This window comes from Mustela putorius, unplaced genomic scaffold (assembly GCF_011764305.1).
Source record: "Mustela putorius furo isolate JIRA1106 unplaced genomic scaffold, ASM1176430v1.1 tig00000874_pilon_pilon_pilon, whole genome shotgun sequence".
Taxonomy (NCBI): domain Eukaryota; kingdom Metazoa; phylum Chordata; class Mammalia; order Carnivora; family Mustelidae; genus Mustela; species Mustela putorius.
Window position 1 is genome coordinate 2,897,777 of NW_025421505.1, and position 475,844 is coordinate 3,373,620.

General features: G+C 41.6%; 1 protein-coding gene and 2 long non-coding RNA genes across 10 annotated transcripts; 2 read left to right on the top strand and 1 right to left on the bottom strand.

The window, feature by feature from the left end:
- Nucleotides 1-55,557: 55,557 nt before the first annotated feature.
- On the bottom strand, nt 55,558-468,038 carry PLCB4 (phospholipase C beta 4). 8 transcript variants are annotated; one of them, XM_045086006.1, is made up of 41 exons: nt 467,766-468,035; nt 462,919-463,037; nt 435,266-435,320; nt 301,970-302,029; nt 213,638-213,736; nt 184,079-184,159; nt 183,226-183,285; nt 180,964-181,107; nt 158,538-158,617; nt 157,249-157,302; nt 151,763-151,844; nt 150,490-150,590; nt 149,723-149,780; nt 142,659-142,767; nt 138,272-138,482; nt 137,137-137,230; nt 134,962-135,041; nt 134,291-134,375; nt 131,187-131,277; nt 128,496-128,591; nt 123,431-123,531; nt 120,245-120,280; nt 117,831-117,972; nt 116,137-116,221; nt 115,685-115,809; nt 113,741-113,792; nt 106,079-106,181; nt 104,591-104,755; nt 102,129-102,333; nt 88,237-88,325; nt 87,456-87,606; nt 84,621-84,670; nt 84,419-84,484; nt 73,888-74,003; nt 72,527-72,602; nt 70,560-70,735; nt 68,043-68,144; nt 62,725-62,782; nt 62,216-62,302; nt 59,190-59,226; nt 55,558-57,076 (listed from the first exon to the last, which is right to left on the bottom strand). In XM_045086006.1, exons 5-41 carry the CDS (start codon nt 213,719-213,721, stop codon nt 56,988-56,990), a joined length of 3,621 nt encoding a protein of 1,206 aa, XP_044941941.1. In that variant the 5' UTR covers nt 213,722-213,736; nt 301,970-302,029; nt 435,266-435,320; nt 462,919-463,037; nt 467,766-468,035; the 3' UTR covers nt 55,558-56,987. The 8 variants fall into 8 exon arrangements, with proteins under 8 accessions (XP_044941941.1, XP_044941940.1, XP_004751603.1 ...); XM_045086005.1 differs by lacking the exon at nt 462,919-463,037; XM_004751546.3 differs by lacking the exons at nt 462,919-463,037; nt 467,766-468,035 and adding an exon at nt 467,475-467,653.
- On the top strand, nt 189,650-193,393 carry LOC123393564. Its single transcript, XR_006608391.1, has 2 exons — nt 189,650-189,998; nt 192,787-193,393. It is a non-coding gene; the product is annotated as an uncharacterized LOC123393564 (long non-coding RNA).
- Nucleotides 376,210-386,764, top strand: LOC123393563. Its single transcript, XR_006608390.1, has 2 exons — nt 376,210-376,580; nt 386,116-386,764. It is a non-coding gene; the product is annotated as an uncharacterized LOC123393563 (long non-coding RNA).
- Nucleotides 468,039-475,844: the final 7,806 nt, after the last annotated feature.

Below are 475,844 nucleotides of genomic sequence, written 5' to 3' on the forward strand. Positions count from 1 at the left end.
TATATTTACATAAAATGGTAGCTTGCTTTTTAAATTTTTTTGCTTTGCAAGTCAGAACGAAGCTTTTCCAACAGTAAGCATGTTGTCCTCATCAATTGTATTGATGTTCAAATATTTTGTGTCTTGCAGGATAAGTGATTATGTGAATAATCGGTAATACAATGTCATAAAATAAATAACATCATATTAAGGGGGAAATTGCAAAGTATTTTCATGTGTATTGCCAAATTTGATTCTCCCTACCACCTTAGAAGGTAGGCAAGGAAAGATATACCTTATTGTGGTTGTACCTTCCCAAAAATGAGGCTCAGAAGATTCAATGACCTTCCCAAATGTCACATGGTCAGTTAGAATTAAAATAGAAAAATCACATGTTTTAACTTCATAGGGATCATCTTCATTTTTCCTTATATAATACTTTGACTACAAAATATACCATATGTTTATTTCCATAAAATCCTTATTCAATGACCAAATGACAAGCTGAAACCCAAATCTCTATTTAGATCAATAGCAATTCAAATTATGAAGTAATATTTAAATTGATACTATATTCTATATCATATTTTTATCTCTGTTATTTTATATTTCACTCAAACATATCTCAAGAACTTTGCTTAAATGTTTATATACAGAAGAACTGAGGCCAAACTGTGATTGATAAAAGTCAATTATTATTGACTATGATTAGAATTTGCAAAATTTACATGCCCTACAATTCTTCATGTTAGCACTTGTTATTACACATTTTCCTGCAGTACTGTAAAAATTTTAAAAATGAGTCACATGTAATGAAGCATTTATAGTCTCTGTCCCTCCATCTTTTCCTCCAGTACTTTAATGAGGAAAGAAATGGAAAGAATTTAGTCCAAGATTCATTACTTATTATTTTCATGATCTTTTACAGATTACCATTTTCCTCTACTAAAAGATTGGTATAATACCTCAGGAGATGGCTGGTTGGGCCAAGTGAGCCAATGAGTATAATATCATTCAAAACAATTGACAGATTAATTTAGTCATAAACATTAACTGAATACCTACTACTTGCACTATGTTTCATGCTCTGGGAATCCAAAGATAAACAAATACCATTATCCAAGCAGAAGAGATGTCTGTAAAAGATTATGACAATTTTTCTTGTGATACATTATTGCAGATGTCCTCATTTATAGCTTATTAAGAGATCAACTGAATTAATTGATGATCATCTGTTTTAATAAGAAAATATACATGGAAAGTAACATGGATCATCAATCTTAAGCTGTTGTAGTTGATTATTGATTTCATTTTAAATCAAATGGTTGTTCCTTTGAAATGATTTCTTCATACATGACATAAATGATCTCTTTGTTGACACCAGAGAGTGCCTAAATGAGTTAAAAGGAAAAAAGGAGGCAGTTTTAACCCTTTATTCCTGGGAAGATTGTCCTCAAAATGTAATTAAATTTCCTCTTAGGTGTTTAACTTTAAAGGTAGCTTACAAAAGACCCCTTAACTTATTAAGTTATCCCCAGTGAATTTTATGTTACAATAAGAATTGAATCATATTTCCTCAACTTTCATCTACATTAATTAAATAACTTTCTAAACATTCTTTTTTAAAAACTTATTTATTTATTTCAGAAAGAGAGAAAGCATGAGCAGGAGGGGCAGAGGGTATGGAAGAGAGAATCTCAAGCAGACTCCATGTTCAGCACAGAGGCCAAGGCACGGCTTGATTCCATGCTTGTGAGATCATGACCTGAAACAAAACCAAGAGCTGATGCTCAACCAGCTGCACCACACATGTGTCCCTCTAATTATCTTTTAAAAATATCTTCACTTCTTTGAAATCAACAAAGAGGTAGTAAAGGAGTAAAGCTTACCATTAAATAATATTTTAAGATAGTAACAATATTTTCCAAAATTTGCTTCACTCTTCATTTTTTGAAGACATAAACATAAACACGTACACTTGTGTGGATAAGGTTGTGTCATTTCCATCATTGCTGCTGGTGGTCTAAACAAATGTCAGAAGTAAGTATGACCTAACCACGTTGCTTTTGGAATCTCCTCTAGATTCTCTGTCCTTCGAAGGATTTTCAATTCATATATTTCTTTATTGAATTAGCCTAATGAATCTCATGCCATCAGGGGGTTACTATTTCACAGAAGTGGAAGAAAAGGGCCCTGTGTATATAGGCCTTTCAGTATGGATGGGAGAAAATAGAAAGATACCTGATACATGACAATGTAGATACATGAAGATGTAGGTTGCCTAGCACAAGGTAGGCATAGATGCTTAGGGAAAGATTAGGTAAAACAGCTATCCCAACTGGTTGAAGAAGGCCTCTTCGAGAAGGTGGGTCTTGAAAAACATGAACAGATTGACCTGGGGGGGGACAGCCAAGGAAGGGCAATACCAATGGAAGAAATATATTTTAAATAGGAAAGCCAGTACCAAGATGTAACTCTTCATCCTTCTATGTTTATCAATTTTTCAATGAAAAAGAAAATAAGTCCAAAACTCCATGATAGTTTATAAACTACACAGCCCCTATTTAAGTTCTTTATTTTATAATATGCCCTACATATGGTATATTTTTTTTAAAAAAGCATATGTAAAACTTATCCTAAATAAAATTAAATATTCAAATTGTTAGGTGTACTTCTTTATACTTGACCACATAAACAATTGACTTGTATCTGTAGATGAAACAACAAAATTACAAAAATCATGAAAAATGCTCATTAGAAACCATATTTATAAGCTTCAAAAGAGAGAACTAGGCTTGTTACAGCTGAAATTTGGTTTCTTGATGTTTCAGTCCACATTACAGCAAAATGTAAAAATGTACTCTGGCTCTGTTGTCCCCCAACGCTTCCAAAACATACACCACACACACAGTCAGGTGCACACACAGTAGGAGTACACATGGATAATGGAAGCAAGGATAATTTAACTAAATTAGACAAACTACACAGCAAGGTTAAGCCAGAATTACTACTTACCACTTCTTGTGCCCAGTTTATCACTGACCAGTTACTTCATTTAATTTATTCACTGTCTTTAAATATTGTTGAAACCCTTTCTAGGGTAGAAACCCTTTGGGGATAGGAACTGAAAATTAAGTGTACACAAGAATATTTTGTTCATAAGTTTCCATACCCTAGAATATTTGGAAAGAATCAGAAAATTAAGTGTGGGCTTTTGATGCACTTAGCTTGCATGACTTTGCTAAAATTTTCCTCATCTTTCATCTCATTGGTCTGGAATGCACCTACTTTAATGAAGCAAGAGCTGTTTCTGCAATGAGGGTAACCAGTGGAGGAGGCAAGGCACCAGAATAATGGCCTTTTCATTGGCAAAGTACGTTCAGGATAAGTTCTTAGGAAATGTCCTTTGATGGGTTCACTTAGAATAAATGCCTTCACATAAGAGAGAATGCTGGGGACAAAGCCCATAAAACAAACCTTGAGTAAGCAGATGGTTGAGGCCTGGTAATCATTCCTGAAAACTTCAACTGATGTTGTTAGTTTGGGATGTGTCTGTGGCTGTTTTTGTGATAACACCGCAACGATGCTCCAGGAACCAAAAAAGGGAAAGAGGAAGAAGTCTTCAGCGTATTGCCCAGGTGCCTGGAATGGCAACTAGGAAGCAATATGATAGTTATTAGTAGCGACGGACTTCTGTGCAGTAGCTTCGCCACTTTCATCATCAAAATGCCTTTCCTAAAGGATCCCTCCTGGACTAAACACAATGCTTCTATGAGTGACCTTAGTTGGGAGGTGATCTGCGCAATTCCTTTAGGGAAAAACCTGCTGGGAATTCCATTATTAAAGCGTACTGTCTCACCGTCGGGTAAGTGTGTGCTCGTCAGGATGTTTGGACCGTGACCTGTGGCATTACCTTTGGGTGGTACCGACACAGGTGGGTTGGTTTCGCAGGACTTGGGGCTTCGCGGGGCCCACAGGCTGCCGACTCCAGACATGGGAACTTCTGCCTGAGCGAAGGGAGATGCGAGCTGCTGCCCGGCTCCTAACGCCCGGAGCTCGCAACGACCTCAATCTGAGAAAAACCTTGGCGCCTGGCACTTGGATTGGACTCCTGACACATTGGCGCAGCCGCTCCTGGTGTAGACAGAGGGACCCCCGTCCAGTTGCTAAGGTGAGGTCCACACCGGCTCCAAAGCGGAGAAAGGGAATCAATTACAAAGGTGCTGGGATTGAGCGAGTTCGGGCCACGGGCGCCTGGATCTGCAGGGTCTTTTGTGTTTGGGCGTGGAGAGTAGTTAAGACTCGAAAAAGGAGGAAGAAAGTCTCTAGCAGAAAGCGAATCCCTGGTTTCCTCCGCGACCCTCTTCGGAACTCCTATGCCGCAGGAAGTCTTGGCAAACCCAGAGCTGGGGAGAAGTGGGTGGGAGGTGAGACCCTGGCGTTCTCTGATCCTTGGTCCTCTCGGGTCCCTCCCCCATCCCGAGAAAAGCCCGGAGAATTGGCGGGGGGAGGGGAGTAGGATGCTGAACTGGGTGAGAGGGGAGACCAGGTAAACAAGGCATCGCAGTTCTTCTTTTCTTCCTTACCAAACCGCCAGCACAATATCCACACCAGAGGGAAAGGTCCCCGAAGTTCCCCTGTGGTCTGGCTTCCAGAACAGAAGTTAAAGGAGGCGCGCTCCAGGGCTAAGGGTGCACGGGATACCACGCTGCAGCCCGGTCCTTGGACAACCCCCGACCTGTGCGAGGTTTCCCAGACGGAGAGAAGACTCTGCTGAGAGGCGATCGAAGCTAAGACCGCAGACGAGGCTCCAGGTGCGCAGGCAGAGGAGAGGCGCGCGCCCTGGGAAAAGCGGCCTCTGCGGGCCGGGCTGGCGGCAGCCCTGGAGCCGGCAGTTTCCAGACCGGAAAGGCGAAGGTGAGATGGTAAACTGACACACAGTTTCCAGCGTTGTGAGATTAGGGTATTGTTCAGTTTCAGGGGAAAAAAAAAGAGGGGGGGGGGAATCAATCAATCAATCAACTTGGGAAAGAGGGTGGCAGTGGAGCAGAGGGCATTCCCCACCCCGGGTTGCAACTGGAAGAAAAGCCCAGGCTTCTACCTTAATGGGAGTCCTTAGGGACAAGCCGGGAGCCTGCTTCTCAGCAGTAAGTCTCAGGCCCAGAGGCTGCACCCACGCCCCTGGGTGCACCCACCGCCCCTTCCGTGGAGCCCTCCTGGGTGCAAGTCCTGGTAGATCCAGAGGGCGGCCAGTCCCCGCCTATCTCCTCTTCGGTGGACAGGGCTGGATAAGAACTCTGCAAGGCCCCATCCAGAACAGCACCGTGGAGACCCTCCTGAGAGTCCCCTCAAAATAAAAATTACATTAAATCTCGGATAATAACACTAAAAAAAACATTAACCTTCACATATTTCTCCAGGGCGACTCCATGGTTATTTTTTAATTCAAAAGCAAATTTGCGGGTGTCCCAGCCTTCCTCTGCCTGTAAAGTCCCCCAGGCCTCCTGCCGCCCAGGTCTGGCTGTCAGAGGTCTCCCCCGGCCCAGCAGCCCAGGTTGCTCCCGCAAGTGCTGTCTCCCGGCCCAGATCTGTGTCCTTCTTGGGACATTCTTTGTGTTTCTGATTCTCCCGAGCCTTTTCTTTTCCCCCCCGGTTGTCAAAGAGTCCAATCTATAGAGGTCATAGTCACCACCTCGCCCACAGCCTCGCAGCCTCGGGAAACCCAAGCCAAGCCAAATGGGCCTCAGAGTCAAGAGCACCAAAGCCACCAAGAGCAACGCTGGCCACCTCTGTCACCCGGAGGTCGGGAGTCTCGGTGGCTGTTGCTACACGGTTATTCCCGGGTGACTGTGAAGCGCACAGATGGGGGACGCCTCGGGCCCGCAGTCAGGGCCAGCTGATGGATCGTCTCATTTCCCGACTTGATGGGCCGGAACCTTGGCTGGCGAAGCCGGCGGGCAGGGGGTGCGCGTAGGGCCCCAGCCCGATGACCCCCGTAGGCCGGGTGGGAAGCTCTGGCCGCTGGATTTGGTTTGGGGAGTGAGGTTACGATGCAAGATCTTGCCGAAAAAGCTCGAATCCCGCCCGCCCCTCCCGCCCCCGCCTCCGCCCTCCCTCCCCAAACACGAAGTTATCCCTTCCTCCGTTTTCTGTTTTGGGCACAGGAGCCTCGTCCCCGGTCCCCGAGGACTGCGTGACTGTGAGTGCGGTGGCGGTTTCCCGGAGCTCCAGGCACCGCGCCGCCTCCTTCCTGGGGGCCCCAGCGTCCGCCGGCACCGCACCGTTGGCATCCTTACCTGCGCAAGGCTGCAGGAGGACGAGACTCAGAAGGGACTCTTCCGGGGTGTGCAAGCCGCAGGGGGGGGGGGTGTGGGTGAGAAAAAAAAAAAACCTCCATCCCGGGTCCATCCAAAGGCAGCTTCTCGCTGCGTGCTGGGAACTTTGGAGGGAATTGGAGGGACCGGGGTGGAGAGTCAGGGTAGCTATGGGGTTGTTGAGGAGAGGATAGACACATTGAGAAGCTTGCATCCCGGCTGTCCTACCCTCTAGCCAAGAAAGCCGTGTGCCTTAGGGGAGACAAAGTTGGTGGTTCCCATCCCTGCACGTTGTCCCACAGTTCAGACTGGAGTGGGAGGGGGTGAGAAGCCCAGGGAGAACTCCAGGCTCAGGTTAGGGGAGAGGAGGACGATTGGACAGAAGAAGGGTGAGGTCACTGGGGTTCCTGTTTCAGGGCTGTAACTGTGGGGGTTTTTCCATTTCAGCTTCCCAGAATTTCCCCCAGGTCTCAAGAACTTCTACGTGGACTGTGCTCCCAGTGTTCATCCCAGGCTAACTGGACCTTGTCCGGTGCTCAGGCCATCAGAACTGCCACCTCAAGGAATCCCCACTCTGAGAGCATACTTGGGTTAAGTATCCAGAGCTTACTCCCCACCTGCTGGAGAAGGGGGGACTCACTCCTAAGGCCAATTTCCACCAGGAAAGTGCCCCAGAGGTCAGGGCATCCAGGTAGCACACTGTCCAAAGGCTGAAGTCTGTGGACCAGTAGCATGGCCCTCACCTGGATACTGCAGAAGCTCCAGCCCCACCCACTCCCTGCATCTAACCAGGGGACTTGTGCACATTCCGGTTGGAGAAGCCCTGGCCTAATTTACAGAGCCAGAGTTTACCCCTGCTAACTCATCCTGCCTTGTGTCTCCCAGCCTCATCTTGACCCTCTGTCAAATGGTAGGTGTTTCTGAGGTCGCTGGGGAACTTTTTAGCACCCCTGAAACCACTTCAGACCAATGACAAGAAAATCTCTAGTGGGTGGAACCTGGCAGGAATGCAGTAGTAAATGTCCCAGATGATTCTAATAGCCAGGAAGAACTAATATAGAAATAACCCCCTTTACAGGTTCACTGAGATACAGCTTGGACCCTATGCAAGACTGTGAGTACAATGGAGAACACCACTGGCTCTATAGCCAGATTCACTCTGGCCCCAGCAGAAATGGCCTTGAGCCAGCTAATTACCCTGACTGTGCCTCAGTTTCCTTACCTTGTAAAATGGTGTTGAGAATAATGCCCAACCACAAAGGGTGGGGTTCAGATGTAGAACCAAACTTTTAGAATCAAATTCAATGAATCTTCACTTACAATGCCACAGTCCTCAATCTCTCATTTTAAGCCTAATGATTTATCTCTCCCCTCCCTTGTCCCAAGAAGTCCTCTTCCAGGGGCCAAGAGCTTGGCTTGGCTTCAATATTCACGTCTATTTTTTCAACATTTTGAACATGAAAACTAATATTTTATATCACCTAGCCATTTAATAAACCCAGTCATCTGCAAAGATTTATTTTTGCAATTCTGGAAGCACTAGCCAGTTCTGTGGCTAACCATGGCAGCCATTGAATGAAAATACCTGGATGAGATGCTGATTCTGTGATTGTGTAGATCTGGGGAGGGGCAGAGCAATTGCATCTCTAACAAACCCCCAAGTAATACAGATGCTTCTGGTCAGAAGGGACCACACTCTGCAAACTGTGGTGCCACATGAATGGTCTGCTCTGAGCCTGGTGGAAATCTCAACAGCAACACTATCCATAGAAATATACTGCAAACTACAAATGTAAATTTATTTTTTTTACAATTGTAAATTTAAATATTCTAGTAGCTACATTGTATTCTTACAATTGTTATTTACTTATTTTCTATTGAAATATATGTACATATAACCTTGTATAAATTTAAGGGGTACAATATGTTAATATGATACATTTATATATTGTAATATGACTGTAATTTCCATCACCTCGTATAATTATCATTTCTTTTTTTGTGGTGGGAATAATTAAGATCTAGTCCCTTAGCAGGTTTGATGATTATGATACAACATTGTTGTCTATGTTTTGTGTACTAGATCTCAGGGAATTACTTAATGATTAGCTGAAAGTTTGGACCCCTAACAATATCTCTCCTATTCCTACTCCCTGGTAACCACCATTTACCCTGTTTTTCAGTCTGGTACAGTGACATTTTATTTTATTTTATTTTATTTTATTTTATTTTTTAAAGATTTATTTATTTATTTTAGAGACATGGAGGAGCATGAGCAGGGAAGAGCGTTAGCGGGAGGAGCAGAGGGAGAGAGAGAGAGCAGAGAATCTTGAGAAGACTCTATGCTGAGTGTGGAACCCAGTGCAGGGCTTGATCCTACCGCCCTGAGATCATGACCTAAGCCAAAGCCAAGAGTTTAATGCTTGACCTACCGCACACTCAGGTACCTCCACATTTTAAAAAGTAAAAAATAAAAGGGTAGAATTAATTTTAAGAATAGATTTTATTTAAACAGATATATCTAGAATTATCAATATTTCAACATTAACCAATAACAAATAGTGATGAGCTACTTTACCTTTTGTATTAAATGTAATGTACTTTGCATTTTTGCATTAAATGTTTGAAATCTGGAGAGGAGCCTGATGCCGATGACATGTTTTTGTTCTTTCAGTCTTGTCATGGGATAGGCCAAGAAGGCATTAAAAGTGATTTTGACAAGGGCCAAAAAAATGCAAAAAATTGAATGTTCTGGGAATCAAACACTTATGCCAAACACAAGTTATGGAACTTTTTTTTTTTTTTAAGATTTTATTTATTTGACAGAGATCACAAGTAGGCAGAGAGGCAGGCGGGGGGGGGGGGGGGGGGAGGCGGGGAATCAGGCTCCCTGCTGAGCAGAGAGCCTGATGTGGGGCTTGATCCCAGGACCCTGGGATCATGACCTGAGCTGAAAGCAGAGGCTTTAACCCCCTGAGCCACCCAGGCAACCCATTATGGAACTTTTTTTTTTTTTTTAAGATTTTATTTATTTATCAGAGAGAGAGAGGGAGCGAGCACAGGCAGACAGAATGGCAGGCAGAGGCAGAGGGAGAAGCAGGCGCCCTGCTGAGCAAGGAGCCCGATGTGGGACTCGATCCCAGGACGCTGGGATCATGACCTGAGCCGAAGGCAGCTGCTTAACCAACTGAGCCACCTAGGTGTCCCCGTTATGGAACTATTTTAAAGAAGAATCACAGGTTGGCATAGCTGGAAGTTGTTGCGGAGAATTTCTGCAGTCAAATTATTGTTCCAGCAAGGAAACCTAGGCCCAGGGGGATTAAGTGCTGGTCTACCACTCCCTGGCTTCCGTCTTGGATATCCCTTGCAGCAAGAGTGAAAACAGGAAACAGGGCCCCAGAACTTGTGCTCTTGGCAAGACTTCCATCCTTATTTGATCCTCAGCATTCACAGCTTCATGATCATCACCTGCCTGGAAGCCACAAAGAGTATTCTCATGTGATTTTTTACCCCTGTCAATGTTAGACAGCCCAGGGTAGTAGACCCCTAGCTGTTCCCAATACAGCTCTGAAAAACCCCTGCTGATGTCATCTCCTCTCTCCACCCCATCTTCTGAAACTATCAGTTATCAACATTTCCCCTACATCCTCAATTTCTCTGAAAATTCCCCACACCTCTTGCTCTAGCTCAGATCTGGATCTCACATGAGGACACGGCTCTCTGTGCATCCCTCTCAAGAGAGAGGAGTCACCTCCCCAACTCCCTGTGTTGGACTTAAAGGTGGGTATGTGTCCTCTTTGCTCCTCATTGCAGTTTTCCCAGATGATTCACTTCTTTTCTGGTCCCCTACTCCCCCAGCTTTGACTTTGATGTCAGCAGGTTGTAACTCCAAATCTCCTTTCTTATACCACCATGTACTGTTACCCCCATTCAAACCTAAGCATGCCTTGTTCCCTGAATATGTTAGCAACTCACTGTCACTCTCTGTCATTCCTACTTCTTCTAGGTGGCTTCAGTGTCCTTTGAGATGACGTTCTGACACCAAAGCCTCTAGTTCCTCAAGCTCCTCTCCACCAGTGGTCTTACATTATATCCTATCTTAGCCTCTTAACCCACATTCTAATTTCCTTCCAGTCACTCCTTCATTTCTCTGCTTCCCTTCATAGCTCAGCTTTTTGAGATAATTATCTACACTAACTACCTCCACATTCTCTCCTCCCATTCTCTTGAACTCACTTCAATTGGGCTCTTAGTCCCACAGTCCACTGAGGCTGGTCTTGTTGAGGTGTGATGCTCTTTTGATGTGTCAACTATTTTAAGCCAGGTTATTCAATCAAACAGAAATCAAGGTGTTGTTGTGAAGTATTTTGTAGGTGTGATTAAATCAGTTGATGTTAAGTGAGGGAGATATTTTAGATTATCTGGTGGGCCGCATCTAATCAGTTGAAGGACATAAGGCTTCCCTGAAGAAAACAAATCTGCCTGTGGACACAAGCTTTAGCCCATGCCTGTTAGTTTCAGCCTATCTTTCCTAATGATCTGCCCTATGGAACTCAGACTTCTTCTTAGCCCCCACAATTTCATAAGTCAATTCCTTGCAAAGGTCTCTTAATGTGTATCTCCTACTATCTCCACTTCTCTGATTGAATCCTAACTGATAAGTGAAGTTGTTCGTGATTTCCAAGTTGCCAAATCCAATGGCAAAAATTATCATGTCTTACCTGACCTATCAGCAAAAGTGTGACACAGTAATCTTTTCTTCCTCTTGGAAGCATTTTACTTATTGGCTACCAGAGCCCTGCCCTGTTCTGGTGACTCTCTGGCTTCTTCACACTTTCCTCTGGTGGTTGCTCTTCATCTGTCCTAACTCTTAAAAGTTGGAATGCTTCAAACTTGTTCTCTTCCTACACTTAATATTTCTTTCTTGTATCTTTAAATGAAATGCATATGTTGATGAACCCACAGGTTCACCTCAAGTAGGTCAAATGCCTACTAGACACCTCTACTGGGATATATAAAGGCATTTCCAATCTAACATGTCCATGATAGTTAATTTTATGTGTCAACTTGGCTAGGCTATGCTGTCCAGATGTTTGGCCAGACACCAGTTTAGATGTTGTGGTAAAGGCACGTTTTCAAGATGTGATCAACATTTACATCAATAGACTTTGAATAAAGCAGATTATTCTCACAGTGTGGCTGAGCTTCATTCAATCACTTGAGACCATAAGAGAAAAGACTGAGGTTCCCCTGAGAAAGAAGGGATTCTGTCTCCAGACTACCTTCAGACTTGAGCTGTAAAATCATCTCTTCCTTGGATCTCCAGCCTGCCTGCCTGCCCAGCAGATTTTAGGTTTGTCAGCATTCATAATTACACAAGCAAATTCTTTAAGATAAATCTCTCTATATATACATACTCCACTTGACCTGTTTCTTTGAGGCCCTGGACTAATACAATGTCCAACACAGAACTCTTAATTGCCTCTCTGCTCCCACCCCCTAAATCTCTGCTTCCTCTCAACCTTCCCCATTACAGTTAGCAGCAACTCCAATTGCTTAGATACCAACCACATCCAATTCATCAGCAAGTTTTACCGTTTCTCCCTACAAACTAGATCCACGATCTGACCACTTCTCACTGATGAAGTTCTAGAACCTAGGTGAGGTTTGGTGGGCTGAGGTCCGGAGCCGATGACCAAGAAAGAATTCTTGAGACATCTTTGGTGCAAAAGGTGATTTATTAGAGCACGGGGACAGGGCCCGTGGGCAGGCAGAGATGCGGCCGCCCCCGGGTTGTGAGGGGTGGTTGGTTATATACGTAGGAGCTGGGTAGGTGAAGACAAAGGGGTATTCAGAAGGGCTATTGGGGCAAAGAATACTATCAGAATATTGAAGGCTTAGTTACTATCAAGTAAAGACAATTGAGAGTCTCCTGGTGGAATGTTACATTCCTGCTATCAAGCATCCCTGTTAATGAGATTTAGGTTTAAAGACAATTGGGAGTCTGGTGGAATGTTACATTCCTGCTATCAAGCATTATTTACTTTTAGGCTTGAGGAACTGAGTTCTGTGTCTTTGGAAATTGGGCTATTGATAAGGTAACTTCTTTGTTGTAATCTCAAGGACATTTGCAAACCAAGGGAGACTCCTGTCTTGTAGGATTGTGATCTCAGCAAGTTAACTATTTATCGTTTTATGGCAGTCAAGGGTGCCTGAGGAATGCTACACTTATGGAGGGGAGCGGATGAAGGGGGGGGTGCAAGGTGCCAGCTCTTGCTTTGTCCTCAGCCAGCCTCCTGCTCCCTCATCATCACCATTTTCATCACTATCTCTCTGGTCTCTGCCACCATCACCTCTTATCTAGATAAAAACCTTCTAGTTATCCCCCTGTTTCTGTCTTGCCTCTCCCATAGCTTTTCTTTACATGGGCTCAAGAGTGACTCCACAGTTTAAGTAAGACCATGTTACTCCCTTCTCAAAACTCTGGAGTAGTTTCCTGTTTCATTCAGATGAAAAAGATAAGCTTATCAGGCTCCATTTGACATAGCCATTATTGTCTCCTCCATAATCTCTCAATTTCCTCACTCTGCTCACATTCTGGACATTCCCTTGCCTCAGGCCCTTTGCTCTTCCTGATTCCTCTGCTGGAAATGTTCATCAGAAAGGACAAAGTTTGGTTTTAAAAGATGGAAAACCCAAAACAACCATGGCTTAGACAAGGTAGTAGTGTACTTCTGTCAAAGAAAATTCCAGAGATCATGGCTCCAGGGCTGGTAGGCTGTTCTATGGCCTCAAAGCTTCAGGTTTCTCCAACCTGGAAAGGATTTCATTCTCAGACCCCCTCATGGTCCAACCAGCATGAAGGAGCAAAAGGTACAGGAAGATATGGGTCAAAAGAAAGAAAACTGATATCTTTAAAGGAAGGGCTGCTAAAACTTCCTCTGTACATGTTCCCTGACATTCCATTGCCCAGAATGTAGTCACATGATCATAACTTGCTTTGAGGGAGCCTGGGAAGTGTGGTATTTATTCTGAGGAGCCAGGAACCTAGTGGAAACTCAGAAGTTCTACTCCTAAAGATGATGAACTGAAGGATATTGGGAGGAATGCCAGCAGTCCCTATCTCAGCAACTATTAAAAAGACAAAGATGGGGCATCTGGGTGGCTTAGTCAGTGAAGCATCTGACTCTTGATTTCAGCTCAGTTCCTAATTTCAGGGTCATGAGATTGAACCCCACATCTAGCTCCATACCTAGCATGGATTCTCTCTCTCTCCCTCTGCCCCTTTCCCCACTTGGGTGTGCTCTCTCTCTCTCTCTCTCTCTCTTTCTCTCTCTCTCTCAAAAACCCAAACAAAAAAGACAAAGATGCCTAGTATGGCTTGGGCAAAGTGGTATGAAATTAGAGTGGAGAGACAGGTTGGTGGGAAAGAGAATTTCTAGAGATGGTTGCCAAAAATTCCTCCTGTTCTTGAACATTTAAGTCACTCCTCTAATCAAGAGTCAAGTCTATTTCCCTCCCCTTGAGTCTGGGCTGACCTTGTGATTTGCTTTGACCAATAAAATGTAGTGGAAGTGATGTTATGTGTTTGGCTTAGACTTTAAGAATACTGGTAGCTTCCTTTTCTGTCCCTTTGAGATTCTGCTGCCAGGAAAAAACAACTGAACTTGCCCACTAATGCGGAGGGACCATGTGGAGTGGGAGAGGCCCAGGCAGACATCCTGGCTGAGGAGCTAGACATGTGAGGAAAGCCATGTTGCACATTTCAGCCCCATATGGGTTCCCAAACAAACGCAACCATACAAGTGATCCCAGCCTATACCAAATGGAGCAGAGAACTGGCCAGCTGTTCTTTTGCTGAACATCATGAAATATAACAAATTATTATTGCTTCAAGCACTAAATTTTGGGATAGTTTGTTATGCAAGAGTAGATAACTCAAATAACAGGGCCCATATCATGCAAAGGTTTGAGAAAGAAGTTTGGCTTTTATTTTTAGTGCAGAGGGAAGCATTAGAGGTTTTTTGTTTTTTGGTTTTTTTTTTAAATAAGAGATTTTTTTTTTAAAGATTTTATTTGTTCATTTGACAGAGAGATCACAAGTAGGCAGAGAGGCAGACAGAGAGAGAGGAGGAAGCAGGCTCCCCGCTGAGCAGGGAGCCCGATGCGGGACTCGATCCCACGACCCTGGAATCATGACCCTGGAATCATGACCCTGAGCCAAAGGCAGAGGCCTTAACCACTGAGCCACCGAGGTGCCCCCTAGAGGTTTTTAAACAGATCAGTTACATGATCTGATTTATACCCCAAGAAGTTTACTCTGCTGTGTTACTGTGTGGGAAAAGGGTTGTGGGGCCTCAGGAATGGTTGGAAATGAAACCGGGAAACTGCTACAGTTGTCAGAATGAGAGATGGCAGGTGAAGGTGGCTACACCCAGGTCGGTTAACCCAGTAGAGCCGAGAAGTGGTTCCGTTCCAGAAATATTTTAGAGGAAGAGCCAATAATACTTACTTATTGATTAGACCAAGGAATGAGAGAAAGACTAAGAAAGATTATTCTTAGGATTTTTTAACCTGAGGCAGGAAGACAGTAATATCATTAATCACTAGATTATGGAAGAGCAGGTTAAAAAACAAACAACCACTGGGAATTATAATCCAGTGGTAGCTGTGGCGGCTCAACAAGCAGGAGGTGCTGACCATATGAATTGTGTGATGATGAAGGATCCTTGAGCTATTTCAAGGGAGGGCTGTTGCTTTGCCCTGTCCTCAGTTCAGGCTTCAATTTCTTGTACATGTATAATGTATTACTGAAACCAAATGTTAGACTTTTATAGCTGGAAGTCAATTTTTTAAAAAGCACATTGTCCTTGACACAGAGTTTCATGACTTCCTTGGCACCTGGTGTGCCCATGCATTGGGCCTGGGATGATTAATGGACAGGATTGTTCGTGACCCACTTATGGGCTGTTTCTTCCATTATAAACCCTTTGAAATCTGAAAGCCTGGCTGGATTTCATTTCACTTGGAAATGCTACCATTCTTTGTCTTTTTTCTTCTTCTTTTTTTTAATCCTAAAACCAAACAACCCATCCCCCAAATCCTATGGTCTAGTCATACCTCTAGATGTTTTGCTATTAAAATATACTGTTTTGTTATTAAAATATAGTGTTTTGTTATTAAAATATATTATAGCATCTGTGTGTTGTCAAAATATTGTCTTATCTGTTAAACTATTCATGATGAGAAATAAAGATCTGAAGCTGATTAGCTCTCACTGGTTTCAGTGATCAACATTGATCATTCAAGAGTAACTTACTGTGGAATATTCGTGGCTTTTGTTGTTCACAACGTCTCACCAACAGGCAGTGCGTGAGGAAAGAGGAGCAAAACCTTCTTAATACCTTTCCCTGAGTGACTAATCCAATAAGCTGAAGTCAAGACTCATCTTTTTGTGTGACATTGAGGAGTTTGCTATCTAATGGGGAAATTAAGACACATACACGGGATCTAGCACACTCTGGCCACTGGAAGTACCTTTTATTTATTTTTTTAAATTGAAATAATTCCCTTCCCCAATCCCATTAACTCTCCAAGGCTGAGAACAGGCCCAGTGCAGCAGACATGCTGGGCGCTTTTCTCCCACGTGCGTGGTTCCCCTGCAGTCCGGTTCTCCTGTTGCTGAGAAGCCACTGCTGCCGCTGTTCCTTGTCCCAGTCGGCCTGGACTGGGCTCCTTGTCCAAGGCAGACTTCTCTCTTGGCAGTCCCCTTCCTTCTATAAAGGCTTATGAAGCAGTTGCGTAGCCCTCCCATCTGAGGTTCTGCTGCTGCCTGGGTCCTGGGTTTCAGAAAGCTGGTTGTTTGAGGGCTCAATCAACCTTTTATGGCTTCTCCTCCCAAAAGCCGGAAAGGTGGGTCCTTGCCATTCTACTTCTCAATCCCCAGGAGCATCTCCGTCCCCTTCCCTCTTTTCCACTCAGCTTAAAAGATCAAGGATCTGGCAAATGTTCTCCTTAAAGGGCAAGATAGTAAAGATTTTAGACTCTGGGGGCCATCCAGTCTCTGTCACAACTATTTAACCCTTGCGGTTGTAACATGACAGCAAACATGGATGAGTGTGCATGTGTTCCAATACAACTTTATTTATGACACTGAAATTTGAATTTTATATAATTTTTCTGAATCAAAAAAAGGTTTTCCTTAAAATTGTTTTCTAACCCCTTAGAAATGTAAAAACTAGTCTTAGCTCAAAGGCCTTGCAAAAGCAGGTTTCAGATAGGATTTGGTCAGTGGGGCATCATTTGCTGATCCATAGGCTAGACTTTCAAAAGCAAAGTTCTGTTTAGATTTTGTTATGCTGCTGAACTTCTTTAATTGGTATTATTTAAATCAAATCTAATGTTGGGAATGTGTTCAATCTATCAATTCCTGGCATATTACCAACAAATAAATTCTTCTAAGGCAAAAATAATATCCCTTTGCATTTTTCCTCTCATACCTTGTGTGGTAGTCTACATAAATTGATTTATAATAGCACCAAAAGCAGGGAACTTATTATTTGTTCTTTACTATGCTGTGGGACTTCATTGTTTCCTCATTTGAAGAAGAAATGATAAAACCCACACTAATGGGTTGCCATGACAATTAAATGACATTGCTTCTGGGGTGATGCTTTGTCAATTGTTACTGTAAAATGTCAGGTGGTATTGTGATCATGGTTTGTAGGTATTAGATATGATGATGTCTTACAGGGTGGTGGTTCTGTAGAGAAGAGAAATTTGGATTCTATTCTTTGATCTCCTACAGTATAGTTTTGTGACCTTGAATTCAATAATTTTTCCATTTGTACAATGGTGATAATGTTCTTGACCTGCTTGTCATATGGGAGTCAAATGAGAGAGATTGCTAAATGTCATAATCATGGAAGATTTAACTCTAACATTTGGGGTCTGTGCTAGGAGGGTATGTATGTTTCTGTGTGGGTAGGCAGAAATCTAAGATAACAATCAATGTTCCTACACCTTGTATATATACTTTATATAATCCCGTCCTCTTAAGTGTGGGCAGGGCTGCATATGATGAACTTCAGTTCCCTGGTTAGGTTATATTAAATTAGACAGTTGGAAGAAGTTTGCAGATGTAATTAAAATACCAAACTGTTGATTTTGAGTTCATCAGAAAAGAGATTATTCTAGGCTACCTGAGCTAATCAAATGAGTTCTGAAAAGGGACTGGGCCCTTCCTGGAAGATGAAGGGTACAGCAGAGATATTCTGCTTCTGGTCTTGCAAAAAGTAATCTGCCATCTTAAAAGAGGACATATAAATAGGGCCATGGGGCCAGGAACTATAGGCAGCTTCTAGGAGCTGAGAACAGCCAGCCAGTAATGAGGATCTCAGTCCTATAACAGCAAGGAACTGAATTCTGCAAATGATCCCTTGAATTTGGAAGGGGGTCCTGAGCTTCAGACGAAATCATAGCCCACTTGACCTTGATTTCAGCCAGGTTAGACCTGAGCAGAGAACCCAGCTACTCTGCCTGCTTCTGACCTATAACACTGTGAAATGACAAGTGGGTTTACAATAAATTTGTGGCAATTTGTTATACAGCAATACAGACTAATCTAATGTGAACTTCCTGTCTAAATGGGATGATGAGGATAAAGCATGTAAAAGATAAAAGTCTAACTAATGTGGTCTGGGTTACAGGTTATGTATCGCATTCGGAGAAGGTCAGATTGAGGGAGAATGTGGCGGGATGGGAGCTTCATAGGCAGAAGTTTCTAAAGGTCTGCCGGCCCTGCATGGAAGGAAGAAGGGGAGGAGTTTCCTGGGAGAATGTGGGACTAGAACATGAAGGGTTTTTTTCCTCCATATAGGATGAGGCCCTAAAGACAAAGGTGAGAGTTTCAAGAATGAGACAATGCCTCACTGTCTGTGTCAAGCATTGCTGAAGGTTTCAGAGGAGCTTGTAGAAGAGACCATTTGACTAGGTGGAGGTCATCTATATTTTGAGCAATGTCGGGGGTGCCTGATGAGTATTTCAAAAGTGAGTTTACCTTCACACTGAAGATGAACTGATAGTCAACAAGAGTGTCAAGATACTTTCAACCAAGAAAGAATCATCTTTTCCCACAAATGGTGCTGGAATCACTGAATATCTATATACAAAAGAAGGGAATTAGACTCACATTTCACATCACATACAAAAATGAATTCAAGGGGTGCGCCTGGGTGGCTCGGTGGGTTGGGCCGCTGCCTTCGGCTCAGGTCATGGTCTCAGGGTCCTGGGATCGAGTCCCGCATCGGGCTCTCTGCTCAGCAGGGAGCCTGCTTCCCTCTCTCTCTCTCTGCCTGCCTCTCTGTCTACTTGTGATCTCTCTCTGTCAAATAAATAAATAAATCTTTAAAGAAAAAAAATGAATTCAAGATGAATCAAGAACAAAACTTAAGTGCTGAAATTATACAACTCTTAGAAGAAAAGAGGCATAAATCTTAGTGACCTGGGGTTAAGTAATGGTTCCTTCTGAGATGATACCAAAAGCACAAACAACAAAAGAAATAAACTGGGTTTCATCAAAATCAAATATTTTGGTGCTTCAAGGACACCATCAAAAATGTGAAAGATAACTCAGAATGGGAAGGAGGTTTTGCAAATCATACATCTGATAAGGGATTTGTATTTCAAGCATATAAAAGTTCTCATAACTCAATAATAAAAAGACAAATAATTTAAAAATGGGCACAGCCTCTGAGTAGGTATTTCTTCAAAGAAGGTATACAAATGGCAAAAAAACACATGGAAAGATACAAAATAACAGTCATCAGGGAAAGGCAAATCAAAATCACAATGAGACACCACCACATGCATGCAAAGACAGCTACAATCAAAAAGACTGATAAAAGCAAGTGTTGACAAAGATGTGGAGAGACCTGAGGCCTTGGGCTTTACTGGTTGGAATGTAAATGGATACAGCCACTTTGGGAAACAGTGTGGCAATTCCTCAAAGGTTAAACACAGTTACCATCTGACTCAGCTATTCTATTGCCCAGCCGTATGTACCCAGGAGAAATGAACACCTATGTCCACACAAAAAGTGGACCTGAATGTCCATAGCAGCAACATTCATAATAGCCTCAAATTGGAAACAACTCCAATGTCTGTCAACTGATAAATGGACAGATACTGTATCTTCCTTGGAAGTTTGGTATATTGGAAAAAAATCACAATTTCCCTCTCTGAAGGCATCTAATGAATACTATTAGACATCTTACTGAAACAAACTTTGTTAATAAATCATTAATAGTATATCAATTTAGTACATTTTCCCCCAAATTTAAAATTATGCCTTCATACACCATGTAAAAATAAGTGATAGGATTTGAACATTCCTAAAAGGGGTTATAGATATTATGTATTACTGAGAAGTAAAATTTTTGATCAGAAGGCAATAAACACTTTAAAAATGTCACTCATTGAACAATTATGATATAGGCCCCAAACTGTACACTCTTAACATTTAAAATCTCCTTTAATTCTGACAGCAGCCTTTGAGGTAGGTGGTGTTATGCCCTTTCTACACATGGAGGTGCGGGTTAATTAAGTGGTGTACGCAAAGTCCGCAGTGAGTAAATACTGGAGTTAGGACTTAACCCCTGGTCAGTGTGATCTCACAGCAGACTGTCCTTGACACTGCTCTGTGCAGTAGAAAATTGTGTCTGTTTTAGCGGAGTGTAGTTTTACCCATTTCCAGTTTGCTCAACACTATTACTGGACTTTACTGTAACTTCATTTTTGGGAGTCCAATTTATTTATCTTGTAGTTTCTTTTTAGTTTGACAGCTGTCTGTGGGTGTATCTTTTTATTCTTTTCCCTAAGGTGTAGACTTTTCTTGTCCCTTGTCAGTTTTTCTCTTAGTGACTCTTGGATTTGTTCAGATCATTTTCTGTGGCTAACTTGGAGGGTTCGCCTGGAAATAGCTAGAAGGGAGGAAGAAGAGGGCATATTCTGCTTCAAACTCTGCCTCTCCTCATTCAGCACAGGCTTTCCTGTTTTCTTCGATGAAAGGTGTGGAGAAAGGCCTGCTGATTTAATTTTACACTCAAAATTCTCTTAGACAATGATGTCACTTCACTGGTTCCCACTTAGCAACAAGCTTCAGAGATAAGTTTTGTCATTTTGGCAGAACGCCTTCTGAACTTCTGAATATATATATATGAGGGTTTTTTTTTTCATACTTGTATTTTAATTTTTCCCAATCTGCTTTATACCATGAGCATAATATACTTTCTTATACATTTTTTAAAAACATGGTTTTAGGGGAACCTGGGTGACTCGGTCAGTTAAGCGTCTGCCTTTGGTTGTAGTAGGTTTGTGATCTTGGAGTTCTGGGATCAAGCCCGACATTGAGCTCTATACTCAGCAGGGAGCCTGCTTCTCCCTCTGCCTTCTGTTCTCTCTCCTTGTGCTCTCCCTTTCTCTGTCAAATAAATGAATGAAACCTTTTTTTTAAAACCCACATGGTTTTAATTGAGATACATATATGTAGCAAAGTACACAAGTGTTGAGTGTTTACCTCTGATAAGTGTTTACCTATGTAAATACCCATGTAATCATCACCTAGCTCATAGTTTTAAACCAGAAGTTCTCAAAATCTTTGGGCTCCGAGCCCTTTCACACTCTTAAATTGTTAAGAAACTCAGTTTTGCTTTTGTTAATTCTGTCTGTATTGCTGTTAGAAACTGAAACAAATTTCCAAAAGTTGATCAATTCAATAAAAATGACAGTAATCATGATAAACCCATCACATTAGTGCATATTACTAGCATATTATAAAACAGCATATTTCAAATAAAACAATATTTTTAATTAAATATATATAAAACAATACTATTTTATTAAAAATACCTATATTTTCTAAGAACCTGTGAGAAGAGTGGCATTGTTTTATATCATTGCAAATCTCCTTAATGTCTGACTTCATAGATTTCTAGCACCTTTATCTTCAGTTTGTTATGATACGTCATTTTCATTGAAGTATATAAAGAAAATCTGGCTTTCCACAGAGATGGACTTGGGACAAGACCCCAAGAAGGATGCTTGGTGCACAAAGGGGCCCTTGGTGTATGCTTTGAGACCATTCTCCTTTCCAGGGAGGAGACCACTATTCCGATCTCCTCCTTCAAGATTAGCATCACCTTTTCTTAATCTTAAGATTAAGATTAACCAAGCTCCAAGGCTTGGTTGGATCAGCTAGCTATCACTACATAACAGACTATCTTCAAACTCAGTGACTCAAAATAACATTAATTTACCATTTCTCATGAGTTTATGGATTGGCTGGGTGGGTCCACCAGTCTGAGAAAGGCTTGGCTGATCTTGGATGCCTGCTCATGCAGCAGCTTTCAGCTGGTGGGATGGAGGAGATGACAACATTCCACTAGTTTTCCCACTTATTGGAGGCAACCTGTACATTTTCTCATGGCAGTGGCAGAGATCTGAGAGAAGGAAAAGAAACTGTGCCTCTGGTTGTGTCAAGTTTGCTTCTGTTTCCATTAGCCAAAGCAAAGGACACTGCCACGCCCAGAGTAGGTGCAGGAGGATGGTACACAAAGACTTGAACACAGAAGATCATGAAACATTGGGGCCATTAGTGCAATCCATCTCCTGTGCTGGGATGTCCTCAAAGTATAATTATAGATAGTTTTTTAAAGGAGTATATTACTAGTTAAAAAAAGAACTAGTTGAAAGTATAGAACATAATAGTAGCCTTCTAATAAATATATATATTTTAACCTTTTAGATGTATGTACCAATTTTTTCTAATATTTTATCTATTTACTTAAAAGAAAGGGGAAGAGAGAGAGAGAGAGCGCGCGAGAGCGCACAAACAGGAGGAGCAGCAGGCAGAGGGAGAAGCAGGCTCCGCACTGAGTGGGGAGGCCCAATGTGGGGCTCCATCCCAGGACCCTGGGACATGATCTGAGCCGAAGGCAGCCACTTACTGATCCACTCAGGGGTCCCATCCAGTTCTGATTTTTTTTTTTAATTTAAATTCCAGTATAATTAACCTACAGTGTTGAATAATTTCAGGTATATAATATCATGGTTTACCAATTCTACTTTAGTCAGTGCTCATCACTGAAAGTGTATTCTTAATCCCCAACCCCAGTAACCATCAGTTTGTTCTCTGTACATCAGAGTATGTTTATTTGGTTTGTCTCTTTTTTTAAGATTTTTTATTTTTTTATTTGACAGACAGAGATCACAAGTAGGCAGAGAGGCAGGCAGAGGGAGAGGAGGAAGCAGGCTCCCTGCGGAGCAGAGAGCCCAGTGCGGGGCTCCATCCTGGGACCCTGGACCATGACCCAGAGCCGATGGCAGAGGCTTAACCCACTGAGCCACCCAGGCACCCCTGTCTCTTTTTTACTTTGTTCATTTTTTGTTTCTTAAATTCCATATATAAGTGAAATCATATGGTATTTGTCTTTCTCTGACTGATTTATTTCACTTAGCATCCTACCCCTGATTTATTTCACTTAGCATCCTACCCTCTAGATCCATTCATGTTTTGCAAATGGCAAGATTTCATTCCTTTTTATGGCTCAGTTTGTTCCATTGTGTGTGCATATATATATAAACATATACATATGTATCTTTTTAGTCATTCATCTATGATGGACAATTGGGCTGTTACCATAATTTGGTTATTGTAAATAATACTGTTATAAACATAGCGGTGCATATATTTTTTTGAATTCATGTTTTCATATTCTTTGGGCAAATACCCAGGAGAGGAATCACTGGATCATATGGTAATTATATGTTTAACTTTTTGAGGAGCCTGCATACTATTTTTCACAGTGGCTGCACCAGTTTGCATTCCCACCAATAGTGCATTAGGGTTTCTTTTTCTCCAGATCCTCACCAACACTTGTTTCCTGTGTTTTTTATTTTAACTGTTCTGACAGCTATGAGGTGATATCTCATTGTGGTTTTGATTTGCATTTCCCTGATGATGAGTGCCATTGAGCTTCTTTTCATGTGTGTGGTGGCCATTCGTATGTCTTTGGAAAAATGTTTTTTCATGTATATTTTGCCCATTTAAAAAATGGATTATTTGGTTTTTCTGGTGTTGAGTTGTATAAGTTCTTTATATATTTTGGACAATAACCCTTCATCAGATATGCCATTTACACATTGTCAATCCAAAATGAACTATTTTTTTTTTTAATTTTAAAGAGAAAGGAAAAGAATTTTACTTGAACCCAAGTTAGGACAGCTGCCTGGGATACACAGTCTATACACACACACACACACACACACAGTGCTTTGGGAAAGGAACATTTGATACAGGGTTGTAAAAGTTTTTACATAAATAGTTACAAATCATCATAATATAAGACATTCCAGAAAACTACAAACTTTATCTTATGGTTCTAGTATGTATAAGGTTGTAGGCTTCAGAAGTATGGGAACTTAGATTTTTTTATTCTTTAGTTTGAAATGTTTCCTTTGGGTTATTTGCTAATGAGGCAGATAGACAATATGTCCGGGGGGGGGGAGCAGAAATAGAGCCCATGCTTTGAAATTTGGTTAAGTCATTTTGACCTTGGTACAAGTTAAAGTATAGTTTTCTTGGGAGCCCTAGGAGCAGGGCCCACAAACATTAAAAGTTGAATGCTTCCTATATAATTTCCCCATTTTGATCAGTAATCTTCCCTTAGGGATCCCTGGGTGGCTCAGTCAGTTGAGCCTCAGACTCTTGGTTTCAGCTCCCATCATGTGGGATCAAGCTCAGCATCCAGGTCCACACTCAGCCCAGAGTCTGCTTGTCCATCTCCCTCCCCCTGCTTGCTTAAGGGCTCTCTCTCTCTCTCTCTCTCTCCTAAATAAATAAATAAATAAATAAATAAATAAATTCTTTTAAATGTCTGTCCTCAGAGAGCATTGATGATCTGGGTTTTATTTTTATGTCTCTTACTGCGAAGGTGACTGGCTTATCTGCCCTGCATTTACCAAGTCTCTTGTGGCTAAGTATGAGTATTTATACCATTTTAGGGTTCCTCACTGGGGAGAAACTTATAACATCAATGGTGGGAAGCTTATATATTTCTTTATTAAGTCGAACTGGTAAGCAAGCAAGTTCATGGGCTTGGCTTAGATTGTTTGGTTTTTGCGTTTGGTAAAGCATTTATAACAAAGACACATGGACAGTAAATGAATTCCAGTAAGTACAATTTGAAGGAAAAATGTGATGTTGGAATAGACTCAGGAGAAAAAAAAATCCAAAGACTCCTTCACATACATCTTGATAAAAGGATAGGGAAATTTATGATTATTCATGAGAAAAGATGAAGCCTGTGCATTGAGCAAGCATAGATACCCTATATATCACATGCTCATTTTGGGATGGAGACTTAATATTGGAAGAAGGCAAAATTCTTTCATCCCTGACATCAGAAGGTTAGGGCAAGAAGAAGGGTCTATGGGCATGCTTTAAGAGCTGGTTTAACTTGTGTGGTGTCTTTGGCTTGTTGACTTAATTAAGGAATTCAGGGCATTGCTTGTTAATAGGCTGGAGCCAAATCAGTTGACCTTGAGTCCAGGCTTCTACAGAGACAGCTGGTGAGTTTGTCTGTGGCATCTGAAAAGACACACTAGCTGATTGGGAAAAATGGTTCTCCGAAAAACAAGCTTTAGTTCTTTTGCTAGTTTCAATTTCATTAACCTTATGGGGCACACTTTTAATTCCCCTCTGAGTTATGATCGGACTTGAATCTCAGAGACTTGGGATCACGACCACTCTCGCTACTTCCTTATTTCCTTGGGCGAGGTGTGTTTTGGGTAAAGAGCAGTTTTTGTGTATCTTAGCTGTAGCATGCCTATGTGCAGGGCTAAGCAGAGGTTCTTAACCTGAGGTCATAGCAGCAAGGGAAATAGCAGCTATATGAAGTCAGACATGCTGAGATTTTTCCTGTTATAATTTCCCATTATCAGTCCTTTATGCCATTTATCTGGAACATGGGTAGAGGTCTATCTTCTGTAACTTCTTCAAGTTGAATCAGAGGGATCTGACATCATGCAGGCTGCAACTTGTGGTCTCTTCTTCTAATGGAAGGAGTATTGGAGATAGTTCCTTATCTGCGAATAAGGATATTTTGGATATTTTTGGATATTTTCCTATATAGTTGAGTACTATCCAGGATCATTAATTTTATCCCCGGTGTATTTGAAGGACTAGTGACAGTAGAGTCAAACGCAACTTTATCAGTCCCTTGCTCATTGATCTGATATCCACAGGTATCCTGGAGAAGAGATCAATAAACCAGTCCCAGTTGGGAAAGGAAGGTAGGGTAGTTAAGGGCTTCCTGTAACCAACTGGCTTACTGCCTGCCTTTATCTATATGGATTCTAATTACCGGGAGGAGTTAATATGGATACAGCAAGTAGCTTTAGCCATCGTATAGACTCTGCCTTGCTCGGTAAGTAATTAGGCAATTAATAAGGGGGCATTTCTATGGAAACTAAAGAAAAATACAGGCTAAAGTTTGGAACAGATCATAAACCCAGTGTCTGAGTCTTGAGTGCTGCCCAGTGAGAAGATTTGTAGAAGTCAGACTGGAAGCATCCTCAGTTGGGGTGGGAGAAGGTAGCCGCGATCTGATGAATATTACTGGTTTGTAGTTCAAAGGTCTTTGGTGATGTTTCGAGTGGCTCCTAGAGCAACAGGCACTCAGACTGTCTATATATAAGTTCTCGTGGCAATTTCTCAGAAATTTATCTCAAGCTGTCAAGCTTCAGTTTGCAGGGTTTCAGGGGGAAAAAAAAAGGCAGTTTTAGTTCTTCATGACTTAAAGATAAGAGAGTGGGAGAAGATGGGAAACCTTAGTTTGGAGACTCACAGCCAGATATTTGAGAAAACGAGAAGAATTCAGGATCTAGCCACATTTTAAAGGCAATCAACAAACACTCAAAGACCATCAGAACTAGAGTCTAACATCTACAAAACGTGTGTTACTGAAATTTAATTTCTCTCTAAAATCAGCCCCATTTCCTGTCAAAGAAAATCAAATGAAGGGTAATTTATTTGTAAAATCAGTCTGGTTTTAATACACTGGGTCACTTGTTTACATAAGCACAGCAAGAATAGTGATTGACCAGATCAATTCTTTTAAATCGGCTTTGTTGAGCCTTTTTATGAGGAATTTCAGACTGAGTCTTTAACAGCTTTTTAAGGCCAGAAGCTAAGCCAAATATTTTCCATCAGACTTGCCTATAATACCTGTAGAGGTGGGTGAATTCCTCTCTTCCTAAGTTCCCCAAAGCATCTTGAGGTTCCTGCACTTGCCAGGAAGTAACCTTTACTCACCTCATAGGGCTCCTGGGAATGTGGTAAGCAAAGTAACGGGCCATTACCAAGGACTCTATTGGCTCTACAAAGTCAACCCTAGTGATTTTAAAGCTGTCCGGTCTTATCTGAGTCTATGCATGTATATCTCAAATACGACATTTCAGTCAGAGCCTTGGCAATATAACACATGTTTGCAATAGTGTCCTGTTACAAGGAGTACAGATTCTCACTGAACCTATGCAAATAATTATAATTACCAAGTAAGGAAGAATACTCATGGAGAGTCTCTGAATTCTGGAAAGTTCAGATAAGGAGAAAGATTAATGTTCCAATTTGTTCACAAAGAGCTACTTTATCATACTTTCCTAAGTCATAAATATCTTAAGAGAAAAAGTTTCCTTAAATCTGGAGAAGCAAACATTAGAGAACCAGCCATGTTTCAAATGAGAGTCAGGAAAACCATAATCATCTTACTTAATTTATTTAGTCCTATGTAAATAATTCTTATTCTGTTGAATACAGTTTTCCTACTAGTTCTGGAAGTTCTTAGTTTTAGGATCTTAAGGGTATCAGAAACCTTTGTCAAAAGTCCCTTCTATGAATCTCCTTGAAGCTGAAACTCATTTTGCAAGAGCATCAGAACAGTAACTGTAAATGACAAAACACTCAAAAAATTGTTGTGGTTGATGAGAATTCACTATAATGCAACTGACAGGGAAATTCAGTTGTTTCTGTGACACACAGTATATTAAACCAATTTTAAGCAATGACATTACACCAGAATGTAGGGGAGCCTGGGTGGCTATGTCGTTAAGCCTCTGCCTTCTGCTCAGGTCATGATCCCAGGAGTCCTGGGTTTGAGCCTTGCATCAGGCTCCCTGCTCAGCGGGAAGCCTCCTCCCCTCTCTCCTACTCCCCCTGCTTCTGTTCCTCCTCTTGCTGTTTCTCTGTCAAATAAATAAAAAATCTTCTAAAAAATTTATACCAGAATGTCATAAAAATTTAGGAGTTTTATATAATTTCTGGAACACTTACAGCATTTACGCACATAATGGAACCCAAGAAGTCCTATGAAAACATTTGACAGAGCTTCCCTTATAACTTAACATATCAAATGAAGAAGTCCAATTAGAGGGAGACAAGATGGCCGGGAAGTAGGAGGAGGTACCGTTTTAACCTGTACCCCTGATCACCCATGAAATCAGCCTGAGATCAGAATTATACATATCTGGATCTCTATGGGGGCAGAAGATGCCAATGGGCAGGTAAAGCAGAGTGGGAACGTAGGCCACCAGAGGTGACTCATTGGAAAGTAATACCCCAGTTCGAGAGTGCCCTGTGACTGGGGACCAGCATTAACTTGGAGTCTGGTTGAAAGCACTCAAAAAAAGCAAAGGATCGTTGGGGAAATTGTGGGAATTGGGGCAGTTAGGGACAGGGGCTTAAGTCCCAGGACCCAGGATAGCCACCCCTGGCGCTGAGCCAGAGAGAGTGTGGCAAAGAAACCAGGTTTGGGTCCCTGAGCCGCCAGCGTGCCTGAGAATGTGTGGGGTCCAACTCCCGTGAGGGGCTGAGAGCCTCGCCAGCTGGCAGTACAGCCTTTTTGCACTCTCCATGCAAGTGCCGGGCGGTGCTATCAGAGCCAGAGACACCCGCGCCCCACACTCTCCCCTGAGAGAGGTGCTCTAAGGCGCCAGCCCTGCCCTCTCAGACCCGGAAAGACCAGACACTCCCAGCCTGGGCCAGCGGGAAAATCTCAGTGTGCGATTGCTGCTTGGAACCTCTCTGGTGGTCCGGAGCTGCCCTGACAGCCGCTGCTGCCGTGGTTTTGGGTACAAGCAGGAGTTCCTGCGTCTCCAGGGACTACGACATGCTCCACCAGAGGCCTAGGGGGAACTTATGTGCTCTGCAGCACCTAGAGGGGAACAGGCTGAGGCTTCTCTCTGAGAGGGAGGTCGGGGTGCAGTTTGCTTTCCTCTAAACTCCAAAAACCATCAAAATCTGTCAAGGCGAGAGAAAAAAAAAAAAAAAAAAAAAAAAAGAACAAACAAACATTAAAATCCTCCAGAGAACAAAAGCCTGAAAAACCGGTTTCCTCAGAGCCCATCCCCTTGAGGGGTGCAGGAGGACTTAACTCGGGGGACATTGACTGAAAACCCATGTAGCAGGCCCCTCCCCCTAGAAAACCAACCAAAAAAAAAAAAAAAAAAAAGATGACGAGAGAACAACCACCACTACTTCATAGATACAACTTTTATTTTTAATTCGTTCCCACTATTCTGGTTCTTTTTTTTTTTTTAATAGATAATTTTTTTAACCTATTTACCATCACAGTGAGATGTCCAGTACATCAAATTCCATAATAACCAAAAAAAAAAAAAATTCCATAATAACCTTTTAACCTGAACTTTATCTTATTTGGAAGAGTTAGATATCTGATGAATTCAACCCAATTTATCACTGAACTTAGCAAAACTATTGAAGTTTGAGGTTACTAAAGATTTTGGTAAGCTATTCAAAAGTTTGTCTATAAACCTTTTTATTGATTTAATCCTTTTTAATCTACTTGTTCTTAATAATTTCCATGAAAACCTCGATACAGACAAAATCAATTATAATTTTAAGCTATTTCTTTTTCTTTTCTTTTAAATTCAGGGATAGTTGAGATACAGGGCTATATATTGTTTCAGGTGTGTAATAGAGTGATTCAGTGCTTCCATACATCACCTGGTGCTCCTGCATGCACCTCCTTAAGTCCCATCACTACCTATTTTACCCCCATCCCCACCCCAACTCCCTTATGGTAACCATCAGTTTGTTTTCTATAGTTAAGAGTCTATTACTTGGTTTTTCTCTCTCTCCTTTTTCCTTTGCTCATTTTTTATTTCTTAAATTGCAGATATGATTGAATTCCTATGGTATTTCTCTTTCTCTGACTTATTTCCCTTAGCATAATGCTCTTTAGCTCCATCCACATTGTTGCACATGGCAAGATTTCATTCTTTTTTTGGTGGCTTCCATAATTTGGCAATTGTAAATAATGCTGCTATAAACATAGGGATGCATGTGTGCCGTTGAATTAGTGTTTTTGTATTTTTGGGTAAATACTCAGTGGTGTGATTACTAGATTGTGGAGTAGTTCTATTTTTAACTTTCTGAGGCGCCTGCATACTGTTTTCCACAGTGGGTGCCCCAGTTTGCATTTCCAACTCTGAAAGAGGGCTCCCTTTTCTCCACATTTTTGCCAACACTTGTTTTCTTGTGTTTTTGATTTTAGCCATTCTTACAGGTGTGTGGTGATAGCTCATTATAATTTTGTATTTCCCTGATAAAGAGTGATGTTAAGCATCTTTTCATGTATCTGCTGGCCAGATAGATGTCATCTTTTTTAAAATATTTTATTTTTTTGACAGAGCACAAGAAGGGGGAGTAGCAGGTAGAGGGAGAGAGAGACTCCCTGCTAAACAGAGAGCTGGACTTGGGGCTTAATCCCAGGACTCAGGGATCATGACCTGAGCCAAAGGCTAACACTTAAACAACTGAGCCAACCAGTTGCCCCTGGATGTCATCTTTATTTAATTTTTTTTAAAAGATTTTATTTATTCATTTGATAGAGAGAGATCGCAAGTAGGCAGAGAGGCAGGCAGAGAAAGAGGAAGGGAAACAGGCCCCCTGCCGAGCAGAGAGCCCAATGTGGGACTCGATCCCAGGACCCTGAGATCATGACCTGAGCTGAAGGCAGCGGCTTAACCCACTGAGCCACCCAGGCGCCCCTTTATTTAATTTTTTAAAAGATTTTATTTATTTATTTGACAGAGAGAAACACAGCAAGAAGAGAACACAGGCAGGGGAAGGGGGAGAGGGAGAAGCTTCCCGCTAAGCAGGGAGCCTGATGCCAGATTGGATCCCAGGACCCTGGGGTCATGACCTGAGCCAAAGGCAGACGTTTAATGACTGAGCCACCCAGGCACCCCTGGATGTCATCTTTAGAGAAATGTCTGTTCATATCTTCTGCCAATTTTTATTTGGATAATTTGTTTTCTGGGTGTTGAGTTGTATAAACTCTTTGTGTATTTTGAAAAATAATCCTTTATTAGATATGTCATTTGCAAGTATCTTCTCCAACTCAGTGGGCTGACTTTTAGTTCTGTTGCTTATTTCCTTTACTGTGCAGAAACTTTTCATTTGGATATAGTCCCCACAGATTATTTTTGCTTTTATTTTTCTTGCCTCAGGGGACATATCTCTAAAAATATTCCTATGGTCAATGTCAAAGAAATTACTGCCTGTGTTCTCTTCTAGGATTTTTATGTCTTCAGGTCTCACATTTAGGTCTTTAATCTATTTTGAATTTATTTTTGTGTATGATGAAAGAAAGTGGTCCAGTTTAATTATTTTGCATATAGTTGTCCAGTCTTCCCAAAACCACTTGTCAATGGGACTATCTTTTTCCCATTAGATATTCTTTTCTGCTTTGTCAAAGAATAATTGACCATATAATCATGAGTTTACATCTGAGTTTTCTACTCTGTCCCATGGATCTATGTGTCTATTTTTGTGCCAATGTCATGCTGTTTTGATTAGTACAGGCTTGTAATATAACCTGAACTCCATAATTATGATACTATTTGGGGTCTTCTGTGGTTCCAAATAAATTTTAGGATTTTTTTGTTTTAGTTCTATGAAAAATGCCATTGGTATTTTGATAGGCATTGCATTAAATCTGTAAATTGCTTTGGATAGTAAAGACATTTTAATAGCATTTTTTCTTCCAATCCATGAGCATGGAATGTCATTCAATTTTTGGTGTCATCTTCAATTTCTTTAATCAATGCTTACACTTTTCAGAGTACAGTTTTTTCATCTCCTTCATTAAGTGTATTTCTAGGTAGTTTATGACTTTTGGTACATTTGCAAAGGGATTGTTTTCTTAATTTTTTTTTCTATTGTTTCATTACTTGTGTACAGAAATGCAACAGATTTCTACAAATTGGTTTTGTATCCTATAACTATTGAATTCGTTCATCAGTTCTAGAAGTTTTTTGGTGGAGTCTTTAGGCTTTTTTATATGCAATATCATGTCATCTGCAAATAGTGAAAGTTTTACTTCTTAACCAATTTGGATGCCTTTTACTTCTTTTTCTTGTCTGGTTGCCGTGGCTAGAACTTCGAATACTATGTAGAATAAAGATGGTAGGAATGGACATCCTTGTGTTCTTCCTAACCTTAGGGGGAAAGCTCTTATTTTTCCTATTTGAGTATGATATTCACTGTGGATTTTTCTTGGATGGTCTTAATTATGTTGAGGTATATTCCCACTAACCATACTTTACTGAGGGCTTTTATCATGACTGGATGTTGTACTTAGTCAAACACTTCTTCTGCATCTATTTAAATGATCATATGCTTTTTATAGAAATTATTTTTATTAGCATTTAATGTATTATTTGCCCCAGGGGTACAGCTCTGTGAGGCTTACACATCTCACAGCACTCAATATAGCCCATACCTTCCCCAATGTCCATAACCCAGCCACCGTATCCCTACCCACCACCCCCCAGCAACCCTCAGTTTGTTTTGTGAGATTCAGTCTCTTATGCTTTGTCTCCCTCCTACTCCCTCTTGTTTCATTTTTCCCTTCCCTACCCTCCACACCCCCCCTGCCCTGCCTCTCAAACTTCACATATCAGAGAGGCTTTATGATAATTGTCTTTCTCTGATTTACTTATTTTGCTCAGCATAATATCCTCTAGTTCTATCCAGGTCATTGCAAATGGCAAGATTTCATTTTTTGATGGTTGCATAGTATTCCTGTGTGTGTGTGTGTGTGTGTGTGTGTGTGTGTGTGTGTGTAAAATCTCCCCCACATCTTCTTTATCCATTCATCTGTTGATGGACATCTAGGTTCTTTCCATAGTTTGGCCATTATGGACATTGCTGCTATAAACACTTGGGTGCACATACCCCTTCAGATCACTACATTTGTATCGTTAGGGTAAATACCCAGTAGTGTGATTGCTGGGTAGCTCTATTTTCAACTTTTTGAGGAACCTCCATGCTGTTTTCCAAACTGGCTGCACCAGCTTGCATTCAACCAACTTTGTAGTAGGGTTCCCTTTTCTCCATATCCTCACCAACATCTGTCATTTCCTGATTTGTTAATTTTAGCTATTCTGACTGGTGTGATGTGGTATCTCACTGTGGTTTTTGATTTGTATTTCGCAGACACCGAATGATGTGGAGCATCTTTTCATGTGTCTGTTGGCCATTTGGATGTCTTTTTTGCAGAAATATCTATTCATGTCTTCTGTCCATTTCTTGAATGGATTATTATTCTTTAGGTGTTGAGTTTGCTAAGTTCTTTATAGATTTTGGATACTAGCCCTTTATCTGATATGTCATTTGCAAATATTTCCTCCCATTCTGTCAGTCGTCTTCTGGTTTTGTTCATTGTTTCCTTTGCTGTGTAAAATCTATTGATCTTGATAAGTCCCAATAGTTCCTTTTTGCCCTTGCTTCCCTTGCCTTTGGCAATATTTCTTGGAAGATGTTGTTGCAGCTGAGGCCAAAGAGGTTGCTGCCTGTGTTTCCTCAAGGATTTTGATGTCTCACACTGAGATACTTCATCCATTTGGAGTCTGTTTTTGTGTGTGAGGTAAAGAAACAGTCCAGTTTCATTCTTCTGCATGTGGTTGTTCAATTTTCCCAACACCATTTCTTGAAGAGACTGTCTTTTTTCCATTGGACATTCTTTCCTGCTTTGTCAAAGATTAGTTGACCATAGAGTTAAGGTTCTATTTCTGGGCTCTCTATTCTGTTCCATTGATCTATGTGTCTATTTTTGTGCCAGTGCCATACTGTCTTGATGATGACAGCTTTGTAATAGAGCTTGAAGTCTGGAATTGTGATGCCACCAACTTTGGTTTTCTTTTTCAACATTCCTCTGGCTATTCGGGGTCTTTTCTGGTTCCATATAAATTTTAGAATTATTTGTTTTATTTCTTTAAAAAAATTTGATGGTATTTTGATAGGGATTGCATTAAATGTGTAGAGTGCTTTAGGTAGCATAGACATTTTCACAATATTTGTTCCTTCAGTCCATGAGCATGGAACATTTTTCCATTTCTTTGTGTCTTCCACAATTTCATTCATGAGTACTTTATAGTTTCTGGGTACAGGTTTTTCGTCTCTTTGGTTAGGTTCCTTCCTAGGTATCTTATAGTTTTGGGTGCATTTGTAAATGGGATCGACTCCTTAATTTCTCTTTCTTCTCTCTTGCTATTGATGTATAGAAATGCAACTGATTTCTGAGCATTGATTTTATATCCTGACACTTTACTGACTTCCTGTATGAGTTTTAGCAGTTTTGGAGTGGAGTCTTTTGGGTTTTCCACATAAAGTATCCTATCATCTGCAGAGAGTAGAGTTTGACTTCTTTGCCTATTCAGATGCCCTTTATTTCTTTTTGTTGTCTGATTGCCAAAGCTAGGACTTCTAGTACTATGTTGAATAGCAGTGGTGATAGTGGACATCCCTGCCATGTTCCTGATTAGGGGAAAGCTCTCAGTTTTCCCCATTGAGAATGATATTCACTGTGGGTTTTTCATAGATGGGTTTGATGGTATTGAATTATATGCCCTCAATCCCTACACTCTGAAGCATTTTGACCAAGAAAGGATGCTGTACTTTATCAAATGCTTTTCCAGAATCTATTGAGAGTATCATATGGTTCTTGCAATTTCTTGTATTAATGTGTTGTATCACACTGATTGATTTGCGGATGTTGAACCAGCCTTGCAGCCCAGGAACAAATCCTAATTGGTCATGGTGAATAATCCTTTTAATGTCCTATTGGCTAGTATTTTGGTGAGAATTTTTGCATCCTCTTCATCTAGGAGATTGGTCTGTAATTTCCCTTTTTGATGGGGTCTTGGCCTGGTTTGGGATCAAGGTAATGCTGGCTTCCATAAAATGGGTTTGGAAGTTTTCCTTCCATTTCTATATTTTGGAACAGTTTCAGGAGAATAGGAATTAATTCTTCTTTAAATGTTTGGTAAAATTTCCCTGAAAAGCCATCTGACACTGGGCTCTTGTTTTTTGGGAGATTTTTGATGACTGCTTCAATCTCCTTACTGGTTATGGGTCTGTACATCTTTTCTATTTCTTTCTGGTTCAATTTTGGTAGTTTATATATCTCTAAGAATATATCGATTTCTCCCAGATTGTCAAATTTGCTGGTGTATAGTTGCTCATAATATGTTCTTATAATTGTTTGTATTTCTTTGGTGTTGTTTGTGATCTCTCCTTTTTCATCCATGATTTTATTTATTTGGGTCCTTTCTCTTTTCTTTTTGGTAGGCCTGGCCAGAGGTTTATCAGTCCTATTAATTCAAAGAACAAGCTCCTAGTTTCATTGATTTTTTCTACTGTTCTTTTGGTTTCTATTTTATTGATTTCTGTTCTGATCTTTATTATTTCTCTTCTCCTGCAGGGTTTAGACTTTCTTTGCTATTTTTTCTCCAGCTCCTTTACGTGTAGGGTTAGGTTGTGTACTTGAGATCTTTCTTGTTTCTTTAGAAAGGTTTGTATAGCTATATACTTTCCTCTCAGTACTGACTTTATTGTGTCCCAAAGATTCTGAACAGTTGTGTTTTCATTTTCATTTGTTTCCATGAATTTTTTCAATTCTTCTTTAATTTCCTGGTTGACCCATTTATTATTTAGGAGGATGCTCTTTAGCCTCCGTGTATTTGAGTTCTTTCCAACTTTCCTCTTGTGGTTGAGTTCTAGCTTCAGAGTGTTGTGGTCTGAAAATATGCAGGGAATGATCCTAATCTTTTGGTACTGGTTGAGACCTGATTGGTGACCCAGAATGTGATCTATTCTGGAGAATGTTCCATGTGCACTAGAGAAGAATGTGTATTCTGTTGCTTTGAGATGGAATGTTTTGAATATATCTATCATGTCCATCTGTCCCAGTGTGTCATATAAAACTTTTATTTCCTTGTTAATCTTTTGCTTAGATGATCTGTTCATTTCAGTGAGGGGTTTGTTAAAGTCCCCTACCATTACTGTATTATTGTTGATGTATTTCTTTGTTTTTGTTATCAATTGGTTTATATAATTGGCTGCTCCCATGTTAGGGGCATAGATATTTACAATTGTCAGGTCTTCTTGTTGGACAGAAGCATGATTTTAAGCATGATATAGTTTTCTTCCTTATCTGTTACTATAGCCTTTGGCTTAAAATCTAATTTATCTGATATAAGAACAGGCATCCCAGCTTTCTTGTGATGTCCATTTGCATGATAAACTGTTTTCCACCCCATCACTTTAAATCTGGAAGTCTTTGGGTCTAAAATGAGTTTCTTCTAGACAACATATCGATGGGTCTTTTTTTTTTTTTTTTTTTTAATCCATTCTGATATCCTGTGTCTTTTGACTGGGGCATTTAGCCCATTTACATTCAGGGTAATTATTGAAAGATATGAATTTAGTACCATGGTATTTTCTGTAAGGTGACAGTTACTGTATATTGTCTCTGTTCCTTTCTGGTCTATTACTTTCAGGCTCTCTCTTCATTTAGAGGGTCCCTTTCAATATTTCCTGTAGGCCTGGCTTCGTGTTTGCAAATTCTTTTTTTTTTTTTTTTTAAGATTTTATTTATTTATTTGAGAGAGAGACAGTGAGAGAGAACATGAGCAAGAAGAAGGTCAGAGAGAGAAGCAGACTCCCCGTGGAGCTGGGAGCCTGATGTGAAACTCAATCCCGGGACTCAAGGATCATGACCTGAGCCGAAGGCAGTCGTCTAACCAACTGAGCCACCCAGGCGTCCCTGCAAATTCTTTTAATTTTTGTATGTCCTGGAAACTTGTAATCTCTCCTTCTATTTTCAATGACAGCCTAGCTGGACATAGTATTCTTGGCTGCACATTTTTTTCTCATTTAGTGCTCTGAATATATCATACCCGTCCTTTCTGGCTTGCCAAAGTCTCTGTGGATAAGCATGCTATCAGTCTACTATTTCTACCATTGCATGTTACAGACCTCTTGTCCTGAGCTGCTTTCAGGATTTTCTCTTTGTCACTAAGACTTGTCAGTTTTACTATTAGATGACAGGGTGTGGACCTATTTCTATTGATTTTGAGGGGGGTTCTCTGGGCCTCCTGGATTTTGATACTTGCTCCCTTTGCCATATTAGGGAAATTCTCTATTATAATTTGCTCCAATATACCTTCTGCCCCCCCCTTCTTCTTCTGGGATCCCAATTATTCTAATATTGTTTCATCTTATGGTATTACTTATTCTCTCAAATTCTCCCCTCATGGTCCAGTAGTTTTGTGTGTCTCTTTTGCTCAGCTTCTTTATTCTCTGTCATTTGGTCTTCTATATTACTAATTCTATCTTCTGCCTCATTTATCCTAGCAGCAAGAGTCTGCATTAAAAAAAGAAAAAGATTTTATTTACTTGATAGACAGAGACCACAAGTAGGCAGAGAGGCAGGCAGAGAGAGGGGGGGAAGCAGGCTCCCCACTGAGCAGAGAGCCCAATGTGAGGCTCAATCCCAGGATCCTGGGATCACAACCTGAGCTGAAGGCAGAGGCTTTAACCCACTGATCCACCCAGGTGCCAAGAGCCTGCATTTTTCATTACACCTCATTAATAGCTTTTTTTCTTTCAACTTGGTTAGATTTTAGTTCTTTTGTTTCTCCAGAAAGGGGTTTTCTAATATATTCCATGCCTTTCTAAGCCCAGCTAAACCTTGATAATCATCATTCTGAACTCTAGTTCTAACATATTACCAACGTCCATATTGATTAGGTCCCTAGCCATCCCTACTGCCTCTTGTTCTTTTTTTCTTGTGTTTTTTTTTCTTTTTTTCTTGTGAGTTTTTCCACTTTGTCATTTTATCCAGATAAGAATATATGAATGAGGGAGTAAAATACTAAAAGGGTGTCAATGACTCCAGAAAAATATACATTAACCAAATCAGAAAAGACCTGAAACTGGGGGAAAAAAGGGGAAAAAAAATTATATATACATACACACACTCACATATACACGATATATATATATATATATACGCATGTGTATTTACAGACATACACATGCCTATATATATATCGTGTATATGTATGTGTATGTATATATATTTGTGTTTGTGTGTGTATGTGTGTATATGTGTGTGTAAATATATATATATATATATATATATATATATATATATATCTTAGAAGAATCTCTTAGAAGAATCTACCTCCCAAAATTTTAAAGAAAGAAAAACTTACATATATACAAAAATAAGGGTAAACACGATCAAAAGATGGAATATAACTGTAAAGATGAAAATTAAGAAGATTCTAAAAAAGGAATCAATAAGATAAGTTGTTTGGAAAAAGAAAAAAATGAGGAGAGAATGTGATCGGGCTGGAGCTAGATTTAGGGTATATTTTGATCTATTAGAAGAAATTATATCCCAAAATTTTAAGGAAAAAACAACCTATATGTATACCAAAAATGCAATGTTAAATACAATGAAGGGATAAAAATATGACTATAACAATGAAAAATTTAAAAGGTTTTTTTAAAAAAGGTATTGATAAGATAAAATAGTGAAGAAATGTTAAAAGATGAAAGAGGAAAAGTTTAAAAAATAGAAAAAGAAAAAATAAAATTAAAAAATTTAACTTTGCAAGACTAAAGGATCATGGGGGAAAAAAGTCATGATGTCTAAGTGTTGCTTTCCCCTAGGTCTGGAGTTCTGCAATTCTCATTGATGAGTGAACTTGTTCTTGGCTGGATGCTCTTGGTGAACTTCTGGGGGCAGGCCTGCTGCAGTGATTCTCAAATGTCTTTGCCTGAGGTGGAATTGCACTGCCCTTGCCAGGGGCCAGGCTAAGTAATCTGCTCCAGTTCACTCTCGGTAGGTTTTGTTCCCTGAGCGCTTCCTGTAGAGCTCTGGAGGATGGGAATGAAAATGGCAGCCTCCTGACCTCTTGCCCCGAGGAGCTGAGAGCTCAGGGCCCCTCTCCTCAGTATGCCTTCAGAGAAAAGCAGTCAATCCCTCCCATTTCCCTGGTCTCTGGCTGCACTCTATGTTCACCTGGCCTGTAAACGAGCGTTTCTTTCTCTGGAGTACAGTCCCGTTTGGAGTCTCCAAACCCAGCAGATTCCTACACTACTCCTGTGCCTCTTTTCCTGGAAGAAGAATTAGAGGGGCTCTTTGGATCTGCCACTTGTGGGGCCCTGTTTGAAGAACAGTTGCCCAACTGTGCCTCGGATCACAGTTTAAGGTAACCCTGAGTTGAGAACCCCTACCTCCGCTTTGTCTTTGCAGCTGGCTTCCCCCCTCTGATCCCTGGGAGCTCTTCCACACTCAGACACTCCCAGTCTTTCTGTGACCCCACAGGTTCTGAGAGCACACTGTCCCCATGAGGGATCAACCCCCACTTAGCCTCTGGAGTGACGTGCCTCAGTGGAGCAGGCTGCTTAAGTTCCTGATTTTGTGCTCTGCTGCTCTATCACTTACCAGGAGTCAGCCCTTCCCCCAAGGACTATCTTCCGTCACTTTGGAGTTACTTCTCCACACGTCCTACCTTCCAGAAAGTGGTCAATTTTCTGTTCCTAGAATGCTGCTCTTCTTCTCTTCTATCTCCTATTGAGTTTGTATGTGTTCAGAATGGTTTGGTAACTGTCTAGCTAAACTCCTGGGACCTAATGTTATTTCAGTTTCCCACTCCTCAGCTATCTTACTTCCTCCTGCCTAAGCTTTTTATTCATTCTCTTATTGCTGTGATGCATTATTTTGATTGACTTGTGAATATTGAACCACCCTTGCATCTCTGGAATAAATCCCACTTCATTGTGTGAATGATTTTTTTAATGTATTGTTGGATTTGTTTTGCTACTGCTTAGTTGAGGACTTTTTCTTCTGTATACATCATAGATACTGGGCTGTATCTCTGATAAAATAGAAACCTTTTTGTGTGTGTGTGTGGTGTCTTTATTTAGTTTTGGTATCAAGGTGATAGATTTTCACCTTTATAGAGTAAATTTGGAAGCTTTCCTTTTGTCTACTTTTTGGAATACTCCAAGAAGAATAAATATTAACTCTACTTTAAATGTTTGATAGAATTCACGCATGAAGCTGTCTGGTCCTGATCTTTCGTTTGTTAGGAGTGTTTTTAATTACTGATTCAATCTTGTTGTTAAGAGGTCTGTTCAAATTTTCAACTACTTTCTGATTCATTTGGGATGTTATAAGTCTAGGAATTTATTAGTTCTTGTAATTTGTCCAATTTGTTTGGCATATAATTTTTCATAATATAATCCTTTGTATTTCTGTGATGTGGGTTGTTATTCTCTTTCATTTCTGAATTGGAGTTATCTTTTTTAATGAGTCTAGCTAAAGGTTTATCAATTTTGTTGATCTTTTCAAAGAACTGGCTCTGGGATGACTGAGTGGCTCAGTCAGTTAAACATCTGCCTTTGGCTCAGGTCATGATCTCAGGGTCCTGGGATTGAGCCCCACATCAGGCCTCCTGCTCAACAGAGAGTTTTCTTCTTTCTCTCTTTCTCCCTCTCCCTATCATTCATTCTCTCTCTCTCTTTCAAATAGATAAAATCTTTAACAGCAACAACAACAGAAAACAAGAACAACTTCCTGATTTCATTGTTGTGCTCCTTTGCCTTTAGTTTCTGTTGACTTTATTTCTGCTCTAATATTTATTATTTCCTTCCATCCACTGGATTTTGGTTTTATTTGTTCTTCTTTTGCTTGATCTTTTAGGTGTGAGGGTAGGTTGTTTATTTGAGGTTTTCCTTATTACTTGAGGTTGGCCTATCTTGCTATAAACTTGCCGCTTAGTACAAATTTTACTATATCCCAAAGACTTTGGACTGTTGTGTTTTTATTTTTATTTGTCTCCATGTATTTTTCACTTTCTTCTTTGATTTCTTGGTTGACACATTCTTTCTTTGCTAGCATGTTATTTAACTTCCATGTATTTGTGTTCTTTCCAGATTTTTTCTTGTGGTTAATTTCTAGTTTTACAGTGTTGCCCAGTATGACATCAATCTTACTGAATTTGCTGAGACTTGTTTTGTGGCCCAAGATACGATCTATTTTGGAGGATGTTCCATGTGCACTTGAAAAGAATGTGTGTTCTACTCTTTTAGGATGGAATAATCTGAATATATCTGTTAGATTCACCTGGTCAATGTGTCATTCAAAACCACTGTTTTCTTGTTGGTTTTCTGTTTGGATGAACTATCCATTGATGTAAGTGGGGTGTTAAAGTCCCCTGCTATTACTGTATTACTGTTGATTACTTCATGTTTGTTATTAGCTGCTTTTTGTATTGGTGTTCTCCTGAGTTGAGTGCATAAATTTTACAATTGTTGTATCTTCTCGTTGGAATGTTTCCTTTATGGTTATCTAGTGTCCTTTGCTTCTTGTTACAGTCTTTGTTTTAAAGTCTATTTTGTTTCATATAAGTATTTTTACCCCTACTTTTTATTCATTTCCATTTGCATGATAAATGTTTTTCCATTCTTTCACTTTCAGTCTTCATGTATCTTTAGGTCTGAACTGAGTCTCTTGTAGGTATCGTACAGATGGGTCTTTTAAAAAGTCAATTCCCTCACCCTATGTCTTTCGATTAAAGTGTTTAGTCCACTTACTTTCAAAGTAATTATTGATAGATATGTACTTATTGCCATTTTGTTTTCTTCTATGTGGTAAGCTTTTTTTTTTTTTTCTTTTGGTAGTTCTTCTCTGTTTCTTTCTTACTCTCTTCTTTCATGGTTTGCTGGCTTTCTTTAGTGATATACTTGAATTCCTTCCTCCCTATTTTTTCTGTATCTATAACTGGTTCTTGATTTGTGGATACTATTAGGTTTATAAATAGCATCTTCTGCCTATAGCAATCTACAGATGGTTGCTTAAATTTGAACCCATTCAAAAGCACTAAATTTTTTTCCTTAATCCCACCACCACCTTATAGATATATGGTGTTATACTTTATATCTTATTATTTTGTGAAGCTCTTGCCCGATTTTTATAGATATACTTAATTTTAGTGCTTTGTGCTTCCTTTTTTTCTTACTTATGCTTATGGTCTTTGCTTTCCACTCAAGGAGTCCCTATTAGCCAGCTTGAAAAGGTTGGTTTATTGATAATGAATTCCATTGCTTTAGTTCTCTCAGAAACTCTATTTCTCCTTCTATTCTGAATGATAACCTTGCTGGATAGCATATTCTCGGTTACTTTTTTTTTTCTTTTAGCACTTTGAATATATCATGCCACTCCTTCTGATCTGTAAACTGTGCTGAAAAATCCACTGATAACCTTATGTGTTTCTCTTGAATGTAATGTTTTCTTGTCTCTTGTTGCTTTAAAAATTCTGTCTTTATCACTACTTTTGGCCTTTTTTTTTTTGTTTTCTTTATTTGCTTTCAAGAGAAGCGAGCTTCAGAGCAGAGCAGAGTGGAAGGCAGAGTCAGAGGGAGAAGCAGGCTCCCTACGGAGCAAGGAGCCCGATGTGGGACTCGATCCCAGGATGCTGGGATCATGACTTGAGCTGAAGGCAGCGGCTTCACCAACTGAGCCACCCAGGCGTCCCAACTTTTGGCCATTTTAATTACTCTGTGTCTTGGTGTGGACCTGCTTGGATTGATTTTGTTGGGGACTTTCTGTGCCTCCTGGATCAGGATTTCTGTTTCCTTCCCCAGATTAAGGAATTTTTCAGTGAATATTTCTTCAAATAAAATCTGCTATCTCTTCTCTCTCTTCTGCTGGGATCCCTATAATGCAAACTTACTATACTTGATGTTGTCACTGAGTTCTCTTAATCTATTTTCATATTTTATTATTTGTTTTTCTCTCTCTTATTCAGCTTGACACATTCCATTATTCTGTTCTCCCAGTCATTGATCCATTCTTCTGCTTTTTCTAGTGTACTATTTAGTCCCTCAATCGTATTATCTTTCAGTTACTGAGTTCTTTATGTCTGTTCCTTTTTATATTTTCTTTCTCTTTGTTGGGAGTGTCCCCAAGGTCCTCCGCTGTTTTTCCAAGTCCAGTGAGTATCTTTAGACTATTACTTCAATTTCTCTACCAAGCATATTTCTTATCTCTGTTGTGTTTAGCTCTCTTGGTGGGACTTTGTCCTGTTTTTTCTTGTTTGCTTGTTTATTTGTTTTTTCATTTTGGACATATTCCTGTGTCTCCTCATTTTTTCTAACTCTTTGCATCTGTTTATCTGTTTTGCTCTTGCTCTTACAAACTGTGGTCCTATGAGGAAGAGATCCTGCAGTGCAATGTCCCCTGTTCATGAGAACTTGGTTCTCTTCTGTGTGTTGCATGCACCTTAGTTTTGTGGCTGAGCTGGGTTTGCCTTCAGTTCAGTCATTTCTAATGGCTCATTTTGACTGTTATGAGCAGAGTTTGTTCCCTGTGTTAGTAGCTTGAGTTGAGTCAGACCAGATGTTTGCCAGAGCTGAGGAAGCACCAAAATGCAGGGAATTTTCCTTGTGTTCTCCCCAGAGAAGCTATTGTTGGTGGGTGGGGCCTGAAGGCAGAGCAGATTTCTGCACTTAGCCACTGCTGGGGTTATAGTCACACTGGTATGTGTAGTTTCCTTCTCTCCCTGGGGCAGGAGTCCCTTTGTGGTGATGCTTGCCCCTGTTGTTGTTTCTTGCATGTTGCCATGCTTGTGTCACAACTTTGGTTACACAACTGCCACAGGTGTGTTGGAAGGGGCAGGGTGTGCAATGTTAGCAAGGTCCACACTGTTTGGCTACAGGAGGGACCTGCAACCCTGGGAAAATTGCAAAGGCCAGGATGGTGGGTGTGGGTCCCCAGAAGAACACATGGGAATTGTTAGCAAGCTAGGTGAGTGTGTTCCTGTTGCTCTCATTCCCCAGGTATCTGTGTACCTAGGCTTGAGGCACGGGAGGAAAATTGAATGCACCAGCTGTTTTGTTCTTTGAGAAGTCTTTCAAAGATCCCCGCCCCTCCAGCACACATGCTCTGAGATAGGTAAATTAATTATCTTCCCAAACACCCTAGGCATTTTTCAAATTGCTGCTTCTATCCTGTGTCTTAGCGGGCTGTTTTGCTCTCTCTTCAAGGGCAGGGACTCAGTTTCCTCTCTTCTTCTGGCTCTCCTAGACCCCAGCCCATTTATTTATTTATTTTTTTAAACATTTCTGCTGTGAAGCCCCACAGACTTTAAGAACTTTTGAAGTTCCCACTTGGTTTCAAAGTCAAATATTATGAGGATTCATCTTCCTAGTGTGGGTCGCATGTGCCTGAGGTGCCTGGAATGAGGGTTTGCTCCTCTTTCTTCTTTGTGTCTGCAGCCTCTTCCCCTCTCACAGACCGTCCCATGGGTCCAGTTCATTCCTCACTCTGTCTTTTCTCTTGCTACCCTTTAATGTGGCTTCTTCTATTCATTTAGTTGTAGATAGTCTGTTCAGCCAGTCTTTTGGTCATTTACTGGGCTACTTATACTGATGTGGTTGTTTTCTAGTTGTATCTGTGGGATGAAGTGAGCCTAGGATCCTCCTACTCCACCATTTCCCCCCAAATTCTAAAAAATATTTTATCAATGAATAAAGTTAGTTCAATGCCAAAGTTGTGGCCAATATAACTACCTCGGTGAGTCAAGGTTTGTAGATGGATTTATCATATAGTGTTACAGCCTGTTGAGTTTAATATGCTGAATATACTGTATTATGCATACTACATTGAACACATATACTAAGTTTTTTCTAGGGAAAATTGAAAGGTAAAATGTGTGTGAATTCTGAGAAAATTAAATACATACATTGCTTAAAAGGGTTAAATAGTAATTATTTTGATGGACTAGTATAACATTCTTCACTCCAATTTTAAGATACCAAAACTCAAAAGCAACCAAGGATATATTAACCTCTGTTTTTTTTTTTTTTTAAGGTTTTATTTACTTATTTGACACAGAAATAGAGAGCACAAATAGAGCAGCAGGCAGAGGAAGAGGGAGAAGCAGGCTCTCCACCAAGCAGGGAGCCCGATGCAGGGCTTGAACTCAGGAACCTGGGACCATGTCCTGAGCCGAAGACAGATGCTTAACTGTCTGAGCCATCCAGGCACCCCTGTTTTAGTTTCAATACATTATGATTCACCTAAAGCCTTGGTCACAGTGTGAGTAATTAGGTATACAATATTAAATTGGCTTCCTTAGGGAAATTTTTCTAAATTTTATCTTGGTGGAGACTTCAAAGGGTCTCAAATATTTCCAGAATGATATAACTTTAGGACTGTTCCTCACCCCATATTTCCAAGAAAGTGAAAGGAACCGTATAACTTACAAAGTGAGCATAGTCACCTATTTTTTTCCTTTTGGTGTGGAAAAAAAATTGCTATTTTTTACCATCTCCCTGCTCCCTCCCCTAATAGTTTTTCATTATTCTAATCTATGGAGCAGAACGCTTTTCATGAAATATTATTAAAGAAATGGCTCATAAAAATTCATCCCAGAGGCACTACCCTGGATTTATTATGACATTAAAGATGCAATTATTAAAGTTTGTGTTTGGGATTCTGTTAAATGCCAAGTATCAAGAACAAGTTGTAGAAAAGTGTGGTCTTGTCCCAGATATACAGAAATGATGGGGAAGAAAAGGGTAACATGAGCTGTTCCCTCTTCACTCTCCATAATCACATTTAATGTTGATGTGGCTTTTGAGTATCAGTTGGCCATAGTCATATTGTTTTGAAAGAATGTTAACAGTAAGACTTGAGGAAAGTTATTTTCTTGAAATTGAGAAGACAAGTCACAAGAAAGCTTAGGTTAGCTCTTCATTCTGATTTTCAAAGACACTAGCTGTCTAAGAGGCCACACAGAGGCAGTTAAAATCCTTCATTCTGCCTCACAGAACATAATTTAAATAATCATTTTATAAATACTGGACTACCTGTTTTTCACAATGGGAATAAACAAAACCTGAAAAGCAATTAGTCTGGGATAGTGGGAATGCTATACAGTTAAGTAGCTTTTAAAACATAAATGGATAAATTCAGAAGGGAGAAATACAGAAGCTTTTAAAGTCTAAATGGAAAAAATCAGGATATTATTTCTTTCCTGGGGGAATGAGAGAGTTTTTGGAGATGGTATCTTAAGGACTGATAGAACATCATTATGTTATGTGGCTAGAAAAGATGTGTGCTATGTATGTATGAACAGAGAACAGTGATAAATGCAGTGAATAAGTAGGTTAGAAAGAAACTGCTGACATCAGTAATTTTAACATTGTTCTTTAGGCAGTGGGTAGGAATTCAATATTTTTGAGCAGAGTGGTCACTGGGAGAGATTAGTCTATATGTAGACTTGAAGGCCAAAGAAATTCAAAAGGAAGTTAGTAAAATTAAGGAATAAGAGAAATTTTAAAGGAGGAGAGGGAAGCTTCCAAGATAGGGTAGAATTCATAGATTTTATCAATAGATTGGATTTGAGAACAAATGAGATGGAGCAGAACAAGATGGACCTATAGTTTAGTATCTGTTACGGGTTATTAAAATAGGGCAGGAAGTGTCATTGATTTTTATTAATTACACACAATGAGCATGTCGGCCATTTTTAAAAAATTCTGAAAATGTAAGGGGAAGAATCAGTGTTTAGCAGAAGAAAGGTCAAGGTTAAAGTTAGGAGTTTGAGATTATATTCAGAGAAGTAGTAATTGAAGGCATATGATGATCACATAAGACAACTAAGGGAAAATACATATAGACAAGATCCTCTCAATAGATGGTGAAAGATTTCTTTCCCTTTCATTGGGGGTGGTGCTGGCAATACTGTAATATTGAAGCAATGATGGGTTGGTTTAACATGTATTTTCATTTCTGAAACTATACTGTATTTTTAGATTATTAAATTTTACATTATGAACTTTATAATTAAGAGAATGGGAGTATGTCTCTACTTAGACAGAAATATTTCCAAGATACAGTGTAAAGTCCAAAAGTAAATTGTAAAACAATAGCTATAGTATAAATCCATTTATATAAATATCTCAAAACCCACAAAATAATATTACATATTTGTGTATGTAATTTTCATTTGTGTAATCAAAAACAAATAAATTTCACTTCACCTATAGAGTAATTTCAGGAATCCTTAACCATATCTATGTCAGAGAATTCTTATTGGGCTAGTTTTTTCTTAGTTCTAATTTTAGGCTGACAAAATTAAATGGAGATATTTTCTCAGTGTCGGATCTATTCCAATAGAAATAACTTGTCTAATGACTTGCCTCTTTAAATTTACTTTGTTTCATAAAGCATTAATTATATCTATATGTTACATACCATACAATAGTAACATAAATACTACATATTTGTACCATACCTATTATATAGTACATACATACATATATATACTACATATACTGTGTATAGACCATATACATAGACACCATATACATACACCATATAGACCATAAACATACACACCGTGTGTGTGTATGTGTATCCACCATATATATATATATATATATACACACACATTACAATATATGTCTTATTTAATTCCAGTATAGTTAATATACAGTTTCATGCTGTTATATTAGTTCAAGGTGTACAATACAGTGAACCACAAATACTGTACGTTATTCAGCGCTCATCACGATAAGTGTACTCTTAATCCCCTTCACTTATTTCACCCATCCCTTCACCCACCTCCGCTCTGGTAACCATCAGTTTGTCTTCCACAGTTAAGAGTCTGTTTTTAGGTTTGTCTCCTTTTTCCTTTGTGTTGTTTCTTTTATTTTTTTTTTAATTTATTTTTTATTTATTTTCAGCATATCAGTATTCATTGTTTTTGTACCACACCCAATGCTCCATGCAATCCGTACCCTCTCTAATACCCACTACCTGGTTCCCCCAGCCCCCCCACCACCACTTAAAACCCCTCAGATTGTTTTTCAGAGTCCATAGACTCTCATGGTTCACCTCCCCTTCCAATTTTCCCCCAACTCCCTTCTCCTCTCTAACTCCCCATGTCCTCCATGCTGTTTGTTATGCTCCACAAATAAGTGAAATCATATGATAATTGACTCTCTCTGCTTGACTTATTTTCCTCAGCATAATCTCTTCCAGTCCCATCCATGTTGCTACAAAAGCTGGGTATTCATCCTTTCTGATGGAGGCATAATACTCCATAGTGTATATGGACCACATCTTCCTTATCCATTCATCCGTTGAAGGGCATCTTGGTTCTTTCCACAGTCTGGCAACCATGGCCTTTGTTTTATTTCTTAAATTCCATATATGTGTGAAATTGTATGGCATTTGTCTTTCTCTAACTGACATCTTATTTAGCATTAAACCCTCTAGATCCATCCATGTTGTTTTAAATGGCAAGATTTCATTCTTTTTTTTATGACTGAGTCATGTTCTATTTTATATATATATAATGTATAATATATAATTATAAATATTATATATTAATATATATAATATGTATAATCTTTCTCTATATATACAGAGAGATCTCACATCTCATCTATATATGTCTCACATCTTCTTTATCCATTCATCTATTGAGGACACTTGGACTACTTTCTTAATCTGGCTATTATAAATAATGCTGCAATAAACATAGGAGTGCATATATTTTTTTGAATTCACATTCTCATATTCTTTGTGTAAATACCCAGAAGAGGAATTACTGGATAATATGGTAATTCTATTTTTAATTTTTGGGGAACCTCCATACTGTTTTTCACAGTGAGTGCACCAGTTTGCATTCCTACCAACAGTGCACAAGGGCTCCTTTTTCCTCCACATCCTTGCCAACACTTCTTGTTTCTTGTGTTTTTGTTTTCAGCCATTTTGACAGCTGTGAAGTGCTATCTCATTGTGGTTTTGATTTGTAATTCCCTATTGTTGAGGGCAGTTGAGTATCTTTTCATTTGTCATTTGACCATCTATATGTCCTTGCAGAAATGTCTGTTTATGTCTTCTGCCCACATTTTAATTGGATTGTTGTGTGTGTGTGTGTGTGTGTGTGTGTGTGTGTTGAGTTATATAAGTTCTTCATATATTTTGGCTACCAGCCCTTTATTGAATATGTCATTTGCAAATATCTTCTCCCATTTTAGTTTTTTTGATTGATTTTTTTGCTGTGCAGGAGCTTTTTATTTTGATGTACTCCTGGTAGTTTAATTTTGGCTTGTATCCCTTGCCTCAGGAGACACATCTAGAAAAGTCTTATCTAGAAAAATGTTACTATGGCCAATGCCAGAGAAATTACTGTCTGTGCTCCCTTCTAGGATTTTAGTTTCAAGTCTCAAATTTAGGTCTTTAATCCATTTTGAGTTCATTTTGTGTATGGTGTAAGAAAGCGGTCCATTTTCATTCTTTCCCATTTACGTGACCATTTTCCCAACATAATATGTTGAAGAGACCTTTTCTTCCACTGTATGTTCTTGCATCTTGTCAAAGATTGTATAGTCATGGGTTTATTTCTGGGGTTTCTTTCAACTTTTCTTCTTTGGTCTATGTGACTCTTTTTGTGCCAGTCCCATGCTGTTTTGATCACTATAACTTCATAGTGTTGCTTGAAATCTGGAATTGTGACACCTCCAATTTTTTTCTTTTTCCTGATTGTTTTAGCTATTCAGGGTCTTTTGTGGTTCGATACAAATGTTAAAATGATTTGTTCTAGTTCTGTGCAGGGTGCTGTTAGTAGGTGTTAGTATTTTGATAGGGACTACATTAACTCTATAGATTGTTTTGGGTAGTATGGACATTTTACCAATACTTGTTCTTCAGTCCATAAGCATGGAATATCTTCCCATTTGTTTGTGTTGTATGCAATTTCTTTCATCAGTATTTTATGATTTTCAGAGAAAAGGCTTTTTCATCTCCTTGGTTGAGTTTATTCCTAGGTATTTTATTATATTGATGCAATTTTAAATGGGATTGTTTTCTTAATTTCTCTTTCTGCAGCTTCATTATTGGTGTGTGGAAGTGCAACAGATTTCTGCACATTGATTTTGTATTCTACAACCTTACTAAATTTTCGTTTATCATTTCTAGTAGATTTTTTTGGTGATCTTTGGGGGTTTTCTGTATATGGTATCATGTCATCTGCAAATAGTGACAGTTTTACTTATTTCTTGCCAATTTGGATGATTTTTATTTTTCTTCCTTATCTGACTGTTGTGGCTAGGACTTCCAGTACTATGTTGAATAAAAATTGTGAGAATGGATATCCTCATCTTATTCCTGATCTTCAGGGGGAAATTTCCAGGTTTTAACTATTGAATATTATGCTAGCTGTGGGTTTTTTTCATATATGGCTTTTACTGTGTTGAGATATGTTCCCTCTAAACCCATGTTGTTGATGGTTTTTTATCATGAATAGATTATGTACTTTGTCAAATGCTTTTGGTGCATCTTTTGAAATGATAATATGCTTTTTACCCTTTCTCTTATTGCTGTGATGTATCATGTTGATTGACTTGTGACTATTGAATGACCCTTGCATCACAGGAATAAATTTCACTTGATGGTGATGAATGATTTTTTTAATGTATTATTGGATTTGGTTTGCTAATATTTTGTTGAGAATTTTTACATATATGTTTATCAGCGATGTTGCCCTGTATTTCTTTTTCTTTCTTTTTTTGTTTTGTAAATTATGGGAGGCCATGATAAGGCTTGAGACGAGGACCAAACCAGGCCCTGACTTGTGCCTCCTTTAAAGTCCGAATAACCTAACAAAATGTTTAGGACAGGAAAAGTTGAGTAGTTCTGAGAAAGGGTCTGTGCTATGTGTTGTGCGCTTGCCTACGTGACTTCCCACATGCTTGCTAAACAAATGAGAGCAATTCAGTTGGGGTCATAAGTTCATTGCTGGTCCTTGCTGACCTAGTACAGCCCATAAATTACTTTCAGGTTTGCTGTATCAATACAGAACAATTGTATTGGCATCAGCCATTTGGTGTCACGAAGTCTGCTTATAGTTAAATGTGAAACTTATTATGGGAACGTGTGGTTGTTTAACTAGATACAGATGTATTGCTTCTCCTATTATCACTATATATATGGCCTTAATGCTTTGAATGAACTTAGCACTGTTGGACATTCTCCTCAGTGCTCCTCCTGCTCCCATCTCTCTGCTTCTCGAGTTCTTTCCTTCATCCTCTTACCCTCACGTTCCTGGTTGATTTGTCATGCCTGCCGTGACAGTAAATTTTTTTTTTTTAAAGATTTTATTTACTTATTTATTTATTTATTTGACACAGAGAGAGAGATCACAAGCAGGCAGAGAATCAGGCAGAGAGAGGAAGGGAAGCAGGCTCCACGCTGAGCAGACAGCCTGATGTGGGGCTTGATCCCAGGACCCTGAGATCATGACCTGAGCCGAAGGCAGAGGCTTTAACCCACTGAGCCACCCAGGTGCCCCTGCCCTGTATTTCTTATTTCTCTCTCTCTCTACCTCCCTCCCTCCCTCCCTTTCTTTTGGTGGGGTCTTTATCTGGTTTTGATGTCAGGGTAATGCAGGCCTCATACAAGGAACTTGGAAGCTTCCTCTCCTCCTCCTCTTCCTTATCCTTTACCTCCTCCTTCTTCTCCTCCTTTTCTTGCATGTAACATTTTCTTTTCTCTTGCTGTATTTAAAATTCTCTTTATCCCTAATTTTAGCCATTTTAATTACACTGTGTCTTGGTGTGGCCCTGCATGGGTTGATTTTGTTGGGGACTTTCTGTGCCTCCTGGATCTGGATTTCTGTTTCCTTCCCCAGATTAAAGAAGTTTTCAGGTGTTATATTTTCAAATAAATTTTCTGCCCCATTTTCTCTCTCTTCTTGTGGAATTCTTGCAATACAAATGTTACTACACTTGATGCTATCACTGAGTTCTCTTAATCTATATTCATTTATTATTTTTTCCTTTCTCCTGTACAACTTAATTACATTCGATTACTCTGTCCTCAAGTCAATAATCCGTTCTCTATTCTCTAATCTACTATCCATTCTCCCTAGTGAATTTTTAATTTCAGTTATTAAGTTCTTCATTTCTGATTGATTCTTCATTTCTGTTTTCTTTCTCTTTGTTGAGAGTCTCACTAGGGTCTTCTACTGTTTTTTCAAGTCCAGTGATTAGCTTTATAACCACTACTTTACATTCTCTACCAACCATATTACTTATCTCTGCTTTGTTTAGCTCTTTTGGTGTAACTTTACTCTGTGTCCTCAATTTGTCCAGCTCTCTGTCTCTTTCCATGTGTTAAGAAAGTCACCTGTGTCTCTTGCTTTTGAAAGTAGTGGCCTGATGAAGAAGAGGTGCCACAGTGGCCTGCAGTGCAATGTCCTGTCTACCAGAACCTAGCACTTCTGGTGTGTCTCCTATGGGTATTGATTATACCCTACTGTGATGGCTGCACTACCTTTGCTTTCAGTCCTGTCATCTGCAGGGGCTCGTATTGCCTGTTTATTCTCTGTGCTTGTAGTGGGCCCATCTGGGCCTGCTTTGGACTCAGATTGTGTCAGACCAGGCATTTGCTAGACGGTAGCTCTAAATTACTGGACACTTTCCTTGTGTTGTCCCCTGAGAAGCTTTTGTTGGCGGGTGGTGCTTCCAGTCAGACCAGAGGCCTGCTCCCAGTCCCTTCCTTGTATGTGTGGTTATCTTCCCCTCTCCCTGACACAAAAGTCACTTTGGAGTTGTGCTGGACCCCTGTCGTGTGTGCTTGCACACCACTATGCTTGTGACACCACTTTGGATGGGCTCTGGCCAAGGGTATATGGGAGTGGGTGGACCTGCAAGAGAATATGGGGGTGCAGCACATGGTGCTGGCAAGTTTCGTTGGTGGTCTCCTGTGGGCGGAGATCTGGGGCATGTCTGTAGAAGATGGGGGTGAGTCTCACTGTTAGCGGGCTAGATGGAAGTTGGTACTGTGTTGAATCCTGCAGGTGGCCTTGGGTGTGGGAAGCGGGGAGGGAACTGGTGCCTGCCTGCTCTTTTTATTTATTTATTTATTTTTAAGGATTTATTTATTTGACAGAGAGAAATCACAAGTAGACAGAGAGGCAGCCAGAGAGAGAGAGAGAGGGAAGCAGGCTCCCTGCTGAGCAGAGAGCCCGATGCGGGACTCGATCCCAGGACCCTGAGATCATGACCTGAGCCGAAGGCAGCGGCTTAATCCACTGAGCCACCCAGGCGCCCCCTGCCTGCTCTTTTTATCCTAGGTATGTCTCCTATGGATTCCTGCTCCTTCAGTACATGCTGTGAGATTAGTAAGCAAATTTCCTTCACTTACATCCATCCTAGGTGTTCTTCAAATTGCTGCTTCTATGCTGTATCTCAGCCAGACTATTTGCTGTGCTGTCTCTTTAATGGTAGGAATTCAATTTCCTCTCACCTTCCAGGTTCTCCCAAAGCAGAGCCCTCTGGATTTTAAAGCTCTAGGTGTTAAGCCCCACTGATTATAAGAACTCACGACATTGGGCCCCTCTCGTTTTAAGAGTTAAGTGTTATGGGGATTTGTCTTCTTGAGAGCTCCCGTGCCTGGGTAATAATGTCTGTCTCTCTACACCTGTGGTATCCCTCCATCCCATGGACTGTCCCACTGGTCTATTAAACTGCTGACTGCAGCTTTGCTCTTCCTACCTCTTTGATGGGGCTTCTTCTCTTCATTTAGCTGTGAACAGTCTCTTCTGCCAATCTATGGGTCATTTTCTTGATTATTTATTTACACTTGTGTGTGTTATCTAGTTGTATCCATGGGAAGAGGTAAGCTTAGGATCTTTCCACTCTATTGTCTCCTCTGGAAATCCAATTTTATTTTTCTTTTTTTGAATTGCTTTGGAAGAAAGGTCATGACTAAATAACCATCCCAATCACAGAAGAGTTCTTTGCTTTAGGTTTTCTGATATGATGTTCCTCTTGCATCCTATCTTCAGTACTTGTCTTCCTCCCCCAGCTCCCATCAACCCTCAAATCTTGGGATTTGGTTAGCTTGTACAATACATTTGAAATACTATTTAATGGATTCCAAGATACACATATTTTCACATTTTAACATCTCTGAAATTGAGGTGTCTTTCAATCATGGGGTGGCATGTCCTCATTTAATTGGCACCATGTTTTCATTCCTTTTGGTATATAAAATGATAGTGATGTTATAATCTATGCTGTCTTAGATCTGATGAACTATAATACTTCCTAGTGGATTTCCTTATTTTGGCAACCTTCCCCCCTCACCGATCCCCCCCCCCCGGAAGCTTTTTATCTTCCCAAAAGAGAAGAATAATCTGCTTAGAAGGAGGAATACAGTCTTGTATGGGCATTCCAGTCATTCAGGAGTAAGCAGTTTCCTAAACTTTTGGGGCTGAGGAGAAAGAGAAAGAATTGAGACTCAGGTGTCCTGACTCCCAAGTTGAACCGGAAGTCCTGCTGGGTGGGAGAAGCAAGATATAGTAGAGATCCAATAGGCTTGGGACCCGATATAGAGCAGTTTTGCTTTTTGCTTCTTCAGCCATTGCTCTAACAAACTGCAAGCCTTCTGGAGAAAGCCTCATGATGTTGGAACATGGCACTAGTAGCTGACTAATGGCAAAGGTGAGATTTAAATAAATGGACTGGAGTTAACACTTCTATTTCCCCCATGGCCAAAAAGATCCAGAAGTTCCTGCATCTCCCAGAAGAATGCTAAAATTAACTGAGTCTAGGGTGAATACTTGACTGAGCAGAGACCTTGAGCCATTGGGGTGGAAGGACCCATTTTGCAGGGCTGCAGCACAGGGCAGTTAGGACTGTCCAACAGTGAAGAGACCAGATGCCCTTCCCCATTACCATCTGGGGAAAGATGTAGGGAGACCTGAATGGGGCTGCGACTCTAATGGGGGTCTTTGAAGTCTTTTAAATGCCTCTGAAATAATGATTTTTAAGCTGGAAAACACTGAATTGGCAAGATTTTGTTTCCTTCATCAGCAAGAATGCAGAATTTGAGTGCAATCTGAACTTATAATTGAAAGTAAAACATTGTTTTGTTGACCATCTGAGCTGTGTGCACATTTTAACCCCACTACAGTGGAATCTTTTTTGGGGAGAGGGGTGATAGGAAATCTCAAATACTGGAAGTAGTCTGGGTTAAAGAAAAAAAAAAAAAGGCTTGGTGTAGTACTACAAAATAGAAATATTTATGGTGGTGTGAAAGGATGAAAAGGCAGAGAAGATAAAAAAAAAATGGGAAAATTGGGAGTGCCTCTTGGAAACAAAGGAAAGAGGAGGCATTTGCTGAATTCTGAAGTGCCACAGAGCTCTTGTAGAAGTCCTTTGATTTGATGAGGAGCCATTTGGAATTCTTGAAAATGGGTCATCCCAATGTGGTACTGTTTAAGAAAAAAATTTTTTTAAAGATTTTAGAGAGAGAGTGGGTGAGTGAGAATCAGGGGAAGGACAGAGGAAGAGAGAGAATCTCAAGTAGACTCAACACTGAGCATGGAGACCAAGGTGTGGGGCTCGATCTCCTGATCGAGATCTTGACCTGACCTTACTCCAAGAGTAAGACACTTAACTGACTGAGTCACATTGGAGCCCCAGTGTGGTGCTATTTTAACAACCATTGTTTCCCAAGGGATGGTGGTGCTGAAAGATGTGGTCTAACCTCATCGTCCTACATAATGCATACAGAGAACCAGAGCAATTTCACAGAAATCAGTTCATATGATAAATATGAGAAAAAAAAAAGAAGAAAACAAATACATTAAGGAGTCAACAAGAATGAGCCTTTTTTGCATCAGTTGGGGAGAAGAATATGTTGGGGCATGAAGAATCCTCCTCTGGAAATAATGAAGAGGTCATTTGCGAAGAAGGCAAAAAATCTACTGGAAAACATACATGCTGACAGGCACTAAATGTGTTTTAATTTTTTATTAGAGAAGTTGAAAGTTTAATTTCAGTCTTGACGGTAACATAATTTTCTTTGCTTTGTTCAGAGGAACACAGAATCCATTTGTACAAGCATATACAATTCAGTTGGTGCTTTGTGTCCTAAAATCAATCCTCTGATTAGTTCTAGACTACTGTTTCCATGCGCTCCTCCTGGCTTTGGCAGCATGGCTCAGTTCCCCGCGGAATACTTTTTCATGCACTGTCTGCAACGCAACTACGGCGGGCTTAAAGACCATGCAGATAAACACTGTAGCAAATTGTTTTAATATTGAACAGACGTAAAAAGGTTATTTCCTGATATGAAATTCTGAAAATCTGCATAAATATTTTTGTGTAAAATTAAATTAGTTATGTATTTTTTTGAAACTAGAACTTGAAGTATCAAGAATGCCCACATAATTCATATACACATATATATAGACTTCATTATGCTAAAAGTCTTGATAGTCAAATTATATTCTGTGCCATACATTTATTTAGCCAGTGTTTATTTGGCATTAGGTTAACTGGATGTGTACGGATTAGTCCTAATGGGTGCCTGTGTATCATGCAAACATAGTTCTAGTATTCCTGTTGACTAATCTTGTCATGTGGCAATACTTAGATGATTTTGCTCTATAACAGTATGAATTAGGAGTATAAATACTTTATACATGGTCACATTTACAAACGTTTGCCAATAACCACTTCACAATCTTTATGGTGGAATAGTGTGTTATAATGTCTGGAATCGGCAGAAGCAATTCCTATAAAGCAAATGTCAGCTGTAAACGGTCTTATGTGTACCTAACAGAGTTCTCCTTTGAGCCCTGAAGAGTTTTGGCACAGGTACACTGTTCTATTTTTTTTTTCTCTAATAATTTCCACAACTTTTACAGGAAATTAGCTTTTTATGGCATGGCAGAGACATGGCACTTACTGATGAGGTAACTTAGATGTAGAAAAATTCTGCAAAATTATTTGTCTAGCAGATTGCTGCTTCTGCTGATGAATTTGTAGACAGAGTTTTTTTTTTTTTTATCCCCCTAGTGCATGCACTTGCTATTGAATTACTAATGCACTATTTTTGCTGCAGCTCAAACATGTCCTAAATGCATCACAGAGCAGAGTTGTTAACACCAAGCTCATTCACTTGTGATGGTATTTTATAGCAAACATGTTTAAGTTGTAATAGCAAGGGTAAAACTCTGCCTTACTGGGATAGTAATTTTGGTGGATTCGGAGCTACTTTTGGTTGGCCAAAGAAACCCAATATTCAAAACGTTACATAGAAGTATGTCAGTCTCTATGGTTTCGGGTCACCTCTCGTCTGCGCCTAAAAGACAACAGCCGTCTTGCATGAAATCTGTGTTGGGAAGGTTGGGGGTGATCTTTTGATGCTGTATGGTGTTGCTTCAGTTTGAATTTTGGAGTTTCACACTACTGTTGCTGGCCTGCGGTCCATCTCGGCTTCCAACTTCACCATCTGCTGCATCTCCTTCGCCTGTAACATCAGAAATGAGGCTTAGGATACTGCACATTAAGCCACCCCAGACTCTCTTCTCCTGCAAATCTGATGCTATCACTCTATCCCTGCTACTCAAAGTGAGGTCCAGGGATCATCAGCATCAGCACTGCCTGGGACCTTGTGAGAAATGCACAATCTTGGATTTTACCCCAGACCTATGGGATCAGAATGTGTATTTTTCACAAGATCCCAAAGACATTTTTTATGCACATTAAAAGCTGTGAAGGACTAGTTCTACAGCATGCCAGGAAAATCATCTGAAAAGAGGCTAAGCTAGTCAATACTTAAGACCAGATCATGTCAAACTGTTTGCTTTCTAGAGATGGATATGTTGCCTTGACTGTGTGTTATCTGAAATTTTAGGAGTGTTGCTTATGCACACAGTTTTCCTCCAATAGCCTGAAATTTAATTAATTCCCTAAGAATCTGACTGATGGGAGAAATTTAGGTGGGATCGTATCACGTTGGTTTGGCTCAAGTACCTTGCAAATAAAACATTACATGAATACGTAGGGTTCCTAGAAACCTATTGTCCAGAAATTCTCCCTACCAGCTCTCACTTCTTTGGGGTAATTTTTTATAGGCTTCATGAGACTGAGTTCACCATGGCTTAAGACTGTCACTAGACAACCAGGTGGTTTTGGAGGTAGAAAGGAATCAGAGAGTTGGGGTGGTGGCACATGGTGGGGAAGATTCTGGTGAAAAATGAACTCTCTTATTTCAACATTTACTTTCCAACTGGTTTCTGGATGTTTGGGTCTAACCCAATGCATGCATCTTTTGAAGGAAAAATAAAGTGTCCCTTTCATCTTTTTGTGACCTACCACTTTGAAATAAAGGCCATTTAGGAATGGAAACATGGACATATATAGCTATTACTCAGAGGAGGACTCTGAAGTGGTCTGATGTTACTCCTCATCTCTGCTTAGGTACTCCAACTCAATGGAAGGTCAGTGGGGGAGAAGGAGAAAGAAAGTCAAATCTGTAGGTCATCCTATGAGCATCTAAATGTCCCCAAAACTAGTTTGACCCATGGACATACATGAATTCTCTTATTTCAAGATTGTGGCTTTAAATTTCCTTTTGGCAAAGATAGATATAGTAATACCAAAGAATTTAATCTTTCTGCTCAAATATGGGACGAGTGGTTCCCTCTACCTAGAGAGTTTTCACTGCCTGAAGTATACTAATACTGAGAGAAATGAGAAATGGAGAAAAATATACAAACATGAAACTATGACACAAACAGTATTCATAAGAGATGACAGTGAAAACGTATCAGCATTGGAAATTAAATACTTTTATGTTCCATAAGTAGTAATAAAAGATGCCCTATTCTTCTTCCCGCTTAGCATTTAAAGACAATATTGAACATATGCCATTATAGGGCTAGTCTCAGAGCGAGGGTCTCAAATGAGCAGGGTGACCATTCATCCCTATTTGTTGGGGACAGTTCCAAGTTATGCCCATAGTCGTGACAAGTGTGAACATCATCCCCTTTCACTTGCAAAACTATCCTGGTTCAGATAATAAATTATATGGTCACCCTACTTATAAGAGGTGATTAGGGTCCTTGGCAGACCAGATCTAGCAGAAAACATGACAAGAGTCACTGTATAATGACACTGTATAATGAATGTTTCCGCACGCAGACTATAACTCTGTCACTAAAAAGCACCAATGAACTTTTAGTAGGGTGCTTTAACAATTAATTGCAGTCCTATTAATGCCTGTGAAAGTGCTGACTTTGTGACCCAGTCTTAGCTGTGGTCAGTCCAAATGACAGTCATATATCACTGTTCTTGATGCCTGTGAATATCTTCATTAGCATGACTTGAGTTTTCTAGGTCTGCTGTAGGAACGAACCATTGGCCAAGACTCCTTCAGAAATAATTCTCAAGATTTTGAACATTTCCATTTGAATATTACCTCAGAAATCCAAGCATGAAATAATCAAGCTTTTAAATCCAAACCCTTGAGATACTAATAAGTTATGACCAGAGGTGAATCATAAATAGAGACTGCACCGAGCATACTAACAGAGCTGAGAAGGAAAGCAATGTCTTGCTTATCAGAGTTTTGGTCCTACCTTGTGTTTGGGACACTGCATGGCAGGATTTCAATAGCTGTTTGTACAAAAATAGTAATGTCAAAATTGAGTCATACATATAAAACAAAGAAAATAAATGAATACTGAATAAATGAATACTTGAAAAATGAATGCAAAACCATATACAGAAAAGCAAAGAGCTAAGAATAAAACATGTACACGCCCATCAGTGACAAACTCCCCTCCCAGGTTGGTCTCAACAGAAAATTAATAAAACAACAAACAAACAAACAAACAAAAAAAACCAAAGCAAACAACCAATGCCTGGGACCCCAGACTGTGCTCTCCTGCAGGAGTGTGTGGGAAACTGTCCCGTTAGCAAGAACCTTCACTTCTCTTTATTAAATGATAGGATTGATGACAAAAATCAACTTTTAAAGGTTGGGTATGGTAGTAATGGAGGGTTAATGTCTGAAATGGTGCATGGCAGGATGGATGATATACTCGTGGCTGGAAAGTCTATGGGAAAATTTAGTATAAAACTGCTCCCCGACCTTTGGAGTTTGAAACATTGGATGACCAAGTAGGCAAGGCCATTAGGTGGCTTAAAAAAGAGCACAGGAGGTTAGGATCCAGAATTGGGGCCAATTATATTAAATCATAAATTATATTAAAACTTGAGTTGTTTCTGCTAGTCCCCCAATGCTGGTCTAGCTAATTAAGTAGCTCCTTGGGGGGATGGGGTGAGCTTCTGGGAGTAAGGTCACAAGGAAGCAAGTAAGAAGCCTTAAAGCAATATTATGGATGAATGTTCAAATTATTTTTGGCTTAGAAACAGAGACTAGTCTTTGGGTTTAACAAGGAAAAATTTAGGATTGTCTGGAAAGAGGAAAATTTTCTGCCAGTGAAATGTTTAATTAGTTATGAAGGGAGCTCTCCTACCTGATTTCAGACCTTGCCTAGCATGAGGGAAGAGATGGAGGGACCTTGTCTTTTGCACCTATACCTGAGTTTGTAACACATGGACAGGATAACTAACAGCTCTCTGACCTTTAAATTCCAAACCAAACAAAACCATACTAGAAAGGCCTGGGACTGAATTTGTTATTGAACAGCCCATGTTTTGGTAAAGCAGGGCTTAGCACAGAAATTCAAGTTCAAATTCTACCTCTGCCAGAAGCACGGATAGGATTATTGTGAATTTCTTTTTATTGAATGTCCTTAACTCTTCATCATATCTCAAGCTTCCTTGTGATCTGTGCTTTCCTAAACTTCTGTGACTCGAAGTGTCAGCTGTGGGTGGTAGACATTGTTTATGACATATCAAAAGGCATTACATGTATTTTTGGGGAAAAAAAGCCACTATCCTCCCGATACGCTCAATCAGTCCAGTTATCACTAATCTCATATATTTTAATTCAAGAATTCTGGTGTGGTTTGAATTCTCCCTGGGTTAGGATAAAAGCTCAAAGTGATTTTTTTTTATTATGTACTTGGGCTCTGAAATGAAAAACAGTAGGTAAGTGTATTTTCCAGCTCTGATATTCACCACTATTGTAGTAATGAGTAATTTTTAGCACATTTACATTCCTTAGCCAAACTTGTTGCTAAGCAACACAGTAATTTCTAAGTAGTTTCTTAATTTAGTTAACTGAAACATAACGGTGCCTTACCTTCATGTGCCTTCTTCTGAGAGGCATCCTTATCCCACCCAGCCCTGAATCACTGAAGTAGATCCTAATGTTTTGGAGACGGGTGACTTTACCTTTATTCACATTCCCATTCTGCCAAATGGGAACACTTTCTGGGAAGTGCTTTAAGAGCAAAAACATAAGCTAGGTATCTTGTACCAGAACGTGATGTATCTATGAGATGGTCACATGAATTAGACCCACAGGACAATAAATGTTTATTGTCCCCCTTGAGGATCTGTGGACTGTTTATGAATAGAAGCATTTAGCTGAAACGGAAATGTGAAACGTAACTCAGAAGTATGCTGATGAATAGAACTTTGGTCTACTGAAAAGTAACAAATCTGAAACCGGAAGTAGGATTTGTTACCCAACTGTAATACAAAAAAGTAGATTTTATGGTTTTGTTTTACTTTCTCAAAGATACATTTTAGTGTAATTCCAACTGAAGTGTTTTTCAACAGAAGCCATTTACTCTGAGAAATATACCTTCAACAAGAAGTGCTTTATAGATGAAATAGGAAAGAACAATGTCGTATGAGAACCGATTTCATCAAACCCTCTTCACAGTTTCTAGAAAGAAGTAGATCATTTGGATAAAAAAACTTCTAAACAAGCTATACCTTACGACTGAAATTTGAGACAGACTGAAACTGTAGGGTCATTTTGCCTTATAAGCTAGAGCTATGGCCATCAGCTGAAATAAATGGCCGATGGATTGCGTCGCCCATTGGAGAAGGAGCCCACCTGCACTGCCTTTTAGGTAAACATACAGAGATCTTGCTGTTGTTCTCTAACAACAGCTGATGGCTAATTCAAGAGGTAGATTTTGGATAACTATTGGTGTTGACTTCTTAGTATTTTGTCTAAGGAAAAACACCAAGAGTGTATTATCCACTTGCATTCAGTGGTTTGTAGAGTTTTGGCAGCTCCTTTCTGTGGGTCCCACTTGAAAGCCCTGAGATTGTTTTAGGACTTTGCTTTTAGATTGACATTGAAAAAAGGTAGTTTCTCTCATCTGCTCTTAAGCATAGCAAATGTTTGAATTTGCTCACTCCTACGTTGCAAATTCTAAAACTGTAAATGAAAATGAAAAAAATAATTTGTAACCTTCCTCTTCTCTTCTCAGAGGCATCATTCTTAGAACCATCACCATCTATTCAAAGGATGACTTTGGGTTCCCCGCTATGCCCCCCACCATGGCTGTATTCCTCTCCCAGTTCCAAAAAGAATTCTTTGTCTTATTTGATGAAATGGGGAATATACAGAAAAAGGGGTCACATGTTTACTAGCCACCTTTCCACGCCACTACTCATGGCATCTGCCCCCCAAAGCAGGCTGGCTCTGTCTTTTCATGCCTTTTAGGTAAGATACCTGCTCATTCTGTTTCTCTAGGAACTCGAGGTGTTCAAGCTGGACTTTTTTCAACTGATCCATTTCTTTGGACTGTTTCATTGCAAGCTGTAAAAAAGAAAAATTCGGATAAACTTTGGGTTGTAATCTGAAAACTTACAGATGAGGTATGACTGTAAGTTTACAATTTAACTGAGGGAGATGTTTATTTAAAAAAATCAAGAAAAATAGTCTGAAAACTGAAGAGTTTAAACCCATAATTATTAGCGGGAAGATCTTCTCTGCTAAAATAGAACATAATAGAATACTTATGCACAATTAAAGCTTGGCTTTCTTTTCCATATAAAATGGTGCCAGATTAATACCTATCAAGATTTAAGTGATAGATTAGTTAGCTCTCAGGGAGCAGGCAAGAGAAGCTGGAATGTTTAATGTACAGAAAAATCAAATTAAACAAATTACCCAGAAGAGGTTTGATACCTAAGCACGAGTTATTGTTTAGAGTGCCAAAAAAATTACAAAATACTTACTCTCTTTCTTTCTTCCAGAAACTTTTTGGTGTTGCTGCTATTTAACTCCCTGACTCGCCTAAAAGTAATAGGTACAAATAACAGTTGGCATGACGTTGAATAGAATTAACATAACATTACATAAGAAAGTGTTATATTCCATTTAATTCTCTGGATGGGATTATCACTTTTCCTAATTTTTGCGGAATTTTTAAAGACATAATGCAGAGAGAGAAATACAAACCTCTTTGTACCCATCACTCAGGCTAATTAGTATTAATGTTCTGCCCTCCTTGGCTCATCTTTTTAAAGGAAACAAAGTGTTACAGATACAATTAAAGTCCCTTTTGTATTTTTCCAGATTCTATTTCCCTCCTTCCTTTCTCTCTAGACATAACCACTATTTTGAGTTTGGTGTGGAGCTTCCCATCCATGTTTTAACATTTTTATTCCATATGGATTTATATCCCCTTTGTAATATATACAAACACTTCTCAAACTTTTGGGTGCCTACAAATCGAATGGAGATACTGTCAAAAACACAGATTGCTGGGCTCACTACCAGAGGACCTGATTCAGTGGGTTTGGAGTGGGGCCCGAGATTCTGCATTTCTAACAGGCTCCCAAGTGATGCTGCTGGTCTCCATTGTTCTGTTTCCCAAATTTACATAAATGGTAACCTACTCTGGGTTTCTCCCCATAACTTAAAACTTAGCTGAGGTTCTAGAGATATAACCGTGTTGCAAACTATTTCATTACTTTCATCGTTGTATGGATTTTTCCATTTATGAAGAGAATACAATATTTCCAGTTTGCCATTAATGACAAATAGGTTATTTCCCAACAATGCTCCAATGATCTGGTGCATAGGGCCCTGCAATGCTTGGCGGGCTGACAGTCTGTTGATTTAATAAATGTAGGGCATACCTTTCTGTGCATATGAACATGAACTTCTCTAAGGTATATGCCTGGATTTGCAGATTGGTAGGGAATGAACAGCTTCATCTTTACTCCAAAGTGCTTATCTTTATTGGCATTCATAACCAGGGTCTGAATGCTACACTTCCTTCAGGTCTTTGCCCATTCTTGGTATTGTCAGACATTCACTTTTGTGTCAATTAGTTCTGTGAAATGGCATAACTACCAGCAAGGCTGGCATGATTTTTCTGACTGAATAGACCTCTGATTGAATTTCCATAAACCTATGCATCTCTTCAGGTTTTCTCCTTTTTCAGTCAGTTTTGGTTATTGGTATTTTTCTAGACAATTTCTATTCCCTTTAAGTGTTCAAACTCACTGCCAGTATTCTTTAAGTAGTCTTCATTTTCAAAAATACTGATTAGATCTGCAGTGATTTCTCCTTTTTATTTATTTATTTATTAAAGATTTTATTTATTTATTTGACAGAGATCACAAGTAGGCAGAGAGGCAGGCAGAGAGAGAGGTGGAGGCAGGCTCCCTGCTGAGCAGAGAGCCCAATGCAGGGCTTGATCCCAGGACCCTGGGATCATGACCTGAGCTGAAGGCAGGGGCTTAACCCACTGAGCCACCCAGGTGCCCTCTGTATTTATTTCTATATTACTAACTTGTGCTTTTTCGCCTCTTGAGCAGTCTTGCTGGAGGGTCACTGGTTTTCTCTTTTTTCAAATAATAAGTTTTTGTTTTTGGTGATATTCTGCATTGCTTTTTGCTTTCTACTTCGTACTTTTTGCTTTTTTATTTCTCCCCATCTGAGATCTTTAGGTTCATCCTGTATTTCTAATTTTAGACTCTCTTGAGTGTTTAACTCACTAGTTTGCATTTATTTTATAAAGTATATACACCTAGGGGCACCTGTGTGGCTCAGGGAAGCATCTGGCCCTTGATTTCAGCTAAAGTCAGGATCTCAGGGTTGTGAGATCAACCCCTCGCTGGGCTCCCTGTTGGGCATGGAGGCGGCTTAACATTCTTTCTCTTCCTCTGCCTCCCACTTGCACTCTCTCCCTCTCTCTTAAAAAAATGTATATACAGTGAGTCTATAATTAATTCTCAATCTAAACATCACTTTAGCTACCTTCTTTTTTTTAAGGTGGAAACATTTAAGATTTAAGACCTACTCTCTTAGCAGTTTTCAAGAATATAATACTGTTAACTATAATCACCACATTCAATATTATATATCTGGAACTTACTCATCTTATAACTGGAAGTCTATCCCCTTTAACATTTTCCCATTTCTCCACTCCCTTAACTCCTGGAAACCATTGTTTTACTCTAAGTGAAAGCATACATTATTTGTCTTTCTCTGGTTTATTTCACTGAACATTATGGCCTCAAGGTCCTTCGATGTTGTCACACATACTAAAATTTCCTTCTTTTTAAATGGCTGGATAATATTTCTGTGTGTGTGTGTGTGTGTGTGTGTGTGTGTGTGCACGTGCGTGTATGAAGACATATAATGACACTGACTTTATCTATTCATCCACTGATGGGCACTGAGGTATTTCCAGGTCTTAGCTACTTGAATAATGCTGCAATGAACACAGGTGTACAGATATTGCTTTGGTATAGTGACTTCATTTCCTTCAGATAGCTACCCAGAAGTGGGGTTGTAAGATTATATGGTATTTTTATTTTTAATTTTTGAAGGAACTTCCATATTGTTTTTATAGTGGATACACCCACTTACATGACCCCAACAAAGCAGAAAGCTCCTCTTTTCTCCACATCCTCATGAACACTTCTTTCTTATCTTTTTGATAAATAGCCATCCTAACAGGGATGAGGTTTTATTTCACTGTGGGTTTGATTTGCATCTCCCTGATGATTAGTCACCTTGAACACTTTTCATGTACCTCTTGACCATTTGTATGTTTTCTTCATAAAAATGTCTATTCAGGTGCTCTGCCCATTTTAAAATCAGATTGTTTTGTTGTTGAGTTGTATGAGTTCCTTAAGTATATTTGGATATTAATCCCTGAGACATGGTTTACAAATATTTTTTCCCATTCCATAGGTTGCCTCTTCATTTTGCTGATTCTTTTGCTATGTGCTTTAGCTCCCTTCTACACACTGATAGACAGTACTTGCATTGCTGTTCCATTTTCAGTGTTGCACTGTTTCTGTTAAAATGTCCTCGTTGACTCAGGAATAGAAGTCAGCTTCTATAGGTCCTTCTAAGCTATCTGATTGTAACTTCTTAGATTTTATTTCTCAGTACATTGGTAAAGTGGGCACACATACATAATGCGTGTGTTTGCACACACGAAATATTTTTAAAACCAGCTATTTGTAGATGTTTTAGTACCACCTACCACGGGAGACAACATCAAAACAAAAACGTTAAAAATGTCATTAATTATCAGTAACTTAGAATTTAAGATAATTTGGCCTCAACTGGGCTGAAGTCAACTTTGTAACACACTTGAAAAAAAGTGATAAAGAGCTCTTTAATGATTAGCACATTTATCCAAATGAATTCTTTATTTTTAGGGAAACTAAAATAGTTCATATTGATGGGGTTTTCCCATGGCTGGAATATTTTACATTTCTGAGCTAAAGCAGAGGTCATTTCTACTATACAAGGCCCTTAAACAAAGTTCCTTGTCTGAGAATAAAAAAAGAACCACAACTGGATGGTGCAAAGTATTGATTAAACTGAGTAATCATTTCCCTAGAGGTTGACTTCATGTTGACTGAGAAATTTCTCAGCCAACATTTTATTTTATTTATTTATTTGACAGAGAGAGAGAGACAGCAAGGGAGGGAACACAAGCAGGGGAAGCGGGAGAGGGAGAAACAGGCTTCCCACTGAGCAGGGACCCTGAAGTTGGGGCTCAATCCCAGGACCCTGGGATCATGACCTGAGCAGAAGGCGGACACGTGACTGACTCAGCCATCCAGGTGCCCCTCGGCCAACATTTTACAAAGGCAATTCATTTCCAAGTCAAATTACTGTGGAATTCCATACCAAACTGATGACCCATTCCCAATTGTACTTAATTCAAATAACACTTCTGCATGAAAATGCACTGGGTGGCATGATGCTTCATATTTTATCGTATTTCATGGTTAATATTATTTATAATTGAGTTGTGTTTTTAAAGAAATCAGTGAAATTGAGGTAGTTGGACAGCAGTTGTGGCCACATTCAAAACAAAAAGGCAGGGGTGCCTGGGTAGCTCAGGCGTTAGGTGTCTGACTTCAGTTCAGGTCATGATGCCAGGGTGCTGGGATCGAGCCCCAACATCGGGCTCCCTACTTAGTGGGAAGTTGACTTCTCTCTCTCACTCCCCCTACTTGTGTTCCCTCTCTGTCATATAAATAAAATCTTAAACACAAAAAAACCGAAAAGAATAAAAAATCCCTAAAACACAAAGAGGCAACATCTGGTATCCAGTGAGCCTTCATAAGAGACCACATAGACAGGGAAACTGTGAAACACAGGCACTTTCCTTTGCAGCCGCAAAGTTCTCCAGCAGCTCAGCCTCTAGCTCAGGGAGAGCAGACTGCCTTGAAGCCCTCAACACGCTCACGTCTCAGTCCCAAGAGCTAATCTTCACGTGGCTCGGTTATTTTGGGATCACTGAGAATCAAGGGATCTCAATGCCCTCTCTTGGGTGACAGGACTCCGGATACCCTCTCAAATCCTGTGTGCCTAAAGAGTTTGCACCTGGAACCTTCTCTGGAGGTCACACACACCCTCCCCCAGTCCCAGGTGGCAAAAGGCTGATCAACACAGAAGTACAAAAGCCAGATGCCCTTGGTTCAAAGAGATCAGATCAGTGGTGCAGCTTATCCTCCAGATCAGGCTTAGATCAGGCTGAAGAGGGACTGCAGTGGAGACCGATATACCCTTGCTCTGTCACTGCCTTGGACCCTCCCTGTTTCCCCTACTCCTCTTCTCTGAAGATCCTTCCTCAGTAAATGATTTGCATCTGAGTTCCTGTCTAGGTCTCTGTTTCTAGAAAACCCAAGACAAGGTGGCACCAGAAAACTCGAGTGGGGACTTTTGAGGTGTTCCCTGGGTTCAGGGACAGCACAAGGCAAATCAAAGGGAGAAAACTGCCCTCCTACAGGCTGCTAGTCAGAACCATCCTGTCCAGAATGCACCCATACCTGAGCAGGTGAGCTTCTTGCGTATTTTATGCAATTTGGTGTGTAGAACGAGCATACATATTTTACTGGTGGTAGTGAACAATTGGAAGATCAGTGTTCTATAGCAACCAGAATACATCTGCATAGCAGTTCTAACAGCAGAATTCATAGGATTATGAGTAGTGTGTGTGTGCACATACAAGCGTTGTTTTTATGTCTCCAAGCCAATGTTCCATCCCTGCAGGGAGTGTGCTCAGGCTTACCTTTCCCGTTCAGCTTTGTTCTTGATAGATTTATCTTGGCTGATGGCTTTGCTGTTTTCCATAGAAATCTTAGCCTGGTGTGCTCGCATTTCCTTGCTTTCCCTAAGTATTCAAAGAAAAGAAATAGGGGTTGGGGGGGAAATGGACAGTTAGTGTTTAGTGGGTACAAAGTTTCAACTGGGGAAGATGAAAAAGTCTGGGAGACCAACAGTAGCGACAGCTACACAACAGTGGGAGTGTACTGACTGCCACACACTTTTAAAAATGGGTAAAATGGGGCACCTGGGTGGTTCAGTCAGTTTGGCTGAACTGGGGCTCCCTGCTCAGGGAGGAGTCTGGTTCTCTCTTTCCCTCTGTTCCTTTTCTCTGTCTCACATTAAAAAAATCCTTAAAAAATGGTTAAAATGGCAAATTTTATGTTATAGATATTTTACTATAATAAAAAATTCTACAAATAACAACAGGACTACGTTTGCTTTTTTTTTTTTTTTTCAGTATTAAGCTCATCAAGTTATTTTGTATCCTGTGGGAAAGAGGGAAAGAGCTCCAATACATGAGAAGTAGAAGTGGGTCACCTACTGAGGAAGTGCCAGTGATGAACGGGAATAAAGAGACATTACGTTTGTCCATTAAAAACATATTTTCCAGTTTTGCCCTACATTTCTTGGGATCAGATGGCCTGGAAGAGAGAGGATGTTCTGAACCTCACTAGTGACATTCATGTTCTCTGACAGCCCATGGGAAGGAAGGGGACTGAGTAGTTTCAGATAAGCATGGGATATTGGAGGGCTGGGGAGGGGAGGAAGCTTACATAAGGCCCCTGATCCCTGCATGTGCTAGGATGTCGGTGTGTATATGAGAAAGACTCATAGATTATTTATGTGTACATTAAAGGTATACATTTTGGAACATTGAAATTAGTATTATTAGCAAAAAATTTTTTCTGGAACCTATAGGGGTCTCTTTGAAATCCTGCCTGGAAACAAATGACCAAGAGGAGTCAGGTGTTCTAAGTAGTGTCCGGACTGTCTCAAAAGAGATGGACAACACTGGGCCCACAGAGACAAGAAAACGCACAGAAACTCCTGGGCCCAAGCAAATGGCTCTCCAGTTGTTCCTTCATTTGGTGTTATCAACCGACCATTTCCTTATTAATTCATTCGACAAGCACTTCTCAGTGTGGCTGGCCAGTCTTAAAGGGGGCAAGATTTTTTTTAACCAAGAGCAACAGCTGTGACTGTAAGGAAGACATACATCACACAGAGTGCTTGAGAAAACATCCAAATGCCCCTGTTACTTGGGAAAATGCCCTGGCTGTGCATTTATTTTTTAAGGAAATTAGTAATTAGGTTATACTTTCTTCAAATAACTTCCGAAGCAATGCAAGAGTTAGTGAACTTTTTCTTTTGAGAGCTAAATTCTTGTTTTTTATTTTTTTTTCATTCACTGACAAGAAAGAGGAGAGAGGAGTAGCCTCATCCTGTAAAGTATCTTTGGAGAAGGAGGGATGGTTACAGTCTGGTACCATGGCAGCGGTCAAAGACAGAGTGGTGAGCAGACCTTTTTGTGTACTCAATCAAGAGCATCTCTCAGGGGGGAAAAAAAAAAAAAAAAACAAAAGACCATTCCTAACCTATACATCTTCATAGGATACTTTAAAACGGATAGGGGACCTCCCAAAACTTAGCACCGTCTACCTTCTTTAGTTGTCTTGAATGAGAATTGGCCACCACGTTCTTATGGATGGATCGATATCTCCAGAACCAGGCTGGGAATTCATGAACGTGCCCAGATAATTTTTGCAGTTAGCATTGAAAAATGTTTTTGTTTGCTTTGTTCGTGTAATGCTTCTATTTTCTACTCTTGTGTGTGTATCAATAGACCTAACAGTGGCATATGGGAGGCATGAAGGGCGAAGCCGCCAAGCTGGAACAAAGCAGTGATCAAAGGATGTAATTGACATGGACGCTCTTCTGCTGGGGGTGGGGAATCTAGCTCATCATTTGCAGAATTTAAAAAGGATTCTTCAATTCATAAACCAATACTTCTTCACTGTTTCTTGATTAGGCCTATCTTCCTAAAATTCCTAGAAGTCTTAATCATGTAAAGTAGGATCTCACCACACTTAGCCACTGAATGATCAGGTCCGAACTTATCAAGGAGCTTAACTGGTTGGTGTTCATCTCTTTCTGTGTCCTCTCTCCTAAGAGGCTCCAGGCTACTTTCCAGAGCCCAGCATTGGGCCTAACACGTTGTGAAGCCTCCATGACTGCTCTGGAGTCAGCCGAGCTCCTTTGGGCTGCTCTGCTTTTTAAGTACACATCCCATACTATTTGTAATTCAACTGAATTTTTCATGTGCATGTTAAGACCTTGCTAACACTTGTAAGCACTTTGATGGCAGAGGCCATTGCTTATAGTTCACGTTGCTTGCCTCAGCAGTATGACATGATACTTGTAACAGCTCAGGACTACTACAAAATGAGCAGTTCCCTCTGGAGAAGGCGCACTTGCCTACCTGTCATGGGACATTTTCAGCTGCTGGGTTTGCTGCTCATGGGCATTGATCAGTAGTTTTCTCAGGAGCTCACACTGCTGGCTGAGGTGTAGGTCCCGGATTTCTTGCTCCTCAGCACTGTGGGTGTTGATCATTTCTGACCACTCCTTTGTGTGCTGGGCCACTATTTCTTTGACCTGTGTTGAAGGAAAGAAGGGATGGTGCCATTTGGAACTCTCACAGATCAAGTATAAAATGAAAACACAGGATCCTTTGTGTGTTTCAAATCCCACCCACCAGTTTAGCTGGTGAATGAGGAGACACTCCAAACTGAAAAAAAATATGGACTAATCCATGGGAATCAGGAAGTCATAGCTTCTTAAAATAATCCATCACTTTGGTTTTAAATATTCAGCCATGACCTGTGATTTCATTGCCTAATTTGTCCATGTTCCCTTTTGTCGGGACTCTGGCTTCCTTTATGGATTCTTTCAGCTTCTCATTTCCTCGTGCTCTTCCCGCTTCACATCCACAAGGCCACAGGTCTGAATGGAAAAACCCTATGTTCTCTTATGGCTGGATTATGACTCATTGTGTCAACCCTACCAGACATTGGGGTAGAAAGTCTCCCCCTCCCCATATCCGTGCAATGTGGTTTTGTACCTTTCCTTGTCAAGAGCTAGTGTCCATTTCCCCACCTCCTTGAATCTGGCTGCCCTTGGGACTTGCTTCATCCACAAGACAGTGGCCTTGGGACAGAGCCTAGGCTAGCCTGCTGGAGGATGAGAGATCATACAGGAAAAAGCAACCAGCCACCAGCTAATGACCAGGGTATCTGAGTACAGCCGTCCATCCCAGTTGATTGCAGACACATGAGTGAACCTAATCAAATACCTAGAACTACTCAACAGAGTATGGCCCAAATTCTGACACACTCAATTGTAGGGTAATAACTGGGAGGTGTCTGAAGTCACTGAAGTTTGAACCGGTGTACTGTGAAGCAAAAGCTAGCTGGTATCATGGCCAAGGTTTCTACTTTCCTCCTTTCCTATCTGTGCAAAGCTTCTAGAAGTCACAGCATGTGTCTCAGAGACACAGAGCTTCCTGCCTCTGTAACTTCACACAAGGGACACAAAATACATTGCATGAGGAGAATCTCCGTTAAAACCACATTACTTGCCCATGTGAGCAGGAGGGCTACTGGCAAGATGATAGAGCTGTGTGGAGACACAGAGAGGCTGGCTGGTTTGACCAAAAGCTAGAGTTGGAAGTTTTAAGAGTACCCTCTCCCCTTCTGTAACTATTATTGCTAGAAGAATTATTTGGGTCCTTGACTGGAACTGTGCTCAGTTCCTCAAAGGTCTTCAAGCTAGTTAGTCTCCCAAGTTCTTATTTTCTTGTGCTTTTGGGGAAATATGAGTAATTGAACTCATCTCCTATAATGTCAGCTCTTGTTTGTTTTCCCCATCCTAAACTTCCACAGCAAAGTTAGAATGGGATAAGAATCCGCTTTGGTGAGTGCTGTGAAGTGTGTAAACCTGGTGATTCACAGACCTGTACCCCTGGGGATAAAAATATATGTTTATAAAAAATAAAAAATTAAAAAAAAAAAAAGAATGAGATAAGAATCAAAGAGTTACTCAATCCCCAGGTTGGGGGCTTTTCTTCCTATGTTTAATGTTATTTCTCCAGAGAAGCATGTTCTGTATTTTATATAGTATTTGTCCTGTTTCACTTGATGCCCCGGAGGCAGGAGGCAGACAGCGTAGACAGATGGTATGCCTATCTCTATAGATGAAGGAAATGGTGTTCCATGAATGGACCTTTTCAAAGCCAGTGAGTCTGGAATGAATGTGAACGCAGAGACCCCTTGACTTCTCAGAGCAGCCCCAGGTTACTGTTATTTCTGATTTAGGTTAGGTAGGGTTTCTAAAAAATTACAAAGGATCTTCTGCAAGTTCCTGCTGTAAAAATAGGCATTTTCTTACCTTAGATTTGTGATCTGATGTCAGTGTCTGAATTTTAATTTCAGTTTCTTTTTTCATTTCGAGACAATTACTTCCCCTGAAAATGGAAAATCATAAATGTGTGCCAGATGTTAGATTTCTTCCCATTCCCATGGGGCCTTGCTCCAAAGCTTTCTAATGAAGACAATTTGTTCATCAAACATGGGATGCCATGGCTCATTGGGCAACATCAGTATTTCTAGTAATAGATGTACACCTTACAAAACCTCTATATCATGATTACTCAATTCAACCACTACACAAAGAGACACTTCCCATCTAACAATGATTTCATTGTTAAAGGTCTGTGGTCAGAGTTTCCATTTTGGTTCCTGCTTTTCTCAAGGCTAATTTTTCATTTATTCAATAAAATATTATTGGAGATAATAACTAGAAAATAAGTCCTCAGCCTGGAAGTGAATTTTTAAATTCTTTCTGGTTATAAGGCCAGATTTTTGTCTTTTACACATGCCAGCAAGGCAGAAAATAGCATTTCTTGGCATCCTAGGGCAATTTTTGCTTTTTATTCCATTGTGACTAGGAAATACATACGAGGCAATTTCCCAACAACCATTATTGCTTATTTCAGTGATAATTTTTCCCTTTTGGAAAATCTGTAGTGTAGCTGAAATCAGAACAGGTCCCAAGCTTCTGCCTTCAGCATAAACGCTCTGATGTATTATGGCCCAAGTCAGAATGCCTCATTATATTATGGAGAATGTCTCTGAGAGAAGCATTATTCTAAAAATGCTAGGACTCTGATCAAATCTATTACTTCTCAAGGGCAGGCATAGAGGATGCTCTCCCTCTAGTCTGTTGTTCATTGAGCTTGATCCATCACAGAAAGATCCCCCTGGCTTAATTCTAGACAAAACTGTTTTATAGTAAATGCAGTAAGAGAGTTTAACAGTCTTGTCTGTTGGCATCCGCTGAAGATTCTTGTAATATTAAAAATCAAGACTGCATTTTTTTTTTCCCTCAGGAGGGCATCAAACTTATTTTCTGGCTATGCAAAAGGATTTCTGTAATTTCAGAATTTCCCAACTTTAGCTTGCCCTTCCTTCTGCCCCCATTCGCCTGAAAGATACCTGAGTGGAAAATGCATGAGAGACATATTTACGGGGTCATCAACGAACGGCAGTCCAACTGGAATAAAGCTCCTCTTTTCTACTTCAATCCCTGCCCTCAGTTGGACGAGTCTCTTATTTTCCAGGAATATTTTTTAATGGGATGAAAACACAGTCAAGACTACATTCTTCTTTGACCCAAACAGTTAACTGAACTGTAGGGAAAGACAAAAATATAAAAAGGCAAAAAGCATCCAGAAGGTAAAGAGCCATTACCCTTTCTTCTTCATCGCTTTCTCTAGGATTTTCTCATGCGTCGACTTCTCTTTGTCGTACTGTGCCACCATCTTGTCAACTTGTGTGCAGTGCAACTTCTGCATTGTGCTGTGCTCCTGAAGGAGAAGAATCTGCTGTCACAAGGTGGACTCTGGCAGGGTCTGACAGAATTTACCTGTGTTGGGGCTGGCATGATTTTCAATAGCTTTCCCAGAACATCAGTTTGAGGTGAAACCAGTTCTGAGAAGTGGAAGGATTTCCAATCTCCCACCCAACACAAGAGTTTCTGGTACTGGGGCAGCCCCAACAAAGGAGTATATATCCTCAGCCTGAAGAACATGCCCACAGAACATGCCCAAAAGGTATCCCTGCCCACTACTGGGCAGGACCAATCATCCCAAAGTCCTCTCTTCTACACATACATGTTCTCCACAGAACTTCTACCCACTCGTCTTTGTTCTGTTGGAGACACTAATTATTAGTCTACAGGGCCTTCCATGCCTTGGTTCTCAAATACACAAGTTCAGCTACCATACCTTCTCTATTTCACATGCTAAGTGTAACTATTCACATGTGATATGGCTTCTAAATACGCAACATATTTTTGGAAGATCTTTTTCTTTTTTTTTTAAAGATTGTATTTTATTATTTATGTGACAGACAGAAACCACAAGCAGGCAGAGAGGCAGGCAGAGAGAGAGAGAGGAGGAAGCAGGCTCCCCGCTGAGCAGAGAACCCGAGGCGGGGCTCCATCCCAGGACCCTGAGACCACGACCAGAGCCGAAGGCAGAGGCTTCAAGCCACTGAGCCACCCAACAGTAAGAATTGCCAGTAGGGTTGTTACTGTCAGCTGACTTCAAATCCCCATCATGCCTTTGTGGGAAGACTTGGAGAAGACAGGTGCTGGGTGGGGGAGATCCTCAGGACAGGAACTGACAATGGGGACAAGAGAGTGGTCCAAGGTTGCTGTGGATTTGAGATCAGGGAATTGTATGGAACTGTATCTTCCTTAATTTGTGGTTGGAATATCTCATAAATCTAGCCCCGTTGCCAATATGTGTGTGCTTTGTGTTATAAACACATTTCAGCCAGGGCTTTTGCAGTGTGGTAGACTGGGTTAAGGACATGGGTTCTTCAGGCTTAAGTCCTAGGGCAACTCATCTAGCCTCTTGGTCTGTTCATCTTTATAACTGGGATAGAGATATCTAGGTCACAAGGTTGTTAGGACTGAAAGTAAATATAGTAATATTTCAAATGCCTGTTATACCTTATTCAAATTATAGTAACATGTTCATATTATTCAATATCTATGATAATATACAGAGAGTGACTTGGGATAAAGGAGAGCAAGTAGAATGATTAAATCAATCAACGTTCCCTCCCCACTGAATCAGCCCCCTCAGGAAATCAACATGTTAAGGTCTCCTTACTTGAATGGATTTAACTCCTCTTGCATTGCTGTGGACAACAAGGAGCCTACTAAAATGCCTTACTAATAATCTTCCTTTTAAGATTTAAAGGCATCACACCTGCCCAGCACATGTGTTAATTTTCCTGGAAAATAAATAAGGAACTCTGTGCAAGTGCAGATTTAAACAGATTAGAATAATCTTTCTGCTTTCCTGTTTCTTGCAAGTACCAAAGGGAGGGTGGAGAGGACCGTTCTTTAAATAGCCTAGTGCAGCACAAGAAAAGGAGTGGATTTTGTCTTGGAAGTACACTGACAGACTATTTCTTAAGGAAATATTCTGGTGAATCTTATTAACCCAATTAGAGATGACAATGAGGCTGTTTGTGACAAAAGGCATTCATGATGGATTCCAGTAGGTAAGACAGGCTCTGTGAAGGCAGCGCAAGTCTGTTCAGCAATACATGGCAAAAAACTTGGTTCATAGCAGGTGCTCATTAAATATTTGTTGTTCATGGGGCTCCTGGGTAGCTCAGTTGGTTAAGCCTCTGCCTTTGGCTCAGGTCCTGATCCCAGGGTCCTGGGATCCAGCCCCACATTGGGCTCTCTGCTCAGCAGGGAGCCTGCTTCCCCCTCCCCCTCTGCCTGCCTCTCTGCCTACTTGTGATGTCTCTCTCTCTCTGTGTCAAATAAATTAATAAAATATATATATATTTGTTGTTCAAATGGAAAACAAAAAAGCCAAGGGAAAACAGCAGTCAGTAATTCTGGTCTTAGTTCAGTCAGTAATTAGCCAAGTGGCCTTGTACAATTTACATAAATACTTTCCAGCCCTCGCCTTCTTTCTTAGAAAACTGTAACAAGAGCCATTTGTCCCACCTCATTCATGGGTTGGTTATGAGCTGCAAAGTTACCGAATGTATGCAGGAGTAATATGGAAAACAAGGGGGCACCCAGGTGGCTCTGTAGGTTAACCATTTGCCTTCAGCTCGGGTCATGATCCTGGGGTCCTGGGATCAAGTCTTGCATCAGGCTCCCTGCTCAGCGAAGAGCCTGCTTTTCCTTCTCTCTTTGCCCCTCTCCCTGCTTAAATGAATACAATCTTTAAAAAAGAAGTATGGAAAATTAGAAGCACATTGAGTCAGAATGATTACTGTTAATACAAATAACAAAGCTGGTCTTGAAAATTCATCTCTGTGTTTCTGTTTCCAGATCCCGCTTTTCCTTTCACAAAGGAACGGGCTCCTAATTATGTGATGGCGGTGAAGCCTCAGCTTCCTGAAGTGTAAAAGAGAAGAGCCAGGAAATGGTCTCTCTGTCCATTTTAACTCAGAAAAAGTCTATCATTGGTTATATTCCTTGGTCCTTAATTAAATCACGAGACACCATCGAAGGGGCATAATTTTTTTTTTCATTCATTCAGGTGAAGAGTACCAAAATGTTGACTGGAAAATCAATCTTAGTTGGGATATTTTTGGGGAGAATACCTATACAGCTTTTAGCAGGATTTACAGGTTTCTTATTAGAGTTAAGAGTAAATTCATCTTCTTATGGGACAGACTTCTGCTGCAATTCATTCTTGTGACTGATGGGGCAGTGGGCATGAATGACTATACCACAAATATTGCTGAAAAACTGGATTAAGTCATGTTTGCTCAGCATGAAATTCTGAGGTCACCAGTAAGCTGCTTCTGTGGGTGCTTGCCCTGTCTTTTCCTAACAGAGTTGTGGGTCTGGCACTGCGGTCTGACCGCTAATTACAATTGACAAGTTTAAGAGCAGTCTTGATGTTATCAGCTGAATTGCTTGCATAGCAAAGAACAAATTCTCCATGAGTAGATTTACTGAATGCCACATGTTAGTCGGTTTCTCAGGCATTTCATTTGACTCATCCGCTGGTGATCCTGCAAACCAGTGGCCCCAGCGATGCATTCTGCCGACAAATGTGAGATTTCTCCCCGCTCTACATGATGTTTTTGAGAGAAGACCAAATTAGGACTAATATTTAAAGATCTAGAAGTTCATATAAGATTTCATATTTTAGGGGCACCTGGGTGGCTCAGTGGGTTAAAGCCTCTGCCTTTGACTCAGGTCATGATCACAGGGTCCTGGGATTGAGCCCTGCATCGGGCTCTCTACTCGTCAGGGAGCCTGCTTCCTCCTCCTCTCTCTCTGCCTGCCTCTCTGCCTACTTGTGGTCTCTGCCTGTCAAATAAATAAATAAAATCTAAAAAAAAGAAAGAAAAGATTTCATATTTTAGTAGTCCCCTTTCGAGATGAAGCTGGCCCATGGACTCTCAAGGCACCGATGGTGGGGAGCTAAGTCTAATTTGCCTTTTGGGTGGGAATGAATGCTCTTTTCCTCTGTCTGACCAGCTGCCTTCATCTACTTGCTTAGTCCCTAGAGGCATTTAAGTTGTAATTATTCTTCTAACATGTTGCTGGGGATACTTACCAAACTTTGCTCTAAGGATCTGACCACATCAGACGGTTGAACAGTATGCCCATTTCTTACTGAAAGAAGCCCCAGTTCTGGACTCTAGTGACTCATGCATTATTAGGGGAGATTACTGTTATTTAGTTCTGCTTTTGCTATCTCTCATCTAATGGACACTTGAAAACCATTCCCCCTAGTTTCCATTTCAAATTAGAGAGCTGGTTCTAGAAAGTGAGAAACACAGAGAAGTCTGATTGCCAGATGCACTCACAGGGTCAAAAGCAATGGCCAATGGCCATTGCCAACTGCCCAAGGCATGTTAACTAGCATCCTAATCTCATTTGGGGCTCACATGGCCATCATCCCTAACTTTTCTGCTTGGTGTCCTAAAAGCAGCTCACACACCTACTTCTGTGTCCCTCTTGCAGAAGGCAGATCCTCATAACCACAAGTCCTCCTCCATCCTATAGCTAACCTTCAAGTTGGAGAAGATTTCTTTTGCATATGACATTTGTGTCTTAAGCCACTGGGATTTAGCTCTTGGATTCCCTTTAGTTCTAAAAAGTGGCATTACTTAGCTAGGCTGACATCTGAGAGCTGAGAGTGCAGTCCCAATATGGACTAGGCAGGAGTCTCTGCTCTTAGTTGCCAGCTGCCAAGGTTGATACATGGACGCTGTGCTTGGAAGCATACAGCCTGGGCCAGGTTCCCTCCTGGGGAACCTATAAAGTAGGTTCCTTTATAACCCAAGGCCTTAGGGTGGCAAATCTTAGCCCCATGTTAGGGGGGGCTCCAAAATTGTTAAAGGGGGTTGTAATGTGTTGTTTCACAGAGAGGCTGGAAGTATTTATTCTCATTAGTGCTTGACAATATGTCAAAATCTGTTTTTGTAAGGAGGCCTCATCCTCAGCTTGCTGGAAATTAGGGGGACTTCCACTAAGGGGTCAAGGGACATAATAGAGTACCAAGTTATATTCCTAAAGAAACAATTCTCAAAATGTAATGAATGTGTGCAGGAGAGGTGCTGAAATTTATCTCCTAGATCTCTTCTTGGAGATTATAACTAAGTCTCAGATGCAAGAATATGCAGTTTTTACAAAGCTTCCACTTCTTGGTCCAAGGATCATATGTTGAAAAAACAGTCCCAAAGGAGGCCAAGATATTTGTGCCCTAAGAGGATCATGACTGGTTTTAAAAACCTTTTACTGAGGCCATCAAGAAGATGCAAGAAATAAAAATCAATGTGGGAGTACTCAGAGATAACGCAATAGAGTGGTTAGGAGTGTGAATTTCACTACTGGGTGTGTGAAAACATTAACTCCAAAAGATATATGGACCTTTGGAATTACAATAGCCAGGTTGTAGAAGCAATGCATGTGTCCACTGATGGATAAAGAAATCCATGGATTTTTTTTTTTATCTCTATCCATACATGGATAAAGAAACTGTGTTGTGTGTGTACACACACTCACATATACATCTAAAATGGAATATTATGCAGCCATAAAAAGGATGAGATCATGCCATTTGCAACAGCTTGGATGGATATAGAGGGTATTATGGTAAATGAAGTAACTCAGAGAAAGACAAGTACCAAATGATTTCACTAAAAAAACCCAAAACTAAATGAAGAAACAAACAAAAAGCAGACTCTGACCTATAAATACACAATTATGGCTGCCAGAGGAGAAGGGAGTTGGGAGATGGGCAAAATGGGCAAAGGAGAGTGGGAAATATAGGCTTCCAGTTATGGAATGAATAGGTCACATGAATAAGAAGTACAACATAAGGAATATAGTCAATGCTATTGTAACAGCATCATATGGTACAGATGCAGCCACACTTGTGGTGAGCACAGCACAGTGCACAAACTTGTCAGATCCCTACACTGCACACCTGGAACTAACTGAACATCATATGTCAACTATACAAAAAAAAAAAAAAAAAAAAAAACTTGAGTTCTGGAGTCAGAATTTTGATGGACATCCTAAGTCCACCATTTAAAAGCTAGGTGGTTTAGTCAAACTGTGTTCTTTGAAGCATAAATCATCTCACCATACAAATGATTAGTAGAATGTTTACAAAAATGGCCACAATTCATGCTCTCTCTGTATCCACTCTCTCCATCCCCCCCTACTTTGTAATGTGATTTTGTGGCTCCAACATTCCTGTAAATGCTTCATCTTAGAAGACAGTTCAGATGAGACCATGACAAGTATTAGGGAGATACTGTAGACTGAAAAATTATAGAAAGTTTATATACAGGAAGCTCAATTTCAAATAATTATTTGAAATTATTCATGAAACCCTTAGTTAAAATAGATGAAATGCATTTTTAATAAATGGTGATAATGTGGTGAGTTGTAAAAGGTGTGGGTTTAGATGTACACAAATGAGGCCCATAATCAGCATTAACTAGTTATATGGCTGGAGATAAGGGACTCACCTCTTTGAATTTCATTTTATTTGTTTTTAAGAATGTGGACAGTGTTACTTAGGCTTCAGGGATAGTGTGAGGAGTTGCAAATGTGCATAAAATGTGTAACACAAGGGTGCCTGGGTGGCTCAGTCGGTTAAGTGTCTAACTCTTTTTTTTTTTTAAGATTTTATTTATTTATTTGACACAGAGAGATCACAAGTAGGCAGAGAGGCAGGCAGAGAGAGAGAGAGGAGGAAGCAGGCTCCCTGCTGAGCAGAGAGCCCGAAGCGGGACTCGATCCCAGGATCCTGAGATCATGACCTGAGCCAAAGGCAGCGGCTTAACCCACTGAGCCACCCAGGTGCCCAAGTGTCTAACTCTTGATTTCAGCTCAGGTTATGATCTCAAGGCCGTGGGACAGAGCCCCTAGTTGGGCTCTGCACTGGGTATGGGGCCTACTTAAGATTCTCTCCTCTTAAAAATATATATGTTTATAAAAAATAAAAAATTAAAAAAAAAAAAGATTCTCTCCTCTCTCTTCCTCTGTAACTGCTCCAAAATGTGTAACACAAAACTGACACTAAATAAATGTTAGCTTTATTAGTAGTCTTATTATAGAAACACTACAGAGTTACCCTATGACACAGCAATTACACTACTAGGTATTTACTCAAAGATAGTGATCCAAAGGGGTACCTGCACCCCAGTGTTTACAGAGGCAACATCCACAACAGCTAAGCTATAAAAACAGCCCAGATGTTCATTGAGAAATGAATGGATAAAGAAGATGTGGACTCTGTGTGTGTGTGTGTGTGTGTAAAATGGAATATTACTCAGCCATCAAAACATGAAATCTTAGATTTGCAACAAAGTAGGTAGAACTAGAGGGTATTATGCTAAGCAAAATAAATCAATTAGAGAAAGACAAGTGTCATATGATTTCACCCATGTGGAATTTAAGAAAGAAAACAGGATCGTAGAGGAAGATAGGGGAAAAAATAAGACAGAAACAAAGGGAGACAAATCATGAGACTCTTAACTACAGGAAACAAACTGGCACTGCTGGAGGGGAGGTCAGTGGGAGGATGGGGTAACTGACCGACAGCCATTAAGAAGGACGCATGACGTAATGAGCACTGGGTATTGTATGCAACTGGTGAATCACTGACCTCTGAAACTAATAATACGCTAGATGCTAATTGAATTTAAAAAAAAAAAGAAAGAGGAGAAAACCTTACAAAAACACCACAGAATTCAGAATTCATAAATTATACTGCCAAAGCTATCTGAACAAAGCAGGTCCCCTGTGTATTTAATGTGGGAGAAGCTCATAATCACACAGTTGTAATGGGAACTTCTGCAGTGCATGAAGGTCTGAAAAGGAAGCTGTGAAATGCATTGCCCTGCTCAGAAATGCTCCTGGAAAGCTCTCTGGAAAGCAACAGGCAAGCATGGCATATCTTATCAGGGTAATTTTCTCAGTTGTTCGACCTAAGGCGTTTTGAACACTTCCTCCAAAAATGCACACTAAAGCCGTTCTGTAAGTCCACACAAATGCAGATACTTGGATCTAGGGAAATTTAAAATCTCCTTTTAGGTATTGATTCTACTCTATAATATGGGATTCCAAGAAGCTTGTTTGTTTTCTACAAAGAAAAGCAACATGGATTCCCTCAGCCACCTGGGATCTACTGGTTATTAAGCAACATGGAGATGTCCCTGCCAACAAGCGTGAAGAAATGGGATTGGCTGAATGAAATACAGTGGTGTCTGGGGGTGGGGGGAAGATCTACCAAGGCCAGCTCGAACGTATCACAGAATAATAATTTTCCACCTATTAATGGACTGACTGTTTCTATTCCCCCTCTGAATTCCTATGTCAAAGCCCTCATTCCCAATGTGATGGAATTTGGAGGTGGGGTCTTTGGGGGATGACTGGATGAGGGTAGAGTCCTCAGAGATGGAATCAGTCCCCTTAGAAGAAGAGACATGAGAGAAATGATAGTTCTTTCCACCATGTGAGGACATAGCAAGGAGGCTCTTTGAAGTTCAGGAAGGGGGCTCTCAGGTGGCAAAGAACCTGCGGCACCTTGACCTTGGGACGTTCAGCCTCCAGACTCTAAGAAATAAATATCTGTTGTTTAAACCACCTGGTCCATGCCAGTTTGTTACAGTGGCCCAAGCTGATGTCAACACCATCTTTATTTGCCACTTTTCTGATAAAGCAGATGGTACTATCTGTTGACCTGAGTGAGCTTGGACTCAAAGGTCCAGATGAGGAAATCAACAAATAACTTTGCTCTGTGGTACGTAGGTCATGTTCTCAAGAATCAAGGACCATTTCTTAGTAGCTGTACAGATAATAAGTGCATGGAGACACCTTCCAGGCTAGATGGGGATGTTCCTAACATCCCATGGGCCACCCCTGCATTTGATGCAACAAGAGCAACTTGTCTACTTACCAAAGCATATGATGTCCTTCACAGAATAATGCAGTAAATGTATGGGTGCCAGACTCAGGTGGTTTGGGTTAAAATTTTGGCTCTGCAGCTTTCTGATGTGAAGTGAGTAGCTCAACTGCTTAACCTCCCTAATCATTAATTTCTTAATTACACATGCAAAATGGAGACTTATGTAGCATTTGTCTTCTAGGGTGGAGAATATTAAACGAAACAATATATATAAAGCGATGAGCGATGAGCACAGCATCTGGAAAGCACTGAGCATGCAAAAATTCCAGCCACTATCCTCCTCATTTTTATCATTGGTCACAGTATACGTTTCCTGGTCGTGCCTCAAGGAAATATTTAACAAGGGTGAGGTCAAAAGTTGGAAGTTTCCCTGAAGCCCACAGGCCACGGATATGCCTGCCTCAGTGACAGGGATCCAAATTGAATGGAAGGAAGATCTGGGGGACACTGTCTTACAATGAGGGTACCAAGTCCATCCCCATCACCAAAGTCAGGTAAGTTGCCTTTTCTCCCTCTTTCCTGTGGCCTTTCCATATTCTAGGTTGTTGCCAATGGCCAACAAAATCGAAAGCTCTGCTTTAAGCAGCTCTGTCCCCAATAGTCCCACACTTCTAAAAATCTATGGCAAGAGTCCCCTATGGGCAATACAAAGGAATTCTATTAAATGGACTTATTCATTACATTTAGGAGCAGAGAGTGTGCAGAGCAAACCCACTGAGCTATCAGTTCTGTAACACAGGGGATATTACGAGGCCTCGATTAGGATGAATTTCTCCAAGAAGCACAGACTTAAAATGGAGTCCAGGAGCCCCACAGTCTAATATTTGGAGTGATTCAGAGAGAACGTCACTCAAGTCTGGCTCTGTAGGACATGCCTTAGTTTGAGGACTGAGTCAGAGTACAAAGAAGTGGAATGCAAAATCAGTTTATAAAGAACTCTGAAGTCCTTTAAGAAATTGAGTTTCTCTTGCTCCCGTTGCCCTACACGATGAACCCACACGTTACCCTTCCAGCCCCAGGGAGTTGTTGTGATCCATGCTGGGAAGGAAAGAGGAATTATGTTCTCCTCCTTTCCCTGTAAGGAGTGATGGGGAACAAGACGATGCCTGAGTGTGGTGAAGTTTCCAACCCACACGAGAACTCCTGAGGCCAGATGCTGTTGTTCTCTTGAACTTGCCACCAACTCTCAACATTTCTCACAATCACTGTCAAAAAAACCCTCTTCTTATGGGCAAAAAGGAAAAACAATCTATTTCAGAAGTAGGCCACTGAGCAGAGTTTACATAATGGGGAAAGTGAGAAGTGTCCCCTTCTCCTGGAGCTGTGGGTGAGAGGTTCAGAGCCCGCTAGTACCCCCCTCTGTGCACTGTGTGGCAACCGACTGGCAAGCCAGGAGCTCTGGGTGCCTTTAGGCTAATTGAGACTATGAGCTGGTCTTCCAGAGTCTGAGGATGGCCCACTATTTTAGATAAAGTCCAAACTACTAAATGATTTTGAAATGGGCGAAGCTTTGTTATGCTTTTGAAAGAACTGTTAGAAATGCAGATTACAAATCAGTGATGGCCAATCCCCAAAGCAGTCTGTTTTTAAATTTCATTTGCCAATCAGTGAAAATGAAGGTACTACCGTCCAATTGGCGGGGGTCAGTTTCTAAGCCATGGTTTTGCCTGTGAAGAGTCCACTCCACTCCACAGAATAACGACTTGAGGTTTTCATCAGAGAGCAAAGAGTAGAAAACAAACAAGCAAGAAAAATCGTACACACATACTTAAGTACACACATTCAACACACCCTACCTTTGCGTGTTTCTTCTTTAAAGAATTTAGCTCCTTCTGCTGTTTCTTTAAGTGCTTCAGGTAAGCCTGCGGAGGCAACAAAGAGAGTACCAAATCAGTGTTTTGCAACCACGATGAATACATCTGGTGAGAAACAAAAGTCTATCAGTGTCACCAATATGTGTCACACAAGAGTGCTTGCAAAATGAGTGAGCCATTTTACCTTCATCTGCTTCAAATCTTCTATCCTCACTTGAGGGATAAGTTCGATACCTTAAAAAAAAATTAAATCACTGTGTGTATTAAAAATTAGAATAACAGATAACACAAAATTCACCATTTTGAAATCTCATCTAAAGATTTTGAAGCAGCTTTACATGTAAAGTTATGGATATAAACATCTTCATTTCTTACTACAAAGCAATTAACTAGACACTTCACTGGCAGGCTTACTGTCTTCGGGCAGGTTCCTTACAAGCAGAGCCTGAGCTGGAGTTCTGTGTGCATGTGACTTACTGAGGGAGGGCTCTCAGGAGAAACCCCAGAAGCGAGAGAAGCAGAATAGGGCAGAGGAAGTAGGCAGGGGGCACTTCCGGCCAAAATCCAACCTGATCCTGCTGGGGGCTCTTAAGCATAAATGCCGGACCTTGAGGTAAGAGACTGGGCTTTCATCACCCCAGAACAGCCAGCCACTGGCTTCAGAGACTCTACAAAACCTTCCAGGCATTTCCAGGCAAGGGAACTCCCACAGTCTGAGGGCAATCCTCTGAGAAAGTGGCAGCTGTGATTTGCAATCAGCCAATACACAGAACAGCTGGAGGGCGGGCGTGCTAAGCCCACAAAGGATATCAGATCAGGCACTGCAGCATCTGTGAGTGTTCCTTTACTCTTTGTATTTCAGGGTCTATCATCCCAGTCAACTACCTCCCTCTTCATCGTCATCAAAGAACAAAACTTTTTTTTTTTTTCTCAGCTGTTTTGATCAAATGTAATTTTTAGGCAATAGGCTATTGAGAACTGCCATGCCTTCAACACACAGGAAATCCTGGACTCAAACTGTGGTATAACAGGATGCTGACACGAGGACCCGGAGTCACATACTCCATTATCCTGCTACTGGAGGGATGCTAGGCCAGGTGTTGTCATGGCAACTGGAGTTGTTGGAGAATCCCCAAACATTTTCTGTTGGACTGCAGACTTTTCATCTTACAAATTGAGAGGAATGTGTGTTTTGTACTCTAATTGAATTCCATTAGACTCCAAAAAGTGAGGGATGAGATATTCAAGAAAGAGAGGCCTTGAATCCCAGGCTCTTGGTTTTTAGTTTTGTTCATTTTAAGAGGAGGTGCACAGCCAGTGTGTGGGTAGGAAGTCGGGAAAGGGAGTTAGGGCTAAGAGAAATCGGTCCTGGGATCTATACCATCTATGATAGGGGCGTCCAGAGAACCTGGGGCTCTTCTTCATCTCCTAAGTCTGATGTCACAAGGCAACTCCCTGCTTTACCGCAAGAGCAAGGGGGCGCTATAGGGCAGAGATGTGAATCTTGCCTGTAAAATGAACAGAGGACTGGGATGCGTGCTCCTCCTCCAGAGAGCTAACAAATATTAAGACTGAAACCAGTCCAATGAGACTTCTCTTTTGGTCTTGGTTAAAGTAAATTTTGATTAACGGGAACCTACGCAAACATGAACTTGGTTTTACATTTTTTGGGGAAAGATAGAAATAACTTGTAAAAATTTTAGTTCCTATTAACGATGTATCTAGGAAACACCCACAATCTGCATGCAGAACAGGAACTGGTACATGCTTAGTTCCCTCTGTGGGCCTACCAAAGTGTGTCTGACAGAACCTTGGCAGGGTTCTATGTGGGGGCTGTCCAATGGAGAGCCACGAGCTATGTGTGCCTCTGGGCACCTGAACTGTGGATAGTGCAAATAAAGAGTTCAAATGTTCATTTTAATGTTGAAATTTATAGAGCCACACGTTGCTAGTGGCTGCTCCACTGGCCAGTGTAGTTCTACGAGCTTCCCTGGTTAAGGGAAGGGTTAAGTACAGAACTTTGGGGTCCAAAGATTGTAGTTAATTCAAGTCTCACTACGTCAAGTCTTTGTTCTGATCAACAAAGCTCAAAAAGAACTTATTTGCTCTCAAGCCACCTTTTGGAGGCCAACTCAGAGTTTAGTTTTAATTCCTTAAAAATCAATGCCTGGTCAGTCAGCATGGAAGCTAATTTTAAATGAGGAATATGGTTGTGGCCCTACCTACTAGCTGAATGTTAGCACACGGGACCAATCATTTCTTACGGTGACACCTCTTAGGATATTTTGTTTCATCCACAGGAAACTATATAGAATTGGCCTTCAAATGTCCATATGATAATTTTACAAATAATCATGGATGTTATATATCTACTCATGGGAGCAACCCGTCAAGAAGGGAATCTAGAAATATATGAACAATGATGATTCTGTTGGTTCATGAGCCCACTGCCTGTCCAGATGAGTGACCATAGGGGTATCCAGGAGAGTGTGGGGATGACTTAGCAAAGTGCACTATGTGGAAGTTCTTTTCATTAGGGAGTCTAAAACATTTCTAAAACTATGGATATGGTACCCAGGACCCTAAATTGAAGGGGATCTAGTAAATGAGACAAAGGTTGACTTCCTGTTAAACACTCAGGGAAATTAAATAGTTTGTCCAATCTACAAGAAAACATGCTGCTCTTGAGTTTTTTTTTTTTTCTTAAGATTTTATTTGTTTATTTGACAGACAGAGATCACAAGTAGACAGAAAGGCAGGCAGAGAGAGAAAGGGAAGCAGGCTCCCCGCTGAGCAAAAAGCCTGAGGCGGGACTGGATCCCAAGACCCTGAGATCATGACCTGAGCCAAAGGCAGCGGCTTAACCCACTGAGCCACCCAGGCGCCCATCTGCTCTTGAGTTTTACAGGGCAATGAAAACTGGCAAAATTAGCAATTCTAAATACCCTCCTAGAAGGCTATTCAAAAAAGAGTCTAATATTGCCAGAACAGACAAGGAGCCCTAACCCCTCCCCTTTACCTTTCTTCGCTTCCACGCCAGACCCCAGGGCCGCCGTGGTGGTTGGTCTGAGCTCAGAGCTGCTCTGTGGGGTCACGTTTGCTTTGGCAGTGTTGGCTTTTCCTTTCTTGTCATTCTTAGAAGTATCACTGGGCACATCTGCTATGTCACTCTGGAGCAGAAATGTTTGTGTTAACCTACACGAATGCCACCTAGCTTTCAACTGTCTTGCCCTTTCTCTCTTTTACCGAATCCAGTCTGAATCACTCAGCATCTCCCCTACAACTCTCTTAATGGAACATTGCCTGGCAGGAGAAAGATTCCCTGGTTTTCTCAGGCTTGAAGCAAAGGATGAAGCCAAGGAAAAAAGATGCCACTCTTTTACAAGCAGGGTATGGTAAAGGGAGCTTTAAAAACAAAGGCACAAACAAGCCTAGTGTGCACAACAATGGGGGAGGTTGGATGCAGGACTGGTAAGCAACAGAGACCATACATGTCAACTTCACCAATTTACTGACTTGGGCTAGCTGGTATTCTAGTGTATCACAAAAGCATCCTATATCTGAAACATTACTAAAAGCTTTATGGATTTCCATTTCATTTAGTAAATGTTTTCCATTTTATTTATTATATATGCTACACTTTTACAGACCCTTGAAAATATTTTGTTGAATTGATAAATATAATTTCAAAAACACTCTTCAAGTTTGGTCTATGAATTTATCACTTTGTCTTGCTCTTATAATCACTGACCACTGAACTTCCCCAACTTGGCTGTCCTTAGCCAACCATTGCTACTTACAGTTTCAATGCCCATAGCTCTCATTTGGTCTGCTCTCTTTTCCGTAATGGAAAGAAATTTCTTTGGATCTGATAAAGCATCTACGATATCTGGAAAAAAAAAAAAAAAGTCAAGGGGCTGCTGATTCTCTGTTTTACTGTACACACACGGGAAAATTCAGCTAATGAACAATTCATAATCCTAGACCTCTGTTAAGTGTTCTGTTAAGTACCCTCACCTAGGACATAAGACAGAATTAGGAAAGCACAGTAGTCATAGAAAACAAGAAAATAAGGGCAAGGACAAAAGTCAGATGACTTTCTCCTATTTTCTCTTCGGTTTTCACCCAAATAAAGATGACAGTGTGGCAGGGTAGGCTAAGTGAATTGCCTTGAGTTCTTGACTATTTACTTATAAGCAAGTTGATTCATGTCTCCAGCTCAGTTTCTTCATCTGAAAATTAGGGCTGATACCTCCCACTCTGAAGGGATTTGATGAATATTCAATGAGATGATAACTGTAAAAAGTGCTTGGAACATAGTAGACACCACTGGTATCTAAGTCTTATTTTTAGGTAAGAAGGCTAATACATATTTAAAGCCAGTTTTGGTTCCATTGCAGTTAAAATGAAGTATTCTCCTGCATTGTCTCAGCTACACCTTAAAAATGGTAAAATTTCATGTTTTACATAATGTCATTGAGGAGTTCCAAGTATTTTTCAGTAGAATCTCATGTAATTTTGCATTATTTACCAATACTACAGAGGTAATATTATGCTCATTATCTTAAAACAGTACATAATTTACAATTTTCAAAAACTCTATATACATCAATTTCTTCCAGTAAAATCACCCCCCCAATTATAGACTTAAGATAATTTTTCTCCATTGAATATATATATATTTCCTTTTATAATAGAAAATAATACATGTACATGATAAACATTCAAACATATAAAATGTAAAAATCTCCTCTCCTGCCAATCCTACCCTTTGTATATACTGTTAACCATTTCTTGCATCCTTATTGAAAAAAAGAACAAAACAAACAAACCAAACTCCAAATGGGCTCACAGTTTCCTGTACCTATTTTTTATTTTAAACTTCACATTTCTTGGAGACACTTCTTTATCTGTAATGTAGGTCTACTGTATTACTTTTAAGGACTGCTTCAATATTCCATTTTCAGAATGACTACCATTTCTTTAACAGTGTTCCCTATTGGCAGACTGTTAGATTACTTCCAGTTCTTTGTTATTATAAAGAGGTATTGCAGGGAAGATCCTCGAATGTCAAACCTCAGAGGAGACATTTGCAGTATCCATAGCATAAATGCCTAGAGGTTAGAATGATATGTAAGGGTATTTGTCCTTTTGGTCATAGCATTGCCAAGCTGCCCTCCAAAGAAGTTGCATCAATTTATTTTCTCCTACCAGGGCTATATGAGAAGGTCTGACTCTATTTATCACTCAGGTCCCTAAGAACTCTTTGTCTCCTAATGGGGGATGTGACCAAATCAGCTCTTAAATCTTGCTTAAGAAAAATGACAGATAATCATTTTTTGGAAGTTAAAGTTCTAAGGCTACATTTACCTACTTTAAGCCAAATTATGAACATTTTCATGCATACACAGAAGTAAAGTTAAAATAACCCCCCATATACTGTTGAAGCCCTAACTGTTATAAACAGCCCACTACATCTCCTTTATCTAGTCATCCTTCCCTTTTTTCCTTTCTCTCTTCTCTCTGCTGACACATTTTGAGGCCAATTCCAGACATTATAACATTTCATTCCTAATTACTTCTCTATGCAACTCTTAAAAAAAGCGCATTTTCTTTCTTTCTTTCTGAAAAAGCAGCACTATATTCAACAAAGCTGGCAGTGATTCCTAATCACGAATATAATAAATGGCCCATCTTTTTATTTCCCCTATTGACAGTTTGTTTGAATCAAGCTATAAAGCCCATACAAGGTCCCTGATAACTAAGTCTCTTGAACTGACTTTAATCTAGATTAGTCCCTGCTACTATTTATTTTTCATAATGCATACATTTGTTGAGGACACATATCAGGTATCCCATAAAATGTCCCACATTCTGAGTATCAATGCTTCCTTGTTGTGTTATGAGACTCAACTTTCCCTTTTTGTAGGAAGACTCCAAAGGAGATACCATGACATTCAGTATGGGTCCCATATAAACAGATAAAGCTTGACTACCCCACTAGCCCTGGTGCTAAACTCACTGAGTTGGCTCAGGACCTTTAATGCATCTGTGTCTGACTCCCAGATGCCTCCTCCTTGCCCTTGTCCACACTGTTACAGGCCAAGGTGAAACTCAGACTGTGTGCACTGAACCCCCTGCCCGTGGTGGGGAGGCGCTACCTGTAAACACCCACACTGGATATACTTTGCCTTGGCTTCCCACTGGAATATCTCAGTGCAATTAGGCTGAAGGCCTGGAGGATATATATGGTATTTTTCAGTGGTTACTGGTAGTCCTTTCAGTAAGAATAGCATGTAACACTTAATCACTTCCAGCTGATTATAAAGCCAAGAAAGCAAGACCTTAACGTGTGAAATGACCCATAATCATTCCAAACTAACCAAACTACTTCTCTTTTTGTATACTCTTGTGTCATTGTTTTCCACGTGAATACATATTTTATATGGTTTATTTAAAATTATATAATCTCCTTTTATCATTATTAGGTTATACCTGTATAGTTCTAAAGCTGAACTTTTATTGAATGAATAATATTTCATAGAGTTTATGTACCAAATTATTCTCTACTTCTAGATATTTAGATGGACTTTCAATTTTTTTTAATGAAATATGACTTTGCAAGAAATATGTTAATATAGAAAGAGGTCATTTCTTTTTATCAGAGAATCTGTAGTTTAGATAAATAAGATAGAAACTTATATACTTGATGAGTATCACTAACAAAATTTGTTCCTAATAAGCTTTAAAATATTTAAGAATAATTAATGGAAGGAATGAGTACAAGGAAACTATAGCCGAATTAAGAGGGTATAGGAAGTTCAATACTGCCCTCAAAATCACGACTACTGGGGGACCTTGGGACATCAGCTTATTTACGAATAGGGTCTTTGCATATATAATTAAAGACTGAGATTGCAGTGGGTTAGGGTAGGCTCCAAATGTAATGATTGGTGCCACTGTAAGATGAGGAGAGGTCATACAGAGACAAAGAGAAAAAGGCTAGGAGATGACAGAGAATAGAATAACATAGCTATATGCTAGGAACACTGAGGACTGCCAGGAACCACTAGGAGTTAGGAAGAGGAAAGGAAGGATTTCTCCAAGAGTTTGAAATCTAGGATTTCAAACTTCTAGGCTCCAGAACCGTCACAGAATACATTTCTGTTGTCTCAAGTCTTCCAGTTTGTGGCAAATCTGATTACCAATGGTAACTGAGAAAAAAGTTGTTGCTATTGTTTTAGTTTTTGTTGTTTTTAAAGGAGACAGAAGTTTATTGAATACACTGCAAGGTAGCAGCAGACAGCAAAGGAGGGACTGTCTGCCACAAGGTGGTAGGGAGGAGTCGAAGTTGTAGGGCAGAGTGTAAAGGTTATGGGAACGTATGAATTTTGCCTTTTTTTGATAACTGTGCCTGGTTGTGAGTAGTCCATTGGTTAGTTAGGGCCTATGGTTATTTTGAAGTAGGTTGCTTAATGAGCCTGTTTGCATGCTCGAGGTTCCATTGTTCAAGCCTGTTGCCTAACAGCCTAAAAGGGTCTCTATATTCCCACCTGACAGATCGACAATGACAAATCTTTGGCTTTTGGGTGGAGGTCTCATCTTCAGTAGCTTCTTCCTGATGAAAGAGCTGTGGAGAGTTGTCCCTATGCATTGGCCATCATTGCTCCGTTGGGAATTTATACATAGGAATTACAAATGGTAGAGGCAACTGAGTCCAAGGTAGGCAAGATATAAGCATTTCCCTATGTAGAAGGGATCATCTGTCAGCTTGAAATTATGGCAGCGAAGGAGTTTTCTATTCTTGGGTATATCTTTCAAGCAAAGTAGGCTTTTTCATTGTTAACAAGAGCATCCCTCAGCCCCTGGAGACCTCTCGAGGACCCGTCATGGTTTGATCAAATAATATATCGGACCCTAGAGTATTCTTCTTGTTCCCTGCAGCAATGTCTTGGTCCCAGCCTTGAGGGCTGATTCTGCACAATTCTGACTGAGAACATAAGTGCTGTATTTTATAAAAGAGTCACGAAACAATACGTAATTAGGTCATATATTGTTTTGTATTACATGGAAAACTGGCTAAGATGTCCTTGTCAGCCATCTGCTGAAGGATTATGTAGATAGAGCCTAAATTATACATCAGAAAAAGATGCCACAGATTTATGCATTAGTTGGATACATATCATTACTTAAATCCATCTTCAATTACCAGTATTAACAATTCTAGAAGCTATTGGAGAATTATGTTCCCAGATCCTGAAATATTGCCTTGTTACTCAGAGTTTAAATGAGATACTTTTTTCACAGTTATGTGGGCTTTTGATATTTTTCTAGTATACGATATAACTCAATATAATAGTGTCTTTGATCAAATGATAACAGAAACACACAAAGTCTAAATAAGGCTTGTTCAAACTGAATCACATGGGACAAAAATGAGATGCTAAAATGCCTTGAACAAGGCTTAGGTTAACTGGCCACTTAAAACAAGCACTTGATTCCTGGCAATTTTGAATAATAAATCAGGTACTTCTAGGACACAGGAATTTGCCCTGGGGTGGCAGGTGCTGATTCTGTAGCCAGAGCAACAGATCAGTGCAGAGGGTAGCAACTGGGATAGTTCCACCAAAATAAATCTGGCATGATCTTGGCCAAAGATTTGCATATTTAAGTAAACCTGTTATCTTTCTTTGGTGCCAATATGGTATTTCAAAAGTATCCTCCCCATGATTAGAGGAACATTGTGGCTGGGTAGATCCCACATAGTTCTGCATTCCACGGGACACCCCTCTGTGGCAAGAGTGACTTTAGACGCTGGTCAACATTGACTCGTGTGCTAGGTGTGTCTAAGAAGAGGCCACACTGACCTACTAACAGGGCAGAGACGTGTGCACACACTTTGATTCTATAGAACCCACAGGGTGAGCTGAAACCTCCTGGATGCACAGGCTTTGGAACCTTCTTTTAAAAAAGGAACCAGTCTGCCTTTTCTCATTTGCTTCTTTCTTCTGGACTAACAGAAGTTTGACTTATTTGTACTTGAAAAAAAAATACCATCTATTTCTAGGTTTAGTGCCATTTCCAAAAGTCTGGTTGCTCCTGGTGAAGACTTTCCATGTATATTCGTTTTTTCCTCCTCCTTCCCTCCTACCCACCTTCCTCATTTCCATATAGAGTTGAAAGCATCAATTTAAGCATCCCCCCAAACTGAATAGAAGATAGCAATTCCTCAGCACAGACTTCCAGATACTTGCTGGTTTTCAAGGGAGCTCTGTCTTTGGTTTGTCTGCTTGTTTAGCAGTTGCTTTCCAAGGCACTTAACTTGGGTGTCTTGGTGGTGAGCACCAACTGTAGCACCTAGACAGTGTGGTTCCATGTGCTTGCTCTTGGCTCAGGTTCCCTCGTATTCTCCATTCTACTGCTACTATCTTAGCAAGAGGTAAAGGCAGCAGAAGAGTTTGTGTTTCCTTAATGGCTACAAAATGATGTTAATGAAGATAACAAATCCTGTAACTATGATTTTAGATGAGGTCTTTAAGCTTCTACCAAATGACTAAGCATTTCTCAAACTGCATTTCTAGAATGTGAAAAGATACATTAGGGGTGGTTGGTGCAAGGGTCCTGTGGTCAAATAAGACTGGGAATTGCGTATGTGTTCTCGGGTTCCACAGTAGAACCCAAGGAATGCAATCAGGAGCCTGATTAAACTCACCTAGCTGGGCAATTCCCGAGGGAATGTCGTTATAATTCATCCTGCCCCATTCTGGGCACTTTTCTTTAGTGTTCTTTTTTTTTTTTTCCTTCTTTCTTTAGTGTTCTTACCAACATATTCTGTAGTTCAGAGGAAGCCATCAAAATGGTTACTACTGCACTGCAAATCAATTTTTCAACAAATATTTGATGGAATAAAGAAAGCATCTTGTCATCCATCAAGGAGAGGACAAAATAAATGGAAGGGCTTTAAATTCTATCAGGAAATCCCGAGATCATAGCCCTGAAATGGCATCTTAATTAACAATGTTCCTCCTCTGGGGCTATGTCATGTAAGGGACATTCCACTCTCTTTGCAGAGGGTTTGGAAAGCAACCCTGGGAAGATGCCGGGCAGAGAGAACAAGAAACACCCACCCTCCAGCCTCCCTGGTGTATCTTGAATCCCAAGTCAGGCAGAAAGCAGAGCTGGCAAAAAGGGCCGCTTCCTCTTTGCTTGCATAAAACAGCCTAGGTGCAGAAGAGAAAACAAAATGTCCAGCTACAGAAGGGAGATGAGCACTGCGCAGGGAAGGAGTGCCGAGCAGCTCATGCAACCCATCTTGGAGCAACATTTCCATGTAATGTCCATGTGCCCTGTATTCAGGTAGCAGAGCATCAACTCTCTTATTCTCCTTACCACTCAGTGATCATGAAACCTATGCAAGTGATCAATCAAGCCCATCAAAAGTAACAGTGGGTGGCACAAAAGACTAATGCTCATTTAATTCCCACCAGCAGCAATGGCTCACAGTGATAGAGCTGGGCAATGGGTAGGCGCAGATGTCCTCCACATTTGCACCTACAGATAAAGCAGCAAAGAAAACCCCAGTGCTCTGAGGCTCAGTGGATTTGACAAAGGAAAAGTCACCTTAGCACCCAACCCAGCATTTTCCTTTCATAGAGGAGTGTGGGGGGGGGGGTAAACAAGAGGGCTCTTTTACTTGATGTTTAGCAGAAAAATAATACTGGAGAAGTCAAAGTCTTTTTGATTCATTCCTAGTCATCCCTCTCTAAATGTCACCATTTTTTTTTTTTTCACGTGGAAACTTGAGTTTTTGATAGTTGAGAGTCGTGATCTTTCTTCTTTCGCCCAGAGATATTTTACCACCACATGGCTTAGGAACGGAACCATCTGTGGAGACGGCTCAGAAGGGCTAGCAGTCATCTTTGTTCTCTGTTTTCTTGTGTGTGTTGGGAGTTTTTATTCTATAGCAACAACTTAAATTCCCTGTCTTAAATTCCCTGTCTCTGTCTCCTTACAGGGCAAGGAAAGAAACAAGGAACTGACAGGAGAGGAGAAGGGTCGGGGTAGAAAATACTGAATCTAGACCCATGTTGGGAGGGAAGTGGGGCAACCCAGAGTTCAAGGCTTCTGAAGATTACCATATGCGAGAAGGTAAGACTAGTTAGGGGCAATTGAAAAATCTATGAAATTATCTCCATCAGGAGGGATTCCTCATTCTCTGGTGATCTCACAGCACAGAACCCCAATAAATAAGTGAGCCAAAGGTCCTGCCGATGCTCAAACCCTCCCTAAGGAACTGTCTTAACTTGGAAGAGCCTTTTAGGAACATTTTCCTTGTTTCTATAAAAATGATGCCACCCACCTGATGTCACCAAGATTTAAAATTCATTTAAAAATCATGTAGAACACTGAGTTGCTGGTGCTTAAAGAAAATCGTGGTAAAATTACTAATGCATTAGAATTCTGAAACTTTGTAGTCAGCACGGAATTAGATGATTTTTCTTACGATGATGAATTGTTCATGACAAGAGTTTACTGCAGCAAAGGAAATGGCAAAGTTGGGGAGAAGAAAATAGAACCAATGGATTTTTCTTGAGCTTGTTACAAATAAATACAAATGAAAAAAAAATTAATGGAAGGATTGCTGTGGTGAGGGGTTACTCCTAAGGTGTTGGGTTCCAACCAGTGTTGTCAACTGTGACCTCAATGAAACAGCATCCCGGCAGGCCAGGAAAAGTAGACGTGGTTGAATCCACAACCATTACTTTCAGAGAAGTTTATCTAGACATTATGATGTATTGGACACCACTTTGAAGTTATATGAGGTGAGGGGGGTTACTTAAAAGTAAAATAAAATTTGATTTGAATAATGACTTAAAAAAAGATAAACAACCCAATTTAAAAAACAAAACAAAACAAAATAAACATACCGAAAAAACCAAAGAGCAAAACTCAAAAAACCCGACCAAGGGTACTAGAGAGTATTTTTCAGGAAAAGGAAAGCAAATGACCAAGAAACAGATGAAATACAGTCAATCTGACTTATAATTGTAAATACACAAGTTAAAATGATGAGATATCACTTTTACTACCATTACTGGAAAAAAAAAAAAGAATTTTTTTAGAATCCAGAACTGGCCATGGTGAATGAGAATAGGAGTCTCATAGGCACTGGGTGGGAGTACTGATCCAGCCAAACGGATGGATAAAGAGAGAGTAGTAGATACACATATGGAATAGTACATAACCTTCAAAAATAATTTAAAAGTCTTATGTGCATTGGCAGGGATGTTCTCTAAGATATATTATGTGAAGAAAGCAAAGCACAGAACAGGGTATATTATATTATCTTTTGATGTTTAATTAAGAAAGAAATATATTGGGGCGCCTGGGTGGCTCAGTGGGTTAAAGCCTCTGCCTTCAGCTCAGGTCATGATCCCCGGGTCCTGGGATCGAGCCCCGCATCGGGCTTTCTGCTCAGCAGGGAGCCTGCTTCCTCCTCTCTCTCTCTGCCTGCCTCTCTGCCTACTTGTAATCTCTGTCTGTCAAATAAATAAATAAAATCTTAAAAAAAAAAAAAAAAGAAAGAAATATACGGGGTGCCTGGGTGGCTCAGTTGTTGGGTGTCTGCCTTTGGCTCGAGTCATGATCCCAGGGTTTTGGGATTGAACCCCACATCGGGCTCCCTGCTCGGTGGGGAACCTGCTTCTCTCTCTTCCACTCCCTCTGCTTGTATTCCCTTTCTCACTGTGTCTCGATCAAATAAATAAATAAAATCTAAAAAAAAAAAAAGAAATATGTGTGTGATATATACACGGAGACTGCACACTTATGCATATACATATGTATAACATATGCACAGATAGGCTTCAGGTTTTATAACCTTTTGATGTTTTAAGACATTTCTGACTTTCTTTTATTTAAAAATGTTATTAATGAGGGCACCTGGGTGGCTCAGTGTGTTAAATGTCTGCCTTCAGTTCAGGTCATGATCCCAGGATCCTGGGATCAAGTCCCACATCAGGCTCCTTGTTCAGCAAGGAGCCTGCTTCTCCCTCTGCCTGCTACTCCTTCTTATGTTCTCTTTCTCTGACAAATTAATAAAATATTTAAAAAATGTTACCAAGAACTATCTAGGCAGCAGCATAATAGGTTGCTTTATTTTTTTCTAAATTCAAAATATATATCTATTTTAAACTCTTTGTGCTGTTTTTATATTACACCGTTGTTATAGAAAAATAGGGCAAAATACAATTTTTAGAAATTTACAGAGGTTACATATGCTTACTTAAATGATCCAGAAATAATAAGTAGAGTCCTACCATATGGGATACTGTGTTCTCTGTGATGTTCCTGGAAGCTGTCCAATGCAGTGGGTCAGCTTCATTAATCCTCATTCATTAACCTCACCTCTATTCTCAAAGAGATAACTATTCTCAAACTTGGGTGTATATCCTACCAGAATTTTTTCTATCTACTTCATATGTGTGTGTGTGTGTGTGTGGGTGGGTGTGCGCACGCACGCGCATGTGCGTGTATAAACAGATAGTTAAGGATCTTTGTAACTAACAATCGGATCATTTTGCAATTCACTTTTTCTCTTGGTAATGAATGTCATATTTGTGTTCTGAACACTGAGATCCAAGTCATTATTTTTAATAGCTACATGATCTTCTACAGAATGGCCTTCCATATTTTACCAGTCTCTACTGGTGGACTTAGGTTGTTTCTGATCTTTTTCATACAAATAATGCTGCATGAAATTATACCATGGATTTAAGATAATTGCTTGGTTTTAGCTGTCAGATTAAAGAAATACCTAATTCCTAGGTTAAGCATTTGGTGAATTATAAAAGTTGAGATTTCGTTCGCTTGGTCAGGTGTAAGAGGTCTTACTTCTATAATTAGTCTAAACTTGTTAAGTAATTTTGGAGAAATGGACCCACTCAAAAGCTAAGAAAACATAACTTACCAAATTACTTAGTGTCCTGGAAATGTGACTATTTCCCTTAATGTGCCAAAATTATTCAACAAGAAGAGTAACACTCTTCTTGGTAAATGATGCTTTTCATGATACATCGTCAAACATGGACCAGAACTTTTCAGTTTTAGTACCATATACCCTGTGTTTTAGCTTCCTCAGAATATGTAAATAGTCCAGCACTTCCCTGTCTGAAGAGAAAATCAGTTTACCTCTCTGCTGTGATTCATCTTTCATGGTCTCAACATGGCCACTGAAGGACCCCTCAACCCCACTCTAATAACTTCTTAGTTCAATGCCCCCAACATCCTCTGGCGTACTGCCCTGTGGCACGGATATAATAAATTACACTCATTTATGTATATGTACATGTACGTGTGTACAGGGTTGGAAAATTCTTGAGGATAAGTGTAGATGATGTTTTCAACTTTATATCTCTTACACATAGAGTAGGTACTAAATAATAATGACTATATCTTTTCCTTTGAGAAAAATAGTTTAAATGAATTTACTCAGAAATTGTCTTTACTGATTAAACCAGTAAATGTTAACAAAAGTTGTATCTCGTACATACACTGTTGATGGGTTATTTGGCAATCTGTATCTAAAGCTTTAAATATACATACAACTCTTGGGACACCTGGGTGGCTCAGTCAGTAAAGCGTCTGCCTTCAGCTCAGGTCCTAGTCCCAGAGTCCTGGGATCGAGTCTCACATCAGGCTCCTTGCTCAGCCAGGAGCCTGCTTTTCCATCTCCCCTTCCCACTGCTTGTGCTCTCTTTCTGAAAAATAAATAAAATCTTAAAAAAATACACACACACACACACACACACCCCACACGCAGCTCTTTCCACTTCAAAGAATTCATCTACAGGAAGTGATCACAAGTATTCCCAAGGCTTTACATTTAAGATTCCTAGGCACAATATTTTTTATAAGAAAAAAATGGAAATGACTTCAATGTTTATCAAAACTGAAGTACAGATAATACATAAAATGGAATCTCATGCATCTAATAAAAATATTTCTATGACATGGAAAAATAGTGTCTATTAAGTGGAAAAAAATTAACTCTCTGAAGTAATGAGTCTAAATGACTAGGTGCAGTAAGCACTATTTAATTAAAATAGAAGAAATGAAATTGAAAGTAAAGAGACCAATATGGCAACAGAGCTCTCTCCACGTGGTGGATTTATGGACGACCTTTTTATTCTTTGTGCTGGAAGAATCTCTTTCTGATACATAGACCATCTATTTTGCCTTTTCTAAATTAAAGATTTTATTTACTTATTTGACAGAACACGTGTGTGTGCACGTAAGCAGAGGGGGAGGAAGAGGGAGGAGTAAGAACCTTGAGCAGACTCCACGCTGAGTGTGGAGCCCAACCTGGGGCTCCATCCCATGACCCTGAGATCATGACCTGAGCCTAAACCAAGATTTGGATGCTTAACTGACTGAGTCACATAGGGGCCCCTATTCTGACTTTTACAGAATAAAACCTACCAAACATATTTGTGGAATGAATAAATCCATATTATCTTTCTTTGGCCATATAAAAATCTGAGATCTATATCAACAATTTACCGTTTTTGTTTTGTTTTGTTTTTGTTTTTGTTTTTATTCGTTTCCTAGAAAATGCTGGTATGCAAGGCGGCCAAGTTTCATTTTGAACTTTCCCCTATGGAATCAACATAGAATATCAATGTTCTAGGGAACAGGGGCTCCATAGATATCCTACTCTGCGGGCTCAGCACATAAATGTTCAGAACCGAATATGGGAGGTTAGTTACTCAGATGTAATAAGGTCAACACACTGTGTAAGTCAAGAGGTCATAGAGAAAATCAGAAAGTGAGGAAGAGATGATTCTCATATGCTTATGTTGTTCTCCTCAGGTAAGTCCCTCAAGTAAATGCTCATGGCGCCTGCCCTCAGTTTCGTCACATAAAGAGATGACTGACAATTCTGAATAAGCAGTCTTCGAATGTCATACTGAGGTTAAGACATGAACTGTGGAATCCCACCCATGATAACACAGTATAGAAATTTCAAAGGCTTCTGATATAAAGTAAGTGACTACAATGACACGGTAGGAAAAAAAATATGAGACTATTTTTAAGGAGATTAATCTGAATCCATATGTACACAAATGCAGACCCTGGGAAGAAGCTGCCCTATAAATACAGACATTTCTTCAGCACAGACCTACAGGCGCCCACATCCCTTCTCCGCAACTTTTGGACTTGATGGACAGTGCTTGACACAAAGTAGGAACGGGACAAACTATTTCTTTCCCTTTTTCTATTCCAACTGCCCATTTCTCTGGAATGAATTTGAGAGTTCCAGCTGAAAAGTAACCCATGCAGAGGGAAAGGGACTTGTAAGTTTTTGGCCATGTTTGTTTATACAACCATTTCGAAAATGTATAACGGATAGCGCACTGCCCACTCTCAAGTATGGGGAAGATGGCATAATTCATCTGCTGATGCTCCTAAAAGCATACTGTAGGTTTTTCCTGTCTCTTTTCTTATCCACTTACCCAGCCCCACGGCATCCCACCCAGACTCCTTTTTGTGCTTTTATATCCGCTACAGTATGTTCTGGCTTCTAATATAGGCTTTCTTTTTAAATGAAAAGCAGAGGAGGAGGAGGAGGAGGAAGGAGTCTTTACTCCGGATTTGGTAACTGAAAAAATCCTTACGGTTCATGTCCCTTCTTGACTCTGCAATTGGGTTGGTAAAGCTGAGGATTAGAGAACATTGGCTCTTCAGAGATGCAAGCAGTATTAAAAAACAAACAAACAAACAAAAAAAACCACCACAATATAACCCCCAAATCCCCAAACAAAACCATGATGTGTTCCAGCATACTACAGAAATGATACTCGTATCGATAGCCGACATACGTGTGTGCACACATTTCTGAGCCTTCCTAGGTCACGTGCTGTAAGGGTTAGTCCTTCACGACAATGCTGTGAGGGAGGCAGTAGGAGCATCTTCACTTTACAGGCCAGGGAATGAGGGTTTGAGAGGTTGTCACTGTCTCAAGGTCACCCAGCCAGGAGTAGAGAGTTAGAATTTGCACCCTTGGTTAATTTGACATAATCATTGTTTCTTTAGGGCTCAAGAGACTGAGAATATAGAGGATCTTAGTCTTCTTTTAATGTTTTTGGCTTAATTGATGGTTATAAAAAGTTAGCATGTTAGAATATAAGCAAAATCTTATGATTTGGTCCGGGTTTTTATTTCTCCCATTGATTACCTTAGTGAAACCAAAGGTGGTCTCCTGTGGATGGATGACTCGGATATTTTTGGGCAACTGAACTCTCTGGTGGACTTGGAAGAAAATCCATGTTGATACATGAGTTCAATTTAAAATTTTTAGGGATACCAAATGATATCTATGGTTCCATGTTACTTACGTCCTTTCTCCCATTGGATGACGATGTAAGTAAATCCTTCACAGATATATTTGCAAAAATTGATAGACCATACAAAATTACAGTATTTTAAAATAAGAAAGAACCTTAACGATAATTCAGTCTTGTGCTCTCATTTCTTCCTAGGAAACCTGAAGCTCCTCTCGATCTTTGAATTCTTTGAGGCTATAGGAGTTGGCAGCACTGGTAGAAACATTTTTTTTTTTTTTTTTTAGCGATTGGTGAATTATTTTATAATCCTCTAATTTAGGACTTCTGTACTCAAATGTTTAACTTACCTCCAAATCCATCAGGCACATATGTTTTAAGAACAATATTGCAGAAAATGGTTGGCAGTGATAATGGTTTATTTCCCTCGTTTCGAAGGGAAATGTGTCGATAGCCTGCTTGGAGGCCATCCAGAGGAAGGATCCTCTGGCCTATGAGCCTGTTGTTGTCGTCATATACTGCTATTCTCAAGACTGCCAGGTCAGGGAGGATTACCTGCAAACAAAGAATGGTACCTTTCAGAGGTATTTTGGGAAGCCGCCCCCAAGAGCCCTGACTCGAGGAATCTGAACCATACCCACACTGCCCTTAAATGTGCCTTTATAGTGAAAAGAAGCCCAAGATCGATTTGGATTCCTGAAGGATACGGTCCAAGCTGCGGTATCCAAGCTGTTGAGAAAGCAATTGAACAGCCTTCCTGGAAATCATCTCTTTGAAAATTTTAGATGAAAGGGATGCGAACAATTACCAGTCCAACCCTTGTCATCTTTGCCCATCCCCATGCATAAAAATGGACAAACAAAAGGAGGCCCTGAGAGATCAAGTGACTTTCCTCAATCTCTGAGATCAGAACAGCTGGGCCTGGAATCGGGGCCCTTGCCTTTGAATCTTGTGGTCTGCCTCCTACCTGGGCTGCTTCTCTGCTTTTTAGCTTGGCCTGTTTTTGAGAATATGGAAAGTATCTTTGAAGAAATGTTCCACATATAAAGGACAGCGTACAGAGAAATTTGGATTTTCCCTTTTCCTTGCACTCCCAATATTTTGGGATATTAAATAGAGTGAGATGGGGCAGCTAGAAACATTAACTTATATCCAAGACATCTACTCTTGCGATCTTCAAAATAAATAAAAGGACATAAAATCTGAGCTCAGCCAGCAGAATCCTAATTCAGATATAAAATAGCAACAGGACACAAGAAAATCCAATGTTTTAAATCAGGAATGACTTTTCATTGGCTCAGAACAACGAAGACATCTTGGCTAGTTTGAGTACTGTATCTAAGGCTAGACAATGGATCGGTTGTCTAGTTCTGGCTAGAGATTATCATTTAATCCAATTTCAAGACGATGAAGAGGAGAAATCAAGTTCAAATTCAACCAACGTCATTTGTGCTATTGTTTCTCAAGTGGGTAAAAGGGGGCTTGCCTTGTGAGATCAGTGCAAAGACCAAAAAATATTAAAAACAAGAGAGAACAAAAAGAGAAAGTACTTGGTCCTGACGAAAAGCAACTTAACTTCTGAAAAACAGTGAAGGGTGCAGAACTGGCATCTTGTTTCTGGGGCCAGTAATTCTATATGTAAAAACCAAGTCTGATGTCTCCTCACTCATCAGAAACCATGAATGTCTGAAGTCAACTTTCTGAATTTCTAGAAATGTGTCTGGGGATTATTCATGCTGCCAAAGAACACTGGTCATACCGACAACAGATCCAGCTATAAAAAGCTATTAAAAAAAAAAAAAAAAAACTGGTGGAAGAAAAAAGGCCCATGACAAGTTATATCCAATTTCCACCACACCCTGTAGGAGAGAAGGTCACGGTGGGGGTTGCATGGAAATAACAGTGCTCACATAACAAGGGGAGCCTAAATCTCATAATGGCTTGTTTCATTGAACTACTGATCTTCTGTAATCTGGTTTCTGAAAGCCAGTTAGCCAACTCTGAAACTGCTAATCCTCATTTCTGTTAAGCTAAAAAGCCAAAGATCTGTGTTGGAGGACATGCACATGGAACAGAAACACCGGAAGCCCTGGGCCTGAAGCAGCAGCAAGAAGCTATTCCGGTTGGGATAACAGAGCAAGTGAGAGAGAAAAACAGCTCTACTTGAAGATGGCACTACCAATGCATGGATTTTTCAACACATATTACACCGACAAGTGAGAAACAAAGGGCAAACGAGATTACAAGATAAAAATGAAATCATTATAGAGTATGACTGTGATTGGTCTGGGGATCAAGGTACAATGGTAGGAAACCCCCCCAAAACCCAAAATAGCACATGAAGTACAAACTGTAGGGGTGGCAACAGGCATCACACTTTTTAGAGGCACAGGACAATACCAGCTGATCTATTTAAGGACATTTATTGGTCTTACTTTTGGGTTCACCATCCTACCTGTCCTCTTGGCTAAAGGAGCCAATTGCAAGTTACCAGCCACTGCCAGGGCAGAAAAGAACTCTCCAGTGTGTATGATGCCTACCAGTGAGGACACATTCTAAGGACCACCCATCTGGAACTTGAGCATTGCCACAGAGAAGGTGGGCTCCTTGGAGGAGAAAGGAGAGCCACAAGGACAAGAACACACAAAAGTAACAATCATACAGCACTGACAGAACTTACCCACTGGAAGAAGAGAAGAAGACATTTGGGGTTGTATAACTGCCCCATGTCACGTAGTGTCTATGTAGCCTATGCACTAAAATGTGGCCCCTGAGTTAGCACAGCGAGTCTGACATGTTGAAAGTGCCCTACCTTCCGGAACACAAATGATTCTTCATTGTAAACTGGATTGAGTCCGTTGTTCATCACCATGCGAGTTCGGAATTCCTTACGTATGGTGTCGGTGGGCAACCCATACATATCCACTTCTACGTATGTACCAATTTTCTTATCTGATAAAAACTGACCTGATATGACCTGCAGCAACACAGAAACAGGGTGAGAGAGAAGTCAAGTCTGTGTAATTATCAAGAGCAATGAATAATCCACAAGTAAGAAATTGTCTGTTCATCTTTAGAAATTTTAGTTACCTATGGAAGTAATGTATTCATTCCTTACTAAAACATTATAGAGCAACTACTTTATGCAAAACAATAAACAAACAAAAAATCCCTGCTCAAGACAGAGGTTCTGTCTATAAAGAGAAATGATGAACCCTATAATACAAAGAAATAATGTCCACAAGCAGCTTAATTCCACCTAAATGTCCACAAAGTGATGGGTTCAAATATGACCTAGGATCCTATCAGAGCTCTGAAATTCTGCCCTATTACACTTTATTAAATTCTTTTATAAGTCTTAGAAAGAGATGCAATAAAGAAAAAGCAATGCTAAAATGCCTGTTGCCTGTTATCCTTTACTGATATCAACAATGGTTGGAGGTATATATTTGCAAAGTCCAGCATTAAATTCCACCTATTATAAAGCCATGGACAGACTATTTTTCATTTACTTTCCAAAGTACTATATAGCCATGTAGCAGGGTTTCTTTCTGTATTATTGAATAGATCATAACTTCCAAAGTTTTTCGAGGTAAAATCTGACATACAATAAACCGTACATTTTAAAGTGCACAGAAGGTCCATTTTGACATATGTGCACATGTATGAAACTGTCACAGTTTTCACTTTTCCAGAATGTCATGTAGCTGCAACCATACAGTATGAAGTCTTTTCATTTGCTTCATTCCCTTAGGAATAAGCACGGAAGTTTCCTGTATGTGTTTCCAGGACTTGCTAGCTCCTCTCTTGCCAGCACTGAATGGTGTGGGTGTGCCACAGTTTATGTATCCAACACCTATGGAAGGATATCTTAGTTGTCCATTTTTGGCAATTTCGAATAAAGCTGCTACAAACACCTCTGTGCAGGTTTTTGTGTGGGTGCAAGTTTTCTATCCGTTTGGGTAAATACCAAGGAGTACGATTCCTGGATTATAGGATAAGAGCACGCTTCCAAAGCGGCTGCCCCATTTTGCATTCTCACCAGCAATGATTAAGAGTTCTTACTGCTCCATATCCTCCAGTAGGTACTTTTTTGATCTGGTGTCTTCTGCTGAATGTAGCTAATAGTTCCACTAGGGAACAAAAGGTATCTCTTAGGAAGAAAAGGGGCAATCACAAAGTTGAGAGCAACACATGGGCCTTGTGACTTGACATTAAATATTTCAATGTGGCTTCTTAAGGCTTTTCCAGGACCACCTGCAGACATGTTTTTACAGTTCTGAGACAGCAGGGGGCCTACCTGGACTGAGCAAGTGGCTGCAATAACCCCATCGACAGGAGTTTCAGAGAAGGGATCGAATGTTCGATCGGGCCGTCTCATGAAATCTGGTTTGAGGAGGTACCTGGTGGGACAAAAGCAAAGAAAAGTTTATGAGCTGCATTTACAATGACTAACACACTCATGCTTCAGGACACTAAGTCCTTCCTTTCTCCCGTCTCTACTTTAAGAGCTAGGGTTTTAGGTAGAGGAGTCTAAAGATTGAAGAAACTATTCCTTTCCTATGGAGAATCCTGAAGAGAGGCAGGAAACGAGGAATGCTTTTAGATTCCCGGCTCAGTGACATCGAGCTTCCTGATGCTATTACATTCTCTTGAACTTTTTTATGCCATGGACCTCCTTAGATACTTACTCTCATGCACACAAAATAAAATACAAGAAACAGCAGTGAAAAACCAATTATATGAGCTCTAGTTACTAAAATATGAGAGTAGGGGCACCCTGGGTGGCTCAGTGGGTTAAGCCTCTGTCTTTGGCTCAGGTCATGATCTCAGGGTCCTGGGGTCGAGCCCTGCATCGGGTTCTCCGCTCAGCAGAGAGCCTGCTTCCCCCTCCCCTCTCTTCCTGTCTCTCTGCCTACTTGTGATCTCTCTTCTCTGTCAAATAAATAAAATCTTAAAAAAAAAACAAAATAAAATATGAGAGTACATGGTATTCTACTTTGTGTTTTAATGACTGCATTGAATTATGAGATATGATGCTAAGTTGATAACTATAATCTTAAAGTACTGATATGCATAAAAATATTTTGTGAGATCTGTAACAGTAGTAATGATACAAAAATATCTGTGATTTACATTGGTGTCAGAGTCACAGGTACTGTTAATAGTATTGTGGATTGTTGTCTCTGTTCACAGTGAAAAGAACCACGTAATTTCAAGTTAGAGGCAGGTGAACACAAAGATGTAATTATTTCCCTATTTCTAGCTAGTGCCATTACGTAAGAAAATGGAATAAAAGATATCTAGATGGAAAGAAAGAAGTAAAACTCCTCCTGACAGATGACATGATCTTGTATATAGAATATACGTAAGGAATTTACCTAAGGAATCTACTTAAAAATGATCAGAGGGGTGCCTGGGTTCAGTTGGTCAAGTGTTTGACTATTAGTTTTGGCTCAGTCATGATCTCATGGGTCATGAGATCGAACCCACACTGGGTTCCTTGCTCAGTGGGGAGTCTGCTTGAAGGCCCTCTCCCTCTGCCCCTCCCCTAGTTCATGCTCTTTTTCTTTGTAAAATTCTTCTAAAATCTAAAGAATATACATATATTTTTAAAACCCATCAGAACTAATAAATGAATTCAACAAGGCTGCAGGGTTAAAAACCAATATACAGAAATCAATTGTATTTCTAAATACCAGTAATGAACAATCCAAAAACTGAAATTAAGAAGATTCCATTTATCACAGCACCAAAAAGAATAAAATACTTAGGAATAAATTTAATGAAATAAGTGCATGTAGTTTGAAAGCTACAAGACACTGTTGAAAGATGTTAAAGAAGATCTAAGTAAATGGAAAGACATCTTGTGTTCATGGATCAGAAGACTTGATATGGTTAAGCTGGCACTATTCACCAGATTGATATACAGATTCAATCCCTATCCAGATCCCAAGTGGCTTCTTGAGAAAGTGACAAGCTGATTCAAAACTCAAGGACCAAGAATAGCCAACATACCCTTGAACAAGAAAAACAAAATTGAAGTTCTCATATTTCTCAATTTCAAAACTTTCTACAAAGCAACAGTAATCAAGGAAGTGTGGTATTGGCATAAAAATGCACACATACATCAATGAGATGGAACTGGGAATCCAGAAATAAATTCATGTATCTATGCTCAGTTGGTTTTTGACAAGGATGCCAAGATTATTCAAAGAGGGAAAGAATATTCTTTTAAATAAATGTTGCTAGGACAACTATAATGGCCACATGCAAAAGAAGAAAACTGGTTTCTTCCCTCACATCATATACAAACATTAACTCAAGATGGACCAAAGACTTAAATGTAAGAGCCAAAATGATAATTTTTTTAGAAGAAAAATAAGGATAAATCTTCACAACTTGGCAATGGGTCTTAGACATAACATCAAAAGCATAAGCAACACGAGGAAAACAAAAAGATAAAATTAGCCTTATCATAAAAACCTCTGCACTTCAAAGGGCAATATCAAGATAATGAAAAAACAAGCCACGGGATGGGAGAAAATATTTGCAAATCACATACTGATAAGAGGCGTGTGCCTACAATATGTCAAAAACAACCCAGTAGACAAGAGGGCAAGTGATCTGAACACGTATTTCTCCAAATAAGAGAAACAAATGGCCAATTATAAGGACATGAAAAAATGCCTGGTATCATTAGTTTTGAGAGAAATGCAAATCAAAATCACAGTGAACTGTCACTACACACATATTAGAATGGCTATAGTAAAATGTCAGATAACACTAAGTATCATCAAGTTCATGGAACAAATGGAACCCTCATACATGGCTGGTGGGAATGTGAAATGAAACCAAGACAGTCTGACTGTTCCCCAAACAGTTAAATAGAGGTGTCATGTGACCCAGCAATTCCACTCTTAGTAAATACCCAAGAAAAATGAAAATACATCTACACAAAAACTTGTCTGTGAATGAATGTTAGAGCAGCATAATTCCTAATAACCAAAAGATGGAAACAATCCAGATGTCTATCAATATTTAAGTGAATATATAGAATGGGGCATACCCACACTATGGGAAATGACTTGGTAGAAAGAAATGAGTATTGATATGTGCTACGGCATAAACCTTGAAAGCATAATGCTAAGTCAAAGAAGCCAGTCACAAAGACCACATACTGCATGAATTAATTCCTATAAAATGTGCTGTCTGTACAAATCCAGAGAGACAGAGAGTAGATGGTGGCTTTTATGGTTATGGCTGCAAATAGGGAGTAGAGGTTACAGGGAGGTGATGGCTAAAGGGTATGAGTTTTCTTTGTGAAGCAAGGAAAATGTTTGGAAATTGACCCAACTCCACAATGTCTGTCCCTTATCTCCTTTAGTTACAGTCACATATCAGACCTCAGCCAGATTCCATAACTGCCCTGAACTTGTATCAGATTTCATCTAAGAAAAAAATTTTTGTTTTTACAAAGGACTATAACCGCAGGTAGGAAAAGTCCATCCTAACCTGAATAGCAGATAAAGGACAATAAAAGTACTTTCCCCCAAACTATGGGTTTACTTTTAAGTGTAAAGGATCAAAATTAGAGGGATCAAGTCTTTCCTATTCTTTAGGAGTGTAACTTTTACTGATTTTTAACTCTAGATGCTGTCAAATTTATTATCTTTTAAAACCAACCAGAAAGGATTCTGGGGCGTGACTTTTCTCCTTAAAGACAAACTCTAAGTTCCATTTTTGTGGTTTAGACAAAGTTGTCATTCATTGTTATCTTCTAAGTTTGAGCAAAAAAAGTGTTAAAATAACCATTCAACTTAGATGTAATCATCAGTAAAGAACCTCCAAGGACAGCACTGATTTTTAAATCAAAGACATACAGAATTTTCAGAATCATTCAAATATTAAAGATGATTTTGAACTTTTACCTGTCTCCAAGAGAATGTAACCCTAAATATTAATTTAAAATCTAACTGCACAAAACAGATGGTTTTCTATATTTACAGTTTTAGATTTGGGACCCACCCCTTTTTTTTGTGGCTAGTGTTAGACACTGGAAAATATGATGATATGGCAAAAATTGAAGTCTTAGAATGGAAAGTAGATGAGAAACTACAATATTAACACACACTACTTCAAGCGAAGCCTACCAGTATTGACAAAATATCAGCCGTTAGCTTCAAGGGGATGTAAGAGAGGATGGTTCTGGCTTTCACAAGAAGGGGAACATGGATTCCAGTTGCATGGAATGAGGGATTTGCCTCCTGAGAACAGCAGGGGCAGAGACTCTCTGGAGATTCCGTACTCTCTATTCCCTACAGCCATTTCTGAAGGGACCTTTCTTACCAAAAATACAAAATTGTGATGCTGATGATTTCTGGGTGCCCAAAACATTTTTCCATGTTCCTTCCTTCCACATCTGCTTAGAAGAAAACTCCTCTGTGAGAGCGTGAACCAATACAAAATAAGAAGTGCCAGGAGAAAAGGGCAAGAAACCAGAGTCCAATTCTCCAAGGCAGGCAGCCTTCAGTTTAATGTATTGATCTTATATACTTAAATAGTAATAATAAATAAAAGAAAGCATGGAGAAGTTTGACAGGGCCAGGAGGTAAGTCCTCGCTTGGGGGTGACACTGAGCCAGCTTATCTTGAAGGGGTGTCTACTTGGGACCTGTGGGGACCTGTGGATGTAGCAGAGGCCACCACTCACTGGTGCCTGTGCAGGTCCAGGGAGCACCGGGCATCAGTGGGACCTGTGTCGTTACACAGTGCTCTGAACTTAGAAGAGTTTTGTGTCTGGTTTAATGCTCTGTAGCTACTGTCTCGAAATGTTTAAGAATTTGTGAACAAGGGGTCTTTATTTTCATTTTGCACTGGGCCCCTCAAACCAACCATAGCTGGTCCTGCCTGGTGTTTTTTGGTACAGAAAATAAAATTCATTCCAAGCACCCAGGTCTGTGTGGTGGACTTGAGCAGAGGCCAAAGCCAATGACAAGTGAAGGGAGCCTTTGTAGGGTCCTGGGAGGCAAGAGAAGAAGAAAAGAAGGGCCTTCAGCCAGGTGGGTGGACAGAAGCCATAAGAATCAGAGGATGGGCCCATAAGGAAGGACAATCTATTTCATCACACCCAAGATGGCGCCAATTGTTCAATACTCCACTATCTTCTCTACCAGCAGGAAAGCAAAATGGCTGATTGTAACTATAAGACCGTCATGGATTTCAAGACACATTTCACCCTGAGAAAGTTCTACAAAAAGTATGCATCTTTGGATCCTAAAACATCCTACTATGTTGGTCTCAGCCAGGCCAATTTCCTCTGAAAGTATGCGGACTTAAGAAATTAACTTGCTCTGTCTTGTTTCCTTGGGAATGATACAAATGCCTTCCATTTTTATACCTTTAGAAAGGAGTCTGTCATGAACTACCACTCACTTTCCTACTGAAAACCACACTTACTGAGCTCAGGGGCACAGCCTTCCAAAAGATCAGGCTGGAGAGCAGACAGGGAGTCCCGGGCAGGTTCCCAGTGTTTTGTTAGCATTGGTGGATTCAGAGGGTGTGCATGTGCTATGCAACACTGCTGTTCCCTATACAACCACTACCGTTTGCCACCCTAAGCCTTGAACGGTTCAGAAGACCTCTGTACGGACACCCAGCCCTCAGACACGCCAACAAGGAGTGTTTAACAAGTCCCTGCAGGTGGGTGGGTGAATGACAAAGGCAACATAGGGAAAGCCAGAGCATCCTGGATGCCCTTGCTCCAAGGAAATACCCCTGCGTGGCCAGCCCCATATCTACCAGCTAGGACCGCTCCATCGCCGAGAGTGATGGGGTCCAGAAACACACAACTGAGGAAGACTTCTTCCCTCTTCCCTGTCAGTAACACACTCTGTCTCCGGGAGGGGAAAGGGAAGGACGGGGGATGTTGACACATGACGGAGCATGACTGTCAATGGCTCTTCAAGGCGGGACGCCCCACTGAACAATCCTGTTTTTCTAGCCCCTCTGGTGGGATGTCGGGTTTTGGTCACATCACTCCAACACTTCAGCATGGAATTTGGGCTCCAGCAGCACCGTGCTTGTCTGGGAAGGCATTTTAGAATATGCAGTGGTGCCTAAAGGGAGACACTGACCGTGTGATCCCAGACCAAACAGGAAGGGAAAGGAACAGAGGGCACGCATTCAGCTCCTGGTGGGACCTCTTGATCTGGCAACAGTCCCCCTCCCTGTGGAAGTACTGGCTGTCGGACAGCTGCGGCCAAGAGGGCAAACTTTAGTGTCACTGGGCCACAAGGAAGGCTCTGAGGAGGGAGCCCCGCAAGGGGTCGGGGTGTTTGGTATGAACCATGAGGGCTGGGCTTCAGTGTGAGCTGATGGATTGCCTCCATCAATTTACGTGCACCATCTCCTGGTGATGAACGCTGTGCCTTAAATACAACAGAGCTGTAAAGAATTCTAAAATGCAGGGGCACCTGGGTGGTTCAGTCCACTGAGCATCTGCGTTGGGCTCACGTCATGATCCTGGAGTACCAGGATCGAGTCTTGCATCAGGCTCCGTGCTCAGTGGGGAGCTGGCTTCTCTCTCTGCCCCTCCCCCTCACTCATGCTCTCCTCTCTCTCTCCCTCTTGCTCAAATAAATAAAGAAGATCTTTTTTCTTAAAAGATTTATTTATTTGACAGAGAGAGAGACAGTGAGAGAGGGAATATAAGCAGGGGAAGTGGGAGAGGAAGAAGCAGGCTTCCCGCTGAGCAGGGAGCCTGATGCGGGGCTCCATCCCAGGACTCTGGGATCATGACCTCAGCAGAAGGCAGACACTTAATGACTGAACCACCCAGGTACCCCAATAAATAAAATATTTGAAAAAATAATTCTAAAAATGTGTATTTGGCAGTTTTCTTTTGAATTACATAGTTTTTACTTCTTTCTGTAATTGACATATAACACATTAGTTTATGGTGTAAGACTTTGATTTCTCTCAAAGCACACAGCAGAGGAAAACACAACATATGTGCCAGCGGATGCATGTGTGTGTGTGGGGTCACTCATGGGTAGAGGATACACGGGTAGAGAACCATCTGGCAGGGGGAAGAGGGACAAGTGTGCACTCTGAACGTGTGACTGCTGAAGAATGTTATTTTGGCTGGCTGTTCTTAGTGATAAAATTGAGGTATTCAACCAGGGAGGCCAAGAATTTCCTGACAGTAGTATTATGGATGGGATAGCACTCCACGGGATTAATTTAGAGGCTCCGGGACAGATGCATGGAGGGGGAAAAAAAAAAAATGGCCACACTGTATTTTTTCTCCACAGAATTTAACTTCACATTTTCACTTAACCTTTCTGTGTTGTGTTCCACGTTACAAAATTAGGAAATCAACATTTCTTATTTCACTCCTTGGTTCACAGACGTTAAAGAACGCCCGTTCAGTCAACTAGAACAATATTCATAGCATTATTTTTTGATAACCGCTCTTTACAAGACATGCAAAAGAATCAAGACAGGACAAAGCTTTCTTTCTAGGGGTTTTACATTCAAATTGACTTTCATAACTTCCTTCCATACTAAATCAACTTCATTCCTCTGTGTGTCTTAGGGAAAATACACATACTTATTATCCATGTTTCCAGTTAATGTCCAAATGAGCAGGGATCATTATTTGTCGTAGCTATAAAAACCTCCACTCTTGAATTTAAAGCAAGGGAATTAAACTCGAGTGTGTATGATAAACTGCTTAACTTATGGTTCAATTTTTAGGGGGATAATTCTGCTTAATAAACTGGGTGGATGAAAAACGTATACTTACAAATACAATCTATCTAGGGATTTCAATTGTTTCTATCCCATCCCTCAAACTCAGCTTAAATTGAGCAGCCCCTAATTAAAAATGACACAGTTTCCTTACAGCTGTAGTATGGGTTCAGGAACACAGTGACAACAGTTTAAATCATATTACTCACCCGCATGATCCATTATACTCAAATTTTCCCTGATTCAATTGCATCGCTAAATCTGTCAAGAGACAAAAATAATTTAGCATCTCATCTCCGTGCATAAAGAAGACCACAATGGGTGATTTTAAACAATGGAAGTCACATACAGATCCTAGGCTGAAAGGTCTTTTTTAACATTTCAAGTTACGTCTGGGTCTGTTGAGCACACACAATCCTCTTCCCTGTTGAAATCATCTGTGCTTAAGTCAAACATAAAATGTGTTTTCATAAAGATCATGCTAGAATTGCATTAAAAATTGGATTCAACATATGAGTCAAAGGATTGTCCAATCAGTGTTGAGGGTATAGGTGTCCAACGGGGAGAGAATGTGCCTTACGGTCACAGAGGAAGGATCGGCCGCGGGTATTCCAGGAAGGTCATAGGAATACAAACTCAATTAAAAGCAATAAAAAATAATCCAGATAGTATCATGGAAAAATTAGTGGCTTGCACCTACTTTTAAACCTAGGGAGAATTCTTCTAGTGGTGTCTATGTTGGCAGGGCATGGCTTGGGATTTTTCTCTCACAAGTGGACACAATCTTCCCTTTTTTCATTAGCAAAACAAAACAAAACAAACAAGCTAGTAGATTATTTTTTCCCTTCTTCAGCATGTTGTGGTTGATCCTAATGTTATAGAATAAAACACATGATGACCTTGTGAATAAACTGGTTTAGGATAATTTAATCCATATAACGGACTGACAACTGAAAATACTACTTGACCTTCCCTACCCCCCCACCCCTGCTTTTTTTTTAAAAAGTAAAAGCAGCGTTCTATTTTATTTGGTTTCTGCTAGAAATACTATGGGCTTGTACTGATATCTGGTCGTAGTTCAGTATAGCAAGGACTGATGGGGATGTTGTGCAGACATTTGACCCCAGCTTCCGGTCCCTGAGAAGTCGTCACCAATGGCAGGGAAGTATCGAGCCCACGTTTATGGCAAAGGGATGGAAGTCAAGAGAACTTTTGGTCAGGCCAGATAATAGAAAACAAGGTGGATAGAAACTCTCAAAGTATGGTGGATGGACTAGAAAAGGAAAAGGCCCCCCCAAACCAGGAAACGTGGGGGGCACCCCCTTATATAGCAAAGGACTGAACAAGAAAATCTTTTTGTTTTGCCAACTTTAAGGACCAGGCTATGGGATTAACCACAGCATGTGAATGGTTTTGTGGCATATTTCTTACCTCTTTTAGGTAAACAACTAGAGCCCAGAATTTTTCTACCTCTGATCTTAAAATTGTCATACTTGGCTCTTAAGTAGACTTCAAAAACTTGAAAAACATTGTTCATGCACTTTAAAAATTCACTCCTCTCCTTCCAAGGAGGGGGAAAGATCATATATTGGAAGCCTGCCTTTGAACACACTTTGGAGGACCAAGTTGTGGATTAGTACCTCTAAGAATATATAAATCCTTACACACTATTTTAGTGGAGTTTACTCTTGAATATTCTGTACTTTTATGATGAGATGCTGTGTTATTGATACCTGCTGAATGTTAACAGGGAGAAGGGTACTTTCTAAAGGAGAAATGAGTCATAGTCCTGATAGAGATACTCAGATTTTTTTTCATTTAATTCTGTCTCTGGAAAAGAAGACAAGTTTGATCCGAAAAGAAGAAAAATTAAAAATATTTTGGAAAGGGGGACAATGTTTGGCAGATTAGTTGTGGTATTTATGAAAGGAAATTCAATTTAAATCAAAATATTTTGTCTTCCACCCTTTACAGGGCTCTATTTTTTGTGTTTCGTATCTCACCATTACATAAATCCAACATCACATTGTTTTGCCATATGTCTCATTCCTTTAAAAAAAAAAAAATGCCCACGGCCAACGGATGGCAATGGTTGGCACTGTCCTGTCAAAGTGTTCTCCTGGAATTTGAGGTCACTGGACATTGGTTCCTACCTGGGGTTTGATAGTTGAGCGAAACCATCTGGCAGCCAGCATTCCAGAAAATCTGAGGCATGTAATTACTGGAATCGACCCGGCCTCCCTTGGGGTAAATGCGGCTCATTTGCCGTTTGTTATAACTGTGTAACTTATTAAGGAGAATGAGGGGAGAAAAAAGAGCATTCCAGAAGTAATAAATACACAACAAAGGCTAGACCGACAATGACAAACACGAAGCTAACAGAGAGGAAATTTCACATGTATGAGTGAGGCTGAGGAGAAAAACCAGAGTTCACTGTGTAAACAATTCACATTTGGGCAGGTTTTCACAGTTGCTGTGGTCTTTCACACATACTATTTTATTAGCTCGACAACCACAATTATCTCTTCGCCATTTATCTGTTTCAGAGACTCCCGCCAAACTTAAAGGGCACTGGCCGTTTACTCCATTCACTACGTAAGGATACTTCACAAATTCAATGGCGTGCGTCTTCAAGTAGCCCAGGCCGACGGACTCATTAAAAGAAGACATGTTATAATGAATATTGCGCTCTGTAAAGAAAAATAAAGATGCACTCAGCAACGCTTCCATCCAACCTTATGGAAAGACAAGCAATAAATGTAATTACATCTCAAATCATGAGGCTTTGGAGGCAGGTGTTCCATTATGTTATCAGTACTGCCTACGTTCATTAATGTCCTGGGGCTAGAGACAGCTGACTTAAATAGTGATGGATTAAATCTGGAGTCATGAAACAAATTATGTGTAGATGGCCCTCACAGCCACCCCCCAAGATATGTCTATTTGATGACTAGGGTGGCTTCTCCAGCCCAAAAATGATTATGAAAATTTAAAAATCCTGTGGATATTTCTGGAGGTCTGCTTTTGATCAAAAGGGGTCTTCGTGAAGATCCAAGCTAACAGGATCCAACGGTAGGTTAAAAAGATTATCCACCATGACCAGGTGGGATTTATCCATGGGATGCAAGGGTGGTGCAACATTCGCAAATCAATCAATGTGATAGAACAAATCAGTAAGAGAAGAGAGAAGAACCACATGGTCTTCTCAATTGATGCAGAAAAAGCATTTGACAAGATACAGCATCTGTTCCTGATTAAAACAATTCATAGTATAGGGATAGAGGGAACATTCCTCAATTTCATAAAATCTGTCTATGAAAAACCCACAACAAATACCATCCTCATGGGGAAAAGCTGACAGTCTTCCCTTTGAGATTAGGAACATGACAAGGATGTCCACTCTCACCGCTGTTGTTCAACATAGTACTAGAAGTGCTAGCAACAGCAATCAGACAATACAAAGAAATAAAAGGTATTCAAATTGGCAAAGAAGAAGTCAAACGCTCTCTCTTTGAAGATGACATGATACTTTATATGGAAAACCCAAAAGACTCCACCCCCAAACTACTAGAACTCAGGAACTCAGTAATATGGCAGGATACAAAATCAATGCACAGAAATCAGTTGCTTTGCAATGTGGATGGAACTAGAGGATATTATACTGAGCGAAATAAGTCAATCAGAGAAAGACAATTATCATATGATCTCTCTGATATGAGGAAGTTGAGAGACAACGTGGGGGGATTGGGGGGTAGGAAGAGAATAAATGAAACAAGACAGGATCAGGAGGGAGACAAACCATAAGAGACTCTTAGTCTCTCACAAAACAAACTGAGGGTTGCTGGGGGGAGCATGGTCGGGAGAAGGTGGTTGGGTTATGGACATTGAGGAAGGTATGTGCTATGGTGAGTGCTGTGAAGTGTGTAAACCTGGCAATTCACAGACCTGTACCCCTGGGGCTAATAATACATTATACGTTAATAAAAAAATAAAAAATTATTTTAAAAAAAAAATCAGTTGCTTTCTTACACACAGGAAGATCCATGGAACGCAAGAGGCAACACTAAGAAATCTGCAGTACCTCAGAGCCACCCTGTGGACAATGTGGGGAATGGCAAAGCAATCTTGAAGCATACCAAGGACAGGAGGCTACAGGCACAGTCTGTGACACAAAACACAGTGAGGAGGAAAGGGGCTGTGCTCAGGAAAGAAAATGGCGACGAGTCAGAGCACAGCTCAGCGGCATGACAGAAGAGAAGCAGACCAAAAAAGGCAATAGAATTTAACCTTTGGTGTTACCTTCAGCCACATGGAAACCTTGAAACTTTACGGGTTGTGCATAGTTGATCATTGTAGACAAATACGGATGGATGTTAGTGGTAGCACCTACATATTTATAAGACGCCATCCATGCCTGTTCGTCTTCCACGGTCACCAGGCCCTATGGAGCACAATGAAAGGAATACACGTGTTGAGGACTCAGGTGAGACAGAAACCTGCTACAGATGTCCTCGCGAAAGACGACCTGCACGCACAAACTGAAAGAGAAAGACCTTTTCTTCCTCCATTTTGCTACAGGATAATTTTAAAAGCGCCTGTCTATGGTGCCTGCCTGGTTCAGTCAGGAGTCAGGAGAGCAAGAGACTCTTGGTCTCAGGGTCCTAAGATTGAGCCACACGTTGGGCCTGGAACATACTTTAAAAAAAAAAAAAAAAAAAGGTTCATGTCATCATAGCCTCTAATAATATAAAAGGAGATAGTAATAAAATATAAGGTTTCTCTCTTACATTTTTCTAAGATTGCCAGAGGACTTTAAAGGAAAGTATACTGAGGTTCATAGCAATCTATGGAAATATGTAGCAAGTATTACCATTTACAATCTCAAAAACTGTGGCACAAAATGGAAAAACAACTTGTGTTTTTTTTTTAGTGAGTCTCGGGGGGGAGGCCCAAGTATTTCCTTTTCAACTAGTTCCTAAGTGGTAATCACGTGGCTGGTTCGGGGACCATACTTTGCTTAACACTGGTTTAGAATTTAAGCCACATATATAAGTAGTCTATGGTACTTTTTAAAAAAGCTTATTCTAAAAATAGTCTGATAAACCACTACCGAGGACATGTCAAAATTGCATTATTTTACATAGAGGTAAATTGTTTTGGTAAATTGGAAAGAAATAAACAACAAAAACAATTCCTTCAAAAATGATCCACATTTTGTTGAGAGCTAGCTCTGAAAACCTGATGAAGACTCACTTTATCAGAAAACTCAGAGGATGAGGTCCAAGAATTCATGTTCTAATATGCCCCCCAGGGGATTCTGACACACTCGGAAGTTGTTTTTCCACTTTGTGCCACAGTTTCCTGCATCGACTGATACAGGCGGATGAACTACTTACTTAGTCCATTCCTATGGACTAGTCACAGGAATGGACTAGTGAGAAAAGTGGTCAGATTATTTTATCTGATGATTTAACAATCTGAGCATTCCAAATCCTCAAATTGATTTCACCAATAAAAGCCTGAGATAAATAATCAAATAATGTAACTTGTTTTCATGTTTAGTCATTTCTTTCTATGTCCCATCCACCCAAACAAGGACAGAGGCCGTGTGACTCCTTTCTTGGGTATCTAATGATGGTAAGTAACACCAGGACCCTGTGTTGGGCAGTGGGCTGAATTCCTGCTTGGACGACATCATTTCTGTTAGTAATGGATGACATCATTACTGTTAGTCATGTGGAGTAAGGGTGAGAGTCCCACCCACTGACCATGGGAGAAGACCGGGGCCTTGGGGATGAACGCGATTCAGTCGCAGCTATTCAGCTAATACACGGCAGTGACCAAACACTAACCTCTGCTGTGTTGACCTCAATATCCTCTGAAATTCTAGAAGAACAGTTCATGAACATGATGGGAGGGGACTGAGATCAGTCTTATCCAAACTTACTCTATACACAGTAAGAAGATAGGGTCTCACCCCAAATAAGATAGGGCCCCAAGACAGCCAGACATGATGTTCTCCAACTCCAAAGAATGGGGATCAAATCACAAGGCAAACTTTTGTCGACGCCTGCCACCAATCTCCCAACCATAACAAACCATTCGCATGGACTCAGAGAAACCACTGTGCTACCATGAAGAACATCAAAGAGGACAAAAGAAATAAAAAATGGAACTTGATTTATAATAAAGTCCATATCTAAGAACGCCAAATGGAAGTCCTAGAATGCAGGCAGTGTAAAATTAAATTAAATAATTAATTAATGATCTTTTAAAATGCCAGTATAGTCGGAAACAAGATCACCTTCCTAGTACGCTGGAACATCTGATGACCTATTAGGTCATTTTTATTTTCAAATTCGATGTGTTGGCGATTATGCACTCTTATTACAGAAATGAAATCTCTAATGCCAACTAAGTGTCTGACTGTACTAAACACTTATTTTCAGGAAAACCATCTTATTCACCTGCCTTCATTTTGTGATTTTTATCAGGACTTGCTTATTTCACCACTGTGAATAATTCTTTCTTTTGAAGACTCTTGCAATGAGATGCATTAAGCATGTGAATATGGTGAACAGTAAGCCTGACATTCCACGAGTTGAGGTGGGAGGGAGACAGGGTTAACATTTAGTACAAACTGTTCAATATTACTGGGGGCACATTTGGTATTCTGTCATGAAAGCAAACTACACAAGGAAATTATTTCTTACCTTTTTGTTGATTTCATGTTCAAGGTCATCTGAAGCCTAAATTAGAGAAAGACTAATTTGTTTACTTCTCTAAAGGGCAAAATTCCAAATTTACCAGCCATATATATGTAAATGTTTAAATAAATATGGGTAAGCTTGTTATTCTTTTTATTTGTGAAGGTGGAAAATTATTGATGACATAAAGCCATCAGCGAAATAAGGAGGAAAGATACAACAGCCTGACTTATGTACCAGAAAAATAAATCTTAATACTGTCTCCCCTCCTTTCTTGATAGTCTTTCCTATTTAGATGTTTCCTTACAGTAGATTAATTATTTCGTCATGGGGTTTGGGAAATCGTTTGATGTGGCCACCTCTCCTGATACATAAAGGGCAGGCAAGCACGAATGGTTACTTGATTCAACACTCATGTGTGGGTAGTGATAAAGGCTTTATGTGGTAAGGGAGCATCAAGGTAGGCACTGAGTCTTATTAGTAGGCATCCAAGAGTCTCAAAGTAGAGGCAATAGTCTCTATCAGAAGAGGGAGGGTGTAATCAAAGTGTTCCTTTGGGTTTGCTCTGCCAACACTCTCCCAATTTCAACTACTACCAAATGGATGCACCTACACCTTCAGCCACTGTCTTCAATGATTAAGAATCTTTGCCCCATCACATCACCATGAATACCATCCACTCTCCCCTTCTCCAGGAACTCACAGGCAGTTATGCCTTCTCTCCCTCTCGAAAGCCTAATCTCTCCCTCTCTACGGCCCCACTTCCAAAAGTTTGCAAACACACTCCAGATTCATTCCTTCTAAAAATAACACTCCCTTGACTTCTATGATTGCCATTACCCCCCAGCCTATTCCTTGCTTCCCTTTATAGCAAAACTTCTCAAAAGTATAGTCTCTACTCATTCACATCTGTCTGTTTCCGTGGCCCCCACCACACCCTTGCAACTTCTCTTTTCAAGGTCATCAGTGACCTCCATGTTGCCAGCCCTGGAAATCTGGAGTCTTCTTACTGAGTTAATCAACAGTAGTCAAACACCAACCACTTTGCCAGGGGCCAGGAGGTGGGAGAAATGGGGAGGTGTTGGTCCAGGGGGACACACGTCTAGGGATAAGAGTAGAACGTTCTGGGGATCTAACGAACAGAATGTTCATAGTTAACATTTTACTGCATACTTGAAAGTTACTCAGAGAGCAGATCTTAAATGTTCTCACCACATAAAACACACACACACACACACACACACACACACACAGGTAATTATGAGGCGATGGAGATGTTCACTTACCTTACTGAAATAATCATTTCAGAATATATACAGGTATCAAATCATTGCTTATGCACATTCAACTTACACAATGCTAAGTGTCAATTATATTTTAATTAAGCTGTGGGGGAGAATACCTCTCTTCTTGTCTTCCACCTGTTCTCTTGGCTTCCTTGATCTCATCGATTTCCATCCTACCTCTCGGGCCATATCTTGGCCATATCGCTGCCTCTTCCCATTGGTCATCTCAAATATTTCCATGGCTTTAAATCTCATCTCCTGAACTTCCAGTTTATATCTCTAGCCCCACCTCTCTTCTAGTTCTTCTAGTTCTAGATACAGGTGATGACGATGCTCACAATGGTGAAGATGAAAGTGATAACAGAGCAGCAGTAATGAAGGCCTTAATGGGAATGACCATGTGCTAGGTACCACCGGAGGAAGCTCTTTACATATTCTAGACCCATCGACTCTTCAAAATGGACCAGTGACGTAAACGCTATTTTCACCTTGCAGTAGAGAAAACCCAGGCACTGGGAGCTTCAGTTAACTTACCTGAGATTACACAGGTAGGAGGAAATGAAAGCAGGATCAGGGGTCAAGGCTATGCGTGCCTTAGTGGCAGTGCCCCGGAGTATCTCACAGCCCTCAAAGATCCTGTCCCGCTTGAGACACCGAGTTCTTCCTCTTCCAGTCTTCCCCACAGTCCACCCAGCTCCTCAGACTCAGAGGCAGAGAGTCATCTCGCTTCCCCTCTCCCGCTCACTTGCCCAAATTCAGTCCATCAGCAAGTTGGATCATTTTTGTTTCCTCAGTTGACCTTGAACCCACTCAGTCCTGTTTCTACTGTCCGGTTTAAGCCTCAGGGTCTGGCTGAGTGCAACAGCCTGGCCTAACCACTTTTCCTGCATTCTCTCTTATTCCCTTCTAACCAGTCGCCATATGGCAACCGTAGTGGTTTTTCAATAACCCCTATCAGGGTGCCCTGCTCCCTTCTTTGAACATTTTCAGGGGCTTCAGATTCCACTTACATTAACATCTGAGTCTTTCATAGTCGCTTCCGAATCCCATGCATCACCTAGCTGTTACCTGCCTGTATGATCTCATCTTGATTCCTCTGCCGCTCACTCAGCCCGCTCCATTCAGTGTCTCTGCTGCTGTTATACCATAACTGGGGCCCTTCCTCTCTTTCTGTGCATGGCTGATTCCTCTTTATCTTTGGGTTCTGGTTTCCTTATTCCTTCAACCTCGTGATTCTCCCTTTTAGTCCTCATTTTTACTTTCATAATAGCACTTATCACAAATTGTAATTACATAATTGATGGTTTGTCGTTGTTTCCTATTCTCGTCCAGTAAACTTCCATCAGTTTCCAATAAACTTCCATCATCTAAGCTCCAGGAGAGCAGAAACTAAGCCTGTTTTGACCTTTTAGGGTTGTTACAGCCTAGGCTATGCCTGGCACATAGCAGGTACATAACAGCCATTTTTCTTGGCTGGATGGAAATATGTTCATGTTTATTCTACATTAAGAGGGAGAGGAGATATCTAATCGGTAGGACTGGTTTTCTAACGAGGGCTTGCTTGGGATAATCAGGTAGGTCATTTTCCCAATGACTTCAACAGGCTGCTGTTATTGTCTTCCTATTCACCTAAAATAATGCAATAAATGATATTACTTAAAGGATATTGGAGAAATAGGTGGTGGCCAACAGTGAGGATGGCTAATGAGCCATTCAAATATCCTTTCTAACTTATTGCCCGTAGCTTGCATTAAGATATTGATTCTGGCCACCCAACCTAGAAGGGGAATTATAGGCTACTTTATTTTCCTGTGGTGGTCACATTTTTAAAATTTCATAACTATTAGCTACTACCTCTTCTTGACAGTCTTGGAAAAAAAAAAAAAAGGAATACTGAGACTCTGACCTTCTTGACACTATTTGCAACAGCCTCCTTGTGGCCCAAGTCATCAGCAGAAAGTTCGTTTCCAAATTTGTATTCGGGGTGAGCTTCCTCCTCTTGGTCAGCTGTGTGCAAGACAAAAGGAAAATCCATGAAGCCCAATTACTGCTCATCAGTCAGATCTTCAGAATCTTGAGTGGAGGGGAAGAAGGAAGCTAAATGAAGATGGGAACATTTAAACAGGCAAATTTTTTTTAAGTAAAAATTCTAACTAGCTCTCAAGTTCAAGGAGCACATCTTGTTAGCTGTTATTTCTTGCCCGTCTAGCATGATGTTGAACGCGCATGTTGCTTAATGCATTTTTCTTAAGTGAGTACTGATTTCCATCCCAGTACACTCACTGTAAAAATTAAAGCCTCAAGTACTCAGAAACAGTTGTGACTTTCAAAGGGTGTTATGATCTTCCCTGGGACTTAGGGAAAACACAAGGAAGGTATGAGAAGAGGAAAATACACTTGATCATTTTTAAAAAGAGATTAATGTGTATGTGAACATTATGGTTATAGTGACTTGTGACCGGGAGTGGTGAGACATAAAAGAGAAAGAGCTTGGAAAGACTAGACTGCACCTGTACACCACCTCTGAACCCTGGCTTAGGTTTCAGAGACTCTAGAATCATTCCTAGGGCTCATGCTAACTGAGAGGCTGGAAATGGGTGCTAGATAAAGCTGATGGCCCAGGAGCATGGCCCAGGCTGTGAAAGGAGGTACAGAAGCACCAGTCCAGTCCAGAAAGTGACAAGAACTGTGGTATCTTCCTGAGGCTGGTATCCTCCCAAGGCTGTCAGTGGAAAAAAGAAATCCACTAGAAAATGACACATGTTGGTGTGAGATCTGGATTCCCATGATTCCGTATTCTGCAAAAAACTCCCAGGTTAGGAATCTGCCTAAAAACTTGTCAGGACCAGGAGAAACCCACAGGCCTCTGGTCAAGGCTAACATAAATCAACACTGTCACAACACAGGGCTTGAGGGACCCCTACTGGAAAAAACAGTGAAATAATTTCTGACTATGGACTCCTGACAGTGGGAAGCAGACCCTTAAGAAGTGGTGTTGTGAGTGTGTGTGTGTGTTTTAAGCACATTTAAAATGTGTAAACAACTCAAGAATAAGATTTCATCACTTCTAAGATGCATTTTTTTCACATAGTACTATTTCTGATGTTGTAACGTGTTCTTCTAATCGATGCTGTTTTACAATTACTTGGAAGCAGTTTTCTTTCCTAGTCATTATAAAATAATGTCCTTCAACTGATGGTGTCTTAGATCTGGAATTCCTTGAGGGATTGCTTTTTGCAAAGTGTTATTCCAGACATGGAAACAAAAGTGAGGCAAGATAGACAGACACCCTCCTGTTTTGAAACTGGTATTCTGATGGGTGGATGAGTGGAAGTAGATGATTACAAAGAGAAAAAAAAAAGTAGCTCATATAGGCCTTTGGCAGGAAAAAAAGGAATTAAGGAGCTGGAATAGGTCTTTAAAAAATCTAGCCCAGTGTGTCTACTTTATAGATTAGGAAATCGATCCGGAAATATGATTTACAAATCCAAGGTCACAGAGGAAGATATGGACCTAGATTTCCCTGGATTCTTAGCACAATGCTCTTAACATGACACTGAGTTTGCATGGACTCATGCAAACAGGTTACAGTCTGTAACCGAGATTTTGAAACTTCCCACCATTACTAGTATATTTCCAGTTCATATATCTTTTAGTCTAACCTGGCCAGCCAGATATAAACTACTTGACGTCAAGGAACGTGCCCCATACAAGTAGTAGAGACTTGACTTTAAAAAAGGGAGTGTCTGGGTGGCTCAGTCGGTTAAGTGTCTGACTCTGGGTTGGGTTCAGATCCTGATCTTGGGGTTCTGAGACCGAGCCCTGCATCGGGGTCCACACTCAACATGGAGTCTGCTTGTCCCTCTCCCTCTGTTCCCCCACCTCTCTCTCATGCTCTCTCAAGTGTGTGCTCCCTCTCAAATAAATACTCTTTTAAAAAGAAGAAGAGTTGTATGAATGGATGCTGCCATTCCTTGATTGTGCAAAGGTGCAGAGACACACCCACAACCACATATAGTTTTGGCACTCCCCACTGCTTGTCACACAGTCCTGGAAGCCACGTGTCCTCTGGGATCTAAATCCTGCCCAAGGAACGGGCACCTGCTTTCATTGTCTAAGGGCCTTTTCTGTTTTCTATAGCCTCCAGGCAGGGCTAATCTTTCAAGTTATGCTTGGTTTCCTCTTACCTACTGGGCTGAAGTATTTAAATTAGAGACTCTTGTCATTCAGCTATAGTAGGATCATACAGTGACACTGGGGTAATTATAGCCAACTGGTCGACCAGAATTAAGCCAGGCATCATCAAAGGAACCTAAGAATATGTAACTGGTATAGCAGAAACCTGTATACCCTTGAACATAAATTCAAGTGGATGATTTTGTCCTCTCAGCTAATTTCCTTCATGTATGCTATCCCACATGATTACTTCTGTCCACACTGAACAACATGGAGCCACCAGAGCCAAAGATTTTGTAGGAATAATGAGCATACGCATAAAAGGTGGGAAGTACCCTTAAGGATGATAAATGGAATCATATTGACCCTCATCTTTGATTAGTGTGTGTTCAAGAAATTTTACATCTTTGACTTTCATCAGTTACATTTTTTTTTTCTAAAAAATATTTTTAATAACAATTTTGCATATTTGTGTTCTCTTGGTATTCCTGTATATTAGACGGGCAGTATTGTAAGGCACGAAAGCTCTTGAACCTGGAGTCAGACAATTCTGGGACTGACTCTTAGTGCCATTGTTCACCAGCTGTGGGGACATGTGCAGACTATGTTTACCTCTCAGACTTCCACTTCCTTTACTTGAAAATTGAATGTAACGATACCTGTTTCATTGGGCCATAGAAAGATTACATGGTAATGTAAACGGCTTCCTTCACAGTTAGTACATCAACAGCGGTTGCGGTTCATATTACTATTATTTTCCTTGCTAATTTAGTCCAGTATTCTGCAGTTTGTTTTACTGGATTGTAGGATTTAGAAATGTCTAAAATGTTTTCGACTACCATCTGTATAACTTAACCTAAGTTAAGGAACTGATTTTACATAATATTCATCTTTTCAAATTTTAGAAGTATTTTATTAACCTTTTCAAATAATATTCTTTTCAAGATTTTATTCTGAAATCATGTTCAGGTTTATTATTTGCGAAAAAAACAAACAACCAACCAAAACGTGAAATAATAGGGCAGCGTAGTTGACAGCATTTTCCAAACACAGCTCCAAGAATACCTGCTCTCCTACGTGTACTTCTAGAATGTGATCTTGCCCCTCACCCACTACCCTCGAAGCTGGGCGGGCCTTAATTTTGTTTTGATGAATGAAATATACAGGCAATGATGATGGGCCAGTTCTGGGCATCGTTCTTAAAGTAGTTTAGCAGCTTCTGCATTCTGCCTCTTGGAAGACTGGCTTTCACGGTGTGCCATCTAGAACCTTGGCCATCATGCTGTGAGAAGCCCAAGCCACATGGAAAGGACAAAGGGAGGAGTTCTGGCCCTCGACCCTGCTGAGCTCCCCATAACAAATGCCAGCCACAGGAGTGGGCCATTTGGGACATCTGGCCCGACTGAACCGTCAGATGCCTCCAGCTCTGGATGTCATCTGCCTGCAAATGCATGAGAAGCTTAAGGGAAAATCATCAGTGTGAGCCCAGATGTCCCCACAGAACTATGGGAGAAAGTAATAATGTGCTATTTAAAAGCCTCTAGATTTTGGGGTGGTTTGTTACCTAGTAATAGAAAATTATAACAGTCACCAATTAAATAATTCCAGGTATCTTTGCCTTCTTGGACACTCACTGCCATATACAACATATGAAAGTCAGTCAGTATTTGTGTTCTCTGGGAGTGGGGTTGAACCCCTGGTTTGGACACACAACACACACTATCCCAGTGAAGTCTGTTTCACGGTGAGCCAACTTTATAAAGCTCTCTTTATTACTGAGATTAGTTAATTCTCACGACTTTCAGGTTTTCACCTATAGCAGCAAACTTTCCTAAAATCTACTCGTATATTTCAGATTTTCATATAATAAGTGGAGAGAGTTTCTCCAAGTGTTTCTACATTATGTAGCCCCAATCATGACATAAATACAAGACAGCAGTCCAACCAGTAGACACACAATTTTGCTAATCAATTTTCATACCACATAATGGAGAAAGAATTTTCTGAAACATTCCAGACCTTTCAAAGGTCCATTTAAAGCCAATCATTATGGCTGTGGCTATATGGCCCAAGTAATGTAGAGGCTAATAGCAAATATTCTGATTTTTTAAGCAAGGCTACCTTTGCTAAAATCACCTACCTGTCTTGGTAATTCTGGTGAGCTGGTTATTTGAAAGAATATTAACTGGAAATTTTAATACTGGCTTTGAATTTCCAGTTCATTTCACGTGTGCACACAAACCTTTCATTTCCCTGAGGGTCTCTATTTGTGTTCCTTTCGTGGTTACTTGACTTATTACTATCATCATTAACAACACTGAAGTTTATATTTTGTTTATAGAAAGGATTACAAAATGTTCTTTTTATTCCAACCCCTTGTCTTCTACAGCAAGGATTCTCTGGCTGTGAATTTCGGATGAGCAGCTGATTGCACAACAGGAAGGGAGATGACTAAGCCACAAAAATCTAGTGCCCCTGTAAACTGGAAGGAACATTTGGAAAAAATACCAAAAAATACCAAAATATGAAAGTTTGGTGCATGAATACACACTTGACTAATTAGACTTAAGCCATCACATTATGTAAAAGGACCCATGGAGACAAACTCATGTTTTTCTTATTTTAAAAATTATTTTTGTGGGCACCTGGCTAGCTCAGTTGGAGAGCATGTGACCCTTGATTTCAGGGTTGTGAGTTCAAGGCCCACATTGGGTGTAGAGAGTACTTAAAAATAAATAAATAAACTTAAAAAAAATTATTTTTGTGACACAAAAATTAGAAGAAAACTGACTCACCACTTTCTATTTCCTCTTCATTATCATCCTCTAGGATGCTAACCGGGGCAGCAGATTCTCCAGCTTCCATCATGCTTTTCAAAGCCTCGAGCTGTTCTGTTATTCAAAACAAATAGGAAGGAGATGGTGACAGATGCCAGATGACTTGCAAAGCCTGAGTCCTAAGATCAACACCAAGAAAGGAATGTATAGTCTAAGTCCCTCTTGGTTACATTCCTAAGACCACTGTCTCACCCAGATCTGCTGGTCAGACTTCTCTTGGGACGTGCAACCTTCATCAACATTTGATGAAGGACTACGGGACATCGGTGAAATGCCCAAAGTTCTGGTCCTAAATTGAGAGAAAGCCTCAATCACTGTGAAGGATTTAAGGCTTGGTGCCAAAGGCCCACAGTTTCGAGAATAATGACATTAAGTGATGGAAAAGAGACAGGCACACCAGAGAGTAATACAACTTCAGGGAAAAAATATCTGTGACCGACAGACCCGAGATTATTATTCTCACATATAAAAAGCCCTTATACGTCAGTAAGACAAAGAATTTTGAAAACGTAAAAACATGAAGAAGTACGTTATAAATAATGATATTATCAAGAAACGAGTTACTAAGAACATTACTATCAAAAAACTAGAGTCTCGTTCTCCTTTGACCCATCAGACACACATACGTACAACCTGGCCAAGAGCTAGCTGTAAGAGTATCACTGGGAAATAGGCATTCTCGCGTGTATTGTGGGGAGACTGTAAATTGGTACACTTTTTCTGAAAGAAAGTATAACAAGATGCATCACAACACAAAAATGAGTACATCTTTTGGCCAACCAACGTGAATTGCACCAACTGATTTCAAGGAGAAGCTGTGCAAATCGGACAAAACGAACACTGACTTAGGTTTATCATTGTTGTTTTTATAGTAATGAAAAGCCATCGATTTGGGACTGGTTAAACGGAAGCATATCCCACACAACAAATTCTGTGGAGTGTTTCACACATCAGAATGTAAGTATACTCAATTGGTTTTATTAGAGATTAAAAAACACAGCATAGGGACGCCTGGGTGGCTCAGTTGGTTGAGCAGCTGCCTTCGGCTCAGGTCGTGATCCCGGCATCCTGGGATCGAGTCCCGCATCGGGCTCCTTGCTCAGCAGGGAGCCTGCTTCTCCCTCTGCCTCTGCCTGCCATTCTGTCTGCCTGTGCTCGCTCTCTCCCCCTCTCTCTCTGATTAAAAAACAAAAACAAAAAAAAACCCAGCATATTTTTGAAAGATTTTATGTATTTATTTGACAGAAACAGAGCTCACAAGTAGGCAGAGCAGCAGGTAAGAGAGGGGTGTAAGCAGGCTCCCCACTGAGCAGAGAGCCCGATGTAAGTTTCGATCCCAGGACTCTGAGATCATGACCTGAGCCAAAGGCAGAGGCTTTAACCCATTGAGTCACCCAGGCTCCCCCCGACGAATCAGCATATTTAGACTGATCCCAGTTTTATAAGAAATGTATCTCTAAACATGTAGCTGTAGTATATGTATCTATGTGTAAAATACATAACTCAGTGCTATTTTATTATGTTCTTATATTTTTCTTTGTTGTTTTCATTTTCCCATGGTATTACTTTTGTAATAATAATTACTATAACTTAAAACTTAGATATAGATACAGTGTATATATACACATATATATGTGTATACACACACACAATAGAATACTACTCAGCTATCAAAAAAAGAAATCTTGCCATTTGCATGATGTGCATGGAAATAGAGTATATTATGCTAAGTGAAATCAGACAGAGAAAGGCAATTATCATATGATCTCACTGATATGTGCAATTTAAGAAACAAAACAGAGGAGCATAGGGGAAGGGAGGGAAAAATAAAACAAGATGAAGCCAGAGAGGGAGACAAACCATAGTAGACAATCATAGGAAATAAATTGAGGGTTGCTGGAGGGGAAGAGTATGGGGGTGTGGAGTAACTGGGTGATGGACTTTAAAGAGGTTATGTGATGTAATAAGCACCTGGGTGTTATATAAGACTGATGTGTACCTGAACTTTACTTCTGAAACTAATAATATACTATATGTTAATTAATTGAATTTAAATTAAAAAAATAAAACTTAGAATACGGTAAAAACACAATGCAATCATCCCCATATTACATGTTACCAATTCACTGAATTAAGAGAGTAGCCAAAAGAAAATATTTTCAAAGAAAATCTCTAGGGAAAATACAGGGGAAATATCTAAATAAAATCATTTCTCTCTCCGCCACACATACACACATTCATGCATTCTCACATTCACCTAGGACCCCTAGATATGTGTATCTCACAGAGGCAAACTGTAAAGGGAAAGCTTTTAAGAGGACTTTAAAGCATATTAACTGGAAAAAAAAAAAAAAAGGAGTTCCTTCTATCTTGGTAAATTCTAAAATGCCTCTTTCACTTTCTTCTCATTTTGCCTCAGGATCATTCCAAATCCTGCATCTTATGAATATATGAATATGCTTTCCCCACCGCAGGAACCCTACACTTAAATGTCAGTGTGGCCACTTGGCTCTGAAAAGTATATGCAACACTGTCATGCTCCCTTCCTCCCCCAAATCAGTGGTTTTAAAATAGATTTCATTTTAGACAGCTGACCTGTCCAAACACACAATGTGTGCACGCTTTATCATTGGTGTGTCTTTGACTTACTTTTTTCAACCTCAGGTTTCAGCCGCTTATTTTTGATGAGTATTTTTCTTTTGAGGTCATTGGGGGATGGTAAGGGTCTGCCTGGTTCAAGCTAGAGAAAAACAGAAAAGGCTGAATTAATGATGTGCTGCTTCAGTCTCATTCCCAGCCCAGTGTGAGCACGGAGGCCTGTTATACAGCCCAACATCCACTAGATGGCAGTCAGCACAGTTTTATGTTTTCATTCCCCAACATCTATCAGCCTACTGCAGGAAACTCTGCCTTAGACTGCAGACTTGACATCCACAGTCTCCCAGAGCTGTGCAGAGCCACTCCACCTTCCCCAGTAGGAGCTAGGTCTTAACTGGAGTGCTGCTGGGCGAGGGGCTCATGCTCAACTTCCGATCTTGCTCCTTTTATGTATCAGGTAAAGTACAAGGGGTCAGTCATTGAGTTGGCTGGGGTCACAGCTGCTTTCCTGGGCAGAAGTCGAGGGCTCCCTTGATCCCCTTAAATGTTAGGTTGTATTAGGAAGCCTGTTTACTCAGTAGGCTGATGTAACCCCAATACCTGGGATTATGGTTTTGTAGGTTCAGTAAGAGAATCAAGAAGGGAGTGGTCAGTTACCAAAACCTGACCTCTACTGTGATTTCATTTGCCTGGATTCATGGCTGCAAAGGCAGTGTCCTTTCTTCTATCACCTCCGACCCATACAACTGCACCCTATCTAGTCACCCCCTCCCCATTCTCTCATGCATCCACGTATGCACCCACCCACCCCTCCATCCACCCGTCTTTTCCATGAATCCACTCGTTTTTTCAAAAGTAATCTTTATACTACTTATTACATGCAAAGCACTATGCACTCCTATGGCTGTGTTGCCCCAAACAAGGCTCTTTGCCAAAATTCTGCTTCCTTCCAAAGCTGCTGTAACTGGTCCATTCCCCAGCGATCTCTCTTGAACCTGGGTATCTCTAGTATTCAATTCAATATAGTATTCATATTGAATACTAGAGATACCCAGGTTCATCTTCCTCTGCAGCTCTAATTTTACCTGTGTTCTGTGTCTCCCCCACGGCCCCCCTCAAGACTGAAAGCTTTTCACTTCAGGGAGGTCCCGCTCCCATGTGTATCCCCATACGCTCCCCACAACATTTTCCACGTATGTGCGTATCACTCTGCAAAGAACACAGTGGTCTTTCCACAGGAACAAGCACCTTAGCCCCGTCAGAAAAGTAAACAGAAGGTCTAGGTAAAACAAAAATAAAATGAATAAAAATCCCGGCTGTTTCTTAGTTTGGGTTCCCTCAGAATCAGTCTCTGAGACAAGGATGTGAACAGACCCCACGTCTCTTTGGGAGGCAGCCTCAGGAATGTCCAACCTGAGGGTGGGGGGTAGGAAAGTGAGAAAAAGGCGGCAAGCAGCCAACCCCAATGGGGTGTTATCAGGCGAGTTATCACTGAGGGGGCAGGCGTGTGGTCCTGCTGGGGAGCCTGGCAGCTGGTGTAGATCCCATGCTCTGGAGCTGTCCCTGCTTCTGCGTGAGGGGACTGCGGGGGAGGGGTGTGAGCTCTGCGGCCCTTCTGGCCTGTCCTTCCCATATGGGCAGAGCCCGCTCTGGTGACCAGAGCACCCCACCTTGGCTTGAAAAGCCACAGACACTGGCAGCCATAAGCAGGCCAGTGTACAGGGAAGATAGTGCTGCACGGACACGGGCAGGGAGCCTGCAGCATGGCGTCTGTCCACGGGCTGAGGACAATCGGGGGTGGGTGCAAAGGATGCGAATATCCTCGTGTCCTAGGCATTTTCTTTCCTTTTTGTTCGTTTGTTTTTAAATACTGCAGAGTACTTTACACTTAATTCTATTCATTACATCTTGGGACAATGGATCTTCACCACATGGAGGTTATGGATCCTTGCAAAATGTGATGAGCTCTGTGGAATAATTATACAATAAAAAAAGTTGTATACAATTAGAATGAGGTCACAGTCCTCACAAAGCCTATCTGTGGGCCATAGGTGAAAGGTTCTTTGTTTTATTTATTTTTCAAAGCTTTTATTTATTTATTTGACAGAGATCACAAGTAGGCAGAGAGTCAGGCAGAGAGAGAGAGAGGAGGAAGCAGGCTCCCCGCTGAGCAGAGAGCCCAATGCTGGGCTCGATCCCAGGACCCTGGGATCATGACCTGAGCCAAAGGCAGAGGCTTTAACCCACTGAGCCACCCAGGTGCCCCAATCTTTGTTTTATGAAGCAAGTTACAGGTGTAAATTGAAGCTCAAAAGTTGTATGTATAACATTTTCCAAGTGTTTGTTGTTGTTGTTGTTAAGATTTTATTGTATTTCTTTGAGAGACGCAGAGAGAGAGTGAGTGAGCACGTGTGCAGGCGAACACACGAGTGGAGGGAGGAGCAGAGGGGAAGGGAGAGGGACGGGAAACAAATCTCTTGAGCAGACTGCACTGAGCATGGAGGCTGACCTGGGGCTCAATCTTAGGACCCCGAGATCATGACCTGAGCTAAAACCAAGAGTCAGACACTCAACAGACTGAACTACCCAGGTGCCCCCTCCCCATCTCCACCTCTGCCCGCTTATCTGTTTTGGAGTTGGGAGCTTGAACGTCAGACTCCTTTGATTTCAATTTAGGGGATTTCTTACAGCAGTGGGGGCCTACGGGTGTTGAACCCTATGTGCACATTTTATTTACCTGCAGGGTTTTCTTTAAAAAAACATCATGATCAGGCCTTACCCCAGATCAGTTAATTCAAAATCTCTGAGTAGAGCCCTGGCAAAGGTATTTTTATAGTCCTTCTAGATGGTTCTATCAGGCAACCAACTTGAGAACAAATGCTGAGCACAGACCCTAGGCCAGTGGGCATTTTGTAAAACTTTAGGACAGAGATCTCAAAAACCATAAAGGCCTTGAGACCCTTAAAATTAAATTGAACCAGATGTTTACTTTATGTCCCTCTCTACACATTTGTCCGAAGCACGAAAGCTTTCCATACCAATGAATTTAAATAAATACGAAGATCTTTAGTCCCGTAGCACTACTTGACCCTTTAGAAATGAATTTCAAAACAAATCCATTCAGGTTAGAAATATGGTTTGCTAAAAATACATACTGGATGTGATTCAAGTGCTTGTTTCAACAGGAGATCCCCAAATAGATCTTCGCAATATTTGGACATCTTGTACTGCTGATATTTGCTGGGAGAGAGAGAGAGAAAAGAGAGAGAACTGGCATTCGTAAATTCAAACATCCATTATGTGTCCAAGAACAAGAAACACCCATTCCTAGGTGATTCAAAACTCCCACTCTGCAAAATCCATACTTGTTCTCTTGATGCTAAGTGAGACACTCAGTTACATGCCAGAGACTTTAACTGGAATGGTTTCAAAAGCAGATCCTAACCGCACCCACCCCCCAATAAGAGCTGGTAAGCAGAATAAAAAATGGCTTTCAAGTTCATCAAGTCTGCTTTCTAATCCACAGCCACATCTTCCAGCTCAGTGGAACTTTGAGCAAGGTGTCCTGATCGCTCACCATTTAGAGGGAGGATCTCAAAAACACAGCAAGATGACTTGTTTTCCTTTTTTTTTTTTTTTTTTTTGAGGTTGGGGGTGGTGGTACTGGTTTGAGGCTTTTCTTTCTTTCTTTCTTTCTTTTTTTTTTTTTTTTGCATAAGACCAAGTGTCCTTACCACTACCCCCAAACCATTCAGCTCTTTAAAAAGATGTAGAGCAGCAGTGGGAATCGGATGGTAGATATTTCAAATAGAACCCCTCGTTATACCTGCAGTGATTTTCAAAGGAGAGAATGACAGGATATTCGGATGTGACAAATGCGGTTTCCTTGATGGCTTGAATAACATCCTTTAAAGATAAAAAGTGTTAATGAGAGAAAAGAGCCAAAAAACAAATTAAGGCACCTGAACCCATTCAGAGACTATTAGTTTTGGCTTTTCAGAAAGTCCGTTCTGGCAATGGGCTCTGGAGAGCCCATTCATCTTGATACCGGCACAGGGAGAGCCCCCTTGTGGTTAGACCCAAGCACAGCTAATGGTTAATGACAATTTTTTTTTCAAAGCTACCGTTAACTGCTCCAAAATTATGATGCTATTAACTGACAAGGAATTTCGTCTCAAGGGCATGCTGGCTCCTTGCTCGATTATCTGGCAAGACAGGTTCAGAGCTCATCTTTCTTGCTGAAGAGCAGGTGGGGTTTTGGCTACGTTTCATTAATTCGATGAAGATTCCTGTGACATTCGCAACATCCCTTGTTTCTGATTAGCCTGATGAAAATGGCGGTGGGGGGAGAGAGCAGGTGACGAGGGAGGCTGTTCTCCTTGATCAAGCAACGTGTGAGGTGAGACAGGTGGTGTTCCGGCTGCCTCTTTCTGAACTGGAAGCTCAGTCATCTGAAACCCCCTTTAGACAAGCTGAGCATATCCTTCCCACAGACGGCTGGCCTTGCTCTCGGCTTAGCTTTATAAAGCGCGGTTTCAAACCAATATTTCCACAACCACAGCATCATACTTGGTAAAAATCCCCAAATTCTTACTGGCTTATTGCTAACCACAGGGAAAATCCCACCATTCAGTTAAATTGGAAAAAATTATACAATAGTAATCTAGGCTAGTCCCTTTGAAACCCATCTAATGCCTTGGGTTAGAGAATCATGGAGTGTTTTCAGGAGCATCCTTATGCCTAAGGTGGTCCTTTAACTATTCTTGCTTCAAGTTTCTTTAGGTGAAAACTTCTGTGACCTTGCTTGCCAACTTGAGTTGACCAAGAATTACTCCTTGAGGAAAATTTTGGCTCTGCCCCGGGGTTCTCCTTTGCTCACCTCCAAGCTGAAAAGAAATAGCCTTCTTTTCAGCTAAGCTTTATTAGGCCCCTTAATTCTCTAAAGAGGACAATCCTTCCTGTCAGTTTAGTTGGCTGTGCAAATTCATAGCTTCCTACTGGAATACATTCTTGGTATTACTCAAGCAGTGCAATTCCCTCTCAGGGAACATAACCCTGAATTTGCTGCTGCTCAAATTCAACAACATCTGGCTAAGAGAAATGGTATGCATGGAGTGTCATAGGTCTAGTGCCCAGGCATCTGTTCTTACAAATACCTCTGGTGATTTCCCACACGCAGGCAGGGTCAAGAACCATTGCTCCAGATGTTGCCATAACCATCCCAAATTGCACGCAACTGACAGAGACAGAGGTACCTGAACAGTGGCCAACCACAGAATTGCATTTTTTTTACTTGTCTTTTGGCAGGCTATCACTAAAGAATATTGTAGAAACTAACCTTCCAACTGTACACAGAGATCACCAAAAGGCCATTACTGAAATGCCTGTTTGTAAAACTGTAGATGCCTCTCTTTGAGGGTCCTTGGGGAAAAGCCTTCTTTCTGGCATCAGGACTGGAGCAACTACACTTCTTTGGACCAATGGGCCGGTTTCTATTTTGCAAATCTTGTGAATCATCATGTTTCTCTCCTCGCCATGAATTCTAGACAGTTTGGAACCCGCCTGTGGCATGGCTTGGCTGTTTATAGGATTTGATATTGTGGACTCATCAACTCTAACCTAGTCAAAATAGCTTCTTGCTCTGATATGCACTATTTATAATCTATTTTATTTTCTGTATTCTATTTATCTTCTTATGCCATTTTGACGTTCTTCAGAAATAACACAAAATAAGCAAGAAAACAATACTTTTTAAAAGTAGTTGAAGTCAGGGATTCTGACGGAAAAAGCCTCATTATATGGTGCTGTCACCATCTGAAAGCAGCAAAGTCAGAAAAGGAAGGTGCTAGGAAGTGGAGAAAACATTTTTCTTGACTTTCTCTTCAAAGCTGGAGGAAAGGAATACGAAGGTAAAACACTTGAGAACATGAATACTTTGTTTTCTCCACTTCATCTATCTCTACAATAGTCTGGAAGAGACTATGGCTATTTTGAAACTTACCTTAAAAAGGATATCTGTACACATTGCTTTTCCATGAGTTATTATCGGTTCTTGATCTTCACCTTTTCCATCCCAACAGTCAAGTTCAACGCATCTAGGCACACAGTGAAATTACAAGACTGAGCCCTTACAATAAAATACTGCGTGTGTGTGCAAATTAAAAGGAGAGACATCAAAAGAAGTTGTTTTCTTATAGAAGCAGAACATGGGTTGAGATAAGTAACATGATTATTTCATGGGGTATACAGGTTAAAATCACATTATATTCTTTATCTTGTTGCTGTCATGAAAAAGGGACTGTCAGAGATGAAGTCAGACTTTAGAGATACAACCACCAGTGAGGTTCTAGATGAAATTCCAGTCATGACAAATCTACAATGAAGGACAATTTGGGGACAGTTGGGAACATCTGAATGCAGGCCAGGTTTTAGATGATGTTAAGGAACAGTTTTGAAAAATTTTGTTAGGTGAAATGATGTTACTTTGGCCATAAAAGAAAATGTTCTCATTGTGTCAAGTATTCAGAGGACGAAGTAGTGATGTCATTTCCTTAGAGTCTCTCCATACACAAAAAATAGTGAGCTATTAAAAATAAGGTATGGCTATTAATAACCAAGAAAAATATATCATAATGTAACTACATTTCTTATTTTTCACTTTCAGCATTTTTTCCATATTTTAAACTTCAAATATTTGCCAATTTCCACAGAAGGAAAACCATTTTCAATAATCTTCATTCTCAGAGAATGACATTTTAAGACTTCTAACATTAAGTAGAGCTAAATTTGCAAATGCTTCAGACCAATAAGAAACTTAACATGACTTCTTGAAAATTTTTTTTTGCAATTTTGAGGGGGGGGGAATATTTGTTTACTTATTTGAGGGGGGATATTAAAAAATTTATAGTAAAAACTATCTTTTGGCCCATAGGATTCTAGAACTTTCTGGAGCAAAGATTATCTGTTCTTTTTCAAGGTTACATGACCAGCATAATCAATTAAAGAGAAGGAAAAAATGTCCTTTCATTTGGAATACTACTTCCTACTTTTTTAGAGCAAAATCTTAAATTGAAGGGCGTTATATTAAAAAAAAAAAAACAAAAAAACAAAAAACAAAACTGTCCAGAGTTTCTGACCTGCAACCAGCCAGGAGAACCTGTCTGTACATTTCTACTGAAGATTTCCCGCCAAACTGTCGGCCCGTGAGATAGGTGTTATGGGAAGAACTGATGAAGTAGTGGGCCAGAGGATGGTCCATTTCTTGGTAAAGTTCTAAACGATCCAGGAAGACTGGGGCATTTTCATCTGACATCAGGTATCTGCAAAACCCATCGCTTGATATGAGGCCTGGGGGAAAAAAGAACAGCTAGTAGACATGTGGCTCGGAAGATACACCGCTCACATTTTTCTTCATGTAAGTTGAGGCAGCTTAATCTAGAAGTAAATTCTTCTCATTCTCTTTCCCAAGAACCTTCATCCTTTGGAACTTGAACAAAGTAACAGAGTTGCACATGACAAGTAACCTAACCCATTCCACAAGACAGGGCACTTTCTGCTTTTGTAAGTAGGATGACAGAAGCACAGATTCCTTGAGCTCAGAATCATAACACCAGAAGTTGTAGCAACCAGGGGTCAAGGGACCTTTTTCAGTTCCGCTTCTACCACTCACTCCCTACGTTCTTGGGTCTCAACCTCCTCTTCTGGCAAATGGGGGAGAAATACTGGCCACACCCGCTTTCCAGGACTATCCTGAATGATAAAGGACAAGACATACGAGAGGGAGTCTTAAAAAAGTGGAAAAGACGGGGGCACCGGGGTGGCTCAGTAGGTTAAGCATTGCCTCTTGAACTCAGCTCAGGCCTTGATCTTGGGGTCGTGAGTTCAAACCCTACGTTGGGCTCAGGTCGAAAACCTACAACTGTAGGGCACTACTGTTCTCACTGGATTGGAGAAGGAATAAGCAACCTCTCTGGGTTTAAACAATTCATTTCTCCTCTTTTATCTATGCACAGAATCTCTGTGCATAGGACTGGTGAGAAGAGTATTTAGTCATCACTGAAATGTGCAGTGGCCCTAAGAGCCACTGTTCATTTCGGTTAGTCCTTTCTGATACAAGGCCGGTCCCCTGTGGTCTCAGGAGAAGTGATCAATATTTCTACATCTCCCACCCCAACAACCACCAACTGCCTCAGCCTTTTGGGTAATTTATTTATTTTTTTTAGCCTTTTGTTTTTACTTAAGCATTTGCAAGTTATGAACAGATTTCAAGCTTATAAAGAAGTACAGATGATAGCGTAATAAATAACTATGGACCCAGACCACAGCTTCATAACATCTTCCCTTATTTACATATTCCAGAGGAATACATAATTACGGATGCCTCTGTAGCACCCTGGCCTCCCACCCTCCATTCTACTGCAGTTCCTCTTTCTAGTCCCTTGTAGACAACCACTCCCGACTTTTTGTATTGAACATTCTCCAAATGACTTTGTAACTCTCTACATATGCCTGTCTCCAAACCATAGGTAGTTGTGAATATTTTTAAAAGACTGTATAAAAAAAATAGTCCATTATTTGCATATGCAAATTTGCTAATGTTACATTTTCTTATAACTGATTCAGTTAATATAAACAGCTTGTGGTCATTTATTTTCCCCTGAATAATGTAGAGCAGTAGGTATGGGGGTGGTACGTAGGACTGTAGAATGTAGAATAGGTCCATGTCTGAATACATCCATTTATTGTCCATGATTCTGTTGATGGGTATTTAGGCAATTTCTAACTATAATTAAACATACTACAATAAAAATCTGTGCACCTGTCTCCTTGGGCACACACATCCATTCTAACAGCAAGTACTTTTGAAGGCACTGGGACAGAAGAAGTGATGGGAGAAACAGCCTTCACAAAACATACTATGGGAAAGAGAACAAATAAATTAGCAAATAAATATAAGTATAATGTAATGTCATGCAAGTGCTAGAAAGAAATAGAAAGCAGGGAATGAAGGTGATCAAGAATGCCTAAGATGCTGTGTTAGATACAGGGCCAGCCAAAGCCCTTCTGAGGAGGTCACACTGATGAAGAGGGAGCAAGCCGCATGCAGTCTGGGGAATCATCCCAAGTAGGACAGGCAAGTGTGAAGACCTTGACACAGGAGTGTGTGACCAAGGGGAGAGGGAGTTAGAAATGAGGCTAGAGAGGAAGCCAAAAGCTACATTAGTTGGCCTGAAGTCTTCGCTAAGTACTGTGGGTTTTACTCTAAGTGTGTTGGGAAGCTATTCCAAAGAGTGGAATAATATGATTAGATTTAGTTTTCAATGGTTTAGTCTGGCTGCTGTGTGGAACATAAACTGTAGGGCACCAAGTAGAAAGAAGACTAGTTAAAGGTCAGTTGCCATCATCTAGGACGACATGATGTAGGCATGGATAGACCAATGAAGGCAGAGATGGTGAGAAGTGATTTATTCAGGACTTATTCTGAGGATAGATCTGGGAGGTTTTACTGATGGATCAGAAGTGACATGAAAGAACAACAACAACAACAACAAAAGAACAAGAGCAAGTCAAGGAAGATTCCAAGAGTTTTGGCCTAAAAGTTCAGGTAACATTCATGGTAACATTTATTTTCCAGGCTGAGAAGGGAACAGGTCTGAGGGCAGGGAGAATCAAAACATGTTGTACATATATATTTGAAATGCCCATCAGTATCCGAAGGGAAGACTCCAGCAGGTCTGCAGTTGAAGTTAGAGGTCAGAAGTGGAGAATTTGAAAGTCATGTGTGTAGAAGAAATTTAAAGCCACTGACTGGGGTGAGTGTGCTTCCGCTGACATCCAGAGCTGGGACCAAGAAGGGAGGGAATCTAGGACACACACGTGGAGGTGGATAGGCTGGGCTGTAGAAGGGCATGTTTTCTACTCTTCCCCTCATTGCCAAAATATTCAAAAAGGTGGTTTTTTGTAACAGTTTAAGCTTCTCCCAGAAGTTTATAACGCCTTTGCACCCCATTCTCACCCATACTTAATAATGGTAGACTTTAACATTTCTGTCGTTTATGATTTGGTGAAGCTATGATTTTTAGATGCATCAATGCAATTTCATAAACATTAGGGTCTGGAAGGACTTTAGAAATAATGAAAGATACACCTCTATCATAACATTTATCATACTGCCAAGGAACTACTGAGCCTTGTCCTTCAACAGCTCTCTTACTTTTGAATCCCCAACATCTGGTCCAGAGCTTGGCAACCAGTCAGCCCTCTGTAAACTTCAAGAAATGAAGGTAGGGGAGCAGAATATTAGTTGGATGACTGTATGAGCTCCACTGTGTTATGAGCAGGGAAACTGAGGCCCAGGAATAGGGTCCCTTGCTCAAGGTCACACAGTGACAGGACAGCAACAAGAATCAAATCAAATACTGCAAAGTGTTACATGAGCTATCAGCCACTCCTCCCTTCACTTTAATCCCAAGCAGTACAGAATCAATACTACTACTCAAGAGTGTTGGCATTAAGGTAAATAAGGAAGCACTCATGCTGGAAGGAGTTACTTGCTGGAAGGCCCTAGCAGGAAGTGTAAGTCTAAGACTATTTGACTTGGAAACAGACCAGGCTGGGTCATGTGGTGTGGTGGGCCAGCATGAATATACATGGGTTCCATGTGGGTCCAGAGATTATATAAACCTTTTAGCCACATTCACTGAGACACAAAGAAAAAAGAACACGGAAACTGAGGCCATACTACCCAGGGACACATGGGAAACATAGAACTTGAACCTGAATCCCCCTTCAACCCTCCACTGGGACACAAGGCTGAGGCTCAGGTAGCTCTTGTCTCAGGACCTCCTGTCCAATTATAGTAGCATCACCTCTCCCATCCTTTGCAGGTGCCTCCCTCTGCTACAAGACTGATCTTCAACTTCCTCTCCATGCCTTTTCTTTCTCAAATACTGGAACGGACAGCACAATGCTTCCAATGGTTCATTGAAAGAGACAAATATTCAGAAACCCTAATAACTGATTCCTGACCATTTAATTTCCTATCAGTTGCATTTGTATTCCATAACAGCGGTCAAGTGATGGGTAGGCTCATCAAATCATGTATTAAAATTGACTCGGCTTGGCAAAACAAAAGGGAGAAAGAGAAGATATAAACTTTTATAAGACGTAAAATTCCTCCCAAGCTGGCAAACAGAGACCATATGGGCATTTTTGCAGTTTAAGCATTAAGCAATACCAAAGATCAAATGTGAGAGATTACAACGGGGAAAATATCACTAACATGTGTTTAAAATACAGTAAGTTTACATTATGCCTCAGGCAGCATGAGCAAATTCTAATGTAAGGTAAAATTTATACTAACTTAAAACAGGGAAAAAAAAAAATCAGTCCATTAAAAATTCTTGGCTCTAGGGAGCTCCAAAGCAGTTAAGATGTCGTTAACTAAAAATCCAAGAATGTTTAAAGTTGCATAGTCTTACTTTTTCTTTAATAAAGAAAATTGTCTTTTTTCACTTTTGTTACCTTTGTTCTTCAAATCTTCATCGGGCTCATACATCTCGATGATCTGCATTGCCCTTTTAGCATCATAAAATGGGAATAAAATTTCATTCAGTCGAGGGTCTCGCTGATGCTATGATGAGAAAATAACCTCATTTAGGTTGACATTTCTCACCCTTGGGTCATAACACATCATTAAAGTACATAATTTCTAAAATAAGGTCTATTTAGAATATCACATTTATAGTTACAAAGATAGGATCTCACTGTCCTACTGTCTTTCTCCCTAAAATATACTTCAAAAAGTCCAACTTTGGGAATGCTTTGTTGGTTTCCCTCACTGAACTAAAAAGAAATACAGAATATATATATTTTTTTCCTTCATAAGCTCAAAGATATATAAAATGGTGTGCATGTCAATTGTACTGTCTTCTAGTTCCCATACCACAGGTGAGAGATTTAGCATAAATATCTATAAAAAATGTGGTCAAAAATCTTTGGGGGAAAAAAAAGGGAAAAACAAAAGCAAAAAAAAAAAAAAAAAAAAAAAAAAAACAAAAAAAAAAAAACAAAAAATACGAACCCCACAAAAAACCCCCAAAAACCCAAAAACCAAAAGCCAAAAAACAAAAACAAAAACCCAAATAACTCAAATTGCTAATGTACTAACTTAAGTGCCCAAAAAGAAAAACAATAGTAACAACAACAACAACAAAAATCCTTAGATTAAAACAGGCAAACATCATTTCATTTTCTTTTGTTTTTAAACATAAAGAAAAGTTTTCTTGGGCAGTCTGCAAACTTCATTTTCTTGAGTAAATATTTATCAAATCAAAAAGTTATAATAATGATGACAATTAATCAGCACAAGGATATGTATCAATTATTGACAATATGAAAATCTGTATTTGAATATCAGTAGTTCAGAAAGTCTTTTTCACTATGAATTAGAACTGGGTTTGCCCTGAGGAAATTCTCTGGGCAAGGCAAGTCCGTGAATGATTAAGGCACCTAGGAAGCTGGTGATGCCATTCTTTTCAAATCAGTACCTGGATGCTCAGAGTACTATTGGAGACACCAGGAAAAATGCCATTTCTGCAGTTCTGTCATCCAAACTTCACAGCAGTGGCGAAAAAAGTCCAATTTACTGACTCAGCTTCAGTTGTGTGTGTGTGTGTGTGTGTGTGTGTGTGTGTGTGTGTGTGTGTGTGTGTGTGTGTGTGTGTGTGTGTGTGTCTATATCTGGAGGCAGTGGGTCCATGAAACTTCCTTAATGTTCACCGTGACTTGGACCCTGGTCATTCATTAAATCTGTAACTTCCATGGCAATAATGGGACATAAGCAGATGTGAGCAAAACCTGGTCAACAGGTAGAACCTTGGCAACATTTCTTTACCCAAATATATGCACAGACGTTGGAAAACAGTATTGAGATGTTGTTTGAGAAACAACTGTGAAAGGTTCATATGGATTTCCCTTCCCCATTTGTTGTGAAATGAAAGTCTGAAAAGTGGGTAACACAGAATGAATGCCTTTGGCCAACGCAACACGCACGACGTGATTTCCTCCAGCACTGGTGGCCTAGCCTAGTCTGGTCCTCCCAACTCTTCGCCCAGCCAAGAGTGTTAACTCATAAGGAATTGGTATCTTTTGGTCAGTTTATCCCAATGAAGCATGCTTCTGTTGTAATCTAAGAAATTACAGCTCACAACAGCTCACGTCCATGCACGTGCAAGAGCAGAAACTTATTTTAACAACAGGCCTGGAAACCATAAAAAAACAAAACTCGTGGGGCGTGCAGAGAGAAACCGTGAGGTGGACTGTGGAAGGCCAGGCACGTGAAGGCATGCTACAATCTTATTTATGAAACAGAGGGGCATCATGCAATTCTAGAGCCCGCTATTTGAGGCCATGACAAGCACCACCCCTCCGGTGAGAAGGCATTGCTTTTAAAAACCAACAATTACACCAACGAACAGAAAACTCTTTCTAGGCACATTCCTTCTCCCGTCTGTAAAATACTGTCACAGAAGAAGATGGAGACGGGAGGAAAAGGACCTTTTTAGACCCAACTTCAGTCATTTTCACGGTTGGCCACTATGTTATGCTTTCTTATTAGAAGTAGGTTTTGTTTTTTTTTTTTTTTTTTTTTTTTTTGATTCAAAGTTATGCTCATTGGTAAGAATTCTAAAACTCATGGAGATGATGGGGGCAAATCCATATGAATTTAAAAAGTGAGAGAGGGAAGAGATTAAGCTGCAAAGGAGAGAAGAGATTATATTAGATAAAGAAGGGGGAACCCGGATGCTCCTAGGTGCTTTTTATATGCCTATATATGCCTGCGAGCCTGGTGTGACTTATAATGTGACCCGCTGATGGCAGCAGTGGCAGCGCCTGGCCCTGTAAGTTAAAATGCAGATTCTCAGGCCCCACCAAAGACCTACCAGATCTGATTCTCTGGGGTGGAACCCATGAAGCTGTGTTTTTAACAAGCTTTCCAGGTGATTCTGCTATATTCAAGCTTAAGAAACACTGCTCTAACATGTAAAAGTATGCATTTTTAACATATTTGTATTATCAGTAACACAAAAAAAACAATCAACCAACCCAAAGATCTACATCCTGCAAGGATAGAATGCTAAATCTTTGAGATGTCCTCCTAATTAAAGCCCACTGAAATTTAGTCCCAGGGCACAATATTCACTAGAACATCCTGTCTATCAGAAGCAAAAGCCAGGAAAACCAAGCCCTAAAATGGATATACTATCATCCCCTAATTGTACATTTGCAGCAAACAAGCATTAAAAGTGGACAGTACGAAACCGTATTTGTCTTTGCATTGTCCACCAGATAGCATGATCTTTGCTTCATTAAAGCTTTCGTGTTTCACAAAGAAAGCATAGCGCATTCTGGGTAGTCTGAAGGCAAGGAAGAAGCTAAAAAAATTTGCATTAGAGTCACAAAACGATCATGTTTACAGGAAATAACAAAGAGGAAGAAGATCACTCCCAGGTGAACTCAGAGTAATGAGGTTGCAGAAGAGTCCCACACAGCCGTAAGCACAGTGGGGCAAATGGTCTACAACTCTGAGGGTTCATTGGTTTTCCGTGGGAATTTGGGGGAGTGTTGAACCTACGACATTCACCTCTGGACCTCCAGAGCATTGCAAAGTGAGATCTAAACAACTTCTGAAAATAGGTCACAGAACTGTGCCCATATGCATGAGGAGACAGGGGTCATCACTCCATTAGTATGTCCTTACTCTTACTGAGAAAAAGTATCATCAGGCTTTAACCCAAGCAGCACTGGGAAAGACAGATGTTGACCAAAAAATATTCAGATGAGATACAAAGAAGATAAAGGAATAATTTGCAAGAGGGGCTTACCCAAAACACTAAATACCTCCTTTTCTTCCTGTGTCTATGTATTAAAGAATAAAGATATTATAAATGGAAAGTGATCACAAGCCCTTTCCTATGCAACAGCAAAATAAATCAAACAGGTCTAGCCCTAACATGATCATATAATGTGTGTGAGGCAGGGGGGAGATCACTAGCAACAAGTAAAGCCGATTCTGGAAAATTGTGGTCATCTCAGACCTTTTCCTTCTTTTTCTCATCTCGATCTCTCTCTCCAGGCCTCCATGCATCTCCTGATTCTGTAGGCTGTCCCCATCAGTTATCACATTTGTGAGAGAATAAAGGTAAAACTGAAAGCAATTTGGCTTCTTATTGGAAATGTGGAAAGAGAAGTGAAATTCACTAAAGCTCAGGGACATTAATTCGCTCCACCACAGATAGCTGAGTTGGAAGTAGTATCTAACCACATGGCAACTCACAGTGTGTATATCTCTACAGGCTTCCTGAGGCTCTGGTTTACTATTTTCATAAAACAGGAAGGAGAAAAGTTTCTCTGGGTCCACTGATGTGACCAAGAGGCAGAGCTGTAGCAAAATTTTAGATCTGAGTGCTGGATTTCCATGACTAAATCCATCATGGAGAATAATGGAAGGTATATGATGCTCACACTCTTCCCATCCACACTAAGCATTCTAAGGAGGAACTTAGGTAATTCACTAGGGCAGTGCTTCACAAACTTTAATATGCAGACAAATCACCTGGAGATGTTGTTAAATGCAGATTCCAAGTCAGTAGGTCTGGGGTGGGACCCAAGATTCTGCATTTCTAACAAGCTCCCACAGGATGCTGCTGCTGGTGGTCCATGGATCACACTTTGAGGGGATACTGAGAAGCAGATGAGAAGAAGGTCTAAAGCTACTAATGAAAGTATCCATGGATAGGGAGGAGGTGGTGACCAAGAGAGTAAATGGCCAGTACTCTCTTCTCTCATTCCAGCTTCCTGGAAATACACATGAGTACACTGAACATAAAATTTTATCTAGAGAATAAAGGGATTTACAAGCTGGAAAGTGGTGGGTGGTAGCATGACTTTTTCCCCGTTACTTATTCTAATTGGTTAATGCTGGTATACACATGTCTATTGAATTTTGCTGTCAATCTCGTTATTCTGATGAACTCTTACTCAAAGAGTTTTTCAGTTGATAATTTTTGATAGGGTACTCAATCATCATCTTCAAACGATGAATAGAACCTTGTCCTTTTGCATTCACGAGACTCATTTATTTTTCCCATCTTATTGCATAATATGGTGCTTCTAACACAATGTTGAATTTTGGCTTGTTGACATGATTGTAGCTAAGGCATTTTGAAAACATTTGGATCTAAGCTTTTGGAGCCATAGACTCTTACACTGCAATGCCTGCTTCCTTCTTGAATGAATGCTATTTCCTTTCATTATGGGTTTTGAAGGTCATTCTGCCTAAAGCGTGCTTCTGATTTTGGAAAGAGGAGAATGGCCACTGTAGGATCCAAAAGAGGGTACAAGGAGCTGGCAGAATGTTTTCTAACTTTGACAAACTTCTTCAAGGGTACATTCAGATTGCTCTCTAGTCTTTCCAATTCCATTTGCTAGGATAGAAAAGGATGATATTTGGGCATTTTGATTAAAAACAAAGGCTGTACAAACTTATAGCTTCTATGGACAAACTTATAGTTTCTATGATCTAAAGAAATAAAGAATCACACTGATTCCATGTGTCCCAGCCCAAAAGGAAAGGTGCTTCCCTACCATGAGTGAGAAGCCAAGCAGAAGAAAATATAACAACACATGAGTGCTACTGGCCACTGTGATATTGATGTATAAAAGCTTATCAAATAATAAGTATTTGAAGAAAGAATTTGGATGGCAGAGCCAGGAAGCATGGATCGATCATATCTTTTAAAAATTAAATGTTACGTCTTAGACTCACAAAAATGACAAGTGATGACGGGGTAGGCTTACAGAAACAACCCATAAGAGAAAAGGCACGAGATAAGAGCCCACGAATGCCATGCCTGTCCTCAAGACTTCAGAATTTTTATTTTCATGCTGACATACATCATAAGGTCTCTGTCGTGTTTACTAGATGCCTGCATACCAGCTTCATCTCAGAGTAGGCAAAAGACCTTGTTCCTAGGAAGGAGCAAAGCAATGATACAGATTTTCTCCGTGCCTCCCAACAGTCTTCCCTCTTTAGCAAAAAGCAAGACTTTCCTGCCCATCTCACCAAAACTTAAGATGATCAGTGACCCAAAGTGCATGAAGAAGCTGAAGGAAATAAAAGAATACACCTTAAAAATAAAGCAGAAGAGGGGGAAGGAGTTAAAGGAAACAAAGCAAGGCAACTTAACTTCTGAGTGACAGTGGCACAGGAATGTGAATAATATCTGGGTAAAGATTATGAACATAGTAGTCACGTGACCAAAACTAGTGGGGTGGGAAAACTTGAAATGTCTTCAAGTGAAATCAATTCTGTATTGTACTGAGAGGCTTATTAAAAGTAGAGGCATCTGTGTGATAAACAGAATAGATAGTCTTCCCAGCACAAAGGCTATAGGCTCTGGTTATTTTAGCATTGACGGGGCGAGCCTACCAATGGGAAGTCACTGAGCCCTAACAGGGCAAGAAAACAGAAGCTCTTTGGCAAAGATGTGATTTGTCTCCACAAACTGCCAAATCACAGTCTGCCGGCTGCTGCCCATTCTTTGGGGCGAGACCTCATGTCTGGTGTGATACTCTCTCTTCAAAGCTTCTCCCTTTATATGGTATAATGGCTAAATTATACTAAAAACATTGTTTTGAAACAAAAATATATTGTCCATTCCATTAATGTGCTAGGGAAAAAAAAAGGACATTTTCCATTGTGGATCAATAAGAGCTTCAGCGGGTTTCACTGAACAGAACAATCTTTCGTACGTGTAAAGAAAAAAAAAAGTTAATTTTAGTTGTCACAAAAGTTGCAACCATTATGTGTTCCAAAATATTTTTCTCTTGTGCTTCAGCGAATGTTGTCAACCAGTGCTGGTTGTTGCGTGAATCATATTCTAAATTGATCCCTAAACTTGTTATAAAAATAAAATGTAAAAATTTGACCCACCATCTAATTGACCTATTATGTACTATATTTTCACCCAGGAACTCCACTGTTGTGCTTGTTGTCAAAATATTCTCTTGGAACCTACGTATCGTTCTTACATGCAATCCATTAAGAGACAAAAATAAAGCTTTCCAGTCCATGCAAAGGTATGAGAAAAAGTTAGCAATGGAAAATCCGGCTACAGTGTGGGTAATTTCAATCCATTCTCTATTTAATGAGATCAGTAGGAAGAGAAAAAAAAAAAGTACCTTAAATATCATCTTGCAAAAACATAGACACATTTAATTAAATGAATATAGTATAAAATTCACACACACACACACACACACACACACACACACACAGAACCAGAGCTATACATCACAGCAAGGAAACCAACAAAAAAAGCAGTGCGCAAAGCCGACGTGTAAGAAGTGCACGAACACAGGAGCAGCAGCTGATTTTTGCACCTGGTAAAGGAAGCCATATGGAAAGATCAGCAGGTCAGAAGCAAAGCGAACAGGGCAAACGGAAGCGAGCATGCAATGAAGACACTGGAGGAGGCAAGCCACTGCACACAGACTTTATGGAGTTAATGTATGAAAAAGCTTACTTCATTTAGAAAGCTCACTAATTGGTCTACCGTTAAATAATCAGTTTTGTCTCCATTGCTGAAAAGAAATTTATTAGAAAAAGTAAGTTTTTGTATATGATGCTACAGTAGGCACGATTTACATGTTGACATTTGTTGAGGATAATTCTAAACTTATCTTCTACCCCTGAAGTAGTGGTGCATTCTTAAAATGGCCAGAGACTGTTTGTAAGAACAAAAAACCAAAAACCAAAAAAAAAAAAAAAAAAAAAAACCAAAAAACAAAAACAAAAACAAAAAAACCAACAACAACCCAACAACAAGAGAAAGAAAACACTCCCACTAGCTCATGGAAAATGTCTGCATTTCTTCCTTTTACCATTATAGAAAGCCGTTACTTTAAAAACAACATGTAAGTCATCCATTTGAGATAACTAGAATGAATGAACTTTTCCACAACATAATAACATTCCAAATCAAATCTAGTTAGTTCACATCATGGGTTAATACCTAAAGGAGCAGGTTAAAATTGTAGGTAGTTAGTAAAGCCAATGCAACGGGCGGAGGGGAGATCGTTCCAGGTGCTGCCATTAATTTTTGTAAAAGTTTCTCAAAAACTCAGAGTGAACTTTTACAGTGATAAGCTACGGGGTGAAAAATGGAACCCTAGCTACATAATCCTGGAGACTCTCAACATACTATATTCAAACATTACCACCAAAAAAAAAAACATGTTTTAAAAGTCTAAAGGGACAAGAACATGACATTTTCTCAGAAGGAGAACTTACATTTTTTTAAAAAGATCCTCTATATCTGTCCGAGGACAAATCTTTTGTGTCAGTTCATAGAACTTTTCATAAGTAAATGCCGCAGGCTCAATTTCGTCATTCTGTAAAGAACAAAAGAGTGTCATAACTCATGCAACCTCTTTCTCCCTGGAGGGAAGGAATCTACTGGATCATGAAGCAAAGCAAATGACCACCTGGGATCCCAGGTTCTCTATCTTTGAGTCTTATTGAAAGAAACCAGAAGGCCAATGCCGGCTGTGACCAGGCCATCCCGTCAGCACCCCGAGTGTGTAAACGGGTGTTTCCGGTGACCCAGGGCAGCCGTGACTTGTGTGCTCAAACACTCACTGACTAGAGCTGGGCTCCCTCTGGGAAACACTCCATAAAACAAACATAAAGAAATATTTCCTCTTTCTCTCCTTGACAGGGAAAAGCAAGTGCCTGCCTAAAGGACGCTGAATAAATCCAACCTAGTGATTACTTAGGCTTATCTTGCGAATTTTCACAAGACCCCATGAAGGAGCTCAGGACAACCAGGTAAAATTTTACTTCTCGATACTGAAGTTTGTATTTCCGATTGGATTTGTTAAAGTAGTAACAGGCTTAAGTCTTTCTTGCAGTCCATAAATTAATTCCAATTATTCTAAATCCAAAGGGCCAGGAACGCAAATGGTTTGTGGAAGAAGGGGTGCTTTATAAAATACCCCACAGTCATCTTGAAGCACTGGTTATACTGGTCAGTTCAGGCTGACATTGTGCTTAGTCAAGGCAATGTGGTTGGGCTTCTCTAAGAAGCTTTCCAGGGGCGCCTGGGTTGCTCAGTCGGTTGGGTACCGGACTCTTGACTTCTGCTTGGATCATGATCCCAGGGTCTTAGGATAGAGCCCAGCATCCAGTTTTGCAATGGGCATGAAGCCTTCTTGAGATTCTCTCTCCCTCTGTGTGCCACCCCCCTCGCTCTGTCTCTCAAAAAAGGAGTTTTCCATAAGCTGTCTGAAAAAGCAGCCTGGCTGTCATTTCCTTTTCTTAATAAAACTGATTAAAACATTTTCAAGTACACTATTTGAATTTGAAAACATTTAGTTTAAAATGTCTAGAAAACAAAAGGCAGTCAGGCAGGCAGGCAGAAGCGAAAGCTACCTGTGCTTTACGTGACTGAAACCAGTTTTGAATCTAAACGACGTCAGTTGAACATAAATCAGCTGGCTTATTACATATGAGAACATAAACAGACAAAATCATTTTAGAAACACATGGTTAAATGAATAAATACCTTTCCACTGGGAAGACCTAATTCCTTGAGTGCTTGAAAGATCACTTTTTCTGTTTTCCCCGATGCAAAGGTTCTAGTAATACTAGGGCAGAAAAGAAAGGGGGGAAGAAAAAGTCAAATTATTGTTAATTCTGTTTTCTGTGAGGCAAAAATCTAGCAATACTCAGGACTGTAGGATGGCAGGGAGAGAGGGGGAAGGGAAATACACTTAGTTTTCATTTCTAGGTATTTTTCACTTCCCTAACTAGCTCCCACAAATATCCCTCTGGTTACACTCACGAGGCAATGTGATTCTCAGAACGGGTGTCCCCCCTGGATGTCCCAAGAAGCCCTGGACATACATACTGTTGGACCAAAACAATGACAAATGTTGGTCCTACCGAATAGCTTTCTCAGGAAAAAGGAATGTGGCAGATGGAATAGGTCTAGAATAAAGCTCATGTTGACGCTATCCAGGCTTGGGGGGAGAAACAGTCTCCTCTGAATTTCAGCCTCTGCTTGGGATGGCCCTTATACTTTGCTTTCATACTTACTTCAGCTGAGATGCACTATCAGATGAGTTTTTCATTTTTTTTTTAACATTTTATTTATTTAAGAAAGAGGGGGAGAGCATGAGTGGGGGCGGGGAGGGGCAAAAGCAGAGAGAGAAGAAGACTCTGTGCTGAGCCAGGAACTCCCCAACAAGGCTCCATCCCAGGACCCTGAGATCATGACCTGAGCTGAAGTCAGATGCTTAAATGGACTGAACCACTCAGGTGTCCTTACATTTTTTTGAACTAAGTAAGCACCCTTGAGCTACACTGAAATGCTAGCTGCCTCAAAGATTAGGAAGTTTATTGAGAAAGGGATAGGCGTGGTGGGAAGGCGGGGGGGGGGGGGGGGTCAGGGGAACACTCATTCAGTGTTTCAGTAGAATCTGGGTACTGCCCTAATACGTGGTATTTCTGAATAAAGATGCCGCCCTTTAACCTGTATGGTGTACGTCAAGGCTAATAAAATGGGTAACACCTTAATAAGCCTGTTTCTCTTCTGATAAATACACTTGCAACACTCAGAATGACCTATTGAGGGGCGGAGCCGGTACCCTAGAATCCATGTTTGGCTGAGCTGTGCCTTAGCCAACCAACGGAGTCTTCATTCATTCTGTGGCTGGAAGCCTGGGGAGTCTGCCACCCTAATACCTGAAAGTCTAATTTCGCAAGTTCAGCCTCGACATGAGGGTAGAGCTGTTTCATGTGGAAAGCGTGGCTTTGGAAAGCCTCCTCTGTGAGCACAGGGGAGATTTGTAAGAGCACCTCCCCACACCCCACCCTGTCACACACTCTTCCATCCATGTTAAGTGGAAGCCAGCTCCCGATGTAAGCACGGAGAGCCAATTATTCTTGATGAGTAGGCGAGAGCACCTCTCCGAGTGCCCAGTACAGCTTCCCAAAATAGACTGGGGAGAGCTAACTTTAGGTAAAGGAATTGTTATGTGTTCATTCAAAGCTTTATTGTTTCATACTTGGTCCAAGAATACTTGGAGAAGTTCATTTTTAAGAATGGACACAGCAGCACTCGGCTCCAAGGAGGCCCACGGATTCTCTTTAACATATCTATAGACATGGTAGAGCGTACATATTTGACATCGAGTAACCTGGTTTCTCGTGTAGACGGTATTATGTCCACACTTGCCCACTTCTCTAGAGTTCATGGAATTTGGATACATTAAATTAGGTTGAGAAGCAATTTAGCTGACCTTTGTAAAATAGGGGAAAGTAGCTAGCTATTCAATGTTCTCGCTCTCTCTCTCTCTTTTTTCTTTTTCATTTAATTATGTATTAATGTGAGAGCCAAAGGAGCCAGCATCTTCACAATCGGTGTGCCTGCAGGAGGAAACGGTCCACCTTGCTATCTCAGGGGTATCTTGGTGAACTTGAACCTCAGTTAGGTTCGGATAAGCATGAACAATGAGATGAGAACTGATCGACGTGGCCATGAACGTAGCTGGCACAGGGCCTGAGCCTTTCCAGCGAAACAGAAGTGGGTGCAGGGTCGAGGGAGGGAAGCGCAGGGAGGAAGGGGACAGTGTACAGGAATAGAATCTTTTGGCTAGAACTTACTGGAATGCCAAGAAATAAATAGGAAGCAGAATAAGAACATCTTGCAGGAGGAGAAGATACAAGCGTATGTATTTGGGGTGGAGGATGGGGGCACAGATCAAGAGATTGAGAGAGAAAGAAAAAAACCAGGGCATCCGGTGCCAGGAGAGAGGAAAATCCATGTAGGAATATATTAGTGAGGGCAAAGTCAGAGCCCAACAACACAACTGTGCAAAAACCAGGGGCAAGAAGTAGCCATGTGGCTAGAGGGGCTTGTTCTCTGGCCCCCCCCCTTTCCTGAGGGGGCAATGTCACCAAGAATTTTCCCACCTCATTCAAAAAGAGACCAAACCCAGGATGGAAAATAGGAGCAAGGAAGTTGAATAAGAGTAAGACCATTCCCTCCCTCTATCTAATAAAGGGCCATATCGGACAGCTTAGGCCTCAAAATGGATTCCCTCAGGGGTAAGGCAGGTTATGGCGCAAAGGCAAATTCTTTGAGTTTCCAGTTACATTAGATGCCCAGGAGAATGTCCTCTAACAGGTCCTGAGAGAAACGCCTTTTTTTTTTTTTTAAAGATTTTATTTATTTATTTGACAGACAAAAATCACAAGTAGGCAGAGAGGCAGAGAGAGAGAGGAGGAAGCAGGCTCCCCGCTAAGTAGAAAGCCCCATGCGGGGCTCCATCCCAGGACACTGGGATCATAACCTGAGCTGAAGGCAGAGGTTTTAACCCACTGAGCCACCCAGGCTCCCTGAGAGAAATGCTTTTATCAAAGCCTATGGACATTTTAGATACCGTCATAGGCATTTGGTGGGAGAGTATTTATCAAGAACTGTGACTGATTCAACCCTTGCTATACACCCCCATGCCTACAAAGTACAAGTTAGGCTTCATGGCTAACAGGTACTCAGTGAGTTTTTGTTGAGTCAAAATAAACCACCTTCCCCAAAGGAAATGCTACAAAAGCAAATACACTTGAGTGGTGCCCAGTCCTATTAGAGTTCTGGTTCAATTCCATGTTCCAGCAGACTTTACAGGTGACTAAGACAGCAATGATTCTAGAAACCAAGTGAGTCACACTCTTTCCTTGCCCTCGATGGGCCTACAATTCACTGAGTGGTTTTAACACCATCTTTGCAAACATTCAGGGAGGGCTCATGTAGTCAACCCTCAGTAGAGTCCTTCCTCAGTATAGTCCCCTTCACAGACAAGCTAAGCCTTTGGGACATAGATGGATTACACAGGAGCTGGGATGCCATGACCATACCGGAAGCTCTCAGCCCTCTTTAATACAACAGTCTCCTTTAAGACTACTTCTAGCCAGAGCCCACAATTATCGTCTGGCTACCATTTCCCGACTCTCTAGCCACGGTTCCAACTCCAGGTTACAAGGAATAGAAAATGGCAAAGAAAAAGAGTGACTTTCAAAGCCTTAGGGTAGGAGGGACGATACTGAGTGTGAGTTTGAGAGAAAGACAGACTACGTAAGATCATAAACAGGGAGGTAAAAAGAGAGGGAGATAAAGAGTAAGACTTTCTTCATTAATCATTCGGACAATGTCCTGGATATTAAATTTCAGCTTATATTCAAGAGCAGGGGCCATTCCCAAGCTATGGAATAACTATGAAGCCAGATCTCTTCTAACAATATGCACACTATACTAATAGTTTCCATCTTCAGAACTCCAGAATGAAAGCGATGAAGTTGACATTTTAAAAGTGTTTACTCTTCATATCCATTAAAACATTCAGAACAACTTCCACCTAGCCCTTGGCAGCTCATCCACCAGGAGACTCATCTGCTTTTGTCTGGCTTGGTGTCAATTCTCCATCGACTCTGAACAAATGGCCCCTGAGTCACAGATGTCTTGTGTCAAACACCTGTTAATGCTGGCAGGCACCAAAGGGGTCATGTCAAAGCGAGCTAAAGAAAATGACAAAAGGATGGTAATCATTTTGGATGTGAACATACCCATAAAGATCTTTGAACCATACAAAAACCTCCAAGTTTGTCTAACAATGGCTTGATTAGAAGGATATATATAAATGAAACCCGAATTGCTAGTTAGAAGTGCTTCGATTGCAGTCTATGTGTTCTACTTTGTAGAACCATTTCCTGAGCCTTATCTTGGAAGAAAAAGCAGGATGGTAAGGTATGTAAAAACAGAGCCAACCTAAAATTTCTGTTATCCACAGTGCTGTCTGTGCGAAGTTTGGGACTTATTACTTCAATATAGATTTAAAGAAAAAAGGTACTATATGTTGGGCAGTAGGTGTAGAATGCTAGGATATATGAAAATAATTGTCCTGCTGTTGCTCAACAGAGCAAAGGATTTGAAAAAAAAAAAAAAAATAATCGGTGTAAAGTATCTTTGCCAACAATTATCAGTCAAGGGTGCGAGCAGGGCATTTTTTAAAAAAAAGATTTTATTTATTTATTTGACAGAGAAAGACACAGCAAGAGAGAAAACACAAGAAGGGGGAGTGGGAGAGGGAGAAGCAGGCTTCCCGCTGAGCAGGGAGCCCAGTGTGGGGCTCGATCCCAGGGCCCTGGGATCATGACCTGAGCCGAAGGCAGACGTTCAATGACTGAACCACCCAGGTACCCCCATCCTTTCCTTCCTTAAGATTTATTTATTTATTTTATCTCTAAGATCAAGGGCTTAAGCCAGGATAGGCAGGGAGAAGAAGGGCAGAGGGAGAGGGAAAGAGAATTTTAAGTAGGCTTCACACTCAGCACAGAGCCCCACACAGGGCCTGATCTCTCTGAGATCAGGACCTGAGCTAAAATCAAGAGTTGGATGCTTAAGTGACTGAGCCACCCAGATGCCCCTGTTTTCTGCATTCTTGATTCCATTACCTTGGGCAGAGCAAGGGGGAAAAGTGACAGCTCTGAAGAGTGTGTGGTGGCAGAGAGAGTACACTTAGAGACCAAATGGCAAGAAGCCAAAGGTGTCCATGTGCGCCGCCCACCAGAGGAAGAACAAGACCCCAACAGAGAAGAATCACGTCTCCACACAGTGGAGACACAGTCTACATACTTCCACTACAATACAATTTATAATAAAAACTTCTTTCAGTTTAGCTAATAGTTGCTCAGGGTAAGTCGATGAAAGATATTAAAATCCTAAGAAAAGTTGAAGATTAAAAAGAATACATCTTCAGATGTTCTTTGTCAAAGTAGAGTTAATGCTACCTATTCTTAGGAAAAATGCAAATTTACATCCACAAATGACTTTTAGAAACTGAACACGGCATTTGATGGACTGATTTAAACCAACCTTCCAGAAGCATCTTTAGTGAAAGCAATTAACAAGCACTTGTGGTGGGCTCTGTCTTTGGTCTGGTATCACAAGGGTTGGCCCAGGGTATGAAACCCAGACAGAAATGACTGACTTACCTCCTAACTGGAATTTTACCATTTGTGTTGGTCATAAATGCCAATTTCATCCAGCTGGAAAACAACCATGACAACACTGTTTCAATGTTTCTTAGGAGGAACACTTCAATTCAGCTAAGAACTTTTAAAGAAAGTTCATTCAAACAAACAACATTTATTCTGAAAACCAGAGACAGTATAATACACGGTGAGATCAATTTATGGTTATCAGGTTTGGCAAATACAGGAACCTCGGTTAAATCAATTTCAGAAAACAACCAATTTTTTTTTTTTTACAGGTATGTGCCAAATACTGCCCAGGATATGCTTTTACTCAAAAATTGTTACTTATAGGAAATATAAATATAACTTGGAGTCCCGTATTTTTCCCAGCAACGCTAGATGAACTAGAAATTTGGGGGCTTGCACTGAGCAAAACAAATTATAGGTACTTCTTTGCAACTGCTACTCTTAAAGCACCTGCCAAAGGGACCAAAAGTAAGGGTGAAGGTAGACAGAAGGCTGCCCTCTGTTCCTCCTGCTGGACAGTCCAAGGATTCACATCCTTGGTGCCGGGCCTGTTTGTGAGTGCAGGTTTATTCCTATAATTTCTTAGCATAGTTCCCTCTGTACCTACAGCTGCCAGTCCATGGCCTCTTGATGGCAGGGAGCCTGCTTCCTCCCTAAATTCCTGATTTTTAAATAGGCTGACTTGGGCTTTGGCTGGGCTTTCTCCTTGAGTAACTTTCACTTCACTCCGATGGAATAACTTGGGAAGAGTTAAAAATCTACCACAGTGATCTCTCTCTGGATTTTGGATTCTGTGAGCTGGGGTAAGGCCCGCACGTTTAGATCCCTGACTGAGTGCTGAACAGTCCTTGGGGCCAGTGCTCCTTTCTGATGCTAGAAAAGGGAACTCTAGTAAGTGCCTCTCTTGGCCACACTCCCCAATTCTCAGTCTCACACAACAGAGGCTCCAGCTACAATGGCACCCAACTACGGCCTGGGGCATGGAGAACTCTTTACCAGCACTCAGTCTGGGGCCTAGGACCCAAAAGACACTGGAGTTCCAGCATCTTCCTGCCAGCAACCACTCCTTTCTTATCAGTTTGGGCCATGGGTTGATCACACATGCCCTGCCAAGTGGCATGAAGAGTCCAGGTGTGTGTTGGGAACTTTTTCTCCATGTCGGGAGCATGGAAGGGAAATCAAGGATGATGTCGCCTGGACATCTCTTAAGCCTTCATGTCCTAAACCGACCTTTTGCTTTTTAACATCCAAGAACAAAGAGTGATGTAAATAAAACTCACTGTTTCTTGAGGCAGGTCATTGGACTGACATTGTTGGCCCTGAAGTTGTGTATGATCGATCTCAGTCCTTCTACCCATTGCTGAAAGAGAAAGAAAAAAGCATTCCTGGTGAGCAAAATCCACAGGAACTGAAAATGGTGGTTTTTATTAGACAGCCCGTATCCACTCAGTATAAGAATAATATAAATTCTTATTTTATCTCCTCCCTGCCACAGAGCAATCTTCATTTTGCATGCCATACTTTATTCTTTAATAAACAGCTTTCATTCTTTCCATGAAGATAAATGTAACATCTAGAGCATCATTAAACACTGGGTTGTCACAAAGGAATGCTGCCCACTGATTGACTTGTTAAACCTTCTATTTCCAGCCTGTTTAAATAGAAATCCTTTCTCAGCCACTGGCAATCTTCATTATTTCCAAGCAACGTTATACAACACATGATGACATATTTAGCTATTCCCATTTTTAGAGGATGAATGCATTTGGGGTTCATCAATTTTATCGTGGGATTCTATTTCAATCTAAGAATTTGGTACATAGCTTACCTGTCTGTGTTTTCCAGCAGAGCCTTAAAAAGGAAAGCATGCACGGATTGCTGGGGAATCCAGCGCAAACAGCAAAGGGCTTACATAATTTCTGTATAAGGTCTTGGACCTCAGTTTTAGTTCATAACATCACTCCATGGATTTACAAGGAAACGTGAAGGAAGACTGTCCATGGCAGTAAAGGAATTTGGGTCTGGTAAGGACATTCTATTAGAAAAGGTTGGCCCATGAATTAAGGCCAACTCTGCCCCTGAGTCCAATAACTGATGCCAATGAATGCCACACCAAGTTGCTAAAATAAAGAATCACACCCTTGGAAACATGTTTTGCAGCAAATTGATACTGGGGGGTGGAAACAGAGCTGAGGCCTCCACAAAAGCCAGTATCTTACCTTCTTTGGTTTATAGTCTGACTGCTGTAGCTCTGTGCTGAGAAAGGGAACATATTTGGGGATAGAGAATAGTAAAGACGTAAAGCCTACCTGCACTGTCCACTAGGCACATGTGACTATTTAAATTGAAACTGAATAAAGGTACAGTTCGGCGTCTCCATTTCACTCATCACATATGAAGAGCTCGAAAGCCGACGTGGGGCCAGAGGCTTAACCCGCTGAGCCACCCAGGCGCCCCAATATTACCAGGTACTTTAACGTGGACTAGTGATTTAGTCCTTGCAAGGACCAGAGGTAAAGACTGAGTTCTGTAATGTGTGTGTGGTTTTAATTCACTGTGATAAAATGCAAGTGACATTAAATTGATCAGCAGAATTATTTTTCGGTGAACAGTTCCATGGCATTATTCACAATGTTGTGCAACCTTCACCACCATCCATCTCCAGAACTCTTTTTTTTCTTGCAAAACTGAAACTCTGTCCCCATTACACAGCTCCCTATTTTCCTCTCCGTCCCTAACTCTGGCAACCACCATTCTATTTTCTGTCTCTATGAATCTGCCCTTCCTAGGTTCTTCATAAAAACGAATCATACAGTATTTGCTCTTTAACCAAGTGGACTGGTATAATGTCCTCAAGGCTCAGTCAGTTCACAGCATGTGTCAGAATTTCCTTCTTTGTAAAGGCTGAATAATACTCCGTTGGTTGTGTAGACCATTTTGTCTTCTTCATTCATCTATTGATGGACACCTGGGTTGCTACTGTGATTAATGGTGGCTATTGGAATGGATGCTTCTGTGAACACAGGTGTACCAATATCTCTTCAAGTGCCTGCCTTCAATATTTTGGAGTATATACTCTGAGGCAGAATTACTGGATCCTATGGTAATTCTATTTTTTTTTTTTCCGGAACCACCACGCTGATTCCCACGGCAGCCGTGTCATTCTCTATTCCCACCAACAGTGCATGTGGGTTCCAATCTCTTCACCTCCTCATTGACACCTGCTTTGTTTTGTTTTTCCTGTTTTTTTTTTTTTTTTTCATTATGAGAATAGTCATCCTAACGGGTAGGAGTCTAATGGAGAGTTTTGGCTTTCCTCTTTATGCTTCAGTCATACCTAACAGTTTTCTGAAGGGGGACTTAGGAGCCAAAAGAGGTCAGTTTCCTTCCACAACTAGAAAAGGCCATTTCCTGAGGACCATAAATAGCACTGAAAGCCTCATGATGGTGACACCAGGATTCTGAGGGAGGAGGAAAAAAGGCAATAGTAGAATTAAAGAAATGCCTTATTATTTTCATCATCAGGCTTTACTTCCTCTGTCAGGCTAAATATGGGACTATAACTCCCTGGGGACCATCAAATATCCTGCTGTTGGTCTAACAAACCACAGGCTCACACAGTTTCCCAAGAGGAGACAGAAAAACGTAAATAATTAGGTTGGCATTCACTGGGCAGCATTTTCTCAACCTGAAGGCTTGTTACATGTCCCAAAACACAAAACAGAGCCCATGGTTTCCTAGGGCAAAGAATTGGGCAATTTCTGAGACTGTTCACTGGCTTTTTCTGAGCATCCTGATTTAGTTGTTCCTAAAAATAAATTACAGAGATACCAGACTTTGAGGAGGTTTAAACAACTCATCCATCTTTTGAAAATGTAATGCTGGTAAAGAAATCTTGTTTATTGCGACAGAAAGGTCTCCGGGAGTGACCTTTGAGGTCACCACTCCAGGGACAGTACTCATGCTTTAGTTAGTAGGAAATGCCACTGGAATCATCCTAGGCCCTAAAGGGCACCGGGGTGGGGGAGACTGTGGCTTCTTCTCTTTGTGATGATGAAAGTGAGGGTCAAGGGCCTTGCCCAAGATCACAGAGCAGCTGGCACAAGGCTGAGGGGCAGTAAGAAGTCTGTTTTTGTCTGCCCTGTCCTTAGGGCGTGTTCACAACTTCTCCCTCCATGACATGGAAAAGTCCCATCAGGCCTTTCCTTTTCTCTACCGTCTCCCAGGTAATGGACACCTAGCATATTAAGGTCAAGGGGCCTTAGGAAATAATGTTCAATGGTTTGTTTTGCTGTTTCTAACAAAGTAGATGAAATGCCAGCAGGTGTCAGTAGAGCCCTAGAGTTTAGCTGAAAAGTTGTACCGGGGTGAACTGGATACATAGAAACTTTGTTGAATGCTTCTAGATGAACAGAAGAAAAAAATAAAACAAAAAACTATGACTTAGGTGTGTTTCCCTGAATTGCTGAAAATAAGCACAGACATTGACAGTCTGTGTAATGCCCCAAAAGGTGCAACTTCAAGCCCAGGACTGCATGTTTCTAGAAGGATCATTCCCTGACAGATGTTGCGCACACTCACTGGCTCAATGGTGACACACTTGAGATAGGATTCCTACTACGCTGGGTGCTTCCCTCTGGTCCGGCCATGCTGAGTGGGCCCATGCAGGAAAACCAGCCTAAAGGATCCACTGGATTCGGATGTCCAGTGCAGTTTCTCCCCGTCCCCACCAGGTTGTTCTCTTCATGTCTTCGATCTTTTCTAATTCTAACTTCAATTAAAGCTTATTTCAGCCCATCTTAGGAGAAAGGCAAGAAAGGTCCTTTCAGGGACTCTTGTGGGCTTGGATGGATGGCTTAGGAGAAAAGGAGGGAGAAAGAGAAGCTGCCTTTCATTTCCTCCTAGGGACTTACAACCTCCCCTCTGGGACTCCTTGTTCTGCATCCATTTTCCAGGCAAAGGGTGTTGGCCTCGCCCTTAGCGGTCTCCTTTGCACCCCCCCCCCGCCCCCGGGGGGAGCGCTGGACTGTCAAGGACAAAACAATCCTGTTCCCACTGAAAAAAGCAGCTGAAGGGCATAGACATAACAAAACAAAACCAAAAAATTATGAATTTACACAGGGTGTATACCTCCCTTTTTCCCTTTAAAAATATTTGGTAGGTTTTTTGTTGTTGTTGTTTATTTGCTTTTTTAAAGGTTAGGGAACCAGTATTCAAATGTCCTTTGCAAAAGAATGTAAAGCAAGAAAGTATATAGCAAAAAGTAAACATCACCTCAGATTCTATTACTGACATCAAGAGCAAGCCACTTGACAACATTTTGGTATTTGAACTCTAAGCCTTTTTTTATGTACATATAGCTTTGTCATCCTAAAATAACTAGTCCCATTACTTGCTAGTCGGTACCACGTCAGGTAGAGTTGATGTTCTTTTAACTCCATCTTAGCTCTAGGTTTTGTTCCAGAAGCGTCCTTTACAGTCTTTAGTCAAAACAGCATGTTGTCAAAGTAAAAAAATAACACAGACCCTGTGACACTCTCCAAGTGTGCTATGTGATTTTTTTTCTCCAAAGGGAACACTCAGTGGCATCGCCCTTCATCTTTTGGTGGGTGGTTCTTCGCTCTCAAAGAGTTGGCTACTGGTGGAAGTGGTGGAGGCATCTTAACTAAGTCTGCTCCAAGTTAACTACAGACTTGTTACGAGGAGTGTAGTCCAGGACAACAGCGTCACTTGGAATTGTTAAAAGGCAAATCAGGAGGCCCTATCTATGAAACCTGTCCCTAGGGCTGGGGAAGAGAAATCTGTGTTGAAATGAGCTTTCCAAATGGCTCTTTTGCAAATTTGCCTATAAAGGCACTGTTCTGAACCCAACCCACGCAGACAAAAGGTTGGCTCCTAGACCAATACCATCAACATGTCCAGGTTGCTTGTTAGAACCACAAAATATTAGGTCTCATCCCACCGAGACCCACTGGATCAGAGTCCTCCTTTAATAAGATCCTGGGGACACGCATGTGCACACGCCAGCTTGAGAAGCACAGATCTAGAAGAGGGCCCCTCCCACCTGGAGTATCTACTTCTGTTGCCCACCTAGGACGATCCAGGTTTCATTTCCTATGGGAGACGACGGTTTCCTACAGGGCCTTTGTCTGGGATATCTGGTCTTCTAGTAAGGGCTCTGGAAAGAGCTCCCCTCCAGTTCCCGACTTACCTTGTTTTTGTCCTATCCCTCCCTACCTGGGCTGAACAAATCTGCATTTGCTAGCATGTGACCTACTTCGGTTCACTAGCTTGCATGTGCAAACAGGAGGTAGCAAGACATTGCAGGGAGTGACTTTCACCTTCCCGATGTCCGCACTGTGAAAAGAATCAATGGACGGGGCCATCTGAGATGTTTAAAATATGGGACCTTCTCATAAACCCTGACCCGTGGAGAGCTTCTGTTTCTGGTTTTTTTGTTTAGGTACCTGGGGATCAGAAAAAGTCAAGGCAGATCTCAGCTGGCTATTCTCAAGGTGCTCAATTGCTCTAAACAGTTACTTACTCGTTATTTGCTCAAACAACATGAGCCAGGAATTTATAGAACTTGAAATACAGCCTTGATTCCACTGTACTGTGACTTCTGGTAATAAGGCTCGTTTTACGGATGGGGTTCAGGGCGGGCCACCCCAGAATGTGCCACTTTGGCACTGCATTATTTTGAGCTGAAGACAATCAAGACCAGATAAACTCAAGAAGAGCTTTTTACCTCTCTCTTAACTGCCTAAAAGAATTTAGATAGAGGCCTGTACCAGGAAGAGAGCTATTACCAAAGATAACTATTTTCTTTTTCTTTCTTCTTCTTCTTTTTTTAAACACAAGAAAGTCTTCACCACAGGGCAGGACAACCATTTGTTTCCAAACATTTGCCTTTCTCATCTTCCTGTGAATTGTCTTCCTCACCTCTGAAGCCCCAGAGCCGTACCCCCTTTCTCCTTAGCTCAGGATGGCTAGTACACCTCAATTACCTGATTATCAGAGAGCCTTTCATATCTTGGGGGGCTCCTGTACACACGTAATTAGATTTCTTTTTCTCCTATTCATCTCTCTCTTATTAGAGGTGGATGTCTCAGCTAGGAGCCCAGAAAAGTAGAGGGAAATTCATTTTTCCTCCCTTAAATCCATGCATTAGAGACAAACTATGAAGCTTTCCAAGATTTCCACAGGGTCTAATGTTGCAGCAAGATAAGACTCTTTATAATGTGCTAGGATGTAAAATTGCAACATCTCACAAAATTCCAGAGGAAGAATCAGAGTGGAGTAACTATCTTTATATTCAAGCAGAAACTTGGTTTTAGGAAGACATTTGAGCTTTAAAGAGTGTTATTAGACTGAAAAGACACTGTAGGTAGAACTCTACATATTTTCTCTAATGGGTTTATACATGTAAAAGGAAGGAAATGAATTCAGTTGTCAGGGTCAGGTATCGGTTGCCATTAAATTGTCAATACTGACCATTTCAAAGACAGGCCAAGCAAAAGCCATTTCCAGCTGGTACACTGTTACAGCAATACTGTGTGGCTATTACTCAGAGACCAGATTAGTAGTTCCCAGAACTTGTTGTACCTTAGAAGCCTCTGGGGAGCCTATAAGACATTTCAGAAGCCTGGATGCCTCTCCTGGAGATTCTTATTAATAATCTGAGCCCAGTCGGACCATCAAGCTACCTTTTAGAGACTGTAGGTAATTCTAATGTGAACCTACAATGGAAGCACCACGGAACCAGACCACATGCACTACATGTGGTGTAGGCCAGTATTTTTCAGACTTTACCCGGCATCTGGATCACTTGGGAAATTTTCTCAAGACAGATTAGGATTTAATAGGTCTACAGTGTCTTTCCTGAAGAGTCTACATTTCTTGCAATCTTCCAAGACAGGCCATGGGGGCTGGCATGACCTTCTGTGCCCTGTTCACACAAGAGGTGCAGCGTTTGGACGTCATTTCTAGAAAAAAATCACTTATCTTGTGCACGGTTAAGAAGTCCACCGATGAGAAAGCAGTCCTACTCTCCATTATGCCGGCTTTTCTCAAGTGGCCCTCCGATCAGCAGCATGAACATCCCCAAGGAGCATTATTAGAAGTGACAACTTTCAGGCCCCACCTAAAAATCTACAGATTTGGCCACACTGGGGATGGGGCCCAGTTACCTGCATTTTACCAGGCCCTGCAGGTGCCTCTAATGCCACAATCATGTGGTGCTAGTGTCAGAGCACCTGGTACTGATCACGGATAAAGATAACCGAAGAGCGTGCGGAGGTGGCCACAGGAGGACCGACTTGTCTGGTTTCGCTTTTTGAACAATTTTATTGAGGTACAATTTATATACGATGAATGGCCTAGGAGCTGCTGATTCAAAGTTCTTACATGCTACTAAGCATGCTTAGGGTAAGAGTACTGCCAAGGGAGACACTTTGAATTTTCAATCTTCACTCCCTTGTTTCGGATGAAATTCGCACAAAAATCGCAGTATGTGCTCAAGTATTTTAAAGAAAGTTACAAGCACCACGAAAGCGGAACCGGTGTCCAGAAGGAGGCTGGCTCAAGGGCCAGCATATCTAGTTGCTGGTGATGTTGTAGGATCTCAGGAGGCAGCAGGAGATGGCCCCGGGGAAGGCCCTTAGAAGTAACAGCCCCCCAGGACTGTGAGAGAGGGAAGCATAGGATCTGGACAGGTCGGATCTGAAAGTCTGGGCTTTGGTGAGAACATTTATTGAATAACTTCGATAGGGGCGCCTGGGTGGCTCGGTCGTTTAAGCCTCTGCCTTCAGCTCAGGTTAAGATCCCAGGGTGCTGGGATCGAGTCCCGTGTGGAGCTCCCTGGCCAGCAGAGGGCCTGCTTCTTTCTCTCCCTGCCTCTTCCTCTCACTCTGCCTGCTGCTCCCCCTGCTTGTGTTTTCTGTATCAAATAAATAAACAGAATCTTAAAAAATGAATGAATGAGTGAATGAAAGGTACAGAAACAAGACAGATGTCTGTTTCCCAGAACTAGGGTACTTATGCCCCCACTGGTCCAGCAATCAGGTCTGAGCGCCAGAGCTGGAGCCAACACAGCAGCAGGACTAAGTAAGAGCCGAGGGCCTGTGTTCTTAAAGTCTTGGTCCCTATGGTCTTCACCCCAGTGCTGAAACAGAGCCTGGCCCCGGGATGACCAAACCCCAGAGGCAGACACAGGAGAGCAGAGAGATTGGTGACTGATGCAGGACTTGACCCCACCCCCACTCCGTTGCCAAAAATCACATTTTACTCCTCAAATGTGCTCATCTAAGATGCATTCTAAAATGATGTGGGAGCAGATCTACCAATGTCTGGATATCACAGACTGACTTCTACATCACATTAAGAAGAAAAAAATACAACTGTTTTCTCTTTCATATCAACAACTTCCTCCGCGTTCTCTTAAGGAGAGAAAAACACAGGTAGAACATACGGAGTGTCAGTCATCAGGACAGATCTGTGACAGTGCTGGAAACTCCCTCCTGGCCGGGGACAGCAGGCAAACGGGCAGACAATGACAGCACTGACTGCAAGAACAAATCGGGCAGAGAAACCTGAAAGTCACCCCCGTTGCTATCCAGAAAGAGAGAGAGAAGAGGGGAAGATAACAGAGAGGCCGAAGAATCCCACACAAAATGCAGGAGCTCAACTTGCGATCCCAGATACCATCCAGCTGATAAGCCCCGGATGGAAGGGGAAATGAAGGAGCCTATAATGACCAGTGACGACCGACCGAAGCTAGTGCCCAAAGAGTCACGGGGATCTTGCAGAGAAAAACCCAAGGTCAGTCGAGGGACAACTCCATGGTAATCACAAAGGCCCTTGGGAAGTCAGTAATAATTCTGATAAAATTTTCAAATCTCAGAACCAAGACAGGAGCGAGGAAAAAGGGAAGAGGTTGCTCTCGGCCTGAGTGTCTTCCCGCAAACACAAGGTTTTCATCTGCTGTTCTCTGTCCTCAGAGGAAAGGAGGAAGGTACCGAGCGCCATCGGAGTCTCCAGTCACCTGCAGAGCACGGGGCAGGAGTATTTGGGCAGGAACCCCGCTGCCAGAGATGGGTTTTGTGTGGCTGCGTGCAGAAGACAAGTGTGGATGGGCCTGGATAGTATCTGTCCTTTCCTAGGCAAGATTAGTTCAGTCACTCACAGATAGTCAAAACAGTCTGTCAGCCTGGCTGGTTATCTTGCCAACACTGGGAACAGTTAGGTCAAAAAGAACCTCTAAATAGTCCTAAGAAATGAGAGGACACTGTGCTGTTCTAGGTCATCGTTCAGAAGCTCAAGAGTGGAACTCCGCTACCAAATGGGTTTCTGTTCATTACCATTCCAAGAGACAACTTTTGCATCACTTAAGCCGGCTTTTACAGATACCCTGTAAACATGTCCTAGTGCATCTATAGAGCCCTGTCTCAAATAATCACATTTTATGCTAGGTATCTACTCCAAAAAATATGCTGTTGAAGGAATCATGCTAAGCCACCCAGAATATGCCACTTTGGTATAAAAATTATTTTGAGCTGAAAGCATCCGAATTCCTGAAATCCCTTATCTGACTACAAGCAGGGCCTTCCCCGAAAGAACCCCACTGTCAAAAATCCCCAACCAAGAGTGGCTCTAACCTTCCCTTCTGGAAGATGCAATGGTGACACCACACTCAGACACTGTCACAAAATTTTCATGTCTATCTATTTTCCTAAGGGCCGATTGATCTTTCCTAAAAAATCATCTGCTCTCCTGAAAGTTGCCTTTTGCTTCCTTTCTTTCCCTTCCTCATAGGATGTACAAACCCCCAAATATCCCCGCTCCTTTGGGTATTTACTCTCTCATGTGAGGCTCCGTGTACACAAAATGAAAAATGAATAAATTTGGGTGCCTTTTCTGTTAATTTGTCTCTTGTCAGTTTATTTAGTAAAGAGACCTAGCTGAAGAAACACAAAGAAAATCTAACCACAGCTATACACTCAGAATACATGAACGCCTTACATTCACTTGTGCCTACAGACTTTAAGTAATACGCGATGTTCTTTCCTGACTCAGGTTAAGAGAGCATCTCCGCTCCTACAAATGCCAAAACACATTCAAAACCCCAGTGAGCATAACAGAAGAAGATTTTAAGAAAACCATGATACCCTCCTATGCCAGGTAGAAGCCAGTTTTGTGAAAGTGCCTTTGGGGGTTCAATGGTCAAATGTGCAAAGTCCTGGTGGTAAGAAAAGCGTAAACAGCTGGTGAATTAAAAGATATTCATGGGGGGCTCAGTCTGTTAAGCATCTGCCTTTAGCTCAGTTCATGATCCCAAGGTCCTGGGATCGAGCCCCATGTCAGGCTTCCTGCCCAGCAGGGAGTCTGCTTCTCCTTCTGCCTCTGCCCGTCCCGTCCTCAGCTCCTGCTCTCTCTCTCAAATAAAATAAATAAAATCTTAAAAAAAAAAAAAAAATAGAAGGTATTCATGAAGTTGTTTCTCTGGCTGATACCTGTACTTACAACCCCTAAGTCATACTCCTACTACACGAACTGGCGGATGATGTTGGCAAAGTAAGAAAGGCCAAAATGAACACTATCTCACCCTGCGGAAGCTCAGAGATAAATATAATCAAATCAGGGAACCTCTGGTGAACTCTGGCCTAGAGCTCTCAACCTACAGAGCATGGGCGCATCAAATCGAGAGGTACTCCCATAAGCTAATTAGGATTTTCAATATAAGATATCAAAAAGAATCTAAATCAGTGCGTTTTTGTTTCATTACCTTTCTCTGTTTTATGGTCGAGTCCCCTGACCTTCCCAGGCAACAAGAAAGGTGTGAGGCTGGAGGTGGTGTGAGGGGGAGGGGAATGTGGCAGCAGGAAAATGGAATCAAAAGCATATGTATAGGGCGCCTGGGTGGCTCAGTGGGTTAAGCCGCTGCCTTCGGCTCAGGTCATGATCTCAGGGTCCTGGGATCGAGTCCCGCATCGGGCTCTCTGCTCAGCAGGGAGCCTGCTTCCCTTCCTCTCTCTCTACCTGCCTCTCCATCTACTTGTGATTTCTCTCTGTCAAATAAATAAATAAAATCTTTAAAAAAAAAAAAAAAGCATATGTATGTAAAGATGAATCAATAAGGGGCACCTGGGCGGCTCAGTGGGTTAAGCCGCTGCCTTCGGCTCAGGTCATGATCTCAGGGTCCTGGGATACAGCCCCACATCGGGCTCTCTGCTTGGCGAGGAGCCTGCTTCCTCCTCCCCCTCTGCCTGCCTCTCTGCCTACTTGCGATCTCTGTCAAATAAATAAATAAAATCTTTTTTTTAAAAAAAAGGTGAAACAATGAATGTCTAGATGACACCGCTTTCATACTTCTGGAAAACTATGGGACTGAGAATGCCTCTATGACACTGCTTGTTGACTTTCTCCTCCAACAAAGCAGTAGTTCTGGAAGGTTTTCATTTGTGTGCCTTCAATAGGCAAAAACAAACAAAGAAACAAAAAAGTTTGGTAAATAGTTCAATACCACGCCCTGTGTGTGGAGATTCACCCCAGAACATTACAGCGTCGTGGAATACTACGGTGAAGAAATCTAACAAGGCCCTCTCGGGCTTCGTTGACCAGGGAACCTCCTTTACATGTAGGCTATTTTGCAGAACCCCCCCAATTTGGGAAGTGCTGGTGTATGATTTCAGCTCCCACAGATAAGACATTAACTTTTACCTCAAAAGGAGTGTAAAATTTTATAATGTTCAGGAGGAAGTCGCCGGGCGGTGACAGAATACAGAATCTGGAGGGAGGCCAATGCCTGCCTGGCTTTAAAACTCTGCTGCTTATGCTTATGGGCTGTGTGACCTTGGGCAAGTGACTCAACCTCTCTGGGCCTAGTTCTTCCTCTGTAAAATAGTAACAACCATGCCCATCCTACAGGATGTGAGAATGATATGAAGAATATATGGTCAAGCACTTTGAACATTACCTGGTATCCAATATAAACTAAAAAACCCCATGGCTGCTGCTCTTATTAATTATTGGGGGATCTCTGGTCAGCATTTCTGTAAAGGGCCAGAAAATATGTAGTTCAGGTTTTAAGAAGGCTGCTGGTGATTCTGTGTTGTACGGTTTTTATGTTTCATTAACGCTTTAAAAATGTCAAAGCTATTCTTAGCTCACTGGCCATACAACCTTGGGCTGAGGGGTGGGTTTGGCTCTGGGCTGCACTTTGCCAGCCCCCCATTATGATTATTAAACTCGTTCTAGATCATATTACTCAGGGGGTGAGGTGTCTGACCCATCTCCTCACGTACCCTATTTTTTTTTTTTTTTTTTTTTAAGATTTTATTTATTTATTTGTCAGAGAGAGAGAGAGAGAGAGAGAGCACAGGCAGAGTGGCAGGCAGAATCAGAGGGAGAAGCAGGCTCCCCGCGGAGCAAGGAGCCCGATGTGGGACTCGATCCCAGGACGCTGGGATCATGACCTGAGCCGAAAGCAGCTGCTTAACCAACTGAGCCACCCAGGTGTCCCCGTACCCTATTCTTTAAAGAAAACAAACCAGCATGTGTGAGCTCGTCTTCCACATACACTCTGTTCACGAGGCCCATCTCTGCCAGCAGGGAGACCTGGGGCTGAGTGGTAAGTAGAGAAGCAATTTAAAGCTAGTGACAGTTTCCTCTCCCAGGGGCCAAAATGTGAAATCCCAACTTCCTATTATGCTTCTGGAACAATTAGAAGCACTCATTTTGCATTCCCTTGGTGGAGTCATTTGATAACACTCGCAATTAGGGCAAAATGAGCTGCTTGGGGCTAGGCCTAGAGCACAGAGTCTCTTCCTAGGAAACCTGTCAAGTTCATGACACACAGCAGAGAGAGCACCCCCCATCCTTCCCACCACCCCACCACCCCCGCTGCAATGAAAACCTGTCTCCCAAGAAGCCCCTGCATTCTGCCCAGAAGCCCCCAGGGGGCTGGAAGTTTTCTGAGGAAGACCGGGCAACACCAAGAAAATCCACCTCCAAGACCGCGGGGATTTACAATTATACCGAAGCCCAAGAAAAACACCGTAAGGACCAAGAAAATACATGTGATTAAAATTTTAAGTAAAATACAGTACATGAAACTCTATAAAACAGCACAAGCCCAACTGTGTTTAGAAGAAAATTGTGTGAATTGAAAAGGCACACTGGGGTGGCTGGGCTGGGGTTGCAGGGAGTCGGGAATGGGGTTTCCTTTTTGGGGAAGATGAGATGTTTTTTCAAATTTTTATCACATGCCCCCATGCACAGCCTTCTGTCTTCTGGTGGACCGCACACTGTGGACCTCACCATAATGGGACCAGCAGCAAGTCCTGCCTCTTTTATGAAAATACTTCTCCCCTCTCCCTGTCTGACCACAGAAACTCCTTTCTTAGCAATGTGAGGACTGGCGTTGGCGCGGGTGATGTAACCCGTATTAAGCTAGGGATATCTACTTATACGCAAATGTCCTCCAAAGCAACTAAGCCATATCCTCCTTGGCATCTAGTATATTTTCTCTTGCAAAGAGAGTCCTGAACCCTTAGAGGAGAAAATAACTTCCACGGTCACTGGGTACAACTTCCTTTTTTTTTTTTTTTTTAAGATTTTACTTGAGAGAGAAAATTTTTTTATATTTTATAAATATATATATTTATAATTTATATATACTATATTTAAATATTTGAGAGAAAGAAATCACAAGTAGACAGGGAGGCAGGGAGAGAGAGGAGGAAGCAGGCCCTCTGCTGAGCAGAGAGCCCGATGTGGGCCTTGATCCCAGGATGCTGAGATCAAGACCTGAGCCGAAGGCAGAGGCTTAACCCCCCGAGCCACCCAGGCGCCCTAACTTCTTACTTTTATCAATGAGAATAAAAAATCCCATGTACTGGAAATGATTTATCCAAGCTTAGAATTCATCAAAAAGTAATTCTTGGATGAGTAGCTGGATAAAAGAAGGTAAAAGGGAAAATAAAAACAAATGAAGCATCTTCATTTAAAATGCCAACAAAGTAAACACCTTAGGTAAAATATTAGTTCTTACTCTAAGTGCCTTCATGTGGCATGCTGGCTGATGTCTACAGCTAAGGTTCTATCTCTGAGCCACAGAGAGTCTGTCATTGGCGCATTGGTGTTTAAAAATGAATATGTTTGTCAAAATTTTAGCATCAGGAGATTTCATGTAAAAATAAATCCAGAAGTCCAGTATTTCATGGAAAACACACCACCATCTTCAACCATCCAACAATCTCAAGGCGTATATTCTTATATCATTGGAAAATTGACTGGAGACAGGTAGATGTTGCCCCCCCCCACCTCCAGAGGGTGTATGGACACTCCAACTCGCTACCGTCTATACCATCCCTTATTTGTCTTCACCTGGTATTTTTTCATTATTCAAATCATCTTCCTCTCTCCCACAGGCACCTGGGGTTGCAACTCACGGTCTAAAGGAACTACTACTTTTGGTATCACAGGGAGAAACTACGAAGTTGGGGCTGACAGTGTGCCACCGAGGAGACACGGAGGAACGGAGTTCTGGGACAGATGGTCTTGAAAAGCAAGACGAGAACCAAGGGAACCACAGAGATGGAAGGTGGTCGTGGGTGGCCCACGGAGACAAGTTTCACCCACGCCACAGATGAACCAATGATCTCAGCCCTCCCTCCGAAGGCAGACAGAGAGTGGTGGTTTCAATAACCCAGCAGTAAGTCAAATGAACCCCATTAACTTCATTTGCAAGAAGTGAGCGCCCAGGTAGGATGGGGGCATTGAAGCTTACAACACCCGCTTGCTCATCTGCTGATCACAGCTCTGTCCTGAAGCAGGCCTTTTAACTGGCCCTCTCTGCTTCGCTTCACAGGAATTCAAAATGGTTTAAAGTGAAAGCAAAACAAGAACATGCCAACTTTCAGCTTCAGAAACGTGAAAACGCACACACGTCTCATGCCAGAGTGGAGCCTCAAAACCCACAGAAACGATGCGGGGGGTGGGGGGGAAGAATTCAATCAATCAGGGTATTGGGGCTTGGGTGATAAGAAGCTGAGATTTACAATTTGGCTACTTCAGCATTCAGTGGACATTGGCTCAGGAGAGCCTGGACAGCCCAGGCAGTTTTTTAACAGAGATGGATTTATTTATTTTTTTTTTTAAGATTTTATTTATTTATTTGACAGACAGAGATCACAAGTAGGCAGAGAGGCAGGCAGAGAGAGAGAGAGGAGGAATCAGGCTCCCTTCTGAGCAGAGAGCCTGATGTGGGACTCAATCCCGGGACCCCGAGATCATGACCTGAGTCGAAGGCAGCGGCTTAACCCACTGAACCACCCAGGAGCCCAACAGAGATGGATTTAAATGCTCCTTACTGAGCACTGCTTCTCACATGTGAGTGTACCCCAGAATCATCTGGAAGGCTCATGAAAACAAGGTTACCGATTCAGTAGGGCTGAGAATCCGTCTCTCTGATTCAGTTCCCAGAGACTGCTGGAGCTGCTCATCTGGGGACCAGGCTTGGAGAACCACTGGCATAGACAATACCATTAAAACTCTGTGCTCAATGAGTTAAGCCTCTGCCTTCGGCTCAGGTCATGATCTCAGGGTCCTGGGACTGAGCCCCACATCGGGCTCTCTGCTCAGTGGGGAGCCTGCTTCCCCCTCCCTCTGCCAGCCTCTCTGCCTACTTGTGATCCCTCTTTGTGTCAAATGAATGAATAAAATCTTTAAAAAAAAACAAAACAAAACAAAACTCTGTGTTGAGAAACATCATTTTGCCAGGGAGTGCTCTGAAAAAAAGCTATTGTTAGGGTCATGGGCACGAGTTCATTTTAATGATGCTTTTGGGTGTTCTGAGGGAATTCTGAACAATGGCTAAGCCAGTGGAATCCACGGGTCTACAGATTAGCCTGTTTGCTGTGGTCAGTCAATTTGACAAAAAATAATTGAGTTCACAGTCACTGTCAATTTCAGACTAAGCCCATTTGTACACTAAACCAACAGGACTCATACTTCACCTTGCTTGAGAATCCCATGGCAGGTTAGTTTAAAAAGAGATTATGGGGCTCAGCCCCCAGAATTCCAGATTTCTGGGATTGGGTAAATTTGCATTATGTAGGGGCTCTCCAAGCTCTGTGTTTGGCAAGAAAGAGAAAACCGAGGGGAGGGGAGGGAGGCTCTGCAGGGCCTTTCCCACGAAACTTTGCAGTTAGCCTTTCACTCAACATAATTCAAGCTCAGCAAAGTGGTTTTGGCCTTCAACCCAATCTACTAAAATAAGATTTTATTACCTCTAATAAACTACCTGACTTTATCTTTTTTGTATACAAAAGAGAACATGTAACATTTTTCTCATTTAACTTCTATAGTACTTTTTCATGGGCTTATTTGAGGACCTGGTTACAAAGCATAATTTATAGAGTTTGCCAAATATTTACAACCTGCACGAAGTATAATAAGCAGTCTGGAAATTGTCTAAATTCAGTCCAAATCTTTGCATTTTGAACCTCATAAAAACAGCTTATTTTTGTAATCAAAGGAAAATTCAACTTAGTATAAAATAACACACTTATTTTTGGGGATTTTAAATGAGGGCTGCATTTCCATCTTATGTACAGTGACTCTGTGATTTCAGTTTGCTGTGCAGCGCCAGCTGTAACTTAATGAAAGACATCTGAACTCCCTTCAACAAGCCAGAGACATAATCCTTCCAAGCTGGTTGCATTCTGAGAGAGAAAAAAATGCAGTAGAGAAACCGAGTTGCTTTTCTAACTAAGGAACGCAGTCACAATGTTCCATGTTATTTGCAAAGAGATGAGGATGAGCCAGGAAAGAAAAAAAAAGTATTATTACAGATCAAAAAAAGATTGGAAAATATCTTCTTCACGTGACTGCTTTTATTCCCAGGCACGTTAAGCTGCATATCTGAGTCACCTATTACCGAAAGGCACATATGTTTGAGGAAGAAATGCCAAGATCCGTTGGCCAAGCCTTTTAACTGAGGGTTAAGGAGAGGGGAAGAAAGCTAAATTTTCTAACTAGAATGACAGGAAGGATTTAGGCAAGCATAAAAATAATGATCCAAGCTGGAAAGAGGAAAGATACCAGGTGAAAACCTCCAGTCTTGATTCGCAACAACAGTCCCCGTGTCTCCTGCAGTGACTCTAAAAATAACATCATGGAATCCTAGACCTTCGGACTATCAGTACATCACATTTTCTGCGGCTTGTGGTCTAAAAAGCATTTTCCGAAATTTCCTTAGAGCTAAACGGTACGAAACTGGAGGTTATAGCAAGAGGGACCATATCTATCTATCTATCTATAGAATGATAGATATATAAATAGATCGATTGATCACCCGGGTTAGAATTTATCAATTCTGTTTATAGAAAGATCTCAGTGAAGCGGGTATTTATTAAGCACCTACTAAAAGTTGGGCACAACCATTCCAGATGTTGGGAATACAGCAGGCACAGGACATTGCCCTCATGTCAGCAGAGGAAGGGACTAAATGAATAAATGCTATGTAGCGATCAATGCTATGAAGATAATACAGCAGGATAAGGAGTGAGGGTGAACCATGGGGTGGCAAGATGTGGAGCTGAGGCGATATTCCCGCAGAGAGGTGAGAAACGGGAGAGAGAAAGCAGTATGTGTTAAAAGCATCCCTCCAGCTGCTATTTTGAGAACAGACTCAAAGGGACCAGGCCAAGGCAGAGAATCCAGTGAGGGGAGACAGGATACGGGCTTGGATCATGCTATAGTCATGGTGATGGTGAGAAGCAGCTAGATTCTTGAGACAAGGGTGTGTGTCGACAATGGGCTGACACGGGAGACAAGGAAGGCGTCCATGGTCTCAGCTGCTGGTGTGGACCGTGGGTGAAGGGTCTAGATTTGGACGTAAGTTTACAATACCAGTCAACATTTATTTTGTAGGGGAGAACAAGTGCAGAACTGAGATCAAATTTCTAAAGAGGTACAGCCGCAAGGCAACCTCTTAACTCAAAGCAGAGAAGGCAGCTAGAGAAAACTCAAGCCGAGCTATAAAGATGTTTTTTTTTATATCTGTGTCCTCTTCTATGGAAGAAAAGCACAACCCTATTTTCACGTCATACATACTGGACAATATTTGCATTTATTTGAAACCTCAACTCTGAGAAATTCAGATACTACATAAAAAATACTATGTATTGATTCTTAAAAATACCACTTGAAATAAGAAAAAAAAAATATCGGAGACCCCCTTGGGGAACAGGAAGAACAAAGAACATGAAATGTCTTGCTCAAAGTCAGGAAAGGTTCCTCTTCTGTGTGAAAGCTGGTTCTCCAGGGAGAGCCCACAAAGCTGAAAGTTGGCCCATTTGCCTGGATGAAAGGTTTGGTAAAGTTGTGTTTTGCTTTCTTTGTTTTGTTTTGTTTCCCCCAGAATGGGCAGATCATCAGTGTCAGAAGAACCCAGGAATTAAGAAGAGGTTCAGGAATCTCATAGGATAAATACTCCCAAGCAACTTCTCTACTAGAAACTCTCTCGGTTTCTCTCTCACTGGTTTGACCAGTAATTGTCAGATGTTCACACAACAAGCAAAACTCTCTGACCACCCAGGGGGGGATGCTGAACAGCAAGGTACTGTCCAGGTATGTTGAGACCCTTGGTTCTTACTTTGCATGCTTACTACGAGTTACTCATGTTTGTTACCAAACCTGTTTTGTCTGTTGCAATTTGAAAATTTTATGAACTGGGACGCCTGGGTGGCTCAGTTGGTTAAATGACTGACTCCAGATTTCTGCTCAGGTCATGATCTTGGGGTCGTGGGATTAAGCCCCACATCAGGCTCCTTGCTCAGCCGGGAATCTGTTTATCTCCCTCTGCCTCTGCCCCTCTCCCCACTCATGCTCACAGGCATGAGCGCTTGCTCCTCCTCTCAAATAAAGAGATAAATCCTTAAAGAAATAAAAATTATATGAACCCATGAAATACGTTTGTGGGAAGAAAGAGGGTTGTTGTTTCTCTAAGTTGGATATTTTGGAAAGATATCTTTAAAGGCAAGTTGCATCATGTGATTTTTTTTTTTCCTCAAACTGAGTGAACAAAACAACTACAGGATTAAGGAAAGAAGTCCTACAACTGTAGGATTCTGCCATCCCATTGCTCCACGGGTTGTCTTTAAAAGCCTCACTTCAATGCAACCAAACCGGGCATTTGAGACCATGCTTCACAGGCCCGATAAAGGCAAAAATACTTCATGAAAATACTTCATCCCTGACCTGAAAAGATTGGCCAACTACTGAACCCCATTTATATGCAAGTGTTTAAGGTCTGCATGTGTTATTTAAGAAAAATAATGACTTTCTTTAAATGATTCTTGTGATAAATTGACCAGGAACGCAGGGAAGGAAGACGAGAGCAGTTAGCTTACCCTATGGTACCATGACTCTAGGCTTGTAGGTCGTACTTAGGCTGAAGTGGTACATAGAGTCGTAAGTGCCATTTTAGGGACACTGGGCTGTCTCCACATTTCTCACCTGACCTGACGTGAGTTGTGAGTTCTGCCATCATTCTGACCTGACGCCGTTACATCTGTGTGTGTTCTGTATAAATCCTCTCGCCTCCGTGGCCTGCGTGTTCTGGTAGGGATACGAACACATACGGAGGAACAGGAATAAAATGGAGGCGACAGGGAAAGTATCGTCCGTGCTGGAGGGAGTATTAGGATATGAATTAGCACAGTTAAGTTTTGAAATCAGGAAGCAGGCCAAATTACCCACATATATGTATACTCTATGAATAAGTTTTCCCAATGCCTTGGATAAAAACCATTTAAACGGGGCACCTGGGTGGCTCAGTGGGTTAAGCCTCTGCCTTTGGCTCAGGTCATGATCCCAGAGTCCTGGGATTGAGCCCCGCATCAGGCTCTCTGCTCAGCAGGGAGCCTGCTTCCCTTCCTCTCTCTCTGCCTGCCTCTCTGCCTCCTTGTGATCTCTGTCTGTCAAATAAATAAATAAAATCTTTAAAAAAATGTATTTCTATTTTCCATAAAAATTATAGTTACAGGCGACACTAAAACAGAGTTAATTACTGAGATAATATGAAAGAATACCAGGAGACTTGTAGAGTAGGACCAGATAATGATGTACATCATTATACTAAACAATTACACAGAACTAGAGAACTGACTCAGTAGTAAAAGTGAAAACAAGTTTTTTCAATATCTCCTACTCTGTCAGTGGAAATGCTATTACGAGAAGAAACCTAAATCTTAACTTTCTGTCCTTACCCCTACTTCAAAGATACACATATCTACTATCTCCTAAGAAAGAGAGGTTTTGGAGCATGGTTGTTAGATGAAATGGACTATGATTGATAGCACTAAACTCAGGAAAGCAAAAGGGTTATGAGATTTATTGGTCTGAGCCTTCTTTCCAGGACTGTACCTGCTCAGGGCATCAGGCAGGAGTATCTCATGGGATATGAGAAAGCCCGAGTGTGAGGCCAGACTCTGATCCACCTGCTGTGTAGTCTAACATGAGTTCTTTTAACTCCTTGGCCTCACTGAAAAATGATGTGGTAGGAAGTCCTTCCTAAACTCCATTTCTGGCTCTCATATTCTGGGACCCTGGCATCATCAGGGCTAACACTCATCCAAGACTTTCAATGAGTGATCCTGCACTAACTAACCACTTCCCAGGCAGTAACTCACGCAATACTCATTCATGACATGTCTAACAGCAGAGGCTTTGGTATTATTCCCATTTCACAGATGAAGGAAATGGGGCACTGAGAGGTCCGTTGTCTAAGTCACGCAGCTGCTAGTGGAAGAGCAAGGAATTGAACCCAGCCCACCTGGTCCCGAAGCCCAAGCATACGGCTTGTAACATGACGAGATGACAAAAGCCAGAAGACACAGGTCTACAGAATGGTCTTTTTGCAAAATTTGGGGCAGCTCAACATCTGTATCTGATTAACGGAGCTTTTTCTTTATGAGTGGTCAGCATGGACTTCTGGGATTCAATGTTGCTATGGTAAACGGCCACTAAAAAAGACCTCTGCAGCAAAGAGGCAGGCGTGAACTACAGAAAGCAGGAAAAATACACGTTTAGATCAGCAGGGTTCAAGGGACCAAACTGGCATCGATCTAAGCAAAATAATAAAAGAACTTGAAGGCTTTGAAATCTCTATTCTCCCAAAGCGAGGTAACTTGGAACAAGAGCACAAAACCAACAAAACCACCATGCGACAGAAACAAAGCCTCCCCTGTAATGTGGAGTATCCATTCCTGGCTCCAAAGTCGGAGTCCAGGAGCGGCTCGTACTTCCCTGCACATCTGAGTCATCTGCGGCAGGGAGCAGGAGGGGTCTTGTTAAAAAAATGAAGATTTTGGATCTGTAGGTCTGGGTGGACCTCAGACTCCCAGGTGTAAGGAGCTCCAAGGCGAGACTGTGTCACTGGAATGTGGATCATCCTTTGTGAGTTGGGGGTAAAGAGCTTAGAGGATCTCAGAGTCTGCAGAACTCAATTCTGCCACCCGGTAGCTCTGGTTCACAGTCAAGTCTTCTAAGCTTGGTTCTGTCCAATGAGCCTATCTATACATTCTTGTCTAGCTCTAAAACCCGGTATCTATAATGATGACTTTCTCATTCAATCCTACATGGAGTTTCTTCTGGTAGCATTAAACAGGAAAATGAAATGCCTCCCACAGCCCCCGCACCTGGGTCTCTGTAACAGGAGAATCAAGGCTCAGGCCTTCTCACACCTGTTACAGAAAGATACTGAGAGCTCTGTGCAGAGCCACCCCCCAAAACAAATTTCTTGCAGAAAAGTGATTTATGCTTGAGGCTTTTTACTTTGGCCAAAAGCTCTTGGAGACTCACTTGCCAGGTCAATGGTACTCTGGGTACAGTATTAAAAGACAGATCATGACCCAATACTGTAATAACTTATAGGGGTGAGGGGGGGCGGAGCTTATATATCTTCACCATCTAGACCTATGCTATCCAGTATGGTAGCCATTAGCCACATGTAGCTATTGAGCACTTCAGATATAGCTAGGCTGAATTGAAAGTACATATCAGATCTTGGAGACATGCTATAAAAAGAACGTAAAATGTCATTAATTAATTTTACATGGGTTTTAAGTTAATATGACAGTATTTAGGGTATACCATGAACAAATTGAATTTTACTGAAATTAATTTCACCTGCTCCATCTTACTCTTTAAATGTGCCTGCTAGAAAGATTTAAATGATATCTGTGGCTTGATGGATATTTCTACTGGGCACTGCTGATCTAGTCCCTTGTAATTCAAACTGTGGTTCTCAGACCAGCGGGATGAGTATCAGGAGCCTGGGAGGGAGAATTCTGTCGCCATCTCAGACCTATCGAATCACCATGTCCCTTTTAACAAAATCCCGCGATTCCTGTGCACCTTCTAGTGTGACAGGTGCTGCGCTAGTTTCTCCTACAATATATTCTCAGACCTACTTGGATTCTTGGTATATTTAAGTGATACACTCAAAGAGTACTGTGCTTGCTGAATCTTCAACACCAACATTCCACCGAGGCAATGGAAATATGTTTTTTAAATTTTAAATTAAAGCTATTACAATACAATAGTACTATATAAATCAAAATTATACATGACATATTAGGCCGACCACATATATACATATAGGAAGGGGAAAGAGAAAGGAGGTTTTTTCACTAAGGCTACCTTAGTTACTTCTGGATTTTCAGCCACCATGTATGTGAAACTGATGTTCACCAGATCTGTGCCGCTGCAAACACAAACTATCCGCCCTTCCAGATCATTCTCTGACTTTCCAACAGCTTCGAGAGCGGCCAGGATTTTGGGATCCTGTGTAAATTACACAAATAGGAAAAAATTGTTAGAACGCAGAACATGGAGGGAACATGCTCATTTGATGTAAAAACACACAGAAGGACAAACGTTTTCTTTCTAACAAAAAATGCCCTGATATGCAGCATTATCCTTTTTTAAAAAAAAAAAATTTTTACTGTGTTATGTTAATCACCATAAAATACATCATTGGTTTTTGATGCAGTGTTCTAAGATTCATTGTTTCTGTGCAACACCCAGTGCTCCGTGCACTACGTGCCCTCCATAATACCCACCACCAGGCCCCCCAACCCCTCATCCCAGTCCCCTCTAAAACCTTCCATTTGTTTCTCGGAGTCCACAGTCTCTCATGGTTTGTCTCCCCCTCTGGCTTCCCCCGATTCAGTTTTCTTTTTCTTCTCCCTTATGCTTCACAAGTAAGTGAAACCATATAATTGACTTTCTCTGCTTGACTTACTTCACTCAGCATGATCTCATCTAGTCCCATCCATGTCGATGCAAACGTTCGGTATTCAACCTTTCTGAATGTTGTGTAATATTCCATTGTATATATGGACCAGATCTTCTTTATCCATTTGTCTGTTGAAGGGCATCTTGGCTCTTTCCACAGTTTGGCAACTGTGGCCATTGCTGCTATGAACATTGGGGTACAGATGGCCCTTCTTTTCACTCCATCTGTATCTTTGGGGTAAATACCCAGGAGTGCAATACACAGAAGGACAAATGTTTTCTTTCTGTCAAAAAATGCCCTTATATGTAGCATTATTCTAAAACATGTAGAGGGAAAAGTTGCAATACTACACACTACCTGAACTCATTTGGTAAGAAAAGTATTCTAATATTACTGATTGAGAAAATTAGGTGCAAGGGTCTTTCTTTAGGTTCTTGGTTGCAGTTACAGGAGGACATGGAAGATGATAATGAGATGGAAAGGCTCTGACCTCAGGACCTGCTTGCGTCCACAAAGATCAAAGGGGCCTTTTAGCAGAGGACAGTCCCTGACGTCTCATGCCAATAAACACAGACATCCACACAGCCAGCAACCAATGGTTATTAAGAAATAAGATTGAGGGGTGCCTGGGTGGCTCAGTGGGTTAAAGCCTCTGCCTTCAGCTCAGAGCATGATCCCGGGGTCCTCGGATCGAGCCCCACATTGGGCTCTCTGCTCAGCAGAGAGCCTGCTTCCTTTCCTCTCTCTCTGCCTGCCTCTCTGTCTACTTGTGATCTCTGTCAAATAAATAAATAAAATCTTTAAAAAAAAAAAAAAAGATTGAGTCTTTCAAGCAACCCGGACACAAAGGGTGAGCACGTTCATCTCCTAGAAGCCATGGCATCTTTATTTGGAATGAAGACAGTTTAAGTCTACCCTAATTAGCGCATAAAATAGCATCCTTGTCCTCCAAAAAACTCAGGAGGAAATGCCAACAGTTACACGGAAATTTTAACTAACATAAAAGAGGACAGCTTTGAAAAAAACACACAGAAACAAAATGAGGCACGCAATTTTGTTTTTCAACATCTAAAAACCTGCAGGGCTACTATGAAAAAGGGCATACATACTGTGCTTTAATATTCTAGAAAAAAACCAGCTTCTAAACTCCCAGCACCACTATGCAAACAGCTTCTTATTCAAACAAGTCAATCACTGTGAAGAAGATTTATATGCTCTGTCATCTTTTTCTTCTCTCAGAGGCAAACGGAGCCTCCAAGGTGAGCCACTGTCTGCGTGCACAGGTGCACAAACATGGAACTAACCATGCCATTTAAATTGCCACATCAACCGCAGGCCAGAAGTGACTCACAGTTTGCTTAGGAAAAAAATGGCAGCAGAGGGAGGGGGCCCTTGGTGCATTAATTTCTGAATTAAGGAAACTGTTTCTTTGATGCAAGCATCTTCTCTTTGAAAGGTGAGTAATGCTTCTCGCTTCTCATAGAACTGAATACAACGCAATCCAGACCACCCAATGGATGTAGGTGAAAAGACTTCTAAACTGTGTGTTCTTCATTCGTGGCTGATGAGTTTGGGGCAGTGAAAGCTTAAATAACATCCCAGCATCCTTTTCCAAACTAAGTCAATCTGTGTTTAGAAGAAAAGCAAACACCAATCACGGGTACCTTGGGTGTGGCTCCCAATCGAATACTGTTGATGAGGGAACATTCTAGCACTTGTCCTTCCTGGAAAGAGAGAATATAATACAGCAGTGAGCTGAAATCCTGCCAGACCTGCGGCACAGATGGGTGATGCAATTTTGAAGGCAATGCCAATGACAGGAAGGTAGAGAGGGAGAAAAAAACAAAGGATGGTCATCGAGATACCCAATAATCAGAAATGGTCGTGACCCCACACAGTCCATCCACTTCAGATATACTTGTCTATGTGGATGCAGGTCTGAATAATTATTTATGTTTATAAAGTGCTGTTATCTTATGCATATAATACTGTGGCTAGAGTAAGACAGCATTAAATGTGTGCGTGTACATGTAATATTAAGGGAGTACCATGCTTTTGTAGGATTCCAATTCTACTTCCTTAAACTCAGTTCAAAGATCCATTTAATGTGTGCGCTGGCTCTGTATTGAATGAAGTCCCGGAGTGTAACAAGATGAACACGCTCTTAATGCAGCTCTGAGACTCAGCTTGAAACTCTCTTCTTCTAGGAAACCTTCCTAATTCCCAAGATTAAATCAGATCTGCCAGTTTTAACTCTTGTAACAACCCAACCTCTTTCACAACATTCAATGACTGTATCTTTTTTTTTTTTTTTTTTTGGAATGCCTCCTTCTTCTCCTAGATTGGTATTTATGAGGTCTAGGGCAGTATCTCGAATGCCTGCCATAGGGGAGCACGTTTTTAAAATCTTGAATAAATAAGTAAGTGTAGGGGTCCATGCCCTTAAGAGGCCTTCTGCCTACTCATTGAGAAATATAGTGGTTTAAATCGGACGGCAGGAAAGAACAACTTGCCTACCTTGCCTTCACTCCTCCAGGTCAGAAAGAAGCCAAATTCATCCACTTTGAAGAGGCAGTTGGGTTCAAACACAAAGGATTCCTGTTAAAAAAGCAATGTGTTGATCTGTATGACTCAGCCCCGTTTTGAATCTAATAGAAATGCAAATATCTTTTAAGTCTCTAAATGAGGGAAAATGAGAAATCAGCCTTTTGCATCCTAAATCTAATGACCACATTTCCTAGTATGGAATAGTTTCATCTTAAAACCTCTTTGCATTCACTTCTGTATTGAAAGCCTGATCAACTTTATGCAGCATTTCCCTCTAGAGTAGCTTTAAGGACAAAACACACTGATGTCTTGTAGGTCATAGAAAACAAAGTTCTTCCAAGACCTGGAAGGAAGGACTCCCAGATTCCAGCCAACTGGTCTCCCTCCACAAAAGAACAATTGTTGCCTATATTTAATATAATGTAAAAAATCAGATTTTTAAAAAGTCACTGATTTTGTCTACATCTTTCTGCATTCAGATGTTTACTCAGAAAATTTCCGAGATTTTTGTTTTTACATTCAACCTCATGTGGTATCCTCTAAACCAGGACTCGAGCAGGATTTTGAGCTAAGCAAGGTATAATCCTTGGACCAACAGCATCAACATCATCTGGGAGCTTGACTCAACTGTGGAATCTAGGGATCCAGCCCAGATGAACAGAACCAGAGTCTCTGGGAGCACGACCCAGAAATCTGCATTCCAGCAACCCCTCCAGGTGATTCTAAGGCATGCTAAAGTTTGAGAACTACTGCTGTGGTCTTGGAAACCAGAAACTCTGTTGAAACTTAGAGAATCAAAATTTGCATCAAGAAGGGATGTTAGGGGGCACCTGGATGGCTCAGTGGGTTAAGCCTCTGCCTTCAGCTCCGGTCATGATCTCAGGGTCTTGGGATGGAGCCCCACATCGGGCTCCCTGCTCTGCGGGAAGCCTGCTTCTCCCTCTCGTGCTCCCTCTTTCATTATTGCTTTCTCTCTCTCTCTCTCTGTCAAATAAATAAATAAAATCTAAAAAAGAAGAAGAAGAAGAAGAAGGAGAAGGAGGAATGTTAAGCCCCATAAGCAGAGGTTTGGGACAGCTATGCTGTACTTTCCGAGATATTTCTGGTCTTTAGAAGGAAAGTACCATTGTGCTTAAGAGCACAAGGTAAATTCTGCATCGGTGAAAGAAAAAGTGTATTCAGGAAATGAACCCGGATGCCCTCTGTCCTCTGATGGTATTGCACCAAGCCTTGGCACTCCTGCATCAACAAATCCACACTTCCTTCTCAGGATGTAAAGAAGTCATCTTCCTTGATACTTAGGGGGCCAACAATAGGGAGCCTGTCTACCACATGTGGATCAGGGCAGTGATTTAAAACAAAGAGTAATTAAGACTTTAAGGGTAGTTCAGACTTATAGTTTCACCCATCAAAACATATCTTTCTAAATTTCAGGCAAACAGCAACATTCGTCAAGGTAAAGCCAATGTCAAGAGGCTGGGCTACGATAAGGTGTCAGGATTGAGAGTCCCTGGGGCCTGGAACAAAGCCAGCCTTCAAATTTGTTTGGGGAGCCTTTTGACAGGTGAAGAATATCATACATATTTCAACTGTGTACCAGATGCATGACAAGCACTGCAAATAGAGCAATGAAAAATACAAAGAATGGGGGCATGGTATGACCTTTGCCTTTGGAAACAAAACCCAGTTCTGCCATTTGTTTTTTATCATCTCCTAGAAAAGCCCTTCTAAGTCTCCAAATCCTTATCTAATGGAGGTATTTACACATATGTTTCAGGCTTGTAGGAATTACGTGAATTGATAAATATAAAGTGTTTGGCACACAGTTACAATTCAGTGAGTGGTAGCTACTATCAGCAATGAATGGCTCAAATATGCATTTGTGATAACAGATTACTAACAACATGACATTGCCAGTATTTGACCCACAAAGATGGCCCTTTTGGATGGTTCAAGTTTTTTGAAAAGGCTTGTCCCAGAAGCTCACACTCTAGATGGGTCTTAGACAATGGGTAGTAGTTATCCAGGTGAAACAACACACTGAGCAGAGGGAGAAGCCTTTGCAAGGACATGTACACCTGACCTGACATTGGGAACTTTGGAGAAATTGGTGTGGTCAGAACATCTCAAGGGAAGAGCAGCAAAGACTGGACCCATGAATAGGGCTAGATCAGAAGGGTGCTGCATGCCACACAAAAGGTATTAAACTTGACCAAAAGGCCACAGGGAGTCTTGTTATCATTACTGATAGAGACACAAGAATTACTAACTAAAATATGAGAATTAACACATTTTAGAAGATTTCCCAAGCAGTATCTTAATGGCGGTACAGAATTCTGGTGCATAATATTCAAACTTCTGTCCTAATATGGCATTTGCAGAGTAGACCCACAGTGAATCAGCTACCATCGCTATTACGTATTTATGTGCACCCTCTCCTTTTCCAAATAAGGATTTGAAATGATCCATGAAATATACATGATAAATAAGAATGGTTTTACAACTTACTTCGAGGTGGAACTTTCAGTTCCTTGGCCTCCTTAACTGTAATGATTTCTCTTTCTTTCTCTGTCAGTTACAAAGTACCCCCAGGGCTGATCACCACCACCTTGAAATTTCAACTCCTAATGTCCCACTCTTGGACCACATCACCAGATCTCTCTAGTCCCTACCTCGACAGTACCCATTCTCCTATATCCATTTGACTTCAAAACTTCTTATTTGTTAACCTTGCTGATCACTCACTGTCCACCAGACTTCTCCCTCCTTTTACTTCCACCCTTGTCTAGCTTATTTCCATGGTCCTGTATCACAGTCATTCTCTCACTGATACCCTCAATCCCCTAACCTCATTTCTGATTTCTTAGTCACAGAGCCAAGTCCATCTTATCCATATTTTATCACTGAAACTGATGAAGAAAATCACAGAACTGGATTGACAAGCTTGAGTTGACATTCATGATCACAAACGTCACATGAATAGTCAGCAATGACTTCCAGACTTAATAATTCTTTATTAAAAGTTTCCCAGCCCTATGAAAGGACTATTTCATGGCTTCTTCTCAAACTCCTTTAGTTCCAGCAATTACAATGCTTCACTGAGTAAAGAAAACCCATCCAATGAGAACCTCTCTCCTTCTTCCCTCCTCATGAAGCGTACTTTCTCTGAACAGAGAGAGGTCCACCTACCCTCTGCCATTTCTGCTCCAGATGCAATCCTCCTTCACTCACACAAGGACTGCTGTCTTTCATTCATCACCATCCAACACACATCAGCTTTTCATTTCTCTACTGGCTCCTTCCTGGCAGCACACACACGTGCTAGCTGTCCCCACTTCTTCTTTCACTTATTACCCTATGTCTCTGATCCCCTTTAGGGTATATCTTGAAAAATTTGCCCATATTCACTGCCTGTACTACCTCTCCTCCATACTATCTTTGATCTTCCATCTGCCTTCCATTCCTGTCTGCCTCTCTAATTTCTTTGGCCGGGTTTACCATGGCTTTCATGTAGCCAAATGCCACCCACATATTCTTTTTCTAATCTGATTTGATCTCTGAATGGTAGACTATTCCCTCCTTCTTGAAACACTCTGCCACATTGGTTGCATACCATTCCTTTAGTCTCTCTTCCTTCTATACTCAGCTTCTACATGCTTTCCAGGACTTGGTTCTGAGAATTCTCATGGCCACGATGTTCCTAGATCTCCTTTAACCCCCTGGTTTCAAGACCATCTATTTCTTGAAGACTCCCAAATTTATAACAGCATCCCAGTCCTCTCTGAGTTCCAAACTTTACTCTCTATTTGACATCTCCACTCAGATGTCTCCAAATTAAATGCCCATAACAGAATGCTTTATTCCCTAGCCTCTCTCTAAGCCTTTCCAGCATTAAGACATTAAGTTCAAATAATGTCCCCTGTATCTACTGATTTATGGAAACTGAGTCATCCTTGACTTTCCCCTCTCACTTCCATTAACGAGTCTCCTTCATATTTCATGTATATACATTTTTCTCCATCTCACCACCACTTTGATTCAAACCATCATCATTACGCCCAAGTACTGATCTTTTCACCTCTATTCGTTCTTCCTACAGCAGCCAGATGGACTCTTTAAACTTTTCATCAGTTCATTAAAACCGTTCAGTGGATTCCTGCATTAATTAGGGTAAAACCTACTCCTTACCAAACGTTCTAGACAAACTGGATCCTTTGGACCGTATATCCTGCCATTTTCCATTGCTTTCCTTCTTCTTCACTATAGCCATGGGAACTCTTTTTCTTGAACTCCAGTTCTTTCCAGCCTCAGGGCCTTTGTGCTTGTACCTTCTCCCTCCCAGAAATACTTTCCTTCTGCCCTGGGCATAGCTGGCTCCTCTTCACCCTAGGGACCTTGCCTTAACTTATCTTCAGAGGGGCTTCCCTAACCTCCTTAAAGTGTATCTCATCTTTTATTTTCTATTACAGTATCTTGATTATTTCCTTGCCTGCTCCAATCACAGTCTGTGATTATAGTGATCGGTTGATTGTCTGGCTTTCACACCAGAGTGTAACATCTACGAGGGCAGGGTCCTTGAGAGATTCTTATTCATACCTGCATTCTAAGTGCCTAGCACAGCAAAAGCACCCTGAAACCAAATTCATGTACTAAAAAAAAAAAAAAAAATCAGTGAACACATGATCTCATGTTTCAAATAAAATAGTTTTCAGCAGGCCAGTCTATAAAAGAGATAAACAAGAAATTACTTGAATTGAGGGGGTTGTAGCAAGCCCGGAACCCATCACGGTCAGTCCTTGGAAGGCTGCCATGGACAGATGCACAAATCCAAGGGCACTGCATTGAGGCTCTCTGCCTGGCACGGGGCTCCTGTTTTAAATTCATACGAGCTCATCTCAGAGTTTTGGTGTCTCTTTGAGGCACCTCCTGGAAACTCCCTTGGACCAGGAGCACTGATTGAGTGCCCTTCAAAGAAATCATTTTCAAAACAGGACAAGGAATGTGGACAAGGAGAAGACAAGTAAGACAGTAAAGTAAAATAAGCTTAAAATTAAAGGTCCAGAAAGGCTTGTCATAGGATCCTAAACAGTTAATAGAAGATACCAATTTGGCTCTGGGCTCCCTAGCAACAAAAGCAAAAAGGACAAAAAACAGTATTGACAGGAACCTGTAGAGTTCACAGATAAAAACACTTTGGGGGTCAGGAGAGGGAGTTGCCAGAAAAGAAATTCTCTATGGGAAGCTCCAAGAAGCTCTGACCAATGCTACAGACAAAGTTCCCAGTAAAGAAGCCCACAGTAATGTCGTCCACTCTGGCCACAAGTTTTGCAGACTAAACGTTTTCAAACTACCCATAACAGTCAAAAAACAAAGCCGAGGAGCATGAAGCAATCGTTTGAAAGGAATGGAAACTCAATCTCTTTGTTTGTCTCCACTCCCAGGAACACACAGAAGGACCCGGCCCTCGGGGTGAGCAAATATACAGTCCTTAGTCTTTTTTCCCTACCAGCAGTGTTAAATTTCACATGGATACCTACTGACCACAATGTGGGGCATGGCCCCATGACCTGGCAGAGGCAGTTCTACCCTCACTCCCCTTCTCAAGAAGAACTTGCCTCCAGACTTTCAGCATGGCTGTGGAGGTCATGAAAGGAAGCCAGCTTCTTTCTCCTCTGCCAATCTGTTTGTTCTGCAGTTAGCAAATGGGAATGGGATTCTCTAGTAAGGAAACAAACCATAACAGAACTTCCTCCAGGGAGCTCAGAGTTTCAGTTCTCACAGGATTCTGTTAAAATTCGACACAGTTACACCTTAGAGCTCAAGGACTGGCTAACTCCTCCAGCCAAGCTCACTCTTTGCCCTCAAGCCACTGGGAGAGACAGGATGAAAGGTACAGCAGCTCCTTTGGCGAGACTGTGGACAAGCGGGGGACCGGGGTGGGGCACGCTGTTTTGAGAGGCAAGAAGAATCACTTTTTCTGGAGTCACTATAGCTAGAAACTTTCTCTGCCTCAAGGATCCCTGCTTTGAAAGGCCTGTGCCGCGATGGGCTTCCCGAGCACTTCCCTCATTTCATCAAGGATAGAGTATATTTAAAAGCCGTGTGTCTCAACATTATTTTAGCCTATTTTTCCCACTTAACACATGCCACTGCAGCATTATTCAGTATCACGACCTAGCTTTCAAAGATTCAAGTCACTTTCAAAATGACATAGATTAGGGGCGCCTGGGTGACTCAGTGGGTTAAGCATCTGCATTCAGCTCAGGTCATGATCTCAGGGTCCTGAGATCAAGCCCCACGTCAGACTCTCGGCTCAGCAGTAAGTCTGCTTCTCCCTCCTCCTCTGTCCTTCTGCCCACTTGTGCTCTCTCTCTCTCAAATAAATAAATCTTTAAAAAGTATGACATAGATTAAGATATTTTTCCTTTGTTTCAAGTTTAAAAGTCTTTTGGTTAAACAAAATTTAAGCCCATTTCTTATAAGGAATGGCAGAAGTCTGGGTAGGGGGAGTACTCTGGAGGACGCAGTATTCCCAGGGGGTTTCTAGACAGCAGGTGATTGTGTTTATTTTGCTTGTGTTTTTTCTTACCTTTGCTCTCCTGCCTCTCGATCACCATCATGTTTACCTAGGCAAAATGCTATACCTTTCTACTGTGGGGTCTGTATCATCAAACAGGGAAAGGTCAAGTCTTACCACCAGCCAGGGATAGGGATTTTGGATTGGCTAATTAATGTATCAACTCCACTTTATTTAAACATTAGTCACTTGTGATTGATGGTAGATTGGGAGACACAGAAAAGTGAGATGGGGGGGGGGGACGATCTCATTCCAGCAGAAGTCCCCTACTTTCGGAGGAGGAAGAGGACCCTCATAGAAGGTGGTGCTGGGGGAGACCTGGGTGGCTCAGTCAGCTAAGTGTTTGCCTTTGGCTTGGGTCATGATTCCAAGATCCTGGGATCTAGCCCCACATTGGGCTCCTTGCTCAGCAAGAAGCCCGCTTCTCCCTTCGCCTGCCTCTCCCCCTGCTTGTACTCTCTCTCTGACAAATAAATAAATAAAATCTTCAAAAAGAAAAAAAAAAAAAGAAGAAGAAAAAAGGAGGTGGCTCTTGGCTCCAAAGCCAGCCTCCGCACCAGGCATCTGCTGGAGAATCTTGGTGGTGGTGCTGCCCGACCTCACCAAGCTTCACTTTTCCCATCTGTAAGTTGAGAACATGGATACCAATCTTACAGAGCTCTCAAAATTGAGAAAGCCCGAGTGCCTGGGACAAGGCAAGCGCTGAATGAATTGTAGTAGTTATTAGAAAACAGCATACTATTTAATTTGGGGCTACAGTGCAAGACATTTCACAAATAGGAGCTCATTTAAATCTGCCAACTCAGCAAAGTTTTAGACTAGATCAACCCTGCCCGATTGATTTTCCATATGCAAATGTTGGCGATGGGCACAGCCCAACATGGTAGCCATGAAAACCACATGGGGCCACTTGAAACGTAGCTAGTGCAACAGAGGTGAATTTTTAATTGTAATTCATTTTCATTTAAAGAGACACAGGAACTAACTAACTAAATAAATAAAATCTTTTTAAATAAATAAATAAATAAATAAATAAATAAATAAAGAGCCATAGGTGGTCAGTGGTTACCATATTGAACAACGCAGTTGTAGATATAAGGGGAAATTTTTTCAGAAAAGACCAAGTTTGTTTTTTTTTTTTTCTTTTTTTGTGACAGATAGAGATCACAAGTAGGCAGACAGGCAGGCAGAGAGAGAGGAGTAAGCAGGCTCCCTGCCGAGCAGAGAGCCCGATATGGGACTTGATCCCAGAGCCCTGAGATTATGACCTGAGCCGAAGGCAGAGGCTTAACCCACTGAGCCACCCAGGCGCCCCAAAAAGACCAAGTTCTTGAAAGCCACAGGTGATAGGTATCAGACCCAGGATGCAAATTGGTTTCTTGGATTCCAGAGCCCGTGCCTGTTCTACTTTGTCAGCATTGACCAAACAGCTCCCCCTTTGCTTTTCACCGATGGATGACCGGATGGTCAGTAAATGAACACTGCTTTTGTAGGCTCCAACTTTGGGGACACATGGGGCTCACTGTCCTTGTTTCCTGGTTTGTTAAGAACCGACAGGAAGAAAAAAAATGACTTTATTAAGATTGGAGAGAGACAAAGGACACCTGAGTTAGGGCCAGGCCACGGGGGCGGGGGGGGCTCTTATCAAACATTGATAATGTTACAAACCCCTACCACAAAAACAGATGAGCTTGGGAAGGGCCTTAGTTTGGAGACACAGGTGGAGTCTGGGATAGTTAACCAAAAGCTCCTGCTTTCTATCAGATCCTGGAATCCCAGAGCCCTAGTGATGCCACATTGCCTATCTGTTTCAGTTCTTTATTCCAGAGGAATTGGCTAAGCTCTGTAGTTAGCAGTAGCAAATCCTTTCTCATTCTGCAAACACTTCCTCTTTCAGATAGAATCACAATTTTTTTAAAAAAATATTTTACTTTTTCAAGTTAGAACTAAAGCCCTTGGTGATGACATTCTATCATCAGAATGATTTATAGACTGCTGTAGCAGATGGGTCCTTAAGTTGTTTTTACCCTCCTGGGTCTGCTTTCCCCTTGGAAGAATCCAGAATGTTCATTCCATGTGTTAATCCCCTTCTAATTTATAGACCTCATGAGAACGATGGGACTCTGGGCTTCTCAGCTCACATGCCATAGAGCAGCAGGAGGACCCTGGTCATGGCTCCCCCACCTCGGACCCTTGTGACATGCTACCACCTTGTGAAGAGGTCTGTCGGATAACACACAAGCATTTGCAGCTTTTGTCTTCCTTTCCATGGCCTTTGATTCTTCGGGCAGAATGTCCCTCCTGGATTACATTGTTCAAATTTCACACAGACCTTTGCTCCTCTCTCTAAGGCTCAGCCAGAAACCAAGAAGGATATATAGTCTTGGTGTCACGAAAAGCAACCCAAAATGCGTCTATGGCACCAACTGCCCAGGGTTCTGCTTCTGTCCCGCGGCGCCAGCGGCCCCTAGCGGAGATGCGCGGTATTACTGAGCACCGGTGGATGCCCACCCCCACCCCTACACATTCACCTGCTCACCTCCCCGCACTCCTACAAGAGAGGTACTACGCTTATTCCTGTTTGAGAGAGAAGACCCTTGAGACGCAGGAAGGAAGCATCTTGCCCAGTGTGGTACAGCTGGTAGGGCAGAGCCGGAACTGCCCACTCCACCGAAGCACACCCCGGAACCACAGCTGCGCCCAGGCTGGTAAGTGAAAGCAGCACTATCGGGGATGGGGCCAGGGAACTGCTCAGCAGTCCCATCTGGAGGCCCCACTGTTCTCCCTGTCGCTGAATGACTGCAGCCATCGCTAGGGTTAGAAGGGCGCTGGGAGCTTTTGAGGTTTAATTACCGTATTTCTGAACCCTCCCTTTGACACCCCCCCCCCAAACCATCCCTCACTGCCCACCAGCTGCACAGATGGTATGTATTACCAGGGTGGGACAGAAGGGGCTTTTCCACTGCCTCACATCATGTCAGAGTGTGTTTTGGGATCTTAGTACCAAGGAAAACAGTTTGTCCTGATCTGTTGCTTCCCTTGCAATCTAGTGGACATGGTGAGTCCTACAACTGCCTTTCCTGCATCGCTTTGACCACCAGAATCACAAGTAGCCACTCCGCATCTCACTTATTCCAACTTCCTGGAACGTTCTTGCTGCCTGCAGAGTGGCTGCCTATTCATTTTGCTGCTAATTTGATGTGTTTTGCACGGTTCTTTTCCCTGCACCCTCTTTGGCCTAAATCCCGGTTCCATTCATTTTTTTCTGGTGATACCTATTTCTGCATGACAGCTTACTTTGGAATATGGAAGAAACGTGTATAAAGAAGCACAGAAACCACTTCAGGAACACCATAGGGGCACCTGCGTGGCTCAGTCCGTTAAGTGTCTGCCTTCAGCTCAGGTCATGATCTCAGGATCCTGGGATCGAGCCCCACATTGGGCTCCCTGCTCAGCAGCCAGTCTGTTTTCTCTCTCTCCCTTTGCCACCTACCTCCCTGCTCATGCCATATCAAATATATAAATAAAATCTTTTTTTAAAAGCACCCCAGAAATTACTGGGTGTTTTGCATTGGTTTTGGGGTCAGATAGACCAGACCCAACTATGGCTGGCTCCATTACTCCATTGCCAAAAGCAGGGATAACCAAAAATAATTGCCCATTTCACAGGTTACCTCTGGGCATTCAAGTGCTTGATGCATAATCTGAACCCTAGTAATTTTTCACTGATTATTAATAACATAATAATAATAATATTGTGCCATTATCAATTATGATTCATCATCCAAGAACACAGGTAAACACCACCATCCCTCCCTTATGGATGAGTAAACTGATACTAACTGAGGTTAGCTGCCCAAGAGAACACAGATAATAAGCAGTGAGCTCTATCCACATTGTAGTGGAAAAAGCATTTCTGTCATGTGGATTCTTCCAAGCAATGCTATCACAGTGTGCTTATCTCCACCGACCCAGGAGGCACATGTGGGAGTCTAAACATGGCGGAAGCCCAGCATTTGTAAATTTCTATTGCACTAAACTCAGTGAAAGTCCATTTTTTGCCCACAGAAGTCAGCTCTGCCTGAGCTAGCCTCGGGCTATAACAGGCCCAGAGGTTCTGTCCTCAGAGCACAGTTTTAGCTTCTACCTTCTTCACAGGCCATGATGGAGAACAGTGACCCAAGGAGATAATGTGGGACTTGGGGGTTCCCCCTTCCAACCCCGCACCTCCCTGACATGGTGGATCGCACTCTCAGATGGTGAGAGGGCAACCCAGGGAATCATCTGGCAAACTTCTCAAGGTGCTAGAGAACCACTGTCTATCATGACTTCTGAATTCCAGAGAAACAAAAATGAAACGTTCTCCCCCTCCATAACCAGCCATGAGCACATAACCTGCTCATTTCAGCAATGATAGAGATAAAGTGAACCCTTCTGGTATCAACTGGAAAGTTTTCATCCACTCATTTCATCCTATTCTTTCCTCAGAAAAAAAGACTATCATCAACTTTCCAAGCAACCTGGCCTTGGGAGAGCCGATGAAGGATACTGAAAAGCAGCAAGGGGAAAACACAACACCTTTCCTGCTCCTTCATGTTCTAGATTTTTTAAAAACCCTGAAATGTGGCCCGACAATACTTATTATTAACAAGATCTCTGACATCCTTCGCTATAAGAATCTGTGGTCAGCTCAAGTAGGGTTTGAATTTGGGAGGGAGAGAGTGAGGGCACGCATGAATGAGATACCTAAAAGTCAAACTCTGGTTCTGTTTATAGTATAGTCATGAGTAGTCGTGAAGTCCCACTTTCCCTTTTACTTCCAGATAAAGACATTAAATCCATGGGGTTCAATTTTTAAGGTCTGCCATTCAGCGATGCTAGGCTCCAGGTCTGTCTCCGCCCCTCTTCCACCCTGAAGCATCTCTGATGTGGAGATTCTGAGACCAAATCTGGATGGTCAGGCTCTAAGAGAGCTGTTGTGTTGTGTTGTGTTTTGTCTTAAGACAGTGGAAGAGGCTCCCTGATTCTTGCCATGGGACACCTGAAGCAATTATTCCCAGGATATTCAACAAACAACTTCTCTGCTTAGAGAAGGAAGAGCAAAGTCTAGGAAACATGCTTTCAAGAGGAGTGGGTGGTCACTCAAACTAACTCACTTGGACAGGAAAACTGTCATGTTAGTCAAAACTTAGCAACTTAGTAGCCTTAGCAACTAAAATAAGGAGAAATTAAAAGAAGACCAACTTACACAGGGGCCAGGGAGGAAAATAACTGGTTTTGTAATAAATGTTTACAACAAACTTTTTTTTTTTTAAGATTTTATTTATTTATTTGACCGAGAGAGAGAGATCACAGTAGGCAGAGAGGCAGGCAGAGAGAGTGGGGGGAAAGCAGGTTCCCCGCTGAGCAGAGAGCCCGATGTGAGGCTTGATCCCAGGACCCTGAGACCATGACCTGAGCTGAAGGCAGAGGCTTAACCCACTGAGCCACCCAGGCATTTTTTTACAACAAATATTACAATACAAATTGTGCCTTCCTCCCATTTCCTTTCCCCTACCCCCAAAGGTTCTCTCCCTTGAGCAAACCTTAGGCTCCTCTGAATCTTCTTCCTGACTAGACCTCCACTGTCTGTCTTGGCAGTGATCGATTTTTAGCAGGAATCCTGTTAAGTTGCTTTAGCCAGACCCTCCTGCCCTCAATATCTGAGCACCTTGGCTATCTGATTAGGCGTCTCAACCTCCATCATCTCCAGGTGACCTCCACCTGCTGCTCTTTGGCTATAAGCCCCCCTTTCCTCCTTGTGTTCAGAGTTGGGCTCAACCTCTCCCCAAGTACCACATACCCCCCACTGCAGTCATCTCTTGAACACAGTATGCCCGATCATTCTTTTAACGAGTGAGTGTCAGGAATGGCTTTTTCTTTAATGGCCCCTACCACACCCAATTACTCTAAGAACAACAGGAGATGTGCTCTGCTGAAGGGCCTGAAGTATGCCCACAAGCGGGAAAATCCTTTTCAGTAAAGCACTTCTCATTAAACCACAATTTGTTCCAGAATAATAAATTGCACTGAGCAAATGATTAAAAACATGACACCATGACACAGGGGGTGCCTGGGTGGCTCAGTCGGTTAAGGTTATGCTCTCAGGGTCATGTGTAGGGCTCTGTGCTGGGCATGGAGGCTTCTTAAGATTCTCTCTCCTTCTCCCTCTGTACCTCCCCTTTGCCCAGCTCACACTCACTGGTACTCTTGAGAAAAAGGACAGAAAGAAATAGAGTGACAGAGATGACATATATCTGAAGAAGCAGGTCAAGGGAAGAATGTTTTGAGTTACTGCTATGTGGAGATGACAGTCCACGCTGAACAGAGTCATTGAAAGGAATCTCAAATGACATCCATGAAATCGCCCTCTGAATGTATGCATTTCCTACTTAAATAATTCAGCTTCTTAAAATGCCTGTCTTTACTACTCACTGCATGAGATGTCACTCCTTTCCACTTTGTCTTCTGAACTAGCTTCTACTGGGGCCTCAAAGATACAAAGATCCCAATGGATCTTGGGGCCAATCCTGGCTCTATCACTTTTTATTGTCTAAGAGAAGTACAGAAATTACTGGACCATGCACACAAAGGCCTCTGCTATCACCTCGAGAATTCTGCAGAGAGTGCAGAGCTGTAGAAAACTGCAGATCTGAAGGCTGAGCACGTGACTGTTCACACCAACGGGGGCTGCAGCATCAGGGGAAGGGGAGATGAAGCAGGGAAGCAGGCAGGGAGAGGCCTCAAACCATGAGGTGGAACGAAGACCTGGGAGAGAGGAGAGGAAAGAGGAAGGGTCCCCGACGGCAGCATGGCTCTGACAACATCTCCACCGGGTGGATGGAACTCCCAGAGCAAGGAGTATCCACTGGCCTCATCTGGGGCAGACAAGAGCCAGCTCTAGAATCTCTGCCAGGTTGCTCACTGGCTGGGAACCTCGGCATGAACACTGTAAGAGTGCAGAAGCTGTAGCAGCTAGAGGCTGCCTACTGACCATACAGTTCATGGTGGGATCCACTGGGAGGAGAGGCTAGTGGCCGACCTCAATGGCTGCCAGAGACGGGATCTCTTGCTAACCCTTCTCCAGATTCCCCGAAAAGGACCTCCAGTTCGTGTTCCTTGGTACCCTTAAGATTCCTGAAAAATTAGGGGCCATTTAAATACCCCCAAAATTGGGGTCCCAGATAGGTAACTAAGGATTCGTTGGATCACGATGGGTGCTTATTAGTATCTGTTGGGTGATGAATAATTTCCCCACTGAGAATACAGCAGCAAATAAAAACAAAGGATCTGCCCTCATGGCCTATATTCTAGGGGAATTTGCACAATGAACAAAAAATAATATATCAGGAATTGATAAAAGTGAAGTAAAAAAATCTAAAAGGGTAAGGGTAATGTGTGTGTGTGTGTATGGGGGAGGTGGGTATACTGACATAATGGGGGAAGGGCAGTCTAAAGAGGGGACTGGAAGTGCAAAGGCGCTCAGGTTGAAGCATGTCTGGAATTTTCAGGGAACGTCAGTGGGACAGTAGAGTGACGAGGTCATGTAGAGGGGCTGTAGGCCATAGGAAGGAATTTGGAAATTATTTGAAATGAGCTAGAAAGCCCCTGAAGGTAAAGCTATTTCTGTTTAACTCCAAACCCATGCCCTTAACCAACTGTGTGTATTTCAAACTCTTCAATAAAGAGCTCTCTGGCCAAGATTTTTACCCTAAATGCCACTAGTACAAACCCTTTCTTCATTGCAAACAATATCCTGGCAGCTCGACTTTGGTGAGGATCCAAACACTAGGCTCCTTTTCGCAGTTCACCATTAAGAGGATCATCTGTCCTTTTAGGTACCTGGGAGAAGAGAATCCACAGCAGGAGAGCAACAGGGGTGCCAACAAAACTGTTTCCAGGGGAACTCCTTAGCAGAAAGAGCAAGGCAGACTCCGGACCTGGAGACCTCAGCCAACACACGCATTACATGTTTCTGACAAGGTAGCATTTCAGAGCAATTGCTTACTAGTTATAATGTGAAGAGTAAGGACTTTAAAAACACATTTATTAATCTATCAATATTAAGTATTAAAAGATAGGCTTCTCCACTGAGGATATTTTATGTCTATTTTCATTGATTGAAAGAAAATATTATGTTCCTTCCATATACTGCATTTCACCTAGTTTTCCCCCACCCACAAAAAAAAAGTTAGAGACTACGAAGTCTGGGTTTATACTTTTCTATCGTTAAAGGCTGATCTTCACTGATTATAAGGTAAAGGTATTAGTGTTCTGAGGGACACTTATTTGCTGTGTGAGACAAACAGATGAAAAATAAATTCTTTCCATCCTCATTTCCTTAAAAGAATCAAATCAAGAACTCCTGGATATAGTAACATAATTATGGTCTGAAATAAAGCAAATAGGTTACTAAGAAAGTTAAGTAGCCTCCATTACTATGTGTATGTGTGTATACATATATATTATTAAAATATCATACATATCTTTAAAAAACTGGAGGGGAAGAAAACATTTGGGGGCACCTGCGTGGTTCAATCTGTTAAGCGTCTGCCTTCACCTCAGATCATGATCCCAGGATGCTGGGATCAAGCCCGAGTGGGGAGTCTGCTTCTCCTTCTGTCCCACCCCGCACCCCCCACCCCTGCTCATGCTCTCTAATAAATAAATAAAATCTTTAAAAAAACACAAGTTTTCCTTAATCCTCTCAAGGTCGCTGACTAGGTCTGAAAATTAAACTGACAAAGACAGATCAGCAACAGCAAAGCATGCAAATTTATTTACTCTAAGTTTTATGTACAGTAAAAAGAACCACGGGCCCCAAATGAGGTCACTTATGTGAAGGAACTTGTCAGCAAACCAAGACTTAAAACCTAAAGTAACTGCAGTTTCAACCCTAAAAGTAATGTGACCTGTAACCAGCCAACCTGGAGTTTCAGGGTCAGCCCTAGGAGGCAGCCCTCTGGGAAGACAACTTTGCCTAAAACAATGTGTTCTTTGCTAATAATCCCCCCCCTTTTCCATTCCCTCCTTGCTTTTAAAAACCTCTCCTTTAATGCAGCTCAACAGAGCGCCTTTCTACCTGCTGGGTGGATTAGTGGGATGTTACTCAATTCGTGAACTGTTTAACGAAGCCAACTTGATCTTCACATTTACTTGGATGAATTTTGTTTTCAAACATGTGAGATGATAGTCTGCATAAGAAAGTGAAGACAAGAAAAAGATGAATAGTGTGGACAGTTGGAAATAGCATAGGTCAAGGAGTATGAGGTTAAGTGTAGTCAGCTGGGGGTGGGGAGTGTCTTAGAAAGGCCTGTTTGTTCAGATCTTCTCAGAGCACCTTTGTCATGGAAGAGATGGATGCTTCTTTCTTGTAGGTATAGGGAGGACACCTCTCACATGTGGGTTTTTTTATGACCTGCTTTGGGAGTGGGGGTGGAGGAGGGATGCTTCTGAATGACCTTCAAACTCCTTCTGCTTAAAATATCCAACATACCCAGGTGCCGTATTTTGAACCTCATCATTTGCAAATGGAAGCCATTTCAAGGTCCCAAGTCATGGTACAGGTAGCTGAGATTCACGTGTGTTCTCTTGGTCAGTACATCAGATCTGGAGACGGCCTCCAGCAATCACTACATGTTGAATAGTAGGCAATTCCTTAATTGATTTAGGCTTCTCTTTCTTCTGTATAATGTGGAAAATAATCTCATTTAATCCTTAATGCCATCTGAGGGTTTGAAAGATGATGAATGATGTCAGGTGCAAAACATGCTGAAGAGTGAAATAAATCTAATACAGTCACGTCCTCTGGAAAAAGAAGTTTCTTTTACTGAACAGTCCCCCACCTCTTTATCTGCATTGCCTGTTTGGGGGAAATCAGCTGTGAAGAACTTTAAATGCATTTTTTTTTTTCCTTTTATTGAAATCCCAAACTCCCTGACTTGCTCTATGCCTCGTGGTTCTCAAACTTGAACTGCATCATCAGAATCACCCTGGCAGCTTTAAAAACAAAGATTGCTGGAGCTCCCCGCCCAGAGTTTCTCATTCCGTCAGTCTGGGGTGGGGCCTGAGAGTTTGCATTTCTTTCTTTTTTTTAAGATTTTATTTATTTATTTGACAGACAGAGATCACAAGTAGGCAGAGAGGCAGAGAGAGAGATAGAGGAGGAAGCAGGCTCCATGCTAAGCAGAGAGCCCGATGTTGCGGGGCTTGATCCCTGGTCCCTGGGATCATGACCTGGACAGAATGCAGAGGCTTTAACCCACTGAGCCACACAGGCACCCAAGAGTTTGCATTTCTAACAAGGACTCCAGGTGCTGCTAATGCAGCTGGTCAACACTTTGAGAACCACAACAGACTAGCACATGGAATCTTTCTGCTCAGTTGTGAGCAGCTACGTGGCCTCAGATGAGGTATTTAACCACCATAAGCCTTGGTTCTACAGTTTATAAAAGGAGGTTAGAGATCTACCCAACAACAGGCTGCTGCTGCTGCTTTTTTTTTTTTTTTTTTAAGATTTTATTCATTTATTTGACACAGAGAGAGAGAGCTAGAGATGGAACACAAGCAGGGGGAGTGAGAAAAGGAGAAGCAGGCTTCCCACTGAGCAGGGAGCCCGATGCAGGGCTTGAACCCAGGACCCCAGGATCATGACCTGAACCAAAGACTGAGCCACCCAGGTGCTCCAACGCTTGCTGTGGTTTAAATGAAACAGTGTTTGCTCAGCATTTAAACAGCAACACCCCTTACAGAGCACCTTGTGGAGGCTCACGGTGGCCATGGCACCTATTTCTAGTGGAAGGACTAAAAAGCACCCTCCTTAAACACAAGCAAAATCAGTAAAAACAGTGCAAACATTTCCCCCTAAATTTTTAGGAATAGGGAACTCATTCCCATGGAGTGGAGTTAAAAGAAACAGAATTGTATTACTCAAGAAGGGACCTGAAAAGTATTCATTTTAACACATGCAGTATATTTCACTGGACGGTTCATTTGTTCACCCTTGAACGAATTCTATTAATTCAATGGCTAGACCACAAGCATTAACAGAGGGCACTCCCAAAGAGAATGCGCCACCGCATGCAGCCCGGATGTCCTTCGGGCTTCCTCACCATCAGCATGGAGATCTGCAAAGGCTGTACTCATCCCCACGAATGAGGATTCTCTGGCCGCTGTGCACCTGCTCACCCGTGGCCACAGACATGGCTGGAAGGGATTAATACTGAGCATTTTCCTATATACTCCAGCTTGAATAGAAGCAACAAAGAACTAGCACTTCAGTGGCTTCTCAGCCCCTCTATTTTAATTTTATGGGTTCATTATCTACACACTTTCTTCGTATATTGTTCTGTTCTTTTTCCACATGCCTTTGTAAATCTAAGCCACCCCAGATTTCCTTCTCTGATTTCCTTGTGGATGCATCTCACGTCTTCTAGCAATAAGCAGACCTTCCTGCACCCCTGAATAGAATATATCTCAAGCCATAGAGTTTTCCAGGAGACTGACTCAGACACTATTTCACGGGTAAGGTCCTTCTATTCCAACAGGGGATAAAGTTATCTTCTACCCTTGTGAAGAAATGAAGAATAGCAAACCCAAGGAAACTTCATAGAGAAGGGAGGAAAGAAACATAAAAATGAAAAGAGTAATTAATAAGCAAAACCAAAGCAAACTGGGGCATCTTATAGAAAAGAAAGACCCAAGTGGTTCACTGCACAGCAAAGCTGATACAATTCTAGAGAAAAGGGAAAAGAAGTGGGGAATGGCTAACCTAAAAATAAAATAAGACATTTGTAAGGGCAAACAATGGGCTCCAAGTAACTACTTGGAACTGAAAGTATCCTCACCACCCAAACTAACGTGTTATTCATTTTTGTGTAACAGTATTTGTCTTCTGAGCAAGGTGTCTGCGAGCTACAAGCCTGTGGGTCAAATCCAGCGTGCCCCCGTTTTTGAAAATAAAATTTTATTAGAACATAGCCCATTCATTCAATGATGGATTATCTATGTTCTGTGACTTTTTGTGCCACAAAGTTGAGCATTTGTTAACAGAGAGCGTGTGGCTTATAAAACCTAGTAAATGTCTAGTCCCTTATAGGAAAAGTATGTTGACTGCTGTCAACATAAAGACTGCTTTACTACATAAAGAGTACCCAAGAGAACTGTGGTTGATTGCAAAGACAGCCCAATCCTTCATGCCCCCCTGCATCCACACCCTTTGCAATGTGACTTATAGCTTCTCCTATCAAGAGGGGTCTCTACTCCTTGAGTCGGAGATGGTCTCATGACTTGCTTTGATCTAGAGAATGCAGCAGAAATACGGCTGACTCCAAGAGACAACATGCCTCGCCTGCTGGCAGAAGAATGACAGAGCAGGTGGACTGGAAAGGAGAAGGTCTTGCTAAGGCCACCTGAAATCAGCCGGCCCCAAGTCAGCTCAGCAGACACTTGAGTGGGCCCAGCTGAGCTCCACTTCGATGGCTGACCCACAGAATCTTAGGCTATTTAAGTGGTTGCTATCTTAAACTTTGGGATTGGAATATATCACTCCCAAATATGCCACTTGGGCATATGGATTATGGTGAACTGAAAATAACTGAGAATCAACAGATGCAGAAAAAGGCCTTCTCAAAGCTTCCCTCATCTGTTTAAAATCAGAAACTTTTGAGAAATGAAGGCAGCCATGAATCCCCTCTCCAGAGAGTTTTATGGGCATGAAGACAGAAAGCTGGCACCAAGATGAGTCTGCACAAACAAACCTTACTAAAATAACCTCTCATTTGTTTCCCCATATATATCTGTCTTCCCACAATTTATTGCCCCTAGAAGCCCCAATCCTCTTTCTCTTTATCTGGTCACTACTCCACAATTTATCATCTTTTGTTAAAATGGTATACAAGCCTCTGAGTCTACCCATTTCTTTGGGTTTTCACTTTCCGGTGAAGCTCCTGTGCCTGTAAAAATAGTAACATCAACACAATTTTATGTCTTTCTTCCTGTTCATCTGGCTTATGTCATCTTAATTTGCTAGCCCCAGCCACTGAACCTAAGAGGACAGAGGAAAGCTTGGCTCTGCTATGTCATTAAGCTTTGGTGTGCTGTGTTGTGTGTAACAACACAACAAAAGCTGGTACAATTATTGACCAATCACTGTTCCTTTTATACCCTTGTCTTTTCATATTACTAATGTGAAAAGTGCCTTTCTTCGCTTTCAGGCCTCAAAGCTCCTTCCAGATTTAATGTCCTGTCTCCTAATGGGACTTCAAATCAGGTTCACACTTGTTCTCCTTGTTTTGCTGGAACTTTACCTGCTGGTTGGTCAAGCCTGACCTCTGGTTATTTCTCCTTGGGGCAACTGTCTCTTATAGTTCCAATACTTTTAGACTACTTCACCTGCAAGTCCTTGGATAGGTTTGTACTTAGCACTCTGGAAAACCTCTCATTTGACATACATGTTTTCACTGGTTTAATCAAGGCACACTTCCTTTTTACCAAGGGCAGTGAGAGGTTCCTTCCTGCAGCTCACACACTCAGAGGCAAATAGTGACAGAGGGCAGGTCCGCAAACTGTGATTTGAAATTGCTCTTCTAACCTTACCCACAAATAAAGGAGCACTCAAGATGCTCCAAGATGAGTGAAAATGAGTGAAAATCTGGGATTATCCTGCGCTTCTGTTATACAATCCCTCACTCTTAGTTAAGGTTAAAAAAAGAAAAAATGAAAGGCGGAGAGGTTCAAGCCATTTATGGCAGAAACATTAGAAGTCTGATTATTTATGCCAAGAGTTTGCACTGGTATCTTTTGAGTTATTGGCTGAACCTTTTACTCTGGATAAGTACTGGGACACAACAAAACAGACCTGGTCTCAACCACTATAGAGCCTTTGTTTTGAAGACACATCCCATCCACACACACGGGTGACTCAGACTCCTACTAGAAAGCTCTGGCACGGATAAACTGACACGCAGGACAGATGCTCACTCAGGTAAAAGGACTTGCTCAAGGTCATAACTTGCAAATGTCTGGGTCAAGGCTCAAACCAGAGTCTTCTGCCTTAATATCCATTTTCTGTAATTTTCCAAACCATACAGACTTTTCCTTAATTCTTCAGGGTTGGATGCCCACGAGCTCTAAGCTTTGGGAATTTAAAAGCACAGTTAATAGTATCAGAACTGTTGTTGTAAAATCTGGTCTAGGGGCACCTGGCTGGCTCAATTAGTACAACATACAACTCTGGTTCTCAGGGTCGTAAGTTCAAGCTCCATGCTGTGCATGGAACCAACTTAAAAAGAACAAATATATTAAAAAAAAAATTAAATCCGATCTAGAGGAAGGAACAGGCCTGGGTGTTTTTGCAAAAACTTGGCTGATGTTAGGTGGTACAGTTTTGGGTTGTTTCCATGTTCAGGCCAACTAAGTGCCTAGGCACCTGGCCACAACTTTCTTATCTTGTAAGGAAGAAGTCACATGGCTGAGATGACAAGAAATGTACCTGAAGGCGGGCTGATATAGAACGGCAAAATCCTTAGGCCCACCCACCTTATTATCTCTACTGTAGCACAGAGATGGTAAGGAAATTGTGTATGGAGTGGCGCCTGGGTGGCTCAGTTGGTTAAGTGACTGCCTTCACCTCAAGTCATGATCCGAGAGTCCTGGGATCAAGCTCTGCATGGGGTTCCCTATTCAGCAGGAAGCCTCCTTCCTCTCCTACTCCCCTGCTTGTGTTTCCTGGATCACTGTCTCTCTCTTTCTCTCTCTCTGTGTCAAATAAATAAATAAAATCTTTAAAAAATAAAAAAAGAAAGAAAGAAAGAAAATTGTCTGTGGCGATACAGCCAGTAGGAGGAAGGAGTAAGACTCTAGCTTGCCTTTCTTCTGTTAAATTCCTCATGTTCTCCAACCATGAATTCCGATCTCCTACCTAGTTTGCTCGTGCCTCCTCCCCCAGCGACCACAAACCACTTTCAACACAGCCACCAAAGTGTCTCCAAAATGCCTATCAGAGCACCTCAGTCTCGCTGAAATGGCTTCCCACAACGACCAGAAAGAAATCCCAGCTCCTCGTCCTGGTTCTACAACCTTGGTTCTCCTACTCGAGTGTGCTTCCATTTGTTCATCCTCTACTTATGCTTTTCAATTCCCTTTCTGCTCACTTTATTTTTAACTAGAACTTAGGCGATTTCTATTATAAGCAAAATGTTTCTTAGGTACTGTGGAAGATACGATGATAAATGCTGTTCATTTCAGGAAAAGGAACAGCCTAAGTGCATCCATAAATCTGACCCTTCTCTCTGCCTCCCTTGGGGACCACCCAAGCTTCCGGTGCCAGAAACCCCCACCTCACTTTACAGTCTTTATTCTCCTTCACCTTCTCCACCCACTGGGTCAGAAAATCCTCTGATTCATTCTCATGCCTAGCCTCTCCCCTTACTTCTCTCCATGGTGTGGACACTGTCCTGTCGCTTCGGTTCTTGCTCTCCAGCACCCTTCCCTCGGCCCTAGCTGGACAAGCCACTCCCCTCCCCCACACCCATGGCCTTGAGCAAGCTGTGGGCTCCACCCACCTCTCAGCTGTGGTTTGATCAACTGGACTGGCCCTTCCATTAAAACTCAGCCAGGGACGCCTGGGTGGCTCAGCTGGTTGAGCGGCTGCCTTCGGCTCAGGTCATGATCCCGGCGTCCTCGGGAGCCTGCTTCTCCCTCTGCCTCTGCCTACCACTCTGTCTGCTTGTGCTCACTCTCGCTCCTCTCCTCTCTCTGACAAATAAATAAATAAAATCTTTAAAAAAAAAAAAAAAAAGACTCTGCTCTCTTAGGCATCCCAGATCAGCCCCGCACACTGGACACCCCTTCCAGTCCTCTCACACCACAAGGAAGATGACCCACCACCGTCCTCATCACAACTTGACTTTGGGGGAAAGGGCAGGGGTGAGGGTGGTGGGGCACCTAGGCCACGGGCTAAGTTTCAAATGAGACGTCTGGACTTAATTTGTTGGCTAATGAAGTGATCTCCACACATTTTTGTTTTGCTTTAAATATCCAATTCTAGTGGGGACTGGAGTTTGAAGAACGTGAGACTTGTGGCAAAACAAGCAATTCCTGAACTAATATCCACCAGGCACATGTACTAATAGGTTCCTAGGTTGAAAATTCCATAATTAAACTCGGCTGAGCTCATTTCCCTACTTTATCTCCACTTCCCCACTCCAAATTTGAAGTTATATTATTCTTGGCTTTGTGATTGGCAATTTTAGGCTTTAAATAATAGAAGCATGAGCTTCTATTCCATGTACCATCAACTGACCATCAGCAATACCTCCCAGGAGAATATTAATCTTCCAGTCTTTCCTCCAGTTTTCTAACCATTTGGACTCCAACACCTCCCTGCGTTCCTCCTGTGTGTGGGTAAATTAACATTCCATTCAGTTCTCTCACTCATCATTACATTTTTGTCCACCTTTTAGAGTACTTTAAAGACCAGGGGCACCTGGGTGACTCAGTGGGTTAAGTATCTGCCTTCGGCTCAGGTCATGATCCCAGGGGCCTGGGATCGAGCCCTATATCGGGCTCCCTGCTCCGCGGAGAGCCTGCTTCTCCCTCTCCCTCTGCCCCATCCCACCATTTGTGCTTGCTCTCTCGTGAGTGTGTGCTTCCGCCCCTCTTTCAAATAAATAAAAAATTTTTTTTAAAGTTGAAAAAACACTAAATATTATGATTATCATTACCATCATGGTGACTCTGTAAGCATATTTCCCTGCAAATACAAGTAACAGGCAAAATTCTACACTCCACTCTTTGAGCCCAATATCCTGATCCTGTTGGTACAATTCAGTTTAAACGATCCAAAACTTGGGGACTATTAAAAAATAAGTAAGTAAGTAAATAAATAAATAAAAGGCTAGCTATCACCTGGACAGTCTAAGGGAACACTGTCTATGAGGCCTACCCGAGGAGGATTTATTTCTATAGAAGAATGTACTTTGGGTTGATCAACCAGTTACTCAGAGTCTTTACAGTTAGCTAGAGATGTTGCACCTGTTTTGTGTCCACAGAGACATGTGGGATTCGTGGCTGGTAGAAAAGACAACCACAGAACTCACAGTTTCATGGTCCTATAGGACAGCAACCAGCTTTGTAGTGAACTGACCAAACTTGGGTTAGCTTCCCTCTCCTAACTATATATAGTTGACCTTCAAACAGCATGGGTCGACGTAGATGTGGAGGTTTTCTGTTTTGTTTTGATAAACACAGTACAGTGCTGTAGATGTATTTTCCTAACAACATTTTCTTTCCTGTAGCTTCTTTGATGGTAGGAATACAACAGAGAATACATATGACACACAAAATACGTGTTACTCAACTGTTTTTGTTATCGGTAAGACTTCTGGTCAACAATGGGCTATTAGCAGCTAAGGTTTTTGGGGAAGGCGGAGGTCAAAGTGGTATGAGGATTTTTCACGGCAGAGAGGTCTGGGCCGCACCCCCTGAGTAGTTCAAGGGTCAACTGTACAACTCTCTTCTTCCAGTGCTCTTAGAACTAGCTTTGCCATGTTGCCGGTGTCCTCACAGAGGGGTTAAATAATTCTTGAAGCCAAAATACTTTCTATGAGGGTTGTGTTTTTTAGGGTTTTTTTTTTTTTTTTGAAAATTATATTTAGAAAATTCTTCACTTCCCTGATGAACAGCCTGGGGTGTGTAGGCTGTCTGGGCCTTTCGGAGCTTTGCTACATGGTCCTCCATTCAAATGTCAGAGCTGCCCTGGAAAGAGGCAACTGTTGGCCTCTTGCACTCGGACCTACTTTAGGCTGGTCCTGGTCCTGCACTTTGATATTTCACTGGGTCTGATGACAGCAATAATTGTTACTCTTGTCCTGGTAACAGGTGGAAGCACCTACAGATTCCACTAAAGTGTGTGTTGGAGGAAGGGTTGGGGGGTAGAGGATGAAAGAGGCTATGACAAAGACCAAGGCTTTTCCAGAAAACAGGGCTCTACCTGGGCAGCTTGCCTCAGTGACAATGAAGTCTCATGAGTAAGAAAAAGGAGTAGCCCCCACCTGGGGAGCTGGGACATGGAAATATGGGAGCCTGAGGTGAATCATCTGTATGACATTTAAATCTCAGCTCTAGCTGCCACCAAGAAGGCATGGCTGAAGCAAACTGTAGATTCCAACCAAGGGAACTGAGAACTCCTCCCGTGTGTTGAGAAATCTGGTTGTCGTTTGAGCTTGTCGCCTAGAACCGTGCTGCCCAGTGAAACAGGCACTGGCCACGTGCAGCTGGGTAAGTTCAGGTTAAAACCAACTAAAGTGAAAAAACCCAGTTCCCTCAACCCCACCAGGCACATCTCAAGTGCTGGGCAGCCACACATGGTCAAGGGCAACACAGACACAGACCACCTTCATCAGGCAAAGCTCCCTAGGTGACCACTTATCTAGAAGGATCATGTAAGGTTACATAAAACCAAAGGTCTCAAGAGAGTCTGGCCCCTTTTTTACCTCACTCTCACTTCAAACTGCTCAGGATGAGAAGGGACTAAAATCTTCTGTTTTGGTTGCTTGGCTTAAGAGAGAGAAGGAAAAAAAATTTTTTTTTTTTTTTTTTTAATTTGGAGAAGAGGCTGGCCAGGCTGGTGAAGGAAATTTGTTGAGCGCCATCTCTGATGTTTAATCTTGAAGTGAGTCCTGTTGTGTGCTCCAATCCTCCTCTGCTACCAGCAAATCTTACGTGAAAGTCTATTTCATACAATGCTCTTGCTCTGGGGAGTTGATGATATATACAAAGTCCTGGGGACAGAAAGGTAAGAAGGCACGAAGGATGCGGGACATCACCAAGAAAGTGTCTGCAGCTAGGCATCTAGGAAAGACTGGGGAGGGCCTGGTGTAGCCAGGGCATAAGGTCTTCGGTCTTTTAACATGTTATCAAAGGAAAGTCAGGAAACCGTTTAAGCTGGAGACATTGGGTTGCAAGTGTTTTATAAGGTATTGTTATTTCTCACCTCTGCAATAGAAAAACCTCTGCTTTAAAGACTGAAAAACAAGCATCACTTAAGGAAACAAAATACATTTTGCATTTCAGTAACTTTTAGGTCACGTAGGTTTGAATAAAAAGCAGATTTACAAGTGGCATGGGAATACAACCAGGGGCTACAATGCGGGCTGCTATGTTACACAGTCTCTAAGAATGTGGCCAACCTCAAAAGCAATACAGAAATAATAAAGTAATGCTTAGATGCAATTGCACTGATTACATTTATTGGCAAAATAACATATACTTTCAAAATAGTGACAAGAAGGGGCGCCTGGGTGGCTCAGTCGTTTAAGTGTCTGCCTTCGGTTCAGGTCATGATTTCAGGGTCTGTGGATCGAGCCCCGTGTCAGGCTCTCTGCTCAGTGGGGAGTCTGCTTCTCCCTCTCTCACCCACCCCCCAGGCTCATGCATTCGCTCTCTATCTCTCTCTCAATAAATAAAATCATAAAAAAAATAGTGACTAGTCAATACTAATTTTCTGATCTAGTGCGCGCTCACCCACAGCCTGACCCCCTTCCTTGCCTTCTATAAACACGTGCATGGAACACAATGGAGTATCTGGCTGATCCCTCGGGCCCTCATGATAACGTTAGTTGTCACAGGGTGCTGAAGGCATTTCTGCCCCTTCGTAAATGGTCCCTTTGCTATGATGCTTTTGGGATACTCGGGCTGTGTCCTCTCTAACTTCTGCTCCTCTCGCTTGCCGTCAGCTGTCATTTCCCACTGCTGTTCACACACACCGAAGAAACAAACCTTTTACACTTGCATTTTGTCGCCTTTAATATTTTAGCAGCTGTGGCTCCAAAGAACTGAATCTTACAGGACCGGGAAACGCTAATAAAAAGTGGCCATGGTCCAGTTTCTAATATTGTGACTTTCTTGTTTGATACGTTGTTATGAAGAGAGGCATCTACTTTATTAAGTAAAAACTTGTTTTGCTTATATCCTGATAAGATATCACTTAAAGCTGAAAGCCGTGCTGGATTGTATTTAATCCTTGTTCAAGACTGTGACCTCTGCCTCATTTTCTGAGGAACCTGGGTGAAAAGCAATGGCCCTTAGGAGCCCCCGTAAATCAGTGTTTTCTAAATATGAGTGACTCGTGATGATTAATAGCTAAAGAAAATCATCCTGAGAAATAAAAATAATAACCTCCAGCTCATCAAATCACAGTTCACTTGATAAAGCATAAAAATAGCACTTTTTTCCTCTTAATGTGTTTCTGCTTACATAACAGTAGCCAAGATACTCAGCCCGTGATAGTATTTAATCTCTTCAAAATGACCTTCTCTGATTTATTAGAAGACATGCAGTATTTTTAAGTAATCCTATAGATTTCCAGTGCTTGGGATGCTGCCCAAGGAAACGGCCAAACTTTAGGATAATACTCTAGTAGTTCCTCGGGGTGATGTCCCACCAGCTCATAGCCAAGGGTCAATGGTCATTATCTTGGTGACTCTAGTGCTCAACCTGGACCTGGCTTACCTGGGAAAATTGCTTGTAAGTGCTAAGCCAGTCCCTGGCCTTCTTTGCCACACTGGGTAAAGTGGATTAAAAACAGCCCACTGCAATAACTTACTTTGTACTAAGCTTGAACTATATCAAATTGTTGATATTGGTCATTTATTATTTAAAAGATGAAACCTGTCCCTGGCCTTCTTTGCCACACTGGGTAAAGTGGATTAAAAGCAGCCCACTGCAATAACTTACTTTGTACTAAGCTTGAATTATATCAAATTGTTGATATTGGTCATTTATTATTTAAAAGACAAAACCTGTTATACAGTTTACCCTAATGTTTTGAGTCCGTTGAGGTTCAGATCCCCATACGGATCTTGAAGATTATCAAGTACTCTCACCATTTCACTTAACAACAGTAATAAACAATAATAGAACCAGACCGAGTTGGAAACATTTTTGTCTAAAATTCTTTGTAATGCTACATCAACAGTGAGTTCGGCAGTTGCAGGCCTCCTACTAGTCCCCAGAGAAAGATAAGTAAAAGATGGTCTTTGACCTCAAGAAACTCAGAACACAGTAGGAGGCATAAAAACAGCAAATAAAATGTGAATATGGTGTAAAATGTGCAAAAGGTAGGTTGGTGGTGGCACAAAGGTGTTATCAATAAGATTTTATTTATTTATTTGACAGACAGAGACTGTAAGTAGGCAGAGAGGCAGGCAGAGAGAGCGAGGGGGAAGCAGGATCCCTGCTGAGCAGAGAGCCCAATGTGGGTCTCCATCCCAGGACCCTGCCAAAAGCAGAGGCTTTAACCCACTGAGCCACCCAGGTGCCTCAAGGAGTTAACAATTCTTATTGAATGGGTCAAGGAAGAGATCAATGATGTAGAGATTTCTCATCTGGGTTTTGACGGATGATTAGGAGTTCACCAGTCACACTAGGAGGAATAAGGCATTTTAGAAAAAGAGAGCAGCATGCACAAAGCGTGTAACATAACAGTGTCTTGGGGGAATTGCTAGGGGATTTTTATGGTGAAAGCAGAATGTGTGTGTGTGTGTGTGTGTGTGTGTGTGTCAAACTGGTGGGAAATGAGGCTGCGGTATTAGGCAGGAACCAAATCAAGGAAGGCCTTATATTTCATCTTATCCTACAATAGAGAATTATGGAAGCCTCTGAAATAGAGAAAAAGCAAGTTCTGATTTAGATTTTCAAAAGATCAGAATCACAATTCTGGAAGGGAGAAAAAAAGAACAAACAAACAAAAGACTAAGAGAAAACTGCCAAAGAATTAATAGTGGTTATCTCCAGGGAGTGCAATATTTTGTCTTCTCATAGCAAAATGCAGCTAACTGTTCCTTCGCAGAAGGAGTCAAGTTTGTCCTATAAACAGCTGTCACTTCAATATTTTAATTTACTACAAGGAATAGTGACCACACTGGGGCCCATCCTTAGCCTTTCTCAATTTTGTTTACTTATGAAGCAACTATGGCATAAATCTAGAGGGTGTTAGGATACACATTTTGGAAAAACCAAGTCGACAAGTACTGCGTCACGTCAGCCCACAGATCTCATGAAAAGGCCTGACAATCCAAACCTCTGAGGGGGCCACCACAATCAGCCACCACACACATTCCAGAGCTTTCCAGGGGAACCAATTCTGACTTGAGATGAAGTCTTAAACAATTTTACATTTCACTTTGCCTCAGAGGTGACAATCTCCTCATCCCCCCCTTCCCCAATTCACCTCAAATTCAAGTACAGTCCAAGAAAAACAATGCATTTACAAATGCTAATGAGGCTTCAACTCACAGACCTAAACTTCCCTAATAGATTGGTGGCCCCCAACTCCTGCTCTATAGAAAGTCTGGAGTCCATGTTGTCTTGCAAAGGGCAAAAGCGATAAATGGTAGAAACCCAGGCATGCAAAGCTTTGATCCAGCTGTTCGGTAGGAATGAAACTGACAAAGCAAGTGACTAGCAAAAAGTCCAACCACTATTCCATTTACAACAAATACAAAGTTTTATGTAGCAAGCCTGCCAAAAACACTTCGTTAGGCAAAAACTGTTGCTACATGAAACCCATCTGTAAAAACAGGGTAATAACAGCAACAACCTTATAAGGTTGTTGTGAAGAATTAAACAAATAATACACACAAGTGCTTAGAAGACTGTCTGGCACACAGTGAGCACTCAATAATTTATAGCATCATTATCCTGATTATATCTGGCACATGGTAAGTGCTCAATAAATTACAGTATCATTTTCATTATTATTATATCTCATAACTTGCCTCTTTCCAACTATTTCAACTTATAAATCTCAAAGATGTTCTTACTTATGTCAAAGACTATTTACTCAATACTGTAATTAAAATGAAATAATTATAAGAATGTTTTGAGAGAAAAGATTAATAACACTTCTTTACCTCTTCATATCTGTCAAAAACGGCTCCTTCTTGCAAAAAGGAAGGAACTTCCTTCTGCCAGTTAAATTCATAAGGTTTGGCCATGATTACACTCAAGACCTAAAAATGAAAAAGAACATCTCATTAGTGTGCAAAATTTAAAAACAAGCGAAGATCAAAGGTTAATCACTTTATATTTATGCATTTGCGAAAGCTCTTCTTAATATACATAGAGTAAGCCCATAAATTGTCTCTTTCTTCTTCTTTTCTTCATCCGATTCCAACTTCCCTTCACCTTGTCTCTAAACCTGGGGAAATACAGTTTGCTCTTGAACAACACAGGTTTGAACTGGATGGGTCCACTTATACAAGATTTTTTTTTTTTTTTTAGTAAATATAGGACAGTACTTAAATGCATTTTCTCTTTCTAAGGATTTTCTTAACATTCTCTTTCCTTGAGCTCACTTTATTGTAGAAATACAGTATATACCTACATATAATATACAAAATATGATTAACCAACTGTTTATGTTATTGGTAAGGCTTCTGGTCAACAGCAGGCTATTCGTAGTTAGGTTCTGGCAGAGTAAAAAATTATATGTGAGGGGCGCCTGGGTGGCTCAGTGGGTTAAGCCACTGCCTTCCGCTCAGATCATGATCTCAGGGGTCCTGGGATCGAGTCCCGCAAAAGGGATTATCCTCTCTCTGAATCTGTGATCATCTCTCTGTGTCAAATAAATAAATAAAATCTTTAAAAAAAAAAAAAATTATATGTGAATCTGTGATCACATGGAAAGTTGGAGCCCCTAACTTCCCTGTTGTTCAAGTGTCAACTGTAATAGCCACAAAGAGGTGATCAACCAGAGGTGATCATTTGGGAACCTTCCCCTCCTTCTCCAAATCATATAAGATAGTAGGTATGTATTTTAATCTGATGGCATCAGATAAAAGAGAGAAACCACAATCCTGACCCTATTTACAGAAGAGTCCTACTGCTAAGGGTGGGTGGTTCTGACAGCCTACACTATGAGCCTAAAGATGGACGCATGGGCAGAGAAGTCCACTGGATGATGAGTTGCAGAATCAAACAGGAGTAGCTGAAATATTTTTATTGCTCTTGGTTCTCTCAATAGCCCTCTCACCCCTTCCTCACTTGGGCACTCAGAGGACTGCAGAAGGTCTGCTTTCTAGCACAGGGCAGCATATATTACACTGAAAGAGAGCATGGACATTCTTCAAGGTGGTTGCCTGTACTTTGGAAAAAGCGGGCACTCTTTCTACCCACACTTCTTAGCAAAACCCACCATGGTCTACCTCTAGTAACTGCAAGCAGCAAATCTTCAATGAAAAGGTTTAAAATGAATTAAATGAAAAGGAAAATATTCAATGAAAAGGTAACCAAGAATTACCAAATATTTAAGCAATGCCAAGAACATGGAAGATGGACACCAAACCCAATAAGTAGAACTGACACCCAAGAAAACAGAGTTAACAGGAATGACTGAACCTGACTTTGGTTTAAGTGTGGCTAATAAGTGTGGGGGGAAACAGTGCATTCAATTCCAAAAATATAATTAACCAGAAATCTAGAAATTTAAAAAAGATTGTTGAAATCAAACTCTTATCAGACGAGCAGAGTTATAAAGAGAACTCAGCTGAAATGCTGAGCCAAGGGATTCTCAGAGAATGCAACAACAGAAAGCAAGCACAATGGAAAAATTTAGAGAGGTGGAAAATGAAAGCCAAAGATTCAACCACCACCCAACGAAACAGCTTCTTCCATCAGGAGAGAAAGCAGAGCCAATGGAAGGACTAATCAAAACAACAGTGGAAGAATATTTCTGAAATTTGAACATTTGCATATTCAGATTTGAGTCCTCAGTGTGAATATCTGAGTCCCTGGTTGAAAAAAGAATCCACTAATGCAAGCAGCATAAATGTGGGAAGTGGGTAGATACACACACTTAAAAATACCTTCGGTGTCACTGAGAACAAGAGATAAGAGGAGAAGTTTTGAAATTCCTAAGAGATATGCAGAGAGAAGACAATTCAGAGGTGAATGACAGGTAGATGGAAATCGGGCATACTGTTCTCAATACTGCAACCTCAAAACTCTGGGGGACAATAATTTTGGACTTGAAATTGTGTCCAATCAACTAATATATTAATTTGTAGGAGAAAATAGAGGTATTTATGGACTTGGAAGGTACGAAAGATTTAATGACCTACTCTGAAAGATTTAAGGTATTACATGCTCTGTCAAGAAGAAAAATAAATGTAGAGATGGGATAGGGGAAGTAATGTGAAGACAGTGAAGACAGAAGAAAAAAAAAGGAACGTTTACTCTTAAGTTTTACTTACTATACACACACAAAAAAAGATGAAGAAATTATAATAATTTTGCTCCCAAATTGCTGGTTATATCAATACAGAGGTTGTGGCAGCTCACGTGATGAAAGGGAAGGAAGTATGGACTTAAGGGAGGTCAACCATTTGGGGAGTGGAATATCAGTATTTAAGACTCTTGACACTGGCAGAAAGATAGAAGTTTAAGAATTTAAGAATTTTCCTAGAGGAAATTAAAAATGGAGAGTAAAACTTGCACATCATTAGGGAGAGAACAGAATAAAGAAACATGAGTGTCCTTTAAAAAGAAAACAGCTGGGCGCCTGAGTGGCTCAGTGGGTTAAGCCGCTGCCTTCGGCTCAGGTCATGATCTCAGGGTCCTGGGATCGAGTCCCGCATCGGGCTCTCTGCTCAGCGGGGAGCCTGCTTCCTCCCCTCTCTCTCTGCCTGCCTCTCTATCTACTTGTGATTTCTCTCTGTCAAATAAATAAATAAAAATTAAAAAAAAAAGAAAACAGCTGTGGGGAGGAGGGGGAAAAAGAACACTATACATGGAGAACACAAAAGAAAATGACAACATATCCCGGTTATAACAGATATAAATTGGCTAGATTCATGTATAAAAAGAAAAGACAGAGGCTTTGACATTAGGTAACACTGTGATTGTTTACCAGAAGTATTTATAAAATAAAAATGATACAGGAAGTTCAAAAATGAAGGGATGAATAAAACAGTCTAATAAGCACATGCTAGGAGGAAAGAAAGCAGGTGTCCACAGTAATGTAGCAGATAAAACAGACTCAGGGAAAACAGCAAGAGAGAGTGATAAATCATCTTAGGAAAAGAGATGATCACAGGGACTTACTAGTCATTACCATTAAAGCATGTGAGTATATAACATCAGAACATATACTGAAAAACTGGTCAAATACAAAGAAATTTGACAAAGTCACAAACATATTAGGAGACAATGAATGAGTCTCAGAAATTAATGGAATGAGACAAAACTGTAAGAATATTGAAGAACAGAATACCGTACTTACTGTAAAGTTTAACCAAAACAATTTAGATGACTTAATTTAAATATATTACTGAATTTAAACATGCCCCTGCTTTCTTTACATATTATACATATATATATGTATATATATATATACACACATATACAAATATAGAATATTGACTCTTGAATAGATAATATATTATTATTGTATATATTTTTCACTCCCTCTTTGTATTCAAGCTACCCCCCATGCATATAATAATCTCAGAGTCAGTTCATAATTGGGCCATAGAGGACACCTCTGTCTTTTCAAAAGTCAGAGTTTAAGGTGGCCATGCTCATTGGCCAAAATTAGGCCAAATTACAAATTGATGAGAGAGTGAATAAAATCTACATGCATATAAATTAAACATAAATATACACAGACTTCTAAATAATTCTTCAGTAAAACAGAATAGTCAAAGCAAAAATTATAAACTTCTTAGAAATGAAAGGTGGGAGCATTATATATCAAAACCTAGGTAAGTAATATAGAGCCAAAAGTTGTTTTAAGATGATCAGTAAAAGTTAATTACTTTCTGAATATTCACATATTAGATAAACATTTGTCAAGTGTTGGGGAAAGAGAGAGATTGAGAAGGAAGAAGTATAAATTCACAACATGTGTGATGACAGGGGGTGTAATTACAAAGAGAAGAAAAACACATGACAGAATAGTACGTGTAACTTTAACCAAAATATCTGAACACCTAAATAAAGTGAATGGGTTTTTCAAGTTAAAACAAATTCAACTCAAAGAAGGAGAATACATAAACTGAACCTTGGAAGAAATTGAAAAAATAATAAAAGATTAGACCCGCATGGGTCTACTGGTGAGTTCTACAAATGTTCAAGGAAAAGGCAAATCCTACTTACCTAACATTTTTCCAGGACACGGGAAAAAGTAAGTTACTCCCTGACTCATTCCACAAGTCCCATGATCAGGTCCTGACAAGGACACCATAAGGTAGGTCAACAAAACACCAACCGACCCTAGAGTTTAATCCTCACAGAGCAAAAATTCTAGCTGACAGATGAACAAATCTATCCCAGAAAGTGGCTAAAAGAAGAATTCTGGATGTTTCATCACTGAAAGCAGATCCTTGTGACTCACTACCTAAAGGGATTAAGGAGAAATTCTAGCACACACATATCCCGGCATACCATACAATAGGAACTCAACCTGAATGTCAAAGGTCTCTAACACATACCATTAAATAAAACCCGGAAGGCACAGGATGATATGCTCTATGAACGGTGTGATACCATTTACCTAAATACACAGTTACAGAATAAGACCCGTGTAATACCTAATACCACTGATGTAAATACACAGACATGAGACAAACCTATGTACTTCTCTAGGCAAATTTATGTGTATATAGATAAAATATTAAAACATTTGGAAATTTGTGGGTTACCTGGGTGGCTCAGTTGGTTAAGCATTAGAACTCGTGATTTTGGCTCAGGTCATGATCTCAGGGTCAGGAGATGGAGCCCCATGTTGGGCTCTGTGCATGGAGCCTGCTTGGGATTTTTGCTCTCCCTCAGCCCCTCCTCCACTCACACAATCATACTCATTCTCTCACCCCTCCCCCCCAAAAAAGGAAATTTATCTACCCCTGGGAAGGAAATAAAAATTGGAGCTGAAAATCAAGGTATTTTTAGTGTTATCTTTGCAATGCACGTTTTTATCATAGGAATATATTCTCACATTTATGTGCTGCTTGTGTAAATAGAAAAGAATGCAAATTTCAAAGAGGAACAAAAAAGCTGAAATCCTACATAGGCAGATGTGTGCTTCTTTAGTCCCAAACAATTTAGAAAAAAAAATTTTTTTAAGAGTTTATTTATTTAGCAGAGAGAGATCACAAGTAGGCAGAGAGAGACGGGGAAGCAGCTCCCTGCTGAGCAGAGAGCCTGATGCCAGGCTGGATCCCAGGACCCTGGGGCCATGACCTGAGCAGAAGGCAGAGGCTTAACCCACTGAGCCACCCAGGCGCCCCAGTCCTAAACAATTTAAAACAGCAGCAGAAGAAAGTCGTAAGTCATGGCTCTTCGAAGGAGGAACGACTCCATTACTCACTACTGACCAAACTAAAAGCAGGTGAGAGCAGAAAGGGTATTCTAACCAGGGCAGCTGAGGTCAGTCATTACCAAGGCTTCCCATGGAAAGCCAAGATGAGCCAGGGAGCAGACAGTGCGAGAAGAGGAGCTTCCTCCCAGACCATGTCTCTGTATCCCCAGTAATGACTGTAATTGGGTCTCTCTTCCTAATTCTCTCCACTCTTATTGGTTTATTGTTTTCTGTGTCTTTCCAAGTCTTTTTCTTGGTGTTTGTATTGGAGAGACAGACACATATACACAGCCCCTTCACCCAAGGTGGGTTAGAAGCCAGCTTCTGGTACAGTGCTGTGTATTCATGCTTTCTATGCCATAAAACAGATCTGCAGAGCAAAATAGACCCACAGAACCCCTCAGGCTGTCACAGATGTGTTATTCAGTGATCTGTAATGAGCATAACCAACTACAGGGAGCTAAGTGATAGAACGGAAGACAGATGAGAGAGCTACACGGTGCCCTCCCCAGCTGACCAGACATCAAAAATCAGCAGGCCAAAACACCTCTACTTTGCAGAACTTTGTGTTCTATGATCTTTTCACTCCTGCCAACCATACCTTTTAATATTTCCCTTTGGTTTTATTTAAAAAAACAAAACAAAACAAAACCAGCAACCACAGGCTACTGATATGAAATGTTTGTACTGAAAATGAAAAGAAAGCTTCTATCAACTTGCATCATCTATCATTGGTCGAACTGGTTCTCCCAGAATCTTTGCAGGGAAAGGACATACAACATAGTCCCCAGTACAGGATGTTTCTTAGATTTCACTACTATCTTTACCATTAAAATATTTATCTCTACCTTGGGTACAAATTTCATCACAATGGTCTCATTATGGGAAGGACTTTGGCGGGAGCTAATGGAAGGAGAAAACTCTTGGCCTCAATATCTAAAGAGATCTGCAGCGGAGGGCGTAGCCCATTGCATGGCTTACTTTTTCAGAGCTCTAGGGTTCTGAACAATGTAAGAGGCATTTTCACAAAATGACACTGGAGTACCCTGAGTCACCTAAACCTTGAACTGGTATGTGGGGGCTATTCTTTGCACTGCCCCCAAAATACGTTCTTGGGTCCAGCATTAGGAGCAGCGGCTGGCTTATTTTATGTAGATGGTACATCCGTGACCTACAGACTCAAAAACGTCAGCCCAGCCTTCACAGCTGTCTGATCCAGGTAATTGATTTTAAAATGGGAACAAAGGAAGGAACATGTCTCAGTCCAACTGACTCCAGAGAAAATTAAAGAGACAGTTACTTATTTTAAAAGGCAGGGAGGGGGGTAGTGGTCACTCTATGACTATGCCCTTTTACAATCATCTCAAAGTTCCACCTACCAGCTAACTGATTTAAAAAAAAAAAAAATGCTTTACTTGTACCATGAGAAAGCCTCCTCTTCTCAAATTCTCTGGTTGGCCTTCTAAGGCCTCACTTACACAAGATCCCCCAAGGTTTGACTGCCTCCTTTCACCTCCATAGAGCACCACCTCTCACTACAGAGTCCACAGGAAAGGGTCCTCCTCCTTGGGGACACAGGAAGTCAAGGAGAATTTACACAAAGAATGGATATATAACTCAGCCCCTTTTCCAGAGTAAACACTGAAGTGAACAGCTACTGGAGGGAGGCCAATGGGCTTTTAAATAGTCGCATTGTTCCTCAACTCTTATGCAACTGGAACGGATTAGCTATTGCACTGGTGGCAGAGGAAACGCTCCCTGGACTGCAGAGCTTGGCAGAGAGGGGACGAGAAAGGAAGGGAGCCCTCCCTAGAAGGCCTTGCTTCATATCAAGTGGCAAAAAGTTCCTTCTGAAGATGATGAGAAACTGAAAGTGTTAGTATAATGTCAACAAAGGAGCCCAGGCCGGCTAATGGGGACCAAATATCAAATTGTTCAAGTAAGACATGTACACTACACATGAAGTTGGACTTCTATCCATTCATTCGCTTGTGTGAGGAGAAACTGAGGAAGAATAGCTTTTTAGTTGACTATTCTGCCCTGCATCTTTAAAATCTGCTGTCTTGTCTCGCTGGCTGGACCTACCCTCAAGACTTACAGACTTACAAGACCACGTACCCTGGATACGCTGAATCAATTATGGAGTCAACTCTGCCCATCCCCCACCACCCCTGACATTTGGGTCAAAACATTGGTAAAAATTTTTTGTTTCTGGCCCCATGTCTCATATTCTGGTAGAGAGTGAACGGGCAGAAGTATGTGAAATCAGGTATTTTTAAGGTCCTGGGTATGGTAGGCTGGATAATGGCTCCCCCAAAAGATACCCACATCCTAATCTCTGAAATCTGAGTTTTAACCTTACATGGAAAAAGAGGACTTTGTAGATGTGACTAAAGTAAGGATCTCGAGATGGGGAGATTATCTTGGATTATCCAAGTAGGCCCTAAGTGCAATCATCCTAAGTATCCTCACAAAAGGGAGGAAGGAGGAGATTCGACACAGACAGAAGATGACAAAGCAACGTGACCAGAGAGGGAGAGACTGGAGTGATGCCACCAAAAGCCAAGGAGTGCTGGCAGCCACAGTCATTGAAAGAGTCAAGGGATGGAATCTCCCCCCTCGCCTGGAGGGAGATGGCCCCACAAACATCTTCATTTCAAACTTCTGGCCTCTAGAACTGAGAGAGAATAAATTTCTATTGTTTTTTCAGCCACAAGTTTGGGGTAATTTTTTTTTTAATAGCCTGAGAAAACAAAGATATTTCTACAGTATAATATATACAGACCCCATGATGAAAATAACTAAGGTTGTTATCCAGAATAGAGGGCTGGGATAAAATCTCCACAAACTTAACGCAAATTAGGTGGTTATCAAGCACATTTCAATGTCTTGTTCTTCAATCTTTAAATAAGATACCCCTATATTTCTAAAAACAGATGGACATCTACATTGGATCACCCCAAGCTTTGGATAAATGACTGCCCTTCGAGGGAGAACCTACTTTGACACTGATATATTACATCATTAATGAAAATTTCTCCCATTTGCTAAAAATACCTTCCTTTTCCTCAAGCCATTAAATAGCCTTTTCCAAAAGCACATATAAATTGTGCAGGATTACAACAATGATAATAGGCAATGCTACTGAGGGTTGGGGTAAGGGCATTCTTGCACAGTTTGGTGAAAAGGAATTTTGTAGTGCATTTCTATAGTCTTGAAGTGTCCATACTCCAATCTAGTAATTCTACCAGTAAGATTTATCCTCCATCAATGCACACAAAATCTGTGGACAAAGACACTGTGGTGCTACTCCTGATGGAAAAATACCTTCTTTATATGATCATCATCAAGCAACTGTTTAAATATACTACAGTATTTAAATATTCTGTGCTCATCCAAAATAATGCTTTCAATGATTATTTGCTGAACAACAGCAAATTTAGAAGAGCTTCTAAAAATAATCTTAACTCCCTCAAACAAATACAAATGCCCTCAATATATTATTCAGCAAGTAAAAAAGTTGGTTATTAAACTGTATCCAAGAAGGATCCAAATTTTTATTTATTGTATACATATTGCTTACACACACATTTTTTTAACAAGAGAAGAGTAACAAAACTTACACTAAAACACAAGATAAACAAGTAGTATATCTTGGTGGCAGAATTTTAGGTAATATTTTAATACTTTGTGTGTTTTAAAATATTTATAGTGACTATAATTTTGATAAAATCAGGAAAAAATGTCCTCTAAAAACATTAAAAATCTTATTTTTTTTTCCATACAAACCACTTTTTAAATAATGTTTTCTGCCACAACTCCTGGCAAGTACAAAGAGCAAGAAGAAACTAATAAAACTGTAAAATGTTCTTTTCAAGATTTGCAATCCTGACTATACACTGGAATCTTCACACACTGATTATGACTGGTTCCCAGGAAGAGTTACTTAATAATACTGATTAAAACTTGGGTATTAACTCTAAAGCTTCTATTTAAGTACTTCTCCTTGGAAGGAAAACAGATTATGGTCATGCTGGATTTAGGCTTTAATGAACTCTGAACTACAAAGAAACTTAAGGCTTCTGCCATGATAAATCTATAAAATTAACCATAAATACGTAATAAATTTTTTAGCAATAAAGCACCACCTGGTTCAAAATAATTTCCTGACATTTGTAAAACACATGCACTGAATAGAAATAAAATGAGAACAGCAAACATCTGCTCTTTGTATCCATCTTCCCCTTAACATTAATAAGAGGCAGATGTAACATTCTTAAAGTTTATTATAGAAGATATGGATAAAAATATGATGAATTTACCTTCATGAATTTATTGGGAGATACCTATGAGCATATTATTTGGCTTCATTATTTAAGAATTTTACAAAACATCTAGAAGATGCTTAGTAATTGGGGATATTTAGGACCAGCTTAATTTGAATATAATGAATAATTACTAAGATATAATTCAGTCTGTAATGACCAGTTTGCAAAAAATCAGAATATGACAAAGTATATAGTTTTCCAAGGAAGGAACTGGTTTGTTTCAGAAGGTTCCTTGGATTTTGGTTGTTTGACTACGACAATTCCCTTGAAAAGGCCATCCAAGTTCACGTGTCAGTACTTCAAGAGCCTCTTAAATTCCGTGAGGGCTGAAACTGTATTAATAACACCAAAGGCAAGGGAAGCAAGGGCAAAAAGGAACTATTGGGACTTCATCAAGATCAAAAGCTTTCTCAGAGCAATGGAAATAGTCAACAAAACCAAAACACAACTGACAGAATGGGAGAAGATATTTGAAAATGACATACCAGATAAAGGGCTAGTATCTAAGATCTATAAAGAACTTATAGAACTCAACACCCAAAGAACAAATAATCCAATCAAGAAATGGGCAGAGACATGAACAGACATATCTGCAAAGAAGACATCCAGATGGCCTATAGACACATGAAAGAGTGCTCCACATCACTCGGTGTCAGGGAAATACAAATCAAAACCACAGTGAGATACCACGTCACTCCAGTCAGAATGGCTAAAATTAAGTCAGGAAATAACAGATGTTGGCAATGATGCAGAGAAAAGCGAACCCTCCTACACTGTTGGAGGGAATGCAGGCTGGTGCAGCCACTCTGGAAAATAGTATGGAGCTTCCTCAAAAAGTTGAAAACAGAGCTACCCTATGACCAGCAACTGCACTACTAGGTATTTACCCTAAAGATATAAACATAGTGATCCAAAGGGGTACATGCACCTGAAAATTTATAGTAGCAATGTCCACAATAGCCAAACTATGGACAGAACCTAGGTGTCCATGAACAGATGAATGGATAAAGAAGATGTGATATGTGTGTGTGTGTGTGTACACACACAGTGGAATACTATGGAATACAATGGAATACTATGTAGCCATCAAAAAACCAAAATCTTGCCATTTGCAACCACATGGTTGGAACTAGAGGGTCTTATGCTTAAGCAAAATCAGTCAATCAGATAAAGACAATTACTATATGATCTCTCTGATATGAGGAATTTGGGAGTCAGGGAGGGGGTTCGTGGGGGGAAAATGAAACAAGATGGGATGGGGGAGGGAGACAAACCATAAGAGATTCTTAGGAAACAAACGGAGGGCTGCTGGGGGGTTGGGGGGTTGGGGGGAGGGATAGGGTAGCTGAGTTATAGACCTTGGGGAGGGTGTGTATGGACTATGGTGAGTGCTGTGAATTGTGTAAGACTGATGATTCACAGACCTGTCCCCCTGAAGCAAATAATACATTATATGTTAATTAAAAAAAAAAAAGTTGTCTATGGGAGGCCTGGGTGGCTCAGTCAGTTAACCATCTGCCTTTGGCTCAGGTCATGACCCCAGGGTCCTGGGAAGGAGCCCGTGGCCTGCTCCATGCTCAGTGAGGAGTCTGCTTCTCCCTCTCCCCTACTCCGCTCATGTTCTAATAAATGAATAAAAGCTTTAAATGAATGAATGAATGAATGAACGTCGTTGTCTTTGACTGGGATTCTCCGACCTGATGAGGTCTTGCTACTCATCTCTTCCCACAGAGTTAATTCCCACTGAAGGGCTCTGACAGACCCTTGGCTTTAGGGAGCAATATTGGTGAACGAAGATGAGGACAAGGGGGCACATCTGCTTACAATGTCCTCTGAGGTGTCGGATTCCTAAATGTCTCGTGAGTCCCTGGCTTACCAGTATTTTGATCTCCTAGAAATAAAATATATAATTTGCATATTAATGATTTTTTAAGTAGTGAATTACAGACGTGACTTCTAAAGATAAATTTCTGCTTAATGGGATGTAAGATAAATTGACTTTTAGTCTATGAAAATACACAGTATGTGGTAGAAACCTGGGGAAAGGAATATATAAATTAACTTCATGTAACAACAAATCTGTTTCAGCAAGACCTTTTTTTTTCATATTATAATTCTGCACAGTAAAGGCATTTTATTTGTTTTGTGCCTCTGAAATAAAGTATTTTTACTAACTAAAGGGATACAGCAAACAGCAAAAGTTGTTTTATTACTACTGACTATGTAAGGTAAACAGAGTTAACCCATCAGCCCTGAGGATTAGAGCAGTCCTGAGAAACAATTAGGCAACTTGTAAACAAGGACTGGGCTTTTTTTTTTTCTCCCTCTCTCATAAGTGGAAGAACTGTCACTATTTTCAAGACCAGAACTAACATAATATACGGCAGTGTGTATAGTTCACCAGCACAAAAACTCCTCCCTTAGTAGCGGGAATTAGTCACAGGCCACAACATCTGAAGAGAGTTCCTCCCTTCTCATTCCCATAATAAGGGCTCTGATAAGGTCTGGGGAATAGAAAACAAAACTGCATGATGACAGAGGAAGTACCTTAAGTACCATTTTGATGGAGCTCAAACATAAATAATACAAACTGTGGTCTCTCTTCCATCTTGTTCAAAGCTGTTCTTGACTGTGCAGCTAAGACAGTAGTCTGTAGCTTTGTCCTTGGAGAGCCCAAGGGTTCCAGGCTGGGGACTATGAGAATGGGAGCTTGGACTGATCTCTCCCTCAGTCTTAGTTTCTTCTTAACTAGAACATTCTTTGATCTCCTGATGATAATATCTGGATAGCCCAGGTGGGGACACAAGGCAGGAGCACAGGGGAAAAACCAGAGAAGGCTTAAGTCTCGTGGGCTTGCCTAGACTAGTGGTTCTCAAAGTGTGGTACCCAGACAGTAAACATCATCTGGGGATTGATTACAAATGCAAAATCTCGGGCCTCACACCCAGACCTTCTGAATCAGAAACTCTGGGGGTATGGCCCAAAAGCCCATGGTGTGTCCAGCAGGCCCGGTGATTCTGACATCAGGTAAAGTCTGAGAACAACTGCCCTGTATCCAGTCTTCATCACAAAGAAAAAGGTGAAGGGGGGCAAAAAAAGGGAAGGGAAAGGGATCTTTCAATCTTCATCTATGGAGAGAGAGACCTGCTGGGATTTGGGATTAAAGCTCAGGTGAGAAATAAGGACAATTCATTTGTCTAGAATGCACAGCTGTCTCAGGAAGGCCATGGAAAATCAAAGACATGGAAATTCTGGGTCCTGGTACTTACTTCCCCATCAAGATCAAGAGTAGATACCAAGATGGCCCCCAAGTAAATGGGTGATTTCCTTCACCAGTTCTTTGAAGCTTCATCTTTTAGGGTTAAGGCTAAAGAAGCCAGCCAAGGGTGACAGATGACTCGAAGAAAGCAAAAAAAGGGTGACATAACCAAAAACCCAACACACCAGCTCTTTAATCTACAATGCAGACAGTGTAGTCACTTACTAAGCAATTTTAAGCACTTCCTTCTTCTGGCCCAGACCTTTAGGGTCCCTGAGAACGATAAACTATGAATGCTAATATTTGTCCTTAGAACTCAAAAAACAAACCAAAAAAAAAGGGGGGGGGGGCGGGGGACTCAAGATTCACCCAGCAAACTCAATCTTTAAGAAGCTGCAATTAAACCAAACTGCTGAGGAGAAAGACCACATTAAAACATGAGGGTTCTATAAGAAACGTGCCCTGGGCAGCCATGAAAAGCAGCAGCATCCCAAAAGACGCTCAAAAAGGATCCCTTTGCCATTTACATTCTTCTTTGGGTTTATCAGACTTGACTCACTGCCCCAAATATACTGAGCCTTTTGCATTTTTCTCTTACCTTTCCGTTTTCAAACTTCTCTTTTTAGCTGGGTTAATTCTGCTTGTCCTCTAGGGATCTGAAGAAACTTTAGGTACCACTCCTGTATTTTCACTTAAACACTCTGAACTTCCCTCTTTGTAGAGCTCACCCTGCTATGTTGTAAGCAGTTGCTGGGTGTCTCTGCCTTCACTGGAGGAGGAACTCTGGGAAGACCAGTTGTGTTTGCTATTACAGATCCTCCATTATCATGATGGGGTTACATCCCCATAAACCCACCCTAAGTTGAAAACATCTTAAGTGGAAAATGCATTTAATATTAGCCATCTACTAAATGTCAGCTTAGTCTAGCCTACTTTAAACCTGCTCAGAACACTTAACATTAGCTGCATTTGGGCAAAGTCAGCTAACATAAACCTCTCTGATAATAAAGCATTGACTATCTCCTGTGATTTGTTATGTGGATTATTTCACTAAAAGTGAAAACCAGAGTGGTTGTACGAGTACAGAATGGTTCCGAGTGTATCAGTTGTTTACCCCTGGGGTGGCGTGGTTGCCTGGGAGCTGTGGCTCACACCATGGCCCAGAAGCACAAGAGAGCGCTATACTGCACAGCCCCAACCCCGGGAAAAGAGCAAAATTCAAAATGTGTAGTGCAGTTTCTACTAAAAGTGTTTCATTTTCACACCACTGTAAAGTAGAAAAATCATAAGTTGAACGATCCTAAGTTGGGGACCATCTGTATAAGGTGAGGGCACTCAGTAAATATAGGAGGAATGAAAGACTGTTCTATGGAAGAACTCCCAACCAAGACTAAGAGCAGCCTAAGACAATAAGCTCTTCCCCTGTTACCCAAATGCACATGTCAGTCCCATGTTTGTGGACACCGGCCCTTCCCTCCAAGATCCTGAAATGCTGTTCCCAGACTCTTGCTCCCAACTCATACCCTCCTGTCCCCTGGGCCCCCCTTGGTGCCTGGCTGGAACTCAGCTGTGGAATGACTTTGCACTCCTCACCTGGTTCTGCAGCTGGTTGGTCCCATGACTCACTTCTTGGCTGACTGTACATCCCAACCCCTATCTCTGCTGTGTCCCCCCCACGGAGCTTGGACCTCTGACCCCTGAACCTCCTTGAGGATGACTCAGATGGGCACCTGGGTCCTCAAAGATAGGAACATACCCTAGACAAGCCTTCATGGGGTATGTGGTTTTCTTTTCCATAGAAGTCCTCTTCAGAGGACAGCAGCAGACTGCTCCTAAGGTCCTCCTCTCTTGTGCTCAGCCCTCCACACTTTGACCTTCATTTGCCCTTGGACTGTCTCTACCACAATTAGGCAAAGCGTCACCAACATGAATGTCATACCTCTTTAGAGGCTTGATTTAGCTTTAATTATCTGAATATTTCAAAGGAAAGATTTTTATTTTATCTTTGCTTGAATAATCTATCTGAATGTTGCCTCAGGCATGTGCTTGGGGTAAGTTTGATGACTTCAAGACAGGACTTCACAAAAACAGGGGAACTGCTTGGTCCTAGGAACAGGCACAAATTCAAGGGCTTGAGAAATCCTTTATTTTAAAAACTATTTTCTTATTAAAATAAACACACGCAGACAACGGGCTCTTAAATTTAATCAAGATTCCTGATATTTAAGTGTTCTCCAAGCAAATTTATAAATAGGCCTTTGCTATTACTGCACAGGAATCATAAGAAGAGGATAAAGAATAAGGCGGTGTATTGGAATGGAGTCCAGACCATAAAAGGAGAAAATATTTTTCCTTAGGTTTTGAGCTAAAAGGTATCCAAATTTAACAGTTTTCTATGTTCATACACACAGAGGTACCATAGGACCCGAAAATAATCGGTGGTCAAACAGATGTAATCTCAATAAACTCAAATTTCACACAAATTTAATGATCTCCTTATATGCTCAGAATTGTTCCACCTCCATTCTTGAAATGCCTTAACTAAGGATAGAGATGGAACTCATAGAGATAATGAGACAAAAAATGACTTGGAATTTGAGGTTTTACAAGGCTTGATTTTTTTTTTCTCCTATTTGTGCCTGTGCTTTAAAAAAATCCACAAACCTTTCTTCTTTGTTTTTTTATGCAATTTTTATACAATTCGTCCGAAAGGAAAAAGAAGCAAAATCTTTAACTTCAGTTCATTTGTGGAAGATATGTTATCTTTTCAGGTTTTTAAATTTTTTTCCAGATGTGGCATCATACTGAATCATGATTTCCAATGAGGCAGAGAATTTACTGGGCATTGGTTTACGGAAGCAAGAGAACACATAAACACTAGGTGGACATACTATGGGGCCCCTGGCTGGCTCAGTCAGTACAGCATGCACCCTTGATTTCAGGGGCGTGAGTTCAAGTCCTACGATGAGTGTAGAGCTTACTAAAAAAAGAACTAGATATACATATTAGAATATACACTGTCTTTGACTTTGTCTGATAGACCAGCAGGAGACTGAACATTTCATGTTTTATCATTGTCATTTGCCTAAGAAATACCAGCACCAGTGTTCACACCCTTTGAAATAGGTCTTACAATGGACATTAGAAAAGTGAAATACGACGATCCAAATTTTATCGTTAATTTGGCCACCCCTAAAAAGTAGGTCTGACTTTAATTATATATTGCATTGCTTCCTCAATTAATATTAAACTAATAGGACCTGTACAGCCTGCTGGAATGGAGGGGGGGCAGTCGGAGATGGATGACCTGGTTTCCGGTCCCAGCTTTGTCCCAGCGAGCTGTGGTGTCCTTGAGAAAGACCCTTAAGCTTTTGGAGCCTTAGTTTCCTTGTCTGGAAAAATCAGAGGCTGAAACAGTCTTTTTTTTTTTTTTTTTTTTAATCTCTTCCAGCTCTAATCGGTTTGATTAAATATTATGTGGGCTTCAAATAAATGTAGATATTATTTAAAAACAGTATATGCCCTTCTCGAAATAGGTTTTATTTCCTAAAATTAAAGCCACATTCGGATGGCTCCACGGAAGATTAAAAACAATGCAGTACTATTGTGTATTGAAGAGCAGCTGACAAGATAATGACACGGTGACATTTCTAGAACAGCTCTTCAGTAGCAAAGCAGACTTTCAGGATGCCAAACACTTGCCCAATTCTGGTAAGGTCAACAGCCTCCAAATAATTGTTCCTTTCATATGATGTGTGCTTCTACTGGATTATTTTAAAATGTGTTTGCTTCCACTGCTTATATAGAAACTGAAAAACATCCCTCCTTCTCACAAAGCCTGGAGGCAATGGGAAGGATATCAGAGGTCAGAGAAGTCGGATGGGAAGCAATTCCCAAGGGTTCATGTCGTATTTTATTTTCGCAAATGTCTCCAGCTTCTAATTCAAGCCATATCAACAGGCTGGGAAAAAGAGCAAAAAACAGAGCTTCTTGAATGAAATTCCCTGCCCCTTTGTTAGACAAACCCTTGGATCCCCCGCACCCCCACACCCTCCAGGGTTAGCACTAACAAGAAAAATGGCTGAAAATCACTTGGGCTCTTGTGTCTGCAATCAATTATTTTGTTTCTTCAGAGGTAAAGTTTGACCTGGTATATTTTAAAATGCTACAAGATTGCAGGCAAGTTTTAAAGACACCAGGAAGAAGTCAATGGCCTGACCCTGGGACTAGGAGAATGATATTCTCATTAGGCGAGAGAAGGGAACTTCCTGAAGTAATGAGGAATGGATGTGGCTCCCGTCACCACTCAGCCCTGAACGCAGGTGCTGGGGACTAATGCCGCTGATCACACAGCTCCCCCAGTAAGGGCTCCTGACATTTATGTGATAGTTATATTTTACCCAGTATTTTCACAAACTCGTTTCAGGTTGGAAACCATAACTCAGCTGACAAATGTGGAAAGCAGGGCTCAGAAAGCTTAGACTCCCTCAAATTACAGTAAGAACAAGCACTTAAAACCTTTTGATTTTTTTCTCTCACTGTCTGGCGCTGGTCCTCGTGAAAAAAGTTCTTTAAATTCAGTAAAGCGGTTTTGAAGATACGGCCTCTGTCGTCAACGAGTGAAATCGGTCTTTTCTTGGGGTTGTATTCAAGCTGTTTTAATAAAAGGTAGTTCATCCACAAATAAGGACTGCCTTCATAAGGAGACGCCTACATTAGTATCAATAACCACTTTCTCACTTCAGACTCACCCGACAGGGATCCTGGTTACCCCAGTTTCCAAATCAGGAGGTATTTTATATTGTTCAAAAGAAAACTCAAAGTTCCTTTTATTTATTTTTAAATGTTTTTGTAATTTTCACTTTAAAAGAATCAATGTATCTTTAATTCTTACTTCTGTTCTTAGAGTCTTCTAAATGTAACAGAAAATTCGGTTTTATCAAAACATCAGGATCAAACCAGTTAGACCATGACATTCATTGGCCTATGATGCTATTTTAGAATATCTGTGGTGGGCATTTTAACAAAATTAGTGTGGTTGCTTATATTTAACTTCGATGAAATCACAAGGGTGAGTAAGCCCTGATATATATTTTTATTTTTCTTCTGCCCTAACTGAAATCAACCCTTGTGATAAAACAAGAAAGGAGACAGAATCCAATTACAGCTATTGCATGAATGAGTTAAATCAGGTTTTGCAGACAAAACGTCTACTGAAGTTTGAAAGACAGGAATCTATCATTAAGGGATATTTTGGCCATCTACATTACATGCTTCCATGGCCAATTTTCCTTAAATAATAAAAATAAGCTGTGCTCCATGTCACCATATCCTAAGTACTACTTTCCCATAAATTTTTTAAAATATGAAATCTATCTCAAATTCACTGTTCAAAATGACTTTTTGAGAAGGTGGGCCTTTAAGTCTTTAAACTCAATACCCTCCTCTTGGTCCTTCTAGAGGTTGGCTTCTAAACCTCTCCAGCATTTAAATTCTCTCTTCACCCTATACCCAACTGTTCCTTTTTCCCCATGTGTCTATTCCCCTTTCTGTCCTCCATCTTTGTTTGCTCTCATTCTCCCTCCTGTGGTGATCTGTGGTATCACCATTCATTTCTCCTCTCCTGAATTGCACTCCTCATGTTCAATTGCCTTCTAAGCATCTCCACCTCTGCTCCCAGAACTTCGGATGTCTTGGTATGTCCCAGCTCAGCTCATTGCTACAAAACAATTGGTTGGAAAAATTGGTCAAACTATCCAGATCCATGTAAAAGTAACCAACACAAAGATCTTCATGGAGATTAAAAAAAAAAAAAAGGAACTATAAGACCAAATTAAAAATATATATTGGCTTAAGAAACAACAGGCATTGGTGAGGATGTGGAGAAAAAGGAACCCTCATGCACGGTTGGTGGGAATGCAAACTGGCCCAGCCCCTGTGGAAAACAGTTAAAAATAGAACTGCCCCACAATCCAGTGGGTATTTACCCAAAGACTATAAAAACACTAATTCAAAAGGACACATGCACCCCTATGCTTATGACAGCATTATTTAAAATAGCCAAGATAGGGAAGCAGTATCTGTCCATTGATGAGTACATATAGAAGATGTGGTGTATATACAGAATGGAATACTATTCAGCCAGTAAAAGAATGGAATCTTGCCTTTTGCAATGATAAGGATGAAGCTGGAGTATAATGTTAAGTGAAATAAGTCAGAGAAAGACAAATACCATATGCTTTCACTCATCTGTGGAATTTAAGAAACAAAACAAATGAGCAATGGGAAAAAGACAAACCAAGAAACAGACGCTTAATTATAGAGAACAAACCGATGGTTACCAGAGGGGAGGGGGCGTGGTGGGATGGATGAAATAGGTGATGGGGATGAAGGAGGGCACTCGTCGTGAGTGATAAGGGGGAATTATTGAGTCATATATCATATCCATGAAACTAACATAAAACTGATGTTAAATAACTGGAATTAAGATAAAAACTTTTGAAAACTGGCTTTTTATATGAAAACCATCTGAACTTTCAGTGAACTACAACCTTCATGAGCTAATGGTAAAGAGGTCATTGTTTATATCCCAGGGCAGTCTTGGAAAGACAAGAGCTCAAAGAAGAGATAGAACCATCTCAGCAAACTCTCTCAGATCCCACCACTGCTTTACAGTATTTTGTAAACCCTGTGCCACACTTTTAAGAACCATATCAACAAAACAGAGAGCTGGTGAAAGAAGTCACACCATTTAAGCAACACTTAATAAAAGTAGTTTCTGGGGATGTCAGAGTTAATCGGAGCTCTTCCTATAACTGGGTGGGAAGAGAAGGCAAGAACTGGCGAACTGGCTGCTCTGCAGCCCTACTGGTGGAACTTGCAAAGAACCATATCATTGAACTGCTGGACCAATTCCCATGCTATCCCCATTCTGACAGACAGCACGTACTGAAACTCACTCATATGGAAGAGGGAGTAATATAGACATGTTGCATTCATTCAAGGGAAAAGCCATGTACCAAAGATTAGCGGTCTTTGGAATGTAGACCTTAAATCAATAAGAAAATTATTGAAAAATGACAACTATGAATTTTCAGATTTCAAAGTAGATGCTTCTCATCACTTAAAGTCAGAGATGCTCCTCTGTTCTCGGAAGTTATAAATGGATCGGTGCACTGGGTGAGAACCTTTGAGAAAATAAAGTAGGGCTAGTCCATCTCTAGGTCTTATCAGCCTCTTTCCAGATTCCTCTGACCCAAAGTAGTCTAAACATGCTCTCAACTGCAAGTATGCAATGAAATGCTTTTTGATGTTTATTCTGTATGAGAATATCAATTAAAATTTGGGGTTCCTGGTTGGCTTAGTTGGTGGAGCATATGACTTTTTTTTTTTTTTTTAAAGCGTATGACTATCTCAGGATTAGTTTAAGCTCTTCCCACATTGGGTGTAGAGACTACTTAAAAATAAAATCTTGAAAATAAATTCAAGTGATAAACAGATGCAGAATGATTGATTGGTTCTGAAACACTTGTCCAGCTTTGTATTTACAAACAGTCTTGCAACTTAATAAAAGGCACAACTTTCTACTCCTTAAACATCCATTGCCTTTGATCTGTGAACTTGAGTCTTCCAAGAGTCAAGCCATCAAAAAGACCACAGAAAGCAGTTTAGAAAACAATGACTCATGCTAACTATACTTATTAAGATTTTTTCCACCCTAAACTAGAGTAAAACGTATTATAAGCTCAAAGTCATGAGCTTCAGATTTTGGTCATTTTGGGCCATTCATATGCCAGTCTCTGGGAAACAAAGAATTTCAATTTCAGGATAGCAGCCCACATATAAATTTTGGAAAGTTGCAATTTGTTTGCCAAACATTCATCACTTTAATTTTATAAATTGGATATGGTAATCTTACTTAACACTTCTCCTAAGCCATTGTAGGTGGCTTTGCTTCTAAGCAGCTGCTACGTGTCATCCCTGAACTGTATTTTCAATCTCAAATATTGAAACTTAGCGGTGAGATTTTCTATCTGTTAACTTGTTTCAAACAGCATGGAGACTGTTAGAATTATCAAGACAAATGGTACATCAGCGACACTGAAATGATACCGGTGTAAAGGGAAACTAGGTCTTTGAAAATTCTGCGTCTGCTCTCTAGTTTAAATTATTCAAATTACCGTTTGTCTTGAGGGAAAGAAAAACACAAGGGATCGGAAGATGGGAGATATAAGATAAACCAGGAAATGCAGAGAAGTCATGCATACTCTCATTCCAGAAAGTTCCCGTCTCTTCTGCAGTTTATATCACAAAGTGATTTTATTAAGGTTTTATGGAAAGGTCGCTGTTGCATTTCTGTAATATTAAAAACTATTTTAGCATACAGAAATCCCACATGAGCCTGCAATATTAGTTCATGACTAAGTTTATTAAGGTTTTGGCATGGCTCAATATTAACATTCTCCAAACATTACAACCATTTCAAATCAGATGAACAGAGTGATATAAAACTGTGGTTCATAAAAATAAAATAAAATAACATTATTCTATATTAGGTTTTTTTAAATTTTTTTGAAGAATTTATTTATTTATTTGACAGACAGAGAGATCACAAGTAGGCAGAAAGAGAGGGGGAAGCAGGCTCCCCACTGAGCAGAGAGTCTGATGCCGGGCTCGATCCCAGGACCCTGAGATTATGACCTGGGCCGAAGGCAGAGGCTTAACTCACTGAGCCACCCAGCAGCCCCTCCATATCAGTTCTTAAAGATTAACTTTAAATATACTCTGAAACTGTGAAGCAGCTTATCAGAAACAGTTCTTTGTGCCATGGCCCATGCATTTCACAAAGGAATCAGCCACCAGCCCAGGTAAGGTCTATGTTGGCACTGACTGAAGTCAACTGGTATTCTTAAGACAAACACAAACTCAAGTGCCAATAATAACTTGAGTTATCCATGCAACCCTTTCCATGCCCTGATAGCATCACCTATGAATGCATGATGATTAAACAGAGATAAGTCTTGTGTGCCTATACCTGGGTCAGGTGAGTCTGCTCTCCTAAGTTCTCAGACTCTTGTATTTCAGAGAAGTCGTAAGGTTGATCTGACATAATCGGACCATGGAAGCCTGGTCTTTGGCAGTGTGGGAAATTAATGTCAGGGTTTCTTTAAAAAATAAAATCTTCATTGACAACAAACACGTCGGAAAATGACGATGAGAGAAAAGCATCATCTGAAATTTACAGACACCCTTCACCAGACACCCCATAAGTAGAGTCATTCTTTGACTCACAGGCAAAAGATTGAAGACATCCCTTGGCCTGCAGCTCTGTGCCCAGGAAGACGGCCCTGGAAACATTGCTGATTACATAACTGTAAAGATTCTAGGGATGGAGGGTCTAACACAGACGCTGATGGCTCATGAAAATGCCCTCTCAGTGGACCTCAGACCCTCCCATCAGTTATTTTGTTTCCTGCAGATTTTAACAGTTGATTCAAATCCTCTCCCTCTAAGGTCATGACTCATGATGACCTCCTTGGAGTGGGTCGTAAAGATGGACTCCCACTGCATTTCGTGACTATTTTAAAGAAGATGTAGTACCTCAAGGTACCTTCTCAGTTCTCTGCAAGGTAGTGTATCAAGTTCAAAGGCTTATGTGATTGGCAGCAAACCTGACATTTCCTTTCTTGGTCAGAAGAATGAAATGTTGGGTCTCAACTATTCTTACGCAATGAAGACAGAGGCTTTAAAAGCCTGCGGAAATGGATGCTAAGGATGCAAAACCAGAAGCCAAAGAATCTTCCCTAAATGCTACCTCCAGCCTCTTCCATCCATCATAACCATAACAGCTTCCTGATATGCTAAGTAAGGACTCACCTCTGCAATTTTTTTTTTTTTTAAGTGTGAGGAAGGCACACAACACATAGTTTTATAGGTTAGTTATATTTTCAGCCTACTTGATTATTAAGTCCAGTTGAAGACATCTGCATCCAAGAAACACACAATAAGTGACGGAGAGACCCCAAACCCTAAACTCTAGCCTATTTTCAAATTTGCATCAATACACATACCTACACAGGACAGCTCACAATTACATGAGGCACAGGAGCTCAATCTAGTGGACAAGATACACTGAGTGGAAAGGACTAATTTTAAGACCTGATTCAACCAATTACCATGAAACCAAAGGAGAATCCCACAAATCACCCTTCGAGGAGTTTCCCCAACTGAAGATGGACATGCTTATCATCTCATTTTGAAAGGGTTTCCTAAGGGAGAAGAGAATACATCCGCAGAAGGCTCTTGGAACAATGAAGCTCTCTATACATTACTTACAGAATTATTTCTTAATAGATACCGATTCTGTAGCAGCCACACAGCATTGTAGCCTCCGCTAATCCCCAGGTTTTCTTTTTTTACTTTTTTTTTCTAAAAGGTTTTATTTATTTATTTATTTGACAGACAGAGATCACAGGCAGAGAGGCAGGCAGAGAGAATGGGGGAAGCAGGCTCCCCACCGAGCAGAGAGCCCGATGCGGGGCTCGATCCCAGGACCCCGGGATCATGACCTGAGCCAAAGGCAGAGGCTTTAACCCACTGAGTCACCCAGGTGCCCCAATCTCCAGGTTTTCTATGAATTCCAAGACTAGGAAGACTAGGTTATGCAAAAGGAATGAGGGTTTTATGTGCTGAGGGCCACTGCAAGTAAAAATGATAATTCAATGTTTTCTTTGACTGAAAATGCCCAAATTGGTCACATGAAAACAATAACTCAGTTATAACCAAATTACCCTGGAAAGAAATTAATATGTTCACAACAAGGCTTGTTTGGCATTGGCAAATTGGCATTGGCAAAACAGTAGGAATTAACTATATTTCTAAAATATCCTAAAAATGTCTACATTGTCTGTATTTATTGTTACTTTTGTAACAAATTGAAAAGTATATTTCTACCATACTTCTACAGATAGCTCTTTGTGCTTGATGATTTTCTTTATTAAAAAAATGAGTTTGTGAAAAAGAAAATACTGGGATGCCTGGGTTGCTCAGTTAGTTAAGCAGTTAAGCATCTGCCTTCAGCGCAGGTCATACTCTAGGGGTCCTGGGATCTCAGGGTCCAAGGATCCAAGCATAGGGATCCTAACTCTGTGGGAGCCCGCTTTTCCCTCCGCCTCTCTCTCTCTCTCTCATGAATAAATAAAATCTTTTAAGAAAAGGAAAAAATATCTTCATGTAAGTTGTTTTTTCACACAGAAAGTCAATGTTCATTCCTCCGCATTGTCCCATGTGCAGCCATATGATAGGAAGGTCATTTTAAGGCCAATAATTGCTTATTTTTACTTATAACATACAGTTAGTTGGATTTTACTACTAAAACTACCGAAGTAGAGCTATCTCTACTTGGTCAAAGAAACCTATCTCTTTGAGAACCTAAATTATAATAAAAGCAATACATAAATATGGGATTCATTTTTAAAAGGATTGGATCTCATAACATGACTAGAATTAAAAGCAAAAGATACAGTCTATCCATCCTTGAACTATTTCTGGTAGAAGGAAGTGTTTCTATACATGTTTGAATATGGTATTTATTTTTGTAGGTTTTGATGATTTGCTAGCACCGAGTCAATCTTGAAAGTAGATTTTTCGCAGAGGGATCAAGGTGAAAAACCTGTTTACTATTGGAGGAAAGGGAGAAAAAAGGCCCTAGGATAGAAACGCACAATGTCCCCTACCTCCCTCTATCTCCCCAAGCCCATGTAATTCTCAAAACCTTTGGTTCTCTATCCTTTGCATACACAGCTCTTCCCTGCATGACTAACTGCATGGCTCTCTGTAGGCAGATCACTGTCCCCATGTCACCACACCTGAGAGGCCCCTCCTGGTCACTCATTTACCAAATCGTACCGCACGCCTCCCACCACCAGCAGTTCTCCCCTTGCCTGTTCTATTTTGCTACATAAGACCCATCAACATCTAGTATCTATTATTTTATATATTTTGTAGTCTATATCCTTCCAACAGAGTAGAAACTTCACCGATCTTCTTTTCCGCTGCATTTCTGTCATATAAAACATGCGTGACACCAAGTTGGTGTTTCATATATACTTGTATAGAACGAATAAATGCCTCCCTCTTTTTTGCAGTGAAGAAATTAACAGAGGGATCCAAACCTTCAGTGGCCTGATCTGCTGGTGACTCTACGTTGGTGACTCGGGGACAGTAAACAATTAAATGGGACGTTAACGTTTCCAATGCAAAAGGAATAAATGAGGGCACTAGGGTTAAATATAGCCTTCTGCCTCTTCCCCAAGGGGATTATCTGTCACGGTGTCCCTGCTCGACTAGGACACTATCTAGAATGTGATAGCAGGGAAGTCATGGGCCCCACACTTAGAAACCTAATCCAGTAGGGAAGAAGAGGTAGGTAGATAATTCGACACAAGCAGTAAAATATTTTACAGAATTTAGAGAGAAGAGAGGTGAACTCTACCATTATTTTGCTTCTAAAACCACAAACCACTTCATACAACTCTCTGCCCTCTCTCAAAACCTTATCATTAAAAGACTCATCTCCAACCTCTGAAAGCCTGAAGACAGAAACTCTTGGTGTCTCAGAATCTGACTCTCAAAGGCCTAAATGGATTTTTGTTGAGTAAAGAAGCCAGTTGTAAATATCATTTGAGACAGTGTAACACGTAATTGCACAACAGGCTTTACTTTCCATCCTCCTTGGCCTCCAACCTCAGTAAGGTGCCACGTGATTAGGTCCAGCCAAGGGGTTCTGACCAAAGACGAGGTGGGACCCTTTTGGGCTAAAGCATATACTGCTCCTTCTCCAGCCAATATCAACAGCTTGCAAAAATGGCCACAAATTCTTCTCCTGCCCCAGTATCATGCCCCTTGGCAATGTGAGCTTACAGCTTCTCCCACCAAGATGTGGGGATGATTTCTCCACATGGGTCTTGGATCTAGGTTTGGCATGACACTTGGCTTTGTTGCAAATCAGACACACATGAAAAGCATGTACAAACACTTGTGCATTGGACTTTTTTTCTTGTTTCTCTTTGGAATTCTCAGACTACTCTGTTAAAAGACTGAGGAAGCCCACTAGAAGAAGACAGGCCACATGGAGAGAAGGCTCCAACAAACCAGTTATCTTGGCTGAGAGCCAGAATACAAGAGTCAAGGCCATCCTAGATCATGTGGTCCTAGCTGAGCCAGTCCAGACTAATCAAACCTCCACATGAACACTCAGAACTGTAACAGTTGTAACAGTTACATTTGTATTATTAACAGTTGTATTATTTAAATCCACTAAATTCTGGGGTGATTTGTTACATGACAAATGCGAACCGCTACACCTCCTGAACAAGGGTGGGTGGGCTGAGAGTTCTCTACAGGACTCTAGAAAGAAGTGTGCAAGTTATGTTATGTAAACACTGCTCTTAAAAAGGATGCAAAAGATCCAGGGAAGAATGAAGTCCAGAAAAATAAACAAACAAACAAATAAATAAATAAAGGAGCAGTGAGAAACCAGCAAAGCAATCCGAGTGTGAGTAGGGAGGATAATAAAATCACAGTCAGTTACCTGTGACTCTTTCAAGCCAGGACTTAAAACAGCAACATCAGTTTTCTGGAAGACCGTAAATTATTAGGAGCACAAATCTGTCCACTTGACTGTGAACAATTTGACGTAGCGAGGTTTGTACTTTACCTGTCTTTGAATCTCCCCCACCTGCTTCTCCAAACTCTGTACTTAGCAGAGTGACTAGTATTTTATGAGGTAATTAGAGATGCTTAGAGGAAGAGGGCATATTTGCAAGAGGAAAGAAATGACTCCGTTATGCAATGTGGTAACAAAACGTAAGTCTACACTGTACTCCACATCCCTTTGATGTCAGGCTCTGCATTCTCCCAAATGGTTCTTGTTTATGGCTCCCATTCTATTCACAGGAATAAGTAGGGCAAAGATTAGGTGATAAATAACAATCATGAAGGCTCCGCATTAGGGCATCTGGGTGTTAGAACAGCACTTTATAACAGGGACTGTAAAAAAGCTGCACTTTTTACTTCTGGATGTTTTACTTTGTTTCGCCCACATAGCTGATCTTTGTAAACTGGTACCCATATAAATAATGTAGTTATGTAGTATTTATTGACATTTTTGAGTGTGTTTAACGCTTCAATATTTCTTTTTCCCAATTAAGCTAAATAAGGAATATTAGCCCTCTAATGATAGAGTTTTCCCGGGGACTCTAAATTTAACTCATTCTCAATTTAACTTCACAAAATCATTCAGCTCCACATTTCCAACTAAACACAGATTATCACTTTTAAATATAAGAACCTACACTTTGTGAGCAAGTTTAAGTAATATGATTATTATGTGATAAACATCAACATTTTAGAATTCAGTTTAGAGATCTCTCAAGCTTCACAGCTCAGTTGACGGATTTTTGACTTCCCCAGGCTGGAGTGTTTTTGTTCTATCATTTTAACCTAATATATCAGGAATTGTTATGAATGTGCTCAAGTGCCTAGCTTACAGACCTGACTCATAGCCAGATAAGTATGGTTGCAAATTTTTCTTTTGCATGCAGAATATCACTTGGATCATTCACAGATTATTAGTCGCATTTTCAAGTACTTAGCTTTATTTCCCATTGGGTTCTAAACTGTTTTCTCACATCTAATCTGTATCAGTACTCTGTGTGATGGGCGCTATTTTTGTGTCTGTTTTATACATAGAGAAACTAAGGTCTGGGGCAATTAAGTCATTTGTCCAAAAAGTCACAAAGCTATTAAATTATGGGGCCAATATCTGAATGAAGCCCGCCTCACCTCAGAGTGGAGAATTCCACTTTCTCTCAAAAAAAATTAGTAGACTGGTTCTTTTAAAAAGTGAAGTTTCTAAGAAAGTTTGGAACATGATTTAACATTGGAAATTTCAAAGAAAGGTTCAAAGCAGCATCTATTATATAAAATGTGGTATACCTTTCTTTGGCAGGGGGCGGGGGTGGGGTGGGGAGTCCTCATGGAACAGATATGTCTTCCCCTTAAGCTAATAGTCTCCTTTCTGTCTCCTTCCTTTGCTGAGCCGTAACACGAGCAGATCTTCAGGCACTGTTATCATGAACATACAGAATACTGAGCCACATTTCTGATATACCCATCTGCTGGGACTGACTGGATTTACTGGAACATACTCAGTGAGGACTTGTGTCTCCCCCTATTTCAATGACCTTCTCTTAGAGTGAACTTTCATGAAGGAAAGTTGGAGCCAAAGCAAAGAAGAACCAATGAAGAACAGGTCAGACTCACAGCATACAACAAACAAGTCAGAAACACAGGTATTCGGTGACCCTGAAAACCCAAGTAAGGCAGGCATTTTTCTTCCTGAGGAGAACACTTTCCTAGCTGCTGGCATTTTTCTTCCTGAGGAGAACACTTTCCTAGCTGTTGGCTCCAACTAATGGAAACAGAAATCCACTGACACAAGGATAGCACCTCTCCTCCCTCCCTCCCCTCCCCATCACACCGGTACATTCCACCTTTCAGGTCAAAGAAGGGCGCAGAACATACTTGCCCTCTGAAGGGTCTCCATGTCTCCTCATCTCAACTTGGGAATCCAATGTGAAGAGCCAGTGTTTTGGCCCAAACTCCCCTGGGAAATGGGAATAACCAAATGACCCTGGGTCTGAAAGTCAATAAATCTCCTTCTTGGGGTCCAACTCAGATCAAACATCTCAGGGAACATGTCCCAATAGTGAATTAATCTTTACCCCCAGGAACTCCACAGCTCCCTTCTCTAGTCAGAGGGCTGATTTTTTTGTGTACATGAGTCTCTCAGTTCCTTTTGGTGCCTAGCAGTCAAACAAGCCAGTCCCCATCTCAGCCTCGGTATCTTGGCTTTACCATCTGCACAATACAAAAAGGCTAGCTGGCCAACAGCCAGTCTGTTTACAGTGGAAAACATGAAATACCCTAAGCCTCCAACAATGGGGTGAGTAAAGTCAACTGCGACAAAGCCACCGGACGGAACAGGACAAGGCCATTAAAGGTGACGGTTCCGAAGGACTTTTCATAACACAGTTCCCTACTGGTATTTTAAACAATAGAACGTAATCCATGATGTCAACTATTCAAAAAGATGCACACCAACAAAATGCAAAAGATCTGAAGGAAAATACTCAAGTGTTAGCCGGGGGTTTCATCCAGGTGAAAGTTTCTTGCCAAGTTTTTTGTTTTCTTTTTATAATTTTGTGCATTAAATTTTTAAATGATCACGTCTTATTTAGATTTCTGAAAAATATTCCTATCTCCACAAGAGATTATCAACATGATGACGAGCTCTTGGAAGCTGCTAGCTAAGACAACTCTTGGTACCCCTGATGTAACTATCAGAGCTACAGTTCAGCTTAATTTCTTGCTGCTCACTCTTTTCTGGACTTTTCTTCCCCATTGTTCTCTCTGCCTAAAGTGAATCCCCATTCACCTAAGTTTCCTGCCTGTCCTTTGAAGTCTGATTCAAATGTCCTTTCCTCCTCTAGCTGCTCTCACATTCTCTCTTCCCTTAAACCCACAGCCATTTATACGTACCCCTCCCAGGCGATGAGCCTTTCCATTTAGCACTAGAATCATTTCTTTAAAAAGGGGGGGGGGGCTGTGCCTGGGTGGCTCAGTGGATTAAAGCCTCTGCCTTCAGCTCAGGTCATGATCTCAGGGTCCTGGGATCGAGCCCTGCATCAGGCTCTCTGCTCAACAGGGAGCCTGCTACCCGCCTCTCTGTGCCTGCCTCTCTGCCTACTTGTGATCACACTATCTCTCTCAAATAAATAAATAAAATATATTTTTAAAAAGACTTTATTTATTTGACACAGAGAGAGAGAGAGAGAGAGAGAGACCACAAGTAGGCAGAGAGGCAGGCAGAGAGAGAGAAGGCGAACCAGGCTCCCTGCTGAGCAGAGAGCCCAATGCGGGACTTGATCCCAGGACCCTGAGATCATGATCCGAGCTGAAGGCAGAGGCTTACCCCACTGAGCCACCCACGCACCCTGCTAGAACCATTTCAAGTTCATGTCAAAGCCTGAAAGAAATTTTAGACACACAGGAAACTGAATTCATCTTTGTATATACCCCATACAACACCTCACACATAGGAAGAACTCAATACTTGCCAATAAAGGACTAGAGATGAAATAAACAGGAAAAAGAACAAGTCAGTAAGCAAAGCATTTTGTTTTGGGTTTGATTTTATAATCTGCCCTTAGAGATCTTCTCATTCTCTAACGAGGTGCCAAACCCCAAATCTTGGTGCCCACACTTTCACAGAGTTATCAGCCATGTTGCTTAACGGAAGCTGTCCAGTGTACGACCTATCTTCGTTAACATGCAACCACCGAAGGAAGGAAATACAGTAAAACTTATAACTAGATGGGAAACTCCAAAGGGCAGGGCCTGTGAATCTTTCTCATTTTTTATGTTCTCCTGGAATCTGGTAAATTCTTAACATATGCTAACATTGTTAAACAGATGAAATGGATGAGGGAATGAGCAGTCCTTGCCTGAGATGCCCCACGACAGTCACGCACATAGGGATGACGTTCATTTTCATGTCTGTTGTCAATGAAAAACCCATAGGAAGGACTGTGTTGGACGACCGTGGAAGACCTGCTCTCATCTCTGCTAGCTGCGAGATCCTATGTAACCCCTTTAAGCAGCAGGCTATGGACAACAGTTATCTACCTAAGTTCCTATTACTGTGGTATTATGTCAGTGCATGCAGAGGACTGAGCACAGTGCCCAGGAACAAGCAAAGCATGACACGAAAGGTAGCTCTCACTGTTATTGGGAGCACCTGCTAGATAGAACCATGGATGAATTAGTAAGCAAACACCTAGCATGCCATTTTAGAACTTCATCAATAGAGTTACTGTGCATGTCTTGAGTAAAAGTACTTGTAAACTTAGAATAACTCAGTTTCTGGGTGTCCTGTGTAAACAGTGCACACCCTCCCGCACCACGCTGTTCTTAGACATTCAATCCTGCCTGAAAGCCTTGCCAATGGAACATCAATACCAACTCGTTTTCAATTTGACTGCAACGAAGTAGACTGGCTTGGGCATGGCAAACACCTTCCCTGAGTTACAGAACATTTCAGTCGGTGGGAGAAGGGCAAAGCCACGTGGTCAAGTCTTCGGTTTGCAAGCCGCCCCTCCCACCCACCAAGAGCTGTCTAAGTACAGATATGACCGGGAGATTCCACACCACTGGAATGCTGCTCGCCCTGACCTTAAGCAAGTTTCTGTTCTCGTTGTCCAGATCTCCAAGAAAATACGATGGAAACATTCGCTGAGTGGCTTGTGAGATTTAATTGAATAAAAATAGCATAAGGTTACCTTCTAAGGCAATCGTGTGGTCCTGGGCTAGAACTGTGGTGCTGTTCCTGATCTGTTTCTTTTAAGGAAGAAAGCACAGACACGGAGGAACATTATCAAGAGAAAAGAACGGTTGGAAAATAGTTTTATATTATTGTTTCAAAACAGTAGTGCCTAGTTTGTGCACCTTCGAAGCATGGACTTCAGGCTCCTTCAGGCAGGCTGTCCACAGTCATCTGTCATGGCACTTGAGGCCCTCGACAGGGGACATCCCCCCGGCCTTCATCCTCTCCAATGAATGGTGCCTCTTAAAGGAAGTGAGTACCGTAAGACTCCTAAGGGAACCGGTCTCACCGCAGGAAAGACTTTCCCTGAAGCACCTCAGCTATTAACAATCTAACCCACAGTGGCCTTTTTGTAACTGTGGCTCAAGGTTAACAGTCGAAGCCTTAGTAATTGGATCACTGTGGGAAATTTGGAATCGGAGGGCAGATGGTTTCATGGTGCACGTCTTTCATCTGTTTTTGCCCTAACGATAAACTGTAGCAGGGAAACTGCTCGGGCTGAGACTCCGAACCCAGGACTCTTAGGTTCTCCGGAAAAGGAACAAAGCTGCTCTTTTTAGAAAAATCAAATTGTTGTTCACAAACCCAAACAGTGAAGTTCTCTTCTGTTTTTTTCGGGCCTGTTTGGCTTATCTATGGAAACAGCTCAGGCTTTTCAAAAACTGGGCTGAGCAGTCATTCAATATTATGTTGCTAAGTAGTCCTTCTTAGGTTAAACATGTTTACGCTGAATAAAGGCTGAAATTTTGCTCAACTGCTTATAGCCGGTGACTAACACAGTGAATCTACCTCTTCTCATATGTAGGAGAAAGGGGACAGTCACACAATAGGATCCGGTTGAGAAGTTGGATTATAGGACCCAGGTCCAAGGCTTCTCAGGCTTTGCCCTACGTCCGGATCACGAGCCTGTTAAAGTGACCAGTCCTGCTCAACAGGTCTGGGGTGAGGACTAAAATGCACATTTCTAACAAGCTTCCTGGTACTTTCCATGCTATAGGTCCAGGGACCGTATTTTGAGTAGCCCAGGATTGGGATTTTGATCTTACTCTCTGGGGTTGATCCTTATCCTAGGACTTAGACTGTGGCCAATGAGCTCCTGGTAATAATGTATGTGGTAAGATGGGAAAAAAGAACGAGGCTCAGGAATGAAACCGAGCCATGCTGGAGTTTTGGCTCTACCAATTAAAAGTCACATAACCTTGGGCTACTCCCCAAATCTCAATTCTTTGTTTTGTAATACAAGAGAAATTATCCTTCTCTCACAAAGCAGAGAGAATGAAAGATACAAATAATTACACGGAGGCGTGATTCTAATAGGGGCTTGTGACCTACGGCTGATAGATCCGCAAAATCCATGCATTCCTCATCTTTTGGGGCCCATACACAGCCCATTTACCTGCCACCCTCGCAGTTAGACAGAGCTGTGGGGTGGGTCTGGTCTGGGAAAGGAGAGTGGCAGTGACGGGCATCACACCTAGGCATGCTCACAACATTCTCCCACACGCATCCGTTTCTCTATGCAATTTGCCTCTTCTAGGTGGCCATTATCCCCTGGGGGAACTTGGAAGGTAGATATTAAAGATGTCAGAGCTCTCATCAGCTTCCATCCCTGAATAACTGAAAACACACAGCAGCCCTGCCAATCTCCTCACCTGCCTCGTATTGCTAGATGAGCCACACACACGAGCGATCATATATTTGTGGCCCTCCTGGTTCAAAGCAGCTAGCCTTCCTGTGCTGTATCTTTCCCATCTTTTTCCTTCCTTCTTCCTCTTCCCTGCCTCCCTCCTGTGCTTTCTCCTCAACTAGTCCCACACGTATCCTCAATTACGTGTACAGGGTAAAAGCATCAACTTTGGAAAAGAAACATTAGATCCAAAATCATTTCTATCCTTTTCTTGTAACAGAATTGGACAAGAACAGCTAGATTAATTTCCCAAGTTCATTTTCGTCAACCTTGCAATAATCACCCCATTGCTCACCTCTTGGGAAGGTCACATAAAAGAATGTGAATAAAGCAGCTAGTGCTCACTCCAGAAACAGCGGTCTATCTTCTGTTCTTCTATTCTTCCTTCTTTCTTTTTTTATTCTCATACGAATAGAGTCCCATTTTATAATATGCCGTCTGCTTCCTCCCCCCTGCCTAGGCAATGCTGTGTCATAAAGAACACGGTAAGTCATTGCCCATGTGGTGACGTCAGTTTAACCTTGATATGGTACAATTCTAAAAGAGTCTCCACTACATTCAAAGAGTTCCAAGCTAGAAAAATTTTTCAAGCATAGTGAGCATGGTTCTATCTTTCTCACACTTGAATGAACAAACATTGCAAAGCTAACAGGGGGAGGAGGGAAAGTACTAGGTAATTAGTACAGATTTTTAAAATTTTACACAGACACGGAATTTACCATTTGCAAACCTGGATTGTACATAAAAACCAAGACTGTCAGCTAATGAGGGACATTTATATGATACATTTATTTTCATACTGGAACAACAGATAAAAACCTATCAGCCAGCAGAGAAACCCTTCACAGAAACAGCTTCTGTTGTCTGGGTATTCCAGAAACAAAGCACAGAGCAAAAGTGCAAGGCAGAGCTTTCATAGGACAAATGATACATTTCTCTTTAACACTATGGTATGTTTAAGGATAGAATTTTCCATCATGGAAATGCACTGCCCAAGGTTACTGGAAATAACTTTGTTGTTCCCAAACATACATGTGAAGGTTTACATTGCACACAATTCCAAACGTGTATCAAAATAAAGTCTAAATCTTATTATTTGGAGGTAAAGACACATTCAGTCTTAACATGAAGGGAGCACGCAGCACCCATGATGCTGGAGAAGAGTCACAGAATCCCTTTCACCCTGCTGATGCCCTTCTGATGGCAAATTAGATGGCAAGTTAGAGGGATCAGCACTGCTGTCCTTTAAAGACTGCACACATACAAAGTCTACTGAAAGAGTGTGCCAAGAGTAATGTGAACTCAAGAAACTGCAGCGTTCTAAAAGAAAGCCACAGGGGCCAGGAGGGCATGGAGAACGATACACTCTGTTCCTCTGACATGGAACTTGCCTTTTTCTTTCTACAGGGAAATGAACTGTGAGAACAAGCAAATGCTGGGCTGGAACGGAAACTGTGAAATTCACACTTGAAGCTTTAAAATGTGACTCCGTCCTCTCAGTCATTTCTGTTGTCCGTCCAGTCCCTGCCGCTGATCCTCTCCCTCGGAGCTCCCTCAAAACTGCCCCCTTTTCACGCCCCAGTCCGAGTCTCCTTCACTCCTTCCGTGGGCTGCAGCAAGGTCTCCTTGTTGTTCTCTGCACACAGTCTTCTAACCTGCCCTTCCCACTTGTCTCTACACAGGAGCCTGACTCAGTATTCTAAAAATTCCAGTTTCATCCTATCACCTGATTAAGACCCTTCAGTGGCTCCCCACCATTTATAAAATGGAAATTCATTTAATAGCATGGCTTAACAAAGACTTATATATCTGTCTCTCACAACGTACCTGCATCATCCACCCCAAACTCACACACACACACACACACATCCCCCAACTACAACGACCAATGCTGTATACGGTGTACCATCCGAACAGAATACTCTTACAGCCTCCACTACCTCCTCCTTCACTTGGCTAGCTCTTCCCATCATCTAAGACTAAACACCGATACCACTAACTCTGGGAAGCCTACTTTAACCCACAACTCAGGGAGAAGACCCCTTGGCAACCCTCCCCACTCCTATTTCCCCCATCTTACCAAAAGACTTCATTCAGCTTTACAATTATGGACGCTGGAGTCAGACTGCCTTGATTCAAATCCCAGCTACATCTTTTACAACTGTGTGATTGTCAGGAGGTTACTTAACCTCTCTGTGCCTCAGTTTCCTCATTTGTCAAATGGACACAATCATGGTGCCTACTTCAATAGGGCCATTTTGAGGATTAAATGAGGTCATATAGAAATGGCTTCTAGAAGAGGCCTGACATATTTCTCAATAAATGGTAGGCATAAGTAATCATAAAAGTGGTAGCAGAATCATCCTATTCTCCACCTATAGGTCTTTCACTGTTTATTAGATGCTTTGTAAAAATAGATCTATCATCATCCCTCCTCCATGGTACCTGACCCATGTCAAACATTTAATACATTATGCTTTTTTTTTTTTTAAGATTTTATTTATTTATTTGACAGAGCGAGAGAGACAGGGAGAGAGGGAACGCAGCAGGGGGAAGTGGGAGAGGAAGAAGCAGGCTTCCCGCAGAGCAGGGAGCCTGATATGGGGCTCGATCTCAGGACCCTGGGATCACGACCTGAGCCACCCAGCTGCCCCATAATAGATTATTCTTTAATAAATATTCACTAACTAAAGATTCAAACCAATCAAAGATTTTCCATCTTCTGGAAGAGCTTTCAGCCTCCTCTGAGTTACATGTGTAGATTTCTTCCCATGCAACTCTAAAATCTTTTCCATGAGAAAAGAAAAAAAATGTAGAAGTACCTGCTGTTGGGGAGCCTGGGGGGCTCAGTCAGTTAAGCATATGACTCTTGGTTTCAGCTCAGGTTATGATCTTGGGGTTGTGAGATCGAGTCAGGTTCCATGCTTAGCTCAGTGTCTATGGGAAGATTCTCTCCCTCTGCCCCTCCACCCACTTGTGCCCCACTCACACACACTCTCTCTCAGGTAAATAAATCTTAAAAAAAAAAAAAAATCTGCTGTGTATCAGACACTGTACTAGGCGCCAAGAGAGGCAGAAGGAAAAGAGAAAAATGATTCTTGTAACCAGAAGCTGGGATGCCCTACCTTTTCATTAGAACAAAAAGCAAGTTGACCTTGCCTAACATCAACCAAGACCATCTTGGGATTTTAAGGGTGCGCTCACCATAAGATGTGTCACAACTACTCACCCTCTGGACCACAGTATACCAAAACAGTGTTGTCAACAGTCCCCAGAACAGAGCTCCTGTAGCTTATTTGCTATGCAAAGAGCCATGTAACAAATATACAACTTGTCACAATGAAACATACTTAGAAAGTACTGAAACAATGTTGTCCAGAATAACATTTAATGTGGGGGCAGGAAGGGAGTGCATGGGACGGATAGCCTAGGTTGGCGACTTAGCACCTTGTCATCACTTTACTGTAATAATTACAGCAGCGTATAAAGTGTCAGTAAGGCTCTATCTTGGATTTCTGACCGCCAATCAGCATCCTCATTAGCAGAGCATTTTTTTTTTTAATGTACTAAAGCATCTGCAAAGTTTGGGATAGAAGGCCCTGACTTCAGTTCCATCAAATTACTTTCAAATGATATAGCCGAACCTGATTGCAACCAAGTTCTGTTTAGAAAATTTTTATTTTATCATAAGGTCAAAACATGTCCCTCTTAAATCTAATAAGCACACACTCTAAAAGCCTCAACTGATGGAGAAAGCCTGGACATTAAGTTCATCTTCTGATTCCAGGCACAGGTGCTGTTAAGAACTCCATTATGTTTGCATTGGGACAACCCTTTGGAAGAAGCTCAGTTCCTAATTAGCCATCTCACTGGTCCACAACCATTTTATGCAGGATGTATTATTCACTCACACCTCACCTTGTTCAGAAATGATTTGTGGAAATCATCTGGATAAGCAGGTATCATCTTAATTATAGATACATATAATTTGATGTATACAAAATAGTGCTGACAATGTCAAAGTCTTCTAAATGACATCAAGCTCACATGCAAAGAAAAAGCCAAAACTCAGAGGTGAAAAGCATGAGCTTTGTTACCAGGCAGCCCTGGGTTCAAGTACTTGATGAGCTATGTGAATTTTGGGGAAGTACCTAACTTCTTTCAACTTAAGCTTTTTTACCTGTTAAATGTTGATCGAACTACTACCTCCCTGATAAGGTTATGAGACAGTGAATAGAATACACACGATGTCTGGGGTATAGTAAGCATAAGCACACTTCTTGGTTTCTTCACCCCTGACGGCTCAGCTGAGCCCAAGAAAGTACAGTGCTGTTAGGGTTCAAATAAAATATGAAATGGACGACCAAGAGACGTGACATAACGAATGATCATTGAACCCTTCAGAAAGGAGATGGGGGATAAGAGCTCAAAAGAGGAGAATCCAAAACTCATTTATTGCATTCTGCCCACTAAGTCCATTGGGAACCTGATACCGATGATGCAACCTTTTTTCTCTTTTTCTGAGCTGTTGGCTAACAGTGCTTTCTCCTACGGCAAATGATAAACCAATTTCTACAATGAATCATCAAAACATGCTGAAGATCGGCCTAGAGGAAAGGCTCTCTTGAATAGAGCCAAAAAATATTTCCCCTTTTTTGAGATGGGGATTAAGGTGGCCTTGCTGGCCTTTCCATTCTAATCTGGCACCAATCAAGAGATAATTCATTTGTAAAGTATTTCATCTTTTGGGAAACTCATTGAGGTGGTATGAATAGGCACTTGATACACTATAGGTACTTGTTCTAAATATTAGAATAGAAAGAATCCCATTTCTTGAGATTTGTCTAATTATCCTGCTCCTACTCAGGAATCATGATTAGACTGCATAACCTGATTGTCAATAAAGAACACTTAGTTTGAGGTCACCCAGGAGGGGAAGGCATTTGCCTTCTTCCTTTCTTTAATGTGAGTAAGAGGCAAAAGGGGATTCATAATACCCATGCTATTTTTATTTTTTTTTAAAGATTTTTTATTTATTTATTTGACAGAAATCACAGGTAGGCAGAGAGGCAGACAGAGAGAAAGAGGAGGAAGCAGGCTCCCCGCTGAGCAGAGAGCCCGATGCGGGGCTCGATCCCAGGACCCTGAGATCATGACCTGAGCCGAAGGCAGAGGCTTAACGCTCTGAGCCACCCAAGTGCCCCAACCCATGCTATTTTTAAAAATAGAGATTCTGAATAAAGGGAAATATGTGATACTCTCAAAAGTCGTGAATAGCTTATGTATACAACGGAATACGACTCAGCAATAAAAAGAAAGGGATTATCTATACAAGGGACAAAATAGATGAAACTCACATGCATTGCCCAAATGTCAAATTCAATACATACTGCATGGTTTTATTCTAGATCATTCTGGAAAAGGCAAAGCTATTAATAATGGAGAAAAGAGCAGTGGTTGCCAGGGATTTGGGAAAGGGCTGGACTACCAACAGGCAGCAGAGTTTTTCTGGAGTGGCAGAACTGGTGTTCACCCTTATTAGGTCAGTGGTTAAGGACTCCATGCATTTGTCAAAACTCATATAACTTATACCGAAAATATAAATTTTACTATCTGTAAATGTAAACATAATTTTTCAAAAAGAAAATATGCTTTTTTACGGAGGCTTAATCTTAACACTATTTAAACTTAGTAGAGAGGTGGGTTTCTCCTGATTAAAAAGGGGCCTCATTCATAAAATCCCAGGAGAACCTACTTCTTCCTTCACCTTTCATGGGTAAAAATAAAATTTTTTATCAGGTACTAATAAAAATTGTATAAATTTAAGGGCTACAACAGGATGTTTGGATATAGGTCTATACTGGGAAATGATTATTACAATCAAGCTAATTAACATTATCATATCACATAGTTAACATTTCTCGTGTGTGGCGAGAACGTTTAAGATCTACTCTTGGCAACTTTCAAGTATATGATAGTGTTATTAACAATATTTGCCCTGCAGTACATTAAATCACCAAAATTTATTCATTCTGCTATGTAGGATGCATAGTATCCCTCCATCTTCTCTAGCCCCTGGCAACCACCATTCTACTCCCTGCTTTTATGAGTTTGGCTTTTTTGGATTCCACATAAAAGTGACGTCATGTAGTGTACCTTTCCATGTTGTCACAAATGGCAGGATTTCTTCCTTTTTTAAGGCTGAATAATATTTGTGTGTATGTGCGTGCATGCCCATGTGTGTACACAAATACATATGCATATGCCATGTTTTCTTTATCCATTCATCCACTGAGAGACACAGGTTTTTCCTGCGTCTTGGCCATCAGGAATAAGACTGCAATGAACATAGGCATGCAGATAATGCAGATGTGGATTTTATTTACTTTGGGTATATACCCAGAAGTATGTTTGTGGAATCATACAGGTCTATTTTTAATTTAATTTAATTTTTAATTTTTTGAGGAAGAAGGAGAATCCATTTCTTTTTTTTTTTTTTAAGATTTTATTTATTTATTTGACAGAGAGACAGATCACAAGTATGCAGAGAGGCAGGCAGAGAGAGAGAGAGGGAAGCAGGCTCCCCGCTGAGCAGAGAGCTGGATGTGGGGCTCGATCTCAGGACCCTGGGATCATGACCTGAGCCGAAGGCAGAGGCTTTAAACCACTGAGCCACCCAGGTGCCCCGAGAATCCATTTCTTAAAATTATAGTATATATACTGTGGATGGTATCTGTATACTTCCATTCTACAATTCCTTAGTTGGGGATGTCAGCTAAATGTCCAGGACTCTTTTGCAGCGAGGTTCCAATTAGAATTGGAACCAATTCGAAGCACTTAAATATGTGAAGAGCCCCTCTGGCGCTCTTGGCGAGCAAGGTTTGAAAGAAGTTTTAGAGAGGCATGCCCTTGCGCTCAAAAGTCCAGTGGTGGCCACACCATTCCTCAGCCTCTAGCAGTGGAAGCCATTCTTTAAGGACCTAATCCCCTGCCCGAAATCTTTTCCTGCTTGAAACACCAAGCATGTGTTGTTTTTTATCCTGCCATGGTCTCTATTGATATAAATTTGGCTATAAAATGGCCCCATGTCATGCTCCCTAAAAATAGGATTATTTGGAAGTTCCAGAAAAATTCCATCTAAATGCAGCAATCCATGGCCAAAGTGCAACCACCTTCTGTCTTTTAGATCTTTCAGTACCACTCAGTGCTTGCTGACTATGTTGGAATGATGACAGATGTTAGTTTAGCAAACGACCTCTTATTGGCAACATCTCCAGGCTGATAATCCACAATATCAAACCCAGCAGAAAAAAAGACCACTTTCCAGGTAACTCGAAGTCTTAAATTGAGTTTGTTAATTCTGGTTGGTCAGATCCAGGTAGCCTGTCCATTCCTGACCCATTCCACCCCTAGGTTTGGAAGGTCCTAACCCAGGTCACTACCATTATTGACAAAAGAACCCAAAATATTAACCTTTCATCTACCGATCAACTGTTAGCCTGTTCCTCATTGGTCTTCTATTGTTCATTACTTGGGGAGTTTAAATGCACCTTTCCTTCTCTGTTAACAACTAAACACATTAGTTAAGCTTAAAGTCAGTGCTACAGACTTGTTTAAGGAAAAACTCCCCAGGAGACTTGGCAAATGTAGCCTGAAGCATTAGGAATAAGCTTCATTTTTAGATGCCTAGGGACTGAGCTATCTGCACTGTGCACTCTAGGGAAGATATTCAAGCAAATTCAATACACCCACCTGTCTTGCTCAAATGTTAAAACAAGCAAAGCACTTTGGACAGACAAGGTATGTGACAAGGTTCAAAAGAGGAATGTTATCAGTGAGCACAAGCATCATGGATGCATGGTTGAAGGGCCTTGCACAGAAGGTACACAGGGCATTGTTATCAAAGGAATGAATTCAGATATGTATTTTGGGCTCCATGGGAATAAAGAAGTTTGTTTTGAACTAATTAGATGCATTTCTAGATCAGAGGTTCCTCGAGGGCAGTGGATTTTGGTTCTTTGCCCTTTAACACCTCCCCCCTTTCTATTGATAAGCTTGCCTGGTGGTGCCTCCTCCTCTCAGTTCCTGAGGTTCCAGTAATATGGACTCCAGGAGGAAAGTCTGTGACCGGGGATATGACCTCTCATAACTAGAGACAGAAGGGCCTTATTCAGGGACAGACAGAGTACTTGGATCTGACCAGCCAGAATTAACAAGCTCAATTCTGAGCCTTTATTTGAGATACCTGGATAGTAGAGTCTGTCTTCTCCAAGGTTCGATGCTACAGGATATCAGTCCAGAGTGGTCAGTGATGGACCTGTGAAGCCAGAGAAGCATCCAAACAGAGCAGAAGGCATGTCACAGAGACAGAACTCAAGTATAATCATGCCAAGAGAGACTCTGGAAACTTTTCAAGCTATGTGAATAAGAAAGTTAGCCTTTTTTAACTAACACTCCTAAAGTCAACATACTAGTTAACAAAAATAAACCAACAAAATAAACTATCCTAAGAATCTTTACTGAAACATTATTCTTCAGCCCAAAATGTATATCTTTTTATATTTTCATGTGTCCAGAATAGAGGTCCTTTGGCATTCATGAGATGACCCAATGAGTTGTAACCCCTCAAAACCTCAAGAACCTCTTTCCTATAGAGAATACTTCAAAATTTGATGAAAAATTGCCCTTTTGTGGCACACGCTTATTTTTACAAGCAAAAAGAAAAACTTGACCAGTTTCTACTTATAAATAGAAAAGGTAGATACGGACTAACCAGAGAAGAGAAAAAAAGGGGGAAAAAGTTAACCATGGAAGGCCAGGGTTTTAAGGTCTTTATAGTTCTAGGAATACCTCCCCCCGCCCAAAGTGACCCTTCCAAATCCTATCAAACATACTAAACAGAGACCCATAGCAAGTGTAGTTTATGCAGTTATATAGAGGTACATGAGGATGATTTAAGTTACGAGTCGCTACAATATCATAGTTGATTAAAGAGTTCATGAACTACCTTATTTGGAAGATGTTTAATGAAACACTTCATCATTTTAATATCTTATTTTCATCTTGTTCTGGAGACAGTAAAATTTTTTCAGAACTCATGTCTTTTGAGAAAGCTGAAAATAGGTCTTGGGAACCTAGGAACTAGGACCAGAGTACCTAATGGTTGAAATGATTACAAAAATTATTTTTTTTTAAGATTCTATTTGTTTATTTGACAGACAGAGATCACAAGTAGGCAGAGAGGCAGAGGGAGGGAGAGAGGGGAAAGCAGGCTCCCCCCTGAGCAGAGAGCCCGATGCGGGGCTTGATGCAGGGCTCGATCCCAGGAACCTGGATCATGATCTGAGCTGAAGGCAAGAGGCTTTAACCCACTGAGCTGCCCAGGTACCCCCCCCAAAATTAGTTTTTTAAGTTGCTACATAAGAATATGGGACACAGTGTGCTGTGTTCTGTCTCCATGTATTCCATGCTAAATTTGCCTTGTTCCAATTGTGAAATCTTAAATTGCTCATACCTACTCTGAAAAGGCCACTGCACAGGACTGGTTCTTCTCAGCGGTTAGTGTAGAAAGTTCCACTGCTGGAATGAATGGTTCCTTTAAGGAACTTTTCCCTTTTAAAAGGAAATTCTGCGATATTAATCTTCTACGTTAGCCTTTTATTGAGACTGATCCTGACATACAGACATACCAATGAATCAAAACGAAATGAAAAACAACCCACCAATACGCTACGCCTATCCACTTTTTCCCACCTATTTTAAAAGAATTAGGCCAGATACCAGAAGACATAAGTTAATTATTTTCAAGCAATATAGGAAATTCAGGCTGAGATTGTAGTTTTAAACGAGACAAAAAGGGGAAGGAGAAAGTCAAAGTGTAATTTCCCTCAACAAAGAAGGAGAAGGGCTGAAAAGCCTCAAATAGGTAAAAATACAACGACAACAATAGCTACCAACTATTCAATTTAAATAAGAGCAAGCTTAACATTTTTTTCCTGGGTTTGACTACGGATATATGGGTGGAAAGACTACTGAAAGGTATGTAATTAATATTATGAAGGTAAGAGAAAGTTGATGTTATGGTCTTAACATCTTTATCCAAAACAGTGCTCCTCAGACTTTAACCTGCAAATGAAGTACCAGGAGATCTTATGCAAAAAAATAAGTAAAATATGCAGATTCTGATCCAATAAAAGGGTGGGACCCAGATTCTCCAAGTCTCATAAATTCTAACGTGATAAGATAACTGATGGTCAGGAGATCCTACTTTGTGTAGCAAGTCTCCACATTTTGGTACTTTTGGCACATTCCCCTTCAATTCGAGTCAGCTTGTCAACATACAGAATATTTCTTATTTTTAAACAGTTAAAAGTTCATACTCATCGAGGCAACTTCTCTTCACTGTGTTAGATAAAGAGAATATTTTTCCATATTTTTTCCAAGGATTATTTTGAGGACAGTGGCCCCATTCCCTCAGCTTTAGTAAGTCAGGGGCAGGGCTCAGAGTTTGCACTTCTAACAAGTGGCTGGTAATGAAGATCCTGCTGACCCAGGAAGCAGCCATGTTGACTCGCTGTCTTCACGCATCTATCTAGAATCCTGCTGGAAACCTCTGTATGAAGAATGCAAACAGAAAATCTTTAACATCAGAGAATCAAGTATTAGGGCTTCAGAAGACCTGAGATTATTTCCCAAGGTCCTCATTTGACAGGCAAAGTACTTGCCTTAGTGGAGAGATTGGGTATCTTATCTGGTACAACAGAGCTGGTTAGAGAGGCAAAATGAGGACCAGAATTTCACTCTCATTGCTACCCCTGGACTCTTGCCCCTACACCACACTAGTGTTTTTTAGTCTTTTTCAAATATGCCAGAGTCACTTACTTATGGATCCCTGACGATCTACCACTCAACATGCATTTTAGAACTACTTATCATTTTCCATTTAGAAAGAGCCTTAGAAAGCGATTCTGAATATGGCACAATGGTGTCCTCTATTGGCATTACAGTGGGGCTTGGGCCTGCTTACAGATTTTCATTACTTCGGCTGCCCTCATATGACTATATTTGATTCTCTGGCTAGTACCCCAGAATCTGAATTTTGACAGGCAACCCTACCAACACCCACCTTATGGGATTGTTTGACAAACAGGTCAATAAGATGACAGTTCTCAAGCTGGGTCATATAGTAGAAACCTGAGGGGAGGAGGAGGTTTAACTCCCCACAACTGTGCTGCACACAAACAATTACAATGGAAACTCTGGAGGTGGTCTTCAAGCCTCAGCAACTGTCAGAAGTTCCCAGCAATTGTATGCGCAACCAAGGATGGTGCAAAGTCCGTCAAAGATTCCAAGTACTTTCTATCCAGAGACAAAAGGCTAAACGTCTAGACAAAATGATGCCTTGTTTTAACAAATAGAGAACCGTGGTTGCCTAGAATATCAAAGGTATTAGAGTACTAGGCTTTAGCAAGTCCGATCTGATCCAGTCAACACATTTTTATTCCAACAAAATATGCACTGATGAGAGATCTGAATTCATGGCAGACGGTCTTGCTGTGGTTGCGCCTTCTGGTTGTCCAGAAAAATATAAATTCTTATTATTTCCATCTGGTCATTTCTAGCCATTACCAACTAAGAATTTTTATAAGAAAATAATTCCTTTGGATTTTCTGGTCAAGCTGCTAAGTAATAAATGTTCCCCCCAACACAAGCAGATTGAGTTCATAGTAATGGCAGGTTATAGGACCCTATTAGTTCTCAGGGCTCTTTAAGGAGTAAATAAGAGAAACTGCAGGAAGACAGAACTCCCGCAAACTATAGTGTCTGAAATGTATCTTCCTAGATTTCAAAGTCCAAAACACAAAAGGTGAGTTTCTTGAGGGTGTCTGTGTTCTAAACCAATAATCTAGTGATCTTAGCTCACAAAGAGCTCAAGCTTTCTAAAAAGATGCCTTTCCAAAGACTTTAAAGACTTGAAGAGCTGGACATAAAAACAAGAAATAGAGTGATTTAATATATGTGACATTTACTAGCCTCAAAAAAATGACTACCTAATTAAAAGCAAGTTCAGGGATACTTCTGTTTTGGCAATGATATTAACATCTTGATTGCTTTTCATCATCCCATCCATCAGCCCTGGGTGCCGACCCACAACAGGAGGCATTATGGTTCCTGCATCAAACACAGGCATCTTTCTCCATTCTCATCCAGGACCCTGAATTTCTAGGAGAATCATCTTCCAAAGGTCCATCTCCAACAGTGGCTGGCAGCTTCCTGGGATTCCCTGTGAATAATCTTTGACCTTCTGCAGGTTATTTAAAAGGAGCCTTCAGGGCCACCGGGGTGACTCAGTGTGTTAAGCCTCTGCCTTGAGCTCAGGTCATGATCTCAGGTCCTGGGACAGAGTCGGGCTCTCTGCTCAGCAGGGGACCTGCTCCTCACCAACCCACGCCTGCCCTCTGCCTACTTGTAATCACTCTGTGTCGAATAAATAAATAAAATCTTAAAAAAACTTTTTTTAAAAAGAGCCTTTATTTCCTCATGAATGTCAGACAGTGTCAGCTCTTCACACTCCTCTAAAAATTAAGATTCTGTTCCCTTCAATCTACTTCCTTCCCAGGTCCTTCAATCTTGTTACGCTTTATGGGCCAAGTGAAGAGAAACTCTGCCCAGTCTTCCATCACTCCCTCCCTATGCAGGTGACTCTCATCCCACCCCATGGGAGACAAGCGACTGGCCCACAGAAGGCATCAAGAGGTGGGAGCTCTCCACTCTCCCATTAATCTAATGACCTCTTCGAGCCTCCCGTCTTGTCTTACCACACTCTTACTACAATCCTTGTAAATATCTCGGCTCTTCCACTTTAAAAACAATTTAGTGGTTCTCCTCCGGTGACACCAGCTCCTGGACCCCTAAAACATAAAGACCATTCCCTCCCCAACCACCACCCCCTGAACCCCATTCATCTGCTTCACCTCAAAAGAGACATAATTCTATACCCTCCCCCATTGTTTGCATAACCACCACCATGTCCCATCTTTCGTGACAGGTATTAGACCTGGCAGAGGTGGACTTCACCTATATAATGATACTTTAGGCCAAACGAGTGATTAGTTAAAGATAAACAACCAGGCAAAGATGAACCTACAACCTTTACCTCCTTGAGGCAAGAACAGAATCTAGATTCATTTTTGTCCTAAGATGCAAGGGTATAGCTTCACGCCACATTGCATTAATGAGGTCTCTGCTTTTTCAACTATTGGTGGGTACAGAAGGGCATAACCAGATGGTCTGCATTAAAAGATGTGTCCTTGGACATGTCTTCCACATCCACAGGGAAGATTTCCATTCGTCTAATATTAATAGCTTAGAAAATCACTATTATGAGAAGACAGAAATCTCATCACCTTTTCACTGATGCTATCAATTATACACTTAGACTCAAGTAAAGGAATAAATACATTCAATCCCAATTTTTAGCATACTTTAATTGATTTCTCAAAGTTCTCTATTTCAAAGTTATTAAAACTATGCTTATGAAGAATATTCAACACCATGAAAAGCACTCACAATAGCATGTTCTTCAGAAAAAAAAAAAAAACAGCATATACACGGTATACATCTGAAGCTTTAAAATAATGTTTATGCCTGGAAATACTAGAAATAAACACAATAAAAGGTTACCGTTTATGTCTGGATATTAGGCTCATAATAAATATTTCATTTGTTCTTTTTAATGTTAGGAATTTTAAGAAATCTTTTCCAAGCACATGGACATTCATAATTAGGGAAAAAATAAACATTACCTATAGATCTATGGTCTACATTCAGCAAATTAAAATGATCCATGTAACTCCTTTGTTTCCATTGTCCTACTGAAAATACAGCCAATTACTGTAATACGATTTGCTCAGATGCTCCTTTATGTGTTGAAAGTGAACAAATGAGCACTGGCAGAAGACTTGGTGCTTCCCAAATGCCTGAGCCCAAGTGGGGATGAGGAAAGGAATCAATTTCAGGGTTGGTCTGGAAGTGGTAACCCTCGCCTCTTGGACTCATCTATTTGGAATGGGAGAGGAGGAAAACAATGGCTTTAATACTTTTTGTGCAACTTACCCCCTTCTTTTTAAGATTTCTAAGTACACTGCTTTCTAGCTGCCAAGGCAATGTGTTCTGCTTTAAGAAAGCCCTATTAGAATGTATTTAAATATTTACTTTAAATTCTTTAATTCTTTACTATTTTCATTTGGAAAATACAGAAAATGATCAAAGCTAAGTAAATAATACCATTCCACTATCATCTTTCTCTGAAAATTTATCAAACCAGAATATGAAACCCCCTTCTTTTGTCTGGCAGGCAGACTTCTGAAATAAGTGATGTTATCAGTAGCTGTATATGGACCTGTTCCTATGCGTACAAACATGTGTATATCTATGACAGCATGTACATGCATAATTATAAAATAGATACACAATAATATCTGCTTAAAAACCTGGCATCAGCTTTAGATAGTTCTTTGCACTGTGCCTTTTTAAAAACACACAGAACACATATCATAAAGGGACCCACTGAATTGAATGTCAGACACATTTTAAAACTTAATGCTGCCAGATTATGTAAACAAACAAAAAATGATAGAAGGTAGCTTCCACTTAAAAACTCTCTTTTGGGGGGGGGGGCGCCTGGGTGGCTCAGTGGGTTAAAGCCTCTGTCTTCGGCTCAGGTCATGGTCCCAGGGTCCTGGGATGGAGCCCCACATCAGGCTCTCTGCTCAGCAGGGAGCCTGCTTCCTCCTTTCTCTCTGCCTGCTTATGATCTCTGTCAAATAAATAAATAAATAAAATCTTTTTTAAAAACCCTCTCTTTAAAAATGACTGTGATTATTTTTAATAGTATGAAGTAAGACAAATTAAAATTAAAACAATAGCTTTGAGTGGGGAGGGAAAAGTGCCTTCCAAGTCGATGGGGAGCTGTTTCAGTTTTTTCCTTTAACTGGCTGGTGATCAGGAAGGTTATCTACTGCTCATGCTTTTCATGTCTTACAAATATCCTTTTGAAACTTCTCAATATATAGTAAAAATGATTTTCTAAAATACATAACAAGTACAAAAGCCTTCCTTTCCCAATACACCCAGTCCATTCCTGCAGTGTGTATAAATGAATTGATCATTTCTGATTTCAGTTTCTCTAGTGTACCTCTATCTCTCCAAAACAGGGGCTGTTCAACAGAAGTAGAGTGTAAGCCACATTTGTAACTTAAAATGTCCTAGTAATCACACTAATGAGGAAAAAAAAAAAAAAGTAAAATTAGGGATGCCTGGCTGGCTAAGATGGTGGTGTGTGCAACCCCGTCTCAGGGTCCTGAGTTCAAGCCCCATATTGGGCATGGAGCCACTTAAAATAGATCATTAAAAAATAATGGTCTGGGGCGCCTGGGTGGCTCAGTGGGTTAAGATCTCTGCCTTCAGCTCAGGTCATGATCCCAGCATCCTGGGATCGAGCCCCACATCGGGCTCTCTGTTTGGTGGGAGTCTGCTTCCCCTGCCCCCTCTCTGCCTGCCTCTCCGCCTACCTGTGATCTCTGTCAAATAAATAAAATCTTTTTTTAAAAAATGGTCAAATTAATTTTAGCAATATAGATTTCCCCAATGATATCCAAAATTATCAGTTTGACATATAATTAGTACAAAAATTATGGAGGTATTTTATGTTCTTTTTTATTTTACACTAAGTGTTTGGAATCTTATGTCTATATATTTACACTTACAGCACATATCAATTTGCACAAACCAGGGGCTCACTAACCCCATTTGGCCACTAACTACCGAATTGGAGAATGCACATTTAGATGATACACTCCAACCCTTATCTTTTTGTCAACCTAAAACTGACCATTTGATTCCACGGTATGCTTTCCCTTTTTCTTGCATTCCATCACCACTACCATTGTTTCAGTAGTTCGTTTCTCAATTGTCGTTTAGAGCCCTGTATTTACACCCCTTGCTTCCCCCCGCCCCCATCTGGTTTTCTATTTAGGGAAGAGTAAACTAGCTTCTTTAACTCCATTATGGCTGGAAGTAGAAAACAGATCATTTATTTTAAAATGATTTTAAATCCTTCTTTCTTGTGTGATACACAAACAATGAATCTTGGAACACTAAAAAATAAGTTTAAATAAAAATTTTTTAAAAATCAACAAAAACAAAACCAAAAAAACCCCTCTTTTTCTTAATTCACCAAATGAGATAGTCTTCTCTCCCCTGCCTCTATAAAATGAGAGATTAGGGTCCTTCTAGTTCCCTTCTGCTCTCTTTTCTAGTTCCTGATTTTCCCCCAACAATTACACAGTCACCAAAATGTGACCACTCCATTTCTGGTCACCTGTGAAACAGTTTTGGGGGATCCTTTTATCCTGGCACACAGGATCACATGCCATGAACCATTTGGATTAAAAACTGGGTTTTCTCATTGCAATTTTTAAGAATACACAAGGTAAGGCGGGCACCTGGGTGTCTCAGTGGGTTAAAGCCTCTGCCTTTGGCTCGGTTCATGATCCCAGGGATCCCAGGGATCCCAGGGTCCTGGGATCCTGAGTCTTGCATTGGGCTCTCTGCTCAGCAGGGAGCCTGCTTCCCTTCCTCTCTCTGCCTGCCTCTCTGCCTACTTGTAATTTCTGTCTGTCAAATAAATAAATAAAATCTTTAAAAAAAAAAAAAAAGAATATGCAAGGTGAGGATGTCATGGCCATTATTTGGGGGTTAAGCTTTTGACAAATGAAGGCCCATGGTTATACTTAGCCACAATAACTACATTCAAACAGATTCTAGAATTAATTCAGTATCACAGAACTTAGTTGAAGAAAAAAATAATTTCACTTCAAGTCTAAACAAATCAATAAATGAATCTATGCATTTAATACTATTCTCATGTAAACCATTTGAGGATATCCTACTAAAGCAAAAAGACATTAAAATTGTATATGTACCTCTATCATTATTATTATTATTATTATTACAGTAGTCTATGCCAAATAAAGAATAAGTAAGTGCCTGATGGGGAAGAAAATAAATACCACTTCAGAGGGGAAGAAAAGAATCCCAAGATACACAAGCAAAAATTAAAATGGTCTCTGGGAGCTTATTTAATTGCTTTGCTCTCAAACTTGCATCAGAGTCATTTCCCAAGAAAGTTGCTGTGTAACTAACTTTTCTCTGTTCGGGTGCTCTGAGCTAACCAGCCCCCTGCCATGAAACTTTGCTCTAACGTGCGCTCATTCCCCATCAGAACAAAGATGCACTTACAAAGCTGAACGCGCGAGTTGCCTTCCACTGATTTCTCCTTCACCCTTCCCTCAACCTTGCTAACCCATTCGCCAAGGGTCGCATCTAAATGGAGTCCTCCAACACTAAAATCAGTAAAAGATCTTTCTGAAGAGGTCTTTTCTGAAGTGATTACATATGCATGTTATGTAACATTTACATAAGAATGTGAATAATGAGATTTAATTTTCCAATTCAGATGGAAAATACTGCTAACACAGGGGATACTTAAAAAGATAAGCTGCCCAGGGGAGAAGACTATACAATGTTAAATATCTGGAATGAAATATAACAGCCACCAAAAAGACCAGATGCCTCAGCAGATGGTCCAACTTGACCTCCCAACATCCTTTCTCCTGATTTCCATGGGTGATGAAAATGAACCTAGTTAAAAATACCTGCTTATCAAGGCTTCCTTAAAATGGGTGGTAGCCTTACGACCTAGTTAAATCCAATGAAAAGGTATGTTGAGATTTGCAGGTGGTAGGTTTCTGGTTTTCTAACATAGATACAGTTGCTCCCTGCTTGCTTCTCTTGCTTTCTGCTGAGGGTATGCATGTGACACCTGGAGGCACAGCAAACATCTTGCAACCATGAGGTAATGAGCTTCCAGAAGAAAGCTTATCAACTAAGGATGGTGGAGACTGAATCTGGACCGAGGCAGGATCCCTGAGGGAATGACTTAGCTTCTGAACCAGCCCTGAACCAACTACCTCTGAAATTCTTGTTATGTAGAAAAAAACATGAACCTCTGTGTTTAAATACTTCTGAATCACAGAACTCATTCCTGATGAATGCACTGGCAATATGTGAATCTTAATTCTCCAGTCATCTGTATACAAGGTCTTAACCCTTCACTAAAATGGAGAGAACTTTCTCTTCTAAAAAAAACTTTAAAATTTTAGATACAGCCCCATGATTCCTTAACAAAAAAAAACAAAACAAAACAAAACAAACAAGCAAAAAAAAAACACTTGGGGTCTGATATGTTTCAGATTTAGAAAGGTAATGTGGTGCATATATCATACATTATGCATGAGCCTTGACAGATCTACGCATTTAGTCCAGCGGCTAACAAACGATGGCCAGAGGGCCAAGTCTGCCTGCTATTTATATCTGTAAATAAAGTTTTATTGGAAGACTGTGATTCCTTCAAATACATATTGTCTCTGGCTGCTTTTGTGCTAGCCACAATGGTGGAGTTGAGTCATTACTGCAAAGACAGTAGGGGTCCAGGAAAAGAGAAGAAGTTTGCTGATCCCCAACACATCCGTATCTATGCAGTAAAAGCTATGGCTAGTCCCTCTAAGTGGGATAAATAAAGATGACATAAATCCTGTTGATTCAGGCATAATCTTGCCACGAAGTTTCTGCCAAATTTACAGGAAAACTAAGTTTTCAAGCTATAATATTTTTAGAATTATAGAGAAAGGGACCACATTTCGATACTCCAGAGGAGAGAGGACCAGATTGGTCTAACCCACAGGGTAGTGGGGTGGGCAGGGGGAGGCTTTTCCAATTCAGTGGCTGGTCTGTTTATGTCTAAAAGCCCAGGATGGTGCCTGAGGGCTCTAAGAAATAAAGAGACAGCATACTGCAGTGAAGAAAATACCAGATGATGAGTAAGAAGAATGATTTCTAATTCTACATTCTGCTGACTTTGGGGTATACGTGTTCCTTTCTGGGTCTTGGTTTTCAAATCTGTCAAATGGGACCAAAATGTTACCAACTCTACCCCAGGCAGAAAAGATGGCGGGATTATTTCTGACAGCGCTATGAATATGGCAAGGCACAACACACCATCTGTTAGGTAGATTGTCGCATAAATGAGATCTACGTCATTCTATAGGCAGGCATAAACACATATTTCACTAGATCTAATGTGCCTTTAATTATTAGCTTTTCCCCTTATACTGGGTGGCGTTCGATTGTGGATGAGTCAAAATTTCTCTGGCTCTCCACAGTGCTAGGTGGTTCCTCCTATTTCTTAATTCTAAATTCTAGGTCGCTGACATTAGACTTTTAATATTCTGCTATTCTACACATAGTTTGAGTCACGTGGCCCATATTTTTTAGGGAGCTTCACTGAATAGCCATTGGACCACCTCCATAAATACCTAAAAATGTCATGGGGACTTTACCATATTCATTTTTATGGCAATACAAGTATGAGACAAAGTTTATGTAAATGTGATAGATTTTAAAATGAGACATTTTTAATCCTACAACTTTTTTTTTTAAAGATTTTCTTTTTAAGTCATTTCAACACCCAGTGTGGGGCTCAAACTTACAACCCCATCAAGAGTTACATGTTCTATCAAATAAGCCAGGCAAACACCCTCCCCCATACCACACTACAATTTTAAATGTCAAAAATAAGACTTTTCTAATCGAAGGCTTTTTTTTTTTTTTTAAATCATATGCTATACCATTAAAACACTGACTTAATTTTTTGAGGTAAAGTAAAAAAATGGATTTTGTTGGCTCCTATCATTTTCTAAATGCTCAGTCTTCACACACTTGATTATACAACGTAGACTAAAAACATTTATATTTTAAGGATTTCTAGAAGCTGATAGGCTTCACCTAAAATCTAGTTCTCTTCTAGTGAATACAAACTAATATGCAATTGTTTTATTTATTACACAGCCTACGTGTCTTATAGCCTAAATGTTAGAGAAGTCTTTTTATTAGATTTGACAGCAATTACTTATCACAGAATTGCATCCTTCCCAGAAACCGTTCTACCAAGGAACAGGTGAGGTTCCAAAGGCTGCCAGAACAGTCTCTTTGTTCTCAAGTCCAAGGGACCACAGACAGCATCTTTTAGAGCTGGGCAAACTCAGCACTTTCATTTCAACATGGCTTTGTTTGCACTGGTGAGAACCTCCCAGGTAAAGATTCCTAGTAAGGGAGCACCTATTTCTTCCAAAGTATGTCCTGTTAAAGTCCCCTCCTTGGAAGAGAAACTTTGCAGCACTGGCATGAAAACGTACAAGGCCATGCTCTGAGGTATGGGCACTTTCTGAATCTCCAGGAGCCCAGAGGAGTGCATGTGGGCCGCTTCCAAAGCACCCCAAAACCATCGTAAAACTCACATCTCAGTCAGAGCTCACGCATTGATTGTTCTGAGTGAGCCGACTTCACTGCCTACCTCACCTGACCGTCTCATCAGAGAAGAGGTAGAACACAATATGCAAAACAAAGGCAGAATTATGAACACCTGAAGGAAGCTAATTCTGGAAATGGCATCAGGGACATCTAAGAACTAAGAAAAGGCCATTGTCTATGAAACATGGATGTGGAGTTAATGGATAACAAGACAAGAGAGCAGCGAGGTGGCAGAACAACACGGTAGTCACCAACGGCCTTCCAGACTGGCTCTGGGTATGAATTAGCACCAGGCAAGAACCCTAAAGCCCTACCCGGAAGAAAAGAAGATAATCAATGGTGACAGTGTTGACAGGGAAACAGAGGCAAAGAGTTAGTCAGTGACCGAATTCAGAAAGGAAACTAGGAATGCGTAACCCTAGCAGGTATAGCAGATCCCAGCCAGGGTCTTCTCCCGGCTGGAAATATCCACAAAACAGAGGGAATCAAGTATGGAACCATTGTTGGTGATGGATTCTAGCACTTCTACTACGATATCATCTAGGTTGCTGTGCATCTGAATCTTTGGGGAAGAATCAGGACTGGTCTAGACCAGCACATCTCGAACTTGACTGCATACTGGAATAAGGAGTACTGATGCCTGGACCCCACCACAGACAGTCTGACTCCAAGGTTCTGGGGCTGGGTGTAAGCATCAGTGTTTCCTAAAGTCCCCACATTCATTCAAAACCACAGCCAAACTTGGAAACATCACAGACTCATGCTGTTCAAACTCTATGTGCATTAAAGTTAAAATATAGGTATTAATTGACTAGATCTAGGGTGGAAACCCAAGTTCAGTGGTGCTAACAGGTTCTCAGATGGTGCTGTTACTGCTGGTCCGTGGGCCACGCTCTGAATAGCAAGGCCCGTCCTGCACTGTCCAGTTGTGATGGCAACTCACCACGTGCAACTGCTGAGCCCTTGAAATGTGACTGTTAGGACTGAGGAACATTTTTACTTTAAATTTAAAATCTCAAACCAGATTATTGGGAAATAAGGATACATGAAGCAATTTGGGCATGTGAATACTTTTCAATTGTGACTTTTGTAGGACGCCTGCATGGCTCATTCTGTTACGTGTCTGCCTTCGACTCAGGTCATGATGCCATGAGCCCCAGGACAGGCCCCCTGTTCCTCAGGGGGTCTGTTTCTTCTACGTCTTCCCCCTCCACTCTCTCTTTCTCACTCACTATCTCTTCTCTCTTTCAAATAAACAGAGCCTTTAAAAATTTGTGATTTTTGTGAGAACCAAATATAGATCAAGTATCTCTGATAAAAATTTAGCATCCGATTTGAGATGTGATATAAGCATGAAGACTTGACTCCAAGGACTTCGTTTGAAACCAAGAATATAAAATATCTCACTGGTAATTTTTGAATGTTGGTTACATGTTAAAACGATAATAGCCTAGAGAGATTGGATTACATAAAATACACTATTAAAGTTAACTTCATTTGTTGTTTCATTTTTAATATGTGGCTACCAGAAAATTTTAAATTGTATATGAGGCAAGTATATTTCTTTTAGACAGTACTGGTCAAGACTAAAAGCAAGTGAGGCTTTCCTATTATGTGTTGCCAATATTGGCCTAATGGGTGGTCTAAGTGGTTAACTGGTCTATGTGACCCACACTTCCTGATGAGGAAGTCTGCAAGAAGCCTTCTTTTTTTTTTTTTAAAGATTTATTTTTTTTAATTTATTTATTTGACAGATAGAGATCACAAGTAGGCAGAGAGGCAGGCAGAGAGAGAGGAGGAAGCAGGCTCCCTACTGAGCAGAGAGCCCGATGCGGGGCTCCATCCCAGGACTCTGGGATCATGACCCAAGCCAAAAGCAGAGGCTTTAACCCACTGAGCCACCCAGGCGCCCCTGCAAGAAGCCTTCTGAGAAGGAAAATATCACTTAATAAAAAGGGAAAGCACAAAAGAAAAAAGCTCTTTATGTCTGCCTTCTTCCAGCTATATTTAAATGCAGTTAGAAGAAGATAGAATACAGAGAGCTTTGGCAGCCATTTTGCTACCAGGAAGAAATGAGACCCCAAGTTCTAGATGCCCCTTAGAGTTTCAATCAAAAAAATGGATTCTCTATCTCTGAATTTCTTGTTTGATTAAAAAATTAATGTCTTAATGATTCAAATCAATGCTTCTTAAGTGTTACTATGCATATGAATTACCTGGGGATCTTGTTACAGAGCAGATTCCCTTTCAGCTAATCTAGGGTGGGGCCTGAAATTCTGAACATCTAACAAGTTCCCAGGCGCTACTTTTGTAGCCGACATAAGTACCATACTTTCATTCTCAAGGGTTTCAACCCAAATCACTCAGATTCTTTAGGTTCCTGCTACTGAAAGCATTCCTAGTGGACATGGAAGGCAAAGCCAACCTCTGCCCATTAGCTCCTCTATTTGGATCCGTGGCTGGCAGCATGATCATGATTGACCAACTGGGAACCCAGGACCTAGAATCTGTCCCTTCCCAAAAGATACTAGCTATTATGGGAACCAGAGGGCAGAAGGCAAGGGTTCCAGGGTCTTAGGAATTTGGAAGATGCTGGGGTAAAAACCTGAAACATTTCTCTACCACCTGATTTTGCATGCATCATCACCACTAAGCTAGTACATGTCTTAATTTTTAAAGTATTTTTAATTACAGACTTGACAACAAAATACTTCCTTTTCACACGGAATATCACTGGATTAATGTGGCATGGAACACATTTTCTGAGTTGTGTTATTTAGATTATGCATTAGAAAACGCCGAGGCCAACAAAATGCAGTTTGTGCGGTATTCAACTGCTTAAGAACCACAGAGCTTGGGGTGAAGTGATCTAGATTCTAATTACTCACTGTGTTGCACATATCATATAACTGTGTGATGGACAAGTCACTTAACACTCTGGGAGCTGAATTTCTCACCCTAAGAGAGGAAAAAGAACACCTACCCACATCATCAAACTATGGTAAAGATATTATGTGTTCACACTTCTCAAAATGACAGTGCTTGTATTTGGAACGGAGTTGAAACTTTTTCAAGCTCTATTTAGAACTACACAAATACATTGGGGAGGAGAATAACTCATATACAGTCTAAAGATAACACCTGGGAGAAACTCTTGGCTTTCTGAACTTCTTGGGGAAACCATTCATTTCCTTCTGCTCTTAAGCATACTTACAGAAAAGCTACATGTAGTTAGACATGCTTTAAAGCCAAAAAGCTCTGAGTTTGAGGACAGCTTGTGGGTACCACTTGGCAAGAGTGGGTGAGCTACTCAGCTGGTCTCCCCACAGGGCATCTACCCCCTCAGGTGGCCATCACTTTCCAAACTTTGTAGATTCAGGCATGAGAGGGTAGGCTGCCCAGGGTTCAGAAGGCTTCAAAGAACTGATTCATGGTAAAAAAATAATATAATAATAATAAACAAATAAAAGAAAGCCAAGAAATAGAAGGATGTTTAATGCCAAAATATTAACACAGAGTGAGAAAAATTATAATAAATCTATCAAGTGGATGATAGGCTTTCACCAGTGACATTATTTGCTTAGACCCCCACACGCATGAAACTATTCTCCTGGGCGTTAATGCTGATGGTTATCTGACCATTGTTCCCTGCTTCCATTTTCTATACTACTGTAGTTGAACTTCCTTCCTTCTAACTCCTGTGTCTTTGGATAAACTTTATATGGAATCAGCATTTGTTCTAAATATATTCCTGGTTCTTTCAGTGTCCCTATTATACTATAGAGAGCACAGACATGATATAGAAATGGTCACATCCTGTCCACAGGTTAAAAGACACAAAAAATATATGTGTAGAAAGGATATATGCGAATAATAGCAAGTTGAAACAGCTGTCACTAAAACCATTTGAAAAGTAAACAAATCATTTCTGGTTTATCAGCCACATTAGGCAGACTAATAGCTCCCTAAAGACGACCTTCCTAGTGCCCAGACCTGTGAATATGTTGTGCTACACAGCAAAGGAGAATTAAAATTGCTGATGGTATTAAGATTGTTTATCTGCTGGGACCCCTGTGCGGCTCAGTCAGTTAAGTGTCTGTCTTTGGCTCAGGTCATGATCCTGGGGTCCTGGGACCAAGCCCCACATCAAGCTCCTTTGCTCAGTGAGGAGCCTGCTTCCTCCTCCTCTGCCTGCTGCTCCCCCTGCTTGTGCTCTGACAAATAAATAAAATCTTAAAAAAAAAAAAAAAAAAAAAAAAAGAAGAAGAAGAAGAAGAAGAAGAAGAAAAAGAAAAGAAAAAGAAAAAAGAAAACCTGCTAATCTGCTGACTTTAAAACAAAGGTGATCCTGGATCCTTTAGAGGGACCCAGTGTCAACACAAAGGTCCTTCAAAGGGGGAAGAAAGAGGCAGAAGAGTAAGATGCAGGAAAGGGGGCGCCTGGGTGGCTCAGTGGGTTCAGCTGCTGACTTCGGCTCAGGTCATGATCTCAGGGTCCTGGGATGGAGTCCCGCATTAGGCTCTCTGCTCAGCAGGGAGCCTGCTTCCTCCTCTCTGTCTCTCTGCCTGCCTCTCTGCCTACTTGTGATCTCTCTGTCAAATAAATAAATAAAATCTTTTAATTAAAAAAAAAAAAGATGCAGGAAAGGACATTGCAAGAAATACACCATAGGCCACTGATGGTTTTGAAGGCAGAAGGGACCACAAACCAGGGCAGCCTCTAGAAACTGCAAAAGGCAACAAGGAAACAGATCGTCCTCTAGAGCCTTCTGATAGGACCGCAGCCCTGTCAACACCTTGGTTTTAGCCCAGTGAAACTCATTTAGGATTTCTGACCTCTAGACACCTATAATAGATGAGTGTTGTTTTAAGCCACTATACTTTGTAGTACTTTCCTAACAGCAGAAATGAGAAACTGATATAGGGGATCAGAATAAATTATGAAGGAAGCAGCCTTAAGTTGGGCCTTAAGGAATTTTTTTAAGATTGATTTCTTTGAGAGAGGAAGAGAGAGAGAAAATGCAAGCAGGGGGAGGGGCAACGGGAGAGGGAGGACCCTCAAGCGACTCCTTGCTGAGCGTGCAGCCCAAAACGGGGCTTGATCCCGGGACCCTGAGATCATGACCTGGGCTGAAATCAAGAGTCAGACGCTTAACCAGATGAGCCACCTTAAGAAATGTGAAGACATAGCTGTAGTTATTCAAATTTAAAATAAATAAATAAATAAATATTTATTTATTTATTTATTTATCTTCTTTATGTATTTATTTATCTTCTTAATGTGCAGAAGAATTCACTAGGTCAGATTTAAGTTTTCATTCAATGAGACAAAAATCAAAAATAACACACACTCTTTGTGCCATTTTTACTCAATCTCATGCAAAAGGTAGCCCCTCTTACACGCTAGTGAAATGTACAAGAGATGTCCGCATTAACAAAGAACTAAGTACTGCTCTGAGAACTTCAAGGGATTACTACCTTTATACTTAATCTTACGAATGATCTCTTTCTCCCACCCATACCAACAAACTATTCAAGTTAATGTGCCGTATTAAAAGATTCCCAAATTCCATATTAGTCTCAAAGTAAAGAGGATTTAGATGGCTTGAGAGAAAAATGTAAATGTCCATCCCCAAAAGAATGGTCAGTGTTCAGGTAAACACCATTCTAGATGAGTTTTATTTGTTTTATTTTTTATTTTCTAAGAATAGTTGTTTTCTTTTCTTTTTTAAACTTTATTTACTTATTTGACAGAGAGAAACACAGTAAGAGAGGGAACATAAGCAGGGGTAGGGGCAGAGGGAGAGGGAGAAGCAGACTCCCCGCAGAGCAGGGAGCCTGACATGGGGCTCGATTCCAGGACTCTGAGATCATGACCTGAGCTGAAGGCAGATGCTTAACGACTGAGCCACCCAGGTGCCCCTAGGTGAGTTCTAATCATCGTGTGTGTGTGTATACATACCTACGTGCAGATATTCTGTGTATGTGATTATACGAAACATATATTGTGTGTATATGTGTGTATATACATATGTATATACTATACACAGACACCGTAATGGATAGATAGAGATATGTAATATATATAATATAGGCATTCATCTTAGATTCTTAATTAACACAGCTAACAGGTGAATGATACAATTAGAAACACCATCCACAACACTGCAGTTTCAGTGTTAAAAGAATCCCTACACTGATCCTATTTGATTTTACAAACTCCGGGATGCTGGAAACCTGTGCCTCGGACAATGAAGAAATAGGAGTTTTTTTGAAACAGGCTTCTTTTAGGAAATGAATAAAAAATGTTTTCATGGAATTTCTATCCAGAGGGAATGGAAGCCGCATACACAACATGATCCCTTGACGCAGGACCACAGAACTCAGACCGCAGGGCAACGTCTGGGAGGCGCAAACAGATCACACAGGGCCCGGAGCATCAGCATCCCTGGCAACTGACTGGGCCTCCTGCAGAGCCATAATCTTTCTACTCTTCGGTCTGTGTCCGATGACAAGCTGCCCCAAGCCCCTTTGGAAGTAGGAAAGCCAGTTTCCCTAAGTATCAAAGTTACTTGTGCTTAGGTCACCTTAAATGCAAGCAACGGGCTAATCCAGTACCATTAGGGAGAAGCCAACTGAACAACTCAATTCAACTAAATAACTGCCCAGGAGATTTAGAAACAGAAATGTGTCCAAGCTGGGGCATGGGCCACAAGCTACAGCTGTTTGAAAGGCCTCAGTTCCTATGCTGTGGAAGGCAACAGTTACTTTCCATCTGCCCTTGAAGAAGGCTGTGTTATCATTCAAAAAAATTTTACACCGTGCCTATAAGATCTTAGGTGCCCTGGTATATGGGCCAATGTTCTGAAATTTCTTGCTGACCTCTAACCCCACAAAGTACTTCAAAACATTTAGCGGAGGCTCTGAATGACATAACAATTAAGCTACACAGAGACTGGTATTAGAGCTATTTCTAGAACAAGCTTTGCAGGTCCTTGACCTGGACCTAGAGAATTCAAGGAGCGAGGGCTGTTCCCATCAACTAAGATAGGAACAAAGTCTCACCTTTATTTACACTGGCTTCTCATTAAAATCTGGAGTTTTCTTCAATGATGGACTTAGGCAACAAACCACCATTGCCTTAGCAGGCTTTGGGATTCTGTCATCAATAGAGCCACAGATATGTGCGTATCACATTATGGTTGTTGAAGTATCTTGAAATTCTGTGTACTCCCATCACTACCTTGAACTTAGAGTAGTTAATAGGCCTACAATGAAGCATTATTTTACACATGAAAGATGAAGATCTATTACAATACACATCTAAGTGCAATACAACTGATTTTTTGGGTAACCCTAATTTATTTTATTTTCTGCCTGAACCATAAGCATTATTCTGCCAAGGATCCACAGGCTTCCCCAAGTGCCAAATGGATTCATGACACAAACACAGTAAGATGTCCCTGAGCTAGAAAAACCCATCAATTCACCCAGTTGGTTTCAAAGTCAGACAAACTGAATGGGACCCTATATGAAAAGACATGGCAATGAGAAGTATTTTCCTTTTAACCCATGTATTCACTCATGCAGCAGATACTAGATACCTTCAAAATCCTATGGCAGGTGAAGCGGCAGATACAAAGACAGGGAAGGTAACACTGTCTTCAAGGCACTCAGAAAGGAATAACACAGATAACTGTACGCTTTTGTACAAGGGTAGCGAGGGTTGGATTAAAAAACATTTGCAATTGAACATCGTGGAGAGTGTTTAGCCAGAAGTGACTTGAGTGGACGTTTTTCTTTAGAAAACTAATCTGGAGGAGCAGTCTGTAGGGAGGTTGAGATGATCCAGAAGAGGACTATCAGAACTCCAACAAGAGATACCAGGGCCTGATGGAGTGAAGTGACAAGAGAGAAACCGGAATGGTGATTCAGGGCACACGGCTATCTGCGCTGCCTCGTGCGAATGGCTTCCTCTGAAAAGCCCAAGGAACTGAATTGCCAATACCAAGGAAATGTTTAGCCAGACTAACTTAATATACGTTATATATTATCATGCAATTCCTTATGTATTGTATTATGCATACATATCTGCATATTGGATAATGCTATTTAAAATAGTGTTTTCAACAACTCTGCAACATGGGAAAATGTTCTGTCATGTTAAGTGAAAAAGAACTATACAAAATTATATTAATTTAGGAGTATATGTGGATGATGGCAATAATGTCTTCCATTCTCTCTCCCTTCCTATACCCATGTCTGCGTTGTTCCCTGTGTGTGTCATGACAAATTAACAAAACCAGGTAACTTAACACAGCAGAAATTTATTCTCTCTCAGTTTTGGAGGTCAGGAGTCTGAAATCAAGGTGTGGGCAGGGCCGTATTTCCTGAAGAGGCTCTAGGAAAGACTTCATTTCTTGTCAATTTCCCACCTCTCTTGGTTGAGGCCTTCCTTAGCTTGAGGCCCTATCACCCCTAAGCACCCCAATCTCTGCTTCTCTTTATATCACCTCCTGTTCTGGTGGGGGAGGGGGGGTTGCAGATTTCTCTGGCAAACTGTGCTTCTCTCTTATAAAGATGCATGTGACAGCATTCAGAGCCCACCTGAATAAAAATACTACCAGAGAAATACTTCCTCTCAAAAAATCCTTAATTTAATCATACATTTTGCATTCTGCTACACGTGGTTAACAACATTCACAGGTTTCAGAGATTTAACATGGACTTCCGGGGTTGCTTTGCGGCTGAACACGAGGCTCTCTGTCACGTGATTCAGCGGCCCCTCCCACCAGGAGGTGGAGTCAGTTGTTTCATCCCTAAATCTGAACTGACCTTGGGACTCACTTTGGCCATGAGAACACGGCAGAAATGTCCTTGTGCCGATTCCTAGCCTAGGTCTCCAGAGACCTTACCCATTTCCAGTCTCTCTGCCAATAACAAAGAAATGTTTAGCTAGACTTAATTAGCACTATGTATCAGCAGGCCAGAAAACTTGCCTCACCGTGTGAACAAACCCAGACTAGCCCTCTGGATGATGAGAGGCATGTGGCCTAGCCAGTGCATCCTCAGCCTCTAGCTGGCAAACGCCCAGAGGTCTGAGGGAGGCCATCCTTGACCAGACAGCTACCGGATAACAAACACATCAGAGGAGGCAGACACAAGAGCAAGGCTGGCGAAGATCAATCAAACCACATCCACTTACTCAGAACGGCCAAGTGCACCAAAACTCAAGAATAATAAATGCTTAATTTTTGAATCTACTGATGTAGACACCACAGCGCATTTTCTGTATTGAAAGAAAGAGAACCACGACCACTTTCTGTCAGAATTTGAGCCCTGGAACACTAAGTGCTTGTTATTTGGTAAATCCAAAAGGGATCTTCATTTAAAGAACACATTTAGGGGTACCTGGGTGGCTCAGTGGGTTAAGCCTCCGCCTTCAGCTCAGGTCATGATCCCAGGGCCCTGGGATCGAGTCCCGCATTGGGCTCTCTCCTCAGCGGGGAGCCTGCTTCCTCCTCTCTCTGCCTGCCTCTCTGCCTACTTGTGATCTCTGTCTGTCAAATAAATAAAATCTTTGGGAAAAAAAAATTTTTTTTAAATAAAGAACACATTTAAACTTTTCACCAAAATAACAACACAAGAGTTTAACTTGTCCTAAACACTCATTTTCCTGACCGAGGAAATACAGCTGAATCCTGAATAGACTGATAAATCCTGAATAGACTCTTTCTAACAAGGCCATGAGAGGCTTTAGTCATGTGCAAACTGAAATCACAGCAGGTATGCAGGTTTGTTTGTTTCTCTTTAGAAGTTCAGGAAGAAGATCAGCTGATTTTCACCTTCAAAATTCAGTTGCCAAACACAACTAATCTCAGTTGGACCCATAATTCTGGTACAAGCTAGTTGTCAGGTTAAAATTTTTCCATGACTAAATCTGTGTCCTCACTAGGCAGAACTGAATTGATTTAGAGTTCAAGTTTCTCAAAAATATTTGGAAATGTCATTATGCTCTCTGTGACATTATATGGCATTCTTTTACAGCTGTTTAATTGAATTCCATTTGTAATGGGAAATGAAACCTAACTCTCTTGAGGGGTTTCTGGAAGATGTGGGAAAGAAGGAGAAATGATTTAGGACTTAGGGGCAGGGACGCTGCAGAATATCATCCCTGGGAGTTGAAGTCGACACTTCAAAATCAGGGGTCACAGAGAGGGGCAAACATCACTGCTCACAAGGGACAGCTCCTCTCTCATACACAACAATGAATTGACTATTCAATGCCAGCATTTGGCTAAAACAGCCTCTGAATACCCAGCACAGAGACATTCAAGTCCTTAATCACGTAAAGTAATACTGAATGAGGGCTCACTATGTTCCACACACAACTCCTATGTTTTACAGAAGATCAACTAAGCTGCACAACAACCCACAAGACATTAACTAATCATTAATCGTTCCCATTTTACAGGTAAGAAAGCTGAGGCACAAAGTAGATACCATAAATCCACACAGCTAAGAAGTGGCAGAGCTGGGATTCGAACCCACGTAGTCTGTTTCTAAGGCATCCTCTTAACAACTATCTTACTACCTTTCCTTCATGTCCATGTTCTGAAAAACCAAACTTCCAGATAAACTCTAAGGGTCTGAAAAGCAAAAACGATGAAGACACGATAATTTCTTTTTAAATAATGCAAAATTACAAATTCAATCTTTTTTTTTTAAAGATTTTATTTATTTATGTATTTGACAGACAGAGAGAGATCACAAGCAGGCAGAGAGGCAGGCAGAGAGAGAGGAGGAAGCAGGCTCCCTGCTGAACAGAGAGCCCGATGCGGGGCTTGATCCCAGGACCCTGGGATCATGACGGGAGCCGAAGGCAGAGGCTGTAACCCACTGAGCCACCCAGGCGCCCCAAATTCAAACAATTTTAAGAGCAGTCGCGGAGGCCCCTGGGAAGTAATCTGCTCCAGGCCCCTGTTGTCAAATGCTTCTCTAAACTGTTCCTTCACAAACACAGGTCAGAGAAAAGGCTGCATTACAATGATGTGAAATTTCCAAATGCATCTGAGTTCCACTGAGAATCACAAAAACACTCAAGAACCCCCACTGGAGTCATTCCTTGACAGGAAGTCTTGCCTCTTCCTAGAAACTTCTTCTGGGTTAATTTGAGCAGCCATACAGAACAGCTCAGCAGCATTCCCTTTAAGTAAAATCCTCCAAATTCATAACCCCACCAGTGTCCTGCTCTCTGGGTTCATGAAGTCAGTTGCTTTAACCTATCTTTCTAGAATTTCTATCCTGCTCATGATCTTGATTGCTCTTCTTTGAAGCCTCTAAATTTTTCTAGGCCTCTTTTTAGGGCTGCCAGAGAAAACATAAGGCAGTTAAAATACTGCTGGACTAAGGTCCACACTTGGAGAACCAATACTCTTAATACCCTGAGTTAGGTAGAATATGGCAACAGAGCACCCCCAAGTCTATAAAAGCCCCAGCTAGACTGCACAAGCCCAGAGAAGAACACAGGAGCCTCATCTATGCACTATGAGCGTTCAAGTCCCCTTCCCTCAATGTTCCTAGGAAACCAGAAAATGCCAGACTAAAGAATATCCAGCCACTGTTCACCTTGGATTAGATTGCTGTGGAGGGAAAGAACCACTTTAAGGCTCACATGACTTACGGTCCCGAAGCAAGCTTGTCAAGGAACCTATGGAGCCAACCCTTTGTTTTCATCTGCCCCTAAGAGAACCCGTTTCTAGCCCGCAAGAAGGAGCCTGGAGAGGGCTCCAGCCTAATTTCCCTTCTTAGAAGCAGATTACTTCGTAATGACTATTTGCTTTAGTCTCTGACCTTTCTCCAACCTAGGAGCCCAGTGAATGTCTAGGACCTAGGAATCTGACCATGTAACGGTCCAGTCCCCCAGGGACAATATCTGGTACAAGAGCCTGAGGCAGACTATTCTGATGCCTTCAATTAATAGTCTGTCTCCTTTCCCGTTTTCCTATAGCTCAGAAGTCTCTGAATTCTGACTCTGAATTTGGACTGGGAACTTTTTCTGGCCAACAGAATGAAGCAGAGATGACGAGCCGATTCTGAGTCCAGCCCTTGAAGAGGCCGTGCATACTTTTGCTTCTTCTCCTGGAACCTGGCTCAGCCACAATGAACAGGCCAGCTAACCAGACAGAACCTGAGATACCACAGTAAACAGAGCTAAGGCATCCCAGCGGAAGTCATGTAAGATGAGCCAGCCCCTAACTGACCCATTAGCTGAACACAAATGCAAGAGAAATCCCCAGTGAGCCTAGCCCAGACTGGCTAAAATGCTCAGCTGGCCCATGAATTTGTGACCAATAGGAATTTATTATTATTAACAACAAGTTAATAAGTTTGTTATTGTTACAGACCAAGGTTCCAGAATGAGGATGATGCCTCATTATCATGGCCATGGGTAATTGGTAAAGTGTCTGATAGAATCGTCATGCCTCAGCTCAACCTTGATTCTGAGGATTTTGTTAAGATGTCTCCCTGCCTGGTGTTCCTACTAAGACTTGCCTCTAGGGAAGGAGCTGTCCTTATTTTGGCCCCGTCAGGTTATGCCCTTGGCTTAAAAGCCTCCCATTTCCAATGGAGCCCTGGGAGGAAGAGAGGGGAGACAAGCACGTGGCTAGGGCTGTTGGACTGAACTCACGTGCTTGTCTCCCCTCCCTTCCTCCCTCTCTTCTTTCCCCTAGAGAGTCTCCCGAGTCCCCCAGTGAGAGCAAAGGAATAAAGAACATCATGGACTGAAAGCCAAAGAGGAGAAGGAGCCCAGATTAAACAAGACTAGAAGGTAGAGACAAAAAAAACAAAAAGCAAATGTGTGCTTGGATCAGAGTAGGGAAAGTTCCAGCCCAGACTATGGTGGGAGGGAGTCACAGTAGGCATGGCTTGGGGTTGGCTGGAGGAGAGGCTAAGAGGAAGAATCAACCTTAGATGTAGCAAAGAAGACTTAAAAATGGTTACATTTAAAGCAAATGCCAAAGGCTGAGGACCCAAAGTTATTTACAACAAACTGGTATTGTAGAGAGAAGGAAAGAGAAAGAAGGAGAACAGAGGGAAACAACATGGTTAAGGAAATGAAGAGACATCCTTAATACTCCATACTATGCCTCCATTAAAATCAAGTTTGTAGTGGATCTATAATGACATGGGAAAATAATCATGGTCTAAGGTGCGAAAAAAGAACAAAGGAAATGCTTTAATATTTGACAATGTATAAGTAAGAGGACCTATTCAGACAAGTGGAAATGACAGAAAGTTCCAGGAAAAGGAGAGTGGAATCGAACACCATCACTTTACCTGATGGGAAGTTGAGAGACTGAATTGTTGGAGGAAAAAGAAACAGAGGTTGAAAAAGGCTACTAAACTAACACAGGCCAGGGGCACCTGGGTGGCTCAATGGGTTAAGCCTCTGCCTTCAGTTCGGGTCATGATCTCAGGGTTCTGGGATCGAGCCCCACATTGGGCTCTCTGGTCAGCGGGGAGCCTGCTTCCCCCTCTCTCTCTGCATGCTTCTCTGTCTACTTGTGATCACTCTATCAAATAAATAAATAAAATCTTAAAAACAAACAAACAAACAAAAAAAACTAACACAGGCCAGTAACTGAAGGAGGACATGCAGTAATGTAATTATCAAAACAACAAACAAACAAAAACAAAACTAAACAAAAATCAAGGTTGTCATTTATAGGAGTTAAATCCTTATTGACTAAGTCAACAGCTAATGTTCAAAACTGACTAAATGCTGGAGGATGAGAATATAATTTAGGTTATAGCTCTAACCAAAAGAAGATTTAAAAGCAGATGGTTCCAGTGATTGCTTGCAAAGCACTGGTGGGGGAGGGGGAGTGTGTGCAGTGCAGGAATCAATCCATTTTTAATTTCTTCACTAAGTTTTTTTTCTTTCTTTATATCTTTCTTTTTTTTTCCTTTCTTTTTTTTTTTAAACATAGTGATATATTGCTCTTACAAAAAATGAAATTTAAAAGGTTCTGCTCTCCCTACTGAAAAATTCAACATAGATGGCCCAATTGTTCATCCAGAGGCACAAGGAGGGCGTTTACTGTGGTGAGTCAGGAAGTCCCTTAAATACGACCTGTCTCTGAGCACCATCATGACAGCAAGGAAAACGCTCCCACGAGGCTCCTCAGTCACAAGGAACTGCTGACAACTGCATTTTCCTTTTATGCCCCGGAAAATCACAGGGACAGGTATTGTGGTATCAAAGTTGAGGTAGCACCCACCCAGAAACATGGTGTCACTATAGAAAGGCCTGGAATGGTAAGATCAGATTTGGAAATCAAAGGCCGGGCTACTTCCCAGCTCTCCTGCTCTGGGGTGACAGACAACTATGCCTACACAGGATTGAATGACAGCCTGGGGGGACCAGCCCACCTGCTCCTCCACAGCGCACGCGCGGCAGTCTCTCAGGATGAACTATAGCCATTTTCAGAAACCACCTTTATGGGCCATGAGGGGTTTTGCTTGTGGTGAAGTAACAGGAGAACATCTCTAGAGTCAAATGTGAAAACAGTTTGGGCTGGTGCCGTATCCACAGGCTCTAAGCCCATCCTGCAAAATCCTGACTACATCCCTGCCCTGCCCAACCCCGCACCACCGTGATTCCAGTACTAGCAGTTCCCAACTGGACCACTCCAGGAGCCTCCTCATGGCACGTCAAGACCATTATTTCCTTCTTCCCAAACCCACAGCCCCCCAACCAACCCAACTGTCTGAACCCACAACAGACACATGATTATTCAGAGTCTTGCTCCCTTCAGGCTATTCCATTTCCTTTCCTGATGATAAACTTTCTTTGGCTCATAATTGCATGCTGTGGAATGTCCCCCAAGAGTGTAAGGAGCAGTACTAATCCCCCTATGCATTCTTCTAAAAAATGCTAAGAAAAAGAAGAAAAGGATTCCATGGAAAAACAATTTGCAGAACACTTACATCCCATCACTCCCCGGGGGAGATTCACAATTGACAGTAGACTATGTTGGGTTCTGGGAATCCCATGTAAAGAAAAGGATCTCACTTTTTTCAGTTCAACATTTCTCTTCTGCACAAAACAATTATTAACACCACTTGAAATTCCTCTTTTGTTGGGCAAACTTTGGCAGCACTAGGGGTCTGTGGTCTCAGGAACTACGGGTGTGTGGTGGTGCTTCTCAAACCGGAGCATGCGGAAGGACCACCGGGAAGGCTTGTGAAGAAACCCGGATTGTTGAGGTTTACCCCAAAGATTCTGAGGCACATAAACCAGTAGAGGCCACCGATTCAGTATGATGCTCCTGGCCCCTTAACAATACAAGGGACAAATTTCTCCAGAAAAAAAACCCAAACTCCGTAGCACAATGTTCAAGTTCCTCCTTATTTTAATCAAGACCCTCTTCACCTTCCTTCTCTCCCATTGCTTTGCTCTCCTTATCATATGCTGTCGCCCAGAGAACTTCTTTATCCTCTATCCTAATCGTCCTCACTGGCCTCCATGATCTCCCCCTGCTCAAATGCTTCTGTCTTCAAGGTCCGGAACAAACAGATGCGTGGTGGGCTTGGCTTGACCTTACAGAGTTTAGAACTTCCTATCCTGATTTGTCATTGCTTATTTGCATTGCTTAACTTCCACCGTAGTCTAGAACCTTAGGAAGGCATATTCTCTGTCTGATTTATGTTAACAGAGATTATCTGGCAGAATGCTTTGTAGACTGTAAGGGCTCGAAAAGCACTTCGTAAGTAAATGAATGCATGTCTGGCAAAGCAGCTGATCTGAATTAGGGGAAACCCTTATTAGCCCCAAACAGCAAGATGGGTGGGCAAACCCACTCTGGTGAAATGAATTCTGCTAAATTCAGTGAAAATCCACTAAGCACCTCTTAGAAATTAGGGCTTAGAAATTTGGCTGCCACAATGGTTTTGTAGGTTGTTTAATGCACAATAGGGGCAGCTGCACATGGAGGCCCAGGTTAGAAATATGAGAAAATGATTCCAAAACACACTGAGATAATAGAGACTATGGAGTGTGTGTGTGTGTGTGTGTGTGTACACAGGTCAATCAAATATACACACACATCTTGGGGCATGTGGGTGGTTCAGTCATTAGGTGTCTGCTTTCAACTCAGGTTGTTGTTCCAGAGTCCTGGGATCAAGCCCTAGTTGGGCTCTCTACTCAGCAGGAAGCCTGCTTCTCTCTCTCCCACTCCCTCTGCTTGTGTTCCCTCTCTCATTTTGTCTCTCTGTCAAATAAATAAATAAAATAAATAAACAAATAAAATAAATAAATAAAATCTTTAAAAAGTATACACACACACACACACATATGAAGCAGTCATATGAGTGTATATACGCATATAAGTCCATGAACTAAGACATACATCTCCCAGAATGTAAAATTATACTCCAATAAATAAAACATAGTGAAGAAAAGTGAGGAAAAATATAGAAGGCAGAAAAGACCATGTCTCAGAGTTCTTATTTTGTCTTTCTTCATCCATTCTCTCAAGACCTGGGAAAGAGTGACCCATTGTTCCACATTCTGTGTTTTTGTGACACGGTAATAACATCAGCAAGGCATCACTTAGGGAAATAACTAGAGGTAAACCTATCTCACAGGTATCATGAGGGCATATGGGGAGTAATATACAAGAAGAGCAACCTGCATGCTGGAGGGTAAATAAAAGTTTCTCAGCTGTCCTTTCCCATGAAAGAACTTATTGTTTCTTCCAGGCCAAGTTTTATCCAAAATCCTATCACCTAAGCCACCTTTGGAGGAAATGGCATTTAGCAGTTGATCTCATCAGACATTGCTGGTTTCCATAGAAACTCCTGGAGAATGTTCCTGCTTGTCGGGACTAAGTGCCTCTCCCATCAATTCAAAATGAGTCCAGGAAAGCCCTGCCTTGGCGCCTGCCATCGCCCAGCCCTGCTCTGTTGCAGAAGAACAGAAGAGCACTTAAGTCAGCATCTGCTATCCTTATCAGAAGAGCCGTCTCCATTACAGACACACAAAATGGAAGATTAAACACGGCCTTGTCCAATTAGCCTTGGTCTAAATAGGTTGTTCCCTGCAAGAGTCTCGTAAAAAATGTTCTGAGGTTCATATTTGAATAAATAAATAAATAAACAAAAAGCCAAACCCAAAGGAAAAAGCCAGGATACTACAAAAGGAGCCCTGTGTCCTATCAATTTATATCATTACATAATTACCGACAGACTTTGAGGGTAATGTCTTTATGCTGGAAGGTTGTTCTTTCTTGCTGTGGGGAGAGAAGGGGAGGGGAGGCAAGACTTTTAGGGCTTAGAAGGAGCGTCATTTAAATCTTCGTTTTCTCCAGCACACCTGCTCAGATAACCAGGTTCTCTGATGCAGACAGAAAATTAATTTGCCATGTAAGAAGTCAGAAAAGACGTTACTCTTCCGAAACGGATAGTGACTAGAAGGTCATGAAGGGGGCCTCCTGGGGTATTGGAATATCTTATTTCTGTAGGAGGCTACCTGGGTACATTCATTTCATTCAAATCCAACGAATTAGGGCACCTGCGTGGTGCTGTAAGTGTCCCACTCTCGGATTGGGCTCAGATCCTGAACTCGGGGTCATGAGATCCAGACCCACGTCGGGCTCCACACTCAGTGCAGAGTCTGCTCCAGGCTCTCTCCCCCTCTCCCTCTGTCCCTCCCATACATGCTTTCTCTAACATAAATAATCTTAAAAAAAAAAAGAATCCAGTGGGTTGTACACTTAGATTTGTGCACCTTCCTAATTGTGTGTTAGTCACACTTCAATAAAGAGACTGTATAACTAAATAAGGAACAGAAAAACCAAGGCATCTAGACAATGGAGAGATCCGGCCTGGACTAATAAAGGCAATCACAGCCTGTGATGTTTCCTGCTGAGTTAAACTGGAAAGGTAAGCTAATAACAAGATCCAGACTCCTCGTGAAAGATGCCAGGAACAGTGACCGTGGGGCCTAAGTTATATTCACTCTTCAGTAAGAGTTTGTCCGTGAAGTGTGTCTAGCTTGAGACTTTCTTCCCCACCAAACGATATAAAACCACTGGTAATTGGAGGAGGCCTTTATGGGATTATCCGCCCAACAACCCGCATCTACAGCTGGGCATTTGGCCAGCTCTGGATGGCTGGTTCTGCAAAAGCCTGGGGATCAGTGTTAGGCCATTCATCATCTTCCCAGGGATTTCTGAAAACAGGATTGAAAAAGTGGTTTGTCTTTCTGGATGCCTGAGGCTAGGATACGTTGAGTTTGTTGGCTGTCGGAAGTCACGTTTTCCACTAAAGGGAGAAGTTCGGTCTATATAAGTAGAGCAGCTTTACATCATTTGCAGCCAAGGGGGTCCGAGACATGATTATATATTTTTCTATAAAACTGGGATCAATACATTTTAACAGTCACGGCCTAAGAGAAGCAAAGATGCTTGACCTGTTAACCTCCAATGATATTTTCATCCACCCAACTTCAGTCACACATGCTCATGGGCTTTTGTTTGACCTTGATATTATGAATTTAAAATCCTTGGGCAAGCATCCCTTCCCTGCCCAGTAACTGATTATCTTCTCTATGGTTTTAACTCCCATGGTTCTAATTCCCAATTTCATGGAGACCTGTGACTCAAGGACTGTATCACTCTTTTGTCACCCATCATAGCCCTCAGGCCTCCCTCCCCTCTTAGCCATCCCAGGCCCACTGACCACCATGCCTTACAGCCATTCTCCACCCCCCCTCCCCACCTCCAGCTTCTCCCTCCCTCATACTCCTTTGGCCAATTCCCCACCGTGGCTACAACTCCTTCTTGGTCTGCTAAGCAGCTGTGGTCATGGAGGTGAATGAGGCTGAGGAAAACTCCGCAGCCAGACTGACCAGCCTTCCCTTTCAACTGAAGACCACAACTCTCAAAGAAACACTCCAAGATCATCTGATAGTCCTTCTTCAGTATGTTTACTCTTCCACTCTCTTAAAATATGCTCTCCCTAAAACCTCCAGTCTCCCCTCCCTGTGGCCCTTTCCAATAATGCTGACTCAAACCCAACTTCTTAAATGTGTCAACATAAACAGACTTCAGTTCCTCACCTCTCTCTCTCTCCTCAGACAGCTCCACTGAGAATTCTCCCCTTCTGTCAACATCCTCAGTGATCTCTCTATTGTGAAAGTCAATGATTTGTCTTTCTGGCCCCATCAACTATCTCACCAGCTTTGATCCAATTAACCACTCTCTCCTTGAAACGTTCTCTTCTCCTGGTGACAGCAATTCCAGACTCTCCTAGTTATTCTTGCTCTCACCAGCCATTTGTCCTCAATCACGACCTTTTTATGTTTTGCTTATTAACCTTCACACATGTCAGTGACCCCAGGCTCTTCTCTCTATGTGCTCTCTTCCTAGGTGATCTCATAGGTTCCCGATGCTCTAAACTTCTTTCCATTGCTCACAATCTATCTCAGGCCCTCATACCTCCAAGTGCTCCAGACTCTTATATCTGATGACTTCTTTGACATTTCTACCCGAATACAAAGCATATTAAAGTTTAAAGCAGAACACTTGATTTTTCAAAATAAAATCCGTATTTTTTCTCTCATCTTTTCCATATCAGTATATTTCAAATCATACACCCAAATAAATGTTCATCTATGAATCCAACTGGATCATCTACCTCACCCTCGTCAGCTTCTATCATTTAGTCTCACTTTATTTTCTTAATGCTTATCACTATATGAAATTCTCTTGTCTTTCCATTTGTTTACTTCCTTATTATCTATTTCCCTCTACTAGAAAGCCACCCTCTAGAAGATCAGGGACAGGTCTCACTGTTTTCTTTAAGTGCTTAGGGCTGGTACACTGTGGATACCAGATAAATATTTGCTGAATGAATAAGTCAGACATAAAATAGAAAAAAAAAAAAAAAGACCATTTAGAAAACACTAATGAAAAAGAAACTATAAAGTTTCTGAGTCAGCATCATTATCATTTAATATTAAAACATTAGAAAGATGAAATCTGAAAGTCATTTCTCAATTACCCAAACAAAACTAAAATGAGATACATTTTAGTCACTCTGAGCAGACTGTAATTTGGCTAAGAAGCAAAACAAAATCTGCTCTCTTTTTAGCATCACCAGCCTTTGACAACATAAATCACTGTCTCCAGCACTCTGGGGCATGAATGACATCTGCGAATTAATAAACCCTTTCACGCTAAAAGAAAACAAGTTGTTCTTACTAAGTTATATGCAAATACTGAATCTAAATAAACACAGGACAAACATTTTTCTCACAGCTCTACCTCTTCAACGATCAGAGAGCAAACAGACCAAAAGAGGCTCTTAGCAGCAGGTTCTACATGACTAGATTGGACACTTCCAAATAATTTTAAGGGACTTTTGTCCCTTCCAGAACCATATATATAGAACATTTACCCACTTTTAAAATACTCTGGTTTTCAAAGAATAGAAGTTGATTGACACGAATATATAATCTATGAACCATAAGCTCGAGCTTTCTCTCCTTTGCCCTGCATCACATATGGACAATGAATGGTCTGTTAACTCTACCCAGCTCACTCCCACAGTCCAGCCATAGAAGTGATGGGGCCCCAATTCTGTTAAAGAATGTCCCAAATTTGGTTTTAATTAAAAAGATGGTGGCTTAGTCACTTGAGTCAGATCTACAACACGATGAGACTATATAAACATTTACTTGCTTGTTCTTACGCACTGTCTTCAACCATGGACAACTGAGAGACAAATAAGTCTAACCAATAAGCTTCATCTAATGATAGCTTCTAAAAGTGTCTAGACACCTTTAATCTTGCCAAATGTCCCCTCTTAATGATCCTAAAAATCTTACATTGCCCTAATGTATGTCTATTTTATGAACAATTTGTCCCAAAGAGCTAAATTTATTGAGGTGTGTGTTATATAAAATAAAATGGACCCGGGTAATCAACTAGTACCACAACCAAGACACTGGAAGCTTTTTCCATCAACCCAAAACTTTCTTGAGGCACCCTTGCCATCCTCACCCCCACACCCTACCCTATACACACACCAACCACAAGCTAACACTGATCTGCTTTCTGTCACTACAGATTAGATTTTTCCTATTCTAGAACATCCTATAAATAACACTGCATGCACCCTTTTATGTATCATTTACTTTCACTCAACAGGGTGTTTTTGAGGTTCACCCCAGTTGTTATCTTACCAGTAATTTGCTTCTTTTTCATGGCTAACCAGTACTCCACTGCCTGCACACATCGTAATCTCTTTATCCGTCACTCATCGGTGGATACTTGTTTCCATTTTTTGCTATGAAGACAAAGCTGCTATGAACATTCATTGACAAGTCTTTGTAAGGACATAAGTTTTCATTCTCTTAGGGAGAAAACTTTGGAGTGAAGTTGCTGGAGTCATACTGTAAGTGTATGTATAACTTTCTAAGAATCTGCCAAATGAGGGGCACCTGGGTGGCTCAGTGGGTTGAAGCCTCTGCCTTTGGCTCAGGTCATGATCCCAGGGTCCTGGGATAGAGCCCCACATCGGGCTTTCTGTTCAGCAGGGAGCCTGCTTCCCTTCCTCTCTCTGACTGCCTCTCTGCCTACTTGTCATCTCTGTCAAGCAAATAAATAAAATTAAAAAATAAAAAAAAAAGAATCTTCCAAATGATTCTTTTATGGAAATGCTCTAAAAATAGTTTATTGTTGCTTTCCAGATATGCAACTTTAATGGAATTTTCAAACCCTACATACCAGTTGCCTTTCTCTGCCCCAAAAGGTGAAGAGGTGCAGAAAAGTTCTTTTCAATCTCTATGGAAACTCAGTGGACTGGAGTCCTCCAACATGGGGCTAAGAAGCAGCTGGTATACACTGCATTTTGTTTTTGTTTTTTAATATGAGATACTGAACTAATGAGAGGAAAGAGTCCCTTAAAGGACCCCCATGTAGGTACGACTAGTAAATCTGGTATGGAGGTAACTCTCTTCTAAGAGGGTTATGAAGCATATTTTCCCATATAAGGTGTCAGAATTGAATTTGCTCAATATCCTCCCTAAAGAATACCTCAGAGATCCTGTTTCTCCTGCTTCAGTTTTATGAAGTCTATCGCCATGACATGAGAGTTGAAGGTTTCCACTAGACTCTTATTTCCAGGGTACTTAGTATTCTAAGTAGCATAAGGGAAGAAAACTGAGCTCTCCCTCAGCATTCTCCCAACAAGGATCTGTCCCAGTGATTTGTCTAGACCAAGCCCCGCAGGACTGACAGACACCCATGGCTTACATAAATGTTCTAATTATATTATTCATCCCAATTTGGGAATAAAGAACCATCACTCACTCATAAATTAATGCACTTGCAATTCCCTTCCAGAATGTTGTTTTCTGATTCATGCATAGAAGCGAAGTCTATTTTGAATATAAAATAAAATAGGCAATGGAACTTTGACAGTCAAATAATCTTCATCTCAAAGCCATTTACCTGAGAGGGTCTACACTTCCCCATCTCTTGAATCTGGGCTATCCTATGACTTGCCTTGATGAATAGAATGTAGCAGAAATGATGGGTGTGCTTTTGTACACACTCGCTCTCTCCCCCTTGCTCTCGCCTTTCCTGTACTTGGCTCCTGCCCTATATGCACATCCAAGTCAGCCTGCTAGAAGGCAAGAGACAAGAGGAGAAATGAGCCATTCCAGCTGGGGCTAACCTAGACCATCCTCAATATACCCAGAAGCTGACCACAGATACTTCAGTGAGCCCAGCAAAGAGTAGGAGAACTTTCCAGCCAAAGCCAAGTCCACATTGCTAACCCACTGAATTGTGGGCTAAATAAATGGTCATTGATTTAAACCACAACATGGTGGGGGGGGGGGTTGGTCTGTTATACAGCAAAAGCTAAGTGACATATCGATCACAAGGAGAACACCTTCATCCCCATTAGTAGTGCACAGAGCCCCCTCCCACAACTTTCCTGGTCCCTCATGGCCCTGAGCTTTTATCTGCTTCCCTGGTTCTAACGTCCTACTTGATCTATGCCTTCCTCGGCACACCTAACGCTGCCTGTTATGGGCTAAACTGTGTATCCCCAAAAATTCTTACGCTAAAGCTCTAACTCCCAGTTACCTAAGAATGTGATTGTATTTGAGACAGGGCCTTTAAGGAGGTGATTAAATTAGAATGAGGTCATGAGGATAAGCACTAATCCAATCCGCTGGCGCCCTTATAAAGAAGGGGAAATTTAGACACGCAGACACCAGGGCTGTGCATATACAGAGACAAGTCTACATGAAGATACACCAAGAAAGTGGCCATCTGTAAGCCAAGGACAAAAGTCTTGGGAGAAACCACTCCTGATGACACTTTCTCACCATTCTAGCTTTTAGAATGGTGACAAAATAAATTGCTGTTCTTAAAGCCACCCCGTTGTTAACATTTTGCAATGGCCACTCTAGATGACAATAGTGTGACTATATATAGCATGCAAGGGGGAAATAACGAAGTTTTCCTGTATTTTCCCCTTACGATCACTCTGATAATTCCTTTCTTAAGCTTCTTCAAAGATCATTCTAAACACAAAGAATCCATATTTGTTGCAAAAAATGTTTTTACTAAAGCTACCACATAAAGTACAATAAGCTCACTTTTTGGGAAAAGGAAGCTAACTCGGACATACTCCTGCCACTTTCTCCCAAAATCCATTTCTTGCTACCTTGTTTCATTTGTCTAATACATGTCCCTTCATAGTTACTTGGGTTTTTCACTCAGTGCTCTAAATGAGAGTTCATTAGTACATACACATGTATACACAAAAACACACATGTAACTCTTCTGTTACCCTAATGAGGGTCAAGCAGAAAACACATGCCTGTATTTCTTACCTTCCCATTGTGGAGTGTCTAGGGGTTAAAGCAGCCTTCTCCTGCGCCACCACCCCCCCCCCCCGCCCCGGAGCAATCTCTCAGCTTCTATTAGATGAGGACTTTAGGGGCCATCTGGAAATGCTTAAAAAGCATTTGCCGAGGATTCACAGATAAGAGTTATTTCCAAAAGGAAAATCCCACATATTCTCAAAGGAATGGACCAGAGGTCAAACATGCTGGAAACAAATGTGAGTCATCCCAGCAACCGATCCTGGCAAAATCACCCCTTCTCCCCCTGGCTCTGTCGTTCCATCTTCTGATTTTTCCATCTTCTGATTTTCTGATTTTGATGCCTAGGTCAGAGCTTTCCTTTATAGGAGAGGGTTATTAAAAAGTTGTTTATATAATTGAAGATCATGATTAATACAACTGAACATATGCACAAACCAGAAAACAATATCTAGTTATCATAGCAAAGAGGAGACTGTATATTTGGTTTTTGTTTTTTTCCCAAAAAGTTGCCCTGGAATTCTAATGAGCAGCTTCAAGCCAACAGCCTGTGCACTGGGTTTGCTTTTAATACCATCAATGTGGCTCTTGTCAAGGTTCCTAGGGAATGACCTTAAGCAAGAAAAGCCTTTGGGTTCTACCACACCTGCAATAAACCCACATGCAGCTCTAGGACTATTCACTGGGTTGCTGCTTTGTCCGGAGGTGCAGTAACACAATTCAAGAATCACTGCAGGACAGGGGCACCTGGGTGGCTCAGTGGGTTAATTCTCTGCTTTCAGCTCAGGTCATGATCTCGGGGTCCTGGGATCGAGCCCCGCATCAGGCTCTCTGCTGGGCAGTGAGCCTGCTTCCCTCTCTCTCTGCCTGCCTCTCTGCCTACTTGTGATCTCTCTCTCTCTGTCAAATGAATGAATAAAATATTAAAAAAAAAAAAAAAGAATCACTGCAGGACAAAACAATAATAAAAGAGGAGGACAAAAGGCGCCTGGGTGGCTCAGTGGGTTAAAGCCTCTGCCTTCGGCTCAGGTCATGATCTCAGGGTCCTGGTCCTGGGATCGAGTCCTGCATCAGGATCTCTGCTCGGCAGGGAGCCTGTTTCCCTCTTTCTCTCTGCCTACTTGTGATCTCTCTCTGTCAAATAAATAAATACAAATCTGTAAAAAAGTAAAAAAAAACTAAAAAGAGGACGCCAAGCCCTGAATAGGCAAAACAATATTGGGGGAAAAAAAAACCACAAGGCTGAAAGACTCATTCTTCATGATTTCAAAACTTACTACAAAGACACAGAAATCCGACCAGTGTGGCACTGGCATAAGGATGGGCATATCGAACAACAGGCTAGAACTGAGGCTCAAGAAATAAACTCCTACATCACGGCCAACAGACTGTCAGGAATGGCACATGATTTCACTCACATGTGGAATTTAAGAAACAAAACAAATGAAGAAAAAAAAAAAACAAGTGACAAAGCAAAAAGCAGACACTTAACTACAGAGAACAAACAGACAGTTACCAGAGGGGAGGTGGGTGGGGGGAGGGGTGACCTACGTGATGGGGATTAAGAGTTCACTAATCATGGGGCACCTGGGTGGCTCAGTTTGCATCTGCATTGGGCTCTCTGCTCACCTGGGAGTCTGCTTCTTCCTCTTCCTATGCCTCTCCCCACACTCTCGCTCAGGCACTCGCTCACTCTCCTCTTAAAGAAAATTCTTTAAAAACAGTACAGTTATGAAGAGCATGGAGTATTGTAGAGAATTGATGAATCACTATATTGAACACCTGAAACTCATAACACTATGTGTTAACTATGCTGGAGTTAAAAATTTTAAAAATAAATAAAAAATAAAGAATGCCAAGATCTTTCATTGGAGAAAGAACAGTTTCTTCAATAAGCTGTGCTGGGACAACCAGATATCTATATCAAAAGAACAAAATTGAACCCCAGCCTAATATATTAAAAAATTTAACTCAAAATGCATCAAAGCTTTAAACCACAAAACTCTTTGAAGAAAACATAAAGGTAAATCTTCATAACCTTGGCTTTGGCAATGGATTCTCATATAAGACAATGAGAGCAAGAACAACAAAGGTTAATTCAACTTCATCAAAATTTAAAAAAATTTTATGCACCAAAAGACATTATCAAGAAGGTAAAAAGACAACCTACAAGGGCACCTGGGTGGCTCAGTTGGTTAAATGATTGCCTTCGGCTCAGGTCATGATCCTAGATCCTGTCCCGCATCGGGCTCCCAGCTCTACAGGGAGTCGGCTTCTCCCTCTGACCTTCTCCCCTCTCATTCTCTCTCTCTCTCAAATAAATAAATAAAATCTTAAAAAAAAAAAAAAAGCCCTACAGAATGGGAGAAAGTTTCTGCAAGCCATATATCTGATACAGATCAAGTATTCAGAATAAAAAACTTTTATCAAAAGGCAATCGACCTGCTTAAAAAAACAGGTAAAGGAGTTGAACAGACATATCCCCAAAGAAGGTATACAAATGGCCAACAACCACATGAAAAGATGCACAACACCATTAGTTATCAGAGATGGAAAATCAAAACCACATGTGGTACAAGTTCATACCTGTGAAGACAGCTATGATAAAAAGAAAAGGAAAATAAGTGTTGGTAAGCATGTGGAAAAATTGGAACTCTCATACATTGCTGGTGGGAATGCAAAATGGTGCAACTAGAATAGAGAAGAGGGTTGCAAATCTTCAGAAAGTTAAGCACAGAATTACAAGGGGGTCCAGAAATTTCATTCTTAGGTATATACCCAAAGCAGTTGAAAAGGACTCAAACACATATATGCACAGTTCAAAGCAGCACTATTCATAATAGCCAGGGACGGAAGCAGCCCAAATGCCCATTAATGGGTAGTGAACAAATTGTGGTATATACATACAACAGACATTAGTTTACTCAGCTATAACAAGGAATCGAGTACAGATACGTGCAATATAGCATAGATGAATCTGAAAAACATTGTGCCTACTGAAAAAAAGCCAGACACAAAAGGCCCTGTATTGTATCATTCCATTTATATGAAATATCCAGAGACGGAAAGCAGATTGGGGGTTGGCAGGGGCTGAGGAAGGAGAAAGTGAGGAGGAACCGTATAACGAAATTTTCTTTGGGGTGATGAAAATATTTTGGAACTAGAGAAAGGTGGTAGTTGTACAAGATTGTGAATGCACTAAATGACACTGGATTGTTCCCTTTAAAATGGTTGTAGGGGGGCGCCAGGGTGGCTCAGTGGGTTAAAGCCTCTGCCTTCGGCTCAGGTCATGGTCTCAGGGTCCTGGGATCGAGTCCCGCATTGGGCTCTCTGCTCAGCAGGGAGCCTGCTTCCCCCTCTCTCTCTGCCTGCCTCTCTGCCTACTTGTGATCTCTGTCAAATAAATAAATAAAATCTTCAACATAAATAAATAAATAAAAAAAACAGTTGTAGGGAACCGGGATAGCCCAGTCAGTTAACCGTCCGACTCTTAATTTCAGCTCAGGTCATGATCTCAGTATTGTGAGGTCAAGCCCCACATTTCATTCCGTGCTGAGTGAGGAACCTGCTCTAGGATTCTTACTCTCCCTCTCCCCACTCCAAAAATTAATTAAAACCATAAAAAAACAAACAAAAAATAAAATGCTTACTTTGGTTTATGAAAATTTCATTTCAATTAAAGAAAGCAAGCCAAAAGAAGACAAGACGAGGCAGGCAAGGCAGCTCTGGTCGTTAAGACTGAAGCCCCGGAGGATGGCAGAAATGAGCAGCAGCTGAGGCAGTGGTGCCGGGAAACGTGGGTGGAGGGAAGAAGCTGAAATACCATAACACCATGAAAAGAAAACGGTCAATGCACAGAGATGGTCTTCCTAACCGAAGCGCAGCGTATCTGTACACAGTCTGGAATCCACAGAAACGTCACTTTGTAGAGTCCCAGGGGGCAGGAGAAGGTCCTTCACGTGGGGACAACATGGTCCCTGGAGTTCTTCCAGGCTGGTCCTTTACAGACCGTTTATGCCTTCACTTTTTTACAGAAGAAAGAGCATTGGGCTACAGAGGAGCAGAAGGTGGCCAGTTGGTTACGTAGCAATTAGTCTGGAGCCTCAGCAACATTCACGGGAAAGGAAAACAAGAAGGAACGTAGCGGGTATAGTAAGACGGGTCCCATGTATGCACCGCCTTGTTCTCAGGAACAGCTTACAGAACCATCTCGCGCATTTTCCAGATGGGGAAACTAAGGCCCCGGGCTCCCGAGCTCCCATTCTGACCCCCACACCTGTAAGGCACCCTAGCCAGGTGAGAAATTAGAGAAGTCCCCAGGAGCACCATCCAGTTTGAAAGGAAACCTCTAATTGCTAGGGGACTTGGGGTTGACTTCTATTTCCTATCAGATCCACGGAGACCCTGTGACAGATCTCTGGTGAGAGGATATACTGCACCTCCCCAAATTCAAGACCGCTGTAATTATTACTTAAGAAGTATAAAAAACATGATCATCACATGAGCTTCTTGTTGCATATTTTCTTTTTCTTCGGAACACTGCCTTCTCCCAGCAACCAGAAGGCTCCCGGTGAGACTGTCCGTCCTCTGGCTACACAGACGGGAAACTCAAACTGCCCTCCCTCCTGCCTTTGTGACACGGATTCCCCCCAGGGGCCTCAAAATATGGCAAGAAAGGCGGCAGCTGATCAGGGAGGTGGCGACAGCCCAAGGTCCCAGGCTGGTTCCTCTCCCGGGAGGGTTTATTTTAGTCCCGAGGCCTCCGTCGGTTGCCCTTTCCCACCTGAGGACAGCTGCCAGGCTGCCTGCTCCTCTTTTCATTTCGGAAAAGTAGGTAAGGACTTTTCAAATGCGACCATTTCCACTGGGCTTTCGCCATTTTGTTTTTATAGCACACAAAATTTACAAAGAACAGAGCCAGGGGTTTTTTTTTGTTTTATTTTTGTTTTTGTTTTTCTCCTCTCTTTTATAGAAACAGACCCAACAAAGCGAATAATCCCATTTGGCAGTGGGGAGTCTGTATTTTAGGCCTGGAAAAGACTCTGACACTCAACTCAAATGGGGAGTCTGGAACAGTGAGGGGAGAAGTCCTTGGTGTGGTGCCCACACAGGGGCCCCTGGGAAATGACACACAGAAGCAACTGTATTAGCATAATGACTTCAAGGGTAGCATCTCACAAGCTACGTGTGAAAAGCCCAAAGAGACTGAGAAATAGGCAAAAAGCTAAAATTTTCTATCCAGGACTGTGAGGCATTTTCTAGTTTCTTCCAGTCTTTTACGAAATGACCTGGAACAAACAACTTGGCTAATACCACAAACTTTTAGATGCCTGCAACTAACTTCTTTGGAGGGTTTGAAGAACAGGACAAACCTTAAGTAGTTACTAGAGTAGAAAACTGACCTTTTTTGTCAAATGTACCCCACTATAATTTTATGGTTAATACTTTTCTTCTCTACCATATTTCTACTAAAGTATAGTTGACTCTAAGATTTTAAAAATAAAGATCAAATGTGAGCTGTTTGTTTTTTTTTTTTACAGTGAACAAATGTATTCCCACCACCTAGCTTTTCCGAATAGCTGGCTTTTTATCCATCCAGCTTTTTAAAAGATGTATTTCACAGTAAGTTGCAGAATTCAATACACTTCGCCTCTAAACTCTTGCTGCTGGCATTTTAATCTTTTCTAGTTGAAGGTTGTGACTTCACAAGAGGAAGGAGGGAAAGGAAGTCAAATTTCATTGTACCTAGTTTCAGGGTCCAAGCTGAGATAAATTTGAGATTGTAACAAGGGATAGAGATCTTCCTGCGGAACCCAGGGAGCACCAGGAAGTACAGAATGCTGACCTCCACAACTGTTGGGTAAGTTATCTTCCCAAAGTCATGGTGCTGGCCCCACACCCAACTTCCCTCCTTCCAATCACCTTGTGAAAAGAAGCCCAGTTGGCCATGAACACCCAAGAAACAGGCAACAGATAGCCATCCCAGAAATAGAAAGATGGTGAGAAAAACCCTGTTATTGGCCAGGGTGGAGAATTCTCTCTCCTGAGGAGGACACCCATGGGTAGAAAAGGTGTGCCTTCTTGGTAAGAGAAGTAAAGGGTTAGAAAATTCTTCCTTTCCTTTGTTTTTGCTCTTTTCTCTCTTTTTTTAATTCCCCCACAAATCAGAAAAGGGCAGGAAACATTTGGGGCTGGGGTATGCCCACCGCTTGGAATGCCTCTGTCAGTAAAGACTAAGTGAAGGTAATGAAAAATGAATGGAAGGTCAGGGCTGACCATTCATTGACCAAGCAGAAGACTTTAGATTTTTCCTAACTCTGGCCCAGTCCAACTGACCAGGAAAGGGAAGGAGAGGGAGCCGCTGGGCAGCAGCATGCCCAGGAAGGAATGGCCTCGTCAGTTTACACACAAGTACCCCAACTTTTTTTTAGAACCTTCCAACACACATTATATTCATAAACACACCCACTTTTCCATTACCTCCATTGCTCTCCTCTTCCTCTTGCCAATCTTTCTGTATACTAACCTTCATTCAGGATCCATTTTCCCCCAAAAAGTGACCCTAGGATTCTGCACTTTTGAAGGTTAGCAGTGACATCTCAGCAGCCAAACCCAATCATTTTACTTATTTTAGAGACAGAAAGAGATTGAGGAGAGAGATCTCACCATCCTGAGATCATGCCCCAAGCCGAAATCAAGAGTCTGATGCTTAACCCACTGAGCCACCCAGGCACTCCCAAACCTAATCAGTGTAGTCATAATCTGTGACTATAGCGCATTAAGTTAACAAACGCAAATAGCACAGGTTCCTCCAAGACACATCAGTTCACTTTCTTTGGAAAACAGTGCTGCCTCCTGTTTTTAATGAAAAGTTAACAAGCTGAGAGATTCAGGCGTGCTAACAAAGTCTTATCTCAGAGGAAGGAAGCCTCTTACCCAGGTTTTTCTCTCACATTCTGAAGTTGCACATTGCCATTAGCCAAATGTGGCTTCTGAGGACATGAAATATAGCGGGTCTAAACTGAGATTTAAGTATAAGATATTCACCAGATGAAAGATACGTAAAAATCTCATTAATAATGTTTTTATTAATTAAATGTTCAAATAATAATTAGGATGTGCTAGGCTAAAGAGATTATTAAAATTAGTTTCAGCTGTGATCTTGGACTTCCCAGCCTCCAGCTCAGGCTGCTATAACAACCAATTCTTTTTTTACTTTTTTAATGAGGCTATAGGAAAAACTGGAATTTCATATGGGGCTCACCTGAAATTTCCACTGGATTGAACTTTTGTGCTCTACTGAATTGAAGGTGGCCAAGGAAACACCATCTATATCTCCCTAAAAAGTTTGTGGGAGAAAATACTCTTAAAGGCAAAGGTCAAATATTAGGGCATAAAAAGGAAGGTTAAAAGAGAAAGAAAAATAACATTTAGTATGTATGCTCAAAAATGCCACTAGCGGAGTAACTGCCAATCATACAATCACACAATATCCTTGCCTCCTTTTCTTAGGGCACTAAAATCATTATTCAAGATGATGCTCATCTCAGGAAAGCCTTTGAAGTCTCAGACTTTATTTTTTTTAACTCTAATATATATAGACATTTTATTCACTGACAACGACTAATTCACTGGTATCTCCACACTGCGATCTCTTTAGGACTTGGATATTTGAAGCAGTAGCTTACTACCTTCTCTAGGGAAGAAAGTGCATTTAAAGTGCTCCTGAGAGTGCAGAAGACTTGTCCCAGGAAATGGCTAAAAGCCTCAGGGATGAAAAAATGGGTGTGCAGGGGTGAGGGAATAACCTGGCATGCTGCTAGGGAAAGCAGACAATCCAGGGTCCCGGCCAGATACCACTGGGTCCCTTTCCACTGTCCTGTGTGCCCATCTCACGGCTTATATGTGTTTTGCTTCTAAGGAATGGCACTTGCCTATTTCTTCAGAGGAATGTCCCTTAACTATTGGAGCTGCTTCGCCCGCAGGTGCAAAGAACCAAAATGCTCCCAAGTTCACAACCCCTCTCCCACTAGTCCACTGCTGAAGGCTGAGGCAGGGATAGAAAACACCAGCCCCCCACCCTGAGGCAAAAGGAAGAGGTTTTCAGGAGCCATCATGTTCCAGAGCTTTCCTCCAGGATCAAGGCTGACGCAGGGACTCTGCTTGAAGTATTTCCCTGCTTGCTTCTTCCCTCTCTCTCCAACTCATTTGTTTCTCCTGGGAGCACTGCCTTAATAAGACACTTGCACAAAAATCCCTCATCTCGAGTCTGGTTTCTAGAGAGCTCAGCTCAAGACTCTTGTCATGCATGAATGCGCTGTAAGAAAACATGAAACCAGATTCCTGTTGTACCAGGAACAAGGGCATCTATATATAATACTTAGGAGTTTAAAATAACTGCACTATCTACATCTTAATAAGAATCATCTTTTTTACTAAAGAGCATTGCAGCAATGCTAGAACACAGGTCTTAGGTCTAAAAAAAGATGCTAATAGCTGGCTTCACATACACACACACACACATCACTATATATCTATGTCTATATCTCCAGGTGTGAGAGAAATTAGAACAGCATGTAAGGCTCCAGAGTAGAGGTAAAAAGAAAAGAGAATTCAACATTAAAGTTTAGTAAGCTCCCTACCTGATGTTATAAATTCTGCGCATAATCAATATTTACTACAAACAATTTAAAATCATTCAGAAAGCAAGCATCCCTAAATTTAAGTAAATCTTCCAAACTGCAATACCGCAGGAAAGAAGGAATCACAGGTTGTTCTCTTTCTTTCCATGAAATCTGAAGACCACCTTTGGTTTGACTACACATACAGATTCCTCTTCACCAAAAGACACCCTGAAGCTAGAATTATAAAGGTGAGGGTAATTAATCCAAGAGTAGTCCTTTTGGTCTAAATATAAATATTTTCTATTTTAGGAGCAGATGCCTAATACTGATAAAAAGCCAAGCTGAATGAGACATAAATAAGAATATATTCACCTTGTGCCATTACAGGAATTAAAACACATTCTGAATGCCTACTGTGCACACAGCAGGCCTAAAACTAATGTTTTGAAGTAATGCACAGAGGTACTGATGATGGGAATCAGGGAGAAATAAAGCAGGTGTTCAAGATAAAACCAGAAGAGTTCCAGCTCCCAGCTCTAGAAGTTCCCAATTCTGAACATGGGAAGAGATTATAAAAGAATACGATTTCAATTCAATGCCAAGAAAAACCTGTCTCTTAATACAAGATACCCAACAATCAAATGTTCCTAGAGTTGAACTTGCAGAATTTTTAAATAAAGGACAGAGGGAAGTAAAAGAAGAAATTCTTTCTTTGGGAGGAGGGCAAGACTAAGGTAAGGACGACCACCTCCTGGTGACATGTGGGGCCCCGATTCCAATCCGATCCTATTTTAAGGTGGGAAAAGAAAAGGAGCCCACATACTAGGTTAGCTGTCTTAGGCCCCCAAACCATTCAGAGCCTTTGTAAAATAAAGCACATGGCATTTACAGCACTTCATATAGAGAAGCTTCTTCTTGGAACTTAGAATATTTCACAAAAAACTTCTGTCTTTTTAAAACTTTTTTATCAAGTGCTTATTTTTGCTAAGCACATAATTCTTCATGTATAATCAGCTGATGAAAATGATCTATTTCTTAAGGATAACAACTATTATGCAGAGACAGTGAGCAGTCCAGAAAAATGCAATAAAGGCTAAAAAGCAGATGTCATGTCTACACTGATTTAAAGTCTCTGGAGAATTATGTAGCAACCCCCTACCCCAGCACTGGTTTGCCTGCTAGGATATGGTTTATGAGTCATCGTGAAACAGTAAATAACAGTGCCTTGACTAAAAATAGGTAGGGACATTCAATAATAAATCTACTTTCCTGATATCCTCATGTCAGCATTAAATAGCCGATCTCTTAGAGAAGTGTGATTCTTCTCTCCCCTCCCAGAAAGGCTGGAAGAAAATCAGCTACAGACCCCGCTGGAAGGAGTGTGTGACAGAACTTGCAGTGTGGAGGGGAAAAAGTAACACTAACTTCAAATGCCTGGAACCTGAAGTTCACGTACCAAGATAAAGAATAAAGTTGGTTTTCTTTTTCAGGTGTTCACTATAAAATGACTTCTTGTCTGTTGGAGTAAGAAACAATATAGAGTCCAAGTGTTGCCCTTGGACAGCAATTAGGAAACAGGAATCTGATTAAGGGGTCAGGAAAGAACAATCTCTCATATTCACCAGGATCCCAGCTCTAGAATGAAGCACTGGCAAGTTATAGTTTGTAAATAAAAAGAATTGGCCATATAAAGATACTTCTGGTTCCCATTTCAGAATTTCTTTAAAGATTTGTAAAATGGAACTCTAGAGGGGCACTGGGAGAGAATTTATTTATATCATCTCCACAGATAGTTTCCCACAAAACGGACAGTGTCTGACCGTAAGCGCAATTGTGATTTTTTTTTGCACATCTGTGGGAATCTTCTGAAACAACACCTACATAGGACTGAACGCAAGTCATGCATTTCTCCTCAGAAAGAACTGCAAAGGATAGTTACTTAAATAATACCAGACTGCTCACTAAATGCAGGCCATATTACCACAGACAGCAAGTAGAAAATCTAGTAAAGAATGAAGTGGAATGAATGAGCTAGAATCTGGAAAGTGCTGGGGCATTAATGCTCCACTGCATGAAGGAAAGTGTCTGTGAATCAGTTTTGAGAGGCATTTCAGTACTTCAGTATAAATCAAGGGGAAATTCACTGTGTAGAAAGTTCTAGAATGCCACAACTAGAAACTCTACCGCGGTGGGCAGAATACTCACCAGGCAGGTCTGGATGGGCTGCGAGTGACGTCCACTTAGTTAAACCCACAGCGTCGTCCTCTGTGAAGCAAGGAGACACAGACCAGAGAAAAATCAATGTGAAGGCCCTTCAGGATTTTCGTGTAAAGAAACAGCTTTTTGCACTTCCAAATCACTACCTATGATATTTTTTAAAAAGGCATTAGAAAGTCACATTAATATAATAGTGACATTAATTTCCAAATGAACAACAAAGATACACAGTTATCAAATCAGAAATATGACTGCTGGGCCAGCCTACAGAATTTATACACGCTTTTTACCAAGCTGCTCCTCTACGCAACCTCTTACTAAGATAATTAAGGAGCAATTGAACAAGGCCATCTAAAATCTTTTAGAATATAATGATCTTCTCCTGATTAACAGTAAAATGTCCTTAGATGAACCATAATTTTAAGAAAAAAGTTTGCCCTTTCAGCAAAGAGCAGGGCTGAACACAAAAGATTTGCAGCTATCTACAGAGATAATATTTCTACAGAGAAAGTATTTCTGCTGTGCGTTTTTTGTTGTCTTTGTTAACATGTTGCTTATGTAGATTCTAGATTTGACACTTAACTTTTGGTTTGCTGAAAATTCAGATTTTGAGATCCTTCCAAGATGGGTTTGGCATTCAGTGTGTGTGTGTGGTGGGGGAGGGTCCCAGGTGGTATCAGCAGTACACAAAAGTTAAGAGGAAGACCATTTGCACTTGGGAAGAAGGGCAGCAGCAGAAAATTTGGCAACTGAGAAATGGGAAAATGATGTCTGTACAAGTTAAATTGGGTTATCACGAACATCATCACCGATGTATATAGATTTCTACAGTAGGGTCCTAGGTAGGATGATACACCCACAATGAAAGACTAGGCCAATAAAAAGAAAGAAGCAGGGGCGCCTAGGTGGCTCAGTGGATTAAAGCCTCTGCCTTCGGCTCAGGTCATGATCCCAGGGTCCTGGGATGGAGTCCCGCATCGGATTCTCTGCTTGGCAGGGAGCCTGCTTCCTCCTCTTTCTCTGCCTAGTTGTGATCTCTGTCAAATAAATAAATAAAATCTTAAAAAAAAAAAAAAAAGAAAGAAAAGAAAGAAGCGAACATGTATTTATGTAGACAGATATAGAAAAAAAATCAGGTCGTGGTATTAATTTTTTTAAAAACACTCTAGAAGTGTAATATATGTACCATGACCCCACCATGTTAAAACAAACCTCACAGTCTATGTATAAACATTGTTAGATGCACAGCATGTATCTGGAGGGATAACAAACTTGAGTTTGGCTGCCTCTAGAGAATTGGTACTGAAGGGAGTAAAAAAGAAAAAAAAGAGGGCACCTGGGTGGCTCAGACAGTTACGCCTCAGACTCTTGGTTTAGGCTCAGGTCATTATCTCAAGGTCCTCTGAGTCCCACATCAGGCCACCTCTGAGTCCCACATCTGAGTCTGCTTGTCCCTCTCTCTTCCCTTCTGCTCGTCCCCTTCCCCGCCCCCTTGCACACTAGTGCACTGTCTCTCAAATAAAATCTTAAAAATAAATAAAAGGGCCTTTGCTTTGTAATCTAACATTTCACCATTATGTAATCTTTTACCATGAAACTTATTGCTTTTATAATTGAAACTGAAAGAGAAAGAATCCAATTCATCCCTTTCTAGAAAAAAAAAAAATCCATTTTAAATATACAGAATTACAGAATATCCAGTATCATGTAAGCTTACTTACTGATTGAATGAATATTGACTATGACCCAGGTTCTAAGCATGGATTACATTATCATATTAAATCCACATAAGAACTCTAAAACATATATATTGTGATTATTCCCATCTTTATATAGAAAACTGAGACATGACCCTTCAGGAACCACACAAAACTGGCATTCAAACCCAGGAACCTTGATCCACGTTTAGTGTCCATGATATTGCCTCCTGTACAGCACTTATCCTATTTTCATATTACATTTATATTTGTAATGAAGTCTCATAAGAAAGTACTGAAAACCATCATGGATACCCCCAGCGCCTAGCACAGTGCCTAGCACAGTGCCTAGCATATACTGTGCTCAGTATGTCTTCACTGAACAGGTGAATAATTAGGTAGCCTGCCTACAGCTGGAAAATTAAACTATGTAACTACTTTATGCCTCCTGGGCCTAGGAAACAAGCTGACTTCTAGAGACACTCCTTGATTAATGATCCTACCATTCCATGCTCCTCATTTTGAGAAACAATTTGCCACCCAATCCTCCTTGTAATAAAATATTTAAAGACTGTACGTGGTTTCCTTTTCCTTCTCTAATCCCCTGGTAACTACTCTGCATAAAACTGATGCATCATTCCATAAACCTTCCTAATTCTGTGCACAGCTCGGATACTGCAACATTTCAGGAAGCCAAGGATGACATACTTATCTACCAAAAAGTGAAATGGTATAAACAGTTTGTCATAAACTATTTAGCTATTGGCATATGGCAGAGGAGCTACTATAACTTAATGCTGCAGTCATAGATGAATCAAGGCATCAACCTACTGTCTTCTTCTAATATTATTACTCTATGTGTTAAAGGGTACAAATGGGTCCTTGGTAAAGCAGAGACTGTGCGTGCAAGTGAGTTGTGTGTAAGTCTCTGAATGTCTGTGTTTATGTGTATCTTTGTGTGTGCTTTTGGTCTTTCAAAAGTGGAATATTTCTCTATAACACAGAAAGCCAATAAATAGACAAAAACTCAAATTCTAGAATCCGACTGGTGCTGATAAACAAAAGGCTGCTTTAATTCAACAGGGTGTCAAGATTAATCAATGTGGAGAGAATCTACTCAGGAAATGTGTTGGGACAACGGGATAGCCACATGCAAAGGAATGAAGGTGGACTCCTACCTCACACCAGACAGAAAAATTAGCTCAAAATGGATCACACATGTAAATATAAGAGCTAATACTATAAAACTCATAGGAGTAAAATAACATAAGTAAATCTTTGTGACCTTGAGTTAGGCAATGGTTTCATAGATGTGGCACCAAAAGCACAAACAATGAAAGAAATTATTTGACTTCATCAAATTAAAAACTTTTATGTTTCAAAGGTCACTATAAAAAAGGAGAAAAATAACCCACACCATGAGAAAAATTTTTTGCAAATCATTTCTCTAATAAGGAACTTGTATCCTGAGTATGTTAAGAACTACTGCAGCTCAACAACAAAAAGACAACCCAATTTAAAAATGGATAAATTATCTAAATAGGTATTTCTCAAAAAAAAAAAAGATACACAAATACACGGAGAGATGCTCAATCATCAGAGAAATGCAAGTTAAAATCATAATAAGCTGTTACTTCACACCCACTAGGATAATTATAATCAGAAGACCGATTATAACAAGCATTAGTGAGAATTCAGAGACATCAGAACGCTCATACATTGCTTGTGGAAATAAAATGGTGCAGCCACTTTTGAAGCAGTCTAGCAGTTCCTCAAATGGTTAAACATAAAATTGCCATACGGCTAACTAACTCCACTCCTCGGCATGCACCCAAGAGTAATAAAAGCATATGTCCATATAAAATAAACTACATGCTTTTTCATAGCAGCATTATTCATAATAGCCAGAAAGTAGGAACAATCCCAGTTTCCAACAAATGATGAATGGATACACAAAATGCAGACAGAAGAAGACGGCCTTTAACTCAGCAGTAAAAGAACGCAACGCGTAGATGTGGGACATCATAGATAAACCTTAGGAAGCATTCTACTAAATGAAAGCAGTCACAAAAGACCACATGTGCTAGGATTCTGAGTACATGAAATGTCCTCTTCTAGGCAAACCCACAGAGATACAGAGCAGGTTAGCAGGTACGTAGGAATGGATGGGCAGGGAAGAACAGCTCGTGGGTGGGGGTCATGGAAGTGCTCGAAGATTAAACCGTGGTAACGGTTGCACCAAAACTCACTGAAAACGTGCATTTTAAATGTGTGATCTTTATGGTAGGTAAACTATATTTCATTAAAGCTTTTTTTTTTTTTTTTTAAGGCTGCCTTTCGGGGAGTCTGCCCATGGATGTTAGTTGGCTTTTTAAAAAAATGACAAAGCACTTATTCAAACTCTTCAAGGAAACCCAGTAAGTGGTGAATATTTACACTTCTAAAAGACCTGCTGTCATAATTCTCCATGGGATTCCTTGTGATGGGAAACACGTATTATCGTATCTCACCCTCACTAAAGAGGAGCACACGCACGGCACTGCTTCCAAGCCATAACCAAGGACCAACATCTCACTGCAAACCACCAGTAATGATAGACATCGTGGTGTTTGCGGTATGGTCTTATTTCAAAGCAACAGGGGAGCTGTAGCCCAGGGTGAAGATTTCCCAGTAGAGGGAGAAAAAATCTACAAATCATTGAGGGGGACACTGTCAGGTCGGTTTTGGTACATCTCCCTACTGAACACAAAAGGACTGGCATTTAACACCCTCCCCCAGATACTCAGTATTGAGGTTTCGGTTTTCAAAGGAAGAATGACTGGGCAAGACTGAATCAAAACAGCGTCAGTTCACCCTGATCTGCTTCTGAACGTGGAAATGATTGCTTTGTAAACCATGTTTGAGAAGAGTCACGTTGGTGAGTTCAAGCAGCCTGACAAACCATCTGAAACCTTTGTTGCTTAAATCAGTAACTCTTTTGGTTCCGCTTGTGGTCTCAAGTTTGCAAGAAGGGCAAGAGGTCAGGACCTCACACACAGGCACTTTCCAAGTCTCTGCAGGGTCTGATGGGTTAGCACAGCTTTGGGCAAAGCTAGTCAAATTGTCAAGCCCACCCTTAAAGGATGTGGAAACAGGCCCACCCCTTGCTGGGCCAGATCACCCTTCTAGGGCGTGGGTGCAGGGACGGGAAGACGTCATGGCCATTTTTGCAATCTGCCACAGCATCGTGACCCAACTTGGAACACTGCCTTAATGATCCATGGAGAAATGTCTTACAATCTCATTACAGTTTATTATTAATGGTGCAGCTTACATGTAAGGTACGGGTAACTTACATGCACAGATGGTTACTAACGCCTGTCTTCTCTTCACGGAAAACAGTCTCATTCTTCTATTGAAGTATAGCACTATGAATAGAGTTTCATAGCTATTTACCAGAGTCATATTACCATACTGTCACACAGTTGCTGTCTGTGTGTTTTTGCTTGTTTTCTGTTTGTCTGTTTTTACCCGGTGCATTTTCTTTTTAAGCAAATATATGGAAATGGAAAAGATGAGTAATACATTCAGCTGTCCGATTTGGCCAAATCCATTCAAGTGGCTCATGAAAACCCAAAGTTTAGAACCCTGCCAGGTAGGACAATGCTTCTCAAACTTTGAAATGTGTATAAATCACCAAGATTATGTGCCTGATACACAGATTCTGTTCGGGATAGGTCTGAGGTGGGACCAGAGATTCTGTAACTTTAGCAAGGTGAGGTTGGCAGTGTGCAAACAAGCTCAGAGGAGCAGGCAGGTAGAAGGGCAGAGGCCTGACCATCAAATCAAGCAGAGGGCAGCCTTTACTAGTGTGTGGTCTCCAGCAGCTGACCTCACCTCTCTGAGACCATCTCCTCCTCTTTGAGACACAGGTCATATGAGGACCCATTTAGAAATCTGGGTCAGGGTAAAAGGAGTTGAGATGCACACCAGGGACTAGGAGGGCGCCAGCCAGGCAGAAGGGCCCAATACTGGCTTGTCTTCTTTCGTAGTTAATGACTTCCCACACGGTCCTTGAGCGGAACTCTAGGTTAAGAAAGTAAGTGGGCAGGCCAGAAGGACCCGGCATTAGCCCAGAGTGGCACCCTGTCACGACAGTAAGAGTAAATGGACCTTATAAGCATCTATTGCCAAAGCAATCACATTTGATATTTTTTGCAAATTGGCATTTATTGAGCACCCACTGGGTGCCAGACCCTGCTCCTGGCTCTGAGGACAGGACAGTGAACAAAAAACAAAGTCCAGGGGGCACCTGGGTGGCTCAGTGGGTTAAAGCTTCTGCCTTCAGCCTGGGTCATGATCCCAGGGTCCTGGTATCGAGCCCGGCATCGGGCTCTCTGCTCAGCAGGGAGCCTGCTTCCTCCTCTCTCTCTCTCTGCCTGCCTCTTTGCCTACTTGTGATCTCTATCTGTCAAATAAATAAATAAGAAATCTTTAAAAGAAAAGAAACTCCAGGTCCTCACTAAGCTCACACCCTCCCATTCTCTGTCTCGCCAACGCATCCTCTCTCCCCTGGGCCATACTGGGGAGGCTGCTAACCAGCATGGTCTGACTATATACATGTTTCAACAATCACCTTGGGAACCTGTGAAGTTTGAGCTGGTTGCCAACATTAAAAATGGGTGATTCCATATACATCTCTGGAGCGCCAGCTTCTCTTGGAAATCTGGAAGATTTGGCATCACAGACCCAGAGTGCTGTGGGTAAGGCAGCTGCTGCTGAGGGCATCTGTCCCTTCTAAGAAGGCCTGGGTTCTCGTTCCCCACAGCTTCTCTCCCTACCCCAGCCCCATCTCTTCCACCCAGACAACTCCCTCACCTATGTTCTCCTGCTCCCTCTTCTCCCCCGAGTTCATGAGCCCTAAATTAAAAGCACTGTCAGGGGTGCCTGAGTGCCTCAGTGGGTTGGTCCTCTGCCTTCAGCTTGGGTCATGATCTTGGGGTCCTGGGATCAAGCCCCGAGTCGGGCTCTCTGCTCAAAAGGGACCCTGCTTCCCCCCACCCTCTGCCTGCCTCTCTGCCTACGTGTGTCTGTCAAATAAATAAATAAAATCTGTCTTTCAAATAAATAAAGAAATAAAATCTTAAAAAAAAAGGCACTGTCAGAACATTTATAAGCATGAAGGAAGGGGCTTCCTCCTCCCTGTTCTGCATATTCTCCTTTACCATCATACAATCAATGTCCTGCAAGAGAGCAATTTAGCACCTCGCTGAGTCTCCAAGCCCCGGTTTGAGAAACCACTCTAAACTCTGCCCAGAAAAGTGAACAGCTCCCGTAGCTGTCATTAACTGTGGCTAATCAGCTTTACAAGCTGTAACGGGGGGCTCTTAATAGGAGCGTATTCTGAGTTATTTTGGGACTTTTTTTCCCTAAATAATAACAGTTTGCAATTACCCACCTACATTTTTTTTTTTTTGCCTGATTTCCCGCATGCACCGGTTTTCCAGGGCTGCCACAAACTCTGCACCTTAAAACAACACATATCCATTAGCTCTTAGCCCTGCCGGCCTGACGTTGGTTGGGCACGGTGGCTGGATTCCCTGTTCAACATCTCACAAGGCAAAAATCAAGATGCCTTTGAGGCTTCCTTTCCCGATGCTGACAAGTAACTGGCTTCCAAGCTCAGTCGGGCTATTGGCCAATTTTATTTACTTGTAATCACAGCACTGTGGACTCCTTTGCTTGCTGGCTATCAGCTGGGGGCCGCTGCCAGGTCCTAGATGCCACCTCCACTCCTGGCCATCTGGCCCCCACCATCTTCCAAACCAGAGGTAGAGCATTTCCCATGTGTGGAATCCTTCTCTCTCCCTTTGAATCTTCCTTCAGGCCTTTACAGGGGCTTAGATGATGAGGGCAGGTTCACCAAGGATAAGCTCTCACTGTCCAAGCTAACTGTGCTATGCATCATAAGCTAACCACAGGAGTGGCACAGCCCCAACCCTGGGGATAAACAGGGTGCACACACCAGTGGGTGGGTGCCGTGGGGCCATCTTGGAATTCTGCTTACTACACCTACTAATCGCAAGCATGTCTTTGTCTCTCTGCCTGTGGTCTTCTTCTCAGGCTAGGAGCTGAAGTCATGTCACAAGAGAAGCTAACTGACCAACAGAGGGAAGCTATGAAAATTAAAACCAAAGAGTATATATATATATATATATATATATATATTTTTTTTTTTTTTAAGATTTTATTTATTTATTTATTTGACAGACAGAGATCACAAGCAGGCAGAGAGGCAGGCAGAGAGAGAGAGAGACAGAGGAGGAGGAAGCAGGCTCCCTGCTAAGCAGAGAGCACGATGCGGGGCTCGATCCCAGGACCCTGGGATCATGACCTGAGCTGACTGAAGGCAGAGGCTTTAACCCACTGAGCCACCCAGGTGCTCCCAAAGAGTATATTTTTAACAACTCTTGTGTTCATCATTAGAAGCGTTCATGTTCTTAGGATTCCACTATCTTACCTCAAGACTGCACATACTAGCCAAATTCCAAATCTACAGCAGAGGTTTCTCCCCTTTCACTTAAACTGAACCGTTATAAAACTAAATCTCTAGAATACTGACATTCTAAAAAGAGGAAGAGGAAGAAACAAAGATGAAAAACAAGCACAGACTAGTACCTAGAAGGACAAAAAAAGTTTTTAAGACAGGGACCAAAAAAAAAAAAAGCCATGGGCTGAAATTTTTTAAATTAAATTATGTTTTCTACATGGCATCAATTAATTCAACTGCTTTTTCACCTAACTGACTTATTTGTAAGTTACAGAGACAACATATACAAAACCTTGCTGATATTTAAAGGAAAAGGATAAAGATAATTAAAAAAGCATGCTTCATACATCTACAAGCACAAGACTTTTTTTTTTTTTTTAAGAAAAAGAAACTTTTAGATCTCTCTTTGGAAACACATTAGGTCAGAGAGCAAAAATGGACAGATCAGGAACAAATAATAGTAATAATTACCAATTAATGAAAAATTACTATGTCCAGGTATCGCTCATTGGTTTATGTGTATGAACCCATCAAGTCTCACCAAACTCTGTAGATGGAAACGTTTTCCTAAAGAGGACATGAAGACACCTGGCAGTTACATCACTTACCCAGAGGCACATGGTAAGTGAGCAAAGCAGCAGGGCTTTAAACCCTGATGATCTGGCACCAGCCCACTTCCTTGTAAGCCCTGCATCTGACTCACCCACCTGGGCTTCCAGGGCTGGGAGACAGGGGCGCTTTCTGCACCTTCTATACAGCACAGGTGGTGGCTGAGTGCTTATGCACTATATTCAGATAGATCTGGCTCACAGCCATAGCCAAGGGACAAATGTCTCTGCCACCCTGCCAAGAGGTGTTTCTATCATTTGCATAAAGACGCCCTCTGTACCAGCAGCAGCCTTAGGAAAGTTATGAAATAACTCAAACATGCTGCTACCCCCAAGATCTTTATTGGAAAAGTGGGGAGGGGGGCGTGGGCAGGGAGAGGAAAAGTAGAAGTGATCCGTTTTTCACTCCTTATAAACCCACCCTTTTCCACTACTCTGCATTCTGAAATTCAGAGATTATGAAAAGATAGGAACAAAGCAAAAGCTAACACTAGAATCAAAGAAAAAAAAACCACGGGCTCCCTTTCCTTCTGTTGAAACCAAAGTGAGCTTTCCTCTAGGTCATGAGAAAGGAAGAAAAAAAAAGAAGGAAAGCGGGGGGGGGGGCGCCTGGGTGGCTCAGTAGGTTAAGCCTCGGCCTTTGGCTCAGGTCATGATCTCAGGGTCTTTGGGTCGAGCCCCACATCAGGGTCTCTGCTCAGCAGGGAGCCTACATCCTACCCCCCTCCCCCACCTGCCTCTCTGCCTACTTGTGATCTCTGTCAAATAAATAAATAAAATCTTTTAAAAAGACAGAGAGAGAGAGAGAGAGAAATCTATTGTTGAACCACCTTACATCTTATACCTTTCCCATTAACTTCCTCTAAGCTACCAGCAGCACAGATGGCAAGAAACCCACGCTTAGCAGTTGTAGTAATAAGTCACTAGAAGGGGAGGTGGGATGGGGAACACAATACCACATGTTGACTTTTGCATGGAACATACATTTGCATTCAAGATTCATTTCCACACCTAGGTTGGATGAACCCACAAGCTGGGTGGCATTCCCTAGGGTTCTTTCCTGGTACTTGCAAGGCATGACCGAGGACTGGTTCCACTGCCAGGACCCTCTGTGCAAGGAGCGAGAGGCTGGAACTAGACCTCCCTCAGTCCTCTCTATGGCTCACCTCTGATCCCCATCTCAACTTCAGAGTCCTACGGGCAGTCACATAGCAGAAATCACCGAATCATCAACTTAATGACAACGACATGTTTTTTGTTGTCTGTATTTGTAATATATTTAATATTTTACCTATGTATTCTTTATATTATGTATAAAGACAAATTTTGTCAGAGACGCCTCCCTTCAGTATGATGCTTGGCGGTGTTGCTTGTTGTAGGTCTTGGTCTTTACACAGTTTTATTTGCTAGAATTTCTCATGCTACATAATTTGCCTGAAACTTGCCAGGCACTGAAGCCAGAAAAAGTTTAAGTATGTTCCAGATGGAACAAAACCCTTACGGGCTCTGGCTGCCTGTGGTCATCAGTGAGCCTCGGAACATTTGAGCAGGGTCTCAGTTTCAGAAACCTGGATGTGTGCCAGCCCAGGTAATTATTCTCGGCCTACCTAATTTCCCCAGGCAATTTAACTGAAAATGGTATTATCCGTCACCTCAGTTCTCATCTGCTCTGAAGTGTCCCTGTGTCCTGCTTCTTCCCTCCATTATAAGCTAGCTGAGCTGGTTTCTTTTTGAAGCTTAAGTTGAAAAAAGTGTTTCGGAATCTCTCTAGGGGGAAAATATCAGATAAATATGAGCCACTTAATTAGTCGCAAACCAGTGTACTGAATAGTGTTGGCAGCAGTGGTAAGACACCCCCCCACCCCCGACTGCCTACCCTTATGAACAGTCTCTTTTACAGATAGAAATACAAAGGGTGTCTTACTGAAAAACTGACCACCACCCCCCCAAAAAAGAGAGAGGAGGCAAATATGAAAGATCTGAGAGGATTTCACTCTTCTTGAAATCATTTTAAAAGGCACTGTTCCATTGTTCATTTCCAAATAAGCTGATTTAGAGTCAGTAGAACAAAATATAACACCTGACATAGGAATGCCTGAAACTCAATGAAAACACAACAGAAATGTACTTTCTGATTACTTCCAACAAACATGAATTATGCCAGGGCTCTCCAACATTATATACAATGAAAGCCATAGAGGTGAGTTACACTTGTAATTTTAAACTTTCTCGTAACAATGTTTAAAAACTAAGATACAGGGGGCCCCTGCATGGCTCAAGTTGGTTTAAGAGCCTGCCTTGGGCTCAGGTCATGATCCCAGGGTCCTGGGATATACCCTACCTTGGGTTCTCTGCTCAGTGCGGGATGTGCCTCTCTCTCTCTCCCTCTGCCCTTTCCCCTCCCACTCCTGTTCCCATTGTTGTATGCTAATAAATAAAATACTTAAAAAAAAAAGTGTGAAAAAACAAAAGACTACTACTCAACAGTAAAAGTAAAGATCTGACAACAGCTTGAATGGATCTCAAGAGAATTTTGCTCAGTGAAAAAAGCTCACCTCAAAAGTTACAAACTACAGGAGACTCCCTTTATATGGCCCTCATGAAATGACACAGGTATACAGATGGAGAACAGATTAGTTATTCCCAGGAGTTAGGGGAAAGGGAGGAAGGAAGGGAAGGAAGCAGGTGGCTATAGCTATGGAAGCTTAGCAGAGGGAATCCTTGTGATGGAATTCTGTATTTTGACTGTGGTGCTGATCATATGCATCTATACTGGTGATTACACAGATTTACACAGACACACGTACACGCACATGTGCATGAAACTGATAAAATCTGAATAAGGTCAGTGGATTGGATCAATGTCAATTTCACGGTTATGATATACCATAGTTTTCGAAGAGGATACCAGTGGGGAAAAAAAGAAAATACCAATGGCCTGGTGGATCACTCTGTATTATTATTTTACAACTGCATATGAATCTACAATAAGATCAAAATTAAAAGTTAAGAAAACCTGAATTTTAATAATATATTTAACCCTACATTACAGAATTTTCTACCATAATTGATATACATGCAACCAATATAAAAATTGAGATATTTTACTTTTTTTGTTGTTGTTGTTTAAATTCTAAGTCTCTGGAATCTAGTGCATAGTTTACCTCAACAACACATTGAACTAGCCACATTTCCAGTGTTTGATGGCCATGTGTGGGCTGCGAGTTCTAGTACCGGGCACCAAAAAGACCTTAAACTAAGCCTAATATCCATTTCCCAGTCCTATCAAGTGGCACATTCTAACATGAATCATTGTTGCTTTCTGGAAGTCTCTCACAGAGCAGGTTCATAATGAAACCCTCAGAGCTTAAACAATCACTGAAAAATATGATCTGACTGGGAGAGAAAATTTCATCAGTGGTACCAACCTCAATCTCTTTTGGACCACAGTTTCACGACAAAAATAACTAATCCCTATAAAAGAGACCTCTAGTAGCTTCTATGAAATAATGCCTAAGAAGAGTTTTAAGAGCTATATTACACGACCCTGAGATCAAAACCAGAGGTGAGATCAAGAGTCGGATGCTTAACTGACTGAGCCCCCCAGGCACCCTTCAAGAATTAAGATTTTTAATTATTTTTGAACCTTTGTGGGTTTTGTTTTGTTTTTTTCTGTTGTCTCCCTGCTTTCCTACTTCTCCTTGGTGATTAAGCTTCTTAAAGTGAGAAGGTCTTGTAGGTTTATTCTTTAAAGCTATGAAACTGTAAGACCCCATCTTCCTCTAATGGTAATCATGGAGGAGAAAGAAACAAGTGTGTAATGGCAGCTTTGAAAAAATACATTAAATTAGGCTAAATCTCTTGGGACGCTGATAAGTAAAACAACAAGCAGACCGGGTTCTCAGACCAGGTCTGACAAAAAGCTCAGGGCTCAATCTCAAAAGACCTGTGCCAACCCCATCCACCAAAGAAAGTAGGAAAGCAGTGAGAAATCACTATTCCCAAATGGAACCTTCAAGAATAGGTTACAGAATGGGAGAGACTGACCGTTGAGAATACAAGACCATTAATCTCTCTTGGACCTACTTTCCTGGTTTCTAAAGCAGCAAAATTATCTATCTCGGTCATTGTTGTGTAGTTAAATGGAATAATACATGAAAAGTGCCTATCACATTCCTGCAATCCTGAATGGGTGTTCAATTACTGTCCTTTCCCACTCTTTTCTATACTCAAGGAACTACCCATCAAGAGAAAATGATCTGTGCATGGGAAACCAACAATAGTAACATTTGAAACTCAAGAACTATCGTTCTAGAGTAATACCAAGGAGAAAAATGTCATTTTAATCTATTGTGATTCACTTCTAATCTGTTAGTAGGAAGCTGGTTTCGCAATCAAGCTAGGGATATAGCCCTCCTGAGACAGTGGTACAAAAGCAAGTATGCCTAAGGCAGAAGCCCCAAAATAATTTTTAAAAAATGGAAACTGTACTGGTTTCACCAGAGAATCAAGACCTCAAAAACTTTTATATATTCATGTTCTTTATAAACATACAACGTATCTTCTAGTCAGCAAGTGAGAGTAGAAAAAAAGACTATGATACGGCTTAGAAGAACCACTCATTGTCTGAAGTTCTCTTGCTACAAATTATAGAACTTTGAGATGAGTATTTATGTTTGTCAGATAGTTTTTGGCCACAGACAATTGACTGTCCATCTGTTCCAGGAGAAATCCCATTGTGAGCTGGTCCACTGGTCCCAGAATATAGGGTTGCAACAGTAACTCAGTTTTTATAGATACAACTAAACTCTGCTAACTCTTTAAGACCCAGAACACAGCTACCAATATCAGAGCCCCCGGATGGGTACAATATTGAAGAGAAGGGCTCAAAATGCACAGCTTGGGGGTGATTTGTATGGACAAGAGCCTGTTGCTGTAATTCTGTTTCTTGTTCATGTCTCTTTGGTTTTAGGAAGGAACTAAAACAGGCAACTTATCCACAACTTGAATATGTGGGACAAGATCTCAGATTTTATCAGCATTGTCATTACTGCTAAGAGGGCCCCTCTGAAGATATGAAACAGCTTCTAAGAAAATATGGGGCTGTTTTCTGCCATTGATCCTTCTGACATTAGAGTCAAAGTCCACCATGCTGCAGATACCATGTAAAGCAGGACGGAGTCTCTCTAGAAAAACACAGCAATTGAAGTAAAATGAAACGAGAAACGAAACCTTAGATGTGCTCACCCATCTGAGACATTTGGGCGTCATCAACGCCTGGGTAGGCATAACTGGTTTTAATAATGAAAAATATTCCCAGCTCCAAGTTCAAGATGTGGACACAGAAAAATCCTGAACTCACTTCCTCCCCCAGATGCACTAAATCTACAGCTATATATGGAACAATTCCACCCCCCCCCAAAACCCTAATGAAGGCAAAGATCCCTTCATATTGGACAAATGAGGGGAAAATCATCCTGAAGTGGGTATAACACGCTGAAATACCATCTCACCATACATCCCACACGCGATGTGGCAACCCACAATCAGGCGGAAACTCAAAATCTGGAGTTTTGGAGGAGCAAGGGGTTCATACCCCATATCAGTCAACCCAGTGTTTAAGATCAGCACCTGAGGGGCGCCTGGGTGGCTCAGTGGGTTAAAGCCTCTGCCTTCTGCTTAGGTCATGATCTTGGGGTCCTAGGATCGAGCCCCGCATCGGGCTCTCCGTTCAGCAGGTAGCCTGCTTCCTCCTCTCTCTCTGCCTGCCTCTCTGCCTACTTGTAATCTCTGTCTGTCAAATAAATAAATAAATAAAATCTTAAAAAAAAAAAAAAAAAAAAAAAAAAAAAGACCAGCACCTGAGAAGTGAGCTCCCCAAACATCGGCTTTGAGATTAAGAGGGCTCACACTCATAAGAACCCCAAGGGGATGGTAAACCAAGGAACACTCTTAAAGGGTCTGTGGTCAGACACCCAACTTACCCAGTGGAGCCCAGCACAGAAGCAGCCTGTGGAAAAGTGCCCAGAAAACTTCGTGTGAAAGAGACTCATTTCCTAAGTTGACAGCATTGGTCTGAGGGGTAGGGGCCTGCACTGAAATGATTTCCATGGTCAAAGGTCAGTGGGAGCCATCTTTCTACTCTCCTGCTCTGCTAAAGCCAACAGGTACCATCATGTTTGGTTTTGTTTCCTTTCCAGAAGGTGTCATTTTTTTGGCTCCAGCAAACAGGTACCATGTATAAGCTCTCTCTCTACAAGAAGGAGATCGGGGGAGGGTCCCTTTTTCCTTGTTTTTTCTCCATTTTTCCTTGATTCTTTCCCCCCTTTTTGTCAGATGCCATCTTTTTGCGATCTCCCTTGGCCTCACTCCAGCCCGTGTCATCTTCACACTCTCCCTCTGCTGCACACCAGAGTGCCAGTAGCACCCAGAGGGGAAGCTTCTACACATGTCTGGTGCCCCGGTTTCTACGTCTGGTGACCTGGTTTTTGCAGCTGCTGCCCCAGGGACACCCCTTGATTGCCTGGCTCTGGAGGCCAGTGGGGGAGGGGCTCAAATTTATGGGTCCCATGGGAATGTAACAATCAGAAAAACAGTTTTTGGCAGACTGCACCTCCTAGGGCACTGCACAGACAGTAGATTGAAACATGCCCAGCCTTTCCAGGAAAGAGGCCTATGTGCTCGTCTTAGAGCTCAGGCTCGAGGGCCAGGCTTCTGGTTTGATACACTCAGGAGAGCTCCCAGAGAACACAGGCTGGTGGATGGATGCCACCTCTGAAGTTTCTCTCTACCTTGCTTCCAGTTCACTGGTATCTTCTAAAAAAAAAAAAAAAAAAGCTTATATCCTTGTCTGGTGTCCCGATTTTTGCAGCTGCTACCAGGGAACACCTCTGTATCACCTGACTCTGGTGACAAATAGGTTTCTATTCACAGGTCCCAGAGGACAGTCACCTACAAAAGAATGAGTTCTTTAGCAGCTACCACACCCAGAGCCCAGCAAGGGACAAGAGATCAAGGAGCTCTGTCTGTGAAGGAGGACTATTAGTTTACCATCTTAGCTACAGCCTGCCAGATAGACTTCTACTTAAACATGAATCTAAAGACTGACTGAAATCCTACCTGAGGTTTTGGAGGGCAGGCACTACCTTTGCACTCTCCCTCCACCACACTCCAGAGCACAAGCATCTCCAGGAAGGGAGCTTTTGTACATTATATATCTGGTACCCCAGTTTGTACAGCAGGTGCCCTGGGGATACCCCTTTGGTCACCTAGCTCTGGAGGAGCTTAGGTTCCTAGGTCTCACAGGACTGTAATAAGAGACAGTTCCTGGAAGGTTACCAGCCCCAAAGCACCACATAGAAAACAGATTGAATATCCTTTCTGTGAAAGGGGCCTACTTGCTAGTCTTGGAGCTCCAACCTTAGGGGCAAGATTCAGGTTTGGCATATATCTAGAGACTGCAGGGCTGCTCTCAGGTAACACAGGCTAGGGGACTTAGACCCTTCTGCTCTTCCTCCACCTCATTACAGCTTCCTGGTACTTCCCAGAAGGAGCTCACACATGCATCTGGAACCCTAATTTTTGACAACTGATGCCCAGGGTACACCTTCATATTGTCTGCTTGGGGGCCAATAGGACCTATGCTGACAGTCTCACAGGACTATATACATTTGTATTCTTTAAAAACCGTGGCCTGAGGGTCTGGCTTCAGGTGCTGGCTGACATTCTCTCCTTTGAAACACTGACTTACCTTGGCATACATTCAACTACTGAGAGCTCTTGAAAATAAAATAGGCTCCTTGGACAATCACAAATGTTTTAGAGACAACCAAGAACTAAAGCACAATTGAACAGTAAGTTTCATCTCCTACACAAGGCCAACTAATCCTCCAGGATTGGAAGAGGGGACTGTATCATCTACTATACAGAAACCAACAGAGAGTCAAGCAAAATGAGGAAGAAAGGGACTATGCTCCAAATAAAAGAATGTAAAACCTCAGGGAAAAAACCTTAATTAAATGGAGATAAGTAGTTGACCTGATAAAGAGTTCGAAGTAACAATCTTAAAGATGATCACCAAGCTGGAGAGGAAAAAGAGATGAACACACTGATAGCATCGTAAAAAGATAGAAAATATGAGAAAATTCTAAGCACAAGCCACAGAACTGAAAAATACAAAAATTAAACTGAAAATACACTAGAGAAGTTCAAAATCAGAGCAGATAAAGCAGAAGAAAGGATCAGTAAAACAAAGCAGAGGAACTCACCAAACATGAACAGGAAAAAAAAAGAAAAAAACTGACTTATAATTTAAGGGACTTATAGGACAACATCAAATGGGCCAACATTCACATTAAAGGGGTCTCAGAAAGAGAAGAGAGATATAAAGGGGCAGAAAACCTATGTGAAGGAATAATGACTAAAAACTTCCCAACTCTGGTAAGCAAACCAATATCCAGATGCAGGAAGCCCACAGATTCAAAATATGAGAAAGCCAAGGAGAATACCAAGACATATTATAATGAAAACATCAAAGGCAAAAAAAAGAATATTAAAAATAGCAAGAAGAAAACAAGTTGTTATGTACAAGGGAAATCCCGTAAGTTCATCAGCAAATTCTACTGTAGAAATGTTGCAGGATAGAAGAGAGTGGTGATATAATCAAAGTGCTAAAAGAAAAAAATTTCCACCAAGCATACTCTACCCAGCAAAGTTATCATTCAGAATCGAAGGATACATACAGTTTTCCAGATAAGCAGAAGTTAAAGGAGTTCTTCACCACTAAATCAGCATTACAAGAAAATGTTGTTGGTAGAATTCTTCAAGTTGAAAGAAAGATTAATAGTCTTAACAGGCAAGTATATAGTAAAGGTAGTGGATTTATACTTACAAACGTAGTGTGAAGGTCAAAAGACAAAAACAGTAAAAATAATTATAACTACAATAATGAGCTGAGGGATACCCAAGATAAAAAATGTAAAATGTGATATCAAAAACAAACATGACTGGGGGAGAGTAAAAACATAGAGTTTTACAACAGCCAAAGAACAAAGAATCCAATAAAGAAATGAGCAGAAGACACGGACAGACATTTCTGCAAAGAAGACACCCAAATGGCCAATAGACACATGAAAAAAGTGCTCAACAACAACAAAAAGAAGAGAAAAGAAAAAAAAAGTGCTTAACATCATTTGGCATCAGGGAAATACAAATCATAACCACGGTGAGATACCACCTCACACTAGTCAGAAAGGCTAAAATTAACAAGTCAGGAAACGAGAGATGCTGGCGAGGCTGCAGAGAAAGGGGGACCTTCCTACACTGTTGGTGGGAATGCAGGCTGGTGTAGCCATTCTGGAAAACAGTACAGAGATTCCTCAAAAAGTTGAAAATAGAGCTACCCTAAGACCAAGCAATCACACTACTGGGTATTTCCCCTAAAGATACAAATAAAATGATCCGAAGGAGCATATGCACCCGAATGTTTACAGCAGCAAAGTCCACAATAGCCAAACTCTGAAAAGAACCTAGATGTCCATCAACAGATGAATGGATAAAGAAGATGTGGTATGTATATGTTTACACACACACACACACACACACACACACACAGAGGAATACTATGCAGCCATCAAAAAACTGAAATCTTGCCATTTGCAATGATGTGGATGGAACTAGAGGGTATTATGTTAAGCGAAATAAGTTAATCAGAGCAAGACAACTATTATATAATCTCTCTGATGAGGAATTTGAGAGGCAAGGCAGTGGGTTGTGGGGGGAAGGGAGGGAAAAAATGAAACAAGATGGGACCAGGGAGGGAGACAAACCATAAGAGACTCTTAATCTCATGAAATAAATTGAGGGTTGCTGGGGGTGAGGGGTTAGGGATAGAGTGGCTGGGTTATGGACATTGGGAAGGGTATGTGCTATGGTGATTACTGTGAAATGTGTAAGCCTTACGATTCACAGATCTGTACCCCTGGGGCAAATAATATAGTATATGTTAATTTTTTAAAAGTATAGAGTTTTAAAATGTGTTATCAACTTAAAAATATAAATTGTCACATATAAGCCTCAAGGTAACCACCAAGCAAAACCTATAGTAGATACACAAAAAATAATGAGAAAGGATTCTATGCACACCACTAAAAAACCAACAAATCATGAAGAAGAGAGCAAAAGAAGAAAAATGGAACAGAGAAACTACAAAAAGCCAGAAAACAATTAACAAAATTGTAATAAGTATACACCTATCAATAATTACCTTAAACATAAATGGACTAAATTCTTCAATCAAAAGACAGAGTAACTGAATGGATGAAAAACAAGACCCTTCAGGGCATCTGGGTGGCTCAGTGGTTAAGCAACTGCCTTCAGCTCGGGTCACGGTCCTGGAGTCCCAGGATTGAGTCCCACATTGGACTCCCTGCTCAGGAGGGAGTCTGCTTCTCTCTCTGACCCTCTCCCCTCACATGCTCTCCCTCCCTCTTTCTCTCCCTCTCAAGTAAATATAAAGTCTTACAAAAAAAAAAAAAAAAAGACCCATCTATATTCTGCCTACAAGAGAGTCACTTTAGATATAAGGACACACACAGAGTGAAAATGAAGGTATTCCATGTAAATGGATACCAAAAGAAAGTTGGGGAATAACCATATTTATCAGTAGACAAAATTGACTTTAAAACAAATATTGTAATAAGAGACAAGGAAGGACATTACATAATGATAAAGAGGTCAATACAACAAGAGGATATAACATTTGTAAATATTTATGTACTCAACACAGAAGCACTAAATATACAAAGCAAATACTAACTGACATAAAGAAGGAAAAAGACAGCACAAAAATAACAGAAGGAGACATTAATACCTCACCCATATCAATGGACAAATCATCCAAATGGAAAATCAATACAGAAACATCAGTTTTACATAACCTGTCAGATCAGATGGCCTTAACAAATATACACCGGATATTCCATCCAAAAGCAACAGAATCCATATTCTTCTCACATGTACATGGAATATTCTCCAACCCAGATCATTTCTTAGACTACAAAACAGGTAATAAGAAATTTAAAAAGACTGAAATCACATCAAGCATCTTTCCTCACCACAATAGTATGAAATTAGAAATCCACTACAAGAAAACTGAAAAATTCACAACTATGAGGAGACGGAGACAACATGCTAATAGACAACCAATGGGTCAACAAAGAAGTCAAAGTAAAATAAAAAAATACATCGAGACTAAAAAAAGATTGAAGTACAATATACCAAAGCTTATGGGGTACAGCAAAAGCAGTCCTAAGAGGAAATTCATAGCAATTAAAGCCCTCCTCAGGAAGCACAGAAAATCTCAAACAGCCTTACTGTATATGTGAGGGAACTAGAAAAACAAGAAAACTTAAAATTAAAAGGAAATTTTAAAAATCAACACAGGATTAAATGAAACAGAAACTAAAAGGGCAATAGAAAAGATCAAAAAAGCCAAGAGCTGGTTCTTTGAAAAGATAAACAAAACTGATAAACCTATAGCGAGAATTTCCAAGAAAAAAATAGCATGCTCAAATAAGTAAAATAAGAAATGAAAGTGGAGACACCACAACCAATACCACAGAAATACAATGGATCAGAAAAGACTACTACAAACAATTACTTGCCAACAAACTGGACAACCTAGACGAAATGGATACATTCCTAGAAGCATTCAACCTACCAAGACTGAATCGGGATGGAATAGAAAATCTGAACAGACCCATTTACTAGTAAGGAGACTGAATTAATCATTTTAAAACTCCCTACAAACAAATATCCAGGACCAGACAACTTCACTGATGAATTTACCTAACATTCAAAGAAAAGTACCAATCTTTCTCAACGTCTTCCAAAAAAATAAAAGGGGAGGGAACACTTCCAAACTCTTCTTATGAGCCTAGTGTTACAACACACAGACACGGTAAGAAAGTTCAATGACCAGCCAGTATCCCTGATGAACAAGGACCCAAAATCCTCAACAAAATATTAGCAAACTGAACTCAGCAGTAAATTGAAAGGATCATATGCCATGATCAAGTAGGGCTTGTTCCAAGTATGCAAGGATGGTTCAGCATCCACAATTCAATCAAAGTGATTCTCCACATTAACAGAATGTAGACTGAAGATCATATGATAATCTCAAATCGATGCAGAAAAAGCATTTGACTAAAAACAACTTCATTTAGGATAAAAACTCCACAAAGTACGTATAGAGGAAACAGACCCCAGCAAAATAAAGGCCATATATGACAGGCCCACAGCTAACATCCTACTAACTCTAAGACTACATTCTCTGTTGGTGGGAATGTAAATTAGCAGAGGCACTCTGGAAAGCAGTACAGAGGCTCCTCAAAAAATTAAAAATAGAACTACCATATGATCTAGCAATTCTACTGCTTGGTATTTATCTGAAGAAAATAATGACATTAAGCTGAAGAGATATATGCACTGCCATGTTCACAGCAGCATTATTTTTAATAGCCAAACTATAGAAACAATTTAAGTGTCCCCAGTGGGACAAATGGATAAAGAAAATGTTGTAATGTGGTATGCATATAAAATATTCAGCCATAACAGAGAAAGAAATCTTGCCATTTGCAACAACACGGATGGACCCTGAAGGCATTATGCTACATGAAATAAGTCAGAGAAAGATGAATACCTTATGATTTCACTTATATGTGGAATCTAAAAATAAACAGTAAGTTTGTGAATACAGATGGGTGGTTGCCAGAGGTGGGGTGAAGGATACACAAAATGGGTATAGGAAATCAAAAGGCACAAACTCCCCATTATAAAATAAATAAGCCATCAGAATATAATGTACGGCAGGGAGACCATAGTTAACACTGTATTGCATACTGGAAAGCTACAAAGAGAGTAAATCTAAGTTCTCATCACAAGGAAAAACATGGAACAGGTTGACTTATTATGATCGTTTTGCAATGTATACAAATATCAATTACGTTGTACACTTGGAACTAATGTTGTATGTTAATTATGCCTCAAGAAAAACCTTTAAAAAATTCTTTATTCACATACATTAAAATTCATTCTGGTATATAGTTCCGTGAGTTTTGACAAATGCACATAGTCATGTAAACCACCTTATAATCCAGATATAAAACTTTTCCATTATCCCCCCAAAACTCTCTCCTGCTGCCCCCTTGTAGTCTGCCCCTCTTCCCAATCACACCCAAACCACTGATCTGTCATTTGTTCTTATAACATCACCCTTAGTGTACAGAATCATGCATTCTGTAGCCTTTTGAGTCTGACTCCTTTCACTTAGCATGATGCATTCTTGGATCATCAATGTCAATGTTTTCATCAATAGTTTGTTCCTTTTAACTGCTGAGTCATATTTCATTGCATGGATGTACCAGCCTTATTTTTCATTCCAGCTGAAGGACATCTGGGCTGTTTCTAGTTTTTGACAATTATAAATAAAGCTACCATAAATTTTAGCATACAGATTTTGGTGTAGACAAAGTCTTCATTTCACTTGGATAAATATCCATGAGTGGGAGAGCTGGGTCATATTTAAGCATAGGTTAACAGAATAAGAAGCTGACAATTTTTCTCCTGAAGTGGCTGAATGATTGATTCTGTGTTCTCACCATCACTGAATGTACGAGAATTCCAGTTGTTCTGAAGCCTCTCCCACTTGGTACTATCTTTTTTTTTTTCTTATTACTTCAGCTATAACAAGGGTGTAATGCTATCTTATTGTGATTTTAAAATTGTGAATCTTCAAGATCAGATTTCACAGTACCATATATTTCTACCTTTAAGTCAATAATGTGTTATTATATTCCTTTTGCAGATAAAACAACAACCCCAAAACAATGAAGTGAATTCAGAGTTACAACATGAAGAGGAATTTCTCCTGATAAAAGAAATGTTCCTTCTGCAAGTGTGCAACCATCTATCTGATACCTACAAATAATAACAATAATCAATAATAACAGATTCCTGGGGTACTGGCTAGCTCAATTGGTAGAACACATAATTCTTGATCTTGGGGTTATGAGTTCGAGCCCCACACTGGGCTGTAAAGATTCCTTAAAATGTAAAAATTAAAATAAGTGTGCCAGTTAACAATAGGAAATAACTCTCTAATCCAAAACTTTCATTAGTGTAAAAATCATGAATTATTAACAATTAAATGTGTGTTATATATAATTACAAATATAACATATACGCAGATATGTTTTATTACAAAGGGCAGTCTATCAAGTACATTGATAATTCAAATTTGATCACAAAAGGAGTATTTAAGGGTTTAGAAAAAGGATATCAACAACACTATTGCATAAATTAGTGATCTCATTACAAATGTTAGCTGTCCCAAGGAAGATCTCTATTTTTTAAAAATGAGTCTTTGTCCTATCACTGTTTGCACTTTAAATTAATTAAATATATGGTTTAGAATTTTTACCATGTCTTATTTTTACCACTTTATTGTAATATTTATGTGTCATCTTCTGCTAAGGATCATATTATGCATTCCTTATCTATTCCCATAGATGGAACAGGAAATTAAATGTCTTCCATGAAAAATAGTTACTTCACCCATTCAACAACTATTTACTGCCTTCCTAGCAAGTCAGGGGTGGGAGCAGGTTCTATTTTAGATGGGAACTTCAGGAGGGACTCTAATGAAGTGGCAATATAAGCAAAGACCTGAAAGAAATGACAGAGTAAGCCTTGCACAGATGTGAAAGAAGAGGATTCCAGAAAGAAAAGATAGCAGGTGCAAAGGCCCTGAAGGGAGTGTTTCACAAGGTTAATGAGATCCATGCAGCTGGAGTATAGCAGAGTGAGCAAGGGGACATTACAAGGAGATGAAATTGGAAAAAGGGAGCCAGATCATGCAAAGACATTAACCAAATCGGATACTCAGTCAAATGGAAATTATAAGAGCATTTTAAGCAGCAAAATTAGGTAGTCTGAACTATGGTTTTAAAGGATGCGTGTTTTGCTACTTGGAGGACTACAGTAGGCCAAGGGTGAAGCAGAGAACCAATTAACAGGCTGCTACGAGAGCCCAGAGGGGTGAGGACACTGGCTTGGTCAATGCTGATGACAGCTGACGTTGAGAAAAGTGGTCAATGAGGTAATACTTTGAACGTAGAGTCAATAGGATTGGCTGATGGGTTACAACATGTGGAATGCAAAAAAAGGACATGACTTGGAAGTTCAAAACTAGCATTGAAATGTTAAATGAAGGGTGCCTGGGTGGCTCAGTCAGTTGAGCATCCAGCTCTTGATTTCAGCTCAGGTCAGGATCTCAGGATCCTAGGACTCAGCCCTGTGTTGGGCTCTACGCTCTGAGGGGAGTCTGCTTGAGGAGTCTCTCGCTCTCCCTCTACCCTTCGCCAGGCTTGTGCTCACCCATTTGTGCACATGCGCACGCTCCCTCTCTCTCTAAAAATAAATAAATCTGTAAAAAAAAATGTTAAACAAAATCATTTAGTCTGAAAACAGTGTGTAGTTTCATTTCAAGTGGGATCTTTAAGAAACAAGCACAGTAACTGTACAGACTAGCTGGCATCTAATTTTTGAGAGCCAGGAGTAAAGATGAAAAACTGTCACTTCCAACAGCTAACTTGTGGAACACCTGTTGTCATCAGTCACTGCAGGAGAGTCACTGAGAATTCCAAGCAAAGCTCAAAATCAGAATATCATTCTGTCTCTTTTGCCCTCAACGACTCTTGTGGAAAATGTTCATATCAGCTAGGGTAGCTGGGTCTGGAAGGAACTGTGCAGATGAACAGATTCACAACAGATCAACAAGATGATTGAAATGTAAATAGACGGAGATTAATGTAGTGGAGGGCATAAACCATCATGCAGGAAGAGATAAAATACAAAATGGTGAATTCTAATTCTAGAAGTTTCATACACTCGATCAACTACCTGAATTCACAGAAATCTGAACAGCCTGGAGTTTAGAATACACTTTTTTTTTCCATTTCTCTCAGGAAGTGAAGGATACTGTTAAGATTCAAATCATTTGTTAGGGTTCTGTCAGTTAAGCACCTGACTCCGGGCTTCCACTCAGGTCATGGTCTTAGCGTCCAGAGATTAAGCCCCGTCTCCATGCTCCACAGGGAGCCTGCTTAAAGATACTCTTCCTCCCCCTCTGCCCCTCTCCACACATGCTCTCTAAAATAAAATCTTTAAAAAAAGGAGATTAAAACCACTTGAGATGAAGATAACCTAATGCTTTAAAACTGAGAGTAATGATTTTAAAGAATCCAAGATGGTTTTAAAGAAGAGGCTGAAATTATAAATAGCATTGGACAACTTTCCCAGAGATTTCACTCCCCACCACCTGAGATCCACAAGTGAGAAGCACATTTCAGTGCTGCACTAACACGGTCCTCAGGACCCCACCAGAGGTAGGGGACATTGAAAAAGCCAATGTGGAGCCAAGTACTCCTCATACTGGCCTCTAGGGTTATTCCCCTTCCTTTACAGTATTTCCACACCTTATGGTGTTCAATAAATGCTTACGGCAGGAACAAAACTTTCCACCACCGTTACCCAGGAAGAAAGCCTTAGGATGGTGACAAATACATCAGGCAGAGTAGGAAAGCAAACCCCTCATTTTACAATCCTTCATCAAGGCAGGCCCAATGTACTTCCCTAGTTAGGGTTCTGGGTATTTGTCAGAGCGAGTTGTTATAATCCAGAAACCTACAGCATTGAAAGGGGGGAAAAAAAGAATAGAAACTATTTTGAAATTTCTTCAGATAGTGAAAGTACATCAACATTTAGTGAACTTGAATCACTAAATTGTATACCTGAAACGAATATTATACTGTGTGTTAAAACAACAGGAATTTATACACACACACACACACACACACACACACACACACATATACACACATTTTTTTTTTAAGAGGAAAAAATATTTAGTCCCACTTATGAGTAAAGTCCCACTGGTAATTCATGTTCTTGCCGCCCACACCGCAAACAGCATAGCCCAACTACACGTAAGCGCCTTGGAAATGCTAAAAGCTCTCCCATGGAATTACCAGCCCCAGAATGTCCCTGTCAGCTTTGAGGATTCACCGGAAGTTGAACGAGGTTGAAAAAAATCCTTGTACTATTTTCATAGATGGCCTTCAAGAAAGAGAAATGGTGTTAAATCAAAATTCAGGGACACGGGGATACGCTGGTAAAAGAATTCATGGGCCATTCTTCAATCCCAATTTATTGACATGCCATCCCTCCTTCTCCCCACGATGAGCAATTGTTCATCATTCCTATCTCTGGAACAGAGCTAATCTGAGGACAAATGTGTGACCAAAGATACTCGATTCATAGGACTACTCAAGCCACATCACAGTATTCATTTCAAGTTAAGAACCCTAACTCTATTTAATAGCACAAACCCCTACATTCATCTGCATCTTATGAAGGGTCAGTCAGGAGGCTGAAGCAGCTGGCTAACTCGTCTCGCCCCCTCTCCTCACCTCAATTCAGCTGCAGAAATAGGATTGCGGTTTGCTTTCAAGAACTCCCTGACAACTTAGAACCGGAAAGAATCAATTTACTTTTTTTTTAAACTTTTCTTTTTTTTTTTTTTTTTAAGATTTTATTTATTTATTTGACAGAGAGAGATCACAAGTAGACAGAGAGGCAGGCGGAAAGAGAGAGAGAAGCAGACTCCCTGCTGAGCAGAGAGCCCGATGCAGGGCTCAATCCCAGGACTGTGAGATCATGACCTGAGCTGAAGGCAGCGGCTTAATCCACTGAGCCACCCAGGCGCCCCAAGAATCAATTTACTATTGCTGATTCCCTGTATGCAATGAGGAAAGAGAACTGATAATTGTGATACCCATTTTTTTTTTAAGATTTTATTTATTTATTTGACAGACAGAGATCACAAGTAGGCAGAGAGGCAGGCAGAGAGAGAGGAGGAAGCAGGCTCCCCGCTGAACAGAGAGCCTGATGCGGGACTTGATCCCAGGACCCTGAGATCATGACCTGAGCCGAAGGCAGCGGCTCAACCCACTGAGCCACCCAGGCGCCCCTGTGATACCCATTTAACTGATGCAAAACTACCTCTTCTTTCTTCCATCTTTACAGTAAGATCAATGTTGAGCAAAAATGTACCTTGTAACTTTTCTTTGGTTTCCATATTCTCTTACCGGATTTGTTGCTGTGTGTTTCAGAAACAGACGCCCTTCAACGGAACGTTGCCTTTTAGATAATAGTTGTCAAACGCTGACTTAGAACAATGTGAAGAAAAACTTGAATGTAAATGATGTAAATACTTTGAGACTGTTCTGGAAAGACTTAATGTGTTTGCCTTAAAAATAGGATTAACTTGCACAGAGTGCTCTTTGCACTGAGAGGACAACAGAATTGAGATCAGGAAGCTCCCCGAAGCCACCACAAAGTTTTGTTTTGTTCTTGTTTTGAGACAGGGAAGTTTGAGGATTTAAACCTCTCCAGTAAATGCCTAGGTGGGTCTCTCAGGGCCGTCTAGACCAGCACTCCCCAAAAGAAATAAAACATGAGCCAACTGGGTAATTTTAAATGGACGGGTTGTCATGTTAAAAAAGTAAAAAACAGGTCAAATTAATTTTAGTATTTTAAGCCAATGTACCCCCAAATGTCATTTTAACAAGTAGTTCATATACAAATATTATTAACGATATACTTGACATTTTTTATACGAAATTTTTGAAATCCTGTGTGTGGCACTTGCAAGCACATCTTGGCCTGAACTGGGGGCTCCTGTATTAGAGGGCACAAACGTTAGAGAGAATCTGGACTTGAGTACTGGGGAGTCAATGGGTTTTGAGCGGCAATCACAGTCACTCTGTTACAAGGTGACTGGAAGACAAAGAACTGGGTCACATGGTCCTTGGTCCAGAAGCACTTAGGAATTCTGTAAGTTCTTAGAATCATCAGAATGGAACTTTCCTTTGATCCTTATAGCCCCAGCATTTCACTGGTTACCTCAATGTGCAAAAGGCTCAAATATTAATCCTTCACATTTGCAAAAACTACTAATTTATTGTTGTCCCCCTACTCTGCACGTCTTGCTTTCTTGACATCGTATATTCTCCACGACCTGTTATTTTTGTTGCTATACTCACTTGGTGAAATTCTAATTTACATTCAATTCATAACTCCAGCTCTCATCTTGAAATGTAATCATGAGCTATAGCTCGAGAAACCTTTCTAAGATAATTCTCCCACCTACTGAAAAGCTATATACCATATATTCTCCTAGACACTTCATGAACATGGTCTCCTACCCACTGAAGGGAGATATGATTACCCTCACTACAGTAAACCAACACTAGAAGGATAACAACAAGGTCACAGGACCAGTTCTGTCTAGTCCTCAAGTCCATAACTTTCTACAGCCCTTCTCTGCCTTAATAATCACAGCCAATGTCCTTGTATTCCTAAATTCCCCACCCCAATGCAAGCATCTTTGTATAGGTTTGAATTCTGAACACAATTCCTACTTTATTCCTCTGGGAACAGAAACCAGCAGAAAATAAGAACCATCTGTCATTACTGAGCTTACAAGAAGCAGAGGAAAAACTTTTCTCCATCCAAAGTCGAAGATAAAGAAATGCACTGAGTACCACCTACACCACACAATCCTCCCACCCAGGTGTCCATTTATATGCCCGACAGTCATTTTAATTGCAAATTGGAGGTCACCCCTGATAATAAGGCCCTCCTCTTCCATTCTCAGGGCACTCTGGTCCCCAAAGTCATTATTGCAAACTTACTGCAATTGCTTTTGATTCTGTCTGCACACACATTTCTCTGTAGGGACCGCTGCTATTCCAAGCTCCTGCTCCCTTTGCTTGGGTGGTTGCTAAGGAGAAGAGAGCTCTGCCTTTGTAATTACCACCGGAAATTCCTCTGTAATCTCCACCAGTCCTTTCCTTAACATCAAAGGCCCCATACTGCTCAAAAGTGTAACCTCTGCTTTTTGTGTCCCTGGGCAAAGCCCAGCAGCTTCATTTGAGGTCATTAAACAATGGACGCCCTCTACTATAAATGCAAATCAGTTACTTCAGGGGCCTCCAAGCATTAAGGAACCCTCCCTCCCTGGAAAACTGTGGGTTTGGGCAGACGAACAGCAGTTTAGATGTTCTCAAACCAGACTTAAAAAAAAAATTAAAAAGGCAAGCACGCTCCCCTTTATCACATCGCTCCATTTCACCTGCTCCTGGGAAGATAGGTGCTCGACCATGCCATATGCATAAAACGGGTTTTCTGCATCAGAAAAATTTTCAGGCTGACTTACCTCTACAGTCTCTTTTCCAAAGCAATCAGGCCCTCCCCCAGGTATAGCCTGGCCCCAAGGTCAAGCAAGATGGGTCCCCAAACAAGTTATCTAAGGCTCTGCTCCTCTACAAGATGCCCATGGACCAGGAGCATCAGCACCATCTGGAAGCTTCTTAGAAATGCAGAATCTGCATCTTAATAGTGCCAGGTGATACATATCTACATTAAAGTGTGAGAAGCCTGGTCCAAGACACAGCTGAAAAGAATGTGACTTATGATTTTATGAACAACTAGACAGTTGATAAAAATGGCAATTGTTCACTTAAGTCCCATTATGCTAGTAATTGTTGGGTTTTGTTTTGAGCCTATTTTTCTAACCTAAACCTGGACTGAAAATAAAAGAGTTCCCAGAGAAAAACCAATTTTCTTCATGTGGTCCTAGAATCCTGCCATCTCTTCCTTTATTGAGGTGAAAGTTCATACTCTGTGACCCTAGATATGCCCAGAGAGACACTAAGGACTAAAAGATTTGTGCAAATGAACTTAAGGACAAGGCACAAAATAAGTGTCAAATAAACAAGCAAACACGGTCTCATCACTAACTAGCCCTATACATTTCCTTTTGTGAACACTGCAAATTCTATTAGGATTTAGGAGAGAGACAGTTTTATTAAGTAGCTATCAATGTGAGTGGGAAGAAATGAGAAAATATGTTGGATTTTAAGCTACATGAAACTATGCTTTACAGAAAAATGTAGCTAAACCTTCCTGAGTTCACCTTTCAAGTGTTTTTGCAGTAGAAGTACAATTATAAAATTTATTTTAATGATAATGTCTATATGGTATCAGGCAAACTAAGCAATTTTGGAGCCATTTTATCTTGTTTGACCATGTACAATGCTCTTCATCATGTTGTTCCAACAAATGAGTAAGAATCATTTTTTTCTAATGTGAAAATTTACATTTTACTTCACAATCCTACAGTTGTGGCAGTTATATTTTTTGCTTATTATCTGTTTAAAAACACAAAGAAATACAAAATCAACAAGGAACGTAATAGTAATATAAAGCTCCCTTGTTAAAAGTAATTCTTGTTTAAGGAAATTTTCCCACATTTTAATGAAAAAATTATTTTGCTTTTGAAAATTTTAATTTTCTGATTAATGGTCTATGACTGAGAAAACCTTGAATATAGATGAAAAGATACCACAGTATTTTAAGAAGAAATCAAGAAGCCCAACAATCAAATGAGCAAATACTATCTCAAAGATATAAAGTTTTCAGAAAACCAAACTGCCAAAGATCATAATATATTTTCACCTTTTGTCTATTATGTATTCTTTATTATCTTAGAATTCTATTGTTCTTGATGGATGCCTCTCATTATTGAAAAAGGAAGAAGAAAAAAAAAATTCTCCCTTCCTTTTTTCTTTCAAAAAAGAAAAAAAAAATTGCACAAAGCTAAAAATCCCAAACATACTCTGATTCTACTTTCTTTGGTCTCTCGAGTTTCCAGTTGAAAGACACCATCTCGTTTCCAGCAGCCGCCATTTTTTTCTTACTGGATAAGCAACAGAGTGGAAAGTGCCTCATGTTATGACTGCTCTGAGCAGGTCATCTGGCCCCTGGCCCTTCCTGTCGCTCTCCACAGACAGAGGAAACAGAATGATGGATCTGTAGAGTCATTAGATCTAAAAGCTGGCTCTGTGAGCCTCAGCAAAGAAGGGTGTCCAGAGTGTGAACTCCAGAAAGACAGGGACCACACTCATGGAATCCCAGTGCCTGACGTGACAACTCATGGCCTATTTGTTTAAGGAACATCCTAGGCCTTCCCCTGGTGGCCTCTCTTACATTTCCACTCTACCATGGCCCACTGGCTCCTCTGCAGCCTCGGCAGGAACACTGCTCTACCTCCTTCCCAGTCCAAGTGCTCAAGAGTGGACAAGCCTGGTGGACTGGGAAAGCCATGGCAGTGTCTTTGTCCGATGTTGCTTCTATGTCAGATGTGAGTGACTCATACCTTCCATAGCCTATGATGCAGCAAGCCAATGGAGCCAATCTTAGGTGAGAAGAGGATAAGACATTTGGTTGTGTGAATCCTTTTGCTACAAACACAAAAACCCCGAAAGTTCAGCTACAATACACAGAAAGAAAAAAGTGAGAAAAGCAGCGCATAAGTAAATGTTCCAGTGAAATCTTTGGATCCTGCAGTAACTGTGTGTCAGGGCCAGAGTGGGTGTCAGGGAAGCACTGAAGGGCAGTGGTGATGGGAAGAACTAAGGCCAGGTGGCCCTAAGAAGGGAGAAGTGGTCACAGGGTGGAGAAGGGGGCCGAGAAGCAGGGACCCTCAGAGCCAAAAAAAATCAAGAGCTGAGGCTAAAGCAAGAACGTGGCAGCAAGCCTGTAGGCAGCGGCTTGGGCTGAGTGCGTACACTGTTGTCCTAACGCAGCACAGCCAGCTTGTCCTTTCCAGAAACTCTAGCCCCTTGAACTCTGATTTCTGATCAAGCAGAATGATCTCTCTGCTTCTCCCTATCACTCTTGGTCATCATCTGTTGTCCACCCAGAAGGCAAAACTATTCTTTTTAGAATTTAAATCTGATTGTGTCATTCCTCTGCTCAGAATTCTCTAATAGATTCCTGAAACACTCTGAACACCACCTAAATTCCTTATCCTGATTTTATCCCTGGGTACCTTATTTATCTCACATCCTAACCCTTCTTTCCTTTGATTATTCCACTCCATCCAAAATAGCCTCCATGCTTTTCCACAAACCCCCTCCACCTGGGATATCCACAGGACTCTCTAACTGCATCCAGGTCTCTGCTCAAACGTCACCTCTTCAGGAAGGCCCTCCCTCTACAAACCCATCCAAAGATGGCAGCCTCACCTCTGTCATGCTTCATCTCCTCACCCCTGGCACCCACCCATCTTACACTCACCCACAGGCTCCTCCTCCCAGTGTTTTTGATTCTGTGCCTAAAATCCTTCTTTGGCCAAGAGCTGTGTTCATCCTTTCACAGAGGGGCCAAAAAAGCCCAATGGGTGGTGCTTAGCCAAAGATGGGTGATGGTTAGTGGGTAAATAACCAGCCTCCAAGTCCTTCTATGGGGCAAATCCAACGCTTGTTCTATGCTGTCTTCCAGGGGTCCCCGTGGGATTGCGAGCTGGTTGCCAACTGAGATAATCAATCCTAAATTGGATTCTTTCATTTCTTTGCTTCCCTTCCTTACTCTCCTGCCAGTATTTCCAGGGATCACTTGCATTCCAATCTTTTTGTCTCAGGACCAACTTTGGGGGAACACAAGTTCAAGAGCTCACCCATGCCCTCTCCCTAGCACAGTACCCAACACAGAGTAGGTGCTTAATATGTATCTGTTGAATGAATGAACTGCCACAGTTAATCTTCACCTTGGTGATCAAGAAGAATCCTGTGTCCCATCTAAAACTTATCTTATAAATGGATGGTGAGTCCTTGTTTCAGTTAGAACAAAGACTCTGAGAAGGGCCTAGGATCCCACATCACTTCCTTTTGAACAACTCAGTGCTGTTTATAACAGCCATTCCTCTACTGAATGGGTCTACCATCTAGCAATATGCTCTTTCTCTAAAGTCAATGGATACTTCAATTCTCGAATCCTAAACTGCAGCATGTAAAGAAACATGAGATTAGTATTGTAGGTTGTTCTTAAATGTCCTCCAGATGCAAATCCTTCCTCCTTTGTGGCCTCCCCCTGGAAGCTAGGAAGTCAAGGACAGGAGCCAGCTCTTAGGATCAGGACTAGCTACATAATTTGCAGGATCCACTGCCAAAGGAAAACATGGGCCCTTTGTTATTACAAATTTCAAGACAGTGACAACAGAGCATTAAACCAAACACAGAGCCCTTCTGAGTCTGGGCTCTGTGTAACTGCACAGGCCACACACCCATGAAACTGGCCCTGCCAAGAACTCATCAAGGATAAACTCTCAGAGACCTCCTAAGATTGCTCCCTTGGCACCGATGATTCTCAGAGGAAGGAGAAACAGCAGCCGTCTGTTTTAGGTCAAGCTACAGCAAGACTACCCGACTTGTAAGAGCAAAGAGGCCTGTGGGCAGCTCTTCAGGACACTTCAGTTCACATCACCTTTGGACTTCGCCAAAACCCAAGGAATCAGTCATGGCACACAGCTCCCCGCTGCCTGCTCCGTGGTTCAAACTGCTGACAAGTCCTGAGTTGCAATGACTCTGCTGAGTCCCACAATTTAAACACACAGATCATATAACCAAAGAGAAAGAGAACCTGTTTTTAGATAGAGGATGCAAAAGCTCTTAGGGTCTAGTTCAAGAAAATCCATTCCCATTCGTCACTTGAGGGGCTGATGGCCACATAGCTAGCTAAAAGGTCAGAAGGGTCCACTAGAAAAATGAAAGAGGTACGAAACAGCCTGCTAATGTCATAGTTAGGCTTCAGGGACATGTATATTTGAGAGAATGTGCAGGTCAAAGTGATATCAGGACACAGCCATGATTAGTGCAGACCCATAGAAACATATTCAACATGGGAAAATGGTGTAACAGCAACAATGACTATGAGGTGCTTAATACATTTTAGGGAAGAGAAGCAGTCTGCTAATATGCACTGTAGTTTTCCAAAAGGATCCAGGACATGCTTCCAAACACAACTGACCACAGAACCCTTAATGAGCCTGGTAGGGCTCAACAGGACAGACTTGGAGAAATGGTTGCTTAGACCCAATCAGCCACAAACCTCATTTCCTGATACGCCAGGTGGCTTTACCACACTTAGTCATTTCTAAAGTGTGTTTTCAGTCTTGTATAAGATGCAAAGAAATGACCACCTCCATTTAAAATGTCAGCCTTTAGTGGAACTTCGCTTCATGAAAAATTGCTGAATGAACTTCTATAGGGCACACGATACTACACAATACTAATGGCCTCATGTGGGGGACTTCTGGAACCATCCAAAAGCACTTTCAAGAGTAGCAAGGAGCTGGGGATTAGTAGACAGATATTTCAGGATTAAAATTCCGTTCCTGTTCTGTAGAGACTGTGTGACTTGGTACAGTCCACTAACCTTCATGAGGTTCATTGTCCTTAGACTGCAAAGGGAGAGCATACCCCCCTCCCAGGGGGACTGTGAGGGAATAATCAGAGGACTATCCATATTCTCAAATGCCATATGTTCAAACTGAACTCTAGACGCTGCCCCCGCCCCCCCAAACCAGCATCTCACCTGCAAGCTCTGTGCTTGAGGCCACGTCCTTATAGCTAATTTTTTTTTTTAAGATTTTATTTATTTATCAGAGAGAGGGGTGGGGAGAGAGCGAGCACAGGCAGACAGAATGGCAGGCAGAGGCAGAGGGAGAAGCAGGCTCCCTGCTGAGCAAGGAGCCCGATGTGGGACTCGATCCCAGGACGCTGGGATCATGACCTGAGCCGAAGGCAGCTGCTTAACCAACTGAGCCACCCAGGTGTCCCCCTTGTAGCTAATTTTGACTCCGCTTTGACACCTACTATCTGGTCTGTCACAAATCCAGGCAGCTCTTCATTCAAAATATCCCAAATCTGATCACTCCTCACCAACCCCAGCCCACCACCCCAGTCCTGGTTCTAGGTGCACTCACATTCCTCCTGAATTTTTGCCGCATCCCTCCCAGGCTTCCTTGTCCCGCCTGTGGCCCTATTCAATTTATCCTCAACATGGCAGCCAGAGAAGTCTTGGTGAAACCAAAAGAACCACCCCAAGTAACAAAGTCCTTACTTGGGTCTAAAGCCTTGGTTCTCAACTCCAGTGTGACTTCACACCTTGGAGGACATTTGGTGATGCCCGGAGACACTTTTAGTTGTCCCCTTTGGAGGGCAGGGCTGCTCCTGGCATTTAGTAGAGTCCAAGGATGCTGTTAAACAGCCTACAAGGTATGGTACAGTGCCCAAAGCGAAGAATTATCCAGCCCACGAAGTCAGCAGTGCCGCAGTGGTGAGAAATGCTTGTGTGAGGGACTGAAGCGGTCTGAACTCCTTCCACCCCCACCAACACATCTAGTCCTCTTCCCCCACGCTCCTGCAGAGCCCTAACCTTGCTGCTTCTGCACAGGACAAGCCACTCCCACACACAGCCACTGCTCTCTTGGCCGAGAATGTTCTTCCTACAGATATCCTCAGGGGTATCTTTTGCTCATTCTTTTGCTGCCTTCAGGTCTCCACCAGTCATCTTGCTTTAAGTGGCAGCTCCTCTCCCTGCTGCTTAGCACCATCCTCCCCCTCTTCTCCAGAGCACAGGCCATCCAGCATGCCTGTCCCTGGACTTTGTCGTCTTCTACCTCCTGGAATGCAAGCTTCGTAAGGTGGGAACTTTTGACCAATGTGTCCTTGCTACATACTTGGTAGATTGCAGAAACTCAATAAATCTTTGCTAAAATGAATGAGTGAGTGTATGGCTATTTCCCTGTGGAGGTACTGCACTGTGGCTGGGAGAAGGCTTCTAGTCTGAGTGGGGAAAAAAGTATGTATTTCAACTTACTGCCAAGGCCATTTTCAGAACCTGTTGTGTATCAAAACAGAGCTTTAAGAATAATTCTCCAATGGCCCCCCTAATGCTATCATTAGGGAGCCTAGCCTGCCCACCCTGGAAACTTCCTTCAATCTCAATTCACAAATATAAGGGATTAAACTAGTTGATGTCTATGGCAAATTGTCATTTTCCAAACTCATCATTGGTGTGTTGTTGGAAAAATACAACGGTATTTATGGAATAGAAAAGGATAGAAAATTTTAAGATCAGGACAGTTCCAGAAATCCCAGAGTAATCAATGTTTTTATGCTCAGAATACCTCCCATCAGCAGCACTCCATGATTCTATGAAATACTTAGCATACACATGGGGCACCTGGGTGGTTCAGTGGGTTAAGGCCTCTGCCTTCAGCTCAGGTCATGATCTCAGGGTCCTGGGACCGAGCCCCACACTGGGCTCCCTGCTCAGCAAGGAGCCTGCTTCCTCCTCTCCCTCTCTGCCTGCCTCTCTGCCTACTTGTGATCCCTATCTGTCAAATATATAAATAAAATCTTTAAAAACAAATTAAAAAAAAAAAAAAACTTAACATACACAGCTAGGTATGGCCCGTGGGGCCAGAAATGATAAAGAACACAGGGCCCGGGGCCTTAGAGCATTTGTGGTCTGGCATGGAAGTGAAGATGGCTGTACTGATGACCAACAGCAGGATGACTAGTTTCCATGTTACAGGAGAAACACTGGGGTCCTCTGCAGGTGGGGGGCAGCCAGGGAAGGTGGGGAGGGAGAGAGAGCCCTAGGGTTTCCTGGAGAGTGAGCATAGGGAGGGAGGCCTGTGTTTTGGAAGTGGCGAGTCTTCCCCTTTGGTTGGCACCACAGGCCACCCGTAAGGAAGTGGTGGAAAGCAAGTGAAAGGTCCCTGAGACCAGTGCACAGAGGGCTGAGCACCTGGGTCAGATGGTTAGAAGACAAAGCTCAGAGGCAGCTGGGCTGGCTTCATTTCCTGGGTGGAAGGAAAGGACATCGATAAGCAGGTTGGGAAGAGAAGCAGAAGGTAATGAAATAATCCCAGCTAGATGGAGAAGAAGACAGCTGGTGTATGCAGAGAGGGCCGGGACCATCCTGTGCGAAGCAGGGGAGAAGCAGCTATGAAACCGCCCAAGTTTTCCCACACCCACAAGGCACACAAATAGACAGGAAGGCAAGAAAGGGCATTTGAGCAATGCCATGACCTCAGGACTATTCAAGCCATTTTAGAACATTACAATGCCCAATGTTTCCATCTGGTTTATCAGGTGGTTTCAGAGAAGTGGAATCAAGGGTACAGGATTATTTTCCACAGATATTAGAATGGACCCTTCCTGGGAAGGGCCTCACCCCAATCCTCTGAAACCTCTGCAAACCACATGGAAGTTTCTAGATTGGGTTGGCAGAGGCTAATCTCTCATTAACAGAATCATCAAGAATGAGTTATAACAAATACTATTTTGTATTAACATATAATGTATTATTTGTTTCAGGGGTACAGGTCTGTGATTCATCAGTCTTACACAATTCACAGCACTCACCATAGCAAATGCCCTCCCCAGTGTCCATGACCCAACCATCCTTTCCCTCTCATTCTCTCCCCTCCAACAACCCTCAGTTTATTCCTGAGATTAAGAGTCTCTTATGGTTCGTCTCCCTCTCTGGTTTCATCTTGTTTTATTTTTTCCTCCTTTCCCCTAGGATCCTATCTTGTTTCTCTAATTCTTCATATCAGTGAGATCATATGATAATTGTCTTTCTCTGATTGACTTATTTCCCTTGGCATAATACCCTCTAGCTTCATCCACATCATTGCTAACAGCAAGATTTGGGGTCTTTTTGATGGCTACATAATATTCCTGTGTGTGTGTGTGTGTGTGTGTGTGTGTGTACCACATCTTTATCCACTCATCTGTTGATGGACATCTAGGTTCTTTCCATAGTTTGGCTATTATGGACATTGCTGCTATAAACATTGGGGTGCACGTGTCCCTTCCAATCATCACCAAAGGCAAGGGAAGCAATGGCAAAAGAACTCTTGGGACTTCATCAAGATCAAAAGATTTTGCACAGAAAGGAAACAGTCAACAAAACCAAAAGACAACTAACAGAATGGGAGAAGATATTTGCAAACGATATATTAAAGGGCTAGTATCCAAAATCTGTAAAGAACTTATCAAACTCAATACCTAAAGAACAAATTATCCAATCAATAAGTGGACAGAGAACACGAACAGACATTCCTGCAAAGACAATGGCCAAAAGACACATGAAAAAGTGCTCCACATCACTCGGCATCAGGGAAATACAAATCATGACCACAGTGAGATACCACCTCACTCCAGTCAGAATGGCTAAAATAAACATGTCAGGAAATGACAGATGTTGGTGAAAAATCAAAGGGGAAGCCTCCTCCACTGTTGGGGGGACTGCAGGCTGGTGCAGTCACTCTGGAAAACAGCATGGAGGTCCCTCAAAAAATTGAAAACAGAGCTACCCTACGACCCAGCAATAGCACTACTGGGTATTTACCCTAACGATACAAATAATCTTCTTTTTAAACTTTCTTTTGACTCGTCTCATTAGTGGACATGTAAAAGAGGAAGTCTGAAACCAAAACAATAGGAAATGGCTTTAAGACTTGTTAAGTCTGATTTCTAAAAAGGAGGACTTGTAGTCAAGGGGTGCTATGGGCCCATCCATCACCCGGAGCGAGCCTTCATTTACAGAAGAGGTATAGAAAGCCTCCACTCGGAGTCAGCCTCTATGAAGGTGTTTGGGCCACGTCAGTAAACAAATTCAAAGCGACCTGGGGACACACACATGCTAGAGAAGGGAGAGAACGTCAACACTAAACCCAGTAGATTGCTTAGTTAGAGAAGCTGAAAATGGTCAGTGCCACGGAAGGAGGACCAAGGTAGAGAACAGGATGGGTGTTAAGTAGAAGGTACGCAGACTTGAAGGGGGGAGGGAATCAGCCAGTGAGATGAGGGGGGAAAGGAAACGGACTCGTGACAGAGGAAGCAGCCGAGGCAAAGACCCTCCGAGGGCAACAGACCTGTGTGCACAAGGAACAGCCCAATGCCAGTGTGGCTGAGCTGAGGGAGCTTGGAAGGAGGTGACGGAGGTAACAAGAGGTCAGATCACGCAGGCCCAGGAGGTCACGGTCAAGATTCCAACTTGTACTGGGAGAGAGAGAGGAAGACCTAGGAAGGGAGGGACTGGGTCGGACTTCTGCTTAGCCGGTCACTCTGGCTACAGAGGGGAGAAGAGCTGAATGGGAGAGGGGGTGCAGGAAACAAGCCTCGGAGAAAAGAGACCCGTCATCCCGGAGAAGGAGGGCAAGGCCTACACCGCAGTGGCAGAGTGGAAGAGGTGAAAGACAAGGCGGACGCCCTGGGGAGGCAGGGCAGCGGGGATTCACCAGGAGACCGTGTGTGGATGACAGAAAGGAAGGCATCAAGGACGATTCTAGGGACGGAATTGTGCAACACACCCTTGTTAAATCTCAGCAGAAACACCCCAACGAGCTCCAGAACAGGTTCTCGTTCAAACACCAGGTTTCCATGTAGCACCTGCTATTTATTAAATAGAAGATTCCAGTCCAGGAGTGTGGGGTCAAAGCAATTTATGGTCTGCAAGTTACACTTACCTGTGATTTTGTTCCAACAGAAACATCAGAGCAGTCTGTCGTAGAGAAGGCATTACATGAATTAACACGTGCGGCTGCCAAGGTACTAGCTCAGCTAATATGGGCAGGCACATGAAGCTATGTGTCATGTGTATGTAACCATTCATAGAAGTACCTTACAGACCATAATTCAGTCCAGAGTGGCAGTTTCATTTCTTTAAAGTAAACAAATAATACATTATATGTTAATTAAAAAGTCAACTAATTGCATTAAAAAAGTTTCCTAATCATAAAAAAATTGGGGGGGGGGAGATACTGGATGATGATCTTTTAATGCTTTCTAAGCTAATTTGAATTTCAAAACAACATAAAACCCACGGTCCTAGTCATGTTATTGATCTGTATTTTTTCCAGAACTACAACTATGGGTGGCTTCCCAAACAGAGCACATTTGGGGCACCTGGGTGGCTCAGTGGGTTAAGCCTCTGCCTTCAGCTCAGGTCATGATCTCAGGGTCCTGGGATTGAGTCCTGTATCAGGCTCTCTGCTCAGCGGGGAGCCTGCTTCCCTCTCTCTCTGCCTGTCTCTCTACTTGTGATCTCTCTCTCTCTCTCTGTCAAATAAATATATAAAATCTTAAAACAAAAACAAAAACAAAACAGAGCACATTCAAGGATATCACGACATGGTATCCACCACATGGGTGTGTTTCACCAGGGGCTTCAAAGGAAGTGCTTCCTACCGTGAAGAAAACATTTCACAAAAAACCTGTCTTGATCTCATTCTGAGCCAAATAAGTCAAGGTATTCAAATAGGAAAAACTGAGTTGCAATAAAGTCCAGAGAGAAGATAAAGCATGTTGATCCCTACCCATAGCCCTAATATCAGCACCATGACCATTTTTGACCAAGGATTGCCCTCAAAATCACAGCAGTGGTGTTAGGACTCTAACAGTCATTGCATGGAACAGGACACCTTCTACCTCCAATTTCATCCCTTCTTTGAAAGTGCTCATCTTCTAGTACATTCCAGATGCTTTAGAGATTTGAAATTCATTTTGCCTCCTTCAAAGGAAACCCAAGAAAAGAATATATGAATTTGCAAAAATGACAGAGCAGGGAGGGTAGTTCTTGCAGAAGTATATTCTTCAGTTTATTAATATATTCACTACAGAGTTAATAGCTTTATAGATTAATCTACTTGTGTCTAGATAAAAGACCAAGATGGTATAAATATATTAGGATGAACCATATGAAATTAAGACTATTCCATCATTTTGACCAACAAAAACATCAATTTCATGTGGCTCAGCCTAAGACTCACGAGCGATCTGTCAGAATGTCCAGTTCCAAATAAAGATGTGTCTCCAAAGCACCCAGGAACAAGAAAGTGAGATTCCATTTTCCCTAATTTGATTTGCGTTCAACTTTAAATATCTGCATACAATAGTTCCCAAAACCATAAAAAAAAAAAAACCCCACTTCAAACAGTATTCATCACTCTTTGATTGCAATCACAAACAAGAAAAGCTTCAAAATATAGATTAGACCTGCATTCTTATCTAAATAAGTATCTCCAGTTCGATGGTCCCTTTTGATACTGCTCCAGAGCTTAACTCTGAAAATCCGCCACATCTTTCTTCTCCTTCACCTGTGGTCACAGGATAGAGTATCTGTTTCCCCGGGTGTATCACACAGTTCTTGTGACTTGTCTGACCTCATTTCAGGGCTGCCCCCTTATCTTTGGGATGAGCCCCACCAGTCCCTTCCTAATTTTGCCCCCTGCAGCACTAACTGAAGGAGAGAAATGCAGACAAGGAAAATTCTTCCCTGCTGCTGCATCATCAGAGATGGACTACGTAAGCCAATCTGCGGTCACCCTGTTACACTCAGGGGCACAAACGAGAGCATATTTTCATGGGATGGGGGAGTCCCCAGGCCTACTGGGCTGGAAGACGCACTCGGATCATAAAGTAGAGACCACCTGTGTTTGGACAATATCCTCCAGGGGCAAGAGGGGTTTTAAACCTTATTCTCTCTCTCTCTTTTTGAGATTTTATTCATTCATTTGAAAGAGAGAGAGAGACAGTGAGAGAGGGAACCAAGCAGGGAGAGTGGGAGAGGGAGAAGCAGGCTTCCCGCCGAGCAGGGAGCCCAATGCAGGGCTCAAACACAGGACCCCGGGACCAAGACCTGAGCCGAAGGCAGACACTTAACAACTGAGCCACCCAGAAGCCCCATGAACCTTATTCTCTCCGCAGTTTAACTGACACACAAATTCTCCCTGGCTTGGCTGTGAGGAGAGCACTTTGACTCCCTGGCCTCTTGAAGATGTGTTGGGCTCCGACATCCCCACTGAATGAAAGCTTCAGGTCCCAGTAAATATATTCTTCCTTATAAATACAACTTGAGGTGAGCAATTAAATGTGAGTATTTTACTTTCCCTTCACATATACCCCCAAACCGTTCCCCCCGATGATGCCTCAGAACACAGACAGGACTCAGGTGAGACAGATGAGCTACACAGGTCAGGCCCCTCACGGCCCCGCAGCAGAGGAACAGGGATTTCAGCCCTAGGTGATCAGCACTGGTCCTGCACCGAAAACTGAAGATCCCAGGCCCAGGGGCCTCTCCATGCCAGACTCACTTCTTGGGCTATGACAGGTAGGCTCCATTATCTCTTAATCTCACCCTCTACCAGAAGCTTCCTGTCACTGGTTTTCAGTCAGGCCAGTAAACTGCCCAAGTAGGTACTCATTAAATAACCGTAAGTGCACCTTCTGCTATAACCCACGGGGTGCAGAGGCACAATCTGGGGTCAGACTCACGGTTGACTGGGTAAATGCCCATCAGCCTTCACTTTTGGACAAAAAAGGAAAAAGACAAGGCTCCCTTAAGTATTTCTCCCTGGCCTAATGTAGCTTGCCGCCCAGCCGGCTCTAAAGAGTCCCAAGCGACTGGTATCGTGAGGGTAAGAAAAAACCTTTAACCCCTTACTGGCATGAAGTTCCAAGCATGTTCCATGCATGGGTTCCAAGCATGAAGTGGTGCCCAAAGCTGAATGGCAGTTAAAGACAAGAAACAGGGGTGTCTGGATGGCTCAGTTAAGCATCTGCCTTTGGCTCAGGTCACGATCCCAGGGTCCTGGGATGGAGCCCCAAATTGGGCTCCCTGCTCAGCGGGGAGTCTACTTCTCCCTCTGCCTCTCCCCCCCGGCTTGAGCTCTCTCCCTATCTCTCTCTCTCCCCGCCACGTATACAAACATACTCTCTCTCTCAAATAAAATCATCAGCAGAAATAAGAAGATTAAAAAAAAAAAATAGCTCTCCGACAATTTAGTTATTGCTGTAAACCATTCCAACTAATGATCAATTCATTTAAAGCTATTTGTTGAACAATTATACTGGGTTGGGCTATAAGATGCCATGGAAAAAGGACAACAAAACACACACCCCCTTCCACACCACCCCCCACATTTTCACGGCTGTTCTGAAAATCAGTTACTTATTCTATCTTCTCCTCAAAATCACTTCAAGGATGTGAGTCCAAGATCTGAAAGTAATCCCCTAGTCCCACTATTACGAATACTCATCTCCTTCCTATAGCAACAAAAACAAAACAACCCCAAAGAAAGGGTATCTTCTTGGGATACTATATTATGCTTAAAACAAAACAAAACAAAACAAAAAGTCTACAGAACAATTTGTCTTATTTTCTTGTCCTAGTGAGGCTTTTATGGACTGGAGGTTTGTGTTTCCTAAAATTCGTAAGCTGAAGTTCTAATCCCCAAGTTGATGGTATCTGGAGGTGGGACTTTTGGGAGACAATTAGGGTTAGATTAGGTCTTAAGGATGGAGCCTCTTAATGTGATTAATGACCTTGTGAAGAAGAGACAGGAGATCTGTTCCTCTCCATATGCATGCACCAAGGAAAGGCCCTATAAAGACACAGACGGAAGAGGTCTCCCTGCAAACCAGAAGAAGGAGCATTAACAGACATGGAATCTGCCCGCACCTGAGTCTCAGACTTCCCGCCTCCAGAACTGTGAGAAATAAATGTGTGTTGTTGAAGCCACCCAGACTCTAGTATTTTGTCAGAACAGCCAGAAAGGACCAAAAGAAAGATCCAGAAAGTGCAGGGAAAAAACACCTTACCCAATAGTCCTCTAGGAAACACTTGGTGATTGTTGTATGTTATAGAGACTTATTCTGAGATACGCCTTGAATGGCGATCGATACGGCAAGAGCAGACAATGCTGATCACTGAGTCCCCTCACCAGCTGTCCCAGTACACTGGCAGTCTGTCTGCAGACATGGAGTGCATCATCTCCCGTGACTACATTTCGATCAGCTATTCCAAGTTTGGTCAAGGTCATAATTTCCAAAGAACGTTGCCCAGCAACCCAATTGGACACAACACATTGGTCCTGCAGCTTACAGGGCTCGTTCACGGTGGACTTAAGCATATCAAGTCTCACCACAGCATAAGGCAAAGCCCAGGTCTGGACAACAAGTTCAAGGGCATTTGTTCAATGAGGACTCAAGTGTTTAAATAATTGTTAAAGTTTTCTAGGGTAGAAGGAGCAAAAGATGATCCAAATGGAATCACGTTTCAAACTCCCGGTCAAGGAATAACTCTTAGTTGGGGCTAACTAGGGTCTTTTTGTTGTTGTTGTTCTGCAGAGTCTGCAAGTGGGGAGTCCCTGAAGGGGTGAGAACAGATATGACGGTGATCTTCAGCCAGGACCACAGACAATACTGAAGTATATTCCACATGACACCGATGAATGCAATCCACCCCTCAGCTTAGCAAGAGGGCCCATCTCTGTTCAAGACAGCAGAGGTTTTAGACATTCATACTTTTTCTCCTGTGCAGAAGGGGATTTTCGGTTGGATCAGTACTCATGCTAAACTGGGATAGGACAAGATGTGGCCCTCAAAGACTGAACACCCCTATCCTCTAGAGATAGCCTAGCCTACACCTAGCAAATTGCCCCCTTGCACAATCCAGACGGTAGCACCCGTTTTGTAACGCAACCATTCTCCATCAGGCAGCAGATTCTCCCCGTGAGATTTATAATCTCTGAACAAAGGAGCCCCAGGGCTCATGACAGGAATGCTTTCAACACCTCCCCAGATTATGTTATGGAATAATCTACAGGGAGGCCACAATACAGAGATATTTATTTTTACTGGGTATATTTATTTCATTGGGTATAAACTAATAAAAATTGTTGTCCTAGTTTGGACAACACATGCTTCTATTCAGAACCTTCTATTTCACTGACCTTGATGTGAAATGAGTGATCTCAGCACGAAAATCCCAGGGCACATGTTGACTGATGTCTAGCATTTAGGAATGCTGCACTTCCAAACAAGGCATTGGAAGCCTGTGCTCATATTTTACAGCAAATGCTATGTTCTTTTGTTCACCAACAATTCCTGCATATGTTTCCATTTGTCTCATTCTCACCAAACAGGAAACTTTTCTGAGTAGTTATAGATTTTATTTTATGGAAGGCAAATAACTTCAGAATTTTCAAGCTGAAGGGCACCTGAGGTCCACTATTCCAAACCCTAATTTTGAGGACGAGGACAATTACATATAGAAAACTGAAAACAAGTAAGCTTCAAATAAAGTGCTCCTTCCTAACTACGTTCTCTTATTTGCTAAAGCAAGCATGTACTCAAAGAGGTCAGATTGCCCACAACCCTAGATGGCTAACGTTTGGCATCTTTAACTCAGTATCTCGTGAAGAAATATGCATTCCTCAAGAAAAACCTGGACAAACCAGCTGTATTCCTTTCCTATTTGTTCCTATAATAAAACCGCAACCCTAGTGGTTTAAAACACAAATTCATTATCTTAAAGTTTTAATAGGTCAGAAGGGTCACACAAGTCTCGTGGAGCTAAAATCAAGGTGCCCACAGGGCTGTGCTCCTTTCCCCAGGGTCCAGGGGAAAAACCGATTTTTTCGCTCTACCCAGCTCCTAGAGACTAGGCACACTAGGCACTTGGCTCCTGGCTCCCTTCCTTCCTACATCTTGGAAGCCTGCAACACTAAGTCCCAAGTTCCTTTCCTATTTTGAATTTCTCCTGCCAGGTCTTCTAATGTTCCAATTCTCTCCCTCCTACCACCCACCCCCCAGACAACAGCAAAGGTTCTCCACTTTTAAGGACTGTGGATTAGATTGTGCTCCCCTGGACTACCCAGGCTAATGTAGCCATCTCAAGGTCCTTAACCTTAATCACATCCACAACATCCTTTCTGCCACATAACGTAAAATTCACAAATTCTAGAAATTAAGACTTAGACATTTTGGTGGGGGGCATTATTCTAAGTACCACATCTGCCCTCACCGACTCTTACATCATGAAATGCCCCCACAGTCTATCTGATGACTGGGTCAGAAACTGGGGAGACATGCCTCAGTTAACCCCACTTGTTTATACTTCACATCCAGTTAGTGGCTAAATCCCACAGACTCCGAATCCTAACTATGTCATGTGATGGGGCCTGCTCTCTACACTTTTCTGGGCCCAGGACTGGGTCCTCCCTGAATCCTTTACCTCTTTTCCTTCTTCTGCCACAGGCTCATTTTTTTTTTCCAGTTTTATCAACACTGTCCTTCTAGGGCTATGTGCTTCAAGCAAGGTGTGCTCCAGCCTCACGTTCAAGGGATAAATCTTGATTGGTCTAAACTAGTCATGGTAGCCTGCTAGCCCTTTGCCATCTGACAAGAATGTAACATACAGACCTTAATTCACGGAGTTCATCAACACACGGGTCATTCTACCTTGCGATTTCTTGCTGGGGGACATAGTTATTTTGTTATTTAAGCCACCTTGAAGTTCCCTCTTACTTACTGTTAGAAACATTCTGAATGGTACATTACTCATTAAAATGACTGTGAGATTCTACTCATGGTTTTACTCGCTCCTAGTCTCACATTACTTCCAATGTTCACACTGCACCCTCCCCATCTTTCACTTGGATGCAGAACACCTCCTCTTCAAAGCCATCAATCCTGTAAGGTGTTCTCCTCTTCAAAAGGTTTCTGGGAGGTCCCATTACCCACCATTACATTGGTTCTCAGAAGTCTCTATTTCTGTCCCTCTAGAACAATCTAGAAATAACTGTAATCAAAAATCAATTTTAAGTTAATATCTTAATTTTTTTCATCCTACTTTCAAAAGACTTGTTAACGATGTAATTTCTGGCATGCTGTCAGTGTTGATATTTTAAGTAAAACAGCTATTATATCGCTCAAAGCCATAAGAATCTAAATCCAATAATAAATTGATACTCATGATTTCCCATTTAAAAATAAGCTCTTCTTGGGGTGCCTGGATGACTCAGTCAGTTAGGCAGATGTCTGACTTTGGTTCAGGTTATGGTCCTGGGGTCCTGGGATTGAGCCCCACATTGGGCTCCCTGCTCAGTGGGGAGTCTGCTTCTCTCTCTGTGTGCTTGCTGTCACTTGTGCACACGCTCTCTCTCTCCAAAAAATAAACAAATCTTAAAAAAAAAAAAACCTCTTCTTTACCATTCATGTTTTATCGTTCCCTTTTCACATTTCCATTTTACTTCTCCTGCAGGTTTTATCCTAATAAACAGATCTTTATGATTCCAAGTATTTTATTGACTAAACTATCGTACACACATCAAAAATAGGCATATCAATTAGAGCTTCCTGTTTACTTTGAATGTAGCCCCTAAGGATGAAAAAATTTCATCTGAATTATACATTTACCAGTAAACAACTGAAAAAAGAACACACATAAATATATTTAATAATTGACCAAAATATTAAGAACAAACCTATTTGAAATGTACCTATTGATACATAGAGCTTTAAAAAAGTTAACCCACACATTCATGAATATTACTTAATGTTAAAATAACAAAGGTCTGGCATCAGTCTTATTCCAACTTTTCATATTTCTGTACACAAATTAGCCTAAATAAGCAGAGGAATGTAGGAGTTTAACAGCAATTATATCCCTGAGCTCCTCTGGAGCTTCAAGCCAAAGACCGTGATCCATCATCAAATTTATTTTTAATTACCCATCAACGGATGATCCAATAGGTCTTTGATTCTGTCATAGGAAAAGTGTCCTCAGGCTTAGCCCTTAGAATATTTCAGATCACAAGATAATGTACCATACTAAAATTCTGAGAAGATGAGAGGAATGCCTCCCTTCAGTAAAAAGGGAGAAAAGAAAGCAAACACATTCTCTGATAGATTAATTTTAGGAAAGAAGACGTATAAAGCTAAAACCGGATAGCTATTCCCTTAAGTCTCTGAGTCCTTCAATGTACCCTACTGTAATATCTTCATTTATGGCCAACGGTATGCCTAAAGTCGCTTGGACAATGGCTGACCTATAGGAAAAATCAAAATGTCTCTGCACAGAACACAGCCCCTTTCCTAACTGGATGCAGGCTCATGTTCCATCGCCCACCTTTATCCTACACCCGCTTGAGCAATTCAGTGACGTAGACTGGTTCTAAGTTTGCTTTCAAGAGGAACATGTGTCAAAAGACTTCCTTCCTCTACTACACTTTGCCCCCTCGTCTGCTGCTATTTTAGACACAGAGATGAGTCACTGAAATTTATCCCAGCACCTTGCCCCTGGCTCAGGCCAGTCCCAGAGACTCTGCTCGCAATGGGACATAAATTAATAGCCGCAGCTCAACTAGTCATCATACCCGTCAAATAAAATTCTGTCCAAACAACCACAGATTTTATTCCGGTGCTCTAGGGACACTATTCGACAACTCCAGCATTTCCTATATACAGATGGAATTCTTTTTATTATTCTATTGTTCTGTTCCACTACTACAGGCTCTTCCGGAACCTTTCCTCAATTTTCCTCTCCCCATCTCAGCTACAGAGTGAGTCACTCTCTTCCCTGACAGCATGCTACTTTTACTTCTGTTATTCCTCACATTCTGCTTGGTGTTATGGTGATCTATGTCTAAATCTGGTTTCCATATCTCCATGGTGGCCACATCCATTGGTCCCAACCCCACTCGATCCCTGGGTCCTGACCACCCCTCCTTGAAAATCTCTTTCCTCGCTTCCAATCAATTCTTCTGTTCCTTGTAAGATCGTTCTTCCTCACGTTCCTTCATCTGCACCCCCGTGTCCACTGTTTATCTCATAGGTCCCTGCACCTTGCATCATGCGGTCCTGGAGGGCTCCGCTACCCCAACTTAAGCTAACGCCAACCTCCTGAGACAGTTACCTTTTCCCAAGTTGGAGGGAAAAAAATAATCATCTTCTTGGGTTAGGGTTGCTATTATTTTTCTGAAGATTGCCACTTAACAGTCAGTAGTAATAGCCAGCGAATGATAGAAGCAAATAAATACTAAGAAAAAACAGAAATCAACCACTTATATATGTAGTTTAAGGGTTTGTGTGTATAAGCTTATAGGTTAGAATTTTATATCGTATATAAAATATTTACTAGCAACATTGATGTTCATCTGAAACATACCTGTATTTCTATGTGTGCACATACACAGACTTATATACGTGTGTGAAATGTAAAAATACACAGTTGACAGTAACAAAATTATGTTTCTATTTGTCTGAGATCACAGCATGTGAAAGTGGCCCAAGGGAAACTCTCAGGCATTGCCGAGATGAAAAATAGGATCCCAACCATGTGGGAAGCCAGTTTTTCATGCAGCTGAACATGCATAGGACTAGACATTCCATTCTTAGATATTTACCCGAAAGAGAAACGTGTCCACACAAAGACTTGTACACAAATGTTCACAGCAACTTTAATAGCTAGAAACTAGAAAAATACCCATCTCCATCAACAGGTGAATAAACTAGAATACATCCATACAATTAATACCCAGCAATTAAAAAAAAAAAAGAAAACTACTTGTACACATGTCACAATCTCAAAAACATTATGCTAAAAATAAAAGAAAAAATGCTAAATGAAAAGAATAAGATTCCTTTTGTAAGAAATCCTAGAAAAAGCAAGAAGAATCTAAAGTGACAGAAAGCAGACTAGTGATTGCCTGGAGCCAAGGAGGTAGGAGGGAGAGACTGCAAAAGGGCTTGAACGTGCTTTTTGGGGGACCAGTAGGTTCCATATAATGACTGGGGTAATGGTTACATTGGTGTACCCATCTGACAAGATTCATTGAAATGCATAGCAGACACTAATCATGGATGCACGTTATTGCATGTAAATTATAGTTTGATAAAATTAAGTGGTCCCATGGATTTTTCACCAAATTTGGAGACCGTGTTATGGATGACCTGACGTGCCATGGACACAGCCATATGTAGTAGGTATAAAATTTACTTTGAATGACTTTGTAGGGACAGATAGAGATTTTTTTTTCTCTTACATGGAGTAACTTAGTGTTTCATTTTAAAGGTTCCAGAGAGTTGGGGCACGTGGGTGGCTCAGTGGGTCAAAGCCTCTGCCTTTGGCTCAGATCACGATCCCAGGGTCCTGGTATCGAGCCCTGCATGTGGCTCTCTGCTCAGCAAGGAGCCTGCTTCCCTCTCTCTCTGCCTGCCTCTCTGCCTACTTGTGATCTCTCTCTTTGTCAAATAAATAAATAAAATCTTTTAAAAAATAAAAATTAAAAAAAAATAAAAAGGTTCCAGAGAGTTGAAATATTGACACTTACGGAAACTGCCATACTTTTAGAAGATGGGAAGTGGGCCTGAAATGAACAAATTGGTGGGCTCCAAAAATGGGATTTGTGTTTACTTTGGTACAACTTAAGCTTTAAGCCCTGTGGGTAGACTCTCCAAGTAAGAGCTACTTCTTCTGGATGCCAATCCGTAGATTACAATCTCAGGTGAAATAAAGGGACTTTGGACAGACTACCGGAATTGTAAATATTTTTGGTGAACATACTTTATTGGAAGTGATATCCCTGGTGACTGGGATTAGTGAATAAAATGATCTAGGAAAAAAATACCAAGAAGAGTTCAACCTTCTCCCCTGACCCCTAGGCTGACAATATACTAAGAGATCTTCAACTTGATTTTGTATCAGAATCTTTTGGAGAACTTGTTAGAACATAGGGCCCCAACCCAAGAAGCTTCTCATCCAGTAGGTCTGGAGTAGAGCCTGGTAATTTTCATTCCAACAAGTTCCTAGGTGATTCTAGGAACCACTTAGTGTGGCCTGGGAACCACACTTTGAGAACCACTGCTATATTCTCTGGTCTTGTGCACCAGTGCCTTTGTAAAATTCTAGAACAGCCTTATCCATGAATTCAGTAGAATGAGGTCTGATTAATTCATTTCACTAGCTGCACTCTCAGCACTAACAACAGTAAGAAAGGTCAAAAAGGAAAATATCAAAATTCTTGGAAAACATGGGACAAATTGTTTCTGCTCCAGATACCTTTGTATATGGATGAGTTTTTCTTCAATTCTTAAGTTACTAAGCAGCTTATTTCTGACATTAATTTTGCCACTCTCTTATCAGTAAAAGCGGATATTATACTAGGTTTTGCTGATAAATGGCAATGTCGCAAGTTCAAAATATACATCATTTTCTACTGTCAGAGGAAAAAGACAAAGATACAAGAATTGTTAGGGAGGAACCAGAGGGTGAAAATAAGAAACTCCATGAAAAGGTGGAGAAACAAGGGAAAACACAAATCACAACAGAACCAGAAATTCTGGGAGAAAAGTCTAGCGTTTGAGAGATTCATAGTCAAGGGATCAGGGAGGGGAGAAACAGTTTCATGAGTAGGAAGTTTACTCTATAGGTTAGAAGAAAACCACAGTGTATAAAGCAGTTGAAATACAATGTCGGGGAAAATAAACACAGAAGAAAATTCAAGCCAAGAGCGAAGGAAGTGGTATTTTTAAATGACTGAACATTTAGAAAATATACCAGTAGAAATATACAGAAGATATACAAGAAACCATGATTTGTGAAGAGAGAGGGGAAAGGATCAGTTTTGCAAAATAAACTTCCATCTTATCTGTCAGATAAATATCCAACTCCAGGTTAATGGAAACTGACTGAAATGGTTCATCACTTCGGCGGTGACAGTCTGAAGAGGTCAGGTGTGTCACTCAGGGGAGGAGGTAGACCTCAGGTGTGGTAGGCAGAACGATACCCCCCCAAAGATGTCCACATCCTAATTCTTAGAACCCATGCATAGCTTACTTACATGGCAATAAGAACTGTGGAGACAAGATTAAATTAAGGAGCTTGAGAAGGATGGACCCAATGTCATCAAAAGTGTTGTGTTTTTGTTTTTGTTTTTGTTTAGTTTTGGATAGGTGGTTTTTAAATTTATTTTTATTAATTATTTTTAGTGACATATAATGTATTATTTGTCCCATGGGTACGGGTCTGTGAATTATCAGGCTTACACACTTCACAGCACTCACCATATTTAAAGATTTTGTTTATTTATTTGAGAGAGAGCAAGAGAGAATGAAGGGAAGGGGCAGAGGAAAAGGGAGAAGAGAGACTCCCCACTAAGCAAAGAGCCCAATGCAGGGCTCAATCCCAGGATCCCAGGATCATGACCTGAGCTGAGAGCAAATGCTTAACCAACTGAGTCACCCAGGCACGCCAAAAAGGGTTCTTATAAATGGTAAAACTTGGAAGTGGTAGGATCAAAGAAGGAGATAGGACAATGCAAGTAGAGGTCAGAGTGACCCAGTCATGAGCTAAGGAATGTGAGCTGTCTCCAGAAGCTAGTTAGGTAATGAACAGATCCACCCCACAACCTCCAGTCTCAAGAAACAGCACAGCCCTGCAGACCTATCTTAGACTTTTGATCTCCACAACTCTGAGACATTTGTGTTGTAAGCCAATAATGCATGTCAATCTATTACAGCAGCAACAAAAAACTAATACAAAAATCTCAGGGAAGCTGGGTTGAATGGGAGAGCACATGCCTCCTCTAACAAAGAGAACACAATTCCAACTCTCAGTTTTGCCAGGTTCCCCCATTTGTTAGGACATGTAGAAAAATCTGTCCACATGAAGTTAGCAACTAGTAACACTGTGCAGGACAAAGTATGACCTTGACCTTTTTTTCCGGGGGCGGGCGGTTATTGGATATATCCAATCATGTGACACAGCTAAACGAAGGATGGCTAAACCACTGCAACCATCTTTTCCAGCTCAGCGCTCCACTCCAGACGCTGACCACATCAAACCTTGCCCAGGCAAAGAGCTCAGCTGTTAATGGAACCTCTCTAGAGGGCTCGTTCACGGAGTTCGAAGGCAGGGACAAAGAGAGAGGGTGAGTCTTAAGCAGGCTCCATGTGAAGTTGAGCATGGGGCTTGATGCAGGGCTCAGTCACGTGACCCTGAGACCATGACCAGAGCTGAAATCAAGAGTCAGATGATTAACCAAATGAGGTAGCCACCCAGGAGCCCCAAAACTCTGCTATTTCTTTCTTCTTCTTCTTTTTAAAGATTTTATTTACTTGAGAGAAAGACAAAGAGAGAGAGCAAACAAGAGGGGAGAGGAGCAGAGGGACAAGCAGACTCCCAGCTGAGCAGGGAACCCGATGTGGGACTTGATCCCAGCACCCTGAAATCCTGGCCTGAGCCAAAGGCAGATGCTGAACCAACTAAGCCACCAAGGCGCCCCAGTTTCTGTGACCAGAAAACGTAATGCAAAGTGTGGTCCATTTTTCTTCTGACAAGTCATTCAGAAGCTGAACTTCAGAGTTTAGATTTTTCTTACATTCTGGATAATCAGTGCCGACGACCCACTCTAAGGAGTCATTCTAAAAAATAAAACTATTTCCAAAAAACTTGTTCTTCACAGATGAAAGGAGTTTTTAAAGGGGTACTCTTTGGACTATAACTGAAGTATGTCCAGCTCCATGGTAATAAGTTATAAATGAAGATAAAAAGAAAGAAAAAAAATGCCAAAGTATCTTGCCTCAAAGTAATCCTTCTATTAATTCTAAGTTGGTAGAAGAAGAATGAAGTTAATCACATTCATAGAGACCAGTGGCCTCTCTTAATATTCAGACAATCAACCACAGTATTTATTGAGTGAAGGGTCTCCAAAGCACTAAAATAAGAAAAGGTAGAAAACATAAAACAAGAAAAGGTAGAAAGTGTAAAAGAAATGTAAGAGGGCTCTTACACAGAGGAATTTATAATGTCACTGGGAAGACAAGGCTAATATATAAAATAGAGAGTAATTAACAGTCTTTATGGGCCCTGAAGAATGATGCCAAGAAGGTCTTTAAGTCAGTAAGAGAGGTACTCAAGAAAAGGAGGGACAGGCAGACATTTGATGGGAGGGAGAAAAGCTTTGTGCTGACTGTCAAAGAGGAAGTAAATGCATATAGAAAAAGGGTAAGCTAACCCACTCAACAGAGTGGGTTTCAGGACTTCTCTCCCATCCTAAAATCTTCAATTTTTAATTGAAGCTGAAAATACACTAATAACTTGTACAAATGGCTGTTTTCTGTTCTAGGATGAACATACAGTCAAGACAAGAGCTCTGCATGATTGGAGGAAAGAAAATGGAGATTTCTTTCTATTCCGTGGGGGCTTGGTACTATTAGAAGGAGGAATATCCCCCACCATCTCCCACAATTCTCTATTTTGTTATACGTGTGTATAAATACATGTGGAGGGTATCCACATACATACACAAGCCTCTCGTGCCTCCAATTACATCATAAAATATCTAAACAGAAGTCTCATACTATTGTAACCCAGTAGAAAGCCGCTAAGATTTACAACCTGAAATTTTTTTTTCTTAAAACGTGGTTCTGAGTTATTTTATCAGAACTGACTTCAGCAAGTGGTTGCAAAAATTACTCCTGTCCTTTCATCTCAGAAGTAATATATTAAATAGCTTAGAAAACAAAGAGAGTTTAAAAAAAAAAACAAAAAACACACATGAAGGGATTGTTTCTTCTGGCCTACAGGTAGCTAACTTTATACATTCTCTCTAATGATAAACAGCCAGACTCTGGTTTACATTTTTGAACAGATAACTGTTGAGAATTTGTTCAGTTTGGTTCTAAGGGTCACACACTGTGCTTTTAAAAACTGCTGGGATATTTTCTTGCATACCTTCGCCAGCAAGAAAACAAACTATTAAATGATGTACCTTTAAAAATCACTATAAATTTCTACCATGTATTTAGGGGCAAGTCTATTTAAGAAAAGTTAATATCTATTACTCTGAGTTATACTCTGGGTATTTATTGCTGAAAGCAGCTGAATAAAACCACTGCTTATAGCTCAGAATTTGCTGAAAAAGCAAGATAGGCCTAAAGGTAGGTAACAGCTTAAGGAGCTACGTGGCCTTTCAGAACATAAATCACGTGTTCAAGGGTGTTAAAGTGACTAAGGTGAATGAAAAGATAAGAACTGGGAGTTTTAAGGCACTTTAAAAAAAACTCAATTTGAGTACTTTATAGCCCCTGAACAACTTTATGAACTCACTGGTTTTGACCAGACCCTTTCAGCTATACTACTTTCCTGCTAGATGTTAAAACACTGCCTCTTTGTGGGGCACCTGGGTGGCTCAGTGGGTTAAAGCCTCTGCCTTCGGCTCAGGTCATGGTCCCAGGGTCCTGGGATGGAGCCCCACATGGGGGGGGGGGGTCTCTGCTCAGCGGGGAGCCTGCTTCCTCCTCTCTCTCTGCCTGCCTCTCTGCCTACTTGTGATCTCTGTCTGTCAAATAAATAAAATCTTTAAAAAACAAAAACAAAAAACACTGTCTCTTTGTGACCAAAGACATCGTGGAGCATTGTTTGCTTTCTGGTTACAGGTCATTCTAAGAACCTGGCATTTCCAGCACACTATTGTCTAGATAGTGGAGGTTTTACCCGGCTCTGTGTACCTCCACCCAACCCCTCCCCTGCCACCCAAGGGGGATCCAAATCAGTCCCACCCTTCGTGAAGTATTGAGAATAAGGCGAACACAAACGGCCACATGCAGAAATGAAACGTCAGGAATGAAGATGATCCCGAGAACAGAGCTTTCTGCTTCAGAAACAAGCTTCCAGTTATGGAAGGATTAAATCATGGGGACAAAAGGTACAGCACAGGGAGTATAGCCAGTGATTCCATAATGGCGCTCTATGGTGAAAGACGGTAGCTACACTTGTTGAGGGCATAACTCATTGAAGAGAGAAGTTGAATCATTATATTGTACACCTGAAACTACTGTAACATTGTGTCAACTATACTCTTACTTAAAATAAGAATGCATCCAGATTTAACAAAACGTGTGAACCAACATTTATATCAGGCAAAATCAGGAGAGGGATAGGTTTTCAAGTAAAATCTTCACAGTAAATAGCTGGCCAGAGAAGCCAGTGGTATTGACCCAAAGAACCTTAGAATAGGGTTAACCTCCAGATCTCCACGTCTCCATGCTTTTTATCTCACCAACCATCTTGTTAAAGGTCAGAAGAATCAACCAAGTCATTGGCAAGGAATCTGCACCAGAAATCAGATATTCTAAGTTACTGTTAAAACTTCAATGTTTGTCAAAAATAAGAATGCCAGGAGTTAATCCAAACAAAGTATTAACTTGCTAAAAAGTGTTTGTTGTCCAATCTATATTTCAAAGTAGATTAATCTGTATGAAATAAAATTGATTGACATGTAGTCTGAAGAAATCACTCGTTTGTGATGAGTTCTTTTGTAGGCAAAGATTCACAAAAGCACATAAAAGCTGAGAAAGGGCCATGAGGGAACTTTCTCGGGTGATGATAATGTTCTATATCTTGCTAGGGATTGATTTACACAGGTGTATCCATTTGTCAAAGCCTAATTTACACATAATTAAGAATGTGTATGGTTCATCATATATAAATTTCATATGAAAAACTCAGTATTAAACTCTAGCTAAAATAAGCATGCTGAAATATGCAAACGGATGCCTGTGGTTTATTTTTAAATGCATCAAAAGATAGGAAAAGGAAAGGTGGATGGATATGGAAGGATGTAAAGTATTAAAGGTGGTGGTACATACAGTTGTACATTATAAAACAAATTACCAAACGTGTGAAATTTTCCTTAAGAACACAGAAGAAAATATGATGGAAATGAATCACTGAAGAATGCAAAGTAGCGCGTTGCCACCCCACTACCTACTTTCTTCGAGAACTTCATCGTATCTAGGACATAGTAAGAATAGTTAAGTTGAAACTTCGAAGCTGAGACAAAGAAGGTGTTTTTAAAAACAAACACACAGCACCTGGGTGGCTCAGTCAGTTAACCATCTGACTTTGGCTTGAGTCATGATCTCAGAGTCACAGGATCGAGCCCCGCCTCAGACTCTGTACTCAGGCGTCTGCTTGTCCCTCTCCCTCTGCTTCCCCCACCCCACTCGTGCTCCCTATCTCAAATAAATCAACACGTACACATACCCACCTGAAACTGGCTGATTACATGGGAAGTGGTGTGTTAAGTCAAAGAAAACATACCCACCTGAAACTGGCTGATTACATGGGAAGTGGTGTGTTAAGTCAAAGAAAAGTAGCTCCCCACGGAGAGTTTCTATATTTAAAATCACTGAAGGGCACGGGGCTGGCTCAGGCGGGGGGAATGTGCAACTCGTGATCACAGGGTGGTCAGTTCACCACCCTGATGGTTGTGGGGATGACAAAAAACCAAAACCAAAAAACAACAAAAAAATCTTCAAAAAATAAAAAATAAAAATCAGTGAGCTGAAGTTAGGCAGGAGACGCTATCGGAAGACTCTGGTGCAAACATGAGTCCAGCCCAATGCAATAAAAGCCTCAGGACGAGTGGGTGGGCACAGCTGCCAAAGAAAAAGATGAGGATTGGTGGTAGTGGCAAAGCAGAGATTTGCACCTAAGAGACAAGGGCCGGACTGCCGGCAACAAGTCCCAGGCAAGGGGGGCTATGGCAGCTCATCAGAGGTTATGATGCCCCTCTCCCCTGTTCCTTCCAGAGAAAACAGCGGGTCCCATGTCAGTTACATCACCTTGGAAGGGGCCGGTGTCTCCAGCTCATCAATGCACCCCAATCACATTCTCAGTTATTTGTTTCGCAAATTCACCGCCTGATACTGATGAGACTGTCCATTAGTTAAAAAACAGCCACCTACTGGGGCACATGGGTGCCTCAGTTGGTTGACCGACTGCCCCCAGCTCTGGTCATGATCCCCCGGAGTCCCCGGATCGAGTCCTGACTCAGGCTCCCAGCTCCACGGGGAGTCTGCTTCTCCCCTCTCATGCTCTGACTCTCTCTCTCTCTCTCTCTCTCTCTCTCTCTCTCACACACACACACACACACACACACACACACATAAATAAATAAATAAATAAATAAATAAGATCTTTAAAAAAATCAAAAACAAAAAATAACCACCTGAGCATCTATTTGACAAGATGCACGTACTGCATCAGCATTTACCGTTTAACCCAGTCACAGAGGATTCATGTTCACGTTAAAGTGTGAGGAGCAGGGAAAGATCTTACATGCCAACAGACCAAGCCTCAGTAACTGAACTTGTCTCCGGAGCAGCTTTAACTTCAGACACAGAGAACAGTCACAGGCCAACAGGTGAGCAGTAGTAAGCCCTGGACCCTTCTCCCGTAAACACCATCCCCTCCCTGCCCACTGCTATTACCTCCGTGGCTACTTCAGTCCTAGCCTCCACCTGTGCAGGAGATTCGCCCCCCCCCCCCCGCCCCAAGCCAGAGGCTGCCCCTCCCTCCCCCAGAGTCTCTCCAAATCAAAGACAGTTGAGCTGGTTTTGAATATCTGGGAAAGTCTCCTCTTCCTCAATAGATCTAGGAATATTCTGGGTGTCTTTGGAGAGTGGATCACTTTGCATGTAATTATTGACTAATATAAAAAGCGTAGAAAATGTTTTCTCCAACAGGTAACGGAGAAAAAGAGCTCTTGGCCACTGTCCTGTTTCAACCGTGGGACAGCTATGAAAGTTCAATCCCCTTAAAAATAGCCACGGAATGTCACATTTTATTCAGGTACACATCTTTCTAACATAAGTCTATTTTAATAATGTTTTGTTCACTTCAATCATAATACAGACTGTTTTATGCTCAACTGTCTGTGGCTAGTCATAGTTCACACAAAGTTAAAAGGCTTAAACTTTTTTTATAATGACAGGTCTTTAAAGATACTAAAATTCCTGACAAAATAAAGTACATAAACATGAAATCTTTTTTAAAGCTATCTGAAGCCAATTTTTCTACGCTAACCTTAAGTTTCATACCCTAGCATCACTTTTTTGTCTGTGAATACAGGTAATGACATGTATTCAGTTTTTAAAAGAGACCATCCCCAAATGCACACACCAAATCCTAAATTATTAATTTCCATTCCATTATCTCAGGAAGAATTTTTACACAGTGTCCAAGACCATGAATAAGTACATTTTCAATAAGTACAAAGTATATTTTCATGCTCTTTTTAAGACTTAAAAAATCATTTTGCCTATCTTAATACAGGTGACCAAAAAAAGTGGCAACCAGAACAACATAAACAGGTCCCATACTTTAATTCCTAATTACAAAAAATTAAAATGAATTGGTTTTGCAACAATTTATGCATGATGGAAAAAATGTTTAACACTTTGTGCTGTATTGTACGATAGTGAGGTATTCATAGAACATATTCAAGAGACTGGTTAAGTTTTTCCCAGTTTTAGTTTTAGATTCATAACAAAATTAGATGAAAGGTACAGATTTCTCATATGCCCCTTGCCCCCACATAGGTCATTTTTAAAATAGATTTACAAAGTGCTAATTCACACACACACACACACACACACACACATCCTACCAGCCCATAAAATCATACTGATAAATGCCCTATTGAAAAATCTATTTGAGGGGCACCTGGGTGGCTCAATGGGTTAAAGCCTCTGCCTTCGGCTCGGGTCATAATCCCAGGGTCCTGGAATCGAGCCCCTCATGGAGGGAGGGGGGTGCCCTGCGGTTTTCTGCTCAGCAAGGAGCCTGCTTCCTCCTCTCTCTCTCTCTCTCTCTGCCTGCCTCTCTGCCTACTTGTGATCTCTGTCTGTCAAATAAATAAATAATCTTTAAAAAAATTAAAAAAAAAAGAAAAATCTATTTGAGTTACAGCTAGGTTTAAAGATATTTTAAAAGAGACATTAAATCTGTATCTAATGCCAGAACTACCACGAAACGGTGTACACTGTACTCTGTCTTGATTTTGTCTTGGGTTTCTCCCTTATTAGTAAATCTTTAAAAATATATATTTCAAAAAAATTAGTAAATCTTTTAAAAAAAAATCTTTAAAAAAAAATAATAATGAGGGGCGCCTGGGTGGCTCAATGGGTTAAAGCCTCTGCCTTCGGCTCGGGTCATGATCTCAGGGTCCTGGGATCAAGCCCCACATCAGGCTCTCTGCTCAGCAGGAAGCCTGCTTCCCCCTCTCTCTCTGCCTGCCTCTCTGCCTACTTGTGATTTCTCTCTCTCTGTTAAATAAATAAAATAAAATCTTTTTTTAAAAAATGAATAAAACAATCTTTATAAAAAAAGTTTGAGTGGTCGAAGAAATTTAGAGGCTGAAGTATTTTCTTTTCTACCACTACCCCTTCAGTAACCACACAAAGAAAATTGTGATAGCCCTTCTCCAAGCCATTAAAAAAGCACACTTACTTAAACTACTCTCCTTTGTAAATCTCAACTGCTACTCGTAAAGCTGAAAGTATGTTCTCTTACCTGAAAAGGAGTGAGGAGGATTTAAACTTCACCCAGTCAGAAGCAGGCTCTTGAGAGCATGCCTGATGCAGGCTGAGAACTGCAGGACAACTACAGTTCTTGGATAAGCTCACTCTTTCCAGAAGGGGAGGAGGGGGCAAGAGAAGGGATGAGCAAGCTCACGCAGCCCACAACGTACCAAGACTGGTCCTTGAGGCAGAGCCCCTCCCCTTGGCCACAAACTGAGAGGTTGGGCCAACAGTGCCCACAGCCACAACAAAATATCCAGACAGAGCCGGCCGGCAGAGACTCTTTTCACCGTTCTAAGCAGAACAATAAATACAAGCAAATGCTTTTTACAGGCGTCTTGCCGACTAACTGCCCAGGAATGAGTAAGAGGTCCTGCACACAGCGTGTCCCACCAGATCAGAGGTTGGGGGTTATCAACAGAAAGAGTAAAACTGGAAACGTACACCTGAGGTCTTCCTTAAAAAAAATTCAAGGTATAAACGTGAAGGAAAGCAAAACTCAAGGCCCGCAATTCCAGAGATGCGGTAACTTAAATGCTCCTGATGTTTCCACTTCCCCATCCGGTTGTCTCTTTTACCTATTTAACCTCCTTTATCATCCCTTGAGGGCTCAAGAAAGGAAATAAAACTTTTTGGACTTTCAAGTTACTAGTAATGCTGATACAAAGAAAAAATCAGTAAGAATATCTAAAGTGAAGGCACCTGAGGGGCTCAGTCGGTTAAGCCTCTGCCTTCCCCTCCGGTCATGATTCCAGAGTCGTGGGATCGAGTCCCGCACCAGGCTCCTTGTTCAGGGGTGAGTCTGCTTCTCTGCCCTTCCCCTGGCTTGTGCCCTCTCACTCTCTCAAATAAAGTCTTAAAAATTTTATATCTAAAGTAAGATCTGGAGATTATCTCCCTTGCATAAATAGTGACATAGACTTTTGTCTCTAAATAGATTAAGAGGATTTTAATTCTACATTAAATTACACTTACTTGTATATGTAATACTTAAACATACAAGATTTAACCATCCGTGAATAGCAATTAACAAGAAAACAAAACAAAACAGACAAGCTTCTGCCACCAAAATGTGCTGAAGAACATACAATATTTCACAAAACAAGGTTCCCAGGTTAAATTTTAGGATGGTCAACCTATATGATCATCACCAGAATCCTATGCTGCAGGATTTCTCTGAGTTTGTAATAGAATAGACCAGTGGTTCACAGCTGCTCCACCGAGATAATTAAATCAACTCTGAACCCTTGTCAAATCACCCCAGCTACTCCAGAGCTAACCACTCCACACAAGCGATCCTTCCGTGTCATTTTAAGACAAAACTTCCTAAAATGAGTTACACTCCTCCAATCCTTCCAGGAAGAAGATACTTAATATGATTGCCTTAATTCATATAGATCCTACTGAACAAAATCATACCATTCTATTGAAGAGACCACTACATGTTGAAAAAACTTATTTTACTTAAAAAATTATTCAAGAGATATAGGATGGAGGATGTTGAGCAAAAAGCTTGATTTCCCTGAACCTTATTTTCTTCATTTGAAAAATAAGCAATAAAATCACTTGTAAAATAATAATTGTCACAAGGCTGCATGAGGCTCAAGAGAAAAATAAGAACTACAAAGCTCTGGGTACATCCAAGATACAGATATTGTTACAGTATCTCAAGATGTTCCTTCAGCCACTATCTACTGTAACAAAAAACCGGGAGCTAAACAGTAAACATTGTTTACCATGAAAAAACACCTATCTGTGTCTCATTATACACATAGATATGGGCTGGGATGTCCTAAAGATTGCGGAACGAACGTAATGCAGAGGAAAAGTTCAGACCACAGAAGGCATAAAATTACAAGTAAAAACTCCTTCTATCTTTCATATTAATTACAACCACTTTGGAGTTTTAGTGTACATTTGCCTGTAATCACTTTCAGATAATTCATATTCAAAATACAGTTTTCTAATGAATGAGGAGTTTATCCCATCTAAATTATGGTTTCTAGTAACCAGGTGATCTGAATTCTATCTCCTGTTGTTAAACTTCCTGGTCTGACAGGATCTTTTGCTGGTTTTCTTTGGGTTTTTTTTGTTTTGTTTTGTTTTTGTTTGTTCGTTTTGGTTTTTTGCAATGTCACTTAAATACGAAACAGAAGCCAAACAATCGGGGTATACAGAATGCAATGAAAATCTTATAAATCTCACTGCACGCACACACACACGCACACAAACTCACACAAATAATAACTATGCGAGGTGATGAAGGTGTTAACTACAGTTATCGTGGTAGTCATTCCGCAATAGATACTCACGTAGATCATCACAAGGACCTTCAACTTACACAATGGTATACGTCAATTATGACTCAATACAGCTGGAAAGTAAGTACAGCCCTACTAAGCAAATACAGCCATTAACCAAACTGTAAATACATATGTGAAGTGGGTGAGAAGATCGTGGTCTTCTAGTTTCAATAACCTCCCCCAACACCTTCAGCCTTTCCACTTTCCCCTTTTACATTCAACTAACCAGTGTACTAACAAAAACGTTCAAGAGAGAAAAAGGTGTACGCTTTGAATGTAAGTGTGTACACTTCAAACTTATGCGTCCCTTAGATCTCAGTAAAGTTGGAAAATAAATCAATACAGGTATAGCAACTATATAAAAAGAAAACTGCAAATTCTAATATAAAAACAACCAGTAATATAATCAAGAGACTGGATGAAAAGAGGAGAGGAAGAGTGTTTCATTTTGTTTTATTTTAGTTTTCATACCTGAAAGTCGGTACTCTATAAAGTTAGTAAATCAATGAACATAAGATTTTATATTATTCCTCAGAATTGCAATAATTACCACAAAAAAAGGAAAAGACAATTTTATACACCTAAGTTACAGAAAGAAAACAAGGATATACGAAGGTAATGCCTAACCTAAGATGCAAAGAAAACGTCAAAGTCAAACAAGCAGGGCTTCTCCAGAAACCCACCTGTGCCTTCAACCTCTCGTTCAGAGGATGAGGACGAGCTTTCTGCCTTGGCCTCACAGAGCCTCTGCCAGCTGTGGCTCTAGAAGAGCTATACCTGGACTTTTCCTTGAATTTGCTCCAAACATCACCAAATTTGGCAGACATGCTTCAGAGAGCCTGAACATTTGGGGGTCAATCCTTTCCTACTTTCAGTGAAGATTTTTTCCCCACTTTTCTGTAGAGGGTTTTGTCTCCACAGTCCCAGGGAAGAAAAGAGAAACTTTCACTCCACGTCCTCTGCCAGAAACCCCCCACCTCCCAACTTGCTCCCAGTTTCTAATTAACTTTCTCCATTCTTCCATTTTTCTGCCTCTACATGGCCTCCAGCTAACCACCTCTTCCCCTTCTAATCTCTTGGTTGCCAAACACCAGTGATGTATTGAGCCAGGCTACACTGCCAGCAAGATACAACCTTGGGCTTCTCCTCCTGGGTCCAGTTGGGTGAGGGCACCTGCACTCCAGGAAGCCCAGTCCGCAGACTGCACAAACCAAGCTTCCTTCCCCCACTGACCGGTGGTTCAGTGTTGACCAGCACACCACCAGAAAGGCATGGGAATTTTTAAAAGACAGCATTTTTAGAACTGTGTGTAAAGGAAGAACACAAAAATGTTTAAAGAGAACAAGACAAGGCTTCTATCTGGGCTTTTCTTAATTAGTTGATAAATACAGTTTACCAGTTTGACAAGGCCAGATAAGGAGACTCGGCAAGACAGAACAATGTTACTGTAATTCTATAAAACCAGTGAACACGAATGAAGGCTGTGTTTTCAGGGCAAATGGCATCCTTTCCAATTCCCTTTAATATATTTGTACAACACCTTTCCCTGTAGAAGCTCTAAGCTGTACATTAAGGTTATTGGGGGTTTTTGTCTGTTTGTTTGTTTTGACTCTCCCTACCAAAGGAATTTAAGATGTATCAGCATACTCATTTCCCAGGACCGGTAAATAAGAACACTTTCAGGTTCACGCAGATCTGCCTCTTTCCTTTCTCCATCCTCTCCCCTCAAATCCCCAAAACACACACAAATCATGCCTTTTACTTCTTTTCCCCAAAAGTGTATTGATTAAAAAGACCAAAACAATAATTTAGTAGCATCTTGATTCTTTGGGCCCTGCTAACAATTGAATTTAAAGCCAACGCCTCAGTACACTCAAGGTAAAGTCAACTCATTGTTGCAAGGAACAAAAGACAAGTTATCAGACATAATTATTTTCAAGCATGGTAACGACATTCTAACCAACACTACCGATTTGTTTCGTCCTGGCTACATCAACCACCTAGGAATGTATGAAACAAAAAGATGTGACAAAAACCAAAAAGAATACTCTCTGAAGAAATAAAATATGCGAACTTATATACTCACGAACGTTCCTCTAATTCTTCACTCAACAACTTCCATTGTATCACTGCTTATCACTCTCAATGCACTCTATCAATAGCATCAGTATTACTGAATCACATTACAAGTAACAAGTGGAGTTGTTTTGTTTAAAGCTAGAACAATCCACAAAGACACTTCCTATGTTCTATGTATTTTATCCTGTTCCAAGAAAATATATATATATATACACATACACACAAAACATGACATAAGCACTGCCAGATATTATTCAAGAGAGAGAACTTCATTTTTGTCTCACTATCTAGAGTCAAGAAGATACAGTTCATTTCACGGAACAGAACTTGTGAACGGGCAAAGCTCTACGCTGCAAGTCAGACCTCCCTGCCGTTGCGGACCTGACGTTGGTAACCCACAGCCCCCGGCTTTTAAACTATGTTGGGGAGCACAAGACGGTGGGTAAGAGCATCAGGCTGCCGGTGGGTACACCTGGGCTGGCATCAGAGCTCTTTGATTTCAGGCTTCTCTTAAAGGTGCAGACTGTGATGAAGAAGGTTTGCTGTGGGGACCTGAGGCTCTGTAGTGTCTGTAGTGTCAGCCAGCTCCCAGGTGGTGTGGATGAAGCTGGTCTGGGGACCACACGTGGTGTATGAAGGCTTTGGTCTACCTGGATACTTAGCCCACCACTTATGCACACCACAGAAACACACATGCACGCCCAGGCACAGCTAGCGAAAATGCAAAACACTGAATACACCATCCAATATCCCCTTCCCTCCAAAAACAGAACTCTTTCTTTAAAAATGGGAAAAGCTATGAACCACTCGGGATAACTGTTAAATATAGAATATTATTAAAAGAAAGGCAAGGGACTGTCTAACCCGGGGGGAAGAACTTGGGTTTTTGAATCAGACAGGCCTGGGTTCAAGCTTTAGTTGCACATACTAGCTGTTCATGTGGCTTTGGATTATTTACAGACCTCCTTATTTATTTCAGTTTCCTGATTTGTAAAATGGGGATAATAGTATCTATAAAACCGAAGACATCTCAAATTAGAAGTTGTCTCAAAACTAATTACTCTTTATAAGTCTATCTCATGGCTTGACACACAGTAGGTGCTAAGAACATGTCGGCTGCCTTCCTGCCTCCAAATGCATTTTTAATTACTTGCTAATATAATTCTGGCTTGCTTTCTTTCACTCAACTTGGGCCCTTTCCCTTTCTAGCAAACTGTCGGAAGACCTGCCACTACCAAAAGTCTTTTTCATGCTATTTCAAGCTGCCAACATTCGTAATTTCCCAAGAGAAAGAACCTTATTTCTTCGTATGTTCTACTAATCCTCAAGACCCAAGTCCGGAAGAAAACTATCTGTTTTCCACATGGCTTCTCTCTATTCTAAATCCTCGCAGGCTCTTTTTTCTTGCACAGACACAAAAAGGAAAGGAATAAAAGTCCTGGCCATCTTTCTCTCTGTCCCTAAAGAGACTGTAACTATCTTTTTCAATCAGAGAACCTTATTGTGGGAAACCAGCCACTCACTCCAAGCCACTCTCTGTATTCTCTTTTAGTCCCCAACACTGAAATCGATCCTGTTTCTTCAAGAAGCTATAAAACACATACATACACACACACACACACACACACACACACACCACCACCACCACCACCACCCACAGTTTTGCTGTGGTTTCCTGTAACCCAGTGAAAATGATATGATGCCCTAAATATCAGCTGGCCAATTTGACTCTGTTCCCTCATTGATTTGCCACATTATTTACTGAACACCTGCCATGCGTTTAGCACCATGTCCCGTGCTAAATGTATACTGGTGCATAATAGTCACGACCCACACACCCTGGAGGATTTAACTCTCCTGACCTTCACTCTTCTTATTCCTAAAATCAGGCCGCACCACCAGAGCCCAGCGCAGAGGAGGACAACTATAGGATATATCTAAATAAGCCACAGCAAAACTGTTAGGGCTCAGCTCTGGCCACAATCTACTCAGAACATGCATCGGGGCACTGTCCAGGTGAAATCCACAAATACAAGAGGTCTCTACTAGACCACTAAATACTGGCCGACCCTGCCCACCATGCGGTCCTGGTGGGAATGGAGTGGCCGCCCCCTCAGAGACACAGACCCCACTGCAACGTCAGGTGAGATGTTCCCATAATCAGCCCACCTTTTCCCCCTGACCATGAGCCCCTGAACAGGCTGAAAGCTCTCAGAAGCTTTCCGAAATTCACCGGCGCGCTGAACCGCAGACGGTGGAAACATTATCACCAGTCACATAAGCCACATTTAGTATCTTGATGCCTATCTGCAGCTGTAATGCTTAATTTTAATATTTGCTATACTCTTTTACAATACGGGGGTGCTTAAGTGGCTCAGTTGATTAAGCCTCTAACCCTTGGTTTTGGCTCAGGTCATGATGTCAGGGTCATGAGATGAAGCCCCGCATCAGGCTCTGTGCTCAGCTCGGGGTCTGCTTGAGATTCTCTCCACCCCCTGCCCCTCCCCCTGCTCATTCTCTCCCTTCTTCTCTCTCTTTCTAATAAATAAATAAATAATAAAAACTCTTTAAAAGTAAAAAATAATTTTTTATAATTATTTTATAAGATAAATAAGATAAAATTGAAAACAGAGGTGTTGGGTGAGAGGAAATCAGGTTTTTTTCTCCCCCCCATCTTCAAGTCTGTTAAAACTTTCATCAAGCTGAGTTCTATCCATTATAAACCTCATCACATATGGAAGTGCTGTTATTGGAATCCTCTTGATTAAGAATTCATATAATGTAAAGAGCATCAGAAAAATGTAATCAAAATATATGGAAATTATGCGACCACATAATGAGTAAAACCTTCAGATGCAGATTAATTTATTGTTCACATTGATGAGCATAATTATGTCTATGGATTGCTTTTACAGAGACCTGTGAACAAAAGAAAGATTTCGCTTCTTCCCACGTAAGCCCATTAAGCCTCCTCATTTGTTACACGGGGAGACAAAAAGACACCTTTCACTTTTCTCACCATCAAATATACTAATCCTGGATTAAGCACGGAGAGTGCCTGTGTAGATGGAATGTCATCTTGGTAACAGAGAAGGGGATATTATTCCCAATGATCTTCCAACAGGTATTTGAAAGAGGCCCAAAGCCCTTGGAAACTGCAAATCAAGTATGTGTCAAGACTGAATCAAGGCTCAATTTAGGGCCATTTTCTAAGTAGTCTGCTTTAAAATCCAGGGGTAACCACACCTTCCTCTATGGATCACAACTTGGGTAAAAACTACCCATTGGCCTTTCTACAAAGCAATATGAAAGGTCGTCTAAGAGCCAAGTGAATACTTGAGGGTTAATAATTCAGAAAGCAGCTTTGCTTGGACAGGCTGAACTAATAAGGGCCTGAACTCATTTCAGCATTCCTCGGCTTCACTTTCCCCAAGAAAATTCTGAAGATGATAGAAAATCTTCTGTTTTAATGTTTTTTTAAAAGATATTATTTATTCATTTGACAGAGATCACAAGTAAGGGGGGGGGGCAGGCTTCCCGCTGAGCAGAGAGCCTGATGCCGGGCTGGATCCCAGGACCCTCTCAGTGATCTCAATCATGACCTGAGCCAAAGGCAGAGGCTTAACCCACTGAGCCACCCAGGCGCCCCTTAATGTTGTTGTTGTTGTTTTTAACTGAGCTTTATGCCCAACATGGAGCTAGAACTGAGGACCCTAAGATGAAGAGTCACATGCTGTCCTGACTGAGCCAGCCAGGCACCCCAACAACTTCAGATTTGGGGTAAGTGATTCCCAGAATGTAGGAACCCCTGCTAGTGGTAAACTACAAGATGATTTTAGGTGAATATACAGATTGAGCGTGGAATAACACAGAACTCCCCAGCAGGAAAGGGGGATACCTCTCCCTCCCCCTCTCTCTCTCAATAAAGTGAGCACCAGTCCCCCCATCTCTCTGATTTCTTTCTCTCTCTCTCTCCCCCTCTCTCTCTAATAAAGCCAGGGCAGGCCTCTGACTAAGGGGTTTTGGCAGGCAACTGGCATCTGCTCAGGACTGAAAGACACTATTTGCTTTTCATTTTTTAACTTTCACTGGATATCTCCACTATTTGTGGCACATCAGAGTTTTCCATGTAAGGCAGTGATTTAATGTTTTCTTTTTTTAATACTTTTTTTGTGGCCAAAAAGGTAAAAAACATGAAATAAGAGAGGTGGAACACAATCCTGGCACAAGGCATGAATGACTGATAGCTGGGAAACACTGTAGCGGATGGATTAAGATGGTCTGAGCTGGAATAGGGCTTCACAACTAACTTTGCTGTGTGACTGTGTGCAAGTTACTGGAGGTCTCTGTGCCTTGGTTTCCTCATCTGTAAAAGAGAGGTTGACACTAGTACCTACTTCAAAGGTTTATCATGAGGATAAAGGGGTTATTACAGGTAAAGCACTAATTTGTTACCTGGCATAAAGCAAGAATTCCATATAAATGAGGTATTACAGTATTTTATAAATAAATCTAGGTAAATAAGGATATATTCAAACTTGATCCTCGGCCCTGTGAATTACAAGGTAAAGAGACTTCTTCATGGGCTCCTGTACAGGTAAAAAACCAAACCAAACCAAACCTCTGTTTGGTTTTGCTTTGAATTAAAAATGCTACCAACTGAAGAGTTTTAAACTCATGTGATCCTTGGGAAACCAGAGAACCAAGTGTGCTCTCCTGAATTCCACTGTAATTTCCTTTCCACTCTACTTTTAAAATCCCAGTGACTCTATTACTAAGAGTGTAAATTGAGGCTGCCATTCCTTCTCCTTATGACACCAGCTAAAATGTATTTACAGCCAGGCACGGGTCCCTCCAACATTTTCTTCACATTCTGCCTGAATCATGCAGCACCTCCCAAATTGCTGTTTTCTTGATACTGCCCCAGTAAATGACTTTTTGTTTCAATTATGGCCACATTACCTGCAATGGCTTTTTAAAAATCTGCTTGAATACTGCTATGGTCTGAATGTTTGTGTCCCCCCAACACTGATAAAATCCTAACCCCCAAAAGATGATGAGATTCGGACAGGAGGGCTTTGGGGAGGTACTTAAGTCATGAGGCCAGAGCCCTCATGGATACGATTAGTGTCTTATAAAAGAGGCTCCAGAAAGCGCTCTAGTCTCTTCTCCCCTGGGAGGACACAGGCAGATGTCTGCGATCCAGAAGAGGGCCCTCACCCCACCAGGCAGAATCGAGCGTCCGGAACTGTGAGAAGTAAATCCCTGCTGTTGATAAGCCACACTTGTGGTTTATAAGCCGTAAGTCCGTGCTATTTTGTCAGAGCCCCAACAGACGAAGACTTAAAAGCCAATAGGTATCACTTATTTATCTTTCTCTTTATAGGATTTTTCTCTCTCCTTGGCTCCAGGGGAATTCCTCCCATCGTTCACGCAGTTTAGTGGGAGCCCCTTGAGTGAATCATAGAATGGAGAGGGGAAGTCACTCTCTGTCAACATCATAAACTTTCTTTATCACTCTCCAGTTTAATGGGAACTTCGGACTGAAATGAAGGACAGAGAATACTGCTCGGCGATAGTGGCTTAGAGATCCACACGGTTCAGCCAGGCTCCTGAAGGTGAGTTCACTCTCTGCCCAATATGGCTTCCCGAACAATAAACTTTAATTGTCCCATCGAATCCCACAAATGATCATCTCTGCTAGAACCCAACTAGAAAAGAAGAAACAACCCTGTATCTACTGTGAAGGAAAATGGTTAACAATGAAATTAATGACTGCAAATGTAACCTTCAAGAGGCACAGAGCCCAGTAATCCCTCCAAGAACAGATAATACAATCTGATTGCTTCTGAATGTCAAATGTACCTGCAAGAAATAGCTATGTAAATTTCCAGGGCAGGCTTGGTACAAGGAGTCCAAAGTTAATTTTTAAAACCAAAGTCATTGTTCGCATCCCTCTCCATTCTGTCAAAATTCGCCCTTTCCTTCTTTCATTTTTTAAACGATCATGTACTCACAACCCCGAGGCAGCTCTTCAGACTGACTTGGAGACAGGACCCCGGGGCCATGTACGTGGGTGCAAACCTCAGGTCTGTGAAATCTTGGCATGTTACTTAACCCTTTTGGGTCTTAGAAACATCACCTATGAATGGGATCAGAGCACCCTACCTCACAGGATTGTAGAAAAGGGTTCCATTTATGTCATGTGTCTTACTCCCTGACAGTTCAGCTAGAGAGCACACAGGACACAGAGCAATATTGCCGTCCCAAAGAACTGCAAGTGAGGTCGCAGAGTGCTCACGGAAGTCTGGGTGCTCAAATAAATGTGGGAAATATTCTAGCTCCTGCGTCCTGCTAAGACCTGGGACGGTAGGTGGCCCGTGGCAATCGATCGATATTTGAATGACATGAAATTAGCATGCTGATCTGAACATCAGTTCCCCTAGGAAAGGGGGCCAGAGCAAAGAACAATCAGAAACTTCCCATTCCAGTAACCATCAGCCTCCTGAAGATTCTACGGACAGATCACCGACAGAATTCACCTGTGCATACTTTATGCCAACAACATGTCTAAAGTTTGGGCCAAGGCATTTGTCTTACCATCCTGATTGTGACACGACTGCTTGTTATGACTCCCCATCCATTCTCTGCTCCATTGGTCAGACAACCTCAGCTGAAGTGTACAGTTTCAGGCTCTGTTGTAGCTGGGTGTGACTGTGACCACATGCCACCTAGCACTTCCAGGAAAGCTGCAGAAATGAAGAGGGTCGCCTCTCAACGGAGAAGGCCCCTTCCTTCTAATTCCCTTTTGCTGGACATGTGGGCAGCAGACACACTAAACTGGCCCTAAGTGACCTTGCAAAGGGAAATCACATGACTAGGACTATGGGGACAGAAAGATGGGAGTCTGGGCTCCTGATCACAGAAGGAAATCATCATGCCTAACTGAATTTCTCTGCCATGAACTTCCCATCTTAAGTCACTGCTACTTTAGGAATACCTGGGTGGCTTCGTGGGTTAATCGTCTGCCTGCTGCTCAGGTCGTGATCTCAGGGTCTTGGGATCGAGCCCCACAACAGGTTTCCTGCTCAGTTGGGAGTCTGCTTCTCCCTATCCCTCTGCCCTAACTAGTGCATTTGTTCTTTCTCTCTCTCTCTCTCTCAAATAAATAAATAAAATCTTTAAATCACTGCTATTTTACATTTCCCTGCTAAAAACAGTCAAAACTAATTGCAATTGACACATCAAACATAATTAATTTGACACATCAAAATAAGTCTCCCGGGAGCACATATTTAGGAATCCCTGAACAGCTTTCCGGATTTCTCAGGACCATTTACCCTGTTTTGAAAAATTATATTTTATAAAGGAGGCATTGCTTTCATTTAGATGTAAAGAAATAGTGAACTAATTTGCTATGCCCCACTAATTTGCTATGAAGAACACCCACTTACCGAAACACCCACTTGGCTGCTAGGGCTTTAGCTGTTAATACTTTACCTTTTCCTACTAAAGAGCAGGGAGCCAAATATTAGGAAGTGAAGCCACCAGATGAATCCCATCCATGCACGTGAGCCCCCCTTTCTGCATCACTCCGTGAAGGAAAACATACCTGGCTTCCCATCTCCACTCTTCCTTGTGGCCCCTCTTTAAGCAGCCAATTATACAGAAATTACTTGTTTAGGCTTATTCCTCGGGAAAATCCCGAAATTACATAGCTCCGCCAGCAAGGCCAGGAAAACAAATCATTTGTGTTGCGGCTGAGCCATAAGGCTCACATCATAAACACAGGCAGAGGGTGCACAGTTCTGCTCTCACAAAGCCATTTGGGAGAAGATTTTTATGGCAGCAGCTGAAATGTTTCTACCAAAACAACACCTACACTTCGCTCGAGTTATTTTCAGAGGAGGTTCCCCCTACTGCTGCTGAAATCGTTGAAACGTTTAGTTAAAAGCGTGGGTTCAGGGGCGCCTGGGTGGGTTCAGGGGTGTCTGCCTTCGGCTCAGGTCATGATCTCAGGGTCCTGGGATCGAGCCCTGCATCAGTCTCTCTGCTCAGCAGGGAGCCTGCTTCCCGTCCCTCCCTCTCTCTCTGCCTGCCTCTCCGCCTGCTTGTAATCTCTCTGTGTCAAATAAATAAATAAAATAAAAAAGCGTGGGTTCGCATGAGTCTGGGTCGCAGCCCCAGTGGGGGAACTGAGCAACCACTTCCTGGCTGGGTGGCCAAGGGCAGGTGCCTTCACCTTGCTGAGCTCCTCCGCTGGAAATCAAGTCCTCCTGGAGAGTCGTCCGAGGAACTGATCAGACAGGCTTATAGCACGATGGCTACATAATGAGTGCTGCAAAAATTTGAACTGTCTTCTTTCTTATCCTATTTGATGCTAAATGCCTTGACTTGCCTGGGGAAGGAAGACCTGAGGACCTAGGGGTAAGCCATATTTAAGGATACCGAGTCAACAGTAATATAAAATTATACCTGTGGTAACAATGTATCTGTAGAAACTACAGAACACTCATTATCTGCAGACCATTTACACAGCTCTTCCTGGACCCTCTAGGACAGAGTTAGGACAAGGAAGTCAGTAAAAACACTGACTAGCTAAGGGCGACTAGGTGGCTCAGTCGGTTAAGCGTTTGCCTTTGGCTCAGTCGCGATCCCAGGATCCGGGGATCGAGCCCCGCCCCCAGCAGGGAGTCTGCCCTATCCCTTGCCTCTTCCCCTCTGCTCCTGCTTTCTCTCTCTCAAATGAATAAATATTAAAAAAAGAAAAGAAACTCAAAATAGGTAAACTAGACAGTGTACAGTCCATTTACTGGCTATACTTAGCCTATTAATGATGTTCCTATTGTTGCGCATTCCCCAGGTTCTGGGCACCCAGCAACCCACTTCTCACGGAGTAACTATCTTTCACAATAATACACCAGGAGACAAGCTGGAGACACTGTGATAACGGAACCCCACGTTAGGACTAAAAAACTGATCTCCTGGCTCTGCCAGTCCTGCAGGCAGAAGGCAGACAACGGCTCTGAGCTGAAGAAAGTTGTTTCACCCGAGGGTAAGCTCCTACCCTGCTGCTGCCTTCAGTGGGCCACATCAGTCAATAAAGGCTCCATCTGCTCTAAAGCTCCCTGTGGGGTTGACGAAGGCTCCCAGTAAGACAGCTCTGCACCTCAACTTCTCCCGCAGCCCAATCCCAAGTCCTTCCTTTTCTCTCCTTCCACACCCCTCCAAGGTGTGGATCTTAAGGGTCTGTAATTGACTTTCAGTCTTTGGATGAACACAGTGAGTCTCAGAGAGGTTGAGAAGCTTGCCCACAGTCACACAGCCAATGAGCGCGAAGGCTGGGATTGGAACCCAAGCATTCTGGCGCTACAGCCTCGGCTCTAAATCGCTCTGCTCTACAGCTCATTCGAGTTTGCACCTTCAGGTCCCATGAAAGAAGCTGGTTAGGTTGGTCGCTGTCCTCACAGCAGACTGCAAGAATCAGAATGAGAGGGAGTTGCGGGAGAAGGCAACTTCAAGAAACTTATGAAAGACAACCAGGACACAGAAACTGTCTTTCAAACTAAGGGTTGGGTTACAGAGTGAGGGAATGGTTGAGAGGCAAGGGAGGGACCAGGGAGACAGTCCGGACACCAGTAACTGGGTGGGGGGGGGGTCCCCAAGCTTGTGTATGCTGGGGAGATAAGGGGAGGAAGTGGGGGGTTTTAGAGCCAGGGACTGGGACCCACTGGTGGTCCAGCACAGCAACACTCCCTGGAGGGACATCTGGTGGGGGCAGGAGCCCATGAAAAAGACACAGTCGTTGCTAGAGTCACCCAAGAAACACAGAGAAACAGGAAGTGATAGCCTCCTTCCTTCCCTTGGCCACCAGCCAGCCGGCGAGCCCAGGAACCGCCATTCCCTCCAATGTAGAGCAAAACCAGAGATCATCCAGGAGTGAATTTGAGAGTGAGTCTGCTTGAGCCGATCAACAGGCAACAAGGAAGCACCAAGAAACACTCCGAAAGTAAAATACAAGATTTGAAGCAGATCTGCCAAAAGCTAGCTGGATGGCAAGTTGTCCTACATCCTCAGCAGCCGGAACCAAGTAACACCAGCAATCCTGACCTGTGGGCGGGGCCCTTTACCAGGCAAGCGGGTTTATTACTGCCCACTTAGACCACTGTGCTCTGAAAGAACGAGGCGGGTAAGTTTCAATGATTCTGTTTAGTAAGTCGGGGGGATATGTGTAATATTCTGAAACTATTTCCATCATAAAAATAGCAGATTTAATGGACAGTGGTGAAATGGACAGAATTTCACCGTCAAGATCTTACTTATGTAGAACAAATTGTTCCCCGCCGCTGTGAGCTAAATTAGGTGTTAATGTAGCTCCCATTCTGGAAGGCTAGATGCACCTTCATGATTTTATCTGCTTTTTAATGAAGCAAGGGCTAGAACACAAATTCTTTCCTCTCTTCTCAGAAGTTCTCTGCAGCAGAAATTCTCAGAGAAAGGGAGGGGGGCAGAGGAGAGAAAAACTCTGCAAATGAAAACACATTACCCAGAACCTCCAAGAATCTTCAGCAGCACAGATACTAACACTGCAGTGATACAAAGATTCGCATGGCCCCTGTGCAACTTCCTGAAGCCTTCCATATTTTGGTTTTCTTTTTCTAATGTTCACGGGTGGGACAACATTAGCGAAATGACTTCTTCAATCGAAGGCCCCTTCCACTACACACTTTTCCTCCATCCCCAACTCTTCCTCAAAAAACAAAAGGGGGTCCCCGTGGTAATATTTAGCAACCACTCAGTGTTTATCCACTTTGCCCTTCCAAAGACCTCTAACACCTATTTTATCTTATTTTTTTTAAGACTTTATTTATTTATCTGACAAAGAGATCACAAGTAGGCAGAGAGGCAGGTAGAGAGAGAGAAGGGGAAGCAGGCTCCCCGCTGAGCAGAGAACCCGATGTGGGGCTCCATCCCAGGACCCTGAGATCATGACCTGAACCGAAGGCAGCGGCTTAACCCACTGAGCCATCTATTGGCTCTAACATCTATTTTAAAAATTATTTATATTCTAGTCCCTCGAGAAGAAATGTGATTTATGTATAGAGATTGTGAATAAATTTCATCCCTTCCAGCCCTATTTTGCCTCGCTCTCCCGCCTCTGAACAAAACTACTTTGATATAATTAAAACCCAAATAGCTTGAGAGAAGATCTGGGTTCGAGACTCAGCTTTGCTTCTAGGAAGGTGTGTGGATAGAGGCTGGTCAATTAATGTCTTTGGGCCTCTGTTGCCTCACTTCCAACACGACGTTATGAGAACTAACGTCCACAATCCTTTCAGCCCTGACATGATTCCATGGAAAAGTAATAAAAGTCCTGTGCACAACCAGATGAACTCTCTCTCACTTGACATGGCCCGGACATCTGCTGGTGAGACTGCTTATCAAAATTAAAAATACAATCTGTGGCCATGGCATAGAGAAACAAATCTGACCTCATTCCTTGCTCTCAGTTGACTGTGATCTCACCCAGCAATTCTCAAGTTGGGTTCTCGGGTAGCCTGACTGCGAAAAGAGCCCAATTATTCTCCCTCCCTGTATCTACGCCTTCTGCCATTTACCCTTGTAGTGCCCTCCCACTCCGGGACCAGTTGTGTGACTTTTTTTGGTCAATGAGATACTGACAAATACCATACAAGCAAATGCTTGAAAAGTGCACACACTCCTGGGCTTGTTTTCATTCTTGCTCCTTTGTCACGGCCAGGAGAACACGCTAGGTCAAGTGTGCTTGAGGATAAGAGAGAGAGAGAGATAGCAGAGATGAGTCACCCCAGTCTTCCTAAGGCTATCCTAGATCATCCAAGGGCCAGCTGAGCCCCAGACATGGTAGCAAACCCAGCTAAGATGAGAGGGGCTTCTTGCCTGACCCACAGCTGACCACAGACATGTGAGTGAGATCAGCTGAACACCCAACCTGTAAGCTAAATATGTTTTTATTATGTTCCATTGAGAGTTTGTGTTTTGCAGTTCTTTGTTACATAGCATTTTTTTTTAAGATTTTATTTATTTATTTGACAGAGGAAGATCACAAGTAGGCAGAGAGGCAGGCAGAGAGAGAGGAGGAACAGGCTCCCTGCTGAGCAGAGAGCCCAATGCAGGACTCAATCCCAGGACCCTGAGATCATGACCTGAGCCGAAGGCAGCAGCTTAACCCAATGAGCCACCCAGGTGCCCCATAGCATTTTTAATGGCAGTAGATAACTGATGCATATTCCTTGGAATAATATAGCCAGACCATAACAACTATTTCCAGAACTATTTCCAGTGGTAAATCGAGTCTGGGGTACACTGCATACCTTAACTTTACATTAAAGGTTCACAAGAGGGACGCCTGGGTGTCTCAGTCATTAAGCATCTGCATTCAGCTCAGGTCATGATCCCAGGGTCCTGGGATCCAGCCCTGCTCTGGGCTCCCTGCTCAGTGGGAAGCCTGCTTCTCCCTCTCCCCCTCCTGCTGCTTGTTCCCTCTCTCACTGTGTCTCTCTCTCTGTCAAATAAATAAATAAAATCTTTTAAAAAAAGTGTACACAACACCTATGAATGCTTTTAAGGCTCTAAGAAGTTCCACAGTAAATAAACGTAATTAACTTTGTCTAATTTATGTTTCCCCCAATGTATTTTACTATAGACCCCCAAGTATGATGCACTAAAAAAAAAAAAAAAATCTTCCTAGTCTTAGATCCCACATCTATTTTGAGCTTCTATCCCACCTTCTTTCAAGTTAGGCCACGTATTTTTTTTTGTCTCTTCCAAGACAGTTAATGAACATTTCAAAAACAAACAAAACAAGACAAAAACCTCAAGGTACTCTGAAATCAAGAAAGCTTTTATTACTTATATCCAAAGTCTAATGAGTGAAGAGGAATGTTCCAAAAGTATCTGAAACCCATATACAGCCTTAGTCTAAGATCAACTTTCCCATGATTAAAACTGTAACAGAAGCTTCACGATGACTTGCCCTTGAACATTCTTCAGAGGCTCCCCATTGCCATCCTTCCCTCACGGTTTCCAAGCCGGTCATAATCCGGGCCCTGATTTCCTCTTCTGCTACTCTTCCTCCCCTCTATCTTCCTTCCTTACCCCGACCCTCAGGTGTACATACTATCCATGAACTTCTTTCAGTTCCATCTCATAGGCCATGAGCTCGTGCTCTGAAAGTCTCCAGAGTCTGGTGCTATTTGATGTGAACTTGAACTATGCAGCTTTGAAATAATATAATAGCAACAACATGGTCTCACATTAATTTGGATTAATGTTAAGTCCAAGCATAACATTAATACTCTTGGAGAGCTTTCCCTTAGAAGCTGGCTGGACCTAAGGAACACTAAACTCTGTTTACACAGTGGACATAGGGTGGCGCCACGTTTGCTGGTGAATGGAAAAAGCCACCATCTTTTGTCAGATTATTATTGAAAGACTAGAGTTCTGAATTTGCAAAGACTTCAGAAACACAACCCTCACATAAAATGTGACCTCCAGAACATGGAGTTTCTTCTGCTGGAAACTGTCCTTAGCTTCATCACATCCAAGCCCAAACACACAGGAGTTCATCTGGCTAACTTCAATTCATCAGTGGAGAGAATACTTCTGCCTGGAAAACTGTGCCTGAAACCCCCAAGAACAGATTGCAAGGCCATCCCATAATAGAATTTACCTGGTTTTATGTAAATGCCTATCATTTGGTCTAGACTCCTTCATGCGAAAGACCCTAGCTTATTCCATCTTCGATCCAGAGCCCAATACAATGCCTGGTTCATCGATGATCACTGAGTATCAGATGAGCTCATGTGTGGTTGGATGATGGAGAAATGAACAAGCAGGATGGGCCACTGAATACAATGGACTGATTTTTGCTGTTCCTCTCCTCTGCCCAACATCAAGGAAAGATGAGTACAAACACTAGGCTATGGCTGAGGAAAGAAGATAGAAAGAACCTTGAAAACCTTTAATCAGCTGGATAAGAGTGACCATTATGAATTCAGAATCAGTGCAGGCCCACATTTTTTGAAGTGAAGGCAACTGTCAAAAATATAAAAGATAATCAGAAAAAAAGTAGGAGGCAAGAGTGTCTTCCTCTTCCTAATCAGAGAAAATCTGAAGACACAGCTTTTATTTTTTTGGAGCTAAACAGTTTAATTCATTCGTTGAAAGTAAAGGATTCACTCCAAGAGCGGTGTTATATGGTGAATGAGACCTCTCCGATGTAGCAAACGAAAACGGAGGGGAGAGCTTTCTTTAGAGATTTGTGGGGTCAGATTTCCTGTGATCCATCATGAAATGCCCTTGAAATACTTGGTTTCTCACTCACGTTTATGTTGGACACCAAGTGCATGATCTTTGTTACCCCATGAGTTGTCCTCTTGAATGGGGGCAGAAATGAGCACAAACACAGATAAGACACTTTGAAACCCCCCAAAAAAGCCTTGTCTCCAATGTTCCTTCTCACATGGCCTTGGACTCCAGACCAAACACCCACTATGCCTCTGGCACTTAACAGGCAGAGCTTGGAAAACAGCTCCGCCACTGATTTCTCCTGCCAACTGACACCATGCCATTGTCTCAGGGAATGTCACATGGATGATCTCTTGGCTGTGTGTCTTTACAGCCTTGTTCTCTGCCCTTTAATCTTATTTGACCTTTCTTTTGACTCCTTATAGACACTATATTTGAAAACAATGGATGTATAGTATTGTCACGCGCTAGAGAAATCCAAAACAATTTTCCACGGATTGTTTTAACCCTAGCATAAAGCAAAGCTATACTCTACTGCTGTTTTTCAGGTTCCTTGGTGCTCTATTTCCCTTCTGGCTCAAGTCCCTTATGTGTAAATAAGAACCTGGTCATTCAGTTCAGTCCTACACCACATCAACAGTGGCAGTAAGGAACACTACACTTGGTTCTCCCAAATCTCGACCTGAAAGCTGTGGGAAGAGCCCAGCTTCTTGGGGCAGCTCTGTCTTTTGGAAGCTTGTTAAACTTTCAAAAATTCATTTCATGGGGCACCTGGGTGGCTCAGTGGGTTAAGCCCCTGCCTTCGGCTCAGGTCATGATCCCAGCGTCCTGGGATCCAGCCCCATATCAGACTCTCTGCTCAGCGGGAAGCCTGATTCTCCCTCTCCCACTCCTCCTGCTTGTATACCCTCTCTTGCTGTGTTTCTCTCTGTCAAATAAATACATAAAATCTTTTTTTTTTTTTTTAATTCATTTCTGCCTCCTTCGGCCTGTTTTTCTACATGCATTCTTTCAAAAGACATCTGCATCCCTGGTAAGAGATGAGAATGATACCAAATAAAACAAAAAGTGAACTTCAGAGGGAGTTTTCAAGCAAAGTCTCCCAAATAAGGAATAATTTCTTCACTTTGTTCTTCCCTTTCTCTCTTTAACCCCCCTACAGTTAAATCAATGACAGCTCTTTATTCTCTCTCACTCTTATTTTTTTTATTATTTTTTTTTTAAATAAAAAGTGCCCACCAGGTAACCAAATCAGGATTCCTTTCACAGAAAGGAGACCAGGCAGCTGCCTTCCGGAGACCATGCACCATCGCCACCAGGACTCCCACAAGGCCCAGTTGAATCTGCCCTGTGTTGCTCGCCAGTGCTGTTCCTTAATTGGCCATGAGTATGGTCCGCCCCAGGAATTTCTGCGCCCTGTATAGCATAATCTCCTAAAACATCAGCAGAGATTGAAGGGGCCAAATTTTTAAATAGCATCCAATTAATAATTGTAGTAATAATGAAAGAAATGCCAAACTGCTATGTGAATTCTAAAGCCCAAAGTGGAAGCTCAGCTAAATGAAGCAAAACTATTCTTCCACACCCCTCCCCCTCTCGCTTTTGAAATGTCCCACTACTAAGGGGAATTTCTGGAGCTAGATTGTGCAAAATGTTAGGATTTCATATTTCAAGTCCTACGTACTTTTCCAGCTTTTACTGAGTGCTATCCCTGGATATAAAGATGAAAATTCTTGACTGTCCATCTCAGGAAAGTCACAATTCTATTCAAACACAGAACCTGCTAACAGAATTGCCCTCACTTAACAAATGAGCAGTGAGTACCTGGCACCATTCCAGGCACTGAGGATGCCACAGTAAACAATATGGGACAGAAATCCCTACTCTCATGCAACTTTCATTCTGCAGGGGTAGACTGACCACCCCCAATACGTCTGGGCACCAGAAGATACTGAAGGTTACAGAGGAAAGAGGCAAAAGTAGGGAAAAGGGACAGGGGTGTAAGTCACAGGTGGTGCCAACATTAAAGAGGAGGGTAAAGGAAGGCCCCAGCTGGCAAAGATTTGAAGGAGGTCATGGAATAAGTCCTACAGAAACTGAGAAAAAGAGCTTTCCAGGTCAAGGGATGACATACAAAAGCCCTGGGGGAGGTGAGCTGTGTCTAGTGTGTGTATGTGTGTATGTGTGTGTGTAAGGAATAGCAGCTAGCAAGGGTGGTCAGCATGGAGGGACCAAGGGGGCGTAGTAACAGATGACATCAGAGATCAAAAGCATGGGATCATAAGAGTCCTTGAAGGGCCTGATAAGGGCTGCAGCTTATGCTTCTCATGAGGCAGGGAGCCAGTGGAGGCTAGAGGTAGAGCAACATGATCTGACTTCCATTAAGAGGATCACTTGGAGGGTGCCTGGGTGGCTCAGTTGGTTAAGCATCTGCCTTCAGCTCAGGTCATGATCCCAGCATCCTGGGACTGAGTCCTGCATTGGGCTCCGTGCTCAGTGGAGAGCCTGCTTCTCCCTCTGGCTCTCCCTCTACTTGTGCTCTTTTTCTCCCACTCTGAGTCTCTCAAATAAATAAATAAATTCTTAAAAAAAAAAAAAAAGATCACTTGGGGCACCTCGTGGCTCATTCGGTTAAGCATCTGACTCTTGGTTTCAGCTCAGGTCATGATCTCAGGATCCTGGGATCGAGCCCCATGTCGGCGTCACTCTCAGCGTGGAATCTGCTTGAGGATTCTCTCTCTCCCTCTACTCCTCCATCCATTTGCTCACCGACTCTTTCTCTCAAAAATAAATAAATAATTCTAAAAAAATAAAATAAAATAAAAATAAGAAGAGGATCACCTCGGCTGCTTTCTAGAGAACAGACTGTAGGTGGACAAGGACATAAGCAATCCAGAGCAAGGGGGACAGGGTTGGCACCAGTGGTAGTGATAAAGGGAACACAAACTGTTTAAATCTGGGATCGGTGTTTGAATCCAGAACTGAATTTACTGATGAACTCAATTTCAGTATTTGAAGGTAAAGGGTTTTTATTTTCTGAATCAAAATGCCCAAATTTATGTTCACTGTGTTTAGGTACTCCCAACGTTCTGATGATGCACTAATGTACATCTCTAGCCTTTACCTTTCCACTGACCCACGGTTACCTGCCACTGCTTCTAAGACACTTCATTCCTCCAGTCTGCTCTCCCTTAGCAAGACCATCTATTCCCAGCCTCGGTACTGGTGATCATGAAACCAATCGTTCACTCACCCAAGGCCAATGTCCCTTCATGTCTTCCACCGTTGTCTTCCCCACTGTGAGTCCACATATGAAACTCTGCCAATGCTTCCTACGACCCTATTTTGCGCACCTCCCTCCCTCACGGTTCCTATCGCCCACTCCCTGATGCCAACCCCTACAATCTCCCAGGCTGCCTTGCTGGCTCCAACCTCTCTGTCAACAAAACCACCTTGGCAACTGTCATCAAACTAACATTCTCAAACTATAGGTGTTATCATGGGACTTCGCCTGCCTCCAAAGGTCTCTCCCAATGACTATGGATCTCTCCATGGCCCATCGTTAGACTCTGACACCACAGACACTACCTCTGGAGTATGAGAGGACCTTCCTGCTCACTCTCTCACTTTCACTTTTACACGTGGGGATTTCCCCTCTCTCTCCCCCCTTTTCTGTGCAACCTTTCTTAAATCTTCTCATCCATGGAGACTAGCTCAAATTCAGCTCCCTCTATAAAAATGCCCCTAAAGACTCCAGCCCCTATCCAGGTCCTATAACAACCTTTTCATTAGGATCTCGTGTCTCGGGTACACGCCCTATCTTCTTGGTAGAGGTAAACAGCAAGGTCATGCACCACCTTGTATTTGTTTTTACCCCTCCACGGATACCACAGTGTTCAATACGGTATGTACCAAATTAAATTATTTCAGTGAAATAAATGAACTGAGATAATATTCCCCTTATCTTTGTCTCAATCTCCAAAAGTGAGGAATTGAAAACCCCTAGAATTCAAAGGATACACAATCTCTGAATAAGAGTCTATTATTTCTTATGTGATCTGTTTCTCTTCTGCCATTTTGATGCTCCCACTAACTTGTTCTTGGGTAGTGTCTAGAAGAACTAGACAAGAAGTTATGGCTGGGCTTATCTCATGGATATTATGATGTTCACAGGCACATCACACCCTAAGATGTAACATACCCAATCTTTGACTTATAATCAAATAAGATCCCAGCTTCATGGAAGAGAAATACGAATGGAATGAGCAGTTCTGGTCCCAGTCACAAAGCCTGGCCATTGCTGAGATCTCTGGGTATAGAACTAGGGCCACATGGTGGGAGAAGCAAAAACAAAATGAAGTTGGCATGTAATCAGGCACTTAGGATCTATTTCTGGGCAGGAATTCCTGCTACATCTCGGACATGGCCATGCCGCCCCCACCAGTATGTTCTTAATGATAGAACTTGACTGACTCATCAATCGCCACTCCAGGGTTCCAGGGGTGCGTCCTTCCATTCCCCAAAACAGGCTACTCTCAACTTCTCTCACCAAGATAAAGACTCTACTTCTTCAAGATCACCACCTCCCATTTTTAATTCACAGGAACTTTAAATATCTGCCAGAGCCTAACGTGAGCCATGCTCAGCCACTACCACCCTGAGGAAGACAGACACATTCCTTTGCCTTCTGGAGTCTATAGTGGAAGGCAGATGGTGATCAAGTAGTCACACAGGCATAAAATCATAAACCATGATTAGTGCAATGAAGGAAACAGAGATGGAACAGGGGATGAGACTTAATCCAAAGGGTTCCGTGCTCCCCTAGGAAGTGACACTTGAGCTGAGATCTGAAGAGTAAGCTAGAAGTTAAATGACAGATGGGAGGAGAGAAGAGAGAGTTCTTGTCACGGGGACGTGGGAGGACACAGGGGCAGGAGAGAGAGCGATGCCCTGGAAAACCTAAAAAAAAAAAAAAAGGCAAAGCAGGGGGAGAATGGCTCAAGAAGTTAGAAGGCAGACGGTAGGTCAAGCAGAGCTTTGTGGAACATGGAAAGAAATCTCCTCTAGCCTCAGAGAAACAGGCAGGCCTTCAGAGTTCCCATCTGCCACTGCCTACTCTGACCACAGTTCCTTTGTGAAAACCCATCCCACCTCAGTCCTTCAAAGAAAATTCCTACTGGCATAAGGCGTGGCCCTGCCCATCACAGATGACTAGCCCTGCTAGCAACCAATAGGAGAGTTTCATGAACTTGGGAGCCTTTGAACTTGGAAGCTCTTAAGACACAGATGATGCTATAGCCAGCTGGTGAGGAACATGGAACTAAAAAGTTTCCATGAACAGTGAAGGCTGAGGGACATGTTGGTCATGCTGGAATCATGTGGAAAAAAAAAATTTTTTTTTTTTAATTGAAAATCGTCACCCTTCCCATTTATAGATCAAGTGTCTTGCCCTCTCTGGGAAGCTGGCCCTGTGACTGCTTTGACCAAGAGAACGCAATGGGAGCAGTCGTCGGGGATTTCGGAGACCTGGCCCTAAGGGCACTGGCAACTTCCATTTCTGCACATTTGCCAAGATCCCTCGTGAAAGCCAGCCCCCAGGCTGCAGGGGCAGGGGCTACATGGAAGAGAAGTGAGGTGTTCCAGTGGGAATGTTGGCTGAACTCCCATCCTGGAGCCAAAATCCCCCGCCTGCCCTGTGAGAGAGGCCCCTGGAGTACTCCAGCTCGTATGAGCCCCTGGATAACTGCAGCCCCAGCCAATACCACGCAAAGCAGAAGAATTGCTCAGCAGAGCCTACCCTGCCCAGGCTTCCGAGGGATACCAAACGGTGGTTGGTGTCCAAAGCCAAGAATTTTGGGGGTAGCTGCTGCGAAGCAAGAAATAACTGAAACAGAAACAGAGTGAGGTAGCAAATAAGATTAGGAAAGAATCCAGCAGATATACAAAGAAAAGCAGGGATACGGTCCCTGCATGACGAGGAGTTCAACCTCCATTCTAGACTTTCTCATCTCAATGGAGGACTCTTCCTCTCTCTGTAATTCACGAACCTCAGATCTCTTGACAATAAAATTACCTTTAACAGGACCAGCTTAAAGGCTTTCTGTCCACAAAGGTTTTTACTATAATACTCAGGTACTGCAGCCACCATTTTGCTCCTGCCTCTCCAAAATAATTCTTGCTTATCAGTGTCCAACTTAATATGCGGCACCCAGAAATTCCTTGTGTAGTATCGGTAAGTCTTTACCAATTACCTGCCTTTGGGTATCAAGATTACTGATCCCTAAAATTTTACAGACCAGACTAATTGGAGGGAATAAGGCTCAAGTACTTCTTATGGTAAAGGTGTCAGATATGTCCTGTGAAACATGTGACTGTGAAATACAGGGGCTAACATAATCATTAGTAACTGAAAAGGCAATCCACCATATTTCCAAATTACCTATCATATTTCCATAATGTAGGTTACTCTAACATGATGCAAGGTGATTTCACAGTGATAAATTTGGTTTAACTGCAAATCTAGTAAAGGCACACACTGAGAGAAGATGCCAATGGGTCCATCTCCCTACTTTGAGATATTCGTGAATTAAAAACATGTATTGCTCAGATTTTAGAATACATGCTCTTTGAGGTCTAGCAATTTGTTAAGATTCTTAAAGCCATTATCTTTGTTTTGTTTTGTCTTCAATCCTAATATTTTTAAAGTGTATGTGTTGTCTATGATTGAGAGTATGTGTGTTGTGATGAGTTTTAAGGATTAGATGACCACTCTATCCCTTGGTCTCAAGTCCAGGCACTTCACCAAAGGCCACCGGCATTTGGACAAATAATTACATGCCTCACTGATTGCCCAACCCTACCAGGAAATTCCACACCTCCTTACATATCATTCCTCCCCTTCTCTCCCTGGTAAGCTCACTACCATCCTTCAAGAACTTGCTCAATGTTGCTTGTTCTATGAAACATTATCTGACCTTCACCAACCTCTCTGCCTTTTTCTCAACAAATTTAGCTACACCCTCATTTAGAGTCGCACAATACTCCGAATATATCTCTAATACTTGAAATTTTTATCACAGTTAAATTTGTTTGAACTTCTATTTTCCCAGCTACATTGTGATTCCTTGAAAGCGGTGATCAAATACTATTCCTTATTAATCCCACGGTGCTTAGCAAAGTGCCTGGATCACAAGGGGCCCTCTATGAATATGTACAGAGTGAGTGATTTCTGTCGGTAGGGTACCTTATTCTAAGTAGCTTCAAATGCCTTTCACACCATTTTTTTTTTAATTCTCAAAAAAAAAAAAAAGGATTACAACCCATTAGAGGGATGAGAAATATAAGGAATTAAGAGGAAAAGATATACTTATCTAAAATTAGAATACATGAGAGAAAATTTCTGAAATTTCCAGATGGATAGATCCATTTCACCCTTCTGTTACTGTGAATTACATAGGATTCCATCTTGTAGAGTCAAATATATTATAATTAACTGCATACATGGTCATAATAAGGTAGAACTTCCAATTTTCAATTCACTACTCAAACAGGGCTAACCATAAAAGACAAAAAAAAAAAAAAAAGATTAATTACAACCTAAGGTACCCCTCCAAAAATGTCTTCTTTAAAGAATACCCATTCTTTTGTTAATGCATCCTACATGCTGAGTGTCCTTAGGGCTCAAGCACAATTTACAGTTCATTATCTTCTATCTTCATAACATCTCTAGTGGTTCCATCACATCCAATTCTATCTGGAGAACAAAGTCTTCCAAGATGGTGCTTTAGTCAGGGTCCTAGTGGGAAACAGATGGCCCACCACAGGAGACAATGGATGGTGTTTAATAAGGGGGTTATTTATCAGTCATGGCGGGGTTTAGGGAAGACAACTGGGGAATGTGAAGTGCCCTGAGCCTAAAGGAGTAGGAGGACAGAGCTATGGGGACCCAAAAAAATACAGTTAGCGATACGAGAGGGCCACCTGACCGACTGTGGCTTCCAGGAGAGCCACAGAGACCACGGTCAGCCAGGTGGCAAGAATGAATAGGCTGACCCCATGGTCCTCCTCCCCCCCAATCCGCTGCTCCGTGAATGCAACCGGAAGCTAGAGGGCAGGGAAGCCCACCAAGGCAGCACGTGACAGCCCTCCCCTGAAGGACAGGGGCAAGTTGAGGAGAGTGGAGGATGTCTGGAGAAGCAAACAGAGAAGAGCCAACACCCACAGAATCATTATGGGTACTTATTTCTGAAGCCCCTCCTTCCCCTACAACAGCACTATTAGCACAGAGGGAGAAAAGAAAGAGCCAAGACATGGTATTTAATGGAATCCCAGGGTGTGCAGGAACGTTCCACATGCATCCATTTCCATTTCTTTCTCAGCACATACGAGTCGCCTCTCCACATTTGCTCTGCGCTCCATCCCCAGCCACACGGAAGAGGCCTTACTGCAGGCAATGCCTAGGAGGAAGACCTCCAGGAAAAACCCTCCCAACTGTGATAGAAGAGTCAGTAAATAAATAGCTCAGCTCCTCCCCACTCCAAGACACTAATGTGAAGCACATTCTAGAGTTTCCAGAAGACACCATTCCAGCAGACAGGAACCTTCACTGCCCTTGGTGGAATCAGCCCATCACCACACCGAACCCTGGTGGCATTTCCTTCCTTATCTCACTGCCCCACTCCCCCCACCTCCGTGCTTCCAGGGGTGACCTCCTGCTTGCACTCCAACCCTCAACTCAGGCCAGTGGCAGGAGAGGCCAATCTCAGACAATGTGTGAGTTGTAAGCCACACCTCTGAGAATGGACCCACCACACCTCTGAGAACAGATCTGTCACGAAGAATGAAGAACGTGTAAGAGTTATGTGCATGGGCATGTGTGGGCTACCAACCCTCCCTGCTTTTCTCTGCACCAAAGTAAAAATACATTAAACTTAAATAAAAAAATGTGACTTCTAAGGCTCCAACTTGGCTTTGAATTTGCTCTGGGAAGCTGAGAAATGACCTCTCTGGGCCTCCATTTCCTCATCTGTCAAATGAACTCAGATAAAGACCTCTATGTTTCTTGTCTAACTCTCAAGTTTGGTAAAGATTTTCAGCAGTGAAAGGGACATAAATCATTAAAGTCCAGTCCTTGAACAGACATGAAATTCCATTCTTGGGAGTACTTTCTTACTTAGGGAATTCACAAAAGGCAAAAAAAAAAAACCACTTTTGCATCACCATAAAGAAAACAACTTTCAGAAATTAAGAATTTAACCTATCAGCCAAATGGCTATTAGAAATTACTTTAAAACAAATTTCCTTGATTTGACAGCATCATACAATCCATTATTTCAAAATTCATAAATCTTGTATAAACATCTATTGAGTGCCCCCTTAATCTATTATAGGATATATGTATAAAAATATCAAGACTGGACATTTTTTATAAAGTAATACCTCAGGGGCACCTGGGTAACCCATCTGGTTAAGCATCTGCCTTTGGCTCAGGTCATGATCCCGGGACCCCGGGATCCTGGGGTGGGGCTCTGCATCAGGCTCCCTGCTCTGTCAGGAGTCTGCTTCTCCCTCTCCCTCTGCCCCTTCCACCATCGCTCATGCTCTCTCTCCCTCTCCCTCTCTTCTCTCTCTCTCCAATAAATAAAATCTTTTAAAAAAATAAGTAAATAAAGTAATACCTCAGAAAATAGAGACTGGCTTTGTAGACCCACTTCTGCTATAACTTCATTTTTCTCCCTGGGCAAATGATTTCACTTCCTCGTCCCGCACACCCAGCAGCACCTCCAAGAGAGCTGGGCCTAGGGCATTCCATACACAATAATCAAGCCATAAAATTGAAGAATGGCCCTGAGTTTAGTTTTACTAAACAGAAGAAGAGGAATGGGTGGTGGGTCATGCTATCTATATCATCTTGACAATCTCTTCCTACACCCACCTTTCCTCTTGAAATGAAAAAGAGTATAGTGATCTTAAATTCTGCAGTTCCAAATGACTGTATCCTTCTCTTGAGAGCTATTGCCTCTGTCCAGCACTGCCATCCTAGAGCAGAACTTACCTATTCAGGGGCAGAAGCCCCTGAATCCTGAACTTTCAAAAAATGCTTCCTAAAACACACACACACACACACACACACACACACACAAGTCAATGCTGGATATGCAGTGCCATGGAATCAACGAGACCCATGTTTCTAGCCCTCATATTTAAAAGAACGGCAAAAATCATTCCAACCACAGGTCATGAGTAAGATTGTTCTGACAGGTGACCAAGACCTTGTCTCAGAACTATGTGAAAACATTTGACAGGCAAACAAAAAGCCTGGGGAAGGAATGGGGGAGGAAGCAGAGGACATGAAGGGGAATGTGATAAGGTATGCTTTCACTTCTCTTTCTTGACTAGCACATTCATAACAAATATACTATTATATCTGTAACAAAGTGAAACATCTGAAATTAACCTGAGCCTCTTGGAAGGACCTTCTGGGACTCTGGTGGCTCTCGCTACTTTTTCTCTTAGGCCCAAAGAATTCAAAGTGTGCACATATTGGAAACAAGAGAAGCAGGACAGGAGCCAGGAGGAAAGTTCTAATTTTGTATCTTTGTGGGCAAACTATCAAAAAAATGGTTTCCTTCCAATTTCCTCCAGCATGAAAAATGGTCAACTGCTTCTCTATGATATTTCATCTGAGTTTCAAGGTCAAGACGGAGGAAGAAAGAAGAAAACAAGGTTATACAATGTCACTAGAAAGTTAGCTAAATTATCTTATAGCAGTTATAAATTTCAACAAAGATATAAATACTCATTTATTATTTACACCAAAATGACAAAATTGTTAGGAAAGACTAAATTACCAAGAAGGAAAATATTAGATGACTTTGGAAATGTTAGCATGAGTAAATATAATGGACCTAATTGTCTTCACCGGCAGTTCTCAAAGCTGAGACAGAGAGAATTACCTGGGAAATCTTTAAAACTTCTGAAGCCGACAAGGCTAATTACATCAGCATCATCAGGGTCTGGACAGCCAACAACAGTAGTCCTGAAAGTGCCCAGGTGACAGTGAACACGCACAACAGTTCAAGATCAAGTGCCCTACATCATGCTAAGTCAATGTTAATGTGGCTTGAGGCAAAGGATGGTGTCTTGAACTCTGCTTCACTTCTCAAAACCCTCCCTGACTTGCTCCTTACAGGTAGACATCCGGGGCACAAAGCTTCACCTCCCCACTCTTCACCTGCCTCAGGCTGCCTCTCTATTCCTTCAAGCCTACCCGGAGTTGGACATCGATGCCAGATATGAGGCTTAGGCGACAAAGAACAGCAGGAAGTATAGTGACCTTAAAACTGTGTGCTACTGCAGGGAGAAATGGTGTCCACAGTGCCTTTGCAGTTAAGAATCACACACTGGCAGAGAAAATGCACTGAGGGTAGGCCAAGCAATGCTATCAAAACATGCAGCCTCAGCCTCCTCTTCCCTGGTCTTATTCAATCCTTCCTTTATTCACTCACATATTTACTAGCCAGGTGCCTTGACCTAAGTTCACCCCAAACTCACAGCATGTAGGAAAAACAGATCTTAAGAAGTAACTGCCACTCAGTTTAATTAGAAAAGTGGAAGTAGGTACAGACACAGTGATAAAATATACAAAATAATTACCTGCAGGGAAAGGGTTTTCCAGGCTACAGAAATTTTGCATCAGCAAAGGGTTTTCCAGGTTATAGAAATCCTGCACAGGAGCCACAAAGATGAGACACTATGAAAACAGGAAGCAGTCTCATACCGCATATGGAAAACACATTCAAAGAGTGAGGTCTGAGATCAGACCTCAGAGTGAGGTCGGAAGAGAGCAGAACAGTTAGGAGCTGGGGCCTTACCCCAGAGTGGGGTTTCCCCACAGTGGCACTTACTGATATTCTGGCTGGGCCATTCCTGATGGTTGGGGGGTCATCTGTGCCTTGTGGGATGTTGGGCTGCATCCTTGGTTTCTTTTCACTAGACAACAGCAGCACTCACCCCCACCCCCCATACAGGCAGTAATGTCCCCAGACATTGCCAAGATGTTCCTTGGGAGAAAAGTCACCCGTGCTGAGAACTACTGTCCTGGAGGCCGTCTAGCCATGTTGAGCAGGCAGAACCAAGTCAGAATGTGACAGCAGCATGGGGTGTGCAGCGGAGTGGTGTGACATCACAGACCATCCATCCAGGACAAGAACCTACATATCCGTGCTCACACTTCAACCACTTGCACAGCATAGGAGAGAGTCCACACTTAACAATTAGCTCGAATTTTACTAATTTAGACATTAGGCTTTCAAAGAAGAATCAAGTAAAGTTTTAACGCTATCTTTGCAATAGAAAAACTTCCCAAAGTTGGCCTCTAGGTGGTGGGATTCTGGTTCACGGCTCTCCCCTTGATATTTTTGATATTTTTCAGTATCTCTCACAATCTGAACAAATAAAAGAGTGATCACTTTTCAAGATACCGTCCTTAGGTAATTCCCCTGTGAAAATAAAACATTGCTTGCATGACACACAGTTGCAAAGGTTGAAGCAATGATCCCACAATGTGTGCACACACATACACACTCTCTCTCTCCCATCCTTGCTCACTGTGCTTTCAATTATTATGGCATTATAAAATTTCATTTACCATGAACCAAAACATGCGCAAGGGTATCTTTGCAGAACATACCTTTTTGCATAGACCTTCTGAAGTAGAGCATGGTTTCAGTTATCTATTGCTGTATAACTAGCCATTATAAAACTTAGTGATGAAAACAATAATGATTTATTATCTCTCAACAATTCACTGGGTTGGCTGGGCTCAGCTGGGCAGTTCTGTTCCACACGGTGTAGTTAAAGTCAATAGACTACATTCATCTGGAAGCTTGACTGGGGGTAGAACATTCAAGATGGCCCTTCGTCCTTTGAGTTTCTCTCCACATGGCTTATCATTTAACAGTACAGTCTAAGCTTTTATAAAGAACAAAGATCGGCTCCTAAGAAGAAGCAAACCCAGGGGACAAGCCCGAATGTGCTTCTCAAGCTTCTGCTTGCAACATGCTTGCTAATATCTCACTGACCAAAAGGATCATGGCCCAGTCTTGAGTCCATAATTATGGCCAAGTCTAGAATCGATGAAGAGGAGACTACACAAAGGTATGAGTCCTGGAAGGCGATGTTCACAGGGGCCACCAAGGTAATAGTATATCACAATTGGAACAGGGTTTCCTTGTAAAACACGTCCTTTTACCCAGACTTTTTGAACTAAACATCAACAGGTTAAAACCCAGAAATTACAGATATGGAACAATCCATACCAATTACAACTAAAGCTACCGGACACCGGATGCCTTCCTTAGACCAGCTCTTACTACAGAAATAGAAATAATTCAATCTCATATTTCCTAATGGTTAAAGCATTTCAGAGGAAAAAAAAATCCTATTTTTCCCTAAAGGACAGAAATGCCAATAATGAAAGATTCCCTCACTGAAGGTTAGATATTATTGTCTGGATACATTTGAAGATTTCATCATGAAAAGACACTCACTGAATTAAAACAAACTGATCCAAATCTACCATCAACTCCCTTCTTCCCAATTTTCTTCTTTGGTGAACAAACCGCCTTTGAAGAACGAAGTACAATCCTAACAAATTGTGCTTTAAGTTTTCATGCACTGAAGAATAAGAAAAGTCACACACCCGTTCTCACATGCAAAATAATAATTTGCTTTAGCTGAATGAGTAAAGGTTCATTTCAAGATTGTTTTAATGCATACCATTTGTTATTTTACTATTTTTATGCATGTGAATTATGAAAATGCATTCTCTAGGAAGAAAAGTTATCTCCATTATGACACCCCTATAGCAGAGCAGTTGACACAACCCAGAGAGTGGCAGAGATGCCTGGGAAAACACCGGATATCCATCTGAATGGGTTTATCTTATGCGTGGGTACCTGGAGACGTGACCAGTGAGGAGGTCCTTCCTGGTTTCAGTATCATAAATAAAGGATGCCCAGACCAGGGTGATTGCAGCCAGGGTGAGCTCCTAAATGAATCCGACATGTAGGAAATAATAAATTTGCAAGATTAATTTGGGCCACTCAATCTCAAAAGAGTTCAGAAGATGCAGAACTAGCAGAAAATCTTCTTAATAAAAATTACAAATCAAAAGTACTTTTAAGCCATTTTCAAATGGGTCTAATCAATATTTCTGGTGAATCTGGTACAAGAACAGCATCTAGAATTCTAGAATTTGGTTCAATAAATATTTGTCAAATGAATAAAACACATCCTACTGGGAAAATGGCCTTGGAGACTAGCTCAATGGTTTTCCATTGGTTCTTAGTAAAACAGGAGGAGGACAGGAGATGTAGAGGAAGTGGAAAGCTGACTACTGCTTTGTACCTTGGGCTTTCACATGAATAAAAGTACTTCTGTTATTAAAAAAAAAAAAAATCCACTGCTAGTGAGCTAACCCAACATCCTTGTTCTATGAACAAGAAAACAATGCAACCAAGGCCAGACACAGCTAATGGCAGTGTCACAACCAGAACTCAGGTCTGGAGAAAAATATTGGCATATACAGTTGATCCTCAATACTCACAAATTTACCTACACACCAAAACTTATCTGTAACTGCAAAATCAATAAGGTAGAGCTTTGGAGGTCTTCGCTGAACATGTACAGAGAGGCAAAAAATTTGAATTAATAATGCACAGGACCCTGCTGACGTCACACAAGGTTCTGCTCTACCTTTTGGTTTTAGCTTTCACACTGTAAACAAGTATCCTTTTCACTGTTTAAAATAAGCGTCCCTCCTGGGATGCCTGCGTGGCTCTGTCAGTTAAGGTGCTGCCTTCAGCTCAGGTCATGATCCCAGGGTCCTGGGATCGAGTCCCACATTTGGCTCCTTGCTCAGCAGAGAACCTGCTTCTCTCCCCGCCTCTGCCTGCCACTCTGCCTGCTTGTGTGCTCGCTCACTCGCTCTCTCTCTCTATCTGACAAATAAATAAATAAATAAAATCTTTAAAAAAAAAAAAGCCCCCCCCACCCCCACCCCTACCCAACAGTGATGAAGTGCTAGTCTGCTTAACTGTAGTGTTCCTAAGCACAGGGCTGGGATGCGCCTTGCAGAAAAAATGCATGTGCTAGCTAAGCATCATTCAGGCATGAGTCATAATGCTGTTGGCCATGAGTTCAACAGGAATGAATCAACAATACATATTAAATAGGCTGCTAAAAAAAAAAAAGAACAGAAACACACATGAAACAAGGTTATATAGGGATGAGTTGATGAAAATGTTGTGACCAGACGCTCACAGGAAACTATCCTTTTCTTTCCACTAGGAGTAGTGATTCAATGTTCACTAATTCAGGGCTCATGGAGACTTTGTAGGACATAACTACTGGAAACAATGAGATCAACTATACATAACTTACACATCTTTAGTTCTTTGTTACTGAGAGCCTTGAGAACTGTGCACTAGTACTCCTGAACCAGACATCAGGGAATACACTAATGAAAGTGCCCTCTGGTACCCCTTTCAACACTTTTATTTTTTCTCATAACTGATGACATGAGCTTTACTGACTGTATGGGGATTTTGAAGTATTTCATTTTGAGGGAAATCTTTTAGTGTTATGAGGACTTTTCCCTAATTTGCTAAATATAGGACAGCAAGGGAACCATCCTAGAAGTCTTCTAGTCCAAGGGCTACTAACCTGAGTTCCGTGACCACCCAAAGAGGTTCACAGATATATCCAATGTTCTAAAAATTGGGATGGGAAAAAACAATTACATGGTAATTTTCACTAAGCTCTAACTAAAGTGTGGCATTTCCTCTAATTGAAAATATAAATTACAAACCACAATAGTGTTGGCTGCACATATGACTTGGCTTTTGATGGAAATTCCAGAAAGTTTATCATATTAGAATTTTTGCAGATATTGCAAAATATCACGTATACTCACCAATAATTTGAAATTACAGTAGTTATATCATCAAATGTTAATAAAATGCACATATATTATTATGCCAAATGTTAACTATTTTTATATCTGATTTCAACATCATGGTTTCCTTTGCAGTTCTGTATATTTTATTTTATGCATTTAAGAAATTATTTAGAGAAGCAGTCCACAGAGTATCCACCAGACTGCCAAAGAGTTCCATAAGAACTCTGAAGCCCTACTCCCATTCCACAGATAAGGAAACATGACCTAGAAAAAAGGAAAGTAGCTTCGATGGTCCCATCATTGGTCAGAAGCAAACCCAGTCTTAAAACCATACAACATCCGGGCGCCTGGGTGGCTCAGTGGGTTAAGCCGCTGCCTTCGGCTCAGGTCATGATCTCAGGGTCCTGGGATCGAGTCCCGCATCGGGCTTTCTGCTCAGCAGGGAGCCTGCTTCCCTCTCTCTCTCTCTCTCTCTCTGCCTGCTTCTCCATCTACTTGTGATTTCTCTCTGTCAAATAAATAAATAAAATCTTTAAAAAAAAAAAAAAAAAACCATACAACATCCAACTTGAATGGGGCTCTATGAGTTGTGCTGAGCTGCTTAGCTCTACACCCTAAGTCTAAAAACTGGAACACCTTATCCCTCAAAGTTCAGCCAGTGGTGAAGTGAGCCCTGAGACTGTGCATCAATATGAACACAGAAGCATGTAGCCTTAGCAGGGATGGTGAGGATTTTACAATGCGTCCTATCCATTGTAGGATATTGGCCTATCCAAGATTCAATCACCGTTGCCTCGCTCACATGGAGCAGAGTCACCACGGAGCACAGTCACCGTGAGCCAGTGTCGCTGGTGGAGCTATGTGTCATTCAGCTGGCTAGCCCAGAACAGAGAAGCTAGATCATGTTTCCTCCCCATCACCCCACGAGCATCCTATGCACCGGCCACAACAAAGTAACTGCTGTACACCAAACACGCAGAGCTCTTTCCTGCCTCCCAACCCAGTTTTCTCTGCTTACAATGGCCCTGCTGCCTTTTCTCCCTGGCAAACCCCTCTTGGCGTTTGATACTGAGTGACGTGTCATCTCCTTCCTTTGTCTTTGCCAGGTCATCACCCGTGTCTCGATACTAGACAGTGAGCTTTGTGAGGATGAGGGAAGGTGGCTGGGAGGGAGGGAAGGAGACCAAGCATGGAGTACGTGCAGATAAGATAGATGATGATAGCAATAACGATGTTAACATTTACTGAGCATTTACTATCCACACACACTCTTCTAGGCAATTCATATATATTGTCTCATCTGATATTCCCAACAGCCAGTAGGTACGATTATGATCCTAGTTTCACAGACAGGGGAACTGAAGCATAGTGAGGTTAAATAAGTTGCCTGAGGTCACAGAGACAGGAAGCAGTACAGCAGGGATTAAAATGGAGTCCCTCTGACGCAGAGACTCGCATACGCCTTTAACCAGTGACTGCACCATAAGGAGCCATCTACTCCCTTCATTCAACAGGTAAGGAAGTCACAGGTCACAGAGATTAGGCAGTATCTTGTTACAGAGCACCGGAAGTAACACTAGAATCAGAGCTCAATTTCCAGGATGCTGTCTCTTACTTTGGTTTGGATTTTTGTTTGGAATGAGAGAGGACAGAAAGAGAAGGAGCAGAGAAAAAGATTCATACACGTTAGTGTTAGCTGACTGGTGTGTAAATCTATCGACTGGTCAATAAACAGAGAGGAAGATTAATAGGTAAACAGAGGGATGCCTGGGTGGCTCAGTCAGTTAAGTGTCTGCCTTGGGCTCAGGTCATGATCCCAGGGTCCTGGGATCCAGTTCCGCATCCTGCATCAAGCTCCTAGCTCAGTGGGAAGACTGCTTCTCCTGCCTGCTGCTCTCCCTGCTTGTGCGCTCTCTCTCTCCCTCTCTCTGACAAATAATGAATAAAATCTTTTTAAAAAAATAGGTAAATAGAAAGAACTGAATCACTTCCGGGTATCTCCAGCACAAAGCAGGTCTGGCTCTGATTGCTCTTAGAGCCACAAAAAAATATCAAGACATGCTCCTACTATACCACTCGAGTGCCCTCTAATTTGTAATCCCAAATTATGTAATGCAATGTAATCCTACACGATGCTGTGTGCCGGTCAGGAGGCCCACAAGCAAAGCAAAAGCAAGAAGCTTAGAAAGGGTGAGTTTCCTGCCCAGGAATCTCTCAAGAGATTCCTTTCACAAAGAAGAGATGACTTTATTTTTCAGTCTAAATTAGCCTTCCTGTTTTTCAATAGGCATGATGAATATGATGTTCTGTGTTAACCCAGAGAAACCAGGACTAAGTTTGCTTTGCTTGGTTTTATGTTAATTTCTCAAGGACCTGCTCCCAACTGCAATTGATCCTACTAAAAAAAAGATGATTTCTTTCCAGAGAGCTGCCACGGTGCAAAGTCAACAAAGATTTCCGACCTCCAGCACTTGAGACCAGCTAAGTATGCTCCTGACCTAGGGAACTAAACTATCATGTGCAAATATCGTTCACAGTTTCATGGGAAAACAGTTCAAATGCAGAAAACATCTGCTGTGATGCTCTTTCCACCACTGTAAGGAGGAAACCCTTACAGTGACATTACCGTCTATTTTCTGTCGCTGAAACTGCTTTCTACTTTCAAAGTTATTCATTTGCTGTAAACTGGCTAGACGACACATCAATTAGAGCAATTTATCTTTGAAACTGGAAATAGGAAGATGGAAACAGACATCCTGAAGGATACATGCATCTTCATCCCACCAAATCTACTGGGTTGTCACACAGATGGTTAAAGATTTATGGTTGGTTGGAGGTGGTGCTGGTTAGTTTCAGTGTTCAGAAATGTACACTTTTTTTTCCCCCTTTGTCTCCCCAAGTCTAGGACCTATTCTCTGTGGTTTTGCAGCAGCTGCCTTAAGTAGAGTTGGTCTGTGAAGGCTCTAACAAGGTACGATATTAACAGTTCCCAAACATTAGTGAATATTCACACCTCACTAGAAGTCAGGCTCCCTAAAGACACTGAGGCAAAGCTCTGACTTAGATCCCTGGCTCTGTCATTTTGAGCAGCAATTTCTGGTACACGAAGCAGAATCTGTTTTTCAAGCTTGTTGCTAGATACATAATTTTATATTAAAAATACAATACACAGAGAATGTCAAAATGAGCCAAAAACAACAAACTAGATGCAACTAAGGAGAGTCCCAGAGGCTAAACATGGTAGCAAAAGCAAGAAACAAGCATCTATATATAGAAAAGGTCTGTCTTAACCAACAAGAAATCTACTTTCTTGTAGAACTGTTTTTCTTCTTTCTTTGGGATCTAGCTCCATGAATGGTCATTAAATTAGGGGACTGTGGTTAAGACAGTAAAGAGGCAAAAAGGGCCCTCCGAAAATATGTTTCCTGTTTAAGATGTTACAAAAGCAAGGTTCGAGTGCAGACGTGAATAGGTTTGATTTTCTTCTGGAACATCCAGCTGGAAGGGTTGAAAAGGCAACCGCACCCAACTAAGATTTACCTCAAGTATCCAAATCTGGGTAGCTTTCCACCTCTAGAACATTCCTAGGTATAAAGAGGTCGTCACAGCATGCCTTCTCAATACTGTTTAGTTTGGGTTCCTTCTGAGGCATACCCTAAGACAGGAGTTGAGAACAAGTAGTTTGTTTTGGGAGGTGATCACAGGAAGCAAGTACTGGAGTGGAGAAATGAGACAAGAAAGCCAGTGTACAGTGTGACATCCAGCAAGTTATCATCGTGGGTGACTGAGGACGAACCCCACTGGGGAACTCTGGGAGAAGGCATAGACACATTCTTCAGTTCTCTCATTCAAGAGGCAAGGGGACTGGTATACTCCTACATGGATTCATTCCCAACCTCCATGCCCATCGCTGGATGAATGGGTAGACCAAATGTGGTATCTGGAATACTATGCAGCCTTAAGAAGGAAGGAAATTCTGACAGACTACAGAGCGGATGAACCTTGAGGGCATTATGCCGAGAGAAGTCAGCCAGCCTTATAAGGACAAATACTGTATGATCCCACCTATCTAAGGAAGCTAGAGTAATCGACTTCATAAAGACAGGACATAGAATGGTGGTTGCCAGGGGACTGGGAAGAGGGAGGAACAGAAAGTTAGGGTTTAATGTATGTAGAGTTTCATATATGGAAATGAGGGGTGCCTGGGGGGACTCAGTTGGTTGAGCATCTGACTCTTGATTTCGGCTCAGGTCATGATCTCAGGGTCATAAGACAGAGCTCCACATCAGGCTCCCCGCCTGGCAAGGAGTCTGGTTGGGATTCTCTCCCCCTTGCCCTCTAGCCCCACCCCCAAATAAATAAATAATTTTTTTAAAGTTCTGGAAATGAATGGTGGGGAAGGTTGCACCATATGTGGATATAATTAATGCCCTGAACAGCACACATTAACATGGTGAAATTGTAAATTTCATCTGATGTGTATTTTATAATTTTTTTTCGAAAAGGCAAGTGCCCAGGGTGATATAGATAGAGCCCCTAAAGTATATCTATTCTTTTTTTTTTTAAAGATTTTATTTATTAATTTGACAGACAGATCCCAAGTAGGCAGAGAGGCAGGCAGAGAAAGAGAGGAGGAAACAGGCTCTCCACGGAGCAGAGAGCCCGATGCGGGGCTTGATCCCAGAACCCTGGGATCATGACCCAAGCCGAAGGCAGAGGCTTTAACCCACTGAGCCACCCAGGCACCCCTAAAGTATATCTATTCTAATAACCACTCAAAAACCTACTTCAAAGATAGGTACTCAAACCACCCCTCCCCCCACTGTCAAAAGGATTTGATAAAGCAAATGATGCCCAAAGACAACCACTGATAGAGATTTGGGGAACGGCACTCTCCTAGGTAAAAAACAAATGTATTCACCTTTTTTCTGATTATATATGATCACAGTTAAAACTTAGCAGATAGGTATTGTATTAACCGACTGAGTGGCTCAGTCGGTTAAGTATCTGCCTTCGGCCCAGGTCGTGATCCCAGGGTCCTGGGATCGAGCCCCTTGTCAGGCTCCCTGCTCTGCGGGGAGGCTGCTTCTTCCTCTCCCTCTGCCTGCCACTCCCCTTGCTTGTGTTCTCTCTCGCTCTCTGTCAAATAAATAAATAAAATCTTTAAAGGGAAAAAAAAAACTTAGCAGATAGGTAAAAAGAAGAAAATGTAAGCCATCTGTAATCTGATCATGGGAGAGCTCTCTCAGGACTTGCAGCATGGAGAACAATGTGCAGAAAGGACAGATCAGGAAATCAGACAGCTCCCCAACCTCAGCCACCAGTGGGCTCCTGCGGCTGGCAGAGCTGGGCTGCTGCCTCCTCTCGATCCCACTCTCCCTACTGGTAAAAAACAGACTCCACACCAGTGTCTTTGAACACCTTACTACTCAAGGTCAGTGGTCCAGCAGCGTCTGTGTTCCCTAGGAGCTTATCAGGAATATAGGGTCTTGGGGCCCCACCTCACCTGTGCTGAATTGGAATCTGCATTTTCACTTTTGGATTAAAATGCAGATGATTTGTGCGCACTGCTCTAACACAGACCTTCTCCCTCCACCTATGATTTCTGGAAAGTGCCAGAGCTGATAAACCTCTAAGGCGTTGATGTTAAAATTTCCACCTTCTCTTGCAGAAAACCACCTCCCCATCTAGCTTTCAAATGAGGCAATCCAGGATCTGGCACTGAGCAGATGCCAGGTAAATGTGGGCCAGTATTGCTAGCATGAGCATGGCACATAATGTCTCCTGAAAGAAAACGCACTAAAGGTGACAGCAAATTAGAAATTTTTCATCCAAAATAATAAATTCAATTTTCTTTTGCTCAAATAGAGAAATGTATCCAACAGCAAGCTGAAAAGAAAAAAATGGTTTTCTCCTCATATTGAATGCTTCTTTTGTAAAACAGTTCAATATTCCTAGACTTTTTTCAGACCTGAAAAAAAAAAAAAAGTAAATGAAACGTGTTGAAACTTGCACTGACCCTCTTGCATTTCCAAGGCTGCTGGTTTGTTGTGCCTACTGTCTTTTTTTTTTCCTTCTTTGTAAGCAACAAATAGGACTTTGTTAGCTTGTGCAATGATGCAATTATAAGTGCATTAGCCCTCTCACCCACAAAAAGAATCTGATTTCAGAAACAAAAAATGAAATTCACCACTAAAGTAATATGCTATCCCAGTAGAATTCTTTAAATTTGGGGAATACTATCTACTTTTGTCTGGATTTGAAACTCTGAAAATATGGAGGGAAGGGAGAAAAGGGATGGGGAAAAGAAAACAGATTGAGCTATGAATTAGCCTTATAATATTTTGATTCTTAAAGGCACGTATCAAAAACCTTGACATATGATTATTCTTAGCTCCAGGAATTCGGATCCTAGGATGGGCAAAAATGCTTATCTTCAGTGAAAAATATTCCCCATGGCCTTGCTTATTACAAAGTAATTTTTTTTATTTTTTATTTACATATAATGTATTATTAGCCACAGGGGTACAGGTCTGTGAATTGCCAGGTTTACACTTCACAGCACTCACCATAGCACATATGTTCCCCAATGATAGCAATGATTTTTTTAAAAAAGAAAATTAGCTTATGATATTGGACTCGTTAAATAAACCTTTCACTCATAGAAAAGTAAAGCGTGCCACTCAGAATAATGCTTTTTAAGAGATATCTTTAGTGGCCAGACACACACCCCAGCCCCAGACCTTTGTCCTCTTTCCTGTTCTAAATTTTCTTCACAGCAATCACCACCATCAGACAGTGACCTGTTGGTTATTACCCAAATAACAATGTAAACTTCAGGCAAAAGGGGGCTGTTCTGTTCATTTCTGTGCCCCCAGTGCCTCACAAGGTGCCTGGGCAAGTACTAGATTAGCAACAAATGTGAAAATGAGAAATAAACGAAAGACTGAATATAAGCATATGTGCTTGGGCACGGAGAAACAGACACAAGGTAACTGAAGATATTCCCAAAATTAACAGTGTTATGGCTAGGTGGTGAAAAGACACACACTTTATTTTCTTCTTTATGTCGATCTATTGTTTCTACATTTTATGCCATAAACTTCTTCCAAAATACACACACACACACACACACACACACACACACATATCCCCTCTTATTTGCACGCATGTATGTGTACCATGTGTGTATATTTTGTATGTGTGTATATTTTGACACTTGGTTACCTCGTAAGGATATCCTTTATTCCCCAAATTGCCAAGTTATACAATGGGGGGGGGGGAATGAGACCCTAACTCTCCACTTCAGATGAATAAAATGAAACATGAGACAAGTGGTTTAAAAAAAACCAACACCAGGAACCCATTCTTGCTTCTTACCGCACACACTTTCATTTAGTCACATACCAGGCATATGGTCATATATAATAATCCCGAATAAAGTGTTTATTTAACAAAAATAAGTTTTTTTTAAATAAGTTTAAGTTTTAGAAAATTCTGTTGTTTTTGCAAGTCTGGTGGAAAATGACAATTTCATAGGTCTCACAATAGGAGTCCTATCGTTTTATTTTTATTAGAATAAAACTCGCAATTGCTCCAGAAGGCAGCAAAACTGGATCACAGTGTTCTCACTGGTCCGAAAGGAGAATTGCCATCAAGAGACACACACCTGGCAAATGAATAAAATCAAGAGCATCAGAAGCATTCAGGCAGCATGGCTTGAAATAAATTAAACAGGCCAGCCTTAACCTTATAAAGCACCTATTAAGGGAGGTTTAACATGTGATGAACGGATTTCCTACGCAATCTTCAACGTTTCTATTTTATATTCTAATAATACTACACTTCACACTTAATAAACTTTTAAAAACCTAATCCAGGGTATGTAAAATAAAAAAATAAAAATGTAAAATGTAAAATTAAAAAATAAAAAATATAGACAGGGCCTGCATATAAAATATTGTCCATTATAAAGATGATAATTGTCAAATGACTGCAAAATGAAGCCCATTTTAAAAAGAAGATACGTGCAAATACAGGTCTCCATGTGAAGCAGGATGTTATATCCATGCTGTGTCTGCAAAACGGGCTCAGGAATACTTCTCCCTACGGAAGTGTTAAGGGAATTTGTGAACTGGTCAAGACACTGACCCTTTGGTAGTCGAGACCCCCCACGAACTCACTCTCAGCCTTTTATCTCCTACTTTTGCTTGCTTCCTGAATATCTTCTTTCATCACTGAAAGAAGTATAATTTTTTCCCCCTCCAGACCAGAGGCTGGCAAACTACAGCTAACAGGTTAGGAAACTCTAGCCCATGGGCTAAATCCAGCTTGCTATCCATTTTTATTTTAGTTTTTTTTGTTTTTGTTTTTTAAGATTTTATTTGTCAGAGAGAGAGACCACAAGCAGGGGTAAGGGGAGGCAGAAGGAAGAGGCTCACAGCTGAGGAAGGAGCCTGATGTAGGACTCAATCCCAGGACCCTGGGATCATGACGTGAGTCATAGGCAGACGCTTAACCAACTGAGCCACCCAGGCAGCCCCAGCTATCTGTTTTCACAGCGCCCATGAGCTAATAAGATTGGTTTTACATATTTAAGTGGTTAAAAGAACAAAAGAGGAATACTATTTCATAACGCAAGATAATTATATGAATTCAAATCTCGGTGGTCATGAACACAGTTTTCTTGGAACGCAGCCAAACCCGTTCACGAAGGCTCTGCCTGTAACTGTGTTTGGTGCTAAAATGCTGAAGGGTTGCGACAGAAAGTGCAGAGGCTATAAAGTCAGAAATACGTTCTGGCCTGTTTCAGGAAATGGTTGCCAACTCCTGCAGGAAAAGAGAAATTTACATGACAGCAACACAGAACACAGATTGTAGATTCCTGGGTTATAGTGCTCTATGTATCCTATTTGAAAAGAAATGAGGTAATTTGCATGGGAACATCTATAGCTCATCTCTGGATTATCATCCACTTGCCTACCTACTCACCGACCTAGTTTTGTACAGACTAGGATGAAAGATCTAGAAGAGTACTTACCAAACTGCTAACAGTGTTACCTCTGAGGCAGAATTTAAGACTAAAGAGTGAGGATGAAATGAAATAAAACATTTACTTTTTACTCTTATGTAATTTTACTCCTTTTGCATTACAGCAATTTTAAAAACAATTACAGTTCAAGGAGAACTTTTTACACCCCGAATACCGACCTCTCAGAGCAACATAAAATTAAACAGCTGCAATGTCAAATTAAAAAAAAAAAAAAAAAGGTTTTGCAAGAGTTTCTTAACAGCATGATCATTTAGAATTGCTGCATTCAAAGTACATCTCTAACCATGAAAAAAATGTGAATTGGGACCCAGTTATATCTTATGAATACAAAGAAAAGCCATAGCCAAGTATTTTAAAAGTACATAGCTTTTGAAAAATTTGTTCAGAAACTAATGATAAACAGGTAACACAGACTATCCATTGTGAGAGATTGTAGCTCGCTTGAGTAACCTATGAAGACAAAGGTCATTTTTTTTAAAGATTTTATTTATTTATTTGACAGAGAAATCACAAGTAGGAAGAGAGGCAGGCAGAGAGAGAGAGGGGAGAAGCAGGCTCCCTGCTTAGCAGAGAGCCCAATGTAGGGCTCTATCTCAGGACCCTAAGATCACGACCTGAGCCAGAGGCAGAGATTTAACCCACTGAGCCACCCAGGCACTCCAGTACATTTTTTTTTTAAAGATTTTTATTCATTTGAGCGAGCACGAGCGTGCACAAGCTGGGGGAGAAGCAGAGAGAGAGGGAGAAGCAGGTTCCCCTCTGAACAAGGAGCACCATGTGGGGCTCAATCCCAGGACCCTGGAATCATAACCCTGAACCAAAGGCAGACACTTAACCGACTAAGCCACCCGGGCACCCTGACAAAGTACGTTTTAAGATCTCCAATTTCCATCCTTCTCACTCCAAAATATCGGATGATATTTTGCTTAATAAAAAACCACTGGTCATAACTCTGGGTTGGAAAAAAAAATTTTTTTCCCAAAATATATCATAAGGAACATAAAACTTGTAAAGCCATATGCTCAAGTGCACATTTTTACTGTTTCTTATTTTTAAGTGGACACTAAGAATCTTCCAGAGACCAGACAGGGCATCCAGACAGCGGCATGGTGTGGCACAGTCTCAGTGAACCACCACATTTATAATTCAATTCCTGCACATTTATACTTTTAAACTGCAAGCCCAGTGGCCCCTTTAACTACATGGAGATGCACAATAATTGACAGCTCATTACGACAAGTGGTCTCAAGAGTGAAATATTAGAGCTAATGGTCTGTAAATGCTTTAGTCTCCAAACTTGGGCCAACATTAAGGCAAGCAAAACTGGGCCTTTCCTTAAATGCACTTGATTTTAAACGCCTGGATGATATAACATTATTCAAAATTAATCTTCCTATTTCTAATGTCTGAAATACTGCATATTTAAATTGAGTGTACACACATAATTAATTTTATGTTTTCTTATGAAATACACTGTAATATGACAATTTCTAAGTATCCACATCTTGAAGAGAGGCAGAAATGATTTTAAAGCAACAGAGGGAAAATAGAATACCTGAATATACAGTAATAGAACATGTCTGAGATGTTATAGTTCTTCATCATTTAAAAGCATGCAACCAGGGGCACCTGGGTGGCTCAGTTGGTTAAGCATAGGCCTTTGGCTTGGGTCATGATCTCAGGGTCCTGGGATTAAGCCCCACATTGGACTCCTTGCTCAGCAGGGAGCCTACTTCTCCCTCTCCCTCTGCCTGCTGCTCTTCCTGCTCAGGCTCTCTCTCTCTCTCTCTTGTCAAATAAATAAATAAATAAAATCTTTTTAAAAAAATAAATTTTTTTATTTTATTTTATTTTTTTAAAGATTTTATTTATTTATTTGACAGAGACAGAGATCACAAGTAGGCAGAGAGGTAGGCAGAGAGAGAGGAGGAAGCAGGCTCCCTGGGGAGCAGAGAGCCCAATGTGGGGCTCAATCCCAGGACCCTGGGATCTTGACCTGAGCTGAAGACAGAGGCTTTAAACCACTGAGTCACCCAGGCACCCCCCCCCCAAAATAAATTTTTTGAAGTACGCAACCATTAAGAGCCACATTTACGTAGGAAGTCATCAAAATACAATGTTAAGTGATAAAAAGCAGGATAAAAATTGTATGCCAATATAATCCTCATTTTATAAAAAATACAATCTATGTCCTATGTGATGTAGATAACATTACATTATAGTGACTTTTGTGTAAGTGCATGGGTGGTGGACCAACACTGATTTTCATTTTTATGCTGTCTTGGATGTTCCAAGTTATCTACAATAAGCATCATCTTTACAGTTAGAAACAAAATGTTGATAATGTTCCTTTGTCTCTATTCCTGTTGGCATATACATATACATATATATATATATCTGTATATATATATATATATATATATATATATATATATATGAATGACTAAAGGTTAAACTAGTCTCTCCACAGCTGGGGAAACCCAAAAACATACTCCATGATTAATTGTATCTTTAAGTGCCTACACTTGCCAAAAAAGAAAGAGAGAGAGAGAGAGAGAGAAATATGTAAGTAAATAACATTTGTATGTAAAGTCCTGGGAAAAACAAGGTAGTAATTAAAATTGAAAAGTGTAATATTTTCTAACTACAATTTTCATGTTTTAGGCCTAATAAACCCAGTGTCAGAAATAAACCTTAAAAGGTGACCAACTTGGGGTGCCTGGGTGGCTCAGTGGGTTAAAGCCTCTGCCTTCGGCTCAGGTCGTGATCTCAGGGTCCTGGGTTCGAGCCCCGCATCGAGCGCTCTGCTCAGCGGGGAGCCTGCTTCTTCCTCTCTCTCTGCCTGCCTCTCTGACTACTTGTGATCTCTCTGTCTCTGTCAAGTAAATAAAATCTTTAAAAAAAAAAAAAAAGGTTCCCAACTTAATATAAGTAACTGGAAAAAAGCAGCAATAACATAATCACAAGTATGGCTTTTCTAAGACTGAGGAACCTCACCCATATTTGTCAGACAGGGTTGTCTGTTTTGGACACGTTTAATTCAAAACCGCATTTAAAGTGCCGTTTCCACTGAAAACTGATCTTTGCCTTTCACAAGAAGAGCCAACGACTCTCCCTAAAAGGATATTTTAGCAACACACTTTACAAGAGGGTGTTCGATAACTGGCCTATTTGTCTTAAGAAATTACAGACAGGCCAGTTCCTATGTTTAGACCAGACAGAAGCTGGTCCCAGGGCTTGGGAACTAGCATCCTGACCAACACTGTTTAACGCTAAGGGGAAAAGACCCAGTGGCTCAGAGGAATCCTTTCACAGAACTGATGAGAAAGTAGGGCAAAAAATAGGGAGCAGGTGGACCTATGCATTAGAGGAACGCAGAGCCCTGCAGAGAAGCCAGAAGCCAGGGAAAACAGTCTGATCATTGCAAGTGTTGGTTACTGAGAAAAAACAAAACAACAATAACAACAACAAAACCCGCCAAAAAACAGCAAAGGGCAGTTAAAGAAAGAAGGGGAAAAAATAGAGCGCTGGAAATGTGCCACATCAGGAACTGTGGAAGTTGAAGAAGCATCTGTCCACTCACTGAGAGAGAGGCAGTGCTTGAAGCTTGCTGAAACTGTGGGAGACACAAAAAGCAGGTTGGTGCCACGCTGCCTTCTAGAAATTGACGGGCAGGGTCTCTCCCATGATGGATGGATGAATAACCACAAAGGGAAAAGCTCAGAGGATTTCCAGAGTGTCCCAAAGAGCCAGAAGATCATCAAGACAGGCGAGAAGCTGAGGTGAGAAGGGCTGAGGCTGTGTGTGAGCAAGGATCCAGGGAAGCAGCACTGAAGGGGGCGCATGATGGGGACACACAGATGAGGAGGCCCAGTGCTGCTCAGGGCAGGGCGGGGGGGAGGGGCGCACAGGTGTGTGGGGTGCACACAGTAAAAGGACAGCTGGCTTTGATTAGGGGTCACACTATTTTGAGGGAGGCAGCAAAGGCAATGAGGGAGGTAGAGGCAGCCCAGCACACAGGAGACTGACAGCTCAGTGAGCAGTGGAAAATCACGGGAGGGCTGGGGGACCGGTGCCCAGGAAAGACAGTGCCCACAAAAGAAGACAGGTGAGCGCAGGTGAAAAGGGAGTATTGAGGGGCGCCTGGGTGGCTCAGCGGGTTAAGCCTCTGTCTTTGGCTCAGGTCATGATCTCAGGGTCTTGGGATGGAGCCCCACATCGGGCTCTCTGCTCAGCGGGGAGCCTGTTTCCCTTCCTCTCTCTCTGCCTGTCTCTCTGCCTACTTGTGATCTCTCTGTCAAATAAATAAATAAAATCTTAAAAAAAAAAAAAGGAGTGCTGAAAATGGAGCCAAGAGGATGGAGGTGAAGGAGACTCCGAACTGGAATGGAGAGCAACTGACCACTGCTGGCTATGAGGAGGGAAAGAGAAAGAGACGGCACTGGGTGCTGGGAGAGAGGTTTAGAAGCGGAAAGATCAAGGCAGTTCAGATGAAATGAACTGTGAGTAAGATATGCAGAAAGGGCTTGGAGTCCCCCCCCACCCCAAAACCCTCTCCCTTTTTTTTTTTTTTAAACTCTGAGGTGGCTGGCTCCATGGGGGATCCATCACAAGGCAGCACACAGTAGGCCCTCAGGACGGCACGGCGCTCCGTCAGTCCACTGGCTCCCAGACGCCCACCAGCCTCTCCAGCAGGGGAGCCCAGGGCCATCCTGGCTCTGAGGGAAAAGGGAGCTGCCGGCTCATGTGCCTGACCGGCTGGCATCGCTGCGTGCTCTCTGCTATCTGCAAACACACCCAGGGCTTCTTAGAGGTACATCATCTGATCTCCCTAATAGGCTGTCATGTGCTGAAGGATTAAGAAAAAGAATTCTTACATCGCCCAAGGCGGCAGCATGGTTTGTGTTCAAAAAAAAAAAAAAAAACTGGTTCAGTGGCAAAGAAATCTCCTTAGGAAACACTGCAAGTTGAGCTGTAAAATGTACTACACTGAGTAAACACGGGCAGATGGATGCCAACGAATCTTTAATTATCTTCAACTCATTATGCACACGTTAACCTTGACAAATTAATCAAGGTGAACTAATAAACTTGTGGGCTTACGTAATTTAAGTAGTTCCCAATCACAGAGAATGTATACAAATACACGTTGATAAAACCATTTAAATAGGCTCTTTTTCATGCTTCTTAAAGCAAAGTGGTAAAATAGCTCTAGGGTGAAAAGGGTTTTGTGGCTCTTTTTTCCCTCCTTTTCTCTTTTTCTGCTGTAAGGGAGACCGAGATAGGTTCCAAGCTATTAAACTATTTGTGATGTACAAGTCATCATCATAATTGGGGACACACTTTCTTTTGACCTTTACGAAACTTTCATTTCCTAAATGTGACAGATAAGACGCACTTTTATAGCACCAATAATGATTTTTTCCTATGGGAACTTGCCAATTATAAGTTGAAAAAGAAGGAAAGACCATACTGGATATACATTTAGAATCTCAACGCACCTAAAATATAGCTGAAATGCTTAGGAATCACGCTTAAAGGATAGTTCCAGCGAGTTAAGGATCTAATCTGGGGAAATACATATTAAAACCAGTGCGAGGGAAACTGTCCACTCGCTTGAGCACCTTCATATAATGCTAAGTGCCCAAGAAATGTGTTCGAGCAAAAGTGACTAGATGGTGACAGCACCTGCATCTGCAACTATTAGTCCAAGTTTTTAAATATTAGTAACAGACTGGGGAAACGGGATCCACAACGCACAGAGCTGTTTCAGTAACACGCATGACCTACACACAGTGAGGCGGCAAGTTCTTACTAACTCATCGGACTTCAGACATCTTGAGGACTTTACCTGACTTCTCTCATGCTCTCAGGGCCCAGTACAGATGCTTGGCACCCGAGGGCCTTGAGAAAGGGCACACTTCACTGAAACCGTTCAGATACTACAGTAGCGTCTTAAGAAAGGACCCATGCTACCTGTGTGCTTCTCCCTGACAATAAATCCCCCTTTATGGGACCTTGATTTCACTCTTCATTGGACTCAGTCTTTCATTGCCTAGACACACAGAAGTTAAATTCATTCATTCGCTGGTTCATCCATTCAGCAACTATTTATTGACTTCTTCTTCTGTCAAGCATCTTTGCAGCCGTCCACTGTCCCACACGGTAGCTCACAGCTACACAGGGCTCGTGGGCACCTGAAACATGGCTGCTCCAAACTGACATGGGCTTATGCGGCAATTACTGAAAACAAAACAAAACAAAAGCATGATATCTCAATAATGTTTATATTGATTACACGTGAAAATCATACTAGTTTAGATAGAGTGGGTTAAAAAGTCTTATTTATATTAATTTGACCTTTCTCATCTTGCTTTTTTAAAGATGCTACTAGAAAACTTAGTAGATGATGATAACCAAGACTTGAGATGAAGCCTTGTTTTCAAGGACTGGACACTTTAGTAAAAGAAGCCCAAAGCAAACAAACGAGTAAGCGGGAAGCAATGTTATGTCATTTCAGATGCTGAATAATGTGTGAAGAATATAAGGCAGGGTGAGAAGACAAGAGCAACCCAAATGGGATACTCTAGGTACAGTGACCTTGGAAGTTTTCTCTGGGGAGGTGAAATATGAGCAGGAAACATGAATGCTAAGAAAAGGTACTCATACAAAGATCCAAGGTGTGCTGCAGACAGGGAGCACGTGGTGAACCAAAGAGAAAGGAGGTATGCAAGTCTGAACAACAGCAAGAAGGCCAGTATGGCCAGGGCACAGAGGGGAACGGCAGCAGAGGAGGTTAGCAGAAAGAAAGGGGCCAGAGTACGGAAGTCCTAGTGGAAAGATGAGGCCCACTGAACCAACAAATTCCATGTAATTCAAGTCAAAATTGCTTTAGGATTTCTCATGGAACTTGACAGGCCTTTTCTTTAAACTCATGTCTTAAGTCCAGGGACCAAGAATAGCCAAGATTTTGACCTACCAAATACCAACAGCTACTCTGAGGCCACAGCCAGGGGCTAAAACCAGGATGACGCAAGTGAGGCTCTCAGCGCCTAGGAGCAAACACCCCGTAAATCCTGTGTTCTGAGCGCCCCATCCACTGCACCCTAGTCTTTGCAATGTGGGACTGAGTTAAGGTCAGATGAAACAAAGACAAGAGCTGTGAAGTGGGCCGCCAAAATGGTGCCAGCCACGCAGAGTTTTAGGATACATGACACTGTGTGCATACACGTGTGTACACACATGTATATAAGGATTACAATTACGCATACCACACTATGTTTGCATGTGCAGATGTGGGCAGATGTGTGTGTGCATGTGTGTATGTAAATATATGTATATGCATGTGTGTGTGTGGGTGTATACACACATTTGTGCGTGTGATAAACGTGTGTGAATGTGTATGTGTATATATACACATGTACGTAAACACACACATATAAAGGACACATACGTGAAGCAAGAGGATAAAACATAAAGGGAAAAGAAAAATGGCAGCCTAAGGAGAGGAACTACTTCTTGGGAGTGAAAGAAACAGTGTAGTGAGGGGATCAGGGCACTAATACACTCGCAATTTTTAATTCTCTTTCATAAAAGATCTGCAGCTATACAGAAACACACATACACACAAGCGGAGTACAACATCAGAAATGCCAATTTTATAAGGGAAGAATGATACAAAATTGTTTATATATTCTCATTTTTAACTCTAAAAATAGAGGGTCCATATGGGGGACCAAAAATGCCCCCCAAAGGATATTTGTTATTATGCTCTAACCTCCTGTTACATAATTTTAAGAGTGGTATTTAATATTTAGTAAAGAAAACATATTACAGAACAGAAAAAAACTGAATTTAGGGCCCACAATTATACTTACAATGTGTGATTTAGGATAAACTCTATCATTTCTTTTTTTTTTTTTTAATTTTTTTTTTTTTTAATTTATTTGACAGACAGAGATCACAGGTAGACAGAGAGGCAGGCAGAGAGAGAGGAAGGAAAGCAGGCTCCCTGCTGAGCAGAGAGCCCGATGTGGGGCTCGATCCCAGAACCCTGGGATCATGACCTGAGCCGAAAGCAGAGGCTTTAACCCACTGAGCCACCCAGGCGCCCCGACTCTATCATTTCTGAACAGCAATGTGCTACCTGTAAGAATTCCCCACCATTAAAGAGAAACCAGCCTGTCAATAAATCAACTGAATAAATTCAGGTTAATTATACTAAATTTAATTTTAATTATTCTATAAGAAATGTTTCAGTCTACTATTATTCATAGAGCCCTAGAGTGTAGAGGTATTTTGATTATTAAGTAAGACAGAATTTCGGAAGAGTCGTATATGTATTATCTCTGGAAATATCTTATCTACCTCAATAAAAACGCTGTTCAAATTTCACTCAGTTTCGTCAAGAGCCATCAACACTGCTGTGGTTTCAAATTGTTACTTCAGGCCTTAAACATGGATAAAATGAGGTGTATGGAAATTTTACAACGGTCTGTAGATGCACTGCCAAGAACAGGAACCAACCCTGGGAATGAGGTTCGCTACTTAAAATAAGGAAGTAACTAGAGAAGAAAAACAGAAAAAGTCCTTCACCTTTGGTCAAGCAGAACAGGTCCACAAAGGAGACTATTTGCAGAACATATGCCTCAGAGACACAAGAGTAAGGGAGGGACAGCAGGCCAGTTACTGTGTGAACTTCCGTCGTCGGGCGGAGTCATGGGGATCACCAACAACCCCAGGCTGGTGTCACTGCTGCCCTCCTCCAGGCAACAGAACTCAGTGTGCAGGCCCTTCTGTGAGGGTGGGTCAAGGCCATCAGAAGGAAGCGTGTCCTTTACAGCCCTGTTCTGGGACAGGAAGAAATGTCCTTACTCAGGCATTTTAGAAGCTGTGTTAATTCTCCCTGGGTGCCACACAAAGGTTCCAGAAGGCCACCTTTAACGAGGGAAGCAGGCGATTAAAACGAGCTGGAGGACTCCTGGCGATCTAAGGCAAAGACGAGGCCTTGGCGACCCAGGACTGTGAACATCTCACCGGCCACTGCTCAAAACGGCTTCTCCCCAGGATGCACGACCGGATCTCGATATTCCTCCTCCCCTAGCAATCTCCAAAGAGTCACATTGCTCACTTCTTTGTTGAAGACAAGGACAAGGGGGAAGGCTCCTAGCTGGGAACAAGCTTCAGGTTTTGTATTCAGCACTTAGCTTAGTGCGGTGAGCAGAGATGAGCTATCACCACGGTCCTTGACGCGCTCGGTCCTCATCCTCACCTCTAACCCTCTCCTGGGCGGCTGCTTTCACTTGCTAAGTCTTCGAGTGCTACGCAAATTGACCACGGCCTGGCTCAAAGCTCAGCCATGAGGTTCTCCTCCGTTTTCTTCTTGGCTCCTCATCTCTCCAAGACCCATCTGAACACATTTTTCAACACGGTCCTGGGTCAAGCTAGAATTATCCTGCTGGAAACCTGTGCCTCCAACAGAAGTGTGCGCCTCCCAATGAATCAACACATTTTCAGCAGAAGTCAGGCTCTGAACTTTATTCTGGTCCTGCCCTTCTACCCTGATGCAGGCCACACGATGCTGGGTATATACATCCGACTCAATCTATTTGCCTTTCTTTTAACAGGGACACCCCACAACTAGAATGTCACATGAATACAATACCGTTAATGACCGGAGCATGCCGAAACAAATGTTTGGAATCAAATGGAAGTTTAATTAGGTTTGGTATTATTTTAGCAACTTGGTGTATAAGATTATTTAAGCAATTTAGCAGCTTGAGGTCTTCGTAAACAAAATCTAGTATTTTAACAGTTTGGTTTATTAGAAAACCAATAATCCACCCAAGTGTCATCAGTAATAGGTGACCTTCTCCCACTACACTCATTCCTTCTATTTCCTGGCCAAAATAAAGCTGTTTCTTTGAATACTCCACCTATTACACATCTGAAAAAATAATAATAATAATAAAAGTATACTCTTTACATGGAAAGCAAAAAGCAACCTTAGAATGGAGACCACATCCTGCCCACACGACCAGAACCAGAACGCAAAGTTCCCTTTCGCCACAGCTATGAGGTCCTCAAAGAATGTTCTCTTGGGGGGTTGCCAGTGTTTTGTGTTGCTATCTGAGGAAACATTTTGGGAGGTGCCCATGAGCTAAAGCAGCAGAGGACTGCAACTCTGACACATTTCAGGCATTTTAATTTTTATTACAATTTAAACTATTATTACAATTTAAACTGTTGAGCACAGCCCTGGGGGGGGGGGAAGATGACTTGATCATGAAACTTTTCCTTTTTTCCCCTTTAAGGAGTCCATCATTAAGCATAAGCTCTCGGAGAGCACCTTGACACTCCCATAAATGATGTACAAGGTCACAGGACCACACTGCCTGCCTGTGACATCGCTGCATCTCAAAACTCAGCGTCTCACATTAGCTGCTGCCTAAGGGACCTGGCAGGAGGGTTCTCAGCAGTCAATTCCATGGGCAAGGCTTGTCTTGGTGAGAAGGGGAAAACCTTATATTTAACACGTTGAGAAGCTGAATTTTAAAAAAGAAAAAAAAAAAGGAAGAGGAAATTGTTATAATTATAGCAAGGGCTTTTGCATGCAAATTCAGTTTTCCTTGGGGAAATTTGCATACTCTCTATAAGGAGTCCCCATGCCAAAAGTACACATAATGCTTTTCAGCTTCAGTCTTTAAAAGTGATGCACTTGTCCAGGAATTGCATAGGGGAAGAGTCCATGAATGTGTTCCAGGCCTGGCCCAGATACGCTGTTTATAAAAGGAAGGGCTTTACGATGTAGTTTATAGTATTTAAAAGGCGTGTTCTCTATGCCGAACAAACTGATGGTTATCAATCGGGCTGAGACAGCCAATAAAGAGTAAGGCATCTGGGGGCGCCTGGATGGCTCAGTCATTAAGGGTCTGCCTTCAGCTCAGCTCAGGTCATGATCCCAGGGTCCTAGAATCGAGCCCCACATGGGTTCCCTGCTTGGCAGGAAGCCTACTTTCCCTCTCACACTCCCCCTGCTTGTGTTCCTGCTCTCACTGTTTCTCTGTCAAATAAATAAACAAAATCTTTCAAAAAAAAAAAAAACAGAGTAAGGCATCTGTTTCAACATGTCTCCGAGATTTAACTAAACCCTTGTTCATGATATAAACACATTTTGAAATATAAATGTATTTCTCCTTAGATTCTTAAATTTCCAACTAGAACTGATGGTCATAAAAGCTAACTACTGAGTGCTCAGATTCAAAAATATTTTTGTGATAAAGGAAATAAAAAATAGGCGAAGGGAACATCCAAAATGAAGAACTGTTTTCAATTTGATAAAAATTTTCGGCAGATATATGTCTGCCTTTAATTGTAGAAAACAATTTTAGATAATCAAGCATGAAGGAAGGATGCCAGTAACGCTTCCCATTTGCAGGTTTTAAGAAACACTAAATGCACATTTCTGCTTCACAGTGGAAAAAAAAAGACTCTGGAAGGCAATAGATAGTCTAGATCAACGTAATCATTGCTGTATGGAAAAAAATCCAGCATGTGGGAGCTCCTCAGAGCAGGCTCTTCTTCTCCAAGAGGCTATTTTTATAACACAATAAATAAAACACTCTATTCCTAAATGAATTGCCCACCAACAGGAGAAAATTAGCCATTTACTTGAGAAGCAGCCTATTTTCAGGCCTTTCCAAAGCCAACAGTTAGCAGTGACTTTGGCGATGGTGAATCCACAAGCTTCAACAGCAGTTGTCCCAAATTAAAGGTCTGTTGGAACAGGTGGGGAAAAGGCGGAAACGAAATGAATGTAAACATGTCATACCTCAGACATGCACAATGGTCACCAAGGGCTGAAATCACCTGTCACCTGGGTCAGGCCCCAGCTGAATACACAGAACTTTTATACATGGACCACTTTGAGAAATAACAAAGAGGGAAAGGGATTTGGGGAAACACTTTTTTTTTTTTTTAAGATTTTATTCATTTATTTGACACAGAGAGAGAAGGTGAGAGAGGGCACACAAGCCGGGGGGATGGGAGAGGGAGAAGCAGGCTTCCCACCGAGCAGGGAGCCTGAAGCAGGACTGCATCCCAGGACCCCGGGATCATGACCTGAGCTAAAGGCAGTCACTTAACTTAACGACTGAGCCACCCAGGTGTCCTGAAAACACTTTTTTTTTTAAAGATTTTTATTTATTTATTTCACAGACAGAGATCACAATTAGGCAGAGAGGCAGGCAGAGAGAGAGGAAGGGAAGCAGGCTCCCTGCTGAGCAGAGAGCCCAATGCGAGGCTGGTTCCCAGGACCCTGGGATCATGACCTGAGCGGAAGGCAGAGGTTTTAACCCACTGAGCCACCGAGGCACCCCATTTTTTTTTTTAAGTGCAAAACGTTCGTAATATGTTAAGTGGAAAAAGCGGGTCGCAAACGCACGAGAATTCAATTTCACAAAACTAACAAAAACGAAATGCGATCTGCATTGCTGTCTCAAGGACGCTCCCGTGCAATGTTAACGTTAGTAGGTATGCTGCCAAAGCAGGTCTGTACTTCCAGGGTCAGAGCAGAAACATCCCTCCCAGGTGGAGGGGGGTCCTGAGGAGGTCCAGCCCTGAAGGGGGGCATCTGTGACCAACCTGAGTCTACCATTACTCAACCTGGCATTTACCCAAGGTCTGTGATCATGGAAAGCTTCCCCCCCCCTCCCCAGAACACCCGTTAACATCCTTACCCGCCCTTCTTGGAAATAGCGTGTTAAACCAATAGCTTAAGGAATACAGGTAGATCTCAAGAGAATGACGATAAAAATACCAATAGTGGGGATTCTGTGGCTGGTAGGATTTCAGATTATAATAATTTTCCTAATTTTCTGTAACACACACATAGTACTTTCATCATTGGGGAGGGGAGGCATAGTTTTTAGGATGATGAAAGCGCCCCACTATTCAACTTTCTTTATTCTCCACGATTTATTGACCAGAAGTGCATTTGGTACTTCAAATGTCAGCACACTCGCTTGGAGAAAAGTAGAAACTGGCAATCTGTGCATCGCCACGTGAAGACCGGCTATAAAGGAACTGTGGTCTGCTTAAATACCGTTCTCAGATTTCGGGTCTCCTATGAAAATAAATGAAGCAAGGAGCCCAGCCCTGGCAAAAGATGAAGGAGGAACTCTGCCTCTCTAATTTCCTACTTATTCTCTCTGATGCCAATCACCACATGCAAGCTTGGTGAGAAATTTTAAATGTGCAGAGATAATCTAAACACTGTCCAGTCTCTTCATTTCCCCCCCCATAAAAGACAATGTAAATAGGACAGAAATGGTCACTTGAGAGCTATTTCTAGGTCTCTGTGACCATGACGCCTGTATGAACGGAAGGATGTTAAAATTCCATGTTTTAAAGTTCTAAGTTTTGTTGAAATAAATGCTAATCGGTAAAAATATTCTTCGGGGTCAGATGTATATTTTCCCTGTTTTCAATTGTAATTTTTATTGCAAATCAAAAAAAAAAAACAAAAACAAAAAACAAAAAACACGGTTCCAAACAAAATTACTGAAAGACTATATGTGACCCTTGACAGTGGCATCATCTTCAGGCTGGGTTTCAGAATGTTCCACAAATTAACACACTGCAAAAGGACATGAGTTCTGCTGAGTAAAATATCCATTTATGAATAATAGAAAAGCTGCTAAGCTTCTCTGTCGAAACTTGTCCATGAACTGGAATAACAGATGCCCAGAACATAAAAACTGGAAAAGAGGTGAATCTGCCCTTCCACACCCATCCCTGAGAAGACCTAATTTGGATACGGAGCCCACTGAAGGTCCCTGCTAGTTAGCCGGGTGACAGTTTCCAGTAGACTAAATTTTAGAGCCCTAAATGAAAATTCTCCGAGTTAATTAAGAAAATGACTGCATCTCGGCCCTGGCAAGAACAAAAAATAGTATTTATGTGAGAATGAACATATTCCATCTCTGTGTGGTCCACAAATCTTTCCCTTCGCTATATGAGGCTTACACTTTAACTCATTCTGCCTGTTTCCAAATAACTCTTGGCTGATGCCAGGGAAAAACCTCCTGTTATTTTATCTGAACTCAGCTTTCGTAATTTGATAAGCACTAGAATATGTGTATTGTGTGTGTGTTTGAGAGGGAGGGATGGGGTTCAAAATGTTTATTCAGGCAGCAATCATTTTAGCCTACCGCAAAAAAAAAAAAAAAAAAAAACTAATAATTATAATAATAAAATAAATAAAATAAAATAAATAAATCATTTTATTTCCTGAACTTGTGCATTCAGACCCCACATGAACTCCCCGCAAGGGAAAAAGGTGAGGTTTTCCTTTCTACTTAGGGAAACTAGTACAATTATAAAGTTTTAGTTTAGCATTTGTTTCGAAATTTTCTATAGAAAAGTTACCCCAAATGTGATAGCGTTTTATCCAGTCGACGCCTAGGGAAGAAACTGGCACAACGCCCAGGACTCGACGACAGCATCTCCCGAACACTGACTGCATTTGGGCCTCAGAGACCCGAACTCCCCACTCTGTGGGACCATGATGGGCTGTTTTAAGGGTCAGGAGAACGGTTCCTCCATGAAGAATGTATACAGTTTCAAGTCTATCCAGGCTAAACTACTGTTCAAAGCAGCTACCATGTTTCTGGTATTTTATTACTGGAGACTCAGGAGTATCTGAGTATCTGCTTCAAGCATGAGCGATTCTCTTGGGTTTTCCATGTTTCCCCTACTCTCTCTCTCTCTCCCCTTCACTCTCCTCCTCTCTCTCTCTCTCTCCCCCTCTCTCTCTCTCTCCCTCTCTCTCTCTCCCTCTCTCTCTCTCCCTCTCTCTCTCTCTCTCTCCCTCTCTCTCTCTCTCTCTCTCTTTCTCAGTTGACTTCACTTTCTCACCGGGCCTTTCCCCATGGATGTTCCCCGCTAAAGCGTAACCCAAGTTGGGCCAGCTGCCTCTGCATCAACCAGCTTTATAATTAATTTACGCTCTCTGACAGGACATGGGAAAACTGTCTTTCAGTAATTTTAGTTTCTTTGTCTTCCTTTCCTTTTTGGCTGCTATATTCAATTTTAATGGCAGGGTATATATTTGACATTCCTGACAAAGAAATAAGACGACACGGTTCCTTCTGAATTCTTAAAATGACAATAATTACTGGCTTCCTCCGCATCATCTCTACACTTCACAATTCGCCCGCCAGTAAGGAATCCAAGCTGGCAGATCCCGTTGGTCAGACTTTCATCTGAGCTCTCAGTTCCGTCAGCCCTCTGATTACTCTTCCCGCCTTGAAACACTTATCAGTGGGCTTCCAAGATACGCCCACACCCTTGGTTTTCCTCCTACTTCATTAGGAGGAAGAAACCTCACTCCCTGGTTACTAATGTTGATCCTTATCTACATTAAGGATCCTCCCCTCGTCGCCCTGCTCTTAAGGGGGAATGACCCTGGGCTAAGTTCTCAGACCTCTTAGCTTTCCACATGCATTGACATCTTTGGTGACCTCACCCAGACTCACACCTCCCACATTTACACATCTTCAGCCCAGACCTCTCTCTGAATTCCAGACCCTTATATACAATGGTGTATGGGACATCTTCACTTTGATGTCTAATGGACCCTCAAATTCGACACCTCCCAAACCCACTCTTGAGCTTCCCCATTCAAACGTCTGGTGATGGAGTCTTCCCCCTTGGAGTAAACAGCAACTCCATCTTTCTAGGTACCCAGGCCCCAAACCTCAGAACCACCCTTAATACCTCTCCCTTTCTCACACCCTACATGGGATCCCCGAGCAGATTCTCCTGACTCTCCCTTCAAGATAGATCAAAATCTGACCCCTTCAAACCATTTCTACCCTTCCCAGCCTTGTCCAAATTAGGATCATCCACGTCCTCCCTGGCTCTCATGGCAACCTTCCATCTGATCCTCCTCCATCTGCACCTGCCCCCTTACAGTCTATTCTCAATTCAGCAGCCAAAATGAGTGTCTGAAAATATAAGCAATCTTATATCACTCCTAGGTTCAAATCTCTCCAGGGGCTCCCTATGTCCCTCAGAGTAGGAGCCCAAGTCTTCACAGGGGTCCAGAAGACCCTTCACAGTGTCTCCTACCACTTCTGTCCTGGTGTCTCCACACCCTGGTTCAATCCAGTCGCAGGGGCCTCCTTGCTCTTCCTCATACACAGAAGGCTCACTTCTGCCTTAGGTGTTTACATGGGCCACCGCCACCCCCCAGCAGCCTGGGGAGGTCTCCCCAAAGACTGCTGCATGTTTCCATCTTAGCAACTTAGGGTCTTGACTCAAAGACCACCTCCTCTGGGAGGCATTCTCTGTCCATCCTTCCTGAAACTACAGCACCCCCAATGCTCCCTACCCCCTTCACTGCTTGATCTTTCTCTGTAATAGTGAAAGGTAACTATATAGTATAATTTTGGTGGTTGATTGCCCTTCTTCCCTATGAGAATGGAAGTATCTAGCTGAGTTTCTTTTTTTATCCACTCATGAAGCCCCAGCTCCTAGAATAATGCCAATTCTGACGTCAGAATGCAATCAGTAAATTGTTAAGAGAGTGAAAACATGCTTCTCTATAACCTTTCTTTTTTTATTTACAATGATCATCTTTCCACATAAATAAATGCACATCTAATACCAAAGGCTAGGGACAAATTTGGTCATGCGTAGGTAATAGCTGAAGCCATGTGATGGTTGTATGGGGATTCTTTATACTATTCTTCCTACATATATTTGAATTTTCTACCATAAAAAATTTAATACACAACATTCACCCAATTATTTATAATGACTATACAGTACTCCACAGTGTGATTATACCATCACTAGTTAATCCCTACTCTACTGAAGAATATTGGGGTTCCATCTTTTTCTGTGTAACAGAAAAGGATAATCTTTTTTTTAAAAAAAGATTTTATTTATTTACTTGACAGAGCGAGAGATCACATGTAGGTAGAGAGGCAGGCAGAGAGAGGGGGGAAGCAGGCTCCATGCTGAGCAGAAAGCCCAAGGCAGGGCTCAACCCCAGGGCCCTGAGATCATGACCTGACCAAAGGCAGAGACTTAACCCACTAAGCCAGCCACCCAGTTCCCCGAGGATAGAGTAATCTTACACAACTATCTGATTATGGCCTTGCAATAAATTCCTAGAAACAGAAGAGTTTGCACATTTAAAATCTTATACGTAATGCCAATCTTCCCTTCAGAAATTTTGAACCGAAATATATTCCCATTAGTACATGAAAGCAGCACTTCTCAAAGTGTGGTCCACAAAATGGTGCCAGGCTGCAAATGGTCTGTTACTGGTCCACCACGAGATTGGTTCAGAAACTGAGAGTAAACATTTGGAAACTTTCACAGGAATTTGACAGAATAATTTTCTATCTGACGAATATTTCATAGATATAGAGAAATATATTTGAGATTTTATTTTGTATATTTTTCATTGTCTTTTTCTGGCTATTTATTTTTACAAATGTATCTTCAGCCAGAAACAGAATGAGGAACATGGTCCTTCACCTCAGTTTAAGAAAAATGACATGATAGTACTTGTTTCCCTATACCACCCCCAATTGTAGACATATTTTGTTTGGCTTCATTTTATTTTTATCGTTTCAGTTACAGAGATACGCCACTGTTGACTTAATGTGCACTTTTGATAGCTAGCAGGGTTGCACACCTTTTCATAGGTTGGCTGGCCCTGTACTCATTATTTATGAATTATCTCACGATCCTATTAAGACATTCATCTTATTGATGAAATTGTAAAAGCTTATTGTAAAAGCACTTTGTACATTAGGAACATCATGTTGATTCCATATTATGCAAACAAGTTTCAAACTTTCAAACAAATTCAGATGATTCTCCACTATACTAAAATAAAATAATGAAGACTTAAAACGCTGTATTTAGTTTCTTCTTTTGAGTCTTTCCTTCATGTTTTTTACTTAGAGATGTCCTTTCCACCAAAAGATGGTAAAAATATTGACTCATATATTATGCACATACATTTACAGCTTACTTTGTTACACTTATAATTTTTATCCTCTAGAATTATTTTCTCATGGGCTGTCTGGCAAAGATTCTGCTTCATTTCTCTAGATGACTAGGTAGGTGTCCCAACACCTTTTACTGACTAACTTATCTTTTTCTTTCCAATCCGAAATGCCAACCCTATCACCTACTATATATGCCTATGTATACACTCAAAATACACTCAAATGTATACACTCAAAATACATTGTATACATTGTATACAATGTATTTTATTCATTGGTATATTCTTGTACCAATACCTCTGTTCAATCATCATTAACTCATATTATTCTTAAACGTTTGAGATGGCAAGTACTTTGATAAATACTTCTTATAATTCTGGTTGGGTTTTATAGGTTCATTCTTCCAGATCAAATTCAGAATCATATTGGGTAATGGTACGAAATCTTCAGTAATTGTACTGAATCTTACTTTCCAAGAATAAACTATCCCTCTCCATTTACTTGAAATGTATCTTATGTCCCACAATTGAGTTTTGTAGCTTTCTTCACTTAGTCCCTCAATTGCCTAGGTAAGCTTCTCCCTACTTCCGTATAGCAACATTGTAATTATAAATGAAATCTTTCAATAATTTTTCCTAGCATTCATGTCACAATGAAGTCATCAACCTATTTTTACTTATTTTGTAGCCAACCAGCAATCTTAATCCACAATCATAGTGCTTCTAGTAGGTTTTCGCAAGAGTCTAAGCAAACTCTGTAATTCCATTCATACTCTCGATTCATTCATTTTAAAAAAAAGCAAGCACTGTGATATAAATCTCAAAATACTGGTGCAGTTGAAGATTAATATTACATAAAAATATAAAGCCCCTCTGAGGAACATAAAATCTGCTAGAGTATATAAAACACATACCCACTTATTCTTGCATAAGATAGCAATTGAAGGATCTCTAAAAAGGCACAGTTAAAAAGTACTATGAGAGGGGCACCTGGGTGGCTCAGTGGGTTAAGCCTCTGCCTTCCACTCAGGTCATGATCTCAGGATCCTGGGATCGAGCCCCACATCAGGCCCTCTGCTCAGCGGGGAGCCCACTTGCCCCCTCTCTCTCCCAGCCGTCCTGCCTACTTTTATGTATTTATTACTACTTAATAAATACATAAAATCTTAAAAAAAAAAAGGACAGTACTATGGGAGAATGTGCAAGGACACACTGCAGAATAATGGAGAGCTCAAGGAAACCTTTGTGAGAAGGTAGCATTTATTTTAAGCACAGAATGTCAGGATGTGAAAAGATCAGAGGGATAATATTCTAGAAAGAGGGGGGGAAAGGTACATGATCAAAGGCAAAAGGAGAAAAAGCCCAGAGTTTGGCTGGAACATCAGGGAACGCTAAAGGGTGATAAATGGATCATTCTGAATGCAAGATTAATTTACTTCTTACTTGGTAGACATTGGTGTGCTACGGCATGAACAGAGCTATGCTTTAGGAAGACGAATCTGGAGGCAGGATGCAAACATGGGGTGATTTGCTGGGGGAAGAACTGAGGCAGAGAAAACCACCATTTTTTTTTTTTTTTTTAAAAACATGGGCCCAGATGTCTTTGACAAGCCTCTCCTTGAGAGGTGGGGTCTATGTCCCCTCCCCTTGAAAGTGGACTTTGTAACAGCTCGACTGATACAATCCAACAGAGGTTATGCTGGGTCCCTTCTCAAGGCCAAACCTTAAGAAACTTGACACTTTTCTAGTGCACTCTTGCACTAGTGCACTATTCATGCACTATTGGTGGGAATGCAAACTGGTGAAGCCACCCTGGAGAACAGCAAGGAGGTTCCTCAAAAAGTTACAAATAGAACTGCCCTATGATCCAGCAATCACACTAGGAGGTATTTACCCAAAGGAAAGAAAAATGTTAATCCCAAGGGATACATACACCCTGATGTTTATAGCAGCATTATCAACAATAGCCAAATCATGGGAACAGCCCAGATGACCATCAACTGATGAATGCATAAAGATGTGGTATGCGTATACACACACACACACACACACACGAGTATTACTCAGCCAGAAAAAAGAATGGATTCTTACCATTTGCAATGACATGGATGGAGCTAGAGTATGATGCTATGTGAAATAAGTTAGAGAAAGACAAATCCCATATGATTTCACTCATATGTGGAATTTTAAAAATAAGTAAGTAAGTAAATAAATAAATAAATAAGCAAAGGGGGTAAAAAAGAGAGAAGCAAACCAAGAAACTGATTCTTAACGATAGAGAACAAACTGATGGTCACCAGAGGGGAGGCAGGTGGGGGTGTGGGGGAAATAGGTGACAGGGATTAAAAGGGCACCTGTGGTAAGTACACTTGGAATGTTTTGTACAGAAGTGTTGAATCACACTATATGACAAACCTGAAATTAATATTGCACTGTAGGTTAACTAACTAGAACTTCAATAAAAACTTACCGAAAAAAGGAAAATGACACTTTTCACATCCTATTTCCTGGGACACTCACACTTACAACTTAGCCACGATGCTATAAGGAAGCCCAGGTAATCCATGGAAAGCCCACATGGAGATAACCTGAGGCTCCTGGTCCTTAGTTCCCAGTCGACAGCCAGCTAGCTCCTCTGGCCAGGCATGTGAGTGAATCATGGCAAAAGTGGATGTCCCAGCACCCAGCAAAATACCCCAGCAGATGCGGTAGGGAGCAGAGTCAAGCTCTCTCTGCGGAACCCTGCCCTAACAGCAGACTCAAGGTTGAGTCTTTTTGCTGTCCTTTGAAGCACTTAGTTTTGGATGTTTGGTTGCACAGCAACCGTAACTAGGATTGAGACGAATTTAGAGGCTCTTGCGACAGTTCAGATCAATAACACAAAGAACTGGAGAAGTGACCATTGAGAAGAAGGCAAGTGCCAGATGCCAGCGCTACTTTGAAGACACAATCCATGGGACGATGGCAGCCTAAAATTAAAATTAAAATTTGTGGGGCACCTGGGTAGCTCAGTGGTTTAAGCCTCTGCCTTTGGCTCCGGTCATGATCTCAGAGTCTGGGATCGAGCCCCACATCAGGCTTTCTGCCGGGGGTGGGGGGGAGCCGGCTTCCCCATCTCTCACTGCCTGCCTCTCTCCCTACTTGTGATTTCTTTCTCTCTCTGTCAAATAAATAAATAAAATCTTTTTAAAAAAATTGAAATTTGTTCCCTGAGTTATTTTTCTGATTAAGAAATAGCCAGGTAGAAAGGGTTATTTACTAATATTTTAGAATTGCACATTGTGGTGAATCAGAATACGTTAAAGCCAACAGTTAGCTCTTTCCTCTCCCTATCTACCCCCACCCTCTCTCCACTGCAAGAATATGCTTTCCTGCCACATTGATATTAAGCTTTGGCCATGCAGTTTGTTTTATCAATGGCATGTGAGTTTGAAGTGATGGTGGGTCACCTCCAAACACAGGCCTTCAGAGACACTACAAGTTTCTGCGTGGTCTTTACACTTCCGCCATGACAGAGGAACGTGGCTTGTGCAAGTCTCAGGAGGGAGGCTCAGGAGCAACTGTGAACCCAACCTACAGCTTGGAACCAAGCCCCGGGGAACATAGCTTAGGTCATTCAGATCCCAGCCAACCTACAGGCACACAGGCAAGAAACACTTACTATAATAAACAACATAATATAAATGATAAGTCACTACAATAAATAATTAAACAATCACTGCTTGTGGTATGGCACTGATGTCTTATAAGGGAAGTCATCGTGTCTGATGAATCCACTTATTAACATTTGAGAACAGCCCACTATCTCATCACAGATGTAAAAGATCGTAATCCTAATTACCAGTACTTCCGAACGTCTCTCTGCTGGAAAGATAAAGGTAGAGACACGCACTGACATTTCAAATACTTCCATTCAGGTTGTTAGGTGTTGCAGCTTTCTGTACATGGAACCAAAAGAGAGGGTTTTTTTTTGTTTTTTGCTTTTTTTTTCAGCATAACAGTATTCCTTGTTTTTGCACCACACCCAGTGCTCCATACAATCCATGCCCTCTCTAATACCCACCACCTGGTTCCCCCAACCTCCCACCCCCCGCCCCTTCAAAACCCTCAGGTTGTTTCTCAGAGTCCACAGTCTCTCATGGTTCACCTCCCCTTCCAATTTCCCCCAACTCCCTTCTCCTCTCTAACTCCCCATGTCCTCCATGATATTTGTTATGCTCCACAAATAAGTGAAACCATATGATAACTGACTCTCTCTGCTTGACTTATTTCACTCAGCATAATCTCTTCCAGTCCCGTCCATGTTGCTACAACAGTTGGGTATTCGTCCTTTCTGATGGAGGCATAATACTCCATAGTGTATACGGACCACATCTTCTTATCCATTCGTCCATTGAAGGGCATCTTGGTTCTTTCCACAGTTTGGCGACTGTGGCCATTGCTGCTAAAAACATTGGGGTACAGATGGCCCTTCTTTTCACTACATCTGTATCTTTGGGGTAAATACCCAGTAGTGAAATTGCAGGGTCATAGGGAAGCTCTATTTTTAATTTCTTGAGGAATCTCCACACTGTTCTCCAAAGTGGCTAAGAGTGTTTTTAATAAGTCATGCTATTTTTCCTCTCATCTTTGCTTTCTTACCATAACCACACTCACTGGATGGGGATGTTTCTGGTACAAACAGATGACAAAACTGGAGATACTCTAAAAAGACAGGCTTTAGGGCTCTAGCACAGAACAGGTGTTCTCAAAGTATGGTGCCTAGCACCACTTTAGGGGGGCCAGGAGATCCAAATGATTTTCATAAGGATATTAAGACATGATTTGCCTTTTTTCACTGTCATTCCCTCACAAGTTGGAGATTCACAGAGGACTTACCAGGTTTGAAATCTCAGCTGACTGACTGCAGGAGCAAACAAGAGAATCCAGATATCTTCCATGAAGCTAGAAATTAGACATGTGCAAAAAAATCTAACAGTGCCACTCTTCTTCCCAAACTTACCTTTTTTTAGAAAAACAGAGTCATTTTTCATTTGAAAACAGTTTTTTATGTTAATATAGAATGGGTTCATTACTTACTTGAAATGAATTAATTCTAGATACTTTTAAGTGTCCCCATTTCCTTCCTCATATGGCAAATATTCACAACAGAAGCCACATAATGTTAAGCCATTTGAGACACTCTGAATTTTTAAGAGTATAAAAGGTTCTGGGTCACCTGGGTGGCTCAGTGGGTTAAGCCTCTGCCTTCGGCTCAGGTCATGATCTCAGGGTTCTGGGATGGAGTCCCGCATCTGGCTCTCTGCTCAGCGGGGAGCCTGCTTCCCCCTCTCCCTCTGCCTGCCTCTCTGCCTGCTTGTGATCTCTGTCTGTCAAATAAATAAATAAAATCATAAAAAAAAAAAAAAGAGTATAGAAGGCTCTAAGACCAAGAAATTTGAGATACACTCCATACTATGGTATAAAGTATGCACTGCTGTGTTCGAAAATACAGTGGGTGGGGAAGCACACTTTAAGAAGAGTAGAAGCGGGGCACCTGGGTGACTCAGTGGTTTGAGCCTCTGCCTTCGGCTCAGACCATGATCTCAGGGTCCTGGGATCGAGCCCCACATCGAACTCTCTGCTCAGCTGGGAGCATGCTTCCCCCTCTCTCTCTGCCTGCCTCTCTGCCTACTTGTAATCTCTGTCTTTCAAATAAATAAATAAAATCTTTAAAAAAAAAAAAAAGAAGAAGATGAAGAGTAGAAGCAATAGGGTTGAGTTTGTGGGGTTCCTATAAGAAATGTCTTAGACTTAAATATTATCACCTTCATAATTGAGGTAGGAATTACAGCCTCCTGGCTCTTTGTGCAAACTTTTTACTTTATTCAACACAATCTTGCCAAATAACGCCTTTAAACAGTAAAGAATATAGCAGGAGAGATTAAATCATCTGTCACGGGTTACACTGTGCTGAGACTAAAAATGTCTTCTATTTTGTTCAAGCTATGACATACCATTACTCAGATGCTCTGACATTATTAAGAGAAAAAGATGGCCGTGTACTAAGTCAAAAGAAATGAACCGCTAATATGAGTAGTTATTTGTGTTTATTGAGCACTTTTCCCCCAAAGGACTCAAAACATTTCAAACATATTAGCATGCATAAAACCTCTATGAATAATCTCACAAGCGTACGGTTGCTACTTCCACATTTTAGAAGAGTAAAATGTTATTACTAATACATAGTAAACTCTAAAGTCAAAACATTAAGCCCCTAATACCTCATCTCTAACAATCAGCCATTCACACATGATGCATGACATAAAATGGATCATCTCCTGAACCACCACATTTGAGACTTCTGAATGAATATCACATGCTTTCTTCCAGTGTTTAAATCTAAGATAATTGCATTGTACCCTTCTAGACAGCCGACATGAAACCCTTCAGCCCCGAAAATGCCTTCTAATAAGACTATCAAAGATTTTCTACACATTTATGAATCTAAAATTAGTCACGGAACTTAGATCCTCAGGCACCACAAACTTCATGACCAAGAAGTCACTCAAAATGCTGCATCTACATTTTACAAATCTGGCAAACTTGTTCCTCAAAGGAGGCATCGGATGCCCCTCTAGCTCTGGGGTCTCCCTCTGAGCAGGATGAGGCGATGAGGGAAATACCTTCCTAGCTGCTTCCACAGCCTCATTGTGACTACGTATAGAACCCATGCTAACAGTAGAGAGGTAGGTTCCAGATAAAAGGTAACTAAAAACGGAATGTCAATCACTGATTAGAAGAAATGATGAGATTTATGTGCTGGATGAGGGTGTACATGAGTAATATCAGCTTTTGCAACAAATGGATTCAAAAATACATAAAGCCTCAACACAACAGAAGTTAACTTTTCTCTCTCCCTCTCTCTCATGTTCATGTAACTTACGCTCCCACTTCTATTGCATAGAATTATTACTGAGAAAAACTGCAAATATTGGCATTGATGTTCTATTCAAGGGACATCTGGCTGGTTCGGTTGGAAGGGCATGATTCGGGATCATGAGTTCGAGCCCCACATTGGATATCCAGATCACTTACATATATAAAAACTTAAAAAAAAAAAAAGACCCCAAAACAATTTTCTATTGAAGAATATGTGGGTGTTCCCGGTTGGGAAAGATCCCTCCTTCACGTGGCCATGTAGACAGTTTCTTCAATCCTGTCTCCCCAACATCCACTATGGTTCATGGTCATCTAGATCCAAGCAAAGGAAGAGGAAGATAGAGCATGGGGCTTCTTAGAAGCCTTGCCCCAAATCAGACACACGTGATGACACAGATGGGTCCCACAGCTGCTGTGTGCATCAAAATGGGGAAGCAGCACATGGAAGAACAGACTACAGGCTCAAGCACAATGTACAACAAGCGCCACAGTCTACTCATTCTGGAAAACAAATTAAACAGGCCAATCGATCCAGGTGGCAAGAACCAAAACTGCTGCGATTTTTCACAGGCAATGGCTTTGAGTAGGTTCTTAGTAAGAAACAGAATTATAAATACCAGTCTCTATCAAAAAAAATTAAAATAGATAAAAAGAGTTATCTCTCTACTAATCCAAAGGAGGGTGTTCATAATTCCTATATATGCAGTCTTCCATGTACCAATAATGAAAGTATTTCTTTCCATGAAAGAATATCAGAATATCTTACTTGGGTGCTGGTTAATTTAAGGAATCGCTGATTTCTGGTTCTCTTGATGTTCTTTTGTTATCCTGTTACCATGATTCCATGTGGAGGAGGATGTCAGTTAGAAAAGGTGAAGCTACTCTCCCATACTTACATATACAGAAAAGTTGTTTTCCTCAGTTATTTCTCCTTTGTTTGCCACAGCCGAACCACCTGTCCCCAAAGCCACAGGCCCCGGTCACTGCAGGGGGCTCTGTCCACAGTCAAAAATGCCGCTCCCTGAAGTAGTGATGGGCAGAATTCTGAAGCACCTTCTGCCCTTCTGAGTTATCCCTCCCAAGCCCAGTCCCATGCTTGCCAGAACTTCCTGTGCCCCTGCCCACAGGCACAAGTCAGGAAAAACACAAATGTGGGGGTTTCTCTTTGGGAAATGAAGAGGAACAGGGTCCTCTTACCCACCCAGCTTCACACAATCATGGATTCCCCCAAATTTAGGAAAAGGATTCAGAAGGCCGGCAGCCCAAATGGTGACAAAGGTCTACCAAAGACACAATAAAATGTTAACGAATCAAATGCATGCAGATCCCTGCCACCTGTAACAGGACGGGGGCTGCCATGAGAAGGAGAACTGGAAAAAGATGATGGGGAAAACAGTTTTCTTTTTCACTCATGCTCTAGGGAATTCGTGTCCATAAAGTTCCCTATGATTCTATGGGGCAAACCAGGCTCTGTCTTCTCCATCCAATGCCAGGGGCAAAGCTACTAAAAGTATAGATAATCATAGCCATCACTGTCTAAAAAACTTTCTTTGTCTTAAAAAACTGTCTGGGTGGCTCAGTGGGTTAAGCCTCTACCTTCAGCTCAGGTCATGATCTCAGGGTCCTGGGATGGAAGCCGGGCATTGGGCTCTCTGCTCAGCAGGGAGTCTGCTTCCCCCCTCTCTCTCTGCCTGCCTCTCTGCCTACTTGTGATCTCTCTCTCTCTGTCAAATTAACAACAAAACAAAACAAAACAAAAAACCACTTTCTTTGATGATGGAAATGTTCTATCTATGTGCTGTCCAGGATATAGCCTCTTGCTGCACATGGCCATTAAGCACCTGAACCATGGCTACTGTGAAGAATGAACTCAATTTTTAATTTTCCCAATTAAAATTTAGGTTTAAACAGCAACACGTGGCTTCTGTCTATGGGGCTAGAAAGTGTAAGCCAGCCTTGTGGAGTCTAACAAATCCATTGCCCCAAGTCAACTGATCTAATATTTAAAAAAAAAAAAAAGTATTTCTTTCCCATAACTATTGAAGAACATTCTGGCTCTGTTGTGGTTAAATCCTGGGCTCAATCCTAACCTGATTTAGATATCTTCACTATATCCTAAAACAACAGTTCTCACTGTCTCTGATTATGGTGACCCATTTTTGTTAAAAGATTTTATTTATTTATTAGAGAGAGAGTACATGAGAGACAGCAGGGGCAGAGGGAGACGGAGAAGCAGGCTTCCAGCTGAGCAGGGAGCCCAATGTGGGGCTCCATCCCAGAACCCTGGAATCATGACCTGAGCCAAAAGCAGATGGTTAACCAACTGAGCCACCCAGGCGCCCCTGGTATCCCATTTTTAATGTCAAAACAAGTTATTAACCATTTATAGTAGTGGTGCTTGAACTCGTATTAAGAAAATCCATTACAGGGGCATCTGGGTGGCTCAGTCGTTAAGCATCTGCCTTAGACTCAGGTCATGATCCCAGGGTCCTGGAATCGAGCCCCGCATTGGGCTCTCTGCTCAGCGGGAAGCCTGAGACTCCCTCTGCTGCTCCCCCTACTTGTGTTCTCTCTCTCTCTCTCACTGTCTCTCTGTCAAATAAACAAATAAAATCTTAAAAGAAAGAAAAAAAAAATCCATTATAACAAAAAGCTCCTCTGAAGTCAATAAAAACTTTATATTCCTATGTATTTCCTTGTAACAGGAGCAGCTATACCGAATGGTCAAATACACATAAACAGCAGAGACAGACTCAATTTAATATGTCAGCAATCCTTGATACAAGCATGGATTCCAGCAGGTCTTATAATATCCCACAGCCTCCTGGGCTCTGTGAACCACACAGGTTAGGAGCCCACTTCTAAAGACGCATCCTTCTGAGCGGCCAGCAGACCCGTGACGATGTGTTCCACACCTGAGGGTCATGGTTCCCAACAGGGGCTTTGGACTCGTATTGGAGAAATGAGAACGAGCAACCTTCCTAACACTGGGTAGTCAAATTTTTTCAGGGTCTAGCTGGTAGAAGACATATAATGTAGATTATTTATGCTCTAGTTAAGGCCGGTTACCACGCTGACATCAAAGAAGACCAAGGTCTAACACTCTGGATTTTTTTTAAAAAGTGTATTGTTATTACTCAACAGATAACAGGATGTTGTTCAGCGCTCTCCCTATCATCGCTTTGTCAGAAAGTACGCTCACTGCCTGGGATTCACTTGTTTCTCTGTGTCAATTTGAAAGCCAAAATCTGAAGAAGAATTCATGTGAGGAAAAAAATTAAAGTAAGCATTTACGGAGTGGTTCCCAGGCTGGAGCTGGCCATGTTCCGGACAAGTTCATTTGAAGCTCGAGGTGAAAAGTCACTTTTGTGAAACAGATGGAAGAATGAGGAAAGACCCCATTGATATTAAAAGTCTTGATTATAGGGGCGCCTGGTGGCTCAGTCAGTAAAGTATCTGCCTTCAGCTCAGGTCACGATCCCAGGGTGGTGGCATGGAGTCCCACAACAGAGAGTCTGTTCTCCCTCTCCCTCTACCCCTACCCCCTGTTCATGTGTGCGTTCTCTCGCTCTCTCTCTCTCTCTCTCGCTCTCTCTCTCTCAAAGTAAAATCTTCGAAAAAAAATCTTGATTCCAAAGTGGGGAAGAATGTTTCTACACTATAACCTCTTTGCCCAGAAATGACCCAACAGCTAAAATCTTACAATTTGGCAGGAAACAGAAAGGAAAATAGAAGAGGAATGTCAGGTGTGTGACCTGTGTGATCCTGAAACATCCCCAAATCTCTGAGATGTTGTGGTTTGCCGTGACAGCCTCATCAGGCCCCACCATAACACTCATGGGTCCAAGGACCTGTTGGGACCCACCGCTCTCCTCAGAATCAAAGTCCCCAAGCACACCTTTTAGAACAGGAGCACCGCTGAGGTTGGTTCACGTTACAGAGGTAAAGGTATTGGATTAAAACAAAAGCAACCGCTAGACTCAGAGATCAGTCCATGAAATCTAGAAATCTCTCAGAGACTCCACAGATTACAGAAAGCTCTAGAAACCTAAGAATGCCCACAACTTGGTTACAGCTGCAAAGTATCAAGATGTACGATGTAAATTATTTATGCTGCAGTTAAGGACAATTATCATTCTGGCTTCAAAGAGGAGAAAGGTCTAACAAAGTATCAGGCACACCATGGTCCACGCTGTGAAAAAGAAATCTCTCGGAAAAAAACACGAGCTAACACAACTTGAGCCAGAGACCATTTCATACTTCCCAGCTCCCTGTGCTTCCAAGCACGAAATCACCCACTGAAAAAGAGGAATGTATTTCACCAAGGTAGGTGGATATTCATCTCTCTCGGTTTTTAAAATGAGAGACATTCACTTACTACACTTAACGTGCATTGACTGCTGTAGACATCAACAATTCGCTCAAAATAGATACAATTTGAAAAGACTGGGAAATTCAGTATTGAACTTAGAAAGCTGAATCTGAGGTTTTAATTCAATGCACAATGGCTTGCATTAGCAGCATAAAAATTGCTTCTTGATTAAGTAGTCTCGGGTTGTAATTTACTCAAGCTAAAATTTTTTAAAACGTTAGAAATTAATTCTAAAAAGCATATACACCTACCTTCTTAAGAAAGACCACGTTTCGGGATTCCGGATCGTAGAGTAACCGTCTTGACCTGTAGGGGTGGAAAAGAAGAAAGACTATCCAACTGGTAACAGAAAGAAGTGAAGGTGAGCTTTGAGAGCATAGCGCCCTAATTTCATGTCATGGCTTCATGTGTAATATTAAACAAATGGACGTTTCTGAAGTTAGACTTAAAGTACTTCTTCGTTTCTGTCTCAATGAAATATTTCGAAGATTTTTGATTCCAATGATTTGACTTCTAAGGAGCAAATGAACAAAACTAAATGGAAACAGATCAAAATACATAGGAATTTATCGAAATGAGAACTGAAGCATTTACTTCACATCTATCCCAATGACATATACTCGATACTGTCTTGTCATGAAGTAAATGAATAAAACTCGACTCCTGTTTCTATTTTTCCGGGGGGGAAATGAGGTGAAGAAGTTGTAATAGCCTGAGTAGGTAACAGAAGGTAACAAAACTATAAGCAACTGTTACCTTCTGTTGTTTATTTTTTATTGTCCTAGCTAATAAGCCATATTTATGGCTCGGGTTTTTTTGGCTAAGACTTTTGGATCAAGAAAAATATATAAAGGAAAATAAATCAAAAGAAGATGTCTCCTGTTTTATTTCACATTTATTGTTTTCAATAAATAATTAACATAGAAACCTGCTAGTCCCTGATAAACACTAAATGTGACTTTTCTTTTCAAAAATTACTTGTCTGCATACATGAAGTTATTCTGATATTTTAACTTTACATACTCAAGCCCAAATAAGGAAGTAAACTGTTTATAGTTTAATATAAGTTAATCATCGATGCCTATAAAGTGTTTCTACCAAATCTAATTGAAACTGCCACTGGAACACTGTCCCCAAGACTGTATTTGTGCCTCTGACCCTGATATGTTAGATTCCATGTGTAAAGTAATTTAACTTCCAGCGGAGATAATGATGTGTAGAATGAAAAACAATGACCACAATTTCTAACCCGAAAGAGCTCCAAGAATTTGAAATGACTACCAGAGCATTAATTCATGGAGATGCCACTCTGAGTAAATGGAATCATTGTCTCTCTCTCTCTCTCTCACACACACACACACACACACCATGGGGGGGGGTGCCCTATATTACCTTGTGCTTTCTCCAGCTGCCACCTTCTTTTCTGACAATAAAAACCCTCTCTAACCCTAAAGTAAACTTAAAGGAAGACATTCTCCCAACACCTTACTGAAAGGCGTGAGAACCCAACACCCCAGCCACACTTACATGTCACCTTCCCGAGTACAACCTGCTTGGTCACACTTAGCTCCAGAACTTCTGTCCTTTAAGACAACGCCCTGCACGGACTCCCCAGAGTCAGCCGGCATCGGGGGCCCTGTCTCTCCTGCTTCTCTTCATTCAGAGCCAGCATACTGCCAACAGCATACATTTAGGGTAACGGCAGTGCGTTCTATTTTCTGAAATTATAGGTGCAGGTAAATTCAGCTAATGACAACGACCAAAATTTGCCAAGACAGGGGCGCCTGGGTGGCTCAGTGGGTTAAGCCGCTGCCTTCGGCTCAGGTCATGATTTCGGGGTCCTGGGATCGAGTCCCGCATTGGGCTCTCTGCTCAGCAGGGAGCCTGCTTCCCTCTCTCTCTCTCTCTCTCTGGCTGCCTCTCCGTCTACTTGTGATTTCTCTCTGTCAAATTAATAAATAAAATCTTTAAAAAAAAAAAAATTTGCCAAGACAAATGCATGACCAATTCGGAAACACGGTTCAACACGCACACGCTCAGCCAAATCACAATCTATGGCCCAGTCACCACGAGTTATGGAGCGCCTCACAGATCTTCAGTTTCTACAGGGCATCCAGAAATAACCAGGTATCTGGGATTTGCTTTGAGACAATCCAGTCAGGGTTGTGGATGAGGAGAAGTAACAGATAAAACAAGTGGTCACTGAGTTTGTCGTAGTTTAATGAAGGATGCATGGAAGTTCATTGTAGCATCTGCTCTACTTTTTGGTTCTATTTAAAATTTTCCATAACAGAAATTTTTTTTTTTTTTTAAAGATTTTATTTATTTATTTGAGAGAGAGACAGTGAGAGAGAACATGAGCGAGGAGAAGGTCAGAGAGAGAAGCAGACTCCCCATGGAGCTGGGAGACCGATGCGGGACTCGATCCCGGGACTCCGGGATCATGACCTGAGCCGAAGGCAGTCGTCCAACCAACTGAGCCACCCAGGCGTCCCTCCATAACAGAAATTTAAAAGATGGTCATCCAATGAAAGTTATGTGTGGAAATATGACAGAGAGAGAGAAAGGCACAGATCATACATGTCCTAGCCTTCCTGTTTTCCAAACACCCTTCAACACATAGGGGAAACAACTAGGGAAATAAGCAAAAAAGTTTAAAATTAAACATCACACTAGAAAAAATGAACAGCCTGCAGTTATGGTTTTATGGATGAAGTGATAATGGCCTTGAAGCTATTTTCAATACTTCAAATGCCGAATAACAATAATACCTACCTACTTCATTTTTTAAAATTATTCCAAGTATATCTGCTTTAAATTAAGTGATAGAAACACAGAAAACACTGCTTTTCTCATGTTTGTCAGAAATTGTTTGTTGTTAAATATACCTTTGATTATTACTACAAGTAGGAAAATGGATGACTTATAATTAATATCAATGTGATCTATTCCCTGAACTATAATCTTTCTAAATAAAAGAGGGGATCATTTAAAAAGAGGGTGATGGGGACCTGGGTGGCTCAGACGGTTAAGCATCCCACACTCGGTTTCAGCTCAGGTCATGGTCTGTGAGTTTGAACCTTACATGGGGGCGCTCAGCGTAGAGTCCGCTTAAGTTTCTTTCTCTCCCACTCCCTCTGCTCCTCACCCCTGCATTCACTCTCTCTCTCTCTCTCTCTCACTCTCTTTAAAAAATAAATATTGGTGGGGCACCTGAGTGGCTCAGTGGGTTAAGCCTCTGACTTCCACTCAGGTAATGATCTCAGGGGCCTGGGATCAAGCCCTGCATCAGGCTCTCTGCTCAGTGGGGAGCCTCCTTCTCCCTCTCTTTCTCTGCCTGCCTCTCTGCCTATTTGTGATCTCTGTCAAATAAATAAATAACATCTTAATAAATAAATAAATAAATGTTGGTACAAACTTTGGATCGCAGGTATAAACTATCAAATCTGCAACCCACTTAACGTATGGAGCAGAGTGATCTGTCACTGGGGGACCGCAAAAGATGGGCACTTTCAAGATGATAACACTAATTCGCCTAGAATGTGAAAGACACTGGGAGGGGTTACACGAGGCTAATGCCCAGCTTTCACAATAAGCTGGGAAAGTCACATACCAAGTAAAACCATCTTCACAGCCTCAGAATTTGACTTACTGACCCTGTCAGACACCACTATTGGAAATCTGACATTGGACATAAATTAGAAAGTGGGATTTATGTCATGGTTTGGGGAAAGAGCGTGTGTAAAGCTTTGCCAAGCCTTCTTCAACGATAAACCAGGGGCGAGAACCAACCTTGGTTCCCTCCGAACAGAACAGCACAAAACCAACACTAAATCCTCACAGGAGATTTGATTTTCTTTTTCTTTTTTTTTTTTTTTAAAGTAGCTGATAGTTTTCTATTTTCTTTTTCAAGTTTTCCTGGCCTAAAACAATCTGTTTCCTTTCCAATAATGAAACAATGCCAAATTCTGAAAAGGAAATTTGTCTGACTTAATGGATAAGCACATAAAAGCTGGAAAAGGGAGTTTTATGGGAAAACCAGAACAACTTGGCCTTACGAGGCAGCCTTCCAAATGTGTCGGCAAAAGGATCAAGGGTGAGAGAAGGGAGTACATGGGTAATAATTATGAACAAGTTGCGTGATGGAGGTCAGCTAAACAAAATTCACTTGTTTTCAATCTGAAAAACACAGTTCCAGCAGTTTACTACATAAGCTAAGAGAAACTGCCATTAGCTTACACCCATACTCAGATATTTTTCATATGTTATTAAATTCGGGATGGCACTCAAGTATGCATTTAATAAATATTTGCCAAATAAATGCATTCATGAGGTGATGAATGCTACCAAATCATGAAATCTGAGCCTAAGGTCATTAGAAATGACAAAAATAAAATCCTCTGATAGAGCCGTCATGGCTGTTTGTCTAACCAACGTGCGTAACCTTGATTTGCTTGTAGGTGGCCATATGCCAGGTTGAAAGGGTGTGTTCCCCCAAACGCCCTTGCAACTAGGGGTGAGCCTCGGGATGCAGTTCTGACTGATGAGATGCAAGAGAGGGGGCTCTGAGAAGGTCTGTTCTCATTATATGAACGTAGTTCCTTCGCTCTTTTCTGGGAATAGCTACTGGGAGGTGCAGAGACATCTCACAACCTCAAAAACAAAAGGTGTACAAAGAAAGACAGAAAGAACCTGGTTCTCCAGTGGCATTGCTGAGATGCTATATGTAACACACCCCCCGCCGCCAAAAAAAAAAAACTGCTTAGGTTCCTAAACTTGCATTTCATGTTAGGAAGGACAAACCTCTGCTAGTTCAAGTTCCTGTTTTCTAGAATTCACAACGGAACATATTCTAACACCAGATCCGATTTACCTCCCCGACCTGGCTGTGTTCTTAAAGCTGTTCCTTTCACTGACTGATGCTCCCCGTAACTATCCGATAACACGGTCACATAGTTATATCTGTCTCATCCACAAGTCTCCCCTCACTGGCAGCATGCCTCCCACTAAAAGGTCAACAAGCTTGAGGGTGAGCAGTCATGAGGAAAGCCATCAGCAAACAACAGGCCATGGCATTCTGCCAGGTCACAGGGTGTCCTCCTATGGACCATCACACTCCGATGTTAGGGATACGAAAGAAAAGGTTGCCAAAGGAGAGAGCAATCTAGTCCAGTGATCAAGACATAGAAAATCTTCCACCTGAAGAGTAACTTCAAAATCTGTATGTCTCGACAAAGAAAAGGAAATAATTATAAGTATGGCTCAATTCAATGCCAGAAACAAAACAAGTCTAAAAACAGAAAACAAGAATAGGAGGATATACCTTTAGGGCTTAAGGGATGTCCCATGTCCTGGCGCAGATGCCCCTGCTTTGTGCTTCCACACGGCCATCACAAGGTACCTTCAGTGAAACTTAAAATTCTAGATATTTCTCTCTTAGATATTGCTCTTTCTTGACAAAACATAAATTCCCAGAGCTGAGGGAAGCTGGCATGTAATAAGTACTGACAAATGCTGAATGGATGAATAAATGAATGAATGAATGGGCAAAACAACATAGAGATTACTTTTCCAAGTTTATGAAAAGTATGCAATCCTCATTTTAAAAAATCTGTAAGCATCATTTCTACAAATCCATACAATGAATTGTATGTACTGTTCAGACTGACCCAACAAGACACATTTGTCAAATGTCTGGAGAAATTTCAAATTTCTAGAGAAACTGTCAACTATCTATACTTAAGAAGTAGCTATTATAAGCCAGGCGATGTGTTAGGCACTTTGCATACAGTATTTCATAATCTTTACACACACACACACACACACACACAGTTGGTTACTTCCCTTTTGGATGGGGACAAGTTCAAAGAGACCTAAGGAGCTCACATAAGGTCATGTATCTAGTAAAAGGCACAGCTGGTATTCAAACCCAAAAAGGTCAGCTCTCACTTTTCTGCTGGAAGGTGCTGCTGCTTCCTTTTGGCCTTTACTAAAATATTGTTTATAACTTGTACACATTAGTCAAGGTAACAGTCACAAGAACCTTTCATTTATGGCCTCAAAAACAATTGCTGGGTGAGGGTTCACTGTAACCTTAAGCACAATGACTTTTGTCCATGTCAGAAATCTGACGTGGTTTGGCATGACACAGACAGTGACCTTCTCTAGCTGTAGAGAAGCTATAAGGAGTAAGAGAATGTCTACATACCTACAGCATATTAAAAGCAAGCCACTATGTACTTATATGATGCAAAATAAACCCATGAGTCTACAGCTTCTGTTTCAGAAATCAACAGCTACTCACCCCCAACCCACGTAGGTTACACATGTCCGTCATACTTTCCATGTACCGTTTACGGATCCGTGACCCCAAGAGCTTAGAGACTGGTTGGCAGGTGGGCTTACAAATAAAACATACTGTTTCCATGCATACAACATATCAGATCCATTGAAGCAGTTAACATAAGAGACTATCTTGAAACAAAAGGGGAAAAAAATCTACGGCAGAAAGAATTTTTTTTTTTTTAAATGGTGCCTTGTGGGGCGCCTGGGTGGCTCAGTGGGTTGAGCTGCTGCCTTCGGCTCGGGTCATGATCTCGGGATCCTGGGATCGAGTCCCGCGTCAGGCTCTCTGCTCAGCAGGGAGCCTGCTTCCCTCTCTCTCGCTGCCTGCCTCTCCGACTACTTGTGATTTCTCTCTGTCAAATAAATAAATAAAATCTTAAAAAAAAAAAAATGGTGCCTTTTGTGACAGTCACCTAACACTTTTCATTGAACAAATAATTCCTCCTTGAAGTTGATGAAAATTTAGTGAAAATATTTATCCAGTAAACATCTTAATGAAATAAACTGTTATGACTCCAATTTAACAACTTCATAAATTCTGATGGAGAAGAAATAGACTCACCACCCCCGAAACATTTGGCAATTATTTTTACACAATATGTGCACAGTCTATGATGTACGTGCTAGATGGAAAAGCGAGCCTCAGTGTATTAACCTAAACATGAACTCCTTTGTTCTGCTATTTAAGTCTAACATTTCCACTGATTTTCAAACAATATGGAGCATTTTGCAAGTCATGATTTCTATCAGGACAGCTAGCCAATACCCATTAAAAAAAAAAAAAAAAAAACCTTGAATTGAGGTAATTATTATGCAATTAAACCACCTTTCCATTTTTTTCCTTCCCCTTACTATAACTATAGATTACCTATATTTTAAATTTTTTCCAAATAGACATCTTTGGGGGAAAAAAACACAACTTAACACTGAATCTTTTTCCAAATACTGGCTGAACTGTCTTTTAAAAAATAAACATACTCCTTTTTTTAAGCTACTCACCTTTTAATTCTTTCCCCGATACAGGGGTAAAACAAACAAACAAACAAAACAGTATTCTCAATTAAATAACTCCGCAGCACTCACAACTTTTCTTCTGTAAAGTTATTTTTTAAAGTATTCACTCTTTATCAAAGGCTAATGATTTTAAAGACAAGCTTCATTACGAAAGAAACAGGATAATGAAGTACTTTTACAAAGACAGTGAGTGTCTGCGGGCACCTGGGTGGCTCAGTGGGTTAAGCCTCTGCCTTTGCCTCAGGTCACGATCTCAGGGTCCTGGGATCCAGCCCCACATCAGGCTCTCTGCTCAGCAGGGAGCCTGCTTCCTCCTCTCTCTTGGCCTGCCTCTTGGCCTACTTATGATCTCTCACTTGTCAAATAAATAAATAAAAATCTTAAAAAAAAAAAAAGACAGTGTCTGATAGTAATTAAAGCAGAACTCTGTATACAACTTCTATTAAATATCTGGCTAAAACTCCAAACTGTCTATCAAATTAGCATTTCTTCATGAATGCTTATCTTACTCAAAGTATACTCTCCCCAAAACAGGCCAAAGGCCATATTCCCCCTTGCATTTGACCCCACAATCAGACACTGACCCATTTACAAAACGAAATATTGAGGTCCACCTTAGATTAACTGCCGTAAGCATTTCCAATGTTAGAACTAAAAACAGACATTAAGTGTTTAAAATACCTCTTTTCTTATGCACCAACTCCCTTTCCTTATTTCTTTTTCTGCATCTTAAAGTAATTCTTAACAACTGACTAAGGCTCAGAAAATTACAAAATCTACTCTACAAATAAAGTTTGAAAGTTATATTTAGCAGATTTCTGATTATATTGGACACAGTCTTGGTATAGCTTCCCACATATAAAGTCTTGCCATGAAAGGGAATTCTTATTAGTCTTTAACAGAAAAAGTAAGTGAGCTGATTAAATATAGATCAAACGAAGCTCTACCATGAAAGGACTGGTTTTTTATAACTTGTGGGGAAAAAAATGTATCAATAAACAAAAAGCAATCTGGTGTTTCTCATTCTGGCTTATAGTGGTTATCTGTTTATGATAAGATTAAGAGCACTTTCCCGCCTTCTTTGTGCTTTTCAGTTATTCTCCAATATTTTTAGCATGATCGTGTGTTATTTTTATAAGCTCTAAGGTTATTTTTTAAGCATTAGACACTACCTTCTTAGACCTTGATATTCAGATAAACTACTACCATATAATAAATGATAGATGTTAATATATTTTGAAAACATATGAGTAATTAGCTCCAGTCAAAATTAAGTCTCTATCTTTATGATGACTACTTATCATATCATCACCTATAGGCTCTAGTACAAAAGCATATTAAATGTTTGAAGATCATTTTTTACTTTAAGATAAGCTAATCAATAAACTGGCAAATGCATTTTATATTCATCTGTATCTGCTCCAAAAATTAGGAAAACACCTGTTTCTTGTTCCAAACCCTTCTCCTTTATCTATGCTATTCATTCTTTACCAACTCTTAAAATATACTTGAGGTAACTCCATCATATGTCACTGCTTTCTCTGACAGCTGTATCAGGACTATAAATAATACATACACCTATGTGTGTGTATAAACATATACATTAAATATACACATATTACACATGCATATGTATAATACATTCATATCATATATATAAAACATATAAATATATATATGATCTAAACTGTTTAGAGATTTCCACAAGAGGTGACTGTCAACTAAGTTTCAGGTTTCATCCGCCTTGGTCAACCTGCCCAACTAACTCTAAGACATTGATGAAAGAAATTGGAGATGACAAAAGCAAATGGAAAGGTATACCATGCTCATAGACTGGAAGAATTGATATCAAAATATCCACACTACTTAAAGCAATCTACAGAGTCAATGCAACTCCTATCAAAAGACCGATAACATTTTTCACAAAACTGGAAAAGAATAACCCTAAAATTTGTTTGGAGCCACAAAAGACCGTGAACAGCCAAAACAATTTTCAGAAAGAATAAAGTTAGAGCTCCCACGTTTCATGATGTAGTACAAAGCCTTAGTAATCAAAACAGTATGGTACTGACACAAAAACAGACACATTGATCAATGGAACAAAATAGCCCAGAAATAAACCCAACATGTATGTGATTAATTAATCTACGATAAAGGAGGTGAGAATAACCAACGGGGAAAGACAGTCTTTTCAATAAATGGTGTTGGGAAAACTGGCCAGCTACAAGCAAAGAATGAAACTGGACCATGTTCTTAAACCATACAAAAAAACAAAGTCAAAATGGATTAAAAGATTTAAATATGAGGCCTGAAACCATAAAACTCCTGATTATATTGGACACAGTCTTGGTATATCAAATTAGCATTTCTTCATGAATGCTTATCTTACTCAAAGTATACTCTCCCCAAAACAGGCCAAAGGCCATAGCAAAGGCCATAGCAAACATAGACAGTAATCTGTTAAACATTGCCCTTAGCAACATATTTATGGATATGTCCCCTCAGAACAGAAGAACAAAAGCAAAAATAAACCCTTGGAAATACATCAAAGTAAAAAGCTTTTATTCAGCGAAGGAAACCATCAACAAAAGCAGAAGGTAACCATAGTTTTGAATTATATTTTTTCCACCTAAGTGACTGATTGTTTACCCAAATTAGCAAAGAGTGTTACAGATTAGAAACCTCATTCCTCTTATCATATTGATCCTTACTTTCCCCAGAGACCAATATCCTGTAATCAGCATGAGTAAATTCATTAAGCATTTATTTTATACTTAGTATTTCTCATTACTGTGAAGGGAGAAGATTATAAAGTATGGTAGTTCACAAGTTATAAATGTAGCTGAAAGTATAACACTTATCTGTGCATTTTGCTAAAGAGCCAATAATTTCTAAATTCTTTTAAACAGAAGGAGAAGAGGAAGTCTCTTAACTGTTTCAAATTTTCAGCTAGAGTCTCAGTGTTAAAGACAATAGGTGATGAGTTCCCTGCATATGATCACAGGATGTGCTAACAGGGGGGCCAAACCGGTCCTGAGGTCAACAGCCACCCCCCAAGTCTACAAGTGAGAGGAACTTGCAGAAGACACGTCTTCAAAGAGAATTCTCAGGAACTGAAGAGAGCTCCCCTTTCCTTCCCTCTGAATCAGTTCACACCAACTGCCTACAACAACCCCTCGCACCCTGGGGCTACTGGTAGGGAGGGAGGCTGATAGTCTATGCCCTGGCTGGATGTTTGCCTCTGTGCAGAAGTACACAGCCTGCCTTGTGGGGGGGGGTGTGAGGTTGGGGCACAGGAGCCTGGCTGACATTGCAGCTCAATGGCAGAGCAAGGCAAGAGAGGGAATGGGCTACATTTCAGAGTTGGACGCTGTAGACGTGTGAGTTAATTCTATAGACCAAATGGACACCACAGAGGGTAGTGAGGTTTGAGAGATCCCAAAAGACCTCCACCCAAATAGGCTGCCTGTACAAGGGCTCAGGGACACTCCAGTAATAGACCACTGGAAGACAAGAGCCCAAGATCATGAGTGATTATACAGGAGTCACACTGCCCTCATCCAGTAATGGCATGGCGTCAAAGCACCTGCATGAAATCTCCCAAAAAAACCACATCATGGGCGCCTGGGTGGCTCAGTGGGTTAAGCCGCTGCCTTCGGCTCGGGTCATGATCTCAGGGTCCTGGGATCGAGTCCCGCATCGGGCTCTCTGCTCAGCAGGGAGTCTGCTTCCCTTCCTCTCTCTCTACCTGCCTCTCCGTCTACTTGTGATTTCTCTCTGCCAAATAAATAAATAAAATCTTTGAAAAAATAAAAAAATAAAAAATTAAAAAAAAAACACATCATGCTGTGTATGAGGATGAGCTGGCCGTGAAAACAAACAGCACCAGCCAAGTAAAACTGTCTTCATGCCCTTTCTGCCCCCTGCCAACTCTGGAGGAGACAGATACACCCCCATCCCCTGCTGGGTGGAAGGAAAAACAAAGAGGAGAATTAAAACAGAAATGACCTTTCTTCCTCACTGATGAACACTAAGCCACTGGTCGGACCTAAGGATGGAAAAGGGGAGAAGTTCTAGACTGGACAAGAAAATGGAAGTTTTGATTCATATTGCGACACGTTTTTCTCTAATATTTGAAAATTAGTTTGTTTCAATACTTTACAATGACTCAACAGCTATGGAATCTGCCAAAAATATCAACCAACATCGAGGCAGGGGGAGAATAAAACTGCTTCCTGTTTGTGTCTCACTATAAGTGTGACCCACTCAACAAACCAGTTACATTAATAAGTATCCAACCTATACAAGATTTTTTTTCATAAGGTTAAGTTAGAAAACTGAGAAGATGCAGAAACTCAAAATGCACATGTAATAAACCTCTACAAACTTTACCTCCAGAATATAACCATAGAGACAGTTCCTTTAAATGGAATGGACTAACACTCCGGTCAAATGGCAGACTGTCAGAATGAAAATAAAAATAGTAATAATAATGATGATAATAGTAATAAAGCAAGAATCAACCATACTTGCCCAACAAAGAGAAACACTTTAAAGAGAAACACACACCTATGTCAGAAGAAGGGAAAGTCTGAAAGCTCTAGAAGCCTAAGTCCTTCATTTATGACATAAGGAAACTGAGACAGGTGACTTGCTCAAGGACACTTAGGTAGGGGAATGGCCAGCTACGAGTCCCTTTTCCTAATTTCCTTTTCCGATCCTTATAGCCAGTTCCTCTAATCTGATCTCCTTCAACATGAAAACCACCAGCCTACTTGGTTGAAACCATCAACTCGATAGCGACACAAAAACACAGCCTTGGGGCGCCTGGGTGGCTCAGTGGGTTAAAGCCTCTGCCTTCGGCTCAGGTCATGATCTCGGGGTCCTGGGATCGAGTCGCGCATCGAGCTCTCTGCTCAGCAGGGAGCCTGCTTCCTCCTCTCTCTCTGCCCGCCTCTCTGCCTACTTGTGACCTCTGTCTGCCTATTTGTGATTTCTCTATCTTTTAAAGATAAAATCTTTAAAAACAAAACAAAAAAAAAACAAAAAAACCACAGCCTTGGAAAGGGGACCATATGGAATGGGAGACAGAGAGCTGGGTCATGAGCAGGATTTGGTTCCGATTCAAGCAGAGCGCCTCACTAGTTCTGTGGCCCTAAACAAATTTACTTAAATCGGCCTCAGTTTCTTTCTCTATAGGACCGGGAGATTATCACGTTAACTCACAGGACTGATGTAAAAAAATGAAAATGAAGAAGATGGTCAGTAACTTGCCTGAGGGATAGTCAGTGACATAACTAGAGCCCCACCACACACACACACACACACACACAAAAATCAGGTTGTTAAACTGTCTCCCCAATGCGTTATGCCCAAATGAAAGTACCTGGTGGAACGCCTGAACTTTACTGGGCACCTGAGAAATGCTGGCTTTCCTCCCATACACTGATGCTACCCTTTGTAAAGAGAATAATTTAGAAAGGTATTTTTCTGTGTGGAATCCTCAGCTCTAAAATCTATCCTTTTGGGGGCACCTGGGTAGCTCAGTGCGTTAAGCCTCTGCCTCCAGCTCAGGTCATGATCTCCGGGTCCTGAGATCGAGCCTCGTGTCAGGCCCTCTGTTCAGCAGAGAGCCTGCTTCCCCATCTCTGCCTGCCTCTCACTATTTGTGATCTCTCTCTCTGTCAAATAAATAAATAAAATCTTAAAAAAAAAAAAATCTATCATTTTCGATCTAGATTGAAATGAGTTTCAGATAATCAGTTTTTCTTCTGTTGGTTTTGCCTGACTCTTCATAAAGTCATATGGTCTAAGTGAGTAAAGCAGACAGGGTAAAAATTTCAATGATAATTTAATTCAAATCACCTCTTATACTATAAAATGAGTCATGTAATAGACACATTTTGTAACATTCCTCCAAAAAAAAAAAAAAGTGTAAACATATCATTTTGTTCATAGGAAGAAACACACATTCCTAGGGACATTGTGATTATAACAACCAAAGAGTCACAGCCTCAAGACTATAACCCTAACCTTCAGTTTGGTGAAAGATTCTTTAGAAAATGAACTCTTTCTTGTGGGTAAGTCTGTACTGTACAAAGCCAATCCCTATATAAAATGTTCAAGTATCCTGGCCATTTTTCTGGCTTCTTCTTATTGTGTAATTGAGGACATTATAGGAACAGGCATTTACGATCATACAGGGCTTTATGTTTTCAGAGTCTAGTCAGTGCTCCTCAATGTCAAGGTTACAATCAAGGTCAATATATTTTCAACTCAGAAAAGTGGGTGTCTGCAAGGTAGATAGCTGCTCACTGTGCTGCCTCATATAACTACAAGAAATTTAAGAGTAAGACGAAACTTGATAATTAATGTTAAAAAATGCATTGCTTAGCTACCAATTTTAGAAACAGCAGAGTGCATACAAATCCAAAATAGGACATACAAAACCATGAAATAAGGAAGAGAAGTATTATAACAGCATATGGTCAGTGTCCCCATCTTACAAATTCATTTTAGGATACATTTAAGGGCCTACTGTGTGTTAGCCACTGCACAAATCTAATTTAAATAGTGTGAATGAGGGGCACCCGGGTGGCTCACTCATTATCCCCAGAGTCATGGGATCAGGCCGGACATTGGGCTCCCTGCTCAGTGGGAAGCCCGTTTCTCCCTTTCCCATTCCTCCTGCTTGTGTTCTCTCTCTGGCTATCCTTCTCTTTGTCAAATAAATTAAAAAAAAAAAATGTGAATGAGTTATGATTGCTTGAAAAAGCCAAAGGGCTCAAAATTAGTGTGTTCAAATACATTCAGATGAATTCACAGTCACTGAAATTTCATGCACATACCAAAAGGAGTCAAGACATGTTATTACATTGACCCCATTCAATACTGTACTTATGTCATGTTCTGGGCAGAATATCCCCAGGAAAATACATCATATCTCAGCTGTCAAATTTCTGTGTGATTTAACAGAGCACTACACTGTCAAATTTCTGTGTGATTTAACAGAGCACTACACTGTCTAAAAAGTACCCAATCAAGGAAAACACTCTACTGTACCTCATGAAAGGCCACACCATTTATTCTTCACACAAAAGAATATTAGAAACAAAAAGCACCAACTACTTAAAAAAAAAAAATAAAAAATTTAAAGTATTTCGACTACTTAAAAGGTCAGTTAGAAGTTAAAAAGCAAAGAAAGCAAGACCAAAACCATTTTTATTTTGTTTTTTTAAAAACTACTTACCCCAGGACCTAGATTGATAGCAGTGAAATTCAATAAGTACACATTACTTATCAAATTGTAAATTAGGCAGTGATTCAAGTTCCTAATTATGGGAAATGATTTAAGCTCATTTAACATGAAATGTTTCAACTCTAAGACTCCTTAAAGAAGAATGTTAAACTCATAACAGAAAAAAATCAAGGAACTGACTAGAGGCAGGCACTATATCGTATATCTAAATCCCTGTCAACAAATTGATGTGAAAATTCAGAGAAAACAAATTGGTTAAGCACACTTAACCAATTTAAGACAAAAGCACCTTTTGGAATAAAGAATATATGCTCAAATACCAAAATTATTATTTGCAGTGATAAAAAAGCACTCATGTTTTGTATCATTATTCTAATCAACCATTCTGTTTTCCTAAATATTGTCAAGTACCATTAGTTGACCCTTGAACAATAAGGGTTTGAACTGCATAGGTCCATTTATGTGTGGATTTTTTTTCAACCGATACAGTACAAGACTGTAAATGTATTTTTTCTTGATGATTTCCTTAATAACATATTTCTTCTAGCTTACCTTAAGTGTAAGAATACAGTATATAAGGGCACCTGGGTTGCTCAGTGGGTTAAGTCTCTACCTTCAGCTCAGGTCATGATCTCAGGGTCCTGGGATGGAGCCCTGCATCCGGCTTTCTGCTCAGTGGGGAGCCTGCTTCCCCCTCTCTCTCTGCCTGCCTCTCTGCCTACTTGTGATCTCCATCAAATAAATAAATAAAACCTTAAAAAAAAAAAAAAAGAAAAAAAAAAGGAATACAGTATATAATACTAATATATAAAAATAGGTCTTCATCAGCTATCAGCGGTATCAGTAGGGCTTCTAGTCAACAATACGCTATTAGTAAAGTTTCCTGGGACCCAAAATTATATGCAAATTTTTGACTGCTCAGGCAATTGGCACCTCTAACCCCCATGTTGCGAAAGGGTAGACTGTACTTTGTAGTCGATAATTTATTCTACAAACAGTATAAAGTGCCTGCTATGTGCAAATATTGTGCTATGAAGGAGGAAACAGGAATTGGCAACCTCAGCCTAAGGAAGCTAAGAGAGAGAAAGAGTGTGTGTGTATGTAGGAGTGTGTTTGTGTGTGTACAGGGGTAGGACAGTCGAAGTTAAAGTAAACAAAGCACAGTGTCACAAGGCCCATGGGGACAGAATTCACACACAAAAAACCAGTAGAACAAATAAATCATTGAAATTATTTTGTTTGTCAGTCGGACTGCAAACAGCCACACATAAAGGGAACCCCCCATCCTAGGCAGCCAGGAGGCCATACAGACTACCACAGACTGGGTGGCTCTAAGAAGGTATGTTCCTTCTCATTCTGCAGGCTGCGAGTCCAGCATCAAGGTGCCGACGGGGATGTTTTCTGGAAAGTCTCCTTGGCGCGAAGATGTCCCCCTCTCAGTGTGTCCTCACATGGCCTTTCCTCTGTGCGCATATAACCCTGCTTTCTCGCCCGCGTCCGGATAGGCTTGCCTCTTCTTATATGGACACTGGTCAGATTGGATTGAGTCCCAACAGAAGAGCCTCATTTAATTTTTATTTATTTATTTTTTTAAGATTTTATTTATTTATTTGACAGAGAGAAATCACAAGTAGATGGAGAGGCAGGCAGAGAGAGAGAGGGAAGCAGGCTCTCTGCTGAGCAGAGAGCCCGATGCGGGACTCGATCCCAGGACCCTGAGATCATGACCTGAGCCGAAGGCAGCGGCTTAACCCACTGAGCCACCCAGGCGCCCCTAATTTTTATTTATTTTTTAAGATTTTTTTTTATTTTTTGAGAGAGAGTGAGAGACAGCAAAAGGGAACACAGGCTGGGGGCAGGTCAGGGGCGGTGGTAAGGAGAGGGAGAAGCAGGCTTCCTGCTGAGCAGGGAGCCTGATGCGGGGCTCCGTCCTGGGATGTTGGCATCATGACCTGAGGGGAAGACAGACGCTTAAGGACTGAGCCACCTAGGCGCCCGAATAGGCTCATTTTAAACTTAGCTCTTTAAAGGCCTTATCTCCAAATATAGTCACATGCTGAGTTAGCGGGGGTTTGAGCTTCCAGGTATGAATTGTGGAGAGACACAATTCAGTCTACGACACCCATCAGAGCGACGAAATCAGTCACCTCTCCTTCTCCGTGAACAAGAAACTCGCAGGTAAGTTGATCAGAGCTGCTAAAGCCACTCCAGTAAGTCATCAAGAAACTGGCTGCCCCCTGCTTCCCGTTCCGCCACCCTCAGTGTGTGCTCTCACCATCACAACCACAAGATGGCATCTGCAAGTCTAAGCATCACACCCAGGCTCCAGGAAGGAAAGGAAGAATCAGGAAGGAAGAGCCCACCCAAGGATGTGCATCCATGTCCTGCTGGCCAGAACAGGGTAACACAGTCTTGGCCGCAGAGGGGCCAAGGAGCGCAGTAGTTTTAAAGTGGGCCCGTCGCTGCCCTGAGCCAGAATCACAGTTCCATCAGACGGGAAGCGGGCGTAAAATTGCGTCCCCCACAGCTGGCCTACCACAGATGGGTGCAGGCCGCCTTCAAGTGGAGGCCTGTCTGGACCACCGACCCACCATGTGACCTTGAGGGACCGCTTTAATCACTGGGTTCTCAGAGATGGTAATTAACATAACCTGCAGAATCACTGAGAGAATTAGATAGGGTTATATTCATTTGTCAGGCCCGGGGCACACTGCCTTAGCCTAAAGGACGATGGCTTTGGGGCCTGGGATTTCCTGGGAAATCCCAACATTCTGAGTACCCCAGAGCCACCCAGTAAGGACTCCAAACTATCAAAGAAGTGACTCCATTTCTTTACAAGGGTGCTTCTGACATATCCTGGTCTAGGGCATTGTCTGAGAGCCTGGAGTCTCTGTGTGTGTATGTGTGTGGTGTGTTTGTGTGTGCACGCGTGTGCAAGCTGCTTTGTGATGGTCTTACGCCTTACATGAGAGCAGGAAGCACTGATTCCCTGTACCCTGCTCCTTGCATCGTGCCCCTTCTGAAACCAAACGCGGTCCCTATTCAGCAGTGAGGTGTATCATTCCGGTGACTTATGCCTTCACCTCTCCCAACAAAGCCAGGAGAGGCCAGTTTGGTAAAAAGTGCAACCGGGGCACCTGGGTGGCTCAGTGGGTTAAGCCTCTGCTTTCGGCTCAGGTCATGATCCCAGGGTCCTGGGATCGAGCCCCACATCGGGCTCTCTGCTCAGCGGGGAGCCTGCTCCCCGCCCCCCCGCCTGCCTCTCTGCCTTGTGATCTCTCTGTCAAATAAATAAATAAAATCTTTAAAAAAAAAAAAAAAAGTGCAACCTTTCCAGAAGGTTTTTAAAACTCATTTGTTGCTTTTCATCGAGGAGTGGATTCCTCCTGGTGATCAATCTTGATGAAAAACCTGATGGTCTGCCGTATTTATCAATTTGAGCTGAGAAAATGAAAATTACCATGTAACAGAAGGGTATTCAAGAGCTTGCTTCAAGCTCAGTTGCTTTCACAGGAGGTATTAATACCCAAGTCATCTACACTTTCAAATTCCCTCCTTTCCCTCTGGTAGCTGTGCAAGAAATCTCTGTATGTTACTTACGGCAGATGGGAGAGGAACTTGTAACTTACTTGGAAACTCTTTCAAAGGGAATGAAAAATCGACAGAATGAGGCCAGTCTTAAGGTTCTCGGAGGGCCTCACAGGTCCAAAAAGGCTAAATAAAAAGAACTATTCCGTCTCCATATTTTCAAAGGGCTGTTGTGAAATTTTTTCTCAGCAGCTGTAAACTACACAGCAATCCTTCTAACTGCTGTCCTCACTCAAATTTGAAAGATGATGCATCTAATAATTAACATACTTAACTAGCACTTTTCAACACAAAGCTAAAAGAAATTTGCTAAATCAAAAAGATGCCAATTAGAAAGAAGAAACCTCCCAACGCAACTGGTACCCCAAGTTTGGTGGGGAGGGCAGCATGGTTAAGACTGTCAGAGCCACTATTTTCATATGATTCAAACTGACATCAGGAATAACTTGGGAACTCCTGATTTGGAAACTATAAAAAATACTATCTTAAAAACAATATTCAGCAGAATATTTTCCTTCAGTTAATTAATAGCACTCCTGCTCGCTCTCTCTCTCTCTCTCTCTCTCTGGCACTGATAATATTCACAAACCATTTCTGAAAAGAAAATACTCTAAGAAAATAAATACAAAGCATTTTAGATTACCAAGAGTCCCACTTCATAAAAATAATCAGATTAAATCAATGCTTTTTTCCTGTGAATTTCTAACCAAGTTTGAAATTTACAAAAGTCTCTGCTTCGGAGATCTAACACATTGTAAGAAAAATAAGCATAACTTGATTAAAATCTAACTCGTAAAGTAGGAACAACCATGTGAGAGCGTGCTCAGCAGGAGTAAACAATAACCTATCTTCAGGGAAATGTCTCCTCTGGTTCTGGCACACTATCAATTGATCAGAACTTCTGTTAGCAGAATTAATGAATGCAGAGTTTTCAGATTACTGATCATCTTTCCAAACTGATCACTGTGCTACCCTTCAGAGGCCAGTGTAAATAATCATGGAATACTTCTTCCTTCTGTAGTAAGTCTGAAGATGGTTTCAGTTTATTTAACATGGTACCTCTTCTGCTTATTCATCAGATTGCTTACCTAATTTGCCCAACCTACAGACTCTGTGATCATGGCATTTAGTTCAATCATTTAAGACACAATGATTTAGTCTTCTCATATGCACCAGATTCTTCCCTTCCCCCAAGGAAGGCATGCGGTGGCTAAAATTTGCAAACCATGCAACAGTAGGACTAAGGTGGGATATCCAACCTGGAGTTGAAATCTAGGCAGGATTTGCAGGGAAGAGGACAGCTGGGGAGGGGCGGGGGTTAGGGGAAGGCGGTCCTGTGAAGGCCTGCAGGGTTCAGCCAGGTGCAGAAGGGAGTTGGGCGCAAAGTCAGCAAAGGCACTATGGCCACAGACCTTATGGTCTTGGAACTTTAATACAGCTTAAAATAGGTGACAAAAACAAAGACATTAAAACTTCACTGTTGCAGTCCAGTCATGGAATGGCTTGTATTTGGCAAATTAAGGAAACAGAATTAAGTCCTAAAAGCAATAGAGAACTGTTGAAGCATTTTAGAGGTAATGCTATAGAAAGATTTGTTTTGCGCAAATTACTTTAGCTGAGTAAGGAGAATGGAGTAAAGCAGCAGGGATGTAAATTCATTTTTTTTTTTTAAGATTTTTTTTTTTTTTTTAAGTGGAACCTGGGTGGCTCAGTGGGTTAAAGCCTCTGCCTTCGGCTCAAGTTATGATCCCAGGGTTCTGGGATCGAGCCCCACATTGGTCTCTCTGCTCAGCAGGGAGCCTGCTTCTTTCCTTTTTCTTTTCTTTTTCTTTCTTTCCTCCTCTCTCTCTCTCTCTCTCTGCCTGCCTCTTAGCCTACTTGTGATCTATGTCAAAAAAAATTTTTTTGAAGATTTTATTTATTTAGAGTGTGCATGCATGCACAAGCGAGCAGGGGAAGCAGCTGAGAGAGAGGGAGAGAGAATCCCAAACAGATTCTGCACTGAGTACAGAGCCAGAATCCAGGCTTGATCCCACGACCCTGAGATCATGACCAGAGCAGAAACCAAGAGTCACCAGATGCCCTGGGATGTAAATTTTTAAAGTAGCTGTTTATCTACCGCCTCCAGTAAACTGTAAACCCTTGAGGGCAAGAGCTACAACTCACTGTTACAGTATGTGGCACTCAAGGGCCAGTAGAACACATGAATGAGGAATAAACAAAACAGAACAATAGGGAAGCCGATTGAAACATTACAGGAACAATCAAGGCACAGAATGTTGTGAATAACTCTTAGGCAGCAGCTGCCGGAATGGGCAGGAACAGACAGAAATGCAAGAGAGTCATAGGGTAGACTCACGAGATCAGTGGCTTGTTTCATGAAGATTTAGAACCCAGGATGAGACATGGATTTGGAGTGAAGTTGAGGACTTCTCTTTTAGATACACCAATCTGAGAGTATCCTCTAGAATTTGAATCCAGCAGACAACAGGATATGAGTGGAAATCGGATAAGAGGTCAGAGACAGAGGAGTCATCAGTAAATAGGTTGCAAAAAAATGGTAGAAGTAGAGGAGTTAATCTTATACAGAAAGTAAATAGAGTAAGATGAGTCATGAGCAAGGTAGAGACCTCCAGAGAACACCATTTTAAGGGATGGGTGGTAGACCAGATGTCACAGCTCTGCCTCTCCTATATGAAAATTGTATAGGATGGACAAGCAAGCCACTGCAAACACTGCAAACTTCCAGAGTCTGTAAGGGAATAGCAAAAATGAACTTACCTAGTGTAATTCCTTCAGATTGGCAAAGTGATGTGACTTCCCTAGAGTCACCAACTCAGAGAGTTTGCACAGCAGCAAATGCTAATAACTTAGTTTCTTACACCATAACACTTGGAGGTAAGAAGAGATGAACTCTGATATTCCTTTCAGCAGTATGATTTTATGATTCTAATCAAATTTCACTGCTTGTTCATTCAGAACAAGTACACAAACCAAACAGAGCAGTCTTTTCATCTTTTCAAACAACAGGGCCACGAAAATGAGAAAATAAATGAACCCAAAATCTCCGAGCCTTCCTGCCATGTTGAACAAATGGGAAAATAAAGCTTGTTCATTTCCATTCAGAGATGCTAATGATTCTGTTAAATTGACTTCTTTGAAGGAAAATTACTGCTAATAACCTTAATTTCCTCCTAGTCTCTTCCCCTAGGTACCTGACATTTTAAATAAAACATTTTCATAAAATATTAAAAGCAAAGGAATTATATCTTAGGTATCCAATTCCATATTGACAGACTTTATTAATCCCTTCTATCTCAGCTGTCTAGGGCCTACACTCTGGGATCTTCAGATAAACACATCAAGTTTCCCATTCTAGGCATATGCCAAGAAACACAATCCATTTCAAATGGACCAACAATTTTTTTTGTGGGGGCGGGGGTGAGGGAGTTTCTCTATGGCCCACCACAAATCATACTGGTATCAGCCATGTGGTGTTCTAGAACATTCTTACCTTCAATTTGAATTTAACCACTGTAGATATTTTCTCTTTTCTGTCCCCCAAACCAGGTTTTCCACCCTGGCCTGACCTCTGAAACCTCTGTTCTGGATGGCAGATGGGTAGCGTTGGCCATCTGCCTCCCCCTACCCATTTGCCACGCTTCTCCAGCCTTGCCTCCTTGCCTAAGCCCCTTGGCTTCTGTATGGATTCAGCTAAAGGATGAGACCAGCCAGAAGTTTGGAAGGCAAGGGAAGAGTGAGGTAGGCATATTTATTTCCCCACTCTCTCCCTACAGGCACAAGACAGGTTGACTGTGTCTTCCCTACAAAAGGACACAGCTCTTGCCAGACAGCCTTCTTGCCCCTCCACTCAGGGCAAGAAGCGTTCCCCATCATTACTAAGTCCTCCTGCAGCCCCCGCCTGGTTGTGTTCCCTACACCTGCCCAAACCTTCCAAAAGGTCCCTTTATTAAACCCTCCACAGAGGACTCAGTTTACACATGCCATCTGTTCCTTGGCAGGCCCTAAATGACACGGAGTTAAAGACAGACCAGGGGAGGCCTTCCACTGTGGCTTTCACAGACACGATCAAAAGAAACTGTAAACTGTAAATCGTTGTCACATTTCCATGAGCAAAAACCTAGTACACACTTTCTTGAATAACAAGGTTTCGATGCCAAGGAAAGAGAACTGAATCCTACCATATTTCTACAATTCAGCGTGCTGTAAAAATAAACATGCAGAAGGCATACAATCAGAATCTGAATGTCACTGCCAAACCTAACCAGAATTCTTCTCAAAAACGGGTATCCGGAGAAACATGAAAAGAACCAAATCCATCCTTGAAAACAGAAACATCTCATTTTCCTACTCTTTATCCACATCAAGATTATTAAACCAGATACTGTGACACTTTAAGGTGACTTCAAGTCTTTCAAAGGATGGCACAAAATTCTAAAAAGTACTAATAATTCACTTCATCTTATTGGTAACAACTACAGTTACTGAAGTTGCAATTTTTGGAGAAACTTGGGAATCAGTGACCTAGATTTTTCTGTATTTTCCCCAATATCTCTCAAAATGAAAATAAAGAAGAGTCTCTAATGTATATAACAGCCCTTTGTCTATATATAAAATCTAAATATTATGGAAATTACCTTCAGGTAGCTACTAAACAATAGAACTCAATAAAATAGCATTATCTCTGAAGCTTACAATTCTCTAAGTAGAAAGTAAATGAGATTCTTAAGTATTTGAAAGTTGAAAGCTATAAATACACCTGGACAGAATTTTTAGCATTGAAACTAACTGATTTTCCCAAGTCAAAATCAGCCCCTGTTGGCTGTGCAGTCCCTCTCTTCTTTTACCATATATTCAAGGGTGTTTATGACACATCCCTGCTGTTAGTGATCTAGAATTCCACAGCTAAACCAAACTGATCAGAATACAGATTTTCTTTTTTTTTTTTTAAAGATTTCACTTTTTTTTTTTTTTTTAAGATTTTATTTTATTTATTTGACAGAGAGAGATCACAAGTAGGCATAGAGGCAGGCAGAGAGAGAGAGAGGAGGAAGCAGGCTTCCTGCTGAGCAGAGAGCCCGATGCGGGACTCGATCCCAGGACCCTGAGATCATGACCTGAGCCGAAGGCAGTGGCTTAACCCACTGAGCCACCCAGGCGCCCCAGATTTTCAATTCTGAGTCCGCAAGGTATCTTTTTACTAAAGAGTTTCTAAACTGGCCTCTTAACTGAGAAATTCCTTCTGACTAAGTATTGTATTATCAAGAAATTTAAGAACAGAGACTATTTCTCCATCATTTCCTCATGCACTGTATATAACTGACAACTGAAATCTGACTGAATTAGTGAACTAATGTAACAATGTGGGGCATGCTTCAATTAGAGGATATGTTCATAATTTGAGGTTCCACGAGATAGAAACTCCCTGGAGGACTTTCTTAAAGGCAATTTGGCAGTGCTCTCTCAAAATGGAAAATGTGCATACCCTCTTGACCAATTATTTCTATTTCTAGGAATTCAGCCGCAAGAAAATCCTGCACAGGTGCACAAAGGCCTATGTAACAAAACTTTCTAATCTTGGGCTCCTGGGTGGCTCAGTGGGTTAAAGCTTCTCCCTTCGCCTTAGGTCATGTTCTCAGAGCCCTGGGATAAAGCCCTGCATCAGGCTCTCTACTCAGCAGGGAGCCTGCTTCCCTTCCTCTCTCTCTGCCTGCCTCTCTGCCTGCTTGTGATCTCTGTCTGTCAAATAAATAAATAAATAATCTTTTAAAAAATCTCTAATCTTTCAGGGTGCAATGTCTCCATAGTACCAAAGTTTCTATAATGTTAGAAAGAAAAAGATATCCAGCACGCTGACATGGAAAGGGTTCAATGACTTACCTTAAACGAATAAAAGCAAATCATAGAAAAATGTATAAATAATCCTGTTTATATAATCAGAAAAAGACATAAATATATATATATGTAAATATATATATACATGTCTATATATATATATAGACATGTATATATATAGACATGTATATACATATATATAGACATATATATATATAGACATGTATATATATATATTTACACATGTAAATGCACAGTAAAGGGAGAGGAAAGAGGCACTGTAAGCTGTTCCCAATAGTCATATTTTGGGATGGGCACAGGTGGATAAGAGTATTTTACATTTTGTTTCTATATTTCTGCATTACCATTTGCATTGAAATATATTAATGTATCACACACATCATTTTAAAAGCCCACCAAAACAAAAAGTTAACACAAATTCTAGGGACACGTATGTCTCAGTCAGTTATGCATCTGCCTTCGGCTCAGGTCATGATCAAGGGTCATGATCAGGGTCCTAAGATCAAGTTCCATGTTGGGTTCCCTACTCAACCAGGAGCCCGCTTCTCCCTCTGCCTGCCACTCCCCCTGCTTGTGCTCTCTCACACGTGCTCTCTCGCTCACTCTCTGTCAAATAAATAAATAAAAATCTTAAAAAAAAAAAAAGAAAGAAAGAAATTCTAGATGGTTTGGTGATTTGTCCAATGACAGTGCATCAGCAGATATGAGAAACCCACCTCAAAGAGACTTCACCCTCATTTGATCACTTGTGATCACTCATTTAAAAACCAAAAGGAAAATGAGGACTGTTCAGTCAACCACACCTTGAAAGACTAACCTGCAGAAACAGATCTACAGTCTGCATGTTCAGGACAAATATGGCAACTACACGTAACAGTGAAAATATTTTGTGACTGGTTAGAGTTCAAGACAGTGATGTACAAAAAAGAACCCGCATGTCCCCATAAATGAAGTCACCCATTTCTCCATACTTGGGGTGTTCTTATTTAAAGGAGCACTAGGGCCGCCTGGGTGGCTCAGTGGGTTAAAATCTCTGCCTTCGGCTCAGGTCATGATCCCAGGGTCCTGGGATCAGCCCCGCATCAGGCTCTCTGCTCTCTCTCTGCTTCACAGAGAGCCTGCTTCCCCTGCTTCTCTCTCTGCCTGCCTCTCTGCCTGCCTCTCTGCCTGCTTGTGAAATAAAATAAAAATAAATAAATAAATAAATAAAATAAATAGATAAAATAAATAAATAAAATAAATAAAAATAAATAAATAAAAATAAAGGAGCACTGGGATATAGGAAAGAAAACCATGTCTTGCCTCACTCAACTTTGTATATTTGCTAACATCTTAGAAAAATGAAGGAAAAGAAAAACAATGGAAATTCAGATTCTAAAATCTATGTCCATTGGAAATAAATGACCACAGCAACATTGGTAAGAAATTTAATAAAGGAAAAAAAAAAAAAGGATGCTGGACTTACTTTTAAGATGAAACTACAGTTCTGGCAATTTTTAGTACACACTCTTTCTGAGCACAGTAGACAAAAGGCTCAAAATGGGAGCTGATGGGCCAAATTGGTTCCACACATGGGTTTTGCTTGGCCAGCCCAGGGACTGACATGTTTGTTTTTATGTTAATTGATTTCTAAACCATTTTCAAATGAGATCTCACACTTAAAAAGAAATCTGACTTCATGCTTCTCTGAAAATTGTGGCGGCAATGGCAATCCTGTGCCGGATACTGACCGGGGTCGGGGTGCGGGGTGGGAATCCATCAGCCCTGCATGCCCCCCACTACTCCCACATGTCTCTACCACCTGGGCGGCCTCCCCAGGTAAAAGCTGGCCCTGCAGAGCACCAAAATTGCTTTCTAGGCTTCCCCAGAGTAGCCTTTAGTAATCTCCCTCTCTCAGACTTCTGGCCCAAGCACCTTTGGAAACAAAAGTTTGCAGGATTAGAGGACGCGGGGTTCAATGCTCAACTTCCTATTTCAATTACACATTCCCAGCAGGGTTGCCAGAACCTTCTCTATCAGACCTCAGCCTGGTCACTTAAAATAACGGTCACCAAACATCTTATGGCAACACATCTTTCGGCAGCTCGCACCTCGGCGGCAGGTAAGGCAAGGCAGCAGTTAGAACTTGGAGTTCCAGCATCTGTCCACCTGGGCGTGCATCCCTCCTGGAAATTTAACTCCCTAAAGCAACTTCGCCTTCCCCAGCCTCCATTTCCCCAAGCGTAAACGAAGAGACTATTAGTAACCATCAAAGAAAGGATCCAAGGACGTGGTACACGCCCTTCGCTCAACAAATGCCTGTTGGGTTATGTCCACCGCTTCTATTACTGTGTGACGTGCCACCACTGAAGACCCATGCGAAAGCAGGAGGCACCAAGCCTCCTAAACACCAGAGATCTCCAAATTATTCTAGGCAATACCTCTCTCCTTCCAGGCCTACGTGGTTTAGGGTGGTCTTTTTTTAAAAGCCTGGTTGGAGGCACAGATGCCCTAAGGATAACATCTGGCGCACTGAGCAGAGTTTGCAGCCCCTCTGTCACAGAATTTGAGGCAATTAGGGCTGATTTAACAGGGTTAGGCAAGTCCACGAGGGATGATCTGGAACTTCCCGGCAGCCCTAAAAGTTGACCAGAAGGGGCACTGGGTGGCTCAGTGGGTTAAAGCCTCTGCCTTTGGCTCAGATCATGATCCCAGGGTCTGGGATCAAGCCCCACATAGGGCTCTCTGCTCAGTGGGAAGCCTGCTTCCTCCTCTCTCTCTCTCTCTGCCTGCCTTTCTGCCTACTTGTGATCTCTGTCTGTCAAATTAATAAATAAATAAATCTTTTAAAAAAAAAAAAAAAGTGACCAGATCTTTCTGTACTTGCAGAGGGGCACAGCAAGTATCTCTTGTTATGAGTTTGTTTGTTTTTAAGATTTTATTTATTTGAAAGAGAGAGAGAGTACACACCATGAGCAGGTTTGGGGAGGGGGGTAGGTGAAGGGAGAGAGAGATGCAGACTCTCCCTGCTGAGCAGGGAGCCTGTCCTGGGGCCGGATCCCAGGACCTGGAAATCATGACCTGAGCCAAAGGCAGACACTTAACCAACTGAGCCAGCCAAGGAACCTCTGTTATAAGTTTTATAGAAACTGACTCAGCCTACTTTGTATGGCTACGTCAATGGCATCTGCCCCTCCAGAGAAGGAGAGAGTGAGCGGTAATACTAGCATATGAGGAGAAAGACTAATCTTGTCTGTAGCAAAAGCAACAGAAATACAGTACCCAGCATGAGACACAGTACAGTGTGCTGTGCACTTTTGCCCTATGGGGTTATTCTCCTCATTTTACAGATGGGGCAAGTGGGTAGGTGTCCAGGATCACACAGTTAATACAGGACATCGTTGAGATTCAAACTCAGGTCTGCCTGATTCCAACACCCAAGGGTCTTAGCAACTTTGCACCTGCTGAAAGCAAACCCACGAGGCAGCCCCCCCACTTAGACCCCAGCTGCATCTAAGACAAAGTGTTTCTAGAGCAGTTGTCCTTTACCTTCAGTGGGTCACAAAGCCCACCCTCTGCCAAATCTGGGGAATGATATAGACCCTATGAATGTAATATTTTTAAATGTGTAAAATGAAGCACAAAGGAAAACAACGGATATTGGAATATACTTATCAAAAAAAATTTTTTTTTAAATCTGGGCATACCTAGTAATGCATGTGTTTCTTTTTCAACCCATTAAAGCCAAGATCCAGAGTGACAATAATACTTAGCCTAATCATCATTTGGAAGCGAATGCAAATAAAGACGTAATTCATTTGCCAGCTAAATTCACCAACCCACCAAATTCCATCCTCAGACCATTATAGGGTGGACCCGAGATGAAGGACTCTTGCTCCAAAGGGCAGCATGAGATGTCAGGTATAAATCTAATGGTCTGCGGTCTCTTTCCTCTGGATGACCTGTTAATAACGAATGACATCAAGTTACTTTCTTCCCCTTGTTCTGAAGAGTTGGCTCAGTCATGTCAGGGAGCCAGAAACACCCAATTGTTCAGGAGCAAAAGAAAACTTTGAGGGCAATGTATCTCAAAGCTATGGCTTGCCTGACCCCAAGGGTAATGTGGTCGCTAGAGGTAGAATTTCCCAACCCTCAGAATCCCAAAGGATCACGGGAGAAGAGCTGTGATGGAGACTCCCAGTCAACGGGTGAGATAACACTATCCTGCCATCACATGGTATGTGACCTTCTCAAAGAAGGTTTTAGGTGGGAGGCTAGAAAGGTGTTCAGAGAAACACATTCCTCTGATTTCTGTCTCTTTCAACTATTTTGATTCCTCAAAGAAAAGGAAAGAAAAAGTAGAGGGAGTTCATGCAGAGAAAAAAAAAAAAACCTGCTAACCTTCATGGAAGGATCTCCCAACTGAGATCTGTGAACACTATCTCAGTGAACTTGAGTTACACCTTGAGCATATGAAAAGCATCCAAAGGCATGAGCTTCCAACCCTCTTTTACAAAGTGGGACTTGAGGGTGGTTGTTTGCAACTGGGTGCAATGGGCCTTGAGAATAAAAGTGACTCTGGGTGATTTTTTTTTAAGGCAGGCTTAATTCTGATGAGGGCTGCGCAGACTTCTCGCCCATCTACACATTGATGCGTTAGCACCCAGCTCTGCTTCCACTGGGGTGGAGTAAACCACCCATTTTTCTATTTGGTTAGTGAAAGAATCATAGCCTCTGAATGTGCTAGACCTTCATATGCTTCTAAGGTATAACTAGATAAACAGTATTACACCCTGAGGAAGTATTTCTACTTGAAGGGGGAAGGCTTTATCCAAAAAGAAACAGTTACACAGAAGAACAAATACTAAGGAATGGAGGAAAGACCTATGCAAGGTCATTACATTTCCTGACAATTGCAAGGGAGTAGAAAAATACAGAATGGACAGTACTGAGAACTAAGCAGTGTCCTTGCACCAGCAAAACCACTGAAAGTCGCTGCTGCCCACCATTGGCAGTGAAAAGCTGTATTTATTTCTTGAGAGGTAGATGAGTCTTTTTGGCAGACACTAATATGGCCTACAAGTTCACATTATGAGGTGAAAAGCATCTATTTTAGAAACTTCAGTCTGGACATGAAATACCAAGTGTGATCATTAAAGCAGCTCCATTAGTCCTTGACCTCATTCTGCATATAAAACGCAGAAGTTCTTGGTTTTACAAGACTTACTGCGATAGCCAGTTTATTAAAAACCTAGGTCACAAGTGCTAATAAACAGGCTGTTTCATCCTTACTTTAGAAGTGGTCCTTACAAACGATGATAATTTAGCCACAATCTGCTAAATAATTTAAAGTTCCAAAGAATATTTTTGCTTCCTCCAAAATGTTTGAGTTCACTATTCACTACTAAGGGCATTTGGGGAGAAGGGGAGAAATACATAAGCTTTCTTTCCTATGACTACATTAAGTCCTGTGATACAAAAAGGTATAATTTATTCTCGATGTAAGATTTTAAAATTTTAAAAATCAAATAAACTCAGCAGCTAATGACTAATGTCATTTTTTTAAAAAAATCCACAAAAGTTATTAATTGTGATATTTGAGGCGGCTGGCTACATCTGAAAGTTTGAGGATGGAAATGCAACACAACATCCAGAAATTGGCCTAACTTATATCACATCCGTTCACAAATTAGCATGCCAATGTGATCCGTTCAAGGAAAACAACACAACAGGGCAGCACTGAAAGGCAATTTTACTACAATTTTAATTTTGAGGGTGGGTTAGGGATTACTAGGCAAACACATTTCAATTCCTAATAAACATAACTGGCCCCTGATGTCAAAATCATCAGTGCACAATAAGGCCAAGAAAGTTGGATGTATTCTTGGGAAAGATAAAATAGCGGGCAAAAGGCATTGGCTAGGTCTCTGCTGGATATGAAATCGCTCAAAGTGATACAGATTCTTAAAGTTCATTTTCTGCAAAAGCTTTTCATAACGCTTACCACTTTTATTATTTTTTTTTTTTTAAGCAGAGACCCTTACCACTTTTTAAACTTCCCTATTTCGCTCCTTCATAGGCGAAAACACACTACCTCAAGATTCTGGGGTTGAGTAGTTTAATATCATTCACATTGTCAGGCACACAAATATAAAACTCAGAAGACAGTATTTGAGAACAAAGCGCTTCTGTGTGGGTGTGCATTTGTAAAATAAAGGTAGCATTATTCCGACAGATAGAAATGTGTATTCAGTGATCAAATGGAGTCTTAGAAATTCTGTTTTGACAGTTACTTGTAGAATAGCATTTTCAACAGCCATTAATTCAAAGCTGGGCGGTGATATCATCAAAGCTAAATCAAAATGAAATTCTGATAGTTGAGTAATCACAGTTGGAGGGATGTATAATTGTTAATCTACTAGAGGATACCTTGAGCTATGCCATAATATGTTACACGCAAAGGGTTACTAGCTCTGGCAGCAAAAGTCTCCTGAAATAAAAATGCCAATAAAAAAAAATGCTCTTCCATTTAAGAAGTAAATTTCTGGGGCGCCTGGGTGGCTCAGAGGGTTAAGTCTCTGCCTTGGGCTCAGGTCATGGTCTCAGGATCCTGGGATTGAGCCTGCATGGGGCTCTCTGCTCAGCAGAGCGTCTGCTTCCCCCTCTCTCTCTGCCTGCCTCTCTGCCTACTTGTGATCTCTCTCGCTCTCTCTATCAAATAAATTAATAATCTTTTTTTTTAAAGTGAATTTCTATGAAAACAGGTGTTCTTCCAAGATGGCAATCATTTATTAAACTTCTACAGTTCAAAAGGAAGATGACATAATAGATTAAAACACCAGCAGAAAACTATGCAAGACTGTCCTATGAAAAACATCATTCTAGATTACATAACATGAATAATGGCAGATTAAACTACACGCCCCTACCGAGCTAGATTTCTGTGCTCTATAACTTAGGCCACTTAAGTTTGAAGAGTACACAACCCTAGGTTCTCAGTTCAACCACATATTTTTGAAACCAAGTATCCTGAAAAAACTAAAAGGATAAAGTTAAATTTTATACACACAGAGGCACAGTTTTCCCCTAGGAACACAGTTCCTCAGACACTTTCTTACCCTCCTCATCAATGGCCCAGGTAAAGTCACCAGTTGCTTTTCCTGGTCATGTTTAGTTTATGAATCTGATTTCCCTTTATTTTATTTTTTTTTTAAAGATTTCATTCATTTATTTGACAGAGAGAGAGATCACAAGTAGGCAGAGAGGCAGGCAGAGAGAGAGAGAGGAGGAAGCAGGCTCCCTGCTGAGCAGAGAGCCCGACGCGGGACTCGATCCCAGGATCCTGAGACCATGACCCGAGCCGAAGGCAGTGGCCTAACCCACTGAGCCACCCAGGCTCCCTCTGATTTCCCTTTAAAGAGGAAACTCAATTCAATTTTAGATATTACAGGGCTGCCTATGTTTGAATGACATTAGTGCCAACCAAACAGAACTATTAAACAGTTATCTCCCACACACTCCTAATTTATAGATCGCCCTGTATCACATTTATGGTTTAAAAAAAGGCAATCTTCCACTAATAGTTTGACCGAAACTAAATTTTAAATTCCTGTGTATAACAAGAGACTCGCTACAAGAGCTTAAAAAAAAAAAAGGAGTAGGAAGTTATCTCTCTCTCAAATACATGCATAAATTTGAAAATATAATAGGCATTTGTATTTTCTCTAGAAAAATCCTAGTTTATGCGAGTTTTATGACTCTAGATAAAGGCACGCTTAGAAACAATTGGAAATTGATGACTTCCATATTTCCATACTTCGGTACTGCCTGCAAAGTCTACAGGCAGAAGAACTGTACTATATAGAAAGAGTCTAATTAGTTAAGGAAAAGACAACTTTAAAATTCTGAAAAAAAAAAAAAAACCTTTAATCTCCATCATTTATAAGCTTTTAGGAGGCTCAAATACTGCCCCCCACCGAGTGCTGGCTGGCCTGTCAGTGTTGTTTTAAGTGGAAATGGTCAATCATTTCTATTACCTCCCCAGAAGAGGTAAGAAGATCCACATGCATACACATTTACATGCTTTGCACGGTGCCAACTATTTCCAACCAAAATAATCATATACACGTCGAGCCGAGCTATTTCTAGCCAGAAGCGGTTAACGTCTGGACGGAGTCGGAGGAAACCCAGTAGGCGATGATTACAGGGGAGGGGGTGGCGCGCGGACCCCTGCCTCCCGCGCGCGCGGCGCCTAGCACCCCGCACCTGCACCGGCTCCCAGGCAGGGCATCCGGGTGCGCGCGCACGCGTCCGGGACGCACCCGCTGGGAACAAACAAACCCCGCGGGCCGGGGCGGGCGGGAGCATCCTCGGGCGGGACCCGAAATGCCTTCTCCTACCTGTCACTTTGCCCGGAGCTGCTGCCGGGGATGCGGCCACGGCCGCCGCCTGGAGACCCAATGTGTGCGCGCGTGTGCGCGCGCGCGCGTGTGTGTGTGTATGTGTGTGTGTGGTGTGTGTGTGAGATCTTGTTTGCGGTGCGGCTCACTTACTGCTCCCCGCGCCACCAGCCCCCTCCCCCCAATCCCCGAGAGCCGGCCGCTGAGCCCCCTCCCGGCGCGTCCGGTCCCGCCCTCCCGCCGGCCCCCGCCCGCCCCCCGCCTCCCCGCCTGCCCGCGCGCGATCCTCACCTCTGCCGAGGGCGGGGGGTCTCCGCGGGCGCTCCTCGCCGAAGCCGCGGAGCAGCGCCGGCCCGCTCCGCCTGCCCGCCCGCCCGCGGGGTTCGGCGTGTCCCCGGCCCCGGGTCCCGCTGCCCTTCGTGGCCGGCCGCTCCCTCTGCCCCAACCCCGAGTCTCCCTCCCCGTTCGCCTCCCGGCTCCAGAACCCGAGCTGTCGCCTCGCAGCCCCAACCTGCCCAGGCTACGGAGCATGCCCAGTGCGGCGCGCCCGGGCTGGGCTGGGGGTGGGCAGGGGCAGGGCCGGCCGCCCGGCTGCCGCGAGCAGGCTGGCGGGGAGGGGGTGCCGGGCGGGCCAGGGGTTCAGCCTCGCGGCAGGGGGCGGGCGGCCCTAGAGGGTCGCGCGCCGCACCGGGAGGCGGTGGGTGGGGCGTCCGGGGAAGCCGCCTCGCTGCGCGCTCCTCGGGGGTCTCCCCGGCCGCCCACCGCAGCCCTAGCGCCGCAGCACGTGCCCAGGGTCTGGGGTCCTGGGTCCTGGTGCGTGCAGCGTGGCGCGGGGCGCAAAAGCTTGGGGGTAGGGGGGAGTGGCAACCTGCTCTGCTGGGAGACCAGCAGCCAGCCGCGGGCCCTGGGGCAGGAGTAGGGCGGGGGCAGCGGAGGGGTCCAGGACTGGAGAGAACTGGCACCCCAAAGCGACTGGCGAAGGTGGGGGAGGTGTTTATTTGATTACATTTTGTTTTATAAACACATTAAGCTCTTACAGTGCTTCAGGCACTATTCTAAACGCTTTTTTATTCATGTAATCCTTAAAACAATCTTCCAAAGCTAGTACTACTATTATCTTTTTTTTTTTCCTGAGGCTTAAACTGAGCCACGGAGAGATTAAGTGGTTCCAAAAAGTCCTCTCCCAAAGTGCAACCTCGGAGACGCAACCCCCCCAGACTTTCGTCCCTGTAACGCTGGGGCGCTGCTCCAGCCAGTTCCAGCCTCGCCCCTACCCTACAACGGCCCCCAGTGAATCCAAGTCGCTCTGGCACTCAGACCCTAACGGTGCGGACTCTAGCATCACTCTTTGTGTGGACCCTCAGCGCGCCGCTCCAGAACTCCCGGGAGGGCTTCCTCCTCCCCCAGGCCACTCCGCCTCCTCCTCCCGGCCGGCGGCCACCAAAACCCGGAGACGTGGCACCTGCGCATTGGGGACTGGGGCCACGCTCGCTGCTAAACTGGGCATGCTCAGCCGCCTAAGCAGGTCCGGCCGGCCAGGAGGAAAGAGTGAGCGTGGCCGCTTGTGCAGTGTGGGGATTGGAGGGGGGATGTCCGAGCAATTGATGGGCAGAAGCAGTTGTAGATACCAAAGTCTCGTTCCTCTGGCACGTCCTGGCCCTTTCCAGGGGGCCAGGAATCTCCTTCTAAAAGGAGATTGGGGTTGGGGGGTGGGGGATCAAAAGTTTACCAGCTGGGCATCCTTAAGTGGGAGGGGGCTGAGCGCCAACTGACAACTCCCCGGCTGAATTGCTAAACTGCAATTTTAGCTTAGCCCTTAAACAGGCTCCTAAGTTAGCTGAACCTGTCTGTGCAGAAGCCAAGAAAAATAGCCTAAACCAAGTTTCCCAGCCAGATTGGAAAAGAAGGAAAGACGGATCCCAGAAAAAAGCTGGGTGACTCTTCACTGCTCAGGGGTCTTCGAGATGTGGTGATGTTGAGTAACGCCAGCGGAATCCAGCAGCCCTTCTCAGACTGTGATGTGCGCACAAATCCTCAGGGGGATCTTTTTAAGGGGCAGGTTTTGATTTAGCAGTCTTGGAATGGGACCTGAGATTTTGCATTTCTAACTAGCTCCCGGGACATACTAGTGTTGCTGGTTTACGATCAGACTCCGAGTAGCAAAAGGTTAGGGCAGTATTTTAGGCCTGTTCTCTATATTTATGAAAACTGAGGTTTAGAAAGACAAAGCAATTTCACCCAGGTCACACAAAGCCAGTAAATAACGTAGATCGTTTCAAACCCAGTACTCCAGGACATCCTGTGATTATGTTCCTGTATTCCCCAGGTATCACCCATAGACGATGAGCCAGCAGCTTCATCTATGTGTGTCGACCATGTCCACAGTGGAATTTAATTTAGTATATAGTACCTCTAAACCTACTTTATCCGTTAGTCTCCCCTGTATAAAGCCCCACCAAAATGTAGTAGCTTAAAACAAGTATTTATTCACTCAAAATTCTGTGAATCAGCTCTTTGGGTGGGAATCAGCAAAGCAGTTCTGCCTTTTTCTGCTGGGTCCACTCATGCAGATGTGGAAAGCCTGGAGCCTCATCTGATGGCTGAGATGAAAGGATATTCTCTCTATATCACTTCTTCATATAGGGAGCTTCTAGTTTTCAGCAGCAAGGTAGGGCAAGCTCCAATTTAAAATAGCATTTCAGGCGGCGCCTGGGTGGCTCAGTGGGCTAAGCCACTGACTTCGGCTCAGGTCATGATCTCAGGGTCCTGGGATGGAGCCCCGCATCAGGCTATCTGCTCAGCAAGGAGCCTGCTTCCTCCTCTCTTTCTGCCTGCCTCTCTGCCTGCTTGTCATCTCTCTCTGTCAAATAAATAAATAAAATCTTTAAAAAAAGTACACACTGAGGGATCTATTTAAAAAAAAAAAAAACTATAGCATTTCAGGGGCACCTGGGTGGCTCAGTGCATTAAAGCCTCTGCCCTTGTCTTGGGTCATGATTCCAGGGTCCTGGGATGGAGCCCCACACATCAGACTCTCTCCTCAGCAGGGAGCCTGCTTCCTCCTCTCTTTCTCTCTGCCTGCCTCTCTACTTGTGATCTCTGTCAAATAATTAAATAAAATCTTTTAAAAAATAAAATAAAATAAAATAGCATTTCGTATTTCCTTTTGCCGATGCTCTATTGACTAAAGAAAGCCACGTGGCCAAGTCCAGATGTAAAGCGTGGAAAGAAATAATAAACTTCACTTTGAAATACGGTTTGTTTGCTTTTCCAATCTACCACATACACCAACTTCTATAAAATCAGGCTTTTCCCCTAGAATTCACTCAAGGTTTTATAGATTAAGCCTATCCTTAACTTTTACCTATTGGTAAACCCAACCATAGCAATCATTTATTGTTAGACTATCAACCTAATAGTGCACTTATTAAGGAATCTTAGCTCAGTGGAGTATGAATATTAACTGTTTAAAATGTTTTTCAAAGTACTAAGTTTAATTCATTTCTTTTGAAGCTCCGTGTCCCTTTCCCTCTCCTTTCCCCTTTAATGCCATCTTAGATAGCCATTCACCCAACAAACAGTTTTGAGACTTTTTTTTAAAGATTTATTTATTTATTTTTAAAGAGAGAGAGTGCACACACTTGGGGAGTGGAGAGGGGCTGAGGGAGAGGGAGACAGAGAGAGATAGAGAGAGAGAGATCTCAAGCAGACACCATGCCTAGCACAGAGCCCAACACAGGGCTTCATTTCACAACTATGAGATCATGACCCGAGCCAAAATGAAGAGTTGGTCGCTTAACTGACCGGGGAAACCAGGCGCCCCCGTTTCTGAAACTTTTTAAATGTGCCAGGCACTATGCTTTGCCCAAGATACCAAAGTCCACAGAAGAGACAAAATCATTTCCCCTATGGAGCTTAGATAGTATCCATAGGAGACAAACAATAAAACGCATACTATATTGAAAAGATATGACAGCAAGTAGTATTGGGAGCCAGGGAGGAAAGGAAAAGCAAAAGCTTCATGAGGCAGAGAGGAGGGACCGCTATTTTAGATAGTGGTCAGAGATGGCCTCTCTGAGGATGCAGCATTGAGTGGAGACCTAAATGAAGAGAGAGAATATCTCTCAGAGCAAAAGCCCTGAGATGAGAATGCAATTGGCACCAAGAAAGAGAAAGGAGGCCGGGCTGGCAGAGCAAGGCAGAGAATGAGTGGAATTGGGGTCACAGAGGCAGCAGGGGCCCAGGCCCGTGAGGCTACAGAAAGGACTTTGGACTTCAGGCCAAGTGCAGTATGAACCCGTGGGAAGATGTTGAGTAGGGTCAGAGCATGATCTTATCAGTGGTTTAGAGAGCTCACCTTGAGATTACCTGTAGACAGAGTTCAAAAGGGAGCCCAGTAAAAGGACAGCAGTGGTTCTGCTTGAGCTGAGTTTATCATCTTCAGCATTAAAACCCGGACTATGGGGCACCTGGGTGGCTCAGTGGGTTAAAGCCTCTGCCTTCGGCTTGGGTCATGATCCCGGGGTCCTGGGATCGAGCCCTGCATCAGGCTCTCTGCTCCATGGGGAGCCTGCTTCCCTTCTTCTCTCTCTGCCTGCTTGTGATCTCTGTCTGTCAAATAAATAAATAAATAATCTTTTTAAAAAAACAAAAACAAACAAACAAATAAAAAAACCCTAACTATGTTACATCTTCAACGTTAGACTCAATTGAAATCCCTCTGTCCCCTTGCTGGCCCCAGCTGGATCCATTGCTCCTTGGAGTAGGAGGCTGGTGATGCAGGATCTGGCCCTTAAACCCCTTCATGCCACCGGCCCTTCAATGCCTAGCTGGTCCAGGATGTTGGGTAGGAAGGAAAAAGGAGGAAATGAATGAATGTATCTGCTTTTGACTTGTGGCCATTATGGTCGTCACTGTGGCTGCTTCTCTACCTAAAACACCAGCAACAGGGACACCTGGGTGGCCTTCGGCTCAGGTCGTAATCCCAGTGTCCTGGGATTGAGTCCCACATTGGGCTCCTTGTCCAGCGGGGAACCTACTTCTCCCTCTGCCCCTGCCTGCCACTCTGTCTGCCTGGGCTCGCTTGCTCTCTCTCTCTGGCAAATAAATAAATAAAATCCTTTAAAAAAATTTTTTAAATTTAAAATTTAAAAAAAAATTGTAAAACACCAGCAACTTTGTGGCAGGTGTCCTTTTGCCTGTTCTCTGCCATGAAAGACACAAGTAAGGCCCTTCAGCACTTCTCCTTTTATTCCAAGCCCTCCTAGCACTTCTCCTTTTATTCCAAGCCCACAATGCTCTCCGTGGTGGCCTAGCCCAGTGCATCTTACTGCTGGGACTCATGGCCAGGCAAGACCACGTACAAGAAAGCTAAGCCCAGCAGCCTTGCACAGTGCCCAATGGAAGTACTAGAGAAAATAGCCCATCCAAACCAGCTTGAAAGGTTGGTAGGGAAGGGGGTAAGACAGTTTGTTCTGCCATGAGGAGGATATCTAGACCTAATTATGGGAACTTTTTTTAGAATGTGAGTGCCTGAACACTTCTTTGTACTTACCTGCAGGTTTTACTAACCAGTTGCAGGCCAACATCTTATTATGGAAATTAACATTCACCACAAGAAAGGCCAAAGCAAACTGTGAAAGGAGGTCCTTACATTTTTATAAAGTCTTACTTGGTACTGCAACTTTACAGGAAAAGAAGACAGGAGACAATCAGCACCTTCAGGTTGATAGCCACAACTATGTTCTCAAAAGATCACATTGTATTCTTTTTAGAGAAAAGGCAGCTCATCTCTTGCCCTGATTTAAAGTGATACATTCATCACTGCTTCCACCTAGCTTTTGACACGCTCTTCTTTGTAAATGAAAGGATCACCACTGGCCCATTGGTCATTTCGCCTTAACTAGGGACATACAGCTTTGACAAGTGGGCAGCACAAGGACCAGCCTTGACGTGGGCTGGTTTGGCCCCAGGTTTGGCCCCAGGGTGTCTCATCCCTAACCTGTGTCTTGTTCCACCGTGTGCTGAAGGAAGAAACAATTTGTTAGAGGCACTGAGAACCAAAAAGAATGATAATGAAGAAAATCATCCAAGGATGGGGTTTGTGTAGAATATAGTGACAGTCTCAAAAGCCTCCCTACACTTTCTGTCAAATCGACTGTTGACTGGAGCCTAGAGAGAAAATAGAAAGAAAAGCAAAATAAAGAGGAGAGTTTAACTCCATTCCAAACAAATTAGCTTAAGAATGGACTTTCCTATGTGTGAGCCAGGCTTGGACTATGACTACTGCAGAAGTTCAAAGTGCTGTGTGATGGTGATGATGATGGTGGTTGCTATTATGAAGGTAATAGCATCTGTGCAATAAAACACGAAAATCCTAAGTGAGAGCTAAGGAATTTCCACTTCCAGAAATTCTTATGTGATCACCACCTGGTTCAAAATATTTTCAGCATTCCAGAAAGTTCCCTCATGCTCCTTCCCAGGCAGTACCCTCCCTACACACACACTACCACCACCACCACCACAAGTAATCAGTATTCTAACACCATAGAATTGTTTTCCCTGTGTTTGAACTTCATATAAATGTAATCAGGTAGAATGCACTCCTTTGTGTGGGGTTACTTTCATTCATTACTATGTGTGTGAGATTCCTCCAGGCTGCAATTCGTATCTAGTGTTTGTACCTTTTTATTGTCGTAACTTTTATCACTGTATGAATATTTCAAAATGTGTTAATCTGTTCTATTGTGATGATAAAATTTTGTGGGCTTTAAAATTGCTCTCCAACCCTTGAAAATTGATCCTTTATTTCCATACGATTTCTCTGTATTCCCTATTACTAATACAGTACAGTATATTAAGTATATTAAATACCCAAAACCACTCTTAATGGATTATTCTGTGAAAATAAAGGTGATTCTTTGCCATGGTAAATTCCTAAGGGTTTTATGCAAAAAGCACAGTAAAATTATGTCATATTAGTGGATAAAAAAATTAAGGGATTTTTTTTCTCAACTAATTCAAAAGGCAAATTAATTTTTCTAATACCAAAACATCTATAATCACTTTTTAAGTATGATGAATATGTGCGGTTAGATGTAAATTAGAAAGCCTCACACATGGATGTCAGCATTTAACCCACAAGATATGATTTACAAATGAGAACACTGTTCCCACTTACCTGATGTTTATGGCAATATTACATAAAATGAAATGAGAGCATATGGAAAATATACACATGACTTAATGAGGCTGCTAAGCTGCTGGCCTAATTGCATGGTTTTATATTTCTCTCTACTCTTTTAATGTGAACAGATCAGTTTTGTAAATACAATGATTTGTTCCTACCATCTCTGTTAGGCTGCAACAAGATTAGAAAAATACATTAATTTACAATATAAATATCAACTGCACATTCAGCAAGACTCAATGTTCTTTTCTTTCCTTCACCGACTCCGTGTGGTTGGAATCACAACAAAAGTACAGTTCAGTTAAATTTATTGTTCCTCCATGTCTCAGGAAGCCCCAAATTTTCATCCACACACACAAACATGAATTTCTTTGACTTTTCTTTTTCAATCATATTTGCCAATGTGATTCGTGCTGGTTAAGATAAAAATAATAGATTCTTCTGAGTCCCACCTAGAAATGACTTAGAGGATCATGTAATTCAATCACTCCAACGAACTGAGGAACATTTTAAGTCTCAGAGAGACTGTGTGGCTTGCTCGGGTTGAATGCCCAGCTGGAGGCATGTTCAGACCCCAACTTCCATTTCAGAACTTGTAGACACACCTCTTGGACAACTTTTTTTTTCTCCTTGTATTTTATAAACGTTTCCTCAAAGAACTTTCCCTTTCTGAACTTTGTAAAATGAGCTGACAAATGTGCTAGCACTGAATTAATGAGAAGACTGCGTTTCTGGCACCCACATAAGCTTCTGATACTAAAGAAAGTCCTACTTAAGATTTAGGCAGGGCTAATGCGGTAGGGTTGGTTGTCCACTGCACAAGGACGCAGGGGCAGGAGGCAAGTGTGAGACTGAGGTGCAGCCTTTTTCAAGCCTTCTGCCTGGCACTGGGCTGTCTCTACCGTCAAAGGGATACATTTTTCTCATTTGCAAAAGGTCAGGGCATAGGCCAGACCCTATAGGGCACGTGCAGCAGAGAGACACCCCTTACATATATAATATTCTGCCAATTCAAGCATAATTAACAGCAAAAGATCTGTGTGATATTTGTGCCTCCTCCTGCCTCAATCCTATTTCAAAATGCTGTCAGTGCAACCAGAAATGAGGGTGTCCTTCTTGGCTGGTTCACGTAGGGCTTTATTCCGTCCGAACTTCAGGACAATGAAAGGGTATCAGAGAAA

What these genes read in the sequence shown, in the direction of transcription:
- PLCB4 (XM_045086005.1), bottom strand. Translation starts at nt 213,721, where the DNA reads ATGGCCAAACCTTATGAATTTAACTGGCAGAAGGAAGTTCCTTCCTTT. An exon ending in CCTGGAGGAGTGAAGGCAAG is followed by an intron (nt 183,286 to 184,078) that starts GTAGGCAAGTTG and finishes CTCTCTTTCCAG; the next exon opens with GAAGGACAAGTGCTAGAATG. An exon ending in GAGTATAATGGATCATGCGG is followed by an intron (nt 106,182 to 113,740) that starts GTGAGTAATATG and finishes TTGTCCCACCAG; the next exon opens with GTACCTCCTCAAACCAGATT.